The sequence below is a fragment of the Suncus etruscus genome, chromosome 1, assembly GCF_024139225.1.
Source record: "Suncus etruscus isolate mSunEtr1 chromosome 1, mSunEtr1.pri.cur, whole genome shotgun sequence".
NCBI classification, from domain to species: domain Eukaryota; kingdom Metazoa; phylum Chordata; class Mammalia; order Eulipotyphla; family Soricidae; genus Suncus; species Suncus etruscus.
Genome location: NC_064848.1, coordinates 73,076,362 through 73,568,516, shown reverse-complemented (window position 1 = coordinate 73,568,516; position 492,155 = coordinate 73,076,362). Strand labels below are relative to the sequence as shown.

Sequence of the window (492,155 nt, the reverse complement as noted above, 5' to 3'; positions counted from 1 at the left end):
GTTTAAAGGGTGGAGAAACCTGTATCTTTTAGGCCAAGGGAATTCCTTTTCTAATTTCTCCAATACTTACTGTGCCTTTGCAGAAAAAATATAACAAAACCTTGCCACAACCCAGCCCTCCTTCCTTTTTTGGTTATTATTTGGTGGTTGTTGTTAGTTTTTTTTTTTTTTTTGGGGGGGGGAGGGGGGTTACACCCAGCAGCGCTCAGGGGTTACTCCTGGCTCCAGGCTCAGAAATCGCTCGGTGTACCATATGGGATGCTGGGATTCGAACCATCGACCTTCTGCATGAAAGGCAAACGCTCTACCTCCATGCTATCTCTCTAGCCCCTAGGTTGTTTTTATTTATTTATTTTTTTTGGTGCTGTTGTGCCTTTTTTGTAGTTGCTGGTTTTTTTATTTTTGTTTGTTTGTTTTGTTTGTTTGGTTTTTGGGCCACACCCAGAGACGCTCAGGGGTTACTCCTGGCTATGCGCTAAGAAATTGTTCCTGGCTTGGGGGACCATAGGATTTCAGGGGATCGAACCACAGTCTGTCCTAGGCTAGCACTCACAGACAGACACCTTACACCTTGTGCCACTGCTAAGGTCCTGGTTTTGGTTTTTTGTTTGTTTGTTTTGTTATATTTTTCTTCTTTGAAATTGATACTTATAACCTCTAGATGGACTTTTCCCAATTTTTTTCTTTCTTCTTTTCTTATTTTTTTCCAACAGAACTACATAACTTGAATCATCTTGTTCTGCCTCATAAATTGAGGGGAAAAAATAGATGGTATCAGGACCAAACAGTAGTATGAACATTGAGTGAAAATAAAAAATGATCAGACTTAAACACCAAACCCAAAGTCAACGACAACAGAATCGATACCCAATCTACAACATGCTACAGAGGGGACCAGTTACACTAGCAGTCCAGGGGATACATGCTGGGAACAGGGGTGGAGGGAGGGCAACTCTGGTGGAAGGAATGGCCCTGACTCATTGTCACGCTGTACTTTAAATATTACTGTAAAAGATTCATAACTCATTTTGGTCACAATAAAAATTATTTAAAAAAAGATTGACTCCATTAAAAATAGCATGTCTGGCCCCCACATACTTCCTATTTTTTCCTGTTTTACTCCATATCACTTGCCTTTCAACAAACACTTTAACTTATTTAACTTAATGTCTGTTTTTCCTTCTCTAGAATATGAATTCAAGGAGGGCAAATCTCCTTTGGGCTTGCTAATTTGTTCTCAACTCCTTAACTAGTGTCAAGAATATAAATGCCTGACAAATTACTTGTTGAAAGCTGAACGAATATATCCAGTCTTTGATTTAACTATAAATACTGAATGAAAGTAGAAATGTGCTGATTAAATTGGTCTCTTTTCAGATACACTATATTTAATTGACTTTCAAAATCGAGAAGGATATTCTAATTCTCAAAAAGGATGACATTAAACTTGTCTCAGGGTATCAATTCATACAACCATAAAATACTCTAACCTTTGAAACTGCATTTAAAATATTCATGCATCATTTATATCACACTTAATTTATTGCAATTAATTAGTATTACATGAATTAACTGTTTACTGGTACTTTCTATTCTGTCCAGTACCATCTCTTCTTTAGACATGACCTAAATGGTCATGACTTGCTTGAAATCTAATTAAAATTTTATTAGCAATAATAATGATGCCACTATGTAATCCCAAATGAAAAGTCCATAATAAATAATTTCTGCATGACAGATTATTATGGGTACTAATAAACAGTCTAATCTTAGCATGTTTGAATCTATTTTCTTTATTTATTATTGAGGTTATTGAGGAAAGGGAAATTGATGTTCCTTCTCTATACCAAACAAAAGCCTATACCAAATACTCTTTCTCTTTATTCATTAGATTTAATTTTAAATAAATAAATATTTTAATAAATATTTAAAGCATATTTCAAGAAAATACTCAAGTTGATTGTATCTGAATTCAAAGATTATAATAAAGTTTTCCTTAAATTCGTCCCAAAAATGTGACTTTTTGGTGTCAGTGCGGTAGTATGGGGGTGGTAATACTTGCCTTGCACATAGCCAACCTGGTTCAATCTCTGGTGCCACCTGCAGGAGCATTTAGCAGCACCTTGGACAAAACTTCCATTCCTACTAAAGTAGTCTAAAGTGTGTTAATTATTTGACTATATTTCTGTAAAATGTGGTCAAACTTATTAGTTTAGCCAATTTCTTCTTTTCCTTCTCATCATATGGAAATAGAGGTTAACGATTAAACAATGGTTTAGAAATGGCTGAAGAGTTTAGCTGTTAGGGATTTTTCTTTTTAATAAGAAGAATCTTGAGGCAAAGTTTATATATTGAATTTGTAAATTAGAGAAACTAAATCCTCTCCCTCAAGGTTTACACAAAATTTCTTTAGGTAACTATACAACTTAATTTGAATATTTTCCTTTAGATTTCTCTACTCCTGCCAATTTTACATTTAACATTTAATTTAAATGGATGGGATGGAGTTAGATTCATTCATTCATTCTTTCCTACAGATAAGAGAAGAGAATTTCTGAACTATGAGCAAATCAGACTTTAGATAAAAACCCTCACTGCTAAACTAAGTTCAGAACACAGCTTTCTCCACTAAAGACTACAAAAAAAAAAACAAAAACAAAAAAAAAAACTTGGCCATCCTAAATTGGCTTTTCACTTTCACCTTTTAAAAATAATATGTAGTCCTTTTTATAATTTTAAAATCATACACATTTGTTCCAAAAATTAAAAAGAACAGAAGAGAGGGCAGAGAGTCAGCATAGTCTTTAAGGTGCTTGCCTCACAGGTGGAATCTACAAATTGGTTCAAGACTGACACCATCTACAGTCCCCAAGAACTTCCAGACACAGCTGTTGAACAGAGCCAGATGTGGTCCCTGAACACAACTGAGTATGTTCCCCACTTATTTTTCCCATTGCAGAAAAGAAACAATAGAGTTTTAAAGCAAAATATAAAATATTTATCATAATTCTACTTAGAAGTGACAATTAAAATACTTCTTTTCAAGCTTTTTTATATGTGACATATACACAGCAATGCACATGCAATTACACTTAAGGTTTACTATTTTGTTATAAAATAATTATGTGAATTGAATTGAATAATTATATATGAATAATTATATGAATATATATTCAATTATAAAATTGAATAGTTATATGCTCATCAAGTTTTCTCTTTTGATATATTATATTGTTAATATTTTATATTTTAAAAATTATTTAAAATAAGTTTTGGGGGTTGGGCCACAACCAGCACTCAGAAATTACTCTGCACTCAGAAATTACTTCTGGCAGATTCCAGGGATCATATGGGGTGCTGGGAACTGAACTCAGTGGGCAGCATGCAAGACAAATATCCACTCCACTGTGCTATCACTCCAGCCCTAAAATACTATTTTGGGGGTTATAATTTAAGAGCAGCCTTATTTTAAAAATATTGTTAATTTTAATTTATATTATGATATCATAATTCAAATTTATTAAACTAATCTATAACTCTGACAAGTTCTTTATACTAGATTATTTCAAGTTTTTTTGTTTGTTTGTTTTTTTGCTTTTTGGGTCATGCCTGGTGATGCTCAGGGGTTACTCCTGGGTATGCACTCAGAAATCACTCCTGGCTTGGGGGACCATATGGGACTCTGGGTGATCAAACCGCAGTTCATCCTAGGTTAGTGCATGCAAAGAAAATGCCCACGCTTGTGCTACCACTCTGGCCCCTGTAATTTTGAATAAATAATGGAAAATTACTTTTAAGGCTAATAAACTGTTACCAAACTGTAGAACACATGTATCAACCTAGTTTCACCAAAAGTGTATAAAAATTCCAAGATTTTTTTCATATTTGACAGAATACTGCTTTCTTTTTTAAGAAAAAATCATTGTTCCAAAACATTGGCCATTTTGCAACATAAAACCAATTACATTTATTTGAAAATAGTATTTGTAATGAATTCTAAAATGATCACATAAACTGCAATATAAAGGTCATGCCATTTCATTTTAATTAAAATAGCTGTTATTTTCTATTGCCAATTGCATGTTATGTATCTTGGTGGTTGTTGGACTAGAAAAAAAGAAGTTGTTAAGCTCTTTACAATAACATTTCTAATATATTTTGACTACTACTTATTTCACTTAATTTCAAATAAAAACTTTAATTAATTAAATGTTCTTTATTTCAAACAGTTTGCTATTTCTGTGGGGGAAAAAAAGAATTTGGGCACTCTGAAAAAGCAAGTTTACCCTTCTCAAGATAAATAGGTTCCTCCCCTATCTTCTACTACTCTATATGAAAAAAATCATAATAGGACACTCTGACCTTTTTTTTTTTTTACTTAATGCAATTTAATTTTCTAGGACTAATGGAAGACTAGTAATAAAGTTAATTAAGCAGGAGGAAAATGAGTATTTAAGACACAGCATTAATTGTAGCAGTTTGGGCAAATTTGTGATTTAAAAAGCAGAAATTCATTCTTGCTTCTTTACTCATTTAAAAATTTGTGTTAAAAAGCTACTATATGCCATGCATTTTGCAATATGTAGCTAGTGCAACATGAAAAGTGTATAGCCTTCAAGGACTCAAAAGGAGTACTTATAAAGAGTAGCAGACAAGTAATTACAATAATATGATAAATGCCTAGAAAAGGTATAAGACTGAATGGAGTCCTGGAAGAAGAGGTAGATCTATGGATTTATAAAGAGGAAAGTGTCTAAGCAACATTTTGAATAATGAGTAGGGTTTGGCCAGCTTTAATGGTTAAGGTGCGACAATGGGATATTTTGGGCAGAAAGAATAGCATATGAACAGGCATCAACTTGAACACTAGGAATCATTAAAATTTTTAAAGCAGGCAAACACTTTAGTCAAATTTTTGCTCCATAAAATCCTTCATAAAATGGTTAGTGGGGGCCGAGCAATAGTACAGCAGATAGGACACTTGTTTTGCATGTAAACAACCCCCATTAGTTCCCAGGCACCCTATATTATGGTCCTCTGAGATCTGCCAGGTGTGATACCTATGCAGAGGAAGGGGTTAGCCCAGAGTATAGCTGGGTGTGGCCTCAAAACAGCACACACTAACAAACCAAAACAAAGAAAGGACCAATGCATCTTGATATTGTGAAGTTTAGGTAAGTAAAGTCCAGTTGGAAAGTAAGATATAAAGGAATCCTATAAAGGATTAGGAATTTTTTGGTGCATTTTGCGGGGATATACCTGATGGTTCTCAGAACTTACTCCTGATTCTGTACTCTGGGATCACTCTTGCTATATGTGGTGTTGGGGATTGAGCCCAGCCAGCTGTGTGCAAAGCCAGTTCCCTACCTACAGTATTATCTCTCAGACCAAAAAGGGGCAAGAAATTGTAAAGGTCTAAACTTCTGGCTCACAAACATTAGCATGCATTAGAAGAACTAAGATGATTTGCTGCAAAACACAGATTATGAGGCCTCAAAATTCAGTAGATAAGGGATGAGGTGTAAGAATTTACATTGCTAACAAGTTCCCAGATGGCTTAGGGTGGCCTCCATGTTTATGAATTAATTAACTGGTCACATTTCTGCTGTTATAAAATTATATAGTAAGCCCAACAATCTTTCTTCCCTTTTTATGCTATTTCTTGCAGTAGCCTATGGTTTTTATATTGCCGGCACACTGTATACTTAGTCTAAGATCTCTTCTCTATGAAAAGTATCTCATGCTACTGAAATTGAGCTCATATTATTTAACTATTACTGGCTTATGTTGGTTTATTTGATAGACCCAAAGGGACAAATGTGTCATTGATCACAAAGAAAAGAAAGTATTGCTCCTTTGGGTAATTTCTACATTAATAGTGTTCTTCCTGTAACATGCCTTCATTCAATGCAGTGACTCAGGTGTGAATCTGGTGTTCTGCAATAAGCAATTAGCAAGCTTCATTCCTGGGTGGTGGTGTATTCTCTAATATACCTTAGGGAGCAAAGCCTGTTTTGCTAATAAATATAGGCAAATCTATATAAATGAGATGTCAGTTAATATTTTCCGTTCTATGGATCCTGTCTTAGCTTTGATGAGTTATATATTGGTATGTATTATCTTTGATGAGTAAAAATGACTGACTTGAAAAGACAATTACACTTAATTATAATATTCAATTTTTAATAAGTTATTTTAATTACCTGTACAGATAGAAGATCAAGCAGTAGTCAAGAAACTTGTCTTTAAACATTATATGTGTGTGTTTATTCATAATCCCTCATGTTTCTGACTCTCCTTGTCTACTCCTATCCTTTCTGGAAAAAGTTACTTTATCCTATTTCTATTAGTCCTCATCTGCACAATTAGGACTATACCCTATTTTATAGGTGACTATATTATATAATGTATATCAAGTGTCTGATCCAGTAAAGTAATAAATTAAAATAAATCAATAAATATTCTTATTTGTCTTAATTTATCCTTTATGATTTGTTATCTACTAACTATAATGAGAAGAAACCAAATTCTGGATATATTTGAAAATTATTATCATTTGGAAAAAACTATTTAGACAGTAATGGTATTTTGCTGATCAGAGGTTCTCCAATAAGCCTTCTGCTAACTGTCACTACAGGACATTCTGTAATATAACACAGGAAGTACTTTAGACTTTGAATGCTAAGGGAAGCTTTTATGAATTAAATTTTCTTAGGCTCTCAGCTCTTCTTATTTCCTCATTCCCATTCCAATACAAATTATTGCATATATGTATTGATCCAACCATTTGTCTTTGGAAGGAGAAAATTAACATTTTCTTTCAAAGGAAAGGAGTGAAATAAAGATTATAATAAACCAAAGAGTTGAGAGCCTGTTCATTCTGATACTCACTTTTTTTATTGTTCAAGTTTTAAAAATAGTTTCACTGGGGCTGGAGTGATAGCACAGCAGTAGGGCATTTACCTTGCACAAACCTGGGACTGACCAGGGTTCGTTCCCCGAGCCCTGCTGGGAGCGATTCTGAGTGCAAGACTAGGAATAGCCCCTGAGTGCCATCAGGTGTGGCCCAGATTCCCCGCCCCCACAAAAAAGTTGTAGTTTCATGATATTTACACTTTGGGTGATCATCTGGCTCCTATAAAAATCTAGTTAGATTTTTCTATGATCTTATCAAAATACTATAATTATTTATTGACTATTAATCATATAAGCAATATAAGACCCCTATGCTATGTAAACCCATTCATTCTCAAACATTATATCTATTTTACCATCGGTGTTTAATGAAAGTCCTAGAAGGAGAAATTTTTATAGTATACCATGATCAATCCTTCTCAAGGATACTAATACAACTAGTTGTTTCCTGAATCTGTGAAGGTATTGTTTTCAAGAACCTAATGATTAAGAATGTCCACACTTTGAAAAGTTCTCAGTATAACAAAATTACCAGGTGCAAATTCTTGGTCAGGAAATTTGATGATTTTAAATTTTATTTTATTGAGCTTTCCTTCTGTTTCCACCTTTATCTGACTCAGTTAAAAGATGTATGGTAATATCTTCTAAATATTAAAATACATAACATGAGAAATATTTAATATGCTATGGCTTCACTTAGAAAATGAAAAATTTGATACATGATTCAGTTTATGTCCTTTCTGGATTATTTCTGAAGCAATTTTTGATTGACAGTTGGCACTTCCATAAATTAGTTTAGTTTTTTTTATGAAGTATGTTAGTAAAGTTTTTCTAAAATTGAGGGCTCAGTTCAGCATGGCCCTGTACTCACCTATGAATCTTATTATCCTTCGGAGCAAAGGGTTCAGATAACAGCATTCTCCAGTCAAAATTGTTTTCTCCTGGGCAATCAGAGATTCTCTGGTTGATTTTATGAAATACATGGATATCTCACCAATAAAAATCTGGGGAAGGAATGTTTAAGAAATATCAAAACGGAGGGCTCTCTGATGAAAAATAAAACAGTGGCTTAACATCTTTTTAAATAAAAGTCCTGTAAAGATATATTATAAAGATGGAAAGTTAGTTTGTATCAAACATCAAATAAATTACAAAAGGTTATAATTAACAAGTTAGTATTCAGGCTATAAAATTATATTGTAAGATGGTATAAAATATAAGTTTAAGTACTATACTGTAAATATAATTCAAAATAAGTTACTGCAAGAATTGAATTTAACTCCCAAATGAATTTGCAATATGAGGAATAACAATGATAGCCAAAGCACACAACAAAGCATTATATATGCATATCACTATAAGTTATTACTTGATTATGTGGTTTATACCATTATTTACATGATAAATTATTCTATCATGTTTAAACTATATTTTTTCTACTCTGGATTGGCTGACAGTCTCTTTATCATTGGTATTTTTCTTGTTATCTTTTTCTAATGCAGTTAAATCTTAGTGACCTTTTATTGATTAAAAGATCCTTCATGAGACTACATGATATATTTATTCATTATTCTTATAATGATTAGTAAATCTTATACTTAATTAAAATAAGTCAAGGGCTTGGACAAGATATTAACAATTCTGAAGTTACCAGTTACAGTCTGAGAACCATCAATAAAAACAAAGTTGCTAATTACCATTATCTCTAGAAATTATATTCTTTATCATAGTTTAAGTTGTGCTCATAAGACTCTCATGTAGACATTATTGTTGCTTTTGTGCAAGGCTAAATAACTCACCTTTCAGAGCATCAAACTTTATCAAAGAGGTGGCACTGAAATTGGTATCTAGAGCAACTGAATCCACACTTCTTATTATGCAGTATTTTTATTTTACTAATTCCAAAATATCCCCAAAAGATTGTGATATTACAAATGCTTTTATGAGCTACAGTTGTACTTTATTAGAAGTAGCAATCTTTTAATAATTCTCATGCATTATATTTTTATGTAATTATATATTATCTTTTGAGATGAATAAAAATGATGGCATCATAAAGTGGTATATGAACAAACTGGAGAGGTAGTATAGGGTGTATACTATCTTGTCAATATATATTGTCTTGCACAAAATAAATAGATACAAATATAATATTATATATAATACATATTATGAGTAATATATATTATATAATATATAATATTATAGAACTTGAAATTGTGAATTTTTATTTACTTTTATTTTAGGTTTCTGGTCTATACTCAGCAGTGTGTGGATCAAAGCTGAGTCAACAACATGCAAGTCATATGACTTAATTTCTTCACTATCTCTCCAGTCCCAAGCTAGCATTTTAAAGCTAGAATCACTCATAGATGTTCCCCCTGCCTTTTATGAATGAAATAAAGATCTTGGGCATATGCCCACAGTATCTGGAGCAGCATTAGAAGGTGGTATAATAGTTCCATTTCTACTAAACTATAATATCCTATACTGTTGTACCATGAGTCTTCAGCATTTAAAACATATTTTTAATATATTTTCTATGTTCTTAACATTAAGACAAATTCAACAGCTATTTTTATTCAGAAACAAAATTTTGGTGAGAAACTATAAGTGTTGCCTGTGTGTGTTTTTCCACTGTCCTGTCTCCTGAACCTCTTGGAAGTGGGCCGAAAAGGGCCCAGAAAATGGCTCTCCCAGAGGCTCCAGAAGAGCATGGCCACTCCGCTTCACTTCACAACTGTGCACTCTTTTTAACCAATGAACCCCACCACAACACGCAGAAAAAAAATCACACTACAAGTGTGACAATGGGGAAACCTCGCAGGCAAACACCATGCACAGCGAATGAAGACGATAGTGTGGATGACCTAAAAAATTACAACCATCTGATTAACCTCTCGGATAAGGTGTTTAGACTAGAAATGAGGAAGATGTTTGTAGAACTCAAAGAAAGCATAGATCGATCTGAACAGAAAACAAAGACAGAAATCAGAAAACTCCAAACTAAAATAACAGATCTGAAAAACATGGTAGCTCAACTGAAAACCTCAGTGCATGGCCTCACCAGCACGGTAACAGCAGCTGAGGACAGAATTAAAGTGCTGGAAGATGAGATGCAGAAAAACTCAACACAGCAGAAGAAATTGGAAAAGAACCTTAAGACAAATGATCAGGCAATGGAAAATGTACTCAAGGAATGTGAACAGATGAAAATAGAAGTCTTTGATAAACTCAACAGAAACAACATAAGAATCATTGGAGTCCCAGAGGCCCAGGTAGGAGATCTCCAGGAAGAATCAACTGTCAAAGACATCATCAAAGAGTTAAAGACTACATGCAATCAAATCCTGCATGCCCGAAGAGTACCAGCTAAAAGAGACCCAAAGAAAAACACCCCAAGACACATCCTCGTTACGATGATAAATCCCACAGATAGAAATAGAATTCTGAAAGCAGCAAGATCAAAAAAGGAAATTACATTTAAAGGACCATCCCTAAGACTTATAGCAGACATGTCACAAGAAACTCTCAAGGCCAGAAGACAGTGGTGGGGTATTGTGACAAGACTGAATCAAATGTGTTCCTCACCGAGAATATTGCACTCACCCTGACTCATGTTCAGGTTTGAAGGAAAGAGACATAGTTTTATGGACAAACAACAGCTCAGAAACTTCACAAATGAAAAACCAGCCTTAAAGGAAAAACTGAAAGGTCTACTTTAAGACAAGAGAGACCAACAAACACAGCAAACTTATCTACCAAGATGACATTAAATCCTATGACAATCATCTCCCTCAATGTCAATGGACTAAATTCACCAACTAAAAGACACAGAGTGGCAAAATGCATCAAAAAGATGAATGCAACCTTCTGCTGCCTACAAAAAACACACCTGAATAGTCAGAACAAACAAAGTCAAAATCAAAGGCTGGAGGAAAATCATCAAATCAAACAACACCCTTAAAAAAGCTGGGGTGGCCATATTAATATCTGATGACACCAACTTTATACTCAGAAAAGTTGTAAGGGAAAAGGTGGACACTATGTACTTATCAAGGGATATGTGCAACAGGAAGAAATGAGACTATTAAACATATATGCACCCAATGAGAGACCAGCAAATTATCTAATACAATTACTGACAAATCTGAAAGAAGACATCAATAATAACACAATAATTGTGGGAGACCTCAACACGGCCCTATCAACACTTGATAGGTCAACCAGACTGAAACCCAACAAAAACATACTAGCCCTGAAAAGAGTAATGGAAGAAAGAGGACTAGTAGATATATATAGGACACTCCACCCCCAAAAATCTGGATACACATTTTTCTCCAATGTACATGGGTCATTCTCCAGGATAGACTACATGCTGACACATAAAACATACCTTCATAAAATCAAAAGGATAGAAATCTTTCAGGCTACCTTTGCTGAAAGGCTCTGAAATTAGATGTGAACTACAAAGGCAAAGAGAAGAAAAACTTTAACAATTGGAAATTAAACAGGCTGCTACTGAACAACCAGTGGGTCTGAGATGAAATCAAAACTTTCCTGGAAACAAATGATAATGAAGATACAAACTGCCAGAATCTATGGGACACAGCAAAAGCAGTCCTGAGAGGTAAAGTTATAGCTTTTCAAGCATACATCAGGAAGGAAGAAGGGATCTACCTGAATAGCTTAATGACACAGCTCATAGAATTAGAAAGTGCTCAACAAAAGGACCTAAAAATAGGGAGACAGAAGGAAATAACAAAGCTGAAAGCAGAACTCAATGAAGTAGAAAACCAAAAAGCAATCCGAAAGATCAACGAAAGTAGAAGTTGATTCTTTGAAAAAAATAAACAAGATTGATAGGCCATTAGCAAAACTCACAAGAGAGAGAGAGAAACCTGATAACCCATATTAGAAATGAAAAGGGGGAGATCACGACAGATATTGCAGAGATCCAAAGGTTAATCAGAGAATACTTTGAGAAACTTTATGCTACTAAACATGAGAACCTAGAAGAAATGGATAAATTCTTGGACACTTATAACCTTCCACAGTTAAGTAAGGAGGATGTAGCATATCTAAATACCCCCATCACTATTGAGAACCATGTATCCTGAATTCATCATTATACATGGTTCTGTCTTAGAGACTGAATTTCTTGGATAAGTAATGGATAACTAGTCAGACAAAATCTGAGAATGCATGAACTTGTTGCCATGGAAACATACAGGATACCTTTTCCTTGATTGGGTAGAATTTTTTTTTCCTTTTTATGTGGGATAATAGTTATTTGTGACCTAAGAATAATTTTGGAATAATTTCTATTAATATCAATTCTCAAGTTAGTTGTACTGATCTGAGTTGTGTTTTGTTCATAATAAAAGTAAAGTGAATCTGAAAAATAAAAGAAAAAGAAAAAAATTTTTTAGGGCCAGCGAGATAATTAAGGTGCTTGCCTTGCACATGGCTGACCCAGGTTTATTTATTTAAAAAGCACCACATTTGGTCTTTCAAGAACTTCCAGCAGTGTTTCCTGATCCAGAAAAAATGCCTGAGCATCCCTGGATATGACAACCCCCCAATGAAACAAAACAAACTTTATTCAGAAGGAAGAACAAAAGAGTGAATATTTTATGTGTACTGTCTTACATCCTTTAACATTCCTGTAGATTAAGTTTTAGGGTGATCTCTAACCTTTTGCCCACCTCCCCTGGAGATAAATAAAATCTGACTAGTGTACCTTTGACATGAAAAACTGTTGGTTCTAATTGACATTGGTATAAAATGGAAAAGGCATATGAAGCAAAATATTATTTAATAATAGAAAAATCAAAGTAAAATGATTACATAGGCCTAAGCTAATTATTTTGACAATGCAGTCATTAAACCTTAGTTTCCATCAACATAACAATAAATTTATCCCATAACATTCTAAAAAGTGAAAATTACTTGGAATTAGAAGACATTATCTATCCTTAGCCAGACATAGATTGGACAGATGTATTAGATAATGTAATCCTTTGTAGTCTGAAGCAGAGAGAAATCAATGAGGAAAGTACAGTGAGACCCTGAAAAGGCCAGACAAGCAGATTGTAAGTGGCACAGAATTTTTTCAGAGGGAGATCAGCAGATTAGTATTGGAGAGGTACAGGCAGAAAAGAATTCTAGGTTGATATATATCTAAAATATTGGGAACAATCTGTGTTGGCAGGGATGTGTTGAAAGGGAAATTTCATCCACTGCTGGTGGTAGTGTTGTCTGGTTTTACCCCTATGGAAAACAGTATGAGGGGTTCTCAATAAGCTTAGAATTGAGCTGCCGTATGATACAAAAATTTCACCTTCTTAACCTATGGCCCTAATTTCTCTGAAGGAAGCAAATCAGAACTTTAACAACAAACTTAAATGGGCCAGGGGGGCAAAGGTGGTGGTATAGAATGCACTCTGGGATCATTGGTAAAGGGAGGTCAACAGTGGTGGTGGGAATGATCCTGACTCACTGTGTATCTGAAATTCAATTATGAAGAACTCTGTAGATCACAATGGTTTCAATAAAATAAAATTTTAAAAAATAATTTCTTAAATTCTAGAAGTGTCCTTGAAATTCCCTCCTATTTACTAAAAAGGTAAAAAGGAAAGTGAAAATATGTAAAAAAAAAAAAAAAGACCACTACACACAGGCTATTCTTTCTTAAAAAATTTGTGCACATTTATACATATATAAAAGTCTAAATAAAATCAGTCACTCCAAGGCACAGCAGTGCAAACTCAACTTGTTACTCAGAGGGTGTAGGAGTCAAATAAATTCATATGTGAAATGACCAAGACTCCATGTCAAAGGTGAAAGTATAAAAACTGTTACTAATAACCAATAATTTTCAAGTCAAAGTTGAGGTGTGGAGCTTAAAATAAGATCAGGTAAGAGTATCTTCCTTAATTCTGAGGAAGAATATATACTAATATATAATCTAGTTATTGACAATGCCTGAAATATATTGAGTGACAAAGAGGGTTATTTTATAACTAAAAGAATAATACCCAGATTTTAGTGAAGAGTAACTTCCAGAGAAATTCCTGGTAAAATAATGCATCACTCAGATTCCAGTGAGTGGTGATAGTTAATTTCCATTATTTTACTAATCAGACACACATAGGATATTACCTATCATGTATATTTCTTCACCCATGGAGGCTATCATTTTAGACTTGAGTGAGAGAAGGGAAGGAAGTAGGAAAGAGGAGGAGGAAAAGGAGCAAGCATGAGAGAGAGAATGTGAGCGAAAGAGCCATTTTGTGCTTGATATCAGATTTATGAGTCTGGTTTTGGCAATAACTGGATTCCTCCATCTGTATCTTTGCTACACACTCTGCTTTACTATGTTGCTCAGAGACCAGCTGGGGCATGTGACATACACCATGTGTTTGGTCCTGGTTGCCCTGCCTATGATGGCCTTTCTGATTGCTGGCTAGTAAACGTCATATTATTCAGAGCAAACAAGAATAATCTCTGATGACAAATTATAAGGCCAAATCTTTGATCAGGCAGTGAATGAACTGTAGCTGAATTCTAGAAATGCATTCCTTCCTACTCCCAAGCTATGATGAATACCAGTCCAAGTGATATTAAGACATTTGGAGAATAGTAAATATACTTCAAGTAAACAAATAATTTTCATGTTGATCTAGTTGTTTTTGAAATAATAAAAAAATTCATGGCAAATAAACAACTTTGAAACAGTGCATCAGTTGGTGTTACCCTTTTGTTTTCCTGTATTATCTTTAAGACTATTTCTTTATCAATGTTTCTACAGTTCTGTTAAATGATAAATAAGAGATATAAATAAAAGAAGATAGAAATGTTTTCAGATTTTTCTTTGTTTTAGAATTTATAAGGTGGATGAAATGATGGACATTAAATGATTCTGCTTACCAGTTCTTTATTTTTCTTTTAATGGCTAATTATTTTTAATAATATCTTTATTTAAGCACCATGATTACGAGCATGTTTGTAGTTGGGTTTCTGTTATAAAAAAGAAAACACCTTCACCAGTGCAACTTTCCCACCACCAATGCTCCCATCTCTCTCCTCCCCCACCACCTGCCTGTATTTCAGACAGGCTATAACCAGTCTCCAGAAACTTGTGAGAGGAATTAGCTAATAGTATATGTGGTTGTCATTACAGAGGACCCCTAAAATTTCTGGAATGTGGCTTTTCTATTTTGTTTTGTTTTTATCATACCTTGCTGTGATCCAGGCTTACTCCAGGTTCTATTCTAGGGATTATTTCTGGCATAAACATTTCTGGAGGGTAATATTCAGGTCAGTGAATGTGTGCAAGGGAAGCACCTTACCCCCAACACAATCTCTATGGACAGAGAGAATAAAATTTTGGTTTACATATTTTATTTGGGTGGCTCAGGTTTAGACAATAACAACACTGTTGCTGTTTCCTAAATCTAAGTGGAATAGAAATTCTAATTCTCTTATTTCTTTATGTATGACTTTACAAAAGTAATTAAACGTGTCTGATTCTTTCTTTTTGATGATTTGTCTTGTCACAACCTTCTCTTGGCTTCAGTTTCTCATCTGCTATACTAGAAAGCAACTAATGTGCATCATCTCTAACATATATTGGTTTTGTGACACACAAATCAGTGTTTAAGGGCTACTACTAGTAGTAATAGTACTGTTTGTGTGGTGGTGGAAGTGTCACTCCTGGCATTGCTCAGGGGACCATATGATCCTGGACCTCCTGCATACAAAGCTTGCAATCCAGACATTTACAATAGAAGATCATATTAGAGGGTTGGTTAATTAAAACTGAAATTAGGGCTTCACTCTTGGCCCCATTGGAGAAGCTCTCCAAGTCTAGCGTGCTTTCTTGTAATATTTTTCCAGTCTTGATTCACTTTTATAATTCCATGGACCTCTGTAGCTATCAAGTAATTTTCCCTTAAGACAAGGTTAATGCAGACTACACCAGAGTCAATACATCTTCTATTTTTGTCACCAGGGCTCATAAAAAACAACAGAGGATGACAATCAAATTTTCTTCTGAGAAAGAGGAGAAAATTTTTTCCACAATTCCCAAGTTTAGCGTACAAGATGGTTTCAGTTCTGGGGTTATTAGATGCTTCAACATTCCCCTAGTAGGTTTCTATAGACAAGAACAGTCTCAAGTTGAAGTGCATTTTGTGGTGGTTTTTGTTTAAAATCACTAATTTAACTAGTTTTGACTGTCAACGTCTTCATACTCACTTTAATCTGTACATTGAGTGCTATTGACAAATGATCTAAAGAGAGTGCTGATCCACTTGCTTAATGAGCTTTGGTTGGCTCAAGAGCACTTGACTTCTGTTTGATTGCAAGTAAGTTTAAGTGACACTTCTGATGCCTTTGATAGCTAAAGACTTCTATGGGATGGAAGTAGTTTTGGATGATGGCACTTTGAAAATACTTTAGCAACAAGGATAAGAACTATTTGGAGGGGCTGGAGAGATAGCATAGAGGCAGGGTGTTTGCCTTGCGTGCAGAAGGATGGTGGTTTGAATCCCGGCATCCCATATGGTCCCCTGAGCCTTCCAGGAGCGATTTCTGAGCATAGAGCCAGGAGCAGTAACCCCTGAGCGCTGCTGAGTGTGACCCAAAAACCAAAAAAAATATTTTGAGGGTTGGGGTCTCCTGAAATTTTACTGGAGGGGATTGTTTTATCCTACTTGTGTCATATCTTTACTTGAGACCTATTATAAGAAGTAGTCCAAAGTGGCATAGTTCCCTTTATAAGCATTGTATTCTATGCTTTTCTATTCTTTCTAGTCAGTAGATATAAAAGAAATGAAACTTCAGATTGAAGATAGCAGAACTATCTTCAATAAAAAGAGAATTCATTGTGATCATCAGGTAAATTTGTTATCATATATTTTTAAACAAACAATGATTTACTTTTTAAGAATCAACTGATCAAAACTCCTAAACACAATAATCTAGTCATCCTTCAGAAGAAGGTGCATCTCAAAGGTGGCAAGCACATCTCTGTGGGACAGCATCAGGAGTCAAATAATTTGTATGAAGCACTTCTATTTTGCAGTATGGACAGCAAATGAGAAAATAAATTTTCTTTTTCATGTTGTTTTCCCTGTGTACAACTATGTATGGTTGATATTTATAAATCTCTTCCATAACAAGTATACATTGAAAAAATGTACATTAGCAATAGAAAACTATGATCATGAATGGCCAAAAACAACAACAACAACAACAACAAAAACAAACAAAAAAAAACTACGAACAAACCCTCAACAGAAAAACAACAACAACAAGGTTATATGAGGGTGAGCTAAAGATGTGAGTGGTAAAGTGTTAACAGGAGTTTTAGCAGATGAGACTGGAGCCTGGGAGAGGAGAGGAGATTAGAAGGCAGCATGGGGTCCTACAATGTCTCCTTTGCTCCCGCAGCTGCGGCCCTCATCAGCCAGCCAACAGACGCTCATTGAGAGCGCACTTTGTGACCCACGCTGTGCTTTCGGCCTTTTACACTTGCTGTAAGAGCTTATGGTCCCAAATCCACTCTCACCCCTCCCAAATGTAGAGTCACAATTTCCTCCGAATTGTGCCTTTCTATCTAATTGCGTTTGTTTCTTCCTTTCCCAGCACATTCTAAATGAGTTTCCGCCAGGCCTGCGTGCTCACTTGCATGCACTCTGTGAGTTGTTTCAATGCTCTGGGGCCGGGAGTCATAGATTCTGCCGCCTCCATACTAAATACTCTCCTGTCACTTTGTTGTGAGACCAAGAAAAAAGTCTAATAGGCGCTTTCACATGCCTTGTGGCACTGGGGTTGAGATCAAATCAAGGTAAATCAGATTCTCTGCTGAGTTAAATCCTCTTATCCAAACAGGCGCTCAGTCCTTGACTAGAGTAGACAGAAGTTAATTCTGGAGGCCTGAGGCAGTTGGTGGCTAGTTTCCACTTGGTCAGAAGGCATCCTGTAGATTTCTTTGAAGTGGGGGGCCACCTCTTTTGGATAAACAGTCCTAGACACTATAAATCCCGTAAGCTCTAACCGTTCCTAAAGATCTGAGACAGCTGTGGCTTGGCTCCTTGATGCTGATATTTGCTGACAGCAAAGCATGGAAGAAGAAATAGGAAATGGCAGGTCAAACAGAGGACTGAGTTTTTTCTGTCTTGCCTTTCCTGTAGGTCTCTGCATTTATGAATGGACTTGGTGAAACCCCTCCACAGAGAAACATAGCAGGGTGCTAGGTTTTTCTAAGATTAATATGCTTGAAAATGTGCAAAAATAGCTCAACACAGGTCTTTTGAAAAAATAAATGGTCGATGTTACTATTGTACAAAAACTCAAAAGGAGTGTGGTTTTTCTATTCCTAAGAAATCAGTAAATGAGTTTAAAAAGGAATTAAATAAACTTTTGGGGTTTGAAGAGAAAGTTTAATGGACTGGGGCACATTCTTTGCATGCAGGAGACTTGAGTTTGTTCCTAACGACTGCATGGTTCCCTGGGTACCAAGCTGGGAGTAGCTATGAACATCATTGACTGTGGCACCCCATAGTCTACACCACAATATAAAAATACCTTAATTCTGTGAATTACTTGACTAAGCATAGAGGTGTAGAAATAAACTCCAGAAAGAAAGATGAAAATTGGGTATTTGATTTTATCAATCTTATCAGCATTCTTGAAATTTTAGAATTGAAAACTTCCTAAATATCATTCAGCACAACTTCTCCTTTTATTTAAAGACAAAAAAGCTAAGCCTGAGTAAACCAGATGAGTCACTAGAAGTCAAATCGTGACTAAGGGCAGGCATAACTGGCTGTGGTCTTGACAAATCAAGAGAAAGAATGAGTCTGTAGCACGAATGGATGCAAGCTCTTGAGCAGAGGCTGTATTGAGTTAAGCACTTACCATAGTGCTCAACAAAGACTGCTCTTTGACAAGGCATATCTCTTTAAGATGGAACAGAAGAAATGAGCAGAGCTCTTTCCTCCCAGGAATTGCCAGTAGGAATCAGAAGAGTTGTTTTGTGTCCCGCTGTTACTTATTTTCAGGGTTTAGGGAGAGATCAAGTACTAACAGCAAGGTTCCACAGCCATCTGATTCTCTGCCATTAACCCATCAGCTGCAATCAACGCTGGTTCCTAGCAATGCACCTCTTTTGGGAAGAAAATAAAAGTGGAACCAAATGGGTGGCCATCTGTCCAATCACATGGCAGAACTAGCTCAGATCTTCAGCAAGTCATTCCACCCTGTCAAGTCTTAAAACTTTCAATGAAGTAAAAGGAATTGGATGCCCACTCACTTTGTCTAGGAAAAGATATTCTTTTTCTATTTGGCTGGGCTGTTGCACCATGGTGAACACAAATTAGACAAGGACTATAGAATACATGTAAACAAATGATGTTATTCTTACCATTATCATTTACATAATATTTTTCAGCATGTAGTTGGGGTCCTGCTAGTATTACTGATTTGCTACATATTTTACCTAGTGAATCAAGGTTCCATAACTGTGAGAATAATAGTATAGGTTCTCATATCTTTCTTATTTCTTCCTTCCCCTCCCTCCCTCCCTCCCTCCCTCCCTCCCTCCCTCCCTCCCTCCCTCCCTCCCTCCCTCCTTCCTTCCTTCCTTCCTTCCTTCCTTCCTTCCTTCCTTCCTTCCTTCCTTCCTTCCTTCCTTCCTTCCTTCCTTCTTTTTTTTCTCACATCCAGTGATGCTCAGAGCTTACTTATGAGTCTATGCTCAGGGATCACTCCTAGTTGGCTTGGGGGAACATAAGAGATGCCGACGATTGAATTTGGGTAGTCCACTTACAAGGCAATGCCTTACTCGCTGTACCATCACTACTGCCCCCCAGTAGTATAGGTTCTCAGGTCAATCCATCCGTATCTATATGTGTCATTTGGGGAAAAGAATTGGTAGAAGAGAGATAACCAAAATTTATAATCTTTGAAAGGAGAGTTATTGCTGACAAACTTAGAATGAAAGTTTATCATTTTTTTAGAGAGAAAAATGCTTTCTGAATTTCTGCTTTCTATTTTTGGTCACACATATTTTTATTAGAATTAATGTTCAAGTTTTATTAAAGTATGATCAGTTAATTATTCCTAGGATAATTCGAACATAAAATTTATTTTAAAATAATTTTTCAATTTGTAATTAATACAGTTATTTAGAATTTAAAAATACATACAAATATAAAAGGAAAGAAAAATTACTTTATTATTAGCAATTGAATATCAGCACTACAAAGTCAAAGTTTATTGCTTATTAGTCTTTTAATTTATAACTATAAATTGAGAATTTTCTTGCAATATAACAGGAAATAATCATTGGGTCTATTACTACATATTCAGATCTCAGCCAGCCACATCCTAGGTTTGTCACTGGCTCATTTGGAAGGAACCAAGACTCCCAACTGACCAGTATCACATCCTCCCTTTTAGCATGTGTCCTTGCTGTGCTCCAGCAGAGCAGTACAGTGTGGGGACAAGATGTCAGACATATCAGAGAATGCAGAAGTCAGCCTGCTTAAAAGTTACATGCCTTGGGTTGATTCCATGTTTTGTGAATAATTGTGTTATGAACAGAGGAGTATAAATCTCCTCTTAAATTAATACTTTCATAGTCTTTGGATAAATTCCTAGAAGTGGTATGCTGGATCATAAGGAATTTCTATTTTTATTTTTAAAAGCATAGTCATACAGCATTTTGGAGAGGCACAATATAGAAACAACAAAACTAAATCCCTAGACTTGGTAAAACAATGAGTGGTTACTAGAGGGAAAGGGGGGGAGAGGGGGAAGAATGGGGCATGAAATTAAGCACCCGGCATATTTGAAACACAATAACTCAATGAGAGATAAAAAGTTTCAAGTGCTAACATGCAGCAACAACTCCGCAGGCATAGCTTCTAAGGTACTGCAATGAATATGCTAAATTTCCAGACTCACTGAACTTAGAAGTCATAGCTTGGCACTAATTCAAATAATTATACTTCTCTGAATTCAAATTTAATTCAATCAACTTAGCAACTTAGTTGATACATATCATCTTTTTTTCTTTTTCCCGGGATATAGAGCCAGAAAATTAAAGATAGATTTTTTTATAGAAGAAATAAAGATTATGCCCACAATAATTTTTCTAGACCTTTAAAATATTTTAACATTAGATGACAACTATGTTTAACTGTTATTAAAGGTGTATCAAAAATGTAACTATCCTCAAATTTTAAGTGGGTGCATTTAACCTCAAATTTTAAGTGGGTGCATTTTAAGGATTAGAGTCAAAGGAGCACAGTAAAAACAGTGTTAGAGTGGCAATTGTTGTTTGCATAGGCCCACCAAAATATGAGAGGCATGGAAAGGAATAACCTTGGCCTAAATACAAAGAGATCCTACCCCTGATATATGCATGTACATGGAAATGTAAAAAATACTATGCCTCTAATGTTTAAGGAGTTATGTAAGTTTTATGGCTTTAGATTGCCTTGTGTGCTGTTAAGAAATATTATAATGTGCTACAATCTGGGGACTTGAGGGACAAAGTAATTGTACATGGATTCTGTTTTATTTATCTTAATGTTCTTTGGCTGAAAGTTCAAAGTTAAGATATCAGCAAGGGGACTTCTTCTGAGAATTATGTTATGGGTGATTGTCCTTCCACTGTAACTTTACCTTGTCCTCTTTCTTTGCATCTTTGTTCTCATAATTCAAAATAAAAAAATTAAAAAAAAGAGAAAACCATTCAAATATGTAAAATATGAGAGATGAATCTGCATATGAAATGAAGGACGTGAAGCCACATTTCCTCTTCAAATATAATATTTAACTAAATTGGAAATAAAATGATATTTTGTGCTCTGTTTTGTGGTTGATAGTAATATGTAGGTTAAATTTTAGAGAATAAAATATTGAGTATTAAAAATGTAACTATCTCATAAGGGTTTTACTTAATTTATCAGCATTGCATATTTAACTCGCTACAAGTTTTTCTTAAATAAGATGATTTCTAGAGGCATACTGAGGATATAGCTAAAAAGGTAATGCTTGTGTTATGTATGTGGGAATACTGGGTTCAATTTCTAGCATCTCATGGTCCCCAAACATCACTAAGAGTTACCTCTGAGCATTGAGCCAGGAAAATTCCCCAAACCAAATTATAATAGTAAAATCCATTGCTTAGACAAGCACACTTAAACACAAAAGCATCATATAAAATGAATTACTTCCTTAATATTACTTTAGGAAATGAAATTAATATTGTTTTGAATTTATCAAATTCAATATATCATTGACAAGTTGCTTTTCATAAAGAAATATCAGTCTAGGACTAGAATTGTAGGGAAAAAAAACCTGTACTTTTAACAACATGAACTGTTTAAAACACTTTTTAATAGGAAAATATTCTATTTTTCGGGGCCGGGCGGTGGCGCTAAAGGTAAGGTGTCTGCCTTGCCAGCACTAGCCTAGGACGGACCGCGGTTCGATCCCCCGGTGTCCCATATGGTCCCCCAAGCCAGGAGCGACTTCTGAGCGCATAGCCAGGAGTAACCCCTGAGCGTCAAATGGGTGTGGCCCAAAAACCAAAAAAAAAAAAAAAAAAAAAAGAAAAGAAAATATTCTATTTTTCAAGAATTGGGGTCAGGAAGATGGTCAAGTAGAAGACTGCATACTTAGCACATGCTAGGCCTGTGTCTGATTCCTAGTGCTGCATATTCACACAAGCACCTCAGGGAGTAACACTGACAGCCCATGGGCACTGTCCAGTGTCTTGTGAAAATTTACTTTGGTCATTGATGAGTTCAGAAATGGGCATATGTATACAGTCAAATAATTTTTCTTAACAGTTTATTCTTGTCTTCTATCTTTATTATGGAAAGCTTATCTTTTAATGTATTGAAGGAATTTATTTGAAGTTCAATCTTGTATGTGAAACATTTTGGAGTAGTCTTTCTACTTTTGATAGAAATATTTATTTATTTATTTTTTTTGGTTTTTGGGCCACACCCAGTAACGCTCAGGGGTTACTCCTGGCTATGTGCTCAGAAGTTGCTCCTGGCTTGGGGGACCATATGGGACACCGGGGGATCGAACCGCGGTCCATCCAAGGTTAGCGCAGGCAAGGCAGGCACCTTACCTTTAGCGCCACCGCCCGGCCCAGAAATATTTATTTTTAAGAGAAATAGTTACTGATTCTCTCTTATATGCCTGGACAAACATTTCCAAGTAAAGCCATGATTGTTATTGAGGACAATTTTGTGGTAATTCACGCAAGCTTTCTGCAATGCAAATTTTGTGTGCTTTATAATATGCATTGAAAACATTGAATTGCTTTTAGACTCTGAATCATTTAATATAGTTACAAGTTTTGGGACCATACCCAGTGGTTGTCAGGGCTTAAACTGGCTATATGCTCTGGGATAATTCCTGACAGTGCTCAAGGGCCATAGCAATACTGGGGATTGAACCCAGGTAAGTCACATACAAAGCAAGCACATTAATCCTTGTACTATCTCTCCAGTCTTCTGTTTATTGAAAAATCAATGGAACTAACACATAAATTAACAAATTGGCAAGATAAATTTTAGATATTGAAAATTTATTCTAATATTCAATATTTAATTTTTGCACATTTTGAAAGCCTTTTAATTATTTTCATAGAATATCAATTTTTGAGATGTAAGTAACTTATTGACATTAACTTTATAATATAAAATAGTATAGACTCTTACGCCTTTATACATTATACTTTTACATTATCTTTTCTTCCATTTACTTTGATTTCTTTTTTATTTCTGCCTCTCTCATTATATTGGACAAGCCAAGAGAGGGGCCTGCATTTTACTTTTCCAAGAAGTAGCACTTGGGACTAGGAAAATAGAGCAAAGGTTAGGGTACATAATGTCGACACATTCCCAAACATTGCTGAATATGGTCTAGCAGCTTCCAAGAACTGATTCAGTAGACCACGTAGTTCCCAGAAACCCAGGGCCCTAGAAGCACCACATTCTTGGGCTTTTTCATCTAAATGCTGATCTGGCTAGCTGAGAATTATGGGGAGTGGCCACCATACTACTCTACATAAGATCTCTGTGGGAGGTCCTCCTCTCCAAATACAACAAAAGAAGCAGCTCTCAGGACTAGAGTCATAGTAGCAGTACAGCTTGCCTTGCATGCACCCCAGGTGGTCCCAAGTCCACCAGGAGTATGTCTTGAGCACCACTAGATGTGGTTCCAAAACCAAAAAATAAAAAAGAAGCTCTTGATTTTATTTAGCAATATTATTATTATTTTATAACTCACTAATTTTTGTTCATATAAATTATTTATATATTTACTTTGTGTCTTTATCTTCTAAATAAAAAATAATATTTAAATACAAGATATAAGTTTAGGGTAACTTAGGAATGGTTTTTCCTTGCAGTTGGGAGAAGAGAAAAATAATAGATTTGTAAATCACTCAGAAAATGATATGCTAACAAGACAGGAAGAAACAAGCATCTGATTGCTGACTCTGCCACCCAAAAGAGCCACAATTGAACCACTCTGAATTCAGCTCAGTGGGACCTATTGCTTTTATCTGAGTTTACAGTGTCACAATTTTAGGTATGTGAGAGTAAGCCTTGACTCTTCCCATATTTCTAGAGGATGTGTAAAAAGATAAGGAAAGCACAGTGGGATACCAGGATCAGTTTTCCATCCTTCTTAGAGGAGTGAGTTCCAGGTTTTTGATGACATAACATTCTCTTCACACAGAGGAAGTGGATCTGTAATCCTTAAGAAGGCAAGGAAGAGTTTCCAATAAAGTCCTTTGTCTCCCTATTTCTCACCTCTGATAATATGCCAGGTACTGCACTAAATATGCATGTGTGCAAATCAATTTATTTAAGTCCTGTGTAACTCTATGAAGTGAGAGTCACAAGTCTCATGTTTAATGGGGGGGGGGGCAGTAGAGTGACTTGCTGAAAAAAAAACAGAGCTAGAAATTGACATCAGCCACATTGGATATGTCACAATTAGATATATCATGTTGTGTTTCATCAGACATGACTTTTAATTTCAACAGCAGCCTTGATCATTTACAGAAGTTTGCTGAGCCTAGGATCAATGACGAGATGAGCTGCAAGTACTATAATTCATATGTCATGTTATTTCTCTTCAACATTCTATTGCATTTGCCATCTTAAAGCATGCAAAAGATTTTCAGAGAAAACAATTATTGAACATAACATTGAACAATCCTGCATGTCAGTGAGCAATTTTACTCCTGCTCTAGAAAGATGGGAAAGCAATGCAGGTAAGAGAAATGGTAACTCAAATTCCATACCAAATAATCTAATACTTTAAAATACTTAATATATGCCTGTTTCAATAATTTAACAAATAAAATCCATTAAATAAATATAACAATTAATACAGATTTGTAAGCTTTGTGCTTTTAAAACATTCATCCTGGAGATTGTCTGATCAATTTTTTTCTTTTGCCTGATGAGAGAAAAATAAAATGAATAAAAGTAAATTTGCTATCGAGCTAAAGACATCAAGAATGAATTCTAGCCAACTTTAGGTCAAATGATCTCTCTCATCTCTGGCCTTTCTGGAAGTTCAATCAGAACAGCAGGGAATACAGACCTTGGGACATTTTATGATCTGAGTCTCTATACCAAAACTAGCATTTATATTCAAGCCTGTTTCTGAATACACACCAGCCACATAGTATAGTTTTTCAAGAGCATAGGAGCTCCATTGAACACACTAGCCAATCATGTCTGTTGATTTATGATATTTATATATGCTTTCAATATGTCAATTTAAATCCAGACAGCAAAAAAGAAAAACTATCTGTACAAGAAAATATCAATGTTATAGAGCCCCACTCTTTGTATTGGAGGAATCCCTTTAACAAGGATCTCTGATGAATGCCCAGAAAGAGAGAAAAGAGGAGAGGCAGACAGGAAATGTAGTTAGGTATCGGACAATAAAGAAAGAAGTCTATTTCTGTACTTACAATAGCAGTTGGGGTGGCAGCCAGCACGCAATAGAGCACCAGAGGAGTGATGAAGCTTTCTTCCTCTGTCCCTGGGTAAGGCTTCATCAAGTCTCCATCCTGACAGAAGAATCCTTGGATATGCACCTGAAAAGTGTCAGTGCATTCGAAGTAGTAGGCAAGCAGCACTGTCCCGGCCATGATGACAAGCTGAAAATACAGCATGGCCACACAGAGACATTAGCAGGGCTTTGGAGCAGCATCCATCCCCCAGAGCACACTTCCTCCATCACTCCAACAGCTCTCCTGGGATTGCAATTGGCTAGTATGTGTGTGTCTGGCTCAGTATGCTCGGGGCTGGGGGAGTGTGTGCTTGCTTGTCTGCCTCATAACATCTGTTATCTAAACCTCCCAGCAAATAATGAGCAGCTCCCATCTGAGAGGCGGACCACAGAAAGGCTTATGGAAAGACCCAGCTTCTGTTGCCATCTCCTCAACTGCTGCATGGTTACAAGGTTCTATTTCTACTCAGGATGGGGGTGCAAAGTTCCAAAGGTGGGATGTAGCTGTGAGATCCATTCATCTGTTGGGTTTTAGACATGCAATGGTCCAAGACCTATCCCACTATCAGGATCAACCTCCCTCCACCTATGATCCAGAATCCATCCCATGACACCTCCTCCTGCCCCAGCCTGCCATCTCGTAACAGGCACCTTTCTAAGTTTGGTTGTTAAAGTTTGGGTCTCATGACTTCATTTTTGTTGGCTCTGGCTTAGATATTTACTTCTGTTCTTTCTTAACATCATCAATGCACCTGAGATACTTTGGCTCCTCTCCCCATCATTTCAGATGTGTGTGGCTTAAAATGCTTTTATCTGAAAATACCTATAGGACAGCTAGGGTAAAATCATAACCCTTTTCAAAGTTTGGGAAATCTAAAATTCTTATTCTAGCCCAAGAACTTGAAAGACTAACCCAAGATTATATAGCCAGTCAGGGTTAAATATAAAATTAGAAACATTAATTTTTTTTACTCCAATCTGGAGAAGGATAGCCAAACTAGCTCCTTACAAAAGCAGAAGAGCAACAGATGAGACAGACAAGCTCCACACTAACACAGAGAGGGATTATTTGAGTTTGACTCATCATCATCTCTATTTCAGCTGCAACACTGAAGCAGCATTTTTAATCCAGTTCTATTCTCTGCAACCAGATAAATATCTACTCTCTTAGGAGATCAACTCTGCAATTCTTCTTCTCTTTGAAAGCATAATTCCTCTCTTCCTCCTTCCTCCCCTTTTACCTTTCTCCCTCCCTCATTTTCACTTTCCCTTCCTCCCTTCTAGCCTGCCTGCCTGCTATTTTTTTTGAGGCACACTCAGTGGTTCTCAGATATTGTCCCTGGTAACTTGAGGGAAAATGTGTCAGTGATCAAACTCAGGCCAAGAGCAGGCAAGACATAAGCACTAGCATTTTTAGCTATCTCTCTGCCTGCCCCTAAATAGTGTGTAGTGTGATATTGGGTATTGAATCAAGTTCTCCATGTAACACAAGTGATCTGCCTAGCTCTAAAAGCAGTATTTTTCTAAGCTTTGGATTAATTTGGGTTAAATGTATTTATCTCCTTTTTCCATTTCCCCTATTTTAACATGTTGTTTTTTGGCTCAGAAGTTCTTAGAAATTTCCCAGTTGTACTGTGACTCAAGTACAAACTCCTAAGCACCCTACTATAAATAAAGGTCTTTCTTTGTCTTTTACCTGCATCCATCACTACTTTTTGTCTCTAACCAGATTGGAATTACATTTACTATATACAGTCCCATGAATGAGTTGTCTCTGACTCTCAGGGATTAGATTTTTTTCCCAATCTACATTTCCTACCCTCTATCCAGTATACCTTCTGTCACAACTTCTGACCATCCAAATCATCTCTGGAATTCCTGTGTACTTCCCTGTATCTAAAATTGTACATACAACATGTTATCTCAAGCCCTCATGCCAGCCACTCTTCTGTTTGAAGTACCTGGCCCATTTCTTTTCCTTTTAACAGCTGAGAAGAAACTTGATAAATACTTTTTCTGTAGCATGAGAGATAGTGGTTGGAGAAGTACTCAGGTGCTCAATTTGTATGCAGCTGAACTGGGTTCAATATCCAGCACCACATATGGATATAAGGTCAAACCCATTCGTTACAGATTTGGAGGCCTCCTAAGCAACGTTGCCTGCAGTCTTGAAGTCCTTCAAGCAGCACTGGGTGTGACTTTCAAGACTTTGCGCATCACCGAGGGTAGCTGGGTAATTCCTGGTACTAGAAAGTCTGAGCAGTACTGTCACTCTGAATTGAACTGAGGAGTCATTGGTCAAAAATTCAGGAGTGGTGGCCGGAGAGATAGTATGGAGAAAAAGCATTTGCCTTCCATGCAAAAGGACGGTGGTTCGAATTCCGGCATCCCATATGGTTCCCCGTGACTGCCAGGAGCGATTTCTGAGTGTGGAGCCAGGATTAACCCTTGAGCGCTGCTGGGTGTGACCCAAAAATCAAAAACGAAAATAAAAAATTCAGGAGGGGCCAACAGGCTTTTAGAGCAGCACTTGGAAGACCACCCCTGAAAAAAAATAAAAAGAGGGACAGGTGACCCAACTAATGGATGCACTTGTCTGTGGTTAGAGTTGCACGACCAATTAGATCTTAGAAGTAGCTTTGAGAGAGAATGATATGAGTGAGAAAATTAATTTTAGACATAAAGTACTGGGGAAATTTGGAGACTCAAATTGGTAGAGGCATTTGAAAATTTTGACAGGTTGTAGAAAAAAATTCTGATTCACTAGCACATGTCATTTTATTTATTTATTTTTTTTTTGCTTCTTTTCTGAACAGATATCACTCTGTCATTTGGGGGGGGGTCATACCTGGCAGTGCTCAGAAGTTACTCCTGACTCTTTGCTCAGGAATTACTCCTAGTGGTGCTTGAGGAACCATGTGGGATGCCGGGAATTGAACCTGGGCTGGCTGCATTCGAAGCAAACGCTCTATCCTCTGTATTATCTCTCTGACCCCATTCTCTCTTTTTTGTTTGTTTGTTTTTGTTTTGTTTTGGGGTCACACCTAGTGAGGCTCAGGGGTTACTCCTGGCTATGTGCTCAGAAATTGCTCCTGGCTTGGGGGACTATAGGGAATGCTGGGGGATCGAACCGCGGTCCTTCCTAGATTAGTGCATGCAAGGCAAACGCCCTATTGCTTTGCAGTGCCACTGCTCTGCCCCCCACCCCATTCTGTAATTTTTAAGCAATCCTAAAATCTCCCCTGGACTCCCCGAAGATGATGGGTAGTGATGCACACTAGCAAACATGGAATAATACAAAAAGTAATTTCATGTTTCTTTTCTATTGAGTATTCTTGTGACTATACATTAGAAAGAAGCTTGTGAATTTTCTTCAGGAACACCCCTCCCATTGATGCTGCATTCCTAAGCAGAAGGATGTGCCTAGCTACAGTGGTATTGTGACACAATTAGCCATCACCCTTCTCCTGCTTTCTCTTGTCTTGGTTCATGATGCATCACTGTCTAGGTTTGTGTTATTGGTGCCAGCTGGCACATGTGCCATCTCCACTGCCTCCTCCCGCCTCATTTAGGGAATCATGGAAAGAGGCCATAATGTTGGTGTCACAGGAACAGATGGGGAAGCTGTGTTGGACCCAAGTGTTAGTGGAAGGTTGACAATGTCAGTACACAGAGCAATTATGGCTGTCAAGGGGATAACAAGGTGTAAGGAGCTCAGGTACCAGGGAATGTCCTCAGCTGTCACTTCCCAAGGATGACAATTCTGATATATAAAAATGAATAAAGTTCTGATTATTTTATAAGAATTCAGAAGCATGAAGCCAGCAATATGTGAAAACTAATCTCAGGGTTGGGAGCCACTGATTCGAGAAAAGTAAATGTAAAATAAAGTGATAGGTAGAAAAGTCACAAGCTTAGGAAAGAGGCTGAAATGGCAAGAATATTTTCTTTGATTTTAAAAGTCTGGATCAATTGCAAACCACTATTTTTATAGAAGCCAAATAGGAAGAACAGGTAATGGCATTAAGAGTTTGTGTATATATACTCCTAAGTGTGCTCATATAGGTAGAGTCAGACATGTGAGATTAGGAGAGACTGTTCTATGAGAGAGAATGGACATATTTTACACTGAGGAATCTGATTGCTTAATGCTCCACCATCTTATTTTGTTCAAGAACCAAGGGTTTTTATTTGCATTTCCCTTAGAATTAATGAAGAGAAACAATCTTTTTTTTTTAAGCTAAATGAATGTCCTGTGTTTTCTTCATGAAAGTGTCTGTTCATGTCATTTCCTTATTTTTTAAGTGGCTATTGGGTTTTTTTTTGTTGTTGTTGTTGTAAAGCTTGTCATTACTTACTATATTTTGTATAATACTCCTACATCTAATGTATTACATGCAAATATGTTCTACTGTTTCTTTTATTTAATCCTGAGTTATTTTTTGTCATGGAAACAGTTTTCAATTTGGCGTAGTCCAATTTTAATGGACATTACAATGAACCTAATGCTTTGCATAGAATAGTCATTTTGAAAATGTTATTGCTTCCAATCCATAAACACAAAATATTTTCCCATTTCTTGGTTTCCTATTTATTTCTGTAGTAATTTAGAGTTTTCATCATATGTCTTTCACATATTTTGCTAAGTTGACTCCTATGTATTTGATATTATGGGTCATTATTTTAAATAAGAGTAGTCTTCAATTTTTTTCTTTTCTAGTTAATTATTTTCAAATATAAAGGGATCACAGATCTGAGGATGCCTGGCAAAGGTGGAGTGTGGGAGACTGATAAGGTGGGTTGCATGTAATGTAAGTATATATGTCTAGTATCATGGGCACTTTGATTGCATGGAGCAAGTTCATTGTGTATACAAAACACATAAATTTTAACACTGTTGTAAACATGTGCCTCAAACCATAATAATTAAGTTTTTAAAAATGAGTTTGTTAGGCAACATAATAGGGAAACTGACACACACAACTGAATTGAAGGGATGAGTGATGGGTGTGGTATTAAAATTATGTCCATGAGAAAACATTTTGCAAGACAAACACAAATAAATAAATAATTTTAATGGTTTTTTCAGTGCTGGGAGAAATAGTATAACAGGAAGAGTTCTTGCCTTTCATGTGGCCAAACCTGGCACTGCATGTATTCTCTGCGTACTACCCAGAGTAATTCCTGAGCACAGAGCCAGAAGTAAGCTTTGAGTGCTACTGGGTGTGGCCCAATCCCCACACTCCCAGCAAATTAGTTAGCCAACGTGGTATTAGGTGGGATAGGATCTTGAGACATTGGTGGAGGGACATTGACATAGGTGTGGGTATGGAGATGGAGTGTCATTTGCTTGAAACAGTACCTAAAATTTTGGAAAAATAAAAATTTTAGTAGTCACTCAAAAACTTAAGAACTTGATCATTTTACCTTAAACAATATGTGTTTTCCTTTGCAAAAAAGATTTCTTAACTCTGGCTTACTCAGAAGGTATCAAGACCACTATAAATTAGTAAGTCAAGCACCACTTAAACATTATTTTTTTGAGGGGGAGAGGCCATATTGGCAGTTCTCAGGGATTACTCCTGACTTAGCACCCAGGAATCACTCCTGGTGGGCTAAAGGAACCATAGGATTTGCTGAGAATCAAATCTGGGTCAGCCACATGCAAGGTAAACACCTGCCCATTGTATAGTATAAAATCCTTTTAATTGATTCATGTAACACATCAATATGAATGTCAATATTTTTATTTTTGGAAATAATGTTACCACATAGCACCGAGCAAGTGCTTTGTTAATTTTTTTCAGTATATAACAGATAAGAAAATCATGCATAATAAAATGCAAAAAAGTATTTCATGCTATAGGTTGTAGGAAACGATTCTCTAAAGCAACATGATTATATTAGATTCTTGTCTTAGTACAAGTTTCTATACTATAATGACTATTAATGACTTTCCATTTCTCCCCAACCTGCATATTTTAATGGGTAAGAATATTTTCTTGTGGGGCTGGCGAGGTGGCGCTAGAGGTAAGGTGTCTGCCTTGCAAGCACTAACCAAGGAAAGATCGCGACCGCGGTTCAATCACCCGGCATCCCATATGGTCCCCCTAAGCCAGGGGCAATTTCTGAGTGCTTAGCCAGGAGTAACCCCTGAGCATCAAACGGGTGTGGCCTGAAAAACCAAAAAAAAAAAAGAATATTTTCTTGTGAATATCATAATTGAATCATGTCTATATGAGAAAATATTCTTTCTGCATAGAGAAGCAAAGGTGTACCCATAGGAAAGGGTACACAGATGGAATGTGACTGCTTTATCAATCAACTAATTTATTTCCTACTGCACCTAGATATTATTCACAAAATTGTTTTACAAAGTTGTTAATAAGGGGCCAGAGCAATAGCACACTGGCAGTGTGTTTGCCTTGCATGCTGCCAACTCCATATGGACCTGGGTTTGATCCTTGGTATCCCAAATGGTCCCCTAGCTGACCAGTAGCAATTTCTGGGAGTAGAGACAGGAGAAACCCCTGAGCACCATTAGGTATGGCCCAACCCCCCATAAAGGTTGTTAATAAAACTAAATATCAAATAACACAACTGGAGCTAAAGTGAAAGATAGTACAGTGAATAGGTTATTTGCCTTGAACACAGCCAATCTGGGTTCAATTCCTGATACTTCATATGGTCCCCTGAGCCTGCTAGGTGTTATCCTGGAGTAATTCCTGAGTACTGGTAAGTGTGGCCCAAAAAACTAAAATCAAACAATATCCCTGAAAAAACCTATATAAAACAAATCTAATAAATCAGGCAGATACTTTGAAATGATAGGATTTTTTTTTTTTTACTCTTATAAGGCTCAAATGCCAAAGAAAAGTTTTCCACTCAATGGACTTTTTTCTTTCTTTTTTTTTGTTTGTTTGTTTGTTTGTTTTTAATTTTTATTTTGATCATAGTGGCTTACATATTGTTGACAATAATATTTTAGGTACATATTTACATAAAATCAGGGGGGATTCCCATCGCCAAATTGTCCTCCCTACACCTCCGTTTCTGTCCTACCTCCCATTTCCTTTTCCCTCACCCCAGGGTGGCTAGAATATGTGGTCCCCTCTGTATCCAACCCACTACTTAGTAGTCTTGCACCTGTTTGGTCTTGATGCCTCCCTTATTTCCCCCTCTAACTGGAGGCAGGACTAGCTAGTTCAAGTTGCGTGGTTTTGTTTGAAAAAGAGAAAAGTAATAAACTGGGGTAAGAGTCTAATACCCCGAAAATGGGCGGAGTCCTTCTAAAGGCTCTCATCATCAATTTGGGAGATGGAGAAAAAGAAGGTGAAACACGCCACTAGTACCAAAAGAAGTATCAAATATCCAGTGAGGCCTCCAGCTATATCAATAAGCACCTCAAAGAACAGCTAAAACAAACAAACCAACAAAAACAAAAACAAAAACAGACAAACAAAAATCACGCCATGGTCTTGAATTGAGAAACATGGCATAACACATAACGAAAGAGAAGAATGGAAGAGAAAAAAAAGTATAATTGGGGACAACACTTTCAATAATCACACCCAAACAGAGAAATCGACCAAAATAGATAGGTAAATCAAAAATAATAATAACAATAATAAATGAAGGTAATATATACATTTATATAAAAAATAACCAAGGTTTTGTGCTTTTTTGTATTTGTTTTTTCCCTCCTGCCCTGGCACAGTAAATATTGGGGTCATTCGAAAAGGAATTCACTTGGCCTAAGAGATATGGGGTTTCTCCGTCCTTGGAGCATACTGTCATGGGATCAACTCTAGACTTTGCTCAGGATCAGTATCCTTTACTTTCCCGGTGGTGTTTTTATTTATTTATTTTTTTTAAATTTTTTTTGGTGTGTGGAAGACTTCTGCTCTGTGTTTAGAGTCTCAGTATCTGCACAGATCCTGAGGTGGGACTTATGATGAAGTCAGTCTTTGTGATTCTAGAGGTTCTGTTACCTCAGTGTCATTTTAAACCATCTTCTGTGGTTGGTGATCTTGGTCTTTGCACTGAACCTAGGGTGGCACCAAAGATAGCGTCTTTCTTTGTGCTTCCAAAAGCCCCATTCCATTACAATTGTCTCTGCCGGACCTTTGGGACTGGGGATCATGATTATTGTGCAGGTCATAGTTCAAACCCTAAACTAGGGCTTTTTTATTGGTCCCAAGATGTATACAGTCTGGTCGTGGTTCTAGCAGCCAGTCATCTGCAAATCCCGATCTTGGTTTTTGGACCTACCAAAGGGTGCCAAGACTTCTGGTTTTGTCTTGTCGTTAGTTGGTAAGGTAGGCTAATCTGCTCTAAGGTCAAGGTGTTCGCATTTTCCTCGTTGTCAGGATATCATGTTAGAGCTCTGAGGAAGACAGGAGGATGGCCAACAAACACATGAAAACATGCTCACCTTCACTCATCATTAGGGAGATCCAAATTAAGACAACAATGAGATACCACCTCACACCAGTGAGGTTGGCTCACATCAAAAATAATGGAAACAACCTTTGTTGGCGAGGATGCGGTATGAAAGGAACTCTCATCCACTGCTGGTGGGAATGCCCCCTAGTCCAACATCTATGGAGAAAAGTCTGGAGAGTGCTCAAAGAACTCAGAATTGAGCTGCCATTTGACCCAGCAATTGCTCTCCTAGGCATATACCCCCAAGACGGAGGGACATTCATTCCAAAATACGTATGCACCCCACTATTTATTGCAGCACTCAGTATAATAGCCAAATCTTGGAACCAACCTCGATGTCCAACAACAGAGGAATGGATCATTAAGATGTGGTACATATACACAATGGAATATTACATGGCAGTCAGGAACGATACAATCACAGACTTTGCAGCAACGTGGATGGACCTAGATCATGTTATGTTAAACGAAGTAAGTCAGAAGACAAAAGAAAAACACAGAATGGTAGCACTATTCTGAAACACCTAGAACACATATTTTATACACAACTAATACCTAACAATCAAATAACAGGGTTTAACAGGGTAGAAACTCCGAACACTGTAATAGTCAACATATACATGGGAGCAGTGTCCAAAATACATGAAAAAGGAACAATGCAAACTCTTGACTACACATTATACCACAAAGAAAACAACAACAACAGAAACGGCAGCATAGAGAGAACAGGTATGTAATCAGACTTCTACAACAAAGGCCCACAATAATCCCTTAGAGTTCGTATACAGGAACACAAGTATAGAACACCAAGGGAAATCACGGACTGCAATGGCAACATACCATAACACTACCTTTTAATGTCTTTATCTTACTATATTTTAAATAACCTCTCAGCTTTTCTGTCCACAGGCACCCTTGGATACAAAGGGCGGACAAACTAAGGTGGCAACTCGGGATACCACACGGGATACCATACCTTGCATGCACTATGAGATGGCCACGAGAAAACTCTTTAACATACACTTTATCTCTAGGTAATACCTTCATTTAGGAATTGAAGCACGTGACCAGTCGGACTACCGAAGCAGTACCTGAGACGTACAGAATTAAACTACAGGCTCTATTCTTCGAACACTTTCAATCAATTCAGCATTCCCTTGCTATTCTCTCCTCTCTTCTCACTACATTTTTTTTTCTATTCTGCTCATTACTTTTTTTACCTTTCTCTTCCCCTTTCTCTCTAAGGTATTTTCTCTTTTCTCTCCCTTCATACCCTTCCCATATACCTTCCCCTTTTTCCCCTCCGGAAATCCAACTCTCCCTTCACCCCTTAATCCCATCCAGATCTCCCACCATATTAAAATTCTTCACCCTCAGTCCTTATTCTATTAGGCATCAAGATCGACCTCCTACCCAACGAACCAGTACCCAGCACCCAGGCGAGGGGGCACCCAGATAAACCCACACCTCGTCTCCTGCAAGAAAAGACAGCCAACTCCCCTGTGGACTCATGCTGCGAGGCCCTCCCTACCAACTCCCCCTAACGCGGACTTTTCCTTGAAACCGGGCCTAGGTCCAAAAGTATCCCCAATGCAAGAACTCTTCCAAGACCTCCCTGCCGCAAATTTTTACCAATCTGAAGGAGGTCAGGGGATGTGTTAGGAAGATGCTTGGGAACCCACACACCACAAGAAAAACCCAAAAGACAATGGGAAAAACTGTACTTCCAACATAGGCATCAAACCTGTAATACACCACCTCTTTACCTGCTCTCCCCTAAATGTAAGGTAGTCCTCTGCACCACTTTGGTCCCTTAAAAACTTCGCTAATTCATTTTATTTCTTTTTTTTTTCGTTTTGTTTTGTTTTGTTTTTAATTTATTTATTTATCTTTTTTAAATGATTGTCCTACATATATATTTGTGAGCACCTACATTTTTTAATTTCCTTTTTTTTCTTTTTTTTTTCTTTTCTTTTCTTTTTTTCTCCTCGTTTTTGGGTATGTGACCTGTTTCGGTTATCCCATCAGTCCACCCACAAATACACAGACATTATAATGTAGCACCACTTCCCCCTGCAAAGGCACACTAAGTAAAGGGGAAATCTTACATATATATATAAAAAAAGAGCTCCTATCTACTAGAGATAGGAACTCATAGTTGTTTACAATATAGGGATATCTCCTGCCTTGAAAATATGTCATGTGGAATCAACTTAGACCTCAGGTGATTAGATACCATTCATCCAGCCTTGAACCCTTGATCCCCGACATAGAAACGGCACAGCTCTTCACAAAAGCTGCAGGAAACAAACTCCATCCGGGACAGCCTTGATACGGCGGGACCAACAACAAGACCCAGCTCTAACAGGATTTTTTTTAACGAGAGAATCATTATAAAAACAAGCCCAAAGAAATTATGGCTTTCAACAAAGGATCAGTGACACAACTTCAACTAAATTATCTTGTATGACATTCATGCTATCCTCTGAGATAATGAATTATTTCCATTTAAAGAGGAAGAGGGAAATAGCTCAAAGTATTAAGAGTATATGTTCTGCATGCAAAAAAAACATGTTTGAACGCAGCTCCACATGGGTCAATAAGAACCATTATTGCAGTTCTTGAGCATTGCTGTGTGTGCCCATCCCATTCCCCAATAAAAAATAAATTCAAATGCATGGTAGTAGTGAATAGTAGACATTGCATCCTATATAGCTAAATATCTGGTCCTACAAAATTGTTTCTTTGATTTAAGTCTTGCAGAGAACATAATTTAACAATGTTTCCCATTTTCTCTTGTTCTTTGATTTCTATTTGACCCTTTTAATGATTTCTCACATGGCTTTGGGATGAAAATGGATAAAAATGAAAGTCACCCCAAAATTCTTTCTTGCTATTTATAAGTATTACTTTTTTCTATCTCTCACCATCTTTCCTTGATTCCTTCCTTCCCCATTTCCTTAATAAATTTTGGTGCCTGCCTAAATTCTGTTCCTAACTCTCTTTTCACTATCTTCCATGCTTCCTTCTTGGAAGATATATCTCATATTGACATTCCACTCATATTGACATTCATATACCATTCTCATCTTGATATGCTTTCATGATCAATGTGGTATTCCTAAGACACTTCAAAATCATCAAAGCATTTTCTAGTCTCATTCTGCAGCTTCTCCAAATTTTTTAATCTAATCAATGCTCTTCCTCTCACCCACGTTAGAATTTCATTGTTTTCATGAACACTTCCTCCTTCCTTTATCACTCTGACACCATAACTGATCAATTAAGAAAGTTACACATCATGCCTTTCCTGTTTAACTCATTATTCTCATATCACTAGCACAGTCCTATTGAAGCATTTGCATCTTTTCACCTACACTATTGAAATAGTATTTTGCTTGCTTTCTCTGCCTTTGATATGTCAACCTCTTTATACCATTCCTTATCCTATTGCAGAAGAATTTTAACTCAAAGGTACTGCTGTGATTGTCTTTCTACTCCAAAGACCTTTAGGCTCCAAAAAACAGACAACTTCAGCCAAGCAAAGAAATTTTTGTCTATGGAAGCATAGTTTTGCCTTACCCATATTTTTTTTTCTTTTGGGGGGCCACATTCAGTGACTCTCAGAGGTTACTTCTGTCTATGTGCTCATAAATCGCTCCTGGCTCAGGGGATCATCTGGGATGCCAGGGATCGAACCAAGGTCTGTCCTGGATCAGCCACGTGCAGGGAAAACATCATACCAATGTGCTACCGCTCTGGCCCCTGTCTTACCCATATTTTTGATAATAGAGTGAAGTTTTCCATTTGACTAAAAACTAAGTGAGTGGATTTCATTAGGCATTATTACTAGGCAGAAAATATACAGGCCTTTTTCTGAGTCTTGACTACTTGCATCTTCCAACTTGGCCACTCCTTAAAGTACAAATGCATATGCCATGTCCTTCTCCTTATATTGGGGGAAAGGGATTGTTATTTTTTTTCTTTTTATAAATATTTATTTAAGCACCATGATTACAAGCATGTTTGTAGTTGGGTTTCAGTTATAAACAGAACACCCCCATCACCAGTGCAACATTCCCACCATCAATGCTCCCCCCTCCTCCCCACCCTTGACTGTATTCACATTCTACAGGCATTCTACTTCTCTCATTCTTTAACATTGTCATTTTAGTTGTTAGTGTAGTTATTTCCCTAACAGAGTTCATCACTCTTTGTGGTAAGCTTCAAATTGTGAGCCAGTCCTTCCAGCCCTCCCAGACCTTAACTCTATTGTCTCTGGGCCTTATTACAGTAATGTCTTTAATTTTTCTTAAAACCCATAGATGAGTGAGACTATTCGGTGTCTATCTTTCTCCCTCTGACTTACTTCACTTAACATAGTAGATTCCACCTACATCCAAGTATAGGAAAATATCATGACTTCATCTCTCCTGGTGGCTGCATAATATTTCATTGTGTATATGCATCACAGTTTCTTTAGTCATTCATCTGATGAAGGGCATCTTGGTTGTTTCCAGAGCCTGGCTATTGTAAATAAAACTGCAATGAATATAGGTCTGAGGAAGGGATTTTTGAATTGTACTTTTGTGTTCTTAGGGTATAACCTTAGGAGTGGAATAGATGGATCATATGGGAGTTCAATTTCCAGTTTTTGGAGGAATCTCCATATTGTTTTCCATAAAGGCTGAACTAGACGGCATTCCCAGCAGCAGTGAATAAGAGTTCCTTTCTCTCCACATCCCCGCCAGCACTGCTTGTTCTCATTCTTTGTGATGTGTGCCAATCTCTGTGGCATGAAGTGGCACCTCATAGTTGTTTTGATTTGCATCTCCCTGATGATTAGTGACATGGAGCATTTTTTATGTGTCTTTTGGCCACTTGTATTTCTTCTTTGAGGAAGTGTCTGTTCATTTCTTCTCCCCACTTTTTGATGGGGTTATATGTTTTTTTCTTATTAAGTTCTGTATATCTTAGATATTAGCCCCTTGTCTGATGGGTATTGGATGAATAGTTTCTTCCATTCTGTAGGTGGCTTTTGTATCTTAGGCACTATTTCCTTTGAGGTGAAGAAGCTTCTAAACTTAATATAGTTCCATCTGTTTATCTGTTTCCACTTGTTTGGAGAGTACTGTTTCCTCCTTGAAGATGCCTTTAGTCTCAATGTCATATAGTGTTTTACCTATATGTTGTTTTATATGCTTTATGGTTTCAGGCCTGATATCAAGGTCTTTAATCCATTTGGATTTGATCTTTGTGCATGATGTGAGATAGGGATCTGAGTTTGCTTTCTTGCAAGTGGCTAACCAGTTGTGCCAACACTACTTGTTGAAGAGGCTTTCCTCACTCTATTTAGGAATTCTTACACCTTTATCAAAGATTAGTTGATTGTTTGTCTGGGGAACATTCTCTGAGTACTCAAATCTATTCCACTGATCTGAGGATCTGTCTTTATTCCAATACCATGCTGTTTTGATAACTGGTGCTTTGTAATACAGTTTAAAATTGGGGAAAGTAATGCTTTCCATATTTCTTTTCCCAAGGATTGATTTAGCTATTCAAGGGTATTTATTGTTTCAAATTAATTTCAGGAGTGTTTGATCCATTTCTTTGAAAAATGTCATAGGTATCTTTAGAGGGATTGCATTAAATTTGTACAATGCCTTGGGGAGTATCATCATTTTAATAATATTAATCCTGCCAATCCATGAGCAAGGTATATATCTCCATTTCTTTGTGTTCTCTCTTATTTCTCAAAGTAGGGTTTAGTAGTTTTATTTTGGTAGGTCCTTCACCTCTTTAGTTAAGTTGACCCCAAGATATTTGAGTTTGTGGGGCACTAATGTGAATCGAATTGTTTTCTTAATGTCCATTTATTCTCTATCATTATTAGTGTATAAGAAGGCCATTGACATTTGCATGTTAATTTTGTAGCCTGCCACTTTGCTATATGAATCTATGGTTTCTAGAAGCTTTTTGGCAGAGTCTTTAGGATTTTCTAAATTTATTATCATGCCATCTGCAAACAGTGAGAGCTTGACTTCTTCCTTACCTCTCTGGATGCCCTTGATATCTTTTTCTTGTCTATTCGCTATGGCAAGTACTTCCAGTACTATGTTGAATAGGAGTGGTGAGAGAGGGCAGGGGGAAAGAGGTTATTTCCTTATTCTGATTAGGAATAATACAGAGAAATATAGGATGCACAAAATTATTTAATATTGTCATGTTGATTGAAAATCACCTATAGAAATAGATCATTAGTGAGTTTAAATTAGGTTAAGCTGAAACATAAAGCTCATTTCTTTCATTTTTGCACAACATACAGCATTCCCAGGCCTTTCTCCTGACTCTGTGCTCAGGGGTTACTCCTGGTGATACTCAGGGGGATCATATGAGGTATCAAACGTTGAACCTAGGGTCTGCTGCCTGCAAGGTGAGTACCTAAAACCCCTGTGCTATCTCTTCAGCCCAGGCTGATATTATTTTGTTGTTGTTGTTTAAATTAAAAGCCAACAAACACAAATAAAAGATGCTAAATGTAGAGTCAAATAAAACTAGTAGGCATAACTAAAATGTGATAAATCAGGATAAAAAGTTCTAATTAATTTTTACATTGAGAAATATTTCTTAAGGACCAGCACAAAGTTTAGAACAAGGCTCTACTACTCAAGAGCTACATAGATTTGAAGACCTGTGGCTCTGTGAGAGAGGAGTGAGCCAACAAGCAAACATTGTTCAGAGAACCACACAGACAGAAAAATCAGCCAGAGATGAGAGTTTCAGTCCTATAGTATCAGCAAACAGAATTTGTTCAGGTAGCATGCTTGAAAAAGACCCCAAGTCTCAGACAAGATCATAGGCCCAATATAGCAGTTTAAAATTTTTTTGAAATACATTTTTATTTAATTAAAGAACTATGATTTACAAAGTTATTGCTGGTTGAGTTTTAGGAATATAATATTTCATTACCAATCCCACTGTAGAGCATGGAGATATGGAGAGGAGAAGCTCTTCAGTGACCCTACTGAATAGGTGAGTTCATTCATATCTGCTGGCCTTCGAATTTCCTTCAGAGGCAGCAGAACCTGGAACTTCTAGCCCTGCCTCTGCAAAGGCAAAAGTTTCTGAGCTTTCCAGCTTATAAATCCCTTTTATTATTTTCCTCTTTGGTCCCCAACTTGAAACATGTTATTTACTTAAATAATTGAGATTTATTTATAGTAAATTTGGGTTATTTTAATTTCTAATTACAATAATATTACTTTTAAATAAAATGCACAGATTCTGAATGGCATAAAAGAAAGACTTTTATCCAAATTTAGTGAAACCAGATATTTTTATTATTCCGTTCAGGCTTGTCACAGATAAGCAAAAACATACATTTTATTCTACTCAAGGTTCTGAAAGAAAGAAAATAGCTCATTGACCTGGGATCAATATCACTGGAGATGGTCATTTGGTCATATGGGCAAGTTTTGACTATTCACTGAAAATTGCACACTAAATACACAGTGGTGGTTCTATTTCAGGACTGATTCCCTGACTGGAGCTAGGTACTGAACCCAAGTTCAGTTAATAAACTCTCTAAAGATTTGAAGTGAAATGTGTAAAAACTTAATATCTTTGTTTTTGTTTTTGCTTTGATTAATCTGGTCTCTCAAGCAGTTCTCAGGGAGATAGAGGGACTCTCTAGGCCACTGAGTCACTAGGTGATAACTTGTCCAATCAGGCTGGCCAGCACAACTCTACGGCCCAAGGATGTGATATTGTTGGTACTGCATGCTGGGAACCCCCAAGGCTACCTCAAAGAGTAAAGGCCTCTATGGCTCTATCTGGGGGATATCTAGGGGAAACATGTGATACCAGAGATTGAATCTGGGCTCAGGCACAATTGCAAAGCATGAGCTCCTAATCTCTGAATATTCCCCTACCTCTTCTGTGTCCTTCTGAATATTAGAATTCTAATATGTAAGTCCAGTGTAATGAGACATTCTTTAGTTATGTTGGGTTGAGGTTTGGTTATCCCACAGCTCCCATAGGGAAAGGGATATACCATGCCCCCTATCTAGGTAGGACAGGACAAGCTGGTTCAGTAGCAATTCCCCACAATAAGTAATCCACACAGATATGAAGGTTATAGCAGGCAAGAAAACTCACACTGCAAACTGTTCACCCACAAGCCAGTCACTCCACCAGGTAGAACCACAAGCCTGATGGCAGCCCTCTCCTAAACTCTCCTGCTTCCCATTTATTGAGATCCAATCAAAGCCCTCCCCCCCAGGGGGGGGTAAAAAGCCAGATGAAGGCATTGGGAAAATGAGACCAACAAAAAATAATTAAGAAATAAATGAGAACTATTTGATACAAATGGGAACTATTTCAAAGGCCTCAATTTACCTCATAGTCCACTAGCTCCATCAGAGCTGTTTTGTAACCGTGTTACTTCAGTTCATGCTGTATAAAGTTGATGCTTCTTGATTCACTTTTACCTTTATTTAAAATGACCTTAGTGGTTTCACATAGTACAGTTATTTTTTCAGCACATAAATTCAAGCATCCATGAGCAAACCAATCCTCCTGTCCCTCACCCCCATTCCAGTGCCCTTCAAGGAATTAGTTATTTGGGACCTTGGAGTGGGACAGATGCAGTAGTCCCACAAGTTTTCTTAGGTCTAGATGCCCAGTTCCTGTTTCATTGTAGAAAGGAGCACTGTTGAGAAAGTTACAAGACTAAAAAGGGGCTATTAAAATGACAGAATTTAAATACAACCCCAGAGGTGTCACTTTCTTCCTGAAGAAGAAGAAGGAAAAGAGGATATGGATATGAGAACATATCCACAAAATACTTTGAATTTCTATCTACACTTTAGTCGAAACATAAAGGAAACTCTTTGGAAATCAATTACCAAGCACCAAGAATACTTACTTCAACTCAATGGCTGGAAAAAAAAGATTGTTATTTTTGGCATTTGAAAAATATGAGGAAAAGTTAGTAAGAATAAGTAGGCCCCAAGGGACTTGAGTTATATAAGTAAATAATTTATCCATAAAATGAGGACGTCTCAATTTTTAAAGAGACAGCCTGTGAAAGTACACTGCTATGCTAAATATAAAAGAAAATGTATGGGGCCAGAGCAGTGGCGCTAGAGGTAAGGCATCTGCCTTGCAAGCATTAGCCTAGGACAGACCTTGGTTTAATCTCCATCTCCCCATGTCCCATATGGTTCCCCCCAAGCCAGGAGCGATTTCTGAGGGCATATCCAGGAGTAACCCCTGAACGTCAATGGGTATTGCCCAAAAATAAAATAAAAGAAAAAGAAAAAAAAGAAAATGTAAGTTCCTAGCAATCTTCAATAATTCCTTCATCCATGTTTTCAATAAGAGAGATGCAGTCTAATCAGTGGATATCTACTATATGAGTAAAACCTGACTTTACAAGCAGACACACAGGTCCTGTAATTCAATTATTATCAGAGCAGTATTTTCTTTTTAACTGAACCCTCAATTGGCTTTGGGGAGAAGAATTTGACCTCTGACTAAAGAATACCTTTTCAATTTGTCTGACAAATAATTTTAAATTTTGTGCTTAGCTGACAAAAAAATAAAAGGAATTTGATTCTTATTTGCTTTGAACTGTTCATGCTATAGAAATAGCTACATTAAAATCTTAATGTCTGATACTACAAGTATAAGTAAATTACTTCAGCAAGAAACCTCAGGATCAATTTAATAAAAAGGAAATACAATAGAAGAGGTTTTCAGCTCAACAAAAGACATCTGGCTAGTCATTATGCATTTTTTGTAGCTGAAGAATTAAGTGGTCTATGAATTTCCCAGTATTTTGACTCCCTACTTATCTCCAGTGGTAATTCACTTTCCATTACTAGGAATACTTTGAAACAAGAGTCTAGGGAAAGATGTTATAAAAAAAACCCTCTAAATCATAGTGGTTGGACAATGGCTTGCCAGTAGTCCTCAAACTTTTAAAAAACAGGGGCCAGTTCACTGTCCCTCAGACCATTGGAGGGCCGGACTCTGGTAAAAACAAAAACTATGAACAAATTCCTATGTGCACTGCATATATCTTATTTTGAAGTGAAGAAACAAAACAGAAACAAATACAATATGTGGCCCATGGGCCGTAGTTTGAGGACCACTGGAACTTTAGAGGAAAGTAACGGGATGAAGGCTCATTCCTAAACTCCCTATGCAAACCTAATTAGATCCTAGTGCTATGATATTGTGGTGCCTTCATTGGATTTCCTGTCTCCCCTCCAGGCCCTAAAGTAAACAATCATTTGATCATCTAACCCTAATTTTGCTCAGATAGACAAATAGGTATATATGTGTGTGTATGTACATACATGATCACTTTAATTAATAGATGAGATTTTTATTCTGTTTTGCTCATAGCAATTCTACCATCTGTTCAAGGAATATGTGCTCTGAACTGGTATGTCTTGTTAGTGTATTGGTTGAAATTAAAGTTATTATTTTACTTTTTTGGTTTTTTGGGGGGGTATTTTTATTCATTTGGTTTTTGATCTTTGGGCCACACCCAACAATGCTCAGGGGTTACTCTTGAGCTCTGCACTCAGAAATTGCTCCTGGCAAGCTCAGGGGACCATATGGGATGCAGGGGGTTGAACCTGGGTCAAATGCCCTACTGCTGTACTATCACTCCAGCCCCAAAAGTTATAATTTTACTTTGTTTTACTTTGGTGGGCACAGTTTGGGCTATCCTCACTGGTGTTCAGGATTTACTACTTAGTGGCTCTGTGCTCAGGGATCACTCCTGGCTGTGTTTGGGGGATCATATGTGGTGTCAGGGATCAAATCAAGGTCAGTATATACAAGTCCTATAATCCTACAGAGTATCTCTGTTCCCTAATAATCAAGTTTTTAATATCAAGTAGTGAAATTAAGCAATAACGCCAAAGTAAAATATGTTAATGGACTATTTTGTTAAAAAAAAAAGACAAAAGAGAGGAAAATCTGAGATAAAAAGATATAGTAGCTATTTTTTCTAAAAATAAGTCATATTATCATAAATGCATTTTCATCGTTTTAAGATGATAGTAAAGAAATACATTGCTACTAAACATTAAAATATCATTGTGATTTCTAAATAGATTAGAATAAAGCAAAACCAACATTGACTGTTCTGTGTGCTGGATAGAATAAATATTAAAAGCTCTCACTGAAAGATAAAGCGAAGAATACATGGTGGAGCTTCCTATATTTGCTTTCAAATAATTTAACAGAAATACTTATGATGCCATTTTAATTTCCCCACTAGAGGGAAAATGATTCTTCTTGCTAATTTACTTGGGAATTAGGCAAATGAGAAGAAAAGGAAAAACATTCAAATTGACCGGTTTGTTTCCTTTTTAATTAAAACAGATAAATCTCAACATTGCAAATGATTTAGATGTTCTCACTTTCCTTTAAAAATTACTGGGTAGGGATTTTCCTTATTTCTCTTAAAATTACCAAATAAGTTTTCTCTATGATAGAGCCTCTCCCAAACTCTTATAAAGACCCTGCATAAATGCAGAAACCTGTGCCTCACACTCTTGAAAAATGTCAGTTTAAAGGTGTTCAGGTGCCTACATCTACCACTCTGGCTACATATGATGCAGTGAACTACCCTACTGAAAACACTCAGGTGTGCATCTAGTTTCATGCACCTTACAGGTATCTCCCATTGGTGGATTTCATCAAAAAAATATCCCCTCGGTTCCCGCTTTTTTTTTTTTTTTTTTTACAAAACCATAGAACATGAATCATTTCTTTCTACCTCATATTTCTATGTCCTTCTACAAACTGAGAAAAGAAAAAAAAGTGGATGGGACTCAGGGACCAAGCGGTCTCAGGAGCATTGAGTGGAAATAAAAAATGGTCAGTTCTAAATACCCAAAACAAAGTTAAGAATAATAAAATCAAGACACCCAAACTATAACAAGCTAAACACAAAATGGACCTATTACACTAGCAGTCAGGGGGCTAAGGGTGGAGGTTGGGATGCATGTTGAGAATTGTGGTGGAGGGAGGTCAACACTAATGGTGGAAATGGCCCTAATTCACTGTCACTAGGTGCCTGAAACACAACTGTGAAAGACTAATAATTCACATTGGTTTCAATTTAAAAAAAGAAAAAAGAAAGAAATGTCCCCTACTAGCCATGCATGGTCATTGAATCCTTGATATCTGCGTACTGTGGCTGGGAAATACAATTTTATATTTTATTTCATTTGAATTATTAAATTTAAATTATATTCCATTTTATCTTAAATGTGGCACATAGCTAGTATCTAGACACTAGAGGTGGATGATGGCTTTGCTTTTGATATTTTTGAATATCTTTTGTTTGGTTTGTCTTGAGAACCATTCCCAAGTGGTTTCTGGGTCTAAATCTGGCTTTGTGCTCAGTAGTGACCTGAAGTGGTTCTCAGGAGACTATATAGGGGGGTTGAACTAAGGTCAGCTGTGTGCAAGGCAAGCACTCTAAACCCTATACTTTATTTCTTGATTCCTGAATATTTTATTTATGTTTATATGTTATGTTTATATATACTTATATATTATGTATATATGTTTATATATTAAACATTTATATTATATTATATATGTTATAATATATATGTTTATATATTAAACATATTAATTATAAATTTCCACACAACAGGGTATACCTTATAAGAATACACCACAGAATTTCATTTACTAAATGTAAATGGTATGTATATATTTTTCTAAACTTTTTTCTTTCGTAAGCATATATACATAGATAACCATGGGTAGCTTTAAAGTTATATAAAACAGGAACCTAGAGACAGGCATACTTGCATATGACTACAAGTATCCTAAAACATCATAGGCATGGCATCCAAAAATAACCATTTTTTTCCTAGCATAGTAATCATGACCATCTTTTTCTATTTTTTTAAAATGTTTTTTATTTAAACACCTTGGTTACAAACATGACTATGGTTGTCTTTCAGTCATATAAGAGGACACCCCCCCCCCATCACCAGTGCAGCATTCCCATCATCGTGTCCCAAATATCCCTCCTCCCCACCCCACCCTCACCTGTATCTAGACAGGTTTTCTATTTCCCTCATACATTCTCATTGTTAGGATAGTTCGCAATGTAGTTATTTCTCTAATTAAACTCATCACTCTTTGTGGTGAGATTCATGAAGTGGGCTGTAACTTCCAGCCCTCCTCTCTTTTGTCTCTGAAAATTATTGCAAGAATGTCTTTCATTTTTCTTAAAACCCATAGATGAGTGAGACCATTCTGCATCTCTCGCTCACTCTCACTCTCTCCCTCAGCATAATAGATTCCATGTACATCCATGTATAGAAAAATTTCATGACTTCATCTCTCCTGATGGCTGCATAATATTCCATTGCATATATGTACCTCTGTTTCTTTAGCCATTCATCTGTTGAGGGGCATCTTGGTTGTTTCCAGAGTCTTGCTATGGTAAATAGTGCTGCAATAAATATAGGTGTAAGGAAGGGATTTTTGTATTGTATTTTTGTGTTCCTAGGATATATTCCTAGGAGTAGTATAGCTGGATCGTATGGGAGCTCAATTTCCAGTTTTTGGAGGAATCTTAATATTGCTTTCCAGAAAGATTGAACTAGACAGCATTCCCACCAGCAGTGGATAAAAGATCCTTTCTCTCTGTATCCCTGCCTACACTGCTTGTTCTCATTCTTTGTGATGTGTGCCAATCTCTGTGGTGTGAGGTGGTACCTCATAGTTGTTTTGATTTGCATCTCCCTGATGATTAGTGATGTGGAGCATTTTTTCATGTGCCTTTTTGCCATTTGTATTTCTTCTTTGACAAAGTGTCTGTCCATTTCTTCTCCCCATTTTTTGATGGGACTAGTGCCCAGGATACAAGATCCACCCACTGAATGTGAGAAACTGTTCACCCAATACCCATCAGATAAGGGCATAATCTCCAAAATATACAAGACACTGACAGAACTTTACAAGAATGACCATCTTTTTCTATTAGTATACAATTATTTACAACTTTATAAAGTAATATATTTTCCCTTTTCCTGAGTCAGTCTCACTATAATCATATTTAGCCAGAAAATTCTAATTGACTGAACTAAGATAGTAAAAGAATACAAATTTGCCATTTGGTAGAGCATGTTGTATGTATCAAGAGAAAAAGAAGGGATAAACTCAAAGCAGGGGAGCTTTGCATGGTGGATAGAGAAAGTTAACATTTTAGTCTATACTCAGAAGGAAATAACTGAAGCATTTGACCATGAAAGTGACATGATAGAATCTGTCACTGGAGAGCATGACCTTGTCAGTAATTTGTATTAGATCAGAGCAGAAACCCTTGACAGAGAAATCTGAGTTGGTATAAAGGTTCATCAAAGGTCAGATATAAAGTACTACACCTCTAATACTGCTGTGCTATTTCATTTCCAGTGCAAACTCACAAAAATCCCATTTTGCTCTCTCTCACAATAGAAGTAAAATATTATTTGCTAGGAGTTGAGATTCCTATGACTGAAGTAAAAGTATAGAATCATTTATTCATTGAATTTGTCAAAAAAACTACTCTATTCTTAGTCATGAAGGAAGAAGCATTGTAAAAAAAAATGAAGCCTCTTCATTTGGGAAAAAGCTTTAAAGAAGTAGGTTTGGAGGTTGTGGAAAATAAGTTTAAATTTGAACAATAAATTCTGAGATGCCTATTAGTCATCTAAGTGAAATGAATGAATGAATATTCTCAGACTAACGAGGAAGTCATAACAGGAAGTTTGAAATATGTAAAGAATAGAAATGAACAAAGAAAACTAAAGAAGATGGTAGAAGAATACAATTAGAGAAAGTAACATAAAGCAAACAACTAGAATATATAAAGAAATGGAAGATTGTAGTCCAGGACTTATTATAATTGTACCTCGGAGTCAGAGTAAGTAGAACTGACTGAAGACATCATTATTAGTAAGGCAAGTAGAAGAATAGAAGAGGCAATTAGGAGCCAGGACAATACCTAATATAAGTCTAGTAGCACGTAGGTATGAGACATTAAACATCGCCACTTGTAAAAGCTCTAAGGGAAAGATATAAGTAAGAAAAGCAAAGTTTGCAGTAAGATGGAATTGATCAGAGATGGTTAAAAAAGATACGAGATTTTACTGATAACTGACTTGAGATTTTTAGAGCAATTTTAGATTTTTTAGAGCGATTTTTAGACTTTGTGATTTATAGAGCAATGTAAAGTTTTAGAGCAGTTGAGAAGGGTGCGAAAGACACCAATCAGATGCATGGAGCTTCATGGGCTCAAGAGACCAGAGACCAGGGTGAGAAGTGACTCAGTTTTTGTTTTCTATTTGTGGTTAATATAAGTAAGAACAATGGGCAAGGACATGATAAATCAAATGGTCTTTAAGGCAGATTAATGAAACTGTATTGAGATATTAAGATATTAAGATTGTTGAAGAGAAAGTATAAGATGAGATAAAAATAATCAAAGGAGAGAGACAGAGGGCAGCTGTGTTTTGCTTATGTTGTGGACCCTATCTTATTTTTTATTTTTATTATTTTAGATAATATGTTTACAATAGTGTTAAAGTTTTTTGGTTTTATTTTTTGTTTGTTTTGTTTTGGAGCCACACCTGGCAGTACTTAGGGGTTACTCCTGGCTCTGCACTCAGAAATCACTCCTGGCCGTCTCAGGGGACCCTATGGGATGCCAGTCATCGAACCTGGGTCAGTCCTGTGTCAGCTGCATGCAAGGAAAATGCCCTACTGCTATGTGATCACTCTGGCCCCAATATCGTGTTAAAGTTTATGGTACTAGTGTACAAGTTACTGCACTTCATCATCTTCCTGCATTACTGTCCCTATGCTACCTCTAGTCTGAACTTCATTCCTGCCTCCTTTCTCCCCACTGCTTGATATCAATTTTGTGACCCATGGTCATGGTTTGATACTGTACATTACTTTGTCTTTCCTCTATATTCTACCAATGAATGAGATCACCTGGTATTTACCCTTCTACATCTAAATTATTTTGCTTAACATAATGCCTTCCAGTTCCATCTACATTGCAGTGAACTGCACGAATTCATCACTTATTGCTGTATAATTTCTTTATTCATTCATACCCATTAGATATTTGGATTATTTCCATATCCATGCTATTATACTAAATGCTCTAAATGCTGCAATGAATATAGTGTACATATATTTTTTTTCAAATTAATGTTCTTTTTTTTGTAAGTAAGTGCCAAGAGGTAGAATCATGTGGTCATATGGAATTTTGTACTTTCTTTTATGGGCAATCTCTATAGTGCTTGCTACAGAGACTTTACCAGACAACATTGCTTTCAACAGTGGATGAATCTTCCTTTTTTTTGAACTGTATCCTCACCAATATATTGTGAATTATAAAGTATTATGTTTGGGGTTGAAAGAAAATACAGGAATTAAGATACATGTTTGCATGAGATTGACCTTGATTCAATCCCCATATGGTCACCTAAGCATTAGTGGGTAAAGCCATGGAGACCCTTAAATGCCACTGGGGACAAGTCCAGCATGGTTGGCAAAGAATCACTGTAAGGAAACACTAGATCTCATGAATGACACTGACACAAATTCCTCCCTACCCTGCAACACAAATAAACCTTTGATAATAATGTAGGTATGTAAACATTAAATTTCTTTCTAATGGTGAAATACATTTTTAATATGTGGCAAATTGGCACTAAACATCTCTACAAAGCAAGAATTCAACCATTATCACAACATATAAGGATTGAATATGTATAGTTACTATTATGCTAAGCATGAAAGAATGGGAGACAGGGCAAGAGTTCTTTCTGAGAAACAGAAATTAAAATACAGTTTAGCCTGTTGTCTAGCTGGTGAAAAGAAAAGTTTCAAAAGTTTTCTTTTTCCTTCAGGATTCTAGAGGCATGTTTTGTTTTTTCCCAGAGAAGAAAGAGCCAGATGTCCATTTCTCCAAGTAATTCTATGTTGAATATTTGTGGTTGTACTATTCTATAATAAACATAATAAAGGAGCAGAGAATTATACAGGGGACAAGCACTTCCATTGTTCAAATTGTGTGCCTGTGTGTTGGGGGAGACTTAAAACATTCATCCGCACCCAACTAGTTTTCTTTTTCCAGTGCTTTAAAAAAAATAAAATATGAGAAAAACGATTTGCCATTTATAGGACTAGAAATAAAAACTAAAACAAACTAAAGGTTCTATGTTCCTTCATGCATAATTATTACTGTAACAGTCATAGCATTCTTTTCTGTTGAACTCAATTAGGCCTTCAAATTTTTTTCACACACTAGCCCAGCCAGTCATTAAGAACTGGGTAAGACACAGAGACAGCACTCACCCCCCCCCCAGAAATACTAAGTGAATTTTGAACGAGGTTAGAAAATAATAAGATTTTCTATGTATGCTGTGTGATGGTTGTGACTTCCTACAAAATATTTCAAGTTTCGGAAACAAGAAAAACTCTGGTTCCAAAGTATCCATTCCAGAAGAAAGTTAAACAAAGGCAATCTCCATCTTCGAGGGGTACTGCCAGATATGTGCTTATGAAGATTTATATCAATTTTGAAAGCAACTAGTGTATTTCCATAAGTAAAGCTAACTCATGGCACAGGTAAGGCCTCCAGTCTTTTCACTGACAGTGTTTGGAGTTTGATGTGAAAATTGACGTAATTGTGATTCTAATAGATTTAGAGCATTGAACAATATAAAGATACGTCTTTCCCATAATCCTAGGATAAGTATCCTAGGTAAAATGATCCCCAAACATAGTTCATTAACAAATATTCATTATGTTGTTATTAAACCTTGCTAATAATTCTGACTTCTCAGTTTGAATCTTGGCCTTGTTTCTTTGTAGACGGTGGGGTGGAAGAGGGGTTGGGACATACTCAGCAAGACTCAGGGATCACTCCTGGTGGTGCTCAGGAAAATTCACATGGTGCCAGAGATCAAGTTGAGGTCATCTGTATGCAATGTAAATGCCTTAAACCATGTAAGTTCTCTCTGTCTCTAGGCTTTCCCCACCTAGCAAGGAATATCTAATTGTTGTCAAGCACAGGAACTCAGAACTTGGGAGCCATTGCATACTTTCATTTAGAGAAGTAGGTACTAAACAGATAAAGCATTTTGTTCTTGGGTTTTTTTCCCCCCTAAATTAAATTAAGTGCATTTTGTTCTTATAGTTTTTTTCCCATTAAATTGAACTAAGAACAGATCTTAAAGCTGCTTATGGAGAGATTGTTATTCTAATTCCTCTGATAGGAAAAAGGCTCTTATAGTCCATAATTGCCCAATTTTTATGAAAAATATAAAACAAAACAAAATAATCACTCTGCAGAAATCCATTCTTAAATAGAAGTTTTACAAAATAATCAAAACCTCCCCTTTTTCATTTTTATCTTCTTGGTTTTGTGTGTGTGTGTGTGTGTGTGTGTGTGTGTGTGTGTGTGTGTGTGTGTGTGGTTTTGGGTCACACCCGGCCGTGCTCAGGGGTTATTCCTGGCTCCAGGCTCAGAAATTGCTCCTGGCAGGCACGGGGGACCATATGGGACGCCCGGATTCAAACCGATGACATCCTGCATGAAAGGCAAACGCCTTACCTCCATGCTATCTCTCTGGCCCCTTCTTGAGTTTTTTTTTTTTATCCTTTCGAAAATGATTGTTTCACTTTTAAAACTTCTGAACATAGCACAATGCATAATATAGATCATTTTGCATTCTAAACGTTGCCATTATACCAGAGTTCTTTTGACTGAGCATGCCTTGTCAATAGAAATTTATTCAAAATGATGTAAAATTACTCAGAAGGCATATTTACAGCCTTTGCTTTAAGCCAGTGATATTGAGCTAAAAAGATACAGAAAGTTAGTGATATTTTGGTTTGTTTGTTTTTGTTTTGGGGTTACACCTGGCTGTACTCAGGGGTTACTCCTTGGTCTATGCTCAGAAATTGCTCCAGGCAGGCTCAGGGGACCATATGGAATGCCAGGATTCGAACCCATGCAAGGCAATGGCCTACCTCCATGCTATGTTTCCGGCCCCAGTTAGTGATATTCTTAAATAATCAAAAATTATTTCTCAATGCCTCATTACTCTTGAATGTATTTCTAGTCTTTGACTTCCTGCAATGCCAACTCAAGGGCAAACTCAATATGACAGATGATTACTATTGGTATCTTCTTATTTTCATGGCAGTTTTAGTATAAAATTTTCAGTTAGGGTACTTATTAATGTTTATTTGCATTGTGGCTACACCTGACATTGTCCAGGGATTATCTTAATCCTCAGGAGTCACTCTTAGTATCTGGGGATCATATGTGGTGCTAGGGATTAAACTTGGATCTTTTCAAGGCAAGCATCTTTTTATCTCCTGAACTATCATCTCTGGCCTAGGGTTCTGTCTGAGATCATTAATATCATCTCTCTCTACACCTGCAAAAGAAGATTTTGAAAACTGTGAACAATGCTGTGTGCTATCAGAACTACCCCTCGAAATACTTGTTGTTTTTTTTTTTTTAGGATTCCTGACAGGACTTAGAGGACCATATGTACTGGGGATTGATCCCAGATTGGCTGTGTGAAGGCAATCACCCTAACTGCTATACTATCTTTCTGGCTCCCTAGCTTCATTCAATCCTTTTATTGACACAGATTCCTTTGTTATCTATGAAGCTGTATAATCCAGAAGGCAATTCCCCAGAAGTTAGGAAAGATATTTTAGCTGGATATTTAAGATAAGGTCAGACTGCTTGCTCAGAGGTTGAGAGGTATAGGAGACAGAACAGCAATGACCACACACTTTAATTCCAATTGATATTCCAGTAAGCAAGACAGGCATGGAAGACACGGTACTCCAGGGGAATAACTAAAAAAATCAGTGAATCACACTAAGAAATTCCCAGGGATTGTGAACACAGCACAACCATTGTGTTCCTAGAGTCTAGTTTTTAAGAAACAAAAGAGTTTGTTCTGTAAGTAGAGAAAAACCAGAGTAGAATTGATGTAAAAAAAAAAAAACCCAAAAAAACAGTAGTAGTCTTTTAGGTATTGATACACAGACCATTATATCAACCACTCACAGTACTCCAGGAAGTCATTAATAAGAAAATTCCTGAACATTGCCACAAGAAATATGTAACCCATTAGAAGTAGAAGGCTTTTACTTCTAAATATATCTCTTAAATATACCTATATATTGTATTTCTTTTCCTATGATAGTTTTAAAATCACCTCAGATGTTAAAGGTGACATAAAATTGATATAAGAATCAAATTAGATTATCTGAGGAAGGAGTGATAGAGAACTAGATTTACCTTTGTGCGTTTCTATTTAACTTTATTATATGTTCTCTTGAAGGATCTTTGTAGCACAGATTTATAAAGACCGCTCTTTGAAGGGGTTATCGCCCCAAGATATGTTGGACTCTCTTTTCTCTAGGAGCTGCTGCTATGACTTCAGTGAAAGAATCTGAAATACTTAAGCCTATAGCAGAAGCTTCATTGGGTGATTCACTTAAGTCATGGTGGTAGTCGAGACATGAAATTTTGTGCATATATTATACGTATTTCAAAAAGGAAAGCATATAAAATTGGAAGCACTTTTGACCATGTTGATTGATTTTGACATCAGAACATCTCAGACTGTTCTTAATTCATTTGTTTAATAACAAATAACCAGATTTGTGCTGCAGTGAATGGCTTATTTGTATTACATTGAGAGTATATTTAGAGATTTAGCAAACAGTAACCTTGAAACTTGGGGACAAGTTAGAAATATAGACAGGATGATAGGAATATTGAATATTGGATCAGCTCAAAATGAGTATACTAATGAATAAAGAGTAATATTAATACTATGCCTAGGTATGTACAGTTTTCAATCTAAGCGAATGATTTAGAAGTTGTCTTAACAAATATGTAAATGGTGTGAATTTTGAAGGAACTGCATATATATGAAGTTAAAATCAGAATCTATAAAGTTCTCAACAGTCTGGATTGAAAGGTGATATTTCATTTAACAAATAAAATCAAATCCTCTCATACTTGAGACTACCTAAAATAATCTAATGATCAAATACTTGGTAGTACTGATGAGAAGGATATAAGGTAACATGTAAGAAAACCAATATATATTTTTTTAATTTTTATTGTGGCCGAAGTGAATTACAAACTTTCACAGTAATATTAAAGGTATTTAGTGACAACAAATCAGGGGCATTCCCATCACCAGTGATGTCCTCCCTCCACCCCTGTTCCCAGCATGCATCCCATATCTCCCTCCTTTACCCCCCAGAATACTAGTGTAACTGGTCCCCACGTATACAGCTTGCCATGGATTAGATATAGCTTCTGTTGTCATTGACTTTGGGTTTAATGTTCAGGTCTGATCATTTTTTATTTCTACTAAATGTTCTTGCAAATGTCTGGGCCTGGCACCCCCCTCAATTTATGAGGCTGAACAAGATGATTCAAGCAATGTGGAAGAACATCAATATTTGAAGGCACAAGATGAAAAGGAAAGCTAATTTACCCTCAGCAGTAAATGGAAATTCATTATATTTCCTTAATGTAATTTTAAATATCTTTACTTTTATTGCTTCTGATCATATATTAAATAATTAAACATAAAATAAAACAAAATAAAAATCTCCCTTGGTTTTATTTAACCCTTCCCTTCATTTCTCTTCCCTAGAGTTTTGATAAAATGATTACAATAGTGTTCAAGTTTATTGTACTAATGTACAAAGTTACTGTATTCCACCATGAATGAAGTGCCTACATTTACCCTACCTAGGTCATGTCTGATTATCTCTATCTTTGTTGATAAATCAGTTTTGTAATCCACAGCCAAGAGTTCGAGACTCTCTATTCATGGGTTTTGTCCCTCTGTAGCCCAATTCTTTTTTTTTTTTTTAAATAAAACCTTTATGTAAGCACCACGATTACAAGCATGATTGTAGTTGGGCCTTAGTCATAAAGAGAGCACCCCCGTTCACCAATGCAACATTCCCACCACCATTGTCCCTACCACTCCTCCCCCATCCCTGCCTGTATTCAAGACAGGCATTCTACTTCTCTCACTCATTAACATTGTCATGCTAGTTGTTAGTGTAGTCATTTCCCTAACTGCACTCACCACTTTTTGTGGTTAGCTTCATATTGTGAGCTGATCCTTCCAGCCCTCATCTCTATTGTCTCTGGGCATTATTACAATAATGTCTAATTTTTCTTAAAACCCATAAATTAGTGAGACTATTCTATCTTTCTCCTTCTGACTTATTTCAGAATAATAAATTCTCAGCATAATAAATTCCATGTACATCATGTATAGGAAAATTTCATGGGTAGCCTAATTCTTATAATCCCCTACACTGTAGAAGCACTCATGGGTTAACTTCATTTCTCTCCTTCACTTTTCTCAAATAATCTCCTAAAAAAAACTGAAAAAAACTCATTATTGACTTTTCTGCCTAAGCTCTTTTAATTCCATGGCATCATTTTTCATTTCTGATTCTCTCTCTCTCTCTTTTTTTTTTTTTTTTGAATTTTTCTATTCCCTTAGCTTCTCTTTCTTTGTGTTTGGTTTCTTAGTCTCTACTTCCATCTCAATTCTCACTTATAACTTGTTTGTATGTGAAAACCTCCTTCTACCACTAATACCACTACTTCTCACAGTTAGTGCTAGAATTTTTAATATATACCCAAGGTTTCTTCTATTGTTTATAAGAAATCATATATTCAAAATGTTTCTAACTGAATTATAATGATCCTCTTTTTCTACCTAGTAAAACATCTTAATACTATTTCCTTTTCTAAATATCACACAAAAACCTATACTTACAATCCACTTACTGTGGATGTGTCCATGTTACAACGCGAGTTAAATTTTTGCTTAACACTGTCACTCCCATAAAGTCATACCATTTGAGATACCAATGTGTAGATAAAATAACCTGATGTTCAGAAACAATGAAGTAACAAAAGTCAGCTTGAAGACAAGGGGCATAAATGGACTTAAAATTTAAAAACCAAAATCTTCCCTGAAATTTTGTGAGGATTATACTGTGATGTAATGGACTGACTTAATAAGATCATTCTGGCTAGAGGAAACATAGCAGTAATGTAATGGAGACAACATTGAAGGAATTCAAGTAAATATGGAGAGTCAGGTTTTAAAAATCTCTATGCCAGACACTCTATAAACAGTCAAGAAATAGAAAGACAAATATGAAGGAATTTGAGGCACTTTTGTCATAAATATAAATATAACGTAAGAGGCATACATTACCATAATCAAATGTTAGTTCTGGTTCTCATTTTGTGAGGTATAAAGCTCCACTGATACCTTTAAATTGTTTTTCTAATAAAGTCAGCCAAGCATGAAATAACTTCTAGCTGCTTTAGTAAAGACTAATAGAAGAAATTACACTAATGAGAGGCTAATAAAGCAGACTAAGATGACCCTAGAACCACATGGCTGGTGAATACTATGCCTGTTTTAAGCAAGGGTTTATGTTTTCATTTTGTAAGGAAAGGGTTTGGGAATTTATCAGTAGGGGGCATCGGTGCTCTATCAGCAGGGGTATTTGATTGTTAAGGAAAAAAGATTCTTGGTAATTTAAAAATGATCAACAAATCATAGCAGATTGAAAAATATTCTTTTAGAATTATCCATAAAGAAATGCCATCTGTTCCCAATGAAACTTTAGGAAATAAAAGTACACCCTGTATATATTTAGCTTTCCAAGCTAAATGAAATATGCTGGGGTTAGGGGAAGAGTTAACCTTTCTTTTTAATAGAAAAAACAATATTATAGCAGTTGCAGATTCAGCATTTCCAAGTCTGAGGACTTGAGGAGATAGCTCAATTTGCATCTGGAGAACTAACATCCCTAATGCTTATATCCCCCATTTAACTGTAATGAGAAGGAATTAAAAACAGTTCTCTCTGTGTAAGAAACTTCTCTAATACAACAAATACTGGTTTGTTTCTCTCTTTTCTCTTCTATGGATACAGGCAAAGGCACACAATCATGAAAGGAATTGTGGGGGAAAAGAAAAACATGTAATTGGAATGCATAGCAGACGAGATCAAGAGCTATATTTATTTCCTCTGAGACACACATAAGATCCACAATTTGTTGTGGATAGAAGATTATCAGATTCAATAAGCACAAATGAGAAAACATTCACAGAAGTGTGATGTAGAAAATATGGTTACTTATAAACTATTATACTTGATAGAAAATGCTGATCCCAATTTTCTTGTCTTTGATTCTCAAAAATACTTTAAATTTTATGTTTTAGTCTAAAGATTGAGAATTCTGGGAATTAAAATTTGACACAAAAAGAAACAACACAAAAGAAGGGTATATCAAAACATAGATATATGTGTAGTAGCAAATTTCTATGACTTAATTCTATTTGAAACATGAACAGGCTATGTAATTTCTCCCACCTCCTCTTCCCACTCCTTGCCACTACTACATACAAATTTTACCTTTAAAGCTCATCCTTTCTTTTACTTTAATTCACTTAATATATATCAAGAAATCCCTCTCAGTAAGTAGCAGGCATGGATTCGATACTCCTCAATAAAATTTGTCTTGACTACTGGCACAGAACTCTGAACTCCTGGAACATGAATTTTAAGTCTGGTCATATTGTTATTAATTTTATAAGCCCTGATAATATTTCTCCCCAATGTTCCCTATAGTAACAGAGTACATTAAAACATTGAAACTCGGGGCCGGAGAGATAGCATGGAGGTAAGGCGTTTGCCTTTCATGCAGAAGGTCATCGGTTCAAATCCCGGCGTCCCATATGGTCCCCCGTGCCTGCCAGGAGCAATTTCTGAGCATGGAGCCAGGAGTAACCCCTGAGCACTGCCGGGTGTGACCCAAAAAAAAAAAAAAAAACATTGAAACTCCATTTATAAGTGAATCAGCAACATTCATTTAAAATAGGGTACTCTTGGGTGTTTCTTTAAAATACAAATTTTATTACATTTTATCCTTTTTAGAAGTGAAAATTTTCTTTTTCTTTTTTTTTTTTGGTTTTTGGGCCACACCCGGTGGCGCTCTGGGTTACTCCTGGCTATCTGCTCAGAAATAGCTCCTGGCAGGCACGGGGGACCATATGGGACACCGGGATTCGAACCAACCACCTTTGGTCCTGAATCGGCTGCTTGCAAGGCAAACGCCGCTGTGCTATCTCTCCGGGCCCAAATTTTCTAAACAATTATCTAAATTTTTGTATTTTATATGGCATCCTAAAACCAAGTAAACTGTCTTGGAAGACAAATTCCTAAGCATTGTTTTGCAGTTGCTAGGAGTTTGGTAAGAATAAGATAATCAAAATATAATTAAATAAGACTTCTTAAAAATATGAAATTGGAATAAAGCCAGATCCTCAGATCAGTGAAATACAATTGAATAAAATTGATTGAGCCAGAGCCTCAGGTATATGATCAGTTACTATTTGATAAAGGAAGAAAAATAAGCAATAGAGTAAGGAATGCTCTTTAACAAGTGGTGCTGAAAAAACTGGTTAGCTACAAGCAAAATAATTTGGACAGAGATCTCTTTCTAATGCTATGCACAAGAGTCAAATAAAATTGTCTAAAGACCTATATACTGGTTATAAAACAATAAGGTGCATAGAGGAAAATGTAGGAAGAACCCTTCATGGCATTTAAACTAAAGGCATCTTCAAGAATAAAACACCACTGACCAAGCAAGTGAAAACAAAGATAAACAAATGGGACTACACTAAACTAAGAAGCTACTACAATTCAAAGGAAATGATAACTGTGGAATGGGAGAAAATATTTACTCACTACCTATCTGACAAGAATTTAATATCCAATATAAATGAAGCTCTGGTAAAGCTTAACAAGAAAAATAAATCCAATTCCATCAAAATGGGATAAAAAGGTGAATTAAAACTTTCTCAAAGTATAAATAAAAGGCCAAAAGGCACAGGAAAAAATGCTCCTTATAATTAATTATCAAGCTGACGCAAATCATAACAACAATGAGGTGTCCATTTTTTTTCTTTTTTCTTCCATTTTTCTTTTTTTTCCCTCTCCTTTCTTTTTTTGGTAGTTGTCACCAAATTTTTTCTCCCTTTTTTCTTATTCTTTTTATCTCCAATGACGGTGGAATAGATGCTCAATCTACAACAAGCTGTAAAGTGGAGACCAGTTGCACTAGCATTCTGGGGGGTAGAGGAGGGAGATATGGGATGCATAATGGGAACAGGGGCAGAGGGAGGACAGCACTGGTGGTAGGAATGCCTCTCATTCATTGTCACTATGTACCATAAATGATGCAGTGAAATGTTTGTAATGCACTTTGGTCACAATAAAAATTTTAAAAAATGAGGTGTCATTCTCACACCACATAAACTGGCACACACATCACAAAGAATAAGAACAACCAGTGCTGGCGTGGAGGTGGGGAGAAAGAAAAACTCTTATTCATTGCTGGTTGGAATACAGACTGGCCCAGAATTTTTGGAAAATAAAAAACTAGAAAATGATCTTCATATGACCCAGCAATACCACTCCTGGAAATATAGCCAAGGGGTCCCAAAAAACACAATGCAGAAAAGACATCTGCACTCTTATTTTCATTGCAGCATTATTCACAATTGCCAGAATCTGGAAAACCTGTAACAGAAAGATGGTTCTCTGTCCCTGCCACAAAGGGGCTAAATTTAAGAATGTGTCTAGGAGGGGCCGGAGAGACAGCATGAAGGTAAGGCGTTTGGTTGGTGGTTCAAATCCTGGCAACCCATATGGTCCCCTGAGCCTGCCAGGAGCGTAGAGCCAAGAGTAACCCCTGAGCGCTGCCAGGTGTGACCCAAAAAAAACCCAAAACAAACAAACAAAAAGAACGTGCCTTGGACAGGTCTCTTAATACTGAAGAATTAAGTGGACATACATGGCCGATCACAGGCAGTGTTAGAAAAAGACAATTCTCCATATTTCCTCAAGAGAAGAAACAGACCAAAGCATATGGTTTTGTTTGTTTTGTTTCATTTTGCTATGGCACCTTCCTCCCACGTGGAAGGAGGAAGAAAGAAGCTGATCCATGTATATTCAATTCTATTAAATGTGCAAATGATACAACATTCTCTATCCCAGGAGAGGAACAACTGAAAGAGTGAAGAGAGGTAAGGGTTGTAGTGAAAAACATATATTTCACAACATGAAGGAAATGCCAGGAGTGGGAACCGTGCTTCCAAGAGCATTAATCATCTCAATTCATGCCTATTCTGCAAAATAAATTGGATTTTATAATAATGAAATTTATGATAAGTAACAGAAGTCTGAACTCAACCTTTAGCAGACCACATTTCATTGCCCTAATGAATATACCCTGATTTTATTCTGGATGGGCTTGAAATGACACACAATGTTTGGATCCTCCATTCCTTTAGCAAACCTTGTAATGCCTTTAATTTCCAGAAATGACTGGATCCTTTCCAAGGAAAGGCGTGGAGATGTATGTGCGTATCTGTAATGATCTCTGACAGCGTGACACGGAGCACTGATTTTTACAGCGGTAGCCAACATTACAGTAATTACAGAAAATATCCACATCTTTATAAACAGAGTGTTAATGCATTCAAAGGAAACTTAATGAGAACTTGCAAGAGGAAGTGCACTTTTGCCACTGAGTATTAAACATTAATTAAAGTCAGAAAGCAATAGTCAGATTACCTCCCCACTTGAGTCACTTGGCAAGATACAGAAATTAGAGAGGATTTAAAATCTGCTGACTTTGCTGCCTATGTCCCTCCAAATAGGTCCTCTAAATTTACAGTAAATTCTGATACTGAATTTTACTTCCTGTAAAGATTTTAAGATCTTATTGAAAACAATGAATGATGAAATCCTTCAAAAGTTCAACATTTTTAGACTTAGGCATCTCACTGTTCTTTTATTATAGGATGGGTAAAAGAACCTAAATATGAATAATAGTATGATCCAAGCTATAAAATATAATATGCGTAGAAAATGTTAGAGTCTGCATTAAGCTATCAGATGTATTTTTTGAATCGATAATTGATATTTTTGCATATATATGCAATGTTTTCATACCTAGAAAAAAAGTTTTTCTTTCTAAAAGTCTTGGTATTCACATAGAAAATCTAATCATTAATGGCAAATTGACTATAAAATACACAGAACTAGCTTTTGTTTGTCTCATGGTTGAGTGTGTCTGGGTTTGGACCAGATTCAATGATGCTCAAAGATTTACTCTTAGCTCTGCACTTAGGAAATATTTCCTGGGACTGAGGGGCCAAATAGGATGCCAGGGATATAACTGGATCAGCACCGTACTAGGCAAGCATTACCTGCTGTTCTATCACTCCTGCCCCGTTTTTATTTCTTAATTCTTAGGTGATGGTTTTGATTAATTGTAAATAATAAAGAGATAACATTTATACTTTATATTGCACTTTAATTTTAACTGAATTATTGCAGATATATTTTGTTTTTTATTTTGGTATAACATTAAGCTTTGAATAATGTGGCAATAATAGCTTTGATTTAATATCAAATTTCCAATCATATAAAAACATGATAAACTTCTGTATGCAGACCTAATAATAATTTTTTCTTTCTCAGCTTAAAAGGCTGAATTTGACAAACAGGTCATGCAAATGGATAATTTGGTCATATGAATCTCCTTGGGGGCTTTAGCTCAAAAACACTTTCTATTGATTCCTTGATAAATAATAGAGTGACTCAGGGTGAGAGGTCTTTCTTCATTTGGTTCTTTCTGATGACTTATTTTATATTGTTCTCTAACAAGTTTACACTAATTTGTAATTATAGAATGATTCCTTGCCTGCCTCAGATTTCAGCAGTTACTCCATCTATACACATTCTTTCTTCAGATTTAGGTGACTAGTTTACTCTAGTAGATCAAGAGGTTTCCCCCTTTACCACTATGGTAAAATTAACTGGCTCTATTTTTAAATAATCTCTTTCTTCCCCAATGTGTCAGATCCTTAGTAGTTCTGCTGAAATTTACTGCCAATTTTAACTTCTGTCTAGTTTCTCATTTTTCAGTGTTTAAATTAATTGTTTAGACTAGATTAGCTCTTGTAAAGTAGATTTAAACTAGGTTAAAGTAGACTAAATTTAAAATTTCTCATTTCCTATACATCTATTTAATTTTCTAGTATGTTTTTATATTGTTTCCTTGATAGTCTTTTTTATATATTGCTCTTTGAAATTGGTAGTCTCTTTCACATTGCTCTTTTAAATATTATATATTCTTACCAACTCTTTGAAGCATATATTAGACAAAAAATAGAATAAAATGATATCCAATAAAGGACACTTGAATTTAATTTTGTGCTTTCAAAAACTAGAATTTGGTCCAACCCAGCTGTGACACTAATGTTTAGTCTAAGACAGTTGATATTTGTACCAGGGTCTTTAGTCAGGGGATGCTCATTTTAGGCCTAGAAAGAGTTTTTAAAATATGTATGAAAATTCAACATGATTTTTCTCATCACTGAGATTGGTTTTCCCTGTTCTCTCTACTTAGCTAGAACTATGGATAAAGTACATGAGCCCACATGTGTATGAGTATGTGAATGTAGAACAGGAGCACAGAATAAAGCACTGCAAGTATACTAAGTATTCCTCCTGTATTTACTTAATTTGCATGAGCTAAAAGCAGAAAGAGTCTTTTTAAAAAAGGAAAAACTAGAAGCCTTACACTTTCAAATTATTTGGGAGTTATCCAGTTTTCATTAGACCAAATAAAAATTGCACAAGTTTTTCTTTTTTTTTTTATCCCTATGGTTGATGTTATGGTTTAACTCAAAATGAAATTATATACCTAAATTGCTGGCCCACAATATACTTCGAAATGCATTATTTGGAAAATGCTATAGTAAAGTCACATCTCATAATGCAAATAAGTTAGCTCTAGAATTCATTTCCTATATCCCTGCATTTGTGTGATTCCTGGAGATGCACTGAATAACAATGCACAGATCTTCCATTTAATGAACTAACTTACAGTCTACACGGGTGAGAGAGCAATACAGAAATAATTACAATACCAAGGGTCAAGTACAAGTATTGACTCATAGATACAGGCAATAGCCCAAAGAAGACTTGGTCTAATCAGGAAAAGCTTTGTAAAGACCAACCACCACTTCTATAAACCTTTACAAGCGTAAGAAGGTGAGTCCCTTTTTACACTTCAGGCATATTGCTAGGATCCCAGGTTTGATGCAAATATAAGACCCATATTTTGCTTTTAAAATTTTATTAAAAATGGAGCAAAGAAAATATCTTTTTTCTTAAAAAAATACAATTTCTAGGCATATTGTGGGGAGATAATAAAGAGGTTAAGATACTTTTCTTATACTTGGCTGATCCTAGTTTGATCCCTGGTTCCACATGGATCCAGTAGTCATCTCTGAGCATAAAGCTAAAATAAGTCATTTACATTTATTTTCTTATATTTATTACATTTCTTTATTTTCTTACATGATTAATTTATAGAATTAAGATTTTTTGGGGCCAGAGAGGTGGCACAAGCGGTAGGGCTTTTGCCTTACACACGCTGACTTAGGACAAACCATGGTTCGATCTCCAGCGTCCCATGTGGTCTTCCAGGCCAGGAGTAATTTTTGAGCACGTAGCCAGAAGTAACCCCTGAGCATCACAGGGTGTGGCCCAAAAAGCAAAAAAAAAAAAAGTAAGAGTTTCTGATGAAAACTAAACCCTCTCCACTTTTCTTGTTGTTACAGAGGAAAGGGATGAGTAGTGTTGTTGATAAGTAAACATGTATGACAATAAAATCTTAAAATATTGTTCTGTCACATAGATAACACATCCTCAGAAAATCTACCTTGAGAAAAAGCAAGAATGACATCAGTTCAGAGTACTAACAGCTAAACCATCAGGTTTAATAGTTTAGGACCAGTCACTGTAAAAGATGAAAAAAAAATTCATGAACTTTTTGGTTCAGTATAAAAAGTCACTGAAATAGAAGATCAATGACATGAGGTCAGGTATTGGTTTTCTCACTATCATACATTGTGACCCTGAACAAATGACTCTCTTTTCTGGGGCTCAGTTTCTAAACGGCAAAATAAAGAATATTGATGGGTTAATGCTGAGGCCAGAGCACCAAATCCTTTAGACACTAATACTTAGTTTTGGTTAACAAAAGTGAATCTTTTTTTTTGTTTGTTTGTTTGTTTTGTTTTGTCTTTTTGGGTTTTTTTGGGGGGGGGCACACCCAGTGACAATCAGGGGTTACTCCTGGCTATGTGCTCAGAAAACGCTCCTGGCTTCAGGGACCATATGAGACACTGGGGGATCAAACCACGGTCCGTCCTAGGGGTTAGCATGTGCAAGGCAAATGCCCTACTGCTTGCACCATTGCTCCGACTGCAAAAGTGAATCTTTTATGTTTGTTTTCATTTAATTTTTAAAAACATCTACATAATCACCAAATACTTTTCTCATATTTGACATATTTGAAATAGAGCTATTGATAGGTGGGATAGCTAAGAGAAATGTTAACTGGCTTTCAGTTACGAAGATTCCACAGGCAATGGAACCTATCAGTAAGCTAGTATGAGACAGGCTGTGTCAGATGCATCTGACTTCCACTGGATGGCTGGGGATTCTTTTATTATTGCTCATTTTCCCTCTGTATTCACTTTATGCTTCTTCTTCATCTTCAGTCACACAGACAAAATTTGCATTTAGGATCAGAAGTTCTGAGAACCTAGGAGCTTTGGGTGAATCCTTGTATAATATTGGTCTTGCTTTGGCTTTGGTGAATCATGCTGCTGAGAATGAGCCTATCAGTCCTATATCCAGAGGTGCCATATGTCCTACATGAAGTCTTTTATCTGTGAAGTGTTCTATTCTCAGGAGGATGCATTGTGTACAGTGACAGTATTTAACGCCACATATGGCCCATAAATAACATGAAAGATGGTATGTACTCTAAATGAATTCACTTAAAGATTATTTTCACTTAAGACAGAATTGCTGGTAAAATTCATTCCTTATATCCAATTATAGATTCCTGTCAAGGTACAAATTTATGTTCAACATGCTAACACAGTCTTAGTCACAAAGACCTTCCCTGGAATGTCAATAAATGCTAACCCTTTGCTTTCTATAGGTGCTCCAGAAGAACCCATAGTGGATTTTTCTTCCTAGGATAGACTTTTTATAAGGAAGAAATTAAATATTTCCTTCTTAGAGACTCAGTGACAGATGCCTGCGCATCCATCATTTTGGATTCAGTAAAAGGAGGAAAATTCAATTATTGAAATGGAAGCTTTTAATTTTGTTCCCACTATATGAGATGAAAGGAAAGTTCAAAATTCAATAGTGGATTGTATCTATTTGGAGATGACTTTGGAATCTTCATTCTTTTCATGGCAGCACATTTTTTTTAACCATTGTTACTGTGTGGCTATCAACAACAGCAAAGATACCATCTGATTTGTACAGAAAAAAATTTTTTGAAGAATGTTTTTATTTTATCCAGCTTCTTACATTGACACTTGTCATAGGCTAATGTACAACAGAAGCTTTCCCCCATACCTTTCAATAGCTCTTCTAAGGAGGTTGAAAGCTTTGTTATTCCATTCTTTACAGATGGGGAGATTTAGAGCCAGATATCAAACCACAGGTTCCATGCACTAATAACAACAGGAGAGAAATTTAGACAGAGCTTTTATCTTGTTATATAATTCATTCAAAATAAAAAATAAAAAAGGTAAAACCTCATTTTTGATGATGATGGTCATTTAGATATTTCATATATATTCACATACAATTTGTCTTTAAATTAATGAAACTAAGATAATTGGTCATTTAATTTTACATGGTAATCATCATCTCATCATTTCTAAGAAGAGCTTAGGCTACCCCAAAACATATCATAATCTCTTCAATCTATATTTTAATTATTTTGCCTAATACTTTCAGACATCAGGTTAAGTGGGAACAGTCTGTAGCTTTTTATCACTGATACTAGCTGGAATGGTCATTGCAATGATTGAAGATCTTGGCATTTAGTCTTTATTTATAGGTAATATATTAAGTATTATAGAGACTTATAGGTACTTAGTATAGATATCATAGTTGTATGGGGAGGGTAAGCCTTACAATATAATGCATGATCCCACAAAAATTCTTGATATTCTATTTTCTAAATGTTCTAACTAGCACTATTATATTCCAGTTTAAAAACTACATTTTATACCCTATCAAGTATAGTGTGCTTATATTCTATGATAGCATGGGGGTGGGTTACACCTCAGGAATCACTCCTGGGGGGGGCTCCGGTGACCATAATAAATGCCAGGTCCGCTTGCAACATCCACTTCATGCAAGGCAAGCACCTTACCTGCTCTGTTATCACTCTGGCCCCTGGCAACATAGACTTTGCAAGGTGACCTCAGAATAAACAAATACTCTCTAATTTTTTTCCAGATAGCAGCTTAATTTGTAGCTACACCCAAGCTCATGTGCAAAGGTGAGACATCTTTCTCTTTTAAGAATTGCCTTAGGAAAGACCTACCTAGGGACAAAGCTGAAATGTGCTGCCATGCCTATGAGGCTTGCCCTCCCTCTTTCTCAAGCCTACAGGGCTGTCTTTGGACACGTGGTGCTACTGACTAAAGAAATCACACATTACACCTCTGTCAAAGAAACTTATTTACTGTTGTTGTAGATACTCTTGATAGTACATATCGAAGCTGATTTCCTATATACTCTGTACAGTGAAGCAGTTTTAGGAGCTTCTCACTAGAGAGAAGTTTGATCTTACCTATTTTCTTTCTTTTACTCTTTCATTCATTTATTCCCAGGGAAATGTTTTGTATTTATACCCATGCAAATAATGTTGAGCATATTCTAGATAAAAGTATATTCTCGGTAAAATGTGTGTGTGTGTGTGTGTGTGTGTGTGTGTGTGTGTGTGTGTGTGTGTGTGCTGATCTTCTAGACAATTAATTTTGGTGCTCAAAAGGCAATAGTTTAAGAATAAAAAAACACATGTCACTCAAGTTTATATTCTGCTTTATACAGAATATACAAAGCCAAGCAATTTGGCCAAGCAATTTCACCTCATCTTTAAAGTGAGATAGTAGTAGCACTTAGCGTAGGAGACATATTAACAAAATTAGTGTTGAAAGGTATTATTTAGTGCCCCCTAGCATCCATTTACCCATTTTCTGGAACTACTGTATTCCTAGTTTACTTTACGAATACACTTGTTCAATTATCACTTTCTAACTTGAAGGTAATTTTTTTTGCTCTCCTGTTTTAATCAGCTATTCTAATGAACACAGAGGTGTGTGTGTGTGTGTGTGTGTGTGTGTGTGTCTAGTGGTGGCTTTAATTGTTGCCATTCATTAACTTTCCAATGCTCTTTCTAATTATCTTTGACTTTGCTTATGTGTCTTTGTGACTTAGCAACTTATGTTAAGGTACTACAGCAATTTGCTTTTCATTTCTATTGGTGAAATCCTTTAAATAGTCTTTTCTTATTATCTTGGCTTAAGTACTGTTACTTTATTACCTGCTGAGACTGCTGTAGTTATCATCATTGTATGTTATAAGATAGCTGTTCGAATTTTAAATACAAATAACAATTAAATGAAAATGCAATAACATTTTTTAAAATTCATATTCTTTGATAATAAAAATAGTATGTAGTATTTGAAAGCTTAATATGAAAAAAGCATTATGCTATGTCATAGATTTTTATTGTATCAAACAATATCATTCTCAGGCACTGTAATGTGGATAAAAGGAAGCTGAGTTGTAAGGTAACTTTCCTAGTATTAGGCCAAATGATGTCTTGACAGACTAAATAGATTGTATCTATTGATGCTTTAGATTATGTTAAAATTCCTCTCTCACTTCTGCTTCTTTTACAAAATGTCCATCTTATTATATGTTTATTTTTACAAATGAGTTTTTAAAATAGCTTGTAAAGAAAAAAAGGCAAACTTTTTAAGCACTACTAAAATATTTTATGGAACAAAAAAATTCCCTAAACAGTCAAAATGATCATGACAATTTTAAACTATGATACAGTAATAATAATAGTCTGGGATAGGAATAAAAGTAAACATATAGACTAATGGAATAGAATGGAGAGATGAGAAATTTGCAACAAGAGCCTTGTATAAAATTGAGAAAGGAATACCTTTTCAATAAATGTTGTTAGGAGAACTGGTGACCACATGCAGGAGAATAAAATTATAGCACTATCTTAAATTATGCACAAAGTTAACTCATAATGGATGAAAGATTTAGATATTAGACCATATAGCATAAAAGAAAAAACCTGGAGAAAAACTCCATGATGATGGCTTTAGTTATGTCTTCAGTGATTTTTACACTCTATATCTGACAAAAAGCTCTAGTATTTAAGACATATAAAGAACTCGTAAGGGCTTCCTGATTTCCTGCTTGAGGTTTCAGAAGAAGACCCCAGCTAACTTAATCCCATCAAGGTAGGCTGTCCCTACCCACAAAGGGTGGTGCCAGTGTAGCAACTTCTAGCCAAAGAAGTCCACCATTATGCATAGAAAAAAATATAAAAAAAATATTTAATGATAAAAAAGAAAGAAAATATCCACACTACAAGTGAGACAATGGTAAAACAATGCAGGCCAACTCCATGCATAGAGAATGAATATGGCAGCTCTGATGACCCGAGAAGAGCCACCTAGTTAGCCTCTTTAATAAGAAGTTTAGAGAAAAAATATGAAGGATGTTCATAGAACCCCACAAAAAGCATAGATCAAGTTGAACAGAACACAAATAAGAATCAATATGATATAAAAGATGTGAGAAAACTCCAAACTGAAAAAACAGGTCTGAAAAATTCAGTAGATGAAATGAAAACCTCAAAGGAAAGCCTCTCCAACAGAGTAAAAGTAGCTGAGGACAGAATCAGTGAGCAGGAAGATGAGATGCATAACAACTCCATAAAATAGAACAGATTGGAAAAGAGCTTTAAAGCAAATAATCAGGCAATGCAAAAAATACTCAAAGAATGCTCAGAGATGGAAATACAAGTCTTTGAGACCGGAGAGAGAGTATGGAGGTAGGGGATTTGCCTTGCATGCAGAAGAATGGTGGTTCGAATCCTGGCATCCCATATGGTCCCCCAAGCCTGCCAAGAGCAATTTCTGAGTGTAGAGCCAGAAGTAACCCCTGAGCACTGCTGGGTGTGAACCCCCCAAAAAAAAAGAAAAGAAAAGAAAATACAAGTCTTTGATAAACTCATCAGAAACAACAAAGGATCATTAGAGTCCCAGACACACAGTAAGAAAATCCCCAGAAAAAAATCAATAGTCAAGGACATCATTGAAGAGAAATTTCCATAGCTAAATACTGCATGCAACCAAATGCTTCAAGCCTGAAGAGTACCAGCTAGAAGAGACCCAAAGAAAAGCACCCCATGAGACACCCTAGTCACAATGATGAATCTCACAGATAGGGATAGAATACTGAAAGCAGCAAGATCAAAAAGAGAAATTACATTCAAAGGAGCATCCTTAAGGTTTACAATAGACCTGTCACAAGAAACCCTCCAGAAGGCAGTGGTAGGATATAGTGACAAAACTCAATGAAATGAATGCTTCACCGAGAATACTGCATTCAGCCAAACTTAATTTCAGGTTTGAAGGAAGTATATATACATAGCTTCACAGATAAACAACAGCTCAGAAACTTTATAGACTCAAAACTAGCCTTAAAAAAACTGAAGGGTCTACCTTAAGAGAAGACAGACCAACAGACATACCAAACTTCTACACAAAGATGACACTAAATCCCATGACAATTATCTCTCTTAATGTCAATGGACTAATTGCACCAGTTATGAGACAGAGAGTGGCAAAATGCAACAAAAAGCTTCATCCAACATTCTGCTGCCTACAAGAAACACATCTGAATAGTCAGAACAAACATAGACTCAAAATCAAAGGTTGGAGGAAAATTATTCAAGAAAACATTTTTAAGCATCACTTAAAAAGTTGAAATGGCCATATTGGTATCTGTTGACATAAACGTTAGTCTCAGAAAAGCTAAAAGGGACAAAGATGGACATTTTGTACTAATCAAGGGATATATAAAACAGGAAGAAATCACACTCCTAAACATATATGTACCCAATGAAGGACCAGCAAAATATTTAATACAATTGTTGACAAATCTGAAAGAAGACATCAATGGCAACACAATAATAGCCAGAGACCTCAACACTATTCTATCACCCCCTTGATAGGTCAACCAGGATGAAACCCAACAGAATATACTAGCTCTAAAAAGAGAACTGGAAGAAAGTGGACTAGTAGACATAGGTCACTCCATCCCCAGAAAACTGAAAACACATTTTTTTTCAATGCACATAGGTTATTCTTCAGGATAGACCATATGCTGGCCCATAAAACATAAAAACCTATAAAATCCTCCATAAAATCAAGAGGATAAAAATTGTAAAGACAATCTTCTCATATCACAGTGCACTGAAATTAGAAGTGAACTACAAAGGAACACAGAAGGAAAATATCAACACCTGGAAACTAAATAGTTCACTACTAAACTACCAGTGGATCAGGGATGAAATAAAAGAGGAAAACAAAACATTCCTGAAAATATATGACACTGAAGACATAGATTACTAAAATTAATGGGACACAGCAAAAGCAGTAGTAAGAGAAAAATGTATTGCTTTGCAAGCCCACATCAGAAAAGATGAAGGGGCCTATATAAAAAGCTTAATGGCGAGCGAGCCAGTGAGTGAGTGAGAAATGGCTGCATGTGGGGGTTTTCAGGCAGAGTGCTGATTGCTCTACCTGCAAAGTCTCCACCGGGCTGTGCTTCTTCTGAGGAACTGAGCACTGGAAGGGAGCCCTGTCCTACCCTTCTCTGTCTTTCCTGAACTCTGGAAGCTCTCCTCAGAGCCCTGGGAAGCGAACCCCAAAGAAACTACATTCGGAAGCTACCAAGCGAGCCAGTGAGTGAGTGAAAAATGGCTGCATGTGGGGGTTTCCAGGCAGAGTGCTGATTGCTCTACCTGCAAAGTCTCCACCGGGCTGTGCTTCTTCTGAGGAACTGAGCACTGGAAGGGAGCCCTGTCCTACCCTTCTCTGTCTTTCCTGAACTCTGGAAGCTCTCCTCAGAGCCCTGGGAAGCGAACCCCAAAGAAACTACATTTGGAAGCTACCCAGCGAACCAGAAACTGAGCACCTGAAGGGAGCCCTGTCCTACTCTTCTCTGTCTTTCCTGAACTCTGGAAGCTCTCCTCAGAGCCCTGGGAAGCGAACCCCAAAGAAACTACATTCGGGAGCTACCCAGCGAGCCAGTGAGTGAGTAAGAAATGGCTGGATGTGGGGGTTTCCAGGCAGAGTGCTGATTGCTCTACCTGCAGAGTCTCCACCCGGCTGTGCTTCTTCTGAGGAAACTGAGCACCGGAAGGGAGCCCTGTCCTACCCTTCTCTGTCTTTCCTGAACTCTGGAAGCTCTCCTCAGAGCCCTGGGAAGCGAACCCCAAAGAAACTACATTCGGAAGCTACCCAGGGAGCCAGTGACTCTCCTCAGAGTCCTGGGAAGTGAACCCCAAAAATACAGCATTCTGAAGCTGCCCAGCGAGCGAGTGAAAACTACGCCTGACCAGTGGGGCCCGACTGTGAAAAACTGTGAGTGCTGCCTGTGTGTGTCTCTCTGCTATCCTGTTGCGTGAACCTCCTGAGAGTGGGCTGAAAAGAGGCTCCAGAAGGCACTTAGCTCCACTTCGCTACGCAGCCGTGTGCTCTTTCTAAAAAAAGAACACCATCACAAGAAGAAAAAAACCACACTAAGAACTGTGCTGGATCACAGAAGCAAGAATTTCTCTCCAGACTGTCTTCTCTGCTGCGTGCTTGGGCCTAAGATTTGATCCTGTGTGAGGCTTCATCCACGGAGGACTCCCCTACCTTGGAGGCAAGTCGGCCCATCCAGAAAGGGCGGAGCCAGAGAAGTGTGTTGCCTGCATCATATAACCAATGAATACCACCACAACACGTAGAAAAACCCACAATACAAGTGTGACAATGGGGAAACAACGCAGGCCAGCATCAGACATAGAGAATGAAGATGACAATTCTGATGACCAGTTAACGACCAACCAACTAATCAATCTCTCAGATAAGGACTTTAGAGTAGCAATATGGAATATACTCAAAGAACTCAAAGAAACCATGAATAGAATAGAACAGAGCACTAATAAGAATCAAGAAAATATGAAGACAGAAATCACAAATCTCCAAACTGAAATAACATGTCAACTAACAGGCCTGAAAAAATCAGTAAATGAAGTGAATGACAAAATGGATAAGCTCTGGGACAGGGTATCAGAAGCTGAGAATAGACTTGGTGCTGTGGAAGATGAGATACATAACAATTCCATACAACAGGAGAGATTGGAAAAAAAACTTAAAACAAATGAACAGACAATGGAAAAATTAGTCAAAGAATGGGAACAGATGAAAATAGAGATCTATGATAAGATCAACAGAAACAACTTAAGAATCATTGGAGTCCCAGAGACCCAGGAAGAAAATTTCCAGGAAGAATCAACTGTCAAGAACATCATTAAAGAGAAACTCCCAGAGCTAAAGAATATATGTGATCAAATCCTGCATGCTCGAAGAGTACCAACCAAAAGAGACCCAAGAAAAACCACCCCAAGACACATCCTAGTCACAATGACAAATCCCACAGATAGAGACAGAATTCTGAAAACAGCAAGATCAAAAGGGGAAATTACATTCAAGCAAGCATCCTTGAGATTTACAGCAGACCTGTCACCAGAAACACTAAATGCCAGAAAGCAGTGGTGGGATATTGTGACAAGACTGAATGAAATGAATGCTTCACCTAGAATACTGTACCCAGCAAAACTCACTTTCTGGTTTGACGGAAGAATACATGGTTTCACAGACAAAAAACAGCTCAGAAACTTTACAGACTCAAAACCAGTCTTAAGAGAAAAACTGAAAGACCTAATCTAAGACAAGACTGACCAAAAGACACACCAAATTTCGATATAAAGATGGCATTAAATCCCAGGACAATTCTTTCTCTCAACGTCAATGGACTAAATGCACCAGTTAAGAGACACAGAGTGGCTAAATGGATCAAAAAACTCAATCCAACCTTCTGCTGCCTACAAGAAACGCACCTGAATAGTCAGAACAAACATAGACTCAAAATAAAAGGCTGGAGAAAAGTTATCCAAGGAAACAACACCCATAAAAAAGCTGGAGTGGCCATACTAATATCAGATAATGCAAACTTTATACTCAGGAAGGTTGTAAGGGACAAAGATGGATATTTTATATTAATCAAGGGGTATGTAGAGCAGGAAGAAATAACTCTCCTAAACATATATGCACCAAATGAGGGGCCAGCAAAATATTTAAAACAACTGTTGACAAATCTGAAAAACAATATCAATAACAACACAATAATTGTGGGGGACCTCAACACTGCTTTGTCAACACTGGATAGGTCAACCAGACTGAAACCCAACAAGAATATACTAGACCTGAGGAGAGAAATGGAAGAAAGAGGCCTAGTGGATATATATAGGACACTCCATCCCCAGAAACCTGGATACACATTCTTCTCCAATGTACATGGGACATTCTCCAGGATAGACTACATGCTGGCACATAAAACATACCTCCATAAGATCAAGAGGATAGAAATTTTGCAGACTACCTTCGCTGACCACAAGGCTCTGAAATTATTTGTAAATTCCAAAGGGACTCAGAAGAAAAACTTTAACACCTGGAAGTTAAACAGACTCATACTCAATAACCAGTGGGTCCGAGATGAAATCAAGAAGGAAATCAAAAGGTTCCTGGAAACAAATGACAATAAAGACACAAACTATCAGAACTTATGGGACACAGCAAAAGCAGTACTGAGAGGAAAATTTATAGCTTTGCAAGCACACATCAGGAAGGAAGAAGGAGCTTACCTGAATAGCTTAATGACACAGCTAATAGAACTAGAAAGTACTCAACAAAAGGACCCAAAAATAGGAAGACAGAAGGAAATAACAAAGCTGAGAGCAGAAATCAACGAAGTGGAAACTCAAAAAACAATCCGAAAGATCAACAAAAGCAGAAGTTGGTTCTTCGAAAAAATAAACAAGATTGATAGACCACTGGCAAACCTAACAAAGAAAGAGAGAGAGAGAAACTTGATAACTCGTATCAGGAATGAAAAAGGAGAGATCACTACTGATATGACAGAGATTCAAAGGGTAATCAGAAACTACTTTGAAAAACTCTATGCCACTAAAAATGAGAACCTGGAAGAAATGGATAAATTCTTGGACTCTTATAATCTTCCACGGTTGAAAGAAGAGGATGTAGCATATCTAAACACCCCCATCACCATTGATGAAATAAAAATGGTAATCAAAAGTCTGCCCAAAAACAAAAGCCCAGGCCCAGATGGATTCACTAATGAATTCAATCAAACTTTCCAAGAGAAACTACTACCAATCCTGGCAAGAATCTTTCATGAAATTGAACAAGTGGAAACACTCCCAAATAGCTTTTATGAAGCCAACATCACTCTGATACCTAAACCAGACAGAGATGCTACGAAAAAAGAAAATTACAGAGCAATATCGCTGATGAATGCAGATGCAAAGATCCTCAACAAAATCCTGGCAAATAGGATTCAATACCTCATTAAGAAGATCATCCACTACGATCAAGTAGGTTTCATCCCAGGAATGCAAGGATGGTTTAACATCCGTATGTCTATCAACATAATACACAACATCAACAACAAGAAAAATAAAAACCACATGATTATATCAATAGATGCAGAGAAAGCATTTGACAAGGTCCAACACCCATTCTTGATCAAAACTCTCAGCAAGATGGGAATGGAAGGAACCTTTCTCAATATAGTTAAGGCCATCTACCACAAGCCAGTGGCAAATATTACCCTCAATGAAGAAAAACTAAAAGCCTTCCCTCTAAATTCTGGCACAAGACAAGGCTGTCCTCTCTCACCACTCCTATTCAACATAGCACTGGAAGTACTTGCTATAGCGATTAGGCAAGAAAAAGATATCAAGGGAATCCAGATAGGAAAGGAAGAAGTCAAGCTCTCACTGTTTGCAGATGACATGATGCTCTACATAGAAAACCCTAAAGACTCTACCAAAAAGCTTCTAGAAACAATAGACTCATATAGCAAGGTGGCAGGCTACAAAATTAACACACAAATATCAATGGCCTTTCTATACACCAATAGTAATAAGGAAGAAATAGACATTAAGAAAACAACCCCATTCACAATAGTGCCACACAAACTCAAATATCTTGGAATCAACTTGACTAAAAATGTGAAAGACCTATACAAAGAAAACTATAAAACTCTGCTCCAAGAAATAAGAGAGGACACGCGGAAATGGAAACACATACCCTGCTCATGGATTGGCAGGATTAACATCATCAAAATGGCAATACTCCCCAAGGCGTTATACAGATTCAACGCTATCCCTCTAAAGATACCTATGACATTCTTCAAAGAGGTAGATCAGGCACTTTTGAAATTTGTTTGGAACAATAAACACCCTAGAATAGCTAAAGCAATCATTGGGAAAAAGAATATGGGAGGAATTACTTTCCCCAACTTTAAACTTTACTACAAAGCAATAGTTATCAAAACAGCATGGTATTGGAATAAGGACAGACCCTCAGATCAGTGGAATAGGCTTGAATACTCAGAAAATGTTCCCCAGACATACAATCACCTAATTTTTGATAAAGGAGCAGGAAATCCTAAATGGAGCAAGGAAAGCCTCTTCAACAAGTGGTGTTGGCACAACTGGCTAGCCACTTGCAAAAAATTGAACTTAGACCCCCAGCTAACATCATGTACGAAGGTAAAATCCAAATGGATTAAAGACCTAGATATCCGACCCCAAACCATAAGATATATAGAACAACACATAGGCAAAATTCTCCAGGACATTGAGACTTCAGGCATCTTCAAGGAGGAAACTGCACTCTCCAAGCAAGTGAAAACAGAGATTAACAGATGGGAATATATTAAGTTGAGAAGCTTCTGCACCTCAAAGGAAATAGTGTCCAGGATACAAGAGCCACCCACTGAGTGGGAGAATCTATTCACCCAATACCCATCAGACAAAGGGCTAATCTCCAAAATATACAAGGCACTGACAGAAATTTACAAGAAAAAAACATCTAATCCCATCAAAAAATGGGGAGAAGAAATGAACAGACACTTTGACAAAGAAGAAATACAAATGGCCAAAAGACACATGAAGAAATGCTCCACATCACTAATCATCAGAGAGATGCAAATCAAAACAACAATGAGATACCACCTCACTCCACAGAGAATGGCACACATCACAAAGAATGAGAACAAACAGTGCTGGCGGGGATGTGGAGAGAAAGGAACCCTTATCCACTGCTGGTGGGAATGCCGTCTAGTTCAACCTTTATGGAAAGCAATATGGAGATTCCTCCAAAAACTGGAAATCGAGCTCCCATACGATCCAGCTATATCACTCCTAGGAATATACCCTAAGAACACAAAAATACAATACAAAAATCCCTTCCTTACACCTATATTCATTGCAGCACTATTTACCATAGCAAGACTCTAGAAACAACCAAGATGCCCTTCAACAGACGAATGGCTAAAGAAACTGTGGTACATATACACAATGGAATATTATGTAGCTGTCAGGAGGGATGAAGTCATGAAATTTTCCTATACATGGATGTACACAGAATCTATTATGCTGAGTGAAATAAGTCAGAGAGAGAGAGAAAAACGCAGAATGGTCTCACTCATCTATGGGTTTTAAGAAAAATGAAAGACATTCTTGCAATAATAAATTTCAGACACAAAAGAGAAAAGAGCTGGAAGTTCCAGCTCACCTCAGGAAGCTCACCACAAAGAGTGATGAGTTTAGGTAGAGAAATAACTACATTTTGAACTGTCCTAATATTGAGAATGTATGAGGGAAATGTAGAGCCTGTTTAGGGTACAGGCAGGGCTTGGGTGGGGAGGAGGGAGATTTGGGACTTGGGTGATGGGAATGTTGCACTGGTGATGGGTGGTGTTCCTTTTATGACTGAAACCCAAATACAATCATGTATGTAATCAAGGTGTTTAAATAAAAAAAAAAAAGAAAGAAAAAAAAAGCTTAATGGCACAGCTTATAAAATTAGAAAACAATCAACAAAACCCCCCAAAATAGGTAGACAAAATGAAATAACAAAGCTTAAAGCAAAAATCTATGAACTGGAAATCAATAAAACAATCTGGAAAAGATCAGTTTATTTTCTTTTTTATTGGGCGAGAGGGGACATACCTAGTGGCACTCAGGGGTTACTCCAGGCTCTATGCTCAAAAGGTACTCCTGGGAGACTTAGGAAACTATATGGGATGCCCAGATTGAACCTGGGTTGGCCACGTACAAGGCAAATGCCCTACCTGCTGTGTTATGACTCTGGTCCCCAGAGTTCAATTTCTTTAGATTTTCAAATCATGAATAATATAACTTATGACACCAATGTTGTCTTTTCTTTATTTAATTCCTAAGGCATAGGCTTAGATTCCAAATTAAGTTTTTTTGGGGGGGGCACACCCGGCGATGCTCAGGGGTTACTCCTGGCTGTCTGCTCAGAAATAGCTCCTGGCAGGCACGGGGGACCATATGGAACTCTGGGATTCGAACCAACCACCTTAGGTCCTGGATCGGCTGCTTTCAAGGCAAACACCGCTGTGCTATCTCTCCGGGCCCCCAAATTAATTTTAAGTAATAATGTTGATAGAATTTAAAATGTGAGTTATTCATTAATTAAGTATTCTTAAATTAAGATTGTGATCTAAAGTTAAAAGAAACAAATGTATAATTACCATTTTATGGTTATTTGTTTTTAGTTTTGGGACCATGCCCAGCTGTGCTTGGAAGTAAGTTACTCCTGGCTCTACACTCAGGAATCACTCTTGGAAGGGCTCAGAGGACTATAGGAGATAACAAGGATTGAGCCTGGATCATCAGTGTGCAAGGAAGCACCTTGCCCACTGTTTATACCTCCAGCCATCTTATGAAAAATAGTTCTTTGTTTTAAATGTTGTATACTTAAACATGCACACATACATACATATATCTATATGCATTTGTGAATTTTTAAAAGGGCAGTATAACAAGGAACTATTAAGAAGCCATTGAAAGCTAAAGATGCCTCTATAGAAATTCAACTTGTAGCTCTCTCCATCTTCCCTAAAGAGCTACATGATTGATCCATGAATGAACTTGAATAAAAACATTCCTGGTCTAATCTTTATATCTTCAATGATGGCAACATCTAGACCCTTTTCTATTAGAATCTGTTTTGTCACCTCATCCATATCTTTGCATATATTCCTGGAGGTTCCAGCACAGGGTGATTCAGAGTGACTGAGTTACATAGTCTCTTCATTGATAAAAATTTCAAGCATATATTCTCTTAAAAAAAAGACCCACATTTCTGGTTATCTCTGTATACACAAAGAAGTTTGGAGTACAAGACACAATACTGATTAAATAAATTATGGAAACAAATTACCACATACTTATTTTTCTTTCTGTCAGTATTTAACATTCTATAAAAACTATTAAAATAATGGGATGTGCTTGTGTACTGCTTAAGTACAGATCATTATTAGACCAAACATTAGATGATAATAAAGGTCTGTGAACACTACCCTGGAAGAATTCGGAAAATTCTACCCATGAAATTAGTTAGGAATTGATAAATAACAGTTTATGTGAAAAATTCTAAAATTTATTTCCCTAAGGATCAGGTTGGTCATGGTTGTTCCCATGATTGCTTCAGACAATAAAAAGATACCATATACCATACCATGAAAGCATACCATAATTATGTCTGAATCATAAATCTTAATATAAAGTTCTCATTGATAAATGACTGAGAGGTAAAATGTGATTATAAATTTTATGTTTCTACACATTTTAACATTAAGCTTTGAATTTCTGTAGTGTAAATATAACATTAAATAATGACTATGAAGTTAATATATTGCTTATTAAAGTATTTGTATTATACTTTCCTATGCATTTTAAAATATTTAATACATTCTTTTTATTTGAATAAGTACTTGATTTGTTAATTTTTGTACTTGAATTGTTAATTTGTTAATATTATTTTTATTTTGCAGGAGGTGTGAGTCAGACCCTGGCAGCACTCAGGGGTTACTTCTTGTTTTGTACTCAGATATAGCATTTGGCAGGCTTGGGGGACCGTATAGGATGCTGGTGATTAAACCCAGGTCTGTTCAGGTCGGCTGCGTGCAAGGCAAATGACCTACCGCTGTGCTATATTGTTTCGGCCCCTATTATTTTGATATTTTTGTGCCACACCTGGCATGCTCAGGATTTACTCCTGGCTCTTCTCTCAGGAATTACTCCTGGTCATTCTTGGGGGACCATAGGGAATTGAATGTCAGGAATTGAATCGGAATTGGCCACATGCAAAAGCAATTGCCTTGCCTGCTGTACTGTCACTCTGGATTCTGTTAACTAATATTTTAAACAAAATAAGGCTAAAGAAGTACAAAAATAATTTAATCATAAATTTTAATAGTACTGTAGCTATGTTACCTAAAATTTAATAAAATAAGTTAAAAATAAGATAAAACAGAAATTACTAAATCAACATAGAAATTCTGACAATCTAAAGTAGAACTGTAAATTAGCATTACAAAGGATATATTGGTGATGTAATATGAGGACATTGGACATTTTGGTGATAGGGTGGTAAAGTAATTATGTACATCAAAATCACAAGAGTGAACTCAAATGCAAGTATGTGATACAAATTAAAAATTAAAATGAGCGGGCCCAGAGAGATAGCACAGCGGCGTTTGCCTTGCAAGCAGCCGATCCAGGACCAAAGGTGGTTGGTTCGAATCCTGGTGTCCCATATGGTCCCCCGTGCCTGCCAGGAGCTATTTCTGAGCAGATAGCCAGGAATAACCCCTGAGTGCCGCCGGGTGTGGCTCAAAATCCAAAAAAAAAATTAAAATGAGCACTTTAAAAAAAGTATAGGGCAGTATAGGGAGAGGGAGAGAACCTTGGATCTTTGGAAGAAGATTAATGATATTGGTGGTAGGTTTGGAGTCACAGCAATAAAGACTGAAACTGTCATCGATAGCTTTGTAATTTATGGTAAAAGGTTAATATTTAATGAATAAATAGGCTATGATAGTAAGAAAAGCATTGTGACTTAGATATTCAGGAAACTCAGAAGATTTAGGAGAGTTATTGTATAAAGAATAAAAAAATTGTAGGGGAAATTTAATCACAACTCCAGGTGGTAGCATACCTTCTATTATCCTAAGCTGTTATTGGTGAAAGCTAGAATTACCTGGGGAACACTTGTTATAATCGATACCACCATAAAAACCTTGCATTCATTCATCGCTTCTCGGCCTTTTGGCTAAGATCAAGTGTAAAATAACTTGCATTCAGTTCTTATGTTACACACATCTCATTCCTTCTCACTTTCTCACTCAGATATATGTGGCAGAATCAAAAGCAACTGCTTTTTAGATATTTTTATTTGACAATGTTCCTTTATGACTCAGAGGCAATAATTTTGATAGTATTCTCTTATAACTAGACCTTTGCTTACATGACTGAAATCTGTAGTAATAATAGTTAGGTACTAGCAAAAGTTTGATGACTGAATTCTTTGATCGCTGGGCTCATTAATTACTGAAACTGAAGAAGAAAAGGTTAATAATTACATTTATCTAAATAACATACACAAGTATTCCAATAATTTTTATGAATTACATATTGTACTTGGGGTATCATTAAAATTCTGAATCATTATTATTCAGATTTTATAAATTTTCTCCACTATGAAATGGGAGTAATGATATCTACCTCATAGGTTTGTTATAAGGATTAAGACAAATTAAACTTACATAAATCACTTAACACAGATCCTGATATATTTAATGTAATGTATCTATCTTATCTGTCTACTTAATGCACTTTATCTTATTTATTTATCTACCTCTTCACCCATTCATCCTTTAAATTTTGTTTCTCTGGAGAACACTGACTAATATATTTTCATTTTGTATTCTAAGGTAACTATTTATGACCACAGCAATAAAATATTTTAACAAATAAACTCATCAAGGCAAAATCTCATAAAAATCAAACTAATGGGACAGAAATACCTCAAACATGCCCAGAGAAAGGGTGGAAATAGCTAGTTTAATTCATATGTGTTGTCCAGCACTGGCATAACTAATATAATCTACCAACTTCTAGAGTGCTTTCTAGTCAAGCATATAGTTGAACAAATTGTACTTGCAATTCATATCAGGGAGGAAGAAGCATATAAAGGTAACTGTGGGGTATCTTAGTAAAAAAAAAAGGTTAGCAAGAACTTAAAAAAGTGGGGCTTTAGGAAGGTAAATTTAGGAAGGTCCAAAATGCAGGCTTCTAGTAGAAACTCTACTAATTACGTTCAGAAAACAAGAAGAGTATTATTATTTCAATTATCTTATCAAAGGGCAAAACAGATTTGAGAGAGACTGAATTTGTCACAGAAACAGTAATCATCCCCATTTCACTAGTCAAATTTGGGAGCTATTTTATACATATTTTTTACTTGAAAAGTATTCATGTCTTTGTTTAGATGAGAATTCAGACTGATCTTGTATTATCTTACTCAAACAAGGCCAGTCACAGGCCAGTGTCTTCTGATATTGTCTGAGAAAAATAACATCAAGGCCTCAGTAGAACATAAAGACCTCATTGATGGTACAAGGCCAGCTCCAGGTGCCAAATATGCTGACTGTTTCTCACTATCTTAAGGAACCTGTATCTTTTTGACCAGATGGAGACTTGTAAAATCTCCAGTTCTGTCAACTGTTACTTTCTGCAGCAGCAATATATGAATTCTGAAATTTACTAGGGTTCATGAGACCAAAATTATAAGCACAGCGGTAGGGCATTTGCCTTGCACACAGACGACCTGAGACGGACAGGGGTTATCCCTGCCATCCCATATGGTCCCCCAAGCATATGGGAGCAATTTATGAGCACAGAGCTGGGAGTAACTCTTGAGCACCCCTGGTGTGCCCCAAAACAAAACAAAACAAAACAAAAGAATAAAGATCTTTTCAACTCCCAGTGCAACGATAAGAAAACATAGGGCTGAAGAGATAGTACAGTGGGTAAAGAACTTGCTTTGTATACAGTCAACCCAGGTTCAACTTCTGGTACTACATATAGTTCCCTGAGCACTTCCAGCAGTGATTCCTGAGCACAGAGCTAGGAGTAATCACTCAATGAGTACTTCCAGATGTGTTCCCATCTCCCCCCCCCAAAAAAAAAAAAACAGAAAAGAAAATTGTTCTAAATTCTAGATTTTAAGTGCCTCTATATTTTTACAAATAAAATTGACCAATAGAAATGTGTAATTTTTTTGTACTCTTATTATTCCTGGATGGTCAAATTTGAAAGAAAACTGGCAGCTATGAGTTCTCTTATAGTCAATGCCTGTTACAAAGAGCAAGTACTAGGGACTAAAGCCTTAGCACAGCAGGTAAGATGTTTGCCTTGCACTCAATCTGGTTTTATCCCTGGCATCCCATATGATTCTCAGAGCTTACAGGAGTGATTTCTGATTGCAGAGTCAGGAGTAACTCCTGAGTACCTCCAAGTATAGCCCAAAACCAAAACCAATAATTAACCAAAAAAAAAAAAAACCCACCCACAAAAACCCCACAAAGAACAAGTATTCCCCCTTTATCCCCTCAACCCCCCAAAAAGCATGCAAGAGTAAGTACCCCTTGGAGATAGCATCTTAGAGTAGGACTGGGTTGTGATATTCATACCCATCTTTCCTGACCTAAGCACACATTTTCCCCCTCACACAAATTCTACAGAGCTGAGTATTGCCAACATTATGTATTCAGAGACCTCTAATCTCCTGTGTTCTTCCCCACACATGCCATCTGAAAATTCCCATAAAGTGCTAAGGAATTGCCACCATTTGCATTAATGTCTGTGAGCTCATACAACTCATATCTCATTACCTCAAAACTAATTGTACTATATTTGATTCCAGCACTAGCCACCGTTTATGGTATAAGCAAAGCATGGTAGATGATCACAACTTAAATTATCACATGTATACATGGCATATAGTTTTAAAGTTATAAAAATCCACCTCTGAAGAAAACATAAATAGTATTAAAACTAGTTCATAAGTAGACATTTGACCCATGAGTTCATGAGTCCACCATTGTATGGGTCCACCTATATTCGAATTTTATATAAACAAATGATATAAACTAAATATGATTTATTCTTAATTTATTTTTTGTTCCTATGATTATCTAAGTAATGTCCTTTTTCAAATTGAATTTATGATATGATAAAGTATACACTAATATAATACAGGATATTTAATAATTTACTATTTATGTTATCACTGTGCATGCAGAAGTTAAGCTTTGGGGAGTCAGATATCACAAGTGGATTTTTGGCTGTGTGGGTGGATTGCCATTCCCATCTTTTGCATTGTGCAATGGTCAATATTACTTCCAGGAGAAACTGCTCATTTTTACATCTATAGCTTTGTAATTCCTGGGCTTATGCTTAATTTAAAAGTCACTGCACAATCTAACTGTCTATAGGAATCAGTGTTAACCTTGGAGACATAGCAAATAATTAGATTAGCAAGGCTGTGATCCAGAAGATATCAGTATTCAATTAAAAAAAAACTGGTACTGGTGAAGTGATCAACATTTGCAGAAACTCCTTAAAGGGACTATCTGTGAAGCTGAAAAATAGACAAATCTGGTATAGTAACATTCCTCAACATTCATTTAATGTGGAAATCAGTACTGTGAGTAGCAAGAAAATTGAACTGTCAACTGTTCAAAACATGCTGCCTATTTTAACCTAAGTGTTCTAGACAATGGAGAGAAAATTGTATAAAGAAAAGGAGTCCAGGTCATTTGGTTGAAGAAAGACTGATGGACTGAATGCAAAACAAAACAAAACAAAACAAAACAAAACAAAACAAAAAACAACTAAGACAGGACAAGAAGCAGATGTTTCATGTTCTCTATGATTATTATAAAGATTAATTTTGTTTATAACTTATCTATGCTTAAATATTTAATACAATACAAAGGAAGATTCATAGAGGGAAATGATTGCCTTTCAAACACTGTGTACCTCATTCCTTTGCTTATCTGTTTAGTTTCTGAGAAAGCTTTATAAAGAAACTCAAGATAACAGTTGCTTCAATGGAATCCAAAATACTCAAGCTGGGACCGGAGAGATAGCATAGAGGTAAGGCATTTGCCTTTCATGCAGAAGGACGGTGGTTCAAATCCCGGCATCCCATATGGTCCCCCATGCCTGATAAGGGCGATTTCTTAGCATAGAGCCAGGAGTAACCCCTGAGTGCTGTCGGATGTGACCCAAAATCAAAAAAAAAAAAAAAAAAACCAAAAAAAAACCAAAACAAACAAACAAACAAAAAACAAAACAAGACAAAACAAAAAAAACCCTAAAAAACAAAATACTCAAGTTTCTCAAACTTTCATTTATGTGAGAATAACTTTGAAAGCTTGCTAAATATTTATTATAGGGTTCCTCCATTAATATAGTGGTTTATTATATCTAAAGTAGGAGCTGTTGACTTGAAGATTTAACTAACTTCTCTTTTTTGTGGGGCAGAGCATGGGGTTATACCTGGCTGTATGTACTCAGGGCTTACTCCTGACTCTGTACTCAGAGATTACTCCTAGTGGGCTCAGGGATTAAACCCAGGTTGACTGTATAGAGGTAAATGACCTATCTGTTGTATTTTTTGCTATAGCCCCATTACTAGTTCTAAGGTGATATTAATGTACCACACAGGTTGGTATAATTTTTTCAGAACACTGCAGGTGTAATCCACAAATGTTAGTGACCAACTGACAAAAATAAGGCATGGAGAGCCTGAGAGATAGCACAGTGGTAGGGTGTTTGCCTTGCACACAGCTGACCCAGGACAGGCCTGGGTTTGATTCCGGCATCCAATGTGGTCTCCTGAGCCTGCCAGGTATGACTTTTGAGTGCAGAGCCAGGAACAACCTCTAAGTGCCACCAAGTGTGGCCAAAAAAACAAACAAAAAAGGCCAACAACAACAAAAATAAGGCATGTAAAGAAGGAATAGACTAACCAAGTTGAATGTTTCTCTTTTACTGACTGACAAAGGGGTAAAATTTCTCTTTTGTTTGTTTGTTTTTGGGCCATACCTGGAGGCACTCAGGGGTTACTCCTGGCTCTGCACTCAAAAATCGCTCCTTGCTTGTGGGACCATTTGGGATGCTGGGGATTGAACCTGCATCCATCCTGGGTCAGATGCATGCAAAGCAAATGTCCTACTGCTGTGTTACCACTCCGACCCCAGGGGTGGGATTTCTAAAGAGAGTGCTCATCATTGTTAAGCAGGTGAGGCATCAGATTATAGTTTGCAAGTAATAAGAAATTGGATTAATCATTTAGTAAATAACTACAAAGAACTTATTAAAATTTTTCTATAACAATTTCTGGCTGCTTTGAAAGGGATACTTAATAAAATTATTTTCATAAATGTCTCAATTTATTATACCCCAAGGGTCTTATACTTCAGTGACTTGGCAAAACTAATCTGAACTAACAATGGACACACATTTACTGAGAATAAGTAAATTTTCCAGTAGAAAGAAACTTAATCATTTGGAACAAATGAAAGTTGAGGTATAAAGATCAAATAATAGCTGTAATGTTTACAGAGAGATGCATAAATTGAGTAAAATGCAAAGCTAATTGTGCCGACAAAGAAAATTGTCAAACCTAAGTGAAAATTCCACTGCTATGACCACCAAGAAATTCTCAATCATTCACAGGGGCTCAGGGTCCAGAGATGGTCTCTGTACAGGTTGTCTTCTAAGGATGCAGGAGTAAGAACCATACCTTTTAAGAGCCCATCGACCTTTCCTGTGTAGTCAAGAAAAGATGATGTCTTACTCATTTCTATCTATTCATGAAATGCTCAGGAAATAATATCTCTTTAAATATCCTAAACTTTTTTCACCAGATGTGTTCAAATATCATGGCCTTCAGGGTCCATATAAATGAGAAAGACATATGTGAAATAATGGGGAACAGGTGTTAAGGGGATTTAGCTACATTGGTGGTGTTAATGAAGGACAGAACTAAATATTCAAACCATAGAGTCAACAACATTGGAATCAAGAGACCACTGTAGATTCCTTGTGCAGTTCTGAGTTATTGGAAGAAACAAAACCTCCAGGTATTGGTCTGATAACTGCAAGGAAATTTTAATTAGCCCATCTGAAGTTGGACATTCACCAGTTTAACAAGAAAATCTGAGTGTCATTATTGAGAACTTAATGTTCACTTCCAAGCCTTTTTAGAAAGATAACTGGTTGGCAAAATACCCAAGTATGAATCCACTCTTTGCCCACTCTCCATTTTGAGGTTTTCTGTAATATATTAAAGAACCTCTAAAATTTGCTGTGACAAAAATGTACCTAACAAAAATGTACCTAAATAGTGTGCAGAAAGCAGCAAACTTGGAGACAGCGCAGGCTGGAGAATAGAGCAAATGAAGTCTTAGATTAATGTGTTAGAGATAAATCATCCTCTTGAGAATCACTAAATAAAAGCTGTACTCAGCCTTTCCAGAAAATTAATCAGGTGAAATTATGGGCCTTGAAATTACATGTTTATTGCGTATATGCAGCTAAGCCAGGCCCACTGATTTCCTTTCCTTAATCCAGATATTAGCAACTAATCCACAATCCAGACATTCACAGATAATCTTTTGTTATATTTGCAAAGTTCTAAATTAAAAAAAAAAGACAAGCAAAAAAGATAAACAGATAGGCAGTTTGGGTAATTTAAGTCTATTAACTTCATTTCTTGTGAACAGAGTTGAGCTCCTTTAAACCTTTGGGTACCATAAACTAGAATCTCACCTTTGCCAGAATCCCAGAGGAAACATGATGCCCCATCACTATTGTACCATCTTCCATCAGTTGAGATTCCTTTTGAGGATTTCTATCTTATAATCACAAGTAAGATTGTGTATAGTTCCTAAACTGAGCCTCTTTGATTATGCAAAACTTACTTCCATTGACCCCTCTGTATCATGATTTACCAAGCTGTTCATAATACAGATGTTTCAGAAATTAAATGTTCAAACACCAACCCCACCACCAGTAACAATTTTCCTCTACCAGTGCCCCTAGTTTCCCACCCACTATCCAAGCCTACAGCCTTGCAGGCACAAATTTACTTCATGTTGTTTATTGTAATACAAAGGCAAATAAAATATAAACACTTAGATTGATAAGGGTGACTCTGTAAGAATCATTTTATTTCTCAATGGCATTAATAAAGTTATTGTTTAAAGATTACTGGGCTGTGATTGAGCCTTCCGTGTTACTATGTAGGCTCACTAAGCTTGGTGGTCTTCTATGCAACTTTTCCACCAAATTTGCTGTGATCCTACTGAGATGACACTATTATAAAATACTGAAGTGCACAGCTGTCCAACGACTATAAATATGACACAAATTTGGTAGGTTGGCAATTTGATAAGTCTGTCTGTAACTGATGGTTTGGGCTGTGGGCTGCTGCCTGGTCAGGCAGAAAGGGGAACCTTTCCCACGCTGATCCTCATCACAAGAAGGTACCAGTTTTCAGCCCAGACCAGACTACCTGAGAAGTCAGCAGTATCATTTTTTTGAAGCTGATTAGAGTAACTTGGACATTTTTCTGCAGAAAGATGGTGGATGTTTGCATGGGCGTTGGGTTTTCTGGTGGTGGGAAGGGGGTGTGTGGAGGGACTTGGCCCATTCTTATTCTGATAATGCCTCAGTGATTTTAGCCCATAGTCTGGTCCCATCTTAGGGCATTAAACAAAACAAAGAAAAATCTTCAAGCCTAAAGCCAGGAAGATCAGTCCATAGCAAGAATCTTGTGACAAAAAGTCAGGATTATAGATAGGGTAGAGAAGGGTTCACTATGATAGTAATATTGGAACTGATCATTCTGCAAAAAAAACTGGGTACTGAAAAGGGATAAAATGACATAAAAGGTCCCCCTTCATTAACAACAGTACAAACCACAGTGTCAAAAAGGGAAAGGAAGGCGGGAGGGAGGAGTGGAGAGGAGAGAGAGAGAGAGAAGTGATATACCTGTCCAGAGGCAGGTAGTGGAGAAGAGGGAAGGAATATTGGGGACACTGGTGACAGAAAGCATGCACTGTTGAAAGGAGGTGTATATTGTTTTACTGAAACTCAACTACGAACACTTTTGTAATCACAGTGCCTTAATAAAAGAATTATTCTTAAAAAATTAAAAAGCTCCTTATTGGACTCTTTATGGAAGAATTTATAGAATTCTTTACATAAAAATCCAAATATGGCATCATTTCAGGGCTTGAAATGCCTTTTGGCATTTTGGCATAGGGCTCAAAACAAAGAAAAATTCAAGAAAGAAATAGGGGGAAGGAATTGAAGACACCAATTGGTGAGAACATAGGTCACTCATTGTTTATTGTTTTTAACATTATGATGATTTATTGGTTAATATACATGAACATCAAAATCATAACAGCCAACAGATTGTAAACATGTGGCCCAAACAAAAATATTTTTTAAAATGAGTTTGCTGAGGAGATATGGTAGCAAGCAAAGTGAATTTTGGTTCATTGGTGGAGACAAGCTAACACTGATAGTGGATTTAGAAATGGAACATTGAACATCCAAAACTCTTTTTTATAAAGTGCTATAAAATTTTAAAAAGAATAACAAAGAGAAAGTTCAATAAATATATATTTAGGAACTACTCATTAAGTAAAACATCCGATTAAACATTTTTGAGATTAAGGGTAAACATCTCTAATTTACTAGGTATTTTCCTGTAGATGACAAAACATCGCATTACCCTTAAGTAATTTCTGTTTAAAAGCACCCAATTTCTGGGGCCGGAGAGATAGCATGGAGCCTTGCATCCAGAAGGACGGTGGTTCAAATCCCTGCATCCCATATGGTCCCCCAATCCTTCCAAGAGCGATTTCTGAGAGTAGAGCCAGGAGTAACACCTGAGCGCAGCCGGCTGTGACCCAAAAACCGTATATATATATATATATATACCCAATTTCTGATATTTATGGGACATCTTTGGAAAATTAGAGTTTTCAAATATATACAAGCTTGCCAGGAGCGATTTCTGAGCATAGAGCCAGGAGTAACCCCTGAGCGCTGCCAGGCAGGTGTGACCCAAAAACAAAAACAAAAACAAATTTCTCAGAGGCCAGAGCAATAGCACAGCGGTAGGGTGTTTGCCTTACATGTAGCTGACCTGGGACAGACCCAGGTTCAATTCCCAGCATCCCACATGGTCTCCCGAGCCTGCCAGGAGTGATTTCTGAGCACAGAGCCAAAAGTAACCCCTGAGTGCCAACAGGTGTAGCCCAAAAACAAAAACACAAAAAACTAAAAAAGGAGTCAGCCCTGAGTACTGCCAGATGTATCCCAAAAACCAATAAATAAATAAATAAAATAATTTCTCAAAATAACAACCATTTGTTATGGCTTTGAAAATCATATGGGGATACATACAATTTTCAATCAATTATCTTCTTTGAATCAAATTTCTGAAGAGAAGGGAAATCTATATTTCTTCAGTAGATTTTAAAGAATCCTAAGAAACCTTCATAATAATTGTTATGCATATTAAAGTTTTGGGATCATTGCATGAAGACTTGGGTGGTAGTGAAAGATAACTTCCAAGAAGAAAACAAACATTGAACAACTAAACTTCCCTCTAGATAATAGAGTTTTACAAGCATTAATGACTCCATTCTTTCTTCAACACTAATTTAATTTTAATGATAATAACTGCCTTGTGAAATTGAAGAACTATAGGAAACATGAGTGTCTTCAAGGTCACAAAACCAGCATTGCTCTTATTAAAATAAAATCCACAAGAGACAGTAGAATGAGCTAGCTGAAATACTTCAAACACATGCACATGAACAAACATGCCTACCTGCATACACATACATATAAACCAAGATATCTCTCTAAAGGCAAAAACTAACCAGTTTTTCAAGTCTCCTATAAAATTAAATATTACTCACTTTATTATTTTTTTCCTAGATAGTTTTGAATAATACAGTCACAGGTCACAGTTGGTCACAGTACCTGCATTTCACTTGTTATTTAAAAAAAACTTTCAAGGTTGAATTTGACTCAGAAATGTCTGCTTGTCCTTTTATCTTAAAAAGAAAAAATTGTTTCCTAATATAAAGGTCCTTGCAGAAGCTAGTAAGGTTTATTAAACACATTAAATATTTCTAGGACCTTGAAGACATAGCCTACAGTGGAGCAGGTTTCGAGGGAGATGAACCCAAACACATAACAAAAGGATCAATCTTTGCCTTCTCTTTTTCAATACATGTGGGCAGCAGCTGCAAAATACTCATAAACTTGACTAGAACACAAAATCAGAGCTAACATACTCCACAACCTCAGCCAAGCATCAGTCAAGCTTAGCTATTCTATTAAAGGACCCCAGTGGGAAGGTTAAATCCAGGAATGATTAAAGATAGTTTGATATAAAATATTAATCTTCCTTCTCTGACATCTCCTTTACAATTTAATTTTCATTCCTCTCTTGAAACACTTTACTGCCATCGTCACAGTAAAGTTTTCACAGGGGTTGGTATGTAGGTGAGCTCTGCAAATTCCTAATGAATTCAATGTTGATTGTTACTATACCTTATGCACCTTTCTAGCTCTGATAACATATAGATAACATATAGAATAAAATCTTTCATTTTTTAGAAAATGGTGCCAACACATAAAACAAAATCAATAAAAATAAAAACAAAAATCCTGTAAGTTTGTAAGCTTTTGTTTATATCAAGTGAGAGGTTCTCTTTACTAATATAATCTTATAAGCCTGCTGAGTTTATGGAGATAAATGGGATATCAAGAGAAAATTGTAGCACATAACGAAGCAACCAGGATGTTGTTCCAAATGACATTTATTGCTACAGACTACTTAATCATGTCAGTCTCAAGAGCAGAAACAATTTAACAATTTTATTCCTCAAATTCCTTTCTCTGATCTGATCCCGCACTGAAAATATATCGTTAATTCTATGTAGGAAAGATCATTTCTTTTCAAGGGGAATATAATTTGAAAAAGACATCGTATAAATGACATAAAATATTATTATTGGAGCAGAAAATACACTCTAGAATAAATAAATACATATACATGTTACAGAAATGGATATTTACTATTTATGTAAAAGTCCATATTTCCTATGAACATGAGCCACATGTTCATGTTCTGAAATATTTCATAATATATTTGTGCACGAACCTTAAAGAAACCGTATATTTAACCTCTATGTTTCAATGAACAGAAAATGAAGTCTAAAATCCAAGTGATTTCTGCTAGACTACATGGTTGGTAGGTCACACACAAAAAAATGAAAATGAAAAGCTGGACTCTATGGCTCCTTGTCAATATTAATTTTAAAAGATCACTGTCTTTTTTTCTCCTCGGGTCTATATTAATGTCCCAAATATTTTTGTTTGAAAATCATGAAAAATGGGGTTAAAGAGATACTACAGTTGCCTTGCACTTGGCTAACCCAAGTTTGATTCCTGGCTCTTCCCCCAAAGCCACATGAGTCATGTCCATGCACTCCTGGGTATGGTTCCCAAACAAACAAAAGCATAAAAAGTACCTTTACTGCTCCATCTGCAGCATATCTTGAGTATGGAGACATGCTACTAGTGCAATGAAGTTAGAAGAAACCTATCTTGCTTCATTTGGCATGCTCCCCAAATCATTCTACTCTGTCTGAGCTAATGCTATTGAAAACATATGAGTGAAACATGTGAGTAAAATAGAAAGTGAATGAAATATAAAGTGAGTAAAATAAATGATTTAAAGTCTAAGGGCCACTTGGTAGTTCATATAGTTCTTGGAAAATTCATGGAATTCTTGCAATACATATTTATTGAGCATAATGGCAGAGATTTTGTTTGTGTCCTGACTATAGTTCCTTGCCACTTTCTTTTTCTTACCAAACATTTACCTTTTTAGGGGCTCTCTAAGATACAGGAGGGAGTAAATTGGCTGAATGGGTGAAGACAGTGTGGAGGGAATTAAACTGGCTAAAGTGTCCAGGAACAGAGCCCTTCAAATTAAACCTTGGAGAATAGTGCAGCTTCCATAAGATAAATATTCCAGCCAATATTCTTGGCCCCTCAGTTGAGATAATCCTGCAGTATATCTAGGCCATTTCCGAAAAACTTCAACATGTTAAAGATGGAAAAATGCAGAGACAAGTTAATTTGTCCAAAACTTTTATTTTATAGCTACTCTGTTGTAAGAATCCTCAACAAAATTACTATTATTGAATTCAATGCACAAAAATGAGAATAAAAAGATGGTCTCCTGCAGGTTAATTTTTCACCCATTTCTCCTCTCCATCTGGCTTTTCTTTGCTTTTGTGCATGCATGTGTGCGTGCGTGCGTGCGTGCGTGTGTGTGTGTGTGTGTGTGTGTGTGTGTGTGTGTGTGTGTTCGTTGCTCTACTAGAACCAGATTGGCAGACAGCTGAAAGCTGTTGATGAGAAATAAATATTGTTGGTTGTGGATCTTCCTGGAATTCTTGTGATTGTGCATTTCCTTCTCTTGTTGGTGATGAGAAGGTTTATATTGCAAGTCCTTAAAAATCACCTTATTCTCTTTTCAGGTATTTTCTATTTAAGAGGATAGGGTTAGCAATGCAAGGTACATTTAAGGATTAGCTGCACTGTGAGAAAATTTTCTGAAATGAACATTCACAGTTTGATTTCTGAAACCATGTCTTGCTCGATACAGGTACTTCATTCTATCCTGCTATTCTCACTGTTAACTGGCACTTCCTTTCAAACTATTACTTTCCTATTATGTGTACTTGATGTAAAAACCTTATTCTTTCTATAGTGATCTCTTGACTTCTGGCTTTGGTTTGATACAGTTATAATGATTATCTGGGGCACTGCCCTTCGGACTTGTTATCACCATGAGTTCTATCATGTTGTATGCCACTTTGCCAGACAGTTTCTCTATCACCAGTCTTCTGGGCAGGTCTCAGTCAAGTTCCTTCTATTTCAATAGCTTTTGAATGATAGAAGTTGATGAGGTATCCAATTCCATGGATAAACAAAATATTCTTTAGTCAAAATCCTATGCTCACAAAATTAAAATCACCAAGAAATAACATACTATTATTTTCCTATGCATACAATATATATCTCATTAATATATATGGTTTTCAAGGATGATATAAAACCTTGGATATATGAAACACATGGTAAAAATCCAGATTACAGAAGTCTCACTAATAGTATGTAAAGGGAGGAAAACCATAATGCATTTGGAGCACTTGGGGAAAATACAGATATTGCACAAGTGTACTGTAAATGAATGCATTCATGAAACAATGATAGAATGAAAATCTTGATTAAAACATCTACAATGCCTTTTATCTTTTTTTCTAATTGAGATAAAACTGGTTTACAAGAGAGTAAAATTTTATTTTAGAGATATGTTATCACATCACGCCAACTAACAATATTTTCCTATGTCATCTCAGTTCTAAAATTAGAGGAGTTTAAAGACTTTGCTGTTATTAGACTTTGTTTCTTCTCTTTGTTTCTTTATAAACCAAATAAAAGTGAGTTATCTGGTGCTTGTGTTTCTTTTTCTGACATCCCTGTTATAATTTATGGAATCATGGACGTTGGTAATAAGCGTTTGATGAATGAAATAAATGAAAATAATGAGAACATTTTTGGGGGGGCCACACCCGGTGACGCCTAGGGCTTACTCCTGGATATGCGCTCAGAAGTCGCTCCTGGCTTGGGGGACCATATGGGACACCGGGGGATCGAACTGAGGTCCGTCTTAGGCTAGTGCTGGCAAGGCAGACACCTTACCTTTAGCGCCACTGCGCCGGCCCCAGTGAGAACATTTTTTAAATTCACCTGCTCACCTCTCAATTTCTACTTTATTCCACTTCACTTATCTTTTGTTTCTTTTTTCAGTTAAGTTAGAGAGAAGTCATTGATCTATAATAAACTTCCATGCAAAAGAAGAAAGACAGTACAGCAAGGAAAATAATAAACTATATTTCCTCTCCCAGACTTTTAGACTTATTTTTATTTTGATTCAGGGCTAGGCAGAAAAAGACTGATTTATGTCTCTTGTTGCCTGCTCTATCAGTCAAGCTCATCATTTCACACATTAGAAGGTTGAAATTTTTCAGAGATATAGCTCCCAGCCATAAATTAAACCTTCTTGCTTTGAGGTTTGGTTTCTGTTTGGTTTTTTTAAGAAATTTTAAAATAAAAGTCATACTGGGAGGATAAAGATGACTACAAATGATTTATTTCCAGATTTCCTCCAGCTATCTTTAAATCTCCATATTTCTTGTAACAAATGAGAAAGGATTTTAACATTGAAAAAACATAATGCTATATATAACCTTATACCCTTTCCTGCATGCACAGCAGGAGAAAAGATTTCATTTCCTTCATTATAATGTCAATATAAACAACAGTAACTAGAATCCAAAATATACTGTTGTCTGGAGTCATCCTTAGCCTTTCAAGTTCAAAGAAGAATATTAAGGACATGTGTTTATGTTGCAAAAATAAATCCTATTTGCCCTTCTAGAGATATAGTCTAGTTTGGGTCTATGTGTATTTGATTCAACCTAACATACTATTTCTTCCTGATCCTGAGAGATAAACACACTCACAAATATCACCAGAAAATATTGAACATCAAAAAATATTTGTTCATCCAAACTACTAAGGCGTGCCTAGAAAGTAACATTCAAGATCAGACAAACACACACATATAATCTGCTAAAAATTAGAATGCTCAAAATTATCCAATGGACTCTATGAGCAAAGTTATGTTATCAGATAAAAGATATAAATACTAGTTGTATTGATTCATATGTGTCATATGATTCATGTGTGTTTAAAAAGCACACTAAAAGAGAATTTTTCTACATGTCTGTCTGTCTTCACATGGATCAACATGCATCTTCCTGCCATCCCTACTCAAATAGACACTAACTTAAGAACATCTGACAGTTGACCCTTGGATGTAGAGACCATTCAAGAAGCTACCCAGAAAGGAAACACAACACTTTTATGAGATAAGTTTTATGTTTTCATATTTAAAACCAGACCTTGAGGATAAAGAAAACAATTTAAAAGATGTCTTATATCTTTGAAAATGCAGAAATTATGTTTTTAAGAAATCAATCTCTTTTTTCTTATGTAATCAGAATCAGGTTTTGTGGGCTCTTTCTATTTTTAATTTTGCCTTTTTTGTGATTGTTTCATAGAGAGAAAACCAAAGTGGGATATTTATTTATCCAAAAAATTCTGGAAAATCTATTTGTTGTATACACTGGAAACAATTAAAAATCATTACCAAAAGAAATTACATATTATACAAGTTCTTCAAAGTCCACTAAAGAAATGCATTTAGTCAAAATAGTAAGTTCTAAGAATCTTTTTCTTTAAGTTCCAAAGCAAAAAAAAAAAAAAAAAAAAAAAACAAAAAACACCACCTAGCACTATTTGTAAACTTTTAAGTTTACTGAGTTCCTGAAACATGACAAAGATTTTGAAAACTGATTGTATTTAATTGCTATGTTCATAATACACACAAATCACCAATGAAAATAAAATAAGTAATGTAATTATTTTGTACTCTATAATATTTATAAATATCTTTCTTTTATGACTTCTAAGAAATATTTCACATTTATTAGCTCTTCTCCATATTGGTCATATAACAAAGTCTTATTTGATTTAATCTATAAAGATAAATAAAAAAAAGTACACATACCTCAACGAATATAAAACATGGGATGATGGAATAACTTCGCTGAGTATTGTTTCCTACAGCCATTTCTTACACCGTGTAGTAAGGCTGTACCATCTAAAACTGTTCAGGCTGAAAAAGAAATAATAACAAGGTGTAAGAACAGTATTTTGAAACACCTCACTTACTTACATAAAAATTATCAGCTCCGGGGTACAGGATTCAAACAAATGTAAACTAGAGATCTATGACATTGTCAAGTCAGACTAGAAATCATTACAGGAAAAGATGATATACTCTAGGTTTGAACAGGCAGAGACAAAAAGACCAGGTGTGCACATAAGCACAATGCAATGCATAGAATTCTACTTGTCTGGTGCTACGTACATGGTCAAGAAAGTTACTCTCTTCTCAAGAAACAGTTCTTTTTTTTGGGGGGGGGTAATTTTTGGGTCACACCCTGTGGCACTCAGGGATTACTCTTTGCTCTGCACTTAGATATCGCTCCTGGCAGGCTTTGGGGACCATAAGGAATATCCGGGATAGAACCCGGGTCTGTCCCAGGTCGGCCGCATACAAGGCAAACACTTTACCACTGTGCTATGGCTCTGGCCCCAAGAAATAGTTCTTATTACAAAATACTTGCTATTGTTCAGCCTGCATGTATCTCCTCTGTGTATGGTCTAAATTGTAACCCACATACTGCTGTTTCTTGCCTTTCTCTTTAGAATTGACCTCTAGTAAACTCCAACTTCCTTTCCTCATCATACTGTCTTGCTGCCTTGATGACACAGATACTATCGTGAATTAATACTGCACTGATCCATCTACTGAGATCATTAATCCTACTGTTGTATGAAAACCAAATACGAAAGCTTGTCATAATATACTCTTTTAACTTATATAATGAAGTTCCTAGGTAATAGTAGATTTTATTTATTTATTTAGTTAGTTAGTTAGTTTTTGTTTTTGGTCACACATGGCAACACTCAGTAATCACTCGTGGCTATGCACTCAGGAATCACTCCTGGCAGGCACAGTGATACTGGGAATCGAACCACTGCCAGTCCTGGGTTGTGCGAGGCAAATGCCCTACTGCTGTGTTATCACTTCAGCGCAATAGCAGATATATAAACCTTTTATTAGAACATGTCTTTATATTTAAAGAAAAATATAATTTTATAAAATACAATATTAGAAAATCTATTAATTTTAAGTACTTAAAAACACCAAAATAATGAGTCCAGACATTTATCAAGCTTCCAGATCAGATTATAAAGAGTGTTGTATCATATACATTTTATTCTCTGTCAAAAGCAATAGTGAACATCTGAATATAAACTTCAAGGATCTTTTCTAGATAGTTTATTATTTTTCAATTCCTCTGTGTCTGTGTCATTTTCTCCTAAAGTTCTTGTGGATTATAGTATGAATAGCCAACTGTACTTTCCTTAAAAGCCATGAATTAATATTAATATTTGAACTCAATTTCAACTTCACTTCATTTACTTCATTCTGATTCTTTTTTCAGGTACAAAATTTTAACTTTTCAGTTAACTTATATTTAGTATACCTTAAGAAATATACAATTTTTTTTCTTTTTAATTGTGTTTGGGTTGCTCCTTGATGTTCAGGGGCCACTTCCAGTCAGACTAGGCAACTTGATGTTCTGCTTGGTGATGTGGTACACTACTGAAAGCATTCAGGCATCACTAGAGCCAGCACTGATGCTCAGGGTCACACCAGTGTGCCCAAACTCATCAGGGTGCTCAAAAGCCACCAGAGCTACCTCTTGCAGTGATGGGATGGGGAGGCATGTGGGCCTGGGCTAACTGCATGCCAGGTATGTGCTCTACCACTCCAAGTTATCTCCAGGCCCCTCGTTAACATTTTCCCTCACTAATATTTTAATCATTTTTATTAGTCATTCTAAAGGCTGTTAAATGGTTTTTTAACTTGGCTTTCGTTTCACAATAACAAATAATGTTGAATATCTTTTCACATGTTTATTATTCTCTTTGATAAGATCTACCCAAATCTTCTGACTTTGTTTTTGTTTTATTTGGGGAGTTTGTTTTAGGGGCTACAACTAATATTGTCTAGGGCTAAAGATCAAACCTGCTTTAGCAGTGGCTAAGGCAAGCATCCTCTTCACTCCAGCCCCGACTTCATTGTTGCTTTAAACTGGGTTATCTTATTTTCAAGGACTAAGGGTTATTTGTATATTTAGGATACAAGTATTATCAAATAAGTATTTTGCCTTGAAATTAGTCTCACCATTGATTTCTTTGGGTTTATTCTATATGAGTATTAAATCTGTGGGTTTATGTTGCATTCTTCCTTCTAAAGTTGAAGAAATTACCAGTCATTAATAGTAGAATAATTTTGAACCACTCTCCTCTTCTGGAACTAAGAAGGCATGAATAGTAGATCCTTTAGTTAGTCTCCCTCAAGTCCTAAACTCTTAATTTTTTTGGTATATTTTTATATTCAGAGTTAGTCTTTTATATTCTTCTACTCTCAAATCCACTTTTTCTTGTCATCTCCATTATTCTGTAAAGCTAAATTTATCCATTGAGGGTTTTAGTTGTTTTTCAAATTTCTGTTGTTGTATTTTAGTTGAATTGATTATTTTTTGTTTGTTTATTTTAAGGCTACACACACCCCTAGTGCTACTCAGGGATTACTCCTGGCTCTACACTCAAGATCACTCTTGGCAATGCGTGGGGAACCATATGTAAAATGGTAAAATCTGGGTCAACTGTGCTCAGAACAAGTACCCTACCATATCTTTCCAGCCTTATATTTCTTACTTTAAAGTCCCTATTTACTTTTCCCTTATGATATTTGTACTTCTTTGTTAATGCTACTTTTTTTGTTTGATGTAAACATGTTATCAGTTATTGAATTTTTAATAATTCTTAACACTTCCTATCAAATAACTAACACCTATGTAATTTTAATACTGGTTTCTATAAATGATCTTTTTCTATTTAGTTTAAAACCTTCATAGTTCTTGGTATAAAAACTTTTTTTATGTGAAGGTAGAAATCTAAGTTGTCAGTTGTTGACTATTGATCACACCTTTGCTGCCCAAGGGCCCACTTTTCTGAGCAGTAGAATTCAAGTTGTCTTCCACTGAAATTACCCTGGAAAGGAGAGAAAATATCTCTTTACTGTTTTCTCCATGGCTCCACTGACACTTTGGAATTGTAGCCTTATTATTTTTGATTGGTGATAAAACTCTAAACAATCCAGCCAGGCCTCCTCATATCACTGCAGTAAGGAGGGAATAGGATTGTATTGTTACTACCTGGTAGAGAAGAGACTTCAGGCTTCATATTTCCCCCGTGACATGATAAGAAAAGACTATTCATTACTGTCTAGCATGAGAAAAGGTCCTGAGTCCCTCTGAGGTCTCTGACAAGACTTTGCCAGAAATCTAGGAGAACTTCCTTACAGCCCCGCAGGGGGAAATATCAGAGCCTGCAGTTTTTTCTGTGGTATCAGGTTAGAGTAAAGAGTTATTTTCTAAGGTTTCTGCCCAGTTAGGCTTCTCTCTTTTTGGTCCTTTGGCAAGGCTTTTATGGGGCTATTTTATTAGTAAGTTTTCGTGTTTGTGACCTGTAAGCTTCTCTAAGAGCCAGAGATATGCTGCATAAAGGAAATTGTAAGAACTCACTACTATTTTGTTTCTTTTGTTCTAAGATCCCTTGTCAGTCTTTCTTTTCTACCTCTTAGAGTTGTTTACATTGATTTTATATGTGTATAAGATAATTAGCTGTTTTTAGTGGGGGGATAGGGGAAAATGTATCTTTTTCCATCCTCCTAGAGGTAGAAGTCACAGAATAACAGAGGCTGCAGAGACCAAGACTCTCATATAGTCCAGCCTTGTTGTATTTTCATAAATACAGCAAATTAAAAAGATTTTAAATTTTAAATGAAAAAATTTTGGTAACCAGGATTTCAAAGTTCAAGGTCAAATTAGCTCATTCATTCAGGAATATCTGTTTCATTAATTTATTCCAAGTATTCTATTAGGAAGAACTGGAAACAACAAGCAAATCAAATACATTGTACACAGGATGACATTTATCAAAATTAGACCGAAATAAGTATAACTATGAATTCCAGGAACAAATACAAAATTAAGAATGACAAGACCATGACCAACATAAATGATCAATTCTAACTCTAGGGTCAGGGAACTCTGGGGAGGAACTCCCAGAAGTGCTCAGGCTTTTTATTCTTGGCTCGGCACTCAGGGATCACATCTGGTGGGTTCAGGGGACCATATGGAATCGAACCAAGCAAGGCAAGCACCCTACCCTCTATACTATTACTCTGGCCCATGGCCTGAACCATTTGAATTTTAAATTCCTTAAAATGAAAATACCTTAAATTCTTTAAAAATCATAAAGAATTAAAAAAAGAATTTTGTGGGAACAAATATTTTTAAAATGTTATTAGATTCATTTTTACACCAACTTAGTTATAAAACATGAATTTTAAATTTCTTGTTTTGGTTTTTGGGTCATGCCAGCAGTGCTCAGGGGTTTCTCCTGGCTCTACGCTCAGAAATCGCTCCTGGAAGGCTTGGGGGACCCATATGGGATCCCGGGAGTTGAACCACCGTCCTTCTGCATGCAAGGCAAATACCTTACCTCCATACTATCTCTCCGGCCCTGAATTTTAAATTTCTAACAGGCATCTCATGTGGTACTTAGAAGGTGCTAGGGTCCCATCAGTGATTCTCACCAACCTAGGCAGAGATTCAAAGTCAAGAGCACAATGATGTGATGCTCTTCGGGCCCTGTGATGCCAAAATACCAGGACCACACCGATGGTATTGGGACCTCTAGGGCCACAGAGGCAATGCTCAGAGGTTTTGAAAGACATTCCATGTAATTCTTGGCAAGCCAGTTGGTGTGAGGACTCAAACTCAGGCCAATTACAGGTAGCTATTGTCAAGTATCCATGATATTGCCATACTATAGCCTGGCCCTTATTAATTTTTAAAAATAAAGAATAGGTTCCCAAAGACAAATTGCTTAAAGTCCACAAAGGTATTATTTGGAAGTTTATGGAAAGGTTTTTTTAGAGGAGATGATTACTTAAGTTGATTAAAATAAAGGTAGGTGTTAGAGAAAGGTATCAGAGTATTTTAGGTACGAGAAGAGCAAATATGTCATTCCAAAATAGGAATCATCATAATGTGAGTGAAAAGCTTTTAATAAACAGTACCAGTTTCAAATGTATAAAAACCAAAGACAAACTATAAGCACTATCAAAATCTATTTATGCACATGGATTATTTTAAGCACAGACGTTAAGGAAATAAAACAGAAAATTGACGATTTTCACATCAGACAGGAACATAGAGAAAAGGGGGAAAATGCTAAAGAATAGTTCTAATTCCTAGCAATTCACTCAGAGAGCTCTTCATTTTAAGCTGAAAATTATATTATAAACCAGAATTGCTCAAGGAATGATTGATTTAATGTCCTCTAACATATTGCTACATAACTGAATTTTCCACATAATTGCATCTTGTTTATGAGGAATATAACAATTCCTACTTAACCTAAAACAAGTGAAAAATAATCACTGATTACAATATTATCTGTTTTAGTGATACTTAAAATGCCTGGCAATGGAGCCTGGTCATTAGCGGGGTGGAAAAAAAATCTCTTTCATTTTTAAGTTTTGCAAACTTGGAAGCAGCTGACAAGCTAGACAAGCAGCAAAAAGTGAAACTACTCTTATAGTAATACAGGAGTAATCTTTACTCAATAAGCATTTCTCTGCAGACTTGAGGTGGGTTTATTTTGTTTTGTTTTGGTTTGGGGGCCACAACCAGCTGTACTCAGGGCTTACTCCTGGTTCTGGGCTCAACACCAGACTCCTGCTGGTGCTAACTGGACTGCCCATGTGTGGTGCTAAGGATTTCAAAATAGGTCAGCTGTGTCAAAATCAAGTACCTAAACTGCTGTACTATCTCTCAAGCCCTACTGATGTATACCTAGAGCTACCAAGGGTAGCTAGAAAGTTATAATCATTCCAAGAAGTCTAGAATCTATGAATTTAGCAGCATTACATCTAGCTGTTTATAGCGAGACTATTTTTAGCTGATTTTATTTAAAAGTCCAGTCTGAGTTCCTTCTAAGTTGAGATGATAATATATAGCATATTTCACTAAATATAAACTCTGAAACTTTAGGAACCCCGAGATGGCTCAATGACAGAAATACTGCCTGATGAGACTAAGACCTCACCTTCAAGCCTTCATATTTCCTACAGGCACAGCATATGGCTGTCGTGACTCTTCTGTTTGGGACCCCCCCCCCCCCATCTCAGAAACAGAGGGTAAGTCTCTGCTATACCACAGCTAAAGAGTGAGGTTCCCAGCATGCACATGTCCAAGCATGATGATTAAAAGTCCGTAATCCCTGTGAGTATTGTATCATGTGTGCCAGTATATGTGCAGTATGTGCAAGTATATATGCCATTTCTAGTCATCACAACAACAAAGGGAGGGGAAAGAAGGTAGGGAACCAAAAACCAAATAAATAGGCAATAATGATACCATAAAAATTTTTTATACTTTTTTGAGTAAACCGCAAAGTCTGTACTCTGAATCCACATTAATTTGGAAAAGTATTTTACAAAAAAGGTACCCAAACTCTGCAAGACCAAGTGAATAGATATATAATTTTATATTTTTCCAACTAAAAATGTGAAATTCTTAGAATTTTATTAGTGGCCAGATTTAGTTTTCACGATGATATAATTCATTTGAAAATAATTTATAATAAGATTTTTAAAATCTAAAATTTTCTTTACAAAGAAATTGCAGGTGATTGTAACTTAGTGACTAAAAATTATTTCAAGTTATAAAACCCTTTTTATCTTGCCACAAAATTCAAGCTAGGTCAAATGTATCTTATTCTATGTGCTCATTCCAGATGAAAGTGGGCCTCCAAAAGTCTATGTGAAAAATATTCTTCCACAACTTTGACGTGGCTCTACATGGGCTTATTATTTCAGCCAAGTGAAAGTAACTGGAACGGGGTTTTCACATTTTACACAAAAGGAAAAGTCATATAACGTAATTAAGACAATGGTATTCAGGTCAGCAAACAAAGTAATAAAGGGCAGTAACCCTTGAAAGATGGAATTTAACAAAGGTGAGCCTGACCCTTGCCCCAGATTATTGCCTAAAGAATCTCCAAACTACAACATACAACAAAGAACCCAGAAAAGTTCTTTTCTTGAGTTAAGCATATAAGGCAGAATATTTTCATCACATGCAGGCCAAGCATTCCAGGTATCATAACTGGCACGGAGGCATGTTTATAGGGTACTATATTTGTTTTATGTTTTCTTTTAATTTATTTGTCTGTTACAGAAAACTGTGTATCTATATTATGCTATTCACTAGTGCTGGGAAAACATATGTGATTGGTAATCTTTTTGATCCAGGTCATATCAAAGGTGTCTCTGAATAGTGTTTATTTAGCATGATAAAATATTCCATAAATTACTCAATTTTGGGATGATTAAAATAATGTTGAAGGGTGATTAAAATGTTAAATTAAAGCAGTGATTCTCAATTATTTTCTGTCATGCCCCCCTAGGAAGAAGAAAACATTTTTGAGCCCCCAGCACGACTGTAAATAGTATCTTTTTTTTTATAATTTTTTATTTTTAATTATGAGAACAAAGATGCAAAGAAAGAGGACAAGGTAAAGTTACAGTGGAAGGACAATCACCCATAAACAGAATTCTCAGAAATCCCCTTGCTGATATCTGAACTTTGAACTTTCAGCCAAAGAACATTAAGAAAAATAAAACAGGGCTGGAGAGATAGCGTGGAGGGTAAGGCGTTTGCCTTACATGCAGAAGGTTATCAGTTCAAATCCCAGAGTCCCATATGGTCCCCCGAGCCTGCCAGGAGCGACTTCTGAGCATAGAGCCAGGAGTAATCCCTGAGTGATGCCGGGTGTGACCCAAAACAACAAACAAACAAAGAAAAACAAAAACAAAAAAAAAGAAAAAGAAAACAGAACCCATGTACAATTACTTTGTCCCAAAAGTCCCCCGATTGTAATACATAATATTTCTTAGCAGCACACAAAGCAATCTAAAGCCATAAAACTTATGTAACTCCTTAAACATTGAAGGCAAAGTACTTTTTTACATTTCCATGCACATTGCATATTAGTTTAAGTTAACCTCAAAAGTTTAAGTGGGTTGTTCTTCTTAAGGATTAGAGTAAAGGAGCACAGTAAAAATGATGTTAGAGGGGCAATTATTGTTTGCATAGGCCCACCAAAATATGAGGGGCCTGGAAAGGAAAAGCCTTGGACTAAATACAAGGAGACATTACCCCTGAAGTTTCCTGGCATAAGACCAACTCTAGGCTCCAGGCAAACTAGTTTGTCCAATCCAAGTCATTGTCTGTAGTGCCATTACACTTTTGTTTTTCATACAGTCTCTGTTGTTGGTATCATGTTTCTGTATTAAAGATCCTAGAACCTGCATATCCTACATTGCAGTCATGATGGTGCAGAGTGTCCTCTCGTTTCTCCTCACAAATAAAGGTCAATGCAGAGAGCCCTGTCCTGTAAGCAGGTCGTTGTTGTTGTCAAGTCTTCTTAGTGTTAAGGGAAGTCTCTTTTGAGCAGGTCAGTGTCAGGGCAGTGGTAGGGTCTTCCCTGGTAGAGGATTGCTTCCAGGTGTTGTTATAAAAAACCTTGGATGTTTTGTAAATAGCTTCCCTGGTTCAGGGGTGAATGGAGGATGCCCATTTTTCTGAGGCCTGTGCCTGGTCATTATATCAATGTTCAGGGTGTAAGGTCCCATTGCACTACAAGATTTGTGTGTTCCAATCTCTATTAGATAAGAACTTATTTGTATGTATAGAATTTTCCCATTTTAATGTGCCTATGCAAACAAGGAACAATGCCATGTGGCATTATCAGTGCATATGGGGCCCGTAAGAACAAGTCTAACAATCCCCATGACATGGTTCAATCATAAACATTAAACTGAGGGACTCTTTCACCAAAATTCCCTATTGAACAGCTCACAAAGAGAAGAATAGATAAAAAGTGGGCAGAATTGTCACTGTAAAAGAATACTTAGTAATAGTTATAGCTGTCAAAAAATACACATAAAATATTCAAAAGACATATGTGTCCATTTTATGTCTTTTGAAATATTTGGGGGTTGTTAAATCCAAATGCACGACTTTGGTCTTTGATTAGGACTGTACAGTACTGTGGGGTACTGATGTTTGGGGGTGAGAGAGTTAAGGAGTAATAATGAGCTTTGTAGGGGTATGCGAAAGGACAAATCTGTTGGGGCAGGAGGTTGGTCTTGGTGCCTAACAAGTTAAGAACTGAGGGTAAAGAGGGTTAATTAAGGGGAAGATAACTAATCTGGATTGGGAGATGAGGGAGTAGAAGGGGCTCTGGTGTGGGGAGGGGCAATATATCAAAGGGGCTATATACATTGTATAGCTGAATTGTTTATGGATTAGGCTTGGCAATCAGAGAGGACCACTGTATAGGAAGTCACGTCTACATATACACTGATTTTAGAGACCTATTTGAATGTTATCCCCCAAATCTATGGCATTCCATTATTTTTTTCTAGAAACAATCAAGAATTAAGAACACTTTTGGGTGAAGTTAAAAAGTATATAAAATGCGCCCACGTGCTTTTGAAAATGAATACTAGTAAGAAAAGAACTCCTGAATGGAGTCCAGTATGCATACGACAGGAGTTTGTTTCCCCAACCCTCCTCCCAGGGCCTGATTAACCAGGCCTGGCCCTGAAGACCAGTCTGGCATGGTGGGGAACTCAGTCCCCTGGACTAAGTGGTCAGCCCAGGGGGCCTATGTCTAGCTGTCCTGCCCAGAGCCCCTAACATACCAGTCAAACACACCCAGAAATCCTGGCATGTGGAGTGTTCTAAGCCCAGCCGTGCCTCTGTAGTTTTTGGATGCATAGGGAGGAATTTCTCCCCCCCTCCCCCCAGGGCCCGATTAACCAGGCGTGGCCCTGAAGACCTGCCTGGTGTGGGGGGGGTCTTGTTCCCCTGGACTAAGTGGTCAGTCCAGTGGGCCTATGGCTAGCTGTCCTGCCCAGAGCCCCCAACATACCAGTGGAAGACACCTAGAAGTCCTGGCATGTGGAGTCTTCTGAGTGCAGGCCCTGCCTCTGTAGTTTATGTATGCCTAGGGGAGGAGTTTCTCTCCCCCATCCTCCCCCCAGGGCCCGATTGAAGACTGAAGACCAGTCTGGCGTGGGGGGATCTCAGTAAATAGTATCTTTACTAAAAAAAAAAAAAACTTTAACCTGCAAAACAAAAATATATAAAATAATTTGAGCTAATTTTTTAATCAGAGGTGGTGTCTGGCTTAATGGCTACAATGAACAAGTTTTGCAATGCATAGCTTTTCAAATTGGGGTTTGAAGCAGAAAACAGCAACTCTCAGCTCCAGAGATATGCAGAGACATAAACACGGGGCTAGCTTGTTATGACAGTGTTTGCGGAGGTCAAATGCGTCCCTCTTTATGGAGCCTCAGGCCCTCCCTAGGGGACACACCCCACTATTTGAGAAGCACTGATAAAAGAATGTTACATCTTGAAAGAAGGAAAACAAGTTTCTATACAATCCAAATTTTTAAGGGCAAAAAATAACTTTAATATATGTATACAAAGTAGTATAATTCAGCCCATAACATGTAATCTGTAATTTTATAGCTGATTTTGAATAGAGGTGTGTATGTTGGGAGTGGGCAGAGGTGGCCGAAGATGGAAAAAAAAGATTAAAAATGAGTTGGTAGTGTTATATTTCATTTCATTCTTCATTTTAGTAAATTAGAATCTCTAAATTCAATTCATTTAATTATGATCTGATTTAGGGCAGTGCTCAGGAATCACTCTTGGTGGGATCAAGGGACCACATAGATTGAACATGGGTTGGACACATGTAAAGTGAAGGCCCTACCCACTGCACTATTTCTCTGGCCCCCAAACCCAGTTCATCTTGAGCACATGCTAAATAGGAATCGACTTCCATGGTGGCAATGAGATATCCTTCAGTAATTTTTTAACAACGCAAATAGGATTTGTAAATGAGTGCAAAATAGATTTTATTATGAGACCAAATGGTTTTTAGTAATGCATTATTTAGATTTTAAAGAGATATTTAAGGTTTAGAGATGTTTTTCAAAGCTTGTAAGGAATGAGAATGTGAAGATGCTTGGTGGCATTGACACTCCCCTTCTTTCTCCACTTTCTCCACTTTCCATCTACAGTTTCTTAGAGTTAGATATATAGCTCAGCTCTTGAGATAATCCAACCCACAAAAATTTTTTTTAAGTTTAAGACCTAAAATACAAAGAAGCATCAAATTAAGTCAACTCTTTTCAAAATGCTTAGGGCTCAAGAACCTTGAGAGGATACCTAAACACCCTAATATTCTTAAGTGGTTTCTCACACCCAGAGATCATTCCAGATTCCCTTGGGACTTCCCAAGAACAATGGCACAGTTCAAATGTCAGTGATAAGATATTTTTTCCTAAGGCTTACACTTGGTGAATCACTGCCATAGCCCTTACCTATACCTGCATATACCTCTATACCTGCATCTGTATCTGGACTCACTCAGCAATAAGCAGTCAGCTATCTCATTTACCTGAGTGAGTTAAATATATATACACACATATACATTGTCTGATATTTCCATAATTTGTCACTGTGTTAAACCTCCCCAGTACCATTTTGCAACGATATCCACCCCAGTACATCTTACTACACCAGCCACTCACTAACCATTCATGCTAAATTCTTTCTTAACTTTGGGTCCTCTCACATGCTAATCCCATAGCTTGGAGTATTCATCCCTCCTCCATTTGTAGGGAAATGTCTTCAAATGTCTACCACTAATTCAAATATCTAATAAAATATCATTTTAAATGAGAAACTTTCTTCAACTGGCTTGATTAGTTATGTCTCTGTTAATAAATTATCATACTTCTTCCTACTACTTACTGTATAATTATTTAATACATTCTTCTTTCCTGGATTGTCAATCATCTTTAATTCATGTTGCCAAGGTCATGTTTGTCCTGTTCTCTACAGTAACCCTTGTGCTGTGCATAATACCACACACAGTAAATTTTAGCAAATGATGTGCCTAAGCTGTTGAATTAATTGCTTGATTTCAAACATTGGCCCTGGGTCAATTCCATTGTACTTAATTCAATTTAATCTTGATGTTGGACCAGAGTTTTACAAAATTTCAACAACATTGTCCAAATGTAGGTCTTGGTCAATTTCTCTGCCTACTCCAATAGATAAGACCCGCTAAATCACTGTTTCTTAACATAGATAATACTGCTTCTAGGGGCATGCTGGAGTGATTCTGGGGGAATATAGGGGAATTTTTTTCTGTTTGTTCATTTAAAGAAAGTAGATTTCCGGGGCCGGGTAGGTGGCGCTGGAGGTAAGGTGTCTGCCTTGCAAGCGCTAGCCAAGGAAGGACCACGGTTCGATCCCCCGGCGTCCCATATGGTCCCCCCAAGCCAGGGGCGATTTCTGAGCACATAGCCAGGAGTAACCCCTGAGCATCAAACGGGTGTGGCCCAAAAACCAAAAAAAAAAAAAAAGAAAGTAGATTTCCAAGAGCATCCTAAGTAGTTTTGTTCGTATAAAGTGGTAAGAGACAAAATAAGTCTGAGAGTCTGTTATTCATGTTTCTTTGTTTTCTGAGTCCAATGAAAAAGAAAGTGTTCAGAAATTTTAAAACTTAAACGGAAATCAGGCTATATTATAAAATTTAATAATTTGATGTATTTCCAAATGTAATTAAATTTTCAAAAGTAATTATTCTATTGAATTCCATCTCCAAGTCATTCTTACTATAAAAATTACTATATTTCTTCTCTATATAGGATGCATCTTTACATGTATAATATTTAATTAATATTTATATAATATTTATTATATGTATAATAAAGTCCAAAGTTAAGTTAGGATAAGGATATATATCCTAAAATAAGTCTTCTCCGTTAGAAGTTATTTAAAGAAAGTGGAAGATACCAACCACAAAGCTCAGGAGGTAACTTGAATTAGAGGGAGTAAAAAACAAACAGATGCTAATAATGTCTAAATGGCTAATGTGAAGTGGCACTTTATATCATCTTATGGGTTATATTTAGGAGAAAACTACTTAAGAGGAAAATGCAATGCCAAGACAAGCAATGTGTGGCTCTAATTCATTTTAGTTATTGATTTTATCCATACCTTTTCACTGGAAAAAGACAGCTGGATAGAATATCAAAATATGAAAAACTTTTTAAGATTATAGAGTACCAAGTCAATGTTACTTTCAATAAAATTAATGTTTAGGAAGAAATGAGAATTTGCTTTTCAGTTAAACTAAAACATGAATCACTAGAACAATCAAAAGTATTCACACAAACAGGGACACACACACACACACACACCTTAAAATACATCTTTTTTGGGGAAAGTTCATGTTATGGGACAATGTCATACTTTAAATTCCAGGCTAAGAATCTATTGCAATTGCTCTCAATCGAAAAGCAGTGTCTGTAATTCTTAAGTATACGGATATATTTGTATTTTCTTCTTTCTTAATATGGCCATAAATTTAAATAATATTTCAAAAGGAATTGCAGTAACTAACAGCAGAATTTACAATGATTTAAAAAAAATTGGGTCCATGTTGTATGACCAACTAAACTAAAGATAAAAATATTGTTAAACTGGAGCAGTTAGGTCATTTGCCTTGCTTGCAGCTGACCCCAGTTTGATCCCTGGCACCCCATAATATTCTCCAAACCTGCCAGGAATGATTCCTGAGCAACTGAGATGTGACCCTCCCCCAAAAGATAAAGGATAGTTTTATTATATTCTCAGTTCTTTTGAGGAAAGAAAACGCCTTATGATAATATGTAAGATTAATGTGTACTGTTTTAAAGTCTATTCTAAAATAGACCATAATTTAGAAAGGTTCCAGTGTTCCTAATGTTCTGCCTTCACTAGACCCTTTAGAAAAAGGCATTGAGAAGTTGCTATTTTTTTCCCATGAATTAAATAAGGTTTTATTAAGTGCACATAAGGTATAAGTCCTTAAGCTTTAAGTCACAAACACGAATTAGTCATCAACAATAAGTAGCTTCCAACATGGCAAGAAAAAAATCTACAGGCAGAAATGTTAGTCTCTTCTACAACTAATGTAGATAAGAAAAAAAGGAGAAATTATTCTATGAATCTTTGAGCTGGGTATATGACAGGTAAATTATAAACAAAGTATGGAATGAGAGATAGAGTCATAGGAATTAAGGTTATAATAAACCAAATACAGAGCAGAACAGCTTATATTACACCTGTGAAATGTTACTGTGGTTAGATACACTTGGCCACTTTATAGAAGATGTCAAGGAAAAGAGTATCGAGTATAGGCAGATTGGGACTAGGTTGTTAAATTTCAACTAATAAAAGATTATAGCAGTGGATGACCACTTGATCACTGGAGTTAGGGAGACTTAATACAAGCCCAACATCTAGGTGAGAAATGATTAAATCCATGTATATTTTGGCATCAATCAAGTTTCTGTATTTTGTGAATAAACAAGGAGGAAAGGCAGAATCTCCTCATTTAAATCTGGGCCTCTCTAAAGTGACCTAGAAGAGAAAGGTATTTCTGTTATTAAGGTCCCAACATACCATTTCTGATATCCTTATTGGAAGAAAAACTTTTATTTCTTTTTTAAAATTTTGTTCTGATTCTCATCTTCAGAACGAATGTGTTTTTTAATTATCCAAGAGTTGGGGTCACTACGTGGAGAAAAATGAGGCAAATGATCAAATCTAGATTGATAAATTATGAAATAAGAGAAAAATATTCCATAATGAGAATTCAAAAGAAGCTGCAGAGGAATGTTCATTGGTGGGGGGGGGTTGGGGGGTCAAGAGGGATGTGATTACAGGATATTAGACAGCCCTTTATGGTCATGCCTGCAGGGATGTATGTTACAAGCTGCTCTGAGCAGCAGGGAGGCTGTGATACTGTTGTGTCAAGCAAGGCTGCATTTTCCAATTTAAAGCTAAGCTTCCCAGGAGCCAAGCTGTTTGTCAAAGGCAGGGAACAAGAGACACAGAGACAGAGATAGAAAGAGATGGAGGAATCCATGAGTCTTGTTACCAAATTCATCCTTATGTCAACTCTCTTGAACAGAGAGGTTTTGTTGTTGTCATTAAATTTTTAGATTCCCTAAAATGTCGCTTTCAAGAAGGTCTCTGCCTTCATGACAGTAATGAATTAGTTCCAGGAGATCCCAGAGACTTTTTGGGTTTTAAGGGGAAACTAGAAACAGAAACACATTCTCTTTCATCTCCGGTGATTCTAGTAGTGCTCATCAACATTGGCCCCAGTTTGTCTGCACTACTGAAGGAGGACGATGCCAGAGTTTGTTGCCGAAACAACTTTAGAACTTTCATCCATATAATAATGATAATAATACCTACAACTGTTTTAGATCTTTTCAAAAGAAAACTACAATTTTTTCTCTTACTAAGCATTATCTAAGAGGACAGAGGAGTAGTTTGGGGAAAGTGGAATAAGAATGAATATGGTGAGGTGGCTAAATGATCTTGTGATTAACAAGAAAAGGAACCTAGATTATGACTAAGGAGAGACAGAAAGGCAGAGAGAGAAAGAAAGAGAGGCAGAGAGAGAAAGTGAAGAAATTCAAATTTCATTGATGAGAAAGAGCACATAAGACTTAGTAATTGATGAAAATGGGAGTAATGGAAATGTTAAACTGCTTTTCTTTACTAAAACCCCACAAATTCACACACTTTTCTTATAACATTCCAGTTGTTATGAAAAGATTTTTGTTGTCTCTCTTGCCAAATAAACTGTATCCTCTTTGGTCTCTTCTCATGAATCCCAATTAATGTTCTCAGCCTTTATCTGACCCAGAATCACACATAGTGTGGAATTAAGTATTCTTAAAAATTGCCTCATAGAATCTCTTATTAAACACAATGCTTAAAGAATAAGAAATTCAATACTTTATTGTAAATATATTCTCCACAGAAGTTGGAGTCACTATATACATATAACACACACACACACACACACACACACACACACACACAGAATGTTCTTATTTCCAGGGCTGGGGAGGTCGCGCTAGAGGTAAGGTGTTTGCCTTGCAAGTGCTAGCCAAGGAAGGACCGCGGTTCGAACCCCCAGCGTCCCATATGGTCCCCCCAAGCCAGGGGTAATTTCTGAGTGCTTAGCAAGGAGTAATCCCTGAGCATCAAATGGGTTTGGCCCGAAAAAAAAAAGAAATGTTTTTATTTCCTTTTATCCATTCAGCTCTCGTTTACGCTTCATCCCATTTTAATTTCCACTTCTACCTAAAGGCCTCCACAATTTAACAATGCAATCGGTCTGTCCAATTGAATCCTTTCCAACAATCAAGTTTTTATCTGTCAATAAGTCATATGTACTTATCTGAGACATTGATTTGATGTTGAATCTAGTCATTAGGACAATAACCAGATGGAGTATAAAAATTTCTCAATCCTTTCCAGTCCATGAGTTACCTTTTGTTTTCTCATCTTGACTTTCAATTCTCAAAAGGTACCCATGGACTTAAACCATGTCCTTGTTCATAAGTGCTACACCCCACTCAGGAGAAGCACACACCAAAGTGTAGTGCTCTCCCGAAAAAAGAAATTATCTGCCAAAAAGGCCCGCTTAGAGCAGTCAAAATCACTTGACCCTTTGCGTGGATTATTTGGACATAATTTCATAAGGGCTGTAACTATTTCTCTCTTTATTTTAAACCTTTATTAGAAATCAGGCCTTAGTTATTTCTTCCTACAACAAAGGACAGTGCTAATCCCACCAAAAAATCTCCCATTCAACAGCTCCCTGTAATTTTTCCTACCTTGGCGCCTAAATCCAGGTTTTTCCATTACTTAGCTCAAAATAAAGTAATTTTCACTTTTCACCCCGAAACTCTGATACATTCCTCACATTTCACCCGATAATTATTTTTTCCTTCTGTTTTACCCAAAGCAAAGCGAACCCAAAACAAGCTGTCTTTTTCACCTTCAGTATTCAGCTCTTTAATATGCTAATCTAGCCAGGGTCTTTCCATTCTTCTCCCAGTTTCTTTGATGCCTAGAATTTGCATCTGCCTTCCAAGTCTCTAACCTTTAAAAGCTGCCAGCTCAAAAAATAAATTTGTCTTTCGTTTCTGCTAACGAGAGTCCCCATGCAATCTGCGTGGTTTCATTCATTTCTACAATATATTTCCGTTATTCGCCATTCCGCGTGTCCACCTTCTCCCCGTGGAATTTTTCCCGAACTCCACGAAGGATCTGTTTGCAAGCGCTGGCGTCTTGCAAACAGAATATGGCTCACAACAATAAGCCTTCCAGATAATGGTCAGTTTTCACTATAATGTTCTGGTTCTTTTTAGGACCTAGAGGTTGTTATTCTTTAATACAAGGCCTAATATTTTCCTAGTCTTAAAAAAACTTGCATCAATCCTGAACTGAGATCCATCTAATGGCTGTCTTTACAGGACCTCTTACTCTTCACTATCTCACTGGAACACAACACCACATAGGCTGATATAAGTTACTCCATAGATTTAATGTTCTTTTGGCACAGGCTAAAACTCGTTAAGGATGTAAATTAGCTCCCTAAAATGCCTCTGATTGCTGACTGACCATGCTGCTATATCTAAATAACTCCAGGGATGAATTTATTCCTTCTGTTCCTGGGTTTTCACCCAGATGTTCTTTTTTCCTATACTTGTTTAGCTTCTTCTAAAACATAAAACTTGGATAATTTCATTGACAACCTATGCACTAGCTTGCTATCATTAGGCTGCCACCAGAATGGCATCATGTCCCCCTCTAGATCAGCCTCTAGATAAAATAAAAAAGATCAAATAAAAAAAAAGATCATTTTGTGCTGTTATAAAGCCAGCAGGGTGAATATAGATCCATGTCACAGCTGTAATCAAAGAAGCAAACTAGGTACATCCCTGTGACTTGCATTTTATTAAATACAATAAAACTTGAGTTTTATTCTTTTGCATTATCTTGGCTGCACTGGGATAATTGTGAGTGATAGAACACGTAATGTGGATAGTGCTTTCAACATATGCCAGAGGCTCTATACACCTCTGTTGTCTGAAAGTCCTTCTAGTTGAGCTTTCTATTTTTGCCCTTCAGTATCCAGACACCATGATTAAAGATCACCACAATATTTTATTTGTAGGAAACATGAAAAATACAATTATATGTTTCCTATTTACCTAGATAAGATATTATTTATTACTAAAATTTTGTTAATTCCCAGTACACCAAATTTGTTCATATGCAGTTTTAGAAATATTTCTTTTTTTGCAGAAGAGTTTATTTCTTTTTTTTTTTTCCTTACATATAACCAAGGCAGTTGAACAGGTAGCTTTATTCAGGCTACATTTCAGTTGGCACTGCTTTGGGAGAAAAATGTGGATAATGAGATAAAGGAAGCAATCAACCAAACAGCAAGAAAAATTAAAAAGTACTTGTGGGTTCTGCCTAAAGCCCTTAATTAACCACATTCTCCACAACATAGAGCAAACCCATCTGTGCAATCAGGAAAATAATAATAGCATGTAGAGCTCAGTGACAGGTCATGTGGGCCAAATGGAAGGTCAGGCTCCAATGGTTTGAGAGACTCCCAAAAGCATATATCAAAAGAAATTGTGAGGTTGATACTAGAATGGCTCACAGCTAATATCTGAGTCAATCCAATTTCCTTAAGTTCAGCTTTTTATGGTAAGGCTTGCCACAATCATTCCAAAAAGTAAGAAAGAAATAACTACAAAAACATGTATGCATTTTTGTTGGCACAAAATTTACAAGGTCTAACCTAAGTAATTGAGCCCAGCCAATAAAATTATTTGCTTTGCCTTGAGAAACTAACTCAGGTACTTTTACCTGACTTGTGAATGAACCAAAACTGTTTCTAACCTAAGTATTTTACTTAAGAATTTTATTATATTAACACAATCTGGGTACAATTCCAAATCTTGTATCAATATGGTGTTAGGACAAAATAAGGCAAAATACATACTTCCTGTTTCTGGGGTAAGGAAAGATATTGTCAGGCTAATTCCATCACATGGTACAATTGAATGTGCACCCAACAACTACACCCAACAAACTTGTTTGATGGGTATTTTGTTCAATATATTATAATTAACAAACTTATTTTATGTTCATTTCTATTATTTGGAGATGTTGAGTTGGGGAGGGCTACACCTGGCAGTGCTTAGGAGCTACTCTGGCAGTGATTGAACCAGGGTAAGTGGCAGGCAAAGTTCAACCTCTGTACAATTTCTCTGCTCCCCTTCATCCAATTCTTTAATAAAGTTGTTCTTTTGTTATAGGTGTAGATACTGAGGCACTGAGAAATTAAGTTACTGACCCTCAAGTTGTTATCAAGCTAAAGGTATTGAAAATAGAACATGAATTTACCCACTAGTTTTACAGTACTCTATCCTATACAATGCTTACAATATAGTCAGATTAGTAACTAATATGTGAGGAGAATAAATATTAAAACTCTTGCATTATATAAATGAAATTCATTAACTACTTAAAAAGTTGATTCTCAGAGGCAGAAAAAGTCTTCTAGTACAAGGTTATGCTTAGAGCTTCCGAAAAATAATTTTGGAAATAAAATGGCTTGCTCTTCAAACCTGTGTTTTCTATTAAATATGTATCTCATGTCTGTGTTTCTTTGGTCTTGAACCCATTTACCCTTCATCTCCTCCCACATCTAAGCAAGTTTCATTTAATAGAAATCACCTCCCTCTAGAAGTTTCTTTGAAGTACAATGATTTAATTTAGAGAAATATGAGAAGTGAAAGAGAGTGAAAAGGAGAAGAAGGAGAAAGAATATGGAGGAAGGCACAGAAAGAGATATGGGAGGGGGAACGATATGTTCAAGTCTTCAAGTAACATATATTTAGTCCAAAATGAAGAATATAACTAAGATAATTTTCCAGAGACATATTTATCTTTCAGTATGAAAAATTCCCTTATAATACACTCCTTTCTTTGTAACAAATAAAATTTTGAAAAACTTCTAAGTGCTAAGTTGTGCTAAGTGCTCCATCATGACCTTAAGAATTCCAACAATATTATGCAGCCATCAGAAGAGATGAAGTCATGAAATTTTCCTATATGTGGATGTGCATGGAATCGATTATGTTGAGTGAAATAAGTCAAAGGGAGAGAGATAGATGCAGAATAGTCTCACTCATCTATGGGTTTTAAGAAAACTTAAAGACATTACTGTAATAAGGCCAGAGACAATAGAGTTAAGGGCTGGAAGGGCCAGAAGGACCAGCTCACAATTTGAAGCTCACCACAAAGAGTGGTGAACGCTGTTAGGGAAATAACTACACTAACAACTAGAATGACAATGGTTTTTTGTTTGTTTGTTTTTTAATATCTTTATTTTGGTGAATGCTCTTAGGGAAATAACTATACTAACCACTAGCATAATTTTTTTTGTTGTTGTTTTTAATATCTTTATTTTGGTGAACACTCAGGGAAATAACTACATGACAATGTTTTTTTTTAATATCTTTATTTAAACACCTTGATTACAAATATGATTGTAGTTGTGTTTCAGTCATGTAAAGAATACCCCCCTTCACCGATGCAAGCTTCCCATCACCAATGTCCCAAATCTCTCTCTTCCCCATCCCACTGCGGCCTCTACTTTAGACTGGCTTTCCACTTCCCTCATTCATTCACATTGTTATGACAGTTCTCAGTGTGATTATTTTTCTAACTGCACTCACCACTCTTTGTGTTGAGTTTCATGTCCTGAGTTGGACCTTCCAGCCCTCCTCTCTTTGTCTGTGCGGATTATTAGCATGAAAGAAATAGAATGCCAGTCACAAACACAGGCAGGGTGGGGAAGGGGCATTGGTGGTGGGAATGTTGCACTGGTGAAGAGGGGTATGCTGTGTATGACTGAAACCAAACTATAATCATGCTTGTAATCATGGTGCTTAAAGATTTATATATATATAAAAAAGAACTCCCAACAATAATATTCAAAGTCAGGTACTATTATTAATATCACCATTTTACAGATAGGGAAACTAAGGTTTATAATGGCTATAGAACTCATTCAAGGTCATACCAAAATTAGAATTTAGTAAACTCCAGCTTATTAAATAGTTTATATAACACCTAAAGAAAACATACAGAAATGAAAAAGTAAGTAAACCTGATGTTTTCTTACTGTTCTCTGGTTTGGTGTTACTGTGCTTATTTGCAAGTTTGTAGAAAGATGCCCAAATAACCCAATATTTTTTTATCAATCTAAGTATTTTCTTAAGTTTAGCAGAGTAAGAACATATTAGCTGTATCTGAGTTAACATATTAACTACCATTTATTGAGAATGTGTTTGAACATTTGGGAGAACAAAAGTATTCTTATAGTCTGTTCCATTTGAAGGCAGCTCTGGTGATCAAAAAGTCATACATTCAGCTGACAGTGCAATTCAGTTAGGAACTTCCCACTCATATCTCGTATAGGTCAGGAGCAAAAAACCATGCTGATGAAGTGAAATTACTACAAGTAAAGTGGTTTAATACAATTCACTGAAGCACAAGTGATCTTGAAGGAAATTGAAAGAGATTCTTTTTCAAGGACAGCTTTAATAGCTGAAGGGGAATAATGTTTTATATCCAGTCAACCATCCAGCTAGACAACTTGTCACACTAAAGTGGTTAACAATTTTTAAAAATATTTCAATGACATTTTAAATACTCATAAGAGGTTAGGGTAACTGAAAATTAATATTTTTAAAAATCATATTTGCATTTAGCTTTACATTCTTTCCAGTCCTTTGAGTTTTGCATAAATATTTCTGGACTCCCAATTGTAATTATATGATAAGTCTTTTATCTAGGAATTTGTCCAATTTTATACTTTCTATACAACTTGAGATCTTTGCTGTTCTTGGTTTGGCCGAGAATTGGCAATTGTTAAATAGGCAATTGTTTCTTACAGCCTTAAAGTCTACACTATACATTCCTAAATTGTCCTGAATATTACATCATAGAGTTTAACTTCCTTATTTCTGAACAAATCTTTGAAGATTCATTCCAAATAAAGTGGATTCCTATTGAAGCTTTTCTATTTTTATAAAATTTTATTTTAAACACCATGATTTACTATATGAATTAGACTCATAAATTACCACCTGTGCCACAGAGACTAAAAGGCATATCGGCACAAACATAGACACATCATCAGCCAAACATGCCTTTTCCATAGATGCCTTCATGTGGCTCTCATAAGAACCCCTGGAAATGAAGATTACCATCCTATTTTACGATAAAAGAAATGAGGGAGTAAAAAGACTCTAATCTGTTCAATACCATGCAGCAAATAGGCAAAACCAGGTTCTTAGATATAACCACAGTTCTGTGCTAGCAGATAGAAACAGCCCTGTTTCTAGCAGCCTTGTGTCCTCCTAACTCTTGAAATCCAAGCAAGAATTTGGGAGGCCATTTCATTTGTCTTTAGTACTCTTACTTTAACTATCTCTTAAGATAAAACTAAAGAACTTTTACCTTATAAGTAACACTAAATTTCCCATAGTACCAAGAGACCTGCATTTTGTTCTGGATATTATGTCCCCCACCCCACAAAAAGTTCCTCTTTGTAAGAGAATCTTATAATTAACAGGTCTAGCTCTCAGCGACCCTGTTCCTAGGAAGTGAGATAAAAAGCTCAACACAAGGCTTTGAATGTGATAGCTGCTCATTTCAAACCAAGCCAATTTCTACCAATGCTTCATTTCACCATAAATAATTGCCATGTGAAATTTCTTTGTGCTTGTTTGTAAAATATGCCACGCTATCTTCTTCACTTCCCAGCACTCTTTGTTCTTTAGCACTGTAGCTCTGACTCACTGTCTCTTAGCTCTTCTCTCTTTTATAGCCTTTCTCTACTGCTCTACAAACTATGATTGCTTCATAGAAACTTAAAAAAATATGCAAACTCAGTGTGCTCAGCCCTCTTTGCTACATGACTTCACTAAGAAAACTAAAAAGTTTCTTCACTAAGAAAATAAGGTGATTAATATTATTGACAGGGGTCAGGGTGGACAGACAACTTTCAGTTAGATATAAATCTCAGAGAAAAAAATCTGGAAAAAAATTTGTTGCTATGGTCTAAATTACCATGTAAATTATTTTATCAAAATATGAAATGTTCATAACAAATAACAAATCTATTTTGTAACAAAGCATATACTTGAGTTTATAATAGGAATTCAAAATTTTGCATGACTTAAGAATAACTTTCATGAATATGTTTAATTCTTTTTAATATTATTTGTAAAATAATTTTAATTGAATCACTGTGAGATACAGTTACAAAGTTGTGATTGAGTTTCAATTATACAATGTCCAGCACTCATCCCTTCACCTGGGCACATTTTCCACCACAAATATCCCCAGTTTCCCTCCTTCCCACCTCTTCTTTCTTTATAACAGACATTATATTATCTGTCTATCTATCTATCTATCTATCTATCTATCTATCTATCTATCTATCTATCTATCTATCTATCTATCTATCTATATCTATCTATCTATCTATCTATACATCTATTTATCATCTATCTATCTATCTCATACTCTTTCTCTCTTGTGCTCTTTCTTTCACTTTTAGGCACAGCTAAGCCAAACTTTAATAGTATAATTCCACTTCTAGGTGTTCTTAAGAGATTATGAGAATTTTAATAATATCATCTATATATTGAAATGAAGTCAAACATCAAGATTATACTATCAATATATACATTAGATGGAGGAAAGGAATTTTTATCTTTTAGATTGATCTTTTAACATATACTAGAAACTGAAAATGAAAAATAATAGGACACATATATGAATTGAATTTGGCATATTTACCATCATTACATAAAAAATAATGGTCCCCATCACCACAGCAGCACTGGGTTTGATTCTAATAGCTCTCAAATATTACCAGATCTGAGTATCACTGGGAGATCTCTTCAAGCTTCCTGATAACCACAGAAATTGGTCCCTAATTTTAAAAAGTAATGGCTCAATCAGTGGTACAGCGAGACTTTCAAGCTACAGGAGTTGTTAGTACCCAACACATAATTCCCAAGCCAGACCATGCCAATTGATCTGGCCCAGCTCATAATTATTATAATTAGTAGTAGCAGTAATAGTAATATTTATTAAGGTATTGTGATTTACAATTCTTAGTATCACCCATGGATAACACCAACTATTTTTTGAGGAAAAAAAAAGCATACCAGAAAGTGCTTAAGTTTTATATATTTCTGGATATGTGTTTGGGGATTATTTCTGGTATAAATTAGGAGACCATAAATGGTGTAGGGATCAAGGCAAGCATCTTAACTCCTGTACTGTTTTTCAGTCCTCCAACTCCCAACTCTTGTGTTCTACATTATCTCTTTATCTGAGCATATTTTTCCAAAGTAGAGGTAACTGCTCAACTTCCTACAATGTAGGTTGAAACTATCAGGGAATAAAATTTTTCTGGAAGCAGACCTCAACCAATGTCTATTGTAATAAAAATGCCTTAGTTCCCTGCATTAAAATGAGAAAAACTCCAAGATATGCATTTTTTTTTACTATTTCCCAGACCTATCCCATGGAGGTTAAGCTCCTATCAATGACAAGTTATATCTGACTTTTAATTTTTTTAAATGCTCTTTTACTATTTTATACATATATTACTGCTATACAAGGGTACCGAGCATAAAGTACTGCTCTACCATTATCCCAAAGTCCGCCTGTTCACTCATCCATTTTGCATATTTTGATTACAATTCTATTGGCCATGCCTCAGGGTTTGTTTCCACTGGAAATTGTTCAAGCCATTGTTTTGTTTCTTTATACTCTACATATGAGCAATATAATCTGATATTTTTATTTTTATTTTAAATTTACTTCACTTAGCATGACTTTCACCAGTTCTATTCAATGTTCAGTTGATACTTAAAGAATTCATCATTTCAGAGGAAATAATATTCTACATGTAACACGATTCTTTTAACTACTCATTTGATGTTGGACATTTAGACTGTTCTCTCATTCCATATAGAATTTCTCTTGCACCTCTTTTACTTTTTTCTAGTATTTCCTTCTCTTTTTGTTTAGTCAAAATAACGTGCTCTCATGTATTTTTTTTATTAACTACTGCATCAATTGTCCATGAAGTGCTGTCTGGTTTCTTGCTAAATACAAAATAGCATATTTTTGCTCTTGTTATTTTATTTCTCTACTGAAAAACTGTAGACACCATCTTTAAGTTTTGTTTACCTTGACATCAATCTTTTTATCTTTCTTCCTATATTTCAGACCATATCTTTTTAACCCGATTTGCAAAATATATACATTTACAATCTAACTGTTGATTAGTTCTCTTTTAGACATATCTTTTCAATATCTATATCTACCTGAATAATTTCAGTGAATTCCATGGTTTTAACAATCATAACATGTTAAAATTCATATCTTTAAAATGAACTACTTCAGGATCTAAACCAGGGGTCTCAAACTTGCATCCCGCAGGCCGTTTGCGGCCCTCCGTACAACATTTTGTGGCCCATGGCCGGCCATCAAATATCGCAGTATTCGCGATTACTCACTTACCGAATAATCACAATAAAAATCGCATTAGTAAGAAAAAAGTTGCATTAAACATTTGCATACTATGAGCAGTTCCATTTGGGGTATGCAAATGTTTAATGTGATTTTTTGTGATTTTTTTTCTTACTAATGCGATATTTTGTTGCGAATATTCGGTAAGCAAATAATCGCAAATACTTTGCGCCTAGCGCAGACATCATTTCTGCTGCTCCTGCCTGCTGTCCCTTGCATTATTGGAGGCCTAAGGGAGAGAAGTTTATTACAGAATTAGATTTTGTCATACCTTCATCATGATTTCATCAAAGCCTGCAGTGAAGAGAAAGATTGATGACAAGCACAGACAACTTCATGAAAAGTGGGAGACACAGTATTTCTTTGTTGAGCACAGGGGCATCCCCACATGTCTTATTTGCTCAAAGAAAGTTGCAGTGCAAAAGGAATAAAACTTGAAATGCCATTATTCAACTAAACATGCTGAGGAATGTGCAAAATATCAAGGAAATGAGAGAGCCAAGCGGGTTGCCAGTCTTAAAGTATGTCTAATGAGGCAACAAAATTTCTTCAAGAAAGCAACCAAAGAGAATGTTGCCTCAGTCGAAGCGAGTTACATGGTTAATGAAATGATTGCTAAGGCAGGAAAATCATTCACAGAAGGAGAGTTTGTTAAAAAATGCATGTTACAGGCTGCAAGTATTATCTGTCCAGAAAAGAAAGGTCAGTTTAGCAACATCAGCCTTTCTGCCAACACTGTGGCAGAGCACATTTCTGACATGTCAAGTGACATTTATCATCAACGGTGTGAGAAAGCCAAAGTTTTGATGCATACTCAGTTGCTCTTGATGAGGGCACAGATATAACAGACACTGCACAGCTCACAATTTATGTCCATGGTGTTGATTGCAATTTTGAATTGACAGAGGAGCTGCACACAATAATTCCAATGTATAGCCAGACCACCACTAATGAGATATTTCGGCATCTGTGTGATGCCATTGAGAATGCAGGTTTGCCATGGAAGAGGTTTGTTGGAATAATAACCGATGGAGTGCCATCGATGACAGGGAGAAAAAAATGGACTGGTGGCACTTGTTAAAAAGAAAAAAAACTTGAAGAGGAAGGTGTAGAGAAGACCATTGCTCTTCACTGCATTATCCATCAGCAGGCCCTTTGCAGTAAATGCCTGTCGTGTGACAATGTTATGTCTGTTGTTGTGAAATGCACCAACCAAATCAGATCCAGGGGCTTAAAGCACAGGAGGTTCCATGCTTTTTTAGAGGAAATGGAGTCAGAATATGGAGATGTGCTCTAATTCACCGAAGTACATTGGCTCAGCAGGGGAAATGTCCTGAAAAGATTTTTTGAGTTGAGAGAAGAAGTGAAAGCCTTCATGGAGAAGGATGGGAATGCTGTTTCTGAGTTGAGTGATCACAAATGGCTCATGGACTTAGCTTTTCTTGTTGACATCACACATAAGCTGAATGTACTAAACAAGATGCTACAAGGCCCGGGGTAGCTTATCAGTGCTGCCTATGACAACGTGAGAGCATTCTCCACAAAACTTGTGTTATGGAAATCCCAGCTCTCTCAGATAAACCTTTGCCATTTCCCAGCATGCAAGGAACTTGTGGATGCAGGCATACCATTCAGTGGTGAGAAATATGTTGATGCTATTTTTAAGCTAGAGAAGGAATTTGATCACAGATTTGCAGACTTCAAGAGGCACAAAGCCACTTTCCAAATTTTTGTGGGCCCCTTTTCCTTTGATGTGCAAGATGCCCCTCCTGTGCTTCAAATGGAGCTCATTGACCTGCAATGCAACTCTGATCTCAAAGCCAAGTTCAGGGAGATTAGTGGAAAAGCAGACATGCCTGGGTAATTTTTGGGAGAATTGCCCCCCAGCTTCCCTGAGCTTTCCTGAATGTTCAAGCGCACCATGTGCCTTTCTGGGAGCACATATTTATGTAAAAAGTTATTCTCCACATTGAACTTCAATAAGTCAAAGTACAGGTCTCGACTTAATGATGATTATCTTCAAGCCATACTGAGGGTCTCAACTGCTTTCTCTCTAAAGCCAAATGTGGTTCAGATTTGTGAGAAAAGTGCTGTCAAGTCTCTGGCAGCAAGGAATAGGCAAAAGATGCCATGTTCAAAAGAACGGTTCATGATCTTCACTCAATATTCTATTCATGTTCAGAAGAAATAATTAAAACTGTTAATAATGACGTTTGAGGACTTTTTTTGTGTGTGAAATCCCTATGTGGCCCTGCCTCACCCCGACTTTGCCTCCTGCGGCCCCCAGGTAAATTGAGTTTGAGACCCCTGATCTAAACATATATCCATTATCTTATTTGACATAATTACTGAATGCTACCTAATTTTTATTGCCACCTAAATTTCAAATGCCTAAACACAAAATTAACCTATATTAGCCCAATATTTTCCATAGACTGCAACTTTCATATTCACATACTCAATTGATCACTTTTTTATAAAATAATAATTTAACAATTAAAAGTCCTTGAAAAATTTACCTTTTAAGTATTTTTCAAATTTATTACCTTTTTTCTCCAATGTCTCAGAAAAAAACCAACAAAATAAAAAACAAAACTTTTAAATTGAACTAGGTATTCACATTGGCATTTCAAATTTGTCCTGTAGTAAGTGGAATAATGTCAATGTCAGGCTTATCATTAAATAATAAAGGAAGCTTAAGTTTCTTTATATGTTTTAAAGATATCATTATCATAAAGACTGTTGCTTAGCATTCAGAATAATTTTTAGTGCCTACAAATATAAGTGTGGCTCTTTGCTTGTGAACTTTATTATCAAGAAATCCTCTCTCTTGATCTCCTCTGTCCAGTCACATCCTACTCATTTATTAAGAACATTGCTAGGGTGTTCTTTTTTATTATATATAATTTTTATTATGACCATATGGCTTACATATCTTTCACAATTGTATTTTAGGTACATATTAACATTGAATCAGGGGAATTCCTGTCACCAAGTTTGCCCACCTTCCACTCCTGTTCCCATCCTGCATCCCTTATCCCCCACCCTCACACCCCGGGCTGCCAGAATAAGTGTTCCACTCTGTATCTAGCTTACTACTTAGTGATCATATATCTGTTTGGTCCTGGTACCCTCCCTTATTTCCCCCACTATTTGAGAGGCAGAACTAGATAGTTCAAGTTATGTGGTTTTGTTTGAAGAAAAGCAAAGCAAAAAAGTGGGGTAAAACTCAAAAAGCTAATAATGGGCATAGTCCATCTAGAGACTCTCAACCTCAGTTTGAGAGAGGACAGGAAAAAAAGGAATTGAAATACCACAACAATGAAAAAAGAAATATCAACTAAAATATCCAGTGAGCACTACAGCACTAAAGGCAAGCACCACATAATAGTCTTGGTCTTGAAATAAAACCATGCTGGAGCACAAAAATGAAAGAGAAAGATAAAATAGCATAAAATAAAATTGGAGACATCAACTTCAATATCTACTTCAAAACAAATAAGTTAAAAAATAAAAATAAAAAATAAATAAATAAATAGATAAAAAAGATTATTTTGTGCCTTTTTCTTCTTGCATAGGCATAGTAAATATTGGGGGCATTAGAGAGGCAATTCCCTTGGTCTAGTATATACAGGGTTTCTCCACCCTTGAAGTATACTCTCATGGGATTGACTGTAGACTCCTTGTCTGTTCATTTACTCTCCCCTCGGTGCTTTTGTGGTGTATGATGACTTCTGCTTTGTCATGGACTAGGGTGTTCTTATGTGTTTCCCTAATTCTACAAAACCAAAACCAAACATTATGTATTTGGAACTACTTCTTGTGACTTAATTCTTTTATTGTGTGTATCATACAACCTTCTATTTATTATGTAACTATGCCAATTCCTAGAGGTAAAGCTCCCTTCCTCCAGTAACTCATAACTACATGTCAAACAATGTTGACATCTACAGCTCTGAAACACATTTCATACTTGTAATTGATTATATATTATGTTTTAAATTCCCATATTACCTATTAGACTATGTGCTCCATTAAAATAAGGTCAGTTTTGTTTTTCTCAATGTTGTACCCAACAATGTATCTGTCAGAGGATAAATTCAATAATCAGTAGACAAATAGGTTAACCCCTTGAAGATAGCCTATTTTATATTAATATCTTTACCTCAGTTCATAATATTACCCAGATTGGGATATCCATATATGTGAAACTGAATGTTAGTAGCTTTATCAAAACAGCTAGAAAAATTATAAATGGAAATAGTTTCTATAAGCTAGAAATTTTCATCTCTCTGCATAGTTTTATATTTCTGCCTGCTCATTGCTTCAGGAATATCAATAAATCAAGGGACTCAGTGTTAGACAAGGAGTGACATGAAGATAGCTCTTCTCATTTATCTTGAATAAAATTTTTGTGAACCCTCCTTAAGTAGTGCTCAAGGAACTCTGAGGCCCTTAATGGTGATCTTTAGCCAATCAGTCTACCAAGATTGCCCCGACAATGCTCACAGGCCACCAAGGCCTCACACATTAGTGTCATCAAAAAACAGTGCTAGGTGCTGAGGCTTGAACCAGAATCCTCTGGATAGTAAGCATGTTCCCCTGACCTCTATGTATCTCGCTGATCATTTATTGAATAGATTTATGAAAGATGTTGTAAGTTTGCATTGGAAAAAATTCTGGTAGCTTGTTTGATTATTTCCACATGAAGTATACAATGATAAATGAGCACTCATTCCTGGGGTCAGCAAGAGAGGATTAACAGTCTATGTACTACATAGTTGCTGTCCTTACATAAACTGAAAAAGGGGTGACAAATAATAAAGCCACATAAAGGGCTCCACTATTAGATGTTAAGTATTCGAACAATGGTTTTTCAGCTGCCAGTTCAGAGTATACCTGTCTGCCAGTATAAAATGGTTGAAAACACCACAAAGTATTACACATTCACCTTATGATAGAAACAAATGCCAGAGTCCTAATTCATAGACTGTTTTCTATTATTCATTATTTATTTAGCTAATTTGACCTTCTAAAACATTCTATCTGGTCCTTGGTTAAAGATATAAAGGTACTTTCATTTTACTCTATTTTCTCAGATACTAAATGTTAAATATGTATTTATCTTTATATATATTAGGGACAGATTCTCATTTAATTGGAAATGACAATGCTACCCAACTCTGAAACACAGCTGACCAATACCATGAAATCTGTATGTATGAGACTGAACACAGACTTCCTTGTTACTGAAACACTTTTAACCAAGAGAAAGAGCCACAGCCCCAAAGGGCTGTTGAAAAGTCAATCTGTTTGAAGCAGTGAGATCTGGGGGCACAGACAGGATATAAAATAAGTAGGTCATTTCCCAATAGATCTGCAGGCAGGAGGGATTTGAAAAGAAAACCAAAGCCAAGTGACTCTCTCTGTGGTACAGTACATAACCATCTAGTTTCCAAAAGCTGTCAGAGAACAGGGTGAAGCAAAGATGAGAGGCAGTAGTCATCAGATCAAAGACACTGAGGACTTCTGACTTAGATATTTGGATGAGAGTCACATCAGTGGTTTGAATGACAGAAAATTGAAGGTATGTGCTAAGGAATAAGAGAAATAAAACAACTGACTTGTGACAAGGCATCTGAGATAGCAGGCTTAACCCTAAAGAGTGAAATGCTTCAATTTAACAGCACTTCTTCTATCCACCTGAAGTTTTCTTCTGAAATTAATGGCCAAAATAAAAATTATATAACAACAACTTGAGATTTCTGCATAACAGCTATAAAAGTATAGCAAGAAAATTAAAATGAAAACCACAACAGAAAGACATTATTTCATATGGTAACTTAACTGAAAAAAAAAAAAAAACCAACAACAGAATAAAGAAGGGTTTGAACAAATTTTAACAAAGATATTACATGGAACAGCAAAAGAAATCAAAAAAGATACTGAATTTCAAGTAGGTAATTACCGTGAGGTTATAGATAAAAATAGTGAGTTAGCAATGTTTAATAAAATAATACAAAATAAAAATTAACTATAGCAAATTAAAGTCTTGTTAAAAGCATAAATGCCACCAGAGAGATAGCATGGAGGTAAGGTGTTTGCCTTGCATGCAGAAGGTTGGTGGTTCAAATCCCGGCATCCCCTAACGTCCCCTGAGCCTGCCAGGAACAATTTCTGAGTGTAGAGCCAGGAGTAACCCCTGAGCGCTGCCAGGTGTGACCAAAAAACAAACAAACAAACAAAAAATTTAGTTATTTGGGGCCGGAGAGATAGCATGGGGGTAAGACGTTTGCCTTTCATGCAGAAGGTCATCGGTTCGAATCCCGGCTTCCCATATGGTCCCCCGTGCCTGCCAGGAGCAATTTCTGAGCATGGAGCCAGGAGTAACCCCTGAGCACTGCCGGGTGTGACCCAAAAACCACAAAAAAAATGCATAAATGCCATATAAACATAACTGAAAACTGTTCCAGACACATAGTAAATCAACTTGAAATGACAAAGGTTAGAAGGAACAAAAATATAAGGAATCTGTAAAACATGTAAAAGGCAAAACAACTATGAGAAGAGAGAACAAATAAATAGAATAATATAATCAAATATATTTAATAAAACTATAATACTATGGGGCAGGAAAATAGTGCAAAGGGCTAAACACACACTTTGGGAAGCCCAGGTCCAATATGACCCAAAAAACATGTAAGAAGGAGGTTAGGGGGAAGTAAATGAGGAAGAGGATGGTGAAGGAGAAGGAGGAAGAGAAGGAAAAGGAGAAGTAGTAGTTTACAAATTGGTTTTACACAAAACAAACGTCTTCACTGGCTTTGTATTTGTTGATTTACAAACTGTTTTCATCCAAAACAGATTTTTCCCTATTTACCCTCTTGTTCTACATGTCAAAAGCCTATCTGGGAGAAACTAGCTCAGATTGGGCCTTTTGCACTCACTCCTCCACCCAGAGGTGGTCTGATGTTTAATAAAAACTGCAGTTCTGGGGTTCTGGCTGACAGCTTCCTCTCTCTTGCTCCATGAAGCTGAAAGCTCCCCAACCACCCATGTTTCACCCACTCAAGCTTGACCTGGTGTATTTCCTGCTGCGACCCCAGCTCCAGATCTGTTTTTCTGGGGTGGGATTATGGCATGTGAAGTCCAACAGGAAAGGAGAAAGAAAAGAAGGAAAAGGAGGAGGAGGAGGTGGAGGAAGAGGAGGTAGAGGAAGAGAAATTTTAAGTGCCGAATAAAAATGTATTTACTTTCTACAGAAAACCCTAAGTTTTTGTCACGTTACTGAGCTGTAAAGGAAAAGAAATCCTATAGTTAATCTGTTATTTGAAACATGACAGAGGAAAAATTTATCTTTGTGACTTCTTTTCTGGGATATTAAATATGAAATAAAGTTAAACAAAATGTACATAGTCTAAATAAAATATGGCTAAGAATTCTGTAACTAAAGTGTTCTTGGTTTCCTGCTTCCCTTGTGCAAGCAAGTTAGTGAGTTCATGGAGTAGAAGGCAAGAATACTAAGTGTCCCAGTTCTTTGAGAAACAAATATACAAAATACAGCACACAAAATATCCCCAGATAACTGGTAGACCCTATAATCCTAAGAGAGAAGAAGTATATGTGTTTATAATGTGTAAAGATTATATGTGTTGAACTCTTGAGAAATTTAAATTTGATTCATTCCTTCATTCAACCAGTACATGTTGAATCCCTGTTATATTCCAGAATTTATGCTTTACACAACTTTAGATATTTAGTCAATATGATTTTATTTAAATTACTAATTTAAATTGTAACTTTAATAGTGTAAATTTCCTCCTTAATCTGGATATGAAGGGTAGATAAACATGTTAAGGTAATTACAAAGGCAAAGTGTCTGAGTTTACTTACTGAACTGAACAAAGGGTAATAATGGATGAAAGGGACCTGTGACATTGGTAAAGAGAATTGGGCACTGAGGAGGTGGGTGGGTGTGTTGTTTGAATGTTATACCCATAAACTACTTTCCTTAATGCTGTTGTGAATCATGGTGCATAAATCATAAACAAATTTTTAAAATAAAAAAAAATATGATGGTAGCTTAGTTATGGGAGACTTCCTTTGGGCAGAAGAAAATGCATGAAGACATGTAACAAAAAAAGGCACTTGAGAAAACTTTAATTTATAGGTGGGCAGATTATATTTGGGGATAAACAAAAAATGACTTTGAAGCTGAAATAATTGTTAAAGTTAATTGTTGAGAAAATTGTTGAGAAAGGGTATAGGAAAAAATTCTAGCAAAGTTATGAAAGAGAACTTTGAATGAGGATTCTGTGAGATAATTTGTGAGATGGTTTAAGTCATTTTGCAATTTATGAAAGAGCTTGAAAGCCACACTAACGACTCAGATTTTTATTTTGTGGTTCATGAGGTGCTACTGAGCCAACATATACTGGAAGTAACATGAATACTCCTCAAGCACCTTATTAAAACTCTAATAATGTATTGGTTCCTCCATTATCTAGATATGAAGGATCAATAAAACATGTTAAGGGAATTTCAAAGGAAAAGTGTATGAGTTTGTTGACTAAACTGAGCTTACAAAAGGGAGGGCAAGAGTGGATGTATAACACTATTAGAGTTATAACACTATTAGAGTTATAATAGTGTGCTTGCAGAGTACTAATTTGGTAGGAAATCTCTAAGTGGAATAATAGATCATAGGCAGGGGACATTTACAAGGCTAAAGAAGGTATAGAATAAAATTTGGGCAAAGGAAAACTTTCCCAAAAGCTTTCTTCTTAGGAAATAAAACCTTCTTTTGAAAGATTATTAAAAAGCACTGCCATAACTCCATACCCATTTCCATTCTAAATCCTCATCGAGGTCATTCTGGTAAATAGACTACTATTAACCACAAGAGAAGGCATCTTTAAAATATATTTATAAGGGCCTGGAGAGATAGCACAGTGGTGTTTGCCTTGCAAGCAGCCGATCCAGGACCAAAGGTGGTTGGTTCGAATCCCGGTGTCCCATATGGTCCCCCGTGCCTGCCAGGAGCTATTTCTGAGCAGACATGCAGGAGTAACCCCTGAGCACCACCGGGTGTGGTGTAAAAACCAAATATATATATAAATTTATAAATAAAATTGATAAATAAATATATATATATTTATAAATAATAAAAGTCATAGCTATGGCGGACCATATGTGGTGCTGCAGCTTTCAATGGGTTAGCAAGGCAAGTGTCCTAACCCCTGTTTACTTCTCAGCATCTGAGGTTTTAAATTGCATTTCCTCACATCCAAAATATTTCTTACCTCAGATCTCCAAAGTTCAAATGTAATTTTTTTTTCTGCAAGAAAGCTGCAAATTGCCACAGGCCCTGAGGTTGGTAGGCAGTAGGCAAGTAAAGTTTAGAAGACGATAAACTCAGAAATAATGAGAGAAAGAATATCCTCCAGAAAGAAACAATTCTGCTTCCAGCTCAGAACTAGATTGGACAAAGATCATTAAGAACTGGGAGATCATTAAGAAGAAAAAATTAAGGCCTTGATAAGAAAGATAGTGAAGAGACAAAACTCAATGTCTTTCCTTTGATAATGCCCTAGCAATGACTCTTATCTGTATAGTGCTCTGTACAGATATCTCTGTACAGGGCTCAAGCAAGGCAAACTAGGGGTGGAATCCTATATAATCAGCTAACCAAGAAACTTGGGGTACCCCATCTAAGAATACTTACAACCCCAATTTAGGTGCAGATTCTTATTTTTACTTTTTGTTGTTGTTGTTTTTACTTTTTGAGAGAGGTTTCCAAGCAGAGTGTCTAGTGTCTGCGTGTCTAGACATTCAGAGTGTCTAGAGGCCACTCCAAATGATACCTGGCCAGCCAGGCTGGAAACTTCAATTCCTGTCCCAAAGATGTGAAATCATAAAGTTTGAAATCATGTCTGTGCACATAGTTGTGTACCCTTAACCCCTATATACACTTTCTCCTGATTTGAGTCTCTTCTCTCTGAAGAAGTCTATATTTCCACTTGAGCTATTTCATCATATAATAAAACTTTCTTTGGATTTATGTGTCTTCTGAAATTCATTTTTTAAATTTTTATTTTATACTTATTTTAATACATATTTATTTATTTTGTACCACACCTGACAGTACTAGTACTTACTCCTATGGTCAGGCATCATCTGGAGTGTTCAGAGATTATATGTGCTGTCTGGTTTTTGACCTTATGCAAGGCAAGTTCTTTACACCCATGTATTTCTCTAGCCTTCCTAAATATTTTTTTCTGCAATGAAAAATAGGATCTGTACCTTGAATGGAGACTGGGTCTCACTTATGCTTTCCTTGTGAAGAAAATAAATGTTGTCTCGTACTATAAGAACCGGAGATTTCAAAAAATCTCAGTGAAATGGATTAATTCCCAAGCTATGCAGATCAAGTGATTGTCAGATATAGCTTGGAGGCTGCCATAATGAATCTGGCTGGACAATAGCTTTTGGATAATGGAGGAGCTCATGTAGATTTGACCACTTCTTTTTTTTTGTTTGTTTTGTTTTGTTTTGTTTTGTTTTGTTTTTGTTTTTGTTTTTGGGTCACACCCGGCGGTGCTCAGGGGTTACTCCTGGCTTCTGCTCAGAAATCGCTCCTGGCAGGCACGGGGGACCATACGGGACACCAGGATTCGAACCAACCACCTTTGGTCCTGGATCGGCTGCTTGCAAGGCAAACACCGCTGTGCTATCTCTCCGGGCCCATGATTTGACCACTTCTAACTGGCACATCTCCTACTGATTACATCCTAGTGAGACATCCAAGAGTGAGGTAACTCTATTTCAGTTGTCTCCTCCTGCTCTCTTTTTAGCCTATTTACTCTCACCAAATACCCCACTGACATTAGGCTTGTCAAGAGACAAATAGGTTTTTATCTTTTTCTTATTTTTACTACTAATGAAAATGTTCCACTAGTATAGTATAAACCAAATTCTATATTGTGGAAGGTGGATAAGTAATTAAGCAAAAATGATTATAATTTTTGTTGACAAGGATTTAGCAAAAGTCAAAGGATTTAATAAAAGAAAAAAACTTGGTCTGATGCAATGGAAGTAGAAAAGAGAATCTGGAGAAAATGAAAAAATTTATTCTAGAGTAGAAACAATAGAGAACATTCTAGCAATGGCTTAAAATGAATGAGGGTCAGGAGGAAGAATCCATTATTGCTCACAAGGTGGGAGGGGATCCAAATCCCCTGAAAATTGTTAACAACATCTTCATTCTTTCAAGACTTCCTGATAATTGTGTATTCTGATAATTTTACTCTTGAGACTAAATTATCATAGGGCAGGATTTAAAGTCAATTAATTGGGAATTTTTGTAATATAGAGCTGCATTTCTCAAAGAAAGAGCACATGAATCCTTGTGGACCCACAATATATTCCAAGGGGTCACAAATGAAAATCAATCAAGGAGAGGACATGACATGAAACTAAGGGGGCCAACTGGTAGTCAGGACTAGGGGCTCAGGAAGAAAACAAAGTCAAAAGAAAAGGAGGCCATCCATAGATAGAAAAATTGAAAAAAAAAACATTGATCAAGAGCTGTTTTTCAGGCAATGACATGTGGGAGTGGTGAAAGGAGACCAGAAACATTTACTATGAGACATTTTTTTTTGTCCCCCAATTCACAATACAGACTAGGCAAAGGGCCTGGGTTGAGGTGTATATGGGGTGCATTTATTGTTTGCCATCGAAAGCAAAACGTTTCAAGTGTATTATGTGTAAAGAACACAGCCTGTGGTAAGAATTGGGAGGCTTTATCTTATCTTTTTTTATATATATATATATATAAAATATTTCACTAGTGCAACATTCCCATGACCAATATCCTAAGTGTCCTTCCTCCCCATCCCACACTAGCCTGTATTCTAGACAGGCTTTCTACTTCCCTCATTCAGTCACATTTTGTTATGATAGTTCTCAGTGTAATTATTTCTGTGACTACACTAAACTATCCCTGTGATGAGCTTCATGTCAGGAGCTGGACCCTCCAGTCCTCCTCCATTTTGTCTCTAAGAATCATTACACAAATGTTTTTCATTTTTCTCAAAACCCATAGATGAGTGAGACCATTCTGCATCTTTCTCTCTTTCTCTAACTTATTTCACTCAGCATAATAGATTCCATGTACATCCATGTATAGGAAAATTTCATGACTTCATCTCTCCTAATGGCTGCATAGTATTCCATTGTGTATATGTACCACAGTTTCTTTAGCCACTCATCTGTTGAAGAGCATCTTGGTTGTTTCCAGAATCTGACTATTGTGAATAGTGCTGCAATAAATATAGGTGTGAGGAAGGGGTTTTTGTATTGTATTTTGTGTTCCTAAAATATATCTCTAGGAGTGGTATAGCTGGATCATATGGAAGCTCAACTTCCAGCTTTTGGAGAAATCTCCATATCGCTTACCACAAAAGTTGGACCAGATGGCATTCCCACCAGCAGTGAATAAGAGTTCCTTTCTCTCCACATCCTCACCAGCACTGCTTGTTCTCATTCTTTCTGATGTGTGCCAATATCTGTGGCATGAGATGGTACCTCATAGTTGTTTTGATTTGCATCTCCCTGATGATTAGTGATGTTGAGCATTTTTTATGTGCCTTTTAGCCATTTGTATTTCTTTTTTTTGTCAAAGTGTCTGTTCATTTCTTCTCCCCATTTTTTGATGGGATTAGATGTATTTTTCTTGTAAAGTTCTGTTAGTGCCTTGTAGATTTTGGATATTAACCTTTTATCTGATGGGTATTGGGTGAACAGTTTCTCTCACTCAGTGAGTGGCTCTTGTATTCTGAGCACTTTCCTTTGAAGTGCAGAAGCTTCTCAGCTTAATATAGTCCCATCTATTTATTTCTGCTTTCACTAGTTTGGATAGTACTGTATCCTCTTTAAAGATACCTTTAGTCTCAATGTCATGGAGTGTTTGACCTACATGTTGTTCTATATACTTTATAGTTTCAGGTCTGATATCTAGGTCTTTACTCCATTTGGATTTTACCTTTGTACATGATGTTAACTGGAGATCTAAGTTCTCTCTCTCTTTTTTTTTTGCTTTTAAAAATTAATTAATTTTTATTGTTGATTTTTTACAAGTGGCTAGCCAGTTGTGCCAACACCACTCATTGAAGAGGCCTTCCCTGTTCTATTTAGGATTTCTTGCACCTTTATCAAAAATTAGGTGACGGTATATCTGGGGAACATTCTCTGAGTACTCAAGCCTATTCCACTGATCTGAGGGTCTGTCTTTATTCAAATACCATGCTGTTTTGATAACTATTGCTTTGTAATACAGTTTAAAGTTGGAGTAAGTAATATCCCCATATTCCTTTTACCAAGTATTGCTTTAGCTATTCGTGGGTGTTTATTGAACGCTATGAGACTTAAGGGAAGTCCCTGAAGAGAGAGCATGGAAGCTACATTACTTTCTTTACATCATCAAGAAGATACATCAGGAAGGAATTCAGTGCACTTTAGATTTTGTTCAGTTATTCCAGGCAAAAGTCACTGAGCAATGATCAGGTAAGTTGGTATCAAACTAAAGGGACATGTATGGGCTCTCTCCTTACATCCTTACACCCAGTTTCAGATAATGGGCAAAACCAAGTTTTATACAACTCCCTAAACCTGTATTGTAGGCAGATAGTTGGGGGAATTTAGGAAATAATAAATATTTATAAAGAGATTACCTAATCCTAAAATAGCTAAAAGGCACAAAGAGCAAATTCCTAAGCCACATAACAATCCTGGTTTTTTGGAGAAGAGAAGCTGAGGCACCACCCAGTTGCAGAAATTCAAGGCCACACCCAGAAAAGGGTGGACCTCTCAGAAAAAAAAGAAGCTACAGAAGAAACTTGAGATTATAAAAAGACCACTGGTAGTGCTAGGGACAAAATTATGTAATCAACATAATTCTGTGACAATGTCTAGATTAATTTTACAGAAAAAAATAATTCCAGAAAAAAGCCCATACAAAAGAACGATATAAAACCTCCTCCTAAAAGCCATTCACAACCTGCTTTTCTAGCCTGGGTTCTCCCTTGAACATATACCCCACTTGCTTGCCTCTGTTTCTTTGTTTGCCTCTTTTCACTCTGGACAAGCCCATGTTCTCTTTTGAACACACACTTCTCTTTCTCACTTCCTATTTTCCTAAAGAAGTTTCAGTAAAAACTATCTTAATTCACCAATTTGCCTCCACCTAAAATTATTTTCTGTGAGGAAAAGGCAATATAACCACAATACCTATGCCAAGGTTAGGACTGAACTGATCTAGGCTGGGAATTTCCCAGAATGCTGGTATCTAATGTGGGTTCAGTAAAGACATAGAAACACTATTCTAGAGCAACTTCCCTTAGTCTCTTCTTGACTAGCAACACCAGAAAAAAGAAGATGTTTAAAATTTGACCACAAGAATAGGCTATGGGAATCAAAATACACTAGGCCCAGATAATTTCCATTATCTGCCACATAGTGAAATTAGACAAGTGACTTAATTTCACTGAGTTTTCCTTGAATATTAATGTCTCAGAGGATTTTGTGGGGATTTGATAAGATAATCAAATTAAATAGACAGAAAAGAGCCCAAGACACATAAAAGTTCAGAAAATAAGCTGTGCCCTTCACATTCTCTCCCAGGCTACATGGTATCCCAGCTTCTGGTTTCCTGAACTCACCTACAGCTCCTGAAGTTTTTCTTCCTGTTTGTCCTCCTTTCTCTTCCTCTGTGGAACTCTTTTCTTTGTCCTTTTTCCTGAGAATTAAGTCTCAGTTCCTTCTAGATTTTCCTTAATTTTTAAATTGTCTATTCATTTTTTTTGCTATTTTGCTCCTCTCTTCTAAGAAATCCTAAAATAAAATAATAAAATAATAAAAAAAAATGACCCCAAAAGGAGCCAAAAAGGCACTTAGAATAAATACTCATCTCTTTGTTCTACAAAGCAGTTCAGAATATCTTTCCCTAGTAACATGAAGAAATAGATACCTGTGGTGGAGCCTGAGATGATTAATTTTCTAAAGTCTATCCAAGAACAGAAAACTGTGGTGATTCCCTTACAGATATAATTCTATGCATGCATACAAGACATTCTTGACAAATTTTAAGTGCACTAACTTACTAGAAACATACTAGTTCTCTAGGAAGTGTGTAGCATTCTGCTCTGAGTCAGAGAACAACCTACCACCTGTGAGTTCACATGAGGCCATTGATTTGACCACAGGGTAATTTGAAGCACATTGCCTTTTTTGTGGAGCAAGGATGGAAGATTCTGTGAGGCACACACATAACTTCTCATCAGCCATACTGTGTTAAAAAGACTGGAATGATATTTTGCCCAACAACATCTGATCTTACGATACCCAAGACTTTTCTTATAAAGTAAGAAAAATCAGAAATCTCTCAAAATTTTGAAGAGCACATTGAAGTATGGCTTGAAATAGTAAAATATTAAAATGTGTAAACAAAGTCCCTTGTTTCTTCCCCTACTGATACCATATATTTGGAGCAGTATTTTTTAGTCTGGAGACTAAGTTCTTTCCCAATATCTTTTCATTATGATCTGCCATCACTGATAACCCAGAGCTCAGATAAAGTTCTTTTTTTCTAATTTGAAGGAGAGAAAAATTAAGAAGTGAGCATTTTGTCAGTTATTCCTCTGGTATTAATGGAAGTAAAGAAATGCTTTCCAGCTAAATTTCATGCTAGGAGCCTGTTTTGCTAGATTGTTCAACTCTACTTTCACTATACTGTCTATATCAGTTCTAAAATGCTCTGCCAAATCAAGGCCTATGTTTGTGAAATGATCTTCTCTTTTTCCTGCATCAAGATCAGGTCTTTTCTCTTAAATAGCTTGGTATCGTAGAAGGGGTGGTTGATTGGGGTTTGCATTTTCTGTCTCATGAGCTCTGTCCAACAATGTTTAATATTGGTATATTAAAAAGTGTTTTTCCCTACTCCTTTATTCAAAACTGCTCAAGAGGGCCTTCTCTGACTACAAAAACATCATTCTTTCTAACCAGTCATTAACCAATAAATATTTATGGAGACTTTGTTATGTGCCAGGTCTCTTGTTGGTCACTGAGAATCAAGAGATAAATTAACTATTCTCATGGTAGAAGACATGTGAAAAAATGGGGTGGACATTAAGTAATATCAAGGGTTATAAATAAAGTGTGATGAGAGCCCAGAGGAAGAAATAATTAATTTTACCCAAGGTACTGATGAGGAAAAATATTCCCAAAGGATGTGGTATTTATAGAGAGACTAAAAAGGATAAACTTCAACATGGGAAAAAAGAAGTGTTGAAGGCAAGTTCAAGTTCAATGTTTAAGTTCATGTAGCATGAGCAGATGAGATAGCACTTGGCATGTTGAACACATTGCAGGCATTCTGATCATTTAGAACACTAAATGAGGGGACTGGAGCAATAGTGTGGTAGGTAGGATACTTGCCTTGCAAGCAGCTGATTCACGTTTGATCCCTGGTATATCATATTATGAACCCTCATATCCAGTTTGTTTTTCTTACTCCTACTTGATTCTCTTCACTGATCACAATCTGTATCACCTTGATTAGAGATGAATTTTTCCTGACAATGGGAACTTCTGAAAGACAGCAAATTTAGCTGTCCTATTTCTCACCGAATTTTTATTGTCAAAAAATATGACGCATGAAGGGATTAGGGAAGCAATATTAAAAAAGTGGAAGAAGGGGGCCCGAGAGATAGCATGCAGAAGGATGGTGGTTCGAATCCCGGCATCCCATAATGGTCCCCTGAGCCAATCAGGAGCGATTTCTGAGCATAGAGCCAGGAGTAACCTCTGAGCACAGCAGGTTGTGAGCCAAAAAACAAAACAAAACAAAAACAAAAACAAAACAAAACAAAAAAATGGAAGAAGACACCCAAAAGATAAAGATCTCAAGATAATACAAGAAAGATACTAGGAATACTTCTAGATTCTTAGGTCAGAGACTGCCCTTAAGTGCAAGAGTGTGTACAGAAGAACTGTTTGAAGTTGGTGGAGCAGCTCTTCTTGCACAGGAGAAAAGGGAAAGCTAAATCACAGAAGTTCCTGTTAGAAGTCCCTGTAGTCCCAGATAAGGTATCAACCATATGAACATATGTGAAGCCAAGTCCAAAGATATAAAGTCAGAGTGTATTTAAGTCTAGCTTTAGAGTATATGTAGAACTTATCAGGCTGCTGTAATTTTAATAGCATCCAAAGTTTCACGTTCTAAGGATGGAGAGATAATACAGTGGGAAAAGCACTTGTCTTTCATGCAGCTGACTTTAGTCAGAACCACTGATGCTCCCAAAGTCAAATTAAGAGTGATTCCTGAATACAGAGCCAAAAATAAGCTTGGAACATTACCAGGTGTGGCCCAGAACTAAAATTACAATTTAATAAATTTTAAGTGCTATTCACAAGAAGCCTATAAACTCTTAATCATCCTGTATTAGGAAAAAAAAAACACAGAGATTTTAAATTTTTGAGTTCTGACCTGAATTTAATTCTATCTAATAGGAAATCGTGAGTTTTGGCACTTACATGGTAATTCTTGGCAAGGAGCTTAATCTTCCTAAACTACATTTTTATCTAATCTAAGAACTGACAATAATATATACTTCACCATCATCATGAGAATTAAATGGGGCAATTGACACAAAATGCTTATCCTAGTGGTTGTCACAGGATGGCTACTCAAAGATTTGTGATTTTACTTTTAACAGCAAATTAGAGCTAATAATTTGTTATCTAGGGCCAGAAAGAGTAGACTATAGAGCAAGCGGGGCACTTGTCTTGCCTACTACCAACACAGGTTCACTCCCTGTCACCCCAGATGGTCCTCCAAGCACTGTCAAGAGTGATTCCTGAGTGCAGAGGCAAAAGTTAATTCCTGAACACAGTGGGTGTGGCTACTCAGTACAAAATCTGTTATCTAATGATTAAAAAGGTAAGATATAATAGCAAAGATTTTCATAGACTTGAATCTTTGCTGTCTTGAGAGGAAGTTTCTACAGTTTCTCCTAGGAAATCCATTCTCCTTCACAACTTCCAACAAAATGACAAGTCCTTTATAGTTGGTAATTAAAGCTTATTTTCGCATCAAAGAATTCCTATTCCTATGACACTTCCTACTCAGTTATACAGGAATGTTATATTTTCTTCTGGCGAAAAGTCCATATTTGGATACTATGTTCAAGGGATTCTCCCACTATGTGTTGTATTTATGACACCTTATTATGAGAAGAGAGAGTTACCCACTGACAGCTTGACTTATAAGTCTCTAGAGCACACTCATCACCTGTTCTTCACATTGCCTTGCATCTTGTTATTTCTGCTAATTTTAAGTTAGTGTCCTAGCACTGTGCTGATATTCTTACCGCTTGGCTAGACAGAAGACATACACATCTAATTATAGGCATTCAATGAGTCTAACTACACATCGCATCAGAACAGTCCTCCTCCCAACACACTGGCTAGGGGTGTGGCTAGGAAGCAATAGTACAGCAGGTAGGGCACTTGTCTTGTACGCAGCTGACCTGGGTTCAATCCCTAGCATCCTATATGGTCCATAAGCACAGACAGGGGTGATTTCTGAGTGATTCTGAATGTTTTTTGAGTGCATTGCTGGATGTGTTTCCAAAACAAAACAAAACACACAAACAAAACAATCACTCTTACTAAAGCCTACTGCAGCGTATTGTTAACAGCTCTATTCTTTTTTTTTTTTTTTTTTTTTTTTTTTGGTTTTTGGACCACACCTGGCGGTGCTCAGGGGTTACTCCTGGCTATCTGCTCAGAAATAGCTCCTGGCAGGCACGGGGGACCATACAGGACACCGGGATTCAAACCAACCACCTTAGGTCCTGGGTCTGCTGCTTGTAAGGCAAAAGCTGCTGTGCTATCTCTCTGGCCCCAACAGCTCTATTCTTACCCACATCCTCCCTTACTATTTTTCTTCTTTTTTTGGGGGGAGGTTTGGAAGAGCCACACCCGGTGACGCTCAGGAGTTACTCCTGGCTATGTGCTCAGAAAACGCTTCTGGCTTGGGGACCATATGGGACTCTGGGGGATCAAACTGAGGTTTGTCCTAGGCTAGCACAGGCAAGGTAGACACCTTACCACTTGCGCCACTGCTCCGGCCCTTGCTATACTGTTTTACTGTTCAATTTGCAATTGAGCTCATTTTAATGCTTCCTGGATTTTGGCAATGGAAATCCATTAAGTCCAATCCATGTATCTTTTGGGGTGAGGGGAAACAGCTGTCAGTATTCAGGGCTTAGTCATGGCTCTGTGTTTAAGGTTCACTCCAAGCAGTACTCGGGGAAATGATATGTGGTCTTATGTATACTGTCCCCTGAGCATCAAACCAGTATCAATTGCATGCAAGACAAGCAAGCACCTGACCTTCTGTGCTATCTGGCCTTTCTGTGTACTTTGGATACAATTTACATCACTATTTTTCACTAAATTATAATTCTCTTACAATATAATAGGGCAACAGACATTTCACTTTATTTCTCTATTTGTGCGTAATCCTCCTACTAAAAAGGTCCCTCTTCTAATTTTTCTCTCCTAGCCACTCTTTCCCCATGGTAATCATTATAGTTTTCATTGAGTTGAGGGTTAGCTTTGTTGTTCCTTGTGAGTTCATTCACTTTTGTAATTTATATTCTACAGTGAGTGTAATTATTTAATAATTGTCTTCCACTTATTTTATTTAAATAAGAACTTCCTCATCCACCTTCTTTGTCCCAAAATGCAATTTCTTTTTTTTTAAATATAAGAGTAAATAAAACACAGCTTCTCTGTTCAATTACCTACCAACTAGCATTTAAGTTGAACTCAAGTTTGGGCTATTGTAATTAAGGCTGTTTTGAACAGAGGAGATAAAAAAAAAATCCCCATTTGAATTAGTGTTTCCAGATTCATTGAGAAATTCTCAGGCATTTTTGGACAATACTGTTATCCCTCAATATTTCTAAAGAATAAAAGTCTTGTTGGCTTCTGTTCAGTTCTGTCATATTATGATATATCATTAAACAGCTATCATACTGTACATTCTTGAAGGGATCATTTATTCCTCAACAATCGTTGAGATGATGGAAAATTATTTAAATGACGAAAGAAGCTTTGCTGAAAATACATGAGGCATCCTCTCCTGATATTTCACCATTTGCCAGTGGATATAAAATACAAAGAATATTCTACTTTCCTAGTAATTTCTACCTGAAAAGTTTCAATGCTGTTTTTATTTTTGCTTGCTTTTCAATACTGGGATCTGTTATGTGCAGTCATTAGACATTTGCTGAATGAATGAAATATGAGCATAACTTCTGTCCACCAGAGAATCTATTTTTATACTTATTAAGTTTTTATTTGATGCATCCAGAAAAAGTCATCAAGAGTAATTTCATTAAAATGTTACAGCCAGGGGCCGGGCGGTGGCGCAAGAGGTAAGGTGCCTGCCTTGCCTGCGCTAGCCTTGGACGGACCGCGGTTCGATCCCCCGGCGTCCCATATGGTCCCCCAAGCCAGGAGCAACTTCTGAGCGCATAGCCAGGAGTAACCCCTGAGCGTTACCGGGTGTGGCCCCCCCAAAAAAAATGTTACAGCCAAAAAAAAAACAAACAAAAACAAAAACAAAAAGGGGGACTGGAACAGTGGTGCAAGCGGTAAGGAGTATGCCTTGCATACGCTAGCCTAGGACAGACTGTGGTTCGATCTTCTGGCATCCCATATGGTCTCCCAAGCCAGGAGCAATTTCTGAGCCCATAGCCAGGAGTAACCCCTGAGCAACAATGGGTGTGGCCCCAAAAGAACAAAAAAAAATGTTACAGCCTTATACTTTTGTCAACAAAATAAGGAGGCATAATGCCTTCTATCTTTTCCTATTTTTTACTTTTTCCACCTTCTTATTCAACATGTTACAGATATATAAGTTCTTCCTCATCAATTCTACCAAGTGCAAATGTGTGGTGATGTTTATATATTATTGTTATTATTTATTATTGTTAGTTATTATTTATTTCTTTATCCTATGTGTTATGGAATAACAAATAAACCCAGAGTTGGGGAAAAAAAGAACTCCTTAACTGATTCTGATCTGGATTTAAATCTGGCCATTACACCTTCATTTTGTCTCCATCTAATAGATTAAAATGGTCATTATATGTTTTACTTTTTACTTTTTCATGTCTTCACAGCACACCTCTCCCAAAGTGTGTACATCAAGCAGACAGTACAGTCATCTCCTTCATACTAATCACTACTGACTAACCATACTGAAATCTGAAGGACAAAGGACCCTACTCCACAGAATTCTCAACAGTACCATGCAAGGTGCTATCTACTACATCTGTTGCTTCCTTAATCCTTACAAAGTGCCAGTGAAACAGGAATTAATGTATCTGAAAGAGGATAAACAAAGCTCTAAGAAAGGTAATGCCTAATCCAGGAGACGAGAACTAGAGAATGAGATTTAGAATCATGAGGTTTTTGTATTCCAATTTTCATGTTTTCCAGGATCATTCTGTAGATATGCAGGTATTGTTTTGTAGAACTGGAGCTCTTTTGTAAAATAAATACCCATGCTGTGAGATAGTCTGCAGCAAAGTCATGCAAGAATCAATAAATAAGGGGCTGGAGAGATAGCATGGAGGTAAGGCATTTGCCTTTCATGCAGAAGGACGGTGGTTCGAATCCTGGCACCCATATGGTCCCCCGTGCCTGCCAGGAGCGATTTCTGAGTGTGGAGTGACTCCTGAGCACTGCCGGGTATTACCCAAAAACCAAAAAAACAAAAACAAAAACGAATTAATAAACGAAGTCAATTAGGAGAGAATCATGAAGTTGGGTGGCTTCTTGCCTTGTGGTCTTTCTGGGCCTGCCAAAACCAACACCTCTCTTCATTCTACCAGTTCAAATTCAACCAGGCAGGGGAGGTTTGAGGGAGAGCTAAAAATACTTATCTAGGTGGACCTTTACAAGTCAAAGGGATTGGTGAAAAGAAAGAAAAAATGGGAATGTGTTTGCCCAGGACAAAAGCAGAGTGTAAATTAACAAAATTCTGTTCAAAAAATTGAGTAGAGCTACAAAAGTCTTCTATTGTTCTCCACTAGAGACAGTAACTCCCAGAATGGAGCTAGAGGCTGTTGATCCATATAGGCATGGTTAAAGCTAGGTAAATAAAAAGGAAAAATTAAAAAAAAAAAACTTTAGAGGCAAGTAAGATGGTATGAAAATTTTCTAGTTCCTAAGCATCACTGTTGATGGGGGTAGACTTGGCTGAAAATGTATCATAGGTTAGATTGTGCATGCATCATTCTCAAATCAATCAGCTTTTTCCATATCCTTGTCTTATATATGACAAAAAATTTTCCTAGATTTCTCTGAACTCAAATATTAGAACCTTTCTGTAGATATACTTAATTTGAAAACAAGTTGCCAAACATCCATACACCAAGCATTGTAATATGAGTTTATAGTATCCAGTTTCTTTTCCATAAAATTCTCTAAACACTCATAAGAACATTTTTGCATATATATATACATATATATATATATACAGCTTGAAAATAAGTTTGCTAAAACATTCTTATAATGAGCACTGTAATAGGAGTATATGGTATCCAAGTTCCTTTTCCATAGACTTCTGTGGACAAAGACATTAGAATCTTTTTGCAGGCATCCTTAATTTGAGAAAAAGTTGCTAAATGATATATAGAATCAAAAACCATAGTAATTAGGAAGCATTCACTAGGATAGTCAAGAACCATTAAAGATCTAACAACATTATGCATTTCCCCATAACTGTGCAAACTAATATTAAACCACTAAAGTTGAATACATAATTATCTGTTTGCAGTGAGTCATAGAACAAAAGAATAGCTATTAAGATCAATATAGGTAGAACACACAGTTTAAACAATATAGTGACTGATGCAAACTGGATCAAGAGAGTTACATAAAAGAGAGTTAATTTTGGGAGGTGGCCCAGGTACAAGAAGTTCTGAAAGCAGCTTCTCAGTTGGGCTTTGCTGGACTTGGTTTCTTCATCTTCACCTTCTGTGGTATGTGGTAGGCTGCTGAATTCTCCTTGGACAGGAAGACCTTTGGTACCTGGGCCAGAATCTGGGTGGGGGACTGGCTCATCTCCTTGATGTTGATTCCCATCCAATGTGGCTATCTCTTTGGCATCTACCCCATCAGTAATAAGCTACTGCAGGTTGGGTGGGGGCATAAAGTGACTCTGGTAGAAGAAATGTGGTGAGTGTCGGTATTTGAGATACTTCCCAGAGTCTTCAGCTCATTCCTCTTCACTTGCCTTGCTTCTATCCTGCCTGATGGGGCCTCTGCCACCATGGATGATGGAGCAGTTGAATGAGGTTGAGGAATGAATTGGCAGAATCTATGTTGATTGGGAGCATAGTGGTTATCTTTCAAGGACACACCACCAGATCAAGATACATTTGCAGCTTTTGTACCCCTCTCTCCTTTCACATCAAACTCCACAGTCTCCAATGCTACACAGAAACATTCTAAGATTGTTTCTTTTAATAGTCCAGTGAACAAAGACATCTTCTTATGTGTCATTTCTGTTGATAAATCCATAACCATTCTGGACATTGAACCATTTGACAGTGCCCAGGACTTGAACTGCCAGCACTGGCTTGTCCACCTGACTCCAGGCTTGGGATGTGGGATATCTCTGGTTGAGCCATTTTCAGACTCTGAGTCTGCAGAGGCAGCAGCCAACTTACTATGCTTGGGATATGAGAGTCTCTTTGGTTTAGTTCCAGTAGTGAACAATAAATTATCAGCCCGGCAAAGATTTAGATTGAAAACTCATCACCACTGGGAAGACACCCTTCTCCTCTTGGGGCATGTGTGCAGGAGAATATAGGTAGTCTGGTATGTACAAGCCAGAGTGAGAAATGCAGGTGGATGAATCAGATCAAGATGAAGCCATTCAAAAGAAGGGCCATGTGCACTGATGTTCCAGTGAAAAGTACAGAACATTTAGACCAGCTCAAGGGGGCCGTCATGGTGATTATCCACCAGAAGTCAAGTCACACACCATAGTTTGTGTCTTCTCAGGTCCCTGGATCCCTATTTGAATGCCTGATGTAAAGTAAATCCACATGTCATATTTCCAACTCCGGGTGTGATGGTCTGAAGCAGGGTAGCATGAATTAATAAACAAAGCCAATCAAGAGAGAATCTTGGAGTCAGGTGGCTTCTCACTTCATGGTTTCTTGGGCCCGCCAAAACCAAAATATGTCTGGGGTGACAATATAGTATATATAGCATTTGAATTGCATACAGCCAACTCTATACCCAGTATCTCATTCAGTCCCCAGAGCCTTCCAGAAATAATTTCTGAGTACAAAACCAGAAGTAAGTTCTGAGCACTGCCAGGTGTGCCCCCCCCCAAAAAAAAACAATATTAAAAACTTTATACATAGTTTAATTATGTTTATTATAGTTTATGAAATTTGTTAACAATAGTATTATTTAGTTTTGATATACATTTACCATATCTCATCACCAATATCTTTATGTTATTTCTAGTCCTCATCATTCCTACCTTGCTTGGCAGTCTCAATTTTTTAATAAAGGCCCAAAGGAGTGTTATTATTTGATACTTTCTAAGAATATATAAATAATTTTATAAAGCATTTAGCCTAGTACCCACATAGAGTAAGCATTCAAATTTTTTAATTCTTTAAATAAGAAATACATAGACCGAGTACTCATTAATTCCAAATATGGTGTTTTTTGGAGAGTCAGTTATATGTAAGACAGAAGATGCTCTATATAGCTTAATATTTATAAATGTAATTATGGTTCAGTGACTTATGAGATGCATGTTACTGGCTACTTTATGAAGAAGAAATTGAGACATAAAAATTCAATGTTTTAATTTAATTTTTTAAGTTACTTGGGCACAAACTCTAGTTTGTATCTAGATAGACTGTGTTCCATGAAACCAATTAGACAGGTATAGGCAAGATGACAGAATTATTATTGTATGATAAAAACACTTAATTATTGCATGGCAGATAGAAATGATCATTTAAGAGTATTACTTGACTTATTCTATGTCTGTTGCCAGTGTAACTTGATACAATAGCATAACTCAAAATGCCCAGAGGACCTGGATTTATATTCTGCCTTTGCAGCTTACTTGATTTTACTTACCCCTTGTGAATAACTTGATCTCTTGAATCCACATGCTTATCTACAGAGTGAGAATAACAGTATCCTCAGGAGCCTATTTGGGGGAATCAAATAAAGCATGGATACTCAGAATCTTTGGATACCCTGCTACATTGTAAAAAGGAATGTACTATGACCATTTCAAAAGCATAAGATTTTTTTTTCCAAAGATAATTTACCAAGAGAAACCACTGCTGTCACAGCATATTTCTGATTAGTACCCACAGTCTGTACTATGTGAAAATTTTGTCTTGCCCATGGGCACTAAACCAAAGAGAAAAAACAGCTAAAATCCATTCCAATCTCTATTCACTGAGCTGAAACCCTGAATATAGTACAACCCAAATATAGTTCAACCCAAAGGAAAGGCATTTTCCTAAGTTGTCCAAAGGAAGAACACAGGATAACATTGTTTATAACATTCTTTGTTTTATGTTTCTTTAATTTTATTCCATCTATTTCTTTGAAACTAAGTCTTATTTCTTTTCCTGACTTCCATTTTCATACCCATCCATCCTTCAGAAGTTCGTTCAAACCATCCTGGCCCCTCTCATTCCAGTTGCTTTTTTTCTTGTCTATATACTTTTCCCAAATTCAACCTTCTGTCCATATTTGCCACACAATCTGCCAAAGATCACTCTCAGATTGCCCCAGTGGTCTACAGGAACCAGCATATTTAGACTGTAGCCAGAAGAGTCCAGTTTTGTTATGAAAGTCATGTTAATAACTACGTAAGAATTTTCATCACAAAGCTCGATTCTCAAATAGTATGTAAATCTTGATCATGCAATCATGATTTATAAAATTTTTATACATATGAGTACCTAATATTCTCCAAGCAATAAGAGAATCAATACATTCATAGGGATACATATAACTCATTGACTAAAAGCTGTATAGGAAGAATGGGTAAAAGATAATCTGCAACACTGCAAAGTAAAGAGAAACTGGAATTTTACTAGAGAGAGACAGTTTAGATTCAGAGGAAAAGAAAAAATTTGTTATGCAAGCCCATGACATTTAATAGAGTCAGCAAATAACCCAGACATTGATTCTGTTGCCTACATCTTATACATACAATAAAATAGGTTTACAATCTGATGACATACCTACACTTTATTCTCAAGTCTAATGCTGACAGCATAAACTGTTCCTACAGAAGTTTTTCCTCTGAACAGCTTATATTTCTTCAGAGCTTTTTGTAACATGCAAGCAAAATCTCAGGTTTTCAAGGAAGTGGGCAGGTGATAAATGGTGAAAAAAAGATAATTATTCCTCCACTAAATCTAGTTCACTTGCCACTAAGATACGTAAAGAGAAACAGAGAAGAGGAGGAGGTGTGAGTGGGAAGATAACTCAAAAGTTAATTTACACCCACTCAGAGATGAAGGAAAAGAATCAGAGCCAATTTTTAAAATACCAGAGAAACTTACTAAATCCCTATTACTTCTATCATAGCTCATACTATCTACTTTTGCATTTCATCTATAGTTTCTACCTTCTCTTTCTAGCACAATCATCTGCAACAATCCTAGGTGTATTAATGCATAGGATTATCAGCCTTCCCTGCTGCTCCTTCCTTCATTGAGAACTTATCAAACATGCAGGTACAGGAGAGAAAAATTGAAAGATGGGATGGTAAAAACAACTGCACCAGAATATAACTTCAAATAGGTTGTGACTATCTAAATTTTATCAGAAAGGGGCTCTTGCAGTAGCAAGACCTGTATTCTTTAAGCTAGAGGTGACTTAGCGTAGGAGGAAAACAACTCTATAATCTAATTATGATCCATACAATTCAGAAACACATTCCATAAATGCAAACTCCAAAATCAGCAGATCTCAGAGAGAGTGAGAGAGAGCGAGCGAGCGAGAGAGAGCAAAACAAAATTATTAATGGAAGAAAACTCTCTATAAATAAATGATAAAGCTTCATCAAACTAGCTAGTAAAAATGATAGAAAATAAAATATACTTTGTATCGGGAAAGAAAATAAAGTCCTAGAGCCTGGTCAGGAGAGAAATTAGAATATCCTTAGGAGAAAAGTGTAAAATCATGTAAATAAGTACTATGTTATAACATGGCAAGTTCTCCGCTCTGCTCTGCTCATAAAATGAGTATTAGGTTCCAAGCCAGTGCTCCAAAAATTATATTTAGAGCAGAGTATTCCCAAGTGGCAACTAATAAATTACCATTGATGTAGTATTTTCCTTTAATTTTAGAGAATATGAATAGAAGAAAGTAATTAATTTACAAAATTAGAAACAGGACTATGTGAGAAGCATCAAGGGAATTTTTCTACTTTCTAAGATTATATGTTATCTGATATTCACGAGCCAAGAAGTCAAGGCTGTTAAAGCCCAATACCAGATGACTCAAAAAGGTAAAAGGAACTTGGTAAAGTATTCTGTACACCCCAATCATTTCCACTGAAGAGGAGACTATGAAGAGAGGCAGAAGTTTGATTCCCTATAGTTTGTCTGTTCTTTTGTGTACCATCTTCAAATTTTCAGTATTTGCTCGTAGATGCTATCTGGACAATCCTGAGGCTTTCTTATTTCTCTGTTTCTCATCTCCATCATAACCATCTAGGACCTATGATCTCCTCTATGCTTTTTTTTTATTATCTCACTTAATTCTCACAGCTACTCAATAAAGCAGCTGATATTTAACGTTGAGGGGAAAAAGGTGGCTTCATGTAAGCCAGCATTTCCTCAATTTTCTTTAAAAGATTTTAACCCCTAGGAACTAGAATTTCCCAATATTGTCTTTGGGACTTGCACTCTATATATGTCTAGTGGGTTGAGCAGAGTTAATTGATCTTAACTTCTGTGTCAATCTTTCAGCAGTTTTCTACAGAAAGTTCCTTGGATTTCCAAACTACCTTTAATTTTAAGTCACTGCAATGTTGTAAGATGCACTGATCTAATGGTCTGGAAAGAGTGTAATTTTGGAAAGCCAGGATAAATTTAACACAAAATAGTTTTCTTGACAAACTTCTTAATAAAGGATAATAAAAAAATAACCAAAATTAATCTAACAGTTCTTTGAACCAGGAATGATTTTGGGCATTTTGATTTAACGTCACTTGCTAACAATCCCATGTCATGGTATCATTAGTACATTTTTTAGGCAGGGAAACATTGCAAAGCAAGGTTTAGTAATATGCCTAAATCATAGAGCTTGTAAAGTAACAGAGATAAAAGGTGAGTCCAGACAATTTATTTCTCTCCAGTAGTGAGTGAATGAGAATTGTTACAATTGGTCTTTTTAATTTTCAAGAAGGATTATTGGACACAGAGTGTAAGTTTTGTATCATGCAAGAAGGTATGCGAACAATTAAAATTTTGAAGAACAAAGGATTCAAAAATTTGGAGCACAAGGACTGGAGTGGTGGTGTGGAGAGGTAAGACATCTGCCTTACTAACGCTAGCCTAGGATGGACAGCTGTTCAATCCCCCAGCGTCCCATATGGTCCCCAAGCCAGGACCAATTTCTTAGCGCATAGCCAGGAGTAACCCCTGAGCGTCACTGGGTGTGGCCGAAAAACCAAAAAAAAAAATTTGGATGAGAAAGAGTCAAAAAAAAAAAAAATCTCAGCATTCGAAAGTGCTTATTTTAGATGCACAGAAGCCATAGAACTCAAAGTCTAAAATGAGATAAGGTGACTAAGTGACTAATAAATCCAACTTTTTACAAGAAAAAAAAAAAAACTCAAAGTCTACTTCTGGATAGAATGCTCTAAGGTTTGGCAGATTTAGATTAACATAAGTGATACATGTGGTAAAAGAATAAATATGATAGGATATTTTATCTAAATAAAACTTCAAAAATTTAAATGAGGAACATAAGCACATCATTATTATGTGCTGTTGATTAGATTTGAGAGTCTATGAACAGATAAATTGTATTCCACTCTCTTTTTTTTTTCTTTTTGGTTTTTGGGTCACACCCAGCAGTGCTCAGGGGTTACTCCTGGCTATCTGCTCAGAAATTGCTCCTGGCAAGCACAGGGGACCATATGGGATGCCAGGATTAGAACCAACCACCTTAGGTCCTGGATCGGCTGCTTGCAAGGCAAACGCCTCTGTGCTATCTCTCCAGCCCCGTATTCCACTCTTCAGAAAAGAAAAAAAAAAACAGAAATTGTATCATCAGAAGAAAAATGGTGTGTTTCAGAGCCCTGTGATCATAGGGTCAATTATTCAACTTTCTTTTTACTAATAATAGATTAGAGTATACCTAGTTAACATCAAATCATAAACAAAGGACATGAGAGCCTCTCTTCCAAAGTTATTGTTAGAGAAGTTTATCAATTCTGCAAATGACATGAATTTAGGCAAAGAAATTAATATTAGCTATATGTTTTAAAACATATCATCAAAAAAAACATATCATCAAGAAACTCACAACAGAAAAATGTCACCTCACTGTCATGATAAAATTTCACTTTGCTAAATAACACATTTGCTCCTTTGAAGGGAGTGAAGGTTTTCTATAACTTCAGAGCAGTAATTGGAAGAAGCTAATTTCAAGCAATTAATGGTCAATGATAAATTGATTCATATGACAAAAAATTTTGACAGGGATAGTTAAGATTAGCATCACAACTAAAAGGAAAGATTATTTCTATTCACTTTGAAAAATGTGTTTGCCCTTTTGAAAAAAGAAACCTGAATATAAACAAAAAGTAAAAGTCTGGAAACAATCATAATTCCAAGGAGATATTATCCCTTGGATAAACTATACTCTGGAATATTCTGGTAACTCTTCCTTGCAAAGACCTCTTAGTTATTTAAGAATAAAATTTCAGCTTTCCTTTATTTTATGTCCAGTCACAGCAACCAGCTGATTTTCTATTGTAATCTCTTTAAAATCTAGAATGAAGTTACTAGTAATGCTATTCAGCATTCCTAATTTGGATTTATAATGTTTAAATCTAAAAAAAAATTCTTGAATTTATAGAATGGAACCTTATTTAGAATTTGGGCAATATATGAATGTATTCATTTAACTAACAGGTAAACCATCCATAACAAAAATCTTTAAGTGACTTCAGAAACAAATTCCTTGTCATAAATCTAGGCAAATATACTGTATTAAAAATCTTAATCAAAATATAAGGGAAAGAAGATTATTAGGAAGATGTAAAAGATAGCATTTAGAACAAAACTATCTACATTAGATGTCATTGTTTGTAATCAGTTAAAATAAACATAACAGAAACTTTAATAGATATACTTGAAAGTTAGAAGTCTGAGTGTAATCAGTGCTAAGTTAGTTCCAGAAAGAATGTAGAGGAGTTGAAGAATATTCAAAATGTATTCAAAAGGCAATGGCTCCAACTCAGAGTTGAACCTCACTTAGTTTTTAAACAGGGTGTTTTTATTATTATGAACACCAAATTTATCACAATAAATTTAATTATGTGGATCTATTGATTATGGCTAGGTACAGAAATCAACATGATTAAAACTAAGGTGAACAGTGAATACGACTACAAATAGCATGTACAATTGTTGCGCCTCACTCAGGAAGGGCACACATTAAAAATGTTGCACTCCTGAAAAAGAATTATTTGCCAAAAAGGCCCGCTTAGAGCAGTCAAAATCAGTTGACCCTTTGCGTGGATTGTTTGGCCATAATTCTAAAGTGGCTGTAACTATCTCTCTCTTCATTTTTAACCATTACTAAAAATCAGGCCAGGCCTTAGTAATTCTTTCTAACAAAGGAGGACAGTACAAATCCCGCCAAAAGTCTCCCACTAACAGCTCCCTGTGATCTGCTACTTTGGCGCCAAGATCAGGTTTTTCCAAAAACTTAGCTCATAGTAAAACAATTTTCAGTTTTCCCCAAAAAACTCTAAAACATTTCTCTCTCTTCCCACTTCCCTGAAAATTACCTGTTTCCCCCTGCTTACCCAAAACAAAGCAAACCCAACAGAAACTGCCTTTTCACCTTCAGTATCAGCTCTTTAATATGCTAATTTTAGCCAGGGTCCTTCATTCTTTTCCCATTTTCTTTGATGTCAAAAATTTACACCCTGCATTCCAAATCTCAAACCTTAAAAGTAGCCAGCTCAAAAAATAAATGTGTCTTCGTCTTTTTAGACGCAAGTCCCCATGCATTCTGTGTGGTCTCATTAATTTCTACAATAATGTTCCGTCTTTTCGCCATTTCGTGTACCCACTCTCTCCCCGTGAAGGATTCCCAAACTCCACGAAGAATCTGTTTGCAGGCGCTGACGTCTGCAACAGAATTGACCCACAACATACAATACACTTTTTTTTTTTCTTTTTCCACTCAGACTGCATCCTCTCCTTCTACCCTTTTCAGAGAAAAGGGAAAACAATCATCAATGGCCAAAGGCAGTTACATAAGCAACACCTAGAGCCGGCTTCATGCTCAGGAGAGGATAATTCTGGCTGTTCCTCACGGTTTCGGTGTTCTATAGGATCAGAAAAACTTCTCTAGTCACATACTATGGAAATGATCCCTGAAAGTATAATCTTTATATTACACTTTTAATCTTCTAATTTTTTTTCTCTACTTTACTAGGAAAAAAAGCACAATCTGGATTTATTTCTATCTCTGTAAATGAATCATCACAGAGTTATGAGATGAAAAGTTAACACAGAGCTGAAAAAGACAGTAGAGAGGGTAGGGCTCTTGCTTTACATACAGTCAACCCAGATATTATTCCCAGCACTGCATAGTGCCCCCCTCCCCAAGCACCCCAGAATTGACCCTAAGCAGAGAGCAAGAGGCAAGCCCTGAGCACAGCCAGGGGTGGCACCATCCCCCACTTCCACAACCCCCACCCCCAAATAAAGCAGAAAAAGCAAAAGATAAAACAGTGTAGGGCTTAGAGCAAATACAATTAACTATTAGCTAGCAATATTATGAAAAAAAAAGTTATAGACAATGCCATTTGTACAATAAAGATGAACCTAGTTCAAAACACCTGAAAATGGCATATATCTTTATGATGTATGACAGTGATCCTTTGAAAAGATTAACCTTCAGTGATAGATCAGGAACACTGTCAGATAACTGTCCTTGTTTATAGCTCAGAATCTACCTCTGAAAATTTCTATGTACATTCACAGAAAACCTGCAAAAACTAACCAGAAATATAAATGAATACAAAGCAAGCTTTAGTGTCCTGCTTTTATATAAAAAAAATAGATACCCAAAGATTGATGGTTTGAATATGCCTTACAGATAGCATTGGGAAATGCTATGACTATATTTCTTTTACTGACTCTGAGCTTATGATTCTTCAAACTCAAGTTAATATAATCACGTAGCCAATATTACATGGCCTTGCTGTGATAATTTTTGCTTTCCCCATGCTCATGCAAATCTGAGCAAGAGGAAAAACTACTTTGTGAGATGAACAGCAAGAATAAAATTTGCTAGTTTCTGGAAAATATTAATTGTTTTGATCTGTTTAATACTATTTCTCAGAGCGATAACCAGTGATAAAACCCTTAAGACTCCCTAAATTCAAATGGTTCAACCATTTTCACTTTCTTTTGAGCACCATGTTCACTCCACCTTGCTGAGGTGACATATGAGATGACAGATTGTATACATACATATTCTGGGGTAAATGTCTAAATGAAGCTGACTTAGTCTATCCAGAAATCCATGCAAAAAATAGAAAAGAAAGAAAGAAAACATCAAACTCGCTCCTTCATTAGAAAATTCTATTGTAAGTGTTGCTTGTGTTTCTATGAACCTTTTGAGATGCAGAAGTAGCAGGCCTCAGAGCAACGGACTGTATCTTTTCAGAAAACAGGTTCTTAATAAGACCTGGTAAGAATATTATATAAGACCTTTAGTAGCTTCCTATCTTTCTCTTGACCACACCTTAGTAACAAAACACTTTGGCCTAGCCCTATTAAAAGTAGTTTACAGAGACAAGTAAACCATGTAATGCCCCAGGAGGATGGAGGTATGCAAATGTGGTTCTATTTTTTTTATTAAACATAGCCTAGTATGTTAAAATTCCATTATAATACAGATTTGAACTGTGTTATGAAGCAAACTTAGAAAATGACTTAAACTCACTGGAATTTTCATGCCATTTACCTGTAGAATAAAAGAATAAGCCTAATTTAGCAGTGTTGCTATGAGTATTCAAAGATGTAAGTGCTTGGCACACTGAGTCCAATGAATGAACACTTATTCTTCACTGGGTAAAAAGAAATTATTTCTGCTAAGAGCCATAAAGAAGGCTCATATCAATAGGAATTTACTGAGATCGTTATAAAATCTCAGGATCATGTGTATCTGATACTATGAAAAAAAATTTAATTACTTTAATTTTAAATACTATGAAAGAATTTTAATTTCAATTTTTTGTTTGTTTGGGTCACACCTGGCAGCACTCAGGGGCTACTTCTGGCTCTACACTCAGAAATTGCCACCAGCAGACTCGGGGGAACCATATGGGATGCCAGGATTCAAACCTCATGCTATCTCTCCAGTCCTATAAAGAATTTTAAAATCAATACAACTAGTCAGAGCGAACAGAATATTTAGATGTTGACACAAAACTGTTCTAGGTTTTGTGCCTCAGTACCGTGAGATACATACCACTTATGAATTAGCCTCACCTGTCTGATTAGATAAAAAGGGATGAAAAAACTTTTTTTTAAATTGAGACTACAATTAGTTTCTATATAATAACTACCCACTGGATCATTCTGATGTATTACTTTAATTCATCAAGATTATTTCGCAGGAGATATTACCATGCCAAAGGATTGCAACAGTGATGAGACAAAAGTTGAGATCAATAATGAGGTCTGTGTTTCCACTAAATTCTGATGTCACAGACTACAAAGGGCCTCAGAGGGTCATACTCTCTCCAACTGAGGAACAGATATTCCAAGTAAGAAGGACAAGTGAGTGTTGAGTTAATGATCCACAGATCTTTCCTGTTGAGAGTGAATCCACCTTGACAACGTTATTAACAGAAAATAATATGACAGCAGGGGGTCTGCATAGAGCTTTATGGTCCTGTCTCCCTTGCCGAGGTGAGAAATCAAGTTCAGCCACTGGCATCTTCCTTCATGCTGGGTGTGATCCTAGAAACACTGTGTGGGGGACCCCTAGTGACAACAGAGTTTCAGTCACACCGTAACTAAGAGTGAGATGCTGTGCTATTACAATAAGAAAAATAAGAAAGAAATGAAAAAAAAAATAAATGAGACTACCATGGTAACCACATCATTTGTTTACTTAAAGAAATAAAGTGATTTCAGGATAAAAGAAAAGTGATACCTAACTGGCACTCACCCATTTCTTCATTCATTCAATATCACCTCTTGCTAACAGGACAGAAATAAAGGCAAGGCTAAGGAAGCCATTTAGAATGTTAGCTGATCAGGCAATAAGGCTCTAGCTTCATTAATAATTGGGACCCAGAGTGATAGTATGTTTGTTAAGGTACCTTACCTTGCATGTAGCTGACCAATTTCTATCCTTAGCACCAAATGGTCCTTAAGTACTATGGGGCCAATCCTTGAGCAAAGAAACAGCAGTAGCCCTTGAGCATCATTGGATGTGACCCAAGTGAATATTAATATTGTTTCTTTGAGTAATAATAAACTGAGGTAATATAAGACATAGACTTTGAGACATGTAGGTCAGTAAACTTGGAAAGGAATTAATAGGACATTCCATTAAATCCTAAATAATAGGACATTATTTTTTTAAATAAGTCACAAAACCTATCAGATATGAGCAATTCTGAACATCATGCCAACAATAGGATTTCGCAAAATTTATTAATTGTTAGAGGGAAAGTGAAAATGAGATAAAATTGTGAGAGTCTGAGTATATTTTATTTCACATCTCTCACGTACATTTTAGATAATTTTTTTTGTTATTGTGTATGTAGAGGCATTTTTTTCTCCTGAAAAGATATAATAACCAGAGACTGGAAACCTGTTTCCGGTGGGAGTTGAATTAGCTATTAGAAAGAACCCAGGGGGCCCGGAGAGATAGCACAGCGGCGTTTGCAAGCAGCCGGTCCAGGACCAAAGGTGGTTGGTTCAAATCCCGGTGTCCCATATGGTCCCCCGTGCCTGCCAGGAGCTATTTCTGAGCAGACAGCCAGGAGAAACCCCTGAGCACAGCCGGGTGTGCCTCCCCCAAAAAAAAACAAAAAAAAAAAAAGAAAGAAAGAAAGAACCCAGGGCTTTCTATTAGCCAAGAAAGAAGAAAAATAGGAGAAAGGAAGAAAGGGAGGAATGGGGGGAGGGAGGAAAGAAAGAAGAAAGGAAGGAAAGAAGGAAGAAAGGAAGGGAGGGAGGGAGGAAAAGAGGGAGAGGAATGGAGGAAGGATGGAAGGAAGGAAGGAAGGAAGGAAGGAAGGAAGGAAGGAAGGAAGGAAGGAAGGAAGGAAGGAAGGAAAGAAGGAAGGAAGGAAGAAAAGAAAATGAAAGGGAGAAAGGAGGAGGAAGAAAAGACAGAAAGAAGGAAGGAAGAAAGGGAGGGAAAAATAAAGGGGAGAAAACGAGAGAGGGGAGGAGGGAGAAAAGGAGGAGGGAGAGAGAGGAGGGAGGAGGAGAGAAGAGGAGGAAGGAAGGGAGAGGAAGAAAGGAAGAGGAGGGAGGAAGGGAGAGAAGAAGGAAGAGAGGAAAGGGAGGAAGGGAGAGAAGGAAGAAGGGAGGGGAGGAAGAGGGAAGGAAGGAGAGGGAGGAAGAAGAGGAAGGAGAAGGGAGGAAGGAAGGAAAGATAAGGAAGAAGGAGGGAGGAGAAGGAAGAAGAGGAAGGTACAGGAGGAAGGAAGGGAGGAAGAAAGAGAAGAAGGGAGGGAGGGCAGACAGGAGGAAGGAAGAAAGGAAGCAAGGAAAGAGGAGGGAGGGAGGAAGGAAGGAAATAGGAAGGGATGTAGGAAGGGAGGAAAAGAGGAAGAAAGGGAGGAAGGAAGAAAGGAAGAATGAAGGAAGGAAGGAAGGAAGAAAAATGGATCTGGGAAAAATAGAATAATATACATCATGATTTGGCAAGAGTGAAGTGCAAGAATGAGAAGGGAAAGAAAACTGGGATTGTGAATATAAGAAATATTTAATGATGCCTTTCTAAAGCATAAATTTCATCACTTATTTTTTAAAAAGTACAGAAGTAATTGTGTTGCTTTCTTTTGCTTATACAAGTTCTAAGACCCTTAGAGATGTCTGGAGTAAGTTTCATAATCTCTCCTCTATCTTCTTTAGCCATTCTGTCATGGCTTTCTATCATTTGCTCGTCTGGCTGAAGGCACATCGATCTGAAGGAAGACATAATGTAATATTCATGGGATGAAGAAATTTAGGCATCCCTTCTCAGCTCATGGGACAAGTCCTACAACTGTCCACATTTATTTCCTATTCACCTTGTCTTCATTGCTTATCCCATTTATTCAGCTCTTTCTTTTTAGATCCTAGTTCCAAGAAAAGTCAAGTTGGTCTCTCAGGTCTTGCTCCAGAAACCTCCTCTTTCTTGCAGAAAGTCCTTTTTCTCTTTAACTACCTCATAAAAGCTCAAAAAACCTAAATCCCAGAACACACTCAATATGTTCTATCTGTGTACAAACATACAGGGTTATTGAACATTATTGCCCAGGACACGTCATGTTTTCTTTATTGGCTTTTGCTTTTTTTTCTAAGTTGTCATGGTATTAACGTCCATATGTGGCAATTTTGAGGATCATAGCTTTCATGTAGAAAAACCTGTAGGTACAGAGTACAAACCTAGGGCTTCACATATAAAAGTTATGTTCTCTACTACTGGAAAATATCTCTGCCAATGGCTTTTTATTTATTCATTATCAAGTATGTCAGTCATACATCAAATTGTTATGGGCTACACTGTTTAATGTAATTTTTCTGAACTACACTTTTAACTCAGACCTTATCTTCTTTCCTCAATAGGATGCCACCTGACTTGTTCCTTTATGCTTCCTCTTAAAACCACTATTAACATAAATTTTGTCTTTGTGGGAAGTAACTGATAAAGCAGTCTATGGGCAAGAAAACTTATTCTAGGCTGTAGCTTATTTAAGAAAAGGAAATCAGATATAATTTAAGTGATCATGAGAAGACTGGTAGGATCAGTAGCCATAGTTTGTCTAGCTCTGTGTAAGGTATATTATGTAACAATGTCCTCACAACTAACTTTTGAAAGTATTCTTATTTCTACTTAAAAAAGAAGGACCATTGGAGGCTAAATTACCTTCCTAAGGTTTTCATGTCTCTGACTTCAGAGTATGTTCTTAACCACATGTGTTGGGTTTTTGTTGTTGTTCTGTTGTTTTGGTTTGTATTTTTTGCTAGTTAACCTTACTTAAAATAGTAAGTTCTAAGTTATTGATCAGACTGTCTAAATAATATTGACATTGGCCACAAAGCCACATTGGGGTTTAAGGTCATTCACAGATAATCTTCAAAGTGTTGGTTTCTGCCAACATTTCCTCTTCATTCTCTGAAAGTCTGGGAGGACTTGAGCTACCATTTGGCTGGGAATTGGTTTTTGGGCCACACCCTTTGACGCTCAGGGGTTACTCCTGGCTATATGCTCAGAAATCACTCCTGGCTTAGGGGATCATATGGGATGCCGGAGGATTGAATTGCAGTTCATCCTAAGTCAGACGGGTGCAAGGCAAATGCCTTAGTGTTGTGCCACCACTCCAGCCTCAAAAGCTACTTTTAAGTAATGAAAGTGATCTAGCTCTAAGCAAAAAAGTAATTTGCTATTATTTTTTCTTTTATTTATTTTGTGAGTTATTTTTGTTTGTTAGTTTGTTGGCCATAACCAGCTATGCTAGAGGCTTACTATTAGCTCTATGTTCATTTCTAGTGGTGCTCAGAGGACTATATGAGTGCCAGGGATCAAACCTGAGTAGGTCACATGCAAGACAAATGCCCTGCCTACTGCTTTATCTCTACAGCCACTGTCATAATTATGATATCTGAGAGGATTGCATTACTAGAAAAATAAAAGCAGGAGAAGCAGATGCAGCAGGGATCATGGAGGGCAGCTAGCAAAGGCTGCATAAAAAGCTGAGAAGCCATGTGGAGAAATGCACATGGCAGTTAAGGGCTATGAAATTAAGCTGATTCCTCTTGAAACTTCAACTGACTGCCTGTGGATCTGTCATTATCCTGAAACCTACAGACCCTCTGGCCTATGGCGCTGCAGGCACTGGGCAGAGCCAAGAAAGGCTTCACCCCCTACCACACTAGGACTTTATATTTTATATTGAAATAGCAGAAAAAAGCCTTGAGGGAGAAATGGCTCCGAGATGGAATCAGCAATGGAAAAGAAGAAGAGATGAAGAAGCAAAATCAACAAGATTAGCATCAGATTCAGAAATGAGAACAAAGTGTCCTCAGACTTGAGAAAGAAATCCAAGACCTTGAAAAGAATGAACTACAAATCTCAACCTATAAAGTGGTAATTTAAAAAAATCTAAAATCAGTTGAGAAGAAAACAGAAGACATAATAAAGTCTGTGAAAGCAAAAAAAGAAGAAACACCAAGAGACTAGATTGAAGACATATATGCTAATATTCCTGATCTTCCAAAGTCCTATATACCATCTAGATTAAGAAAGGAAAGAAACAAAGGGACAGAAGATGATGAACAAAACAGAAAAGCTTTGTATGCAATGGAAATAAAAGTTAAAAAGACCTGAAAATTGGAGAGAGTACAGTCTTGTCTTCATACCTCTCCCATCAGATGACTTCAAAGATACAGAAATTAAAGTTTACGATGATGGACAAAAGTCAGTATACACAGTAGGTTTTAATCCTACTGCATCACATAATGACACCAATGGCTTGGCACCCATTGAAGTAGAGGAACTTTTAAGACAAGCTTCAGAGAGAAACTCTAAATGTCCAACAGAGTATCATGAGTGTTTATGCCAATCTATTTTACAGGCCTACAACTCCACAGAGAGAGAAGCTAATCCCTGAACCACATTTTCATTAAAGGATATAGATAAAACCAAATGTACTAAAAAATGATATAAATGAATCCATACACTATATGGGAAATTGACTTTCTGAGGAAAGAGGCAACAGCTTTAATAATATCAGTCCTGTGTGACCTATAATACCTCACCCCCACTCAATGACTCAATCAATATAGGAGACAAAACATGGCTTTCAAAAGAAGCTAATAAATCCTCAGGAAGAACCAAATGTAACTTGGGGCATGCCCATGTCCTTTTATCCAAGTCCAACTTCCAGAAAACTGATTGGGAAGCCAGAGTATCAGGGCTCTTCTCCTACTGGACATGAGGAGGAGGAAGATGTTAGATACAATATCGTGCATGCCTTACCTTCTAACATGAACAATACAGAACCTGTGACCATGATTTTCATGGGATAGCAGCAGGCAGAAGACAATGAAGAAGGAAAATATGAACAACAAATCTCCCCACCAAAATTTCATATCCTTGAAACAGCAAGAAGAAAGCTTGGGAAGATCTGCTCACAATTCTCTGACTCAGGATTAGATCACAGGAGATGAAACTAAAGATCCATCCTTAACAGCTTTAACAATAAGGATGGCAGGGGCCAAAGCATACGGCCAACACAGGATAAACCCTGATTTGAATACCGGCATCCCATATAGTCCTCCGAGCCTGCCAGGAACGATTTCTGAGCACAGAGTCAGGAGTAACCCAAGTGCTGCCACTGGGTGTGAGCGGGTGTGGGCCAGGTGGGCCGTGTATGACCCAACCACCCTCCCCAAAAAGAAGGAGGATGGCAAAGCTGGGGGAAAAGTTATATGAGACATGCTTCACCTATGTAAACATTCTTTGGAAAAGAAACTAACAACCTCTACAAAGATGTTTTCTGGATATTTTCTATTTTCTGGATTCCAAAATATAATTATACTAAGCCATGTGAACAGACAGCAGTCATTGCTTGTGAAAATTTCTGAAAGGGGGAGAATAGCAATGTAACTTTCATATTTACTTCACATGATTCAGTGGGGGGGGTGGGACCAGCATATTTTTATTGTACTGATACCAAAGAACATCTTATAAGTATGTTAATTTAAAAATAAAGTTATTTAAAATAAAGAAGGAGGAAGGAAGGAAGGAAGAAAAAGACAGAAAGACAAAGAAAAGAAAGAAAGAAGAAAGAAAGAAGAAAGAAAGAAAGAAAGAAAGAAAGAAAGAAAGAAAGAAGAAAGAAAGAAAGAAAGAAGAAAGAAGGAAGGAAGGAAGGAAGGAAGGAAGGAAGGAAGGAAGGAAGGAAGGAAGGAAGGAAGGAAGGAAGGAAGAAAGAAAGAAAGAAAGAAAGAAAGGAAGGAAGGAAGGAAGGAAGGAAGGAAGGAAGGAAGGAAGGAAGGAAGGAAGGAAGGAAGGAAGGAAGGAAGGAAGGAAGGAAGGAAGGAAGGAGGGAGGGAGGGAAGGAAGGAAGGAAGGAAGGAAGGAAGAAAGGAAGAAAGGAAGGAAGAAAGGAAGAAAGGAAGAAAGAAAGAAAAAGGAAAAAATTCCCATAGGATGGGAAGTGTCTGGGTCTGGAGCAACAGCACAGTGGATGCAACCTTGCAGGTGGCTGACTCAGACTTGATCCCCAGCATCTCATATAGTCCCCTGAGTTTTCCAGGAGTGATTTATGAGTGCAGAGCCAGAAGTAATCCCTGAGTGCTAACAGGTGTGGCCCAAAAAATAACAACAGTAAAAAGATGTACAGTGTCTAAGTGTACATTTAAGTTACATTATATAAAGTGCAATGTACATATAGAATATGATATGTAGAATGACCTATCCACATATTTCAAGTAATACTTTTTCTTTAAGGACTATATGCAATCTGGATTTTAAGAATATAATCCCCTTAGCCCATCAAAAGGGGTTCCTGAGCAGAGTCAGGAATAACTAGAGCACTACCTGGTATGGCCTCAAAACTAAAACCAAACAAATTTTTTTTTTTTTTTTGGTTTTTGGTTTTTGGGTCATACCCGGCAGTGCTCAGGGGTTACTCCTGGCTCCATGCTCAGAATTTGCCTCTGGCAGGCATAGGGGACCATATGGGATGCTGGGATTCGAATCACTGTCCTTCTGCATGAAAGGCAAAAGCCTTAACTCCATGCTACCTATCTGGCCCCCACATGAATTTTTTTTTTCAAAAAGCTTTTATACCTATGTCTTGTTAAGCTTGATCTTTTATACTCTTCTATAATTTCTAAGGGAAAAGGAAAAAAAAAAGAGCAACCACATCCTTGCATTTAAGAGTGGCAATTTCTAATAATGAAATTAAAATTCTGAACATAGGATTAGACCACACCTGTTTTGTTTATTATTGCAATGTCAAGTGTTGGGGCCATGATAAGCGCTTAATAAATAATTGCATAATTGAATCAGTCACCACCCCCACAACAATCACAACTGCATTCGTAGGTGAAAATTATGCAGGTGGTTGCTCCTATGTGATTAACCCCAGAGCACAGATATCTGTCAATGTGGAGGCTGCCTCATTTCTCATATGTTCCTGGAACTCCATTTGTAAAGAAATGAGTGAGCAAGACACTTGGTCTCCATGGGGCTTTGCTATAGAAATGGAATGAGGTATTGTAAATGAATATCCTCCCTGTACCACAGAGACTGCACAGACGTGACAAGGCAGCAGAATTGAGTGCAGTCTGGCCCCAGAGTGTGATGGAGTCATTACCTGGAGAGCCATCTCCAACAGTTTTAAGACTCAAACTATTCCATGAAACATAATTAGTTACAAGAGCTAAACAAAATAAAAGTGAAACCTTTCCTCCACCTCTTAAAAAGTACTAAGTAAACTCATTTAAACAAGACCATTAGTAATTAGTCTTCTAGGAGAGGTTTGGGGGCAATTATCAAACTTTTCACTGAATGAATACCAACCCCCCACAAAAACACCCAAAAACAAACAAATAAAAATCTAGTAACCCCTCCATGACCATTCAGATATGCATAAAAAGAAAACTAGCCTCAGATAAGTAGCTTTTACCAGAGAGATAATCATTGTTAAGAACATCTGTTCTGGAACCAAATTAAATAAATATTCAACTTTCAGCATTGTTTGTGTCCATATCTGCATTTTTGGAGGATTTTTTGGCCCTGTTCTGTGTCCTTTGAAGATGATCTGTGTGGATCACCTCAGTTGCCTGCCTTATCTTCTTTCTTACTTTCTTTTTTTTTTTTTTTTTTTTTTAATGCATAATTTTTTTTTTATTTAAACACCTTGATTACATACATGATTGTGTTTGGGTTTCAGTCATAAAAGGAACACCACCCATCACCAGTGCAACATTCCCATCACCCAAGTCCCAAATCTCCCTCCTCCCCACCCAACCCCCGCCTGTACCCTAAACAGGCTCTACATTTCCCTCATACATTCTCAATATTAGGACAGTTCAAAATGTAGTTATTTCTCTAACTAAACTCATCACTCTTTGTGGTGAGCTTCCTGAGGTGAGCTGGAACTTCCAGCTCTTTTCTCTTTTGTGTCTGAAAATTATTATTACCAGGGTGTCTTTCATTTTTCTTAAAACCCATAGATGAGTGAGACCATTCTGCGTTTTTCTTCTCTCTCTGACTTATTTCACTCAGCATAATAGATTCCATGTACATCCATGTATAGGAAAATTTCATGACTTCATCTCTCCTGACAGCTGCATAATATTCCATTGTGTATATGTACCACAGTTTCTTTAGCCATTCGTCTGTTGAAGGGCATCTTGGTTGTTTCCAGAGTCTTGCTATGGTAAATAGAGCTGCAATGAATATAGGTGTAAGGAAGGGGTTTTTGTATTGCATTTTTGTGTTCCTAGGGTATATTCCTAGGAGTGGTATAGCTGGATCGTATGGGAGCTCGATTTCCAGTTTTTGGAGGAATCTCCATATCGCTTTCCATAAAGGTTGAACTAGACAGCATTCCCACCAGCAGTGGATAAGAGTTCCTTTCTCTCCACATCCCCGCCAACACTGTTTATTCTCATTCTTTGTGATGTGTGCCATTCTCTGGGGTGTGAGGTGGTATCTCATCGTTGTTTTGATTTGCATCTCCCTGATGATTAGTGATGTGGAACATTTTTTCATGTGTCTTTTGGCCATGCGTATTTCTTCTTTGTCAAAGTGTCTGTTCATTTCTTCTCCCCATTTTTTGATGGGGTTAGATGTTTTTTTCTTGTAAAGTTCTGTCAGTGCCTTGTATATTTTGGAGATTAGCCCCTTATCTGATGGGTATTGGGTGAATAGTTTCTCCCACTCAGTGGGTGGCTCTTGTATCCTGGGCACTATTTCCTTTGAGGTGCAGAAGCTTCTCAGCTTAATATATTCCCATCTGTTAATCTCTGCTTTCACTTGCTTGGAGAGTGCAGTTTCCTCCTTGAAGATGCCTGTAATGTCCTGTAGTGTTTTGCCTATGTGCTGTTCTATATATCTTATGGTTTTGGGGCTGATATCGAGGTCTTTAATCCATTTGGATTTTACCTTTGTACATGATGTTAGCTGGGGGTCTAAGTTTAATTTTTTGCAAGTGGCTATCCAATTGTGCCAACACCACTTGTTGAAGAGGCTTTCCCTGCTCCATTTAGGATTTCCTGCTCCTTTATCAAAAATTAGATGGTTGTATCTCTGGGGAACATTTTCTGAGTATTCAAGCCTATTCCACTGATCTGAGGACCTATCTTTATTCCAATACCATGCTGTTTTGATAACTGTTGCTTTGTAGTACAGTTTAAAGTTGGGAAAAGTAATTCCTCCCATATTCTTTTTCCCAATGATTGCTTTAGCTATTCGAGGGTGTTTATTGTTCCAAATGAATTTCAAAAGTGTCTGATCCACTTCTTTGAAGAATGTCATGGGTATCTTTAGAGGGATGGCATTAAATCTGTATAATGCCTTGGGGAGTATTGACATTTTGATGATGTTAATCCTGCCAATCCATGAGCAGGGTATGTGTTTCCATTTCCGTGTGTCCTCTCTTATTTCTTGGAGCAGAGTTTTATAGTTTTCTTTGTATAGGTCCTTCACATATTTAGTCAAGTTGATTCCAAGATATTTGAGTTTGTGTGGTACTATTGTGAATGGGGTTGTTTTCTTAATGTCCATTTCATCCTTATTACTATTGGTATATAGAAAGGCCATTGATTTTTGTGTGTTAATTTTGTAGCCTGCCACCTTGCTATATGATTCTATTGTTTCTAGAAGCTTTTTGATAGAGTCTTTAGGGTTTTCTAAGTAGAGTATCATGTCATCTGCAAACAGTGAGAGCTTGACTTCTTCCTTTCCTATCTGGATTCCCTTGATATCCTTTTCTTGCCTAATCGCTATAGCAAGTACTTCCAGTGCTATGTTGAATAGGAGTGGTGAGAGAGGACAGCCTTGTCTTGTGCCAGAATTTAGAGGGAAGGCTTTCAGTTTTTCTCCATTGAGGATAATATTTGCCACTGGCTTGTGGTAGATGGCCTTCACTATATTGAGAAAGGTTCCCTCCATTCCCATCTTGCTGAGAGTTTTGATCAAGAATGGGTGTTGGACCTTATCAAATGCTTTCTCTGCATCTATTGATATGATCATGTGGTTTTTATTTTTCTTGTTATTGATGTTGTGTATTATGTTGATAGATTTACGGATGTTAAACCAGCCTTGCATTCCTGGGATGAAACCTACTTGATCGTAGTGGATGATCTTCTTAACGAGGCATTGAATCCTATTTGCCAGGATTTTGTTGAGGATCTTTGCATCTGCATTCATCAGTGATATTGGTCTGTAATTTTCTTTTTTGGTAGCGTCTCTGTCTGGTTTAGGTATCAAGGTGATGTTGGCTTCATAAAAGCTATTTGGAAGTGTTTCTGTTTGTTCAATTTCATGAAAGAGTCTTGCCAAGATTGGCAGTAGTTCCTCTTGGAAAGTTTGATAGAATTCATTAGTGAATCCATCTGGACCTGGGCTTTTGTTTTTCGGCAGACATTTGATTACTGTTTTAATTTCATCAATGGTGATGGGGGTGTTTAGATATGCTACATCCTCTTCCTTCAACCGTGGAAGATTATAAGAGTCCAAGAATTTATCCATTTCTTCCAGGTTCTCATTTTTAGTGGCGTAGAGTTTTTCAAAGTAGTTTCTGATTACCCTTTGAATCTCTGTCATATCAGTAGTGATCTCTCCTTTTTCATTCCTGATACGAGTTATCAAGTTTCTCTCTCTCTCTTTCTTTGTTAGGGTTGCCAGTGGTCTATCAATCTGTTTTATTTTTTCAAAGAACCAACTTCTGCTTTCGTTGATCTTTTCGAATGTTTTTTTGAGTTTCCACTTCATGATTTCTGCTCTCAACTTTGTTATTTCCTTCTGTCCTTCCTATTCTTGGGTCCTTTTGTTGAGAATTTTCTAGTTCTATTAGCTGTGTCATTAAGCCTACTCAGTAAGCTCCTTCTTCCTTCCTGATGTAGTGCTTGCAAAGCTATAAATTTCCTCTCAGTACTGCTTTTGCTGTGTCCCCATAAGTTCTGAGAGTTTGTGTCTTTATTGTCATTTGTTTCCAGGAACCTTTTTATTTCCTCCTTGATTTCATCTCGGACCCACTGGTTATTGAGCATGAGGCTGTTTAACTTCCAGGTGTTAAAGTGTTTCTTCTGAGTCCCTTTGGAGTTCACAAATAATTTCAGAGCCTTGTGGTCAGCGAAGGTAGTCTGCAAAATTTCTATCCTCTTGATCTTATGGAGGTATGTTTTATGTGCCAGCATGTAGTCTATCCTGGAGAATGTCCCATGTACATTGGAGAAGAATGTGTATCCAGGTTTCTGGGGATGGAGTGTCCTATATATATCCACTAGGCCTCTTTCTTCCATTTCTCTCCTCATGTCTAGTATATTCTTGTTGGGTTTCAGTCTGGTTGACCTGTCCAGTGTTGACAAAGCCGTGTTAAGGTCCCCCACAATTATTGTGTTGTTGTTGATATTATTTTTCAGATTTGTCAACAGTTGTATTAAATATTTTGCTGGCCCCTCATTCGGTGCATATATGTTTAGGAGAGTGAATTCTTCCTGCTCTACGTACCCCTTGATTAATATAAAATGTCCGTCTTTGTCCCTTACAACCTTCCTGAGTATAAAGTTTGCATTATCTGATATTAGTATGGCCACTCCAGCTTTTTTATGGGTGTTGTTTGCTTGGATAACTTTTCTCCAGCCTTTTATTTTGAGTCTATGTTTGTTCTGACTATTCAGGTGCGTTTCTTGTAGGCAGCAGAAGGTTGGATTGAGTTTTTTGATCCATTTAGCCACTCTGTGTCTCTTAACTGGTGCATTTAGTCCATTGACGTTGAGAGAAAGAATTGTCCTGGGATTTAACGCCATCTTTATTTCAAAATTTGGTGTGTCTTTTGGGTAGTCTTGTCTTAGATTAGGTCTTTCAGTTTTTCTCTTAAGACTGGTTTTGTGTCTGTGAAGTTTCTGAGCTGTTTTTTGTCTGTGAAACCATGTATTCTTCCATCAAACCGGAAAGTGAGTTTTGCTGGGTATAGTATTCTGGGTGAAGCATTCATTTCATTCAGTCTTGTCACAATATCCCACCACGGCTTTCTGGCATTGAGCGTTTCTGATGACAGGTCTGCTGTAAATCTCAGGGAAGCTTGCTTGAACATGATTTCCCCTTTTGATCTTGCTGTTTTCAGAATTCTGTCTCTATCTGTGGGATTTGTCATTGTGACTAGGATGTGGTCTTGGGGTGGTTTTTCTGGGTCCCCTCTTTTGGTTGGTACTCTTCGGGCATGCAGGATTTGAATCACATATATTCTTTAGCTCTGGAAGTTTCTCTTTAATGATGTTCTTGACCATTGATTCTTCCTGGAAATTTTCTTCCTGGGTCTCTGGGACTCCAATGATTCTTAAGTTGTTTCTGTTGATCTTATCATAGACTTCTATTTTCGTCTGTTCCCATTCTTTGACTAATTTTTTCCATTGTCTGCTCATTTGCTTTAAGTTTTTTGTCCAATCTCTCCTGCTGTATGGAATTGTTATGTATCTCATCTTCCACAGCACCAAGTCTATTCTCAGCTTCTGATACCCTGTCCCAGAGCTTATCCATTTTGTCATTCACTTCGTTTACTGACTTTTTCAGTCCTGTTAGTTGACATGTTATTTCAGTTTGGAGTTTTGTCATTTCTGCCCTTCATATTTTCTTGGTTCTTATTAGTGTTCTGTTCAACTCGATCCATGGTTTCTTGGAGTCTGTTGAGCACCTTCCATATTGCTAGTCTAAAGTCCTTATCGGAGAGGTTGATTAGTTGTTCAGTCATTATCTGGTCCTCAGAATTGTCATCTTCATTCTCTATGTCTGATGCTGGCCTGCGTTGTTTCCCCATTGTCACACTTGTATTGTGGGTTTTTCTACGTGTTGTGGTGGTATTCATTGTCTATATGATGTAGGCAGCACACTCCTCTGGCTCCTCCCTTTCTGGATGGGCTGACTTGCCTCTAAGGGAGGGGAGTCCTCCGTGGATGAAGCCTCACACTGGGTCAAATCTTAGGCCCGAGCATGCAACAGAGAAGACAGTCCAGAGAGAAATGTTTGCTTCTGTGATATAGCGCCGTTCTTAGTGTGATTTTTCCTTCTTGTTGCAATGGAGTTCTTTCCTTAGAAAGAGTGCACGGCCGCGTAGCGAAGCGGAGCGGCCGTGCTCCTCTGAGCCTCTTTTTGCCCCACTCGCAAGAGTTTCACGCAAGAGGACAGTAGACAGACATAGACAGGTCACACTCACAGTCTTTCACAGCTGAGCCCCACTGGGCCGGTGTACTTTCGCGGATTTCCTTTCTTACTTTCTAATGGGAGGCAATAGAAGAGACTGAGGGAAAAAAAAGGGAGATTGTATCTGGTGGTCTCTGCCCCAGCCACCTTATCTGTTGCTTTGAGTTAAATATTTGTTATAAAGAGTTCTGTTTTTCAAAGTAACCTCCACACATATCCTCACTAGGTGTTCATCTTCAAGTGTAAGGGCTCCTAAAGCCAAGCAAATCCAAGTAGGCTATAATTCCTTTTCTGGGATCCTATTCTTTTGACCCTATGCTATGGGTCAAAACAAAATGGTAAAAATTTTCAGCTACTTTGATTTCAGACTACTTGCTTATAATCCTGTGAGTAGGACACATGGCTAAGTTATGAGGATTAAATGACACATTTAAAGTACTAAAAACAGTGCTCATAAAATATTGATTACTGTTATGACAGCAGCTTAGTTTGGAAAATTTTTATTTCTTTCCTTATTTTTCCCTCATTCTCATTTGTTCTCTCTGGCATCATTGCAAAGAAAATAACAAATATTTTATTTATGACTTATCTTCATGATCTTCAGCACATTATAGAAGGTAAGAAAATATTTTATTTTGTTGTTTTTGTCAAGTCCAACCAGAATTCTACATTAGAATTACTCCAGCAGTGCTCAAGGAACTATATGGGATGCCAGGTTCCAACCCAAAGGTGGCTGCATGCAAGACAAGTGCCCTGCCCACTGTGCTCTCTCTCCAGCCCCAAGCCCCAGAATTCTTGAAGCCATCTCTTAACTAAGCCAAAGTTACATGGAGTCCAGGTTTAAAGACCAAATCAAATATGAAAACAAACTGTCTAGAGGTAAATATTTCTGGAGGTAAAGAAATCTTGACTAAAGGCAATCATCTTGATGAACAACTTTGATAGAGTTGGGATAACCAAAATGCTGTGTTTCAAAATATTCAGGATGTGGGGCCAGAGTGATAGCATAGCTGTAGTGCATTTGTCTTGCACGTGGCCAATCCAGAATGGACCTGGTTCAATCCCTGGTGTCCCATATGGTCCCTGAAACCAGGAGCGATATTTGAGCACATAGCCAGGACTAACCCCTGAGTATCACTGGATGTACCCCTCAAACAAAGCAACAACACACCAAAATATTCAGGATGGAGAAGATTTGAATGATTAATAAATCTCCTTTATATCAAGGAGATTTTGATGATATCAATATCCCTGTTTCTGTCCAATGGTCCTTCCAAAATAGTCAATTGACTACTTGATTAGAAAAAAACCCTATCCCCTACTTAGCTATATTTCCAGGCAAGTGAAAAGTCACAAAGTTAAATTAGAAATTATCAGTCCTTGCACCCTAGGAGTTGACAATCTATCCTTCAAGATAAAAGTAAAATATAAAGCAATAAGATCAAAAATGTTCATAAGCATAAATATAATTGGAAAAAAGAAGGTTCAGCATTTATTTTATATTTTATATATAGGCAATTCATAAACATTGGTGATATCACCATGAAAAAATGTGAATACATGAATGAAATAAATTAATGAAATGAATATAAGTACCTAATAGTTATATGTTATGATAGATAGGAACTTCAATATAATATAAAAATAATAAGATTCTTAAAAAATAACGATAAAAGGGAGCTTACACTACACTAGATTAAATATCTGGTTATCAAATAATACTTCCAGATATGATCAAATTGTATTCAGAGGAAATATTTGTTTGAGACTCTTTTCTTCCAAAGCCATGAAGTACACTGTATCTTGTTTTCCTATCATATATTAACTTTAGGTTCCGAGATAAAGACTGTCTTTATTCAAAATCTGAACATCATATTCAGTGTTTCAAGAGTATAGAATCGATTTTATTTTTATTATATTCATGCTAGAAATTGATACATTAATTCTAGAATTACTCAATTAATGGTTACATTTCTCCACAATTCTAGTTATAGTCCCGTCTGGACTGATACCTCTGTGGCACTCTCAGAATGGATGGGGCAGATTCCCCTTAATATACGAACCACACTCCCTATACTCTGCAACAAAAACAGCCCAGCTATGCAACTTAATCTTATCAAACTTCCAAGCAACCAAATTTCTTTCAAACCTATAAACCCTGTACCATGCAGTCACTTGAAGTTATACAACTTTTAACTCAAAATTTTATAGTAATGTCAGCCTAGGAGATTACAGGAAATTTGATAAGAAAATTAAATAGTAATCTACCAAGCTCAGTGAGCATAAAACAGTAACACAAAAAGCTTGACTAGCACCAACACAGCTCAGTAAATCTGTAGACACTAACTTTAGTAACACAATGTAGAGAGATATAAAAATTATTTCAAATTGACCCTTGTTGATCAAACTTTTGATAATTTTATTTGCCTTTTTGTTGCAATAAACAATATGAAGTAAATTTATTTGTACCTACAAAAAAGCAGGCTATAGAGGGGATTGGGAAATTGGAGACATTGGTGAAGTTAAGTTTACACTGGTTGTGGGATTGATGTTTGAACATATAAGGTCTGACATGACCTTATTATGAAAAACTGGTAAATCAAGTTTTTTAATAAATTATTTTTTAAAAAATTTGTGAATAAGATTCATTTTCTTAAGAGTAAGGGTTTTGGTTAGTTTTTTGCTTTTAGTTTAGCTTTTTTTTCCTCCCCAGTTTCGTGACAGGATAAAATAGAATCTGATATTTTGTTCTTAACACCATTGAATTTGCCCCTGAGCACAACTAAATATTGACATATTTAAGAAATTGCAAAAAGAATTCCTATTTGGAAAGCAAATTTGGACTTCAGGGTAACTTCAGATTCTGATTTATGAAGAAATTGAAATGATACATTTTCTAATTTATATTATAAGAAGGAAAGTGGGCAATATATTTCCCACAGAAAATTAAAAACATCAATAATAGGCATTTCCCTCTTACTTACATCACTTTCTTGTTGCTTTTCTAAGGATCAAACATCACTTGCACAGTGTGAAGGCATAAATAAATTAAAAACAAACACTAGCTTTTTTTCTTTATGTTGGCGGGTTTTGTTTTCCTTGAGTAAATCAAAAATAAAAACTATGATTAGCACTAGACTAAAACATCCTCTAAAATAAGAAAGTATTAAGATACCTAAGAAGTCAGCAAAAGAATAATTATTTTTCTTCTGGCTTCCTCTCTGCTTTTGATTATCATCCTAGTCCCTCCTAAACTTAAATGACTATATCTAAAAATACAATTCAGTCAAGTCTGGAGTTAGTTTCCAGTAATATACAATAGGCTAGGCAAATTCCAATGACTATATAGGTACATCTCTCACAATTGGTGAACAGAACTGAAAAGAATACTACAACTAGTGAAATCAACTATATGAGCAAGATAAAATCTTGCATTTTGCCACAACATGAAAAAAACTAGATGAAACCATGTTAAGTGAAATAACTCAAAAGTATAAAGACAAATAACAAATGATCTCTCACATGAAATAAGCAATGTTCAAGAAAACAAAACTTTAGACTCTAATAAAATATCTGAACATGCATGGCAGACGGAAGAGGGATGCTGCTGGCCCCTCAGTGGTAGGTATGGTGGTATGATAACATTGTCCACCAACAGCATAAATATTAACACTATATAAAATAATACTATTAAAACTATGTAAAATAATGTATCATAAAATAATATCAAAATAATTTTGTCCTTCAGTCATAGAAATAATAACATCTAGCACAACATATTTTTCAAGCTCAAAATTATATTCATTGGAATGTCCAAATTATTTGAAGCAGATAATAATAATGGCTAGGTAATTTTTCTGCTTCATCATATATGAGTCGACGCAGATATGTTTCTCCTGGGTTTATTACAATGCAAATCATAAACAAGTAAGTGCCACCCACTGGCACTTGACAGCATGAAGATGAAGTTTTAACACACCTGTTCAGATGTTCCCCAGGAAGACAACAGCAGGCACCACTTCCAAGATCAATTTGGAGGAATAAAAGTGCACCCTCAGCATTACTCATTTCCACATTTCCCCCAAAGTGTGAAACACCATACGGAAAGTGTCAAGCTCAGCTCTGCACTGCTCGAGGTAACTGAATGAGATACATGGGTTTTGTATGCCAGGGGGAAACAATGATTAAATGCAGGAAGAAAGTTTCTGTACCAATGCACTCACATTACTGCTTACAACACTGCATTTGGAGCTGTTAATCTCGGCTATTTTTAGCTAGAAACAGTAACCAAATTCCTAAAATCCAAAATTACATCTCATGAGAACATAAACCAAATATTAAAAAGATAAGGACAGCAAAAAAATGAGAGAGAGAGAGAGAGAGAATCTCAGCTAAATGTTATTTATAAAGGAAAGCTTTATTTCCAGTTGTATTCAATTTTCAATTTTATATGTGGAAGATGTTTTGTCTGAATGTTCAAATAGAAAGGAAGAGGCATATGTACATGCTTCATAATGTAATGTAAAATAACAGTATCCTTTCCACTCTGAATGAAAGTAGGTACCCATTTAACCTGAAGGTAGGCTATTTGAGTTATACGAATAGTTTTGGAAAGTAGCTTCTAATAATATAGTCTTAACTATAATCCCACATTGTTTTGTTGTTGTTGTTGGTTTTGATTTTTGGGTCACACCCGGCAGCGCTCAGGGGTTACTCCTGGCTCTATGCTCAGAAATCGCTGCTGGCAGGCACAGGAGTCCATATGGAACACCGGATTCAAACCTCCATCCTTCTGCATGAAAGGCAAGCACCTTATCTCCATGCTATCTCTCCGGCCCCCTCACATTGTTATTTTAAATAGCATACTATAATACCTACAACCCATTTTTACAATTAGTAACAAAGCCAGAAAAAACATTTTTGAAGTAGCTCCTCTCTCTCTCTCTCTCTCTCTCTCTCTCTCTCTCTCTCTCTCTCTCTCTCTCTCTCTCTCTCTCTCTCTCTCTCTCTCTCTCTCTCTCTCTTTCTCTCTCTCTCTCTCTCTCTCTCTCTCTCTCTCTCTCTCTCTCTCTCTCTCTCTCTCTCTCTCTCTCTCTCTCTCTCTCTCTCTCTCTCTTTCGTTGTTGGGTCACACCCGGTGACACTCAGGGGTTACTCCTAGCTATGCACTCAGAAATCGCCCCTGGCTTGGGGAACCATATGGGACGCTAGGGGTATCAAACCTCGACCAGGGGTCTGTCCTAGGTCAGCGCATGCAAGACAAACACCCTACCATTTCGGCCCTGTTCATTCTTATTTTTATAAGATTATTTTTTAAAGTTGTACTGGTGGATCATAAATCATATACATTTTAATGTTTCTTATGAAAACTTTTTTTTTTGGTTTTGGGGCCACTCCAGATGACGCTCAGGGGTTACTCCTGGCTCTGCACTCAGAAATCGCTCCTGACTTGGGGGGACCATATGGGACATCAGGGGAATAAAAAAAATTTTAATTATAGAAGTAAGACATGAAAATAATCTATCAAAATACAAAGTTTCATGAACCAGAGTGATATTACAGCAGGTTGCATGCTTTGCAGGCAGCTGACCCAGATTAAATCTGTACAGATTTGCAAGTTATCATTTATACAAATCAAAGCATTTTTAATCTTAGAAATATACTTTGAAGACCATTCAATACAGTGCATGTGTCTCTACATCAAAGATTTAATTAGATTAGGCTGTTGGTTTTATCAGAGCTTATAAAAAACAGTTCACTACAGATACTAGGTTTCATTCATTTTCTGCCATTTTGAACAATACATATATTTTATAAATATTTATCTGTATGGGTATCAGTATAAAGGGGCTTGCAAAATAAATGTGCAAAGTAGGGGTCAGAGAGATAGAATGGAGGTAGGGCATTTGCCTTGTAGGCAGAAGGCCGGTGGTTCGAATCCCGGCATCCCATATGGTCCCCCGAGCCTGCTAGGAGCGATTTCTGAGAATAGAGCCAAGAGTAACCCTGAGCGCTGCCGGGTGTGACCCAAAAACCAAAAAAAGAAAAAAAAAGTGCAAAGAAAATGCACATATGTCTTTAATTGTACTAAATAGTACCATGATAACTTTTAATTGTCTTGTTAATATATTTAACACTGCACATTGTACAACTTTCTTTTTTTGGTGTTTGGGCAACAGCTAGAAATGTTCAGGAGCTTGTGGCATAGTGTTTGGCTCACTCCCAGTGTTGCTCTGAGGATATTGAGGTGCCAGGGATCAAACCTGGGCCGGGTAGCAGCAAAATACGTATTCCAGCAATTAGAGCCTTTGTCTTGATCCTATTATGCAACTTTTAATCCTTGTCACACTGAAAGCTAGATATGGTGTCACATTGTGTTGCATTTTCATTTGTATTTCTTTTATCATGAGTGAGATCAATTTCTTATTCAGTTGAACCTCAAATTCAAAACTCCAGGTGAATCATCATACACATTTTTGAATACTGAGGATATTCTCTGCTATTCTTCAGAAAACTAATTTGTCAGCTAAAACTTATTTTTTAACTTACATCCTTTACTTTGTATTCATATCTCTCTTGCTGTTATGGATGCTTACTTAAAACAATGATAAGATTTAGCTCATGTTGACACCATTAACCATAGATAATCTGTTCAGATGTTGGGGACAATTTATTGAAAGAACAATGAACTTGAAATTCTTCTTATCTTTCCTGCTACAAAGAACAGTCAGAGTCACAAAATCAGCAGTCATGTGTCACTGCTATAACTTTTCAAGTGTTACAAGTAAATCACCTCTTGACAAAATACAACATATGATTAGTTAAGTATTTTTAAAATAGTACTCAAATATCAAAGCCATATTAAATAATAATATAATCAGAAATTGTAAATGTTTAATTATAGAAGTATGATTAAAGATTTCTAAATTACTCATGATTTCTCTGAGATCAGACTTATTATATATTCCTTTGAACAGATTAAATTTTGTAAAATTAATTATAGTAAAAATTTACTCAGTAAGTATATTTGGATAGTTTCTGTATGGTTATGATCATGCTACGGGTCAAAAGTATATGCTATACCTCTGGATATTAGCCCACACTATTAAGTGTAGAAAAGGAATAAGACATAATTAGTATATTAAAATAGAATAGAATAAAATTCTAGTTTAAATGCATCAACGATCCTTTTCTTTATTACAAAACAATAGAGTAAAGTATATAAAATATTTTCAAACATTTTTTGTGTCAGGATCCCATTCTAAAACTTATTAAAGACCCAAGAGAACTTTTACTTGCATGTGTTATATCAGTCTTTACAGCTATCAATTAAAACAGAAATTTTAAGTATTGTTAGTTCACAGATAGCATTCATAAACACATTACAGATTGACATAAAATATATTTGATAGAAAAAATAACTATAGTTTCTAAAACAAAAACAATTATAAGAGAGAATCACTCTTAAGCTTTGCACCTTTTTCATGTCTAGTAAATAGAGGACAGCTGGAATCTCCTGTCTACTTCTACATCCAATCTGTTGTGATAACAACATATGCTTTGAAGCCTCTGGGAAACTAAGAACACACTAGTGAGAAAGAAAGAATTAAGAGGTAGACAGCGTCTTTGAATTGTTACTAAAAAAATTCTAACCAGTGTATACTCTGCAAAGGTATCCAGTAATCACACTGAGAGGATCTCTAAACTACATGATTGATGTCTAATGTCTCATTCCCAATTACATGTTAGTAAGAAATTATATTGTCAGCAAAATGCAAGAATGGAAAGTATAATAGATTATATGATCTAGCATGGGTCATCTGGAATAGATAAATATCATTTATTTATATTATTTTATTATTATAAATAATGTAATATTATTTTTTAGATTACTTAGATTACTGAGTCACACCCAGCTATGCTCAGTGCTTACTCCTGGTTCTTCAACCCTAGTGGGGTCAGGCAACCATATATGGTTTCATAGATCAAACCCTGAGTCAGCCACATACAAGGAAAGCCCATGCCCAGTGTACGATTACTCAGATAACTGGTCTTCTGAAATTTACTCCTCCCCAAATTCAGCCTGATCTTTCAAAAACAAAGAAAGCTGAAACAAAAATTCAAGAATTTAGTTAACTTCCAAGTAAATATGAATTTAAGTTGTTGCACAGAAAGCTTTACTTTGGTATCATAAGAACTCAAAATTTTCAGAAATTTTCTTGTTATTTAATACTATATAAGTATTATTTATTTTTTATATTTTAAATATAAGTATTTATTTATTTTTACATATATTACAAATTTCCAAAGGAAAATTTTTTTACATTGGCAGTATCTGTTTCACAGCTTAATAAGTTAACTAATTCTTATTAAAGGTGTAGATTCTGGCAAAATACTCCAAGGAAGACTTTCGTAGGTGGCAGAGAGGAATAGGAAAATATGCTTATATATTCATTTCCCCAATTATCTGAGTATATTTGAAATAAGCTTCAAAACTTTAAAAAAGGCATGTATGCCTGTGCAAGACAGCGAGGTAGGTCCCTTGGAGGAGCTTGAAGGTTACCCTAGGCTTTCCCCCCATTCCCCACCCGGCTCCTTAGGGAGGTTTGGGGTGGGGACTTTGAACTTCCAGCCTCCCAGCTCTTGAAGGTCTCTTTCCTTCCTGGGAGCCGGGAGTCTCTGCCAGCATGGGGTTCGGCAGGCCTCCACCATGCCAAAGGCCTTCTTAACCAGGCCTGGGGGGGGTGCGGGACTTGGGTGACCCCAGCACCCCTCTAACGCCTTGCTCTGGATCTCCAGGGCTTCCCCTGGGCCACATGCCTGAGCAAGCCAGCAATGTGGGTCCCTTGGAGGAGCTTGAAGGTTACCCTAGGCTTAACTTGTGAGTGCTGAGAGTTGCTTGGTTGCACTAAAGCAGTCACTGGTAATTTCTTACCAGTCCATATGTTCAAAACTGTGTGGGGGCTAGCGCCCCCGCACACTCAAGATACATTAATAGTACTCCCTATCCTTGAATTATGTTTTTGTGTGTGCAGAATGTCCATTTTGTACTCTGCCCTTTCGCACACCCCTACAATAGCTAATTTTGCTCTTTTACTCTCTCACCCCCTACCATCATTACTCTACATTTACCCTTTTTAACTTCAGAGTTCTAAGTCACAGACCAAAGTGGTGCACTGGAGTTAATACCCTCCCCAACTATTTCAAAAGGCATAAAATGGACACTTATGTCTTTTCAACATTTTATGTGTGTTTTCTTTGACAGCTATAGCTCTTGCTGAATATTTTCTTATACAGTGATGATTTTCCCCATTTTTTTATCTTTTCTTCTCTTTATAAACTGTTCAATAGGGAATTTGGTGAAAGAGTCCCTCAGTTTAATTCTTATGTTTGAACCAAATTACGGGTATTTTTGGACATGTTCTTACACCCCCATAGACACCAATAACGCCACGTGGCTTTATTTCTTGTTTGCATAGGCACATTAAAACAAGAAAATACTATACATACAAATAAGTTCTTATCTAAAAGAGATAGGAACACACAAATCTTATAGTGCAATGGGACCTTACACCCTGAACATTAACATAATGACCTAGCACAGGCCTCAGAAGAATGGGCGTTCTCCATTCACCCCTGATCTAGGGAAGCCATCTATGAAACATCCAAGGTTGTCTATAACATCACCTGGAAGCAATCCTCTGCCAGGGAAGACCCTATCGCTGCTCTGACATCGACCTACTCAAAAGAGACTTCCCTTAACACTGAGAAGTGCTTACTGGACAGAGCTTTCTGCATTGCTCTTTAATTGTGAGGTGAAACGAGAAGATGCTCCACACCAGCCTGACTATAATGTAGGATATGCAGATTCCAGGATCATTAATACAGAAACCTGATGCCAACAATAGAGACTGCATGAAAAATAAAACTGTATTGGCACTATAGACAATGACTTGGATTGAACAAACTAGTTTGCCTGGAGCCTAGAGCTGGTCTTATGCCAGGAAACTTCAGGGATAAGGTCTCCTTGTATTTAGGCCAAGGCTTTTCCTTTCCATGTCCCCCATAGTTTGGTGGGCCTATGCAAACAATATTTGCCACTCTAACACCATTTTACTGTGCTCCTTTGACTCTAAACCTTAAAAAAAAACCACTTAAACTTTTGATGTTAACTTAAACTAATATGCATGTGCATGAATATGTAAAAAAATACTATGCCTTCAATGTTTCAGGAGTCACATAAATTTCATGGTCTTATATTGCTTTGTGTACTGCTAAGAAAAGTTATAATGTACTACAATCTGGGGACATGTGGACAAAGTAATTGTACATGGGTTCTGTTTTATTTTTCTTAATGGTCTTTGACTGTAAGTTCAAAATTTAGGTGTCAGTACGGGAATTTCTTCTGAGAACTCTGTTTATGAGTGATTGTCCTTCCACTGTAACTTTACCTTGTCCTTTTTCTTTGCATCATTGTTCTCATAATTAAAAATAAAAAATTAAAAAAAAGGCATGTATGTTAAAAGCTAAGGGTTTTTTGTTCATTTTTGTGTGTGTGTGTGTGTTTTGGGGCCACACCTGGTGACGCTCAGGGGTTGCTCCTGGCTATGCATTCAGAAATTGCTCCTGGCTTGGGGGACCATAAGGGACACCAGGGGATTGAACCGCGGTATGCCCTAGGCTAGCGCAGGCAAGGCAGATGCCTTACCGCTTGTGCCACCACTCTGGCCCAAAAAAAGCTAAGAGTTTTAAGGACATCCAGAATTCTCAAGTTAAACATACCTTGTGGGGCTGGAGTGATAGCACAGCGGTTAGGGCATTTGCCTAGCAAGTGGCCTCCCTGGATTTGATCCACAGCATCCATATGATCCCCCAAACCTGCCAGCAACAATTTCTGAGTAGAGAGCCAGGAGTAATCCTGAGTGCTGCCAGGTCTGACCCAAAATCCTAAATAAATAAATACCCTGAAAAATAAATATAGCTTTAATATGGAATCTATTGCCAGTCTTCTTCCTCACTAGGAAAAGTAATTTTGTTTAAAATATTGGGCCACAGCTGGTTAGGCTCAGAGGTTACTTCTGGCTCTGCCCAGCAGGAATCACTCCTGATGGGCTAAGGGGAACATATTGGATGCTGGGGATCAACCTGGCTTGGTTGCATGTAAGGCAAAACACTTTACCTACTGTGCTATCACTCTGACCCCACATATGTGATTCAGCTTTATTATCAATAAAATAGAGAATGAAAAGAATAATACCAATCTCAACAGGATTATTTGAGCATTAATTAATACTTAATACTTAAATCAAGTTAATGAAGATATAAAATTATAATAAAACATAAATCAAGGATTAGAATGAAATATTTGCTACACATATAACTAATAATTCTTCAGCATCTAGCATCTAAAGTATAAAAAAATAACAAATTGCTAAGAAAAATTAAATCACATGGAAAAAAATAGGAAGAAGATAGGCACTTTAGTGTGAAAATCCAAATACTAGATAAATACATTATTAATTTCCCATTATACCATATTTGCCGGCATATAAGACGACCCTTCAACCCATGAAAAACTTCCTAAAAGTCGGGAGTCATATTATATGCTGGTATACGGCATGCTGAAACTTGTTCCAGCTTCAGGGACGAGTGATCCGCACCCCTCTTACTTTTAAGAATTAACTTACTTTTAAGACTTTTAGGAAGTTTTTCATGGGTTGAAGGGTCGTCTTATATGCCGGAAAATATGGTAATTATAAAAATACTTAACATTTTTTCTTAATGTTTTCCAGCTTTATGTTTTATCAATATTCATTATCAAACATAAGAAATGAAAAAATGTTCATCAAACACATTTTCTGAATAATTATTTTTTTAAAAAATAGGGGCCGGGCGGTGGCGCTGGAGGTAAGGTGCCTGCCTTGCCTGCGCTAGCCTAGGACGGACCGTGGTTCGATCCCCCGGCGTCCCATATGGTCCCCCAAGAAGCCAGGAGCAACTTCTGAGCGCATAGCCAGGAGTAACCCCTGAGCGTCACAGGGTGTGGCCCCCCCAAAAAAAAAACCAAAAAATACATATAATACCAAAAGTATGCTTAGCAACACCAAATGAAAACTAAGTTCTGTGTAAGTATTCTTAACATCAAATAGGTTTTTTATAGTATTAATCGAGTGCAATACTTTCTACCAACATAAGATTAGGCAAAATATTAAATGAGTAATATAATACCATTTAAATATATAAATTCGTCAAATTCTGTTTTATTTTGTTAGTCCTTGCTGTTTATAACTGTTCAGAAATGGAATGAAAAAATAAAGAATAGACTACAAAATATATTTAATAAAGGGTGTTACAGTTTTAAATCTAAATTTTTTGATTGTCACTTATATGAGTATTTCTTTTCTTTTCTTTTTTTCTTTTTTTTTCTTTAAACACCTTGATTACATACATGATTGTGTTTGGATTTCAGTCATGTAAAGAACACCACCCATCACCAGTGCAATGTTCCCATCACCAATGTCCCAAATCTCCCTCCTCCCCACCCGACCCCCGCCTGTACTCTAGACAGGCTCTCCATTTCCCTCATACATTCTCATTATTAGGACAGTTCAAAATGTAGTTATTTCTCTAACTAAATTCATCACTCTTTGTGGTGAGCTTCCTGAGGTGAGCTGGAACTTCTAGCTCTTTTCTCTTTTTTGTCTGAAAATTATTATTGCAAGAATGTCTTTCATTTTTTCTTAAAACCCATAGATGAGTGAGACCATTCTGTGTTTTTCCCTCTCTCTCTGACTTATTTCACTCAGCATAATAGATTCTGTGTACATCCATGTTTCTTATCCTAGGTATATACAATTACTAATTTAATGCAGACAATGTGTATGTACTGCACATTTGTTTGTACTACATTATAAGCAATAGCCCAGTATATTCCACATATAGAGAATACTTAACATTTTAAATTAAAAAATAATTACAAATACATTAGTATCATTTTATAAATACTAAGTACAAAACTTTACAACATTAAGTATTGGCTAGAACATGCAGAAATCAGAAAACATACCTTGGTTCTAATGGGTATGTATGTTAACCATTGAAGAAAAAAATATGCAATGCAGAAAAAATGAATATGTGAAGTATTTGTAACCATAAATATATAAATTATTTGTGACTATGAATATGCAAATTATTTGTGACATTAAAATTTTCCTTTAAATTATTGTGCTGTTTATGTGGGGAATGGAGAACACACTCGGAAATAGTCAGGGGTTACTTCTGACTCTGCACTCAGGACTTACTCCTGGCAATGCTCATGGGACCATATGGGAGCATATGGATTGAACGTAAAACAGGCACATACAAGCAAGCACCCAGGGTGCTGTGCTATCTCTCCTGACCTGTGTGTTTATATAAAGAAACTCAGAGGAATGTTTATAAGAATGTTGTTTATAATTAAAATAATAATAATTGGAAAGAAATGCAATAAATAAAATGAAGATGAATGAATTTTGGTTAGACAGCAAATTGAAAAAGTTAAAAAAATTTGTAGAAAATTATAATGAAAAAAATAAATTGAAGAATGTGTATAATATAAATCCATTGCAACACATTAAAAAGCAAGCATATTGTTTTATGGTTAATGAATTTCATTGGTATGAGCACCTTTTTCTAAAGAGGCCAAATAGTCTAAACCTGAAAGCATTCCACAGTTTAGGTTATCAGTGATCTCCAGAAGAACTGTGACAGGATGCTGCACTGTTTAGGATTTTTACAGTTCCATTTACTATTTTCTATCATTTGTAGAGTAGCATCTGATTAAGTTCTCCAGGGATCTTCACAACACTCCAATTATAAATCATTCTACCTCTTTCACACAAGTATGAAGAATTTTATACTTTATAAAGTATATATACTACATAAATATAAAGTATATATACTTTATAAAGTTCAGAAAGACATGAGTCTTTTAGACTCATGCAATATCTGAATGATAGAATGTAACTTCAGACTATCTTCTAAATCTTAAATTCATAAAAGTTGTCCAAAATTTAGCCAAGTCAAAAAAAATTGCAAACCAAAAGCAAAAAAAAAAAAAAGAAAAAAGAAAAAAGAGGCCTATATACTAGAATGCAAAGATTGCCCTAACACTACTGACTCTAGAGACCAGCTAATTTTAGTCTGTGCTAAAATATTCCTACAGTGGATAGGAAATGAAGGTTGAACTCTAATCCAGGGAAGCCCTAGGAAGAAACTTTATACCAAAGCCTATGGGAACATCTGCAGTAAGCGAAAGTGTTAGAGTTCCCAGGAGAAGCATTTATTCCCTATGTCAAAGAACAGCATTACCAACTGTTACAATTTATCCCCTGGGCTACCAGACAAATGCCCAGTTGCTAATGGGATATTTTGAGGATGTTTCCAGTCCTCTAAGCCTCTTGATAGGGAGGGTCTAGGGACTTCCAAAGTAGGAAATAAGTATGCATTAATTGTTCAGGGTTAACATAGGACATGGGGTGGGTTTTTAATTTTTAATTAATGTTCAGGAAACTGAATTAGGTGTCATTAAATTCTTTTATTTAAATGAAATATCAAGCAAAATAGCTCATAAGATCTTTTTCATTGCTTAACCAAACTTTTCAGGATGTCTGGACAGTTTTGGGTGTAAATGCCTGGGTGATATATGTTATATGAAATTACTAATAGTATTGGTTTCACAAAGAAAGAGTCCCAAATTGGGGCCAGAGAGATAGCACAGCAGTAGAGTGTGTTTGCCTTGCATGCAGCCGACCTGGGACAGAACCCGGTTCTATCACTGGCATCCCATATGGTCCCTAGAGCCTGCCAGGGGTGATTTTTGAGCACAGATTTGGGAATACCCCCTGAGCACCGCCGGGCAGGACACAACCACCCCAAAACCTAGAAAGAGCCCCCAATTGACTGATATATTATACAATCAAATTATTTATTCACATCTATATATTATATAATATGATTGTACTTATTTCATAAAAATCATTTATTGTATCCTATTAATAGAATAGGTATACATGGGTGAATCAACTGATTTAATCTAAGCACTTATTCATTGATCCAATGTTAATTCTTTAACAAATATTTGTTGAGTGTTTCTATCTAAATTATGAAAATACTATGGTGTACAGATATAAAAGGCCTTACCCTCAAGAGTTTAAAGCTTATGTTGTAATAGAAAAGATGGACAATTACTTAAAAAAGTTGAAAATGTGTTAAGTGGAGAGGAGGTTGGCATTTTCTAAATAGCTTTGGAGAGGTGGTGATATAATTCTCTTTCAAAAGAATACTTTTTTTTGGGAAATATTTTTAAATTAATTTTTATCCTAACTTTAAAAGAAAAAGGTTAAACAAGAAGAACTAATATTCTCTCTGATGTACCAACGTATAAGAGTTGTCTTTATTGGATTTGTGGATATACTAAAATTTTTCAACAGAATCTTTTTAGAATCAACTTCTAGGTAAAATGTTAGAGCATGCAGAAAATAAATAATATTTTCCCATAAAAGTTTAAAGTTATATATTAATATTACATATTAATATACAATGGTTCAATAAGTTTATTATTTACCAATTTATTTAATAAAATAGCTGTCATGGTGTAACCAGTAACTTATTTGGGTAATAGTTCTGCCTGATGCCTATTATCATTAGTTTTCCCTTTTTTTTGCCCTGTTGAATTACATGAAGATATTTTTAGCTCCTCATTAGTGTATCGACCACATCTCAGAGCTGGTTTGAGCACTGCAGCTGGACCATAAAGTTACATATGGCAACATAGACTGGTAAAAGAAAAAAAAAACAAATAGAACGTAAAGTAACACAGTGCAAAAAAGAAATTAAAAATGTCTCAAGCAAAATGCAAGCAGCAACATTATTTCCTATTATTTACTTTGTACATGATTATGCTATATTGCTTAAGTAATCAAAGCATGGGTTTGGTCATTGGCAAGGTCTGTTTTAAAATTCAATTTCTCTATTATTTAGTTATGTGACTTCTTCCTGTTGAATTGTTTTGCACCTATACGAAGAAGAAATAATAGTTCTAGACATAGGTTCTAACAGTGTTCCAATAGTGTAAATTGTGAGGATAAAATGATAAATAATCTGAAAAAGCATCTGGCTATTTTTTTTTTTTTTTTGGAGAGTAGGATGTGAGAGAAGGGAGGACAGGGGCCACACACAGCATTACTTCAGGGAGCACTTGTGGTATGTAGATGACCATATCTTAGGGAAATTTTTATAAAATAAATATTATAATAACTCAGATATTGTAATAAATGCCTATTAAGCCCTTCTCCAACCCCACCTTGACTAGATATGCCTCTTAAGACTTTCTCGGCCCAGCCTTCTTGATCTCCCTTGATCTGGTATTTCACCTTGAAGATCAACAGATCTATAGCCTGCTGCCATCAGCCAAAGACCCTCCTAAGAGGAGCTTGACATATTTGGACCTTATTTGGGAAAGGACAAGCTTGCCATCTGATTGTACATTGTGTTTAAACCTGGAATAGGGATAGGCCTAAGGTTCGTTGAACTTATAAAAGACACCTCCCTAGACTACCTGGGGCTTCCGGTTTCAGTCCACGTGGCTGTCCTCCGGAGCCCCAAAGCTTTGGAATAAGCCCGCTTTGCTTCTGCATTCTCTGAGGTATTTTTCTTGGTCTTTAATGAGGTAATGGGCTTTCCCAGATCCTGGGCTTCCCTTTGGGCTGTCCCGAACCTTGGGCCTCCCCAGGCCCTAGGCTTTTATGGTCCCCTTTTAACCTTGGGCCAATGGACTGTCTCGGACCTTTATTTGGGCCCTAGGCTTTCTCAGTCCTTTTAACACATATGCAGAGTGGGAAATCAAACCAGAATCAGCTGCTTGGTGCAAGAACCTTAACCTCTATACTCTAAATCCAGCTCATTCCAAGCTATTTAAAGTGCTCAGTGAATATAAATGTGAGCTACAATCACAACTAAATACACACAAAAGAGCAAAGAATGAACTGTGACTGCCTTCAAGTCTATCCAATATATTATCTAACTATATTGCCTTGAAATTTCTTAAATTCTGGCACTAAGATGTGTATTTCTAAATAAATATATATATGTTTCCAAATTATTATATTATTTTCAGTAGTTGAGAGCAATAAACAAAAATATTTAAAGATACTCTGAGATCTAAAGATAATGATATAACTCAAAAGAAAAGAAAGGAAGGTATTACAAATGGGCATATGAACAACCCACTAGATCTTATACTGGGCAGTTTACCCAATTATGAATATCTTGTTGATTAAATTAGATAAATCATGAGTATAATAATTATAGATGCCCTCATTATTTCTAGAAGTATTTCAAGCAAGATAGATTGATAGTTTGAGTAGTTGAGGACTGGAAGGAGGGAGACTTACACAGATGTGAGCAACTCAAATAACTGAGAAAAATGCAATCCTACATTTATTCACAAATACAAGTATGTGATTGGAAGGTAAAACCCAAGTCTTTCTTGCCCAGGTCCAGCCTTTAATCCACTTACTCTCATTAGTTTCCTTTTGCATGGAGATGAGGATGGTTTTGCATTGCAAAGCAGTCCCTGTCAGCACAAAGGAAATATTTTCAACTCCCTTTCCATCGCAACATGCTTAAAGTCAGACTTCTTATCCTGCCACCCCACAGGCTCCCAAATTAGTAAGATTCTTATATTATTAAACAACTATTTTTATAAATCTTACCCATTTTTAGATATTTTGCATGATTTTTTTATATCTATACTGACTCATGGGACTCATGGAAAGCAATGAGCCCCTTTGACCAACTGTGATAAAAGGAAGATGAATAATTTCAGCCATACATTGTTTCCACATCCATAACTCGTTCTCTTTTTACTGTAGTATCTGAGAAATAAATTACCACCATTCCCAGTGACTAGATCTAAGACAAAAGTGCTTATGGGTCATTAATGAAAGAAGCCACACAGGTTCAGTGGCCTCAAAGGGAGATGAACAGGATGGGTACTTTCTGGTGAGCCATATGTCATTTCATGGATTTGTATATTATGCTGCTTTTTTAAAAAATTAGAATTATTTTTGTTTACCTGTAAAATGTGTCAGAAATCAGTTAGTAAATCTTTCTTTTGATATTTAGACCATAAATGTCTATTGGGTGGTTTACCATAAGCTCACACATAGAACAGGAGATGAGTATAAACAGAGGTTGCAGGGCATTTTGGGACTTTAGAGACAATCTAATTTGACTTTCTCCAGCAAAATAACTTTCAAAACATTTTATGGGTGTCATTTTTGTTTGATGAATCTAAATTATGCTAAACTCTTAATATGGTTTTTGGCCCAAGACTTTTTGATGTTGGCCTTATTTCCTAGAAATAGCAATTTGGAGAAATAGAAAATTTGGAATTTCCTAGAAATAGCAATTTGGCCTAAGGTCAAAGAATTAGTAAAATCTACCTACAGAGCTTGCCCTATCTTAGGCATGCCAGGGATAGCCTTCAAGCATCATTCTTCCACAGGCAAAATGGAAATTGCCAAAGGCTTCTCTTTTATGGTTGAGACTACCTTTTTATTCTATAAAATTTTAAAACAGAGGACCAGATATTTAAATTAATATACCATACCACAAAACTACCTATTGACACAGATGAAATGGAAAACAGGACTTCTATTTGAATTTAGGGCCAGTTTAAAGTCACTTAACTTGAGTGGATTTTCCTGCATATTTTACAGAAACTCCTTGTGTCCTTGGGGTCACAGGGTTCTTCATTTCCCTTTCTAATTCTTTTTCTCTTATTTTCCTTTGCTTCTGCCTGTGTTTATTCCTCAAGTGTTGACAATCACTAAAGTTACTGATGTCAGTTTCAGAACATTCTTTTTCTTACTAAGGTCTGCTCAATTCCCACTAATATTACAAACCATTTGTAGATTTTAATGTTTGGTTGAAACTGTTTCTTAATCTCTGTATACCCAAGTACACAGTAGATAACGTTCTCTTCAGAATTTCACACAAATATGTAAATTGACAGAATCTAACACAAATGGCATCATTTCTTCCTTAGGATCCATTCTCTTCCATATCCAGCTCTCCTATTTGTTTCACCAGATACTCATAAGCCAGCCATGCCCAGGGCCTTGAAGCCTGGAAAGTTTTTATCTTCTTAAAAAGTTCCGATTTTGGGGGCTGGAGCCATAGCACAGTGGTAGGGTGTTTGCCTTGCATGCTGCTGATCCAGGACGGATATGGGTTAGATTCCCCGGCATCCCATATGATCCCGCAAGCCTGCCAGGAGCAACCTCTTAGTGCAGAGCCAGGAGTAACTGCTGAGTGTTGCAGGGTGTGACCCCAAAACAAAAACAAAAAGTTTCTTTTTATTTTATTTTATTTTATTTTTTTTGGTTTTTGGGTCACACCTGGTGGCGCTCAGGGGTTACTCCTGGTTCTATGCTCAGAAATCGCTCCTGGCAGGCACAGGGGACCATATGGGATGCCAGGATTCGAACCACCGTCTTTCTGCATGAAAGGCAAACACCTTACCTCCATGCTATCTCTCCAGCCCCAAGTTTCTTTTCTTTTCTTTTTTTATTCCAATTTCCTAGCTTTCCACTAAGTTATTCTAAAGACCTTGTAATCTGTCATAATTGATAAATTAGTTCATTCCTATTCTATTTGTAATGTATGCTGTACTTGGCCTTTAGAATATAAGCCAATTTCTTGTTTCAAGTCATTTACTAATTTTCTATAATTGACTGGGAAGAAAAAAGTATCTGCCACACTCTGTTCCCTGGTCAACTGGGATTGTTACAACCTGATTTTTTGGAAACAGTTTAGTCTCAATCCCCAACTACTTGTGGATACCCACACATGGCAAACTAGCTTAGGTTTTATGCTTTTACTTATGCTTGTCCTCTTACAAAAATATGTCCCCAAATCTACATCTTTCTGTCATCTTAGAGAATTACTAATCAGCTCAAAACACAGCTCACATGTCATCTCATCTCTTCTACCCACACACGCATCATTGGTAACTTCTGCTCCTAAAATACTTTTGTCACTTTTGTGCATCACAGCTCCTTGAACACTGCTTCTTTTCTCACAAAATAGTTATTGTCTATAAAGATGTCTATCTAGTCCCAGAGACAATAGTGCAAAACTTTCAGGGGCAAAAAAACAGAAATGCTGGAACTGGTAGAGCACATGCCTAACATAAAAATAGTTCTATCTCTGGCTTCTTCATCACTGCTTGATGAATCTACATAACCCTTGGATATCCTTGGATGTATAGCAGGTAGATCCAAGTTTTACCAGCTTAAAACACAACCCATCTATGTCAGGCTGAGCTCTGCTGCCAACTGTGAACTCTATTTTAAACATACATATAAGCATATATACGTATACATGAATCTATAGGAATTCATATTCATGTAACACATATACACATATATAGGCATATATGTAAATCATATAGATACAGATGCAAAATACAAACAAATATTAAATGTTATACCTATCCAGGTATAGGTATAGTGCAAACATTCAAATGTTCTATGTAGCCTCAAAGTTTACTTTGGCTTATTCAGACTACTTTGGGACATTGGTGATGGGAATGTTGCACTGGTGATGGGTGGTGTTCTTTACATGACTGAAACCCAAACACAATCATTTATGTAATAAAGTTGTTTAAAAAATGTTTACCTAAATATTACATATGGGGTCAGGAAGAGAGCACAAAGGGCTGCAGTGAATGATTTGTATGCTTGAGATCTTGATTTTGTCTCTGGCATCACTTGATCCTCTGAGAATTGCTGGGAATAATCCTGACCACTATTGGGTATGGCCCTGTCCTCTATAAAAAAAATCGCACATACATTTAATTGTCTGTATCTTGATCTTTCACACTCACTGTATTTATTTAAATGTTACCTACCCTTTTCTAATACATATTCAGTTGGACCATTTGCATATCTCTGCATGTTTCATTGCATGCAGGGATGTTACACAAGCCTATTCTAATGTTAATTGTGCTTATTCCAATCACACATACTCAGATGTACTTCAGTTGCATACTCATTCAGACACTGTCTTCTGCAACCTGCATATATTTTAACACTCTGTATACACACTAACTAAATTCATGGTAGTAAACAGGGTCACCTACCATCTGGCCACATGCTGTCTTAAGTATGATATTATTTAGAAAACTTCTCTTTACATGGCATTCTATCATATCTTGAATTTCTACTGATGCTGTTGGCATGTGGGTATGCCACTCCCTTACAGAAAGTGCCAACTTTGTATTACCTTTCTGGTAATTCAAGCATACCACTTTCATGAGAATTTTTTCAGTTTTGATGCATAAATACTATCATCTAAAAATACTATCAACATCTACATCAGAAAAAAATGTTTCAACCACAGCAAACCTTTCACTGGGTCTGAATATGTTGTAACCACATCTTCGGTCTTCACTGTCAACTGGTTGCATATCTATGAGATTCCATGCTCATTCATTTCCAGGAAGGTTTTGATTGGTTCTGCCTCATATTTTTACAATTTCCTTGACCACAATCAATAAGAGAGGTCTGTGCAGCGAAACTAGGTCAACATCCAAAGCAATGAGTATTGATTGAGCTCCTATTATGAACTCAACCTCCTCCAGCAGTGGCTCAGAAACACTCTGCTTGTCCCAAGTGATTCTTCCAATTTGCAAAGAAAGATGTTGGTGTTTGGAATCAGCCTAATACTAAATTGAGTCTTTGTTCCACTTCTTTTTGACTACGTGATCTTGAGAAAATCATTCATGTTTCAGAGGCACAATTTCCTCCTCTGAATAATGAGACTAACAAAATTTACTCTGCATCTTTTATGTGAAGGTGTTCTGCTTGGTACATACCACATGATTATTGAGTTATATTTTTAAAAAGATAATGTTAGAATCTAAACAATAAAAATGTTTCCCTACACTGAAGTAACCATGATACTAAGGAGGTAAGGTTGGGATTGAGAGGAAGGTTCTACATATATAGGCAAACCTATTTTTATTTATTTCTTTATTTTAATTTTTTTTTATTTTTAGCCCAAACCCGGTGATACTCAGGGGTTACTCCTGGCTATGCGCTCAGAAATCGGTCCTGGCTTTGGGGACCATATGGGATGCTGGGGGAATAGAACTATGGTCCATCCTAAGTCAGTGCGTGCAAGGCAAATGCCCTACCACTTGCACCACTGCTCTGGCCCCTAGGCAAACCTATTTTTAAAAATAAAAGATAAACTAGGTACCTTTACGGCAGTATTTGGAAAAACGTTCAAAAGTTTAGAAGTCAAAAACATCTATTCTGAGTTTATCCAACAGTTAACCACCCACCCACCCAAAGGACTTACAGTAGTGGGGAATGTATAGATGTACAACAATCTCAAGTATTGCTCAAATAAAATCATAAAACCTTAAAAAAAGAATCATATGGAAAGGCTAGTTCTATTGATTGAAGTATATGATGATAAAGAAAAAGTGATTATTGACCTCAGTAAAGGAAACCTGAGTAGGAAATTCTAAGACAGAAAACTGCAAGGCTGAAAAAAGAAATGGAACACTGTATAAGCACAGTTTATATGATCATCATTCATATATCAAACTCTGGGTCAGAAAGGTTACAAGGCCATTGGCAGCATAGACAAGAAGCACTTGCAATCTGACACTAAATCTCAAAAGAGAAAGTAGAGGCTCTGTGACAGTTCTTCCTTTATTAGATATTGTCTTTGGAACAAAGGTAGATTGGAGTCTACGAAAGCTGAAAAACTATTGAGACAAAAAACATGGGATGAGGATTATAAAGGAGTACTTGCTAGAAGAGGGGGCTTCACATTTCTACGACATTTATGTGGCAGGGTAGTGTCAACTGACTAACAAGTTTACCAGGATATAAACTATCACTCCTTATTGTGGAGTGCTCAATGATGTCTGACATGATATATGGCTCATGTAAAGCTTTCTAGTGAGATGCTACTTAGGATTAATCCAACAATTATGGAATCTTACCTGCTCTGCTTTAGATGTTCAAGATATAAGATTAAATTCATAAACCTTACCCATGGGGAATCAAAAACATATTGATATAATATAAAGGACTATAAAACAAAGAAATGAATGTCCAGTTCTGCATAGATAGCTAAGGGAATGTTCTAGAGAACTTCTTAATGTGCTTGTGTGAGTACCCAGAAAGAAGATGGATAAAATGGGATCTTTTAGGCAGAATAATAGCAAGTGCAAAGGTGCAATATCCAAGATAATAGTGGACAAGGGTAGGCAATGGAGGGAGGCCAGAAGAAAATAAATCACAATTAACTCGGAATGTCTTTATAGGCTATTCAGTCTAAATATGTAGGTTTTTGAGTGACAAGAAAACTTGAGTTTATACATCTTTTAAGAACTTCACTATGGCTACAGTGTGAATGATACTTAAAGGAAAAGAAGATAAGATGTGGAAAATCTGTTAAAATATTCTGGTTAAATTTAAATTAAAAAGATGGTCAACCACAGAGTACAAGGAAGGGGAAATGAGTCAGAGATTCCTAATCAAGGACACAGTTCCTCCAAAGCCTAAAGATAAGGCCTCAGTTTATCTTTTCCCCAGAGCCTAATCTTATTTTATATATTGCAGATAAGACATATGCTCAGGAGACCAGGAGATTTTTGTTCATTCTGGAACCCACTGGTTTGTAACACACCTTTTTTATTTAAAAACAAAACAAAAATTCTTCCTTGTTCTCTGTAAAATCTTCTTTAAGTATTAAAACAAAGTGATTACTTTATTTGGAGAGGGTGGGTCACACACAGTGGCACTCAGAGGTTATTCCTGGATCTGCGCACAGAAAACACTCCTGGCAGACTAAGGAGATCATATGAGATGCCAGGAATTGAACCCAGGTTCATCATGGGTCGACTGGCTTTGTGCAAGGCAAACACCCTATTGCTGTGTTAATACTCCAGCCCCAAAGTGATTACTCTTGTGGACTAGTCCACCACCTTCCAACCTGCCATGCTGTTGGAAATAAAGCTCTTCCTTGAACTGTCACAGGGGCCTCTTCTTTAATTAGCCCATATGCCACAGTGGAACAGATCTGTTTGATTATAGTGCAATGGAAATGAAAAGATACATTCTAGAGGTCAAGTAAAAAATGGCAGGATTTAGTGGTCACTTAAAGAATTAATGATAGGGGAGAGGAAGATAAAAATATATACTATCACAATTTCAGATAATCTGCATTAAGTCAAATTTATGACACGTCAACAGAGCCATCCTTTTGTGAGATATCAAGGAACACCTGCAAATATTCACAGATTCTTGATCAGTAATGCAGTCTGGAGTCTTGTTGGATGGAAAAGGGAGGTTTGAAAAGCAGCAGAGCTAACCTAATGAAATGGAGATTTTGACAATCTCCTTTTCATTAGCAAAGAAGATGAAAATGGCTCCATAGTGATACATTTACATGTCACTTACTTGATGAATGAAATTTTTTAAAGTTAAGGCAGAAGCAGCTGGGGTAGAATGCAAAATTGGTTTGTGGCCATATTTTTCGAGATGTATGAAAACAGACAGATTAATTATTTAACTTTGAGTAAACATAAGGGTGACATACTAAAATCTCAAAGCTCTATTCTGGCTGCCATGACAAAAACTTAAAAATGTCAGGGTAACATACTAAGAGGGTACTCAAAAGGAAAAGAATAAATGAATTGATGGGTTTCTGTAAAAAGAAAAAATTTAACATGAGCTTTCAAGGTTCTTCAGTGGTTACATTTTTTTTCTCTATTTTCCTTGTGGGTTTGGTGATGGCATTCATACTGAGTATTGATAAGTATTGCTCAGTATTAACATAAAAAGAATTTGTAGTCGTTTTTACTAGGTTTTTATGCTTAATGCAGTTATGTTTGGCAGTAATAACATTCTATAATTTGGAGAAATGGACATATCTCAAAACTGTCCCTTTCTTGTCCTCTGTGATGATCAGGTAGCACTGCTACTTAAGAGAAATATCCCAAATTATCTAAACAGTTTATCTCCTAGGGATAGTGAAGTAGGGAAAGTGAAGAAGAAAGAGAAAATCAAGAAAAGAAAGTGGGAAACAAAAGAAGATATAATAAAGGAAAGAAAACAGAATAGAGGTGAGGGCTGGAACATGTGAGTCAGGGGTAGAATGACTGCCTTGTTTATGAGACTTCAAATTTAATCCCCAGGCAACTCCACATCACCAAGTATGGTTAGGAGTCTCTGGTGCCACAGCAAAATGTGGCATCACAAACAAGTGGCTCCTTGGTGTACTGTATCCAAGTGTACAAGAACTCAACCAAGTATATGAACCCAGTACTGCAATAAGTGAGAAAAAAAGAAAAGTTAAAAGACAGGAAGGGAGGGTGGAGTAGTGGCACAAGCGGTAAGACATATTTGCCTTGCACGTGCTAACCTAGGATGGACTGCGGTTCGATCCCCCAGTGTCCCATATGGTCCCTCAAGCCAGGAGTGATTTCTGAACGCATAGCTAGGAGTAACCCATAAGCATCACCAGGTGTGGTCCAAAAAAGCAAAAAATAAATTAATTAATTAAATTTAAAAAAGACAGGAAGAAAGGAGGTAGAAAAAATGGAAAAGAAGATGAGAAAGAGAAGGTTGGAAATTAGGGAATGTAGAAAAGATTGTAGGAAGTAAGAGTAAGAAGCCTTGGGTCAGGGAGATGGTTCGTACTAACTTCAAGGTAATCAAGTAGATGAAATGATAACTTTATCTCATTTTCAAACTGCTATAGAGGCTGGGATTTTATATATATGCATATTTATATACATATATATATATAAGAAGATGTTGTTGGTTTGACAAGTCAAAAGTTTTCAAACAATTAGCACTATTGAAAAATATAATAAACTGACATGTCATAAGCTACCCATGACTAATAAACTCAAGAAGTTATTCAAACAGAAGTCAGAATTAGTACCACTAGTAACACTAGCATTGTATACAGTCAATACCAGGAACCACTTACACTCACCACTCCCCATACTTATGACTAATATCTAAGCATCAGAGATTCATGAGTAAGCCCTGAGCACAGCTAGGCATCACCCAAAAATAAATAAATAAATAATAAATGAATTAATTAAATGATCCAATCAAGACTCAGGGATATTGAAAGAACTTCTGTCTGTATAGAGATTTGTCCAGTTGATCTCATAATCCTGTGTACATGTATTTATGATAAGTTCCTTAACTAGCTCAACCAAAAGTGAAAAATAGGAGAAAATAAGACAAAGAGGTCAACTCAAAGGATGAAAAGAGAAAATAAATTCATTCTTACATGCATGCATTTTTTAATTCACAAATATTTGTTTGTAGCTGAATGGAGAAAAAAATGACGAAAAATACTTCCTGTACTCATGGAATTTGGCACATTAGTGAGAACAAATATTAATTAAATAGTTCCTTTATTGAATGCAGTTATAAAAACACATAATTGCTCTACTAGAAAAAAAATTTTTTTGGTTTTTCGCCCACACCCAGTGGCACTCATGCACTCAGAAATCGCTCTGGCTTGGGAGACCATATAGGACGCCAGGGGGATGAAATCGCGGTCCATCCTAGGCTAGCGAGCGTGCAAGGCAAACGCCTTATGGGTAGCGCCACAGCTCCGGCCCCTACTAGAAATATTTTTAAGGAAAATTGAAAAAGGGAGTTTGACTAAGCAAGTGGCTAAATGTCTTAAACAGCATACATTGCCACAACAAAAGGCCATAGACTAAGTAGCCTAAACAGTAGATTATCTTTTACGTTTCTGCAATTGGCTGTCTAGGATCTAAGTATCAGTCTATTTAGTTGTAGTAAAAGTCCTCTTCCTGGTCACAAATATCTATCTTTTGACTGTGATAGAACACAGAGTGAGCTCTTATTTCTTCCTTTTATTTTTTATTTTTTTGGAGTGGATAGAGGCTTCCCTCTGGCAATTTCCAGACAACCAAAGAGTGACGCAATGCAAGGACATGTAGATGCTGTGCTAATCAGAAACTGTATTTCTAAGCCTTACCCAGGTTATCCCAGTGATGCTTAGAGAGCCTTCAGTGCAATACTATTTGATAAAGGTTCAAACAACTTATTTCTTCTTTCTCAAGCCCAATACATTTATATTGAGAATTTATTGTACATAAAGTACCAACTAGGGACTAAAACTATTGCAAGGATAATAAGCATGATAGATAAAATTCCTAGTAGTCATCATGGGACTTGGAGGTCAACATATGTTACGTGTCTGTCACTTATGATTAGGTTATTAGAAATGATAGATTCATGCCATTTTGCCATAGAAGAAAAGTCCCTTCGGGTGTAAATATTAACCAACTGGAATTACTATAAGATGTCAAAATATTTGTTTCATTATTTACTAACATCCAGCAATAATCTAGCAAGGGAATTGGAGCAGCTCTTTTTTTATAATAATATTCCCTATAAAGTTGATTTTATTTCATTATAAAGAAAATCTAGAGAGGAAACAATAAAAGGGTAAAAATGTTTAAAATGTTTGATTACTATAAAATTAATGACAACAGAAATATCATTGGAAATATTTCCCATATAATCCTTGCTATAATTTCCTTAAAGTATTTTTTAGGTCCAGAGAGATAGCACAGAAAGAAAAGCATATGTTTAGCACAATGTCAACACTGGTTCAATCCTGGCATCACCTGGTCCCTGAGCACTACTTAATATGTGGTCCTGAAAGCCCCACAGCACTGCTGTAATTTTTTACACCACAAGAACCATGCAGCAACCAGATCCTCAAATCCTCACATTGAACCACAAGCTTCCTTGGTGAATAATCACAGAACAGTGCCTCTAGGCATCTGAGCACTGTTTTGCAGACTTCCCTACATATATCAACAAAAAAGTACTTTACGGGGCCGGGAAGGTGGCGCTAGAGGTAAGGTGTCTGCCTTACAAGCGCTAGCCAAGGAACGGACCACGGTTCGATCCCCCGGCGTCCCATATGGTCCCCCCAAGCCAGGGGCGATTTCTGAGCACATAGCCAGGAGTAACCTCTGAGTGTCAAACGGGTGTGGCCCCAAAACCAAAAAAAAAAAAAAAAAAGTACTTTACAAAGTAAGAGCAGTCCAAATGTCTTTATGTTCATAGCAAATTCAACAATGGAAAAATTTATTGTAAATTATGTAAGATGCCCCATATAGTGCAAAAATTAGCTGTTTGTTTAATATCATAGAACAAAATGCTCGCTTATAAAATAAAAAAAGAAAGGGTGATATACTTGCTGTGAATTAAACTATTTTCATTTTTATTTATCTTCTTGATCATTTAATTTGTCTATCATGTCTGCCAAATGAGAGCGGACAATAATTCAGGAAACACATTGCTGACCCACAAACTTAACTCCTTTAATTCATTTTATATATGGTATTATAGGAGTGATTTCTGAATGTTCATGTCTATCTATAAGCTCTCGGTTCTTTCCAAGGTGACATGGATTGCAAGATTGCAGGAAAGAGGAGGTCAGAATTTTCTAATCTCATTCTAAACTATTAGTTAAGTGTCCTCTTCAAGTCTTCCATTAAAAAAAAAAAAGCCAATACCGTGTTTACTCATCACTGTTAACAAAAACATCAGCCATGAGTGGTTTAGTCCTGGCATTTCAGTAAAACAGAGATGAATCAGATATTTGTTATTGATGAGTCAAACATCAGATTAAAGGAATGACAAGTTATTTCATAACGCAGGAGAACCTTTGCTTCAGGGAAAAAATAACCAGACAATTTTGATACAAATTGTTGCTCTTATTTCCAGAATAGCCAATGTTTTGGAAAGTTGAATGTGTTTATTTTTCCTTTCCCACATCCCAGATGACTTAGAAAGAATTTTTTTTACATAACATGCACTAGCACTTCACTTAATGTAAATGTGATATTCTATTTATTATATCACATTTTCTGAGAATAAAGAACAAATAAATTCAACTTAGTCTGCTTATTTTGGAAGAGCACTGAAGTGAAACCTACTGTAACAAGCTAGAGAAAACACCATGAAACCTGGAGTAAATCAAATGTTTATCCAAGATTTGCAAACGTTTCCTCTAATAGAAATGGATATGACTTTTTAATCATATTTTCCCCTTGTTTCTGTGATAACTGTCTCCCAATTACATAGGCTTAGATTGGTAGTATAAAAGTAAAGACAAGGATGATAAAAAGAACTAGCAAAATTAGCCAACATAAAGAACAAGCATATAAAGCACATCCAATTAAAAATTCATGTTGTCAAATGAAGAAGATATCAGTAAAACTTAACCTACTGTATTTTATTATATTATTTGTAGTGTGAGTAAAAGTAATTTATCTTGAAAAGTTATTTGACTTGAGTAAAGCTTGTTGCTCATGAGATAATATTTATATTTGAGACAAAAACTATAAACATTCTGGCTAAAGACTTTTGTGTGCTGCAAGTTATTCAAAAGAAGTATGGGACAGGCTTGTAGATTTGTGGCTATCACCAAAAGGTCTGAGGACTATCAAAACATTTCCTTCCTGCTCTGTGACTCATGCCTCTTAGAACAGCAACATTCCCTAGGTCAGAGCTAAAGGTTTCTATGACTGGCAATATAGCTGACATGATGTTACACTGCTAAGATCACCTTTAAAGAAAAGAAATATTGCCTGAAAGATCTGCAGACCGCCTCTAGATGTACCAGATGTCCATCCTCAGGGAGTACCCCATATATGGCTATTAGGAAAGATGGTGCATGTTGACCAATCATAAAACTTAATATAAAATAACGTCCAGAGTTCTCTGTGGAATTTGCTAACATTTTAGCAAATGTATAACTTTAACTTCTTGTTCTGCCAACTGGAAGAGGAGAGATATTTGGAACATTTCAGTTCCCAACAGTAACTAAACTTGTAGATGGAAGTGAAAGACTGTGCCATCAGCAGACATCAGCCCTGAGTCAAAAACCTAGTCTTATTATTTTAGGTTGACAGCAACTGACTGCTATGTGCCCTTCCCATGCAGACAGTCTAAAATAGGTCAAAAATATAGTCCCAATCCAAATGTAAGTACCACAACACAGCTCTTTTCACAAGCAAGTCTTGAGTATGATCATGGAGGTTAAGGGGGCAGGACTGAGTTCTGTCTCTAGACTGTTCCTTCCCCAATCCCCTAAAGATCCTTCTCCCTACCTTCACTCCACAATCCATCCCTCCCATCACATTGTCCTCTTATCAATACTGTGTTAGTTCACTTTTTTTTCCTCAATGCTTTCCCGTTATTCATTAAGGCCATATCAATAAAGAACTAAACATAGAACCACAGCACCACTACTAAGAAAGCAAACAAGCAAACAAAAAAACCCTAACAGGTATATAACAGCCAAATTTTGAAAGCAAGTCTAATAAAAATAAGATGAAATTCCTTAAAGAGTAGGTTAAACTTCCAGAGAAAAAACATTTCGAGAAACACAGAATTGAAAAGCATCCCAAAAATTTTAGAAGAGCCATCATAGTCAAAATGAGGAATCTCAAATAAACACAGAAAAGCAGGTTCCGAATATTTAAAACAAAAATGGCTACAAAAGCACAAGTTTTCAGCAAAGAAAGACTTTTTCAAACAAAAGTTAGTAGAGTTTTCTAGAACCAGACCTGATTTTCAAGCAGTATTAAAAGTTGTTTTTGTTTGTTTGTTTGTTGGTTTTGTTTTTGTTTTTCGGGCCAGACCAGTTTGATGCTCAAGGGTTACTCCTGGCTAAGCGCTCAGAAATTGCCCCTGGCTTGGGGGGACCATATGGGACGCTGGGAGATCGAACCGCGGTTGCAATCTTTCCTTGGCTAGCGCTTGCAAGGCAGACACCTTACCTCGAGCGCCACCTCGCCGGCCCCTAAAAGTTATTTTTATATTAAAAGAAGACACTAAAGAAAACAAAAACTTAAATAAGGTGATAAACTATACTATATAATCAGAAACATAATAAACAGTAAAATGAGATAAAGATAAACTTAAAAAGGGAAGGAAAAGACAGAATCTATTGCATTGATTAGTGATGAGATCATAATAATACACACAAGACTGCCTTAGGTATGAAAAGCTTGGAACAATCCTCATGGCAACTACAAAACAAAATCAGAAGCAAAGAAATGTAGAGACATTTATTCATTTAATCCTCATGGTAAGTACAAAACACAAATGCAGAATCAGAGACATTTAGAGGAAAAATAAAAGAAACAAGAGACTCAACAGAAAAAAAAAATCACTCAAATTAAAAAGAAGACAGAAACAAATGAGAAAAAGAAGCACCAGAAATAGAAAACAATCAGAAATAAAAAATATAGAAAGGCAGCGATCAAGTCCGATATACTATTCTTCACCTAAAATGTGAATAGACTGAACATACCAATTAGATAAACAGTTAGATGTATAGAAGGTACATCTATCTATACTAACTATTCAAGAGCATAAAAAGGCAGATATAAAGGCATCTAGACATAAAAAAAAAACAACAGAAGTGATTCCAAGTCAATAATATAAACTGCTGAGTAAAGCTTCTCCTTTATGTAATAAAATATACTTAAAGTAAAAAAAATTAACAAGAAACTATATTATACTATACTCTATAAAGGTCTAGGATCCCATTTCTCAAGATGTAAACGCCATGAATATAGGCAACCAACACAGGAGCACTCAAATATACTAAACAATTATTAACATACCTCAACACAATAATTTGAAGCAACACAATAACTATAGGGGATCTTTACATACCACATAAAAGAAGAGAAATTTCAGCCAGACATAATTTTAACAAGAAAGCCTGGCAATAACTAACCAATGAGATGAACATATTTATATATATATATATTATATGTATATTGTATATTATATGTATGTTCTATGTATATTTACAAACATATATGTCACATATGTATGAAATTTTATTTTCCTAAAATACTGATTCTTCTCAAGTGCATATGAAATATCAAAGATCATTTGTTAGACACAAAATAAGTAAAAAATAGGTGAATATTAAAATTATATCAACCACCGTTGTTGTAACTATAATGAAATGAAGCTAGAGACTCAGAAACAAAAGGAAAATGGGAAAACCACAACTATCTGAACACTAAATGACATGTCTCTGAATAACCAAAAAATCAAAGAATAAAGTTCAAAAAATAACCACAGAACAAGAAAAACAAGATGGATCTTATGTAATTTACCAAAAGAGTTACTGAGTGAAAACTAAATAATTCTAAGCAGGTCCAAATAAATGAAAAAGAAATTCTCAAAGAAACAATCAAACCTTATATTTAAAGGAACTAGGAAAAGAATACTAAATAGTACTAAAAGTCAGCAAGAGAAAGTAAATAATAAAAATTGGAGCAGAAATAGAAACCAAGATGATATCAAATATAAGTAAATCCCAAAATGAACCCTTTGAAATAATTTCAATAAAATTCTGGCTAGGGTCTCCAAGAAAAAGAGAAAAAAAATGGTTAAAAGAATCAGAGAATAGCAAAAAAAAAAAAAAATACTAGAATAGATGACAAATATCTACTGGCTGCGGCTGCAAATGTGTGCCAGGTAAGTATTTGGTGTCTTTTAAATGTAGGTGCAGCATGAGCAAAAAGAGAATATGAAATTCTCACAACTTTATACATTTAAGGATGCCTGTTGATTAATTAGTTATGTAAAATACCCCAATCTTTGATCTTCTAGTATCTATTGTATACTAATATCTCTTTTAACTTAAACAAGGCTAGCCCAGGTGGTTGAGAAAGCACTATTTTAGTAACTAAATGCCCAGCCTCTGAGAACAATGCTGGCTGCCCAGGTGACCCAAAGCTTGGGCAGTCCTTGTATGTTTGTTTGACTCCTTATATGTTTGCCTGCTAATCTGTTTGTCTCATTCTTTCTGTCAACCTCAGCTGGATAGAGGTGGAAGATGTTGATCTGATTGGCTTTAGACAGCATCACAGAACCTTCAAAGACTAAACCAGGAAAAAAAAAAAAAAAGAAATGCTGGCACATGTACAGGCTACAAAACAGTAATCAAAAGCCTCCATATAAACAAAAGCCCAAGGCCATATGGTTTCATGAGTAAATTCTACAAAACTTCCAAGGAGGAAAGGATATCCATACTGCTAAAACTCTTCCAAAAATTTAAAGGTGGGAATTGACCTACACAAATTTTATGGGAACAATATCATCTGGTCTCCAAATTTAAAGGAAGAGAGAGAATGGCATGATGAAACAAAACTTAAGATTTATATCTTTGATGAACATAGATGCAAAAATCATCAACAGAATCTTGGCAAATTAAATACAATGATATATCAAGAGCATTAGTTACTGTGGTTAAATAGGATTTATTTCATAAAAAAATTCACCATTCATTCCAGGGATGCAAGATGGTTCTTTACATTCAAATCAATTAATATAATATGCCATATCAAAAAAGCAAGGTAAAATATAGTATCATACTAATACATAAGGAAAAAAGAATATCAAGTACTCATTTTTAATAAAAAAGAACACTAAATAAATTGGACATAAAAGAACATGCCTTAATATAATAAAGACAATATATGCCAAACACACAACTTACATCATACAAAGTAGTGAAATACTGAAAGACTTCCTAACATCTAGTACAAAGTACAACAGATATTTACTCTTACTACTACTCTTCAACAGAGTATTGGAAGTTCCAGGCAAAGCAATTAGACAAGAAAAGAGATAGAGAAAAGAATCTCAAATCAAAAAGAAGTAGAACTATCACTATAGGTGGTATAAATATAATTTTTAAATCAAAAGATTTACAAAGTTATTCATAGTTAGGCTATAGACATACAATATTCCAGCACCAATCTTACTACCAGTGTCAACTTCCCTCCATCACTGTTCTCAGGTTTCCTCCCCTATCTCTCTTTTGTTGGGCTCCACATGCCACAATCCAACCCCGAAAAAAATGGATAGGTCAGGAGGAGCATAGCCACAAAGAACCAATAATCCAAGCTAGGCATTAGGGTGAAAAATGTAGGATCGGAAGGTTTTCAACCTTGTGGTGGTCAGTACACCAGCACCAATAGCTTTTATTACCATACAGTCCACCCAGAGGCCCGCAGAAGGTCCAATAGCAAAGTACCTATATCTAAATAATGCACTGTAGGTGGGCTTTTACATTTCAAGATCCTTGGGTGAAGAGCAGAAGGAGTCAAAGTCTTTGTATTGGAATAGAATAATGTGTGACTTAACACTCTCTCTCGGCCTGCCATCTTGACAGACACCCTTTTAAATTTGGTTGTTAATAACCTTTATGGAAAGCGATATGGAGATTCCTTCACAAACTGGAAATTGAGCTTCCATACGATCCAGCTATACCACTCCTGGGAATATACCCAAGGAACACAAAAATACAATACAAAAATCCCTTCCTTACTCCTATATTCATTGCAGCGCTATTTACAATAGCCAGACTCTGGAAACAACCAAGATGCCCTTCAACAGATGAGTGGCTGTAGAAACTGTGGTATATATACACAATGGAATACTATGCAGCCATCAGGAGAGATGAAGTCATGAAATTTTCCTATACATGGATGTACACGGAATCTATTATGCTGAGTGAAGTAAGTCAGAGGGAGAGAGAAAGACGCAGAATGGTTTCACTCATCTATGGGCTTTAAGAAAAATGAAGGACATTTTTAACAGTATCTCAGAGACAAGAGAGATGATGGCTGGTAGGTGCAGCTCAGGACATGAAGCTCATCACATAGAGTGATGAGTGCAGTTGCAGAGATGACTACACTGAAAACTATCATAACAATGTGAATGAATGAGGGAAGTAGAAAGCCTGTCTCGAGTACAGGTGTAGGGGGGTGGGGAGGAGGGAGATCTGGGAAATTGGTGGTGGGAATGTTGCACTGGTGAAGGGGGGTGTTCTTTACATGACTGTAATCATACAACTATAATCATGCTTGTAATCACGGTGTTTAAATAAAGATATAAAAAAAATTTGGTTGTTAAAGTCTGGGTCTCATGATTTCAGTCTTGTTGACTCTGTGGTTTGAATATTTAGCTTTGTCTTTCCTTACACTTCTTGATGTACTTGAATTCCATTGACATTCACCCTCTATTATTATTTCATATTTGTCTATGCCCTATTCTCCATTCTATTTATTTTCTTCTACTCTCTGTATTCTGGGGCCAAAGGTGACTTAAGCATCTCCCTTTTAAGCCATTCCCTCAAACCATTATTCTAGATACCGCATAAAAGCGATACCATCTTGTATTTATCCTTCTTCTGTCTTACTTCACATAAGATGATATCTTAAAGTTCCATCTATGTTGCATGAATTGCATGATTTCATCATCTGATAGCCGAGTGCATTCCAATGTGTATATTCACCACACATTCATGATCAGTTCATCTGTCATTGGACATCTAGGTTAATTCCAAATCTTATCTATTGTACTGTGTGTTACAATAAATAATGATGTGTATACGTGCTTTAATTATTTTCTGTCCTGGAGATATATACCCAAAAGTGAGACTGCTGGATCATATGGGTGCTCAATTCCTTAAATAAACCCTAAAGATTCCAAAAATAAAATAAAACAAAACTTCTAAAAATAATTGAAAATATATGTTGAAAATCAATTTATATAAATCTGCTACATTTCTCAGTACAATGAGTTAGAAGGAAATGTAAAGAATATGAATCAATTTGTAACTATTTCCAAAAAAATGTGAATGTGGATTCAGTGGAAAGTACATAACTTGCATGTGTACTGCCCTGAATTAAACCTCTGGGGCAAATGCCAACCTCATGCCCACACAACCCATTAATCATGTTTGACATGCCTGGGTCCTGAAACCATCTGGGGTCACCCTCACAACTGAAAACTGAAAAGGTAAAATATCTGGGTATTAATCTAACAATGGAGGTAAAAATCAAATACTGAAAACTTTATATTACTGAGTTGAAAGAATATGGCTCTTTCAATATTTTAATATTAAAAAAGCATTTATAAAAGACAAATAAAAAGATTCATCAGCACAAAAATCGTATATGAGTTGCTCATAAAACCAACATTCATAAATACCCCTATGTATAAACAATCAAATGTCCATCACCTAATGAATGGATTATACAGTTATACAATGGATCACAATTTAAAAAATTAAATAGTAGTATTTCTACATGAAGATGGTCTTTGAAAATAGTATGGTGAATGAAGAAAAGTAGTCACAAAAGGCACATATTGGGCAGGTGAGGTGGATAAGAAGAGTAACTGTGTGGCAATAATAATATAAAGTATGTTATGGTGATGACTACTCAATTCTGTAACTGAAGAAAACACTAAAATGAGTAAAACATTTGCAAACTGAATTATGTCCCTCAAAAGTTGATTAATACAGGAGAGATATTACAAGTGCTACAGTGTTTGTTTTATATACTGTCAGCCCTGGTTCAATCCCCAGCATCTCATATGGTTTCTGAAGAACTCCAGGAGTGATCCTGAACATAGCATCAGGAATAAACTCTGAGCACTGCCAGGATTGTCTAGTAGTTATAAATAAAAGTAAAAGCTGTGGGGCCGAAGAGATAGCATGGAGGTAAGGCATTTGCCTTGCATGCAGAAGGACAGTGTTTCAAATCCTAGCATCCCATATGGTCCCCCAAGCCTGCCAAGAGTGGGTTCTGAGAGCAAAGCCAGGAGTAACCCCTGAGCACTGCCAGGGTGACCCCCCCAAAAAAGCTGTTTAACAGAAACACTAAACATATCTGGTAACATAAAACATGTAAAATGTTCACTAAACATATAGTCAGGGTATGTTATAAATTCAGTGACTCCTAAGAGTAGTCATATCCTAAATGTTCAGGTCATGTAAGGCAGAGTTCATCCTTGTCCATTTCCAGTCCAAGAAATCAAAGCGAGTTCTAGAATAATCTATAGAAATAAACACAACTTTATAGGTTGATCATTACCTCTAAATCACTTCCTCTTAAAAAGATCCCAACTCACTCTCCTTAAGACCCCTTGTCTTGTTGAGTGACAATTACTTTTGGACTTATTGACCTCACTTTTTGTTTTTGCTTCTTTCTATGAATCTATTCTGTGACATCCCTCAAAACCCAAGATAATAACCACACATATTTCCTAAGATTCTATATCAAAGTTTGCATGTCACATAAGAAAGATTCTTTGGTTTACATTCTAATGTGAAAACTTGTAGAGGACGCCTCTTATTGGCACAATTAAAAAAGTCAAACTCTTGATTTAGAAATAGTGCCAGACCAAATTGCTCAGAGAGGGATTCTGCTTATATGGCAAAGGTGTTTGCTGCTAATGTGGTCTAATTGGTACTTTTTTGAGATAGGCTACAATATTTCCAAATAGCTTTGAGCCCATGTCATGCACATCAGTGTCACACAGTATAATTGTGACTAAAATATGTTGACTTTGTAGCTCAACAGAGTTTGAATTTCTGAAGGAAAAACATCAGGGCATTTTTATTTCCTGTACTAAGCTCATTGCCTCTAGTGTATCAAAGAAATCCTTGAATCGAAACCAAATTGATGGGATGGAGGTAGGGCATTTGCCTTGCATACAGAAGAACAGTGGTTAAAATCCTGAGATCCCATATGTTCCCCCGAACCTTCCGGGAGCGATTTCTGAGTATAGAATCAAGAGTAATTCCTGAGCACTGCCAGGTGTGACCCAAAAACAAAAAACAAACAAACAAACAAAAAGATATTATAGCAGTTAAGGCAGTTGCCTTGATTGTGGTTTAGCTGAGTTTGATTACCAGCAGCCCATATGATCCACCGAGCTTGCCAGAAATTACCCTGAGCACAGAGCCTGGAGTAAATCATTAGCAAAGCCAGATGTGACTACTACACCACAAAAAAATTGAATTGAAGGTCAGAGAGTTAGTGCAGGAAGTAAGACACTTGCCTTGCATGCAACTAATCCTAGTTTGTTCCCTGCCACTGTTTAAGGTCCTCTAATAGCCACCAAGTGTCCCTCTTGAGCACAGGGAAATTTTAGTCCTTCTGCATGGTAGGAATTATCATGGTAGACCTTGCCTGAAAAGTACTCCCTATCTGTCCAGATCCTGGAATTTGAAAACAGAATAGACAGTAGTATCCTAATACATCCTACAGGCTTAGCACAAACTGTTGTTCCCCCAAGAACCACAAACACCTGAATATTTGTCACAGACATTTCCTATATAAACACTCTCTAGATGTTCTAGAAAATGACTTTGGAGCAAGAGTTCTTTTGTGTACAAAACTGAGAATCAGTTTCATTAGTATGACAGGGGTAAATTCTTTGAAATCAGCTATTCATGGCAAACATAATTTATCTTCTATGTTATTCAGTTATTAGAGCTACAGATTGGAGGATATTAAAACCACATCATCCTTATGAACAAACTATAAAATTAATTAGGCAATATCAAAGGAGGAGTTCTGAGATTTATATATACATATACTCAGTTTGCTATTATGAATCTTAGAAATATTTTTTGTTATTTTAGTTAGAAAATCTAATCATTAATACATAAAACAAATGAAAGTATAGACCTTGCATTCAACATGGCATGTTTCAAATATTTTCTTTAAAATAGATTATGGAATTTAAAATAGAGAATGCTATATGGTAAACAACTACTCCCCCATCCCTTAAGGGGCTATTTCTTACTAATGTGAAGGTAGTTTTCAATAACATTTTGATTCAGTCTTTCATTAAAGATCTACCTTGAGTATGCAATTGATTTTTGTTAGTCCCTAGAGTGCATACTTAAAAGAAGCCTTATCATATTTATTTTAAGAGGTTTCTATTCTTTTATGAAATACACTTGATTCATATGAAACACAGGAAAAAAGGAGGGGAAAGCATCACCTAAGTGGTATTGTTTTCATAGTCAATCTTATATTACATTTAAAAATACTAGCTATTCAATTCTGAACCGTGGATTCTTTGAATCTTGCTTATTGTCCTAGCTTGGCTATTTTTTAATATCCTTTACAGATCTAAAAATGCATCACCTAGAAGATTTGTTTTTAATAATATTTTGGGGGTTTTTTGGGGGGGCACACTCAGTGACGCTCAGGGGTTACTACTGGCTAAGGCAAGGTGGACGCCTTACCGCTTGTGCCACTGCTCTGGCCCTGTTTGTAATAAAATTTTTGTGTTCAATACTTAATTCAGCTAAATTTTGTTTTGTTTTGTTTTGGGGCCACACCCAATGATGCTCAGGGGTTACTCCTGGCTATGCGCTCAGAAATCACTCCTGGCTTGGGGGAACCATATGGAATGCCAGAATCAAACCGAGGTCCCTCCTGGATCAGCCCTGTACAGGTAAATACCTTACCACTGAGCTATGGCTCTGGCACCTCAACTAAATTTTTTAAAATATTATATACTTAAAAGTATATAATACTCTTTATTGTTCAATTCAGATTTTATCCTATTAATTTCTATTAACTAAATCCAACCCCCCCAAAGCAAGAATGGCCACATTTTCTGTGCAATATAGCAAATGTCAACTTTATTTTCTTAAGGTTAACTTTGTAGTTAAACCTAAATCCGATCTAAATTCATCACATGACAAAATAATTTTCTCTTTGCATCACTGGCTTCCAAATATGCATTAATATGCACACATAAACACATACACAGAATTTTCCATGCACAAACCACATTACAATTATAACTCCTTCCTTGAAAACACAAGATTTTGTTGTTCAATTCAAACCTTGTATTTAAAAGAAAAATAAGTTACCGAAAAATATCGAGATGAGGGGCTAGAGATATAGTACTGTGAGTAGAGTAGGGCATTTGCTTTGCATGCTGCCAACCTCGGGTTCAATCACTGACATCTTTATGGTCCCAAGCTTACTGGGAGTGATTCCTGAATGCCAAGCCAAGAGTAACCTTTGGGGGCTGGAGCGGTGGTGCAAGGGATAACGCATCTACCTTGACCATGCTAGCCTAGGATGCCAGCATCCCATATGGTCCCCCAAGCCAGGGGCGATTTCTGAGCGCATAGCCAGGAGTAAGCCCTGAGTGTCACCGGGTGTGACCGAAAAACCAAAAAAGAAAAGAGTAACCTTTGGACACCACTGGGTATGCCACCCGAAGTAGATAAATAAATAAAAATCTAGACGACTTAAATTGAATAATTTAAAGAATAGGAAAATTAAAAATTAAAAAGCTGAATAGATAACCTTAAGGACTCAAAACAGGTGTAATCAGTGACACACTGATTTCAATTCCCAGAAAGCACCGTAAAATATGTAATCAATGTGCAGGTTGCTGTATAAGTATTTTGCATAGCAGTTGCTGAAGCTCCCTTCTCCCTTCCACAATCCTTTCTGAGTCACTGCCCATCTGGCAGCATTTACTCTACCCACTCTAAGAAATGATATCCAGGCACTAATTCAATGGACGTAACTGATTTGATCTCAGGGACACACCTGCAATATACCAAATATACATCAATGAAAGCATTGCATTTTCTTCATTTTCTTAAAACTACATATATGTCTCCATCTAAACAAAGTGTGCCTGCCCATGCTCACTGTGCTTACAAAGGCAATGCCAGACAAGTTAAGTCACACTCATGCTCTTTGCTCTTTGTCATTTAGCTACATACAAGCTTCAGTGGATTTCCCCTCTTCACACATGGAAACATCACCCAGTTATATTTCTGCTATTATCTAGTCTTTACTTTTCTCTTTGAAGTTTCAGTACTTCGCTGTTCATCTTAAGCAGTCATAGAATCGGATAATGTTGATAAATAACACAGAGGGGGAGAAATATCTTTCATCTACCCTTACTGTGTTTATTTCTAATTTCTATTGGAAAATTTAATTTCTTATAGAAAATGCAGGGCTGAAGATGTCATAATTTATATAACTCCCTACTCCATCCAATTCAATTCAGAAGCTAGAAAGAAGGAAAGAAGTTTGAAGGTACATCTGGTATAAGATAGTAAATTAAATACATGCATTTTGTTCTGCTCCCTCTCAAACCCCATTAAATATCAAGTAAAAATTTTTTCATGCATGAATTCACAAAGGAAAATGGGAAACTAGACAATAAACCAAAAGCTGTGCACTAAAAAGTGAATGCATGGATAGTAACTGACTTATTCAAGAAAGCAGAATTCTAAATTAGTTGCAAGGAAAGACAAGAAACAATTCGCTTCACATTGCAAAACTGCCCAGCAGGCTTGGGAACTGATGCCACAGATATTTCTGAAAGAAAGAAAGAAGATGAAGCTAAGTGCATTAAGAGTTAAAAATATCTAGGAAGCAGTTGACTCTCTCAAATACTACCTTATTATCTTTTCTCGATTTTGGCAGAACTTTGAGCCAAGTTTATTTTAATGAGCCAACTTTATTCTTAGAAAAAGGATCAGACAGAGGGGCCGGGCGGTGGCGCTAAAGGTAAGGTGCATGCCTTGCCTGCGCTAGCCTTGGACGGACCGCGGTTCGATCCTCCGGTGTCCCATATGGTCCCCCAAGCCAGGAGCAACTTCTGAGCACATAGCCAGGAGTAACCCCTGAGCGTTACCGGGTGTGGCCCAAAAACCAAAAAAAAAAAAAAAAATAAAAGGATCAGACAGGAACACTAGGCACAGTAAAAAGTAGGGAACTATATTAAAACTTGGGAATTGGGGACAGAGAGATGCGGTAGGGTGTTTCCTTGCATGTAGCCGACCCAGGATGGACAGTGGTTCAAATCCCAGCATCCCATATGATCCCCTGAGTTTGCCAGGAGTGATTTCTGAGTGCAGAGCCCAGAGTAACCCCTGAGAGCCATTGGGTGTGACCCCCAAAACAAAATAAAACAAAAAACAACTTGAGAATAATAAAACATTTGCATTATCAGATCTTAGAAGCTTTCAGAGATTGGGAGTCAATTAGGAAATTGTAAAATTCTTACTGGGAATTATAACCAAAAGGGAAAATTATAAAGCTGCTGATATTAGAAAGAATTCCAGGAAGACTGATCATACTACAGATAAGATCAAAATCAATAAGCCTCTGGGGAGGTAGACATGGCAGGCAGAATGGCTTTTTCTAGAAGGCAGTATGTAAAATTATTTGGCTCTTTATCCACATGCATAACTTTGAAAAAACAAAATAAAAGAATATACATATGAGAGTATAGGACATAAATTAGTATAGGACATAAATTAGAGGAAGAAAGGAATAAGAATTGAAAGAGTAGGATATGAAAATAAAGTTTGGTTGAAAAGGAAAGAGACTAGAATAAGTATTAGTAAAAATGAACAAGGCTTTTTTATGCATTTAATTTTTTTTGCATTTATTTTTTTTTTATTTTGCTATTTGTTGTTTGGGGACCACATTTGCTCAGGGTTAACTCCTGGTTCTGTGCTCAGGGACCAATTCTGGTCCTAAAAGGGCTAGCTGTCTGCAAGGCAAGCACCTTAAACACAGTGCTATGTCTCTGGTCCCATAGAGTACTCCATAGTTATTACATAGTTAATAAATTTTAGCTTTTAGGACTCTTTATGTTGCAATGAGATAAATTTTTGCACATTTACAAATTTTTTAAATTTCATAATCATGAGTAGTCTTTGTGTAGAAAGAGATGGCAACAATTGTGAAAAGGCTCAGGGTGACATACTTGAATCAATGTAGCATGGAACAAGCATACAGGGAGATATGTTTGGAGAAGATTTATGCAATCCTACCCCTGCTACCAAATTCCCAGAACACTTGCAATAGATTTTGAATCAATTTCACTTAGAGACAGGGAGGTGTAGCTGCTGACTAGATTTATGTTTTAACTTGCATGTACCAATGCTGCTGCCTTGTTTCACTCTATAATTCAGAGAATCTGAAACTTATTTGGCCTATCCATTCCTTTTGAGAAAAAAAAATTACACAGTGCACTCCCTTTAAGCAAACAGACCTTCTTTAAGCAAACAGAAAGTAGCCACCAATTGTATGCAGGGCTACTTACTGCCCTGGTGGACCATAGAAGCTATCCCTAAGGTGTAGTATCACCCACACTAGGTAATAGTGCTCTAATTCAAAAACTAAAATCAACATTTTTTGTTAACGTTTTTTTTTTCAATCTGGAAGTATGCAAAAATATGATTCACTTAAGTAAGAATATTAATGATTTCTCAAGGAAATTTAGAAGCTATATTTTCCTCCAAGATTTTTCCTGAAAGTATGGAAATTTCTTACCTTTGATACTACACAGAAGTTGTTCACATCTCCTCCCTCTCCCTTTTCTCTTCCAGACTCTTCTCTTTCTCAGATTTGGCATTCTTCTAACTCTTCCTACTTAGTTCAACTGTCACACAGTTGTTAATAGTTTGTCAAAGGCATGAAGAAAAGAAATGATTATATACATTTCTCTTCACCTGTATTGTAAAAGTAAAAACCTTCTCTCTAAATTGAGTGGCTATAGAAGTCCATAACTGGTCTGTCAGGATTAAGATGCTCTTTCTCACACCTGAATCTCTCTTAGGAACAGTTCTTCCTTAGGAATTGTCTCACATCAGACTAAGCCCCCTCCCCTGAGGCAGTCTAAACACAACACAGGTGTTGAGGATTGGGTAAACAGATACAGCCCTTTTAGCTTCCTTCTGGGCTGAGTATGAAGGCCCACCTCAGCTCCACAGTTCCTCATGGGATTACCTCAGGCCTCCAAGAAACTGCATTACAAGTTACCTTCTACCTCTGGTCTCCTGCTTCTTGACAGGTACTCTTCTGAAAAATTTCTTCAATTTCTTGTACATAAATCTCTATCTCAGAGAAACGGACAAAACAGTGTATTACAGTTTTGAAGTAACAGGCTTTTGGGGGAGCAGGGGCATATCATCAGTGTCAGAGCTTCCTCCTGGCTTTGTGTTCAGGAACCACTCCTTGTCAGACTTAAGGTGTCTGGGATTAAACTCAAATTGATAAGCAAGTACCCTACTCTCTGTACTATCTTTCCAGCCACGGTTTAACGTAGCTTTGATCATGTATGCATGCAATGCTTTAGATATACAATTATTTGGATGCACAGCATACCAAGTAGTATGGAAATATATCCATTTACATGTTGCAAAAAGCAATGATTATAAGTGGTACTGGTATATCAATTCATTCTTGTAAACTAATCCTTTTCTAACTTACTAGACATACCACAGAAAGAGGAAGAAGTAGCATTTAAAAAAGAGAGAGAAAATAACATACAAAAACTGACTCAGATTTATTCTAAAATATTATTTGATATCTATTTGTTGGAGAGTCCATAAATATCAATAGGAATTTTATGGTAAGAGGCTTAAATTTTCATTCTAAGAAACATATTTTACACACACACACACATCTGAGATGACTCCAGGATTAAAATAGACAACAAACATATTAATTTTAACTACCTTAATTTTAAGCCATTGTTAATGCTGATTGCTTGTTTTAACTAGAAAATGGGCTCTACTTAAGACATTTCTACCAAAGACAATTAATAATGACAACTGCATTTCCACCAGTGTGTTTGAATTTCAGCTATCCGACATCTCACAGTAGGAAACTACTATTTACATTTTGGGGGATATCTTAACATCTGGAATTTAGGCATGAGATTAAACACAATTACCCTTCACAATAAAAGTAAACAGCTCAGCATGGATCAGTGCATTGTTCCTTCTGAACTGCATTTTTTAGTCAGTAGCAGGAAGGTACATGAAAGAAAGAGGAAGTAGCAAACAGGCCATTCTCATAAAAGCCAAAGTCATCTTATCAAAGTCTCTTCTTCACTCACATTATTTCACTTTCCTGCTTTAAAACTCTCCAAGGGAGAATCAAACTCAAACTCTTATCATGGCAAGATCAGCAGATTTCACAGCATGAAAAATCAGCACCTAGAAGATTGTTTAAAGCAAGGCTGTGCTACTGAAACACTGGTACAGTTGGATTGGGATGAAATCTGAAAACATGAACATGCATTACTTACTCACAGATTTCCTGGTGTTCCTAATGTGGCTGGCCCAAGGACTGCCTTATGAGAGCAACTTCTCTGTCACCTCCAGCTTCACTTCCAAATATTTTCCTTCTTACCCATTATGTGTCAGCCACTTTGACCCTCTTTCTAACTCTCAGTTTCTCATGCTTGTTACAGTTCAATGCCTTTGCACCTATGTTCTCTGTTTCAGTTCTCTCCCTTGATCCTCAGTCTCTCAGACAGGTCTTCTTATCCACTCTAGTTCAAGGAATTCTCTCCCTGACCACTCTACACTGATGCCATTATTCATTTTCATTTTTCTCATCACTGGCACTCTATCTGTAAGTATATTATAATCATTTGCTTATCCATTCACTGTCTCTATAGAGAGTAAGTTTCATGTGATTGGTGACTGCTTCTGATATTCTGGTTTATCTATGTAACATTTAAATGAGAGTGATTAATAAATTTTGGATGAGCAAATATATGTGTAGAAAATGCTAGACTTGTAGTTTGAGTTATCTAATCACAAAGTGCTTTCATTGGTGGCCAGATAAGCAATTAATAATTCTCTATCAATTGGTTTCTCCATTACTCTCATCCAAGAACCCTTTGTCTCCATGTCATTTGTAGTTATAAAATGTATTCTACACATCTTTTGTAATTAGAATATAAGAGCAGAAGGTTTCATTATGTCTGAAGCCAGTGAGCTGTCAATTTTGTTAAAAAGGAATATATTAGTCTTATTTCAAAATATACGGCCAAGTTATCGTATTAAAATGGCAATGGCATTATAAGCATACATACTTTAAAATAAAGCATATCTAAATTTTATTTCAGTGTGAAACTATGGTGACTTTAGGCATATAACTTCACAAACTGCCAAACTAAAATCTATAAGAACATTTTTCAAGTTCACTAGAGGAGTCTGAATAATTTTGTTTCAAACTAAACATTAAAAAAATTTTTTTAATCCCTTTCTCTTAGACATTGGATTATTTAACAACTATCTGTTCTCTTTAAGATTAAGGAATGGCCCTAATTTACTGTCACTATATGCCTGAAATCCAACTATGAAGGGCTTGTAATGCAAAATGGTCTCAATAAAATCATTAAAAATAAAAGATTAAGAAAAAGCATTAATTTTAACAGTACTTATTTGACTGGTTTCTCACAAATGCTGGCCATAAAAATTTATTTTTAGGATATGTTTGATTCAAATTCTATGACTCACAGTAAGTGTTCACAATTTCTTTTGGTTGAGAGGGCAAATAAAGCATTGCACTTTAGAATCAGATCACTGTTGGAGGTTTTTAATGGTACTTCATAAGCCTGTGTCTGTAATCTTCTACCCTTAAGTCATTGCACTGAATGTGTTTCTATTATGTGGGAGTCTTTTCTGGGTAATGACTTGATAATTAGTCTGATTCTTGTCCTCACTCAGCATAGAAACATATACTTTTTCTCTTGCTATCCCACTAACCCTTGTGGAATACTTACTGCATAATGATATTCAGAGGGTACTAAATAAATGAATGACCAATCAACAGTTAAAACAGAAGCACAACATTAAGGAAAAGAAAACCTGTTTCTGCCATGGCTAATGTTACCTCATGATCTCAAAGAAAATGTTTCCATTAAGAATAAACAGAGTACTAATATTCATTCAAATGGAAGAACATCTATTCAAATGTGGACCTGTTACTAAATATGGGCTTTTGTATGATTTGGAAAAATAGTTGTTAATTAGATGGGTATTCTATAAAGGCAACTTTGCTTTATCTTTCTGGATTTAATTTTTCTTTTGAAAATACATGAACTTGATATGATTCATGAGATTTAAAATTCCATACTGAGAGTAGATCCATTTGTAGAGCTCCTTCCAAAAAGAAAAGTAAAATAATGTTATATCTCAATATCATACTTAATTTCTGTGATAGTCAATAACCTATACAGAAATATAAGTGAGCATTCATACCATCAAACTAATGTCCTTCAATTTATTGACCCACAAATACAATGTTTGGTATGTTCACTTTTTCTAATGAATCAATACAGTACCTAAGACTTCAAACTGAATTCAGATTAAAGGCCCTTGGCTCAGTATTATGACTAAGCCTGGTATTATTATACTTTGGTTTTATGCTCTTTTCTAGCTTCATTTCTTTAGGACAGAAATTATACTGGTAACCCTGGGATCTTTTCCTTTTTAATTTGATATTTGTAGAGTGTATGTGTTTAGAATATCTTCACATACTAATAGGATATTAATATTCATGGGTTCATCTTCCTTTCCCATAAAATAGATTCATATAGATTAGTACCTTCTGCTTGAGTGCAGATACACAAACATGAGCTAGGGCATGAAAATCCATGTAAAGAACAACTTAACTGAGAGAGTGAAACAGATCAATCTACTTTTATTCTTCAAGCTGAACATTGTAAAAATTAAGCAAAACAAAAGTCAAGTGTGACATGGATTTTAATTAGGGAAATATGGTAGATTGCCATCATCAAAACCCATAGGGAAAGTCAAGGCTAATTTTATTAAGTTTTTTGGCTATGTGGCAAAAGCCTGGCCCATGAAACCACAGATCCACAATCAGTTTCTCTATCAAGGGAACTTAGTTTATTCAGGCTAATGAACTGGAGGGAAGACTAGGGACTGGTATAACATCTAAGGATTTTTGCTAAAAATGTAAATGATCCAAGTACTCAAAACAGTAAGTTGGCCCCTTCTTAATGAAACATGCAAATTTTCTTTTACATGTGGCCCTTAGAAGTTGCCAACCAAAGAAAGCTTTTCTCCTGATTAGTGCCCCTTTTCATAACACTTCCCTATGTAGTCACTGAAATGAAACACATGCTGTGCACAGCTGCTTCAATTTGTGCAACAGATCTGTTGCAAAATAAATTTCAACAGAGAATCCTATACTGGTGAACTAGTATTGAACTAGAAGTCCCTTTGAGAAATAACCCAGAAAAAATTTGACTTTTTAATATAAACATGCTACACAAACATGCCATGATTTATTTCCTTGTGCTTAGCTCACCTGGCTGAGACCCACATTCCTTGATAACTATCTTTATTTTATACAAACAAGAATAGTGGCTAACTTTTATACTCTCTAGGAGATAAATATTGTTCTAGGTATATTACCTATATTTTGTCTATTATCCTAAGGAAAAATTATCAAGTTAATTGCATATGAACAAAAGACCAGATATTGAATTAGTGTATGTCCCTTAGAAAATCAATGACTATTCCTAAACATGATTTATTACAATTTTAACTAATAATATCTATAAATGATAGTTATCTTCTTTAATAAAAATAAGAAAATAAAGTTTTCATATTGATCCAAGAGTATCTTAACTTGAATAATATCATGAGTTGTTACAGTATTTTTCTGTCTCTTCAAACAGAAAGTTCATGATGTCAAATAATATCTTGAAAATATTAACATATGATTTTAATGATACCTGATACAGAATCTTGCTAACTGGTGGAAATTATGCTTTGTCAATATACCCCTATTCTAACCTGTGTTACCAAACTAGCTTTGTCCTTAGTGTAACATTTAACTTTTCTAGAACCTGTCCACTAAGCAAGATTTATTTTTTGCAAAAATCAGATTCTAATCTTATCTTGTTCTTAATTAGAGTTAGAGTACCAAAAACACCCCTAACATGATTTCATAATCAAGTTCTCAATAAAGTAGACATAACTATTCATCTCTTCAGACCTTCACTCAACAAATATATAGGAAGTCCCACTTCTAAATGCCACATTGTTCTTGATATTGGAGACCACCACGTTAGAAAATAGAATCTGGGCACAATAAGCTTGCATTCTAGTGTGGAGAAATGTAATAAATAATTTTAACTACACCACATAGCATAGTTAAAAGTAGTGTATCACATAGCATAGTTAGAAGACTACAAGAGCAAATAAAACAAATAAAGTCTTGGGAGTATTATAGTATTGGAGGAAAGCTTACAATTTAAATGAATTTAAATTTAAATACCCTCTATTTTCCATAGAAAACCTCAAGGTTTTTAATCTATAAAGCTATAGTGTAATGAAATTTGGATAACATTAAGGTGGTGAAAACCTATAAAATAGAGAGGTAGTAGTCAGACAGATGTCTTATTAGCCTGTTGCAGAAGGTTAGCCTTACTGTCCTTTAGTAATATTTACTTCATCCACAAAGATCAACTTCTAGTTCCTCACTGTGCTTTCTTTCTCTTTGGGCTTTTGCATGTATTAATCAATCTAGAACAGGTTTCCCAAAGGGAGTAATATTGTCCTCAGGAGGCAATGGAGAAATACAGAGTCAATAGTAGTCTCAGACACTCTTCATTTACATAAAAAGTAGATTTTGGATTGAAGATATGGCTTGAAGGACTAAGAACACACAGAAAGTCCAGATTTGACACACACACACACACACACACACACACACACAGACACCCCAGTGCCACATAACTCCTTAAGACTGTTGGTAGTGACAGAGTTTGAAGTTGCCCCTGAGCACATATAGGTGTAACCAAAAAAGAGAAAAAGGAAAGAAGGATAAAAGAAAGGAGAAAGATGAGAGAGAAGGAGGAGAAAGAGGAGTATTTCTAGAAAGATGCAGTCTTTTTTCCTGAAAAGGGGGTTAAGGTCAAAAAATTTGGATAGTTTTATCTAGAAAAATATTTTTCATTTCTTTCTGTACATAGCTCTTCATCCTTTAGGCATTAGTTGGCTGGGCATTAATGTTCACTCAAACTTTATTTCTAAAAAAAAGTTTGCCAGAAAAATAGCTCAGGAATATGTAAAAAGACCAAAGTATGGTCACTGGCACCACATGTTTCCCATCTCCAATGTCCTACCACCAAGGCCTAGCACTACCAGCACCACTAAAACTGGTAGCACTGCATCACCTGATCCAAGTACTGAAATATCAGTTGACTAATTGTCAGGAGTGGTTCCCAGGTCCCCTGAGTACTGCTTGGAAAGTCTTCAAACATTTAAAAATATCTCTCCCTTCCACAAAAATTAAAGACGTGACAGTGAGGTTTAGGTATCAGTCCATTTAAAGTTTCAAGATGTTTCCAATATTTTCCCTGAAAATCTGTGAAATATATATTTATAGATCCCTCTAATTCAAAACCTATCAGTGGGATAGCTTCATCTCTACAAACAGCGCATCACTGATACTGCATAGCCATGGTGCAAATATTTCTATTCTACATACAAGCCTGGAACACAGAAGTACTGATCACAGTCTCTAGAAATGATATGTGGCTTATATCTAGCTCTGTGCTTAATCTGAAGCAAGTTTCTTTACTTCTTTTAGCCTATTTCACCTTTAGATTGAAAACCATTGTATACAACATGTTTGTCTATTTAAAAATTTTAAAAGGTGATTGATTATATACTGTACTAGGAATTGCCCTGTTAATGATAGTAATAAGAGACTTAACGTTAAAGCTCTTTACAAAAAAAAATACAGTACTAGTTTTTTCTCTTGTCTTACACCTAAAGAATAATCACATGAAAAATAACAGCAGATATTAGGGAAACCTACATCATATTAAGTACCTCAGGGAAACTCTCCCCAATAGTTATTCCTTTTCTGTACTCAGTTCCCAAAGCTATCACAGAACAAAGTCACTGTTTAACTTTATAAAGTTTTTCCCTTGATAATAAACATTAATTCTAAGTGGCCTTTTGTCAAATAGATTCTTTTTTCTATCTAACTTGTGACCTTTGCTTATATATGCAAAGCTGATGAAGACATGATAAGATTAATGCTCTTGACTATATTTATTTACCAACAGTGGGAGATAGTTCTTATTGTTTTACATGAACCAAACACTGTTTTAGTGAATATTGCACTAGCAATGAAATCATTAAGTGGTTTCTCCTAATTAGTAAATCATGAGTGCATTTGTCTCTTGGTATTTGGGGAATGGATGAGGCTATACTTCCATTCCTTCTAAATCATTGAAGACATAAGAGAGTTTTCCCTATTCTTTGTTGATAAATTTTCACTCGTACCAAATATTAAAGCACTACATTTATCTCTAAATTCTGCTTTTCCCAGCCACATTAAACCTGGATGTAAAGTTTTTAAAGAGGATATAAAAATTTTTACCATAAATTCAAAGTTCTGTTTAAGTCCTTATGTGATATCTGAAAAATCCATTCAAGAAATCTGTGTTAGAGACTGGTACACATTACAAAAAAAAAAAAATCAGTCCTAGAGGGGATGTAGGGAGAAAGAAACTGTCACTCACTGTTAGTGAGAATGCTGTCTAATCCAGACTTTATGGAAAATAATATGGAGATTCCTCAAAAAACTGGAAATTGAGGTCCCATATGATCCAGCTATACCACTCCTAGTGATCAACCCTAGGAACACACAAAAAAATGTTTAAAAATGCCCTCTGCATGCCTATGTTCATTGCAGCTCTATTTACAATAGCCAGAATCTGGAAACAACCCAGATGCCTGACAACAGAGGAGTGGCTAAGGAAACTGTGGTATATTTACACAACAGAATATTATGCAGCTATCAAAAAATATGAAGTCAAAAAATTTTCCTATACATGGATGAGCATGGAAACTATTATGCTGAGTGAAATTAACCAGACTGAGAGAGATAGACACAGAGTAGTCTCATTTCTCTGTGGTATTTAAAAAAATAAAAGACACTATGTTAATATAACCCAGAGAAAATAAAGATGGGTTTGGAATGACCAACCCAGGATATGAAACTTACCACAAAGAGTGGTAAATGCAGTTAGAGAAGTAACTATACCAACAACTATCATGACAATGGTAGTGACTGAGAGAAATAGGATGCCTGTCTGGAATACAGGCAGGGGGTGGGGGAGGCGGGAAATGGGGAGTATTCGTGGTAGGAAGGTTGCACTGGTGAAGGAGGTGTACTTTTTATGACTGAAACACAACCACAAACATGTGTGTAATCATGGTGCTTAAATAAAGATATTATTATTATTTTAAAAAATTAATGAATCAAGTAAAACTTTTGAAAAGCCAGTGTGGTTTAATCTACTTTTCCTTGTTCTTCATAGCAGCTAAAAGAGTATTAGGTATATGGAAGGAATTTAATGAAACTTGAATGAATTTAATAAAGATTTAATGAAACTTTAAAGTGTAATGAAAAAATTTGGCTATCCCTGGCAATGCTCAGGGGGTTCTTCCTGTGTTTGTACTTAGGAGGAAAAAAGAAAAAGAAATTCTGTTAAACCCCATATCACATGATCTGTCTACTCAATTTGGTACCCCCAAGTTCCTCAATATACTGATATAAATATATATAATTACCATGCTCCCCAGATTTATTCACAATAGATGCTCTCCTTAGTCTCTTCTACATCTAAAATTTTAGTATTTTTCCTAGAAATAATAGTATAACTGGGACTAATTGGTCAGTTATGTTAAACTTTAAATAGGATTTTGTGGGCTAACCAGGTGCTAAGCAACATTTAACAATAATGTATTGTATTCTAAGCATTTAGCATTAGACTAAATGCATTATATTATCAGTTAATCTCGTAGCTAACCTATAGACGAAAAATGATTTTTTTCATGCTTAAAAGTAAAACTAGAGGCCAGTGAGGTGGCGCTAGAGGTAAGGTGTCTGCCTTGCAAGCGCTAGCCAAGGAAGGACTGCGGTTTGATCCCTTCAGCGTCCCATATGGTCCCCCCAAACCAGGGGCAATTTCTGAGCGCTTAGCCAGGAGTAACCCCTGAGCATCAAATGGGTGTGGCCAAAAAAAAAAAAGTAAAACTAACTGGAATTCAGATAGGATATGGAACTTGCTGTTCCATAACAATAAATTCAAAAGTAACAAATGTATATTCAAATAATTCTAGAATTCTGACCATAGTGAAAACTATTTTTTTTTAACTTAAAATGCTTTTGAGGTTGGATAGTATCATGATAGTGTTCAAGCCTTGCATGAGGCCTACACAAGTTTTGATCCCCAGCATCCCATATGGTCCTCAGTGTCTAGCCAGAAGTAATTCCTGAATGCAGAACTATTGGTACCCCATTAGAACCACCAAATGTGACCCAAAAGAAACCAAAAATATATATTTTTAAATTTAAGTGCTTTCATGAAATAGAGAATGATTTATATAAAATGTGGAGGTTAGAAATTCAAGACCAATTATCCTAGTAAATATGCAAAAGCAACCTGATTTCACCAGTCTAAAAAGAAATGAGCAATCAAAGAATTATAAGTATGTTCATGATATGATACCTGCATTACCCAGAAGAGAAATAACTTTTAAAGAAAAAGTTCTGAATATATACAGATGTTAGCTACTTATAAAGATCTTCTTAGGGCCAAAGAATTACACAGTGTTTATTTAAAAAGCAAAATCAGAAAAACAAAAAACAAAGCCTGGTAACAACACACATTGAAAAATTGTTCACAGCTCACTAAAAATTCCCTCATAATTAAAAATATGTCCACAATTTATATGACTATGCTTTCCTATCCAAAGTTGGCTTCCATGTCCTATGACTTTAAAACTTTGTTATTTAACCAACAACATACAAGATAAGTAACATAATGTTTCCAATGTTAGGCCATACAAATCAATGTGCTTTTGTTCTTCTCACAAGAGTACTCGCATTTAGAATCTTTATCATCTGAATCTACTCTGACCCCATAATAACACTACTCCAGAACTGCTTAATCATAATCATATGAGAAGCTCTAAGTTAGAATAATTTTGTTAAAACTTTAGAAATTCTTGCCCCACAAACTCTGCAAGAGATGGTGAACCTATCATTAGCTTGTATTTCACTAAGTTTTGCATTACTAGCTAACAGAAACTATTTATAGATTGTTCAAGAATGTGTCAGATTAATGTAAAGCATCAAGCCAGAGGTTGAGAGATAGTACAGCAGGTAGGGCAATCTTCCAAAACTGAATCAGAAGAAAATAAGAAACCTGAACAGACCTATTACTAGCAGGGAAACCGAAATAATAATATTCAACAAGGTGCTCAGGAAAATCTTACTTTTAGCGGGGGCTTAAGAAAAGCATCTTTTAAAAGGAGATCTTAAAAGTCATCTTAGGAGGAGATGGCAATTAAAAGGGACCTTAAAGTGAAGAAATAGCCAGTCATATTAGGAGTAGTCAAATTAATAAGAATAGAGAAACAATATGAACAAAGACCTAGTGATTAAAAAAAAATCTCAACACTAGAACAAGTCATGTAGTGGCTGAAACTTATTATGGAAGAAGAGTGTTGATGAAATAGCTAGTATTTCACAGAAGAATGCAGCATCTATGTTTTAGAATTTTTCTGGCATGCAAACTTGTATGTCAATGAACCTGGTCAAAAGGACATTGAGGCCAAAGTAATAGTACAGCAGGTAGGGCATTTGCCTTGCACATGATCAACCCAGGTTCAACTCCTGACATCCCATATGGTTCCCTAACCCCACCAAAAGGATATTTATGGAAGTGTTACCACTAAGCCTAATCCATACAAGTCATCTATTCTAGCTTAAATGCCAAATTAATATTAATATCTATATACACTTATAAACCAACAAAATAATAAACTTCAACTTTTTTTTTTTTGGTTTTTGGGCCACACCCAGCGGTGCTCAGGGGTGACTCCTGGCTGTCTGCTCAGAAATAGCTCCTGGCAGGCATGGGGGACCATATGGGACTCCGGGATTCGAACCAACCACCTTTGGTCCTGGATCAGCTGCTTGCAAGGCAAAGGCCACTGTGCTTTCTCTCCGGGCCCAAACTTCAACTATTTAAAATGTGATTTATGTATAGAAAGAATTTCTTATATAATAGAGATAGGACCTCATAAGTTTTGTAGTGCAGGGGCTCCTTTTACCTTGAATATTTGTCATAGTGACTTGACTTCGATCTTGACTTAGGACATCAACTGTTCACCCCCAAACTTTGGATTCTATCTCTGGAACCAGTACGGTTCTCTGCACTAGCACCAACAATCAAAATTATACCAGGGGAGGCCCTAAAGCCAGCCTGGCTCCAACCTGCTCCAATGTGGGTTCATATGATACCCTGACAACTAAGAAATAGCAACAACTTGCATACAGGAAGGTTTCCCTGTCTTGCCACAGAATGGTGAGATGAAATTAGAAGATGCTTCATGACACCTCGGCTTCAACATAGGATTTGTGCAAAAACCAAGATCTCTAATTGCAGAAGTCTGGCTGTGACAATTGTGATTGACAAGAACTTTTCCTGAGACCATGAGGAAAAACCTTGGGGTTAGACAATTAGTTGGTCTTATGAAAAGTTGCTTCAAGGGTAGGGACACCCTATTTTTAGGCCAATGGTTTATTTCCTTTCTAATTTTCCTCAATGTTTGCTGAGCCTATGCAAAAATAAAATAAAATAAAATAAACCTGCCACCTCCGTTGAAAATTTTATTTTTACCTTATAGATAGGGGCTCTCAACTTTTTCTTGGAACATTGGGACAGGAAATACTTAGTTCTACTTCCTATTCTAAATTTTTTTGGGGGGGCCACACCTGTTAATGCTCAGGGGTTACTCCTGGCTATGTGCTCAGAAGTTGCTCCTGGCTTGGGGGACCATATGGGACACCGGGGGATCAAACCGCGGTCCGTCCAAGGCTAGCGCAGGCAAGGCAGGCACCTTACCTTTAGCGCCACCGCCCAGCCCCCCTATTCTAAATTTTTTGATAATATTAAGAAGAAAATAGAAGCAAGGTAAGAAAAGAAAAGAGTATGGGGACCAGGGGCCAAGTGATCTCAGGTGCACTGGTGAAAAAGAAAAGGACAGAACTAAATATCTAAGCCAAAGTCAACAACAATAGAATCAATAGACCAAAACTATAGATCTAAACTTAAAATGGGCCTGTTACACTGGCAGATCAGGGGGCTAAAAGTGGTGGTATAGGTTACACGCTGGGAATATTGGTGAGGGGAGGTCAACATTGGTGGTGGGAATGATTCTGATTCACTGTCACTGTATGCCTGAAATCCAACTGTGTAGGACTTTGTAATTCACAATGGTTTCAATAAATGTTTTTTTAAATTGTACAGACAGGTGGCAGATGACTTGCCAGATCTTTAATTCAAAAATCTAACTTGTTACACTCATTTGGTTTATTATGTATAATTCATGCAAACCTTGAATGATTCATACAAACAATATTTTACTTATAAAAACATGACAAAAACCTTTTTATAGAGTTGCCTTTGTCTCTTTTTAGAGTGTTCAGTCTTCAGTGTTTAAAAATAAGCAACGGCTTTGATATTCAAATTAATGAAAGCAGTCTAAATGAGAAATAGATTCATCTAAAAACCATATGTTTTCATTTGATGCATATTAATGAAAAGCTAACACAAACAAACATATACACAAAGTTATCTCTAAGGTTATTTATCTCATATGTAATAAAAAATTCCCTGAGAGGTAAAATAGATACGTTATTTTAGAGTTCATTATATAATTTGTTTTGTAGTCTGTTTTCCCCCACCCTTCTCAATACAAATGTCTGGGATCTTAGAATATGAGACTAGGGAAATATGGATTTGAACACTGACTTAGGGAGAGCTGTTAGATAGCTTAAGAAAATTAATTGCATTGAGGGGGGGTTAGTCTTAATTTAACCATAAAGAGTTTGAGTACTTAGGGAATAGTGGAGTACAGTAATTTTGTACAACAAAACCATAAATGCTAAAACTATTACAACCATGTTACCTAAACATAATAAAAAATTTAAAGACTAATATGGAACTACTAATAACATTTATTTTGCTAAGTAATTTTAAGAATTATATTAAAGTGTGAATACAACTCAGTATAGTACCTGGAAGTTAGCTGTTACTGTTTTACAGAATTGAGGAAATACTGTAGATGAAACCACAATATTATCTCTTATAAGATATGAGTATTATTTTATTTCTTCACCAGTAATAAGTAAAGAAGATGGCTGGGAAGATGGCACACAGGACTGGAACACATACTTTGCATGCTGAAGCCCTGAGTTCAGTCGCCAGCACTGAATGGTCCCCCAACATATGCTAGTAGAACTAAGCCATAAGTAGGCACTGAACATGTCAGTGTGTGGCTCAAAATAAACACACATACACAAATAGTAATAATGATAAATAATAATAATAATAGTAATAATAATAATAATAATGGAGATGGAATTGACAGATTAAAGCAAAAGTTAAATGCTATAAAATGCTGGAAATTATAAAATTTAAAATGCTATTTTCCAGTTTTATAAAAGGAAATACAATACTTTATTTCAAACTGACACATATTCTCAATTGTATCTCTCTGTGTCTGTTTTATTAGTTTGTGGGTATTTCTATCTGAGGTGGTTTTCTCCAGGGTTTGCCAACAAATGAGATCATAGTTACTGTAATCAATCAAATATCACTGGTTCCTGCCCCATCAGGCAGGACTTGCTGGTAATGCCACCTTCACACTTTTATAGTCCCTCACACATGTATTTCAGATAGTACCTGGAGTGTCTCACAAAAATCATTTTGAGCTTTTCTTCCTGTGACTCCTATTTAGCTTCTTCCTTACTAACTCAGCTCTCTTGTTTACAAACAACAACACAGCATTCATTCCTTGCTGCTGCCATTGTCTTTGTTAATGCTATTTCCACCGTACAGAACATTCACAGCAAAGATAGTGTATCTAAACTTTCACAAAGCTGTGATTCTCCAGCTTACTCAGGGTGGAGGCTTTGATATCAAACTGCCCCTTTCAGTCCAGCTACTGTGCCTTCTCTTGGTCAGATGGGGAAGCTCACGAAGGCAAATGCTCCTCAAAAGTCATTATGCTGTACTCTTCTGACCTATCTTACCTCTTCTTTACTTTACACTGAGTTATAAAATACTCTGCCAATGAGCCTCTCAGCAAGGCTGACCAGACCCTCATCACCTCAATCTACACAAATAGGATTCTAAAAGGGAAGCAACGTAGGCTCATCCTGAAAAAGTAGAAATGAAAGTCCATTCTCCTGAGTCAGATAAAGAATTCTACCTCTAATCTTATTGACTGATAGAACACCTCTAAGTCTCACTGCTGTGCTCTCTCTCTGGCTCCTCAATGGTCTTCTCTATGAAAAAAAAAAATAAAAACCCGAGCATAACTTTAATATGACAGAACTGTCAACAAGTGAATAAAAGTACATAAAATTCTGATAAAATTAGAAAGCAAAAACATTACTACTTTTATTTGTTTTAAAATATTAAATTATTTTTTTGTTTTGATTTTTGGGACCACACCCGATGATACTCAGGGGTTATTCCTGGCTATGCACTCAGAAATCGCTCCTGGCTTGAGGGATCATATGAAATCGAACTAGTCTGTCCTATGCCAGCGCTGGCAAGGCAGATGCTTTACAGCTCATGCCACCGTTCCAGCCCAAATTTTCCAAAATATCTATTATTTTACAATAATGTTTAATTTAATAAATTCATATTGTTATATATCTATCTCTCTAGACCCAGTTTTTGGGAAGAATATTACATCATTCCTTACAACCAACAAATCATTTTATCAGATCATTTTTGTTTATCTTTGTGGATACTTAATATTGCACTAAAATATCAAACTCCTGCTTTGGATAGAAAATTCAAACATTTCTAATAACTTATTATATTCTATCATTCAAATGCCACTGATTGAAGCCATCAACATGTTAAGCATTGCTTTAAGTGCTGGATATAGAGGGGACATTTGGTGGAAGAGATGGCTTTCATGGTAGACAGAACATCCACTATCTTAGGGCTTGCTTAGTTTGTGATTATGTTTAGTGTGTCATCATCTTGTGCATGAAAAGCTAGGATGAAAACCATGGTGTGAAGCTTAACATTAAGAGTTCAGGACCAGAGATATAAGCTCAACAATTCCTCCAAGCATGCCTGAGCACTGAGCTGTTATCTATCCCCTGAATATTGCTGGGTATAGTTCAAAACCAAAAAAATTAAAGCAAGACTGATATGGCAGGTAGGCTCATCAAGGCAAATGGATAGTAATTACCCAGATTTCAAAGTTATACCACTTTTTTATGGTTAACCTACATCCCAGGCATCACATTTCATGGTCAAGATCAAGTAGCCTTATTTCTCTGGCCCTCCAATTCCAACTGAACTACTTCTTTAATGTTCAGAGTTAGAGAAATTGATTGATTATTCCCTTGGCCCTATCATATAAATTCTGTTTTCATTTGCTCAAGTATATTGGTCCTACACTGGTTATACAGTATGACAGTTTTACTCTTATTCTAGTTATACAGTATGACAGTTTTACTCTCATTCTAGTTAGAATTAGTTATATTTAAGAAACACTAATAGGCTCAGGAGAGCAGGATTGGGCGAAGCAGAGTGAATCCTTCTCCTCTCCTCTTTTCCCCTCTGCAGCGGCAGGCAGTGTCTGCAGACACAGTCCCCTATTATTCAATTTCAAAAATAGTGGAATTTATTCATAGAAAGAGCAAGCATCTTCTTCTGAGAAAACTGAGGACCTGAAGGGAGCCCTGTCCTGTGCTTCTCTGTCTTCTCTGAATCCTTGAAGCTCTCCTCAGAGCCCTGGGAAGCAAACCCCAAAAAAACTGCATTCTGAAGCTACCCAGCGAGCGAGTGAGTGAGTAAGAAATGGTTGACTGTGGGGACTGCCAGGTGAAGTGCTGATTGCTTCACCTGCGGAGTCTCTGCCCTGCTGTGCTTCTTCTGAGGAAACTGAGGACCTGAAGGGAGCCCTGTCCTGTGCTTCTCTGTCTTTTCTGAATCCTTGAAGCTCTCCTCAGAGCCCTGGGAAGCAAAACCCCAAAAAAACTGCATTCTGAAGCTACCCAGCGAGCGAGTGAGTGAGTAAGAAGTGGCTGACTTTACAAGCCCAGAAAGGGAAAGCCGCTGAACTCTGCTGGAACTCACATGCCAGCAACGCTATCTGCCTGTCTTCTATGCTGTGCTCCATTTTCAGCCTGATTTCATCCTGTGTGTGGCTCATCTGTGGACGGCTCCCCTTCCCTGGAGCCTTCACGGGAGGTGGCTTACATGCCCAGAAAGGGGAAGCTGCTGAACTCTGCTTGAACTCAGATGCCAACACCCCTATCTGCCTGTCTTCTGTGCTGTGCTCCATTTTTGGCCTGATTTCATCCTGTGTGTGGCTCATCTGCTGACAGCTCGCCTTCCCTGGATCCTTCCCTGGAGGTGAGATTACAAGCCCAGAAAGGGTGGAGTCAGAATAGCACAGCCGCTCCACTTCGCTTCCCGGCCATGCACATCATTTAGCCAATGAATACAACCACAACATGTAGAGAAACCCACAATACAAGTTTGACAATGGGGAAACAATGCAGGCCAGCGCCAGACATAGAGAATGACGATGGCAATTCTGATGACTTGAATATGACCAACCAACTAGTCAGTCTCTCAGATAAGGAGTTTAGAGTCGCAATATGCAAGATGTTCAAAGAACTGAAAGAAAGTATAGAAGAGAACACTAATAAGAATCAAGAGAATATGAAGATAGAAATGAGAAAACTCCAAACTGAAAATTCAGATCAAATAACAGGTCTGAAAAACTCAGTAGATGAATTGAAGAAAAACATGGTTGAGCTTTCCCATGGGATAACAGCAGCTGAGGATAGAATTAGTACACTGGAAGATGAGTTGAATAACAATTCCATACAGCAGAAGAAATAGGAAAAGAGCCTTAAAGCAAATGATCAAACAATGGAAAAATTACTCAAAGAATGGGAACAGATGAAAATAGAAGTCTATGATACGCTCAACAAAAACAACTTAAGAATCATTGGAGTCCCAGAAACCCAGGAAGAAAATCTCCAGGAAGAATCAATGGTCAAGAGCATCATTAAAGAGAAACTTCCAGAGCTAATGAATACATGCGATCAAATCCTGAATGCCCGAAGAGTACCAACTAAAAGAGACCCCAGAAAAAACACCTCAAGACACATCCTAGTCACAATGACTAATTCCACAGATAGAGACAGAATTCTGAAAGCAGGAAGATCTAAAAGAGAAATTACATTCAAGGGAACATCCTTGAGATTTACTGCAGACCTGTCACCAGAAACGCTCAAGACCAGAAGGCAGTGGTGGGACATAGTGACAAAACTCAATGAAATAAATGCTTCGCCTAGAATACTGCACCCAGCAAAACTCACTTTCAGGTTTGAAGGAACAATACATGGTTTCACAGACAAACAACAGCTCAGAAACTTTACAGACTCAAAACTATTCTTAAAAGAAAAACTGAATGGCCGAATTTATGACAAAACTGATGAACAGACACACAAAACTTCGATATAAAGATGGCACTAACTTCCAGGACAATTCTTTCTCTCAATGTCAATGGACTAAATGCACCAGTTAAGAGACACAGAGTGGTTAAATGGATCAAAAAACTCAATCCAACATTCTGCTGCCTACAAGAAACTCACCTGAATAGTCAGAACAAACATAGACTCAAAATAAAAAGAGGAAAATCATCCAAGCAAACAACACCCATAAAAAAGCTGGAGTGGCCATACTACTATCAGATGATGCAAACTTTATACTCAATGAAGTGGAAACCTGAAAAACAATACAAAAGATCAACAAAAGCAGAAGTTGGTTCTTTGAAAAAATAAACAAGATTGATAGACCACTGGCAAAACTAACAAAAGAGAGAGAGAGAGAGAGAGAGAGAGAGAGAGAGAGAGAGAGAGAAACTTGATAACTCGTATTAGGAATGAAAAAGGAGAGATCACTACTGATCTGGTAGAGATCCAAAGGGTAATTAGAAACTACTTAGAGAAATTCTATGCCACTAAAAATGAAAACCTGGAAGAAATGGATAAATTCTTGGACTCTTATAATCTTCCACGGTTGAAGGAAGAGGATGTAGCATATCTAAACACACCCATCACTACTGAGGAAATTAAGAAAGTAATCAAATGTCTGCCCAAAAAAAAAAGTCCAGGCCCAGATGAATTTACTAATGAATTCTTTCAAACCTTTCAAGAGGAACTTCTACCAATCCTGCCAAGACTCTTTTATGAAATTTAAAAAACAGGAACACTTCCAAATAGCTTTTATGAAGCCAACATCACCTTGATACTTAAACCAGACAGAGATGCTACAAAAAAAAAAGAAAATTACAGACCAATATCGCTGATGAATACAGATGCAAAGATCCTCCACAAAATCCTGGCAAATAGGATTCAATGCCTCATTAAGAAGATCATCCACTACAATCAATTAGGTTTCATCCCAGGAATGCAAGGGTGGTTTAACATCCGTAAATCTATCAACATAATACACAACATCAACAACAAGAAAAATAGAAATCACATGAACATATCAATAGATGCAGAGAAAGCATTTGATAAGGTCCAACACCCATTCTTGATCAAAACTCTCAGCAAGATGGGAATGGAAGGAACCTTTCTCAATATAGTTAAGGCCATCTACCACAAGCCAGAGGCAAATATTGTCCTCAATGGAGAAAAACTGAAAGCCTTTCCTCTAAATTCTGTCACAAGACAAGGCTGTCCTCTCTCACCACTCCTATTCAACATAGCACTGGAAGTACATGCTATAGTGATTAGGCAAGAAAAAGATATCAAGGAAATCCAGATAGGAAAGGAAGAAGTCAAACTCTCACTGTTTACAGATGACATGATACTCTACCTAGAAAACCCTAAAGTCTCTATGAAAAAGCTTCTAGAAACAATAGACTCATATAGCAAGGTGGCAGGCTACAAAATTAACACACAAATATCAATGGCCTTCCTATACACCAATAATAATAAGGAATAAATGGACATTAAGGAAACAACCCTACTCACAATAGTGCCACACAAACTCAAATATTTTGGAATCAACTTGACTAAAAATGTGAAGGACCTATACAATGAAAACTATAAAACTCTGCTCCAAGAAATAAGAGAGGACACGCGGAAATGGAAGCACATAACCTGCCCATGGATTGGCAGAATTAACATCATTAAAATGGCAATACTCCCCAAAGCATTGTACTGATTTAATGTGATCCCTCTAAAAATAACCATGACATTCTTCAAAGAAGTGAATAAGGCACTCTAGAAATTCATTTCTAACAATAAACACCCTAGAATAGCTAAAGCAATCACTGGGGAAAAGAATATGGGAGGAATTACTTTCCCCAACTTTAAACTGTACTACAAAGCAATAGTTATCAAAACAGCATGGTATTGGAATAAAAACAGGCCCTCAGATCAGTGGAATAGGCTTGAATACTCAGAGAATGTTCCCCAGACATACAATCACCTAATTTTTGATAAAGGACCAAGAAATTCTAAATGGAGCAAAGAAAGCCTCTTCAACAAGTGGTGTTGGCACAACTGGCTAGCCACTTGCAAAAAATAGAACTTAGATCCCTAGCTAACATCATGTATGAAGGTTAAATACAAATGGATGAAAGATCTCGATATCAGACCCGAAACATAAGATATATAGAACAACACGTAGGTAAAAAAAAAACTCCAGGACAATGAGACTAAAGCCATCTTCAAGGAGGAAACTGCACTCTCCAAGCAAGTGAAAGCAGAGATTAACAGTTGGGAATATATTAAACTGAGAAGCTTCTGCACCTCAAAAGAAATAGTGCCTAGAGCCCCCCACTGAGTGGGAAAAACTATTCACCCAATACCTATCAGACAAGGGGCTAATCTCCAAAATATACAAGGCACTGACAAAAATTTGCAAGAAAAAATCATCTAATCCTATCAAAAAATGGGGAGAAGAAATGGACAGACACTTTGACAAAGAAGAAATACAAATGGCCAAAAGACACATGGAAAAATGTTCCACATCACTAATCATCAGGAAGATGCAAATCAAAACAACTATGAGGTACCACCTCACACCCCAGAGATTGGCACACATCACAAAGAATGACAACAAGCAGTGTTGATGGATGGTGGGAATGCCATCTAGTTCAACCTTTATGGAAAGCAATATGGAGAATCCTCCAAAAACTGGAAATCGAGCTCCCATACGACCCAGCTATACCACTATTAGGAATATACCTTAGGAACAAAAAAATACAATACAAAAATTCCTTTCTTACACCTATATTCATTTCAGCACTATTTACCATAGCAAGACTCTGGAAACAGCCAAGATACCCTTCAACAGATGAATGGCTAAAGAATCTGTGGTACATATACACAACGAAATATTATGCAGCTGTCAGAAGAGATGAAGTCATGAAATTTTCCTATACATGGATGTACATGGAATCTATTATGCTGACTGAAATAAGTCAGAGAGAGAGAGAAAGACACAGAATGGCCTCACTCATCTATGGGTTTTAAGAAAAATGAAAGACGTTCTTGCAATAATAACTTCCAGACACAAAAGAGAAAAGAGATGGAAGTTACAGTTCACCTCATAAAGCTCACCACAAATAGGGATGAGTTTAGTTAGAGAAATAACTACTTTTTGAACTATCCTAATAATGAGAATGTATGAGGGAAATGGAAAGCCTGTCTAGAGTACAGGCGGGGGACGGGTGGGGAGAAGGGAGACTTGGGACATTGGTGATGGGAATGTTGCACTGGTGATGGGTGGTGTTCTTTACATGACTGAAACCCAAACACAATCATGTATGTAATAAAGTTGTAAACTATGGTGTATCTATACAACGGAATACTATACAGTTGTTAAAAATAGAGTCATGACACAAAAGAGAAAAGAGCTGGAAGTTCCAGCTCACCTCAGGAAGCTCACTACAAAGAGTGATGAGTTTAGTTAGGGAAATAACTACATTTTGAACTGTCCTAATAACGAGAATGTATGAGGAAAATGGAGAGCCTGTCTAGAGTACAGGCGGGGGATGGGTGGGGAGAAGGGAGACTTGGGACATTGGTGATGGGAATGTTGCACTGGTGATGGGTGGTGTTCTTTACATGACTGAAACCCAAACACAATCATGTATGTAATAAAGTTGTTTAAATAAAAAGAAAAAGATATACTAATGGTAGTTCTTCATTTGTTTTGATATGATAGGCTATAGTTTGATAGTCTCTAAGACCAAGAATTGAATTTCTGACCTGCTTTTAATTAAATTCAAGTTAAGAGATTCAAGTAAAGAATTTTGGCTAACCTGATGTGTTGGAACCTAATTTATCACTTCAATGTACATCTCTTGGCCCTCCACTCAACTACTTGAACTCTTTAAGACAACCTCAAAATCTATAGAGGATGAGAACAGTTGATTAAAATGCTCAGTCTTGGACAAAGAAAAATATGATGTGGCATAGTCTGGTTCAACTCTGATAGGGTGATGTGACAAGAAAAAAAACTCATAAACAAAAATAAGACAAGATTATGTGAATGGAATACTAAATAGAAGGAATAACATGAAGAATCAATCTGTATGGAAATTCTCTGTAATTCTGATAGGTGGTAACACTCTTATGAGGATATAGTACTCTGTGAGTTAAGTGCCCAGTATTTATTTTTAGAAAAAAATTAAGGATATTTTCCCCCTAAAAGAAAGTCGCTCACATGAACAGAGATAGTATGTGGGTAAGGCCTTTGCTTTGCACATGGCTGACCCAGGTTTGATGCCTGGCAACCCACATGGTTCCCCAAGCAGTGCCAGGCGTAATTCCTGAGCACACAGCAACAGATGCTGAGCAGATGTGTGTGACCCAAGAATAAAACAAACAAATCAAAATTTAGGAATTTCAAGTAGGTCATTACAGAAACATGAAGAGGATTGCAGACAAGTCAACAGAACTATGAAGAGAAGAAGCACTATTAGGTACCCTGAGCAATGCCTGAAATAATTCTTGAGTGCAGAGTGAAGGGCAACTCCTGAGAACTGCAGATATGGCTCAAAACAAATCACAGAGAGGGTAGGTTAAAGTGCTTTTCTTGCATACAAACCACCCTGGTTTCATCCCTAGCACCATAAATGTTTCCTTTAGCCACATCAGGGGTCACTCCAGAGTATAGAGCCAGTAATAGCCCCTTAACATTGCTGCATATCTTCAACTCATCTTCTTTCCCCCTCTTCACCAATAATAATAATCACAAAGAAAACTTTACTTAGCCATTACTGCCATAATAAACACAATGGAATGGACTGCCGAAGCTGTGTACTACAGACAATTATGAGCATAGATTTGAGTCAGACAACCGTGTTCATTACACACCACTCAACTTCTTTGGCCTTCTCTTCACTTACCTAAAGACTATGAATAATAATAGCCTGTGTTTCCCTGAAATCGTGAAGGATTAATGAGATAATGTGTAAAAAGCACTTCTATAGAAATTGGCGCTTAAGTCTGGTATTTAAGCTGACTCAATAAATGGAAACTTATAATTACTGCTTTTATGTTAATAACTGGCATGAAGGGGAAGCTGCCATCTATACAGGCAGAGGCGATAGTTAACTTTGAGAAATTCCCATCATGTAAACAATGTTTCTAAGCACATGTATTCTAAGCAAACAATGACTTGAAAGTGACTGCTCAAAGGAGATGAAGTTAATTGTTTCCGCTAGCAAAAGAAATCTCAAAGCCTGTGGGTCCTCCAAGGAATCTCTTCTAGGGGATTGAGAGTGATACAATCCAGCACAATGAACCAGACAGATCAATAAAGTTAAAACAAGAATTCCCACATGAAGTTAACGGAGGGCCCATCAAATTGGATTATGACATAAAGGGCTTCTGTGTTTGTGTTGAAAATATCTGTAAGTGATTTTATATGACCTGAAGCAGACGATGAAGAGCTGAGGATAAATAATGGAGCAGGAAGGTAGCAACAATATATAAAGTTTTCAAGACAATGAGTATGCATGAAGCTGTTATTTGAATTGGGAGTATCTCATTCAATTCTATAAGGTATTAATTAGCCCATCTTTTGATTTGTTTAAAACGCTTGACCAAATTGCTTTCAGAAAGACAAATAGAATTGCCACTGGTGAAAATAAAAGGTGTGTTCCATTTAAATGAAATGAGAATTTGTAACATTTTAATTTAGTTTTTGATAACTTCTGATACATTTAGATCATTTTCACTGTCAGCATTAAATCTAAAAAAACAAAACAAAACAAAACGAAAACCACTACCACTAATGATGCAGATGACTTTATACAGAATGCAGAAAGTCTTCCAGGAAAAGAAAATTTGATCTTATTCAAAGTGTTTAAGTCTCATTCCAATGAGAATCATTGATCCCAAGCCTAGATAACTGAATTGGTTAGTTCTGGAAATAGATTACACACAGTCTTTTGTTTTTAAAATAGTCAGACTATTACAGAGTGCCTTCACACTCTCCACAGAATGGCAGAGCAACCCCTCCTTCTCATTCACAGCAAGGCCAGGGGCTCTGCTTACCAGGTTCCTGCTGGTTCAGCTTCTAATGGCCTTCCTCAATTCCCATTCTGTCTGCTTCACTTTTGGCTGACACAGCAAATACAAACAGGAAAAGGCTTGCAGTCTAGCCAGTCAGAGGCTTGAAACAAAGAAGTAGCCTTCAGTGCACTTGTAATTCTCTCCATCCTTCTATGGTCAAGGATTTCAGTGTCTGGCACCAGGGTAAAAAAAAAAATGGAGGAAATCAATTTTCAAAAACCTCTGGGATCACAGGACACTCAATAATAAGCAGTAAGTCTCTGTGAAGAATAAATCCTGCTTAAAGGAGGGTTACTGGGTGGTGCAGAGAGCCCTGCTGAAGATGATGGATAGGTGTAACCGAAGTGTTATTTGCACCATGATTCCAGTATACCAAAACCATTTAGTGTTCCATTTCAATGAACTGTATTATCAGCATTATTCAGAAATATTGTTTGGACCATTTTATAATTTAGGTCAAAGGTTACTTCCAAGGAAACAAATGCCTGAGAGAGATTCTAGAAATTATTGTTGAAATTTCATACCTTTGTGAATGAAAGGCAGGTGACAGAATTTAGGCTACTTTAAGGATTAAGTATCATTGTGATTTAACATGACAAGATATTCAAGTTAATAATTGTTTGACTCTGAAATATTTTATCAATAGAGTTTAAGATTTTCCTTTCTAGAAATTATTTGAAGTATGGTCCTGATTCCTTGAAGAATCAAATCTTAACTTATCAGCTTGATACACAGAATCATTTAGAATCCAGTCTAGACTAGCCTTCATCTTTTCTTTACAAGCTCCAAATCCTTTATTCTCACCAGTGATACTTATTTTGTTATCAGTGATTGATTCATTAATCAAGAATTATTCATTCATTTATCTGAAAGACATACTACATCTCACTTATCTAAACAACCTTGTAAGGTAGGAAAAGAATTATAATTTCCTCTAAAAAAAAAACAAAAATGCTCTGCTGAGGCATTTGGATTTAATATTTGAAGGACATGAAGATTCCACAAGGGGAGTGGAAATTGAGTGGATTTTTGTCATGTAATTGAGTTAGTTTGTTTTGTATTTTGAAAAATAATCGGGAAGTATTAGAATAGATGAGTGTATATATAAAGTTGGGGAAGGATAGGGGACTTGATAATAGACAAAGACAGTATAAGATGCAAGCAAGTATATAATAAGAGTATAAATTAATCCTGCTGTGAGAACAGGAAATATAGAATGATGAGAAATATTTAGGAAGTGAAATGATGAAGGGATTGGTGACTTATATGAAAAGGAAGTGAAGGCGATAGAAGTTCCAAGAGTAAATCTGGAGTTTTTTTGCACCCAGATTTATCTAAATAATTTAACAATATTTAATATTAAATAATATTCTATAAATAATTAGATAATAGTTTTGCCATTCACTGAAAACAGAATAGGAGAAAAAATAAGTTCAGGACCAAAGATAAATTGCAATAAGAGGTAATGATTGCATGTTGCCTATCCCAGTTGGATTCCCAGAGATATATACACTCCCTGACTACCATCAGGAGAGATCCCTTAACCAAAGGTCAGGAGGAAGTCCTGATCACAGCTGAATTTAGCTCTACCATACCCGCACCCCACCCCCTGCACACAAAGAAAATAAATCCTTTTACCTCTTGTGTTTTGTGTGCTATGTGATATCACCACACTGAAATACTGAGACAGTATTTCAGGCTGTTTAATAAACAGGTCTATACATATGAGGGGAGTTGTAAAAAATGAACAGAACCAAATAATATTTTGTTTTAGTTCTATCCTGCTTTTTCACTTTTACTTTACTGATATAGACTTTAAATGCTACTTATTTTAGTACCATTCTAAAGTAGTTGTGGAATAAAACCATTGGGTGAATTGTCACAGCATTAACATAATAGGAATCTTAATATTTCTAGAGGAAGTCAGTCAGAAGACGCACTAGGTTGTTCATACTCTTAGTGTGGGTAGCTGATCAAAAATTTCTGAGGAAATATTACCAGCAGACCCAATGAGAAGTCTTTTCCCTTAGGTGTAGATGGCTGGAAGATTCCTGAGAGATCTCTCACCAAAAGGCCCACTGAGTCTTCCTTCTCAGTGTGGATAATTGAATAAGACATTCTGTTAATGAAAATGACATTCTATTCCTTTACTACAGTGCTTCTCAATTATTTTCTGTCATACCCCCCCTAGGAAGAAGAAAACATTTTTCGTGCCCCTGTTCAACTGTAAATAGTATCCTTATTAAAAATAACTTTAACCTGCAAAACAAAAATATATAAAATAATTTGAGCTGATATTTTAATCAGAGGTGATGTCTGGATTAATGGCTACAATGAGCACGTTTTGGTAATGCATAGCTTTTCGAAGCAGGGTTTGAAGCAGGACACAGCAACTCTCAGCTCCAGAGACATACAGAGACATAAACACTGGGCTTAGCTTGTTATAATAGTGCTTGCTGAGGTCAAACACGCCCCCATTTATGGAGCCTCGCGCCCCCCCTAGGGGGCATGCCCCACTATTTGAGAAGCACTGCTTTACTACAAACATTTAATTGATTATAGATAGATAGATAGATAGATAGATAGATAGATAGATAGATAGATAGATAGATAGACAGACAGACAGAGAGATTAGATAGATGATAGATAGATAGATAGATAGATGATAGATAGATAGATAGATAGATGATAGATAGATAGATAGATAGATAGATAGATAGATAGATAGATAGATAGATAGATAGATAGATAGATAGATAGATAGATAGATGATAGATAGATAGATGATAGATAGATAGATAGATAGATAGATAGATAGATAGATAGATAGATAGATATTCTCCCTTCTGCTGTGTATATAGTAAAACCTTTCTCATCCTAACATGAGGATTTTTAAAGGCAATATAGCTCTGATTAAATGTATTTTTACCCGGAATACTCAGCAGCAAAAACACAATTTCTTCTCTCCTTTTCTTTGAACACCATAGCAGTTTGTCCCAGATAGGATTGCCTTGCTTCAGGGACTTCCCCTAGACACTTTGAATATCTGCTACTACACTCCAAAAGGTTTGGCCAAGATAGCATTGAGCTATTGAATTTTACTAGGTATAAATTCTGTACCCCTTTCATATAAGTTTATCTATTTCAAAACCAGACCTTGGGAAGTTAGTTTGTAGCCCCTAGAGCTACAAACCTGCCCCTTTAGGTAAAGGAAATTTGTAATAGGAAACCTGACTTCTTCATAATTGATAATATTCTATGCATATATTTTATATATGCATAATATCCATCTTCCTAATCTCTTAATTTACATCAGTATAACACCTAGGGCCAGGCCAGAGAGGAACTACTTTGAAATGTAAAAGTTTACCTTCATTTTATCCTCTGGGCTCCTATCTGAACTATATTCGACTCCAAGATTACAAACCACCTAGAGCCATGTGTATTATTTTAAACATCAAACAATGTATACTGATAAGTTTCTGTACTTTGCAAAGAAACAAAATGTCAGCATTCTTCTCATATGTGTGACTGGCCTTTTACCCTTTAAAAACTCCTAGCTTGGAGATTAAATTTGTAACACGCTTGCCAGAACGTGTTTCCCCATACATTCATTGTGTAGTATCTCATTTTCTTCATATTTCACCATCATGTATCCACTCTCCTCAAAGAGGACTCAAAAGAAGCCCTCTAATTCAAACTGGACCCCAAGAGCCAGTCAATGAGACCTAGCAGACCAAAGTTAGCCTGCAACAGTGAATGCATTCTATGGGGGCTGTCCAGTAGAATGAGTCTGAGTTTATTGATAGTGTAAAAGTGTTTCCAGCTTATGTGGCAGATTTCTCAAGAATAACATTTTATAGTTCCTACCATAAAAAAAGGTAGAGACAGTGGCCACACTTTAAATCTGGGTTTAGGGTACAGGGCATAGCAGTAGGGCATTTGCCTTACAGGCGGCTGACCCAGGATGGGCCTGCACGTGGTCCCTGGATCCCATATAATCCCACAAGCTAGTAGCGATTTCTGAGTGCATAGCCAGGAGTCACCCCTGAGCATCACTGGGTATGACCCAAAAACCAAAAAAAAAAAAAAATCTGGATTTAACCTAGAATTTTTTTTATAACCAATGAGATATTATAAAACATGAAGAGATAGTACAATGGGTGGGATATTAGCCTTGTTTACAGTCAACTGAAGTTCAATCCCCAGCACCTAATATGTTCCCCTGAGCCTCAACAGCAGTGACAGAGCCAAGAGTAAGCCCTGTGTATTGCTGTGTGTGGCCACAAAAAAGCAAACAAACAAACAAATCATGAGACAACTTAATCCACTCTAGAGAAGCCCATGTTCTTCTTAAACATATAGCAATATCCCTCTCTCTTTCTCCTCTCACACTACTCTAAATTTATTTCAGTAAAAACTATTTACTTCTCCTCATACACACACACCCAAAAGGAAAAAGAAAACATGACATAAGTAGAGAACTGAAGACAGACGTTGGAACTTACCTTCTACTTCTCGAAAACTAGGTTAAGAATTAGTCCAGCTTCACTTCCTTCATGAAGAAAGATGAGTTGGAGAGAAGACACTACCATGGCAGTCAACTCATCATCTTGATCATCACAGATGCACATCCTAATCATAAGCTTTCCATCTATCCACATTGATATCTAGGACCAAATAATTCTATGTACTGAGAAAGATATTTACCAAGATATTCACCCTCTAGCCAATCTTCCAGATGCCAATAATATCTTTCCTTCTCCCACTGTGATAACTAAAATTTTTTCATATTGTGCCAATTGTTCTTTTGGGGAAAAATAACAACCATTTGAGAATTATTGTTTTATTCCATATATTTATCATGTGAAAATATGTAATATTTTGTAGCATAAATATTCATAATGTTTTATAATACAAACAATTGTTATATGCTTATTATTTTTTATACACTAGTGAAATATTTATTATGGGCTTGGTTTGTTTTGGGGCCTACATGGCAGTGCTCAGGAATTACTTCTGTTTCTGTGCTCAGGGGATCATATGAGGTATCAGGGTCTTGACTGGGAAACTGTGTGTAAGGCAAATGGCTTGGCTGCTGTACTATCACGACCAGACAATAGTAAATATATTGTGGATATTATTCTTATCAAAAGCATAAGAAGTCGGCATTGCTAATAGCTAGGTAGTTTTGTGTGTGTGTGTGTGTGTGTGTGTGTGTGTGTGTGTGTGTGTGTGTGTTTCTGTGTGTGCCAGAAAAGGACCGAGGACTTCAGACATGCAAAGCAAGTGCTCTACTGCTGAGTAAATCCCACGCATTAATATCTATATTTTACAGCTTAGTGAACTGATACTGAGTTATAGCCCCAACCCTAATATATATATTTTACAGTCCAGTGAATTGAAGTAAAGAACAATTAAATATCATGCCCAAGTTCACCTATTTTCATCTTTGGAAATAACAAAGATGGAATTTGAAATTAAGAAATTTGTCATGGTGCAATTCCTTATATACCATCAGAAACAAAAGAACTCACTTCTATTTCTCAATAGGTACTAAAATCAGTTTAGATATAAATCAGTATGTATATTGCAATAATATATTTGTCTAATTGAGGAGCACTGCCTATAGATATAAAGACAAACAGCAGAAATGTGCATGAAATGTTAGGAGTGTTTATCACCACGTGGGTAATTGTGTGGGTGTTTCTGTACCGCTGAATTAAACAATAAACATCTACCTATCTTCTAGGAGGTTCAAGGTGAGTGAAAAATGCTAATGCATATGGGACCAGAGAGACAATATAGTTGTTAGGTCATTTGTCTTGCATGTGGCTGACCGATGTTCAATCCCTGTTGTCATCTCACAATGTCCTCCAAGCAATACCAGAAGTAATTTCTGAGTGCAGAACCAGGAGAAACTTATGAGCACCATTGAATGTGGCCCCAAAGCAAAAGAATATAAAGAGATTAATACATATTCAAAATAATTATCCAACAAAAACAAAAATGAAATGAGCACTAGTAGAACAACAAAACCTGACATAAAAATTCAGTAGAGAAATAATTTCAACTAAAATGGTGAGGAAAGATCCTAGCAGTTTTTTAAAATTGTTAACAGAGTTAAAATTATGAAAGGTCTCCAATATTTAAGAAATGGAAGTAGGGATATGTAGGTACATTGAGCAGGAAGTATTTCTCAGCTCCTGCAGGTAAAAAATAACATGGAGGATAAAGTTTAAGAGTAAATATTGGAATATATTGAATACCAGAACAAGAGCTTGGGTTTCCTGGTACCTAGTGAAAACCATTGAGAAATGGAGCTATATTGTTAGACATGTACTTACATTTATAGATTAGATAGCAATGGTAACAATGAATTGGAGGATACAAAGACCCCAATTAAGACATAAGTGAAAAAATGACAGGTAAAATAATGACAGGCTGTGATAATACAAGGAACACTATGACAAGTAGAGGACAGTAGTTCATCAATGTCAGCATTTAAGGGCAGAGAGAATAAGATAAGTTAAGAGAATAGACTGATAATAAGTCACAGAGGTCAAAAGAAAAATAACAAAGGAGCATGTAGAAGAAATCATGGAAATAGAGAGTCAAAATGAATCCAGAGTGATTGCTGTAGTTTGTACAAAATTAGCATTTTATTTCACATTCTTTTCTATTAGCAAAAAGAAGTCTAAGATAGAGTCTTGATAAGAAGTGACTGATGGAAAGAAAAGAATAGAGAGAATGATATAGAAGCTAAGAATGTGTGATCACACAGCTCTTTCAAATTTCACATTTTAACCTTGGACTGGTTCTAGTTTAACTAGGATCTCTCAACACTATCAATAAGTATCAACTTTGGATAAAATTTTACTCTTATATGACATTCTTATCAATTTATCCCTATCATATTCACTGAGTTCTCTTTTATCTTTGCCTCTCCTGTAGTTTTATCTTTCTCTACAACACTGCAAATAATTCTAACAATAATACTGCCATCCTGCCCAGACCCTTCCCATCCTTCACAATTAGTTCTTCTGAGAACAAATAAAATAGAAACAAATATATAGCCTGTTTCTTTAGAATATCTTTTTTGCAGATACCAAGATATGTAAAATTTGACCCAAACCTCAACACCCAGAGCAGAGATAACTTTTTTTGTTTTGTTTTGTTTTTTGGGTCACACCCGGCAGTGCTCAGGGGTTACTCATGGCTGTCTGCTTAGAAATGCTCTTGGCAGGCACGGGGGACCATATGGGACACCAGGATTCGAAACAACCACCTTTGGTCCTGGATCGGCTGCTTGCAAGGCAAAAGCTGCTGTTCTATCCCTCCGGGCCCAGAGATAACCTTTTTTTAATTGTTTTTCTGTCTTTTGAAGAAGTATTTACTTCATGTTTAAAATATAAACTGCTCTGCCATTCTACTCTTTCTTTCAGAATAAATATATACTTTTTCAATATGTCAGTCTTTTGCAAAAATATAATTTGTGTGTATTCAAAGAAACTTGAATCTGAGATCACAGAATCAGAACCTGGAATCTTTAAGGACATTTTTATTTTTGACATGTAAATATAATAAACAAATATAGACATAAAGCTTCATTTTCCAAAAGTAAAATATCCTTAATTTACTTATTATTATATAATTAATAATTTATTCAATATCCTATTTATAAGTATTCATATATTTTCCTATATGCTAGCACTGGACATATACATAACTACATGTACACATAACCATATTTCCTTAGGATATCTTCCCCAAAGTAAGATTATTAAGTAAAGATAAATGTAAATTTTAGATTTTAAAAATATTTAATAATTAATCTTTATAAATGTAATCATTAAACAAAAATTGACTATAAATACAATATATTTTATACATACATTTGCATACACTTACCTGCCACTACTGGATAAAAACAATATTTAAACATTTTTTACTCACCTAATTTGCAAAATGGCATCAAAAATTGTAGTTGAATTTTTTATCTACTAGTAAAACTAAGCTTCCTTTGAAAGAGTTAATAGTCAACTTGCATTTTCTTTTATGGGTTTTTTTTATTCATAGCCTTTGCTCATTTTATCATTGTCTATTATCATTTTATAGTATTCTTTGAATCGGTGCTTATTAGAATATCATGATACACACTGCTAATATTCTCCTATCTTTCAATCATCATTTCCATATGTATCACTGAATGACCACTTTTTAGACAATGGCACTGAATCAAAATCTTTCTTGGCCTCTAAGGATTTGTGGCTATTGAAGTATGAACATTTGATGCAAATGCATTAGGATGTACATGTTTCCTATTATAAAATCAATGCTTCTGAGAATCTCCCTCAAGTAAGGCAGTATCACATCAATCTTCACATTTTACTCTAGGAAAAAAATAAACCTTTTCTTGAAAGGTGGCATCTGATTCATTTACGATTTTACAATGAGCGCCATTTCTCCAGGAGAGTCTAGAACTGCAGAGCAGTTTTTTGCCTCTGAGACTGTTTCGGAACATCTGAGACACAGAAAGATAGTTATACCAATGACTCTAGGATCCCTGTAGCCTTCCATTAACTCAGGGTATGCCTGATACATCTCACCTCAAACACTCTTAAAATAAAGAATTAAAATAACTTATGTCTAGATCTTTTGTCTTTCTAATGAAGTAGTAAGCTCGGTTGTCATTTTCATTTTGCTTTTCAGGAGCCTGATAGTTTCTTGGAGACAGGACAAGACTATCTGGCACATCTCCCTGTGAGTAATGATCTATTTATGGTCATGTTTCTCTGACACATATCTTTTGAAATAGTTCTCAAAATACAGAGAGGAAAGGAATAGAGTAAGACCAAATGGCCTCAAATGTGGAAAATAGAATAAAAGAGCAGGTGTTTCATTAGTCAATTGTTGGATTACATCTTATTTTACCTAAAACAAAGTTTATCCCTGGTTCCTTTGTATCTGTTTGTTTACAAGTTGGTTTCACTCAAAACAAAGATTGTCTTACTTGTAAACCTGGGTGGGTTTACTGCCCCACCCAGGGGTGATCTCTGTACTTAATAAAAATGGCAGTTCTGACAGGCAGGAGGAGCTCCATACCACTCCTAGGAATATACCCTAGGAACACAAAAATACAATACAAAAACCCCTTCCTTACACCTATATTTATTGCAGCACTATTTACCATAGCAAGACTCTGGAAACAGCCAACATACCCTTCAACAGATGAATGGCTAAAGAAGCTGTGGTACATATACACAATGGAATATTATGCAGCTGTCAGGAGAGATGAAGTCATGAAATTTTCCTATACATGGATGTACATGGAATCTATTATGCTGACTGAAATAAGTCAGAGAGAGAGAGAAAGATGCAGAATGGTCTCACTCATCTATGGGTTTTAAGAAAAGTGAAAGACATTCTTGCAATAACAACTTTCTGATACAAAAGGAAAAGAGCTGGAAGTAACAGCTCACCTCATGAAGCTCACCACAAACAGGGATGAGTTTAGTTAGAGAAATAACTACAGTTTGAACTATCCTAATAATGAGAATGTACGAGGGAAATAGAAAGCCTGTCTAGAGTACAGGCGGGGGTTGGGTGGGGAGGAGGGAGATTTGGGACATTGGTGATGGGAATATCGCACTGAGGACGGGTGGTGTTCTTTACATGACTGAAACCCAAACACAATCATGTATGTAATAAAGTTGTTTAAAAACAAAAAAAGACTGCCAGATTATACTTGTTTCATCCTCAGCCCCGTCTGGATTATTTCTTGCGCAATCCCGATTCAGACACATTCACCTGGGCTTGGCGACACAGAAATCTGTAATTTATTCATGGCATGGGTTAGGTGCCCACCTACTCAAAGGATACAATTTGAGAAAAATCAAATTACCAAAGCTGACACACTTCCATCTACAATATTCAGGTCCTAAAAAAAAGGTTAGTAATATTCCAATAAAACTCAGTAGTATCAGAAAAGTAAACATGTGATTGTAAGAGAAAGACAAAAAAAAAAAAGATTAATGTAAATACACAATGCAGTTGCAAAATTGCAAATGTTTTTGTAGACAGAATTACAATGTGCCCATTATACACATATATTTAAAAACAAATACCAAACCATCAAGTGAAGAAATTGCCTGCTTGAGACCTAAGACTTAAGAATGAGTTCATCCTGGGTACAATCTACACTAAGAAAGAAAAATAAAAGATACACTGAAGCAACAACTTTGTGGTGGTAAGGTATGTAATGTGAAGGAAAGACAATGAAGAAAAGGTATCATGTGCTTTTGATACAAAAGGGAAAAAGACAAGAATCCACATACTGGCTTACAGATATCTTGATTTGTCCAGCGCTCATATCTACACTCTTCTAAGCTTCATTTCTCAAAGAGTATATTTCATGATGTGTAAAGTGAATAAAGATAGACTACAATTTACCTTTATTAACACTGATACAGAAGTGGGGAAAACTTCCTCAAAATAAAAAACTTCCTTAAAATATAAATATGACCATTAATGACAGAAAAGGAAAAGGGATAATTCAAGGAGAAGAAATGAATCTGATACTTAATCTAAAACTTTAGAAATATTTAAAGGGACTGGTTCACATATGTGGGAGAAGAGACTTAAGAACAACAATGTAATGCAGTAAGTTGTAAATGGTTCTGCTGAAAAGAAAAGATGATTCTAGAGAAACTGAGCATACAAGCTCCATTTCAAAGGTGGCCTTTTAAAAGGGACACAGGATCAAGATACATATGTTAAAGCAGTTCCAAATATTTGTAAGAATGGAAACAGTAAGAATAAACTTTATGAACTGAAGGTTGAAAAAAGAAAAGGTAAAAGTGGTGATTGGCTTTAATAATGAGAGATGATGAATCAGAACAGGGATTGGAAAAGAAAATATGGAATTTAGTAATCTTCTTGTTGCCCTGGAAAAGGGAGAACTTGGGAATCTTATACTAGGAATCTTTAGCAAGGGCTTCTGAAACAAAGGAGAGTAGAGAAAAAGAAATGCAAAGAAACGGTAGTTCAGAGAAAAGAGGAAGACTAGTCAGAAGCAAAGCAGAAACTTGAATTCAAAGAGAACAAATGTAAGATGAATTCTGTGCTCAGCAGAACCTCAACACTATAAACACAGAGATGCTTAAAAAATGTACATGCTAGCTACTGGGGATCTAGTTCAGGAATTATATCCCTGGTACCACAGAGCCTCCCACTCATCGCTAGCTATAGCCCTTGTAGACCCTGACATCCAGAACCCAAGTAACACCACTTCCTCAGGTCTCTTTGCATTGAATTGTCAACCCTAGAATCCCTGGAAAGTGGTTCCGAGGTCCTCTAATTAACACTGGAAGGTAAGGAAATATACATGAATTTCATGTTGGCATTTTAGGAATAAACTAGAGTTGATGCCTTTGTGTGAATTTCTAAAAGTTAGGTGAAATTATTATTCTTTGTTATGTATTTATATGCAGGGTGCCGCTGGTATTTGTAAGATAAAAAAATCAACTGCATTTACTGAGAATGAGCAATATGCAAGGAGATGTCTAAGTCAGGTATTACCCACATTAATTATATAAGGTAAGCATTGTAGAATAAAAGCCCTTTGGATGGGCTTGGATGGTTGTGGATGGAGATTATTAGTCCATTATTAGATAAGGAAATTGAAAATTAGAGTGGTTAAGTATCTCTCTAAGACAAGAGATTGTAAAGCAGAACTGAAAAATCATCTGATGAATTTCTGATCCATGTTCATCTTATTATTTAGTATTATATTTCTGGAAAGAATAAGGAAATAATCAATTCTTTAAGCAGTATGTGGCATAATCAGTCATTTATGCAGATTTTGATATGCCTCTTATTGACTCTAATTAAATTATCTTCTAAAAGCAATGATTTAGAAACTCTTACTTGGCATATGTTTGGTTCAGCATCTTCTACTTATTATTCAACTAAGATTCTCCATTAGGCATCTAAGTTTCCTATTTTCAAATGCACAGGGTTATCCCATTCATGCCATTATCTGTTCATTCACATACTTCCATTTATTCCCCATACAACACATATTTACCCTCAAAATGTATAATAATTAGAAAAGGTATGTGACATCAATTAGCCTGCTTAGTTTTAGCCTTTTCTCCCAGTTGTATTTTTCCAATGGTTTTCAGTGAAATGATTTTTATTTTATCAACACTACAGAAGAAAAGAGTATGACACTCTTACTTGATTATTGAGCTTTATTCTTTCAAGCCATATGGCCATGTCTGGAAAAGCCTTACTGCTTCCCTTATAGGTTCATGTAAAACACAGATTCCTTCTGGATAAGTTCAAATATTCTTTTCTACATTCTTTCCAGCTCTATCTTTTACAAACAGCACCCATGCATGTACACACACACACACACACACACACACACACACACACACACACACACTATCAACTTACAATTTTGAAATCAAGTATGAGAGTTTTCTCAACTCTCCTGTGTAATTTCAAATATATTTCATATTAAAATGAGAAGACACTTAACATGAAACAAAAGTTTTATAGTAATTTTAGGCAAACTAGGTAAAGCAGCAATTCCCATATATCAATACCAAACATATATTCTGCTTACCACAGAACACAACCAAGCCATGTCAAAGAGAGACACATTTTTATTTTTAGAATGATTTATATCTTTGTCCAGCATGTGTATTATATCCATCTGCTTTAAATTAGGTACTCTGGTTTTCATTTATCAATCAATAGTAAAGATTTGAGCCTCACTTACTGAACAAATTACTTTATCTGTTTTTTATAAAAATTATGGTGCTGTCCAGGAATCAAACTTCCACATGATGAGGCCCTAATGCCTCTCTGGCACCAAGTTGCTCTATGGTAGGCTCATATGACACCTTGACGACAAGGAAACAACAAGAACTTGCTTTTAGGGCAGGTTTCCCTGCCTCACCACCTAATGGTGAGATAAAATCAGAAGGCACTCTGTGATACCCCAGCTTCAACATAGAATCAAAACCTAGATCTCTAATTATAGAAGCCTGACTGTGACAACCATGATTGAGGAGAACTTTTATTGGGACCATGAAGAAAGACCTTTGTGTCAGACAATTAGAATTCCCAGAATCTACAGTTGGCCTTATGACAGGATACTTCATGGGTAGGAATACCCTGGGTTTTGGCCACAGGCATTGCCTTTCAAATTTTCCCAACATTTGCTGCACCTATGCAAAAACAAAAACAAACAAACAAAAAAAACCTGTTACCCCCCCCCCCATTTATTTTATTTTATTTTTATCTTCAATGGTGGAGCTCCCAGCATTTTTATTGAACCTTGGGACATGAATTACTTTGTTTTACCTCATATTTCTGCACTTTTCTATAAAATTGAAAAGAACAAAAAAGAGGATGGAGTCCAGAGGCTTAAATATCCAAGCCAAAATCAACAACAAAAGAATCAAGAGATTCAAACTATAACAATCTAAACTTAAAATGGGCCTGTTACACTAGCAGACAGAGGTCTAAAGGTAGTGGGTATAGGATGCACGCTGGGAACTTTAGAAAAGATAGGTCAAAACTGGTGGTGGGAATGGCCCTAATTCACTGCCACTGTATGCTGAAATCTAACTATGAAGGATTTTGTAATTCATAACAGTTTCAATAAAAATTAAAAAAATATGGTACTAAGGAGCTAAAAATACATTATGGTAATGAACACTTTTACAGATTTTAACAGTTACAGTTTCACATATTATCTCAAAACAACTCAAAGCAAGCCTTGTCCTGATTTTATATTAGAAAAAATATTTGTGTGTTTATAAAAATAATGAATGCTATAATGGCAGCTACAAATGGCTTAGTTCTTATTATGTCCTAAAATACTTTGAGGGGGGTAATAATTGGTAGGACCATACTTGGGCTTACTCTTTGTTCTACTTGTTGCCAGGGATAAAACCAGGTTTTAAATATAAGGCATAATGAAATTATCACTGGTTTCATAGACTAGAGCCCAGCCTGTAATCTCATTCTCTCCACCTGCCAACAGTGGGACCCAAGACAAGACATTTAACCTCAGTGGACTTTGATTTTCTCACCCATAAAAAAAAAAACCCACAATTGAAACAGACTATCCCTTTCAGCAATTCTATGAGTCAAGGTCATCCATTAGTTCAAATTATATCCCTTTCAACTTTTATTTTTTTGTTAGATAAAATATGAGCTGCTGAAATGTAGGTGGATTCTAAAAGAATCTCAGAAAATATTTGCTAATTGATTGTAAAAACAAAATATACAAGAAGGACAGATGGGCAAAAGACCCTAGAATATGCCAGCTGAGCTGTATTTTAGGATGGAAAGCAGTGTTCATATTTCAGATATAACAGAGATATCTGACAAATGTTTACTGAGCTAAAGAAATTTCTTTCATTTGAAAATATAGCCAAAAGCAAATTATAAAATAATATATAAGATATAACACCACCTTTAAAAATACAATAATATATGCAAACACTAGGAACCAAAAGTGATGGAGGAATGTATACCAAGCAATTGATAGTGGTTTCCTGAGAAAGATTGAGAAAGAAATATGACTGATTTCTACCTTCTACAATAGGCACTTCATTATATGTCTCAGGTTTCCTGTCAAAGTGAAAACTAAACCCTAAAGGTTTCTACAACCAAAAGCTATTGCCTTGCATTTACACAGTGAAATATTTCTCTCTCACACACACAAACATTCTCTCTCTCTCTCTCTCTCTCTCTCTCTCTCTCTCTCTCTCTCTCTCTCTCACACACACACACACACACACACACACACAGAGGGTTTTTTCCAGTTACTACACATGTGAAGAAAAGGTCCTACTTTTTTTCTAGTTCTTGTGAGCCCTTGCATTTTCTAGTTCCTATTGCCTTGTTATTAACAGTGAACTCTCTCTCTCTCTCTCTCTCTCTCTCTCTCTCTCTCTCTCTCTCTCTCACACACACACACACACACACACACAGAGGTATTTTATTCCAGTTAATACACATGTAAAGGAAACAGTCTTACTTTTTTTTTCTAGTTCCTGTGAACCCTCAAGAGAGAAGACTGTGGGATGATTATTAGAGCATTTGAGTGTGTGGGTTTGCCTGGAAGCAACAGCCAGAAAAGGCTGGAAGAAGGGGAAAAAATGAGAAAGCTTGCTCAGCTTGTAAAGCTCTCAACCCGATTTGATTTCCTATTAATTAAATTGGATTCCACTTGATTATGGATCTCATTGACTTGAAAATGTTTGAGGAGAGTATCACTGTACTAGACTACACAGAAATAGCAGTAAAAAGAACACCCCAGAAACCTTTGAAGGCTAGCCATGCAAATATATCACCCCTGAATTGTGACGGATGTGTTCTGATTATTATGATCACCTTTTCTTCAGTCTGAGTCTGTAAACATTTCTAGAACATAAAATCTAAAGAAAAAGCCCTGTTTAGCACAATGTAGGTAACATAAAATATGTGCTTTCACATCATGTAATGTAAAAATTTATGAGTTACACTAAAAAATAATATTTATTTCCAATGTGTTTGCATCTCTGCTCTCTGTTGTTCTTGATGAATGCAAAAAGATAAATGTACCATTAAAGGAAAAGTAGCAACAGGGAGCTAATCTGCCTGCTAACTTACCATCCAGCTATCCCAGATTAACTGCTGTAGCTCAGTTCCTCAGTCTTTTATGATAGAGATTACTGAAGAGTGATCAGTTACCCCTACGTCTTTGAGAAGCAGGAGAATGAAGAGGGATGAGCACAGACTTTAAATTCAGTTCTGGATTTGAATACTACTCTAGATTGGTAAATTTAGATAATAAATTTAGCTCACTTCTCTGTGATAAGATTTGCTCAGAAATCAAGACATTAGTGCCTATTCTATTATACTGTCATAATTAGTTAAATAATATAGACGAATCCCCTTCTATAATTGACAGAAATGCCTTGAAGGACTTTGTAGCTAACCTCTAAAAGCCTCTCCCTTCATCTCTTTTCCTCCTTTCAATTAATTCTTCTTTTTCCTTCCTTTCCTATTTTTTTTAGCAGAAATCTCTCTTAAATTCACTTTTTAAAAATAGAACAACACTGTAATAAAAGTCAAGACTAGTCAAGTTGAAGGGTAGAATAATTTCTTCTTTTCTATTTTGGATCTCCAAAACCCAATATCAAGAAGCATACAAACAAAAATATGCACAAAATTATAAATTGAGTCAAGGGGCTTGATGAGCTCTGCATTGCCTTTTAGTCCTGAGACAGAAAAATAGATGATAGCCAAACAGTGTATTTATTTCTCTTCTTCTGAAAAAAATGGGTTGTATTTGGAGGTTCTGAGGAAGAGGAGGAAGAAGATAATAGAGAGAGAGTAAAGTACTCAAGAGAGAGTATAAGCTTCTCCAAATGCAGAGAGAGAGCCCCAGTACACATCCCAGAGTTAATGTATAAAAGTGCACATCTCAAGAAGAGAGATACAGGTGACATATCCATGTAGACAACATGTACATTGGTGGGAACACACATTTGTCAGAGCTTTTATTCAGATTTTATTTTTTCTGATTTGACCTTCTTTTTATACTATTATTACAATGCTTACCATGAGTGAATCAACTGGACCATTTAATACCGACTTGTACCACCATGGAATATTCAATATTTTCAATAAAACCTTTGGCAAGCACATCATAACTGCAGTTTTAAGATAGAGTTGGAAGGTTTGGAAGTTTCTTCTCTCTTATGCCATAGTAAAAGTAGAGATGACTCAAGGGTGAGGTGGGTGAAGCACTTGCAAAGGGTGCAAAATTTAAAGAGGTGTTAAGAAAACTTAGCTTCCAAGATAAACGATAATTTAATGAAGTGTTTTAAGAAATCAAAATGGGTGGAAACCAAGCTAGGACTGGTACAACGACCATCATTTACACATCCCTGAATCCATAACCAGGAAAATGGAGTCTCCCTCCAAGAACCTCTTTGGCTCTTGGTTTCCTCATCTTGTCTCATGTAAGTCTGATTGTAAAACTTCTTATGATTTTTTGAATTGAAAATCTGCCAAAGGGAAAGGGAAATAGGAATGAAAAGTCAAGTAAAAAAGGAAATGTATGGTGAAAGTTAGCTCTGGACTAACTTGTACCAGTTAGTACCAGTTAAGGGCAAACTTGGTGTAGTAAATGCACATGTTGATTTTTAATGTTGTATAATTGAAGTTTCTAAGTCATAATGCAATATCTCCTCAAAATAAAGAATAAAAGGGGGAAGGAGATGCTATGATTATCTCTAGCATGAAGCTTCATGATTAAGACAATAATGACTCAAAAGGACAAAATTAATTTACTCAGGCAGTTAATTAACCCAAAATATTTTCTAAGCAATTACTGTGTGGCAAGCACTGCCATTCCAAATGCAAATAGGGACCATATAAACACCTGTAAAAGAAAAGCAGCCTAATGTTTAGTCGAACTTTACTCAGAAAGTAACTTCGACCTAAAGGATAAAAGTTAAAAAGTGGAAGTCAAGGATTTGATTACTGAGACGACAGCATGACTAAAGACCTGAAGGTCAAAAAAAGGAAAATTTCAGATAAAGAGCTGTAATAATTTGGTGTGATTGCATGAAACTTGTTTTGGTTTTGTTTGATTTTGTTTTTGCAGTGTCAGGGATTGAAGCTAGGGTCTCACAGATGCCCATGCAAGACTTCAGCTTCTGGATAAAATTTGTTTTTTATTATCTTTAAATTTTTTATTGAGTTCATTGTGAATTACAAGTCTTTCACAGTTGTATTTTACATGTTTAGTGACAGTGAATTAAGGCCATACCCATCACCAGTATTGACCTCCCTCCACATAGTTCCCATATGCATCCCAAATCTCCACCTCCATCTCAAGCACACTGGATTATTAGTGTAACAGGTCCATTTTGTGTTTAACATGTTATAGTTTGGATCTCTTGATTCTGCTGTCATTGACTTTGGCTTGGATATTTAGATATGATCTCTTTTTTTTTTTTTAGATATGATCTCTTTTTAGGATTAAATATTTTTGAAGAAAATAGTCTTTGGCTACAGAACAATAATAAAAGTATTTATCCAGGTGTAAAACAAAGAGCATTGAATTATGGTCAGACCACAGTTCAAGTTAATGCCCTATTTCCAATTAGCTAGATAATGGGGCTTTCATATCCATTGGAATTCTACGTTAGATATAGTTCGAGCTTTCTCATGAACAAGGGAGTTATTAAAATACCAAAGAATATTGCCAACCTTGCTTTTGAGATATTTAGCGTTTCCATCAGAGAAAAAAAATCTCCTTGGAAAGAGTTTGCTAAATTGCTAACTGATGTATGATGCCTAGAAGCCTAAAGAAATGCAAGAACCAACCTATGATCAAGCAAACTTTTTCTCTACCTAGACAAATATGAAAAGAGGGCAACTAAGCAGACAGAATATACCCAGCACATGTCTATTCTACCTCTGCTTAAGACAGCCAAGCTGCTGTTTTGATACAAGTGTGTCCCTCAGTTTTCATTCCTGGCACTTTTTTAAGTAAGAAACTCAATTTAGAGACTCCTATTAATGCTCAACCAAAAATTGTTGTAAACAAACATGAATGCCCACATCCCTTGAATTTTCAAGCTTCACATTTTTAGTTTAACTAGTATTGTATACATTATGTACCCTTTATTGAGCATGTTCTCTGTGTCAAGAATTAAAAATATGAACTAATCTAATCTGCAGAAACCTAGGTAAAGGGGTTGATACCATTATTTCCAACTTAAAAGCGGCTATGATTTGAAATAGAGAGGCAAAACTGTGTGCCCAAAGGAACATGGTTGTAAGTGACAAAACCAGAATTCAATACATCCTACCTCAAGTCTGGGCTCTGCAACAGTGCTACAAAAGCAAGTTTCATCATCCTGCATGCCCAAGTGACACCCTTAGAGGGTGTCCCTCAGAGGCTCCTTAGCTTCAGGACACTCAACAATTTGAATTCTCTGGGCTTTAGGAAGCACCAACATTATACAGTTACGAGGAGAATAGCAACTCCATATCTGACCTCACAATCTTACTTTGTAGATTCTTCGGAAGAGCTAAGCATTCTTCTTTATCTCCTCTCCTGCTAGCATGTCCCACACCTATTATTTAAATAATTTTTAAAATTTTACACACAAGTAGAATTGCTCCTAAACTGTGCCCTTCCTTTTCATGTTTCCCTTAAGTTTTTGCTTCCACTCCATTCACCCCAAACCATCCTCCAATCTTGTCTGAGCATATAAACCATGCTTTCTCTTTTTTTATGATGGTTTCTCTTAACACTCTACATTTTGCTAAAATCTGAGTTTAGTTTTTAGATCTATAGTCCTTTGCCTGATGATTTCCTCACTTAATAAAACCAATAGTTCTACTGTAAAACCACTAACACTAGAATTTGTAGTAATGTGTATTCCAGGGTGTTCAGTGTGTCATCACTAAATCAACTTCTACCAAATATCAAATAGGTCTTAAAATTTTCTGACCTTCCCTCCCCATTCATCTACCACCATTCATTCATTTATCAAAAGTTCAACCCTTTTTGATATTACTTCTCTTTCATCCATTGAAGTTAACCTGGAATTATTTTATATTTTTATATATTCTGACATTGCTTATTCAGCACTTAAGATTGGAACTCATATGTTTGTGTTTTCATAGGGAACCTAATTTATAGGGCTACACTGCTAAAAACAGGATTAAGGGTAGTCAGTCCTTCATCCCAGATTGCCAAAATGCTTCTTTAAATGAAATCCTTATCAAAGTTTGTGACTCCACAATACTTTTAAAATGTGAGCAAAGCAAGGAGAATTGAGAAATTTTGGTAAGGAAGAAGGTAAAAGAAACTCACATTTACTGCCAACTACAGTGAATCAGAAACAGTGCTAAGCATATGAACTAATTATATAATTTTTAATACTTAAAAAATATATACTTCTTATTAGACCTTCCATCTCATTGGCATTTCCACAAGGTAGTTCTTCATAGAGTTAATCTCCCTGGATCATTTGACAATGAATTCCCAAAGGCTGATTACTTTAGACCATTAAAAAATCATGATGGGACAGAGAGATAGTACAGTGGCTAAAGTGCTTTGCTTGTACACAGTTAATCCTTGTTCAATTCCCAGCACCACATATGGTCCCCAAGTCCTGTCAGAGTGATCCCTGAGCACCAAGGCAGAAGTAAATCATGAACACTGCTGGGTGTGATAGAAATGCCAAAAAAGAAGAAACAAAAGCCTTGATGTATCTTTAATCCTTCTAATGAAGAGATCATTTTATGACTGGATTTCTTATTCATTGATTCAGGCACTAGTTAAGCAAATTATTTGAGTCTCTACTCTGTAGTTAAGCCTTGATGAACATTGCAGATGTGGCTCTGAATGCCCTTCCCTCAGAATATAGGGAAGAGAGTTACACAAGTGAATGCTATGGAAGCACAGGGTTATGTAGGCGTGCACAGGAGGCCCTTCTTAGATTAGCCAAGTACATTTTTCTCACTTGCCTCCCAGCTGTCTTCTCCTCTCCATCCCCTCTGCCCCAATTCTCATCATTTCACACCTTTGTTTCTACAATAAGCTCTCTGCCTCCAGTCACAGCTCCTCTATCCTTCCCACTAGCCATAGTTTTCTTTCTCTAATGCATATCACCAACTTCCCAACCTCCAAACTCCTACACTTTCAGAGAACACTGAAACTCTTTTGCTTGAGATACTTCCATCACACTGGACCTGTGTTTATTTCTCAGCTATGATGTTTTGCACCCCACTGACCTAAGAATCTATCTCTCTTTCTAGAGTCACAGAGTCTGCTAGAATCTAGAGTCTACTGTAAAACCACTAATACTAGAATTTATAGTATTGTGTATTCCAGGGTGTTCAGTGTGTCATCACTAAATCAACTTCTACCAAATATCAAATAGGCCTTAAAATTTTCTGACCTTCCCTCCCCATTCATCTACCACCATTCATTCATTTATCAAAAGTTTAACCCTTTTGATATTACTTCTCTTTCATCCATTGAAGTTAACCTGGAATTATTTTATATTTTTATATATTCTGACATTGCTTATTCAGCACTTAAGATTGGAACTCATATGTTTGTGTTTCTTTGTTTTGTTTATCTGCCTAAAATAAACTTTTCTTCTTCCTTCAAGACTCAGTTCAAGTCAGTCTTCTTCATAAACCTTTATCATCTTTCCATCCATTAAGGATTCCCTACTTTTGTGTTTGCAGTGCATCCTGGTAATGCTCTATTTGAACATTTAAGGTTTCAGTGCTGACTAGTTGTCCTGCATCCTGCTGGTCACAGTCCAACATCCTGTGTTCTAGCTACACAGAAAGGTTTACAGTCACTCGTAATTTATCAGACACTCTCAACATTCTCCCTCCGCTTTGAATGTCTTCTCTATCTTCCCACTTGGTCAAAGACCATTCATTTTCTAAAACATTGCACTCAGAAAACAGCTACTCAAACTCACCAGAAAAACAAAAAACACTTATTATGTATGTCTTTTTTACTATACTATTGACACTTGAGTTTTCATACAATTATATCAGTTAATCAGATGGCATTATGATTAGAAAAATATGTCTTTTTCTCTTCTTGAAATCAGATTATTATTATTATTATTTTTTACTTCTTTGGTTTTTATTTTTTCCATTCTACAGTGCATAATGCCCTGGTAAAAGAACTTCTGAGTGTTGAGAAAATTCAGGAGAGAAGAGGGAGTACAGAGAAGTCCCAAAGATAGCACAGGGTACAGTTTGATGATTTCATATATACTAATTACAGATTTATAATTAAATAATGAATTCTGAAGAGCAATGTCTTTCTTATTCATTTTATATGGTCAGACTACTAAATATAAGGAATGTCAAGTACTTATAAAGGAACCTAAATATAATTGAAAAGTAAGTGAAATTTGCAGATGTAAGTTTGATAAAGAAAAAATAGTTCAAAATAAAGAAATCTTAGTATTTTCATCCCAAGTTTGCAAGGAGAATTATGAGAATGCGCATCTTGCAATGAAAAGGGCATAAGCAAAAAATTATATTTACATTTATATTATGCTTAAACTTATTTATATATGCCAATTTCAGCTTAAAAATATTTTGGAAAGGTCTTCATTTCACTCGTTTTAAAAACTATTTTTCACATTTTATTCTTAGTAAATGCTTATCAAAATATAAAAGCAAATATATTTTAACAATATCTTTATCCAAATTTCTTTCTTTCTCTCTTTTGTGTTCTTTCTTGAAAGTTTAGCTTTGGCTATGTAGTCTTAGGAGTCAAGGTTCCCCTTACGAGTGAACTTTTACAATCAGCCTAGTGCATATCAGACTTTCTTCCAACTTCAAAGAAGTTTCAAATTGTTAAAAAAAAAACAAAACACTAAGTAAGTACCCAAAGCAACAAAGAAATAAAGAAATGACAGCTACTTGTCATCTTCAAGCGAATAATGTGCCAGTTGACAACCCAGAGTCACTGATACTCAATCTCAGCTTCTAGTGCTTTTGCCAGTTAGCATTAGTTTGGCTACCAGATTCACCAACCACTTATCTCACAAATTCAAGGGTTGAGAAGATAAAGTAGGGCTACCTCTTGGGTAGCCATCCCACCCAAAACGTCAGGGTGGAGGATGTGCCCACACGACACATTTTACATGCAAACAATTCATCAGTGATGGTGATAAATAATAAAAGTCAGTTCAAGAATAATCAGGAGACTCACAGTCCTGCTGTGACGACACACATATCTTCCAGGTTGAATCCCATCCTTAGACTAAGGAGAAAAGACACCTCGGAAGAGTGGAGAAGCTACATAAATGAGATCAGGGAAAGGGAATCTACTACAGGGAAAATAGCCACACACTGGCTGTCCCCTGTCTTTAAATTGTCCTGTAGTCACACCTCTCTTCAATGTCCCTAGTTTGTCCCTTTTTCCTCCCCCTTTGTCCCAGCCTTGGACTCCTCATCACTGATCCAATCAATCTCTGCTTCCCCCAAAGACCATTGGACTGATGGCTTTCCTTTCCTAGGTGGCTGCAGAAGCTCCTCACCAGGAGACCCCCTCCCCAAGGATTGACATCTTAAGGAATTCTTTTTGAGGGAGAAAGAATTTTTTTCCCCTCTAGAATCTAAGGGCCATTTGGAAAGGTGCCAGAGTACTCCTGATAGGTCTCAGCCTGCAGAGAATCTCTGCCTGGAAAAGAGGTTGAAAGGGGGAAATGGTATCCCCACAAACAAAAAGAATAACCCAGAATCCTCCACATATTCCACACGTGTGTGGCACAAACCCTCCAGGGCAAAAAAAAAAAAAAAATCCAGCCGCAATCACACCAGCCCCCAGCCCGGTTCCAGCTCGACTCCAGCTCCAGCCACTGGGGTGCGCGTGCAGGCAGGGACCTTCCCTGGGGAGGAGGGACCCTGGCGCTCAGCATTTCTAGAAGGTGATAATGGCAAACCTTTCAGTAAGTCATCATTTACCGTCCCTGGGACCCAAGCCTCACTGGAGCGAATCAATTCTGGGTGCTCAATAAAAAGAAGGGAGGCTATTACTGTTAATTCTCCAAATGACAACCACACATTGCAGGGGCAATGCACCCCAAGAGCAGGGGTTTAGGGGGCGGGTGGGAGAAGGCTGCAAAGAGGGCCGGGAGCATGACAGGTGCCCACGCCTGCGGGGAAATCCAAGGCCAAGCTTGCAAATCCAGGGGTGCTCCATGCGGACCCCCTACCAAGGCGAAAAGACTTGTCACCCCGCCACCTGCAGAGCGCCCCCCGACCCCGTAAGCCGGCAAGCCGGCTCGGGCAACTGTGAGGCATGTGGTCAGGAGGGTGGAACGGGACGGAGACGCCTCCACGCCCCCTTTGTTTCCACGCTTCCCCAAATGACAGGGGCGGAAAGTTTACGAGCGGCGAGGGTGTCGCTTTCAGCGGGGTCCAGCTTGACACCTCGCGGGGAGCGACCCACCAGGCAGCGCCCTTTCCCCTGTCTCTCTCTCTCTCTCTCTCTTTCCTCTCCTCTCCTCTCGCACCCACTACCACCCCGCCAGCATAGCCCTGGGCGCAAGCCTTCATCTGCACCTGGTCAGCCTCGAACGAGCTGGGTTGCGGGGCCACCTGTACCGCAACACCAGGCCCCCGGGAGAACTGTCCCCTCTGCCAGCCCGAGCGTCCTGGAGCGTCCCGCAGCGCACAGCGCGCCCCACTCACCTCCGGCCGGGCTGGCGCGTCCGTCCACCCGTGCGCCCTGCCCTAGTGGGCCCCCCGGCTCGCGGGAACGCTGAGCTGCTGCTGCTTCTGCTGCTGCTGCTGCTGCATTCCGCCTGCGTGGGAGAACGACCCGGCGAGCGTGCGGCGCAGGCGTGTGCGGACGTGGATGTGTGTGTGCAAGTGTAAATGCTGTGTGTGCACGCGCGCCAGTGGGGAGGGGGGTTTTGCGGGATCACCGCTTCCCCGCGCCGCCCATCATCCCCGCACACGTCTATCCGCCGCCTTCTCCTCCTCCTCCTCCTCGCTGCACCGCTTGCCCAGGGTCCAGGGTGCAGGATCTCCCTCCCCGGTTGGTTTAATGAAAGGAAGGAGCGAGAGAGGCGGGGAGTCTACGGGCGCCGGTTGCGCATGCTCAGAATGGGACCCCGAGCATCTGGGGTGCTCCGGCCGGGCGAGGGAAGCCTGCAGAGGAGGGTGGCCACGAGTTCCTCTCGGCACCCCGGAGCTGCAGGGGGGCACGGCGGGGTTTCCCGGAGGCGACGCGGGGAAAACCCTGACAGCCAAGGCGCGCCCTGCTTTGGGGGTGGGGGGGTGCTAGGAAGCCGGTGGTGGGATCCCCGAGCTGTCCCCTGGAGAACCGCGTGTGCTGCAAGTCCAAGCGCAGACTCTCTTTTCAGGGTATTTGTCGTGCTGGCGCTGGGGTTCCCGGGGACAGCGCCTCTCTTCTGGCTTCTTGGCGCTGCGGGAGCCCTCGCTGCATCTCCCCCGAGGCTCCAGCAGAACCCGCGGGGCTGCACGCGCCAGAATCTGCAGGAGTTTGCTGGTTGGTGCTTCTTCCCCCCCCCCCCTCCTCTCTCAACTTCCAGTCTCTAGTCCATGGCAGCTGGGCGCTCGAGTGGTGCCCCCAAACAGGTTTGCTGGGGCGAAGAGGGGCGGGGCTCGCGTTCCCCCCTCTGCCAAGAACAAAAACAAAGCACGGCTGCAAGGAAGGTGAGTCCACGGAGGACTCCGTGGAAAACTAGGTTGAGTGGGAGAGATTTGCCCAATTCCGGAAGGCAAAAAGAACAAAAGATCCATGGTCGCCCGCCCTTGGCCTCCTTGTGGGAGCTATTCTGCCGGGTTTGCAGTGGGGAGTGCTTCTGGCCATTTGGGGGGAATGGAAGAAGTAGCCACCACCGAGGAGTCCAGGAAGAGAACCTGAGCCCGCCATGACGATGCTGCAGTAACCTGAGGCCAGGGGAGGCTTTGCGAGTGGAGTGGAAACTCTTCTTGGTGGAATTGTTCTGACAGCAAAACAGGCGAGAGGTTAGGATGTATCCAAAACCTTGCTTCTTTAACCTCCGGACTGTTTCATCAACCCGGCTTTCTACTCTTTTCTCCATCCAACTCAAAGACCTCCAGAGCTGGGTATGCTCTGACCCTGCAAGAATTTTCCTAACTCTTTTTATGTTTCAGTGTTCCTGTAGGAAGGACTGATGTTAGATCACCTCCACCTTTTTTTATAATTTTATTTATTTATTTATTTTAAGGAAAGAAGAGGATCTGTTCTGCGGAAATCTCTGACAAGCTTGTATTAAAAAACACCTCTGAGCACTTCTACTATGCAGTGCAAGTGAGCAGATGCCTTCTCACTGAACTCTGACCCCCCTTTCCCATTCATCTTCCTAATAATAATGCCCAGTGAAGCTAGAACAGCCGGACAATTAGATCAAATTCTAGCGCACACTCAGAGGAGAGAAAAAAAAACAGCTTGTCAAAATACCACCAACAAAAGCACAATTTAGGAGAAAAGGCAAAAAAGGGAAAGGAAGACAAAAACAAAGAAAGGGCTAATTCTTCCAAAGTGAGACTTCCCAGTTGCAGTGGTTAGTTCTTTTTTTCTGTTGCTCTTTGAAAATCAAATTGCAACAAATCTTTGCCTCTTCAGTGTATTACTCGCTCTAGTCCTAAAGATGGGACTTCTGCTGTCATGCCTGTTTTATTCAAACCTGGCCCCTTGGCACCAGGTATCTTGGAAGGCCTCCAAGTCAGATATGCCTTGTAACCACATTTCCCTCCCAGCGGAATATCAGGGTATTAGCATTGGCTGAGACTTGAGACAGGAAAACCATCCCCCTCTTTGAGCACTTTGAAACCAAGGTGTAAAGGAGAGTAGGAAGAGAGAGGTGGGCTGCAGTGGTTACAAGTCGGGGTTGAATCAGTGGAATCAGAACTGAAGCACTTCGCCTACTCTACGTGTCCAGAGCTGCCTGGCCAAGAAGCACACTCTGATCTGAGCTTGACCTTGGCTGCAAAGAAAAGGGACATCACTCCCCCGACGCTCAGAAACACCCTATTCTCATCTCAATGTATCAGCCAGGTCGAGGGTGATGGAGCCTTTATTAGTTTAGAACTGCAAATAAAGTGAAATCCCTTTATGATCTTGCTATGAGCGAATGAACCAGCAGTTCAGAAGTTTACTGTTTGGGAAGCACAGGGGACGTCAAATGATATGGTGTATATGAAACACAAGTGCATCGCCAGCTCTTTGTATCTTGTAGCTATTATTATTTTGCTTAGCATTTGAATTGATAATGTTGTTTTATAAAAAAAAAAAGAGGTTGGAATATGTTCTCCCAAAGATTTAAAATATAAAACAAATACCAACTAAATGCCTTCTAGTTTTCCTTCTAACTTTGCCCTCTCACTCCTGTCCCTCCTCCCACCCCACACCACCACCACCCCTCCTTTATTGATATATTCATGTTCGTGAAAGGAAAAGCAGTCTGTAAACCCTGTATGGTGCATAACCCCAGCCCTCACCTTTCTTACAGGCAGATCTAGAAATTTGAAAGTGTGAAATAGCCCAGTCTGTCAGCAATAAGCCTCAAGCACTTGTCAGCATTCACATCTCCCAGAGAGAAGACCCTTTGCTCTGGCAGCCAGGTCTCCTGCTGGATACCCACCTCACAGGGTCATCGAGCTTTAGTTCTTCATAGATTTCCTTTGTTGGTTTGGTTTTCCTTCTAATTTTAGTTACCTAATGTGTTACTCCTCCTAGGCAACAGAATGCCCAAAGCCAATTAATTTGCACACACGTTTACAGATGGTTTTGAGGAGAAAACAGAATGAATTTTTAGTGTCTACAAGCACCTTTCATTATCTTTAAATTCAAATTTCAGACCGAGAATTCATCTCCCTCTATGTAGTGGACAATATTTAAATGTTGCACCTTTGTCATCATAAACACATATCAACAAAATAACCTGAAATTGTTGCTATCCAAATATAGTGTAATACAAAAATATCCAGAGTTTAAAACCAGTTATACACATATTGCTTAAACATAATACTCATGGAACTTATACCATCGAGATTTCTCAGTTCTTTGAAAAGCATATGAAAATTAATTTAGTAGGTTATTTAATACTGAAAAACAGAGCCACTCTAGGAGTTAACTTAAGTATTACATAATTTATAATAAGTATTACATTTATATAGTATCCTATATAATTTTGACCATTTTAAATGTAATCATAACAAGACAATTAGATTTATACATTTTTTTTTGTGGTTTTTGGGTCACACCCGGCAGTGCTCAGGGGTTATTCCTGGCTCCATGCTCAGAAATTGCTCCTGGCTGGCACGGGGGACCATATGGGACACTGGATTCAAACCGATGACCTCCTGCATGAAAGGCAAATGTCTTACCTCCATGCTATCTCTCCAGCCCCGGATTTATACATTTTTATATAGAACTCTAATCTAATCTAATAATTTTTTTTGATTTTGTAAAGATACCAAACATGACTACAAGAGCTAATCTAATGATTTATTATTATAAAATTTAAAAATGTTAGTGGCTATCAAAATATGCTATAAAACTATCACCATAAAAGTACTCTTATTACCACACTTAGTACAAAGTTCTTTTTTAATTTTTACTTCATTAAAAACATTATATTTTAATAATTTTTACAAGGTTAGTGACACTTGAGTTTTTTCAACAATGTTTTAGCACCAATCAAATATCCAGTGTCCAACTTTCCTCCACTAATGTTGATGGTGAATAAGACTCCTGAAATTACTCTGGCTGCCTGCCAAGAAAAATAACTACTTAATACGCTATGCAAAATGAAAGCATTTTAATACCAATAAACAATATTGAAAACTTAGACATTGGGCTCTAAATTATAAAAATACAGTAGAAGACATGGTTGATATGCTATAGGGCCTTAACATCAGAAATATATTTAATCACTTAATTCCAAGGGTCAGAGAATAGTATAGTGAGTAGCACTCATCTTCTACATGACAAACCAGGGTTTGATCCCCAGCACTCCATATAATCACCGAAGCATTGCCAGGAGAATCCCTAGGCACAAGCCAGAAGTAAACACTAAGTAATGCCAGATGTTGCCCCAAAACTAAAAATTAAATTAATATTATTTTATTTTTTTTAATTGTTATGTATTTATTTTTTTATTTTTTTTGAATTTATTTAAACACCTTAATTACATACATGATTGTGTTTGGGTTTCAGTCATGTAAAGAACACCACCCATCACCAGTGCAACATTCCCATCACCAATGTCCCAAGTCTCCCTTCGCCCCACCCGACCCCCGCCTGTACTCTAGACAGGCTCTCCATTTTCATCATACATTCTCAAAATTAATATTATTTTAAAATAAAGACTTAACTTTAATGTCAAATGAAGCAATAAATATTATTGCTTCTACAATTCTATACTTCACTACAAAAAAGTATGTAGGACTCTATCAAATTAAAAAACCTTCACACAGGGGACCGAAGCAATGGTGCTAGCTGCATGGCATCTGCCTTTCAAGCACTAAACCTAGGATGGATCGCGGTTCTGTTCCCCCAGCGTCCCATATGATCCCCCAAACCAGGAGCAATTTCTGAGTGCATAGCCAGGAGTAACCCTTGAGCATCACCAGGTGTGGCCCAAAAACAAAAAACAAAAAAAACTTTCACACAAAAAAATTACAACAAAAATAAAATGAAACCTTAGCAATTAGAAAAAGATAGCTGCACATCCTGCAAGGGGTTAATAACCAAAATATATAAAGAATCCATACAATTCCACAACTATAAAGAGAAGCAATTAAAATTAGACAAAAGTCCCTGAACCTTGGATCCCATCCATGGAACCAGCACAATTTTCCATGACACCCTGAACAGCTTGGTAAAAGCAACAACCTGTTTTCAGGGTAGGTTTCTTTTACCTTATTATCTTATCTTATCTTATTAGGCATTGCCACCTAATGATGAGATGAAACTAGAAGACACTCCTTATCACCTTGACTTAAACATAGGATCTGTACAAAATCTAGGATCTCTAACTTTAGAAGTCTGACTGCAACAATTGTGATAGTGAAGAGCATTTACTGGGACCAAGAGAAAAACTTTGGGAGTAAGACAATTTAATATGGCCAGAGCCTTTAGTTGGTCTATGGCAGGATGCTTTGTGGGGTGAGTCTACTTGTTCTTCGGCCAAAGAATTTTACTTTCTATTTTCCCCATATTTTGCTATGCCTACAAATACATTAAAACCAAACAAACAAACAAAAACAAAAAGAACCTGCCACACTCACCTTTTTTATTGTATTTTTCATTTCTTATTTAAATTAGGGTTCCCACATTTTTTTATAGAACCTAGGGATATGGTTTACTTTATTTTACTACATATTCCGCATTTTTCTATATAACTAAGAGGAAAGGAATAAAGAAAGACTGGGGGTCAGGGGCCTAGTGATCTCTAATGCATTGGTGGGGAAATAAATAAGGACAGAATTAAATGTACAAGCCAAAGTCAATGATAATACAATAAAAGGACCTAAACTTTAACAATTAAAACTTAAAGGGGCCTGTTATACTGGCAGGCCAGGGGGCAAAGAGTAATGGTATAAAATGCACGTTGGGTCCATTGGTGGAAGGAGGTTGACACTGGGGTGGGAAGGGCCCTGACTCACTGTATATCTGAAATTCAACTATGAAGGACTCTGTGGATCACAATGGATTCAATAAAATAAAATAAAAAAATAAAGTTAAGAAATTTGGACAAAAGATATGAAGCAATACTTCTCCAAGAAAAACATACAGATAACCCACAGACATATGAAAAAGATTCTCAGCATTATGTTTTTAGGGAAGTGTAAATCTATACACATACTACCTCAAGCTAAAGAAAATGGCCGATATATATCATAAAACTCAGAAACAACAAATGTGGTTGAGGAGATGGAAAATAAAGAGCTCTATCACACTATTATTAGTAAAAACATAAATTGGTATCATCGTAGGAAAAGTGATATGGATATTCTTTTTAAAACTTAAAGTGAAAATTCCATATGATTCAGGAATTCCACTTTCTTGGCACTTCTCCAAAGGATATAAAAATACTAATTTAAAAGGATATTTGTACCATATGTTCATAGTAGCATTATTCACAATTCAGAACCAAATATGGAATCAACCTAACTACTCCTTAACAGATGACTGGAGAAAGAAGCCATAGTATATAATATACTCAATGGAATAATAATGGGCTATTTAAAAAAAATGTCAAGTGTGCTTTTTGGGAGAAAATACACATATCTTGAGATGAACATGCTATATAGAAAAATAAAGAAGTGAAAGACAATTACAAAATGGTTTTACTTATAAGTAGAATGTATATACTTAAAGCAAATTAGTGGCAAAAAAATACCTACCTCCAAGGCTTAGTGTAAGTTAGTGAAAGCTATAGTTATTACCAGATAGAAAAGAGGCTAGAGAGATTAATAGAGAAGTCTTTGTGGTGGGATAACATAGCACTGGAATATTTTTTGTAGGTATGGTGACAATTAAATAGATACAGTTATGAAGCTACACCTCTGAAATGTCATATTAAAAACTCATAATCAATAAAGATTTATTTAAAAAAATCCCAATGACCATGAAACTTGGTGTTTTTCAGAGCTAATGAGCAATAGTTTTTGAAAGTTTATGTCTATATTATCTAAAGACAATTAGATTGACCACTTCCATCACTGTCCAGTGGAGATAGTGGCAGAGAAAGAAACAAACATAAATAAGGAGACAAATTCACAAGGACTGTCTAAGCTTTATGATCATCCGGGCCACCATCATTGAGTTTGTGGGCTGGTAATTTATTTGGTGCAGTATCATTCCCACACCTTGGCTTCCAAAACTAGAGCCATAGTTTAAGCTGACAGGATAATAATAATAATTAATAAGCACATCAACATTCCATAGGTACATGAGGAGTGGGGGCTAGGTTATTTCACAGTCAATCAGCAGGAAATCTTTTTTTTTTTTTTTTTGGTAAGAGGAGGGTTTTGGCCACACCCGGTGACCCTCAGGGGTTACTCCTGGCTATGCGCTCAGAAATTGCTCCTGGCTTTGGGGGACCATATGGAACACTGAGGATCAAACCCAGGTCCATCATGGGGCAGCCACATGCAAGGCCCTACCTCTGTGTTATTGCTCCGGCCCCAACAGGAATTTTTAATGTAAAAAGTTGTGACAGTCTTTTATTCTATTTTTGCTTATGTTACTCTACATGTAGAAGGCCCTGTTTTTATTTTATTCTCTCCTGAGTGCATTTTTGCTTCTTCTGTATTCTGTTCCATTCTTTCATGGGCAAATGGGTTATATTTAAAAGACCAAACTGTTTTGCCTGGAGACTCTCCTAACCTTGCAGATATTGTTAGGGGAACAATACTCCAAATGTGCTGATCTAAAAATGGGAGTTAAAAGAGAAAGGCAGAGGGAAAGCAGACTCCTTCAAATACTGTTTATCACTTGGAAACTACAAAATCAAGCCCATTATCATTATTCTGTATCTGAAAGAGTGTATCTGGTTCAAAGTAAACTATTATTCTGGGGTAGGAGTGATGGACAGCATATAGGGATCTTGACTGTACCTAAACTTGATCCCCAGTACCCTTATGGTTCCCTAAGTCCTGCCAACAGTAATTTCTGAACAGAGAGCTAGAAATAAGCCTTGAGTATTATAGGGTGTAGTCCCACACTCAAAAAAATGAACAACTATTAAAATGCTAGTGTTGTGCTAATCCAGCCTGAATTATGTTTTATTTTATTTAACTTAACTTTCTCCATAATAATATTAATTAATTGATTTAATGGTGGTTAATATTATTTTTCTCTTCAAAAGAAATCATCCAAAAATGTGAGGAAGGCCACCCCCATGTAACCACCTCCAACATTTGTAGCAATACTACTCTTGAGGGAAAGGAATTTGTAAAAGGTTGCTCTACTTTCATGGCTTAAAATTTGAGGATAAGGATTTGGTTCAGGACAAGGAAGATTATATTAAAATGTCTCAGATCTTATCCCAGTGATCCTGAACTAGGAGGATGGGTGATTGGTGTCCTCTAATGTTTTTTTCTATCACATATATTTACAAATAATTGTGTTCTTTGTAAAAACATTTTGGGGGGTTTTGGGCCACACCTGGCAGCTCTCAGGGGTTACTCCTGGCTCTGCACTCAGAAATTGCTCCTGGCAGGCTCAGGAGACCATATGGGATGTCACGAATCGTACCCAGGTCTGTCCCAGGTCGGCCACATGCAAGACAAATGCCCTACTGCTGTGCAATTGCTCTAGTCCAACAAAACTTATTTTTATTTTAGTTTGGATATATTTTTAATGTTGCCAAAATTCTTCTATTATAGTTTCATTATAGTTTGATTTCACTGGTGTTTACTTAAATGGTTTTGATGTACAACGATATTGTATTTCACCACTATCGAGATGCTTAAGACTCTACATCACTGTCCTTAATTCACTTCTAGTCCTTCTTTTCCTTAAAATTAATGCAAGAAATTTCCTCAAAGAAGAAATAAAAATGGTCAACAAGAACATGAAAAAAATTGCTCTACATCATTAATCATTAGGGAAATGCAAATCAAAACAATGAGGTATCACCTCACACTACAGAGACTGGCACACATAGAAAAGAACAAGGAGGGCTGGCACTGATGCAGAAAGAAAGGAACTGTTGACTGGCCCAGCCTTTTTGGAAAACAATATGGACATACCTCAATAAATTTAGCTCTTATATACTGGGCAGTACTGCTCCTGGGAATAACTGTAGGAGCCCCAAAACAGATGCTAGAAAGCTCTATGCACTCCTAAGTTCATTGCAGCATTATTCACAGTAGCCAGAATCTGGAAACAACCCAGGTGCCCAACAACAAATGAGTGGTTAAAAAAACAGTATGCAGCTGTTAGGAAAAAACAAAGCCATGAAATTTGCTTATACATGGGTGTATATGCCAAATATTATGCTGAGTAAAATTAATCTGAGGGTTAAGACAATAGAATGATCGCACTCATCTGTATAAAATGTTTAAATAATAAGAATAAATATTTTATAAAAAATAGTATAGTAATATTACCCAAAAACAATAGAGACATAAGCCAGGAGGACATTCTATAATAGAAGCTAGCCACAAAAAGCAGAGGAGTTGGTGGAGTGAAGTTAGGGTAGAGAAGAGACCAGTATGACAGTTCTAGTTGGAAAATATCACTTTGGACAAGAACTGGAAAGGAGGTAAAGTGATATGCAAAACAGCATAATACTCCTTCAGTAAAAAGACTGCAAACCACAGTGTCTAAAAGAAAAAAAAAAGAAAAAGTGAGAGTGAAAGAATGTGAAGGACAAAAGTACCTGAAGTATCTGCCAGAGGCATGTGGGGGAAAGTAGGAGGGAAACTGAGGATATTGCTAATGGGGAATGTGCACTGGTGAAGGGATAGATTGTTGTATATTGTATGACTGAAACTCAATAATGTCACAAACTCAAAAGTTTGTAACTGTATCTCATGGTAATTTGATTAAAATTCTTACTTGAAAAATAATAATCCAAGAAAAGAAAAAAAAGAGTTGTAGGTCATAAGCTATAATCTTCATTTGGTCTCAGAAGTAACATAGCATCACTGTCACATTTGATCAGTAACACACACAGCACTGAAAATCTCAGATCATTTTATTTATTGGAAGATATCTTTTGCTTCTTGTATTGATACAAATTGCAAAAAATACTCTGATAAAAATCCCATATCTTTTGATTCATCTCAAAATGTTTTTTGATTCATCTCACCCACTTTAGACTTACTGCAGGTTGTTACTGCATATGTTTTGACTTATAGTTTTCATTACATTTTATGTTTTGTATTCTAGCTTGTTAACATTTCTTAGAGGTAATTACCCAAGTGATTTGCCTTGTGAATGGCTCAGTGAAAGAGTCTTAGGATGTAGTGCTGCTTGAGTCCTGAGGTGATACACTGGACCTGTAATGCTGGGGTTTACCCAGCTACTCTCCATAGCTACATTCAATGATGTTCTGGGGAACTATGTGGTGAGGGAGATTGGTTCAGCTGTAAGATATGTAAGACATATAAGAATGCAGGGAAGACATGTCTCTGAATTGTAAAATCTCTCTGGATATGAGTTACTGCCTTTTATAATTCAGCTCCCAGATCAAGCACATTTGTTGCTAGAATTATTTCCTAGTTCTCCATGTTCCCAAGTTGGCCTCAGATTGCTACAATTTTTTTCCCAAATAGTTTTGTTCCATCCCACATACCATATATATATATATATATATATATATATATTATTCCTTCTGGAAAATTAATCAGGGATTATTAGAATTATGTGTTAACTTTTTTGGCTTTACATGTTGTAGACATTCCCTAATAACAATTCCTATCTACTCTTTCCCAGTCTAGGCTAAACTGTTCTGCTGGAATCCATTTATCTCCTTTTTACAATTTATCCTATGCCTTCAAAATGGAACTATTTATTTTCAATGACCTTAGTGTCTTCAAATGTTCTTAAATTATCAATTATTAATAAACCTATACAAATTTATTAAACAAAAATAGATAATAAGGGACCAGAGTGGTGGTACAAGAGATAGGGTTTTTGCCTTGCATATGCTGACCTAGGACAAACCACACTTCAATCCCCTGGCAACCCAAAAGGTCCCCCAAGCCAGGAGCGATTTCTGAGAGTATAGCCAGGAGTAATCCTTGAGCATCACTAGGTGTGTCGTAAAAACCAAAACAAAAAACAAATAGATAATAATATATTTAGGTTTTGCAGACCACATAATCTCAGTTATCGTGCCTTATTGTTTTAGGTTGTAAACTATATATTTTATTAACATATATTAGAATTTGAAGTCACAGATATTGGGTAAATCTTTGTTCCATTTCTCTTTCTCAGTTTGTATGTCTGTGTCCCTGTTTCTCTCAACAAAATAGGTGAAGGGTTGGATTTAGCAAGCAAATTGTAGTTGGCCAACCTCAAATTTTATTCATTCATTTTCTCCCCTACACCTCCATCACTAGCAATGTTGAGCAGAAGAAAACTGAACACTCCTGCTTTCTAACCAATCCATAGTAAATAATAACAAGTATGAGATGGATACAGAGATACCTAATCATCTTAGAGGATCCTTCTATAGTGGTGCTCATGCAACATTAAGAATATAATCCAACTGTTTTCTTTCTGTAAAGCAGTTGACTGTGTTTTTTTTAAAAGAAATAGTGACAACAGCAATGATACTCTTCTTTAGCCTACAACCAAGTTGTGCCTCAAAGACAACTAGAGGAACATTTTGGATTAAAATGAAATCCAGTTAATGGGATACACACAATATAAGTACCAATTAATAAAAAAAAATGGTAGGGCCAGAGAGATATTTAAGGTGCTTGGCTTGCACTCAGCCACCCCAGTTTGATACAAAGCAATATAAATGGTCCCATGAGTACCATCAAAAGTGGTCCTGAGTACTTAGCCAGGGATAAACCCAGAGCACTGCTGGGTATGACCCAGCCCCACATCCCTCAAAATGAAACAGATAAATAAATGCATTCTACTTATGACATATACCCAAAAGAAAAACTGCCTCTCTGAAGAAAAGTGAACAATTCTAATAAAATAGAATACATTCTTTTGCAGGCCCTAATAAAAAAGCACTATTTCTACTCAGTCAAACTCAAATTTAGCAGTGGGCAGTAGCAATTTTATACTAACAGCCCAATGTGTTGAAATGTATTAAATATAAAAATTGTACTCCACAAAGCAATCAACAGACTTAATGCATCCCTGTGTGTATTAGTAGTAGGCCACAGATTTCAACAACAGAAATTCTCTTGGGAAGACTGAGGTATTGATAGGTTGGTTTCTTCTGAGGCTTTTTGACTTAGTGTAGGGAAGGTCATTTTCTTCTTATTTCTTCATTTGTCTTTCCTATGTACATGTCTGAAACCAAATTTCTTCTTATAAGAAACATAATCTTATTGGATGAGGGTCCATTCTAATGATATCATTTTAATTATCTCTTTAAAATCCTATCTCTAATACAGTTTCATTTGAGGAACTGCATTACAATTTCAACACGTAAATTTTCATATGATGCAGTATATCCAACAGCTAGCAATATTTCAATGGTAAGGTGTTGGTTTTTCTTTCATAAGTAAGAAAATCATTCTAATATTGTTAAATATCAAAAGATATCCAATAGTCAAAATATTGTTATAAATGACAAAATTGCAACTCTTCTATTTCATTTTTAAAATTTACTACAAAGTGGCAATAATCAAAACAATATGATACTGACATAAAGATAATATAATATCAAAACAGACTAAAGGATCCAGAAATAAAAAATAACCCCCACTTATACAGTTAACTAGACAATAATGCTAAGATTTTATTATATATAAAATTACATAGCCCCAAAACCCATCAAATTAGTACACAACACTTCTTTCATACTTGGGCAACCTCACTTAGCTAGAATAAATAAATCCCAAAACATATATACCTCCAACCACCTCTTACACAATTAAACAGACCACTATTTTAAAAAAAAACCCTGAAATTCTGGCATTCCATCCCACCCAATGCAAAGAACAATGGGGAAACTAAGGAAGACAGCAGCTGGGGATATGGAGAGATATCCTAACAAGTTGTGAAGTCCTCCAAAACGCACAGACCCTATAGATGAGGACCTAAAAGCAGAATTTAATGTCTTAGCAATGGAATTCAAGGAATCACTAATCAATAAATTAAGAAACACATAGATGAACAATTCAACCAACTCAAAGTAGAATTCTATCAGAAGATGAGAGAATCCATACATGTGGATCTAAGAGAACTAAAAGACATGCTAACAGCAGAATAGCAGAATTACTCACATAGGGAATCACATGGTTGAACTTGAATACAAAATGCAAACCAACAATTTCAAAAAAAAAAAAAAACAACAAAAAAATAAGAGACACCTAGAGTTGGTCTTATGCCAGGGGTAGGGTCTCCTTGTATTTAGGCCAAGGCTTTTCCTTTCCATGTCCCTCATATTTTGGTGGCACTATGCAAACAATAATTGCCACTCAAACACCATTTTTACTGTGCTCCTTTGACTCTAATCCTCAAAAAAAAACAACCCACTTAAACATTTGAGGTTAACTTAAACTAATATGCATGTGCATGGAAATGTAAAAAAGTACTATGTCTTCAATGTTTAAGGAGCTACATAAGTTTATGGCTTTAGATTGCTTTGTGTGCTGCTAAGAAATATTATGTATTACAATCTGGGGACTTGTGGAACAAAGTAATTGTACATGGGTTCTGTTTTATTTTTCTTAATGTTCTTTGGCTGAAAGTTCAAAGTTAAGGTATCAGCAAGGGAACTTCTGAGAATTCTGTTTATGGGTGATTGTCCTTCTACTGTAACTTTACCTTGTCCTCTTTCTTTGCATCTTTGCTCTCATAATTAAAAATAAAAAAATTAATTTAAAAAATGAGAGACATTGGGGCTGGAGCGGTGGCGCAAGCAGTAGGGTGTTTGCCTTACACATGCTAACCTAGGTTTGGTCCCCAGTGTCCCATATGGTCCCCCAAGCCAGGAGCAATTTCTGAGCACATAGCCAGTAGTAACCCCTGAGCTTCACTGGGTGTGGCCCAAAAAGAAAAAGAAGAAATGAGAGACAAAACATTGGAAGAAAATGTAAGATACTCACTGAACAAAGACAAAAGAAGTAATCTACAACTAGTAGGAATGCCAGATGGGGAGGAAAAAGGAAAAGCAGAACAAGCAATGAGAGAAATAAAAGCATAAAACTTTCCCAAGACAGTGGAATGATATATTTAAACTATAAAATGAAATAAACTTTCAATCTAAAACCCTTATATGAAAGCATGAAGAAGATTCCTAATGGCATTGTATTTGCTATATTATCAAAAGCACAAATAAAATAAAAAATAAAAATCACAAAAAAATTATACTATAGCAAAACATAAACCTTCTATAAACCATAAGATATTAACAGATGAAAAAGACAGAATGGGAGAAATTATTTACAAATCATATCACATAAAGACATAATTAACTGCTATGATTTATCAACAATAAAAAGCAATTTCAAAATGAGTAGGAGTGTTTCTATTTAGATCCTCACTACATGCAAAGTGCTTTTGCTACTTTTTCTCTTCATTAAAAAAATCATTTTATCCCAGATGAGTGCTAGCTTTATCTGCTTCCTCTACCTTTTATTTAAATAAATGGTTTCCTACATTCAAGTGCCAATGTACACATGAAAAAGATGATAACAAAATACTAAACATAGGGGTAATCAAAAAAAACATGTAATAAAGATAATGTAATGATGTTATTTTTATAGAAAAGCTAAAAAAATGCCAAGATACTATTATGAACATAAAAGAAACATTAAAAATACTCCCTGTCTACAAGAATGTGCAAGTTTGTAGCTCTAATTCCAAATAAGTAAACTGCCTCCTCAAAAAACTTAAAAATACAATTATCATATATCCTGCAATACCCTTCTGGGTATCTATATGGTTGTTCCATCCTGCGTAATTTAACAAGTAACATAGACATTCACTTATTCAGTCAATGTGACTTGGTGCTGTATATTTATGAAATTCTAAATTTATAACTGTTGGTAAAATGAGTTTCAGGAATGGTATAAAGGAAATGCTTTGAGGAATTAACTAAAAAACAATGTTAAGATATTACTGGGATAGTACTGTCAAATTATGTAAAAATTCATTTTACCAATATAACTTTGATGTATATATGATTTGTAACAAATCCACTTGATAAAACTTTTGAAAGGAGTATCTTTTTTTGAAAAGGAGTATATTTTTCTTGTTTTATTTTTTTTTTGGGGGGGGGCACACCTGTTGACATTTGGGAGTTACTCCTGGCCATACGCTGAGAAATCGCTCCTGGCTTGGAGAAATATATGGGACGCCAGGGAAATCAAACCTTGGTCCGTTCTAGGCTAGCACTTGCAAGGCAGATACCTTACCTCTTGCACCACTGCTCCGGCCCCTAGGAGTATATTCTTCTTGAAGTCTTAAAGTTCTACCTCTTAGAGTAGTTAAGTGATATGTTAACTCAGAAAAGACCCAAATCTTCTCAATAGCAAACTCCAAAAGGGTATCAAATTATAAAAAACATATCTCCATAAAATGCCTATAATAATATAACCATTATGATCACCAATACTTTTCATCAGAACTTATCACTTTTAGTCTACAGTGTTTGGCTAGTCAATGAGATTGGATTTTTTTTCCCTTGGGTTTATAGTCTTTCTCCAATCAATGTGGTATCTATATTTTCCTCAAGAAACTCATACTTCAAATCCTTATCTATATGGTTTGAGTAGAGATCAAACACCTCTTTCACCACCAAGTATGAGTATGTAAAACTGAACTGAAATCAGAATTTCCCATTTCCCAGTCACTATCCGAGATGGTGAATAATTTAAACCAAGAAAATGGGATCAATTTTCTAGATTTTTTCTTTTTTTTTGGCTTTTGAGTCACACCCAGCAACGTTCAGGGGTTACTCCTGGCTCTATGCTCAGAAATCGCTCCTGACAGGCTCGAGGGACCATATGAGATGCCAGGATTCAAACCACTGTCCTTCTGCATGCAAGGCAAATACCCTACCTCCATGATAACTCTCCGGCCCCCAATTTTTCTAGATTTTTATCCTAGATTTTATCTAAGCTGTTACCTCACAGGAAGGTGCATATTACTTTACACTAAGGTTCTAAGCATCTAAAAAGCTCAAAATTAGTCAGGAGAAGCCTTTATATAAATTTGAACTCCTGAAGCTAGCCTTGCCTTCAGGTATCACCAGACTTTTCTGTTATCAAAACAAATTCATTTTTGTGTCAGATATTCTGAATTACATTTTCCTTTTCTCATCCCATCGGAAATTCTTTATGTATGCACTAATTTTGACATCCCTAATCATAACAATGACAAAAATGAAAAGGAAAAAACTGTACAAAAGCCTAGCTTCTTAAACTGTGGATTAAGATTTCATATGGAGATGTGTATTACATAATGTATATGGAGGAAACAAAAAATATCTTAACTTATTTTATAAGGCCTAGAGAAATAGTACAAGGGATAGTACTTAATAGCTGCCATTTGATCAGTGGAACCATACATGGTTCTTCAAGTACTTCCTGGGGTCAATCCTGTGTCACAGAGTTAGAAATTGCCCCCTGAACTCTGGCAAGTTTTGGTCGAGACCCCTCCCAAAATTATTTTGTTTTTGTTTTAAAATAACATTTTATATGATTTATTATCAGTGAATGTTTGGCTTGCATATCTATTTGGGTTTAGTAGAAATTTCTTAGACAAGTAGTTTTCAAGAGTAAAAAACATTTAAGAAGCCATGGTTTAAAGGAGCTTTCTAGTCACACTGTGAGTAATTTCTAGCTTTGAAAACTTCAGGCAGTTTTCCACCCACAGCATACATCTTGCATGTTCTTTTTCCTTTTTTCTTTTTTATTTATTTATTTATTTTTTTTGAATTGCCATATTCAGAAGCTGGCACTCATCAAAGCTGAGACCCACCGTTAGACAGATGGAGCTGACAGGGGCAAGGCAGAGGCCAGACCGACCCTGCCAACTCATTTGGCCTCAGGCCCAGCCATACTTTATAACCAGTACTGCTGTCAAAATTTAGCTAAGACTGGTCTTACATCTCCTTACTGCCAGTTTCTCAAGGTTGCTGAAGATGACAATGGCATTGAAAACGCCTTGTTTCTCTAAGGCCTGGTGGATACATGTGCCAATCACAGCTTAGTATGATCAGACAGGTGTCCCTTGGCACTCAAGCAGACTCAGCTGCCTCTCCTCCCAGAGGCCCTTGCACCACAGGGAGAGTTAGGAAAAGTGTCTGGAACAGCTGTTACTCTCTTGACTGCCAGACTGAATAAAATGGGTTGGTGCATGTTCCCTCTCACCCCAGAGCTCCCAAAGTTCTTCACAAGAATCAACTTCCCAGAGAAAAGAATGGTTTTAGTTTGTCCTTTGCAAAGATGTTGTATTTTATGTTGTATTTAAAAGTGATCAAAAATGTAACCTGGGGGCTGGGGAGATAGCATGGAGGTAAGGCATTTGCCTTGCATGCAGAAGGTCAGTGGTTCGAATTCTGGCATCCCATATGGTCTCCTGAGCCTGCCAGGAGCGATTTCTGTGCGTAGAGCCAGGAGTAGCCCCTGAGCGCTGCTGGGTGTGACCCAAAAATCAAAAAAAAAAAAATGTAACCTGACCATATCACTCATTGGTTTAACCCTTCAGTGGCTCTTCCTGGGTTGATACTCATGGTCCTTCATGATTTTGATGCCTAGTCACCCCAAATGACATATTTAAAGCTCTTCCAATCTTGTCTCATAACCATCACAGTATCACTAGTTTTCTCCCTCTCTCTTCTTACAAGCTGCTGTGACTTTTCCCATCATGACTGCCTATTAGGAATTCTAGTGTCAATTCAGACTCTGCCCTATCATCTAGAAAGATTTCTTCAGAGTTGGAGTGAAGAAGTACCTCTTCCTCTGTGTTCTTACAGACTCCTGAATTTGCTGCAATTATATATTCTAGAGTGGGATTCCCTGTATAGCCTGTGAGCACATTGGAGAGAAGCATCTTTTACCAGGCATATAAGAGGCTTGGCTTACACTTGTTGTATGATTAAATGACATATGAAAAGCTGCTATTCCCTATGACAATCAGTGCATTAATGTTTCAATAAATGTCTAAAATTGGTGATGGGTGTCTCAACAGATGGTGCTCAGGGGCTTAATGCTAGGGGATCAATCACAGTGGTGTTTGGGATTAGTGATAAGAATCAAACCTTGGCCTCCTACATGCAAATCACACAACTCCAGTGTGAAGGCCTATTTCTTTGACTCTAAATTCTAGAATCTTAAGGGAAAATGTTACTATCTTTTTTGTGAAACATAAGAGCGCATACCTCAAAATTAATATGGTCTTCCCTGACTTGGACTTTTATTAGCTCTGATAGAAAAGAACTCTTGCTTCTGGAGCATTGCATGGTCCCTTACATGGTCTCTACATCACTTGAACTGTGATCACTGCTAAACAGCAACTGATTATTCACAGAGCACCAACTAATAATGCCCTGATTGGCACATCAATGGTGCCAGCACCCCCTTGTATCTAGCGGCTGCTGTGCCCTCTCATCCCTATTGTAATGAGTGATAGCAGCATTGAAGGCAGTGGGACTTGGGCAGCACCTGCAATGTTGGCTCAGTATACTGCTTTTGTCACAAAGATCAGCATCCATTTCCAAAAAAAAAAAACAGTGGGCATGAGTCAGGTGAAATGTTACCTTCCTCTTTCACTATAATGGTTTCCCTTTGTTGGCAATTAAAAGTATATGGGAAAATGACTGTGTCAAGCAAGTAGAGGAGTTTTCTTGTTTTGCACTGGACACATTTGAAACACCACAACAAACTGGAAAAAGTCAGAAGAACAGTATTTCATTTTTCCCAGGTGACTCATTTCTAAATCAATATGGTCCATGACAATTTTTTATACGCACTACATTGAAAAGAGTCCAAAACTGAAATTTGGTTTGTACTGTTTATTTATCACACTGGTAATAAAGAAAGTCATATGGTCATCACCAATCTATTAGGCATAAATAAAGAACCACCTTATAGTCTTACTATATGGATTCAAGAAGATGTTTTCTGTGGTTTCCAAATGTAGGTGTGATTAACAGCCACTTGGCAGGGAGCCTTGTTTGTATGTGGAAGGAACTCTATTTGTTGAATTGAAATACAAGAGAGCTATTTCTAGAGGCAGCAAGCACTGAAACACCGTCAGGGGAAATGGATAAATCTTACTCTCTCTACTTTATGTCACTCTCAGTTTGGGGAAAGGATTGACATTTGCAGGTGGGTAGAAAAAATATACAGGTCCTAAGTCTTTTCTATAGGTGAAAAAAGCTGTTCTACCATTTTGGAAGCAGTGCACAGAATTCATTACTTTAGTATGGTTAGAGATCCCTTACATTCCTTACTGGGACTGATTTATTTATTTATTATGAGTCCTGATTTATGCACCTGGAAAAATTGAGAGGTGAAGAAACTACAGGGAGCTAGCTATCTTCTTTCCCCAGAGACCATTTAATACTGGATTTTGCTACATGTGGATGATCAGTTAAGGTCTATCATGCAAAAGCCACACCACCTCTATACACACCTTTGCATGCAAAGGGGAGTTTTGATTAATTGGCCCTTAACAATACCCTGATAACTGTGTCTTGAGATGCTGATCATCAGAATTAGAGTAAAGAGGAGCCAGTAAACTAAAAAAATCTATTGGGAAGCCAATGAAAAGCACAAAGGCAGAATATATGGATACAAAAGGATGTATGCACACTGCTATTCAATGCAGCACTCAGCACATTAACTAAGAATCAACCTAGATGTCCAATAGCTAATGAATGGATCATGAAGATGTGGTACATATATACAGTAGAATACTACATAGCTGGAAGGAATAATGATATCATGCACTTTGCTGCAACATGGATGGAACTAGATGATATTATGTTAAATTAAGTAAGCCAGAAGAAAAAGGATAAATACATAATGATATCACTAATATGTGATATTTAGAATAACTGCATAAAGAAATGCAATGGCTTAAATGGGAGTTGTTTAGAACACCTTTGGCCCCAGAGAATAGCAAGGAGAAGAAAAAAATGAATGGAGGAGAAGAAACACAAATATCAAGGATGGGGTCTGGGGTCAAGATGTCTCAGGTGCATTGGTGGTGATAAAAAATGACAGAAATAAATATCCAAGACAAAGTCAACAATAACGTGAGTCTCAAACATTAACAATAAAAACTTAAAATGGGCCTTATTATACTGGCAGGCTTGTTGGCAAGGAGTGGTAGCATGGGGTGCACACAGAATAATGGTGTGGAATATTGGTGATGGGATTGTCCCTGAAATATTATATGTCTGAAACTCAGCTACGAAGAACTTTGTAAATCACAATGGTTTCAATAAAATGTTAAAATAATGAATATATATGTATATGTACATATATATATATATAGTATAGAAGCAATATTGTTCTTGGACAAGTCTGGCTAGGAAGTATGGGTTTTTTCAAGAAGGAAGCTGAGACAGGGTTTTAAATTTTCCTTTTTTTCCAAAGAAGTTTTTCAAAAAGAGGACTAAGTGAAGTTTTAAATTGGATATTTTATTTACAAAAAGAATAAAACTTTTGAGTGTGCCTCTTTTCCACCACAGATAGTACAGGTTTAACCCAGCACCCAGCACCAGCAAGAAGATGGTCTAGTAGATAATCCCTGTTCTCAGCTCCTGCATCCTGGCACATGAACTGTCAGGAAGGGTTCCTGAGCCTCCTCAGTACTAGTTAGGAGGCTTAATGGCTATTGTAGGTTACACAAAGGCACAATCTCGATAGGTGGAACCTTGCATAATGCCACCATCTCCAAGAAATCAGGAAGTTTATTAGAACCTGGAAGAAAGAAACAGCAATGTGTAGGATATATTAAAGCTCTTTTGCAACTTTTCCCCTTCTGTTTGTGCCTGAAAATTTAGAGGGACTCTTAAGTGTAGGTAAAATCTAAATCATTTTGGGCAAAGTTATGTACTTTAAAGCATGAGGGAAGCTACCTACTTACATGTGTTAGGTTCTGATTGGTCACACCAAAATCTTTCATTTACTTTTGTTCTAATAAGAATACTACACTTTTAGCCAGACAGTACTGGCCAGTGGAGACATACAGTTCGTCTTCCTTGATCTCTACCCACCCCTCTCCTCCTCACTGTCATACTGAAATCAATATCCAATAACATTTTTCCACTTTCTTTTGTACCTGAGAAATATGCTCACTGTATGTTTCTCAACTGCACATGCTCAATACTCAATGTTCTTCAATGAATATATGATGTTACCTCCAATTAGACATATATATCATGTATAAATTTCCTGGAAAATTCCTAGAAAATTTATAAGATATTATGCCACCCTTCACCTGTCTAATGAGTGTGAAAATTGATCCCTATTCTTTGTCTCCTAAGCTTATTCTCTAGTTCATGCTGGTGAACATCTTTTCCAAATTAACTTTTATGCTATTTTTTTATTAATTCCTTTTATGCTTTACTGGATAACAGAAAATTTCTTGTAAAGCAAAGATAGAAAAAAATCAAGAGGATGAAAAATTTCCTGTGCAGTTTTAAATGCAAAGAGATACCACACAAACACACACCAGATTAAATATAGAAAACTGCATAGGTAGAATGATAAGCAGTAACTCTATAGAAGAGAACTGTAAAGAACTGGAAAAGAGATTGTGCTAGGAAATATGAACTTAATAATTGCAAATCCCCTAAATTCTGTTTCCTCATTTGTAAAGTAAAAATTAAAATGCCTTTTTTTGTAATAAAGGTTGAAAGAATTGATGCCATGATTGAGACCAAGTTCAGTGTCTTGCAAGCAGTATATTCTATTACTATCTTATTGTTGATCTTGTTAAAATTAGTCCTTTCACATATACGTAGTCTTATACCTAATAGACTAATGTCATCAATAGTTAATTGTTCCATTTTAAATGTTGTTAATGAGGAAAGAGCCATTGGGATTAGCCTGCGATAAAGACTATATAGAACAACACATAGGTAAAACACTCTATGACACTGAGATTAAAGACATCTTCAAGGAGGAAACTGCACTTTCCAAACAAGTGGAAGCAGAGATCAACAGATGGGAATACATTAAACTGAGAAGCTTCTGCACCTCAAAAGAAATAGTGCCCAGAATACAAGAGCCACCCACCGTGTGGAAGAAACTATTCACCCAATACCCATCAGATAAGGGGCTAATATCCAAAATATACAGGGCACTGACAGAACAACATCCAATCCCATCAAAAAAATGGGGAAAAGAAATGAACAAACACTTTGATTAAAAAAAAAAAGAAATACAAATGGCCAAAAGGCACATGAATAAATGCTCCTCATCACTGACCATCAGGGAGATGCAAATCAAAACAACAATGAGATACCATCTCAAACCACAGAGATTGGCACACATCACAAATAATGAGAACAATCAGTGCTGGTGGGGATGTGGAGAGAAAGGAACTCTTACCCACTGCTGGTGGGAATGCTGTCTAGTCCAACCTCTATGGAAAGCAATATGGAAATTTCTCCAAAAACTGGAAATTGAGCTCTCATTCGACCCAGCTACTCCACTCCTAGGGATCTACCCTAGGGACACAAGAATACAATACAAAACCCCCTTCCTCACACTTATATTTATTGCAGTACTATTCACAATAGCCAGGCTCTGGAAACAACCAAGATGCCCTTCACCAGACGAATGGCTAAAGAAACTGTGGTACATATACACAATGGAATTTTATGTAGCCGTCAGGAGAGATGAAGTCATGAAATTTTCCTATACATGAATATACATGGAATCTATCATGCTGAGTGAAATAAGTCAGAGGGAGAGAGACACAGAATAGTCTCACTCATCTATGGGTTTTAAGAAAAATAAAAGTCATTTTTGCAACAATCCTTAGAGACAATGAGAGGAGGGCTGGAACTTCCAGCTCACTTCATGAAGCTCACCACAAAGAATGGTGAGTGCAGTTATAGAAATAACTACACTGAGAACTACCATAATCATGTGAATGAATGAGGGAACTGGAAAGCCTGTCTAGAGTACAGGTGGGGGTGGGTGGGATGGAGGGAAATTTGGGACATTGGTGGTGGGAATGTTGCACTGGTGAAGGAGGGGGTGTTCTTTACATGACTGAAACCTAATCACAATCATATTTGTAATCAAGATATTTAAACAAAGAAAAAAAGAAAAAAGAAGTCCATTCAAAGTCTGTATAGCCTATGATGCTCCAAATGAAATGTTAAACTATAATTCATTTCTTTTTTTTTCTATGAGAATGAATGTAGAGTCCCTCAAAAAAAAAAAAGACTATACTTTCAGGGATCATTTCTATAGTAGGGATTAGTCTGAAATAACTGGTTTGAAAACCTTAGTTGGATGCACTCTTGCCACCTACAGCTTCTCTCATTATAATTCTCCATTACAGCAGGCATGAAGAATGGCAGGGCAACTCTTAGAAGCAGTGCTCTTTGCCAGTAATGGAGTCCTTTTCATAGTGAAAAATTCAACAGGAAAATGAGACTTCACCTTTATTTTTAAGTTTGAGTTGACACATGTTACTTCAGAGATGCCTGAATAAGATCGTTCTTAAAATGTAAAAACAAACAATGACACCTTCTAAAGGAATTTTATGTGTATATGTCTGAACACTTCAATTGAATAGATGGAGATTGTGTCGCAGCAGTGCTGAATTTGTCAACCTGTCCACCTGTCAATTTCTGTGACAGACTCATGCTCCCTGACAGTCTTCAGTAACTGATGTACAGATGAATTATCATAAAGTGGTAAATACATGTAAATTTCTGCAAGTAAAGAAAAAAAAACATAATGGACAATTTCCTACTAGCTACCAGTCATGAGTATTGATCAAGGGGGATGAGTAGCCCAACTGATGACATTTGATGAAGTGCTCATTTATTGAAAATTCTCTTCACAATGTCTGCCATGTGTCAGAGCAAAATCAGTGCTATCGGGGATGTGGGGAGAAAGTAACTCTCATTCATGCTGGTGGGAATGCCATCTAGTCCAACCTTTATGGAAAACAATATGAGATTCTTCAAAAACCTGGAAATTTAGCTCCCATATGATCCAACTATACCACTTCTAGAGATATATCCTAAAAACACAAAAACACAATACAAAAATGCCTTCCTCACACCTATATTCATCGCAGCACTATTTATAATAGCCAGATTCTGGAATCAACCAAGATGCCCTTCAATCGATGAATGATTAAAAAAACTATAGTACACATACATATCAAGAGAGATAAAGTCATAAAATTTTACTACACATAGATGGACATGGAAACTATTATACTGAGTGAATAAGTCAGAGGGAGAGAGATAGATACAGAATAGTCTCACTCATCTATGGGATTTAAAAGAAATAAAATACATTATTTTAATAATGCCCAAAGAGAATAGAGATGAGGGCTGGAAGGACCAACTCACAATATGAAGCTCACCACAAAGAGTGGCGAGTGCAGTTAGAGAAATAACTACACTAACAACTACCATGAGTGAGAGACCTAGAATGTTTGTCTGGAGTACAGGTGGGGGTGGGAGAAGAGGGAAATGGGGCATTGGTGGAGGGAATGTTGCACTGGTGAAAGGGGTGTTCTTTTTATGACTGAAACCCAACTACAATCATGTTTGTAATCATGGTGCTTAAATAAAGATATTATTTAAAAAAAAAAGAAAAGAAAACTCTCTTTAGAGTTTTGGAATATTTTATTGAGATATATAGAAGTTAGTTATACCAGTTTTATTATTTTGAGAAAAGTAGCAGATTTTCCTCTGCCTATATTTTGATAAATATTGAAATTTATAGTTCTTACTCTAGGAATTACAAATATGAAATTTAACACAAATAGGCCCCTTTGGTGAAATAAATAGAAGCATACTTTTATGAACTTTACTTGGAATTCCTGTTGTCCCCAAAAGGCATATTCAAAACCTAGTTCCCAGATCTTCAGAATGTTACTTTGTTTGGCCAAAAAGTCATTGAAGAGGTCAGTAGTTAAGATGATCTCATAGTGGAGTGGACTTTAATTCAATAAAGGAAGCTTGTATTCAGACACACACAAAGAAAATATCATGTAGATTGTTACAAATTAAGGAGCTACTATGCAGAGAAAGAAATATGGTATAGATTCTTTCTTAATCCTTCAGTAGGAGTATGGCCCTACTGACACTTGGATGTCAGGAGTCTGGATTTTCAGCTATAAGACAATTTCTGTTCTAAACAGAAATTTTAGAATTTCCTCAGTTTTAGAATGCACTCAGTTTTTGTTGTACTATCTTATAACAGCTTTAGCAAGCTAATATAGCTATAAACCATTTTGTTGACATTGTCAATTGAATATAATGAAGAACTCTTTAATTTTTGGGAATACTTGAACCTTACTAAAATGTTTCTCATATAATGTCTCTTTTTATAATTATATATGTGATTATAAGGTCTATATAACTATGTATGTGATTATATGTAGTCATAAAAATTATTCTGATTTTGGTAGAAAAATGTATTTCCTGCTTACTATAGTTTAGTGTCACTGTCCAAAACCTATCTTTTAGTAATTTTGTTCTACCCTCAAAACAAAGCTAAATGAATTACTGTAAAACTTGCAGCATCTAAAAGAAGCAGTGTTCACTTTTACTTTTTACAGTGTTCTTAAATGATCTCTTTATGAGAATACGTGCAAAAGCTAAATTTCCTTTATAAGAAGGAAAGAAATCTGTGTATTTCTAAATATTTCTTTCTTTTTATGTAAGCATAGCAAAATAGCAATCATTGCATTTCTGAGATTGTTAAAAGACTGAGAGTAAGTAAATGTGTCCTTGTTACACTTTTATTGAGGTGACATTATTGTAAAGTGTTACAGATATTGAGGGTGTAGCTTAACAAATTTTAACTCAACAAATTTTCATAATTGCTAATACCCAGATAAGCCATTACCCCAAATTATAATACATATATTTCCATTATCCTTAGAAACTTTTACCCTTTGCAACCGAACCTCACCTATCACTATAGATTAGCTTTAATTCTTAAAAATAAAATAAATTCATTCATTAAATACTTTTGCATATATAATGAATTTTTGCTTAGTATGATGATTTTAGTAATTATCTAATTTGTTTAAATCTTATAGTGTTATTTTCACTGCTACATATTAATCAATAAATATATTTCTACATGTTTCTCTTTCCACTAATTGATAAACAATTTGACTCTACTTTGAAATCATTAGGAAAAGCACTTGCAGTGGACAACTTTGCATAAAACTTTGTGAACACATATTTTTATTCTCTTAATATCTAGGGAAAAAACTGTTGAATTATAAACCATATATGTTTAATTTCATTGTAAATTATCAAACAGCTCTCCAAGACTACATATCATTTAGTCTTTCATAATTTATCTGTTCTATCTTTGATCTCTCTTTAGTCTTATTTTATCCATTCTAGTTAGTACAAATGGTATCTTATTTTAGTTTTTATTTGTAGGTCATCAGTAACTAATGATATCAATGTCTTCTTTAGGTAACTAATACTCATTTATGTGTCTTCTCTTGTGAAGTATTTCTATAACTTTTAATCCACTTTTAAAAGGTCTTGATCAGACCACTAACCACAGAAGACATTTTAAAATGACATCAAGGAAACAGAACTTCTAAAATCACAAAGAAAGTAATCATCATAAGTTGCACTCCTTGATCGGTGCACAGACTGAGACCCCTAGACTTAGAGGTCTGTCTTTATCATCCAGATCGGAGCAGAAGTCTTCCATACGGCGCAAAAACACGAAGGGGAGAGTAAATGAACGTGAAAGGAGTCTAGATAATCCCATGACAATATATTCCAAGGGTAGGGAAACCCTGTATCTCTTAGGCCAAGGGGATTCCCGTTTTGGATGACCCCAACATTTACTGTGCCTATGCGGGGGCGGGAGGAGAGACAAAAAAACACTAAATAATTCTTTTTTCTTTTAATTTTTAATTTTTATTTTTTTTATCTAGTTTTGATCGAATTCTTTGTTTTGGGGTAAATATTGAAGTAGTTGTCCATTTTTTAATTATATATTTACTTTTTCTTTCTTCTTTTCTCTTCTTCCTCCTTGTGCCTTGTCATATTTCCCATCTCAAGACCATGGCAACTATGTGGTGCATATTTTTATGGCTGCAGTGCTCACTGAATATCTTATTTGATTCCTCTTTTTGAACTGCTGTGGTGTTTCACCTTCTTCTTTTCCCCATCGTCTCTCAAACCAAGGACGAGAGCCTCTAGAATGACTCCGCTCATAGTCGGCGTAGTCGATTTTTACCCCATTATATTACCTTTCTCTTCCTCAAACAAATTTTTCTATTCCCGCCTCCCAACTAGAGGGGGCAATAATGGAGGCACCAAGACCAAACAGTTATAAGCCCACTAAGTAATTAACTAGACACAGAGGGGACCACACATTCTAGCAGCCCTGGGGGGAACAGTGGAGGATATGGGAGGCAGGATGGGTGCGGTTATGGGAGGACAATTCGGTGGGAATTCCCCTGATTCAATGTGAATATGTACCTGGAATATTACTGTGAATGATATGTAAGCCATACAATTAAAATAAAAATTATGTTTAAAAAAAAGAATAAAGTCTTACCCTACCCCAAGTTAAGGTCTTTTAGTATACCCAACTTTCATTTCTGTCCTGAGTCACACTGTAAATGTGGAAAGACATTTTTCAAGTGACAACAGAACTTGTGAGATCATAACCGCAATGACAGGGTGTGGCTGTTAGAGATGTTACCAGTAGCAAGTGTCACAACCTAAATCTGGGCTAATCAGACATAGAACCTTCTGACTTCTGTATCCAGATTCTGAGATATGAGGTGGAAGGCAGAACATGTGTGCCTCTTGGAACCAATAAAGCAGGTGCAAATTTAAAAAAAAATAAAATAAAAAAAAATAAAAGGTCTTGATCTAATTACTAATACTATTTAGAGGTCCTTTACTTGCAATATAAGCCCATTTTTTGGATAAGTGTGTGACATACTTTCCCCAATTATAGTGAATACTTATTTCCTTAGTAGTGTCTCTTGAGAATAAAGTTTTTATTAGGAAAAATAAAATTTATCATTTTTTTTACTTATATCAAAGTTTTGTGTCTTTTTTTTTTTTTTTTTTTTTTTTGGTTTTTGGGCCACACCTGGCGGTGCTCAGGGGTTACTCCTGGCTATCTGCTCAGAAATAGCTCCTGGCAGGCACGGGGGACCATATGGGACACCGGGATTCGAACCAACCACCTTTGGTCCTGAATCGGCTGCTTGCAAAGGCAAACGCTGCTGTGCTATCTCTCCGGGCCCAGTTTTGTGTCTTTAATTAAAATAATTGTCTATCTCAGAATTACAAAAACATTCTCTCATGGAGCCAAAGAGGTGGCAAAGGCAGTAAAGGTATCTGCCTTGCACGTGCTAGCCTAGGAAGGACCACGGTTCGATCCCCCGGTGTCCCATATGGTCCCCCAAGCCAGGAGCGATTTCTGAGTGCAGAGCCAGGAGTAATCCCTGAGCGTCACCGGGTGTGGCCCAAAAAACAAAACAAAACAAAAATTCTCTCATATCTGAATCACAGAGCAAAAAACTGGAAGCATGAGATTCAAACCACAACAACCAAACTGTAAATGACAAGAGGAAGCTGGAAAGTGGGAGGGAAATGGTACACTGATGGAAGAAAGTTGGCACTGTTGATAGAAATGGTGTTTGAAAATTGTTTGATATTATATTCAGGCTTTATAGCCACAGAAAATTGATTTATAATAAGTTAATAACATAAAAGTGAGCAAATTATTAGGTCTTCTTTCATATGGATATCCAGGTATCTCAGCAACATTCGGTGAAAGGATGCTCTTTCATTGAGTTGATTTTACTCCCTGATTAAATTTTTTTAAAAATCAATGAACTCTTTATGTGTAAAATTGTTTTTAGATATTGAGTCTTCTTCCAGTAACATAGCACTGTTTTAATTATCACAGCTTTATAGTAAGTTTTAAAGTTAAACAGAGTATGTTTTAAAGCTTTTCTTTGCTATAATATAAAAATAAACATTTTTTCCTGTTAACAATGCATTTATGCTTTCACCTGGTCAAATTTATTACTTCTTTTGATATTATTTTTAATACAGTACATTTTGGTTTAATTATCTTACTACCATTGGTAGGACATTCAGTACAATGCTGAATAGGTCTGATTAGAGAAGACTTTTTTTGTTGTTTTTTCTAATGTTAAAGAGGAGTTAATGTTTCACAATTAAGCACATTGTTATTTCTAAATGTTAAAAAAGGCTCTTTATCATCTTGAGAATTTTTCTTCTGCTTGGACTGCTAAAAATTATGCTATAAAGAACGTTTAATTTATCAGATACTTTAAAAAAAATCTATGGAGTTGATTTCCAAATTTAATTTATTCTTACCATGGGTAGGGAGGCGTAAGTGGGGAAGGATTGTTGGATCGCGTCCAGCTAATCTTAGGGGTTTCTCCTGACTCTATGCTCAAAGATTATGCCTCTTTGTGCTTGGAGAACCACATGCAGTACCAAGGTTTGACCCAGGGTCAGCTGCATACAAGGTGAGCACTTTAACCCCTCTACTCTTTCTGGTCCTAATCTTTTCCTTTTCATTTGTCTCTTATCCATGTAATGTATTATATTACATTGGTTGGTTTTTTTTTTTAATTATTTATTTTTGTTTGTTTTTTGGGCTACATCCAGCGGCGCTCAGGGGTTGCTCCTGGCTCTGCACTCAGAAATCACTCCTGGCTCAGGTGACCATATGAGATGCTGGGAATTAAAGCCAGGTTCATCCTGGGTCTGCCACTTGCAATGCAAATGCCCTATGCTGTGCTATCTCTCAAGCCCAAATTTATTTCAATTCGAAAGCGGGGAGGCAAAGCATTTTTCAGCCTACCACAACAAAAATCACAGTGAAAAGTAGCATGCTTCTTAGATTACAACCAATTTTCTCTGGGTTAAAATCCATTGGCTCACTGGATAATGAAAACTAGGTCTTATGTTTAGGTCTACAAATGTTCAGTCTAGAAAATCAACTTCATGTTTAATTCTTGTCTACTTCCTGAGCATATGGAGAAACAAAATGAGAGATGCTATATAAAACACTTTCTAAATGAAATCTTTCTAAATGAATAGAGTCTAATTCTACACCTTAAAATCAGTGACTAGATTTGAGTCCTAATTCTAGCTCCTTATCAATTTAGTGATCTTGGTATTTTTGTTTTATAGGTAAGGTAAGATATATTTGTATTTTGATATAGATATCATTTAAGAAATGCATGTCAAAATGACTGGCCTGATGCCCGAGTCATTGTAAAATTGGTTCTTCTCTGCAATAAATCGTCCAGTACACATTCTCTGCTATTGGTAGAAGATGCTCCACAGATAGGTCATCAGTTTTCTTTTCAAGCAAGAAAGACAAACACAGATAATAACTATTTAAATAATTAATAGTCAGGAACAGACCATTCACTAATGCTATGCATGGGAAATAGGAATTCTCTGGCGTGACCTAATTTGTATCCTTGGTCAATACATTTTATTTCCTTTGTTCAAAGGAATAATTACAATACTGTGTGAGAGAGAACAACAGAAGGTCAGAGCCTGGAAAAGTATGAACCAGTAAATTGTAGTTATTATAACTGAAATTATCATCATTTACTTGCATTCTAGAAGACACTACTCACAGTGTTATATTCCATATGTAAGAACAAATAAGAGTGTGATTCAAAGAACTACTAAATAACTCTAGTTTTATTACATAGTGGTTCTTTTATTCTTTTACCTCTCTGACTAAATGGTTCAATTCATTACTTCTATAGAATGGTAATACCAAGCTTTTTACCCATGACCTTTATGTGATCTCAGACTAAAGGCAGAGGTCTCATAGATTAGGGCCTTTGACCCAAAAAAAGGTCTTGTAAAGGAACTATCCTAAAAATATAAAACAAACTCCTACTCCACTTTCTACCATTCAGTTGTTGTTTCCCATATTGTGCTTTAGCAGGGGTGGGAGATGTTTCCTGGGAGGTGTTTATAATCTCATCCATTCATCTATGTTTCATGACCTATAGAGGATAACCAATTCTCAGCCAGCCTTTTATCCTTTCTTTCCCTCTTTCCCGCTTCAGTCTAGCAGCAGAACCTTTAACCTTCAGATTATCCAAACAAAAATTCTTATCAGTGTCTCTGAATACCTCCTCTGAAGACTCTCACCAGTTGTAAAGGGCAACTGCAAACCTCTTCCTAGTCCCCTGGGTTCTGAGCAAAGAGGCAAGAGCATCGGAGATGTTCAGGAGGTAGGAATGTTCTTACTTGCCTACTAACACAACCTGTTCTTTGATCTGATTGCTCTGGACTCCAGTTCTTGGGATGCTGATCCCAAGTGCATGAAAGACCTGAGCTATACACAGAAAGGTATTCACAACAACTTCTCTAGTTCCCAATAAAATTACCTTTTAAAAATAATTTCAGATCCAGATATTGATACTTGCTAAAGGCTAAGGTGCTTGCCAGACACATGACTGGCCAGAGTTTGATCTTCAGCACCACATATGGTCACTTGAGCATGACCAGGAGTGATCCCTGAGCAGAGTCAGTAATATGATTCTGAATACCACATAGTATATAGTGTCTGCTCAAATTTAAAAAGAACAAAAACTTAAAGCAACAACAAAAATAAACAACAACAACCAGAAAAAATACTCATGGGATTTTATTGGACCCACCAGTAAAAATACTTTCCTTGTGGTCTTTAGAGTCAACTGATTTTCAACACTGATTCTCTTTTCCCCACATAACTAAAGACAGCCACAGGTTCAAGCAGTAGAACTAGGGTATCTTGAGGCAAAGCTTCCTATCAAGAGGTGTAATAGTTACAGGAAACTTTGGAAAAGGCACCTGAGTTTCTCTTTGTCTTCCCTCAGGAAGTATATATATATATATATATATATATATATGTATATATATACACATATATACACACACACATATATATATATATATATATATAAAATATTCTGGAAGTATACATCAGAAATTATACACACACACATATATCAAGAAGTAGATACATATGACTGCTACTTGCTTACCCTGGTATGACAATCAGCCAGTATTTACTCAAGAAACCTCAATGTGAAAGAAAAACAGAATGTTAGTCATTTTTAAACAATCTAAAGTTGTTCATGCAAATTTTTGAGCTAAGATATTTTTATTTATTTATTTATTTATTTATTTATTTATTTATTTAGATTTTGAGTCACATTCAGCAATTGTCAGGGTTACTCCCAACTCTGCACTAAGGAATCAGTCATGGCGGTGCTCAAGGGACCATAAGAGATACTGGGCTGTGGTGCAAGTCTCATACCTGAGGGGATTGGAGAACACAGGTCTGGAAGCAATGCCACCACAGGAAATAATCCACACAAATTAGTAAAATAAAACAGGTTTGGGGGAAAAAACCCACAGATTTGGGAACTTCCACCACAAGCTATCTGCAAGCAAGCAAAGGGGTACTGGCAGGCAGACAGGCTAGCTGTGGGACTGATGTCTTTTTTTTTTCTTTTTTGATTGTTTTTTGGGCCACACCTGGTGACACTCGGGGGTTACTCCTGGATATGTGCTCAGAAATCGCTTCTGGCTTGGGGGACCATATGGGACGCTGGGGGATCGAATCACAGTTGGTCCTAGGTTAGCACGTGCAAGGCAAATGCCCTACCGCTTGCGCCACCACTCCAGCACCAAGATATCTTTATTAAGAAGAGTAGGACCACTCCCCTGGGGGGAGAACAGGTAGGGGTTGGAGGCCAGGGTAGATGGACAAGAATGTTCAAAGAAGAAATATCCAGATTAGAGTAAGAACTTGTAACTCCAACACTGGGCATTAAACTTGGGTTGGCCACATGCAAGGCAAGCCCCTTAACCACTGTATTATCGCTCAAGCCCCCGCTAAAGCAATTTTATTGGAACATGCCTGTCATCATTTGTTTAAATATTTCTATGTCTATTTTTATGTATGAACCAAAACCTCACCACTTTGGTGGACTCAGAAATTCATTTTTCATACCAATAGCCATGTTAGTCTGTCAATTTCTTAGCCTCTCTGCTGACTTTCAGAATCAGCAACTTTCTTGAAGAAACAGAGCTAAATTCAATGCTTGCTACTTTTTCCAGATCCTATTTCCTGTAAATCCCTTCTATTTTAGTCGCTTTTTAATACCTTCAAACAAATATTGTTTTCACTTTGACTAGCTTTTCTACTTGTGTTAAAGAAAAGGATTATTCAAGCAATCTGGCCCCCTAACCACCAGAAGTTTGTTTTTCAGTGGTGTTACTGCGATAATGTTTTATGCCTTGTTCTCTTTACTTTTGTGTTCAATTTAGGGTTTTTAGAATGTATAGCTTTCTTAGGTATTCTGTTTCAGAGGTGACACTTTTTTTTTTTTTTGCTTTCTATGAAGACACTAAATTTTATAAACAAAAAAAAACTTTTCTGAAACCTACTATTATTATTTTCAACAAACTTAACCTTGACCTCTCAGAAAATCTTTTTTTTTTTATTGGTACACACAGTACTGAAAGCTTACTCCTGAATCTGTACACTCAGGGATCAGTCTTGGAGGGGTTAAGAGGGGACCATGTGTTGTGCCAGGGATTGAATCCAGGTCAGCCACATACAAGGCAAGCATCCTAGCCACTGTACTATCTCTCTGGCCTCAGAAAACATTTATTTACCCTCATTTTGTATTAATTTAGAAGCCCTCATGTAGTTATACTTCCTTATCTATATTCTAAGTAAATGCTATCCAGACAATAACAAATTAGTAGATCCTAAACTCTTTTCAGATGAATAACAGCCAATCATATTGGTTATCTGCTAGATTGCAGCACAATTTGCATGCCAAGTAAAATTTTCTAACAATTGATTTCATCTTCAGATTCATCTTTTCATCCAGTGGTCCTCAAACTATGGCCCACGGGCCACATATTGTATTTGTATCTGTTTTGTTTCTTCATTGCAAAATAAGATATATGCAGTGTGCATAAGAATTCGTTCATAAGTTTTGTTTTTACTATAGTCAGACCCTCCAATGGTCTGAGGGACAGTGAACTGGCCTCCTGTTTAAAAAGTTTGAGGACCCCTGAAGGCAATAATCCTGTCCCCACTATAGTAACTTGAAATCATTCCTGAAAAATATCTTATAACATTTACTATACTTAAAGTTCTTAATAGCTCTCAGCATTTATTTCATTTGTCCAATTATTTTTTCTTAATAAACATACAAAAGGGAAATGAGCATTTGCTTATTGATATCATAAAGAAGCAATGCAATCAGATATATTTGGTGTATTTTCATATATATATATATCAATTTGATTCATATATATTCATTGATATAGCAGTTGGTTTTATGTGGCAGAGGAAATTCAGTCTCTTCTGAAATTTTCAGACTGGATCTTGATTTAACAGGTCTGGATATTTTCTTCCACAATTCTACTTTGTCTATTCTAGAAACTCAATTTAATTCTTGTGTTATACTCATCATAAATCTTAGTTTTTTTCATGTTACCTTGAAAAAATAGTTTTCATATTTACATTTTTATTTCTGGATTTGATTTAGAAACTGTGAATTAAAGGTCAATGTTACAGCTACAATTCTGCAGAACTAAATATTGCACTTATCCAAGGACTGGTTGTTGCCTTGATACACTGCCATTAAATGTTTCTCATAAATATTCTTTATAAGCTTTTTTAGGTCAAATGGATGAGATAGCTTGTAAAAAGAAAAGTAAAGCAATGTAAATTAATATTGACATAAGTGCTAGACATAAATTAAACTTTTTCCTGAAATCTACCAATAAATGATTTGATATCCAGAGATTTTCTATAGTTGGAGAATTTCTCTTGTTTTAAAAGAAATTTTTTATTTTGTTCTGTTTTAGGGCCACACCCAGTGATGCTCAGGGGTTACTCCTGGCTCTACACTCAGAAATTTCTGGCTCAGAAAACCATATGAGATGCCAGGAATCAAACCTAGGTTGGCTGCATAGAAAGCAAGCACCCTATTCATTGCACTATCTTTCTGGCCCTGATTTATATGAGATTTTAAATAATTATAAAAGAAAGTTACACTGGACACTTTCTACTTTGTGCAACTGCATTTTGATATTTTGGTGTCCAATAGATAAGCAATACTGTACAATAGAAAGATTCAGGAACCTACATTTGAATCCTATCTTGTATGTTTCATTGATTCATTATGTGCCTTTGAGTAATATATAGCTCTGAAATTCCTTCCCTCTTCCATGTAAGGAAACTTTTCACTTTTTCACTGAACAATGAAAAAAATTGGGGGGCACTTTGACACTTGGGTCATTTGACACTCAGGGGTAACTCCTGGCTATGGGCTCAGAAATTGTCCCTGGCTTGGGGGGATTATATGGGATGTCAGGGGATCGCCCAGGCTAGTGCTTGCAAGACAGATACCTTATCTCTAGCACCACCTCTCCAGCCCCTGAACAATACATTTAAATAAAGTGTAGAATACTATAAATTATTGTTATCTATTTAAGTTATAACCTTTTTTAACTTTTCCAAAAGAAATTGAAAATTACTTTTATCAAGGTTAAATTTAGGGGGCCATAGAGATAGCATGGAGGTAAGGCATTTGCCTTGCATACAGAAGGACAGTGGTTTGAATCCCGGCATCTCATATGGTCCCTCGAGCCTGCCAGGAGCAATTTCTGAGCATTGAGTCAAGAGTAACCCCTGAGCGCTACAGGGTGCCACCCAAAAAAAGGTTAAATTTAAATGACAAGTATTTCTGTTAATCTCTAATTACTTACTTATTCAACCCAAATTGAGAAAAACAATTTTTAATGCTTAACTTTTATAGACTATTTCAGGAGTATTGCAGGATAAATTGAATCAACTATGAGTGATAAAAGTAATTTAAATTTTAAAAATCAATTCAGGAACAAAGGGGAGAGTTTTGTTGGACCAAGCTGGGAGTAGGTACAATGCTGTCTGGAGTAATCCATGCCCCCAACCCTCAAAGTAAATTTATTTCTTTTAGCCCATTGTCTGTTCAAGCCTTAGGGATATGCCCTCAGGGATATGCCCCAAAATTTCACGTAACTTGGGGGAAGTTCAGAATGACACATTAAAATTAAAAACACAAACAAAAGAAAGCACCAAAAGTTTAACCCATAATAAATCAATTTTAGATTTGCACTTTTTATTATAGTCCAAAAAATTTCATGCTCAGCATCATGAAATATTAAAGATTTCTTTTATTTCCTATAGGGTAGTTGGAAAAATGTACTATTACTGCACACACACACACTCACACACACACACACACACACACACACACACACACACACACACACACACACACAAATCCTCAGGCTATTGTAGCTAGTTAAAGCAGCAAAAGAGTAGATAAGCTGCAGAAGCATCATAATTAAAGATTTTTCTGTGTGTTTCTTGGAAAAAAATATCATGGACTAACCATTTGTACACATAGTAAAAGTATAGATGGTATTCTTCAAAATACTGCTCTTGTACTCATAAATACTGAAAGACATTGTAATTAATTTTTTCTAATAATACTGGCAAATACATAAATGGAATATTATATCTAAATATAAATTCACTTATGGTATGATTTTTGAATTTTCAGTCTAACCTCATTCTGTCAAAATTGTGAAAATTGCCTTTAATTAGAAGACTTGTAAAATCTTTATTCAGTTTTTATTAGCATTCATGGTTGAGAATTGTAAAGTTAGTATGTTACAGTTATTAAAATTAATAATACAAACTTCTAATTCCTGTGCATCTTTTCAATTTTTTTGAAGACCCCACTGTGCTATAATCAGGGCTTACTCCTGTGTCTGTGTTTAGGGTTCACTCCTGGCTGGGTTCAGGTAATAATTATAGTGTCAGAATCAAACCAGGGTTGCCACACATAAAACAAGCACCTTAATCCCTGTACCATCTCTCCAGAAGCTTCTATACTTTCTCTTAAATTTCTTCTTGTATCAATGGCATATTCATTTGTTCCTAGAAATAAAATAATTACTATTGCAAAACCCTTATTATTATCTATTCTATTTTAATGCTGTTACCAGATGAATTTCTTGAACATAAAATTACATAATAATATGTAAAATAGACTGTACAAAACAATGTAATAAAGAATATTTGTAATGTTATTTATAAGTCATTGATATTTAATAAATATTTATTTTATGTACACATATCCACTTATACATACAACTATTTTTGAGACTTTTATTATATTATTCACTTTTATTTAATGATTATTTTTATGATGGAGTATACCAGGGATCAAATCCAGGGGTTCAAACATACAAGCCATACACTCTAACACTGAGGTATATCCTGAGTTTCAATTTTTCTTAACTTAAAATTTTATGAATGTTCTTCATATAACTAAGTAGTCTTCAGTCAATAGTTGGTATTACAGATGGCTCAGTGGCTAAAGCAACTGTCAAGCTAGCATGAAGCTATGATCTCACTCAGAGTATTATTGGCAAGTGCCAAGCACAATACTGGAAACACTACAGTTTGTGCTTGGTAGCTCTTCAATTTAAGATCCCCAGCATCACAAAAATTTTCAACAGCATTACAACAAGGTGTGTGCAAGCTGTGCAACTAAGGATTAAAGTACCACAACTAAAAATAGATGTGCTAGCACTAAAGCACTCTAAGTGAACACAACTAAATGTGCATGTACCACGCACAGGTAAGAATGTGTCCAAACCCAGGTCACTACAACATTGAGAAAGTAACAGGAAGGAGGAAAATGCACTTGTTCTGAGTTTTATTTATAAAAACATATATATGTAGTATATATAGTACAGAGTTAGAAGTTGTCACCCCTTCCTAGGCTAAATGCTAATCTTACTTGATGATAAGACCAACCCGCTTCTGGGAGGGATCTAAGGAATGTAATGGACTCTTATTAATTTAATTAGTTCTACAGAAGTCACTTTTTATACTGCATTAAAGATATTTTATTGTTCTATAAAATTTACTGTAGAATACAATTTTTAATTTTTATAAATTGAAAAACTTAGGACTAATTGATTATAACTTGATTATATATCTTGATTATATATCTGATTGTTTTGCTGAAATATATTTGTTGGATGTAACAATTAGATTCTTTCTCCCTACATTTTGTCCATAAGAAGCCATATTGACACTAAAGTTAACTAATTTTGTCTCATGTCAGTAATTATAATTAAATACCCATTTCATTCCTTACTGACTTGCCATAAATTCAAGGGCAACTATAATGAGTATCAAGAATGAACAGTGATAAAGAGCTCTCCCTGATTTCCCATCCCTCAAATCTTTAGTAAGAACTTCTTTAATTAACTTTCTATGTATCTTTATACAGCCTCCTATTATTTTTATTCCATAATCCTGCTATGTTTCTTAATAGTATATTTACATGAAAATTGTACAGTGCAGAATACAGATTGCATACTTCGCAGTTTTTTGTTATCTACTCCACTCAATGATAAGTGATATGAAAACAAGAGTAGTATCTGTTTTGTTACCTTCTATATACCCATGTGTTATATAGTTTCTAATCTAGAGGGGTTAATTACTATCACTTCTGCTTCTGATTAAAGTGATAGTTTTGTAAACAAAAAAACTCTATTGCTTTTATATTAATATTTATTATCTAAGGAAATGCTCTAGCTTTGGGAACTATTTTATAAGAAGTTAATACTGTTTATTGTCAAATAAATTTTAAAATTGTATTAAATATAACACATATTATTCCAAATCTATTTATTCCACTTGAATCTATTCAAATCTTTATACAAATAAAAATTATCCTTGAAATTATCCTAAAAATTGTATTTGATATCAAACAGAAGGAAATACTCCTTAATAACTTTTATGAAGTTAACATTTTGCAGATTCCCAAAGATGACCAAGATACAACTAAGAAAGAAAACTACAGACCAATCTCACAGATGAACTTTGATGCAAAAATCCTCAATCAAATCTTAGCAAACCATATTCAACAACATATCAAAAAAAATTATACATCATGACCAAGTGGGTGTTATCCCAGGGATGCCAGGGTGGCTAAATATATACAAATCAGTTAAAATCATACAGCACATCAGAAAATAAGATAAAAACCTATTATCATATCAGTAGATGTAGAGAAATCATTGGACAAGATCCAACACCCAATTATGATTGAGGAAGGAAACTTCCTCAAAATAATAACAGCTATCGATAAAAAAAAGTCCATAGCCAACATTATTTTTAATGGTAAAAAGACCTGAAATCATTTCCACTGAGGTCAGGCAAAACACAAGGATGTCCATTTTCTCGACTTTTCTTAACATAGTATTAGAAGTCCTACCAATAGCAATCAGGCAAGAGAAGAAATTCAAGAAAATCCAAATTGGAAAAGAGAAAGACAAACTATCTCTATTTGAAGATAAAATGATGATATACATCAAAAGCCCTAAAGAATCCACAAAGATCCTAGAAACAATAAACCAATACAGCAAAGTGGCCAGCTACAAAATTAATACGCAAAAGACAGCTGCATTTCTTTATACAAATAATGACTCAAAGGGCAAAAAGAATAAAGAATTTATCCTATTTAAAATAGTGTCCAAAACCATCAAGTACCTAGGAATCAACCTAATAAAAAAGGCGAGAGGCCTATACCATTCAAAGCACTTAAGAAATAAATTAAAGACCTAAAGACATGGAAAAACATTCCATACTCATGGATTGGAAGAATCAATATTATCAAAATGACTATTTTACCTAAACTACTATATAGATTTAATGTAATCTCTATTTAAATAGACAACATTCTTCAAGGACATAGAACAATCAATTACAAAGTTTGTGTGAAGCCATAAAAGACCTATGGTAGCCAAACCCATATTTAAAAAACAAGAAAATGGGAGGCAACTCATTATCTTTTTAAGCTCTACTACAAAGCATAGACTTTTAAATCAAAGGGTCAGCGTAGAATATTCAGTGACAAATCCCCAACTATGTGGTCAATTAATCTTTGACAAAGGATTCAAGAACTTGAAATGAAATAAAGACAGTCTCTTCAACAAATGGTGTTGGGACAATTGTATAGCCAGGTGTAAGAAATTACATATCAATCCATATCTCATACCTGACTCAAAAGTCAACTGAAAAATGGATCAAAGACTTTACAATTAGATTTGAATCTATAAAGTTTATTGAGGAATACTGTAAGATTTAGACCTCAATGGAGCCTTACATGATAGAATACCAAAGGTAAGGGTAATAGAATCAAATCTCAATAAATAGGACTACAGCAGACTAGAAAGTTTTTGTATGGTAAAAAGAAACATAGGCTAAAATACAAGACAGATAACTGAATAAAAAACATAATATTTGCACTCAACGTTACTGTTAAAGGGTTGATACACAGTGTCTGAAATGAACAGACACTTTTCTGAGGAAGACCAATAAATGACCAACAGAAACACGAAAAATGTTCATTATCACCTATTGCCATGGCAGCTCCAATGGAGTCTGTCACATGATGAAAGCCATGTTCTCAGACCTGAGGCAAAAACTTCACAGAAATTAGTCTCTTGGAGCAGTCGCAGGTGGTCCCAGAGCGAAAGAAATATCCCCACGTTATGTAGTCATGTACTACTTCTGGGAACAATGATGATTGGTTTTCTTACTCTATGCTACAGTAACCTAAGAACATTGGTTTCTATAGAAAACTCACAACATAATTATTTGAGAACACATTAATGATCTTACAAATCACACAGAAACTTCTGAGAATGATTTTTTTTAGAAAAGAAGTCTTTAGCAGATAATCAAGGAATTTTGCTTAAAAGCTATCACTAATATTTTGTGCTTAAAAGCTATTACTAATATTTTTTTAATTTTTTATTTTGATCATAATGGCTTACATATCTTTCACAGTAGTATTTTAGGTACATATTAACATTGAATCAGGGGAATACCCATCACCAAATTTGTCCTCCCCCCATCCCAGTGTAGGTGGTCCCTCTTTGTCTAGCTTACTATTAGTGATCATATATCTGTTTGGTTCTGGTACCCTCCCTTGTTTCCCCCTCTATTTAAGAGGCAGAACTAGATAAATCGAGTTATGTGGTTTTGTTTGAAGGAAAGAAAAGCAATAGTTTGGGGTACAAAATAAGATAAAATAAAATAAAAATAAAAAAGAAGTCAAAAATGCTGAAAATGGGTGGAGTCCTGCTAGAGGCTTTCAACCTCCGTTTGAGAGAGGATGTAAAAAAGGTAATTGAAACACCACAAGAATACAGAAAGAAATATCAAATTAAATATCCAGTGAGCACTAGAGCAATAAAGACAAGCACCACACAATAGTCTAGATTCTGAAATTAAATCATGCCGGACTGCAAAAAGAAAGAGAAAGAGAAAATAAAAGTAAAATAAAATAATATTAAAGGCATCAACTTCAATCTCTACACCAAAATAAAGACATAAAAAAATCGACAAATCAATAAATAAATATGTGGATAAATGATTGTTTTGTGCTTTTTTTTTCCCTTCCTGCATAGGTACAGTAACTATTGGGGATATTATAGAGGGAATTTCCTTGGCCTAGGAGATACAGGGTTTCTCCTTGAAGTATACCGTCATGGGATTAACTATAGACTCCTTGCATGATCATTTACTCTCCCCTCAGTGCTTTTGTGGTGTATGGAAGACTTCTGCTTCTTCTTGGATGGTAAAATCAGACCTCTATATCTAGACATCTTGGTGACTATGCAGCTCAAGGAATGGAGCTTATGGTGAAGTCTTTCTTTGTGGTCCTAGCAGTTCTGCTTCTTCAGTGTCGTTTTAATCCATCTTCTGTAGTTGGTGGTCTTGGTCATTATGTTACTTCTAGGATGGAGCCTGGGATAGTCTTTTGTTATGTTTCCAGAAGACCCGTTCAGTTGCAGTTGTCTCAGTCAGACCTCTGGAATTGGAGATCTTGTTTATTGAACAGATCATAGGCCAAAAGCTAAGCTAGAGCTTTTTGTTGCTGTTGTTGTTGTTGTTGTTGTTGTTGTTGTTGTTGTTGGATCCTGGATGTGTACTGTCCAGTCCTGGTTGTAACATCCAGTCATCTGTATATAGTGATCTTTGCTTTTGTACAGATCAAAGGGTGGCATGTTTTCTGATTTTGTCTTATCATTGGCTGACGAGGAATGACAACTTGTTCTTAGATCAAGTTGTTCCCATTTCCTCGTTGTCAGGTTAGCAATTTAGAACTGGTGCATGTTGGTGTCTGGGCAGCATTATGAATGTCCTGAAGGGGATTTGGCTCTTGGAGCTGTTGTGGAGAACTCTGTCGTTTCTATGTCTGGGATCCAGGAGTCGAGGCTGGATAGTCGGTGTGTAGTTCCCTAGAGTCTAAGTTGTTTCCACATGACATACATTCAGGGTGGGAGATGTCCCTGTGTTGTAAACAAGTATGCGTTCTTATCCCTAGTAGATAAGACCTTGCTTTTACACATAAAATTTCCCCTTTATTTAATATGTCTTTGCAGGAAGAAGTGGTGCTACATTATATTGCTGGTGGATTTGGGGGTGGAGAGAAGAAAACAGACACCCGACAAAAACTAAGAATATATATGCTCACACATATCTAAAGAAAAAAAAGTTTCTCTTTTTTTAAAAAAAAATTAAATAAAAGAAGTTATTAAAGGAATAAAGTGGGGCCGGGAGAGATAGCATGGAGACAAGGCGTCTGTCCTTCCTGCAGAAGGATGGTGGCTCAGATCCTGGCATCCCCGAGCATAGAGCCAGGAGCAACCTTCGAGTGCCGCCAGGAGTGACCCAAAAGAAGCAAAAACAAATCAAATCAAAAAACAAAAATGGAAACAAAACAAAACAAAAAACAAACAAACAAACAAAAAACAATGAAAAAGGGAGAAAGTCATATAGGAGATTACATTTAGGGAGAAACAGGATAAGAAGTAGTGTTTTGAGATTTCCTTGTGAGGTGTGGGGTCCAGGCAGGGAGGTCTTGGGTAGAGTTCTTGCAGTGGGGGTCCTTTGGAGCTAGTCCGGTATCAAGCCACAGTCCACATTAGGGAGAGGTGATTAGGAGGTCCACACTGCATGGGTCAGTCAGGGTGTTGGTTGTATTTTCTTGTCAGGAACGAGGTGAGAGTTTGAGTGGGTGTCTCTTCACTTGGGTAGTGGGTACTGGCTTGTTGGGGTAGGAGGTCGGTGTTGATGCCTAATGGATTAAGAACTGAGGGTGAAGAGTTATAATATGGTGGGGATATCAGGGGTGGGATTGAGGGGTGAAGGGATAGTTGGATAGTTGGAGGAGGGAGAGGGAATAGTATATGGGAGGGGTTATATAGGGTATAAGTATGGGTTGTTTGTGGTTTAGGTTTGTCCCTTAAGAAGGATTCCTATCTCTGTGTGCTCCTGCCCACATATAAACATATAGAAGTTAGCTTAGGTGTATATTAATGTAGAGAAGTGAGGAGGGCAAGAGGTGCGTTGAGTACAGAAAAATAGGTAAGTATAGTACTTGTAAGAAAAGGAAACTAATAGATCAACTTTTGGATATGTATAGGTTTCGTGTCTCGAGTACTGACTATTGTGTTAGTGAAGCCTATCTATATAGGTGCTTACTCTTTGCTGTATGGTCCACAGCACCCTATATGTCAGCTTTCCTATAGAGGAGGTAACCGTGTGGTTTTTATTTGACATAGATTGAATTGATGATAGTGAGACGGAGAAGGTGGAAAAAGAGGGTGACAAGAAGAGAGAATAGGAAAAACAAAATAAAACCAATCAAATCAATAATCAAACAACAACCACAACAAAAATATGAAGTAATGAGAAGGGAGGGTATAAGAGCAAGTGCATGTTAGTTTGGTTGAACGTGTTCGATGCTTAGGCCCTGTGGTATAACTCTGTAGGTCACGGTTGTTGCTTCGGTGATCAGGCTGGTCATGTGCTTCACGTCCTAAAAGAAGGCATAATCTAGAAATAAAGTGTATGTTAAAGAGTTTTATCCAGCCATTTTCATGATTCAAGCAGAGTATGGTGCCTCGTGTGACTGAGCACCAAGGTACCACCATAGGATGTTCACCCTTTATAGCAGGAACCCCTATGGAAAGAAAAAACTGAGAGGTTATTTTAAATGTGGTAAGGTTGAGACATTCAAACATAATGTTTTGAGATGTTTCCATTGGTCTCAGTAATTTCCCATCTTAATCTTTATCTGTAATCCTGTATAAGATGCCCAGTAATTTATTATGGGCCTTTGTAGTAAAATGATAATTACATACCTGTTCTATCTACACTGTTGTTTCTGCTGTTGCTGGTTTCTTTATGGTATAATGTCTAGTAGGGCTTTGTGTTGTTTCTCTTTCCTTTGTTTTGGGCTCTACTCCCCAGTATATGGTGATTATTACAGTGTTTGAGATTTCTATCCTGTTACCCCCTGTTATTTAATTGCAGGGTATTGGTTGTATATCTGGTGTATATTCTAGGTACTTCAGAATAGTGCTATCATTCTGTGTTTATCTTTCGTCTCTGGCTTGCTTCATTTAACATAATATGTTCTAGGTCCATCCACCTTGCTGCAAAGTCTGTGATTGTATCATTTCTGACTGCCATGTAGTATTCCATTGTGTATAGATACCACATCTTAATGATCTACTCATCTTTTGTTGGACATCAAGGTTGGTTCCAAGACTTGGCTATTATACTGAGTGCTGCTATAAATAGTGGGGTGCACACATACTTTGGGATGAATGTCCTTCTGACTTGGGGGTAAATACCTAGGAGAGCAATTGCTGGGTCAAAAGGCAGCTCTATTCTGAGTTCCTTGAGCACTCTCCAGATTGTTCTCCATAGGTGTTGGACTAGAGGGCATTCCCACAAGCAGTGGATGAGGGTGCCTTTCATACTGCATCCCCGCCAACACAGATTGTTCCCATTATTTTTGATGTGAGCCATCCTCACTGGTGTAAGGTGGTACCTCATTGTTGTTTTGATTTGGATTTCCCTAATGGTGAGTGAAGGTGAGCATGTTTTCATGTGTTTGTTGGCCATCTTTTGGTCTTCCTCCGATAAGTGTCTATTCAATTCATCTCCCCATTTTTCTATGGCTTTATTTGGTTTTGGGGGACTCAGTTTTCTGAGTGTTTTGTATATTCTGGTGCTATTACTAATATTTTAAGAATAATAATAGTAAGAATCATTTAGCCATAACTTTGAATCAGTTATAAGTAGGAAAGTTTCTGATAGAAGAATCTAGTGAAGATCTCCTAGCATAAAACCTAACAGTTGAAGACACTTGTAGGATTGTGACAGATTCATATGAGTGTCCCTATAATAAGGCAGAAATAGATCAGGTAAAGGAAACAGGATTTCTTATGTTCCTAAAAAAAAAAAAAGCAAGGCACACAATGACTATATCTAATGCAGGGCAAAGGATAGGAACCACCTATATATAGGACTAGACAATGGCCCACTTAGCATAGGATTAACTATACCTGATCCCTCACCTTATACAGGAATGTTTGATAAAACCAGTAACAGAGGAGTGGTGCATCAAGGAAAAAGAGTCTCTTATTATAAATTGCCCTTTTTAGAAATGCTATTAAAAGCAATGCCTCTTTAATTTCATCTTACGCAGGAACAAAAAAATTTACTAAAAAGGCAAATAAAGAAAGCTTTGGAAGGCTTGGACCAAGGCAATAAATGATTGGAAACCTAAACCTGGACCTCCAGACATAGATTTAACATAGTGAATTTATAACATATTAAATATAATAAAAATCCTGCTCACAACTCAGGCTGGGCAGGTTTCTAAAATCAAGCAAAGATTAACCACATTAGCCATTAGTCTTAGGTCATATAGTAAATGTAGACAATCACCAGAGTGCTATTGTTTAAAAATAGTAAGATTTGATATGACTCTTGATAAAGTCAGCATGCCTAGAAAATTGCTAATATGTGTTGAATATATGTTGGAATGAGGAACCTGTAAATTGATGTATTTTGATTCTTTGTCAATATCCTGCTGTTAGATGTATAATAACCTAGAGAAATAATTGCAGTTGCTCTGTAGCAGAGGCTCAAGCCAAAGCACTTGGCCACTTCCCAGCATCCAAGACTTCAAGTCTTTTGTTATGCCGACCCCTTACCCACCTGTCTTCCGAGGAGGACCCAAGTGCCACCCTCCGACAGCTGAGAGCTCTTCGGCAACTTATCACTAGGGAAATTCAATCAAGACAATGAGATATTATCTTACACCAGTGAGGATGACACATATCAAAAATACTGGGAACAATTTCTGTTGGCAGAGATGTGGTGAGAAAGAAAATTTCATCCACTGCTGATGGGAAAGCAGTCTGGTCCAACCCCTTTGGAAAGCAGTATGGGAGATTCAGTAAACTAAAAATTGATTTTAGTGAGCTATATGAACCAGCAAACAAAGACAGAAAAACACAGATTCAAAGTGTTTGAATCACCACAATTAGTCACCACTATTTATTGCAGCACTCAGTACAATAACTAAGAGTTGGAATCAACCTAGATGTCCAAAATCTACAAGTGTATCATGAAGATGCAGTACATATGTACAATGGAAAACTACACAGCTGTAAGGAATGAAGCAATCATAAAATGTGCTACAATGTGGATGGACTGGAAGGTATTATGTTAAATGAAGTAAGCCAAAAGAAAGATAGAGAATGATATCTCTTATATGCGATATTCAAAATAACTGCATGATGAAATGCAATAGTTTAAATGGGCGTTTTTGAGAACACTCTAGACCCCACAGGATAGTGGGAAGAAGGAAAGAAATTGAGTGGAGAAAGAGAAACACAAATATGAAAGGATAAGAGACAGGAACCAAGTGGTCTTGGTACATTGTTGGTATTAAGAAGGAACAGAACTAAATATCTAAAAACATTAAAACACAATTTAAAAAAATTATGTATACCTATGTTCATTGCACTGCATACCACTGGGTGTAGCTCTGGAGTCCCCAGCATTGCCAGGTGTGACTCTGGTGGATCATAGCCCTCCTGAGCACTGCTTGAGAGTTCCCACCAAAAAAAAGTGTAAAATGATAACTCTAGTAACTGAGCTTCCATATGATCTAGCAATTTCACATCTTAGCACCTACCCCAATTGCCCAATCTTCATTCAAAAGAGACATTTGCTGGCCTATATTCATTGTAGCACTACTAATAATAGCTAAAGTATAGAAATTATCCAAGTGTCCAAGTGACTGGATAAAGAAATTATAGTATAAAAATCATATTTGGGTTACAGTCATAACCAGAACTCACCCCCCTTCACCCGTGCAACATTACCCCCTCCCCCCTTCCCATCCCCTACCTGTATTCGAGACAGGCATTCTACTACAGTAATTTGTTTTTAAGTTCAGTAAGTTGTATTTTTTTTCTTAAAGGATAAGAGTAAAAAAATATAGTAAAGGTGTGATAGTGGCAATCGCCAATGTTTGCATAGGTCCAGAAAAATGGAGAAAATGGAAAAAAAAATCCTTGACCTGATTACAAAAAGGCCTAAGACAGACTCTGGGTTCCAGGCATACCAGTCTATCCAACTCTAGTCATTCTCAAGGTCCCGGTGAAACTTTTTCACACTTTAGCTATTGTTGGTATCAGACTCTTATATTTAAAGACTCTGGATTCATTAAATGCAGAGCGATCTGTCCTGCATGCAGACTGTTGCTGTAAACTGACATAACATAAAATAGTAACATGATGGGGCCGGGCGGTGGCGCAAGAGGTAAGGTGCCTGCCTTGCCTGCGCTAGCCTTGGACGGACCACAGTTCGATCCCCCGGCGTCCCATATGGTCCCCCAAGCCAGGAGCAACTTCTGAGCGCATAGCCAGGAGTAACCCCTGAGCATTACCGGGTGTGGCCCAAAAACCAAAAAAAAAAAAAAAATAGTAACATGACATAACATAACATATAATTAATATAATATAATAATACATGTAAGTCAAAGAACATTTCTGAATAAAACACAATTTTTGATCATAATGAATTACATATCTTTCACAGTAGTATTTTAGGTACATAATAACATTGAATCAGGGGAATATCCATTACCACCAGTGTTGTCCTCCCTTCATCTCTGTTCCCAAGCATATATCCCTTTCTCCCTCCTTTATCCCCCAGAATTCTTTTTCTTTTAAATATATTTTTTTATTTAAGTAGCATGATCATATTTGGGTTACAGTCATAACCAGAACACCCCCCTTCACCGGTGCAACATTACCCCCTCCCCATTTCCATCCTCTTCCTGTATTCAAGACAGGCATTCTACTACAGTAACTTGTTTTTAAGTTCAGTAAGTTGTATTTTTTTTCCTTAAAGGATAAGAGTAAAAAAATATAGTAAAGGTGTGATAGTGGCAATCGCCAATGTTTGCGTAGGTCCAGAAAAATGGAGAAAATGGGAAAAAAATCCTTGACCTGTTTACAAAAAGGCCTCACCCCAGAAGTTTATTGGCATAAGACAGACTCTGGGTTCCAGGCATACCAATCTATCCAACTCGAGTCATTCTTCAGTGAAACTTTTTCACACTTTAGCTATTGTTGGTATCAAACTCTTATATTTAAAGACTCTGGATTCTGTGCATTTCTTTCATCGATGTCAGGCTGATGTGAAGCATCCTCTAGTTTCAGCATATCATTAAATGCAGAGCGATCTGCCCTGCATGCAGACTGTTGTTGAGTCGCCTGGGTGTTGGAAGCACTCTTTGGAGTAAGTCAATGCCAAAGCAGTGGTAGGTCTTCTCAGGTAGAGGCTTGGATCCTGGTAATGTTAAAGACAATTGTGGTTGTTTCCATAGATGGTATCCATTGTTCAGGTGTGTGTGGGTGATGCCCATTCTTCTGAGACCTGAGCCAAAACATTATGCCAATGTTCAGGGTAAAAGGCCTAATTACATTACCAAATTTGTGTTCCCATAAGAACTTGTTTGTATATATATTATTTTCCCATTTTAATGTGCCTATGCAAAAGAGAAGCAATGCCACAAGATATTGTTGGTGCATCTGGGGGCCGAAGAATAAAGTCCAACATTCCCCATAACTTGGTATAAACGTGAACCAGAACTACTTTCTTTTGGAGAATTCTCTCTTAGGATTCGGTGTTTATTTCTTTCAGTGGAAAAAAATGGGAAGGTTGACTACAGGGCATTGGGCAGGTCATTTTGCTTCTTAAGGGCAATAGTGTCTTAATCCATAAAACAGAGATAATAATACCTTTTCTAAATATTTCATAGGAGTATATGAAACTATGGGATACCGCTTTTACCTAGATTGTACATCAGATAAAAAGAATCACATCAACTATAAAGGCAATTTTCAGTCTAGTTTTAATATAGCCCTTCCCCTCCAGCCACATCACTGTGATTACCCATTTCTTTGACAAATATCAAGATTAATATTGTAGGAATAAGTCTCCCAAAACAGAAGTTTTTGTCATGTGTTCTTGTCCCTTGTTCATTAGTCTCTTATGACATATAACTTAAAGATCTCTAGATAGATTCTTGGACTGTTGCCTTTGTCATCAAGAGTCTTCCAAGTATATTTACAGCATTAGGAAGTCAAACAAATAAAATTTTTCTTAAATCCTGCATGTTTATACAAATTAAATGCAATAATAGGCTATTTTGAGAAACAAAGCGATAAAACCCTTTGTTTGGGAAACCTTAGGTAAGAATTTTTTTTAAATAATAGCTTTGATTTTGGCAGAACAACACCTCAAATTCCTTCAAGAAAAATCAGAAATTAATAGTATAGTTTATATCCTTGAGTTTTTAAAATTGCTTTTCTTCTTTAAACGCCCATTTATTGCTGTAACTGAATTTCTCCAAGAAATCAAATGTACTGTTCCTCTGCAATATGTTGGATTTCCTACAGAAATTTAAGTTTAATAACTCTTCGAGAGAAATTGAGAAACATTCATTTCAGAACAATTTACATTATCTTCATATGTGCAAACCAAATGACTGCCAACACATATGTAGGGTTAATATGAATCCATGGGTGGACCAGAGCGAAAGTACAGGAATTAAGGTGCTTGCCTCATATTTGGTTGAACCCAGTTGGATCTCCTGCACCACATATGGTCCACCAAGCACTTCTAGGAGTGATACTGTTAAATCCAGAGTCAAGACTCATCTCACAAAGATGGGATGAGACAGACTGTACTACAAGAGAGCGAGGGAGCTTTGTTCCAGTACGCTGGGATCAACCATCTCCAAAAAAATGGTGACACCGGTGGGTCACAGGCCCTTTTTTATAGGTGGTTTAGGGGATTTCCACCTCTGGGTATTTGATTTTTAAAACTATAGTTTCTTAGTACAAAGTTACATCAGGCAAATGGCTAGGATTGGTTGTAGGATATATATTCCATCAGACTAACAGCTTAGGGTGGTCTGTAGGCTCAGTGAAGAGAAATCAAGTGCCTTCAGATCCAGGGTACAGGATTCAGTTTCTGTCAGACCCAGAGTGTGGTTGCCTTGCCAACTTTCCACTGCTGTATTTCCTAGTATGTACCCTGATGATCTGGGTTCCAGGAACTGGCTGTTCTTCTAGGTCTAGCCTTCGTTCTTTAAACTTGATCCTGTCATGACTGTACATATGTTTAGGTGTCTAAGCAAAACCAGGATTAATTCTAAACTTATATTTTAGTATTCCCTTTTAACAATACCTAAACACACAGGTGTGAAGGTGTGGACCCAAAAACCAAAGTAAATAACTAATTAAGAATTATGGCAATAGCTTTTTTTCCAAAGTCACTTACATGATTTTCACCATATTATCCCCATGATAAACATCTCCTTAGCATTTGTAAAATAGGATTTACAAATGTCTGCTTTGCTTCCTTATGGAGGTATAAAACAGACAAATGGAAAAATAATTAAGAAAGTACATTCCAGCTGAAAATCTATATAACCAAGGCGAGCAAACTTACAAAATGATCTACAAGTTAATAGAAAAGAGTCTCTCCTTGCAAACAATATTTGTCTCAAAATAATTTCTACAGTGGATACCAAATAACTCAGTTTTTATTACCTCTGTTTTCCTCCCCCATAAGAATCTGCTGTCTCTTATTAAATGTATTCTCTACTGTTTAACAGTTTTCCTACAATTTACTCATAAACTAATAAGATAACCAACCTTGCTACAAAAAAATAGGACATAAGCAGTTCTTCCAGAGTACATATTTGTTCTTCGCAGAGCATAATGGTGATCATTTGTATGTTCAAAAGCTGGCAGTATATGTTTGGCTCTTATCCCAAGTGAGGAAGAGTAAAGCTATTTATCTATTCAGCCATTTAGGCTGATATAGGGGGTGGGAATGTTCATTGTACAACATTCCCAATAGTAAATCTAGGGTGTCATTCTTTTGTTCAGAGGGGCTCTGAGTGTCTGTTTAAAGTGGAGGATTAGCACACAAATTACTGTAGATAGGACTAGTGAAGTGCAAGGTACAGGCAGCATCTCTGCTGCCTCTGCTGCCTGAGGGGTCAAAATAAGAGTCTGAGAGCGCCCTTGAGACCTAATGAGGAAGCTAACACAGCCTCACACACTTAAACAGTGATGGACAGTCAGCCCTCAGGCTAGTATTGTACAGCTGCACTATTCTGGCCAAGTGCTCACTCCAACAGAGATATTATCTTCTACCAGATTCACACTCTACCCACCCCCCATACATGGAGCCCACTGGGTTCCTTGTCAGTCTCCAAGCTAGGTTTCACTCTAACCTGGCGCTCCCACAGTTAATACTTGCCTCCACCTTCTATCAGGTTGGACTCATCTGATTGATCTACAGTACTCTTTGTAATTACTATTATGTCTAGATTAACTGTATCACACCCCTTTGGCGCTCTCCCTCTGGATTTCTGAATTTCTTTTTATTTTAGAGAAGCCTGTAAAGCTTTGCCCTTTCCAGCTGTCTCTCTGAATTGGGTCACTAGTGCTGAATTTGGAAGGCAAAAATTAAACAGCCTTTTTTTTTTTTTAATAATAATCCAACATTCTCAAAGTAATCAATGTTTCTAGCTAGACTGAGGAAAGGTAATATATGAGATATTAATACATGAACATATTTCAATATATTAGCTTAAATTCAAAAATGCTTTCTGGAATCTTTTCTGACAAGGAGGAGGTTCAAGGATTTAACCCACACAGGAAGGAACAGTTTACGCTTCTAAGTGAACAAGGAGAGAGCCAGGATACCTTTTGGCACAGATTTATTTCTAAATAACACTGTATTATATTAGAAGATATATTTTTGTAGTTATTAATATTTTTCTGAAAACATATCAAAGTGCTTACTGAAAGGCCATTTATATTTTTCTCTGCACAACTCAAAAATATTTCTCAAAAAATGTGACTTGAGCATGATAAGATTTGGTAACCATTTCAGAATAATAATGATACATTTTCTTTACTCATTAAGTATCTCTGAACTAGTGTTTTAATTTATAATGATTTATTTAATTCACTCCAAATATAATAGGTAAATATTTCTTCCATTTTAGGTGTAGGAAATGTGAGTGTCAAAAATATTGAAAATCTCCAGTAAGTGTGGTTGTGAAAATTGGAAATTTATTCAACTCAAAAACATACATCAGAATCAACTACAGATTCCCACCTACTTTTAGTGTATGGTGTTAAGTGTTAGGGTACCCATCACTGTGTAGATTAAATACCAACTCAGATTCTATTTAAGTTTAGAATTTTTAACAAAGATCTTGATGATTTTGTAATATTAGGACAGCTTAATTTTGCTGTGTACATTTTTGACATTGACCAAGAGAGAATAATAAAATAGTCATAAAACCATTCTGAGGACTAAATGAGTCAGCATTTGTAAGCTACTGATACAATATCTTGAAATGGTAAACACAGTCATTATTATTTTTTAACATCATTACAGACTTTTATTACCTACTATGTCACAGTAAGCAATCTATTTGTGTAAGATATCATTTCAGATTTGAAAATAACTGCTAGTCTCAAACTTGTGAGAGAAATAAATATTACATGCAAAAACCATTTGGATATTCTCACTTTTCAGTGAAGTAAATTTGATGGTAAAAACCATATTAGTTAGATATAAGATAGCTGAAGAATTTGATTCTCAAGTGAGCCAAAATAAAAAGCAAAAAAAAATATATTTTTTTAAAGAAAAGATAAATACATTCAGGATGTTAGTCTTGTCTTAACAACACAGATGCGCCCTAAATTAACAAGCCATCCCTGGGAATCCTTTCATACTTTGTTCAATAAGTAATACAAAGACCCAGTTTTTCTATAAAAACCCACAAAATGAACCATACTTAACTTAGTACTATATTTTATTCTACCTCTTTCTCCTTTACTCATTTTCTAATAAGCTGTTCTATTTTCTAATTTAGAACCTGAGCATCTTTATTACTCAATATTTTGAGGGTTTTTTTTCTTTATTTTAAGCCCCATCCAACAATTCTCAGGAGTTACTCATGTTTCTGCATTCAGGAATGAATCCTAAAAGTGCTAGAAGGAACATAGGGAATGCTAGGAATTGACCTGGGTCGGCTGTGTACAAGGCAAGCATTTTACTCACTCTACTATTATTCCAGCCCCAAATGGGACACTTATAGCATTATTTCTTTGTGTTCTTTGTTTTGTCTGTTTATTTTGGGATCACGCATAGCAGTACTCAGGGCTTATTCTTGACTTTGCACTGAGGGATCACTCTTGGCTGTGATCAATGGACCATATGAGATGCTAGGGATCTAACCCAGGTCGGACATGTGCAAGGCAAATGCCTTACCCATTATAATATTGCTCTAGCTATTAACCTGGGAACTATGCACAAATGAACAGACTTGTCACCACCTCTCCTGCATCAATATTATGTCACCTACAAATACTGATAATTTTACTACTTTTCAATCTAGATTTTTTTTCCTTTCTGATTGCTCTCTCTACGATTAAATTATAATGATAAAGAGTATATATCCTTGTCTTGTACCTAATCTTTGTTGAAAAGTTTTCAGGGGGCCAGGCGGTGGCGCTGGAGGTAAGGAGCCTGCCTTGCCTGCGCTAGCCTAGGACGGACCGCGGTTCGATCCCCCGGCGTCCCATATGGTCCCCCAAGAAGCCAGGAGCAACTTCTGAGTGCATAGCCAGGAGTAACCCCTGAGCGTCACAGGGTGTGGCCCAAAAACCAAAAAAAAAAAAAAAAAAAAGAAAAGTTTTCAGCTTTTTATAGATGAGTAAGATATATCTGAAACCATATAAAATACAATAGAAGAAATCAGACAAAACAATTCATTATAATGATTTTGATGATTATGGAGATTAAATTTCATTAATAGAAATAGGCATAAATAAACAGGACTACATTTAACTGAAAAGCTTTTGCACAGTAAAACAAACTATTTTTAAAATTAAAAACATTATATTGAATAAATAAAATATTCGCACATTGTCCATCTGGCAAAGTATACATAAATAAACTAAAAACATCAATAGTAAAGCAAACAGATTTATCTAAAAGAGTAAGAATAAGGAAGGAGAGTGAGAAAAGGGAGAACAGTTAAATAGAACAAAGAAGCATACAATTGGTCAACAGGCACATAAAAATGTTTCTTATCACTTATTACAAAAAATAAAAATCAAAAAGATACTAAAAATATTACTTCACAGCTGTGAGAACTATGTCAAAGTCCAGAAATAACAAGTGCTGTCAAGTATGTGAATAAACAAAGGAACATTTGTAAACTAATGTTAGGATGTAAACTGGTTCATTGTCTATGGAAAATAGTTGGAAGTGTCATAAAACATTAAAACATCTACTCTGTGTTCCTTCAACTCCACTTACAGGTACTTATTCAAAGAAACAAAGGCATCGATCCATGATGTGTGAACTTTATGGGAGTTGGAGGTGGAGCCCTCCATATGCATTATATATTTTAGACTCAATTTATTTAGTATGTTTGCATATATCTTGTTTCTCTTCTTTTGATTTCTTTAAAGAGGCTTACAGAAGCTTCTCAATTTTTTTATTTTAAAAATATCTTTAAGCACCATGATTACAAACATGTTTTTAGTTGAGTTTCAGTCATAAAACATACACCTTCCATCACCAGTGCAACCTTCTGTCCAACAATGCCCATCTCCCTCCTTCCAGACCCCCTGCCTGTACTTGAGACAGGCATTCTATTTCTCTCACTTACTACCATTGTCATGATAGTTGTTGGTGTAGTTATTTATCTAACTGCACTCAACACTCTTTTTTTTTGTTTTTGTTTTTTTTGGGTCACACCTGGCAGTGCTCAGGGGTTATTCCTGGCTCCAGGCTCAGAAATTGCTCCTGGCAGGCACGGGGGACCATATGGGACGCCGGGATTCGAACCGATGACCTCCTGCATGAAAGGCAAACGCTTTACCTCCATGCTATCTCTCCGGCCCCTCACTCAACACTCTTAGTGGTAATCTTCATATCATGAACTGGTCCTTCCAAACCTCATCTCTATTGTCTCTGGGTATTATTATCATACTGTCTTTTATTTTTCTTAAATCCCACAGATGAATGAGACTATTATGTGTCTATATCTCTCTAACTAATTTCACTCAGCATAATAGTTTCCATGTCCATCCATGTGTAGGAAAATTTCTGAACTTCATTTTTCCTGACAGTTGCATAGTATTCCATTGTATATGTGTACCACAATTTCTTTAGCCACTCATCTGTTATCAGGTATCTGGTTTTCAGATTCTGGCTATTATAAATAGAGCTGCAATGAACATGCTGTGTGATTTTATATTCATTTTAGCTCTATTTATAAAAAGCAAATATCTTAAAAATAACTGAAGCCCCTAATAACAAGTGAATGAATAAAAATATGTGATATATACTTACAATAGAATACTCTATCAGCTATAAGGAAAGATGAGAAATTTGCCCTTTTAACAACATGAATAAAACTGAAAAATACGTTAAGCAAGTCAAAAGTTAAAGACAAATACGAGATGATTTTACTAACATTTGGCATATAAAAAAATAAGAGTGAGGGCTGGTGCGGTGGCACAAGCAATAAATGTGTTAGCCTAGGACGGACCATGGTTTGATCCCCAGGCACCCCATATGGTCCCCCAGGAGCAATTTCTGAGCACATAGCCAGGAGTAACTCCTGAGCTTCACAAGGAGTGGGCCAAGAAAAACAATAACAACCTAAAAAAGCAAAAAACAACAAACCTCTAGATTTGGACCACGAAAGGAAGACAAACAAAGGAGGATTGAGAAGGTTGATAATGTAATGGGAAGTTTTTTATCTATATATAATTAGGGTGGAGCACTGTTAAAGACCAGTTACACCAGCACCATTATGTTAAAGTCTGTACTCCATTTTACTGCCTTTTTCCCTTGTCAACAATAGTTTGCTAACTATATTATTAGGTCATATGTGGAATCTCTTCTTAGTTCTATGTCATATCACCTTGATCTATTTGTTTATAATGTTTCTTAATTCAACAATGAGACTAAGGTAGTTTTTGCAAATGTAATGATTCAGATTTAATAAATGACAAGTCTAGCATGTGTTTAAGGCTATAACCAGTGTAGGTTTCTTATGCTTTAAACATTTTATTTATGTTTTATAAATAATTTTTTAATTGAATCACTATGAAATACAAAGTTACAAAGTTGCTCCTGATTGAACTTCAGTCATACAATGAACACCCTTCACCTTCACCAATGCATATTTCTTGTCATCGCCAATGTCCTTAGTTTCCTTCCTCTGCTCGCTCTGCCTGTCTCTGTGGCAGACATATGTCTCTCTAACTCTCTCTGACTCTATCTGTCTATCCCTGTATGTCTGTGTCTGTCTCTCTCTTTTTCTCCTCTCTATCTCTTTCAGCACTAATATAGGTTTTTTTCTTTAATAATTAGATCCAAGGCTACTAGTTTACAAGAGATCCTAAGCTTCTAGTTGCTACTTGGTCCAGTTCTGGCAGCTAAAAGTTAGTCTTTGACAACAATTTATCCTAACTGTGCTTAACAAGTATGTTTTATTTTAAAGCATTATTCTTTTCTTTTCTTTTTTTCTTTTCTTTTTTTTTTTTTTTGTGTGTGGTTTTTGGGTCACACCCAGCAGTGCTCAGGGGTTATTACTGGCTCCACGCTCAGAAATTGCTCCTGGCAGGCATGGGGGACCATATGGACGCTGGGATTCGAACCAATGACCTCCTGCATGAAAGGCAAATGCCTTACCTCCATGCTATCTCTCTGGCCCCAAAACATTATTCTTTAATCAAGTATTTTCTTCATTCAAGAGGAAAAACACATGTGCATCTTAAATTTCTAAACTAATAATATTTTAATATTAATGATCCAGTTTTTATGCTCACTGTTAATATAAAGAACAGTGTTTTAATTTAAAAAAACACATATTATGGAAGGAATGAAGAAACCATTTTTAAATGACTTACTTTTAGAAATTTTTTAAGGAAAAAGTTCATCTTAATCTTTTTTTTTTGTTTTGTTTTGTTTTGTTTTGTTTTGTTTTGTTTTGGGGCCACACCCGTTTGATGCTCAGGGGTTACTCCTGGCTATGTGCTCAGAAATCGCTTCTGGCTTGGGGAACCATATGGAACACCAGGGGATCGAACCGCGGTCCGTCCTACGCTAGCGCTTGCAAGGCAGACACCTTACCTCTAGTGCCACCTTCCCGGCTCCCATTTTAATCATTTTTATTTTATTTTTTTTATTTCAATCATTTTAATGAGAAAAATAACCTAAAAGAATATATTTTATTTTATTAATCAAATCCTTGACTATTTCTACCTTACTTCTATGTGCAAATGTTCAAGAACCAGGACATTCTTCGAATAATAGTAGGCATACATATCCAATAACTAGATATTTTATATTTTAATTTATTGAGGTAACTTTAGCTTATGAGACCATAAAATTTATATGTTTTAAGGGCACAATATTACTCCACTACAGTGCTGCTGACATATTGGAACTAACATGGTAGGCATGGTATGGTAACCATATCCTTTTTCAAAAGTTAAGTCTTCATAATTGTAATTATTACTATATATATTTTTTCTTTTCTTTTTTTTTTTTGGTTTTTGGGTCATACCCAGTGATACCCAGGGGTTACTTCTGGCTATGCACTCAGAAATTGCTCCTGGATCGGGAGACCATATGGGACACCTGGGGATCAAACTGTGGTCCGTCTTAGGCTAGTGTGTGCAAGGCAGATGCCTTACCACTTGTTATATTTCTATTAAATTCTATAAGTGTTAAACCACATTGATTTAATGTACTTTAAAATAATATGATATATTTTTGGTTTATTTGAATCATATTATGAATACTAAATATTCTGAATACACTTCTTTATTCTTAAATTCACACATAGAATATTTGCATTTTATTTAAACTATGCTTTTAATCTGTTCAATCCTTGTTATCAGCTATATACTTAAATTCACAGCCTAGAATTATTATTTTACCCCAAACATTTAAAACTGAATAATTTACATTTTTATTGAAAATAAAATCCTTTCTAATACTAATTATATGTTTAGTGTTAAGTATTTCATTATATGTGCTTATTCTTTTATTTCAGTAAGAATTTTATAGCTAAAAAATATATACATACTCTTTCAATGTCTCCATTTTCTACCCCTGGGATAGCATTTGTCATCATTATGGAAGGATTCTAATCAAGGACAGAAGCAAGTAGATAATGACGATACCAATAAAAAAAAAATACTATGATACAAAATGTTTATGAATTATTTCCAACTAACACTCTGGGGACAACAGAGTGTTCTATATGCTGAAAATTTAAAAAGTTATCAAAGCACATGAATTCTAGCTAAAATCCTCTACATTTAAGGAATGTTTCCTCTAGGAACTATAATACTTTTAAACTTTTTGTAAAATGTGTTTACATATTATTATAAGTATGTATTAAGCAAAATAAATTTTGCATGCTATAAAATCACAAATATCTAAGGCCTCAGGTATAAACATATGCCAATTTGTATGAAAACAAAATGATTGAATTATTCTCTTGTTATAAACACTGCTGAGAAAAATTATAAGAATTTAATGAGGTGGTGTTTCAAATTGAAAGGGAAAAATATAAAACCAGTCTATTGAGATATTATAAATTCAGTTATTTGATAATATATGTGTGTGTGGCATGTATTAAGGAGCAAACTCTTAGATTAACCAAAATTCATGTGTTGAATCTTGACCCTCTAGTGTGTGGTATTGTATTAGAAGTGGCAGCCTTTGGGAGAAAATTTAAGTTCAAAATGAGTATATGAGCTGCTAAAAGGAAGGAGAAATCTCAAATCTTTCTCTCTCTGCCATGTGTAGTTACAGTGAGAATGCTTCTATTTGTAAGCCATGAAAAAGAATCTCTAGAAAGATCAATTCTTCTAGAGCCTGCATCTTGGTCCTTTCAGTTTCCAAATATGAGGAATAAAAAAATGTCTTCCATTTAAGCTACTAAGTCTTATTATTTATAGAATTCTGAGCTATGCCAGTGTAAATTTTAAAATTTACTTAACCTATTATGTCATAAGCTTTTATTAGGTGCCTATCAAAATGCCGGGGACCGAGTAGCTCAAATGTGAGTCAAAAATATTTCTTGGCCTCAAAATGTTCACCACCCAATCATCAAACCATATGTGCCAGTAATTGTTATTCTCTTTGAGAAGTTATTTTGTTTTGCTCTTTTTTCTCCAAGAGAGAAGTCTGTAAAATTACACTGAGTGCCAAGAAAATGGGATGTGTCTGAAACAGTCAGATCAGCACTCACAGATGACAATTTGGTAGTCAGTTTGAAGAATGAGAATGAGTTCTCTATGTGGAAAACTGAGGAGATACATTTTCAGAAAGGGAAAAATTAATGGAAAAATCTAAGTCCTGACAGAATATAATTAGCTTAAAAAACTGTATATGATTCTATTTGGCTGTCACAGAGGGCATGTTATTGAGAAATGGAAGCATCTGAGCCCAGAAATGCACCTTAGGGGGAATTTGCAGGGATTGACATTGTAAACTATGCTAAATAGGTTGTATTTCATCCTGAGGGGAAAAGAGGCCACTAAGTAAATAACCAGGAAAGTCATAGATTTATTTTAAATGCATGACAGTAGTAGCCATCTCCTTGAATAAGAACACTTGATGGTTATAACTCCCTTAGCGTCCACTATCATAGAGAATGTTTCCTCAATGGAAATGAAATAGATCGGGACCATTAACTATGTGAGTGGCTTTGGGTTGAGTTGTCCTAATTTATAATTGTCTTGATATATCTGTGTGCTCATATAAGCTTTGTCTCTCATTTGCTAGATATACACTAATTTGAAAATATTTAGTGTACACTTCATATAATTGTGTATTGCAATAGAGATAACTAGAAAATAAAAGAAAATCGCTGGCAAACCTCCATTGTTTTATTTATCCACTCATTGAATTATCCTTCTAGAAATATTTGAATGTCTGAGAAGTCGATGCTAGTTACTATTTCAGGAAGCATAGTTCATAGGTGTATCATTGATATGTATCATGATAGAATAAAGGCAGAATTCTTTAGAACAATTATAAGCAACACTTCTGAGTTTTATACTAGTTCTTAATTGAAGGAGAAGAGTAAAAATAAGTTACCTAGGGAAGAAAGAAGGTTTTGGTCTAAGGCGTCAAAACAAAGGGAGAAACATTGGGTAGGTCTGAAAAGAGAGAGAACTTGGCACATTCCTTGGTCTTGGTGTCAGTTTATTGTGCTTTATAATGGAGAATGAAAGCAAAGTGAAAAGGATATGGGTGAGACAGGAAATTGGGAGCCAGTTTGCAAAGTGTCTTGGACTTGATTGATCACAGAGCAATAGGGATATAATGGTATATTGGGGAGAGATGATCTCTTGCCTACACTAACAAGCATGGCAAGGATATCATTTTAGAAAGGTTTCTCTGAAACTCTGTGAAGTTTGTGAGATAATGAACTAGATTGGAAATGAGGAGAAAAAACAAGAATAAGTCCTCTTCATTTGTTTCTTCCAAACTGCCATCACAAGTCATGGCATACAGTATGCTTTCAGTACTGTGAAAAAAGTACAGTAAGGTGGAAAAAGGGTCAAAGGAAGCCCTATTTTTTCACATAACTCAGCAGCATTTAAAGTAGTAGACCCCTCAAAAAAGCATTTAATATTCTGTCGAGGACGTTATAATATTTTATCAGTATGCTTAGAAAAACATAAGTCAATTTTATATACTGACTTGAGTGGGCCACCAGATACCCAGTATTCACATAAACCTTATAATTGGGTTTGCCTTTTAGAGTGTTTTCTTGAAAAGAGGGACCTACGAAAGCCATATGAGTCTCTCCTGAGTAGTTTTGTATATTATTTTGTATACTGTGGCTCTTTGCCAAGTTCGGATTTTGTTCTGCTGCTTCTGAGGAGGGACCACTGAGGAGAGATCTCCGAGAGCGTCATCCCGTCTCCCATCCCTCGGAAACAACTGCACGGGCCAGCGAGCCGGGGGAACCGTGTGTCACATGTTGGGTCACATCTTGCCGTTAGTTCTGAGTGTGGAGGACGAAGCACACCCTCACCATCACTGCAGGATTTTGACCCTCACACAAAATGGCAAAATGCAATATGTGTTTAATATATTATTGTTAAAATTAGATGATTTTGTGTGTGTGTTTGTCTGTTTTGGCAGGCCACTGCGTGGTGTGGCTCTCTGACTCTCACAGTTTAAAATTTTGGCTCTTTGTGTCGAACTTGTTCACCACCCCTGCTCTAGCCCACTGAAGAACAAAGATTAGCAAAAGGTTGAATTTTCTCTTTCTGTCTGACTGCTAAGCTAAGACATTTATCTCCTGCCCTTGAACTGAAACAAAATAGATTCTCCTGCCTCTAAGTGTAGGACTCAGACTACAATGTACATGGGTATGCTCAGATTCCAAAACTGTGTGAGTCACTTTTATAGTAAGTATCATTTTATATAAACTACTAATAGTTATCATAAAAGTTTGCCCTGGGAAAGACATTCCTGGCTTAAAAAGTAGCTATTTAACCATCATTTATTTATGTTGTTCTAAGTCTCATACAGATAGAAAAACCTCCACTTAGTATAAACAATTATTGTTTTATTGTGTCCTTCTGGGAGTGTGAAGCAAATATCTTCAGTTTGAAAGAGTTTTCTCTTGCTTTTCTCAGTACCTTAGAAAGGCCACCTGATTAGCCCTGGACTCCAATTGGGCACACAGTCTTACAAGCCCCACAAAAGTAAGGAGTCAGTTTTATTCTGAAAAATAATCCTTTGTGTAAAGTATTCATATCTGAATGCCCCAATTAAAAAATAAAAAGCCTTCAAAAACAAATCATCTTGTGATAATTCTACTTTATAGATATAGTACAGACATTTAGGCTATGAAAAATTGAATTCAATGAGGCCAGAGCAATAGTACAGTGGGCAGGACTCTTGCCTTGAATGTGGACAACCAAGGTTTAATTCCAGGCATCCCATATTGTCCAGTCAGGAATGTCTATGAACAGAGAGCCAGGAGTAAGTCTGAATATTGCTGGGTGTGATCCAAAAAGCCAAAAAATTCTAATTTAAGCGCTAAGTAAGACCATTTACAAAAGATGATATTGGCTCTCTAAATTTATAAAACTTTATCTCTAAAAGTAAGCCCATCTTATCCAAAATGATAATATTTCATGATTGTTATAAAATTAAAATGTCATATGCATTTGATAAAAAGTATCTTACTATATTAGGTCTAGTAAATGGTGGCTATCTATAAAACAGTTCATCAAGCCTAGGTTTCATTCTCTTACATTTCTTTTCACTATACAGTTAAGGTATCATTACTGAAACTTTCTTATAGAACATAAAGCAGTAGTTTTTGCTGGGCACTTAAAGTTAACTCAGGAGTCTGACTTCTAGTTTTCCTAAAGATGTGTTATATCTGATTCTGAATGAAGATTAGACAGGTCTCTAAGCTGCCAAAAGATATTTTAATTGATATCTGAGACCTGTATGTCTGACTATCCTATTCTAAGTGGACTCTCATTCCAAACAAACTGTCACAATCCAAGAAAATTCATCTTTGAATATCATCCATAGATTCTGTACAGCATACTAGATTTTTCATGATGTTTTCTCTGCCCTTTGATGGGGAGAATGTCTATTTATATTTTGAAGACAACCCAAATTAACTTCGAGTTTAGACATTTGGAAGGTGATAAATCTGGATTGACAAATTCTAGAATGCTTTCCCTAAGACAAATAGAATAGCCTTCCAAGGTAATTATTTTAAAAACATATAATTAGGGACCAGAGGGATAGTACAGTGAGTAAGACACTTGCCTTGCATATAGATGACCAAGGTTTAGTTACCAGGACCATATAATGGTTCCCAGAGACTGCCAGGAATAATTCCTGAGCATAGAGTTCAGATCCCTGAACACTACAGGATGTTGTTCCACAAAACCAAAAAGTTATTTTCAAGTTTGTGAAAAATAAATGTATGTTATTGTCAGTAGGTCATAGTGGTATTACAATGTTTTACAAGAATTAAGAAATGAAATGCATCTAAGATAATATGATCAGCTAACAATGGAAGAAAACTACAGGAAAAACATAAAACAGATGTGATTCAGTAATAAACTTAAGGAGAAATAAATTGAGATAGTGCTTGATAAGCAAAACTTTAATTAATTAGACTTGAGAGAAGCATCAGCATAATGCATAGAAAAGAAAATGCAAAAAGCCATAAATGTTTGTGTTTTGTTCACCCTGTTCTGGCTGAAGAGCATAAGCATTTCTGTCATTGGAGAGGTGATTTCTTTCTGCAGTGTGTTAGTTGATTTATTGTATTTCTGCTCAGACATGATAAAATATCTCTCACAACTAGCCACCTTTGTTTGCTCTGATCACAGGCTAGGCAAGTGACCTTCTGATAACATTGGATGGTGACAGACTGAGGACTGACCCTGGGCCAAGGAAAACCTCAAGATAATGCAATGTTATAATCCCCTCATAAAACTCCAGTCATATTCTGGCAAAATCAAACCTCTGTGCCTTGTAAATAATTTTAATCTCACAACCCAGAGACAATCACTGTTAATTTGTTAGTGTAATTTATCTGAATTATTTTTTCATAAAGTTGAGATTAAATAATATTTTTATTTTGCTTTTTTATTAAGTATTAAAACCTAGATATGATCCGATTTACCTAAATTACTCCTAAATAGAACCACCAAATTATATGTAATATTCCACCAGGTGATTTTTTCAATATACTTAATTAATGCTTTATTATAGGACATTTAGGTGGCCTTTAAAATCTTTTTAAGAATTCTATAATAGGCATAGAAATGCATGAAGTCTTCTCCATTTATATTGTGTTTTTAGTTAGCACCCAAAATGTTGTTTTTAAAACTTACTAAGATCTTTGTTTCTAACTGTCCACTGAATACCTCCACTTAAAAACTGGCAGCTCCATGCACAGAATTGACCATTAGTCAACCCTGCCATTAATCTGATACTTTCTGCTTTCAAAGAAAACTGTCCTCAGGGGTGAGTCAAGGGGCTTGCTAGCAGACAAAAGTGAAGGGGAGGGTGATGGGAATGTTAGTTGTGGAAGAAGGAAAGCAGCACTGTCCTTATTACCAATGTTTAAAATCTAGGACTATGAGTCTTGAATAAATACAATTAGAAATGAGTTAGAGCATGTTGAATCTTCACTTCATTCTAGGAGGTAGAGAGGGGTCTGACAATTCAACGTAAGGGCTCTGAAATGCCAGAGTTACCTGGGCTATCCCTTTGTCTGTGCTAGGAATCTCTAGAGTCATATCCATAGGGAGGGGGGCTTCCAGAGATGTACTTATCATGTTCAGGGGATCACAGGGTAGCAGGAATAGCTCCCTGGTAACATACATGCTAGGCATGTGCTCCAGTACCTTACTACTTCTTGACCTGACCCTTGACTTAATTTTAAAAATTCATGTATTCAAGGCTTTCTCTCTCTCTTTCTCTCTCTCTCTCACTCTCTCTCTCATTACCTTATGAATTTTCAGAGTTGTCCTGACTTCTAATATCAATTTCCACTTTACTGAGAAAACTTACAAGCCACATCCCAAATCATGAGTTAATCTGTGGCAAAGCTAAATACAATCCAGAACTGTTGTCTTTGTTTGTCACATTTCCCATTTCCCACTTATATCCTCCCCAATAATGTTGAGATGGAAGAGAAAATAAACCAGTCTGATAAGAGTTTTTATTAGTAGTTCTGAATGTGCTTGAGATTCAATGGTGGAAAGCATCAATCTGTAATTCTAAACAAACACAGTTTAAAGTCCCACATGGACTATCGTGCACAGAGATCCACCTGAGACCTCCATTTGAGTGATGATAGAAGCAGCTGGAGATCTGTAGCAGTTATGGAAGATTATATATGTTCTGGGACCTCAGGAGGTCTAGGCTTTCCACTATCTATAATTGAAAATATACTGGAGCAAATGGAAGTTTATGATCCCATGTGTGTTTTATCGGATGCTTTGGACATTAAAAGAATTCCTGAAAAATTATAAATTGGAACACTTGTCAGAGAGTGGTAGCAGAAAAAAAATATATATATATATATATATTTAAACTTTGGAAAGAAAAGAATAAATTGCCCATAAAATAATTCATAATAGATTTTCAGCTAGAATTGGTTATGAGAGTAATGTGGTATAAAAGATAAGAAATAGCATTTTGAAATGCATGGGAATCATTGTTAATTCTTTATACAGGACCAAGAATAAATATGCAGAGTTAATTGTTCTCATGAAATGCAAAAGAAGAATAAAAATAAGCAATCACACAGTACTTTAAAGCATGTGTGGAAGAAATAGAGGCACAGTATTATTTTTTATTTTTAATTCTATATGAATAAGTAATGAAATAAACACAATTCTTACACCATAACATTTGGAAAAAACTATAAGTATGTCCTTATTTTTTTCATTTTGTGATAAAAGAAAACACTCCAAGTAAATAACCCATTTTTTTCACTAATAAAAATTAGTGAAATAAACACATTAATGAAATACAATAATGATACTTGATGCCACATGGTGGCTAGAGCTTTCCTTGCACCCAAATTCTTAAAGATATGACCCAGAAATATACAAATAGGATTAATACTGGAGAAATCAGGAATAGGTTCCTAAGAAAACAGTTCTAAATAAAATACAGTAAGGGCATCAGCTGAAGGCTGACAATAGTTGTGTTAATGAGAAAAATAACATGCCTAGAAAAAGAATGTAAGAAAGTTTCAGACTTGATGAGTACAAATGTAAGAGCAAGAATAGGCTGAGGAATTGGTGGGAAAATGCACTGCCTGAAACTACTTCAACAGGCCCAACATTTTAAAGACCATAACAGAGATGTGTACAAGTAGGCACCCATTAAACAGAGGACTACATTTTGTGTTTAGTGTAGTAGTATATGTTTGTGTGTGTTTTGTGCATGTGAGTGTATGCATAAATCAATATATTGCAGAGAAGACTTCAAGTCTAATATTTGTCTAGAATTGTTAATACACTCTCCCTTTGTTCTTCCTTCTTCATTTTTTTGTTTTGTTTTTTGGGGACATACCCGATGATGCTCAGGGGTGACTCCTGGCTATGTGCTCAGAAATTGCTCCTGGCTTGAGAGACCATATGGGACACCAGGGGATGATCCAACATCCGTTCTAAGCCACTTGCAAGGCAAATGCCCTACTGCTGTGCCACTGCTCCAGTCCCTGTTCTTCCTTCTTATATGCATCTACATTTTTATCATAAAAATGTTTCCTAGAACACAAAGCATCTCTGGCACAGTTTTCTAAATTCTATTCTTAACATGGGCATGGACAATTAGAATTATGGAACTATGAGAAAATTCTTTGTTCAAAAAGAAAGGGAAATCAGCAAATATTTCTCTTAGTTTTTGTTTAAATTTTTTTAAATAATGTCTTTATTGGGTCTAGAGCAGTGACGCAAGTGGTAGGGCTTTTGCCTTGCATGTGCTAACCTAGGACAGATTACAGTTTGATCCCCCAGCGTTTCATATGGTCCCCCATGCCAGGAGCAATTTCTAAGTGCATAGCCAGGAGTAACCCGTGAGTGTCACTGGGTGGGGCCCATAAACCAACAACAACAACAACAACAACAACAATAATAATAATAATAAATAGGGGCTGGAGTGGTGGCACAAGTGGTCAGGCATCTGTCTTGCCCACACTAGCCTAGGACGGACAGCGGTTAGATCCCTGGGCATACCATATGGTCCCTAAGTCAGGAGCTATTTCTGAATGCAAGCCAGGAGTAACCCCTGAGCATTGCCCGGTATGGTCCCCCCCAAAAACAAAAATAATAATAATAAATAATAATTTCTTTAAGCACCATGGTTACAACATGTTTGTAATTGGATTTCAGTCTTAAAATGCTCAACTCCCTTCACCAGTGCAACTTTCCCACCACCAGTACTCCCCATTTCCCTCCTTCCCCATCCTCTGCCTGTCTTTGAGACAGGTGTTGTATTTCTCCCCTTATTATTGTCATGGTAATTGTTAGTGTAGTTATTTCTTTAACTGCACTTACCACTCTGTGGTAAGCTTCATATCATAGGCTAAGCTTTCTGGACCTCATCTCTATTGTCTGAGTATTACCAGTATTACTATACTGTCTTTTATTTTTCTTAAATCCGACAGATGAGTGAGACTATTCTGTGTTTCTCTCTCTCCCTCTGACTTATTTCACTCAACATAATTGTCTCCATATCCATCTGTGTATAGGCAAATTTCATGACTTCATTTTTTCTAATAGCAGCATAGTATTTCATTGTGTACATGTATCACAGTTTATTTAGCCACTCATCTGTTGTCAGGCATCTGGGTTGTTTTCAGATTTGGGCTATTATAAAAAGTACTTTTGGCCCACATCCAAGTGATGCTCAGAGCTTATTCCTGACTCTTAACTAAGGGATCACTCCTGGTGGGGCTGGAAGGACCAAATAGAGTGTTAGGGATCAAACCCAGGTTGTCAACGTGCAAGGATAATACTCTACTCACAGTACTATGACTCTAGTCCTCCAATTTATGATAGATTTTAAAATTGTATTGAAATACAAAACAGCAATACAATCACCTAATTCAAAATATTCAAATATGCGTATATGAAATGTGCCATACTTGCCTTCCAGCTACTTGGTCTAATGTCAGGAAACAATCAGTTTATTCATCTCTAAGTAACTTGTAAAGTTTTCATTTGAGGCATAAATTATTGCAGTTTCTAGCTCATACCTTGACATTCTTTTGTGTTTATATTTTCATGCTTATAAGTTCTTACAATGCCATAGATTCTGAGTCTAAGCACAGTACCTGTTATCATAACAGGTTCTAGTCCTGGACTTTTGTTAAAATCTTGTCTAACATTGACACAGCTCTACAATTACTTTTCCTCCATACTCTCACTGTGGCTGCTCAGGAAATGAAGCCAAAACATTTATAGATGAATCATTTTATCACATGTTTTCAAATCTCAAGATCTCAATATGTCACTGGGACAAGGGAGGTATCATAATTGTCAGGGGATCTTGGGCTAACAAATGGACCCCAGGACCATTGGGTATAGCCCTGGAAGTCCTTCTAGGATGGGCCTAGAAGTTCCCTACACCTTGGGGCCAGAGAAATGCAATGCTTTTTTTGAACACTGGCCTCATTGACCCATTATTACCCAGAGTAACTTCAACCTGCACCTACCTCCTCCCAAAAATAAGAATAGCACTAAAATTGACTATTTGGGACTTATTAACCTATCACCTTTATTTCCTCTCTACTACAGAAGAATATTGAAAGAGTGTAAAAAGGAGATTTTGCAAATGTAATTCAATAGATTTACAGGATTTATAGATTAGACTCTTCCTAGAGTTAGTGCTAATAATAGGAATGCATTTGTGTCATCTTCAAAAGAGGGAACATTATTTTGTCATTTAATTATAAAAAATAATAAAAGGGTTGTTTTATATATATTACCATGTCTTAAAGATCTTGTTTGTTGTATGTTGTACAAGACATTTTCAATGCTTTTACACACCTATCATAGGTTTAGTTCATGTATAGCTATAATTACAAATGATAGTATTACATACAAAGCTTTTATTCTTAATCTTTATGTTCTAGTTTTTCTACAGCAAAAAAACATAGCATGTTCAAAATTAAATATAACAAAAGTCCACTTTATTTGTAAATGTACTATAATAAATTTATCTAAAATACTGATAGATACAAAACTTGAACCATGAGGCTATTTATTATAATATCTATTTCCCTTTTGTTTCAGTTAAAAATCATTTCAATTTAAATATTTATTTCAATAATATCATGATAAAAGTTGCCTATTATGTAGCTCTGCTACCATATTGATTTCTTACCAACATTTTGCCATTCATAATTGAAGGCCAACCCCAAGACAGACACTCAAATTGTCTGTCTTGAATGGTGACCAACAGGTTTTACTTTATTTTGTTTTTATTTTAAGGGGCCACATCTGGCTATGGTCTGTGCTTAATCCCAGCTCTGTAATTCAGAGATCACTCAAAGTGGGGCTCAAGATGCAGAACCCAAGTGGGAGAATGCAAGGCAAGCAACCTACCCACTGTTTCTTCACCCAAACAGACTCTATTCTAAAATAATCTTTTCATTTCATGTAGAAATTTTTACATGCTTCTATTTAAACAAAATATATATAAAGCCAACGTATTTATTGATAACTATAAAAGTTTTTGTTTCATTCTCCCTAACAAATTATTAATGGTATAACTCTTTTTCTCTTTCTCCCACATGTCTCATTCTCTTTCTCATCTCTAAATCTAAAAAAGGAAAACTAAGATAATTAAATAACCTGTTTAGTATAATGCAATACTTATAAAAAGAAACAATTCAAATGAACCTGATTCCACAATTCAATATATTCATTTCAATTTTACAAATAAACAGTAATCTATGATTTCTGGTTTTAGTGAGTTTAAAGCTAATGGTGATTATGTTGCTCTATAACAGAGTCAAATATATGTATACACATATATGACAAAAAAGAGTAAAAATAGAGTTCACTTAAATTAAGATTGAACTTAGTTTAACAATCTCTACTGTGGTATCATTCACAGCAAGACCTCTCTCCATTCTAAAGAGCTATCAGCATGGAACACATTCTAGGTCCATAGTTACAAGCTAGAAAAACTGAAGTATCCTACCTTCTGCATGGGAAAGCAGACAGCCCCAATGTAGTTAGCTCCAATTCGGAATTAGAAGCAGATGGCTTCTAATTCTAGTTTCTGTTTTCTAGTGTCTGGCTTACCAAGAGTTAACCCTCTACATGCAAGTGCTTCTCCCAAATAAGAGAATGAAAAAGAAATCTTCCCTGATTAAGGAAATTGCAGGTTTTGAAGTATGTTGATGTTTCAAAAGAATATTGCAATATAATACTGTTCTTTAAATTTTTATGTAAATATTCCTAAATTATCCTGTGATTACTTTCCTGGAAAATTAAGAGACAATGATGAGGTTTGGAAAAAATAGCCTCCTAATTCTTTTCCCTATAAGTAACACAAATTTTCTCATTTTCTCAGTCAGCCACCAGCATACCAATTTGACTTACAAAGAATTCTCACACATGATCATTACAATGCAAACTTCTACCTCATTTTAATTTTCTCAAGTTCATAACAAACTAACAGTATATACTTTATCTGAGAAAAAAATAAGTTATCCATTTTAATGGTTCTTTATTATCTTTTGTTAAAGCAAAAGTATAAAAAATATTGACCCATTCAAAATGTTCTAGATTTCCCTTGCTTTACAATTTACACATTTATCACTAAATAGGAAATGTTCTGATTTATTGTTTCAGATAATAAAATAAATTTTAGTTTTTATACAAAGTATGCTAATTGATTAAAATATAAAAAATTATCAACAGAATCTATAATCAAGCTTAATGAGATCAAAATATTTAAAAGATAAACTACCTCAATTCAACTTATTTTTTACTCCTAGCGATACAAAAATTAGAATAGAAACATATATTATTATATAGACTTTTTTAATGTTAATGACTAGATTGTTAATATTATTGCTTTCAATTAAGACAAATACTATTGGGGAGAAGTTTATGGTCTGTCAAGAAAATAATTGGTATTATTAAGTCTATTGTAATGCCAATTATGGGACAATATACTTCTAGAAACCAACTCATTAAATATTGAAAACTAATACTGGGCCAAAGAGATGGTTCAGTAGGTAAGATAGTAGGTAAGATCTTGTACACAAGACCTTGCATACAGTTAACAGATTCAATTCTCGGCATCACACTTGGTTCCCTAAGTACCACCAGGAGTGATTCCTGAAAACAGATCAAGAAATAAGTGTAAGCCAAAATTAAAAAAACAAAAATTGGAAAAAAAAAACTTGGAAGGTATGTGGGACTCAGTAACCTTTATTTAGCAGTTATTTAGCAGTTAACAAGATCCTCCCCAGTTTTTTGAATGCAGATGAGAATTAACCCCACCAACCCATAGCATTCAGTGTTGAATAATTTAGAATTACAACTGTGTGACAGATTAAAGCTCAGGATTTACATAACTTTGGAGCTGACAGAATAACTTACTATTTCAATAATCATAATTATAAATTATAAATGCTACATTCATTTAAATAGAGAGAATGCTGCATACTTTATTGTCATATAGGGGCCCAGCACACACATACACATGCATAAACATATACAAATCCTAAAAATAGCAAGCAAAATTCAGTTCTTTTTTCCTTTTACATATTATATTTCATCGATTTGTTGTTGGTTTTCTTTGAGTGCAAGGTGCTGGTTGGGCCACTACCAGTGGTGCTCAGTGCTCACTATTGACTCTGTACTCACAAATCATTTTTGGTGGTGCTCAAGGTCATTCCTGGTGGTGTTCAAGGTAGCATATGGGTTGCCATATCATGCGAGGGTCTGTTGCGATACAAGGTAAGTACATTATCTGCAATATAATTCTCTGGACCAGACACATTGATTTTCAGATGCATTGATTCAATTGCTATGAAAAGAAGTTAAGCACTTTGAAAGCAAAGTTTTATACTACAACCAAAAATAAAAAACCTGGAGAACTGGCTTGCTATTGCCTCTTGAAAATTTATAAGACATACCACGAATATGAAGCGCCCCACATCTTTACTTAATATTTAACAAGCAAATTTAATTTAATTTAATATTCTCTTGCACATTACTTACTACCACCTTTTTAAGTTCTAAATTGATTTAATTAAAAATACATGTTATAAAGACAAGCAGCCATCTTAAGCTAGATGGCATATGTGTTATATTTACTTACAAGATGGTTAAGAGATGGAGAGATCCTACATTTCTTTGAAGCCATGTGAAGCCATAGGATTAATGCACTTTCCTTGCATATAGCTAAGCCCAGAGTGATACTTGGCAATGCCTATGATATCCTTAGCACCACCAAGAGTGACCCCAGAGCACAGAAGCAGGAGTAGCACCTGAGCATTGCCAGTTGTGCTCCCCCAAAATGTTTAAAATAACTAGCTGGATTATTCAATAGCCACATTTATTACTATTTGAAACTTTTCTAGTCAGTTTCCTCATATCCCAAGGGAAACTGATGCAATGCAACCACCTATATTGCCTAAGTTCCACCACTGGCATGACTTTAGATAGAGCTTTCAATAGACTTGAGAATTTCCAGACTTTAGATCTGTAGTTAAGCTGGACTTGGCAGGCAAAGGGATTTCCTCAGACTGGATCCTAACCAAGTCAGCACTACAAAAAGTGCATCATTTAGGATGCATAGTTTAAAGCACAACATCTACTTCAAAAGATGCGTCCAAGTACATGTTGTATCAAAAGTGAATTCACAAAACATATATTGAGCACTAGATTTTCAGTTCAAGAGATGAAGGCTCCCAATCATTTGTAAAGTCCTTTCAACTATCTGCTAATAAATGTAGTAGCTGATCAGAATATTTATCCAACAATTTTGGTAGACAATGTTCTGTTAATATATTTTGGCTATCACATTATTTTTCTCTGAAATAAGAATCCAGACCACCAAAGAGGCAGATCTCCAGTATGATTTATCTCATTGCTCTAAAGAAGACTGAAAGAATGTTAAACCATTGACTTATATAAGAATTAATTTGGGGCTTTTGTTTATTTTAATGTCAATATCAACTACAGGTATTCCAGGTTGCAAATTCTAGATAGTGAGATAGATGAATAAATGATAGATAAACAGGTGATAGGTATAGATAGATGATAGATACTTAGATACATAGATAGATGATAGATACATAGGTAGACAGACACATATATGTCACAATTTAGACAATTATAATTTTGTCTTTACAAAAAATAAAAGCCTTCCAATATAAAGTCTGTAACTCATAAGAGGTTTTTATTACTGTGAAATGTTAGGTTCTTTCTTACTTCTATGCTGTGGAAGACGAGCTAGAAGAAATTTAAGAATGTAAAAGGTGATCAAAGTCAAGATAATATACCGTTTCTGTAGCAATCTTTTCATTGTATTGTAAGATGAACCCCACCTATAAGCCCCAACAAAGGTGTTCCCCCAACTTCCTCCTTCCTTAAACCTCTTCTTTTGAACTAGATAGGTACTTTTGTCTCAGTCTTGACCTTCTCCCTCCTGGTGGACGGGTATTGGTATATTGAAGAAAAGTCAGTTTTGGCTTGGTGCTCAGGGGACACCATGAAGAAGAAGTCATGAGAAGTCACTCATAAAAGCGTTGACTTTCCTGACTGGGTTGGTGTAATATTTCTTCACCTCTACCCTACTTCTTCAGACCCAGCTACATTGGTTTTAGAAATATAGTGCCTAGGGTGATCTCACAAGTCATGGATTTTTATTTTACAGTTATACTGTTTATACTTTAGGGTTTTTTTTTGTTTTTTTCACCTAGCTGTAACTTAACTACATAAACCCTGTGACAATAAAGACCCCAGTAATCCTCAGAAAATATATGTTAGCTTACTTTGGCACCCCAATCTAAGTTTGAAACATCAGCTGGATTCACCTGCTCCTCAAAATAGTGACAAATATTGTTACCCAATCAACTACGCAGTTATAGTGATTAGCTTTTTATTTCAATATATAGTTGTCTTTTTCATAGCCAAATTATGGAGTAAGTTCACTTTGAAGTATGAACAAGTTTGACAAAAGCAATCACTAAACCCAGTGTATTTTTCCTTTGAAAATGTCTGTCTCTTTGAGGCAGCAGAATTACCCACTTCTGATTCAAGAACTATTTAATGAAATTTTACCACTCAATTCTCTGCAGGGACTGAAGATTTATAGAGAACACCAAGACAAAGGCTCAAATTAAAAGTACAATTTCTGAAGCCATGTGAGATTTGATTCTGAATATGCCAAATAGTGAACATGCAAGTTTTGAAGATGATCACTTTTGGAGTCAATTAGGGTTATCAAATTCTCATAATCATAGTCTTTCCCCAGCTCCTTCAAAGTTCTATCAGGGAATCCTAACTTCCAGCTGAAGGACTTTCAAAAGGAAGACAGTAGAAAATATGAAGGGGAAACAAAGAAGCTCAAATAGAAAAGAGATGTAATGAAAAGTCGGGGCCAGCGAGGTGACGCTAGAGGTAAGGTGTCTGCCTTGCAAGCGCTAGCCAAGGAAGGACCACGGTTCAATCCCCTGGCGTCCCATATGGTCCCCCCAAGCCAGGAGCAATTTCTGAGCGCTTAGCCAGGAGTAACCCCTGAGCATCAAACGAGTGTGGCCTGAAAAAACAAAAAAAAAAAAAAAAAAAAAGAAAAGTGTCTGATATGGAAATGGAGTTTGATAATTTAATTCCTTTGTGCAAGGATTCATAGTACACAAGGTCCTATATGGTGGTTGAGAAGATTTTACAGTAAGTATAAATATTATCAGAACTATGCCCTTCTGCCCAGATAAAATTTAATATTTAATATACAAAATGGAAAAAATTAAGTTAGACCTCAAAAACATAAATTAAAAAAATAAAAACAAAACTTGAGTAGGAAATCTATATTCCCTTGTCAAAAGACTAGGCTTTAGTCTTCAGTTAAAATTTTTGAAATATTTTATTTACCTCTTACTATATGTGAGTTTCTAATTTGTCTGTTTTTATATTTTTTTCATTGAGTAAGTGCTGAGTCTTCTAAAGTGCTTGTAGAGAGTATAATACAACTATCTGTGGAGTATAAATGCAATACATGTATATCTATTTGCACATAAATAAACTTTGTGGCACTAAACAATTCATCCTTGGAGCCTGTTTGTGATTGTACTTTATGGGATGACTTTAAACAAGAGGTAGAAGAAACTGGAGCTATTTGTATTTCTCTCAAGAGAATAAAAGCCTTTTCCTTGAGTTCTCTGATGCGTGTAATGTTTGATATTTACAGAAATAGCATTCTTTTCCCTTGAGAATAGAATCATTCTACCTATACCCAATAGAAAAATAACACTGAAGCATGTGACTTGCAGGTAGTCTATTTTATGGGCTGTTCAAACATAAGCTACAGATATTTGAGAAAAATACTTTAAATTATAATGCAAAGGTACATCATTTAGCTAATAGTGCTGATAGTCATTGTGCTCCACCAGAAAAATGGCCTATAATGACTAAAGGTGACAGGTTTTTGTTGCTCTCCTCATTCACTCTTTTAGCCCATATAAATCCTAAATTCCCAAGGAGACTTTGTAATCTAGGGTATTGTCACAGTCTCACTACTCAGTATTTCCTATTTTTATATCACCAGAAAACCCACGGAAAGTTCCTGGTGTTCAGAAACATAACAGTGAATGGAGAATAAAAAATTCTCTATTCTCCAAAACTAAGCTGCTTCATCACTACACTCATGAGTTTCTGACTTGTGTTCCACCCTGCATTCAGGCTTTGCCCCACATATAGTCACTATTTCAAGTCCTATCCAAAGCACGCTTTCCCCTTTTATGGGGCTGTACTATTAGCTACTCAGTTTTATTCCTTTTATTTAAACAGGTTTTATCTGACATCAAATAGGAAAACCTGATTTTCATAGAATATGTTGGAATTCCTTTTTAACTTGTCTTGCATTCCTGTCCCTTTACTGTTTTTCCCTCTTGTTTCTTCCTGTTCATATTTCCTTCTTAAGCTGGATGTCCAGGGGAAATCACTTTATGTCTCTTGATCTTTAATTCACACATTTGAGAGATAGGTTATGAATAAATTTTGAAATCGAATCGTAGCCTCAAATTCTGCAATAATTATTTGGAGGGAAGAAATGACAGTGGAGATGAGTTATATCTGAGAAAAAGATGGTCTTGAAAAAGACATCATTAGAGGATTATGTGCCACGGATCCAAACATGGTCCAACCAGATGTTTACAATGGAGACTTTAGCAACACAGTAGATCCCACTTGCTTTGACTCCACTAAAATACACCAATAAATACCAAAGGCAGCTTAGAAGTGGGAAATCTGGCAACATGAGGCTTAAATGTCTGAAGAAATTGGGTCAACTAACTCTTGTTTTCTTTCTTCTTTTTTGAGTCACAGGGGGAGAAAAGGGTGCTCAATGACATTACTGAGTTACAGGTGGCCCACAGACCATCTGGTCTGTGCATCAGATACCTGAAACCAAATTTTCAAATAAAATTTCTCAGAATTTAAAATAATAACTAAAATTTCCCTTAATTAAGGTCTCAATAAGAAAAACAAAAGACTTCTCATAATAAACAAAATATTCTAAAATGAAAACAATGTACACATAGTTTATAAGTAAATTGTAAATAAAAATTATAGATAGCTTTTTGGAATTAAATATAAATGTCTAGCTTTTCACAAATGGGGCCTGACAAATGTAGCTTAAGGCTTCTGCTCTGGGGCCAGAGAGATAGCACAGAGGTAGGGCATTTGCATTGCACGCAGCCATGTGGCCAGTGGTGCAATTCCTGGCATCCCATATGGTCCCTAAAGCCTGCCAGGAGCAACTTCTGAGTGCAGAGCCAGGAGTAACCCCTGAGGATCACCAGGTGTTACCCTGCCCCAAATAAGACTTCTGCTCTATTATAGTTTGATAATTCTTCTCTTATATATCCATGTTATTGATCTATTCCCCTAAAACCAACCTACCTGACCTGGAATTTTTTATTTTGGTTAGGAGACCTTTAATATCATGTTTTAATCAAAGTGCCTAGAGGACAATACTTGGTACCCAGGTATAACAGGTATGATTAGGATAAGGATAATTCCCAGATAATGGTCTTTTCTTTTTCTTTCTCCTTTGATATATATATATATATACATATATATATGTGTGTGTGTGTATATATATATATATCACAATATCCAAAATGCCAAATAATACAAAACTGAACCACTCTTTCAGTCACCTGCCTCACTCTCAAAATATATGGAAGTCCAATATCAGCTCACTGAGGATCTCTATCTTCCTATTCCCTCCCTTCCCTTCAGTGGCCTTAGTGAGAATATGAAAGAGATCATGACACTCACAATGGAGGTAGTCTGAGCAGTGTTGCTCTGGCAGCTTTCTGTTGCTGCTATAGACATAAGAAACAAGTGATCTTACTCTCTGTGGTAACTTGGGTAGCCAACCCTTATAGTGCTTGGAAATGATGAGAATCAATCAGGGGGTTCTACATGCAAAGCCTGGGTTTCAGCCCTCTGAACTATCAACTCCATCCTGCCCTTACCTCTCATTTTTCCAGGAGTCCTTAATTTTCACCAGACACACCCGGTGGTCACCAGAAGAATTTAGAAAAAAAACAAGGGTTATTTTTGTATATTTTAACTTTTGGAACAGAGTCAGGAGTTGGCCATGCCATGCCTTTATTAACTTCTAAAATGGTAATCTGCAGGACTTTCATTTTTGCTAATGAGTCCATTGCAGTGAAAAATAAGCCACAAGGTAATCTTCCAATTTATTCTCTACTTTGTTCAATTTTTAGCAATGGTTTTGGGTAATGATTTCCCTCAGTCTGCTGCCAGCCATGTCTGTGTTTCTGAGTCCTAAATTCTTCCACTGGAAATACCACACACATATTCATAGTTGTACGAAGGTGAAGAAAGTGGCTCCCTGAAGAGAAGAGAACAGCAACTCTCTGGTAAAACGTTGAGCCACAAAGTCACATAATGTTGGTAGCCCAGCATACCTCTGGGCACCTCTGCATTTCCACATCCTCACTCTGGAGGAGGGGTGGTGTTTGAAGACTTCTCTTGTATTCATTCCATATATAATGTGTGTATCAAAGTATTTATATCATGGAATTTTAATCATCTGTGCAATCATTTGTTTATTCAAAGGACTTAACATGCTCTTCCAGGGGAAAAAACTGTCTCATCACCACAAAGTCAGCACAAGGCATAGTGCTTAGCACATAAGAGAAAGTACTCCGAAATATAAAATGGAGAAAAAATTGTGTAACGTATTTCCAATAAATTGTGAGAATTTATCATGGGAAGCTATATGGGAACAGCTATTCCAAAAACACAAGGTGATTTTCTTTTCTGTTTGTTTGGATTTGGGGGCCACTCTAGCAGCCTGCTGCTCTGGGTCACTACTGGCCAGGCTTCAGAGACCAGGCAAGCCAGTGATGGAAATGAGGCCTCCCACATATAATGTGTACAGTAGCCCTTTGAGCTATCTTCCCAGATCCTCAAAGACTTGTTTTTCAAAGTTTCACTTGGGCCAGTGAAGTAGTACAGTGGGTAAACTGTTTGTCTTACACACAACTAACTCTGGTTTGAACCTGATTGCAATATCAGGTTTGCTCTCCTATCGGTTCCTGAGTCCCATGAAAAGTGAACCTTGAGCAGTCAAGAGCAAGCTCTGAGCACAGGCACTGGTGGCCCTAACCCATGACCCACATCAACAAAATTTTCACTGTAGCTTCTTGTAGCTAAGTAACTGTAACTGAATAAAGTCTGAAACCCACAATAAAAATTTCTCTCTTTCTGTAGTTTGCAAACTATGGCAACAACTAAACTTTTATTTTAAGGATGCAGGGAAGAAAAAAAAAGTCACATGTCATCATTAGGATTCTTTATCTCACCAAGTCAGCTGCTGCTAAAATAGACTTACCTGAAAGCTCAAGAGTGAAGAAGCTGGGACAGGCTTTCAGAGGCTGCTCAGTTCTTCCCAAATACAGACATCAAAGTGCTCAATGGGCCTATGAGCAGCTTCTCTCCAAATCCCTCTTTGATCTTATGGCAGCATTAAGCTGCCTCATTTTAGAGACTTTTCAGTTATTGAAATGATCTCTCTACTGGTCTCATTTAGCCCAAAGTCAGAGAACTAGCATACACGAGTTTTGATTTTACATCAGAGGGTATATTTGACTCACAGGAGTGAGAAATAGATAAAGTAAATTTTACACTTCCTTTTTTTTTATTCTGACTCTTGAGACCTTAATACCAAACTGAATTAAGTTTTAAATATTTATTACAGCAAATTATAACTATGTAGGGATTTTGTAACCTCAAAAAAGTAAGTGCTTTCAACAATTTTTTTTACGTCCAAGCAATGCTCAGGAACCCCTGAGGGAAGTGTTGTGAAAAGGGTCTTTCCCCACAATTCTCAGCCAGCTAGGCTGGCAGTTTAATATTAGGACCTGAGAATGTGGTAGCTCTGCTTAGCCCTATAGCCCCCAGGCTACCCTATCAGTGCTCAGAGGCTTCTAGGGCTAAATGCAGAAATTACCACATGTAACACATATACCCTAATGCCTATTCTATCCCTCCAGTCCAATAAATTTTGTTTTTAACTAAGTAAATAACTTGATTTTATTCTATATCTCTCCAGTTCTGTTCTCAATAGAAGGAATAGCTAGTATATTCTATAATGTATTGTTTTTCAAGTTACTCTTCCTCTTGCATTGCCATCCATTGTGAACTATATTTACTGAAAAAGAGATAGTTTTAATGCTACATACTAGAAAGTTATTATAGAGTGGAGAAAGGATAAGTCCAGAGTCTGTCATAGAGGGCATTCCATTGTGGGTTTTGTGCTGGCATAACCCTTCCTTATCTGAAGTAGTTATACATCCTACAGAGCTAAAATTTGATATACAACAGCTTTTAGAGGAGTTACTTTAAGTGGAGCACGAAGTTTGTCATCTAAGAAAGTATTCTTCAATCCTTTGCTTTTGATGATGCAGTTGATAAAAAGGCTAGGTTTCGGGTAGGGGGTCACATCTGGCAGTACTCAGTTTATTGTCAGCGCACACCAGGGGTTGTTGAGGTTTACTGCTAGTGATTCTGGGGAGATCATGCAGGATAGAATCCAGAGCTCCCAAATGCAAAACCAATACACCAGCCCTCTGAGTTAGCTCCCTGACCAAGGTTAGAGTTTGAATTCCAGTCTTTTTAGTTGTCTATGTCATTTCTCTCTCTCTTATTTTGGGGGAGGGGTAGAGGCACCCCCAGTAGTGTTCAAGGCTTACTCCTGGCTCTGTGCTCAAGAATCACTCCTGGAAAATTTAAGTGCTGAAAATTAAACCCAGATTGGCTGTGTTCAATGGAAGTATCCTACTTGCTGATTATCTCTCCAGCCCCAACTTTGTCACTCTTTTCATAATTGCTTTGACTTTTTCTTTCTTTTTTCTTCTTTCTTCTTTCTTTCTTTCTTTCTTTCTTTCTTTCTTTCTTTCTTTCTTTCTTTCTTTCTTTCTTTCTTTCTTTCTTTCTTTCTTTCTTTCTTTCTTTCTTTCTTTCTTCCTTTCTTCCTTCTTTCTTCCTTTTTTTCTTCCTTCTTTCTTCCTTTCTTTCTGCTTTCTTTTTGTTATGGGGCCACATTTGATGATGTTTAGGGGTGCCTCGGCCCTCCCTCAGGAATTACTTCTAGTGGTGCTCAGGGTTCATATGGGATGTGAGGGATTAAACCCAGGTGTAAGGCATCCACTCTATCCACTATACTATCTCTGCAGCCCCCCCCCCCCTTTTTTTAACTTTTCCATGGGGTTTTGGAGGCATTCTGAATTACAGGTGAAGACAACAATGTCCAGTTCCTGGGATGATAGAAGTTTATGTCTAAAATTTATGTATACAAAGAAGTATATAAAAGTAGATGCCTTATAAGGCAACATACCATCTATTTAAAAAAATAAGCATATAATTCATAGGAGCTTGATTAATAATAAATTAGATACCTATATTGTGTAAATTAAAAGTTTGAAGAAATAGGTTTCCTGTGAAATTTAGCACAGCTGTTCTTGCTAAAGTTCTGTTTTCTGACTCTTGTTGAGTCAAGACTTAAACTATTCAGTGAACTTGCCTTGTGTATCTCTCCTCATTAGAGTCATTTTTGTACTAAAGTTAGCTTCTCTCATGCCTACAAAGTAGTTTCTTGTAAAATAAAAATTCATGAGTTGTGAGATTATCCCAGTCACCATATTTCTAAACCTCATGCAGCTGGTTCTGAAGCAGCATGGTAGCATCAAAGAAATATCAACCAAGCCAGTCAGGAAAGGATGATCATGGCATCCATGGCTTTTTTGCCTTGTGCTCACTCTCTCTCTCTCTCTCTCTCTCTCTCTCTCTCTCTCTCTCTCTCTCTCTCTCTCTCTCTCTCTCTCTCTCTCTCTCTCTCTCTCTCTCTCTCTTCTCTCTCTCTTTTTCTCTCTCTTTTCTCTTTTCCCCTCTCTTTTTCTCTCTCTCTCTCTCTCTCCACAAGCCAAACACAGCTTTCTTTACTAAAACTAATTTTCAATACCAGGAAAGGGGAAGGTCAAGAAAGAGATAAAAGTACTATCCAGTGGGGCTTTACATATCAAAGGAATAGGTTTAGGGAAGGAAGAAGCTGGGAGAACACCTTTGTTTGGGGTCAATAGCTTGGTGTCATCTTATAGTTACTTATATTCTCCACAGGTTAAGAATGGGGTTGGGGGAACATTTATAACATAAGTTTTGAGATTCACCTCAGTTTGTCACTTTAGAACCAAGTGGCCAGGGAGATAGAACTCATTAACAGGTTCTATTCTCAGCTTTGGAGCATGACACATATCCATTCTGTACATTCAATTTCTTGTTTTCACATTTTCTATCATATGTTGCAAGAGCTCTTAAGATCTGGATATGAGAGATGGAGGAAAAAGCTCTCTATCCTCTCAATATTCCATCTGCCTAGCATTCTTTGCAGCAGTAGTTTTCAACCACAAGTCCATGTACTAGTGTTGGTCTACTGATACAAAAAGGTTAAAGAACACAGCTCTACAAAATTCTGTAAGATTCATAGAAATAAAATTTAGAAACTTATCTTTGTTCCTTTGTTTTTACCCCTGAAATATCTGTCCCCTTGATCTTTATTATCTTTTTTTTTTTACACACACCGATCTTTTTTATCTTTGAGAAAACCTTGCAATTACTAAAATCAAATACCTTTGTCTGTGAAGACATTATATACTATATATATATAGTATATATATATACTATATATATATATTTATGAAATTTATGAAAATAGATGTTAAATGATTAATATAGATGCCTGTTTAACCTTTCTCCAACCCCCACCTTGTTGATCCATTGATCCTCTTAATCTGGAATTTCACCTTGAGATGTCAACGGCCTGCTGCCCTGGTAACCATTAACCAACACCTTTCTTAAGAGGAACTCGACATATTTGGGCAAAAGAATGGACTTCTGCTCGTCTCTCCTAAGGTCCTCGACAAGCTCACCATCTGATTGGACATTGTGTTTGAACCTAGACTAGGGATTGGTGCATTCTACAAGCCCTACTTTCCATATCGACCCTCCTCCTAAGGTTCCTTAAACATGTAAAAGACACTTCCCTAGATTGCCCAAGGATTCCAGTTTCAGTCTACAAGGACAAATCTGGAGCCGCAGCTAACTGGAATCAATAAACCTGTTTGCTGATTGCTGTTTTTCTGAAGATTTGTGGCCTTTATTTAAGGAGATGGGCTTTCATGGACTCTTAACACTATAATATTTATTTCTGAAATTATCAACATTTTCATCTTAATATAACATTTTTGCAGCTGCCTTAGTAATTAGCAACAGGCTCTAAGGACTACCTTATTGATATTGTTAATAGATAAATAAAAGCATAATCTACACTTTGAAAGTATAAAAACTTGAGCACACACAAAATCATGATCCTTATCTGAGTCCTTATGGAAATCCCACAAAGTTTAGATTCCTGTTAGCAGATACAGATGATGTTAAGCATCATATTTTGTCAACTATTTGGAATTTAATAGCTAAACTCAATATTCTCTGTTTAACTTATATTCTCTGTTTGGGATTCTTTTTTTGTTGTTGTTGTTCTTGCAGTTTAAAACAAAAATTGGCAACAAAGAAAATGACTGGGAATAAATATAGCTTTCTCGATCCCTGATCAATAGAAGCAGAATTTTTTAGTTCTATATCTTGACAATTTTGACTACTGTTAACTCAAAATAATGCTGCTTCTATTAGAGAAATAACTACACTGACAACTATCATAACTTTGTGAATAAATGAGGGAAGTAAAAAGCCTGTCTCGAGTACAGGTGGGGGTGTGGGGGTGGGGAGGAGGGAGAATTGGGATATTGGTGATGGGAATGTTGCACTGGTAAAAGGGGGTGTTCTTTATATGACTGAAACCTAACTACAATTATATTTGTAATCAAGATGTCTAAATAAATACATTAATAAAAATTATGCTGCTTCAATACATATATGAATACCATCCGACAAATATACATACCTTCCTGCCTTCCAGACTGGCCTTTTCATGTCTCCAAACTGAAAGATTTGCAATGTAGTAATGTAGGTGTAAGCACTTAGCATATACTCAATACATGGCCTCTTATTATTATTATGTAAAGAAAGATATATTTTTATTAAAACCTGGACCTTCACATTAGCTTTTCAGTCACAGTAAATCATGGTACAGGTTTATAATAGAAGCACATGATGAGTACTTATGAAATGTGCATGTACTTGATCTCTGTGGGAGCTGTGGGGTGTCAGGAGATTCAGTAGAGTGTTACTGCCTTTTTGTATGACCCAAGTCTGTCTCCACAGGAAAGTGTATGAGGGATTGGAGGATAATACTAGTAAAATCTGCCAGGAGACACTACATGACAAGGATATTTGGGTTTTACCAGTCTCAGGAGGCAATCATCAAACTCATTCTGAGGTCCACTTAACCTTAACTGCAGAAAAACAGGTCCCTACCATCTGAGATTGTAGAGTGCTATGGCCTCAGGCAGGAGAAATAGATTGCTCTTTGCAGGAAAAGGCCTAACCAGGCCTCCCAGGTTCATCAAATCCCCTCAGGGGGGTGGGGAATGGAGGAGATTAATATTAAAATAAAACAGGAGGAAAAAGTAAGAGAGACGACTTCCATAAAAATGAACAGCAGAGGACTGACAAATCGAGGTTTAAATGTTGGTGATTCCAAACTAAAAATGTGGCCTCTTGCTTTTGCAAGGTTTATTTCTTTTAGTTTTCTCCAAACTTTTACTTGGGACTTTCTCCATACTTAGTTTAAGAGTGTGTGATCAGGGGGAAAAGACTTTGACTTCTGGTGATTTTTCACCTTATTTTTAGGATCTTTTCCTTTTACTGTAGCTTCTTTTCCCTTAGGGGGTGGGTGGTAGCCTTCTCTGGTTTGGTACTCTACATTTACTTATCAGCATCTTTAAAGGAGGTTCCAGCCTTTATATTTTAGGGTACATCTTGATTTTATAGCTTCCCTGAGGCTCTGCTTAACTGCTGTTTGAATCTAATATTTAGAATTAACTAAATGTTGATGTTAGAATATGGTGTGCCTTTGCTTAGAGATAACAGCTCTTTGGCTTCTGTACTCTGATTGCCTAAGGAAGTTAACTGCTATAAACCTAGTGTTGCTGTGAGCCTAAGTGCAGCTATGACAGGCTGCAGTTTTTATTTTAAAGTGATAAATTTTTAATTGTTTTTACTTTCCAGTATTTGATACATAGAGTCTTGCCTGAAATTATAAACTTTAGGATTAGTGAGAAATGGATTTTTCTCTTGAGTTTTTAGAAATCATTTAGAGCTTCGTAAGAAATCATTTGTTTCCTCCTTTATTATAGCCTAAGATTTCAAGTCGTAGAAACCTACCACAAGAATTGTAAAAAGTGCATGAGTCAAACAAAGTACAGTTTAAATATGAATAAACACATGTTCCATAACCCCAAAAATATCTAACACAAATACTATTTCTTCCCTACAATACAGCCTTTAGAGAACAGTGGTTCTCACCTGAGAGGCACTGGTGACAATGTAACTATGATGAAGAGGTGCTACTAGTAGCCAATGAGCAGAACCAGGGATCTGTTAAACATCTTATAATCTACAGGATGAATCCCACAACAAAGCATCCAGTCTGAATGTCAACAGTGCCAGTTTAAGATCCCATGTTTCAGAGTTAACTCAGAGGCTGCAGTTTTAAGGTAGAAAGACTAGGCCCAGAAGAACAGCCAGGTCCTGGAATCAGGCCGTAGGCAGGGGTCAGCAATCTAGAGCTACATGTAGCTCTTTTGAAGTTTTGCCTCAGCTCTGACATCAGGCCGATAGCAGGGGGGCTGGGAGTGGTATCACTTAAATATTTTAATTGACTATTAATTTACACAAATATATTTTACATTGTTAAGTGGAAAAGTTATTTTTTTTCTTCAGATCCACAGCTAACTGCAGGATCCTGTATATAGCATTAAGATAAGAAACAATACATGCAGTGGTATATTTGTTTTAAATGCCGCAATGGTTTTGAGGTTCCCAGGATTTTTTTTCCTTAGGTTTCGGCTCTAGTTTTTTCGGCTCCAGTTTTTTTTTTTTCCCTTTTCTGAAACGAGTGGCTCTTTATGTTTTAAAAGTTGCAAACCCCTGCCCTGGGGGTAAAATGCCAGGAATTACACCTATATGAGGCTAAACAGCAGCTGACAGATGGCCAGATGAACCTGCACCCTAGATCTGCAGCAATGGACAGTCAGCCAGATGACATACCATGGATCTGGTTTAGGTACCCCTTTAAATTTGACATATGAGCCATTCAAGGGGTTTTTATTTTTTAAGAGATGTTGGACCCCAGTATGCTGGAATAAACTGCCTTGTATTTACATTACTGTCTGTCTCCCTGGTGGTCTTTTGGGTTGCGTATCCTAAGTTTTAGACTTTAACACTGCCTGCTTCATACTAAATAAATGAATAAACTAATAAATTAGATTACTTTAGTTTCTTGTGTGTTCTGAAACTATGATCACTTTCAGTTAGATCTTCAACATTAGAGATTAACAAGTTGTGCCAAGATCCTACATTAAAACATCCCAATTGAGAAACAAGTGAAAAGAAACAAACTTTTTTTCTAGAGTATAGTATTTTAGAAGAGAAATAAGCATAAAGAAATGTTCTCAAGACCTACCCCAACACCATAAAGTATGTAGAAACAAGTCACCAAGAGTGACTTTGAGGGCAGTTTAAAAGTGTGAGAAGTGGGAGTGGGAATATGCAATGCGCATTTTAAATGTTTTCATTAGATTTTTTTTAACCTGGGGCAGTCAAATGCCAAATTACAAATGATGAAAAAAAAGTACTTCTCAGCAGACTAAACAGGGAAGTGTTCTTTGTAATTCTGCTAACCCTACTTCATTCATCATTCTGCTATTGTCACACCCTGAAATGGAAGGACAAATCAATCTCCCTTAGCCTCCTAGGCTGAATTCAGTTATCACCTCTGTGGGCTTGTACAATCTTGCCTGATACCTTCACACCAGTCCTGCATCCACTGTAGATATCAAGCATAAGACCAATGGTTGAGAGTTAAAGTAAAGATTAAGTAGTAAGTTTATCCATGTATCAGAATTTCATCATGCTGAGTGAAATAAGTCAGAGGGAGAGAGATAGACACAGAATAGTCTCACTCACCTATGGGTTTTAAGAAAAATAAAAGACAGCATAGTAATAATACACAAAGATGATGATAGAGATGAGGGCTGGAAGGACTGGCTCACTATATAAAGTTCACCACAAAATGTGGTGAGAGTCGTTAGAGAAATAATTAAAACAACTATCATGACAATGTTAATAAGTGAGAGAAGTAGAATGCCTGTCTCAAATTACAGGCAGGGTGTCAGGGAGGAGGAGATGGAGAGCATTGGTGGTGGGAATGTCACATTGATGAAGTGGGGGGTATACTTTTTATGACTAAAACCCAACTACAAATATGTTTGTAATCATGGTGTTTACATAAAGATATTATTTTAAAATAAGATTAAGTAGGTCATCAGAATAACCAGTTTCCCAAGGAGAACATTGAACCAACTATGTCTATCATATATTAGTATTTCAACGGGGTTCAAAATGATAAAATTATCACCAAAAATGACTTAATGAAAGAAAGAAATAAGTAAAAGAAGAAAAATGTAAGAAAAAGTTTTGAGGTTAAGCGGAGAGAGAAAAGAAGTGAAAGTAAGAAATTATTTTTATTTCTTTTTCATTAAAAAATATTCAATTCATTAATCTGCAGGAGTTTAATAAAGTACCTAATACTTGATTTCTATATTTGGAAATGAATTGTTTTTGTTCTCTCTCCTCCCTCCCCGACCTCTCTTACTCTCATATCAGAGCTTTTTCATGACTCTGCACTCAGTACTCATTCCTGGAGGATTCAGACCACCATATTTGGTGCTGAAAATCATATGCAACCTGGTCAGCTACATGCAAGACAAGTAACCACTGTGCTATCTCTCTGGTTCCTATTTTCATTTCTTTATAGTTAAATAGATGTCTTGAAGTAAATTAAGCTACTAGGCTGAATTTTCTATAAAACTTAAATTGAATGTGTTTTTAAAAATATTTAATTTTTCTACCGCTCTACATATGTCCTCTTGAGTCTGTCTCTTTGACAATAATCTGAGCTGAGGTATAGTTTTATAAAAACACTAATGGTCAATTTATCTCCTTGGTAATGGGATATCCAGGAATGATTGCCTTAAGAGATTTCAAGAAAGTAAGTAGAATAATCTATAAATCATTCCTTACTTTTTCATTTAGAGCACAAAAATGCATATATAATATTTTTCCAACCTTTTCTTCACTTTGTTACAGCATATTAGTATCAGCTCTGGTTTCATGTGAAAAGTATTTAAAATTAGCACACTCACCACTGGAACTCCAGTGTTATAACTCTTTTCTTTAGCAACTCAAGGTAGTAGTTAACCACTCATCCTAATTAGAAAGATTACAAAAGCAGTAAGCTTGTTATTCTTATCATATTCTACACCACCTTTTTTCTTCTTTTCTTTTTTTCTTACACACACACACACACACCTTCTTAATCTCCAATTCCAATGATATATATTCTTCATTGTCTGCATTCAGACAATCCACAGAAAGCTGGCAGAGAGCAGAGAAAGGTTCGGTCTCTAGTTACCTTAACAGATTTTGTCTTCTTCCTCTACATTAGCAGACGTGCCTTATTTTAGGTAGAAAATATAAGCACAGTAAGAAAAAAACTATTGGAGTAGTTGCATTCATCTGGGTTTCCATGGCAAGGGAGTATCTAATCTAAAGGAGCTTATAAGGGACCACCATCCATGGTTTAGCTCTAGGGTCCCAAAAATGTTCTAAATTGAGGACATCTCCCGGGCCGGTGAGGTGATGCTAGAGGTACGCTAGAGGTAAGGTGTCTGCTTTGCAAGCACTAGCCAAGGAAGGACTGTGGTTCGATCCCCCGGCGTCCCATATGGTCCCCCCAAGCCAGTTTCTGAGCGCTTAGCCAGGAGTAACCCCTGAGCATCAAATGGGTGTGGTCCGAACCCCCCAAAAAAATACCTAAAAATAAAAAAAAATAAAAAAATAAAAAAAAGAGGACACCTCCCTTAGCATCCCACTTCTTCAGAAACTTCAGGTAACTATAAATGTTCTCTGGTAGTAAAAACAGTTTAGGACTTTTATCCAGACCTGTGAGTCAATTCACTTGTCTGTTGTGTGTCTTTGGAAGAAGAGGACTGGGTGCTTTATTCATATACTATATTTTTTATTAATCTATTGGATCATGATTAATTTGGAAGGATTCTAAACTGGTTAAAATGTAATAAATATTGTCTTAATTATTAAAAATTGATTTAATTTTGTGGTACAATTGTGCATATACATGCAATATGTGCATATATAAGGTACATATATACAATAGAATAGTGCCTAGCTGTAAGAAGTGATGCAATCATAAAATTTGCAGCAACATGAATGGAACTGGAAGATATTATTTTAAATGAAATAAGACAAAAGAAGGGTAAATACAGAATGATATCACGTATATGTGGTATTTAGCATAACTGCATACATAAAGAAATGCCATGATATAAATAGAAGTTGTCTCAAACACAGTTAGCCCCTGACTATAGCAAGAAGAAAAGAAACTGAGTGGAGTAGGAGAAACACAAATATATAAGGATGGGGGCCAGGAGTCAAGTGGTTTCAGGTGCATTGGTGAATTAAAAAAAAAAGGACAGAACTAAATACCCAAGCCATAGGCAACAACAATGGAATCAAGAGTCCCAAACTCTAGCAACCTAAACTTTAAATGAGCCTGTTATACTGGCATGCTAGGGGACAAAGGATGATGGTTGGGAATATGGTGGAGGGATTGACCCTGTTTCATTGTAGATCTGAAACCCAACTATGATGTCTTCCTAAATCACAATAGTTTCAATAAAATAAATTTTAATTACTTAATATTTAAAAACCTATTTAAAAATTAGTTTTTTATTTCTTATTGAGAAAGTATTAAATAAATTCACAAAGCAAAGAAAAGGCTGACATGGACTGACTAGGGCCTCGGTACTACAGAAAATAAAGGATCTCTACTAAATAGATTTAGAGCTTATTTTATAGGCCAACATACATTTACAATAAGGAATTATGCTATTTGTCTTATAAATAAAGACTTAATTTTAGCAACATTAAGAAGAAATGTTTTGAAATGGAAGGAACACATTGACAGTGTACAGGTGTGATATATGTACATATCTGAACCACAGAGCCAACAAAACTGTATGTACAAAATCCCTACTTCAATACCCAAATATGAAAAAGAGGCTGAGTGGAGATTAGGAGTAAAACTGAGTAGAGGGAAGTGATATTGATGACGATGAGACTGGAATTGGAAAATTGTATGCCTGAAATTTGACAATGAATAACTTTGTAAATCATGGGGCCTTAATTAAAAATATAAATTTTAAATTTAAAAACAAATTTAAAATATGAAATTGAGGGCCCGGAGAGATAGCACAGCGGCATTTGCCTTGCAAGCAGCCGATCCAGGACCAAAGGTGGTTGGTTCGAATCCCGGTGTCCCATCTGGTCCCCGTGCCTGCCAGGAGCTATTTCTGAGCAGAGAGCCAGGAGTAAACTCCAGAGCAACGCCGGGTGTGACCCAAAAACCAAAAAAATAAAAAATAAAAAAATAAAAAAATAAAAAACCATAAAAAATATGAAATTGAAACAAAGAAAGCTTTGTTTTTCTATAAACTGTCAGGTCAAATTTTTTTTTTCTGATACTAACATCTTAGTGAAAACCAAGAGACTGCTTTTTGTTTTACTATATGTTTGTCTCACCTTCTTTTGTTTTGCTTTTATATGGAATCATTAAGATATCTTACCCTCAAAAAAAAAAAATAAAAATAAAAAAATAAGGGGCCGGGCGGTGGCGCTGGAGGTAAGGTGCCTGCCTTACCTGCGCTAGCCTAGGAGACGGACCGCGGTTCGATCCCCCGGCGTCCCATATGGTCCCCCAAGCCAGGAGCGACTTCTGAGCGCATAGCCAGGAGTAACCCCTGCGCGTTACCGGGTGTGGCCCAAAAACCAAAAAAAAAATAAATAAATAAAAAAAAAATAAAAAAAAAGATATCTTACCCTAAGATGCCTATAATCTGAGATAAATGCGATGGGTAAATGTAAGGTTTAATTTGAAATATACAGGTTTCTAGAGTCATAAGACTAGATACAAATATTTTTATCTGTTTATTAATCAGAATAAATTTGGGTTATCTTAACAGAAAAGAAACAGAATTTGTCTTGGAAGGTGTTTTTACTAGAATGGAGAAAAATGGAGTTGTTTGTGTGGCTAGCAATGGAATTTCCAAGATTAAGGAAAATCCTAGACATTTCTAGGAATATTTGGTCACTGAGGATTTTAGTGACTGAAAGATTTAGAATTACTACAAAGTAAATAATAGATTATTGCAAGAAAGCCTTCATACCTCAGGCTTAACAAGATAAAGAATATGACCGTTCACCTCCTTAATTGCAAAGGTATAAAAAAAGAAGAAACAATCATTCCTCATTGGATTTATCTCTTGGGGACCTCTCCCTTTGCAGTGGGAGAATTCCTCCAACCATCCTCCCTCCCTCCCTTCCTCCTTTCCTTCCTTCCCTCCTTCTTTTTTCCTTTCCTTCCTTTCCTTCCTTCCCTCCTTCCTTCTTCCTTTCCTTCCTTCCTTCCTTCCTTCCTTCCTTCCTTCCTTCCTTCCTTCCTTCCTTCCTTCCTTCCTTCCTTCCTTCCTTCCTTCCTTCTTTAACTTTTTCCTTATTATTTTGGTGGTGGTGGGGAATACAACTGTGATTCTTAAGACTTACTTAGGCTCTATGGTGACTGGGAACCATGTGGGATGTCCAAGACTGAACCAGCTCAGCTAAATCAAACACAAGCACTTACACACTATATTATCTCTCTGCTCACATTTTTTTTTATTTCTTGTTTTCAGTCTTTGGTGAACAGAGATAAGAATTTGCCCATAGTAATAATGTATGTACTATAGTTTATTAATCCATTCACCTACTGAAAAGCATCTTTATTGCTTTTAAATATTGAAAATTGTGAATAAAACTTCTATTGTATGCAGGTATTTATTTGGATATAAATTTTAAATTCCTTTGGATAAATACTAAGTCACTATTGCAGGAATATACAGCTGTAACTTGTACTCTTTTTATACAATTACAATTTAGTTTTATAAGCAGGCATCAAACTCTTTTTCAAAGTATATCATTATCTATTTCCACCAACAATGAATGAGAGTTTATATTGCTCAATATCCTTGCCAACATTTAGTGTTGTCAGTGTCCCAAATATTAGCTATTCTTATAGGTATATTTATAATTTTGTCATTTTACTTTGTAGTTCACTAATAATCTATAATATTTTCTTTGGTAGAGTTCTCAAGTTTGTAAAATCCATTTATAAAATTGGATTAAGGTATCTTTGCATAAATTTTGAATATCAGTTATACTTTTATAAATATTTCCCCATCCTTTAGCTTGCCTTCTCACTCTTCAAACATTACTTTATACAAAGCAGTTTTTAATTAAATGAAGAAGTTTAACAATAACTTCTTCCAGGATGATGCCACTAGAATTATATCTAAAAAAGTTAACATTATATTCAAGTTTATCTAGATTTACTTCTATTTTATCTTGTAGTATTTTTACAAATTTTTTAAAAATATTTTTAGGGAGGCACACACGGTGATATTCAGGGGTTACTCCTAGCTATGCGCTCAGAAATTGCTGCTGACTAGGGGGACCATATGGGATGCCTAGGGATCACAGCGTGGTCCATCTTGGGTCAGTCACATGCAAGGCAAATGCCTTACTGCTGCGCCATCACTTCAGCCCCTACAATTTTATTTTTAACATTTGTCTCTATGATCTATTTTACTTAATTTTTATTAAGGGCTTAAGAACTAAATCTCAACTGGTGGACTTTTCCCTCTTGTTTGCTTTTGAGATCAACTATTTTGACACCATTTACAATAAGAACATCTTCCAAGTGTTACAATCCAAGTGACTTTAACAATCACTTGTCAGACATTACTAGAGATGGACCTGTGCTCTATGAGGTCAAAAGAGACAGAAAGATTAGTTTACACAGAATCTTTTTTGTTTGTTTTCTTTTGGTGCCATACCAGGTAATGCTCAGATTTTATTTCTGGCTCTAAATTCAGAGATCATATAGCAAACAAGTAAATGCCAAACCTGCTGTATTGTTTCTCTAGCCCAGCCACATAGACTCTTACTTCTATTTTTATGACTATATTTATCCTGATTTTTTTCTGAATTACTTCACTAAACTTTGCCATTATTTATTTATTCTAATTTAAAGCCTTCAAATTATTATTAGACAAATACTAAACAGACCAGCCTATATGGTGTTTAGGTTTTTTATAGCTCAAAAGACTTGTGCAGAGGTTCTACTCCTAGCAACTCATTAAGAACTGCACATGCTTAAGGTTAAAATGAGACTTTATATATCCTAAACTCATTACATCTTTGAGAAATGATGCCCAAGGCATGTGCTAGTATGGCTGTCACACATGATTCATTACCACTCTAAAGATTAGGTTTGTTTTGTGAATACATCAATATAATTTTCAGAACCTCTGTTAGGGCTTATGAATTTTCTTCATCATATATATCCAAAGTGGCCTTGTTTGAAGCAATAATGCTTAGCGATCAAATAAATCTACATCTTGTCGTTGCTCTTAATCAGTCTTACTCGAGATATTCCATTATAAACTGGCTTTAATTTCTCTTGCAATGTATATCCCAAATGTGGCCTTTATCAATTATTTTAAATCTTTAAAATCCTAATAGTTTTCCAAAATTCTTCTTAATTTTTACTCCATTTTGGGGGGTGGAGTGGTGGTGGTAGAAACAACTAAAAAAAAAACACACACACACACACAAAATCTCAGTGTGTCATCTTGGAGTTGGTCTAAGTTTCCAAATGGCCTTGTAGAAAATAAATTTCATCTTCTCAACAGATTTGTGCCTGGCATTGAGTTTGATGCCACATCAACTGTACTCTCAGAAAACATTCTTCAATTTTTTATAATTTTCCCAGTTTTATGATCCTCAACACATTGCTGATAAGAGAGTTACTTACGTAGTGAAAAATTAACTGATAATTTTCATCAATCTGAACTTATCTAAAGAAGTCTGACACTGTCTGGGCTCGTGTTTTGTCTTTTAAATTTATTTATATTCATACTGCTCTAGCAAATTTCTAAGAATTAGTCAATTTATATTTGTTTTATATTAAGCATGATGCATATGGTCACCCAGGAGAGATCTCTGAGTATAGACAGAGTCAACAGTAAACCCTGTGCACTGCCGAGTGTGCCTCTTCCCCACACAAAAGTATACCTGTTTATAAATGCATATTTAAAGCATGTCTAAAATGCAAACTAATTATTTGTACTGGACACACTAGAAATTCCAAGTCTGATCTAAAAAGCTGAAAGTATAGTTAGTTACTACTTGATCCTCACCATTACTGGTATTTATAAATTAAATAAGCAGTTTCTAGAGTCTCAATGAACATTTAGCTAAACTGCTACTGTAACAATAGTAATCATGTGAGAAGTAAACCAAACACCCAACTACAGGATTATATATAAAAATAAAAAATTTGCAAAGGACAGTAATCTGGGAGTTGTGTCTTGCTGGGAAAGCAAAGCAGTACAGGACAACAGTTAAAGGTTTTTTAAATTTTTTACATTTTAATTTAATTTTATTGAAACTATTATCATTTACAAAGACCTTCATAGTTGAGTTTTATACATACAGTGAATTAGGTCCAATCCCACCACCGGTGTTGACCTCCTTCCACCATGTTCCCAACCCCCAGTCTGTTGCCCCCACCCCCAGTCTGCCAGTATAATAGGCTCATTTAAAGTTTTGATTATTAAAGTTTGGGTTTCTTGATTCCATTGTTCTTGTCTTTGGCTTGGATATTTAGTTCTTTCCTTTTTTTTTAAAATCTCCACCAATGCACTTGGTCCCTGGCCTCAATCCTTCATGTTTGTGTTTTTCTCCCTCTACTCAGTTTCTTTCCTTCTCCTTGCTATACTCTGGGGCCAAGGGGGTTTGAGACAACTTCCATTTGGACCACTGTGTTTCTTCATGCAGTTATTCCAAATACCACATATAAGTGATATCATTCTGTATTTATCCTTTTCCTTCTGGCTTACTTTGTTTTACATAATATTTTCTAGTTCCACCCATATCGCTGCAAATTGTATGATTGTATTATTTCTTACCACTATATAGTATTTTATTTTGTATAAGTACCACATGTTCATGTTCCACTCATTTGTTTTTGGAAATCTAGGTTTATTCCAAATCTTAACCTTTGTATTGAGTGCTGCAAAGAATAGTAGTGTGCATACATCTTTCTGGATGAATGTTTTTCTGTCCTGTAATAGATACCCAATAAAAGGGATTGCTGGGTTACTATAGCAGCTCAATTTTGAGTTTTCTGAGAACTCTTCAAACGGTTGGAATAAAGACAGACCCTCAAATCAGTGAAATAGACTTGAGTATTCAGAGAATGTTTCCTAGATATACAATCAATTTACTTTTGATAAAAGGGCAAAAACATAAAACGGAGCAAGAAAAGCCTCTTAAAAAGGTGGTACTGGGGACTGGTCATTTCAAAGAGAGTTCTTGGACAAGACCAGGAGCTCTTCACGCTGTGACCAAAGAGTAACAGACCTCAGGACACGGCAGCTGCTCAGGGAGCAGCTGTTTGTTCTGCAGGGCTACATGTGCTGCCCTCCCCACATATCCACCCCTGCCTGAAAACCTGCTCTGCTCTCTCTAGGCATCCCAGAGTGAAGGATGATGAAAACTGCACGCAGGATGGGTGACTTAAATAAAACTTTATTTACAAAAAAAAAAAAAGGTGGTACTGGGACATCTGGTAAGCCACATGCAAAATGTTGTACTCAGACCTCCATCTAACACCATGCACAAAGGTCAAATTCAAATGGATTAAAGACCTGGATATAAGACCCACAACCATAAAGTATATAGAAGAACATCTAGGTAAAACACACCATGACACTGAGACTAAAGGCATCTTCAAGGAGGAAATAGAACTGTACAAACAAGTAGAAGTAGAGATACACAGATGGGACTACATTAAACTGAGAAGCTACTGCACGTCAAAGCAAATGGTGACTAGATTACAAAGGCCACCCACAAAATGGGAGAAATAATTTGCCCACTACCCATCAGATAAGGGGCTAAAATCCAAGATATGCAAGGTACTGACAGAACTTAACAAGAACTTAACCTCATCAAAAAATGAACAGACACTGCCTCATAGACGAAATACAAATGGCCAAAAGGCACATGAAAAAATGCTCCACATCACTAATCATCAGGGAGATGCAAATTAAAACAACAATGAGGTACCATCTCATGCCACAGAGACTGCCACACATCACAAAGAACAGGAACAATCAGTGCTGGTGGGGATGTGGGGAGAAAGTAACTCTCATTCATGTCATCTAGTTCAGCCTTTATGGAAAACAATCTGAAGATTCCTAAAGAAACTGGAAATTAAACTCCCATATGATACAACTATTCCACTCCTAGGGATATACCCTGGGAACACAAAAACACAATACAAAAATCTCTTCCTCACACCTATATTCATTGCAGCACTATTTACAATAGCTAGACTCTGGAAACAACCCAGATGCCTGACAATAAATAAATGACTAAAGAAACTGTGGTACATATACACAATGGAATACTATGCAGCTGTCGTAAATTTTCCTATACATAGATGGACATGGAAACTATTATGCTGAGTGAAATAAGTCATAAGGAAAGACACACAGTATAGACTCACTCATCTATAGGATTTAAGAAAAATAAAAGACATTATTTTAATAATACCCAGAGACTATAGACATGAGGGCTAGAAGATCTGGCCCATGGTATGAAGTTTACCACAAAGAGTGGTGAGCTCAGTTAGAGAAATAACTACTCTGACAACTATCATGATAATGGTAGTGAGTGAGAAAAATAGAATGGCTGTCTCTAATATAGGCAGGTAGTGGGGGGGGGGAATAGTGAAATGGAGGACATTGGTAGAGGAAATACTGCACTGATGAAGAAGGATGTTCTTTTTTATGACTGAAACCCAAGTATAAACATGTTTGTAATCATGGTACTTAAATAACTATATTAATAAATATATTAATCAATAAAAATAAATAAACAAACATATATAGACCAATAAATCAATCTATACCATAGAAACGAAAACCAGATATATATCCTGAACTGCTTCCTTGGAGTCATTGCCTAAACTTGAGCTTCCACCAGGTTAGAACCAAAGCTGTTAATGCTGCTTGTCTAACTTCTATGGAAAACAGCTAAAGGTTTGAAAAGGAATAATTTCTGCAAACACTGTATGGTAGGCATTGTTAAAATCATTATAGTTGGTGTAAGAGTTTTCCTAAATTCAATTCATTCAACAAATATTTATTAAACATCTAAAAAAAAACCTGACAAAGCCACACCAGAAAAACTGTTCACTTTCTACTCTGTCACTTTATGGCTCTGTGATGAAGTCATTGTATCTAAACCACAAGGACACTTCAAAGCACAGCCATGTTTCTTTGCCAGTCTTATTTCAGTTCTTCACTCAACACATACATCTGCCAAAGCTTTATCTCCTTTTGTAGTGAGGTCCTTAAAGTATAACACAGTAGCAAACCTTCCACAGAGACTAGAGCAGTGTTGTCCAACAAAATCTTGCTACAGTTTTATACCGGCACTGTTCAATATGTGTGCATTAGCCAAGTGTGATTATTGAGCAATTGAAACATGGTTTGTTTGAGAAAGAAAATTGTAAATTTTGTTTAATTGAAATAAATTGAAATAAATAGATATGTCTATTGGCTCTTATATTGTATTCTACAATCTATTGTACTGTCAGCACAATTTTAGAGATAGGCTGACTCCAAGAACCAGCTCTGAAGTTCTGACCCCATGACATTAGGAAAATGACTTTAGTTCTCTCAAAATTTGGAAATTTGTATTTTTATTATACCCGAGAGCATCTAAAAATTATCTAGAATGGGCTTTCAGAAATATTCAGGAGGGGGCCAGAGCAGTTGCACAAGCGGTAGGAAGTTTGCCTTGCACGAGGCTGACCTAGGATGGACCGCAGTTTGATCCCCTGGCATCCCATATGGTCCTCCAAGCCAGGAGATATTTCTGAGCACATAGCCAGGAATAACCCCTGAGCGTTACTGGGTGTGGCCCAAAAAGAAAAAAAAAATCAGGAACATTAACTACTTTATTCATTAAAATGTGATTGTGCTGGATTTGTTCCTCCCAAGTATTAAAGTAATCATACCAAATTAATATTTAGTTAACCCTTGAGAAAACATCAACTAGTAGTACCTGATGGAAATACAGATACATATGTAAATTAAAATTTATTTTAAAAACCTCTTAATTACAACCTAATAGTGACAATAATCTTGCCTAGCAGACTTAGAGAAACAAATCTCTCCTCCTTCAACTGAGATACATCTTATTCTCTGAGTGTTTAAAAGACTGAGTCATAAGAAAAATTCTTTTAAAAAATGACATATTTTGTTTGAGTCTAAAAGGGTTGGGACTTGCCTGAAATTCATGACAAGAACATTCAGTAATTAAACTGCCATCAACAAAAATTTATCAAAGCAGTGAGCCAATATAATACTATTTTATTAAATACTCCCTATGTTAAGTGCAATGAAGTCCATGAGAATGACATACAATGTCTCTGATTTTAAGAAATTCACAACATCTTATTTTCAAAATACAACTGATGAAAATTTGTAAGTGCCCTGGGAATGAGAAGAAATTAACTCAGTATTTATGGAAATGGTTGAGAGAAGTTTTAAAGAAAAAGGTGGGTATTGTATCATTAAAACCAAATGAGTCTAAAATTATCTCTCAGCTCTGAATAGAAATCATTTCTAGGCCCGCCCAGTGATTCCCGACTGTGAGTGTTGCCTGTGTGCATTTTTCCACTGTCCTGTTTCCGAAACCTCTTGGGAGTGGGCAGAAAAGGGCCCTGAAAAATAGTACTCCCAGAGGCTCACCCAAGGGCCAGAGTGCCAAAGAACTGTGTCGAACCATGAAAACTGGCTATCCGCAGTATTCTGCAGAAAGGAAGGTCACCTGTTTGTGACGTCAGGCTGGGAAAATCTACGCCCGCCCAGTGATTCCCAAATGTAAGTTTGCCTGTGTGTGTTTTTCCACTGACCTGTCTCCGAAATCTCTTGGGAGTGGGCGGAAAAGGGCCCAGACAAATAGCACTCCCAGAGGCTCCAGAAGAGCACAGCAGCTTAGATTTGCTTCATGGCTGCACATTCTTTCTACCCAATGAACCACACCACAACATGCAGAAAAAATCACACTACAAGCTGGAAACCTCACAGGCAATCAACATGCACAGAGAATGAAGAAGATAGCTAGGATGACTTAAAACACTTCAACCATCTAATTAACCTCTCAGACAAGGAGTTTAGAATAGCAATATGGAAGATGTTTGTAGAATTCAACAAAAGCATAGATCAATCTGAACAAAACACAAAGACAAAAATCAGAAAACTCCAAACTGAAATAACAGATCTGAAAAACATGGTTGCTGAACTGAAAAACTCAGTAGATGACCTCACCAGCAGGGTAAACGCAGCTAAGAACAGAATCGGCGTGCTGGAAGATAAGATGCAGAAAAACTTAACACAGCAGAAGAAATTGGAAAAGAACCTTAAGACAAACGATCAGGCAATGGAAAAAGTACTCAAGGAATGTGAACAGATGAAAATAGAAGTCTTTGATAAACTAAACAGAAACAACATAAGAATCACTGGAGTCCCAGAGACCAAAGTAGGAGATCTCCAGGAAGAATCAACTGTCAAAGACATCATCAAAGATATACTACCAGAGTTAAAGACTACATACAATCAAATCCTGCATGCCTGAAGAGTACCAGCTAAAAGAGACCCAAAGAAAAACCCCCCAAGACATCCTCATTACAATGACAAATCCCACAGATAGAGATAGAATACTGAAAGCAGCAAGATCAAAAAGGGAAATTACATTCAAAGGAGCATCCCTAAGACTTACAGCAGACATGTCACAAGAAACTCTCAAGGCCAGAAGACAGTGTGGGATATTGTGACAAGACTAAATGAAATGGATGCCTCACCAAAAACACTGCACCCTGCCTGACTTATGTTCAGGTTTGAAGGAAGGATACATAGCTTCATGGATAAACAAGAGCTCAGAAATTTCACAGATGAAAAACCAGCTTTAAAGGAAAAACTGAAAGGTCTACTTTAAGACAAGAGACCAACAAACACAGCAAACTTATCTAAAAAGATGGCATTAAATCCTATAACAATCATCTCCTTCAATGCCAATGGACTAAATTCACCAACTAAAAGACACAGAGTGGCAAAATGGGTCAAAAAGATGAATTCAACCTTCTGCTGCCTACAAGAAACACACCTGAATAGTCAGAACAAACATAGACTCAAAATCAAAGGCTGGAGGAAAATCATCCAAGCAAACAACACACGTAAAAAAGCTGGGGTGGCCATATTAATATCTGATGACACCAACTTTATACTCAGAAAACTTGTAAGGGACAAAGATGGACACTATGTACTAATCAAGGGATATGTGCAACAAGAAGAAATCAGACTATTAAACATATATGCACCCAATGAGAGACCAGTAAATTAACTAATACAATTACTGACAAATCTGAAAGAAGACATCAATAATAATACAAAAATTGTGGGAGACCTCAACACGGCCCTATCAACACTTGATAGGTCAACCAGATTGAAACCCAACAAAAACATACTAGCCCTGAAAAGAGTAATGGAAAAAAGAGGACTAGTAGATATATATAGGACACTCCACCCCCAAAAACCTGGATACACAATCTTCTCCAATGTACATGGGTCATACTCCAGGATAGACCACATGCTGACACATAAAACATACCTTCATAAAATCAAGAGGATAGAAATCTTGCAGGCTACCTTTGCTGACCACAAGGCTCTGAAATTAGATGTGAACTACAAAGCCACACAGAAGAAAAACTTTAACAATTGGAAATTAAACAGGCTGCTATTGAACAACCAGTGGGTCCGAGATGAAATCAAAGAGGAAATCAAAACTTTCCTGGAAACAAATGATAATGAAGATACAAACTGCCAGAATCTATGGGACACAGCAAAGGCGGTCCTCAGAGGAAAATTTATAGCTCTACAAGCACACATCAGGAAGGAAGAAGGGGCATACCTGAATAACTTAAGGACACAGCTCATAAAATAGAAAATGACCAAAAAAAAAAAAAAAAGGAACCAAAAATAGGGAGACAGAAGGGAATAACAAAACTGAAAGCAGAAATCAATTAAGTGGAAAACCAAAAACAATCCGAAAGATCAACGAAAGCAGAAGTTGGTTCTTTGAAAAAATAAACAAGATTGATAGACCATTGGCAAAACTCACAAAGAGAAAGAGAGAAATCAGATAACCTGTATTAGAAATGAGAAGGGGGAGATCAAGACAGATACTGCAGAGATGCAAAGGGTAATTAGAGACTACTTTGAGAAACTGTGCAACTAAACATGAGAACCTAGAAGAAATGGATAAATTCTTTGGCACTTATAACCTTCCACAATTAAGTAAGGAGGATATAGCATATATAAACACCCCCATCACTACTGAGGAAATTGAAACTATAATCAAACATCTGCCCAAAAAGAAAAGTCCAGGCCCAGATGGTTTTCCTAATGATTTTTTTCAAATCTTTCAAGAGGAGCTACTACCAATCCTAGCCAGGCTTTTCCATAAACTTGAAAAACGGGAACACTCACAAACAGCTTTTATGAAGCCAACATCACCTTGACATCAAAAACAGACAGAGATACTGCGAAAAAAAGAAAATTACAGACCAATATCCCTGATGAATGCAGATGCAAAGATCTTCAACAAAATCCTGGCAAATAGGATCCAATGCATCATCAAGAAGATCATATACTATGACCAAGTAGGTTTCATCCCAGGAATGCAAGGCTGGTTTAACATCCATAAATCTATCAATACCATACACAACATCAACAACAAAAAAAATAAAAATCACATGATCATATCAGTAGATGCAGAGACAGCATTTGATAAGGTCCAACACCCATTCTTGATCAAAACTCTCAGCAAGATGGGAATGAAAGGAACCTTTCTCAATCTAGTTGATGCCATCTACCACAAACCAATGGCAAATATTATCCTCAATGGAGAAAAACTAAAAGCCTTTCTTTCTCTAAATTCTGGTAAAAGACAAGGCTGTCTGCTCTCACCACTCCTCTTCAACATAGTACTGGAAGTTCTCGCTATAGCGATCAGACAAGAAAAAGATATCAAGAAAATCCAGACAGGAAAGGAAGAAGTCAAGCTCTCACTGTTTGCAGGTGACATGATACTCTACTTAGAAAACCCTAAAGACTCTACCAAAAAGCTTCTAGAAACAATAGACTCATATAGCAAGGTGGCAGGCTACAAAATTAACACACAAAAATCAATGGCCTTTCTATACACCAATAATGATAGGGAAAAGATGGACGTCAAGAAGGCAATCCCATTCACATTATTGCCACACGAACTCAAATATCTTGGAGTCAACTTGACCAAAGACATGAAGGGCCTATACAAAGACAACTGTAAAGCCTTGCTCCAAGAAATTAGAGAGGACACACGGAAATGGAAACACATACCCTGCTCATGGATTGGCAGGATTAACATCATCAAAATGGCAATACTCCCCAAAGCATTGTACAGATTTAATGTGATCCCTAAAGATACCCATGACGTTCTTTAAAGAAGTGGATCAAACACTTATGAAGTTCATCTGGAACAATAAACACCCTAGAATAGCTAAAGCACTCCTAGGGAAAAGGAGCATGGGAGGCATTACTTTCCCCAAGTTTAAACTGTACTACAAAGCAATAGTTATCAAAACAGCATGGTATTGGAATAAAGATAGACCCCCAGATCAGTGGAATAGGCTTGAGTTCTCAGATAATGTTCCCCAGACATACAATCACCTAATTTTTGACAAGGGAGCAAGAAATTTTAAGTGGAGTATGGAAAACCTCTTCAACAAGTGGTGCTGGCAGAACTGGTTAGCCACTTGAAAAAAGCGAACATAGACCCCCAGTTAACATCATGTACAAAGGTAAAATCCAAATGGATTAAATACCTTAGTATTAGACCTGATACCATAAGGTATATAGAACAACACATTGGTAAAACACTCCATGACATTGAGACTAAAGGCATCTTCAAGGAGGAAACTGCACTTTCCAAACAATTGGAAGCAGAGATCAACAGATGGGATTCATTAAGCTGGGAAGCTTCTGCACCTCAAAAGATACAGTGCCCAGGATATAAGAGCCACCCACCGTGTGGTAGAAACTATTCACCCAATACCATCAGATAAAGGGCTAATATCCAAATATACAGGGCACTGACAGAACTTTACAAGAAAAAAACATCCAATCCCATCAAAAAATGGGGAGAAGATATGAACAGACACTTTGATAAAAAAAGAAATACAAATGGCCAAAGGGCACATGAAAAAATGCTCATCACTGATCATCAGGGAGATGCAAATCAAAATAATGATGAGATACCATCTCACACCACAGAGAATGGCACACATCACAAAGAATGAGAACAATTGATTCTGGAGGGGATGTGAAGAGAAATGAAGTCTTATCCACTGCTGGTGGGAATGTTGTCTAGTCCAAACTCTATGGAAAGCGATATGAAGATTCCTCCAAACATCAAAAACTAGAAATTGAGCTCCCATACGATCCAGCTATACCACTCCTAGGATTATACCCTAAGAACACAAGAATACAATACAAAAACCCCTTCCTCACACCTATATTTATTGCAGCACTATTCACAATAGCCAGGCTCTGGAAACAACCAAGATGTCCTTCACCAGACAAATGGCTAAAGAAACTGTGGGACATATACACAATGGAATATTATGCAGCCGTCAGGAGAGATTAAGTCATGAAATTTTCCTATACATGGATGTACATGGAGTCTATTATGCTGAGTGAAATAAGTCAGAGGGAGAGAGAGAAATGCAGAATAGTCTCACTCATCTATGGGTTTTAAGAAAGATAAAAGTCATCTTTGCAACAATCCTCAGAGACAATGAGAGGAGGGCTGGAACTTCCAGCTCACTTCATGAAGCTCACCACAAAGAGTGGTGAGTGCAGTTATAGAAATAACTACACAGAGAACTACCATAATCATGTGAATGAATGAGGAAACTGGAAAGCCTGTCTAGAGTATAGGTGGGGGTGGAGTGGGATGGAGGGAGATTTGGGACATTGGTGGTGGGAATGTTGCACTGGTGAAGGGGGTGTTCTTTCCATGACTGAAACCTAATCACAATCATGCTTCTAATCAAGATGTTTAAATAAATAAAAAATATACTAAAAAAAGAAAAAAAGAAATCATTTCTGAAAACAGCTTATAAAGGACACTGTTTAAATTGTTCATACTGGTATGCAAATATCACATATGTGTTTTTTCTGGATTCAAATCATTTGACAAATATTTATTGAGCATGTAAAATGCTGTGTCTGTTGTATCTGATGAGATATACCAGAGACAGCTTGTAGTTTTCTCAGATTTGTACTGTGGAAAATATCATATAGAGTGGGTAAACTGCTTTATGTATGACAACTTCATCTCCCAGGTTTATAGGCAAGAACACCCATGAACATAAAGATGTAAATGTATGTTCTGACATTCATTATGACAGTGATTCTTACATAAACTTCATGATCTAGGAGTCATTTTAAAGCATCATTAAAGGACTTTGTTTCCTACTTTTTGGTTTAAATGTCCTTTTAAAGAAAATAGTGCACATGTATATGTATTATTTTACAAATGTCCCTACTGAGTAGAACAAAATCATCATATTTGAAACAGCCATGGCTATAAACTTACTCGTACTTTTATTCCCATAATCCAAGTAACAGAATTTAAAGAGAAAATTTTAATAGAGCTCTACTATATAATCCTCTAAGTATATAAAACCTTATTTCTGGAAAGACAACTAACATAAGCAGGGACGATTAAGGGCCATAATGCACTTCCTCCAAACACATCTTAAAGATACATATGTCAAAGAAGATAGATGGGTTCAATCCCCAGCGTCACATATAGTTGCTGAGGGCTGCCACTATGGCCCTTGAGCACAAAAGGAGGAGTAAGCCTTTCTGCCAAGTATGACTAAAAACCAAAATCGAAACCAACAAACAAAAAGGTAGCTTTAAAAGTGAAAGACACGGGGCTGGAGACTGGTATGCAAATATCACATATTTGCTGGAGAGATAAAATGGAGGTAAGGCATTTGCTTTTCATGCAGAAGGTCGATGGTTCGATTCCGGGCACCCCATATGGTCCCCTGTGCCTGCCAGGAGTGATTTCTGAGCATAGAGCCAGGAATAACCCCTGAACACTGCCAGGTGTGACCCAAAAATCAAAAAAAAAAAAAAAAAAAAAAGGAAGACACGGGGATGGAAAGATAGTGCCATGTGTAAGATGCTTGACTTGCATGCAGCCTCCCTGCTGTTTGATGCTAGAGTCATCTTTGAGTGCAGAGGAGCCATTGTCAGGCCCTGAGCAAGGTAGAGTATGCTCCCTCAACAACAACAACAACAACAACAACATGTAAGAAAAAAAGAAAACTTATCTCCCTAATCCCATTTCATATCGAAATACTTACTCTTTGGTGACACTTTTCCCTCAAAGTCTTTCTACTTAAAGTGTAGATTTTGAACCAACAATATAAATACTAAAGGGTAATTTATGACGAATGCAGTCTCAGACTCTACCTCAGGCTGTTTGAATTAGAATTTGCTACATTTGCCTTTAACAAGTTTCCTAGGTGATAATACACACATGATAAATTGCAAAAAGCACTTTTCTATAGACATTAAAATATTACTGAATTAATTTGAAAAGTGTCAGGTAAGTCAGCCCCTTAGTCCCTTTCACAGTTAAGTACATGTAAATTGGTCCAGCAGGATATGCAGAAATAAAATTGTGCTTTCATGTTGAAACTTCAAAAGATTATTATTGGCTGCTGACAATTCCTCTTCCTGAAATAAATATTGAAAGTGCGTTTTTAAAATATTATTTTAAAGATATAACAAATTCCTTTTCTTTTACCTATCATCAACATGACCATCTAGTCTTCTTTCCCTTCAACTTTTTTCTTTTTAAAATTAAAGTCTGAGATAGAAGTATAATCTGATTAAGTAAAATAATCCATCAATTAGGTCATGGTAAAGAAGAATTGTAAATGTCAAGGAAAAAAAAAAAGAAATAGCTAGAGTCTACAGATATCGAGGATCCAGAATCAGTGCTAGAGGTTACCTGGAGCTCATTAACCCCTTGCTTTTCTAGAGTCCAGACTCAAAGGATGAGACCACATAACTGGAATAAAGTTTAATACTTTAATTCATCTGTCTTAAAGACCCAAAACTGACTGGCTAGGGTCATCTCCCAAAGAAAATTAATCCTGCCTAAAGTCAGAGGAAGATTATAGAGAGAAGGGATATAGGGAGATTCCAGATTTCTGGCAGTCTTCAAAATGATTGGCTATTGTCTAGGTGTACCTTCCTACTGCTCTCTTATCCTTTTCTGATAGGCTTCTTGATATGGCCAGGTAGCTTGGGACAATATTAATGGAAATAGGTTTGTGAAGACTTAGCATGTGGCTCATACCATGTTATTCTTACAAAATGACTTCTCTTCCTGCTCAGAACCTGAGAAGAAGCCTGCCAGGTGACATTTACAAAATGGCTTCTCTCCTTGTTCAGAACCCAGGTCCCAATCTTTTCTAACCTTTTGGAATGCTACCTTCAGAGTTTTCTCACCCCATCAGGCCTAACCAGCAAGGTTTTAGGGGAAATGAAAGTAGAAGTCTTACAATATACGTGTAAGGACAAATTTAAATCCCCTGATACAAGGAAAGATATTTGACTTCAAAGTAGTGTTAAAAGATTTTTAAGAGGAGCGAGTGAGTGAGTAAAAAATGGCTGACTGTGGGGACTGCCAGGTGAAGTGCTGATTGATTCACTTGCAGAGTCTCCGCCCTGCTGTGCTTTTTTTGAGGAAAGTGAGGACCTGAAGGGAGCCCTGTCCTGTGCTTCTCTGTCTTTTCTGAATCCTTGAAGCTCTCCTCAGCGCCCTGGGAAGCAAACCCCCAAAAACTGCATTCCGAAACTACCCAGCAAGTGAATGAGTAAGAAATGGCTGACTGTGGAGACTGCCAGGTGAAGTGCTGATTGATTCACTTGCGGAGTCTCTGCCCTGCTGTGGTTCTTCTGAGGAACCTGAGGAACCTTAGGACCTGAAAGGAACCCTGTCCTGTGCCTCTCTGTCCTTTCTGAATCCTTAAAGCTCTCCTCAGAGCCCTGGGAAATGAACCCCCAAAAAACTGCATTCTGAAGCTACCTGCGAGCGAGCGCGAGTGAGTAAGAATTTGCTGACTGAGTGGGGCCCGACTGTGAAAAACTGTGATTGCTGGCTGTGTGTGTCTGTCTACTGTCCTCTTGCGTGAACCTCTTGGGAGTGGGCCGCAAAGAGGCTCCAGCAGAGCACTTAGCTCCGCTTCGCTATGTGGCCGTGCGCTCTTTCTAAGAAAAGAACACCATCGCAACAAAAAGAAAAAAAAATCACACTGAGAACTGTGCTGGATCACAGAAGCAAGCATTTCTCTCCGGACTGTCTTCTCTGCTGCATGCTTGGGCCTAAGTTTTGATCCTGTGTGAGGCTTCATCCACAGAGGACTCCCCTCCCTTAGAGGCAAGTCGACCCATCCAGAAAGGGCAGAGCCAGAGGAGTGTGCTGCCTGCATCATATAGCCAATGAATACCACCACAACACGTAGAAAAACCCACAATACAAGTGTGACAATGGGGAAACAACGCAGGCCAGCATCAGACATAGAGAATGAAGATGACAATTCTGAGGACCAGATAATGACCAACCAACTAATCAACCTCTCAGATAAGAACTTTAGACTAGCAATATGGAAGTGCTCAACGAACTCAAAGAAACCATGAATCGAGTTGAACAGAACACTAATAAGAACCAAGAAAATATGAAGACAGAAATCACAAAACTCCAAACTGAAATAACATGTCAACTAACAGGTCTGAAAAAGTCAGTAAACGAAGTGAATGACAAAATGGATAAGCTCTGGAACAGGGTATCAGAAGCTGAGAATAGACTTGGTGCTGTGGAAGATGAGATACATAACAATTCCATACAGCAGGAGAGATTGGACAAAAAACTTAAAGCAAATGAGCAGACAATGGAAAAATTAGTCAAAGAATGGGAACAGATGAAAATAGAAGTCTATGATAAGATCAACAGAAACAACTTAAGAATCATTGGAGTCCCAGAGACCCAGGAAGAAAATTTCCAGGAAGAATCAATGGTCAAGAACATCATTAAAGAGAAACTTCCAGAGCTAAAGAATATATGTGATCAAATCCTGCATGCCCGAAGAGTACAACCAAAGAGACCCAAGAAAAAACCACCCCAAGACACATCCTAGTCACAATGACAAATCCCACAGATAGAGACAGAATTCTGAAAACAGCAAGATCAAAAGGGGAAATCACGTTCAAGCAAGCATCCTTGAGATTTACAGCAGACCTGTCACCAGAAACACTCAACGCCAGAAAGCAGTGGTGGGACATTGTGACAAGACTGAATGAAATGAATGCTTCACCTAGAATACTTGTACCCAGCAAAACTCACTTTCTGGTTTGACGGAAGAATACATGGTTTCACAGACAAAAAACAGCTCAGAAACTTTACAGACTCAAAACCAGTCTTAAGAGAAAAACTGAAAGACCTAATTGAAGACAACACTAATCAAAAGACACACCAAATTTCTATATAAAGATGGCAATTAAATCTCAGGACAATTCTTTCTCTCAACGTCAATGGACTAAATGCACCAGTCAAGAGACACAGAGTGGCTAAATGGATCAAAAAACTCAATCCAACCTTCTGCTGCCTACAAGAAACGCACCTGAATAGTCAGAGCAAACATAAACTCAAAATAAAAGGCTGGAGAAAAATTATCCAAGCAAACAACACCCATAAAAAAGCTGGAGTGGCCATACTAATATCAGATAATGCAACCTTTATACTCAGGAAGGTGGTAAGGGACAAACATGGACATTTTATATTAATCAAGGGGTATGTAGATCAGGAAGAAATAACTCTCCTAAACATATATGCACCAAATGAGGGGCCAGCAAAATATTTAATACAACTATTGACAAATCTGAAAAATAATACCAATAACAACAAAATAATTGTGGGGTATCTCTACACGGCTTTGTCAACACTGGATAGGTCAACCAGACTGAAACCCAACAAGAATATACTAGACCTGAGGAGAGAAATGAAAGAAAGAGGCCTAGTGGATATATATATATATAGGACACTCCATCCCCAGAAACCTGGGTACACATTCTTCTCCAATGTACATGGGGCATTCTCCAGGATAGACTACATGCTGGCACATAAAACATACCTCAATAAGATCAAGAGGATAGAAATTTTGCAGACTACCTTCGCTGCCCACAAGGCTCTGATATTATTTGTGAATTCCAAAGGGACTCAGAAGAAAAACTTTAACACCTGGAAGTTAAACAGCCTCATACTCAATAACCAGTGGGTCCGAGATAAAATCAAGGAGGAAATCAAAAGGATCCTGGAAACAAATGACAATAAAGACACAAACTATCAGAATTTATGGGACACAGCAAAAGCAGTACTGAGAAGAAAATTTATAGCTTTGCAAGCACACATCAGAAAGGAAGAAGGAGCTTACCTGAGTAGCTTAATGACACAGCTAATAGAACTAGAAAGTGCTCAACAGAAGGACCCAAAAATAGGAAGACAGAATGAAATAACAAAGCTGAGAGCAGAAATCAATGAAGTGGAAACCCAAAAACCAAAAACAATCCGAAAGATCAACGAAAGCAGAAGTTGGTTCTTTGAAAAACTAAACAAGAATGATAGACCACTGGCAAACCTAACAAAGAAAGAGAGAGAGAGAGAAACTTGATAACTCGTATTAGGAATGAAAAAGGAGAGATCACTACTGATATGACAGAGATTCAAAGGGTAATCAGAAACTACTTTGAGAAACTCTACGCCACTAAAAATGAGAACCTGGAAGAAATGGATAAATTCTTGGACTCTTATAATCTTCCACGGTTGAAGGAAGAGGATGTAGCATATCTAAACACCCCCATCATCAATGATGAAATTAAAACGGTAATGAAATGTCTGCCCAAAAACAAAAGCCCAGGGCCAGATGGATTCACTAATGAATTCTTTCAAACTTTCCAAGAGGAACTACTACCAATACTGGCAAGACTCTTTCATGAAATTGAACAAACGGAAACACTTCCAAATAGCTTTTATGAAGCCAACATCACCTTGATACCTAAACCAGACAGAGATGCTGCAAAAAAAAGAAAATTACAGACAAATAATGCTAATGAATGCAGATGCAAAGATCCTCAACAAAATCCTGGCAAATAGGATTCAATGCCTCATTAAGAAGATCATCCATGGGGCCGGGCGGTGGCGCTGGAGGTAAGGTGCCTGCCTTGCCTGCGCTAGCCTAGGACGGACCGCGGTTCGATCCCCCGGCGTCCCATATGGTCCCCCAAGAAACCAGGAGCAACTTCTGAGCGCATAGCCAGGAGTAACCCCTGAGCGTCACAGGGTGTGGCCCAAAAACCAAAAAAAAAAAAAAAAAAATAAGATCATCCACTATGATCAAGTAGGTTTCATCTCAGGAATGCAAGGATGGTTTAACATCCGTAAATCTACCAATCCTGGCAAGACTCTTTCATAAAATTGAACAAGTGGAAACACTCCCAAATAGCTTTTATGAAGCCAACATCACCTTGATACCTAAACCAGACAGAGATGCTACGAAAAAAGAAAATTACAGACCAATATCGCTGATGAATGCAGATGCAAAGATCCTCAACAAAATCCTGGCAAATAGGATTCAATACCTCATTAAGAAGATCATCCACTGCGATCAAGTAGGTTTCATCCCAGGAATGCAACAGTGGTTTAACATCCATAAGTCTATCAACATAATACACAACATCAACAACAAGAAAAATAAAAACCACATGATCATATCAATAGATGCAGAGAAAGCATTTGATAAGGTCCAACACCCATTCTTGATCAAAACTCTCAGCAAGATGGGAATGGAAGGAACCTTTCTCAATATAGTGAAGGCCATCTACCACAAGCCAGTGGCAAATATTATCCTCAATGGAGAAAAACTAAAAGCCTTCCCTCTAAATTCTGGCACAAGACAAGGCTGTCCTCTCTCACCACTCCTATTCAACATAGCACTGGAAGTACTTGCTATAGCGATTAGGCAAGAAAAGGATATCAAGGGAATCCAGATAGGAAAGGAAGAAGTCAAGCTCTCACTGTTTGCAGATGACATGATGCTCTACTTAGAAAACCCTAAAGACTCTATCAAAAAGCTTCTAGAAACAATAGACTCATATAGCAAGGTGGCAGGCTACAAAATCAACACACAAAAATCAATGGCCTTTCTATACACCAATAGTAATAAGGAAGAAATGGACATTAAGAAAACAACCCCATTCACAATAGTGCCACACAAACTCAAATATCTTGGAATCAACTTGACTAAAAATGTGAAGGACCTATACAAAGAAAACTATAAAACTCTGCTCCAAGAAATAAAAGAGGACACGCGGAAATGGAAACGCAGACACTGCTCATGGATGGGCAGGATTAACATCATCAAAACGGCAATACTCCCCAAGGCATTATACAGATTTAATGCGATCCCTCTAAAGATACCCATGACATTCTTCAAAGAAGTGGATCAGGCACTTTTGAAATTTGTTTGGAACAATAAACACCCTAGAATAGCAAAGCAATCATTGGGAAAAAGAATATGGGAGGAATTACTTTCCCCAACTTTAAACTTTACTACAAAGCAATAGTTATCAAAACAGCATGGTATTGGAATAAGGACAGGCCCTCAGATCAGTGGAATAGGCTTGAATACTCAGAAAATGTTCCCCAGACATACAATCATCTAATTTTTGATAAAGGAGCAGGAAATCCTAAATGGAGCAGGGAAAGCCTCTTCAACAAGTGGTGTTGGCACAACTTGATAGCCACTTGCAAAAAATTGAACTTAGAACCCCAACTAACATCATGTACGAAGGTAAAATTCAAATGTATTAAAGACCTCGATATCAGACCAAAAACCATAAGATATATAGAACAACACATAGGCAAAACACTCCAGGACATTTGAGACTACATGCATCTTCAAGGAGGAAACTGCACTCTCCAAGCTTGTGAAAGCAGAGATTAACAGATGGGAATATATTAAGCTGAGAAGCTTCTGCACCTCAAAGGAAATAGTGCCCAGGATACCAGAGCCACCCACTGAGTGGGAGAAACTATTCACCCAATACCCATCAGATAAGGGGCTAATCTTCAAAATATACAAGGCACTGACAGAACTTTACAAGAAAAAAACATCTAATCCCATCAAAAAATGGGGAGAAGAAATGAACAGACACTTTGACAAAGAAGAAATACACATGGCCAAAAGACACATGAAAAAGTGCTCCACATCACTAATCATCAGGGAGATGCAAATCAAAACAACGATGAGATACCACCTCGCACCACAGAGAGTGGCACACATCACAAAGAATGAGAATAAACAGTGTTGGCGGGGATGTGGAGAGAAAGGAACTCTTATCCACTGCTGGTGAGAATGCCGTCTAGTTCAACCTTTATGGAAAGCAATATGGAGATTTCTCCAAAAACTTGAAATCGAGCTCCCATACGATCCAGCTATACCACTCCTAGGAATATACCCTAGGAACATAAAAATAAAATACAAAAACCCCTTCCTTACACCTATATTCATTGCAGCACTATTTACCATAGCAAGACTATGGAAACAACCAAGTTGCCCTTCAACAGACGAATGGCTAAAGAAATTGTGGTACATATACACAATGGAATGTTATGCAGCTGTCAGGAGAGATGAAGTCATGAAATTTTCCTATACCTGGATGTACACGGAATCTATTGTGCTGAGTGAAATAAGTCAGAGAGAGAGAGAGAGAGAAACGCAGAATGGTCTCACTCATCTATGGGTTTTAAGAAAAATGAAAGACATTCTTGCAATAATAATTTTCAGACACAAAAGAGAAAAGAGCTGGAAGTTCCAGCTCACCTCAGGAAGCACACCACAAAGAGTGATGAGTTTAGTTAGAGAAATAACTACATTTTGAACTGTCCTAATAATGAGAATGTATGAGGGAAATGGAGAGCCTGTTTAGAGTATAGGTGGGGGTCGGGTGGGGAGGAGGGAGACTTGGGACATTGGTGATGGGAATGTTGCACTGGTGATGGGTGGTGTTCTTTACATGACTGAAACCCAAACACAATCATGTATGTAATCAAGGTGTTTAAATAAAATTTAAAACAATAATTAAAAAATAAGAAAAAAAGATTTTTAAGAAATAAAAGCATATTTTCAATTATTTCGAATGAGCAATGATTATATATTATATTTAATACATATATATATAACAAAGAATTTATTTGGCATACAAGTTTTGCCCTTTGTGACTATAGGCACAACATACAATTCTTTTTTTTGTTTGTTTTTGTTTTGGGGTCACACCTGGCAGCACTCAGTTGTTACTCCTGGCTCTATGTTCAGAAATTGCTCCTGGCAGCCTCGGGGGGGACCATATGGGATGCCAGGATTCAAACCACCATACTTCTATATGCAAGGCAAATGCTTTACCTCGTGCTATCTCTCCTGCCCCACAACTTATAATTCTTATGAAAAAGAGTGTACAAAAATAATTTCACAATGATGGGTTGGTTCCCACTTGTGTGAAAATAACTTTATAAAAATTCAAATCTAGGGCTTGAGATACAGTTCACTTGCCTTGCATATGGTTGATGGGTTTGGATCCTCAGCACTCCATATAGTCCCCAATCACCACCAGGAGTAATTTCCCGACTTTAAAGCCAGGCTTCCCCAAGCATCACAATGCATGGCCTCCTCAACAAAAAATAAAACAAAATAAAATTCATATTTAATAGTATTTGCTGACATAATTCCTTTAATATAAGTAAACTCAGTATACTCATGTAATCATGAAAAATATTTTTGACAGTTGTCATTATTTTAATACCTTTTTAATTTGATTAAGGTTTTGTGATTTATAATACTTTTAAGAATGGTTTACCATGCACTTAATTTCAATACAATATCTCTCATCCAAAGACACAGACACCCCTCCCTTTTAACCAATATCTTTCCCCTTATACCCCATAACTCAATCTTGTGAATCATTTCTCCCAGGAAAAAAACTATTAAGAGGACTCTAATAAAAATAGTATAAAATCAATGTTTAATAACTGGCTCTATTAAGAGAAAATGCTGTAACTATAGCATCTCTCCATTTCCATGGCAAAAATCTCCCAGTATGATCAGTTTTAAATTATCATTGTAACATCATTGTTCAGAAGGTATGCCCAGAATTAGTTCTTAGGATCTCAAAAGACTACTCTTTAGAACACTCCTGCAAATAACAAAATTTTATTTTGTTTTGTGCATATTATTTTTATCAGTAGATCAGGGCTAAAGAGATAGAACATCAGTAAGTCATTTACCTTGCACATGGACAACACAGGACAGACCTGGGCTTAATTCCCGGCATCCATATGGTCCCCCGAGACTGCCATGATTAGTTTCTGAGTACAGAATCAGGAGTAAGCCCTGGCACACCAGGTGTGGCCCAAGAACAAACAAACAAAAAATATATATCAAGTTAATATTATACATATACATATTATATATGAAAATCCTATTTTACTGTAAATCTATTTTTCTATGTAATATTTTAGTATTAGTCTTAATAGTTTTTACTATTAATCTGTTTTTTTTTTCGGGCCACACCCTTTTGATGCTCAGGGGTTACTCCTGGCTAAGAGCTCAGAAATTGCCCCTGGTTTGGGGGGACCATATGGGACGCCGGGGGATCGAACCGCGGTCCTGATCCTTGGCTAGCGCTTGCAAGGCAGACACCTTACCTCTAGCGCCACCGAGCCGGCCCCTTAATCTGTTTTTTAACTAGTCATCTTAATTAAAGGTGTCAAGGCCAAAGTTGAAATGCCTGGTGAGCAAGCACCTGAATTCTGCTGTCTGGTTTCACAGTTTTTTATTTTATTTTCAACAGATCAAAAAATGGCTTGTACTCTTACAATATTCTCCTCACATCAATCACTCTGAAGCTGATGTTTTTAAAACCTGCTAAAGATTGGAACGAACTCTGTGAAGCTTATGTTTTGCTTTCTCCCCTGAGTTTCTGTCACTACGTTAGACGTAATCATGAATTCTGATGACAGACATGAAGCAATGGCCATGAATATGTACGCTTTGGGGTACTTCATCATAATTTCTGGCAGCAGTATTCCTCAAGTTGAGCAGAATGATTAAAGTTGAGGTGGTTATCTCAAAATAATTTTAAGGTAGACAGTTATAGCATATACAAAGCAGGTTTATCAAGTTATTTGTCATAGATGATATTTTAGTCCCATAATAAAAAAAATAATGCTACTTCTGAGTAAACTTTAAAATGCAAGAAATCACATAGATTCACATAGATTGCTATATATTATGTTTAACTAATTAGATAAGTCTGTGATGTAATAATGTATGAAGATATTCCTCATAACTTATACAGTATCTCCCAATATTTCAAAGAATTATTATGATAGTACATAAAGATAGTTTATATGTTTGCTAGAAATTAAGCTGTCATAAAAATGAATGCCAACATGTTTGCAGAGGTAATGTATCAAACTGTAAGGGAAGTGGATTGGGAGGAAAGAAGAAGCTTCCAGAAGTGACCGAAGGACAATGTTGGAAACTCTTGGGCACTTCTGTGGTGATGAGGTACAGTGAGTATATAAAAAAGTTAATAATATTGTAATTATGTTACTTAAAATGCAATATATATATTTTTATTTTTTCCGTGAAAGTTTAAGAAACTCTGCCTTACTGCACATAAGTGAGATTATTTTTTAAAATAATGGACATTTTAGAAAAATTTAACTGAAGTAGAGTGATAGTAAAGATGAATAAAGAATGATGGATAAATGACTCCATATATATATGGAATATATGCTTGCATGGGGACATCTCAGATATGATCCCTGGTACTATACAATACTGTTGTGTATGTAAATATTTTGGGGGATTACTACGTTACTCACCCTAAACTGATTGGTGATTGTGCCCTACCCTAGGGTGTGACCTGGCATTCTGCCCCCACCCTAGGGTAGGACCTGATTCTGCTTTCACCATTGGTTGGTATCTGATCCCACCATTGGGTGGTACCTGACTCTGGAGTATAAAAACAGGGGTCTGTGGAAGGCCGGGGCTTTTGGCTGGCTGGGACTGAATCTGAGTCTTTGGACTTCAGTTTTGTCCATCCGAATAAAGCAAATATCTCCACGAGCCTGACTGTCTGCGAGCTGTTTACCCGCCGTTTCACCTCAGAACCGTGGGCTAAACAGGGTGGCAGACGCCTGCTCCGAGCTGGAAGAAAAAGGCCTCATTCTCCATCCCACCATCAGTCAACCTCTTCAGGGGCTGACTTGCTACACAATACCAAGAATAGCTAAGAGTGAAAGCCCCATGACCTGGCAAATAAAAAAATCACACACAGGAAAAAAATAATGCCAAAATATAATACAAACTAAAACAGTTACAAGAAAAAAGATGAATTAACTTAGAATAATTATACAAGCATCTGCTTATGGAATTAACTGACTTTGCTTTACCAAAAAATAAAGAATCATATAAGTGAGGTAGGAAAAAAAACTACCATAACAGGCCCCAGAGAGACCTGCAGACCAATGTGGTGAGCCGCCCCCCCTCATAACAGCAGCCAGGTGCGCATGCCCCACCCACACCAGCTAAACTAGCGAACCATTGTGGTGAGTCCCCCTAACACTCCCACCATGCGTGCAGAGAGGTCCGAAGGCCCCAACCAGCAAACAGAACACAGCAAGACCTGCTCAAAGAAAGGAGTACAGTCGTTCCACTCTGCTCCATGGCTACACATATCTTAAGACAATGATACTCAGAACAACAAGTTGAAAACAATGGACACAATGGGAAAACTATGCTTAGAAAGTGAAGATAATAGCTCTGAAGACCCAAAAAGTTCTGGCCATCTATATAGCCTCTCTGATAAGCACATTAGGAGGAAAATTGGAAGATGTTCAAAGAACTCAAAGAAACCATGGAATGAACTGAATGAACCATAAATAAGACTCAAGAGAATATGAAAGTAGAAATGAGAAAACTACAAACTGAAATAACAGGACCAAAAAACTTCATAGGCGAAATGAAAAAAAAATGAATGGGAAGATTCACAAGCAAAGTAACAGTTGCTCAGGACAAAATCAGTGAACTGGAAGATGAACTGTATAACACCTTCATACAGCAATAGAGGTTGGAAAGAACCTCAAAGAAAGTGAACAGATGGCACTAGAACTCTGAGATGAACTCAATAGAAACAAGGTAAAAATCATTGGAGTCCCAGGAAGTAAACCCTCATGAAGAATCAACAGTTAAGGACATCATCATCAACAGTCAAGCACTGAGAAAATTGCAGCGCTAAAGAGTTTATGCAACCAGACACAAGATGCCCAAAGAATACCAGCAAAAAGAGATCTAAAAAAAAGCACCCTAAGGCATACACTAGTCACGATGATAAAACCATATATAGAGATAGAATACTGAAAACAGCAAGGTCAAAAAAGGAAAATTACATACTAAGAAAAATTCTTAACATTTACAGTAGATCTATCACAAGCAACCTTTAAGGCCCTAAGGGCAGTGATAGGATATAGTGACAAAACTCAATGAAATGAATACTTCACCAAGAATACTTTACCTAGCCAGACTTTTATTCAGGTTTGAAGGACGGATACACAACTTCAGGAATAAACAACAGCTTAGAAATTTTGCAGACTCAAAAACAACTTTATAGGACGAGCTTAAGTGTCTACAGTAGACTCATGTACTATATGAAGGCAAGGCAGACCCAACAAATTCACCAAACTCCTACAAAAATCCCACAACAATAATCTCTCTGAACATCAGTGGATTAAATGTACCAGTTAAGAGACACAAAGTGGTAAATGGATCAAAAAGTAGAATCCAACATTTTGGTGCTTTCAAGAAACACATATGAATAGTCAGAGTAAATATAGACTCAAACTCAAGGATCAGAGGACAATCATTCAAGCAAACAAATGTTTATAGAGACTGGGGTGGCCATACTAATATCAGAAAACACAAACTTTAGGCTTAAAAATGTTATGAGACAGAGATGGACATTTCTTAATAATTAAAAGATATTTACAACAGGAAGAAATCACACTCCTAAATATATATGCACCCAATTTGTGGCCAGCAAAGTATTTAAAACAATTGCTGATAGATTTGAAGAAAGACATCAATAGCAACACAATATTAGTGAGAGACATCAACACCATCCTGTCACCCCTTTATAAGTCAACTAGGATAAATCTTAATAAGGATATACTGGCTCTGAAGGAAGAAAATGAATAAGTGGCTTAGTAGATATATATTGGGCTCTCCATCCCCAGAAAGCTGGATACACATTCTTCTCTGATACACATGGAACATTCTCCAATATAGACCATTGAATGGGCCAAAAGCATAGTTCCATAAAATCAAGAGGATACAATTATATAAACTCATGTTTTCAAGAAAATGAAAAAATAGGATATAATTTAGCTAAAGTATCACTCTCAAGAGCCAATTTATAAATGTTTTAAATATGTAGAGTAATCAATTGAAGAAGAAATGGAATGCAGTAAAAAGCATCTGAAATTACTCACAATCAACCTCAACTTTTCATATTTTAGACACTTGTATAAACCCCTTTCCTATATAAATGTGTGCTAGATCTTGTGACTTGTTTTTAACTAATGGCATATCATTTCCAATATTAGGTTTTATAAACTATGATTTGTCTTATTGTTCTCTTCTTCTTCCTCCTCCTACTGGTGCACACTCTTGTCTTTGCCTGCTCACTATGCCATGATCTAAGTAGAGACACACATGACAAGGAAATAGAATTTAAAAATAAAATTAAGTAACAATCCACAGGAGAAACTGAGATTCTTAGTCGAACAAACCATAAGAAATTGAGGATTACCAACAACTAGGTGAGTGAACTAAGCAATGTGTAGATGTTTCTCCAGTGAAACTTTGATAATTTTTGCAGTCCTTGCCTATAATTTCATCAAAGCCCTATAGCCCTATAAAGACCCAGTGATGCAGCCAGGATTCCTAGCACTCAGAATAATGAGTGTTAGATAATTTATTACAGATCAATAGATAATTAGCCTATTGATCCCAGAAACTTCTCTGCCCCTTATTTCATGGAAATAAGGTTGAATCTCCAGGAATCAGAGATCAAAATGAATGAATGTAAGAATTGTACCAGCACTCATAGCAGCCTCCCTTGCAAAGAGCAGTTTTTCGTGATGAAGATGTTACCACAGAAAATTCCCCTTCATATGACTGCCAATTTACTAGTGAATCTCAGACTTTCACTCACCTTTTTATTACTCTCTTTAGTACACAAAGAGCCAGACAGAGTAGTTTACTTCTAGTGAAGGTCATAAAAGGTGCATTTTATGTAAACAAACAAAAGCCCTTTAAGCAAAACCAACTAAAACTCTGTTCTCTATAATCAATATCACTAGCAACTCTAAGGAATGTCAGAGATGGAATATGGCAGACAGCTCTTTCCAGCACCTCTTTTGTGTATTGCTAACTGCCAGAACAAAGATCTTACAAATGCTTGGCAGAGTAAGGCTCCATGCTGTGCATAGACTTCTTGATAACTCCATCTGCATTTTTGAGAAAATTGGATCTCTTTTCCAACACAGATGCCCTCACACATCAGAATAGCAAGAAGAAAAAGGAGTAAAATGAAATATTATAGCAGGTTTTGGGCAAAACAAGTTTTGTGGTGGACTTTTCAAGAGAGCACTAGTATTGCCATGTACAGGATCACCACCTTTGGTCACCAATGAGGTCAGAATTTATTTTCAATCACTCAACAAATATCTACTGAGTGACTAATTTAAATCAAATATATTCCTGGAGTAATTACAGAAATCTGTAATTCACAGACACAAATAATTACCTTTGTGGAGTTTATAGTCAAGAGAAAAGAGACTGAAAATTTTTTCAAAATTTAAACCTATCAAGATAAGTGCTATGAAAAAAATTTGGGGATAGCTTATGCTAGGAAGCATTTTTCAGTTTCAAATAAGGCACTCAGATGAAATTTCAGTAATAAGGGATATTTGAACAAAGACTTGAAAGCTGAGTGGATAGATTTTTAGGGAAAGAACAATTTGATAAAAGAATGGTCAAGTGCAAAATCTCTGACAATTTACTAACCTGGGATTATTTGAAAAGCAACAAAGAACTCAGAGAGTGAAGAGAAGTAAATAAATCAACAGTAAGTAGTATAAGATGAAGTGATGTGGGGGATAATGACTGGCTTTTCTTCCTTTTTCACATCTATAGATGCCTTCCATTCTTAAAGTCTAATGTTGAACCCTCCTGATAAAGAATTCTGAGAACTGTAGTTTAATGTTTCCATTGGAAGAACACAGGTGAGCAGGAAAAATTCAAATTTTAATAGGCAATCTGGCACATTAACTTTTCCTGCTAAGTTCTATCAGTAGGTCTACAATTTAGAACTTTCATAATTTGTCTCTTTTAGGATTTATAGGATTTTAAAATCTTATGTAATTTAAGGCACATCTCTTTCTAACACACTGTAGCCAGAGCACATAAGAATTAGAAATGTTTTTCTGTACGTCCACTGCCTGAATTCCTGTGTAAGAGATGAAACCAAGAAGCAGGAGTTACTAAAAGTAGTAACTGAGTTTATGAGCCTCATGTATCATTTAGAGTCATTCTATCACTTTCTATTACTATTTGGTCTCTTGATTAAACTTATAAGGAAAATTACACAGTTAAGGCAGAGATATTGCTTTTCTAGGCCTAGTTCAGTAGTACCAAAGACTTCTTTGGATGCTCTAAAAAATTGAGTTGCTAAAGTCTGTGTCAAGCAGGGATGGAGAAAGAAAAGCAGGCAGCAGTCATGCAAGCCCTAGTCGTGGAACTGTTAGCAGTTAGAGCACAGATACCATTTTGTTCATTTCAATCATCCAGGCAATTGTTAAAAACATTGTTGAAGGAATGATGAGCTGAAGGAGAAAACCCTGGATATGAGAACTCTGTACTCTTGATCAAAAACAGTCATGATTAAAGGTTATGTGCATGTCAGGATGGTATAGGAATGTTAAATGAGTCTCTTAATCACCTCTTACAGAGACAATGAGGGAATGCCTAGGATTACTCCACCTGAGCTCAGTAGCTACATGTAAATAAAGCTAACAGTTTCTACCTCTTCACTGACCACCTCAAAATTTTTTTCTTTGAGAAAGAGCTCAGAATATAAAGCTTGTCCCTTGAAATTTTTAGTGTTCATTTGATCACATTTATTTATCTAATATGTAATTATGGAGCATATAGTATGATTTAGGTACTAGGGTTAAAGACAAAGAAAACCTAATAAGAACATGATCCTATTAGTCTTGGGCTTCAAGGATCTCTTATTTTGGGTAAGGACACAATCAGCTAACTTATAAATACTGTGTGGGAAAGGAAGTGACCAAAAATATTAGACAAAGGATATAAAATCAAAAAAAAGTGAGAGAAGCTTCCAGATGAAATATTTTTGAACTGCATCTAGGAAGATCTTAAGGAGTTAAGATAAAAAAAAATGTAGTGTGCTGGTAGTGTTGGTATTTAGTGTTCAAAATAGATTTCTATGTCTAAGCAACAGCAGAGGAAAAGCACAGTGTGGCAAGACCCCAAGCAGCTTAGTATAACCTATTAAGAGATGCTCACAATTTGAAGCTCATCACAGAGTGGTGAAAGCTGTTAGGGAAATAACTACACTAACAACTAGCAAGACAATGTTAAAGAATGAGAGAGGTAGAATTCCTGTCACAAATACAGGCAGGGGTGCAGAAGGGGGGGCATTCGTGGTAGGAATGTTGCACGGGTGAAGGGATTATTCTGTTTATGACTGAAACCCAACCACAAACATGATTGTAATCATGGTGCTTAAATATATATATATATATATATATATATATATATATATATATCTAGATATATATTAAAAAAAAAAGATGATGTCTGAATCTGCAGCTCAGAAGAAGCTACAGGTTAGAGCCCAATTCCTGTTTTCAGTCTCAAGGCTCTTCCTGAAATCCAAGAGAACAACTCTATTACTTCTGGTATGTAGTGTGAGAAATGGTCTATTGTAGCTGCCCAAGACTGCTAGGGCTACAGGGCTACATGCTGCAGAGGTCCAAAGCTGTGAGCACCCGGTGCTGCAAGGCTCTCAGGGGCCTGTGAAGCCAAACTGCCAATTGGGGCCTAGTGCCCAACCAGGAATGCCAACATGTAGTAACTGCCTGCCCAGGACTGAGAAGAGAGAGAAGAGATGAAACTAAGTATACTTTTTTATTCCTCCTGAAGTCTGAGAGAAGGAGAGAAAGAGAGAGAGAGAGAGAGAGAGAGAGAGAGAGAGAGAGAGAGAGAGAGAGAGAGAGAGAGAGAGAGAGAGATGTAAATTCACCAGTCTGAGTTAGTGGTGGGTGGGGTGGGGGGAAGCCCTAGTACAAAAAAGAAAGAAAGGGGAATAGGTAAGAAGCAGGCAGCATCTCTCTGATGCTTTAGACTTGGCCCCATGCAAGACAGCAGGCACTACTTTTATTTTTTTGAGAATTCCCACACTTGGACTCTTTGAATATATATTATGATTTCTACTAAACTATTTATCATACTTAGAAATGAAGCTACTCACTCTTTAAGCACTCTTTTGGACTGATACTATCCCTTAAAAAATCTTTTCTATTCTTTGTTTTTCTGATTCGTGCTTGCATTCTTTACAAACTTAGCACCTGGACAGGCCTAAAGGCCATGGCCACATCTTCCTACAGCAAATGGACGATTAGGTTGTTTCCAGGTCATGCAGATTCTAAATAATAAGCAATGAACATAGGTGTGCATGTATATTTTTATTGGTTTTTTTTTGTTGATCTTATTGTGCCACAGATCTAATTCCAGGGTCTAATACATGCAAGGTAAGTGCTCACCACCAAACCACATTCCCCATCTCCATATCCTTTTAAGTTTATGTTTTCATTAAAGAAAATGAAAGATATCTAAAAAAAGATAAAAACCCAGAATCAAGACTACTCAAACAGCAGCTCTATTTTTAATTTTCAAGGAACTATGTTTTCATAGTGGCAGTTAGCATTTTACATTCTTGGCAATACTGTATAAGGATTCCATTTTCTCCATGTCCTCACCCGTACTTTTTATTGCTTATATTTTTGGTAATAGCCATTCTAAGCAGTGGATTACTCTGGTATCTCACTGAACATTTGATTTGCATTTCTTTGGGGATTTGGCAAGCTTAAATATATATATTTGGTTTTTCAGGCCACACCCATTTGACGCTCAGGGTTTACTCCTAGCTAAGCGCTCAGAAATTGCCCTTGGCTTGGGGAACCATATGGGACGCTGGGGAATCAAACTGTGGTCATTCCTCAGCTAGGCTTGCAAGTCAGACACCTTACCTCTAGCGCCACTTCGCTGGCCCCTAACTTTTTTTTTTTAACCAATGCTATCTTAAAACTATGTTCTGTCTGTCATTTAAATATATATGAAAAATCAATTTTCTGGTACAAAAATTAAATGGACTGCTCTAAAAAGTCTCAATAAAGTTAAGTGATAAATTGCAATTAAATTGGACACAGTAAGAAAATCTGAAAAACTTGTTTCACAAGAACTTTACATTTCAACTTTTTTTTCTCTTTTTTTATTATTTTTTTATTTAAACAACTTGATTACATACATGATTGTGTATGTGTTTCAGTCTTGTAAAGAACACCACCCATCACCAGTGCAACATTCCCATCACCAATGTCCCAAATCTCCTTCCTCCCCACCCAACCCCCGCCTGTACTCTAGACAGGCTTTCTATTTCCCTCGTACATTCTCATTATTAGGATAATTAAAAACGTAGTTATTTCTCTAACTAAACTCATCCCTGTTTGCGGTGAGCTTCATGAGGTGAGCTGTAACTTCCAGCTCTTTTTTCTTTTGTGCCTGAAAATTATTATTGCAAGAATGTCCTTCATTTTTCTTAAAACCCATAGATGAGTGAGACCATTCTGCATCTTTCTCTCTCTCTCTCTGACTTATTTCACTCAGCATAATAGATTCCATGTACATCCATGAATAGGACATTTTCATGACTTCATCTCTCCTGACAGCTGCATAATATTCCATTGTGTATATGTACCACAGTTTCTTTATCCATTCATCTGTTGAAGGGTATCTTGGCTGTTTCCAGAGTCTTGCTATGGTAAATAGTGCTGCAATGAATATAGGTGTAAGGAAGGGATTTTTGTATTGTATTTTTGTGTTCCTAGGGTATATTCGTAGGAGTGGTATAGCTGGGTCGTATGGGAGCTCGATTTCCAGTTTTTGGAGGAATTTTGCTTTCCATAAAGGTTGAACTAGATGGCATTCCCACCAGCAGTGGATAAGAGTTTCTTTCTCTCCACATCCCCACCAAAGAAAAACTTTTGAGAGTGAGAACTGCTTGTTCTCATTCTTTGTGATGTGTGCCAATCTCTGGGGTATGAGGTGGTACCTCATAGATGTTTTGATTTGCATCTCCCTGATGATTAGTGATGTGGAGCATTTTTTCATGTGTCTTTTGGTCATTTGTATTTCTTCTTTGTCAAAGTGTCTGTCCATTTCTTCTCTCCATTTTTTGATGGGATTAGATGGTTTTTTCTTGTAAACTTCTGTCAGTGCCTTGTATATTTTGGAGATTAGCCCCTTGTCTGATGGGTATTGGGTGAATAGTTTCTCCCACTCAGTGGGGGACTCTTGTATCCTGGGTGCTATTTCTTTTGAGGTGCAGAAGCTTCTCAGTTTAATATATTCCCATCTGTTAATCTCTGCTTTCACTTGCTTGGAGAGTGCAGTTTCCTCTTTGAAGATGCCGTTTGTCTCAATGTCCTGGAGTGTTTTACCTACATGTTGTTCTATGTATCTATGTATCTATGTATGGTTTCGGGTCTGATATCGAGGTCTTTCATCCATTTGGATTTAACCTTCGTACATGATGTTAGCTGGGGGGTCTAAGTTCAATTTTTTGCAAGTGGCTAGCCAGTTGTGCCAACACCACTTGTTGAAGAGGCTTTCTTTGCTCCATTTAGGATTTCTTGCTCCTTTATCAAAAATTAGGAGATTGTATGTCTGGGGAACATTCTCTGAGTATTCAAGCCTATTCCACTGATCTGATCACCCAGCAGCACTCAGGGGTTTCTCCTGGCTCCACGCTCAGAAATCGCTCCTGGCAGGCTCGGGGGACCATATGGGATGCCGGGATTCGAACCAATGACCTTCTGCATGAAAGGCAAACGCCTTACCTCCATGCTATCTCTCCGGCCCCCAAATATATGTTAATATGTCTTTGGAATCTGCATATCTTTTAAAAAAATAACAGTAGTGCTGATTCAGGTCCACTTTTTATCAGATTTTGGGGCGTTTTCTTTTATGTTTTGTTATTGAATTGTGTAAGCTTTTCATGTATTTTGGATACTAATAACTTAACATATATGATTTGCAAATACCTTTCCTTAGTCAGTAGATTATATATTTGTTTCTAAATGATGCTGATTATTTCTTAAAACCCTACTGAAGAGACCAGAGTGATAGCACAATGGTTGGACCTTTCCTTGCATGCTGCTGACCCAGGACAGACCCGGGTTCGATTCCCACCATCCCATATGATCCCTCCGAGACTTCCAGGAGCGATTCCTGAGCACAGAGCCAGGAATAACCTCTGAGTGCCACCAGGTGTGGCCCTAAAACAAAGAAACAAACAAACAAACAAAAAGACCCAATTCAACTGCAAACAAGTTTTACAATCCCAGAGTCCCTTACCCCTTTATTCTTGCACAGCTACTATTTTCTTTCTCTACATTTTCTAGCATTGTACCCAATTGTCATTCATAGAGTGTAGAAGAACAAGAACTGTCAACTCTTCCCATTTTTAAATGACAGTAGTGCTTTAGACAGAATTCTTCTCTAAAGAATCCTTTGAGAGTGAGAAAAATCATTCCCATCTGTGTAATATGCTGGTCATAAAAGGATGCTGACATTTTAAAATAGAGAGTTTAAACAGTATTTTAACCTCTCTGTATGGCTAATTAAGTATTTTTTACTAAATTACTTTGCAGTCCCTATTTCATAGATTTTTTTTAGTCTTTTGTTTTAGTGCTGCGTATATAGAGATCCTGACAGAAAATGAGTCTGTCTTTTTTGCTTAGTTCTTGCTTACATGGTAAACTTGATAGGTTATTTTCACTGAACCTTTTCAATTTAAAATTTCTGACTCCCTTTGGCCAAGAAAGTCTCAGGTTTGACCCTCTGGGCCCTACAAAGTAGCAATTTGGTTTTTATTGAATTTCTTCTGAATTATCATTCCACTGCTAGATATTATAATTCTCTGTCCACAGAAAGAAAATACTGAGTCACCAGTTTTTCACTGAAAAACTTTAATGTTCTGGTTTATGTTAATGGAGTCCTCCCATGACCCAGCTACATCTTGTCCTTTCCCAAGATGCCTGTCTTATTGTCATGGCAATTTTATGGAAACTTAGGAAGAAAATGAAAAGAACTTTGCTAACCTCAGAACCAGTCTTATGTGTATACAATATGTGCTGTCACTCAGGGTTTTATTCTTGGAGAACAATCACTCTCTTTTAAATGCTCCACTCTAAAATCATTCAATTTTTATAATTTTTGGGGGGGCCACACCCGTTTCGTTTGATGCTCAGGGGTTACTCCTGGCTAAGTGCTCAGAAATCGCCCCTGGCTTGGGAGGACCATATAGGACGCCCCGGGATTAAACCTCGGTCCTTCCTTGGCTAGCGCTTGCAAGGCCTTACCTCTAGAACCACCTCTCCGGCCCCCATTTTTTTTTTTACGATTTTTATTTAGATCAATCTGAATTACAAGTTTTTACAGTTGTATTTCAGGTATGTGGTGAAAGTGGTTTAGGGCAATTCCCACCACCAGTGTTAACCTCCCTCTGCCATAGTTCCCAGTATGCCTCCCATACTGTCACTCCTAGCCCCCTGGACTGCTAGTGTAACAGGTCCCTTTTGTGTATATTGTTGTTGACTTTGGGGGGGGATTTAGGTTTGACTATTTTTTATTTCCACTCAATTCTCCTGAGACTGCGTGGCCCCTGGGTCCCATCTACTTTTTTTTTTTTCCTCAGTTTGTAGGAAGACCTAGAAATATGAGGCAGAACCAGATGTAAAATCATTAATTTTTAGTAAGGAGCCACATTATCATTTTATAGAGCCCAGTAAATTGGGTGATAGTTCTACTGACATTATTGTTTCTTTTGTTATCAAAAAATGAGCCAGAATGCTCCATCAGCTCTAGTATTTTAGTGTAGCAAAGCCAGTTTGTTTCTTCCTATCAATGTATTGTACCTATGACTGCCTATCTGGTAGAACAGATTTCAGAGAAGTCTAGAGGACATTATTATCCTGGGAGGTATGGGCAGACCCATAAATCAACTGCTAACTGAATATCAGGAAGCACCATGCACTTCTTGGCTAAACTCCAGTGTTGTTCAGAATTAGAGACAGTCAAACTCATCAGTGCACAGATAGCTTCCCAAATGGTGCCTTGCCCTAATCAAACTCAGAGAAGTTCTCTAGAGAATGTCACCTGAAAGAACAACACCAACAACAAAAATACCCCACAATGTATAGCAAACTGGATTTGTTTTCCGAAAGTATAAAGAGATATGGATATTTGATTAGACCTTTCATTCATTTCAATACAGTTAAACTGAAAACCACATTAATAGAACAATGCACTGTTTTCTTCTTTTTTTTTTTATCTAAGAACACCTGGTTTGTTAGAAAAGCAACTTGAGAAGAAGGCAACTCTCTAACTGTGGATAGGTTCTATACTTAATCTTCTCATTCACTTAGAGTTTATTCGAAGGAATAAAGACGTTATATTGAATTTCACTAGCAGTCATATGATATTCAGTTGTCAAGGAAATCAAAATACCTAAAAATTCAGTCTATGAAAGAAGAAAAAAGAGAGAGCAAGAGAAAGAATGAGAAAATATATACTATAGGTAATATACATGTTTACTCACAGATATAGTTACACAAACATAAAGAAACATATATATGCATCACCCAACAATAGTAAAATAATTTTGATATATTGACTCTGATTTTTAGTTAAAATATGCTGTTCATGACAGAAACTATGAAATACTAGAAACGCTTTATTGACTTTCAAATGCCAAATACATCTCTTCACACTTTCACATTCAGTGATATCAGGTAGGTGTCTTGCAATCAACCATGAAGGCAACATTTATATTACTGTGACATATGTTATAAACCAATACTCTCACTTCTTCCTCCCCTCACCTCCAGACACCAGAGATCCATTTTCTTACAAGAACACCACTATATAGACTTTACTGCACAAAATTCTAAATAATTCTTATTAGTTGAGAAAATGAAAGCATCATAGATTTCACCATTAAAAACTAATTAATTAATTAGAAATTAATGAAGAATAGTTAAGAATGGGATATTTCATTGAAACTTTATCAGCACCAGACTTTCATTATGGACTGCTTTCTTTTTTTTTTTTTTTTTTTTTTTTTTTTGGTTTTTGGTTTTTGGGCCACACCCGGCGGTGCTCAGGGGTTATTCCTGGCTGTCTGCTCAGAAATAGCTCCTGGCAGGCACGGGGGACCATATGGGACACCGGGATTCGAACCAACCACCTTTGGTCCTGGATCGGCTGCTTGCAAGGCAAACGCCGCTGTGCTATCTCTCTGGGCCCTTGGACTGCTTTCTAAGAATATTGGTTAAGCCTAGAACACAATAGTTAAATTTTTTGCCTGACCCAGGCAACCCAGCCCCTGACAATGAGATTAGTGAGTATGTATGAATCTCTTTAGGGTTAGGTTAATTAATGGCATGAATACAAATAATAAAAATAAATAACTACATAATATGCATTCATTCTCTTAAACTAAATATTGCAAAAGACCATATATAATTTATAAAGATAAAGTAAATTAAAACCATTAGAACTTTTAGTAACCCTGTTTTCTTTAAGTGTATAAAAATAGCCTGAACATGCTATATGTAACACAGAGAAGAAAATTTCATAAAACAAAATAGTAATGTCATTTCTTTTTTTCACTTCAAATATAATGATGTGAAAGAACCGCCTTCCCAGCAGGAGACTGAGAAATTAAACAAGGAATTTATTGCTCAGCTGTCTGTGGCTACAGAAATTTATGGCCAGGGTGGAAATTACACCAGTTGTTTTTTATAGAAGGAAATGGATCCACTGCATTCCATTACTATTGGAAAAGCCTTATAGAAATGTCAGCCAATTTGATTCCATCATTTCAGAATTTAGATATCCTATTCACTACCCTCCCACAACCCACCAAGTACCCAAACTTATCTTCTATTAATTAATTTTTCTCAGTTCTTCATAGAGAAAAGAGTAGAGAGGATTTAAATGGAACCTTAAATTTATATGTATAATGTAGAACATAGTATTCCATTACTCTTATAGTACAAATTTAAAAAGAAAATATCTAGAGAAAATACTTTGAATTAAAAATATTTTGAAATCATAATGTAAAAAATGATGTACTGGGATCCTGCATTAAAGATACTTTGTTACAGTATTATTATTAATACTCTATATTAATTCTAGAGTTAATTAAGTAATACTCTAGATTTATTTCAAATGTTTACATATATCAGACCACTTAAGTATCACAAGAGCCCTATAAGGTTACTGGGTTTTGAGCCTATTTTTTTTATGTAATGATACTGAACCATAGAAAAACCAAGCAATGTCCATGGTTAAATAACCTACAAATGACAGTAGACTGAATATTTAAAACCAGTAAAATTGTTCTAGACGGTAACCTGTGCCTTGGCCAGAACATTAGATTAATGACCTGAGCACATGCTTTGCATACAATAGCTTTGGGTTATATCCCCAAAACTGACCTGAAAGCAGTTTCTTCAGTACTGCTCTATGCATCGTGACTAGAACATAGAGATAACTGCCTCAATAAAGCCAGAGATAAAAATATTAAACTCTCAAACAAATAAGTTATGTGATGAAAGTTATCCAATACAAAGTGTTTTATAGGTATAGCATTTTTCTTTTAGAAAGAAATTTTTTCATCTCCTTAATCTTAATTCTTTTGTTTGTTTGTTTGTTTGTTTTTGGTTTTTGGCCACACCCAGTGACGCTCAGGTGTTACTCCTGGCTATGCTCTCAGAAATCGCTCCTATCTCGGGGGCCATATGGGATGCCAGAGGATCAAACCGAGGTCCGTGCTGGGTCAGCTGCGTGCAAGGCAAACACCCTACTGCTATGCTATCTCTCCAACCCCTCCTTAATCTTAATTTCTATTGATTTCCTTGAAATGACTTCCTCTTCTTACCTCCTGGGCCAGTCAGCATCCAAATAGCTAGCCAATGAGTGACATAGAGTTAAATTGGTCTAAAGTTGAAAGTGTTAAACATAGCTTCTTATTAGAACAATTTAAGATGTTCTCAGACTATCAAGATAAGCTCTGAAATTTTTTAAACTAGGGTTCTGAAGATCTAGTAAGAATAAAATTAGATGAATAATATTGTAAAAGATAAAAAAAAAATTGTCCTTGATGACATGTCAATAACAGATAGGTACAAGGTTGTTTGTGTCACTTATTATTTAATTCCCATGATAACCCATTTGGTAGATGTGTAGATGATCAACAAATAAAGCAATAAATTCACACTAGCTAATAAAATAATATTTGGGGAGGTAAACCAGATGTTTGAAACTTTATAACTCCTTTTTGCCATCGATATTAAGGTAAATAAAGTGACAGATAAGAGATGGAGTGAAGAGGAGGAAAAAATGAATGAAATAGAGTCAGAAGTAGCCAAGAGATCAGCTTTATCCATGAACTTCAGTTGCTACTGTGATTTAACCAAGTAGTTACTGTAATCCTCAATTTCTTTAGCTAAGATTAAAATAAGCATGACCCAGTTATCATAGTCCTCCTGACAGCAGAGTCAAGGCGACATCCAATTTTCAGGGCTTCACCCTTTGCTGGAAGTCCCTCTCCATAAGGGAGAAAAGTTCCACAGAAAATTGTTGTTCATTTCTAAATTGGAGGTAATTGCTCCTGCATAAGAAATGCTAAACTTTGGTGTCCTTAGGCAGTAATCTGGCCATGCATTTATAGAGTGAGTCAGTGCTAATTTGGCAGTCGCAGATAGCCATCAACAGTTATAATTATATGGTAGGACACCTATTCTCCTTAATCTTAATGGAAGATGATGGGCAAGTTGTGGTAGGGAAGTATTGGGAGCTAGTCTTTAAAGCTTGTCATTGGACTAAGACTCACAATGAACTGTAATATAAAGGAAACTGCTGGCTGTAGCTTTTCTCCAAAAAAGAATGAACTTGAAATATATTCAGAAATTAAAGCTATCCAATAACCATGTGATAAGCAGTAAAGAACCACGTTTAGAAAATAATTATTAAGCATAAACATAAAGAAAATAATGCAAGGCTCTCGCCTAAACGTTAAATTATAATAGAAACTCAAGGTATTTTGAAATCTGCAACATTCACATTCTTTCTCTCCAGTCACTCCCCCCTCCCACTTTTTAGTAATTGGTTAATGGATGCTAAAAGCATGATGGAGAATGTAGTTTGCCCAATTTATTACTACAGTTCATTTTATAGATAGCAATCCTATATCCTACACGTTACGTTAGATATATAGGTTACATTTAGAAATCAATATCACTTGGCCGCAATTTGATAAGTGCTTCTGATTTAATTTCTAGCTATAGCATTTACTTTAATCAAAGTTTTGGCAATGAAGGCCAAGTTGATAGCAGTAGGCAATAAGCTGATTTGGAAGAGTGAGGGAAAAGAGCACAGGCAGATTAGTAAGAATCTTTAGATGCATGATTTCACTTTACTCTAACTTTAATTTAAAATGCTATTGTCTTTAACAAACACTCATAAACATTAACCATTCCAAGACTATAGGAAAACACTATGATAAGACCATCTAGAAAAAGGAACTCTAGAAAAAATATGGTCAAATCATCAGCATATAGAAGGGAAATAACAATACAAAATGAGAAAAACCCTACTAAGAAAATCTTAAGTAGATGATACCTTGATATTGTGCCATGATTTGATGTTTTTTAATAATTTTTATGTATAAATAATTATGACATTTAATTAAAAAATGAATGTTACACAGGACATTTTAAGGACTCTGGACACTGATATTAATCTCTCTGGAAACCAACCATTCAAAATTTTAAGTGGAATTATTTTGTTAAAAATTGTCAAAAATTACTTTTTCTATAGGGTCTTCTGAATACATCATGTTTTCCTCATTTGATCCCTTGAGGCATTGTGTCCTCATAGTATAACTATAAAACACATGAGAAATAATTTATATTATTCTTTTTCTTTTTGAACCTCTGGACCTTAGAATAATACCGCGAGAATCAAGAAAATAACTTTCAAGTCAATGATATTGGACTGCCAAGCAAATATCCTGCCAAGCCATAGAGTAGTTTGGGGAGCTTTTGGTGTTTTGTGTCTATATCTGTCCTATCACATCCCTTCCTACAACATTCTCAGGCATTGGCAATGTTCAAAATAGAAGCTTCTTTCTCAAAACACAATGTTGTATGTACAATTAAAGCAGTATGGAAATACTTTCCTTGTGAACTTCTTTCCTTGTATTCAGAAATGGTATACCTAACACACACACACACAAGCGCGCGCCACACACACACACACACACACACACACACACACACACACACACACCTTTTTTTATGGACACTGCACTCCCAAAAGTCAACTCACCTGCTCCTCTCTCCTTCCCACTTTATATCAACTTGAGAGATTGGTCATGCAGGAGGCAGATGGTTCTTGTGGTCACAATTGGGTCAACATGGTATATGCAGAACTTAGTTCTTTCCTCTCTCCCTCCTAACCTTTCTTTTTTCTTCCTTCTTTTTCCTTTTTTTTATTTGTTTTATTGTTTTGTTTTGTTTTCAGCCACACCAGGTAATGCTCAGGGGTTATTCCTGGTTATGTGCTCAGAAATCGCTCCTGGCTTGGGGAGATTTTATGGGGCACTGGGGGATGGAACCACAGTTTTTCCTAGGCTAGCACTCGCAAGGCAGGTGCTTTATGGCTCATGCCACCGCTCTGGCTCTTTCTTCCTTCCTATTTGCCTCCCTTCCTTCCTTTCTCTTTTCTACTTTCCTTTTCCTTCCTTCCTCCCTCCTTTCCTTTCTTCATCTCTTTCTTTTTTCTTTCTTTTTCTTCCTTCCTTTCTTCTTTTTTATTTCTTTTTTAAACATTTGCTGATTTCTGTATTTCTGGACCACTAGAAATAACCAAGCTCTTCAACATCTACCACCAAGTTGTTATAACACAGTTGGAAAAGCCTAAATGTCATCTCTAGAAAAATAGAACTATAAAGGGACATATTTAGATTATGTACTATTGGAGTAAAAATTAATAATTAAAACTCTCAGCATGAAATATCTTAAAAAAATGATGATGCATATGAATTGAAGCAGGATGAAAGTACAGTATTCATTAACCCGTTTCTGTTCAGTAAAACATATTTAATCATTTAAGAAAAGTTGAGTTTCAATGATAAGGCCCTGTTTTAGTCAATAGAAAGACAGCAAAAAAAAGGGGGGGGGAATCTTTCACAAAAGGTTTTTCTAGTGGTACGAAATAGTAAGATAATAAAATAACACAACAAACTGTTTTAGGTACAGGTGAATTTTTAAATTTATGGAGCAAAATAAAACAGAGAAGGATAAATTGTATATGCAAGGAAAAGAGCCAGAAAACTGTGACTATAAGCTCTCCCAGGAAAGGTAGACTTCAACAAAGGCAGAAAGAGGTGGAAATAAAATTTGTTGTGACAGACATACAGATGTGTCTGAGAGAAATTTTCTCAAATCTATTTTAATAAATTCACTTTCTTTCATGTTTGCCAAGACAGATACAGAGTGTTCTACAAATTTATAAAATTTTAGTCACTTCAGTAGGAAGTTATATGTATATTAAAGTGTGTGTGTGTGTGTGTGTGTGTGTGTGTGTGTAAAGCTAAGGTGGGTATATAAAAGTCAATATATGCCTTTAAAGTAACTGAGTTAAAAGTTTTATTGTTGGGGCCAGATAGAACAGCAGTAGGGCATTTGCCTTGCATGACACCTATCCAGGATGGACATTGGTTTGATTCCCGGCATCCCATCTGGTCCTCCTAGCCAGCGATTTCTGAGCACATAGCCAGGAATAACCCCTGAGCATCACAGGGTGTGGCTCAAAATGCAAAAAAAATGTTTTATTGTTATTGAATCATTCCAAAATAATAATAAAAAATGAATCAGGTGCTTAAAACCACAGCATTAATACTCCAAACTCTGATGCTGAGAATGTTTAGTGAGCTGGATGAGTATTTGGCTCTTTTCCTAAAGAAAAAAATTCAATAGAATTCAAAATGCACAGGCTTGCTTCTGAAATGTACTCCTTAACCTATCAGTTTACAAAATTAGTCATAAAGCCAATGGCAAAAGAGATTCTGACAAGTGAAAGGATGTTAAAATTTCTAGGGCTGGAGAGATAGTGCAGAGGTGAAAACTCCTGCCACACATCAGCTGACTCCAGTTATACCCTCAGCAAGTCTACCTGATTCCCCAGCATCTCAGCAAGCAGCCCTGGAGGTCCAAGGACACTGCAGGCTTGATCTTGTAACACTGGCTCTAAAAGGTCCTGGCAGCACTGCTTCTTCTTGCCCTCACACTCAACCACTGACCTTGTAGGCTCAGAATTATGGGTGGGGATCTGAGGCCTTTTAAACACCATGTGGAAGACATCTCCAAAAATTTGTTTTTGCAAAGGTTAAGACCTTGGTATAAAGCTATGCCTTATTTATTTTTCTTTTTGAAGTAAAATGGGAGATTGGGCCATACTTGGGGCTACTCGGGTTCTTCCTTGTTCTGTACTCAGGGGTTACATCAAAAATATTTGGAGAGCTATGTAGTACCAGGTACAAATTAGGGTCTGCCACATGCAAGTCAGGTGATTAACCTCAAAACTGTTTTAAGTAAAGGGACCTACAGCAAAGTACCTCACTTATCTGGTCTTAGATTTTCATATTTGTAAGTGAAAACACAATCTTGCTTCTCAAGAAATTAGGGGAAAAATTTTTTCTACTTCCCTCTCTCTCTCTGTGTGTGTGTGTGTGTGTGTGTGTGTGTGTGTGTGTGTGTGTGTGTGTGTGTGTGTGTGTGCGCGCGCGCTGCTCTGTAATCTTTATGAGGGCCAGGAGTATGTGCTATCCTTGTTCTAGTATCTCAGAACTTTCTAGCATATATGTGTTTTTTAAGTTTCTGCAACTGAATAATATATTCACAGAAAAGGAACTGGCATAGAAAGCTTCTTACATAATAAAATGCTTTCTCCTTTCTTTTTCTTCATCCGGCATTCTGAGACTTTTCTCTGCTTTAGCCTAGATCGTTGAACCTGAACCTGTAAACAAATATGAATACCAGGTGTTTGGGTATTTAGAATAATTTCTAAACAGGGGTGGAATAAATCCTCAAGCCATGAACACGATTCAGTTACTGAAAATGGATTTCTTTTGCCAGTGGGTGTTCCTGAGATGGACATTGTGTAAGCCAGTCAGCTGCCATAATAAAATACATATTTTTTCTTCTTTAAATGCCTTTTTAGTAGCAGGAATGGTAGCACAATAGGTAGGGTGTTTGCCTAGTACGTGACTGATCTAGGATGGACCCGGGTTCTATCCCCAGCATCCCATATGGTCCCCCTAGCCAGGAGCGATTTCTGAGCGCAGAGCCAGGAGTAACTCCTGAGCGCCACCAGGTGTAGCCCCAAAGCAATAGCAAAAACAAAAAGCCTTTTTGTATTAGAGATGGGGGGGGGGGTCCAATGACTCATTTCTTTTAGTTGAGAGCATCATAGATTCACTTCTCTCAGTTGAGAGTATCAGTTTAGAAATCTTTCTGAAGGCATCCTTCAGACATACTTCTGAGAACCCAAGCTAGACATGTGCTCAAGGTTTTCTGCAGATAACAACCATAGCCTTCTGGCCAAGAGTCAGGATGAAATGTCTCAATGAATGGTCTGAGACCACTTGCTGCCTATCATGGATTCTGTACAATTTCAGTCTTAAAGTTCTCCTTTTAAGCCATTCCTAAAAGGTAGAAACTGAGGAGTAACTATGGATATAAAGAGAATGTAAAGAAGCTACATGGTATAAATATGTATAGTCTTTAAAAATTCAGATCTAGGGGCTAGTGAGATAATTCAAAGGGATGAAGCTTATGTTTTATCATTCATAATACTCTGATTTTTTTATCCCTAGCACTGTGTCCCCACTCTCAATCTTTATAGCCACTTAAGTATATCCCTCAAATCTCATGGGATATAAAACACTACACGTCTAGGTCTAGTATTAAACTATCAGAACAGCCAAATAATGAGGTAGCCCTCGGGTCCTAATACCAGTGGAGGAAGGATGAAATATATACAAATAGTTAGGTCTCGTTAAAATTCTTATTTCTCTGATTTTTATAATATCTTTTATATTGGTTTTATTTTTTGGGGGGGGGGATCACATCTATCACTGTTTAGGGCTTTCTCTGGCTCTGAGCTTAGGAATCATTCCTGGAGGACTCTGGGATCATATGGGGTTCCCAGGATAGAATTCGAGCCAGTCATATACAAGGCAAGCATTCAATTCACTGCACTATTTCTCTAGCCCAAAGCATCTTTAGCAATGTATTACTCTGTGTATATTTGTCTCCTGTCTGATCTACCAGCATCTATTGAGAATACTTTACAGGCTAGACACTGTTAAATAAGGACACACAGAGATACTAAGTCATGCCTTATAACAAGTCAGTGAAGTAGATACTCATATTATCTTCATTTTACAAAAGAGGAAACAAACACATGAATCATAAAACGGTTTATATTACCTGCACAAGTTCAGTGACCATTGCAAATAACCAGCAATCTCATTAACTGACTATACCACTGTGAGGACTGAATAGATAGTGTGTGAGATATATTTAGGATTTGTGGTTGGCGTATTTATTACGATTTTTGGAAAATACAACTGACACACCAGAAATGATAGGCTATGGATTTCCATACACAGTGTGGTTGGTTAATAAAAATTAGGAAGTTTTATTTCTATGATAAGTTGGGAAAAGCAACAGAAATGCTAACAAATGATGGTAAATAAACTAAGTGATATCATGGCAGTGATTTGGATGTGAAGAGAGAATGACCTAAAAGATAATTAATGGCTTGAAAATAAAAAAAGAAAAACACATAAGTGTATGGTTACTAGCCTGACAGGACATTCAAAGGAGAAGGTTTCAGGATAGTTCTTTGAGTTGTAGTAGGTGAGAAAAGTGCCACTCTTTAAAAATTAGTGCCAGTGGGACCAAGAGTGAATATGAATTTTCAAAAAAAAGGTGGCTACATTACCTTGTAGTCATCTTAAATTTAAAAAAAAAATCAAAACATGGTAGCCAGAGAGAGGATGAGGGGGAAAAGACTTCTCATGAATACATGAGAGTAGATATGAAAACATACTATTCATTGGAAGAGTCAGAAATGGAATCACTTTGAGTATCTACTTTTGTATTTTCCTCTGAACAATTTGTTGGCTTCAAATTACTTTTTAGTGCCTTCTATGTATGGGAATACAGATATTTGTGAAAAATTAAGACATTTTTACATGCACTTCTTTTCTAAATAGTTATGTGAAGCAATTTATGATGGTGGGACTTAATTCTTTCTAAAAAAGAAAAAGAAATGTCTGCCTCTTAAAGAAGTCTCTCAACAGTAATCAATAAAGAAAAGACAACACGGTGAAAGCTTTCACAATCTCTTATCTGGTCATTCTGTTGAATTGTTCAAATTATAAGAACTTGTGTCTGAGTTCTCAAATTTGAAAGGCGTGCAAAATAAACTTTCCACTCTCCCCAGAAATGATGTGATATTATCTCTGCTGGAGAAGAGATTGGAGAGATTGGAAACATTCTTTAGACGTTTCAGTTGTTGTCAAATCAAATGCCTTCATATGTCAGGAAGCTTATTTGCTGCACCCTAGGCCTGCCACAGTCCTGGATGCTGAAATTTTCACTCAGATGTTCAGGTCTATGAGTTACTTTGTGCCATCACACATTAACTGTTGAACTGCCAGTCTCAACCACCTCTGTTAAATCTTAGATAGTCAGTAGAGTAATATGGGAAATGTCTCTATTTCAGAAAGTGATTTTGAAATGGTCTCATCTAGAGTATATCAACAAAAGTGAAATAGAGAAAAAAAATGTGAAGTCATTTGAAGTGAAAAAGTCTATTGTGCCTGAAGAACATTCAACGTGCCACACCTGAAAAAGGTAATCATCCAAGTGAGCAAACCTTCATGTTCAGTTCTTTCTTGATGTGTAACATTGGAAATTTATCAAAACCTCCTGATTCCTAGGTTTCTTCAAATGAAAAATTAAAATAGAATACCTATTTCCTAACATTATTACTAGAAAACATACATGTATACAATCTTAAAATGGTATTTAGGCATTCAATGAATGTTAATTCTTATTTCCCTCTGGGTTCTGAATCATAAGCTCATCCTCCAATCCTGCCTCAATTACCAGATCTTACTTCTCTCTGCATCCCCACCCTTATAGAGGTTGTGGGATCATATATAAAACTAACAATTTACTAGGATAATCTGAGACTTCGTTTGTTTTATACATGTTGTACTCTACAATGAGGATGAATGAATGCCCTCTGTACAGGCTTAATTCAGAAAAAAAATCTATCAAGTTTTTCCAAGATAACCTGGAAATCAGGCAGGTGAAGGCAGTACAAGGAAGCACAGATGACCACAGAAGAAGCAATATGATTAAAACAGGAGAGTGGGTAAGGGGATATTTTACCCTTCATCTTAGGTGTGCATCTATATTTTTCTGGATTTACTTTTTGTTTTTGTTTTTTGAGCCACACCTGGCAGTGTGCAGGGGTTACTGCTGGTTCTGTGCTCAGGGTTCATTCCTGGCAGTATTTGGGGGGGTGCCAGTGATTGAACCCTACCTGCAAATGCCCTACCTGCTGTACTATTATTCTGGCCTGGAGTTTAAAACTTTTTTATATATTCATTATCTAATCATTAAGAAATATAGGTCATCTTTGTGGCAACAGGAAAATTCTAAATTCCCACATATTCATCCAGGAAAAACTAAATAAATAGGATGCATTTTGGGAAATGCTATGTACTAAGTAATAAAGTTAAGGTGGTAGGCAAATTAAGGCTCTTCAAGTTTCACAAATCCTGATCCATAATGCTTGCTTAGCAATATAATATCTTTCGACAATGATATTGAAACCTACCTAAAATCTGTCTTCCAACCCCCCCCACATGAACCCATTTGAAGTGGCCATTATTCTAACAATGCTTTATATCTTTAGTATACCTTTGGGATCCTATTAAGATGTTCCAGGAGACTATATAAAGCACAAAGGATTTAATATAACACAAACTGAAGGCATACTGGTCACTTTTATAAAAAACAAACAAACAAACAAACAAACAAAAACGTTCAAAGGAAACTAGAATAGGGCCAGAGTGGTGGCACAGCAGTAGAGCATTTGCCTTGCACGTGGCTGACCTAGGATGGACCTTGGTTTGATCCCTGGCATCCTATAAGGTCCCCCGAACCTGCTGGAGTGATTTCTGAGTAAAGAGCCAGATGTAACCCCTAAGCACTGCCAGGTGTGGCCCCAAAACAAACAAAAAATAACAAAGGAAACTAAATTAAAATGACTTATAAAAACATACATGCATAATAATATAAGTTCCTGCACATTATAAAAACTTCATTGGGTTTTTTCTCCTGGTTTCTGGTTGAAGAGGTTTCCAACTATTTTAGTTCAGAATAATAAGCATTTAATATAGCTGCAGGAATAATTACAAAATATTTCATCATTAGATTATTGTACTCAAGAGAAATAAAAATAGCCCCAGAACTAAATTTTTAAAATTTATTTTTTAATCTTTATGGATCATTATATATTTAGATGGCAGGCACCATTCTGGCCATCAGAAATAAGAGATAATGGGACACTTACTGTACTGGATACTAACAATGTTTTTGTTTGTTTGTTTGTTTTAAATATATAATTTTTATTTTAATCATAGTGGCTTACATATTTTTCATAGTAATATTTTAGGTACATATTAACATTGAATCAGGGGAATTCCCATCACCAAATTTGTCCTCCCTCCACCCCCTTTCCCATTTTGCATCCCATGTTCCCACCATCACCGCCCGGGGTGATAGAATGAGTGGTCCCCTCTGTGTCTAGCTTACTACTTAGTGATAATACAACTGTTTGATTTTGGTACCCTCCATTATTTCCCCCTCTATTTGAGGGGCGGAATTAGATAGTTCCAGTTATGTGGTTTTGGTTGAAAAGAAAAGCTATAAAATGGAGTGAAAATCAAATAAGCCGAAAATGGGCGGAGTCCTTCTAGAGGTTCTCAACCTCAGTTTGAGAGAGGAAAGGAAAAACGGAATTGAAAAACCACAACAATACAAAAAGAAATATCAAATAAAATATCCAATGAGCACTACAGCAATAAAGACAAGCACCACATAATAGCTACGGTCCTGAAATAAAACATAACAGAGCACAAAAAGGAAAAAGAAAAAACAAATGAAGACACCAACTTCAATATCCACACCAAAACAAAGAAGTAAAAAAAAGTGAATAAATAAATAGATGAATAAATAAAAAAGATTAATGTGTGCTTTTTTTCCCCCTGCATAGGCACAGTAAATATTGGAGACATTAAACAGGGAATTCCCTTGGTATAAGAGATACAGGGTTTCTCCACTCTTGAAGTATACTGTCATAGGATTAACTATAGATCCCTTGCATTTTCACTTACTCTCCTCTTGGTTCTTTTGTGGTGTATGGAAGTTTCTGCTTCGTCATGGATGATAGAATCAGGCCTCTGTATCTAGAGATCTTGGTATCTGCATAGGTCAAGGAATGGAGCTTATGATGAGGTCTTTCTTTGTGGTTCTAGAAGTTCTGTTCCTTCAGTATCATTTTAATCCGTCTTCTGTAGTTGGTGGTCTTGGTTATTGCACTGATCCTAGACTAGAGCCTGGGATAGTCTTTCGTTATGTTTCCAGAAGATCCATTCAGTTGCAATTATCTCAGTCAGACTTCTAGGATTAGAGATCTTGGTTGTTGTACAGATCGTAGACCGAAACCTAGACTAGGGCTTTTTTTATTGGTCCCAGGACATGTACTGCCCAGTCATGGTTGTAACAGCCACTCATCTGTAGATAGCGATCTTGGCTTTTGCACAGATTAAAGGGTGACCAGTCTTCTGATTTTGTCTTATCGGTAGCTGGGGAGGTAGGACAACCTGCTCTTAGATCAAATTGTTCCCATTTCCTCGTTGTCAGGATATCATATTAAGACTGGCACATGTTGGTGCCAGAGCAGTATTGATGATGCCCCAGAGGGAATTTGGTTCCTGGAGGTGTTATTGAGAACTGTGTCATTTCTATGTCTGGGATGCAGGGTCAAGGCTGGACGGTCGGTGTCTAATCACCTGGGGTCTAAGTTGGGTCCACATGACATATGTTCAAGGTGGGATGTGCTCCTGTATTGTAAAATAAATTTGAGTTCTTATCTCTAGTAGATAAAAGCTTGTTTTTATACGTAAGATTTCCCCCTTTTTTTAGTATGCCATTGCAGAGGGAAATGGTGCTACATTATATTGCTGGTGCATTTTGGGGTGGAAAGAGAAGAAAACAGAAACAAGACAAAAAATAAAAATATATATGTTCACATTTATATAAAGAAAAAAGATTTTTTTTAAATGAATTTAAAAAATGTAAAGGAACAAAGTGATGCAGGAGGCTACCTTACGTTTGGGGAAAAATGGGTTAAGAGGAGGTGTTATATGAGTCTTAAACTTATGGTGTAAGTATAGGCTTCCCCATTGTCTTTTGAGGTTTTCTTGTGGGGTGTGGGCTCCATAGCACCTTTTGAGATTTGGCCTTCTTGAGATTAAGAAAAGATTTGCAGCAGAGAGGTCTTGAGTAAAGTTCTTGCAATGGGGATCCTTTTGGACCTAAGTCCTGTATCAAGCAACAGTCCTTGTTAGGGAGAGCTGATAAGGAGGGCCACAAAGCATGAGTCAGCAGGGGTGTTGGTTGTATTTTCTTCCCGGGACAAGGTATGGGTTTGAGTGGGCATCCCTTGGCTTGGGTGTTGGGTACTGGCTCGTTGGGGTAGGAGGCCGGTCTTGGTGCCTAATGGATTAAGAACTGAGGGTGAAGAGCTTTAATAAGATGGGAAATCGGGTTGGGACTGGGAGGTAAAGGGATAGTTGGATTTCTGAAGGGGGATAAGGGATAGTATATAGGAGGGGCTATATATACTGTAGGTATGGGTTGTTTACAATTTAGGTTTGGCTCTCAAGGAGGAGTCCTAACTCTGTGTGTTCTTGTCCACCTATAAACATGTAGAAGTTAGCTTAGGTGTAGCTTAAGAAAAGGAGGTGGGAAGAGCAAGAGATAAGCTGGGTACAGAAAGATAGGCAAATATATTACATGTAAGGTAAAGAATCTAATAGACCAACTTATATATATATAAATACTAAACACTGTGTTAGTGAGGTCTATCTATATAGGTGTTTACCCTTTGTGAATACTAACAATATGTTTTAATGCCTTAATTTTATCAGGAATAAAATAACCCTTCAGCTTCTTTGTCCAAAGTGGTCCTTGAAAACAAATAATGGACACCCTAATCTTAAACCTTGGTATTCAATCATACTGAATACTGTATACAGTGCTCATTATGACACTAATAAAATACTCTAATTTAACTACTCCCTTTTGTTTATGTCTTCTATTAGGACACAAAGTAAATGATCATTCAGACCACTGGAAGAGTCAATGGTGCACCACAGACCTATGTTACAGGTCCGAATCATCAAAGATGGTTTTGCAAATTACTACTTCCTTTTTATTTTCTTCTTTCTTTCTCTTTTTTCTCCTCTCCTTCTTTTCTCTTCTTCATCAATTCAATCTATGTTTAATAATGCCCTCATGGTCAACTGCTCCTTAAGAAAAGTACCTCTATAATAAGATGCAGTGAATGATACTATTAATAGTAGTCACATCCTATAGTCCTCACTAACACATGGCTTAGCACCCTAGATGCAAAACAATTGTGTTTATCCTAAAAAGCTCCAGCCAATATGTAACCCTGAAACCCTGATTTAGCATAACCCACCCCCATCAGTGAGGAAGAGCCTTGAAAAGGGACAACTGTCTAACACTAATGCACCAGCCCAATCTTTTTAAACTTATTTTTACAGTATTTACCCATTCTTCTTTTCTCTTATTTTTTGTTTTCCCCTACTTTCTCTCCTAATCTGTATATCAGCCAACTACTTATCTTTTCTTATCTCAATTAGTTCTCAAGAGCTCAGACCCAACCTATGAGGGTCAGGCCTCCAATAACAATCCAGGAATAGATCACTAACGTTTTCCTTTATGTGGGCATGAGTTTGTAGACAGTGGACTCCTCTCTGATTGCCAAACCTAAAATGTAAACAACCCATGCCCAAGGTGTATTACCCCTTTTATATATTATCCCTCCTCCTCCTTCAGAAATCCTTCTAACCTCTCATCCCCCAATCCTGATCCATTATCCTTCCTATTTAACTCTCTTTACCCTCAGTTCTTTACCCATTAGGTACCGAAACTAAACTTCTGTCCCAATAAACCATTACCCAGCTCCCAAAGCGAAAGAACATCCTCTTATCCTCACATCTCGTGCCTCGGCAAGAAACTGCAACCAACACTCCTACTGATGCAAGCTTTGTGGCCCTTCTGACCCTCCCAAATGTGGACTGTTACATGCTCCCATTTCATCTCCAGAAGGACCCCAGCCCAAGGACTATCCCTTATGTCTGCAAATCACTTCTCAAACTTAACAAGACCACAATGTGTGATGAAAATGTGCCATGGATTTCACCCCCCACAAGAATATCTCAAAAGACTCAATGGGAAAGCCTATATTTTCTTTATATCTTTAATGCCTCTATAACAATTTCTCCTAGTTTTTATATTCCCAAATGTAAGTTAGCCCCTTAAACACCTTCTTTTCTTTAATTCCTGTTTAAAATTTATTTTTATTTATTTTAGTGTATATTCATAAATAATTTTTCTTTCTCTTTAACTCCTCCTGTTTTGGCTCTGCTTGGTAAGAAAACATACAAGAAAAAGTCTTGTCTGGATGAAAGCTCAGGTCAAAACCAGGGCACAAAGATTCTGTAGCCTGACATTCTTACTCCAAATGCACAAGCAATATAATATGGCACCATTCCTTTTTGCAAAGGCATACTAAAAAGAGGGGGGGGAGAAATTTTATGTATAGAAACAAGCTCTTATCTACTAGAGATAAGAACCCATACATTTTTATAATAAAAGGGCACCTCCCACCCTGAACATGTGTCATGTGGACCCAACTTAGACTTTATATGACCTGGCAGCGACCATCCAATCCTGAGACTTAGACTTCAGTCATAGAACCGACACCATTCCCTAAAACAGCACCAGGAACCAAACTTCCCCTGGGAAAATATTAATACCTCTTTAACACCAATTTATGCCAGTTTTGAAATGACATCCTGACAAAGAGGAAACGGATCCAAGAGCAGAATGTCCTAACAGTAAGATTAAATCAGAAGACACATTGCCCTTTGACCTATGAAAAGACCAAGATTACCAACTACTGAAGACTGACATTGACAGCCAAGACTGGGCAGAACTTACCCTGGGACCAATAAAAAAGACCATAGCCTAAGCTTCAGCCTAAGATCTGTACAAAGACCAAGATCTCCAATCCCAGAGGTCTGACTATAACAAATGTGACAGAATAGAACTTCTGGAACCATAATTAAAAAACTCTATTCCAGGTTTTGCCTTAGGATCTGTGAAAAAACCAAGACCACCAACTAAAAAAGTCTGATTACAACAACAGTGATGGAACAGAAGTTCTAGAAGTATAAAAAAAGATTATTCCTAGGCTTCGTCCTATGACCTGTGTAAATACCAAGATATCAAGTTAGAGAGGCCTGATTATATCATCCACAACTGAGTGGAAAGATGCCTGGCACCATAAAAACATCTTGGGGAGAGAGAAAGTGTGTGTATTGGTTCTCATGACAGCATGCTTTAAGGGTGGAGAATCCCAAAATCTCTTAGGCCAAGGGAATATTTCCTTTCTAACTTCCCCCAATGCTTACTATGCATTTACAGAAGAGGAAGAAGAAGAAGAAGAAGAAGAAGAAGAAGAAGAAGAAGAAGAAGAAGAAGAAGAAGAAGAAGAAGAAGAAGAAGAAGAAGAAGAAGAAGAAGAAGAAGAAGAAGAAGAAGAAGAAAGAAGAAGAAGAAGAAGAAGAAGGACAAGAACAAGAACAAGGACAAGGACAAGGACAAGACAAGAACAAGAACAAGAGGACAAGAAGAACAAGAACAAGAAGAACTAGAAGAACAACAAGAAGCAGCAGCACAAACCTTTTTATGTAGTTGCTGGTTAGATTTTTTTGACTGTTTTGTTGTTGTTTTGTCTTTTTCGTAGTTGCTGGCTTTGGTTTTTGTTTGTGTCTTTTGGGTTCTGTTTTTTGTATTTTTCTTGTTATCACTTTGTTGTTTTTGTTTGTTATTGTTTTCTTGTTTTGTTATCTTTTTCTTTTTTGTTCCCATCCCTCTTCTAAATTGATACTTATAACACCTAGAAGTTCTCCTCCTAGTTTTTTTCTTTTGTTTTTCTTTCTTCTATTCCTGTTATCTCCAAAAGAACCACATTGCTTGAATTATATTGTTCAGCCTAATAAATTGAGGGGAAAAAATGAATGGTATCAGGTCCAGACACCACATGAACATTCAGTGGAAATAAAAAATTGTCAGACCTGAACATCAAACCCTATCATCAATGACAACAGAACCTATATCTAATCCACAGCAAGCTGTACAAGGGGTGGGGGGACCAGTTCTACTAGTATTCTGGGGGATAAAGGAGGGTGATATGGGATGCATGCTGGGAACAGGGGTGGAGGGAGGACATCACTGGTGGTGAGAATGCCCCTGATTTATTGTCACTATGTATCTTAAAAATTACTGTGAAAGATTTGTGATTTACTTTGGCCACAATAAAAATTTAAAAAAAAGAAAGAAAGAAAAAAAGAGTTAAATAAGATTACTTTTCTTCTGAGGAGATTACAGGCTGTTGAGATGATTGACTTGCCATTGCAAATATAGAAAGAATTATGCCACATGCTTTATTTAGTAGAGGTGCCAGGTGCTCTGAGCACTCAGGATGCCAGCAACAGATCTAGACATTGCTTAGTTGGTACAATACCTGTATTGTTATGGATTTAACCTCAGTACTGCTCCACATGCCAAACACCATCCTGCTACACTGGTCTTTGGTATTCCCATCAGCACAACAAAGTGTGTGATCTCCAGCACACATAACTAAGTGCATGAACAGTACAGCTAAATTGTGTGACTCTCAACAAACACTGAGCTGAGAGATCGAACCCCATAACCAAGTGCCAATCATGGAGAACACTTCAACCTGGCATCAAAGTGTGCAACCCCTGGTCTCTGCAAAAACATTGAAGGAAAGAGCAGGAAGATGGAATAGTAAAATAAAACCAGAGAGTTGTACTGTGTTTTTATTTTGTAATCAGAAGTGGTAGAGCATCCATAGTAGAACATGCATAGCACACAGAAATGTGGAAGAGTTGGTGAATTGAAGGATGATAAGTTTTCTATCTGAATTTTCTAAAAGAACTGGAACTAAGAGTTTAAGACATAACACTTAATCTTTTTCTTTATTTAATCTTAAAGATAAAATAAAAGAGGGCCGGATAGACAGCACAGCGGTAAGGCATTTGCCTTGCTTGCAGAAGGACAGTGGTTCGTATCCCGGCATCCCACATGGTCCCCCGAGCCTGCCAGGAGCGATTTCTGAGCATAGGAGTCAGGAGTAACCCCTGAGCGCTGCAGGGTGTGACCCCAAAACAAAAACATCAACAACAACAATAAAGATAAAATACAAGGTCTTGAAAGGGTAGAAAAGAAAAGGAGGCAAGGGAAGACTGATACAAGGTGATGTGGGTGCATAACAATATCACTGCACAAGCAAACACACAGCTTATCACTTAGCAAGAATAGTTTATTTCTTTCCAGATGAGCCACACCTGGGCACTGTCCGCAGTGAGAAAAGGGGAAAATATTACCTCTCATTTTTTTCCTATAGTCCAAGTTCACTTTATGGTGAATCAGGTGGCTACTTCATAACCAATCCAGAATCCAGTTTCAACACCAGGTCTAAAGGTGTAGGTGGTGTGCCAACCAATTTAAAAATAAAAATGAAAAGAATGATGCAGCTGGGAACTCTGAGCAACCATTATGAATAAAAAGTAAAACATATGGAGAAAAAAGAGGTAATATGCAGCTGAAATAGCAGAGATTAATTTGTGAAGTCCTTTATGTATACCTTTGAGAAGTTGAGATTTTATTCTGTGAGTCTTTCCAGAAAGAGAAAGATCATCTTGATAGAGTAAAAGGTTCATTAACTTTCTGAGTAAATGTGGCTCTGTAATTTCTACTCATCACTTTAATACTTAGCTAAAGTTAAAGAAATTCATTTGAGGCTATTCCAAACTTTGATGTAAAGACAATCAACTGAGATGCTATAATTACCTAGAGAATAGATAAATTGTCAATGAACAAACAAAAGTAAATTCTCTTGTCTATTTTGTTTAACTGCAAACAAGAATTAAATTATGTCTTACTTAAATAACATATGGATACCAGCCCTCAAGGTATCTTAACTTGGTCTAGAATTATGTTAGTTGGCTAACATAATTGTTGGATCTCTCTGGTAAAATGCCTAATTTTCATGCCTGGCTTACAAAGCAATCACCCCAAGGACCCAACCAGCTTTAGTGGTCTTTGAAACACAGCCCAGAGTAACAACTGGCATTTCTTGGAACATGAATTATTTTTTCACTATGTAGTAATAGGGTTTTATTTTTTATAGAACAATAGTTAACATTTCTAGACATATTTTTAATAATTTATAACATCATTTAACCAGGATAACAAGCTACCAAAAAAAACTTATTACACTCTTATAAAGTGTCAAAATTCAAATAGTCAGAAGCACCAGTGTTTATTATCCAACAGATAATTAGTGGGATTGATAAAACTTGGAGCTCAATCCATTTGTTTCCAGGGTCCATAATTTTTCTGGTCTACTTAAATGATTGCAGAGACATTTGTGAGTAGACATAGGCTTATTTTTAGTGTAAACTACAAAGAACTAGAATCTTAAGCTCTGTACAGTTTTTCTACAGCAACTTTCAGAGTATCTTTTGAACTGAATTTATATTCTTGAATAAGCCCAAATTTTGATGAATTCTTAACCATGCAGCTTACAGTTTGTATAATTTTAATATTTAGAAATCATCTCAATTATTTCAACAATTTTTAAAATAATCGTATTGAGGTCATACTGCAATTCATATGCAATTCAATATGGTTCAGGTATGTATATATTACATCTGGATATTACATTTTCATATATACTACATTACATTTCTCACCAAAGTTTTTATTTTAATCATATAATTGTTCCCTTAAATGAGATTTACCCACTACATTTTTTCTCTTACAGATAATATAGATCATGGACTTGGTCTTTGGAGACTTAAATGCTATACTCCATGGTCAGTAAACCTGAATTTAATCTGAGAATCATCATATATGTCAACTTGAAAAATTATTTAACTTCCTTTCATCTCCATATATTGCATACAAAATAAATGCAATAGCAGATTTCAAACAGCTAAGGACACCATCTAAACTAATTTATTCAATTAGTTTAATTCAAAGGAAGAAAAGGCAGCAATTTGGCCTGTGAGTTGCAAGAATGTCAAGTATGTGATACATATCTTCATAAAATTCTGACTTGGAAGTTTGATCCTTGTATACCCAATTCGGGAATAATGAAACTTTGCCTCAGAAACATATTTTAGAGTTGAAGAGTGAGTGATTAAAGTTATTTGCACTTCATCTGCACAGTGATTTAGGCGGTGACAGTTTAACTCTTGTATTCTCATTTGCAGTTAATGTCAGATAAGATAAAAAAAAATGCAGGGCCAAAGCAGTGGTGCAGCAGTAGGGCATTAGACTTGCACGTGGCTAACCTAGGACGGACCTCAGTTCGATCCCCCAGCACCCATATGGTACCCCAAGCCAGGACCGATTTCTGAGCACATAGCCAGAAGTAACCCCTGAGCATCACGGGGTGTGACTAAAAAGAAATAAAACATGCAGCACCTTTAAGACTTACAGACTGTCTAGGATCCTCTCTAATTCTTCCTGTAGGGAAATTCTAGGGGCCTTACCTTCATGTCTCCCTTTATTTTCTGGTTCTTCAGTTTATGACATCAGATTCTTTTGTTTCTGATATCAGAATTTTTCACCTGCATTCATTTCTTATTTTAATTTTATTGAAACCATTGTAATTTACAAGGTCCTTCATAGTTGAGTTTCAAACATACAAAGTTTCAGGGCCAATTCCACCACCAGTGTCGACCTCCCTCTACCAATGTTCCCCAGGTGCATTCCATACAATCCTCTTAGCCCTCCAGCTAGCCAGTATAATGGGACCATTTTAAGGTTAGATGGTTAAAGTTTGGATCTCTTAGTTCCATTGTTGTTGCCTTTGGCTTTGGTATTTAGTTTTGTCCTTTTTAACACAACCAATATACATGAAATCACTTGGCCACTGGCCCCCATCCTTTTATATCTGTGTTTCTACTCCTCCACTCAGTTTCTTTCCTCCTCCTCAATATAGTCTGTGGCAAAGGGTGTTTGAGACAACTCCCATTTATACCATAACATTTCTGTATGCAATTATTCTAAATACCACATATAAGTGGTATTTATCCTTCTGTCTTACTTCATTTAACATGTCTTTCAGTTGAATCTATGTTGCTACAAATTTCATGATTGCATTATTCCTTACAGCTATATAATATTTCATTGTATGTGTATATATACATGTACCACACCTTCATGATCCACTTGTCTGTTGTTGGACATCTAGGTTGATTCCTAGTCTTGGCTATTGTACTGAGTGCTGCAATGAATAGCAGCAATATGCATACATCCTTATGAATAAATGTTTTTCTGTCCTAGGAATATATACCTGAAAGACGGATTTCTGGATCATATGGCAACTCAATTTTGAGTTTACTGAGTACCATCCATATTGTTTTTAATGGGTTTTAGATCAGGCAGCATTCCCATGAGCAGTGGATGAGACTACCTTTTTCGCCACATCCCTGCCAACAGAGAACATTTCCATTATTTTTGAAATGTGCCACCCCCACTGGTGTAAGATCATATCTAATTGTTTTCTTGATTTGGATTTCCCTAATGATAAGTGATGATGAGCATTTTTTCATGTGTCTATTGGCCAACTGTTGATTTTCCTCAAAGAAGTATCTGTTCATTTTCTCTTCCTATTTTTGATGGGGTTTTTAGGTGTTGTGGAGTTAATCTTTGTGAGTACTTTGAATATCCTAGATATCAAAGCATTATCTAATGTATTGAGTAAAAAATTTTTCTCCCATTCAGTTAGCTCTCTTCTAATTTTAGCCCATGTTTCTTTTTTGCCATATAGAAACTTTTAGTTTGATGTAGTCCATTTATACAGATTTGATGCTATAGCCCTTGCCATTGGCATCCTATCAGTGAAGACTTCTTTGAGGTATAAGTCTTAGAGCATTCTGCCTGTTTTTTTCTCAATAAATTTTATGAATTTGGATCTAATCTCAAGAATTTTAATTAATAAATTTCTTTGTAAGGTGTAAGATATAGATTGATCTTTAGTTTCTAACATATAGTTATCTGATTGTTCCAACACCATTTGTTTAAGAGACTGTTTTTATTCCATTTCAAGTTCTTGGCTCCTTTGTCAAAAAATAGTTGCCCATATACTTGGAAGGTTGTCACTGGATATTCTATTCTGACCTATTGGTCTAAAACTCGAGGGTTTTTTGCCAATACCATGCTGTTTTGATCACTATGGCTTTGTAGTAGAATTTAAAATTAGGTAATAAGATACCTTCCAGTTTCTTGCTTTTCAATATGGATTTGGCTATCCTAGAACTTCTATGGTGCCACACAAATTATATATTGATTGTTATAAGTCCTTGAAGAATGTTGTCTAAATTTGGACAGGGATTACATTGAAAATTATGTAGTAATTTAGGTAACATAGTCATTTTGATAATATTTATTCTTTGAATCTATGATCATGGAATAGTCTTCTGTTTTCTTAGGTCTTCAATTTCCTTCTGAAGTGTTTTTAAGTGGTATAGGTCTCTCACCATTTTTCTTAAGTTGATTCCTAGGTACTTGATAGTTTGGGGCACTATTTTAAATGGGATAGACTCTTTTAATGGGAGAAACACTTTAAATTGTATAGCATGCTAGGAGGCTCAGGTTTATGGCAATCAACTCATAACTTTGAATGCACAGGTAAAGAGGGCCACCGTCTTTCTCCACCCTGCTGCTTGAAAAGGCAAAGCAAGACATTGTTTCAGAAAAATGCTGCCCACATTTAAACCTCTCTGAAATGGATGTGACCATTGTCAAGACATATTATGAGACTCAAGCTAAGAAGCTCCTAGAATTGATGGAGAATACAGATATGCAATTCTTCATCTGTATAATTCTGCTACTATGGCTTGCTAACATGTTTTTTAGTTCTTTCAATTCCATTTGTATGGATTCTTTCATCTTTTGAAAGAGTCCTTTGAGTTGGTTGAATTATTTATCTACAGATTTCTTAAGTTCACAGACTAGATTTCTGTTGCTAAAACATTAAGTGTTAATTTTTGGTCCTCATCTATAAGGCTCAGGCTTATAGTTTTGGTGGGCTTGTAAATTTGCCAGGGGTTCTCTCCATATTGCAGTTGTTTTCCTTAGCTTTCCCATTGTTCTTTGCAGTTAGTGAGTTGAAATGCTGGAGTTTCAGGTTGTTTAAGAAAGTGATCTATTGAATTGATTGTATAAAAGATAAAGATAAAGGGGGCCGGTGAGGTGGCGCTAGAGGTAAGGTGTCTGCCTTGCAAGGAAGGACCACGGTTCAATCCCCTGGCATCCCATATGGTTCACCCAAATCAGGGGCAATTTCTGAGAGCTTAGCCAGGAGTAACCCCTGAGCATCAAACGAGTATGGACCAAAAAAAAAAAACAAAAAAACAAAACAAGATAGATAAAGCTATATCTTCTTTAGAGGTTATTTTCTTAATCACGTGAGGATATCTAAATATAGTAAAAATATTATCAATATAGTTTGTTCAACTGAGTTTTGAGTTGTATATTTTCTAAGAGAAGGAAGTGCTAGGTCTAATCTGCCTGGAAATATCTGATATAAATTGAAATGTTTTGGGATAGATGCACTAGTGTTCATACATTTTGGAAAAAGGAGGGTTGATGGACGGGAATGGAGGGTCCTCTCTTGTAAATAAACGTTCGTTCTTTGGGAGTTGGGTTGAGGTCTGGTTGTCCCAAAGTTCCCAAAAGAGAAAGGGATATCTTTTTTTTTTTTTTTTTTTTGGTTTTTGGGTCACACCTGGCAGTGCTCAGGGGTTATTCCTGGCTCCAGGCTCAGAAATTGCTCCTGGCAGGCACAGGGGACCATATGGGGCGCCGGGATTCGAACCGATGACCTCCTGCATGAAAGGCAAACGCCTTACCTCCATGCTATCTCTCCGGCCCCGAGAAAGGGATATCTTATACCCCCTATCCAGGGAGTTCAGGAGAAGATGGCATGTTGATAATTCTCAGGAAATAATCAATCTACACAGAAATAGTAGGCAAGAAAATTTGTACTGCAAGCTGTTCACCCACAAGCCAGTTGCTCCAACAAATGGAACCACAAGCCAAGATGACGGTCCCTGCTCAGCTCTCCTGCCTTCAATTTATTCAATTCCAAAATTCAAGCCCCTCCCCGTGGGGAGGGGAAAATACCAACTGATTGAGATACAGTAACAAATGGGAAACAAATGAGGACCACTTCAAAAGGCATCAAATTACTTAATATTTCCCCTTTTTAATTCTCTAAAAAAATAATAGAAAGTAGGCAACAGACCCTGAAAGGAAAAAAAATGAATAGCAATAATTTGCATAGGCACGTCAAAAAGAAAAATGTAAAGAAAAAACTTTAGGCATTATAACAGCGTGTTCCTATCCTAAAACATGAGTTAAGAAACCAATCATAAGCTCCATAATAATTCACAAACCCCATAGTACATTATGTAAAGATCTCGTAAAAGTCTTCCTTGTAGACCAAACAAAGTCAGATTACTTAATACTCTCAGCAGACAAATCTGAAATGGGGCAAGAGACAGCAGGAAGGTCAGGAGTGGCAGCAGTATTCCGAAGCAGCTTGGGGAAATAATTTGGATATTGCACTGGCTGCATTTGATGGGAGGGTCTGTTGAATTCCTCTCTCTTCAGACAAACCGGAGATAGGGTGAGAGACATCAGGGAGGTCAGGAGCCTTCTTAACTGCATACTTATCTTACTTGTTGCATCTAAAGTTTGATTCCTCTACATTGTCAACTCATTAGTTCAAAACTATCATCAAAAAAACCTCTGAATTAAAATGGGCTGAGAGACAATAGAGTTGAGGGCCAGGAGAACCAGTCCATGGTAGAAAGTTTTCTACGAATACTGGTGGGAGAGCAGGTAGGGCAGAGAAAGAACCACTATGAAAACAATAGTTGGAAATTATCCCTCTGGACAAAAAGTGGGTGCTGAAAGGAGATAAAGTGATATTCATGATACTCCTTAAGTAACAATAATGCAAATCGTAGTGTCTAAAAGGAAAGAGGGAGAGAGAAAAAGAGAGAGAATAAAACTTACTACAAAGACTGGCAGGGGAGAGGGCATGGCGAATGGGAGAAGGAAACTGTAGACTTTGGTGGCAGAAAATGTGCACTGGTGAAGGATTTTGTACATTGTTTGACTGAAACTCAATCTTGAACAACTTTGTAATTGTGTATTCATAGTTCAATTAAAAATATTTATTAAAAACAACGTGATTATGAAATATTTTAATGGGGATACAATAATAAATATCCTATCCTGTTGTGTATGTAAATATTTTAGGGGATTATTATGTTACTGACCCTACCCTGATCGGTGATTGTGCCCTCCCCTAGGGTGTGACCTGGCATTCTACCCCCACTCTAGGATGGTATCTGATCCCACCATTGGGTGGTACCTGATTCTGAGGAATAAAACAAGGGTCTGTGGAAGGCGAGAGGCTTTTGGCTGGAACTTGAGTCTTTGGACTTCAGTTTTGTCCACCTAATAAAGTTAATATTTCCACAAGCCTGACTGTCTGCAAACTGTTTACCCGCCGTTTCACCTCAGAACCATCGGCTAGACAGGGTGGCAGATGCGTGCATCTAGCTGAAGGGGAAAGACCTCATCCTCCATCCCTCCATCAGTCAACCTCTTCAGGGGCTGACTTGCAACACTATCCTTTTCTTTTTGCTTCTATTAGAGGTTCCAATAAATATAAACATTAAGTTGAAAAAAGATTTTTTTAATTTTATGGAATTATATGTATGTAATAGTATGTTTATTCTATTACATTAAATTAATATACTTTACATAAAAGAATACTAAAATTAGATGAAAATATAATTTATATGTCAAAATTTGATGGGCATATCACTGTCATAGAATTGTAAGAGAAATGTATTTACTTACTATGTTCTTACTTGCTTTCAAAATGCTAAATAATTAGTCTGCAATATTTCTATAAACAAAAAGAAGTAAAAGTTAAATCTTTTCAAAGATAACAGGAGAAGAAATAGAAACCATAATAATGTTTGAATGTTACAAGTAACAGAGATAATAGTGCATTTTTATTTCATCTACTTTAGACATAAATAGCAATGCTAAGTACTTTGAAACATACCCCACATCTAATAAATAAGAAAAGAAATATAATTCCCAGAGGGGAAAGATATGTATATTTTAATGACCTTATGATTATGACAAAATATAGATATTTGAAATATTACATAATGAATCTGGTACTAAAATGTGAAATATGCTACTAAGATGCCACAAAACATTACAGCAACAGGACTAAGCTCATTTTAATTTTCCATTTAATCATAAAGAATATACAGATTCAATTCTAATTTTCTTTCTGTACTTTATGTTGTATCTTTTCATTATTAATGTTATATCCCTCAAAGCAGTTTTCATCAGCACTTTGGTAAAGAGAAATTAATATCTCTTTTTTACTTTCACAGTTTTCTTTTTATCAAGGAGTATTGTGATCCAATAGTCTAGAAGATATTTATAGTCTAATTACATTGTTCTAATCTTAAACATGGCTAACAGCAAGCATTGATGGAGAAAAAAAGAAATGGACACAGAATTAAAAAGCTTTAATGAAGTACTTAACAAATTATTAATTACTGAATTGGGGAGGGGCACACCTGGTGACACTCAGGGTTTACTCCTGGCTATGAGCTCAGAAATCACTCCTGTCTTGGGGACCATAGGGGACCCAGGGGATCGAACTGTGGTCTGTCCTAGGCTAGCGCATGCAAGGCAGATGCCCTCCCATTTATGCCACTGCTCCAGCCCCTAATTACTGAATATTTTAAAACAGTACAGTATGAGTTAGAAAATGATTAATAAATTTGTATTTCCTCAATCACATTTGACTTATTCTCTAATTTCTTGAAACAGAAATTTTTAGAAACTTCTTTCAAATTTACTGTTTAAAGTAAGCTCAGAAATATTTACATTCTTAAATTTCTTCCTTTTTTTTGTTCACACAAATCAAACATTATATTTCTGAACAATCAAAAAAGCCAATTAAGCAAGCAAATAAAATATGGTATAGAACTTTTTCTCAAAATGATGGCCAGGGTCTAAAATAAAGTTCGACTTGTAAATAAAAGAGTATAAGTTCCATAATAATTTTCAGTCCCAAGAAATACAGAAAAAATGAGAAATTATTCAAAGTGATTCATTGGAAAGTAAAGTTCTGAAGAAAAATTAGCTAAGAGGCAACTGCAACTTCTACCAATGAGAAAACCAAGACTTCAATTGTCTTGTCCAAATCAGGATGGTGCAGAAAAGGAAAGATATACTTTGGTTGCTTGCTGGATAATAAAATTTATTGACAAAGAATTTTTCATAATTGTAGCACAATCTGATAGATTGTAACAGAGAAAACTATTAATTTAAAAACAATCATAAAATGTCAGCATCCAGAGGGAACAATTTGTCTAGCAGCTAACATGCATTATGGATGGTTTTAGACTAAGCTCTTTACCCTTATAGGGGTCTCAAACTTGCAGCCCGCGGGCCACAAACGGCCCTCCATACAACATTTTGTGGCCCTGCCCTAGAGGAATCTTTCTTTGTTTTGTTTTGCTTTAGTTGTTTGGGTCACACCCCCCAATGTTCAAGGCTTACTACTGACTTTGCACTCAAGGATCACCCCAACTTTGCCTCCAGCGGCCCACAGGTAAATTGAGTTCGAGACTCCTGATTCTAAGCAAACAACTTTAAGAATTAAATGTGATTACTTTCTCAATTTTACAGATAATAAAACAAAGACATTTGGGCTTAGCAGGTAAGACATTTGCCCTGCAAGTGACTTACCAGAAATTAATCCCTGACACTCTGAATGGTCTCTAAGCACTTCCAGGAATTTAGCACTCAGGAGTATCTTCTGAAAACAGGTGTGAGGCTCAAAATGTCCCTAAAAAGATAAAGAAAATGAAGAAATTAAGAGAATGGAGAAAAATAAAGAAATTAAGCTACACAGAAACATAGAGATGACGTTAAGTTTAATCAATAGCAAGAAATAGCATCTGAGCTCAGAATTAAAACACTAGATATTGTAGTAAGCTGTTTTAGATTCAACTGCAGATATTTTTAAAAATATTAATTCCCAGCCTGTACTCCAGACCATATCAGGATCTCTGTATATTGAAACTGGTAATTAAAAAAAAATTACTTAGATAATTCCCTGTGCAAACAAGTTTGAGAATTAACTCAGATTTCTTTTCTTGAATAAGAGTGAAAGTATTATTGAAATAACACTTGAAGGACTAATAAGAATTTACCTCTATAAGAAAGCAAGAAAGGACACTCAGGTAGGAGGAGCATAAAAACATGTGTATGTTAGTACTAAGGGCATATAACATGTCTAAACCAAAAGATTTTAAAGGATCACGAACTCCCAAATTATCCTATTTATCATATAATAGGAAGACTTTAAATATTTCTAACTATAGGATGGAAAATGAAACTTGTTTTACTGTAGACTAAAGACTCTATGGACGGTGAATGCAGACAGACTATAAGTTTATATATAGTATAAGATTTATTAATACAGACTGAAAACTCCACATTCACCAGTGGTTTTCTTTTAGCATTCTACTTGGACATTTATAATTGAGTATTCATCATTTAACTCAAAATTAATTCTTTAGAGTACTTTTAAGCCACAGCTGTTATCCCAAGTACATCGACTACAGAGATTTAGAATAAATTTAACAATCATTTTTATATTAATGGAACTGAAGTGATTCTAGTCTTTGTTTGGTGTCAGGAAGATTTCACCTGACACAGTGAAGACCCAAAAAAAGTGACAGCAGGAGTGAAAACCATTTTAAATTAGACTCAATTTTTTTTCTCTTCAATTAAGAAAAACTTTAAGTCTTGGAAATAAAAGACATTTCTAAACCATGTCATACTGAAATAAGTATGTCTTCTTCGCTGAGCTTTGGCATACTTTCTATCACCCTACCATAAACACACGGGAAATAAAAGACTTGGGAATAAATATACAATAAATAACAATGGAATGTTACGGGGATAATTCAACTGGTAAAATGCATGCTTTGCACACAGCCAACCTGGGTTCAATCTCCACCATCCTGTATTGTCCCAGGAGTGACTCCTGAATGCAGAGCCATGAGTAACCCCTGAGCATCACCAGGTGTGGTTCAAAAACCAAAAATTTACTTAACTAATTTTTAAAAATAAAGAATTACAATGGAAGGATTCTCTTTTACTTTTTTCCACATAAATCCCCCTGAAAAGATGGGGGCATTAGTGCAGAATCAAAGAAAAAAAAAAACAACACTTAAGACTTATTGTTTACTTTGAACTAAAAATCGTAAAAAAATAAACAAAAAGACTTGTCTACTTTAAAATAAAAGTCAGGTGAAGTGTGAATCAGAGTGAAATAGCAAATAGTGAATAGCAGTGTGTTTTTGTATGTTTGTTTGATTGTTTTTTCATGAGAAGGTTCTCCTAAGTGGTGTTCAAAGAGCTCACAATTCTTGGTCATCCTAGTCCAAATAGTTGAATGCTAAAGTTAGATGATGTGCGCTACTCAGGCCCTAAAATGCCGGAAACCTCCAAGGCCACCCTACCAATATACCTGGTGCCCTTCATGCTAAACTAGCAATGTATAGGGAGACATGTGGTACCGGGGATCAAATTGATTTGGGTGTAGATAAGTCATGTGCCTTAACAACTGTACTATTTCCCTGACCCTAGAAGTTATTATGTGAGAACTGAAGAAAAAATAGTCATAAGAATGGAAATTCACTTAGCACATATTCATATAGACTGGTATTAATGAACAATCCTTGGGAAAATTGAGAAAGTAACCATTCAATTCATTTCTATAGGACAGTATTCTTTTTTTTTTTTTTTTTTTTTTGATTTTTGGGTCACACCCGGCAGAGCTCAGGGGTTCCTCCTGACTCTATGCTCAGAAATCACCCCTGGCAGTCACGGGGGACCATATGGGATGCCGGGATTTGAATCGATGACCTTTTGCATGAAAAGCAAACACTTTACCCTCCATGCTATCTCTCCAGCCCCATGGACAGTATTCTTTGGTAGAAACCAGTGTCATTGGTTTTTCAAAGAATAAATGTGTGTGAGGAAAACAATATCAAAGTTCTTTGTAACTTCAAGATAAACTATCTTTGTTTCTTATCATGTATGAGATTAGAATTAGAGACATACTCACATTAAAACTATTTTCCTCTTTTATTCTCCAATCTTCCTGAAAATATACAATGGAGATGACAAAAGCCTGTCAATATGTTTATTAGTATTATAACCAATAGTAAAATATCTGCTTGTGAGGAGAGATACCTTAAAATAATCCCAAAATCTGTTCAAATAACACCACCTGGTCTTAATTAAACTTTTAGTAGTCAATAAACAACTGTTTCTTTTGAAAAGTCTTTAGGTTTTGAGGTCAAACAATATGCTGTAAAAACATGAACTAATTATTTTTTCTCATACCTCTCTAAGAGTTCAGCAATAAAGATATTTCCAAAAAAGAATCATATTCACTGCTCTCTGGCTTACTTCCTATCTCAAATAAAGTTCATAATTAAATACTTACACAATTAATGAATGTGTAATTTTAATGAATGCATTGCAGGACAAGTTAAAAGTAAGAAATCCACAGAAGTTAAATGAAGTAAAAGAGCATGAGACAGAAAAAGTCACTTTTGGGTAAAGTCATTCCTCATCTCATTCCCAAATCAATCTGGGATCTCTAAGTGCTATATTTTAAGAATGTTAATGAATAAAAAGAATACCTCCCTTCTAAAATGGCATGAGTAAGAAGTAAAGATATCTTGGCCTATGATAGTTAAAGGAAAAATATACCATCCCTATGTATTCATAATTACAGATGACCATTCATGGGACCAGCTTGGTCTGAAAACCCTCAGGCAATTAACTATAATAAATAGAGAACTATACTCCAGGAATAAGTTTACACAAATTTGCCCTAAAAAAAATACAACTTCAATCAAGGTTTTAAAGAATTTCCACAGTTAAAAGTTAAAAAAAAAAAACAAAAACTTGAGCTTATAGTCAAAACCCCCAGAATTCACAAGACACAAAGAATAATCCCTGTGAGGCATAAAAATCAGCAGAGAACAGAATGAGAACTTCAAAGATTCCATATAATGGCATTACTAGACAGAAAGTATAAAACATAACTAGCAAAATAAGTATACTCAACAGAAAAAAACTTCTAAATATGAACAGGAAACCAGGAAGTTTAGGGAAAGAATAAATAATCTTTGCAAGGCTTATAGTCTATAAAATTCATAATTTTTTAACTTCTCAGAGAACTGAAGAGACAAGATAATAAGCTGAACTAAAATCCATCCAAAAAAATACAGTGCCATCAATGGAGAAATGAATGTCATAACTGTTCATTGCAGAGTAATAGATATTAATGTCAAGAGAGAATAGCTTAGAGAAAATTATCTCTGTGGTCTTAAAAATGTGCAGGTCCTGCCCTGTGTGAGAGAGAAAAGGGAGCAAATTTTTCTCGATCCAGAATCGTGGCAAGTAATAGACAATGTTCATCTTCAGCTGGAAAAGGGCAGAAAGGTCGTTGAACTCATCTGAACATAGGTTCAATTTTTCACTGATTTAAGATTGAAGCTCTTTTTCTTTAAGATGTAAGAAACCTGCTTTGATCTAACACCATTTTTATCGCTTTTGTCGGATCCTCAAATTTGGAGAAATATAAATGCTCCTCCTACTCTCAAGGCAACTCTTTAGGTAAGAGCATAGGATTATTCTACTAAGCATAAAAGTTATTTTACTTATTCTTGAAACTGAGTTGAATTAATTGATTAGCAAGAAGTAAATGGGTAAAATATAAAGCCACTTTCTAGCAGAACTCCAGGAGATATGGGGTAGAAACAGCCATTCACTTCAAGGAAGAATAGGCAATTCTTAATTATATCACATAGTCTCTCTCTCAACTATCATCTAAAGAATTTTAATTTTATAGCCCAAGAACATATTACAATTTAAGTCCAAATATTAAGCATGTAAGGCACAGTTTCTTTTTTAAATTAATATCTTTATTTAAACACCTTGATTACAAACATGATTGTAGTTGGGTTTCAGTCATGTAAAAAAACACCTCCCTTCACCAGTACAACATTCCCATCACCAATGTCCCAAATCTCCCTCCTTCCCATCCACCCCCACCTGTACTCTAGACGGGATTTCTACTTCCCTCATTCATTCACTTTGTTATGATAGTTCTCAGTGTAGTTATTTATCTAACTACACTCATCACTCTTTGTGGTGAGCTTCATGTCGTGAGCTGAACTTTCCAGCTCTCCTCTCTTTTGTCTCTGTGAATCATTGCAAAAATGTCTTTTATTTTTCTTACAACCCATAGATGAGTGAGATTATTCTGCATCTATCTCTCTCCTTCTGACTTATTTCACTCAGTATAATAGATTCCATGTACATCCATGTATAGGAAAATTTCATGACTTCATCTCTCCTGACAGCTGCATAATATTCCATTGTGTATATGTACCACATTTTCTTTTTTTTTTTTTTTGGTTTTTGGGCCACACCCTGTGACGCTCAGGGGTTACTCCTGGCTATGCCCTCAGAAGTTGCTCCTGGCTTCTTGGGGGACCATATGGGACACCGGGGGATCGAACCGCGGTCCGTCCTAGGCTAGCACAGGCAAGGCAGGCACCTTACCTCCAGCGCCACCGCCCGGCCCCAAGTACCACATTTTCTTTAGTCATTTATCTGTTGAAGGGCATCTTGGTTGTTACCAGAGTCTGGCTATTATAAACAGTGCTGCAATGAATATAGGTGTGAGGAAAGGATTTTTGTATTGTTTTTTGTGTTCCTAGGGAGGAAACAGCACTCTCCAAACAAGTGGAAGCACAGATAAACAGATGAAAATATATTAAGCTGAGAAACTTCTGCACCTCAAAGGAAATAGTGCCCAGGATACAAGAGCCACCCACTGAGTGGGAGAAACTATTCACCCAATACCCATCAGATAAGGACTAATATCCAAAATATATATTGACAGAACTTTACAAGAAAAAAAAAACAGCTAGCCCCATCAAAAAATGGGGAGAAGAAATGAACAGACACTTTGTAAAAGAAGAAATACAAATGGCAAAAAGGCACATGAAAAACTGTTCCACGTAATTATTATCAGGGAGATGCAAATCTAACCAACTATGAAGTATCATCTCACACCACAGAGACTGGCGCACATCACAAGGAATGAGAACAAGCAGTGCTGGCGGGGATGTGGAGAGAAAGGAACTCTTATTTCATTGCAGGTGGGAATGCCTTCTAGTCCAAATCGCTTTATGGAAAGCGTTATAGAGATTCCTCCAAAAACTGGAAAACGAGCTCCCATATGATCCAGAAAGGCACAGTTTCTAAATAGACTTCCTGCTCTAGCTCAGCAATACTAATTGTTAGTAAACACTAATATGTAATATTCTTTATCACTGCCATTTACATTTTTATAATTAGTTTAACTTTTGGTTGGGGCCACACCCGGTGACGCTCAGGGGTTATTGTTGGCTATACGCTCAGAAATCACTCCTGGCTTGGGGGGATCATATGAGACGCCAGTGGATGGAACCGAGGTCCATCCTAGGTTAGCATGGACAAGGCATATGCCTTACCACTTGTGCCACTGCTCTGGCCCCTAGTTAGTTTAATTTTTGAAATAACATTAGCTTACATGACTGATGCTATGTGTGTTAGGTGTATAAATTCTCTTCTAAGTATATGCCACCATGGTCCTACCGTTGTTAAAATACCAATATTCCTCCACACCTTTTCCCAATCCTTAAATCACCTTATTTTATTTCTTTTTAAGCTGTGGTTAAGTATAGGCATTGTTAGACCTTTTAGAAAGATCCCTTTCGGGCCCGGAGAGATAGCACAGCGGTGCTAGCCTTGCAAGCAGTCAATCCAGGACCTAAGGTGGTTGGTTCGAATCCCGGTGTCCCATATGGTCCCCAGTGCCTGCCAGGAGCTATTTCTGAGCAGACAGCCAGGAGTAACCCCTGAGCACCGCCGGGTGTGGCCCAAAAACCAAAAAAAAAAAAAAAGATCCCTTTCCTTACAAAATTTAATAACAGTGGGGAAGCTAATAAATACTAAAACTGACTAAGTTGCTCAATTATTTAATATATTAGGAGGTAAGTGCTATGGTCAAAAATAGGGAAGAGGAAATCAGAAATGCAGAGGGTACTTTTAAGCCATTAAATCCCTATTAATAAATTCATTTCAAGACTACATTTAGAGATAAATTACCCAACTCAGATTTTACTGGTTTAATCCAGCCTATTGTTTTTCCTTCCCTAAAAATTTCCCTTAGCAGAATTTTCCACTCTATTCTTTTGGAAGGGGAGCATACATGCCGTGCTCAGGGGTTACTCCTGTCTCTGCACTAAGGAATTACTCCTGGTGGTACTAAGGGGTCTATGTCGGGTGCAGGGACTCTAACCTGGATCAGCCATGTGTCACTTGAACCCCTCCAACTCTATTCTTATCCTAACCCAATAACCTTCACCCTGCACAGATACCTGTTCATGGGGGGGGGGGGGAGGGGGAGAGTATCTGTATTCACTCCCAACTGTTTTTTCCTTCCTTCCCATCTGACTCAAAGAAAGAATGCTTCCTTCTGTTCAAAGTCAGTGTTTGCACCTGGTTTGGTCCCTTGCATCCTTTCTTCAGGATTTCATCGGATGAGTGGAAGTGATAGTGTAATAAGGTACTTGCCTTGCCCATGGCCAACTCAGGTTTGATCCTAGGCATCACATATGGACACCAACTCAGCCAGTATAAGCTCCCAGCACAGCCAGATGCTACCAAAAAAAAAAAAAAAACAAAAAACAAGACTCCACATGAGCTTCCTCTGATATCTCTTTCTTGTAGTAGATTTTCTTTCATTTCATTCTATGTTGTCTTTGATTGATTTTATTCATGCAATTGCTTTTATTTTTTAATTATAATAATATCTTTATTTAAGCACCATGATTACAAATATATTTGTGGTTGGGTTTCACTCATGAAAAGAACATCCTTCTTCACCAGTGCAACATTTTCTCCACCAATGCTCCCTATCTTTCTTCTCTCCCACCCCCCTGCCTGTCTTTGAGATAGGCATTCTTTTGTTCTCACTACCATTGTCATGATAGTTGTCAGTGTAGTTATTTCTCTAAACTCACCACTCTTTGTGGTAAGCTTCATAACGTGGGCTGGCCCTTCCATTCCTCATGTCTATTGTCTCTGGGTATTATTACCATACTGTCTTTTATTTTTCTTAAATCCCACAAATAAATGATACTATTCTGTGTCTATCTTTCTCCATCTGACTTATTTTACTCAGAATAATAGTTTCGTGCTATTGCTTTTAACTATAATCTGTCTTTTGATGATTTTATAACTTAATTACATCTCTAGTAAAAAGTTGAATGTTTAAAGAAAAATTTCTAACCTTGTAGTATATATATTACTACATATATCTACATATATATCAAAAACTGTAATCAAAAATTAATAATAACTCCATTTCTAAATACATTCTTCCACAGCTTCTTATTCCAACTCCTGAGTCCATTATTCTCACAGCTCCCTAGGTCTTATAATGATTACTTTTTTCTCTTCTTTATCTTTCACTTACAATAAAAGTCTATTCATTATATTTGTGTCTATCATACTAATAAATACCAAACACCATCACCAAATTCCTGCATTTGTAGCTCTTTCCAATAACATTCATTAAAAATAAGATCTTTTATAGCTTCTGTATTTTGATTAGACCAAGTAACATTTTAATATCTATCCTTTCTGATAAATGAATTTTAATTGCTTTTATTTTTGCTTTACATTTTCTAGTATCTAGTAAAATGTTTAATTTCATTGAATCATTTATGTAAAACAAGAGAGAATCAAATGACTTCTACAGAAATTATGTTAATCTTCAAACCACAGAATTATAGAAAGTTTCAGCTCATGAGCTGAGACTGAAAGAAAATAGAAAATTTTAAAAGGCAAATAAGAGTGTTGGGGAGAATTTTAGAGAGACTTTGGAAAAGATAGTATTTTCAGGAAAAAATTGTAGTTTATGGTGCCAGGGCAAAGGATAGTGAAAAATGAAACTAAAAAATAGGGGCTAGCTAGATTTGAAGTTTGTCAAGGAGTCACTGAAAAGTTTTAGTGAAAGAATTATCAGAGAAATGTAAATGTTAGAAAGACCCCACAGCACATTGGTGCACAGACTGGGCTTAAGTCTTTTTTTAAATCTCCCCAGATTTAGCACAGTGCTTTCAAAAATGGGTAAAAGTCAAAAATGAATTGCATTGTGTTGTAATAAATGATAAATACTATGTGAAAAGCAAGGAATGACTCTTTTTTGTGCAAAGCACAATTCTGGGCTGTCTATATTATAAAGGGGACTTACTGGGCTGTTGTGAAATTGAGACCAGCATTGTCAGCCCAACTTTCCTCCTCTCCCTGTTTGAAGGCTGGTAGTTTCCATGGTTACAATTGCATGGGTAGGCTTATTTATAGAGATACACTATCTTTAGTGAATTCCACAACAGATGAGAGAAAAATTCAACTGTGAAGCCATCTAAGTGCATTGAAAGCACTTAGGAAGAGCAATAGAATTAAATATACAACAGAGAATCTAAAAAAACACTATGAAAACCACCATTTTAAACAACCATTTTGTGAATATTGTTCTAAATTGAAAAATAAATCCAGGGTTTTCCATATGCTTTCCTAGTTATGTTTTTATAATTTATAAGCACAAATTCTAAGAAAGATTTTAGTACTGAACTAATTTATTGACTGTTTTACCACCTATCATAGTAGAGACCCCTATAGATATAGGATCTTTCAAGTTTTACAATGATAACATAAGATAGGTATTATTTAGATATTCTTTTTGGACATTAGGAAAAAAGATTCAGAGTCTCCAAATGTTTTGTAAGTTTTTAAGACTAAAGTTGAACATTATTAGTTCAATATATTCTGAACTAGTAATTGAGTTTTATTATTATGATATAATGACTTGTTTTAATACATGCAACAAAAAGTCTAGGGACTAGAATTCAAGAGCAGAGAAAATGCCATATTTATTTTATTTAAAATGAACACAAATTTAAAATAGCTTGTTAATGGAAAACATTGAGAATTCATGCTGTTAGATCAAATTTTAACAAAACCTAAAATCTCAAGACACTATTCCCATTTCCAAAAGTTACAGTAGGATTCCTTTATATGTAAATGTCCATTTTATAACAATTTATTTGTTTTGTTTTTGTTTTTTGTTTTTTGGGGAGGGGGTATATCCAGTGACACTCAGGGGTTACTCCTGCCTATGCACTCAGAAATTGCTCCTGGCTTGGGGGACCATATGCGATGCCAGGGGATTGAACCGCATCTTAGGTTGAACTAACTGTCTTAGGTCAAACTAACTGCACGCAAGGCATAAGCCTTACCACTTGTGCCACCGCTCCAGCCCCCATTTCATAACAATTTAAATGATTTACATTAATTGTACAGACTGGTATTTTGATACAAAATATACACACTAAGTAAAATGGTGAGCTTCTTTAAAAAGGAGTCACTGCTAACTATTGAATTATTTCATTTACTTTGATAAGTTAGTGAGGCAAGTATTATTGATCCCTGTCAGTAGCTGTAAAATGGAGACATATTGGCTGAAAACTTCCTGAAGCATATCTATTGTAAATAGAAGAATTAAACCTGACATAAATGTCTTTCACAATGATAAAAGACAATAAATTTCACCTTTATAGCTTTGTGTTATCCTGAAAAAAAGGTTCAAAACCTGGCCAACTTATTTTTTTTAATATCTTTATTTAAACACCTTGATTACAAACATGATTGTAGTTGGGTTTCAGTCATGTAAAGAGCACCCTTCTTCACCAGTGCAATATTCCCACAACCAATGTCCCAAGTCTCCCTCCTCCCCACCTCACCCCCCCCTTCTGTACTCTAGACAGGCTTTCTATTTCCCTCCGTCATTAACATTATTATGATAGTTCTCAATGTAGTTATTTATCTAACTGCACTCATCATGCTTTGTGGTGAGCTTCATGTCATGAGCTGGACCTTCCAGCCCTCCTCTCTTTTGTCTCTGAGAATTATTGCAAAAATTCTTTTATTTTTCTTAAAACTCATAGATGAGTGAGACTATTCTGCATCTATCTCCCTCTGACTTATTTCACTCAGCATAATAGGTTCTATGTGCATCCATGTATAGAAAAATTTCATGACTTCATCTCTCCTGACGGCTGCATAATATTCCATTGTGTATATGTACCAGTTTCTTTAGCCGTTCATCTGTTGAAGGGCATCTTGGTTGTTTCCAGAGTCTGGCTATTGTAAACAGCTCTGCAATGAATATAGGTGTGAGGAAGGGATTTTTTTATTTTATTTTTGTGTTCCTAGGGTATATCCCTAGAAGTGGTATAGCTGGATGGTATGGGAGCTCAATTTCCAGGTTTTGGAGGAATCATCTCCACATTGCTTTCCATAAAGGTTGGACTAGATGGCATTCCCATCAGCAGTGATTCAGAGTTCCTTTCTCTCCACATCCCCACCAACACTGCTTCTTCTTGTTCTTTGTGATGTGCACCAATCTCTGTGACGTGAGATGGCACCTCATAGTTGTTTTGATTTGCATCTCCCTGATGATTAGTGATGTAGAGCATCTTATCATGTGTCTTTTGGCCATTTGTATTTTTTCTTTGAGGAAGTATCTGTTCATTTCTTCTCCCAATTTTTTGATGGGATTAAATGTTTTTCTTGCAAAGTTCCATCAGTGCCTTGTATATTTTGGATATTAGCCCCTTATTTGATGGGTATTGGTGAATAGTTTCTTCCACTCAGTAGATGGCTATTGTATCCCGGGCACTATTTCCTTCAAGGTGCAGAAGCTTCTCGGCTTAATATATTCCCATCTGTTTATCTGTGCTTCCACTTGTTTGGAGAGTGCTGTTTCCTTCTTAAAGATGCCTTTAGTATCAATGTAATGGAGTGTTTTACCTACATGATGTTCTATATACCTTATTGTTTCAGGTCTGATATCAAGGACTTTAATCCATTTGGATTTGACCTTTGTACATGGTGTTAGCTGGGGGTCTTAGTTTACTTTTTTGTAAGTGGATAACCAGTTGTTTGGCCAACTTCTGAAAGAGGCACTCACCACGAACAAGAAAACTGTTTTGAGCAAAAACAGTTTGGTAGAATGACAGAACTTTGCCTGGAAAAGCCCTACTCCACTACAAGAAACATTCATCTTTTAACAAATGTGTACTGTAATACAACAACTTGGGAGAAAATGTTCTTTATTATAAGAGGTTTTGAATAAAAAATGCCAAAGTTTTGAAATTAATATTTGATATTAGGGCTATATTATCTAAGAATTCTATAATGTGTTTTATTTTTATTAAATTTTTGCTAAATATCTACAATATTTCCCTCAGTATGGTCAAATCTTGGTAGGACAGTGATTAGTTAGACAACAGTAGTCAAGTGAAATATATTTCAATGCTAGTGAAATTATGATTTTGGATTAAAGGACATTAACATATTCATTAGTAAAAAAATTATATACTAATGAATAAAATGCATATATTATATTGATATGGGTAATTGGTTAATTTTTAAAAGCAACATTAGGAATAAGCTGTACTATATGCTAGTTTAATGTAAGTATCAAGTCTAATCATGTGTCTAATATTTGTGACTCTGATCAAAACTAAAAAATGGTAATTATCTTTGACCTCCGTAATTTTCTTAATTAATAAAAACACAATAAAACTTTCTCCTCTATTTAACACTTCATGTTTTCAAACTCAGAAATGTTGAAATAGCTTATATTTTGATAATACCGTATTATAAAATAAAGATTATATACTCTGCCTGAAATAAATAAGAGTATACATAAGGAAACTATGAAGTGATTTTATGTCATTCAGAAAATTTTCTTTAAATATTATCTTCAAATATTGCAAACTAAGGAGAGAAGAGACACTTGATATTATTACCAATATCACTTTGTATGAAATGTTGATATTAGCTGGATGTGATTAGATTAGATATGATTATTAAATCATTAAATAGGATTGGATATGATTAGTCCAGGTTGGACTGAATTTTTATCACATTTATGAGTATGTGTGTTTGAATTTTCATACTTTTGTTTTACTTGGTATGTAAATTGCAAGGAGAAAAATGACTCTACACATAGTAGAAAAAAACACAAGTTGGGTAGTTTGTTTGGCTTTCACTTAAAAAACTTATCATTCTGGTCTCCAAGTAAGCATAAGTAATTCCAAAACACAAGTCACTAAACTACAAAGACTATAAAATATATTGGAGTATAACTGCATTACTGTACAATTACCCTCACCCACTTTCCATTTCAGACAGAATCTACCTTCTCATTTCTGTCTTCTCTTTTAAATGCCCAAACTAAAATGTGATGTTTTCACACTGCAAATTTAGACTAATAGTAGAACTATGTGAATTAATTTCCTAGCAGTTCTTGAAATTAGACATGAACAAAATAAATAAATCTTTTCTGGTGGTGACAAACTATTCAATTAAATTGATTCTCTGCCTCAAAATTCCTTCTAGCAAAAGGGGATTAAAGGCAAGACAACTGACAAAGCTCAAAAGATTGTCCAGCCAATTTTAGAAAGGAAAGAAGGAAGTCTTTCAATAAGACAAAATAAAAATCAAAACCCTGGTATGGAAAATATAGTCTTTTTATTTTGCTAGAAAGATAGTCTTATGTTGTTTAAAAACTTATTTTTGTTTTTTTTTGTTTTGTTTTGTTTTTAGGCCACACCCGTTTGACGCTCAGGGGTTACTCCTGGCTATGTGCTCAGAAATCGCCCCTGGCTTGGGGGGACCATATGGGACGCCGGGGGATCGAACCGCGGTCCTTCCTTGGCTAGCGCTTGCAAGGCAGACACCTTACCTCCAGCGCCACCTACCCGGCCTCTGTTTAAAAACTTATTTAAAAGTCAAATAATGTACATAAATAACAACATGAAAATAATTTGTGTTTATTTAGTGTTTACTACACCTCAACAAACCAGTGAAATAAGTCTTAATAAAAAAAAATAAGAACATCACCTAATTCTATGGGAAATAAAAAAGAATAATTTTGATTTTGTTGCTTGTCATTGTAAGCACTATAATCATTGTGATTCGTAATAAAGCTTTATGTGAAATAATATTTCCTTAAAAAAATTGGGCTGGTTTGGGTCACACCCATAGGTGTTCAAGAGTTATTCCTGGCTTTGCACTCAGGAATCACTCCTTGCAGACCATAGGGCTGCTGGAAATCCAACCCATGGTATGACAGCATACCAGGCAAGCACCCTACCTGCTGCGCTATCATTGTAGTCTGCTTTAAAATATTTCTAAATTAAAATTTGTCAAAAATGTCCTGGGATATTAACCAAATAAAATGAAGTCAAAGAAATTTTTATACCTTTCAGTACCCTGTGTAGTGTTACTAATTTTTAAGACAATAATTCTGTTAAGCAAAAATAGTTTCTGAGGACTAAAGACCAAACAGCCTATAGAGAAAGTTAAATAAAATGGTTTTCTTCACTCCTTCATTTTTATATTTCTACATTGCAAAGACAAAGGGAGTGAAAGACTTTCAGAATTAAAATCAATGTCACAGAGATAAAGGATGTCATTTATAAAAATTAGAAATTCTTAGCTCCTATGTCCCATGTTTCTTTTTGTTCCAATTAAATGAAATAAAATATAAATAAATAAAGACATGGTAAGAAAAAATTAGCCCCATTACATTATACAATGATCTAGCCTGAATGTACTATATATTCATAGCTACTGAACTAGAAAATCGTAAACTTTCAGTCACCTTTGATGAGTCAAAAAAGTAAAATGATGTCAGATATAGGAAGTGAAATAAATAAATCAATGAACACCACAACATGAAACCAATCATTGTGATCACTAGGGATAAACACCAGTTCTACAGTGGAAAGTAGACAAGTTAGTAGACTGGGTAAATCAGAAAATTATGGGATATTGTCTATAGTAGAGTGAAACACAAAATCTGATTTAAAAAACTTTTTCTTAAAAAAAAACACCTCTCCTCTTATCCTTGAAAGTAAGAAAGAAAAGTACGAGGGTGTACAGGCCTGTTGAATGCATTAGTTGCTGTATGAGTTACCATATATCAAAGGACATCTACAAACCTTATTGAGAAGTAAGGGCAATTAAAAATTAAGAGGACTACACTATGTGTGGATGCAATGCAGTTATATTTTTAAATCAATGAAGATGAAACTCTAATTTAATCCAACACTATCTAGCTATCTCTGCACAAGTTCATCCCTGCCCCAACGATTTGTGCCATCTCTAGAATGGGATCCCTGCTACATTTGTTCTGCTAATTCTAATATTGACTTTCAAAATGGTTTGCTAAATGAACTGCCTTTTCAGAGTTTGTTTATGCTACTTTGTAGAACTAATTCTCTGACTGTAAAACAGTGATTCAAACTTTCTCCTTGAAGTCCCTTCCTTTCTCATCAGACCTCAATTCCGTCACTGAATTTTGGGTTTTTAATATTACTAGATTCTATCCTTTAATCTCTCTATCTTTGACTACTCTTGGATTAGACTACAATTACAATAGTTAAAAGTCAACAGTTGTTACTGAATTTCAATAGCCACTGTATATCCAAATGGACAGTTTTTAGTAGTATGTCACAGAGTACTGAGAAGAACAAACCAAGGAAGAGAGTTGATCTATTAAGCACATGATCTAATGAAGCTGAAAATGTCAAAAGGTTAGCTCATAAGCAGAGCATCTGTAAACGAGCAGAGTCAGAAATCAATGATGCATTACAGAAAGTTTCCAAGTAAGGAAGTGAAATACCCTAAGCTACTTTTTTTTATGATTTTTAATATAATATTTATTTTAATCATAGTGGCTTACATATCATTGACGATAATATTTTAGGTACATATTAACATAAAAACAGGGGAGTTCCCATCATCGAATTGTCCTCCCTCCACCTCTGCTCCCATCCTACCTCTCATATCCTCCTCCCTCACCCCGGGGGCTGCCAGAATAAGTAAGTGGTCCTCTCTGTGCCTAGCTTACTACTTAGAGGTCCTACACCTGTTTGGTCTTGGTATCTCCCTTATTTCCCACTCTAATTGGGAGGCGGGACTAGATAGTTCAAGTTATGTGGTTTTGTTTGAAGAAGAGAAAGGTACTAAACTGGGGGGGGGGGGAATCAAATACACCGAAAATGTGCGGCATCCTTCTGGAAGCTCTCATCCTAAGCTACTTTTTGCTGATTTTTTTTTCACAACTATGTGAAATAGCAAGATAGGATCAGAGTGGGATTCATGCTTCCTATGGAAAAACTATGATCTCATCTTCAAAAGACACTCCTGCTCTATCATTTATGACCCTAAAATTTACATACATAAATAAAATTAGCAATTTCATCTCACTATAGATCATAAGGTGGTAATTAGGGGAAAACTGTCAAAAGCAAAAAAAAAAACAAAAAATCAAAACAAAAACAAAAACAAAAAAAAACAAAAAATAAAAAGCTAAAGGTCAGAACAACATGTTCTTTTAATAAGGATAATTCTAAAAATAACTTCAGATTCAGATTTCTATGGCTATAGACTGACTCTAGTTATTTGACTTCATAAGTATTGTGTATTCTAGAGGAGAGGATATTACTTAATTTCAATTCATTAGCCTAAATCATGGTATGATGTGCATTTTCTTTTTTAGTGCCAAAGTTCTGGATGCTATTGACTTTTTTAAGATTAAATGCTATTTGGATAATCTCTCAAGGTTTCTATGATTGCCACCTGAAAGAAGCGTGTACTGAAGAAAGCTGCAGTACTCCTACCATCACATCAAAATTCACATTTCAAGAACAATTAGGATGACATTTTGTGAATTCCATTTGAATAGGACTCTTAAGTCATTATTTTGCAGATATCCAAAGAATATTAGGCATTTAGACTGCAACCAATCATCTTTGCTGGAAAACCGGCAAGACTTTGCAAAAGCCAGCTCCCTGTGTGTGACACCAGGCAGGGAAAATCCATGAAAGTACACCGGCCCAGTGGGGCCCAACTGTGAAAAACTGTGAGTGTGACCTGTATATGTATGTCTACTGTCCTCTTGCGTGAAACACTTGCGAGTGGGGCAAAAAGAGGCTCCAGAAAACTCGCTCGCCCAGAGGCCATTTTCAGGGAGGGACTACAGAGCATGAAAACTGGCAAGACATTGCAAAAGCCGGCTCCCTGTGTGTGACACCAGGCGGGGAAAATCCATGAAAGTACACCGGCCCAACTGTGAAAAACTGTGAGTTTGACCTGCATATGTCTGTCTACTGTCCTCTTGCGTGAAACTCTTGCGAGTGGGGCAAAAAGAGGCTCCAGAAACCTCGCTCGCCCAGACGCCATTTTCAGGGAGGGACTACAGAGCATGAAAACCGGCAAAGCTTTGCAAAAGCCGGCTCCCTGTGTGTGACACCAGGCGGGGAAAATCCGCGAAAGTACACCGGCCCAGTGGGGCCCAACTGTGAAAAACTGTGAGTGTGACCTGTATATGTCTGTCTACTGTCCTCTTGCGTGAAACACTTGCGAGTGGGGCAAAAAGAGGCTCCAGAAAACTCGCTCGCCCAGAGGCCATTTTCAGGGAGGGACTACAGAGCATAAAAACCGGCAAGACATTGCAAAAGCCGGCTCCCTGTGTGTGACACCAGGCGGGGAAAATCCATGAAAGTACACCGGCCCAACTGTGAAAAACTGTGAGTTTGACCTGTATATGTCTGTCTACTGTCCTCTTGAGTGAAACTCTTGCGAGTGGGGCAAAAAGAGGCTCCAGAAAACTCGCTCGCCCAGGCGCCATTTTTAGAGAGGGACTACAGAGCATGAAAACTGGCAAAGCTTTGCAAAAGCCGGCTCCGTGTGTGTGACACCAGGCGGGGAAAATCCGCGAAAGTACACTGGCCCAGTGGGGCTCAACTGTGAAAAACTGTGAGTGTGACCTGTCTATGTCTGTCTACTGTCTTCTTGCGTGAAACTCTTACAAGTGGGGCCAATAGAGGCTCCAGCGAAGCACGGCCGCTCCGCTTCGCTACGCGGCCGTGCACTCTTTCTAAGGAAAGAACTCCATTGCAATAAGAAGGAAAAATCACACTAAGAACGGCGCTATATCACAGAAACAAACATTTCTCTCCGGACTGTCTTCTCTGTTTCATGCTCGGGCCTAAGATTTGACCCAGTGTGAGGCTTCATCCACAGAGGACTCCCCACACTTAGAGGCAAGTCAGCCCATCCAGAAAGGGAGGAGCCAGAGGAGTGTGCTGCCTGCATCATATAAACAATGAATACCACCACAACACGTAGAAAAACCCACAATACAAGTGTGACAATGGGGAAACAACGCAGGCCAGCATCAGACATAGAAAATGAAGACGACAATTCTGAGGACCAGATAATGACCAACCAACTAATCAACCTCTCAGATAAGGACTTTAGACTAGCAATATGGAAGATGCTCAAAGAACTCAAAGAAACCATGGATCGAGTTGAACAGAACACTAATAAGAACCAAGAAAATATGAAGACAGAAATCACAAATCTCCAAACTGAAATAACATGTCAACTAACAGGACTGAAAAAGTCAGTAAACGAAGTGAATGACAAAATGGATAAGCTCTGGAACAGGGTATCAGAAGCTGAGAATAGACTTGGTGCTGTGGAAGATGAGATACATAACAATTCCATACAGCAGGCGAGATTGGACAAAAACTTAAAGCAAATGAGCAGACAATGGAAAAATTAGTCAAAGAATGGGAACAGATAAAAATAGAAGTCTATGATAAGATCAACAGAAACAACTTAAGAATCATTGGAGTCCCAGAGACCCAGGAAGGAAATTTCCAGGAAGAATCAATGGTCAAGAACATCATTAAAGAGAAACTTCCAGAGCTAAAGAATATATGTGATCAAATCCTGCATGCCCAAAGAGTACCAACCAAAAGAGACCCCAGAAAAACCACCCCAAGACACATCCTAGTCACAATGACAAATCCCACAGATAGAGACAGAATTCTCAAAACAGCAAGATCAAAAGGGGAAATCACGTTCAAGCAAGCTTCCCTGAGATTTACAGCAGACCTGTCACCAGAAACACTCAATGCCAGAAAGCAGTGGTGGGATATTGTGACAAGACTGAATGAAATAAATGCTTCACCTAGCATACTATACCCAGCAAAACTCACTTTCCGGTTTGACGAAAGAATACATGGTTTCACAGACAAAAAACAGCTCAGAAACTTCACAGACACAAAACCAGTCTTAAGAGAAAAACTGAAAGACCTAATCTAAGACAAGACTACCCAAAAGACACACCAAATTTCGAAATAAAGATGGCGTTAAATCCCAGGACAATTCTTTCTCTCAACGTCAATGGACTAAATGCACCAGTTAAGAGACACAGAGTGGCTAAATGGATAAAAAAAACTCAATCCAACCTTCTGCTGCCTACAAGAAACGCACCTGAATAGTCAGAACAAACATAGACTCAAAATAAAAGGCTGGAGAAAAATTATCCAAGCAAACAACACCCATAAAAAAGCTGGAGTGGCCATACTAATAACAGATAATGCAAACTTTATACTCAGGAAGGTTGTATGGGACAAAGATGGACATTTTATATTAATCAAGGGGTACGTAGAGCAGGAAGAATTCACTCTCCTAAACATATATGCACCGAATGAGGGGTCAGAGAAATATTTAATACAACTGTTGACAAATCTGAAAAATAATATCAACAACAACACAATAATTGTGGGGGACCTTAACACGGCTTTGTCAACACTTGATAGGTCAACCAGACTGAAACCCAACAAAAATATACTAGACCTGAGGAGAGAAATGGAAGAAAGAGGCCTAGTGGATATATATAGGACACTCCATCCCCAGAAACCTGGATACACATTCTTCTCCAATGTACATGGGACATTCTCCAGAATAGACTACATGCCGGCACATAAAACATACCTCCATAATATCAAGAGGATAGAAATTTTGCAGACTACCTTCGCTGACCACAAGGCTCTGAAATTATTTGTGAACTCCAAAGGGACTCAGAAGAAACACTTTAACACCTGGAAGTTAAACAGCCTCAAGCTCAATAACCAGTGGGTCCAAGATGAAATAAGGAGGAAATCAAAAGGTTCCTGGAAACAAATGACAATAAAGACACAAACTATCAGTACTTATGGGGCACAGCAAAAGCAGTACTGAGAGGAAAATTTATAGCTTTGCAAGCACACATCAGAAAGGAAGAAGGAGCTTACCTGAGTAGCTTAATGACACAGCTAATAGAACTAGAAAATGCTCATCAAAAGGACCCAAGACTAGGAAGACAGAAGGAATAACAAAGCTGAGAGCAGAAATCAATGAAGTGGAAACCCAAAAAACAATCCGAAAGATCAACGAAAGCAGAAGTTGGTTCTTTGAAAAAATAAACAAGATTGATAAACCACTGGCAAACCTAACAAAGAAAGAGAGAAAGAGAAACTTGATAACTCGTATCAGGAATGAAAAAGGAGAGATCACTACTGATATGACAGAGATTCAAAGGGTAATCAGAAACTACTTTGAAAAACTCTACACCACTAAAAATGAGAACCTGGAAGAAATGGATAAATTCTTGGACTCTTATAATCTTCCACAGTTGAAGGAAGAGGATGTAGCATATCTAAACACCCCCATCACCATTGATGAAATTAAAACAGTAATCAAATGTCTGCCGAAAAACAAAAGCCCAGGTCCAGATGGATTCAATAATGAATTCTATCAAACTTTCCAAGAGGAACTACTGCCAATCTTGGCAAGACTCTTTCATGAAATTGAACAAGCAGAAACACTTCCAAATAGCTTCTATGAAGCCAACATCACCTTGATACCTAAACCAGACAGAGATGCTACAAAAAAAGAAAATTACAGACCAATATCGCTGATGAATGCAGATGCAAAGATCCTCAACAAAATCCTGGCAAATAGGATTCAATGCCTCGTTAAGAAGATCATCCACTACGATCAAGTAGGTTTCATCCCAGGAATGCAAGGATGGTTTAACATCCGTAAATCTATCAACATAATACACAACATCAATAACAAGAAAAATAAAAACCACATGATCATATCAATAGATGCAGAGAAATCATTTGATAAGGTCCAACACCCATTCTTGATCAAAACTCTCAGCAAGATGGGAATGGAAGGAACCTTTCTCAATATAGTGAAGGCCATCTACCACAAGCCAAAGGCAAATATTATCCTCAATGGAGAAAAACTAAAAGCCTTCCCTCTAAATTCTGGCACAAGACAAGGCTGTCCTCTCTCACCACTCCTATTCAACATAGCACTGGAAGTACTTGCTATAGCGATTAGGCAAGAAAAGGATATCAAGGGAATCCAGATAGGAAAGGAAGAATCAAGCTTTCACTGTTTGCAGATGACATGATTCTCTACTTAGAAAACCCTAAAGACTCTATCAAAAAGCTTCCAGAAACAATAGACTCATATAGCAAGGTGGCAGGCTACAAAATTAACACGCAAAAATCAATGGCCTTTCTCTACACCAATAGTAATAAGGATGAAATGGACATTAAGAAAACAACACCATTCACAATAGTGCCACACAAACTCAAATATCTTGGAATCAACTTGACTAAATATGTGAAGGACCTATACAAGGAAAATTATAAAACTTTGCTCCAAGAAATAAGAGAGGACACACAGAAATGGAAACGCATACCCTGCTCATGGATTGGCAGGATTAACATCATCAAAATAGCAATACTCCCCAAGGCATTATACAGATTTAATGCGATCCCTCTAAAGATACCCATGACATTCTTCAAAGAAGTGGATCAGACACTTTTGAAATTCATTTGGAACAATAAACACCTTCGAATAGCTAAAGCAATCATTGGGAAAAAAATATGGGAGGAATTACTTTCCCCAACTTTAAACTGTACTACAAAGCAATAGTTATCAAAACAGCATGGTATTGGAATAAGGATAGGTCCTCAGATCAGTGGAATAGGCTTGAATACTCAGAAAATGTTCCCCAGACATACAACCACCTAATTTTTGATAAAGGAGCAGGAAATCCTAAATGGAGCAGGGAAAGCCTCTTCAACAAGTGGTGTTGGCACAATTGAATAGCCACTTGCAAAAAATTGAACTTAGACCCCCAGCTAACATCATGTACGAAGGTAAAATCCAAATGGATTAAAGACCTCGATATCAGCCCCAAAACCATAAGATATATAGAACAGCACATAGGCAAAACACTACAGGACATTACAGGCATCTTCAAGGAGGAAACTGCACTCTCCAAGCAAGTGAAAGCAGAGATTAACAGATGGGAATATATTAAGCTGAGAAGCTTCTGCACCTCAAAGGAAATAGTGCCCAGGATACAAGAGCCACCCACTGAGTGGGAGAAACTATTCACCCAATACCCATCAGACAAGTGGCTAATCTTCAAAATATACAAGGCACTGACAGAACTTTACAAGAAAAAAACATCTAACCCCATCAAAAAATGGGGAGAAGAAATGAACAGACATTTTGACAAAGAAGAAATACACATGGCCAAAAGACACATGAAAAAATGTTCCACATCACTAATCATCAGGGAGATGCAAATCAAAACAACGATGAGATACCACCTCACACCCCAGAGAATGGCACACATCACAAAGAATGAGAATAAACAGTGTTGGCGGGGATGTGGAGAGAAAGGAACTCTTATCCACTGCTGGTGGGAATGCCGTCTAGTTCAACCTTTATGGAAAGCGATATGGAGATTCCTCCAAAAACTGGAAATCGAGCTCCCATATGATCCAGCTATACCACTCCTAGGAATATACCCTAGGAACACAAAAATACAATACAAAAACCCCTTCCTTACACCTATATTCATTGCAGCACTATTTACCATAGCAAGACTCTGGAAACAACCAAGATGCCCTTCAACAGACGAATGGCTAAAGAAACTGTGGTACATATACACAATGGAATATTATGCAGCTGTCAGGAGAGATGAAGTCATGAAATTTTCCTATACATGGATGTACACGGAATCTATTATGCTGAGTGAAATAAGTCAGAGAGAGAGAGAAAAACGCAGAATGGTCTCACTCATCTATGGGTTTTAAGAAAAATGAAAGACACCCTTGTAATAATAATTTTCAGACACAAAAGAGAAAAGAGCTGGAAGTTCCAGCTCACCTCAGGAAGCTCACCACAAATAGTGATGAGTTTAGTTAGGGAAATAACTACATTTTGAACTGTCCTAATAACGAGAATGTATGAGGAAAATGGAGAGCCTGTCTAGAGTACAGGCGGGGGTTGGGTGGGGAGGAGAGAGACTTGGGATATTGGTGATGGGAATGTTGCACTGGTGATGGGTGGTGTTCTTTACATGACTGAAATCAAAACACAATCATGTATGTAATTAAGGTGTTTAAATAAAATTAAAAAAATTTAAAAAAAATAAGTATGACATGGAATCTGAATTGTGTATAATAAAGATGACACGGAACCTGAAAAAAAATCATCTTTGCTTATATTTTATTACTAAAATGGATTCTAATTATATTCACCAAAAATACTTTTTATGTTTGGAGAAAGTCCTTTTTCTCATAAGTTCAATAACAAAAAACATGAAAATAAAAATAGAATATAAACTAAATATCTAGTTCTTATTCTATATCTAAAATTGTAGAACATTTGGAATATCATAACAGAATAAATTATGCTATTTTATGAACATAATTCAATTTACTAAATTAATGAAAAATTTGCTTATGTAATCATTTAGATACCAGCAACCATTTTTTGAAATCTATTGAGTGCCAAGGCCTTATGTTAATATTATCAAAACTAATAACTTAATATAGAAATAAAAATTGGCATAAACATTTCTGGTATATGTAAATTCATAAAAGTGTTTGGAATTTTAACTAGTACTTAATAGATAAGATTAATCATTTACTTTAATCTAACAAAATATTTTTAACAATATTATCATTATATTTTATCCATTTCATAGATGAACATTGACAGAGTTTGATCTTAAAATATACACACAATAATCATGGAGCTTAAATAAAGATTTAATAAAATAAAATAAACACACACACATACACACACATCCCTACACTGTCTGCATGAGTGCTACCAAACCTCTTTTTCATAATAGGAACCATGATTCTACTTACTCTCAGATTGTGTAATTTAGGAATGGTGTCCTCTAATTTTTCTTTCCAAAGGTGAGCACATGTCTGACCAAACTAAGAGAACCACTATGTCCATATTCAGATTTGTTATAAAGAGACTCATTTCTGACTAACCTTTTCCATGAAACTTTTACTAGATCTATTGGGAGAAAAGGACTTTTTCCTTCAAAATTGAAGAGGATAAGAACCATGTAAACCAATATGGTTAAGAATCAAAAAAGGAGGGCTGAAGCAATAGCACAGAGGTAAGGCATTTGCCTTGCATGTGGCCAACACAGGACGGACCCCACCAGTTCGAATCCCAACATCCCATATGGTCCCCAGAGCCTGCCAGGAGTGACTCCTGATGCCACTGGGTGTAACGCAAAAAAATAAATAAATAAATAAATAAAATAAAATAAAATAAAATAAAATGAAATAAAAAATAAAAAAGGAATGCATATTTACAATGTAGAGAAAGAGAAAACGAGAAGGCTTCTTAATGATGAGTCTAAATGCATAGTCCCACATTAAGGTAGCTTAAGCACATGAAAATCTCAGTTACACCAGCCAATATATTCCAATTTGCTTTTTTGTTATGACCTGTGTAGACTGACTGAATAGTCTCATGTATCTGTGGGATTTAAGAAATATAAAAGACAGCATGTGTTAATATTGCCCAGAGACAACAGAGATGAGGACTGGAAGAACCAGCCCACAATGTGAAGCTTACCACAAAGAGTGGTGAATGAAATTAGAGAAATAACTATTATTATATCATGACAATGTAGTGAGTGAAAAAAATAGATTGCCTGTCTCTAAGATAGGCAGGGGGTAGGGAAGGAGGTAGATTGGGGGGATTAGTGGTGGGATTGTTACACTGATAAAAGGGGGGGGTGTTCTTTTTTTTATCAAAATATTTAATTTACAAATTATTCATAGCCTTTTTTGTTTGCACTCACACTACTGTGCCCTTCCTTCTCTTACATCTCTCTTCTTTTCTCTGTGTATTATTTCTATTATATATATTTTTATTTTTTTAAATAATTTTATATATATATTTTTTATTTTGATCATAGTGGTTTACATGTTGACAATAATATTTTAGTTAAATATTTACATAACATCAGGGGGGATTCCCATCACCATATTGTCTTCCCTTCACGAACTCTGTTTTTGTCGTATCTCCCATATCCACTTCCTTCACCCCCAGGGCTGCTAGAATATGTGGTCCCCTGTGTACCTATTCTACCACCTAGTATTCTTGCATCTGATTGGTCTAGGTGTCTCCCTAATTTCCCCCTCTAACTGGGAGGTAGGCCTAGCTAGTTAAGTTTGCGTGGTTTGGTCTGAAGAAGAGAAAAGTAGTAAACTGGGGTAAAAGTCTAATACTCCAAGAGTGGGCAGAGTCCTTCTAGAGGTTCTCATCATCGATTTGGGGGGCAATGGAGAAAAAAAAATGAAACATTCCATCAGTACAAAACAAAACAAAACAAAACAGAAAAAGTGTCCATTATCCAGTGAGGACTCCAACAATAATGGTAAGCACCACACATGCACAAAACAAAAACAAAAACAAAAAACAAACAAACAAATAAAACAAAGCAAAACAACACAAACAAACACAAAAAAAAGAAAAAAAGAAAAAGAAAAAACCGCCATGGTCCTGATATAAGAAACATGACTTAGCCCATAAAGAAAGAAAAGAAAAGAGGAGAAAAAACTAGGAATATCTGGGGACAACAGCTTCAATAACCACACCTACACAGAGAAATCGATCAAGAAAATCGTTATGTAAGTAAAAATAATAGTAATAATAATAAATGAAGGTACAAAAAAGTATATAATAGGTAAACAATGCTTTCTGCTTTTTTTTTTTTCCTCCTGCCCTGGCACAGTAAATGTTGGGGTCATTCGAAAAGGAATTCACTTGGCCTAAGAGTTATGGGTTTCTCCGCCCTTGGAATATATTGTCATGGGATAAACTATAGACTCTGTTCAGGATCATTTACTCTCCCGGGGTGTTCTTTTTATGACTGAAATCCAACTACAAACATGTTTGTAACCATGGTCCTTAAATAAAGATATTATTTAAAAAAAACACTTATCTAGACTGAGTTTCCAGTTTCTACAACTCAGAGAATCCAGTCAAATACATACCCACAAATTTATATTCTTGTTTTGTAAAACCTTTTTCTGATGATGAATTTCATCATATACATCAGTGCATGTATGTATTTAGTACACAGAGCCTGTACATGTACATGCATTTAATATGACACAGAAGCCTGTATCTCTTTTATAAATAATGACCAAAAAGGTGTCAATATGATTTTCACCTTAATGGCCAATACAATTTTGATGAAATCCGATAATTTTTTATGATTGATTTGCAATATGTTCCAATTGCTTACAGAAACATTTTAACCATAGGTTTAAGCATGATAATATTTCAAATTGTGCATTAATCCATCTGATTAGCATCATTTCTACCCTAAAATTGTCTCAGAAAAATTTACTCTAATGTTTATCAAAGACTTGAAACTCTAAGAATTATTTAACCACCAAACTGTTGAGCTGAAGAGAAAATAAACACCTGGACCTTCCTATCCATGACTACATTGTGATCTGTATTTGACTAGAACTTTATTATCAGTGCCAAGTTGAGATTTTCTTAATTGTGTGCTTTCTAGATTTTTGGCTGATAGCATATTGTCAGTTTGCAAAATTGAAGCAGAAACTCATAATTGTTTTCAGCTGCAAATAAATGCCAGGCTAACTCTGTAGAGGTATGTATCAATTATTTCTCTGATGAACAGCTTTTGTTTTCCTCATCAAGAGATAGTCAGTACACAGCATCTAGAAGCTAGCTAATTCCAGTATTATGCATATTGTTAGATTACTTGACACGTAATACACTGGGTAAATTTTTTTTCCTTTACAAGATTATTGAATTGAGAACACCAAGATACCAAAAAGTTTCAGAATGACTTTTGTTTGCTAAAGCAAGGGCAGAGGAGAACTCAGAGTGTTAAGCTGACACATATAATCATAAAAACTCTCTGAATCCAAGACTAAATTTTTTCAGCATAATATGAATCTCCCCTATGCCTTTGTTTCCTCACCTTTAAAATGGAAAAATTTTCAAGTAGTACCAAATAAGAAGTTTGCAATAAAATATGTAATTTACTGATATATCATGAATATTAGCTACTCAATGCTAAATATTTGTATCAGTAAGCAGTAGATATAAAGAAATACCAAAAATTCTAGGTCTTTGTATTACTACAGAAAAAAAGTTGTCAATTTAAACCCAAAATATCCTATTGGTATGTTGATAAATGTTGAATTGATTTTCTAGATTTAAAAAAAAATTAAATTTTTAAAATGCCAGGTCTTTCAATTTGTGAAAATAATAGTTCTTATTTATTTAATCTTCTTTAATTTTAATCTTAACTTTTTCTAGTTTTTAATTTCAAATATTATACATCTTGTTACATTTATTCTTAAGTATTTTATTTTATATTTTGTGATGCTATTCAAGTGATACTTTTTACTTCAATATTTATTTTTATTACTATTGTAATAGAAAATAACTGAACTTTTAAATTGCATCCATGCATCTTTTTCAATAAAATTACTAAGCTTATGCAATAATTTCATCATATTATGTTTTTTCTTTTATAGAATGACAATCATTTTGAAATAATAACATTTTACTCCCTGTCTCAATGATGTTCTCAGAATCCCAAATATGTTTTCTCATTGACTCTGTTATTTCCAACATTATCATTACCTAAGACTTATTCTCTTTTATTATGGTCCTTATTTGACTTCTGGGTAAGTTTTTTTCCAAGTGAATTTACTTATTTCCATTGGAAAAATTGAAAAACTAAAATCACCCTCTTTTTATGTCTGTCCCTCTCCTTCTGACATTGAAGTATTGCACTCATTTGTGGGACATTTTTTATTAAATAATATAATTTTTATTTTGATCATAGTGGCTTACATATTGTTGACAATAATATTTTAGGCACATGTTAACTTAATATCAGGGGGATTCCCATCACTGAATTGTTCTCCCCACCCCTTTGTTCCCATCCTACCTCCCATATCTTCCTTCCTCATCCCTGGGGCCGCAAGAATACGTGGTCTCCTCTGTGCCTAGCATGCTACTTAGTGGTCTTACACCTATTTGGTCTTGGTACCTCCCTTATTTCCTCCTGTAACTGGCAGGCTGGACTAGATGGATCAAGTTACATGATTTTGTTTGAAGAAAAGAAAAGTAATAAACTGGGGTAAAAATCAAATATGCCGAAAATGGGCGTAGTCTTTCTAGAGGCTCTCATCATCGGTTTGAAAGATGAAGGGGAAAAAGGTAAATCACCCCAACAGTACAAAAAGTAGTGTCAAATAAAATAACCAGTGAGCACTCCAACAGTAAAGGTAAGCATGACATAAAAGCCATGATCTTGAGATAAAAAACATGGCAGAGCACATAAAGAAAAAAAAAAGAAAGGAAGAAAATAAATAAATGAATATAAATGGAGACAACAGCTTCAATAACCACACCAAAACCAAGAAACCGACAAAAACTAGATAGATAAAAAAAAAAATTGTTTTGTGCGCTTTTATTCCCTCCTGCACAGGCACAGTAAATATTGGGGTCATTCGAAAGGAATTCCCTTGGCCTAAGAGATACGGGGTCCCCCCCCCAGAGTATATTGTCATGGGATTAACTATAGATTTCATACAGGTTCATTTACTCTCCTGTTGGTGCTTTCGTGCTGTTTGGAAGACTTCTGCTCCGTCCTGGGTGATAAAGTCAGACCTCTGTATTTAAAGATCTTGGTATCTACACAGGTCAAGGGGTGGAACTTATGATGAAGTCTTTCTTTGTGGTTCTAGAAGTTCTGCTCCCTCAGTGTCATTTTAATCCGTCTTCTGTGGTTGGTAGTCTTGGTCTTTGCGTTGATCCTAGGGTGTTTCCAGAAGAACTCATTCCGTTGGAATTGTCTCAGACAGACCTTTGGAACTGGAGATAATGGTTGTTGTGCAGGCCATAGCTCAAACTCTAAGATAGGGCTTTTTTATTGGCCCCAGGATGCATACAGACCGATCATGGTTCTGTCAGCCAGTCATCTGTAGATCGCTTTCTTGGCTTTTGGACAGACCAAAGTGTGACAAGTCTTCTGATTTTGTCTTATCATTAGCTGGTGAGGTAGGATAACCTGCTCTTAGGTCAAGTTGTTCCCATTTTCCTCATTGTCAGGATATCATATTAGAGCTGGCACTTGATGGTGTCCCAGCAGTATTAAGGATGTTTCAGACGGGATTTGTTTCTTGTAGCTGTTGTGAAGAACTGTGTCATTTCTATGTCTGGGATCTAGGGTTCAAGTCTGGACCGGTGATTATCTAATCACCTGGGGTCTAAGTTGGGTCCATGTGACATATTTTCAAGGTGGGAGATGCCTCTGTATTGTAATCAAGTATGAGTTCTTATCCCTAGTAGATAAGGGCTCATTTATATACGTAAGATTTCCCCTTTTTTTAGTGTGTCTTTGCAGGGGAAAATGGTGCTACATTATATTGCCGGTGCATTTGGGGGTGGAAAGAGAAGAAAACAGAAATATGTCACACACCAAAAATATAAAAAATAGAAATAAAACTATATGTGCTCACATACATATATAAAAAAACAAATATTAAATATAATTAAATAACAAGGTAATTAAGGGAACAAAATGATGCAATAGACTATCTTACTTTTGGGAGGAAAGCAGGTAAAAAGGTACTGTGTGCAGGTCTTATACTTATGATGGAAGTATAGGTTTCCCCATTGTCTTTTGGGATTATCTTGTGGTGTGTGGGTTCCCAGGTGCCTTTTCATCATGCACCCTGACCTTCTTCAGATTGGTAAGAGAATCACGGCAGGAAGGTCTTGGGAAAAGTTCTTGCTTTGGGGGTACTTTTAGAGCTAAGTCCGTTATCAAGTAACAGACCATCTTAGGAAGAGTTGGTGCAGAGGGACGCGCAGCACGAGTCAGAAGGGGAGTTGGTTGGCTCTTCTTGCTGGGGACGAAGACTGGATTTGTCTGGGTGTCCCTTCGCTCGGGTGCTGGGTACTGGTTTGTTGGGGTAGGAGGTCAGTCTTGATGCCTAATGGATTAAGAACTAAGGGTGAAGAGTTTTAATAAGGTGGGAAATCTGGATGGGATTGAGGTGGTGAAGGGATAGTCGGATTTCCAAAGGGGGGCAAAGAGGAAAGTATATGGGAGGGGCAGGAAAGAAGGAAAGAGAAAATACATTAAAAGGAAAAGGAGAAGAGAAAAAGAAGAAGAAAAAAGAGAAGAAAATGGTGAGAAGAGAGGACAAAAAAGAGCAAGGGAATTCTAGTTTGCTTGAGTGTGTTCGATAAGTAGGGCCTGTAGTATATAAGTCTGTAGGTTACTGTTGCTGCTTCGGTGGTCTGGCTGGTCATGTGCTTCAAGTCCTAAAAGAAGGTATAACCTAGAGATAAAGTGTATGTTAAAGAGTTTTCTCGGGGCATTCTTGTAGTGCAAGCTGGGTATGGTATCTCATGTGACTGAGCCCCGAGATGCCATCTTAGTTTGTCCATCCTTTGTGTCCAACAATGCCTGTGGACAGAAAAGCTGAGAGGTTATTTTAAATATAGTAAGATTAAGGCATTAAAACATATTGTTATGAGATGTTTCTGTTGGAGTCAGTGATTTCCCATGGTATTCTTTACCTGTATTTCTGTATAAGATCCCTAAGGGGATGTTATGGGCCTTTGTGGTAGAAGGCTGATTACAGACCTGTTCTCTCTATGCTGTTGTTTATGCTGTTGTTGGTTTCTTTGTGGTATAATGTTTAATCAAAAGTTTTTGTTCTTCTTTCATGTGTTTTGGACACTATTCCCGGTGTCTGTTGACTGTTACAGTGTTTGGAGTTTCTACTCTGTTAAACCCTGTTATTTGATTGTTGAGTATTAGTTGTATGTAAGGTGTATGTTCTAGGTGCTTCAGAATAGTGCTATCATTCTGTGTTTATCTTTTGTCTTCTGACTTACTTTGTTTAGCATAATATGTTCTAGATTCATCCACATTGCTGCAAAGCCTGTGATTGTATCATTATACTGAGTGCTGCTATAAATAGTGGGGTGCACACATATTTTGGGATGAATGTCCTTCCGACTTGGGGGTAGATACCTAGGAGAGCAATTGCTGGGTCAAATGGCAGTTCAATTCTGAGTTCCTTGAGCACTCTTCAGACTGTTCTCCATAGGGATTGGACTAGGGGGCATTCTTGTGGGACATTTTTTTAAAAACAGTATATTGGTAACAATGCACAAAGGCAGTAGTCAGCAACCTTTTTTTCAACTGAACCAAATCTCGCCAAAACCATGATTGAAATTTATTTTGAGAGTCACACAGGACACGCACTGACAGACACTAGGAGCAGAGTCCTGACTCCTGGAGTCGCTGCCTGGCTCACAGAAGAGCCAAATTAAAAGTGTAAAGAGCCGGACTTGCTGAAGCTCCCCCCAGCTAGGGAGACCCCGTCCAAAGACGCAGCCCGCGCGAGCAGTTTGGCTCTGCCCCAGGGGACTTCCTTCCGTGCTGCTCAGGTAGGGAGACCCCCGCCCAAACACGCTGCCTGCGCGAGTAGCCTGGCCCCGCCCCCGGCGACTTGCTGAAGCTCCCCCCAGCTAGGGAGACCCCGTCCAAAGACGCAGCCCGCGCGAGCAGTTTGGCTCTGCCCCAGGGGACTTCCTTCCGTGCTGCTCAGGTAGGGAGACCCCCGCCCAAACACGCTGCCTGCGCGAGTAGCCTGACCCCGCCCCCCGGCGACTTGCTGAAGCTCCCCCCAGCTAGGGAGACCCCGTCCAAAGACGCAGCCCGCGCGAGCAGTTTGGCTCTGCCCCAGGGGACTTCCTTCCGTGCTGCTCAGGTAGGGAGACCCCCGCCCAAACACGCTGCCTGCGCGAGTAGCCTGACCCCGCCCCCCGGCGACTTGCTGAAGCTCCCCCCAGCTAGGGAGACCCCGTCCAAAGACGCAGCCCGCGCGAGCAGTTTGGCTCTGCCCCAGGGGACTTCCTTCCGTGCTGCTCAGGTAGGGAGACCCCCGCCCAAACACGCTGCCTGCGCGAGTAGCCTGGCCCCGCCCCCGGCGACTTGCTAAAGCTCCCCCCAGCTAGGGAGACCCCGTGCAAAGACGCAGCCCGCGTGAACCGCGCGAACGCGATAGCGTTCGCGCGAATATACCTTAACACAACTTATAGGTATAGCCAGTTCAGGCCTAACACCAAAATTTCTTAAATAATCAAGAACCCATAAAATTGGGGAAAAAAAAGGTGGGCATTCAGAGACCACTGTGCCCCACAGTCTGCGTGCTTCTCCCTAAAGTGAGTGCAGTGCCCAGAGGCCACTCCACCTGGGGCATAGGGATCCCCGCATCCACGACCCCCCCGCACCAGTGCCCAGAAAGAGTGCATTCCCCTGGGACCATTCCACGTGGGTGTATTCCAAAGCATACCAATAGACGCAAAGAAATATGGGGAAATCAAAGAGAACCCTAACATCTGAAAATACAGAGACAGACCCTATCAAGTTTCCAAGTCCGCCAAAACGCACAGATCCATGGGAAGGTGACCTAAAAGCAGCAATGAGGAAGGAAATGCAAGAATTAATAAAACAAATGAAAGAAACCTTAGCTACCGAGTATAAGAAATCTATGGATGAACGAATCAGCCAAATTGAAGAAGAAATGTTAAAGAACATGAGAGAGTCCATACAAAAAGAAATGAAGGAATTAAAAGACAAAGTAACAAGCCTTACAAGCAGAAACACAGAGTTAGAGAGACACATTGAAGAACTCGAAGGAAAACTGCAAACAAAAAATGATCAAGAAACCAACAAAGAAATAAAAGGCAAAGCACTGGAAGGAAAAGTCCAGTATCTAATGAACAAGGACAAAAGAAACAATCTAAGAATTGTGGGTATACCAGAAGGGGAGGAAATAGAGAAAGGGGAAGAACAGGTAGTCAGAGAGATAATAGCAGAGAACTTCCCCTCCCTCTGGAAAGAAACCTCAATGCCAATCCAGGAAGTGAAAAGAGTCCCTAATAAAATAGACCCTAATAAAACAACTCCAAGACATATAGTAATCCAAATGGCAAAAAATAAAGAGAAAGAGGAACTCCTTAAAGCAATAAGAGAGAAAAAAAAATCTCAAGTACAAAGGTAGGGACATAAGAATCAAACCAGATCTCCCATTCGAAATAATTCAAGCAAGACGAGAGTGGAATGACATATTTAAACGACTGAAAGAAAGAAACTTCCAACCTAGGGTCCAATACCCAGCAAAATTATCATTCATATGGGAGGATAGACTAAAAACATTCTCAAACAAGAACGAGCTTGAACTATTTGTGCAAACTAAACCAATCCTAAATGACCTGCTCAGAGATGAATTACACAATCCAAACCCCCGATTGTAACAAAAACCACCCTACACAACACAACTGCACAACAGTCATCTCTCTCAATAATCTCCCTAAATGTTAATGGACTAAACTCCCCAATTAAAAGACACATAGTAGAGAACTGGATTAGGAAAAATAAACCGGACTTCTGCTATCTGCAAGAAACACATCTACAGATGCAAGATAAGCACAGGCTTAGAATAAAAGGATGGAAAGTAATTATTCAAGCCAATGGAAAACAAAAAAAAGCAGGGACAGCCATTCTTATATCAGACCAAATCACTTTCAATCTCAAGAAAGTGATCAGAGATAAAGAGGGTCACTACTTACTGATCAGGGGAACACTAGATCAAGAAACACTAACCCTGGTCAATATCTATGCACCTAATGTAGAGTCAGCAAAATATGTGAGGCAACTACTCGTAAACCTGGAGAAACACATGAAGGGAAATGTGATAGTAGTAGGGGACCTCAATACTCCACTATCACCACTGGACAGATCCACCAACAGAAAAATAGCAAAGAAATAAGAGCTCTAAATGAAAAATTAGAAGATTTGGGGCTAATAGACTTATATAGAGCCCTACATCCCCAGAAAGCAGAATACACATTCTTCTCAAGTCCACATGGAACCTTCTCCAGAATAGACCATGTTTTAGGATACAAAGCCAACCTATATAAGACCACAAAGGTAAGGATCATTAGAAGTACCCTTTCAGATCACTATGCAACAGAACTCAAAATTGACGTCAAGAAGAAGCAATGGAGAAAAACTAATACCTGGAGATTAAACAACATGCTGCTCAACAACAGCTGGATCAAAGAACAACTCAAGGAAGAAATAAAAAGATTCCTTGAGAACAAATGACAACGAAGAGACAACATGTCAAAATCTGTGGAATCAGCAAAAGCAGTAATTAGGGGGAAACTCATAGCAATACAGGCCTATGTCAAGAAGCAGGGAAAATAACAAAACCAACAGTTTTAAAAGATCACCTCAAAGAATTGGAACACAGCAACAGAGAAATCCAACCACAACCAGAAGGCAAGAAATAATAAAAACCAGAGCAGAAATAAACAACATCGAGAACCAAGAAAACAATACAAAAAATCAATGAGACCAGAAGTTGGTTTTTGAAAAAATAAACAAGATAGACAAACCGCTGGCAAAACTCACCAAAAAAAAGAGGGAGAAACACCCAAATCAATAGGATCACTAATGAAAGGGGAGAGATTACAACAGAACCCCAAGAAATACAACATATCATGAGATCATATTATGAACAACTATACTCCACCAGGCTAGAGAACCCAGAAGAAATCGACAGATTCTTGGAAAAAAACCCTCTTCCAAGACTGGAAACGGAAGATCTAGAAAGCCTAAACAGACCAATCACCTCAGAGGAAATTGAAGATGTAATTAAAAAACTCCCTAAGAACAAAAGCCCAGGTCCAGATGGATTTACAGGTGAATTCTATCAAGCTTTCCAGAAGACTTACTACCACTTCTCCATAGCTCTTCCAAACCATAGAAAAAACAGGAATCCTCCCTAACTCCTTCTATGATGGCAAATATCACACTCGTTCCAAAGATGGCAAAGACATCACCAAGAAAGAAAACTACAGACCAATCTCACTAATGAACATAGATGCAAAGATACTCAACAAAATCTTAGCAAACCGAATCAGCACTTTATAAAAAAGATAATACATCATGACCAGGTGGGATTTATACCAGGAATGCAAGGTTGGTTCAACATACGCAAATCAATCAACATTATACATCACATCAACAACAAGAAAGATAAAAACCACATGATCGTATCAATCGATGCAGAGAAGGCATTTGACAAAATCCAGCACCCTTTCATGTTAAAGACACTCAGTAAAATAGGCTTAGAAGGAACCTTCCTCAAGATAGTTACAGCTATCTATGAAAAGCCAACAGCCAACATTATACTTAATGGTGAGAAACTAGAAACATTCCCACTAAGGTCAGGAACTAGGCAAGGCTGTCCACTCTCTCCACTCCTATTCAATATAACCTTAGAAGTCCTAGCAATAGCAATCCGACAAGAGAGGGGAATCAAAGGAATCCAAATTGGGAAAGAGGAACACAAACTATCTCTATTTGCAGACGATATGATGATTTACATTGAAAACCCTAAACAGTCCACAGTAAAACTCCTAGAAACAATTAACCAATACAGCAAAGTGGCTGGATACAAAGTCAACACACAAAAGACAGTAGCGTTTCTATATACAAATCACGAAGTCGAGGAGAGAGAGATTAAAAATACAATTCCATTTAAAATAGTATCAAAAAATATCAGGTACCTAGGAATCAACCTTACAAGGGAAGTGAAAGACCTATACCAGGAAAACTTCAAAACACTTCAGAAAGAAATTGAAGAAGATCTAAAGAAATGGAAGAACATCCCATGCTCATGGATAGGTAGAATTAACATAGTCAAAATGACTATCCTACCCAAACTTCTATATAGATTTAATGCAATCCCTATCCAAATCCAGACACCATTCTTTAAAGAAATAGAACAATCAATCACAAAATTCATCTGGAACCACAAAAGACCCAGGATAGCCAAACAAATACTGAAAAAACAAGAAGCTGGGTGGCATCTCCTTACCTAACTTGAAACTATACTATAAAACCATAGTAATCAAAACAGCATGGTACTGGAACAGAGACAGGACCTCAGACCAGTGGGTCAGAACAGAATTCCCTGACATAAACCCCCAGATATACAGCCAACTAATATTCGATAAAAGAGGCAAGAACCTGAAATGGAACAAAGAAAGTCTATTCAACAAATGTGTGTTGGTACAACTGGAAAACCACATGTACAAAAGTGAAGATCAACCCATACCTCACCCCTTATACAAAAGTCAACTCAAAATGGATCAAAGACCTTGAAATCAGACCCGAATCTATAAAGTTTATTGAGAATAAAATAGGCAGAACACTCGAAGACCTATATATCAAAAAGGTCTTCGAGAATGGAAACACCATTGGCAATAACTTTAGCAACAAACATAAACAAATGGGACTACATCAAACTAAAAAGCTTCTGCATGGCGAAAGAAACCCTACTTAACGAAAGAAGACAGTTAACAGAATGGGAAAAAAATCTTTTCACTCGACATATCAGATAAAGGGCTGATATCTAGAACATACAAAGCACTCAGAAAGCTGAGCCCCCCCAAAACCAAATAAAGCCATAAAAAAATGGGGAGATGAAATGAATAGACACTTCTCTGAGGAAGACAAAAGGATGGCCAACAAACACATGAAAACATGTTCACCTTTACTCATCATCAGAGAGATCCAAATCAAGACAACAATGAGATACCACCTGACACCAGTGAGGATGGCTCACATTAAAAATAATGGGAACAATCTCTGTTGGCGGGGATGCGGTATGAAAGGAACTCTCATACACTGCTGGTGGGAATGCCCCCTTGTCCAACACCTATGGAGAACAGTCTGGAGAGTACTCAAAGAACTCAGAATTGAGCTGCCATTTGACCCAGCAATTGCTCTCCTAGGTATATACCCCCAAGTGGGAAGGACATTCATTCCAAAATATATGTGCACCCCACTATTTATTGCAGCACTCAGTGTAATAGCCAAGTCTTGGAACCAACCTCGATGTCCAACAACAGATGAATGGATCATTAAGATGTGGTATATATACACATGGAATATTACACGGCAGTCAGAAATGATACAATCACAGACTTTGCAGCAACATGGATGGACCTAGATCATATTATATTAAACAAAGTAAGTCAGAAGACAAAAGAGAAACACAGAATGGTAGCACTATTCTGAAGCACCCAGAACACACATCTTATACACAACTGATACTCAACAATCAAATAACACGGTTTAACAGGGTAGAAACTCTAAACACTGCAATAGTCAACATATACTCAGGAGCAGTCCCCAAAGTACTTGAAAAAGGAACAACGCAAACTCTTGACTACACATTATTCCACAAAGAAAGCAGCAACACCAAAAACTGCACCGTAGAGAGAATAGGTATGTAATCAACCTTCCACGACAAAGGCCCACAACAATCACTTAGAGATAGTATTCAGGAACACAGGTAAAGAACACCACGGAAAATCACTGTCTGCAATGGATTCATCCCATAACACTACATTTTATTGTCTTTATCTTATAATATTTAAAATAACCTCTCAGCTTTTATATCCACAGGCATCCTTGAATACAAATGGCGGATAAACTAAGATGCCAGCGCGGAATACCACATGAGATACCATACCTAGCTTGCAATATGAGATGGCCCCGAGAAAACTCTTTAACATACATTTTATCTCTAGGTTACACCTTCTTTTAGGAACTGAAGCACGTGACCAGTCAGACCACCAAAGCAGTAACCGAGACGTACAGACTTAAACTACACGCTCTATTCTGTGAACAAATTCAGGCAAACTAGCATTCCCCTGCTATTCTCTCCTCTCTTCTCACTACTTTCTTTTTTATTTTCTATCTTCTTTTTTTTTTCTTCTCTTCTTTTTTTTTTCTTTTTCTCTTTTCTACTCTTCTCTTTACTTTTTTCCATTTATCTTCTCCCTTTCCTTCTAAAGTATTTTCTCTTTTCTCCCTTCCTACCCCTTCCATATACCTTCCCCTTTTCCCCCTCTGGAAATCCAACTATCCCTTCACCCCTCAATCCCATACAGACCTCCCGCCATATTAAAACTCTCCACCCTCAGTCCTTAATCTATTAGGCATCAAGATTGACCTCCTACCCCAACGAACCATTACCCAGCACCCAGTCGAGAGGACACCCAGTCAAACCCACATCTCGTCTCCTGCACGAAAAGGCAGCCAACTCCCCTGCGGATCCATGCTGCGAGGCCCTCCCCACCAACTCCCCCTAACGTGGACTGTTACCTGAAACCGGACTTAGGTCTAAAAGTATCCTCAATGCAAGAACCCTTCCAGGACCTCCCTGCCACAAATCTTTTGCCACTCTGAAGAAGATCTGGGGATGGGATGGAAAGATGCCTGGGGACCCACACACCACAAGAAAAACCAAAAAGACAATGGGAAAACCTGTATTTCCAACATAAGCATAAGAACTGTATCACACCACCTCTTTACCCGCTTTTCCCCAAATGTAAGATAGTCATATGCATCACTTTGGCCCTTTAAATACTTTGCTACCTCATTTAAAAAAAATCTGGCCTACATATACATATGTAAGCACATACATTTTTGATACCTATTTTTTTATTTATTATTTTTTCATCTTTTTTTTTGGGGTATGTAACCTGTTTCTGTTTTCCCCTTTTGACCACCCCCAAATGCACCAACAATATAAGGTAGCACCATTTCCCCCTGCAAAGGCACACTAAAATAAAGGGAGATTCTTACATTATATATATATATATATATCAAAAAAAAAGAGAGCTCTTATCTATTAGAGATAGGAACTCATAGTTGTTTACAATAGAGGGATATCTCCTACCTTGAAAATATGTCATGTGGAATTAACTTAGACCTCAGGTGTTTAGATACCATCAATCCAGCCTTGAACCCTGGATCCCAGACACAGGAACGGCACAGTCCTTCACAACTGCTACAGGAAACAAATCCCACCCGGGACAGCCGCAATACTGCGAGGCCACCAACAAATGCCAGCTCTAATATGACATCCTGACAACGAAGAAAATGGGAACAACTTGACCTAAGTGAAGGTTATCCAACCTTTCTAGCTAACGACAAGACAAAATCAGAAGACTTGTCACCCTTTGGAAGGCCCAAAAGCCAAGATTTCGAGTTACAGATGACTGCTGCTAGAACCATGACCAGACTGTATACAGCTTGGGACCAATAAAAAAAGCCCTAACCTAGGGTTTGAACTACGATCTGCACAATGAACATGATCCCCAGATTCAAAGGTCTGGCAGAGACCATTGTAATGGAATGGGGCTTCTGGAAGCACAAAGAAAGACACTGTCCTAGGTGCCATCCTAGCTTCAGTGCAAAGACCAAGATCACCAACCACAGAAGATGAATTAAAATGACAATGATGGAACAGAACTTCTAGAACCACAAAGACTGACTTCATCATAACTCCCACCGCAGGATCTGTGCAGATACTGAGATCCCTAGGCACAGAGGCCTGATAGTATCACCCAGGACAGAGCAGAGGTCTTACAAACACCACAAAAACACCACCAGGAGAGTAAGTGATCCTGAACAGAGTCTATAGTTGATCCCATGACAATACACTCCAAGGGCGGAGAAACCCCATATCTCTTAGGCCAAGTGAATTCCTTTTCGAATAACCCCAATATTTACTGTGCCTGGGCAGGAGGGAAAAAAAAGCACAAATCATTATTTTTATATATATATATATTATTTTATTTTCATTTATTATTATTATTTTTATTTACCCATATATTTTTGGTCAATTTCTCTGTTTGGGTGTGATAATTGAAGTTGTCCCCAGTTATACTTATTCTTTCTCTTCCTTTCTGTTCTTCCTTTGTATGCTATGCCATGTTTCCTATATCAAGACCATGACATTTTTTTGTTTGTTTGTTTGCTTGTTTTGTTTTGTTTTGTGTTTATTTTTGTGGGTTTTTATTTTTTTTTGTTTTTTTTTTGTTTGTTTTGTTTTGTTTTGTTTTGTTTTTGGTGCTTGTGCTTATTGTTGGAGCCCTCACGGGATATTTGACACTTCTTTTTGTACTGGTGGAATGTTTCACCTTTTTTCTCTCCTTCATTTCTCAAACCGATGTTGAAAACCTCTGGAAGAATTCCACTTATTTTCGGCGTATTAGACTTTTACCCCAGTTTATTACTTTTCTCTCCTTTAAACAAAACCACGTAACTTGAACTAGCTAGTCCTGCCCCCCCAATTAGAGGGGGAAACAAGGGAGATACCAGGACCAAAGAGGTGCAAGACTACTATGCAGTAGGCTAGATACAGAGGAGACCACACATCCTAGCTACCCTGGGGGTGAGGGAAGAGGATATGGGTGGTAGGACAAAAACGGAGGTGTAGGGAGGACAATTTGGTGATGGGAATTCCCCCTGATTTTATGTAAATATGTACCTAAAATATCATTGTCAACAATATGTAAGCCACTATGATCAAAAATAAATAAAAAAAAAAAGTGTAAAGAGCCACATGTGGCTCGCGAGCCGCAGGTTGCCGACCACTGCAAGGCAATAGAGAAGGGAGGTGTAAGAACCAGTCTATGGTAGGAAGTTTGCCACAAAGAGGAGGGGGTATAGCTAGAGCAGAGAAAGGACTGCAAGGAACTACAATTACTATGATTGGTGGAAAGATCACTCTAGACCAAAAAAAAAAAATGGGTGCTGAAAGGAGATAAAATTATATGCTTGATACCCCTTTGATAACAAAGGAAAAGGAGAAGGAGGAGAAGGAGAAGGAGGAGAAGAATGAATGAATGAATGAATGAATGAATGAATGAATAATTTTAAGTATGTAATTTGTGATGATTAAAATTTAAAAAAGTTGTAGGGACCGAAGTGGTCACACAGTGGTAGGGCTTTTGCCTTGCACATGGCTAACCCAGGACAGATGTGGGTTTGATTTCTGACATCCCATATGGTCCCCGGAGCCAGAAGCAATTTCTGAGTGCCACCATGTGTGATAAAAAAAACTCATTTTTAATATATGGAAAGATAATTTATCAAAGTGCTTATGAGAATAAGAACCAGCGTCTACAAAGTTCTGAACACCTTCACTGGAAGAGTATCATTTATTAAGAACTTAATTGTTCCCCTTAACTTGTACACTTCCTTTTGATTCAAATTTTAGTGCCTGTAAACTAAGATAAAATAAAAGAGTACATAACTAGGTGAGGAAAGAAAAGAATCATATATTTCTCTCTTCCCCTGATGCAGTAATTGAATAAGTGATTCCTGTTAGAATTTTTATTTGGTGAATGGGAAAGAACTATCTTCATACATAATGCTAAATATACACTACAACTCTAAAGTAAATGTTATTTGTTAATAGACATGATATAGTATACTTATTTAGTACCAAGCTTATATTTAACATACTCCTAAATTGGTAAGTTGTTTCACTGACAAGAGCTATTTTGAGTGCTGTATAATATAGATTATATTTTCCCATAACCTCTACCTTCCTTTGCTCTCCAAAACAAGTGTTTGGAATTCCCCCAGCCTCGGGGATACTAGTTACAATATCCAAAAGATTTAAGGACTTCTTTTCATAATAAGGTCAACAGTTTTCTTAATATTTTTATCCATTTTGAAAAAGTGTCAGGGAACATCAGTTACATGGTTCATATGTGTAAAATTACAAATGAATATGGGATTTAGAAGAATGATTTGCTGGATACTCTAATAAATAATAATATGATATGTTGATTATCAAGATCAATTTTTATGTTCAATTATAAAATTAAAATAATCTTCTTATAAAAGTAGTATATGAATTAATATTTGAATGTGAATACAGAGACCAAAACACAAAAAGTTACTTAATGGTTGCACAGAATCTGATTAAAATTTTACCTAATGCAGCTCAGTTTCAATATCCTGAACTACAACTGTCAAAGATTTTTAGACTGCATTAATATAAAGTACATAGCACAGTCCACCCAAGTTCAATCACCAGCACTCTAGATGGTCCCCTGAGTCCATCAGGATAGATTACTGACCACAAAACTAGGAATAACTCTAGTGCAGTGCTGAATGTGACCCAAAAGTTAAATATACATATATTTATTTAGTATATTATATAATATACATATTTATATTTTATTATATTTATTTCACTATATATAATATAGAAGTGAACACCTTCCATTGCTTTTCAAAACTCATTTGAAAAAATTTATATAAAAATATAGAAAAAGTGAAGGCTAGAAGTGATGAATTTTAGAAGCAAGTTAAACAATATTAATTACTAATCAATAAGTCATTTCCCATGAAAGAAATTTTATTTTTTGACTAAAAATGAAGTCGTGACTAATGGCAGTAGCTATCACTGTTAAAAGTATAACATCCATGAATGACATTAACTTTCCCTACCTCACTTCACCTATTTTTAAATTGGCAGTAATAGTCATACTTTATGACTTTTATGACTGTCAAATTAAAAGTTATATTCATAATGGGGAGAAAAGATTTGTGGAATTTGATAATATATTCCTCTCTGTGGAGGAATGCCAGCAATAAAGTGTCTCCGGAATTTGAGTAGTAATATTAATAAGTGCTGATATAATCAAGATTATTTTTATGAGTTTGTAAAATTATGCTAATAATGTTTCTTGTCTTCCATGATGCCTTAAAATTTTTTCCTTTCACACTTGGTAAAAGGCAAATCATACTTATAACTTTGTGAACAACCTTCAAAACTAATCTCAATAGGAAAAGGGAGAAGTACAAAGGCACTAAAGGATCTAAGAAGTGTTTTAAAAATCAGGACCAAGGTTTCTCAGTTCTGAATATCAATAAAAGTCCCAAGTATTACTGTCAGTAACACCTTACCAATATTAAACAGAGCATAAGTAGAATCCACAGAAAGTTGTCTCCTTTAGATCCTGATTTTAAATCAGGAAAACCAACAAGGGAAAAATGACCTTCAGACCAGTAAATACACCTGAGTTAGATTTTCTTCCTAATTCTGATTATAGCATGGATTTCCCACATGTACTATTCAGCATAATCAGTCTTGTTCAGAAGCAAAGATATATTTGAAAGCTTGGTATATATATTTTTGCAGAAATTTCTACTAGAATTCAAAGTCTCAGAACATGAAAATACATGGCTGTTATTCTGAGACATCGTATGTGGGGTTGTTCATTGAAGCACTGGCAAATTGGAAAAGGTGATTATATTTCCATAAATTCTCAGTGAGTTTCAGGGCAAAGCAGTGAAAGGAACGTTATAACTAAAGAATGTTTCTAGGGTATATCCCTAGGAGTATCCCTAGATCATATGCGAGCTCAACTTCCAGATTTTTGAGGAATATTTATATTCTCCAGAAAATTTGGACTAGATGGCATTCCCATTAGCAGCAAATGATAGTTCCTTTCTCTCTGCATTCTCATCAGCACTGGTTGTTCTTGTAATAAGTGATCTGTTCCATTCTCTGTGAGGTGACACGATACCTCATTGTTGTTTTGATTTGCACCCTCTGGAAAGAGACACCTGTGCAAATCCAGGAAGCAAAGGAGTCTCTAATAAAATAAACCCTAACAGACCAACACTAAGACATATGTAGTAATCCAACTGGCAAAAAAAAAGAGAAAGATGAATTCTTTAAAGCAATAAGGAGAGAAAACTTACATTCCAGACACCCAAAGAGGTTTATAAAATAATAAGAGAATCTACTGGACCTTATTGAAATCAATAGGCTTACTATGAGATGCCAGGTTAATATTAGAACAAAAGAAGCAGAATTTCAATATTGCCAGTTTTCAGGTGGCAGTATGGAGATCAAGCAGCAAAAATAAAAATAACTTTTAAAAAAAATCCAGGTCCAGGATTCTATACAAAATATAAAATTTCTCAAAACATTGAAAATATATCTATCACATGTTATAATAGCTCCACTCCTACCAATCAATCCAAATATTCCAACACACTAATGCAAATATATATACTTCTATGTTAATTGCAGCTCTGTTTACAACAGTCAACATAGGGAAACAATCCAACAAAATATGAATGGGTAAAGAAATTGTGGCCTGTACATAATGGATTACTACTCAACTACAAGAAAAGGTGAAATTTTGCCATTTTTGACATCATTCTTCTAGAGGGTGTTATAATCACTACGATAAGTCAAAAGGAGAAAAACAAATACCAAATCATTTCATTCATATAATAATGATATTCTATGGGATCGAAAGAAACAAAACAAGGGAACAAATCAAGTCCAACCAATACAGAGTCTGTATTATATTGAGTATGATGCAAAACTAAGTTTACCTGAGAAAAGAGGGATGAAATGAAAGAAGAAATGTGGTGGAGGTATACTTTAGTGGTAGATATTATGTGATCATTCAAAATTGTGTGAAATTTCACTCAATCCAAAACCAGATACTGCACTGTAAACCAATTAAACTAGCAATCATCTTTTTTTAGGTAATAGAATAGTATTACCTGTAATATAAATAATATAAAATAAAATATAAAATAATATTACCTCAAAAAAAGAAAATAACCAATGAGAATTTATGAGCCATGTGGAGTCAGATTTACAGGGATTCTCCTGGGTACCAGCTCAAAGTCTGACAGCTGTTAGATCTAGGAGAGCAGGCATGCATACAAATCACCTTCATAACAAAAGGTAAGGCATGGTGCACAAGGTACATAAGGAATATACAAGTTGAACACTATTTAAATGCCAAAGAGAAAGAAATCACTTGCAGATGAAAAAATCGGCAGCAACTGAGAGTGTACGCACAAAAGCAGGGAAATGGTGTATTGCAGGACATAATCACCTAGAGATTTAGGAGGAGCTATAGTACAAGTTATAAATGCCATGCTATATTGATTAAAGCATTTATTGACTCCAGCTAACTCTGAAACTCACTCAAGTATTACTCACATTTAAATGTCACACAGAGACACTCAAGCATTGCAAATGTTCCCTAAGTCATTTGTCACGCATGCACATAGGTTACATACCAATTTAAAGTTTCTAACCATTGCTTGCTTAGCCAGAGTACTAAAGGGAACATTTTAGCAAGCCAGTCAGCTTGGTTCTCTCATATGATCTTCCTTCCTTTTAACCTTCTAATTTGTACATTTTGATCTCAAATGCAGTACCTTTTGATCTCAATTCAACCTTGGTTTTTCACTTTTACCCTTATAAAGAATATGCTATTATTCCATATGGATCCCTCAGAATTTCACAAGCTAATGAAATGTCCCCAAAAGAATATGTTTTGCAGCACCTCATAGCACTTATAATGACAAAAGTCACTTTCTTTTACATAAAAACTTATAAAAGTAACAAAGTAATGGTTTTTATTGTCATAATTTATAATAGATGTCTCTGTATTTAACAAAAGTTAAATTAACAGGGTAAAAAATTGATTGTACCATCATTTCTACTGAATCTTACCTTTTTTTTTTCAATATGAAATTCAAGACATGCTCAAACTAGAAAATAAAGACAGAATAAAAAAAAACTTGATTCAAACTAACACAAAGAATTTAGTACTTATTTACATTGAACTGACAAACTGATTCTAAATGGCCAGGACTCAAGCTTTTCTAGGATTCAGATTTCTAAAGTTAATATCCAGAAAGTTACAGTCCAAGAAAGGATAGGCTTTTAGTACTCAATAACCCGACCAGTAAGTGCTGTAATCCTAAGCCTGAAAATATATGAGAAGTTAGTAATTACCAATACCCAGAGATAAAAGTTGTATAGATAATGGTATCTCAGGTGACTTGTGACATTTGAAAAAATAGGGACACCCAGTTGATAGACATTTAGCAGGAATGAAGTCAATAGAGTAAGGCCCCAAGTTCAGGCACATGTTTCTCCCATCTTTTGTGGTGTCTCCCACTGACTTAACCCAGAAGAAAGGGGAAAAGTCATAATACTGTGCCCAGTCAGACTCTCATTCAGATTGGAGGAATGGTACACAACATTATGGACAGACAAGAGCTCAGGAACTTCATAGACTAGAAACCAACTTTTGCAAGAACTAAAAAGGCTATTTAGGACAAGAAAAAAAAGTTACAAACACAAAACAACTTCTACAGAAAGATGGCACAAAATTCCATGCTGTTAATCTCTCTCAATGTCAATGACTTAAATGTTTCAATTAATAATGACAGTGTGACAGGGTGCATTAGAAAATTGATTCAATTGGCTTATATTGCCTACAAAAAATTTTGAGAGTAAGAGCAAATAAAATAAGAGCAAAGGTTAGAATAAAATATTTTAAGCAAACAACCTTACAAAAGTGTCTGGGTGGTCATGAAGTCATGAAGTACTGACTTCATGACTTACTACTCAAAAAATTTTGAGAGTAAGAGCAAATAAAATAAGAGCAAAGGTTAGAATAAAATATTTCAAGCAAACAACCTTACAAAAGTGTCTGGGTGGTCATGAAGTCATGAAGTACTGACTTCAGTACTAAATAATTAATGAGAGAGGTCATCTCTTAATGACCAAAGGATATGTACATCAGAAAAAATTCTAAACACATAAACACTTAAAAGGGACCAGCATAATACTTAAAACAACTGCTAGTATATTTGAAGAATGGCACTAATAGCAACATAATAGTACTTAGAAAATTAAATATCACTCTGTGATCTCTTGATTGATCAACTACATTAAAAATCAGCAAGGAGGAGCTGGAGAGAAGGCATGGAGGTGGGGCGTTTGCCTTGCATGCAGACGGATGGTGGTTTGAATCCTGGCATCCCATATGGTCCGCCGAGCTTGTCAGGAGTGATTTCTGAGCATAGAGCCAGGAGTAACCCCTGAGCGCTGCCAGGTGTGACCCAAAGACCAAAAAAAAAAAAAAAAAGAAAGAAATCAGCAAGGAAATAATTGATTTGAGAGAAGAAATTAAAGAGAGATGTTTAGTAGACATATATAGTGATTTTAATCCTTCAAAAGCCAAGTACACATTCTTCTCCAAAGAAGAACGTTGGACAATAAAACAAACCTCCATAAAATAGAGAGAATAGAAATCATATTAACTATTCTTTCAAACCATGATGCATAAAAATAAATGTTAATCACAAACAGAAATAGAAAGCTAACTCAAATACCTGGAAAGTAAACAGCTCATTCTGAACAACCAGTGGATCAAAGAGGAAAGCAAAAGGTTCCTGGGAACAAATGTGATAGGGACACAAGCTACCAGTACTTCTGGGACATAAAAAAAAAAGCAGTGTTAAGAAGAAAGTTCATAGTTATGTGAGCATTCATCAGGAAGGACGAAAGGGTCCACATAAATAACCTAAGTTCACAGCTTTAAAAATTTAGTAAACAACTAAGAAGGAGCCCAAAACAAGCAGGACAAAAGAAAGAATAAACCTTAGAGTGGAAATAATAAACTTTAATCCAAAAAGACAATTGAAAATATTAACAAAACCAAGATCTGGTTCTTTGGGGGGAAAATTACAAACCTCTAAATGGACACACACACACACACACAAACACACACACATATATGAAAAGGTATATATTACTACAGATACTTCAGAAATTCAAAGGATCATGGAGAATTACTTTGAATTTTCTGTTTCCAAACAAGAGAACCTAGAATAAATGAATTAATTCTTGGACTCCTATGACTTTATAAGACTGAACCAACAAGATATGGCACACCTGAATAGGCCTATTTCTATTGAGGAAACGGAATTTGCAATCAAGCATTGCCAAAAGCCCAGGTCCAGATGGATTTATAAGTGAGTTCTTTCTAACCTTTAAAGAAAATCTACTGCCAATCCTTTTTAGGCTCTTTCAGAAAATTGAATGGAAAAAAAAAACTCAGAAGCATTCCAAACAGTTTCTATGAAACAAAAACTACTCTGATACCAAAAGAAGAAACAGACAGCACAAAAATAATTAGAGGCTTATATCTCTGATGAACATAGATGCAAAGATTTTAAATTAGTGCATTGAATCCTCGTTTCATTAAAATGCAAGAATGGCTTTATATGTGCAAGTCAATCAACATAATACATCAAATCAATACAAAAAAGTCATATGGATCTGGAGAGCATCATATTGCATATAATTAATCACACACAGAGAGAGACAGACACAGAATGATCACTCATATGTGGGATATAAAGAAACTTTTTTTTATATTTTATTTAAACACCTTAATTACACACATGATTGTGTTTGGGTTTCAGTCATGTAAAGAACACCACCCATCACCAGTGCAACATTCCCATCACCAATGTCCCAAATCTCCCTCCTCTCCACCCGACCACTGCCTGTACTCTGGACAGGCTTTCCATTTCCCTCATACAGTCTCATTATTAGGACAGTTCAAAATGTAGTTATTTCTCTAACTAAACTCATCACTCTTTGTGGTGAGCTTCCTGAGGTGAGCTGGAACTTCCAGCTCTTTTCTCTTTTGTGTCTGAAAATTATCATTGCAAGAATGTCTTTCATTTTTCTTAAAACCCATAGATGAGTGAGACCATTCTGCGTTTTTCTCTCTCTCTCTCTGACTTATTTCACTCAGCATAATAAATTCCGTGTACATCTATGTATAGGAAAATTTCATGACTTTATCTCTCCTGACAGCTGCATAATATTCCATTGTGTATATGTACCACAGTTATAAAGAAACTTTTTAAGGGAATAACAAAGCTCTAAAGGCAATCGAAACGAAGAGCAAGAGGACTGTTCTTCACTAGGAATCTTGCCTTTGAAATGAAAGAGAAAGACTGTAAAATAGGGATGAGAACACTAGACAGTGATGGAGAAAAAGTGGAAAAGTGCCTGCCATAGAGGCAAGCTTGAAAGAAAGAAACTGGAAATATTGGGATAGGAAATTGGACACTGGTTAAGGGACTAAAATTGCAACATGGTATGACTAAAACTTAATAACTTTCTGACTTTGTAATAAAGAAATAACTTTGTAACTCCATGATTCATGGTTATTAATTTTTTTAGCTATTTTTAAAAGAACAAAGTTCTACAAATAAGTAAGCAAAGCTAAAATTGAGATAATATGGAAAAATTCTGCCATCAATTGTACACAGGGAAGTTTTACAGACACATAAGTATCTCATACCAAATCAACAGGAGTGAAATATTTATATGCCCACCCGATTTAAGTAAGGCTGCTTCATGAGTTTTTAAAAGCACTTCGAGATCTCCATCTGGGCGTGTATATGGTATTTCAACAGGTTTCAATAGGTCAGTGTGATCCAAAAAGGTAAAAGTAATCAAAGTGAGCATGAGCAGACAGATAATAGTATATGCAACAAAATATTACAGAAAATTCTCTGCAGGGTTTCTACGTCTACCTACCAGAATAACAATTTTTCTCTTATAGCAATTAAGTCAAATGCTGCCAAATCAATAAACAACTCATATGCTCATTCTACCTCTTTGGCTGAGCCGCTTTATTCTACTAAAACACAGAATTCCATCTCTCAGCTTTGCTAAACTAACATTGAGGTCTCCTGAATTTCTCTAGCTCAGTTTCCTTTGATGGCTCCACTTACGTGTTCAGAAATTTAGACTGTAGAGCTGACTGACTCTCAGGGCTTCCTCTTCATTGTTTATATTCCCACAACATTATATACCCTAGGATTATAGTCACCTCATCTTATTCTTCACTCTAGACCTTTTTTCAAAGCCAAAGTCTCATATAATCAACAACTTCATTGGTCCAATCCTAGTATTTTATTTGGATACTATAGTCAACATCTAAACCAGTCTTCCAGCTTTACTTCTGTCACCTTAAAATTTTAATCACCCCATAATAGCAAAAGAAATGATTATTTAAAATTGGATTTTGCCATTTCTCATTAAAATATTTTATTGACTCCCAGTGGTATTTTAAAGCCTGATTAAAAAATCTAGAGGATTATGTGACATTTAAAATTAAATAATAAAATGTCCTATGTGAGTTGACCTGTTACATTTTTCCTCATAATTATAGATCACACACAACTGAATTCCTTGACATCTCAGCATGGGAACAGAGACTTTTTATCCTGGCTCTTCACATAGTTGGAAGAGTATATAAGAAGTATATAAGTTCCCATATATACGTATACATGTATATAAATATATGCATATATACATATATGTGTATATGTATATAAGTATACTTATATAAGTATACATACTTATATAAATAAGTATATATAAGTATACTTATACATATAGTATATAAGTAAACTTATGTAAGTATATATAAGCATGTATGTATATAAGTATATATTATAGTCTATAAGTTGTTCTTCAGCTTTGTAAATTCTGAAGTTATTCTCATCTATAAGTATTTCAGCATTAAAATTCAAAACTTAATCTTGACTGTAAAACATTCTTTTTATTATTGTTTTTGTTTTTGGGCCATACGCAGCAGCGCTTAAAATTTACTCATAGCTCTGTGCTCAGAAATTGCTCCTGGAAGGCTCAGGGAATCAGTAGGGTGCTGGGGATCAAACCAAGTTGGTCCCAGGTCATCCATGTGCAAGGCAAATTACCTTACCCACTGTGCTATCACTCCAGCCCCTATAAGGCATTCTTTTTTATGAATGTGTTTGTCTCCTTTGGAAAATTTATTACTTTTTATAATTAATATTTTTATTTAAGCACCATGATCACAAACATGTTTGTACTTGGATTTCAGTCATAAAAAAGAACATTCCCTTTACCAGTGCAATATTTCCAACACAAGTGCCCCCATTTTATTCCTCCCCAGCCACTGTCTGTCTTCGAGACAGACATTCTACTTCTCTCACTCACTACCATTGTCATGATAGTTGTCAGTGTAGTTATTTCTCTAACTGAGCTCACCTCTCTTTGTGGTAAGCTTCATACCAGGGGTGGGTCCTTCCAGCCCCCTTTTTATTGTTTCTGTGTATTATTACAATAATGACTTATTTTTCTCAAATCCCATAGATGAATGAGACTATTCTGTGTCTATCTCTCCCCTTCTGACTTATATCACTCAGCATAATAGTTTCCATGTCCATCCTTGTACAGGAAAATTTCATGGCTTCATTTTTCCTGATGGCTTCATAGTATTTCTTTGTACATATGTACCACAGTTTCTTTAACCACTCATCTGTTGTCAGGCATCAGGGTTGTTTCCAGGATCTGGCTATTGTAAATAGTTCTGCAATGAATATAGGTGTGCAAAAGGCATTATTGTATATTGTATTTTTGAGTTCCTAGGGTATATCCTTCGGAGTGTTATAGCTGGATCATGAGCTCAATTTCCAGTTTTTTGAGGACTGACCATATTGTTTTCCATAAAGACTGGACTAGATGGTATTTCCACCAGCAGTGAATAAAAATTTCTTTCTCCCCACATCCCCACCAACACTTCTTATTCTTGTTCTTTGTGATGTGTGCCAGTCTCTGTGGTGTAAGATGGTACCTCATTGTTATTTTGATTTGCATCTTCCTGATAATTAATGATGTGGAACATTTTATGTGCCTTATGGCCATTTGTATTTTTTATTTGAGAAATTGTCTGTTCACTTCTTCCCATCTTTTATAATAATTTTTATTTTGACCAAAGTGGTCAAATACTATCTTTCACAGTAATATTTTAGGTACAAAGTGACATTGAATCAGAGGCATTCCCACCACCAATGTTGTCCTCCCTCCAACCCTGTTCCCAGCAAGAAATCCATATCTCTCTCCTTTGCACCTCAGGCTGGTAGTATAAGTGGTCCTCTCTGTGTCTAGCTTGTTGTAGATTAGGTATAGATTCTGTTGTCGTTGGCTTTGGATTTGGTGTTTAAGTCTGGTCATTTGTTATTTCTACTCAATGTTCATAAAACTGTTTGGTCTTAGTACCCTCAATTATTTCCCCCTGAATTTGTGAGGTGGAACAATATGGTTCAAATTATGTGGTTCTGTTTGAAGGGAAGAAAAAAAATGGGGCAAAAATCAAACAAGCAAAAAATGGGAGGAGTCCTTCTAGAGGCTATAAATATCAATTTAAGAGAAGGGGGAAAAAAGAAAAACATAACAATAAAAAATCAAACCAAAAACCCAAAAAGCACCACAGCAATAAAGATAACAACCACACAATAACATGGTTCCAAAATAAAAACAAAACAAAGGAAAAAACAACAAAAAAACAAACAACAATAATAAAACTAAAAACTTAATTTGTGCTTCTTTTCTTTTTGCATAGGTACAGTAAATATTGGGGAGATTAGAAAGGGAATTTCCTTGGCCTAAGAGAAACAGGGTTTCTCTGCCCTTGAAGTATACTGTCATGGGCATAACTATAGACTCCTTACATGTTCTTTTACTACCCCCTAGGTCCTTTTGTGCTGTTTGGAAACTTTTCCCTCTGTCATGGATAAGATCAGGCTTCTGTAGCTAAAGATCTTGGTATTTGCAAAGGTCAGAGGATGGAGCCCAGGATGAAGTCTTTCTTTATGGTTCTCAGAATTGTGATCCACCACTGCTGTTTTAATCAGTCTTCTGAAGTAGGTGGTCTTGGTTTTTGCACCGATCCTAGGACAAAGCCTAGGATAGAGTCTTTCATTATGTTTCCAGAAGATCTGCTCAGTTGCAGTTGTCTCAGTCAGACCTTTGGAATTAGAGATCTTGGTTGTTGTACAGATCGTAGGCCAAAACCTAGACTAGGGTTTTTTTTTTATTGGTCCCAGGATAAGTTCTGCCCAGTCATGGTTGTCACAGTCAGTCTTCTGTAGTTAGCAATCTTGGCTTTTGCACAGATCAAAGGATGACAAGTCTTCTGATTTCATTTTTATCATTAGGTGGTGAGGCAAGACAACCTGCTCTTAGATCAAGTTGTTGCCATTTCCTCATTGTTAGGATGTCCTAACAAAACTGGTGCATGTAGGTGTCTGAGCAGTATTAAGAATGTCCCAGAGGGAGTTTGGTTCCTGGAGCTGTGGTGGAGAACTGTCTCGGTTCTATGTCTGAAATCTAGGATTCGGGGTTGGATGGTCACTGTCTAATCACATGGAGTCTAAGTTGGGTCCATATGACATATTTTCAAGAAAGTCTTGCCTGGGATAAAAGCTCAAGTCAAAACCAGAGCATAGAGATGAAGGAGCCTGACACTCACCCCCAAATGCACCAGCAATATAATATGGCACCATTTCTTCTTGCAAAGGCATACTAAAAAGGGGGAATTTTTACATATAGAAACAAGCTCAGCTGTTTCTATTTTCTATACTAATTTTATTGTATCTTGGCAGAGTTTTTCTAGAAGTACTCTTCTAATTGAGTCATTTAGGCATAGCAACTCTTCTCAGGTATGATCTTTGGAGGTCATCCATCCTCTCTTTTGACAAATCAAAATAATAAAAGATTGAGCAAAAATACGGAAATGATATGCTGGCATCCACTTCTATTGTGGGATTATAATGTATAAGGTTATTAAAATGTTTGTCATGTTTAATAAAAAAATGTTTTTACAAATAAAAAGGAGACTGGTGGTTTCCAGGGAAAAGATTACTTCATGGGTAGAAGGTTTTCAAATTTATAAAAAAAAAATTTGAAGTAGTGGTGATGGGTATATAACAATGCCACTGAATTGCACTTTGTAATGTAATGTATCATAAATTTATATTATGTATGTTGTATCATAGCTCTTAAGATAATATTATTGGGCTCAAAGTAAAGAGGTAAGTCTTTATATATAGCTGACCCAGGTTTGGTCCCCAGCACTGCATATGGTCCTATAGTTATCACCATGAATGAGCCCTGAGCACAGATCAGAAACATGCACAGTGGATCATGTTTCTTTAACTGAAATAGTAGATATGTATAAGTTAACATTGATCATTGCCTAGTCATAGGATTTTACAAATTGACTTCTTGTACAGGTAATTACAGGTTCCATCAAACCTTCTATTCTTATTTTTCCTTTACCTCCTTTCTTATTCTCATTTTCAATTTCTTTATCTTGCAACCATATATGTATAAATTCTTGTAATATACCTCAAATCATTTGAGAAATATGGCAGGATATAAATAAGTTAAATATCAAAATATGACCAGATAAAATTTATGCTTGTTTTGTCTCTTATTGAGTGGTTTCATTATCTGTTATAAACTTTGAAAATGGTCCTTGTTTTGAGATTTCTAGAAATCCTCTTCAACTTGAGACACTTTTATTAGATAATTATCTTCTTTATAGTGCACATCTTTCTGCTGACTTCACTCACACCTCTTATTTTCCTTTGTTAACTAAACATCAACTGTCAAGCACTGTATTACAAATGCAGTGATAATGATAAAATGTTCTTAACTCTGAGTAACAGCCACTGTGAGACACAAATCACACTTGCACTCTATCAGGTTTTTATTGTTTTAGATGATGATAAGGAAAATCATTTAGCAATGCCTTTTGGACAAAGCACAAAATAGCTATGTTTTAGAAAACAAAAGAACATATAAACATGGCATACACTATTCTTATTTTTCTAGCTAATTAAGAATCTACATAATTCCTTAAAATAATCTAAGGTTTTGAGAGTGTCCCATTAAACAGGCTGGCTAAAGTGGCAGAGAATATTTTTCACTAAAAGTTTACATGACTGATGTAACAGAGAATAAATAAATAAGAGGACTTTGGGTATATACCTTGATGATTAGATTGATCATCAAGGCTTTATTGTTGACTAACACATATATCCATCCACTCTATATATACAGGGAACTTTGCAATAAATACCTCAAGGATTAGACAATGAAAAATATGCCTGCCCCTTAGTTAAGGAAAGAGATTAACTATGTAGGCAATTAGCATTCACATATTGCTTTGTGCTGGTAAGCATAGCAAGGAAAAGCTTCTAGAGGTATGTAAGCTGAGATCTGAAGAACACATAGAAGTAAATCAGTCCAGAGATAAGGGGACTGAAACATAGGAAGGAGAGCAGAGCCAAAAGCTCAGAGAAGATAGAATGGCATATTCTACAGAATATATAAAAGTAATTCAGTTCATCTCAGAACTTAGAAGTCAAAGTGGTAAGTAACAAAAAGTAAAGTGATCTCATGTTAGCTTCAGTGTGTTGAATTAGATTAAGGAAAAGCAATTCATGAAATTATTTTATGAAATAATGAAGACTTAAACTATGGTAGGTTTACTTGTTTTCATCATGCCTGACAGCAACAACTGTGATTGGTGAAAAGCTTTTACTGAAACCACAGAGAATGACTCAGGGGTTGGACAATCCAGTATGCCTGGAGCCCAGTGTTGGTCTTATGCCAGAATACTTCAGGGGTAAGCTTCCCCAGTATTTAGGCCAAAGCTTTTTCCTTTCTATTTCTCCCATATTTTGCTGGGCATATGCAAACAACAACAACAACTGGCACACACATCCTTTTTCAGTGTATCTCCTATCGTAAAAAAATAGCTTACTATATCAGATCAATAAACAAATTTTAAACATCTACATTTTAGGGGCTGGAGCTATAGCACAGCAGTAAGGCCCTTGCCTTGCATGCGGCTGACCCAGGACAGACAGACTGCGGTTCAATCCCTGGTGTTCCATATGGTCCCCCAAGCCAGGAGTGAGTTCTGAGTGCATAGCCAGGAGTAAGCCCTGAGTGTCACTGGATGTGGCTCCATAACAAAACAAAACAAAACAAAAAAATCTCCATTTTATATAAATATATATTTATAAACAATAAAATTTATTGTTGTAGTAAGAAGTTCCACTAATAAATACTAAATTTAAAAGATTAGCTAAATGGGCCAGAGCAGTGGAGCAAGTGGTAGGGCATTTGCCTTGCACACACTAACCTAGGACAGGCAGTGGTTCAATCCCTCAGTGTCCCATATGGTCCCCGAAGCCAGGAGCGATTTCTGAGAGCATAGCCAGGAGTAGCCCTTGAGCATCACGGAGTGTGGCCCAAAAGAAAAAACAAAAAAGAAAAAAAAAATCTAATAGCCAGGGCCTGGAGTGATAGTACAGCAGGTAGGGTGCTTGTCTTGCACCTTGGCATCTTATATGGTCCCTGCATCATGGCAGGAGAGATTTCTTTCCTTTTTTTCCGAAATTCAGAACCAGGAGTAACCCCAGAGCACTTCCGAGTGTGACCCAAAAAAACAAGAACAAAAACTAAAAGGAATTCTAGTGTCATTCCCTGCGACCTACACATCTTCTCAGGCTCATCCCTGAGTCACATGCCACAGAGAAAGAAGTAAACATGTCACAAAACTTCATGGATAATTGGTCCTGTATAGCCAAGTTTTGCTGAACAAAATATGCTTGCCTTGAGGAAAATCCAAGCACATTTGTGCATATTGTATTGAGTTAGAAAAACACAATAGACATTAGTGCAAGTACATGTGAAGAGACATGATTAGGAAGTGGCAAATGGGAAGAAAGATAAATCACCTCACCTTTAAGGCTAAACATACCCACCTGACACAGACTTCAGTCTTTTTTATTGGGATTAAAACTAAAACTATTTTTCTGTCAAATACTCATGAGTTCTTTTTATGTCAGGGGCTGTACAGTTAGGAAACTCTGTGACAGAAAATCCTAGGCTTTCCTTTAATATATCAGTTCTCTTCAAGAATATCAAATTTAGGTCTAACATAAAATCCAACTACAATCATGCTTGTAGTCACGGTGTTTAAACATATTATTAAAAAACAAAACTATTAGTTAATAAAAAGTAAAATAGAATCCAGTGCCTCTAGCTTTTTGACTGTTATGATGGGCACAATTACTTAAAATATATGAGTCACATAGTTGACATAACTGATCATAACACTTTTGTTTCAAGATGGCAGAAAGCAAAGTTATTAAAGAAATGGAAAATAGAAAGAAAAACTAAAACAATGGAGGAGAAAATAAAGAAGAAAAAGTTCAGTAGCAAGTATATTTGTAAAAAATTATTGTATCACCAATGAACTCATTAAAAGAATAGCAGAAGGTTTAGTAAGCTTTTTTTTTTAAGATAGGAGATACACTGAAAAAGGATGTGTGTGCCAGTTGTTGTTGTTGTTTGCATATGCCCAGCAAAATATGGGAGAAATAGAAAGGAAAAAGCCTTTGGCCTAAATACTGGGGAAGCTTACCCCTGAAGTATTCTGGCATAAGACCAACACTGGGCTCCAGGCATACTAGATTGTCCAACCCCTGAGTCATTCTCTGTGGTTTCAGTAAAAGCTTTTCACCAATCACAGTTGTTGCTGTCAGGCTTCTGTAGTTAGAGATCTTGGTTTCTGTGCATATCCTACATCGAAGGCAGGATGATGTGGAGCATCTTCTGGTTTCATTTCACCATTAGAGGGCAATGTGGAGAGCCCTGACCTGAAAGCAAGTTCCTGCTGCGGCTAAGGCTTCTGGGTGTTAAAAGAACCCTCTTTGGAATAAGTCGATGCCAGGGCAGCAGTAGGGTCTTTCCTGATAGAGGTTTGCTTCTTGGTGATGTTATGATCAACTGTGGTTGTTTCCGTAGATGGTGTCCATGGTTCAGGTGTGAATGGACAATGTCTTCTTCTGAGGCCTAACCCCAGTCATTATGACAATGCTCAGAGTGCATAAAATAACACCTTTTAAAGACTAGAATCTCTATACTAATATAAAATGTAAAAAAGTCTAGTATTTTAACATTTACTACTTACCATTATGTCTATTTGTCATACAAATTAAATGCTGAGTTTCTCTTAAACCCGTTAGTCACAGACACTCACTGAACTTATTGAGAATTTGGGAGCAGAGGTGAGAAGGCACAAAAATGTTTAAATAAAGGCCTAGAACCACATTTATGTGCTTTAAACTCTTCCTTTAAGATGTTTAAGTGCTCTTTTCTGAATTTTCTCTCGAATTATAAAGACAGTGATTAAAGATTAATGTAAGATACATGATTAGGTGCTATCTTATTTTAAAGGGGCATTAAGATTTATAGTTTTCAGAAAACAAGTTATCATCTTAGAAGAGCTTGGTTTTCTGGTACAAATATGTTTTTATTTGAAACTCACAGTAGCTGAATTCAAGTAAATGAAGAAATGCTATCTGAGAAACAAAGGCTTTCCTTGAATAGATAATAAATGACAAGACCAAGTTGAAAGCAAAATATATTTGAGTCTAACACCAGTGATCCTAACCAGTATACCATAGTGACTGTATTCTAACCCAGAATTCTTAACAAAGCGCTCTTTTGTTTTGTTTTGGTTTTTTGGGGGGGTCACACCCAGCGGCGCTCAGGGGTTACTCCTGGCTCTATGCTTGGAAAACGCTCCTGGCAGGCTCGGGGGACCATATGGGATGCCAAGATTCAAACCATTGACCTTCTTTCTGCATGAAAGGCAAACTCCTTACCTCCATGCTATCTCTCCAGCACCACAAAGTGCTTTTTTAAAACAAAGAACACAAAGATAACCTTGCTGGTACAAAATGTTAAGAATTCAAAGAGGTTGTGATATTTATTAAATAACCTGAATTTGGAGTATAGGAAATAAAAAAAAACTTGAATTTTTTAATACCCAGTTCAGAATATTTTCACCACACACACACACACACACACACACACACACACACACACCGCCAAAAAAACAGGGATTCTACTTTACAATTATAAGCTGCTGCTAATGTAAGGCAAGAAATGCATCACCTTACAGTACACTGAAGAAGCTGAAAAAGCTGTGAAAGCAGAAAAATCAATCTACTGTTTTAATTTTAAAAATGGGAGAAACTGAGAAGATGAGCTACAGTGCAGTCACTTTGAGCAGATCTGATGGTTTTACTATTAATCATTTCTCTCCTGTTCAGTCAGCGGAACCTTATTTTTAAGTCTATTCCGTTCTTTGTTGGAGCCATTGCAAAAGCACTGAGACCATGGGGGATGAGTTTATAAAACCATCATTGTATCCTGAGGACCAAGAACTGTGTACATAATTGCGGTCTTCAAATAGAAAAGGTTGACCCTGGGTTAAAAGATAATCTTTTCCCCTAGGCACTGGGACACTAAAATTTCCTTACATGACAACTCACATTCTACCATTACAAATCTTCAATTTAAGATATTATATTTAACCTGGAATCTATTTTCAATCTTACGTTTAAGGATACAAATAAAATCAGAAAGATATTCTCTAGCAATATTCTTTATAAAATGTATCATTATTCGTTACAATTATATAATATAATATTTATTATTCATAATAATATTTCTTTTGTTTCATGGTTAATGTTTAAGTTTTTGGTGTGCAAAGTTACTTCATATCAGCTACCAAAGTGTCACAGACCCTCCACCATTATCCTAATATCAGTCTAGTCCACTCCATCCATCTTCATCCTTCAATTCCTAGCCCCAGTCCTGACACCAATTAGCTGGGGGTGCCAGGGCTCTGTTGTTAAAAGTACAAGGGTTTATTTTCATTATCCATTTTCTAGACACCCTCTCTGAAGGCAGATATCATTTGTAGTACATTCAATGTTAATGACTCTTCCTAAACCAACTTGATTGCTCATCAAATCTTAGTATCAACCAAAAAAGAACATAAAGAACGTTTTTTAAAAAGCATATTCTCTCCTATGACAGAACCTGAAACAGAAGCTTGCCTGCTATTATTTTAATGGTTTTTTATTTCTTAGTAAAGGCAAAAATAATAATATTAATAAAGGATGCATTGGGTAAGGAGACTATTTTTCTTACCTTTGTCTCAATCTCATCTGTATTTGATATAATAGCAATATTCTTTAAGAAATCTCTCTGTAACAGACAAGTTTGCACTCCTGACACTTCAATAGACCTGGGCTTTCTGATCATCTGGACACTTGCATACTTGTAGCTCAAGTCTCCTGGTGTGCGTCCTTTGTGTCCTCTTGGTGTCATGCTTTCCGTCTTTTCAAATGGCAATTTGTTATTTCTCACTTTTCAACTAACCTTTTGTCAAATGTTGTGTCAGAACTATATCATTATTTTTTAAGATAAATTCACCTTTGGCATAATCATTCCAGGATAAGACTTCACTAAGGACTCTGCAGGCTCTCTTAAAGCTTCCATCCATTTGGGCTGGAGATATAGTGCAAAGTAGAGGGACCAACTCACTTTGTAGAGTAGGGTGTCCAACATGCCTTGCAGGCGAACAACCCAGGTTTGATTCCTGGCATCCCTGAGCTCTACAAGGAGTGTCCCTGAGCACAGAAATAGGAATAAGCTCTGAGTACCACCAGGTATAGCCCCCAAACCAGAAGTTAAACAAGTTTCCATCTTGGCTCATGAACCACAGAAACTGTGACTTTATTAGTTTTCTTTTAGTTTTGTTCTTCAGCCTGGTTTCACTTAAATCCACCAATCAATCTAGTCTATGAAACATTTGTGTTTTCTGACTATTAATTATTTCTAATCTAAAAAGTTTATACAGGGGCCAAGGAAATATCTTGTAAGCCAGGAGCATATGCTTTGCATGTGGAAGGACCTGAATTTAATCCTTAGTACTGCATGGCTCCCCTGAGTACTGTCAGGTTTGGACCTAGTGACCTCCAACACCACTGACTACAAAGAGCACTAAATCCCCAGGCCAAACATTAAACCATCTGTTCTACTTGATCATGCCAAGAGTAGTCTCCTTAGTCCCCAAACTTCTTGAGACACAGACCCCTATTACTAAAAAATTAATGTGTTCAAGTTAATCTATTCTAAATATGGTAATATTGTACAAATCTATAAGCAAGCTGACCAAGTCTGCTTATTTCATTATTATTGTCTGAGTTATACAAGAATCTGCCCATAAATAAAAATAATGTAAAATAACTTTCCTATAAAAATAATGTAAAAAAACTCAATCCAACCTTCTGCTGCCTACAAGAAACGCATCTGAATAGTCAGAACAAACATAGACTCAAAATAAAAGGCTGGAGGAAAATCATCCAAGCAAACAACACCCAAAAAAAAGCAGGAGTGGCCATATTAATATCAGATGATGCAAACTTTATACTTAGGAAAGTTGTAAGGGACAAAGATGGACATTTTGTATTAATCAAGGGATATGTACAGCAGGAAGAAATCACCCTTCTAAACATATATGCACCGAATGAGGGGCCAGCAAAATATTTAATACAACTGTTTACAAATCTGAAAAATAATATCAATAACAGCACAATAATTGTGGGAGACCTCAACACAGCATTGTCAACACTAGACAGGTCAACCAGACTGAAACCCAACAAGAATATACTAGACCTGAGGAGAGAAATGGAAGAAAGAGGCCTAGTAGATATATACAGGACACTCCACCCCCAGAAGCCTGGATACACATTTTTCTCTAATGTACATGGGACATTCTCTAGGATAGACTACATGTTAGCACACAAAACATACCTCTATAATATCAAGAGGATAGAAATTTTGCAGGCTGCCTTTGCTGACCACAAAGCCCTGAAATTATATATAAACTACAAAGGGACACAGAAGAAAAATTTTAACACCTGGAAGTTAAATAGCCTCATACTGAATAATCAGTGGGCCCGAGATGAAATCAAAGAGGAAATCAAAACCTTCCTGAAAACAAATGACAATGGAGACACAAATTATCAGAACCTATGGGACACAGCAAAAGCAGTACTGAGAGGAAAATTTATAGCTTTGCAAGCACACATCAGGATAGAAGAAGGGGCATACCTGAATAGCTTAATGACGCAGCTCATAGAATTAGAAAGTGCTCAACAAAAAAATCCAAAAATAGGGAGGCAGAAGGAAATAACAAAGCTGAGAGCAGAAATCAATGAAGTGGAAACCAGAAAAACCATCCAAAAGATCAACGAAAGCAGAAGTTGGTTCTTTGAAAAAATAAACAAGATTGATAGACCACTGACAAAACTAACAAAGAAAGAAAGAGAGAGAAACTTGATAACTCGTATTAGGAATGAAAAAGGAGAGATCACTACTGATATGGTAGAGATTCAAAGGGTAATCAGAAACTACTTTGAGAAACTCTATGCCACTAAAAATGAAAACCTGGAAGAAATGGATAAATTTTTGGAATCTTATAATCTTCCACGATTGAATGAAGAGGATGTAGCATATCTAAACACACCCATTACTATTGAGGAAATTAAGAAAGTAATCAAATGTCTGCCTAAAAACAAAAGCCCAGGCCCAGATGGATTTACTAATGAATTCTTTCAAACCTTTCAAGAGGAACTACTACCAATCCTGGCAAGACTCTTTCATGAAATTGAAAAAACAGGAAAACTTCCAAATAGCTTTTATGAAGCCAACATTACCTTGATACCTAAACCAGACAGAGATGCTACGAAAAAAGAAAATTACAGACCAATATCGCTGATGAATGCAGATGCAAAGATCTTCAACAAAATCCTGGCAAATAGGATTCAATGCCTCATTAAGAAGATCATCCACTACGATCAAGTAGGTTTCATTCCAGGAATGCAAGGATGGTTTAACATCCGTAAATCTATCAACATAATACACAACATCAACAGCAAGAAAAATAAAAATCACATGATCATATCAATCGACGCAGAGAAAGCATTTGACAAGGTCCAACACCCATTCTTGATCAAAACTCTCAGCAAGATGGGAATGGAAGAAACCTTTCTCAATATAGTTAAGGCCATCTACCACAAGCCAGAGGCAAATATTGTCCTCAATGGAGAAAAACTGAAAGCCTTTCCTCTAAATTCTGGCACAAGACAAGGCTGTCCTCTCTCACCACTCCTATTCAACATAGCACTGGAAGTACTCGCTATAGCGATTAGGCAAGAAAAGGATATCAAGGGAATCCAGATAGGAAAGGAAGAAGTCAAGCTCTCATTGTTTGCAGATGACATGATACTCTACTTAGAAAACCCCAAAGACTCTACCAAAAAGCTTCTAGAAACAATAGACTCATATAGCAAGGTGGCAGGCTACAAAATTAACACACAAAAATCAATGGCCTTCCTATACACCAATACTAATAAGGAAGAAATGGACATTAAGAAAACAACTCCATTCACTATAGTGTCACACAAACTCAAATATCTTGGAATCAACTTGACTAAAAATGTGAAGGACCTATACAAGGAAAACTATAAAACTCTGCTCCAAGAAATAAGAGAGGACACGCGGAAATGGAAGCACATACCCTGCTCATGGATTGGCAGGATTAACATCATTAAAATGGCAATACTCCCCAAAGCACTGTACAGATTTAATGCGATCCCCCTAAAGATACCCATGACATTCTTCAAAGAAGTGGACCAGGCACTTTTGAAATTTATTTGGAACAATAAACACCCTCGAATAGCTAAAGCAATCATTGGGAAAAAGAATATGGGAGGAATTACTTTCCCCAACTTTAAACTTTACTACAAAGCAATAGTTATCAAAACAGCATGGTATTGGAATAAGGACAGGCCCTCAGATCAGTGGAATAAGCTTGAATACTCAGAGAATGTTCCCCAGACATACAATCACCTAATTGTTGATTAAGGAGCAAAAAATCCTAAATGGAACAAAGAAAGCCTCTTCAACAAGTGGTGTTGGCACAACTGGCTAGCCACTTGCAAAAAATTGAACTTAGACCCCCAGCTAACATCATGTACGAAGGTAAAATCCAAATGGATTAAAGACCTCGATATCAGCCCCAAAACCATAAGATATATAGAACAATACGTAGGTAAAACACTCCAGGACATTGAGGCTAAAGGCATCTTCAAGGAAGAAACTGCACTCTCCAAGCAAGTGAAAGCAGAAATTAACAGATGGGAATATATTAAGCTGAGAAGCTTCTGCACCTCAAAGGAAATAGTGCCCAAGATACAAGAGCCACCCACTGAGTGGGAGAAACTATTCACCCAATACCCATCAGATAAGGGGCTAATCTCCAAAATATACAAGGCACTGACAGAACTTTACAAGAAAAAAAACATCTAATCCCATCAAAAAATGGGGAGAAGAAATGAACAGACACTTTGACAAAGAAGAAATACAGATGGCCAAAAGACACATGAAAAAGTGCTCCACATCACTAATCATCAGGGAGATGCAAATCAAAACAACGATGAGATACCACCTCACACCACAGAGAATGGCACACATCACAAAGAATGAGAATAAACAGTGTTGGCGGGGATGTGGGGAGAAAGGAACTCTTATCCACTGCTGGTGGGAATGCCGTCTAGTTCAACCTTTATGGAAAGCGATATGGAGATTCCTCCAAAAACTGGAAATCGAGCTCCCATACGATCCAGCTATACCACTCCTAGGAATATACCCTAGGAACACAAAAATACAATACGAAAACCCCTTCCTTATACCTATATTCATTGCAGCACTATTTACCATAGCAAGACTCTGGAAACAACCAAGATGCCCTTCAACAGACGAATGGCTAAAGAAACTGTGGTACATATACACAATGGAATATTATGCAGCTGTCAGGAGAGATGAAGTCATGAAATTTTCTTATACATGGATGTACACGGAATCTATTATCTGAGTGAAATAATTCAGAGAGAGAGAGAAAAACGCAGAATGGTCTCACACATTTATGGGTTTTAAGAAAAATGAAAGACATTCTTGCAATAATAACTTTCAGACACAAAAGAGAAAAGAGCTGGAAGTTCCAGCTCACCTCAGGAAGCTCATCACAAAGAGTGATGAGTTTAGTTGGATAAATAACTACATTTTGAACTGTCCTAATAATCAGAATGTATGAGGGAAATTGAGAACCTGTTTAGAGTACAGGCGGGGATCGGGTGGGGAGGAGGGAGACTTGGGACATTGGTGATGGGAATGTTGCTCTGGTGATGGGTGGTGTTAAGAAAAAAAAAAGTGTAACTTTAATTTAGTATAATTGTAGGATAACTATATACCTCTATGAAATATATAAAGTTAATCTTATCTCCAAAAAAAAAAAGAATAAATTCAGATAAAAAGAGGGAACAATGATCAAAATAAGCAAACAAACAACTCACAGCCTCTTGTACAAAGATTAAGGCTGAGAAAAAAAAAAGAAAAAAAAAAGGAATAATAAATTTATTATTATAGATGTAAAGTTGAATTATTATGGTAATTAATTAAGTGTGCTATTGGTATTAAATAACTTCAGTGTACCAGTATTGGGGATAGATAACAAGACCAAATTAAAACAGGGTCTTAAAAAAAAAATCAAGTTGAAAAAAAAAAAAACTTTCCTATAACTTTTTCCTATTGCCTTTCTTCAAAGGACTCTTTATCATATTTAATATATGCAAGTAAAGTTTTGGTTTTATATTTGAAACAGGTGAGTAGGAATATTTTTCAGGTGAGAAAGAATATTTTCAGATCATAAATTAAATTTTCTAATTCCTTCCATCTGTCCCATCTAAGACATAAATTACATATGCATAGATCAAATGATGAATTTCTACACAAGAGAGTCATCAATTTTATACAGATTAGTAAAAAGCACTTTCATTTAGATCCAATTAATTTGTTTTTTCTCATGAAGCAGGACAGTGTTTAGCTGTAGTCTGTGAAAAATAAATGGCTATCCTAAGGAAATTAAGACAAAGTGGCAAGAGAACTCCATATGATATTAATCTTTAATCTTTTAACTACATTCTTAAGAACTCTAGATGTGTCATTAGATGCATATAAAATTTTATGTTGATGGTATTTTATCATGCTGAACAGCTACAACCAAAGAATTTCTCTTTTAGGAGGTAGATGGAGTCCTTGGACCACACCCAGCAATGATAGGAGCTGCTACTCCCAGTTCATGGTGGGAGGTCGCTTCTGGCAATGCTCAAGGCATCATTCAGTGCTAGGGAAGAAAACTAACCCTCCCAAATGCAATGCCTGTTCCCAGCCCTTTGAGCTTTCTTTCCAGCTCCAGCTTTTAGGTTGTTTTTTAGTACATTAAAGTTCTTCTTTTACTTTAATTAATTTATTCATTCATTTATTGAGGTACGTTGTTTACAAGTCTGTTTTTTAGGCATGCAATGTTATCAAACCACACAGACCATCAAAGTAATTAGATTTTTAAATTAGCCAATGCTAAGGACATAGAAAGCAAAATTATAGATGCAGGAATTTTGAAATATAGTAAATATCCCCATGACTTTAGCAATTCACCTCAGAATAAGAACAATCCCAACTGCTCTGTATTTAAAATATGTTTCTTCCTTATGCACTAACTTGCCCCTCCCCACACCTGAACTAACCACAATCCTGAAATTTGCAGTTATAAATGCTTTGCTTTTCTTATAGTATTTCTCCATATGTATAATAAACTGCTTAGCACTAAGTAAAGCATTTTATAAAATGGCATTGAGCATTTTAAGTCTTTTTTTTTCTTTTTTCTTTCTTTCTTTATTTATTTATTTATTATGAGAACAAGGGTGCAAAGAAAGAGGACAAGGTAAAGTTACAGTGGAAGGACAATCACCCATAACATAATTCTCAGAAGTCCCCTTGCTGATATCTTATCTTTGAACTTTCAGCCAAAGAACGTTATGATAAATAAAGCAGAATCCATGTACAATTACTTTGTCCCTCAAGTACCCAGATTGTAACACATTATAATATTTCTTAACAGTACACAAGGCAATCTAAAGCCATGAAACTTACGTAACTCCTTAAACATTACAGGCATAGTATTTTCTTACATTTCCATATACATGCATATTAGCTTAAGTTAACCTCAAATTTTAAGTGAGTTCTTTTTAAGTATTAGAGTCAAAGGAGCACAGTAAAAGTGGTGTTAGAGTAGCAATTGTTGTTTGCATAGGCCCACCAAAATATGAGGGACATGGAAAGAAATAACCTTGGCCTAAGTACAAAGAGACCAGACCCCTGAAGTTTCCTGGCACAAGACCAAGTCTAGGCTCCAGGCAAGTTAGATCGTCCAATCCAATACATTGTCTGTAGTGCCAACACACTTTTATTTTTCACACAGTCTCTGTTGTTGGTATCATGTTTCTGTATTAAAGATCCTGGAATCTGCATATCTTACATTGAAGTCAGGATGTGGAGCATCCTCTCCTTTCACCTCACAATCAAAGGGCAACGCAGAGAGCCCTGTCCTGTAAGCAGGTCGTTGTTGTTGTTAAGTCTTCTCAGTGTTAAGGGAAGTCTCTTTTGAGCAGGTCGAAGTCTGAGCAGTGTAGGTCTTCTGTGGTAGAGGATTGCTTCCAGGTGATGTTATAGACCAGCCTGGATGTTTCGTGGATGGCTTCCCTGGTTCAGGGGAGAATGGATTATGCCCTTTCTTCTGAGGTCTGTGCCAGGTCGTTATGTCAATGTTCAGGGTGTAAGGTCCCTTTGCACTACAAGATTTGTGTGTTCCAATCGCTATTAGATAGGATCTTATTTGTATGTACAGTATTTTCCCATTTTAATGTGCCTATGCAAATAAGAAGCAATGCCACGTGGTGTTATTGGCGCATATGGGGGCCATAAGAACAATTCCAATGATTCCCATGACATGGTTCAATCATAAGCATTAAACTGGGGGACTCTTCCACCAAAATTCCTTGTTAAACAGCTCAAAAAGAGAAGATAAAAAGTGGTTAGAATCATCACTGTATAAGACAACATTTAGTAAGAATTATAGCTGTCAGAGAAAAAACACAAAATATTCTAAAGAAATATGTGTCCATTTTATGTATCTTGAAACAGTTTGGGGTTGTCACACACAATGCACAGCTTTGGACTGTGATTAGGATTGTACACTACTGAAGTTAAAAAGAGTAATGTAGGTTAGTGATGTTTGAGAGGAGGTTAGAGAGTTAAGGAGTAAAAAAGAGCTTTTGTAGGGGTGTGGGAAAGGGCAGAATACAAAATGAACATTCTGTATACGCAAAACATAACATAAGAATAAGGAATATTCTGAATACATGAAGTACGCGCGGGGGCGTGAGCCCCCGCTGTAGTTTTTGGATGCCTAGGGAGGAATTTCTCACCCCCTCCCCCCAGGGCCCGATTAACCAGGCGTGGCCCTGAAGACCCGCCTGGTGTGGGGGGAATCTTGCTCGCCTGGACTAAGTGGTCAGCCCAGGGGTCCTATGGCTAGCTGTCCTGCCCAGAGGCCCCAGCTCGGCTGGGCTCAGAACACTCCACATGCCAGGATTTCGTGTACCTTTGAGCATTTTAAGTCTTTTGTGAATTTTTTCATTCAACACTATTTTTTTGTCTGTTGGTTTTTGTTTGTTTTGGGGTCATGCCCAGTGATACCCAGGGGTTATTTTTGGCTCTGCACTCAGGAATCACACCTGGTTGGTTCAAGGGACCATATGGAACACATGGGATCAAAATTAGGTTGGCCACATGCAGGACAAGCCTCCTACCCACTGTACTATCATTCCAGCCCTCAACACTATGTTGTCAAAATTCATTTTAGATTATAACTGGCTAGCTGTACTTAATATTATAATCACTAGTATAATGTTATATATCACTGTTATAATGGCAACTAGAATTTGAGCTATTTTTAGAATTTTTCTATTACAAATAACATTACCAACACTGTTACATACATTAGAACATATATAGTGATGCTAGAGTTTCTCTAGGTTGTACTTAAGAAAAGAAGGGCTGGGTGCTAAGGTATATTTATATTTATACGAAAATGCTAAAAATCACTTTCAAAATAGTTGTACTAATAAATATATTTTTCTTTTATCAAGTTCTACTTTACCACTGAGCTATTTTTCACTTAGTAGTTAATATTGCCAACTCTGCCTTTAACTCTTATTGTTTTTTAAATGTATCACAAAGTTAATTGTTAGAGAGTTAATTGGCATTTCCTTGCTTATAGACAAAATTGAGTATATTATCATCTGCACTGGACATTTGGTTTTCTTTTGTATCTGACCAAGCCTTCTTGTCCATTTTATATTAGCTTGTCTGTCTTTTTTATTATTTATTGGTATGTACACTTATTAATAAAACATTATTGATTTGCAGATATGAGTCTTTTGTCAGTTACATGTGTTAGAAATTATGTTTCCAAGTTTATAGCTAGCATTTTCAACATATTTATGGTGTCTTTTATCAAATACGTTTTTTATTTTAATGTATTTCTATTTATCAGTTTTTTATAGTTATGTTTTTTTCATATCTTAAGAAACCAAACCCAACTCTGAAGCAAAACTGAAAATAAGTCTTCTGATCTGTCAGCTATTTATATTTGAAAATCATATAAATTAATGTTTTCAAAGTATTCTTTGTGTTGCTTTGTTTGTTCTTTGTGTTGTTTGTTTGGGGGCCACACTGGCTGTACTTATTGTGCTTTTTCCTGGCTTGGTGCGCAGGGATAACTCCTTCCAGGTCTTGGAAGACAAAATGCAGTTCCAGGGACCTAACTTAGGTTAGCTAAGTGCAAGGCCAGAACTTTGCCTTCTGAAATCACTGTGCTCCTTTTCTTTCGAAGTATTCTAAAGTTTAAGTAAATTTTAAAAAATAAAATCACCTGAATAATAAGTATCTAGGTATTTTTTTTTTGTTTGGGGGCCACACCCAGTGACGCTCAGGGGTTACTTCTGGCTATGTGCTCAGAAATCGCTCCTGCCTTGGGAGACCATCTGGGATGCCAGGGGATTGAACTGCGGTCTGTCCGAGGTTAGCGCATGCAAGGCAAACATCCTACCGCTTGTGCCACCACTCGGCCCCATCTAGGTATTTTTTTTAAAGCTAACTCACAGACTTCTTTTTTAAAAAAAATAAAACCATTAAACAATTGCCATATGCTAGGTTCTACTTAAGCCTAATAAAATCATAAGTAAAAAAAAAAATTAAACAGGGAGTGGCGGAGACCAGAAGTGGCCCGGCAGGGTCTCCCTCTATCCTTCCCTCCCTCCTTTCCAGAGGCCCTCGAGGCCGCCACCGGCTGCAGAGCTTGGCCGGTCGGACCCTGGACTGGGCTCGGGTTCCCCGGGAGCATCGGCCAACCCGGCTTTCACGTGAGTGAGCATGAGTCTCTTTATGATCAGTGAGAATGTGAAACTAGCTCGTGAATATGCATTACTGGGAAATTATGACTCAGCCATGGTCTACTATCAGGGAGTACCTGACCAGAGGAACAAGTACCTGTACTCAGTCAAAGACACATACCTCCAGCAGAAGTGGCAACAGGTTTGGCAGGAAATCAGAGTGGAAGCGAAGCATGTTAAGGACATCATGAAAACACTAGAGAACTTTAAACTAGACCACACTCCCCTGAAAGCAAGCGCACCAGGAGCTTCTGGCTTCTGAGAGAGAAGTCTGGTCCTTGCCGGTACCTGTGGAGCAAAGACCCTCGCCAGGACCTAGGAAACGTTAGTCTCCACAGTACAGTGACCCTTAAGCCCATGGAAACCGTCCAGGTGCAGCTAGCCGAGTTCACCGCCCATCGACACACGGCCTTCACAACGAAAGAGGGAAAGCTGTCCGTTGTCGGGAAAAGAAGGAACAGAATAAAGGAAGAGAGGAAAAGAACAAATTACCTGCGGCAGTCACAGAACCAGAGGCACATAAATTTGACAGTACCGGATATGACAAAGACTTAGTAGAAGCTTTGGAAAGAGATATAATCTCTCAGTATCCCAATATTCGATAGGATGTTATTGCTGATTTAATAGAAGCAAAAAGGTTGCTTAAGGAAGCTGTGGTGTTACCAATGTGGATGACAGAATTTTTTAAAGGCATCAGGAGACCATAGAAAGGAGTGCTGATTGTCGGCCCTCCTGGCACAGGGAAGACCCTGCTTGCCAAAGCAGTGGCTACAGAATGCAAGACCACCTTCTTCAAAGTCTCCTCTTCCACGCTCACCGTGGAGAGTCGGAGAAGCTCATGTGTCTTCTCTTCAAAATGGCCCGATTTTATTCCCCAGCCACTATATTTATTGATGAGATCGACTCCATTTGTAGTCGCAGGGGGACTTCAGAAGAGCATGAGGCCAGCAGAAGGGTGAAGGCCGAGCTGCTGGTTCAGATGGATGGTGTTGGAGGTGCCTCCGAGAACGATGACCCTTCCAAAATCGTCGTGGTTCTTGCAGCGACTAATTTTCCCTGGGATATTGATGAGGCTTTAAGACGACGTCTTGAAAAAAGGATCTATATTCCGTTACCATCAGCAAAGGGCAGAGAGGAGCTATTGCGGATAAGCCTGCGAGAGCTGGAATTGGCCAGTGATGTTGACCTCACAAAAATAGCAGAGAACATGGAAGGTTATTCCGGGGCAGACATCACCAATGTGTGCAGAGGGGCACACCCAGTGGTGCTCAGAGGATTACTCTTGGCTGGATAAGGGGACCATATGGGATGCCAGGGATCAAAGCCCAACCGGGTGGCTGTGTGCCCTACCCACTATGACGTTGCTCCGGACCCCTCCAAGTGATACTTTATAGGACCAGAGTGATAGTCCAGCAGCTGGGTGCTTGCTTTACATGCAGGTGATGTGGATTCAGTCCCTGACACCACACAGAATCCTCTGGGCTGTGCCAGAGGGGTGTGTGTGAGCCCTGAGCACCACTGGGTGGGGCAGTGTGTGTTTGTATCTATCTTTTGCTTTTTTTTCCAATTCAAAACTTAGGGATGCATCCTTGATGGCCATGAGAAGATGTATTGAAGGTTTGACTCCTGAAGAAATCCGAAAT

The 492,155-nt window shown here is 36.6% G+C and overlaps 2 protein-coding genes, 1 non-coding gene and 2 pseudogenes across 3 annotated transcripts; 2 read left to right on the top strand and 3 right to left on the bottom strand.

Moving 5' to 3' along the window:
- Nucleotides 1-6,566: 6,566 nt before the first annotated feature.
- On the bottom strand, nucleotides 6,567-263,566 carry PLPPR1 (phospholipid phosphatase related 1). Its single transcript, XM_049773255.1, has 5 exons — nucleotides 263,209-263,566; nucleotides 97,634-97,741; nucleotides 25,949-26,137; nucleotides 7,787-7,919; nucleotides 6,567-6,643 (listed from the first exon to the last, which is right to left on the bottom strand). Exons 2-5 carry the CDS (start codon nucleotides 97,694-97,696, stop codon nucleotides 6,567-6,569), a joined length of 462 nt encoding a protein of 153 aa, XP_049629212.1. The 5' UTR covers nucleotides 97,697-97,741; nucleotides 263,209-263,566.
- On the bottom strand, nucleotides 135,087-135,232 carry LOC126032635 (uncharacterized; annotated as a pseudogene).
- LOC125995097 (small nucleolar RNA U3) lies at nucleotides 154,996-155,209 on the bottom strand. The gene has a single exon (XR_007490715.1). It is a non-coding gene; the product is annotated as a small nucleolar RNA U3 (small nucleolar RNA).
- Nucleotides 157,507-188,097, top strand: PALMD (palmdelphin). The gene is given in 7 exon segments (XM_049773134.1): nucleotides 157,507-157,599; nucleotides 161,964-162,375; nucleotides 162,378-162,413; nucleotides 162,416-162,611; nucleotides 162,613-163,113; nucleotides 163,115-163,323; nucleotides 187,988-188,097. Coding segments are annotated over 7 exon segments (1,557 nt in total).
- A 226,826-nt stretch (nucleotides 263,567-490,392) lies between the features above and the next one.
- Nucleotides 490,393-492,155, top strand: part of LOC126008752 (katanin p60 ATPase-containing subunit A1-like) — a 1,898-nt pseudogene continuing 135 nt past the window's right edge.

What these genes read in the sequence shown, in the direction of transcription:
- PLPPR1 (XM_049773255.1), bottom strand. Translation starts at nt 97,696, where the DNA reads ATGGCTGTAGGAAACAATACTCAGCGAAGTTATTCCATCATCCCATGT. An exon ending in CATGTTTTATATTCGTTGAG is followed by an intron (nt 26,138 to 97,633) that starts GTATGTGTACTT and finishes CTGTATTTTCAG; the next exon opens with CTTGTCATCATGGCCGGGAC. An exon ending in CTGCCACCCCAACTGCTATT is followed by an intron (nt 7,920 to 25,948) that starts GTAAGTACAGAA and finishes TTCCTTCCCCAG; the next exon opens with ATTTTTATTGGTGAGATATC.